The sequence below is a fragment of the Cydia splendana genome, chromosome 10 (genome assembly GCF_910591565.1).
Source record: "Cydia splendana chromosome 10, ilCydSple1.2, whole genome shotgun sequence".
Classification (NCBI taxonomy): domain Eukaryota; kingdom Metazoa; phylum Arthropoda; class Insecta; order Lepidoptera; family Tortricidae; genus Cydia; species Cydia splendana.
This window is the reverse complement of record NC_085969.1, coordinates 4071886-4645064: the sequence shown is the minus strand read 5'-3', so window position 1 is coordinate 4645064 and position 573179 is coordinate 4071886. Positions and strand designations below refer to the sequence as shown.

At 37.7% G+C, this 573179-nt stretch overlaps 9 protein-coding genes, 1 long non-coding RNA gene and 1 other non-coding gene across 14 annotated transcripts; 4 read left to right on the top strand and 7 right to left on the bottom strand.

Annotated features, from left to right (window-relative positions):
• Nucleotides 1-21776: 21776 nt before the first annotated feature.
• LOC134794125 (BTB/POZ domain-containing protein KCTD12) lies at nt 21777-23971 on the bottom strand. Its single transcript, XM_063765832.1, has one exon. The coding sequence runs from the start codon at nt 23402-23404 to the stop codon at nt 22703-22705; it is 702 nt and encodes a 233-aa protein (XP_063621902.1). The 5' UTR covers nt 23405-23971; the 3' UTR covers nt 21777-22702.
• A 217-nt stretch (nt 23972-24188) lies between these two features.
• On the bottom strand, nt 24189-33511 carry LOC134794126 (acylphosphatase-2-like). The gene is made up of 3 exons (XM_063765833.1): nt 33289-33511; nt 32368-32477; nt 24189-24307 (listed from the first exon to the last, which is right to left on the bottom strand). The coding sequence occupies exons 1-3, from the start codon at nt 33424-33426 to the stop codon at nt 24190-24192; spliced, it is 366 nt and encodes a 121-aa protein (XP_063621903.1). The 5' UTR covers nt 33427-33511; the 3' UTR covers nt 24189.
• Nucleotides 31210-31281, bottom strand: Trnat-ggu (transfer RNA threonine (anticodon GGU)). Its single transcript has one exon. It is a non-coding gene; the product is annotated as a tRNA-Thr (tRNA).
• A 5916-nt stretch (nt 33512-39427) lies between the features above and the next one.
• LOC134794197 (succinate dehydrogenase cytochrome b560 subunit, mitochondrial-like) lies at nt 39428-41260 on the top strand. Its single transcript, XM_063765940.1, has 4 exons — nt 39428-39467; nt 39545-39607; nt 39678-39910; nt 40884-41260. The coding sequence occupies exons 2-4, from the start codon at nt 39585-39587 to the stop codon at nt 41168-41170; spliced, it is 543 nt and encodes a 180-aa protein (XP_063622010.1). The 5' UTR covers nt 39428-39467; nt 39545-39584; the 3' UTR covers nt 41171-41260.
• LOC134794204 (transferrin) lies at nt 41256-98822 on the bottom strand. The gene is made up of 15 exons (XM_063765950.1): nt 98710-98822; nt 95711-95813; nt 94265-94404; nt 74635-74753; nt 71992-72151; nt 70170-70327; nt 69239-69443; nt 57343-57511; nt 54329-54455; nt 53685-53869; nt 50979-51066; nt 50795-50873; nt 50258-50353; nt 41918-42177; nt 41256-41449 (listed from the first exon to the last, which is right to left on the bottom strand). Exons 1-15 carry the CDS (start codon nt 98768-98770, stop codon nt 41357-41359), a joined length of 2043 nt encoding a protein of 680 aa, XP_063622020.1. The 5' UTR covers nt 98771-98822; the 3' UTR covers nt 41256-41356.
• Nucleotides 98823-99737: 915 nt separating this feature from the next.
• On the top strand, nt 99738-106564 carry LOC134794498 (zip homologous protein 2-like). The gene is given in 8 exon segments (XM_063766309.1): nt 99738-99927; nt 100003-100076; nt 100283-100402; nt 100852-100984; nt 103965-104068; nt 105012-105089; nt 106003-106106; nt 106429-106564. Coding segments are annotated over 8 exon segments (855 nt in total). The 5' UTR covers nt 99738-99821.
• A 2853-nt stretch (nt 106565-109417) lies between these two features.
• LOC134794181 (pupal cuticle protein 36a-like) lies at nt 109418-116895 on the bottom strand. Its single transcript, XM_063765911.1, has 4 exons — nt 115764-116895; nt 114044-114186; nt 113389-113538; nt 109418-109603 (listed from the first exon to the last, which is right to left on the bottom strand). Exons 1-4 carry the CDS (start codon nt 116548-116550, stop codon nt 109454-109456), a joined length of 1230 nt encoding a protein of 409 aa, XP_063621981.1. The 5' UTR covers nt 116551-116895; the 3' UTR covers nt 109418-109453.
• Nucleotides 116896-174655: 57760 nt separating this feature from the next.
• LOC134794174 (serine proteinase stubble-like) lies at nt 174656-394091 on the top strand. Of its 2 annotated transcripts, none has more exons than XM_063765896.1 (10): nt 174656-174830; nt 216659-216738; nt 320356-320439; nt 373852-374010; nt 375329-375739; nt 376279-376497; nt 386336-386528; nt 387100-387397; nt 388771-388920; nt 393778-394091. In XM_063765896.1, the coding sequence occupies exons 2-10, from the start codon at nt 216720-216722 to the stop codon at nt 393913-393915; spliced, it is 1671 nt and encodes a 556-aa protein (XP_063621966.1). In that variant the 5' UTR covers nt 174656-174830; nt 216659-216719; the 3' UTR covers nt 393916-394091. The 2 variants fall into 2 exon arrangements, with proteins under 2 accessions (XP_063621966.1, XP_063621965.1); XM_063765895.1 differs by having other exon boundaries at nt 320356-320454.
• A 3614-nt stretch (nt 394092-397705) lies between these two features.
• LOC134794483 (uncharacterized) lies at nt 397706-398766 on the bottom strand. The gene has a single exon (XM_063766296.1). The coding sequence runs from the start codon at nt 398764-398766 to the stop codon at nt 397813-397815; it is 954 nt and encodes a 317-aa protein (XP_063622366.1). The 3' UTR covers nt 397706-397812.
• A 2894-nt stretch (nt 398767-401660) lies between these two features.
• Nucleotides 401661-404854, bottom strand: LOC134794123 (uncharacterized). Its single transcript, XR_010144637.1, has 2 exons — nt 404524-404854; nt 401661-404401 (listed from the first exon to the last, which is right to left on the bottom strand). It is a non-coding gene; the product is annotated as an uncharacterized LOC134794123 (long non-coding RNA).
• A 73240-nt stretch (nt 404855-478094) lies between these two features.
• On the top strand, nt 478095-497345 carry LOC134794195 (general odorant-binding protein 66-like). Of its 3 annotated transcripts, none has more exons than XM_063765938.1 (7): nt 478095-478143; nt 478566-478637; nt 481169-481261; nt 482198-482314; nt 495406-495551; nt 496767-496854; nt 497214-497345. In XM_063765938.1, the coding sequence occupies exons 2-7, from the start codon at nt 478593-478595 to the stop codon at nt 497310-497312; spliced, it is 588 nt and encodes a 195-aa protein (XP_063622008.1). In that variant the 5' UTR covers nt 478095-478143; nt 478566-478592; the 3' UTR covers nt 497313-497345. The 3 variants fall into 3 exon arrangements, with proteins under 3 accessions (XP_063622008.1, XP_063622006.1, XP_063622007.1); XM_063765937.1 differs by having other exon boundaries at nt 478110-478143; nt 478553-478637; XM_063765936.1 differs by having other exon boundaries at nt 478107-478637.
• The last annotated feature ends 75834 nt before the right edge of the window (nt 497346-573179 follow it).

Genomic DNA, 573179 nt, shown 5'->3' with positions numbered 1-573179 from the left:
CATCCCTAGTGCGCAAAACGTTCAAACTGATAAACAAGACCAAGTGCGGGTAGTTCGAAAAACTCGCGCGGCTAGAAGATGTTGATGTCAACTTGAGCCAGTCTGCTCCGAGACCACGGGGACAACGCCGTCCTCGAAACGTCGGAGGTAAATCTTAAAACTTAAATACGCGATTAAGTCCCGTTGTGCAGTTTGATAATTGTCACCATTGTTTGGATATTGTACTATATTAGGTACATGCCAATTTTGCTAATTATATCCTATAATTTCAGGTCATCATGTGATTCCTATTTAGATACGGCTGTGGGATACGTAATGTACGAAGGAGATTGATTTTGTTAAGGCACTTGGGCCCTGAACAAAGTTGAGCATTTTGTATCGAAACGAACGTCATATTAATCGTCATAATACTTTACGACAGTAAATAATGCCTGGGAACAGTGTAAATAACAAACCATACACTTTTCTTCTGGTTCGTCAACAAGAAGCCATTGTCAGCTGCTCGTGCAGAACATGATGAACATACATATATGTATAGTTACTTTTTTTGGGAAACATATATACATATATTTCCTAAATTAATAAAAAAGTAGGTAAACAAAAACATGTTTTATTATTCACAACTATTAACTTAAGTCTTGTCCACCATGATATCAGCAGCTTGAACTGCAACATGTACCTGGAAATTAGAAATTATATCTTTTTAAAGCAGTTTCAGGCTGAATTTTGAGTATGACTGGGTCAAACAGATCACTGTGTTATGTCTTTCCTGTAGACATACACGAGAGTTAAGGGCTATAAAGGCTAATTTTCTTATTTAACCCTTATCCACATGAAAAGGTCCTCCTTTTATTTAGAGAACTATGATAAAATCATTGCTTACATGCCCACAAGCTGTTAACTATTGCCCACAGGAGAGAAAAATGTACTGTTCGCGATAACACACTAGTTTTCTCTCCTGTGGGCAATAGTTAACAGCTTGTGGGCATGTAAATAATGATTGTATCATAGTTCTTTAAATAAAAGGAGGACCTTTTCACGTGGATAAGGGTTAAATAAGAAAATTAGCCTTTATAGCCCTTAACTCTCGTGTATGTCTACAGGAAAGACATAACACAGTGATCTGTTTGACCCGACTATGTATTCTTGTATAGTGTTTCTTTCTAGTAGGCACCATCTCTGTTTAACGGTTTGCCTTTATATACTCTGGCTACATTACCACAGAAAACACATAGGTCCCCGCGACCCTAATACCTACAAAGTGAGCTTTTAAATAATTGTAGTAAAATAATATGTATTTTATACTTACATCGACGTGATCCTCACAGCAATACTGTGTGTAAGTAGGTAGGTATTCCAAGTTCAATTCACGGCACCATGTTTCACGTCGTAGGTCTTCGCGGATTCGAACAATTATTTTTGTGAATCCATCCCACACGTAGGAACAAGGTCTTTGATATATTAAGCAACGAAAACTACTGTTTAGGTATCAATTATAAATCAAATCATAACAAACCAGCGCAGCGGTTTAACTGAAAAATTTCATTATGACAATGATAACTTTGACAATTACGTGAGTGACGGATTGATTTACTATGGTCCGATAACTTTTATTATGCGACGACTTTACATTCAGCCAACGAGAAAGGTCAAACTAAGGTCATAAGGATATTTGTTGAAATATCTTCAATCCTCAATTATTATATCGCAGCAAATGTCGGAAACTGTTTGAAAACCTCATATCTCGAAATGGTTTTCGAAATAGAACATTTAAAAAAAAATGAACAATCCTAAAACCACGACTGCGAAAAAGCGAACTGAAAAGACAAAAATAATTTTTAGTTGTGTTAGTTACTCAACTTAATGAATGTAAAAAATTATTAGAATATGAGTGTTTAGTGAAGGTTATAAACAACAAACGCAAAAGTTTTATGCTCATTTAGGATCGTGACTGTGCCTGTGTATTTTATTTCAATTGCAGTCGGGGACCTTTTAAATGGGAAAATGTCAATACATCAAGGTCCCCGACTGCAATTGAAATAAAATACACAGGCACAGTCACGATCCTAAATGAGCATAAAACTTTTGCGTTTGTTGTTTATAACCTTCACTAAACACTCATATTCTAATAATTTTTTACATTCATTAAGTTGAGTAACTAACACAACTAAAAATTATTTTTGTCTTTTCAGTTCGCTTTTTCGCAGTCGTGGTTTTAATTTTTAATTAATTAATTTTATTTTATACTTTTTAGAATTTTTTTATTTTATACTTTTTAGATTTTTTTTATTTTATACTTTTTAGAATTTTTACATTCATTAAGTTGAGTAACTAACACAACTAAAAAATATTTTTATCTTTTCAGTTCGCTTTTTCGCAGTCGTGTTTTTTAATTTTTAATTTATTTAATTAATTTTGGGGTCAAGATTTCTTTACTAACCATTTGAAGTCACTTTATATTACTTTTGGGAGGGCGTCCTCAGTACAGAAAGGCACGCAGAGCGCCGCATATATCGGGCTACGCCCGATTCCTTTGGAACGCGTACAGTGCGTCACGAACGTCGGGCTACGCCCGACGCTTTCAGTAAGAGGGCACTGAAGGCGTCTTGGTAAGCGTACAGCGTGTCACGTACGTGGGCCTACGCCCGACACTTAGTATGAGAGAGTCGAAGGTGCCTGGCTTTGGACCGAGTGCAGCGCGCCACGTACGTCGGGCTACATCCGACTCTTTTACTATTAGGGCGCCGAAGGCGCCCGGCTTTAGAACGCGTACAACGTGCCTCGTACACGCCCGACGCTTTGAGTAAGAGGGCGCCGAAGGCGCCCGGCTTTGGTAAGTGTACACCGTGTCACGTAAGTCGGGCGAGCCCGACACTTTTAGTATGAGAATGTTGAAGGCGACTGGCTTTGGACCGCGTGCAGCGCGCCACGTACGTCGGGCTACGCCCGACGCTTTGAGTATGAGGCCGGCTTTGGTAATCATACAGCGTGTCACGCTACGCCCGATACTTTTAATATGAGAGAGTCGAAGGCGCCTGGCCTACGCCCGACACTTTTAGTATGAGAAAGTAGAAGTCGCCTGGCTTTGGACCGCGCACAGCGCGCCACGTACGTCGGGCTACGCCCGACTCTTTTAGTATGAGGGCGCCGAAGGCGCCCGGCTTTGGAACGCGTACAACGCGCCACGTACGTCGGGCTACGGTCGACGCTTTGAGTATGAAGGCACCGAAGGCAGAAGGTAAGTGGTGTCACGTACGTGTGGCTACGCCTGACCCTTTTAGTGTGGGGGCGCCTTTGGCGCCTGGCTTTGGACCAAGTGCATATACTTGGACAAGTTGCAGGAAGCGCACATCTTTCTTAAGCTCTGAGTCGTAGGCCCTACGTGGAGCTCACCCTTCGGCTTTAAAAAAATGTCATCATCATAAATGTTAAAATTAAATCAAACCTCCTTCTTTCTTTCCCCTGCCCTTATCCCACGTTATGTGGGGTCGGCACAACATGTTTTTCTCTTCCATTCTCCTCTGTCTTTCGTCTCCTCAGCACTCACTCCTTTCTTTCTCATATCCTCTTTCACACAATCCATCTATCGTTTTTTGGGTCTACCATACGCTCTCCGTCCATCAACATTCATCCCTAACATTATTTTGCCTATATGGCATTCATCCCTCCTCATTACATGCCCATACCACGCTAACCTAGTACTCCTCATTTTCTCCGTTACTGGAGCTACTTTCAAACTTCCTCTTATATAGGTACTTATGAAATTTTGAAATTGAACAACATTTGAAAATTAAACCAAACCATACGGTTATAATGATACTTTCACGATTTGTTCTGCCAAAGTCGGTGCAGAGTTAGCTTAGACGGACTCTGCATCGTATCGATTAATAAATAGAAGTTATATTTTAAACTTTTCGATTCCATAAGCGCAATTACGAACATGTTTTAAAAACTGTGAGTAGTATGTACCTAATATACATAATATAATTATATTTTTTTATGATCAGCGGTCAAACCCTTTCCTTTTATTTTAATAAGTACCTATCCCATTCAATAATAATATTTGGTTTTATGAGATTAGCTTCTCTTAACATATTTTGTCAATTCTTACCTTCTCAAAATGAAACTTAAACCCACATGTTGCATATATATTATCAATCGGCTTTCAAAGCCCTTCATTTTGATACCCTACTCGATAGGTTTGGACGATATTTTTTTCTAAAGGTTGCGTAATATGACGTATTAAGTCCGCCATTTTGTTTTTATAATGACGTCACATAGCCTATGTTACCCGGGATGACGTAAGGATTCTAATGATGTATCATACGTCTAAATCGGTTAAGGCATTCAGAAGTTAAGGTGGAATAAAGAAACTCACATACATACAAACATGAACGCTGAAAACAATACACTCTTTTTGTTTGGGCAGCCGCTCCACAATCGTGCGGAAATCGCGGCTTCGTGTGGAGGAGTGTGGAGCGGGCTTTAGAGTGTTTATAGACCCAATGACAACACTAACAGGCAATATGTATTCTTATTTGCCACTATCGCAGTAAAAAAACCTTAACCTATTAATTACTCTCTCCAGTCTCTCCGCAAAAACTACTTAAAGAGCAAAGTACGCTGATTCTTTTAAATTTCACTTATCGTTTAATGAAATTGTCCCCAGATTTTTTCCTGGGGGAAAATATTGGAATCAAAAAGCATCTCCTTTTACAACAAAGGAAATAAATAATGGTTGCAGCGCGGGTGAAGACGCTCTTTTACTCTATTATCCTTTGTGGGGAAAGTTAGCGTGATTTCATGTTGTGTTAGATGATGTCAAAGACAAAGATGATGACAAAGGAACGGACAAATAAACTTCCAAAAAAGAACAGATTAAATATAAAATTAGACATTAACAATAGTGTAACAGATGACCCAAGGGTCGTAGCTGATTACTTTAACAACTTCTTCTTGTCGGTGGGAGCAGGAGATGATGGACCTGGCGTGCTCAAGGCAGCCGGACGCCCTGTGCTCAACCCCACTCCCAATTCATTCTACCTACAACCAGTCACTGAAATAGAAATTCATAGTATTATACGAAACTTGAAAAATAAGAGTAGCTTTGGACATGATGAACTCCCACCCGTCCTTATCAAAAAGTGTGCAGACGAACTGTCCGAACCCTTAGCCTTTCTGATAAATCAATCCTTTTCCGAAGGCATAGTCCCAGATTCACTCAAATTATCAATCATCAAACCCATTCACAAAAAAGGTAAACACACTGACTGTAATAACTATCGTCCCATAGCTCTTTTGCCAACCTTTTCCAAAATAATAGAAACCGCTATGTCAAAAAGACTCTACACTTTTTGTGAAAAATACTCCATATTCAACGAAAATCAAAACGGATTTAGAAAAAAACATTCCATGACATTGGCAGTATATAATTATATAGATCAAATATTAAACATAATAAATAACAAACAATATGCAGTAGGACTATTATTGGACATGAGCAAGGCCTACGATAGGGTATCATATGAAGTGCTATTAAAGAAATTGAACGGTATTGGGGTAAGAGGAACTGTACATAAATGGTTTGTCTCTTACCTCAAAAATCGAGAGCAATACGTAGAAATAGAGCATTATAACAACCACACAGGATTGATTTCGCGCATACACTCAAATACAGTAGATGTTACTCAGTCTATTCCCCAAGGTAGTGTGCTAGGTTGCTTACTGTTCCTTATATACATTAATGATTTACCCTACTCTATTAATACACGTAGTATCTTATTTGCAGATGACATTTCAGTAGTATTTCCGTGCATAGATAACAATAATCTGAAATCTAGCCTTACCCATACCCTGACTGAACTAGATTCCTGGCTAACCGATCATAACTTAAAATTGAATTTTACCAAAACAAAACTGATGCAGTTCAGACCATACCAAAAACAACCGTTATGTATAGATTTCTCTTACAACAATATCAAATTGGACCAAACAGATACATTTCCCTTGTTAGGATTAACAATTGATACAAACGTTCATTGGAAAGACCACATTCAGAAAGTTTGCAATAAACTATCCAGATTTTCATATGCCTTATTTGAATTAAAAAAAACAACCGATTTAAAAACTGCCATTTCCGCCTATTATGCTTACGCCCACTCTATACTCCGCTATGGTATACTCCTTTGGGGTAATAGCACAAATGCCAATGACCTATTTATTTTACAAAAAAAGTGCATCCGAACTTTAGTTAACATAAAGCAATGGGAAAGTTGTCGACCACATTTTAAAGACCTAAGAATATTAACACTTACCTCCTTATACATTTTAGAAGTTTGCACTTTCGTCAAACTACACAGCTCTTTTTTTCTACAAGCAAAAGACCGCCACACAAAATCATTAAATCTTCGCCACAATAACTACCTTTCCTTGCCTACTTCTAGCTTAAAAATATTTCATTCCGGACCACACATGATGTGTATAAAAATCTTTAATAAAATACCCCAATCAATAAAACAAATCGAAAACCCAAATCTATTCAAAAGATCGCTTAATAAATACCTAACAGAGAAATCGTTTTACACGCTGCAGGAATTTTTTGATGAGGTATCATATTATTATTAGAAATAAGTATAGCTATCTGCACTTAAACCATTTTGTTTCATTTTATATTAAATAAATGATATTAATATTGGTTAACGTAAGCAAATTAGCTCTTACGAGTACGATACACTAATGTGATCTCATATATATAATGTTATGTAATTCAGATGAAACTATTGTAGTACTTATTTTGTTATTTATTTATAAGATTGCTGCGCCCTTGCAGGGTCCATATTATGTATAGGTACCTACCTACCTAATATAATGTAATATGTGTGCAATAAATACTTTTGATTTTGATTTTGTCCGTATTATCTTTTTGATTTTAGTCGGCACGTGCATCTTATGGCTCCTACAGTCCTACACGATGGCCCTGCGCTGGGCCAGCGAGATGGCCATGCGATGGTTATGGATCCTCGCTACACGATGACTCAGCGCTGGACCAGCGAGATGGCCATGCGATGGTTGAGAGCACGTACTATGGAACAGGCCACGTGTAGATTCGTACGCACCATCGCTGACCCACTACCTTTGATGTGCGGATGAAAAACCCGCCTATTCCACCTATCCCTACCGCGATATCCCCCCCAGTGGGGATATGTGGAATATTTTTCCATCTATTTCTACTAGTAGGGATACTTTTCCATCTATCCCTACTAATTGATGCCAAATGGATTTTTTTCCGCATATCCCTACCATTTTCCCCCTGGTAGGGATAAATGGATTTTTATCCTCCCGTCCCTACTGTTTCCCCCCCTGGGGGGGACAGGTGGAATTATTTCTATGTATACCCATTGGTTTCCCCCCCGGTGGGGATAGGTGGATTTTTTTTCACTTATCCCTACAACCTCGCTATTTGGTAGGGATACATGGAAACTTTTCCAATCATCTTAACCTGATTGTATTTTGGTTGAAATACATGGAAACTTTTCCAATCATCTTAACCTGATTGTATTTTGGTTGAAATACATGGAAACTTTTCCAATCATCTTAACCTGATTGTATTTTGGTTGAAATACATGGAAACTTTTCCAATCATCTTTACCTGATTGTATTTTGATAGGGATACATGGAAGTTTTCTCCAATCATCTTTACCTAATTACATTGGAAAGACTGGCCAAAAAAAATGTGACGAGGCTATCTGAACATATATATGAAAAGGTGCAGGGGCGTGTGGAATAAGTCCATATTATATATCTACTAAACGCCTGTGCAAACCGGCGGAGCGCAGCGCAGATCACTTTAAATTTATCAATGTGTATTCTTCCCTATTTCAATTTCATTCAGGTATAAATTTGAATGCTCTGAGACATGGAGCATCTCGGAGCATCACGGAGGATTGTTACTCCGAGGCATCGAGGAGCACGTTAATCCTCCTGGGTGATCTGCGCTGCGGTCCGCCGGTTTGCGCAGGCCTTAAACAGCTAGGTAGCAGGGCGAGTGGATGAAATTCCATATATATCCCTACTAGGTAGCAGGGACGGGATGACTGGAAGAATTTCCATATATCCCTACTAAACAGCAAGGTAGCAGGGACGAATGGAAGAAATTCCATATAGCCCTACCAAACAGCAAGGTAGCAGGGACGAGTGGAAGAAATTCCATATATCCCTACCAAACAGCAAGGTGGCAGGGACGAGTGGAAAAAATTCCATATATCCCTACCAAACAGCAAGGTAGCAGGGACGAGTGGAAGAGATTCCATATATCCCTACCAAACAAAAAGGCAGTAGGGATAGGTAACATAAAATCCACCTGTCCCCACCTGGGGAGGAAAAAAGAGGTTAAAGTGGAAAAAAAGTTACTTATCCCCACCAGGGGGGAAATCAACAGGTACACGTGGAAAAAAATCCACCTATTTCTACCAGGGGGGAAAGTAGTTGGGAAAAGCGTAATAAATTCCATCTGGCCCTACCATTCAAAAATAGGGGGGATGGACGACTTGATTCCATGTATCACTACCAGTAGAAATAGATGGAAAAATATTCCACATATCCCCACTGGGGGGGATATCGCGGTAGGGATAGGTGGAATAGGCGGAAAAACCGACACCGTGGCCATCCCATTCCCATCGCCATCCCGCCGCGCCATAAGCCATCCGACAACACTACCCTCTCTACACGCTGGCCCATCTTAGCGGGCCAATATGATGGCCCATCGTATAGAGGAGCCATTACTTAGTAATGGTCTACTTAATGGCTAACTCAATGAGCACTTTTAAGTGAGACTTGAACCGCGACTCTGGATTTACCAGCATCACTGCGCTGAACTCGCACTCGGGGACATCAGCCGGCCGCTCTGAGCTACAAATACTTATCGAGCTAGAATTATAGCTACCCGATCACGGAGAGGTAGGTATCCAATATATCATTCTTGGGCGTTAATAAGAATTTAACCATCGATTAGCAGTAATAGTATTGCTGTGAGTACAGGCGCCATCAGATATATCTTAGCGGCTAAGGTACCTACTCACAACTGAACACGTAAGCATCTATTGTCAAGGCGTTAGAGTGTTCAGATATTTTTCAACACCTTGGCCGCTCCGATATATCTGATGGCGACTATGCACGGTGTAATACATTAAATGGTTGATAAATGTTCCGCGGGCTTGGCGTCATTAGGAAATAACGACCAGTAAACATAAACCTACGCAGTTAGCGCCCCGCTTGTCTATCGAGGCCTATTATTGTGTTAGTAACAGAGAGTACTAAATTAATAAAGAGTATTAACCTGCCACAGACATAACGGTGCGTCCACACCGCAGTTAACTTTTGTGCAGCAACATTGTGCAACACGGTAACATTAGGTAACACTAACAACATACCTAGTTAAGTACTTAGTTACTGACTGCGCAGTGTTGCTCCACAAAAGATAATGCGGTGTGATTGCACCTTTAAGCTAAGCAAGCTTAAAGGCATACCTCAGTCAGCAGCAGAAGTTGCTAAGCGGGCGAGGTGTTCAATATTACCTTGACGCGCTCTTATTTTCTTAACAATAAAGTCGCGTCAAGATCATTTTGAACACCTCGCCCGCTTAGCAACTATGGCTGCTGACTTTACCTATTATGCGAGGGTTTCAAGGCAGGAGAGATGAACAAACTTAATGCTACTGAGTGAAATATAGCTAGATTTAGGTGCATATCTGACATATCTCTGATATTAGGTATTTTTACGAGGACTGCTATGTTTGATGTCGGACGAATGTCAATAGTTGTTTAGGCCTGAGTTTGATTGGCAAAGTAAACGAAATGTTATAGGTAGAGTTGATATTGATAGGTACTACCTATTTGTTGTTGTAGCGGCAACAGAAATATATCATCTGTGAATATTTCAACTGTCTATTAGCTATCATGGTTCATGAGATACAGCCTGGTGACAGACAGACGGACAGTGGAGTCTTAGTAATAGGGTCCCGTTTTACCCTTTGGGTACGGAACCTTAAAAATATTAAGGTATGTTCACTTAACCTCCATCCTGTCCTTTCAACTAATCTATATTTAAGAGGTCCCCAACGATCAAAGGAATAAGTATAGAAAATCAATGAGCGTTTCTTGGTCAGTGAATTTCACTCCGAGCTATTCGAGGCTTAGATTTAAATCTGTGCGAAGTAGGGATGGATCAATCTGTCGCTCTAACCATTCAACCGTTGATAGATGGGTCGTTTACACGCCGTAATGTAAATGTGTAAGTGACTTTTACGAGGGTAGTGTAACGCGTAATACGTTACGCGTTACACTAACCTACTTAATACGATAAAAGTTAACAATAAACAAACTTTGAACGGGTTCCAGCAGGCGTTAACATGACATTAAAGCTCTCCAAAGGGCCTCTACGTGTTGGATCTATATCCCCACGCAAGCCTATCAAAAGCCCGCGATTTATAGGCCCGTGAAATCCAAAATAGAGGTACAAACAAACTTTTAAACCGTGCATTTTTTTACAAGGTTTCGTACTAAAATTACAGGACGATTGGGCAGTTTGGGCAATTGAGCTGGCATTTTGGGCATTTTAAATATAACAAGTTATGTTTTATTGCTGACTCAGCTGGCTGTACTTCTTCTCCTTTGCACATCTTTTGTATGAAGTGGCATACCTATAAAGTATAAACGGACGGGCACGACGAAACTATAATGGTTCCGTTTTTCCCACTTGGCTACGGAACACGGAACCATACCTACTTACGGACGGTAGCTAAATAAAAGTGTATAAAATTTACATAGGTATACCTAGATTAAATTGGTAGAGGTAGTTCCTTACGCCTTTATACACCTTAATTACTAATAGTCCCATTTTGCTGAATATAAGTAGAGATATCTATGCCTCCACGTTTTTGTGCCTACTTATAGGGACTGTCGGTGAAGAATGACCCAGTTTCACTATTGTCAGATATCTCACAATGGCCCTTAGAATACGACTGGATGAATGGGTGCAATATGCCATTGAAAAAGCCATCTAATTTTTAAGGTACGAACATTTTGTAGATGTAGAGTCAGACCTAGACATGTCTGCAACGATTTTGATAGCACACTGTAATACTATTTTATAAACTAAGGTTTACTGGAGGAGTCAAAACAAACAACCCGATAGTGGACAAGAACAATTTAATTGTCGGGCAGTGCAAGTGTTATTTTAAACGTCAAACTTCTATAATACTTCTTATGACGTATTAAGTATTAACATATGCACTGCGTGCTATCAAAATCGATGCAGACTTGTCTTGGTCTGAATCTATGCAGTGTACGATATTCTACAATTTGTTGTCAAATCATTCAATACTTAACCAGGCGTTTACCGATATATTTGTAATAAGTACCTACCTATAACATAGAAAAGTATAAAACACTCACAGATCAACTTGTTTAAATATTAGAGTTCAAAATCTTGTAAAAAGTACCTAATAATAAATACTCTGTTAAAATAAAGTTTCGATATAATACGGTATTCCAAGAAGTCGGGTATATAGGTATGTGGAAGCCTTAATATCTCTACATTAAACTCATTAAAGCAAAGCTGAACGTTGTTTATGTACACTTCACCTTGAAGCTCATAGTACCTTCCTTCAAGAATATATCAGCCATCACGGATATCATTTTATACGATGCCAATAATCATAACCGATTTATTTATCTTATGCCGATATCGATATTATACAAACGTAAACCAAAGAACGTCGGTGCCGTGTTTACAGAGAAGGGCTGATGGATAAAATGGTAGGTAGGTACCTACTCGATATAAAAATTGTCGAATACAAAATTGGCTGAATATGAGATTTAATCATAACCTCCTAAGTTCAAAGTAATTTGTGCAGTTATGCCTATGTAAAAGTAAGCAATAAAGATATTGATATATTTTTAATTTGAAACCAAGTTCCAAACCAGAATTTGATTCGAATTTGCCTTTTAAAAGAACATCGGTACCTACTTAGAAGGACGGGATAAAAAACGAGGGAAGAAGCGAGATGGCGCCTTACAAATTTCTAAAAAGTTTTTGACACGTTTCTCAAATACGACGCACGTATGATAAGAAAAAACTGTTCTTAGGAGGAGGATAAAAATATTAAAGAGCCCTCATGTAATAAAAAATACTTATTAGTATTTTTTTAGATAAACTAATCTAATGGATCTATCTAAATGATGTCGGTTTGTGTTAAGATGAGATGGACAGAGTCAAAAGTAGGAACATTTTCAAATTTAACCATTCACTACGCTTGCAGTTTAATTCACTTTCGATTAACATTTTTAGACAATGAGCATATTAAATATTTATTTTAACGCCCCCAGGCACGGCACTAGACCGAAAGATTTCATACATAAGGATCACACACATTTTATAGCACACTCGTTCGCGTCTTTCCTGTAGACATCGCAATTTTAAGGGAATCTAAAGCTAACTTTTATGCGGCACCTTTACGGGCAAGATACATTTTTTCAGTACTCGAGACTCAAATAAGAAAAACTGGATATTTATGTACCAGAGTCCTTAACTTTTATTGTATTGTCCACAGAAGTGACCCTTTTCTAAAATGTGTAATTTCACCCACAAAGTAGGTATATGCAGTACCGATGGCGGGTGGACCTCAGCGAATTTGAACGAAATATTTTTAAACATATTGTACCTTCGGTGTACTTTAGTGTACCTTTAATAGAATCCAGTGTACTTCTCCCGGAACGAGACATTTAACAAAAAAAACCGGGCAAGTGCGAGTCGGACTCGCGCACGAAGGGTTCCGTACCATAATGCAAAAAAAAAAACGAAAAAAAAGCAAAAAAAAAACGGTCACCCATCCAAGTACTGACCACTCCCGACGTTGCTTAACTTTGGTCAAAAATCACGTTTGTTGTATGGGAGCCCCATTTAAATCTTTATTTTATTCTGTTTTTAGTATTTGTTGTTATAGCGGCAACAGAAATACATCATCTGTGAAAATTTCAACTGTCTAGCTATCACGGTTCGTGAGATACAGCCTGGTGACAGACGGACGGACGGACGGACGGACGGACGGACGGACGGACGGACGGGCGGACAGCGAAGTCTTAGTAATAGGGTCCCGTTTTACCCTTTGGGTACGGAACCCTAAAAAAGGTCCACCCGCCATTCTGACGCTCACTGGTTAATAATGTTACACTAATTGCCGAAACGAATGTGTTAAAACCTTAAAACAAACACAAATAATGCATTCGAAATAGAAGCTTTATAAATTCCCCACCACAATGTTTGGTAATTGTAAACAAACGAACATCAAATGTTGCTGTGTTCATTTAGATTACAGAAGCAAACATTGGCTATTCGGTTCCGTTATTTGCATTTGCGCTGGGATGTTGAGGATTAAAGATTCATTTCCGTTCTAGTTGTTTTGTAGTAGCGATGTGCCGTTCTCGAAATTTTCCCGAGAACAGAGATATCTATCGGAAATGTTCTCTGACAGTTTTACCCTTTCGTCGCAAAGGCGATGAATTCTTTTGTTTAATCGCTTAGTGTAATGGCTCCTCTACACGATGGGCCAACGCCGGCCACTCCAAGGGACGCATTTATGCGTTAGAGGGAGCAAGTGATATTGCTATCTCATTCTACCGCATTGCTGCGTCCCTTGGAGTGGCCGGCGTTGGCCCATCGTGTAGAGGAGCCATAAGAGATAAGACAAATACCGTGGAAGCTTAAAAGCAAATATTTGGCACCATTCATAGCAATATAAAAAATAATACTAATTGATAAAAAAAACCAGGAGTAAAATACACAAAATTGCCCAAACAAGTTATTTGAGGCAAAAGGTATAAACTTAACAAAAGTAAATAATTATGTATGTCATTCGATTAAAAAAATTAAGATTGTTCATAACATATTTATGCTAATAAGAGAACATTCTCGAGAAAATTGGAAATTTTTCGGAAATTTCTTCAGAAGGGATTCTCAGAAACGAGAACGTTCTCATCGGCACATCACTATTTTGTAGTCACGATCTAACTAGTAACTACATTACTATTAGATACATTAACTTGTTCGGACCATGAAGTTCGCCTAACCTTTCTTTTGCCTTCCACTTTTCCGACCACTTTTAATTTTAACACACAGCAACCGTACGGCTACCACCAGTTTTGACATTGACATAACGCTCACGTTTACGTAACTTACTTTCTATGCATCTCGCTCGTACTCGCATATGCGAGCAATAGTGCAAGCGAGATGTACAGAAAGTAAATTACGTAGACGTGAGCGTTATGTCAATGTTAAAACTGATGGTAGAGGCTCTATTGTCGTCCAACATTTACCTACGTTCGTTGGCTCAACAGGTGCTTGAGTTGAGCATCATTGACTTGATTGTAGCTGATATCCGACAGTGTTCCGGGCTTTAATAACGTCAGTTTTTCTTTTTTTTTATACCAGGGTCTTCCGCAAAAAACGTAAATCGAAATTTCGTTATCTGCCTCTTTCTCGTTCTTGCATGTTCGAGCGATAGAGAAGCAGGTAAAGAAATTTCGATTTTCGTTCTTACGTCTACGTCTACGCAAAATACCTAAAAATAAATCAAAAGCATAACCCGTCCTTCTGACTTTATCGCAGTCAGGCAAAAACGGCATATTTCCCAAGATTTTCTTGTCAAGATGCGGCCTTTATGTTGAATATTTACGTGGTCAAAACACAAAATATACAGTCGGAATGTTATTTCAGTCCAGCAATAATCCGACTACAGCGAAACCCGGCTTATAGGGGACTTGCTAGAGGTATAAACTACTTATCGCCGTGTAATATCCAAGGCACGTATCTTCTAGAAAAAATAGCATACCTACTCGTATTGTATTATCTTCTAAGTCGGTCCCTCACTGCTGAGGATCGTGACTCCGCTCCGCAAATTTTTCCTATAGCAGCTCTCCACTTCTCCCTGTCGGTTGCTGTGTGGAAAACGTTGCTTAGTGTGATGTCCATCTGGGCGGATATTTGGTCACACCATCTCGCTGGAATCTCGTCCTCTATGTAAGTATCTCAGTACTCGTTGAAGACAGATGGTATTAATAGTAATACCATTGACCTATTTTATTAAGCAGTGGAGTATTCTAAGCGTGTTCGAAGTTTCATAGTAGCCGAAGGCTTTTAAACACTCACCTGCTTCAAAAACTTCCCTTCTCGGTTAAAATCTCGCCTGGGGGGTAGCAAGTGTAGCAACCAGCAACATCAAAATTTGGAAATGATCTATGTATATGGGTATGGAAGGTAAAGGCACTATACTCCATGTATATGGGCCTGTCATTTGAATACGGTAATAGAGATGGACAAGACTTTTTTCCTTCGGTTTTAACGATAGCTTTCCTGAATATTTTGCGGTAAGATCGGATACCTACTACGGCGAGGAATTTGATCTGTTTATAAAGTTCACTGGGTTAAGAAAACATAGTTTATTTTTCCTTTCTCTTGAGAAACAATGTGAGGATCCCCTACAAGTGTTTCCCTTGCCCCGGTGCCGGCGGTGCCGATGTAAAGAGTTTCTGCCCAAGAATCGTTTTTCAATAAAAATATAATAAGACATAATTTTTCGTACGTAGAATTCTCGGCGCGTCCTAGCCCAGCATCTTTATAGTTTCAATGTAGTCAAAGTACCTATTAAACTCACCTAAGACGCAACTAGAGTTTCTCACCAAGAACTCGCTCGATTGCGCACGATCGGATATTACATCCTCAAATCGGAGGCTTATCTATAGTAATTTGTGTAGATTGCTGGCGATAAGCCGGAGCGATTCCTCTTTACTACTAGATATCAAATAGTAAGACCGATTCCTCTTTACTGCACAGTAGATATCAAATAGTAAAATAAGCTATCAAATAGATGTGCTCTAACATACATTAAAACTGAAGATTTTTATAATCTCACGAAAAGGTTTCTACAATGTGACAATTGTTTAATTGTTTACTCCTTACTAAGTTTAAAAATATGGTTAAGCGGCAGAAAGCGGGATGAACTTGGCACGCAGCATGCACAAAGCTGTTATGCAAAAAAGTGGACACAACTCTAAGAACCCAGTTTCTACTATATTTCTAATTTATTCAGCATTCAACCTATCAGTTTACGTCACGCTCCAGAATTGCAGCAAGTTTCAAGAATAAATTACGACTACCTGTACGGTTACCATCAGTTTGTCACTGACATAAACGCCGTCGAGAACGTAATTTACTTTCTATACATCCCGTTTGCACTAATATGCGAGTGCGAGCGAGATGTATAGAAAGTAAATTACGTTCTCGACGGCGTTTATGTCAGTGACAAACTGATGGTAACCGTACAGATCTAAAACTTAAAATGAAACTCGGTAACTTTAACAAACTAGAGCGCGGTAAAATTGCTCGTGAATTTCGATAATGGAGTTTTACCAAGAAAATTACTTGTCTAAAAATTCAGAGATAAATTTATTATTTCTCGGTTTTTATCGGAGCGGTCATAATTGAATTCCACAAATAAGTTCATATTTTTTCTAACTTTCTTAATATAAAGTCTTATCCCTATTAAAGAATCTTCGACTTGTCAAGATTTCAGTTGAAATATCGACGTGGTGAATAACATTTTTCGCTCTCTCTATACCATTAGTTACCAAACTAAGCAATGGTAAAAGGTACTAAAAATGTTCATAAAATGTTTTGGCCTTATAACGCCTATACTGCCTCGTACCGCCCTTCAACCGTTAAACGCACGCGATTATAACATGAAAGTCTTAAATAGTGATTTACTGTAAGATCCCCCGCAGAAACTACAGTCTCGTTAGACTTGGGGCCTTGAACGATAATTAAGGCCCCAGTGCTTATTCCAACCGCTTACTGCATTTACCAAAAACAAGCGAGCTCTGAGAGGAAAAACTAGTGAAAATGTGACCTATTCGTTGTAGAATAAAAGTGTAACAAGTAGATGAAGATTTACGGCGCCAGGTCTTATATAATTTCTGCAACAAGCTTCAAAACTTCTACTAAACTAATCTCCATGCCCCCCTGCACCAGCCAAGCCTGGCCCAAAAGGTTTCATGCTGACGTTCCCACGCTGAATGGCGATATGGAAACTGTTTGACCAGCCAAGACCCAGAGCGTGGATCATTACCTACCCTTCTCACGTAAACGCCTACCTAACTCCCCAAAAAGCTTCAAGTCCAGCGGTCTCCACAGCGACCGGTACAAACAGCAATACTCCTAACTGTACAGGTAGGTAAGTAGGTCCACCGATGTACAGTTAACAGTATCGGCGAGGGTACGAAATCGTACGTTATAGTAAAAGAGCCTATAAGGTCACCCCACACAACCGTCTTTTGAGCGTCGGCGTCTAGTCAGCGCTATGAAAAATGGCGTCGCTGCGCAGTTGCGCCAACGTTGCGTCGAGCAGCAGTCATAGAGTTGAGTAGAGCTAGACGCTGACGCTCGGGAGACGCTAGGGTGGGGTGGCTCTTAGAGATCACCTTACATTGGTTTTCCTCGCTCAGTAGCTATTCCAGCAATGTGAAACCTTGGTTGCGTTACGGCAGCGGTTGCCAGTAATTGCATCTGAGCTTTAAAAGGTTTAACATGACTAACGAGATACTTCCTGTTCGTTTGAGAAACTTTCAATTAAAAGGCATGCGAGGCAGGTATATTCATTTTGTTATAATGACTCAGCATTAAAATTTTAGAGAGACTAAAATGCCAAAACATTTTTGATAAATGAATAATTATTAGTCTATTCCACTTCCACCCAATACTCACGAGAAAATACGATAAGTCAAATGCGAAAATCTCTTGAAATGCAAATCGTGCCAAGAATTGATATATGTAACACCAGTAACACGACAAGCGTTATCCTCCTTTTGACTCAAAAGGAGGATATTTTGTAGGCATGGTGAATTTTAAGATTTATTATTCTTCTCAAAATACTTGTTTCTATGTATATAAAAAAATCATCGAAGGTCAGGTTCGATCAATTGAAACACAGTGTAGTTTTTGTAACTAAATTTATTCTCAAAACTATACTTTTAGAAACTCTACAGTTGTATTTTCAGTTCCAACACTGTGTTTTCATTAGATATTTAACTACAATAAAACATCACAAATTATTCGATAATGACGTTTTGATGTCTAGGCAGAAGAGTATAGTATTTAGAATATTTTAGAAAAAAATTCCATAATGTTCTGTGCCTCCACAAAAACCCAGGTATATAATTATTAGTTACATAATTACATACCTACCTATATAATTCAGAGAAGCTATACTATATAGGGCTCAACTCCGAGTAAAACACCAGCTCGTAAAGGCTCTCATTATTCTTCAAAAACTGATGAGAAAGTTGCATTTTATCTACAAGAGATGCAAAGTTGATATTTATTAAAAATATTCGGAACCACCCTGTATACTTTTTCATAAAAAAAGTGTCGTCACTAAATTGTTATTATAATTTATTTTAGTCTCTCAAGATTACATATTACTCGTAAACTACTGCATCAGCTATCCTATTTTTCTAGTACCCACAGCGGTAATTTATGTAAATGCGGACTCACTTTGCATTTTTCGTAAAAGTATTACGGTTGCACTACAAAACAGCGAAGTGCAGACAATTTCATAAGTTACATCAGTTGAAATTGAAATTTCTAGTCACAATATTCTGGCTTATACACGAAATAAGGCGAAATGTATGTGGGAAAAATAAAGCTTTAACAAAACACTTCTACAGGCAGTTAAAATGTGGAAGCATATTTTTAGGGTTCTGTATTTAGAATGGTGCTACTATTTTCCGAAAATGGTTTTTTGGAAATAAGTAATCGCCACTCTCCTTTTTTATAGCTATTAAATGAATATAAAACATCAACTCCATTTATGAAGTCCGAAACAGAGCTTATTTTAGGACATCTATAACTTTAGGTAATTAATAAGTCACAAGAAAGCTACCGTGTTTTAATATTGATTTTATTTAATTGCCTAGATTGATAGACATCGCGGCCAAAATAGGAAATTCAGTGAATGTTTGAATTGATTATCAATCTACAGGTAAAATTATTTCCATTTAATATTATTCTTATGTACGTTTCTTGGGAGTTTCGTGATAAATACGCATATATCATAAAGAGATCATTACACCCTATAAAACAAAGCCCCCGCCGCGTGTCTGTTTGTGTGTTTGTATGTTCGCGATAAACTCAAAAACTACTGAACGGATTATCATGCAGTTTTCACGTATCAATAGAGTGATTCTTGATGAAGGTTTTTGTGTACAATTTGTTAACCCATGCGAAACCGGGGCCGGTTGCTAGTCTACTTTAAAAGTAATTTAGACAAAGACTAAATCATTTTCATATAAATAAGTAAAGTATACGTTTGGACTTTTAAAGTTCAAAGGAAGTGCTCAATTGGAAGTTTAAAAAGTTTATAGAAGATATCATTGTACCCAGGTTAGATAAAATTATCATTGTATCAGCCAAAAAACAAAACACTATTGTTGCGCTTAACTAAATCGGTTCCGAAACCCAAGTGCTAGTTTAGATTCAATTTGCTTAGAACTCAATTTAGGAGCTGTTCTTGCGCAATAAACATCTTTCGCAGGTGAAATAAATAGTAGGCGTAGACATTATTTCACTCGCCTTTATCAATCTCCCAACCCAACTGGGATCAGTGATGTGCCGATGAGAACGTTCTCGTTTCTGAGAATTCCTTTCCGAAATTTCCGGAAACCTTCCAACTTTCTCGAGAACGTTCTCTTATTAGCATAAATACCTAAGCTCTAAGATATCAACAATTTTAATTTTTTTTAATGGAATGACATAATTACTTTTGTTAAGTTTATACCTTTTGCCTCAAATAACTTGTTTGGGCAATTTTGTGTTGTTTTACTCCTGGTTTTTTATTAATTAGTATTATTAGTGTTCCGCGGGAGCGCGGGACCACTTCGGTCTTGTTTTTATATTCCAAGTATTTGATTTTAAGCTTCCATGGTATTTGTCTTATCTCCTACACTAAGCGATTAAACAAAAGAATTCATCGCTTTTGCGACGAAAGGAACTCCCTGAGAAATTTCCGAGAACGTTGCCGATAGATTTCTCTGTTCTCGGGAAAATTTCGAGAACGGCACATCGCTAACTGGGACTAATTGAACGTTTTTTCACACGAAGCCAACAAGCTGTTCGAACTCGTAGGGCGTGCTAAATAAGTACAATGTCTACATATTTAGTACGCTCTACTTGTCATCAGATATATCGGAGCGGTCATGGTGCTCAAAAATAACTGAACATACATTTTAGTCTTGATAATAGAGGCTTTGTTGAGATATTTGAGACCACGGTCAACTCCAAAAGCCAAAATTCTTCGCTAGTCGAATGACATTGCCAGTACAAATTCAAATTTGACTAAAGTCTGTAAGGTACAATTTACAGTTTTGAATTCTATTCAAAAACTTTTATTAACCCGTTTCAAACTTTACATCTCGCTCGTAGCAAGCAATTTTCGACAAAAACGTGATGAAAAGGTACATTTCGGCATTAATTTAGATGGAAAGTTAGCCAGGCGTGGGCGTCATTCAGCTGCGAAATGGAATTAGTTTTAGCTTTGGGACGGAGAAGAGTTAAAGAAACGAGAGCTAATAACGAGATATGCTGAGAAAAGTCACGTTATTCTCAGCAAAGATTCGTTTCTAGTTCATTCTATTTGACTTTGCTGGTATATGATAGTTCATATTTAGTAAATCCCGCTTTTTGTCTAGTAATTCAGAAGTGAGTGGCGGTATTAAAATGCCATTTAATAACATAGTGACTGTCGATAATAAAATTAAAAATATAAAACCAAAAAGACTTTTACATCCAAAATCAATGTTGTAAGTCAGCTTACGATGCCATAATCTTTTGTAATGATGGGAAAATCCACTGTTTCGAGCAAGACACACATCTCACACAAAATAGTTATTTTCGATTTTTCCCGTTTTCAATTTTTAGGGTTCCGTACCTCAAAAGGAAAAAACGGAACCCTTATAGGATCACTCGTGCGTCTGTCTGTCTGTCCGACCATTCCCCCCCCCCCCCCCCCTTTTTCTCTGAAACTACTGGGCCTAACATTTTGAAAAAAAATACACAAAATAGTACTTTACCTATATATGACAGGAAAACCTATTAGAAATGTGCAGTCAAGCGTGAGTTGGACTTATGTACGGAACCCTTGGAACGCGAGTCTGACTCGCACTTGACCGGTATTTTGTTCAATTTCATTTCAATTAAACCGTTTTGAAACATTGGCAACGTTTAGTTCAGATGATCATTTAGCATCTAGAAACGTATAATTATATCTGCTTTGGCGTGATGAACAAATAACTACTTAGGTATTGATTAGTGCAGATATTGTTAAATCAGTTCTATCGTAAAATCGTCCAGAAGGGTTTACCCCACCCACCAAATATCTATCAAGAGCAAAACTGTTTAAATACCTAGTTATAAATTGAAAGTCAACTGTAATGTGCAAAATTTTACTCATAACAGATATTTGTAAGTGGGTTAACCCGAAGTTTCCGACCAGAGCAAAAATAGTCAATTTTACCTAAGTGGTAAAATTAAAGAGACTGCAGAATTTCATAGTATTATCGGGGTATTTGTTGACTACGATATTTCCGCGAAGTCAACTTCTCGCCATTATAAACTTCGGCACCAACTCTTTTGTTTTTAGTTTTCACTGATCCGCCGAGAATAAAACAAGCACAAAATGAACACTATCATCTACTGCCTATTGTTTATTATACATTTATTTTATTAGGTACAGTTTATACGCGCTTCGCCATAAAATAATCAATAGAACTTTTAAATAATCTTTTAATCTTAAAATACTTGTATAATATAACTACATTACGTAGGTTCCTATTCAAAGGACTAGTACAATAAAATGTATGGATCACAACACATCACTGCAGGCAATGTAGAGTCAAGTTCACCTAGTAAAAAAGGTATCATATACTTATACAATCAATTACAAATATTTGTTAATAAGAAATTGAAACTAAAGCCAGCATCTGACTTGGTATAATATAATTTGGCATATTTTATATCAAAAAAGATGGCCCACGTTTTTTTGTTCTCAAAATACATAATTGTTCAAAAGTAGTTCAAAAATAATTTGAAAATTCGTTAATGTAAGTAAGTATTTCATAGTACACGAGAAAGTCCTAAAAGGAGATAACGTTTAGTATTACTACTCTAATTTATATCTTACAATATTCATAATCTCTATTTATTACATACATGATTATATTTAGGGTTTTATTTTGTTTATCTACATAAGCAAACATTAATTTGCCGGAATTACGAAGAGCAAAGTAACGTTTCAATTATATTGTAGAATCTTTGCTCTCTGTAGATGATATTTCAAGCTTCAATCACAATTTAGTTCGCAAATATTGCGAATTCAAATGATACGTACAGTCGCATCTAAAATAACAGACGCACTTTAACAGTCGAGATGGAATCAACCAACACTTCACATGACCGGTACATGAGCCAATATTAAAACTAACCTAAATTCAATTCCATAATACGGGGCTCAGATGTTCACGTAAACACGCGCGTTTCATCTGGAATTGAATTTAGTAATATCAGCGTGTTTAAAGCTGTCGTGGAACCGTTCAAGCTTGGCTTACTCACGTACGAATACGAATTCGTTGTAGTGGTTCCAGCGGTTCTCTTCAGAATCAACTCCCGGCTTGAGTTCTGCAGCACCGCCGGCGGTGCCGCTGCCGCAGCTGGCCGTCAGCTTGAACCCGTTCTCCTGCAGGTTATCGAAAGCTTGCTCGATGAAGGAATGCTTCAGGAAGAACCGGGACGTGTACCGGTCCGCTAACCCATGGTCTGGGTCGCGGGACTCGTTTAGCGTTTCTCCAAAGACATCGCGGCACAGCGTCACCTTTCCGCAGACGAGGATACGAGATAACTTGCGGAATTTCACATCAGCCAGGCCGTCACGGCCAAAAGCGAAGCTTCCTCTGTAGCCTACCGTGATGCATCCTTTTTCACGGTTAGGAGGACGAGGATCAGCTTCCCGGACAGCGTTTTCTAAGCCTGGGAGCTTGTAGTGTTTCGCTTCCCGCGCTAGACGTTTGTGCTCGCGGAAGCACTCCGGCAACACGAGGCCGCCGTCACGGAGGTAATCCAAAACATAGCGGAAGAGAACTCCGTCGCGGTCGAAGAAAATACGACCGCGAGCGTCGCGGGGATGCTCCGGGTCGGCGAGCGCGGTGGCCGGGAGTGAGTCGGGTTCGCGGAGTATAGTCTCGCGCGTGGTGGCGTAGTGCACGCCGCCCACGTTGAGCTCGAGCACGTCGGGCGGAGCGTCCGCCATGGTCGGGGGTCGAGGGCGCAGTGGCGCGGCGGCTGCGCGCCCCTCGCTCCCTCCCTGACCCACTTACCGCGCGTCTCGCGAGCCCATCAATAACGCACGCCCGGGTTACTGACTCGAACGTAATTATTTCCCACCCTTTCGAAGGAAAACTTCTCCGTAAAAGCCTTCAAGGTCGTCGTCTATTGTTAGCTAACAGATGGTTTATTATTGCCGATATTCAGACGAGTGCCTATTGCGCCGCGCCGGGTTGGTTCCATGTACTCTCTCGCGGCGTACAACTTGTGCGTATGTTGATGAAACTTTTAAATTACGCTGACGTTATCCGGCCACGTGAGATAATTGTTTAGGTACTATTCGCTGCGTAATGGGATTCTGCGTGAGCTAAAATTTTTACTCATTACAGGAGTTTTTATGGCCGCCGTGGGAAATACGTTTCGGGTACAGTGCACCTTTATGAACGAGATGAAGGTTAACGGAGGGCGAGCGTAATTAAACTTTAATAGAGGCTCGTAAAAAGTAATGGTAATGAATTAAAAAGAAGTTTGCTAGAAGGCGTTTATTAACAGGAAAATAAATAGAAACGATGTTTTCAAGAAACAGGTACTTACCCGTTTGCCCATGTCTTTGGTAATCGTTGATAAGATAAAATGGTACCTGTTGCTTGATAACGATACAAATACTGAGCATACAATTTAGTACTTTAATAAATACACTAGGGATAACACGAGATTACATCGTTTTCCAGCGATGAGACTCTAAATTTGTTTGTCTAATAAAATACCTTTTCAGTCCTTTCTGATGGTGAAGTTGTCAAACGTGTATTGGTCTATGTCCTGTGGGTTTCTGAACTCCGCCTTGTCTATTTGGCTGCTCGGGCTCCCGACGGTTTTCAGCCAGTGCATCCTGTGAAAGAAGTGGACGTTAGAAAGGTTTTACGGCTTTGTACAGTCAACTTTTTAGACTGACGCTTTTTGCGTCTCTGGCGTTACCAAAAATGTATCTGGAGTTACCAAAATGACGTTTCCAATTTAATATTGGTCAAAATTTTAGGTCTATCAGAGAGACAAACGAAAGGGTTCTAGAAATTGCAAAGCTGCCTAGCTTACAGCGTTTCTCAAGCAGAGACGTTTGCGTTGGCTAGGGCATGTGCACAGGATGGAACCCTCTCGTGTTCTTCTTAGTGTGGTTGCGAATGCAAAACGTAACGTTGGGAGGCCATTGCTTCGCTTTAAAGATTGCGCAAAGAGGGACATGATTGCCTTCCATATCGACCACCGAGACTGGGAGAGGCTCGCAGAGCAGCGGACGGAATGGCGCAAACGTGTTGTGGAGGGTCGCAAGTTTTGTGATGAGACCTGGTTCGCCACACTCGCTGATAAGAGGCAAAGACGACGACAAGGTGTCTCAGTACCGGTTTCCGCAAACTTCTCTTATCAGACCTGTGGTAGACCATGTCGGTCTCGCATCGGTCTATTCAGCCACCAAAAACGGTGTTTCTCCGGTGTTACACCATAAATCGTCTGCTATAGACGAAAAGGCCTATGATGATCAGAGAGTAAATTGCTTGTTTAAAGCAGGTATAACATAAAATAATACAAAAGTAATAATACTAATAATAAACAATATTTTCGATTGAAATTTAAATGTCGTGGGCAGAATAATGTCGGTCTGTAAGTTGATTAGGCCTAATATCGAATTCTAGACTATCTAGAGCAACGAAGCTCAGAAAAATAATAGACGCTTTTATAGCGCTAAAAATAATAGTGTGTCATTCATGTTCGTGCCCTTCGTTACAGTAAACAGAGAATACGGCGAGTTTTATTTCCAATAGTTTTTATGGGAGTTCTCTTGACTAAAGTTTATTCAGGGAGACTTCACATTCGGCGAAGTTTGGTGCAACCTGTTTTCATTTGGCTTGCAGTCAACTGTGAACTGTCAGCCGTAGCCGTACCAAACAACCACCCAACTATAGTCTGATACTACAACTATATAATATGGTCTGCAAGTTCAATACGTAACTATAGTATGTATCTTTAGGTATTTAAATAACAGTAAACAAACAATTTGTACATTTTCGGGTAGTTATAACATTTATTGGTTAACCAGCCAAATACAAAACCGCCTGGAATTGACACTGAACGACCTGACTTTAACCTACATAATTTGATCGTGTAATGTTTTCAATTACCCTCAACTGGCTTAAGGAGCGATTTGAGGGTAGATTTTGATTACTTTTATTTAAATACCTAAAGATACAGAGTATAGATATGAACAGCATCTTTCTTATTCCTTTTTTCTAGGGTTGATAAAAATACAGGGTGTTTGGTCCATCGTTTGCCAAATTAAAATGGCGGATAAGTGGGGTAGTTTTCTATATTTTCACGTCCTTTAAAAAAATTTTGGGCCCACGAGTATTTTTTTTTTTGCTTTTTTTGTGTTTTTGAAAAATCTTCTGGGCCGACTCGTTTAAACTTAAATTAAAAAAAAAGCAAGTGGTAGAGAGATGCAACGTTTATTGCGTCGTGATGTCTAACGTTAAACGGTTTTATCAATGTCAAAATTACTGACATTTAACCTCTAGTTTTTTGTATTAACCCTCAAATATTTTACAACATGTAAAAATTTACACCAAGGTCAATTTTGATTTTCAATTAAAAAAAAAAACAAAAAGAGACCACGTTCTTGAAATTACTTTACAAAATTCTGTGTTCTGTCCTCTTTCTAATGATGTACTAATAATCCCAAAAAACCTTTCATGAACTTCATTTTTTCCCGATATTTTGTAACGGACGCAACAGGCAAAAATTATCGATGCCTAGAAACATTGACGCTGTAATCTCCTTTGAAATCCCGTTTGCCTATCTACACGCGGGTTTTTTTTCAGCTATGAGGTTTGCTGGTTGTGAAGGTTTAAAACTTATCTTTCGTAAACTTAGTTGAAGGTGCTATCTCCCTCTTACATAGCACAAAAGCTGTTAGGTTCCGACGTCGCATCGCGTCCATAGTTAATTTGTGTTTGGTTTTGTCTATCAAATTGGAATTAAATGTGAACGCACCTTATTCGTGGAAGACCGTTTTAAAAAAAAACTTAGGCGCGAAACGCGGGAAATGTGACCGATGTCAGAACTTAAAAAGCCATAAAAAAACAGAAGGCAGAAAACTGAATTGTCTTTTGTTAGTGCTTTTATTAATCTCTGTTTTGTTGAGTTTTCATCATTTGAAAATTGCTACTTTTTCGAATGAAGAATACACGGACATGTTAATGGCGTACCTACGGTAAAGCCGATGGTGTTGCACGAGCAGCGCAAAGAATCTACCATCACACGTATCAAAACACTTGCCGCCGCTTACGGAAAAGTTAAGTAAAAACAATTTCGAGAGGGAGGCCAAGAGGAGGATCCAGCTGGCCTGTGCAGCGTTTGGGAAACTACGCCGAGTCTTCTCGTCATCCATACCGCAATGCTTGAAAACAAAAGTTTTCAATCAGTGCGTCCTACCTGTCATGACCTACGGAGCCGAGACATGGACACTCACGGTAGGGTTGGTTGTACTGAAATGTAGTGAAATCCGTGTCTGTTGTTTTGGCGAAGAACTTTCCACACCTTCCAGATAGAAACTTCGAGTAACGCAGCTACATCTCTGATGCTTCTAGTCGGCTCTTCCTCGAACAGTGCCAAAATCCGGTTATCAACTTCAACATTGTGCGCACCACAATCCCTCTTGGTTAAGTGTTTTGATACGTGTGGCGGATTGGTAAGCGTCTATTAGGGAATCGTTCCTGGTAGATTCTTTGCGCTGCTCGTGCAACATCATTCAAAAAGTAGCCATTTTCAAATGATCAAAACCAGAGATGTGAAAAATACTTTATAAAAAGTATTTAAATACAAAATATAAATACTTCCTTAAAATACTATTTCACATGCAAAATACAAAATAGTTTTTGAATTTGTATTTAAAATACAAATTACGAAATAGGTATTTTCAAAATACTTTTTAAAAATACAAATACTTTGCGATAAAAGGTAAGGTAGAGAGTAGGTGGTGAATATTGAATACCTAGTCTGAATTGAAAAGTATAACTCAGAATTTCCGAGTTGAAAAGACTCTCTTTATTCTTTGAAAACAGTGTGTCAATCAGTCCTCTATCTAAAGTGCAAATTTCTAGTTTATTGCTCATATTAACCGGCCAATTTTTAAAGCATTAATTTAGATTTGTGTTTTAAAGCTAGTATAATGCCTCTCGTTGGTGTGATGAAAACTTCTCGTTTGTGTTTCACCGGGGCAGAAAAGTTTGTTCACCTCTCGTGCCTCGCTACGCTTGTGGTCGTGTGCTACGTTACTAAACAGATTCAACAGTTCCATGTTAAAAGAATGAGAGAGAGAGTGGGTTGCCAGGATTGTAACTCCTACCTACATTACCTACTATAAATTATTTTGTATTTTGAAAATAGAAAATAGGCCCCAAAAACTATTTCAAATAAAATACAAAATAGTTTTCTTCAAGAGGTATTTAAATACAAAATAGGTATTTTGTATTTGCATTTTAAATACAAGTATTTCAAATAAGTCACATCTCTGATCAAAACTCAACAAAACAGCGATGAATAAAAGCACTAACAAAAGACAATTCAGTTTTCTGCCATCTGTTTTTTTATGGATTTTTAAGTTCCGACCACCGACAAGAGCATAGCTCTTAAATCTGATGATGATGAAAAAAAAACTAGTGGTTAAATGTCAGTAATTTTGACTTTAATAAAACCGTTTAACGTTAGACATCACGACGCAATAAACGTTGCATCTCTCTACCACTTACTTTTTTTTTAATTTAAGTTTAAACGAGTCGGCCCTGATGATTTTTCAAAAACAACAAAATGGCAAAAAAAAATACTCGTGGGCCCAAAAATTTTTTAAAGGGCGTGATAAGATAGAAAACTACCCCACTTATCCGCCATTTTAATTTGGCAAACGATGGACCAAACACCCTGTATTTAGCCTCAAAACTACACTATTCACATACACCTAAAAGATGTGCGACTTGTGCGAGTCAGTTGTAGACCATTGTTGGGAGATATTGGATTATTCTATTAATAATAATAGTTACAAAGCTACTATATTTTAGTTCGCCCTAACAAAAAAATCCACAACAAAATAAAATCGCTCCATATAACGGCTTCAATTTAAGAATGTCGGCGCGATTCGGGAAATGAATTAGAGATTCACTAGATATGAAATAGTAAAGATATGTGACGTTCCACGGCAAAAGGTACCATTATTCATTTCCCGAATCGCGCCGTGTGGCTAAACCCAACGTCCGGAATTGACATTCTATTCTATCCCAGTGGCATACAATCTCGCGATACATCACGTGTTTCGTTCGAGAATGTTGCAGGTAGCAAGCAAATAGTGTTTGCTTTTCCTTCAGTGAAGCGAGGAATAGTGTTGGTAGAAACTCGAGCCTTTATGAGTTTAAATTTGAAGAATTTCACTGTTGTTACGAGAGTCTGCGGTAAAAAAACTTCCGAGTCTTTTAAGTCCCGAGTCGAGTCTTTTATGGTATTTTTTAAGCGCAACTCAAAAGGACTCGAGCCTCCGAATAACTTACTAATGTACTTACTTATGTTACTGTGCATTCCGTAAGTTTGTCTATCTAATTTGAACTCTCCCCTCATCTACTCGAAGGTTATCTGGAAGAGATCCCTTACAGGGATAAGTTCGCCTTTGTACCTTTATTTCTGTAAATATTATGTAAACCTGTGTTGTGTACAATAAAGTGATTACTACTACTACTACTACTTAATACTCCGTCAACTAATTTGTAGGTTTTATTAACTACTAATGGTACTTTAAGTTTAGTTTCCATGCCTTACAATAAGTTTGTATTTTTTTTCTCTTACTTAGCATTTCATTTTAAATTTGATATTTGTGACTTTATTGTGTAACTAGTTCAATAATTTTAACCGTAACTGGTTACCCGTGATACATGCGTAGGTGCGTATTAGCCTAGTGCGAGACCCCTGACATAAAATGTATTCTTATTCTTATAGTAGGAAATAAAATAAGCGTTATTGAATGGTGTTTCCTAACCCATGAATTGAAGGCAATGAATTTTGATTAAAAAAAAAAACTATTTCTCTGAAAAGGACTCACACGTCACTACAAAAGACTCGGTTCTCTAACAAGTTGAAAATAACTCAAGCTTCGACTTAATTATAAGAGTCTGAAAAAGACATTCAAGCCTTAACGTAGACGATTTAAAAGTCTTAATGTAACACCTATGTACTGTGTCTTATGAAAATATATAAATATAATTAACGTAACCAACACTAGCGAGGAGCGGGAAATTTCAACCACCGGCGATATAATCTTGAATATAATACCTACTTAATCGTTTTGTTTCCCGCTTCGCATCTCGTCAGTAACTAGTTTTCAAGTTGTTATTTTTCGGAAAGTTTTGCTTTTAAAAGTGTAAACATGACTTAAATATCAACAGGTTGAACAGCTATTTGGTTTTGATACTTATTATTTATTGCATAGAGAAAAAATAGAAAGAAGTTTGATGACTACCTTGTAACTGTACCTACATCAAATTGTGTTAAAAAAACATAATGTCAACTAGGACGGCGCTTAAGGGAGAGATGACCTCCACCTCATTCCGGGTCATTCCTTATGCAGAGGCTGTCTATCGCGATTCAACGTATTAAGCGAGCGTAATGGGCACTTTTATTTCTAATTAAAATGTCAATATCCAGCGAGAAAAATGGGGACCGCGCACACTGGAACCCGCCCATACGTTTGCATTATATACGTGGATTAAAACCATAAAATTAGTTTAAATTTCAAAAAGTTGAAACTTTAACGCAATCCAGTTTTAATATAGGCTTGAACGGAAAAATGTAAATTTATTCCGGCCGTAATTCCCACTACGGGCAATTTGCATATCTCTGTTGGGTCCCGTAGGCGTGCCTGTTTCGGGTTTTCAATATCAACACCATGCAGTGAGTAGACTAAAGGACAGGGGCCCGTTTCTCAAAAGCTTGTAACTTGTAATACAAGCTATTGGTGACAGAAAGACAGACAGACGGACAGCGGAGTCTTAGTAATAGGATCCCGTATTTACCCTTTGGGTACGGGACCAGACCAGGTAGACCAATATAATATATAAAACTTTCGCGTTTAGAACACATAATATCTGGGAAAACATATAATAGCTCAAAAATGCGCGTTTTTCCAGAGATAAGACCTAGCTAGATCGATTTATCGCCCCCGAAAACTCCCAAATAGCAAATTTTATCGAAATCGTTAGAGTCGTTTCCGAGATCCCCGAAATATATATATAAATAAATAAACAAGAATTGCTCGTTTAAAGGTATTAGATAGATAGTAGATAGATTAACTCACATTTATAGACGAGTCTATCGCGTATTTATTTTATTACCTTTATTTACCAACGTTCCGACGCACACACCAACCAAACCAAACAACAGACTAACGATACGTAGACCAAAAAGAAATGAAATTACCCCTTTACAAGGTTTTTTTTACAATAACTACGACGGAACGACGGAACCCTTCAAAAATGCAATGCATTTGCAAAACCAATTTTATGAAATTCAACGTATGAAGTAAACCACAAGCCGCCATACGGATCGCGGCAAACTACACTCACAAATTTTACGTCCACATTTTTATAAGCATTTAAATTCAACTTCATAACTATATTTTTATTGAATACTGCCAAATATAACTTTGTAATGAACCCATAGTTTTTCTCTAAGTATAAATAAAGGAAAAGTGGGAAAACTCACTGTCTCGGGCGAGACTCGAACTCGCGACTGCGCGATACCAGCCCGCTACTTTACCAACTGAGCTACCGAGACTTACCCCAATATTTCCTGTGGTATCGTTTGCAGACTTTTCCGCTTTATATAAAATTAATTTTATTAGTTTAATAGTATTATATCGCGATTTTGCTGAAGTACCCTCATATTTCAGTACACTACAAATAATTTATTAAATTTAAACTATGAGCTATAGATCTAGATCACCCTCAGAGCCAGAACACTGTATTTTTGCTACGAGTATTACGTCCCATTTTGAACGCTAAACGAGTTAAAGTTAGTTAATGGCTTATAGGTTAAAAACAACAAAGTAACGATGGATGCCATGGTGAAACAGGTTAATATGATGTTCCCGAATGAAATGAAAGATCGTGTAAAAGCTGCTATAGAAAATTGCAAAGGACTAGGTAAGTTATATCAAAACCCGCCGCCCTTAAAAGCCCTAATGAAAAGTCGTGAAATAAATATTAGGGCATTTTCACTTAAAAGTGTACCATTTACTTTTTTTCGACAATCAGCTGACGCCATTTCGAAAAGTTTCCAATAACTGAATCAACAAAAATTTCCATAATTTAATTATTGACCAACTTACAAATATTCACGTGAATCTGTTAAGAAATGCGACCTGTAGAGTAGAACAGCTGACGGTGGAAAACATTTTCGCCCCAAGCATATGGTGTTCGCTTTGACTCTGCGCACACCTTATGGCTCCTCTACACGATGGGCCAACGCCGGCCACTCCACGGGACGCATTTATACGTTAGAGGGAGCAAGTGATATTGCTATCTCATTCTACCGCATGGCTGCGTCCCTTGGAGTGGGCGGCGTTGGCCCATCGTGTAGAGGAGCCATTATAAATGCCGTGAACGGAACTACTTTTACAGGTAAAAAAACCGATGCAATGCTTGTTCATTTTTATCAAATTTCTATGAATATTTTAAAGCCTAGAAAAAAGGTGAACACTGAACATCATCGGAAATAATGAGAACATGGTCTTTGAAACTGACTACCAGTCTTATGTTACATGATTAAATGAAAGAGCCTATAAAAATTAAGTGCAGCCACAAAGATGACAAAGTTATTACATATTAACAGTTACAGTGATTTTTGTAATAATAAACTCACATAGATTCAACTTTATCCGGAGGTCCCTGCATGTGTCCGAGCACCGTTCCTTGGGAAGTATTCTTGCACCAACCTCGGAGCCCCAGTTTGTCCGCTTGATCCTTTGTGTACTGATGAAACAAACCATAGTTACAGAAGTCATGTCGTATTTCTCAGTGCTGAGGGTCATGGAACTATTTTGTGGACTAACTCCTTCCACTTGTTGCGATCTTCAGCAGTGTGCAGTGCATCATGGATTTTAGATTTAGTGCCTTCGCGGAATCCTTACTTAAAGCCAGCAAAAAAATAGAAAATCAAATAATTTTCCCATAATTTTGAATGTATAAACTCTTTATTGTACAAAACACAAATTTATGGTACAGGATATGGAGGAATTGTAACTCAGGTATACAATTATCATTAAAAAATTATACATTATTAAGTATACATATTAAAGATATTTTGCATATCAATCAAGAAATTTTTGTTTAAGTACTTCAAAATGTACTTAATTTATATAGTAAGGGTTGGGGTCAGACAATTTTTTTTGCCAGATTCTGAAATTGTTAATCATGTCATTTTAAAATTTGGTCGTCTTTATATATTATAAATAAAATGTTCAGTGTTTAAAATCCACTGTAAGAGGGAAATTTATTAAAAACTCCCTATGAGTAAATAAATAAAGACTAGACATAAACGTTTTATTGTGTGCCAATGCAGAATTGTAACTAGAAACTGAATACGAGTTTCATTAAGTAGGTAATTTGGCTATGAAAAGACTGAAGGCAGGTCTAAATCTAGCTCATTTTGAACTAGTTCAATTAAAGGAAGTTCCAATAAAAATCCTAGATCCGTTCACACTGGACTAAAAATAGTACTTTTTTACTTAAATTTCATAATAAAAATATATTCAGTAGATATAATAAGTAAATATTTTCTTACCTTTCGGAAAAAAACACCTTGAACACGGCCAAAAACTTCGAAATCCGACGCTTTGAGGGCCATGGTCGCAGCTACAGTTGTGCTATGTGATCTCAAAAGGCTCACAGCACTCGTTAAAAGCAACACACGAAGATACATTAAATAGCCAGAATCGGTGGCTTTCAGTATTATTTTAGAGCGCGATTGGGATAAAATAAAAAGCCGCAAGCCAGCAAAACGAAAGCTTTTACTGTCACTGTCAGTGTCATATACAAATGTCAAAAGTTCAAAAGCTCGGAGTTAGGTACGTTCGGAAAGCATCATAGAAGGTAGCATCCTATAGAAGTGGTATACGCGTCATAGGCGTACCACGTAGTGATTTAATTCTCTTTGGGCGTACCCACAGTGGGGCAAGGTGGGGCAGTTGCCCCACCCAGGTCTCTGGCCATAAGCTAAGAATTTCTGTTTCAACCGTACCCTGTTACAACGTACCCAGCCTCCCCTACTTCTGCCCCACCCCTTAAAAAATGCTACGTACGTCCATGTGCCTATACACGTGCCTCCGTGAGGACCGTGGGGGACAACACATATGCAATGCGACAATAATATATTAAAAACACGTTTTATACCTGACAATATACCAAAAACAATCTACGTAATTCGGTCGGGTTATTAAATTTGTTGCCCACCATAACCCATACTAAAAACAAAAAGTGAGACTGTGACAAGGACAAGCAATAGTACCGCTTTCTCTGCTACTCCTACTGAAAGTTCTATAAGTGTATCTCGTTCGGTCATTTGGCCCCTCCCCCGTTTCATCTTTATATTATTGTACCTCTATGGAAAGCATCCATGTTTTGGTAAATAATTTCACAGATAATAAAAAAATTACAATAGAGTTAGACCAAGAAAAGTCTGCAGCGATTTTGATCGCACGCAGTGCAAGTATTATTTTTCAAGTGTCATAATTTCATAGAAGTTTGACGTTTGAAATAACACTTGCACTGCGTGGGCTATCAAAATCTCTGCAGACTTTTCTTGGTCTAACTCTAATCACCATAACCATATAAAGGCCCTTGTACACAATGGGCCATCGCCGGTCACTCCAAAGGACGCAGCCATGCGGTAAAATGAGATAGCAATATCACTTGCTCCCTCTAACGTATAAATGCGTCCCTTGGAGTGGCCGGCGATGGCCCATTGTGTACTGGGGCCTTAAAATTATTAATTATAATATAAGTCCTTCAACAATGAGTACAGTGAGTTTCAGAACGTAAGAGATTTAAAAATTAATCATTAAAGTAAAACCTTTTGCAATAGAAATAAAAAGAAAAAAAGTTTTGACAGATTTTGCAAATCAGTCAGATAGATATTGTGTTGTCATTTGTTTGTAATATAATCTCTTTATTATTTAATATTCGTTTCATAGCTTCTCCGAAATGATTTGTAAACCTATGAACTTCATAAAAATTGAAAGTTTAATCCGTACTGCTTTGAGACAAAGGTATTTGTATATTTAGCATAGCTAGAATGTAAATATAATATTAGACATGTAGATTTAACCTTTTGAACGCCGCGAACCCTTTAAGGCACCTTGAGTTATCGTGCTTTCGATTTATTAGCGGCAAGCCGGCAACTCGTTTTTGTCGTTCTAACTAATATTATTGTACTTCCAGCACATTCTGTTGCGTTGTTTTGATTGGTTTTGATAAACCGGAACGTCTGTAGAACCTAAATGATGTTGGCATGTGCGTGCATGTTTTATTGTTTATCGTTTAACCTTTTAACCACCAGCAATTTTTAATCGAGCGTGCTCGTGTCGCCACCGACAGTAATTGTACCACGCAGAGTAAGATTGGCATAGTTACGGGAGTTATAAATGTGCTGTAAAAACCAAATCAGATCTTTGTCTTATTTATCAGACTGTGGCGAAATGAGCTGGATATGTAATGTCTTATATATCAGACTCTGGCGGTTAAAGGGTTAATAACACACAAAAAATACTTTGATTCGTTTCTTTGTTTTTTATATGTTCCTTAAGACTTAATGAAATATTTTTCAGCATTTCCCACCATTACGAACCTATCTGCTGTACGAAAGCGCCTTTCATACTACTGAAAGCAATACACACAAGCCAAGTGGGCTGCCGAGATTACGTGTACAAGCCTTACCAGGCGCCGTGTTTCGAAGACCACGACCACAAGAATATGCGGCTCAACAGGCCCATGTCACCACATTTGACCATTTATGCACCGACCTTGCCTGCTATGACTTCAATAGCGCAACGCGCAACTGGTAGTAGAGCTTATTTAACTTTGCTTAACACGTTCACAGTCCCCATACAAAATGTTTCGATTTCCCCGTACGTCCATGCAAATTACTTCCATCACACGTCCATGCTATAGTAACCCATAAGTGGAGCACGGACGTGTGGAGATCCATATAAGGGGCAGTGGACTGTGAACGTGTTAAAATATGTATAAAGATGATTGGTCTCATTATTTTAATTGACCTACTTAGTCATTGACTTTCTCATCTTTTGTCCAGCATCTTGAGGTTCAAGAACCAGTTATTCTCACCTGGTTTAATTCAGGCACCTCAGGCTTCTCCGCTGTTTCTGGCTTAGATAATAGAATCTTGTAGAGTAGAATCTAAGCGAAAAGACGGCCTACCGCGAACACCGAAGTTCGCAAATTGCGGGCATCTTTCTCTGTAACCGTAATTACGCCTTCTGCCTACGCCTACGCGATCTGGCATGGCAAAAAATGCTATGGCGAAACTCGACAAGATCTAGAGCAGCGGTCGGCAACCTTTTTTTGCGTAGTTTTAGTAGCGTAGTTAACGATGAGTAGGTTGACGCGGGCCGCACTTTGTTAATATTTATGGCTTTATCAGACATTGTCGTTTCTCAATATTACATAGCCAGAGAGGCTCGCAGGCCGCAAGTGACAGTTTCACGAGCCGCATGCGGCCCGCGGGCCGCAGGTTGCCGACCGCCGATCTAGAGGAACAGAAGCATTCGTCGTTCAACCAAGGTGCGTTTGACCCGATCTCTGGTATTCTCGATCTTCGTATACGGTGTCGAGACATGGAGCTTGAAAAGCTTGAAATGTGGTGTTGGCGAAGACTCCTACGCATACTCTTGGACGCCTATGAGAACCAATAAGTCCCATCCTAGAGGAGCTGAAAATCACCACACGGCTCTCTACAATATGTCAAGAACGCGCACTCAGCTTTTTTGGTCATATCATGCGGTCTTGCTTTTTGCATGACCTAGAAAGACAGATTATCTTGGGTCAAAATAGAGGGCAAGCGTGCGCGAGTAAAAGCACCCACGAGATGGTCTGATATTGTGAAGAGGGTGGTTGGCGGCAACATGCAGTGCGTGCCCCATATGGCTAATGATCGCACACTGTGGAGACGGAGCATACATGGTGGCGCTCTTCAGCAATGAGGGACCGAGGAAGAAGAATTACGCCTTAATTAGAGTAAAAGAGAAAGATGCCAGCAATTTCCGAACTTCGGTGTTCGCGGTAGGCTCCCTGATCTCCTTGCACTAAGACCAAACGTAGCTGTATACGCTTAGCTTTGGCTTAGCTTAGGTTTTGGTTTGATTTCAGGTTCAATCTTAGCGTTTTACGCCATAGTACTGTCTGGTGGTGCACTGTTCCTGTCCAATGGCATCGACAGCATCGTATCAATGATACAAAGCCTGAACTTAAACAGCTTTTCCATAATGATTCTTAAGATTATTTTAGGTCTCCCGTTTGGTTACCATTATTTCTGTGGCATTCGTTTTTGTTTGTTTAACCTAGGCAAGATTATGGATAAAGCATCGTTGTACAAGACTGGTTATCAGGCCATTGTAGCTGGAGGCGTATTGGCGGTGTTGTTTGCTTTGCGCTAACTTGTGACTGCATCAATTGATGTCGCAAATGTCAAACATCCGGAAAGCAACATCGAGTTTGACATTTGCGCCAGCAATGTAGTCGGCACCGGCAGTAATGTCCCGCCGCATTACTGCAGCAGTAATGCTGGTGCATTTAGACATGTTAACTTACAAAACGTCTTATCGTTGAGTCTACAGGATGCAACTATGCATTGCACCTACCGCGTAAAAAGAAAATCGAAATTTCGGTACTGGGGGCCTACCGCAAAAACCGAAATTCGCAAATTGCGGGGATCTTTCTCTTTTACTCCAATGAAGGCGTAATTAGAGTGACAGAGAAAGATGCCCGCAATTTGCGAATTTCGATTCTCGCGGTTACAGCCCTGGCTCGCGAATATGGAAGAGAAGACGGATGCTCTGGATCGTCATCGAAATAACGGTGCTACTTGGCTTTCTCTAACGCATAACTGCATCCCGTAAACTTTGACTCAACATTAGAGGGTCTACCAGGAAAATCGCGAAATAATGATTTTAAATTTTTCGATGTTGGCGGTAGGCCCTCTGCCCGCATTTAACACGTTCTCTGTCGATACCCACTGAATTTCGGAGTCCGTAGTCCATTTATCCAAAGGATACCTACATTTATACGGCATTTAAACTCTGACACCTATGTGGCACAGGCATTTTGTTGTCAGTAGAAAAAGCAGGCAAATTTCGAAAAAGTAGGCGCGAAGGGTTGATTTCCATAGAAAATTTATATTTCGCGCCTTTTCTACTGAAGTTGGGTTTGTTGTGTGTTTTAGTGTAAATAAATGTTAGAGTGGACATGAGGAGTAAAGTTTGCACTTTTGCACAGGAAACGTGTTAAAATATTATTCACTAAAATACATTGTTTTATTATGTTGTCAAGATAGTGTTAGTAAAGAAACGTAAAAAAGAAATATGTTTTGTTTTATTTCAGCAGCTCTATACTATTTTCATGATTAGATTTCATTGCCAATAGTGCGAAAACCCACTCTCACTAGAGTCAGTCCATGAAAAGTCTGCAGCGGATTTGATAGCCCACGCAGTGCACGTGTTATTTTAAACGTCAAACTTCTATGAAATTATGACGTATAAATGACACTTGCACTGCGTGGGCTATCAAATCCGTTGCAGACTTTTCTTGGTCCGACTCTATTACTAGATCACGATCAGCCATAAACAAGCAATATTTGTATTTGAGTAGATATAAATTTATTTTTTCAATTAAACGAAACTCGATCTCGTACCTATAGTTGCTTAAACCAATTTGTCAGTCAGTAAGAACCAGGAAAACTATACTCATCCTTTTGTTTTGAGTGCTGCTATCTAGTACCTACTAGTGTAAGACAAAGATAGTGTGATTCTTTCTGTCTATGATTGAAATGAGACAGTCCTTTGACAAACTATATGTTTACTTTTATATAAAAGTTTGTTTAAAGTTCTGCTTTTTCAAGTTAAAAATCGTTTGCCTCAATACTCAATAATGTAGAAAAGTTGAAAAGGGGTCATCCATTAATGACGTCACACGAATTTCTAGGTTTTTTTTACCCCTCCCCCCCTCTTTGTCACACTTGGTCACATTTGGCAAACCCCTCCCCCCTGGTGTGACGTCACATTTCTTCAACGAAATCGGCAAATATTTATTTAATATTTTATCAAAATATTTTTGACAGAAGAAATATTAGTAATTTTATAACCCAAAACTGATCAAGAAATAAAATTAAACGAATAAAAACGATTATCGTTTCAAAACCTTATTATTTAAATGATAATTAGCGTATAAAATAATTTAAATACATTTTCGGTTACTGATGAAGTTAAAGTGACGTCACAATGTTTATGACTCCCCCCTCCCCTTGTCACAACATGTCACATTTTTTTGACCCCCTCCCACCCCCTAAACGTGTGATGTAATTAATGGATGACCCCAAAGCCATTGTTGTTATAAAATATTCATCTTGATATTAATCAATATACTCTGGCAAACCCACGTTGTCTGTAGAAAGAAAAAGGCGCGAAATTCAAATTTTGCATGGAAGGCCAACCCTTTCGCGCACACATTTTTCAAATTAGCCGCCCTTTTCTACTGACGGAAATGGCTTACCAAACTATAGTTTAACACATGGTACCTATTGATTTTGACTGTTAATATTAAAAGTAAGTACATATGAATCAAAAGAATGAATATTAATCGTTATTTTTTTAACTAAACGGAAAGCGCCACGTAGAACGGAACGTTTTATTTTTGACACTGACACTTGACAGTGCCAGTTCGTCAGACTCAGTGGTGAGTGCAAAATATTGTTTGTGTGAAATAAAAATTGCAATATCTCCATTATTCCTAACTGGTGGTGTATATTACAGAAGGCTACGACGACTTGCAGTGTCTCAAACACAATTAACAATGGCTTTCTATTGTTGCGGCAGGTCAGTAGAAATTAATTATTATGTAATAGGGTTAGGTTTTGTGATTGCTAAAATTGTGATTTGTTTACAGATTGGGTGGTAGGTCTGTGCTTGGCAACGTCAGCAGGTTGCCTAATTTGCTGGGTACCGCTCAGTACGCTCAGGCGGCGGGGGTGCCTAAGATAACTTTTAAAAAGTTTGAGCCAGAGAAGATTGAACACCATGATATTAGGAATGAGCGTCTGCACCGCCCAATGTCGCCGCATCTCACGATATATGCTCCTCAACTGACCAGCATGTTGTCTATTACCCATAGAATTGCAGGTGAGTTGTTTTTAATTTGTAATTACTTATTTGCTTAGCGATTATTTCGATTGATCTTTCGAAAGTCACATGATTTTCTGTTTTGGATTGAAAAGGGATAACAAACAATGTAATTATTTCATTTGCATCTTATAGATGCTCAACAGAGTTACCAAAAGGTACATTGACTAATAAAATCCATGTTTTGTGATAATTGAATGTGGAAAATATGGATGGAAGTTTCCAATTATATTTATCTTTATATATAGGTACATTTTAGTAACATTACTAATTAGCAAATAAGAAATGATTGAATTGTGCAATATATTAATTCACTGGTTATTTTCTTAATCTAATCAAATCTAATGTAATGTAAAACTTCTTTGTTAAGCTTCATGTAAAACTGATTAATAAGGTTGGAGAGCAGAGGAAATCATATAGACATAAATGTGAATTTTTGATTACTCAGTTGTCACATTTATTATTGCAATCCAAACGCAATTGAGTTGTATATAAACCTTGTATGTGGATCCACATTCCGGCATACAAGTGCTTAATAACCCAGTTCAACATATACATTTTTGGGATCTGTCCTTAAATTCTGCAATTTTATTTTATTAACTTGAAAGTTTTAAATTTATGATTCAAGAATATCTATAAAGCTGGCAGGATTCAAATTGACTATTAATACCATAAACAGCTCTGCAGAGTTTAAGGTTTAAAGGAAAATTTACATATCAAATACCATACTAATAGTCCTTTTTATACTATGTCGGTGGCAAAGAAGCATACGGCCCGCCTGATGGTAAGCATTAGCCTATGGATGCCTGCAACTTCAGAGGTGTTACATGCGCATTGCCAACCTTAACACTCCACACCCTCATTGAGCTCTGGCAACTTTACTCACTGGCAGGAATACAACACTAAACATTGCATTTATCTAAAATTTAAAGGCCTTAATGGGCAAAGCATTGAACAAAATATTATCTTTTAGGTATGATGCTGTCTGGCTACGCTACAGTATTAGGTGTAGGAGCATTAGCCCTGCCTCACGATGTTTCCCACTATGTTACCATGATCGAAGGCCTCAACCTGTCACCGGCAACTATCTTCCTAGCAAAATTCATCATTGCTGCACCTTTCGGATACCACTTTGCCAATGGACTGAGGCATCTGTACTGGGACACTGCAAAGGGCTTGACTATTAAGGAAGTCTACACAACCGGCTACGCTATGTTGGCTACGGCAACGGCTATCACTGTTCTCTTAGCTTGTCTATAAATATATAGTCTCATTAGAGTAAAACATCATTACATTTTGGTATTCTATTTATTTTCCATGTAAAAATGCAATAAATTTATTGAAATCAGACTTTTTGTTTAATTTCTATGATTATTACTTAAATGTTAGTCAGGTTAGGTCACACTATTAAATAAGAATTAGTAAATCAATAAATCTACATGGCACTTAAGCGATTCCACAATTTGACATGACATCATGGATTGCTTTGAACTTTTCAAAATCGAGTTTTTCTGTGGTCGCAAGTCCAGTTGCAGCATTCTGAAAAAAAAGAGTTACTTTAGTATCTTCATCTCACTCTTGCCAGGATTTTATTACTTAGAAACAGTGAAAAAGTTTATTTTTGAAGTTATTCAAAAATAAATGGCGATGGCATTATTCATAAAAGTTTGTCAAATCATAACAAGTTGTTGAGAATCGTTTGTCCCTGCCCGTCATTTAACATTTGTGTTTGTTAGAAAGAGACACAATTTAACAGAGGTGTGTAAGATGTTGCTATTAAGTTTTATGAAAGGGGGAAAATCACTACCTTTGTACGCTAACAAGTTTTTTTTGCAACAGAGGAAGCTTGGGAGTTTTTTTATTAAACTATCCAATGCTCGATGACAGTATTGCCATGGGATTGTAAAAGGAAGTCTTCTTAGAAAATTTTGCTCACAGAAGACTGCCTTTTAAAATCCGACGCCAGAGTACCTAATGTCTTTGTGGAAAATTCTTTAGTGTACTTACATTAAAAATGACGTTATTATTCTTCAAATACTCTCCATAGATGTTGAACAGGTCCGTCCTTTTATCCAACAACTCAGCCAAACTAAGCGGTGTATGAGCAATGGACACATCAGACAAAAAGTCCTTGGCTGACACCCAGGTGCGTGACGGCATCATAGCGACGTTGCAGGTCGCGTAGTTGGTGAGGGAATCGCGTCCGCTGTCCCGGTTTAGGCAGAGAAGCTCGTATTGGGAGGCGTCGTAGTTGCTTAAGTCGGTGCCTGGTGGGAAATAATTTAGTTGTCATGCTGTTTCTGAGAGAAAATGTACAAGAGCTAGCACAGGCAAGCCGCACGAAGGGTTCCGTACCATTATGCAAAAAAAAAACGATGAAAAAGCAAAAAAAAACGGTCACCCATCCAAGTACTGACCACTCCCGACGTTGCTTAACTTTGGTCAAAAATCACGTTTGTTGTATGGGAGCCCCATTTAAATCTTTATTTTATTCTGTTTTTAGTATTTGTTGTTATAGCGGCAACAGAAATACATCATCTGTGAAAATTTCAACTGTCTAGCTATCACGGTTCGTGAGATACAGCCTGGTGACAGACGGACGGACGGACGGACGGACGGACGGACGGACGGACGGACGGACGGACGGACAGCGAAGTCTTAGTAATAGGGTCCCGTTTTACCCTTTGGGTACGGAACCCTAAAAAGTGCCCTTTGAACGCCACGCCTATTCGTGTGTGGCGCTTGTGAACCTTGGGGTTCATCCACATATTACGTCACAGCACCAAATGGTCAGGGGGAGTATCTCTTTCCTATGAAAAAGTGACAGTGACAAGGGGGAGGGGGGTCTAAAAAATAAAAATTATTGGACTGTAGCCGCGGGCGTCAGTTGACGTTTTTGTGCGGTTAAAGGATTAAAGGTGTTTAGTTTAATTATCTTCCTGGTGAGAGAGAAAACAAGGTTTTACTATGAAATCATCGATACTTACTCCAGTAAAGATACGGTTACGTTAAACATTAATTAGTAATAGGCAATTTTTTTTTTATTCCTGTTCTTTAGATAATTTTAAGATACTTTATTTTCGAATCCAACAAACTTTCTGTCCGGAAGTAGGTAAAAAAAAATAGTTAAAAAAAAGAGCCGTTCTTGTTTGTTAAAAATAGTAATAGTATTTTTAGTTCGTAAACGTGACGAAAATAATATTTATAATGAGTCGACAATGGAATCAGTCAAGATATTAACACGGAAAATAACTAATTCAATAAATGGCGGGGCCTCACGGATATACGTCGTAACTTGATATAAAAAAAAAGTAATAATTAGGTCTTTGATTGAATTACCATAAAACTACCTCATTAAGCTATTTATCCGAGAATCCGACATCAATATTATTTGTATCACTTGTATATATATTTACGCCTTAAACATGCTAGAAAAAATGGTTATAGATATAATTTCTTGCAGACTTTGTTCTGATAACGTTCAAAGTGATATTCAATACATAATCACACAAAAATATGGTCAATGTAATAAATATGTGCATTTTAACAAATTCGCTAAATGAAACTACCAAATTTGAACTCTTTGCGCTAATGCTAAGGATTACATTTCCTTGCGGCGCGCGGGGACAGTTTCAATGCGGGGCGGTGGCGGGAGTTCGTGCCAAGGACGCGTGGATAGTATGTAGGTAAGTATGTACTTACCTACAAGTTGCTAAAAGTGACAGGCCAATTCGAACGTGCGCGGGCGTCTCGCTCGCACCAAATATTTGTGCGGCCAAGTCTGAGCAAAATGAACGCGCGCGTGAATGATAGCTGATTAAAAATAACTGATATCATTTCCAATATTATTGGTTGATGTTCAAATTATATTCGTAATTATATACGTCAATTATGACCCACTACACAAATAAAAATTGCGCATGACTATCTATCGTTCTTATTTAATTTCAGAATGGCATAGTGTGGAGTGGCATTATAAAAGGAATACTTATTATCGTAGTCATTTGACAGTTTTGGTGACACTTTCACATTCTGTCACAGCGAAGTGTGTAGGCCCACTCTTTAATTTGATATTAACGTCTATCCAACAACTTTGTCAGTAGAAAAAGGCGCGAAATTCAAATTTTCTATGAGACAATAACCCTTCGCGCCTAAGTGTCTGTAGACTTTTTTTTTTCAACAAACGTATTATATTGACTATTTCGTGCTCTTTCAATTCATAGTTTACGTTCCATAATAAGTATAACATACTAAGTTCCATAATAAGTATAACATAGTATAATAAGAGTCGACGTGAAATATATGTTTACACTTTTGCACCTTACTCCTTTGCAATAAGGCGAAAAGTACGGCTTTAAAATGACAGCGTTTTACACAAAAATAAAACGCTAATTAAATAACTTACCATATTCGGAACGTAAGAATAAATAATATTGAGAGTGGCAATACTGTCGTAGGGGGCTATTCATAAATTTAAGTCATTTCAAATTTGGGGAGGGGGGGTCTGGACATCGGATGATGGTAGCATGACGCAGGAGGAAACGGTGTCATTCGAAGCATGATTTTTTGATAATTTTAGGGGGGGGGACAAAAATCGTCAAAAATAGATGACGTCATGTATGGACAGCCCCTAGGTCGTATTGTCTTTTTCTAGCATATACCTCCCTCTCTCCCTCACACTCCTACCACACAGGCAGGTTGCTTTGTCAGTTATACAAGACAAATTTTCAAGTCATTGTCTCAAAATTATACATATTTGCACCATGCAGGATTAAAACATTAGGTTCCGAATAGAGATGCACCGGATATTCGGTTACTATCCGGTATCCTATCTCGCCCTTATTTTAATATCCGGACGGATACCGGATACTAAAATAAGGGTACTAAATAACTATGCTTGATATCGGAATATAATCGTACTCGATTATTATTTTAAAACAATTTAAACGTTCCATTCACTAGCTCGTGCACTAATTTCGTACCTAGTGATAGACCTATATACCGCGCGAAAGTTCATTACGAAACAGGCCAAAACTTCCACAATGCGCACCTGAAAAACCTGAATATTTCCGCCGGCCGAATATTCGGCGGCTGAATACCGAATATTCGGCCTATGGTCAGGCCGTACATCCGGTATCCTGTATGCGGCCAAACAACTATCCGTTGCATCTGTAGTTCCGAATATGATAAGTTATTTAATTAGCGTTTTATTTTTGTGTAAATGCTGTCATTAAACAGCTGTACCGATATTCGGAACCTAAGAATAATATTGAAACATGTTTGTTATCGCCTGGCCCCTGTTTCACCAACGTGACAGGTGCGACGAATTGTAAAATCACTGTTGCTGACGTCACAGGCATCCATGGGCTACGGTTACCGCTTACCATCGGGCGGGCCGTATTCCTGTTTGCCACCATCATTGTATTATTAAAAAAAACTTTATTATATCGGATAAAAACAGATATTTCTCCTGCGAGGTTTCTGACAATTGTCACAAGAAACACTACAATTGTCACGAAATTCCGACATATAACTCATTACCTGTCAAGAATTACCTACAATTCTTCTAAATCTTTGACAATTGTCAGAAACCTCGCAAGAGAAATATCTGTTTTTATCCGATATAATAAAGTTTTTTTAAATAATACAATGATGGTGGCCAACAGGAGTACAGCCCGCCCGATGGTAAGTGGTAATCGTAGCCCATGGATGCCTGTGACGTCAGCAACAGTGATTTTACAATTCGTCGCACCTGTCACCGATGTGAAATTGGGGCCTGGTGGTAGGAATACGCCAAACCAATGTGATTATACATATCCTATGATATACTTATTATGTGTATGTAATATAATTATATTATGAGTGTTTAATTAATTATGTAGTACGTACACCCTTTATTGTAACACCTGTGAGGAGAGAGATATTTAGTAAAGTATACAATTTGATAGGTACATTTTGTAAAATTAACATTTATTGTATTTATTTATTTATTTCAAATAACAAATTGCACCTGTAAGGTGCAATGCCAAAGCGGCACAATTTGGAACACATTAACAACATAAAGCATTTTTAACATTATTTATAACAATACAATATACAGCTAAGACACATGTATTCATTATGGTATGCTACTCTTAGGCATCTCTCTTTCTAATATCCTCTTGCACTTTCACATCACTATTCCGGATCGTTTTTATTTGCTAAATAATTAAACGGACAACTGTAGTACATTGTAGGAGAGGACGGAAAACCGCTAAAAGATGGACGAGTGAGTTTGAGGGCCGACACGTTGGTGGAGGCCCTCGAATAATACGACTCCATCTTTAGCGTTTCCGGCCGAGGCATTACATAGTGCTTTTCACGACTACTGCGAGGAAATAAGGAAACATTTGCATAACTATAAGTACTAGCACGCGATTTCTCTGGTAGCAAATTACTAGCCACTGCCTGTGCTGTCTCTTGAATTTCGGTAGGCGTCAGCGTAAGAATATCATTTTCTTCACTAGAAGAACTCATTTTTATAGCGAGCGTAGATACGTGTTTCTTATATTTTATAGTACTATCCAATTCAGTGAGAATTTTTCGATCCCGCCTTTTTTCTTTTTTATCACATTTAAGAGGCGTTTTTATGTTGTTTGCTTCAAACCGACTCTAAACTTAGAAGCGTTTTTGCTAAAAAACCACAAACAGCTACAAAAGTAAAAAACGCCTTAAGCGTGAATCGAATGAACTGACTGAATGAATGAATAGTTTGACATTTCGTTTTTTTTTAAAACAAGAAATTGGTCCTATAAATAACCTAAATTTATTTTTGAAGGAAAAAGTTGCGCCAAAAAAGACCTTTTATTGATTTTTATGTTTTAAATTATACTCATTGCTGTAGCGAACTGTCACCAATGACAGATGATGATAATAATGAAACATTGTAGTAGTGGTGGTTCAGGTGCTACAGCTATTGCCTACTTTCCAGCTTGGTTTTAGACCATCTATTGCCACATTTCCGAACAGTGGCGTGAAAAATTTAATTATTTATTTCGCACCAGCTCGGAAAGGCTTACTTTGCACTTCAAAAACTGAGAGCAAAGTTTCATTTTATTCACAAGTGAGGCAAAGGAAACAAATGCAAATTTTGAGTTGTTTTCTTATGTTTGCTGGTATAATTGACTTTTAAATCATAAATATTTAATAAAATTCATTTGTGTTTGATTTTGTATGCTATTTTTACATTTAAAATTTGCTTTGGGTTGGTGTGGTGAAACATTTTGTGTTTCACTTGGGGCAAATTTTGTTTAACCCTCGTGCTTTGAAACCCTCGCAACGCTCAAGATTCCATGTTTCGAATGTTTTACTTGCTCAAGTATCAATATTAGCACGAGCGGTTAAACAACAACTTTGCCCCCTTGTAAAATAAATAACTATTTCAATATAGTCAGCTAAACTGAGGTACAAATTCAAAAACTCACCAGCAGTTTAGCTTCACGACCTTCCAGATGGAAAAACAGCAAGCCAATGACTTGAAAATTTGCCTTGTATAACTGACAAAGCAACCTGCCTGTGTGGTGGGAGTGTAGGAGCGAGGGACGTATTTGCTAGAAAAGGGCAATACGACCTACGACAGTGTTGCCACTCTCAATTAGAAATGCAATGGATAGTTGTTTGGTCGGATACCGGATATTCGGCCTGACCGTCGGCCAAATATTCGGTATCCGACCACCGAATCTTCGGCCGGCGGAACAATAAAAAAAAATCATTTATTTCAGACCTAAGTTCATACACTTACACCAAAAAACTAATTAACTACAAACTAAATTTAACAATACCTACATTTCGGTTTTTAGGTGCGCATTGTGCAGGTTTTAACCTGTTTCGTGGTGAACGTTGGCGCGGACTCATTTCTATGTTCGAAATGAGTAGGTACCTACGCGTGCAAGTGAGTGGATGTTTAAATTGTTTTGAAATAATAAACGAGTAATGTACAATATGACCGTGACTGTTTCTTAAATCCAATTTGTTTACTCTGAAATCAAGCAAAGTTACTATCTGGTATCCGGCCGGGTATATTATTCTGAGGTTCCAAATATCGGTACAGTTGTTTAATTTGGAGATTGACCCCAATTTCATTTCTGATCAAATCGGTCGATTTGATCATCCCGTCTGGACTTCACTTAACAGCCGTAACACATTACCGCGCCGTTCAGGGTCACGGTGCGCCAAACCATAGCCTGATGTCATGTAGGTATGTATAATGTACTTAGTCCAAAATTATGTTATTTACTAATTATGTTATTTATATGCATTAAACGTTAAATCTGAACCAACTCGATTACTATTCTATAGTGAAACACATTCAGCTTGACTAGAGACCTGACTTTTATCTCGATATCGTAATTTTCTAGCGACAAATCCATTATCTATACAAAACTGTCGCAAAAATGTTATCGCTTGTATATCGTGGTACAGGATAGGATGGAGCCATATACTTTACTACTTGCTTGCAAGTATCGTAATTAAACAGTGCTAAGTAGTTAAATACGCGCAATGTATTTTTATGTCATAAATAATGTATTTATTTAATGTTAATTTAGTATTAATTATAGTATGTATATTGTTTTATCCACAAATATGAATAATTGTAGTTAATTTACCAATAAAACATAATTTATACGGCCACAAATAAAATATTAAATGCTTCTAAAGTCTGTTTGGTTATTTCTACATGGAAACGAAGTCATTTCAAATTATAAAAACATTCACTGAACACCTTATTGCCGCCTGCAGTCACCGCTCGCCGCTCAGCTATCCGCTGTCGTTAATACCACGGCCTTACGTTTTATGACACTGAGTCGCGTCAGGGGAGCGACACGGTTCGGTGCGCTTGCGTTCAGTCGAGCTTTGGAATATTACTGCAAATTTTTGTTGTTTGTTAATTTGTTGGTTATTGTTGTTTGTTAATTTGTTGGTTATGGTGTCGACTTTTATTGCCCTAGTCGCCAAATGATGTTACTAGTGAAATTTTAACCGACACCACACGGTAAAAATAAGTTTAACAATAATTACTTAATTAAAAATCGAATAAAAACGGTATTTCTATTACATACATAACTTATATTTTTTGCTATTCAATTAAAGAGTACTAACAAAATCCTAACTCAATTAATTAGTGCAAATATTTTAAGGTTTGCGATTCCTGCTCGGCCTTGCGTCGCAAGGTGCCCGGTACCACTGTATTGCAGCAATAATTAGAAATGCTTACTTTGGGGAACATTAGCAACTGTCGTTTTTGATAATTACATTTTAGTGGTGAGGGGTGGTACTTAAATGACCGCTATCGAAACCTTAAATGGTTTAAACTTATAGGCGCGAAGATTTGATTTCCCTAAGAAAATTTTAATTTCGCGTCTTTTTCTGCTATCAAATTGGGTGTGTGTCAGTATAATAGCCCTATATAATTGGCCTATTATTGTATTAAATTTAACGAGCACGCAAAGACGGAAAGCCTGCAATTACGTAAAATTTACTTTCTTATTTACAGCACTCTTGCCCAGATTAAAGCTGATAATTAGTTCGAATCTAGTCTCCCATATTTTTTACGTTCACTGGTACATATGTTTTGACCGAGTAAATAGTAAATATACTAAATACTTTTTTAAATATTCGCGCTCGGGGCGATGGAAGTTTCATCGTTCCGTCGCCCCGCTCCATGCAACGACCAATCGCGTTAGCTCGCTGGCTCGTGCGCGGCAACTTTAAAGCAACGATAACGTTTTTGATGGTTTTTTGTGTTACGAATCATATTTCAAGCCGATTTTTACAGTATTCGACGAAAGAGAACTCATCATGAAAATCCCATATGATATTGATCTATTACCATTTTTAACCAGGCAATTAATGCATAACCCCATAAAACCTACCATACGGTATTATTTACTGTACGATTAAATTGCAACGCTTGTACTTATTGTAATTTGGAAATAATGAGAGAAAAAATAGCCTATTACCATTTTTGAGGACGGAAATATACTGAATTTAATAATAACCGTAGGTTACTTACTTTAAATGTAGGATACAGAATTATTTTTTGTGTGATTCATGCTTAATGTCATACAGCAAATATTTCTCTATGAGTATAAATTAAAAAAAAAATATTAATATTTTTTACAAACTTTCTGTGATTTTTTATATTTTTTCATTTTTTTTTAAATACCTAAATGTAATATATTTATTTGGATTATGTGTCGACGTAATCACTAGATTTATTATCTGTCCCATACACCGAAAATTTCAGCTATTACTAATTATTTCCATTCCGCCATACTAGCCGAGCGTACCTTTCTTGGCCTAACTTACTTGATACAAAGGCAACGTCCCCGTGATCGTCTTTAAGACAAGTAAGAGGACTTTTATCAGCTGGACATTGCTTTTTCAGAAGCGTTACGTCATCGCCTGAAACAAAAGGTATCTACTATGAAAAGTACAGTCAATCTCAGTTTTAACTTTCAGCGATCCTTTCTCTAAGTGATACCATACCACTGAATCATTTAACAGTATTAACATAAGTTAGTAGTTGTTTAAAAAATATCTGTTTATTTATTGGCTACTTTTAAAGCAAATGATGATTTATTAGTTCAGTTACGGCCAAACATATTTTTCAACTAGTACTCATACTTACTCAAAACGTTGTCAATTAGTTACCCTATCTGTCCCCAGTTACCCCATTGACCAATATTGGTAGGTATCCCCGAAGCGTAATCTTCCTCGCGTTATCCCGGCATTTTGCCACGGCTCATGGGAGCCTGGGGTCCGCTTGACAACTAATATAATTTGCAAATTACTAGTGATGTAGAAACAGTTAGAAATATGAGAGATAAATAATATAATTGGAACCTTTCGGGTTGTTCTCGACTTTGTCGACGCCTGGCAAGCACGATCCTCCAGAGAAGAAGTTACCGACTTTCTTCACACACTGCGGAAGAAAATTTACTGAGTATTCTATTCATATAACCTGTACTTTGACGTTAAGGAACTTTAACGTATATTCCTTTAACTTAAGGTTTAATGTTGTACTTACGTCGTCAGGTGTGATAAGCCCTTTGTTGATGAGGTAGTATAGCGGCGCGTCAAGGCCGCTGAAGCTTCCGTAAGGATCGTGGCATGACCTGAAAGTGGATTTAGTTAGTACTTGCTATAGAGAAAGCTAAGTAGGTACATAAAGGCACGTAAAGTAGCTTCAATGTATATGTATGCAGCTAACTTTTGTAGAATAAAACCGGGCAAGTGCGAGTCGGACTCGCGCACGAAGGGTTCCGTACCATAATGCAAAAAAAAAACTAAAAAAAAGCAAAAAAAAACGGTCACCCATCCAAGTACTGACCACTCCCGACGTTGCTTAACTTTGGTCAAAAATCACGTTTGTTGTATGGGAGCCCCATTTAAATCTTTATTTTATTCTGTTTTTAGTATTTGTTGTTATAGCGAAAACAGAAATACATCATCTGTGAAAATTTCAACTGTCTAGCTATCACGGTTCGTGAGATACAGCCTGGTGACAGACGGACGGACGGACGGACGGACGGACAGCGAAGTCTTAGTAATAGGGTCCCGTTTTACCCTTTGGGTACGGAACCCTAAAAATTGACAAACGTAGCGCGAAGTACTTAGTACTGACCACTCCCGACGTTGCTTAACTTTGGTCAAAAATCACGTTTGTTGTATGGGAGCCCCATTTAAATCTTTATTTTATTCTGTTTTTAGTATTTGTTGTTATAGCGAAAACAGAAATACATCATCTGTGAAAATTTCAACTGTCTAGCTATCACGGTTCGTGAGATACAGCCTGGTGACAGACGGACGGACGGACGGACGGACGGACAGCGAAGTCTTAGTAATAGGGTCCCGTTTTACCCTTTGGGTACGGAACCCTAAAAATTGACAAACGTAGCGCGAAGTACTTAGTTAGGGGTCCATTAATTTTACATCACACGAATTTCTAGGTTTTTGACCCCTCCCCCCTCCTTGTCACACTTGGGGGCTATTCATAAATTACGTCATTTCAAATTAGGGGGGGGGGGGGGGTCTGGACATCGGATGACGGTAGCATGAAGTAGGAGGAAATGGGGTCATTAGATGCATGATTTTTGGATGATTATAGGGGGGGGGGGGGGTCCAAAATCGTCAAAAATCGATGACGTAATTTATGGACAGCCCCTTGGTCACGTTTGGCAGACCCCTCCCCCCTGGTGTGACGTCACATTTTTTCAACGAAATCGACAAATATATATTTAATAATTCATCAAAATATTTTTCACAGCAGAAATATTAGTAATTTTATAACCCAAAACTGATTGGGATAGAAAATTAAACGAATAAAAACGATTATCGTTCCAAAAACTTGTTTTTAACCGCACAGCGAATAAAATAATTTAAATAATTATTTTTTTGTTACTGATGAAGTTAAAGTGACGTCACAAAGTATGTGACTCTTCCTCCCCCTTGTCACAACATTTTCTTGACCCCTCCCCCCCCTAAACGTGTGATGTAATTATTGGATGACCCCTTATCGGATAATGCAAGGGGCTGTACCGCTGTACCTAGAAGGCTGCTTCAGCTGTCAAATTTCCGTTCCTTAGTAGACGCACCAAGCTAACTCTGCACAATACTTTGCAATGACAAAGTGTGGAACTGTCAGCATAAACGTCAAATTTCAATGAAAATCACGCAAGTTAGCCCGGTTCTTAAGTTTACCTACTTTCAAAATGTCATAGTTTTATAACTGAATGGGTTTAAATTTTGGTTCCATGTTCGTTAGTACCATAGACCAAACTGCAATGTTATATTAAAAATGAGTATAATATATTTAAATTATTCTCATTTTTAATATAACATTAATTAATAACGATGGGCCTTTAATTAATAAAGTAAAGTTTTAGCTTTTAGCAGTCCACTAATTAAAGCGTCCAACACTAAGTGTTTACTTAATTACTCTCGAATTAATGCTTCCAATCGGGCGTGTTTGTAATGACTAATGAACGTTGCGTCAATATCGAAATGTTAAAATTGCATCTGAATTTGTGTAGGTATTAATCTTGTCATGTTTAAATGAAACCTGTATTGGTTTGGCGTCCTTTAATTATGAATGTTGATGGGTTTATTTTATTCAAGTCAAGGCAAAGGGGATTGTCAATATGTCATGCTGCCCTCTTGACTCAATTGGAAATTTACATTAGTACCTATGTTCAACCCATGGATGTAAGTATTATATCATATTAAGTATCTCATCGACTAATCTACTACCAGGCGTGGCTCACTCCGCGATTTCGTCGCTTTGCTACAGGTAAGTAGCTAAAAGTACATCCGGTCCGCCCCAATTTTGGGGAAAGCCATAAGCCGCGCGTGGCGCTGTCGCCACCTAGCGGCCATATCTGTGCTGATCGTAACAGACGCGTTTTGTTAGAGAGTGAGTCTTCTGTACCCAGTACTATTATTTATTCTGTGGTTCAAGTTACCCCACCTGAACTTAAGGCCCCGTAGGTTCAGAGAGCAGAGTTTTTGAAAAATCGTACCGGCATTTTTAGCAACAGCCATACGGCCTATTTTAGTTTTTCTAAAGTGTATTTATTACCTATTAAAGGTAAAGCTTAAATACATCTTTGTAGCATTGGTGTGCGTATACACATCGCAATTTCCTCACTATCTCTGTTTTATTCCCTACTTTACCTATTGCTGCTTCTCCTATGAACCTATTACCCCAATTGTTGTCAGATTTTGTTAAACTTACCTCTTTCCCCTCAAATCCTCCATCTTCTGGAACGAAGAACTCTTCTTCACAACAGCCACAGCATACTTCGGTTTCTTGTCCTCCCCATACACCTCATGGAAGACTGGGTGAAGGTTGTATTTCTTCGCAGCATGTGCCACCTTCATGTCGTCGACTGCGGCGAGCTCGGAGCCGTTTTCTTGGACCTGTGTAATTGAATTTTATCTATGGGTCTTCTTCTTCTATCTAGCGTTATCCCGGTCTTTGCCAGGGACCGCTTTCCTACTTGCTTTCCTCCACTTTGCGCGATCCTGGGCGTCGTCTCGTGTGAGCCCGTTCACGCCATCGAGCCATCGCTTTTTTGGTCTGCCTTGGGGTCGGGTATATGGGTATGCTCTCAAAAATACAAAGTAGAGTTAGACCAAGATAAGTTTGCTAGCACAGACCGTGCAAGTGTTATTTAAAAGTCATCATTTCATAGAAGATTGACGTTTAAAATAACACTTGCAGAGTCTGGGCTATCAAAATCGCTGCCTCAATAATTTTTAAATTCTTTTCATGCAAAATTTTCCCCGGTTGCACCGAACAGATGGTCACCGTTTTTTAACTTTTGTTGTATGTGAAGTTTCATAGCTAGGCAAATTTTGCTATGTGTGTTTACATACGCTTTTAAGGCAGTCCGCTTCAGAGGCCTCTTGAGTACAATCGAGCCTGGGACGGATGTCGCGGCTGAATGCAAACGTCGACATGGTTCGACATTTGGCGAGCGCCACGTTCGATGTCACACACAGTCTGAAACAAAGATTAAAGATTAACCTTTCGTAAGGTAAGGTTTATTTAGGTACACTCGCCATCATATATATCGGAATCAAGGCGCTCACAAATATCTGAACACACCTCTATTGTTAAGGCGTTAGAGTGCGTGTTCAGATATTGTGGACACCTTGGCCGCTGCGATATATCTGATGGCGATTGTTCAATTCAAAGTTCAGTCGAACGACGTATGCATGAATGTGTGAGTCAAATGTTTGTGGGTGACGGGAAATTAGTGTTTTTGCTTATCAAAATAAAAGTTCGTACAATATTCGCATCGAAACTACCGAAATAATGCAAGTGACCCCTACAAAACCTGGCTTTCTTCATGCCACTTTTCCCCTATAGGATTTTGATTTAAACAAGCTGAAGAAGAAAGTTTAAAGGATGAACTTCTCAAAGAAGGACTGCGACTCGTAACTTAACTGTTCCGTGTGAACTGCAACTCCTATATCTTCGAACTGTTTTCCAAACTAGTCTGAAAAGTTACAAACTGTCACGTAGACTACGTGCACAATGAAATTGAGTCTTTTTTTAACAATTCCCGTATTAAGAAACAATTCTGATTTTTCATTATAAATAGTGGAGTGTAACATAATATGGCCCACTAGCCGGCTTAGCACAGGAGCACCGCCTGCGACAGTATCTTTACCTATGTTTTTTTTCTCACTGTATTAATTTTATTAGAGACCAATCAGTTTTTGTAATTGGAAGTTTACGTTGTAATAGTCACTAAGTCCTGTTTTTAAACAGCTTGCCAGTTTACAATTCTAAAATTCTAAACGGTGAAACAAATACCGAAAAAAATGGCTATCTACTTTAGATTCTCTAGCGTAGCATTTATCTACCTCACTTTGTATAGTTATTTATAGCGTTCGCACACCCATTTACTGTCTCAAAACTGTCAATAAATATTGCAGCAATTTGTTCCGACATTGAAAAGGGGTGATAAAAACATCTTTTCAGCCGATCCGCCCGTTCACGATACGCATACGGAATACGCTCCGACTCTGTAAAAGCCTCAGGCAATTTGAACGTTATGTGTATGTTATTAGATTTCAAATTGGATTTGAGGAAATACCTCGAGTATGTCAATAGGGCGAAAGGTTAAAAGGTTAATGTGAAGCTTTAGATCTTCAAGTTTGCGTTGGACAAGCTAGGGGCGCTTGTGAAACTTCAAGTTATGAACGAGTTTGAAGTTGTTTGAGACTTTGGGCAAGTACTGTGTTAGTGAAGTACGTTTCCGTTTAAAATGTGATGGAAATTATTAGTTACCGCATTTAGAACTTTATATGTTTTAGAGAGGAGTTAATTTGAAAAATCTTACGACGTTGTGCCCGAAGGGCCCACACACACATTATCATAACACACACTTAGCTGCGTGTTGTTAACTATTTTACTTAAGTACTTAAGTTTATTTCCAAGTTGTACCAATATAGTGCTTATTAGGATAGGACTAGTTGAAAAAGCTCTGTCAGTTAATTTGCCCACCTACGTGTATCTGGAGAATTAAGTACTTACACTATTCATCTGAGTCTGCAAGCAGTGCTATGACGCCTATATGACACAATCAAGAGGTCCGTTAAATGTTCTATGGGGCTATTCATAAATTACGTCATTTCAAATTAGGGGGGGGGGGGTCTGGACATCGGATGATGGTAGCATGACGTAGGAGGAAACGGGGTCATTAGAAGCATGATTTATGGATGATTTTAGGGTGGGGGGGGGTCAAAAATCGATGACGTAATTTATGGACAGCCCCTATGTGGTCGTGTAGAGTCAGTCCATGAAAAGTCTGCAGCGGATTTGATAACCCACGCAGTGCACGTGTTATGTTAAACGTCAAACTTCTATGAAATTATGACGTATAAATGACACTTGCACTGCGTGGGCTATCAAATCTGCTGCAGACTTTTCTTGGTTCGACTCTATCAAAGAACCGAACAATTTCATAAGAGAGAGAGAGAGAGAGAGAAAAGAGAAAAAAATAGAGAGATGGGCAACGACTAGGAAGAACAAATATATAGGTAAGTAGGTACCTTGACTACTGGCTCCGGTGCGCCATATGTCCTCTCACGATGACTTCGGTGTAGTTAGCTTTCTTCAAGTACGTTGCGGGCGCGATGGGAATGTTGTCAGTTACATGATGTATCGTCTCTGATAAGCCTAGCACGAATACTAGCATCAACTCTTAAACATAGATGAACCTTATACCTTTGCAATAAGCCTGAAGAATAGTTTCATGATGGTACCTGACTATTGGCTCCGGCGGGCCGTGTCCCCTTTCAATGACTTCGGTGTAGTTGGCTTTCTTCAAGTACGTTGCGGGCGCGATGGGAATGTTGTCAGCTACATGATGTATCGTCTCTGGTAAGCCTAGCACGAATACTAGCATCAACTCTTAAACATAGATGAACCTTATACCTTTGCAATAAGCCTGAAGAATAGTTTCATGATGGTACCTGACTATTGGCTCCGGCGGGCCGTGTCCCCTTTCAATGACTTCGGTGTAGTTGGCTTTCTTCAAGTACGTTGCCGGCGCGATGGGAATGCCAGCTAAATGGTGTATCGTCTTATAAGCCTAGCACGTATACTAGCATCAGCTCTTAAACATAGAGGAACCTATATCTTTGCAATAAGCCTGAAGAATGACTTCATGATGGTACCTGACTATTGGCTCCGGCGGGCCGTGTCCCCTTTCAATGACTTCGGTGTAGTTGGCTTTCTTCAAGTACGTCGCGGGCGCGATGGGAATGTTGCCAACTACATGATGTAACGTCTCTGATAAGCCTAGCACGTATACTAGCATCAGCTCTTAAACATAGATGAACCTTATATAGAAGAATAGTCAGTTTCATGATGGTACCTGACTATTGGCTCCGGCGGGCCGTGTCCCCTTTCAATGACTTCGGTGTAGTTGGCTTTCTTCAAGTACGTTGCCGGCGCGATGGGAATGTTGTCAGCTACATGATGTATCTTCTCTGATAGGCCGAGCACGTTGGCGAACCAGTCTGGCAGAGGCTTACTGGCGGCTCCTGGCGAAAAACGGGATTTGTATAAAGTGTTTTAGAGTCCGTCCACGCTGTCGCACGCCAAGTTTTACGTGAAGTACCGATCCATCCTTTGTTTGGATTAGATAGATAGATATATAGATAGAATAGATAGAATACCTACTCTTTATTGGCACACCTCAGTAAAAAGATACAAAAGAAAAGAACAATTGATTAAATGTAGAGGCAGACAACAGGCGGTCTTATCGCTAAAGAGCGATCTCTTCCAGACAACCTTTGGGTAGCGGAAACAGAGAAATAATCGAAAAAGTAGGTGTAGGTGGGATTAGGTATGTTTATTTTAATGTAAATATCTGGGAGACCGAGCTTTGCTCGGAAAACATAAAAACTCAAAAATGCGCGTTTTCCCAGAGATAAGACCTAGCTAGATCGATTTTTCGCGATATCCCCGAAATATATAAATAAATATACAAGAATTGCTAGTTTAAAGGTATTAGATTTACATATTAATATGTATGAGAGGATATCAATTGTGTTATCAACTTATGGTAGAATTAATGCTTACCCTATAATTAGATTCAACGCTGTCTAGTTGAATATTAATCCGTAGACTTAAGGCCAAAAGCAGTTGGTACCGAATTTGGCCTTAAGTCTTCCGAATAAAATTCAAAATCGTATGTACATTTTTATAAGTACCTTGTACGAATATTCCAGTGGACAGAGCACCAATATCAATACTTGGACATCTGCAAACCAGACGACCTTGCATGCAGGATGCAGGTTTCACTTTTAGTCGAGTCAATAGAGATAATTAAATAATGATTCACTTTCGTCATGTTAAAATCACTTAAAAAAACCGGCTAAGTGCGAGTCGGACTTGCGCAAGAAGGGTTCCGTATTCCGTACCATTACGCAAAAAACGGCAAAAAAATCAAGCTTGTTGTATGGGAGCCCCACTTAAATATTTATTTTATTCGGTTTTTATTATTTGTTGTTATAGCGGCAACAGAAATACATCATCTGTGAAAATACGTTTGTACTTATGTCACCGTGGTGACAGACAGACGGACAGACAATCGGACAGACGGACAGTGTAGTGATGGAGTCTTAGTAATCCCGTTTTTACCCTTTGGGTACGGAACCCTAAAAAGGAAAATAAAACGACAAAAGTGACGAACAAGCGACATTTAAATATACCTACAGTTGCCATCAGATATATCGAGGCAGCCAAGGTGTTCACAAATATCTGAACAAAACCTTTATCAAGACGTTAAAGTGCATGTTCAGATATTTTTGAGCACCTTGGCCGTTCTGATATGATGGCGACTCTACGATTCACACTGAAAACGCATCTTGTATTTTTCCCGCGTAAAACCGGTTTTTAAGAAAATTACTACTGTCCGACCGAAGGTTCGGTTTCGGTTTCGGCCAGTTTCGGCCAAAAAATCATGTTTCGGCTGTAGTTTCGGTTTCGGCCAAAAAACGGCCGAACCTTTCAGCCGGGCCGAAACTTACGAAATGGTACTTCGGACAAACACCAAAAGTTGGGGAATAAGTAGGACAACAATATTAATACATACCTACATATACTGATTCATGTATAGGTACAGAAATTAATAGTCCGGTGGCCGGCTGCATGAAACAAACCTCATCAAAAAATAGAATATACCTACCCTGTAGAGGTACCTGACATTTAGTAGCTTCCAACGCACTTGGTCGGCCTAGGCTTAACCTGGCAGATTTTGTACAAATGGCAAAAACGTTGGACAAAAATTCATCAAAAAAAACCTCATCGAAAAATAGAATGAAACTTGTATGGTAGTATACCTGACCTTGAGGACAGTAAAAAAAAAGTGGTCGGCCTCACCTTAGCCTGGCAGTTTTTGCAGTCCGACCAGATTTATTGGGTCACGTGAGAGCTACAATTTACCTCATCGAAAAATAGAATGAAACAAACTGATTATAATAGCTAAAATAAGCCTGTTGACGTATGTCTTGGTCGGCCTCACCTTAACCTGGCAGTTTTTGCAGTCCGACCAAATTTATAAAAAAAATCATCAGAATTTTTTTATCGAAAAATCGTATGAAACTGGTATGGTACGATGGCTGCCTTTGAGGACAGTAAAAAAAAAGTGGTCGGCCAAATCCTGTGTTGGCAGGTTCCTGTGTCCGACCAATTTTGTGGTACCACGTGAGAGCTACAATTTTACCTCATCGAAAAATAGAATGAAACAAACGGATTATAATAGCTAAAATAAGCCTGTTGACGTATGTCTTGGTCGGCCTCACCTTAACCTGGCAGTTTTTGCAGTCCGACCAAATTTATAAAAAAAATATCAAAATATTTTTATCGAAAAATCGTATGAAACGTGTATGGTACGATAGCTGCCTTTGAGGACAGTAAAAAAAAAGTGGTTGGCCAAATCCTGTGTTGGCAGGTTTCTGTGTCCGACCAATTTTGTGGTACCACGTGAGAGCTACAATTTACCTCATCGAAAAATAGAATGAAACAAACGGATTATAATAGCTAAAATAAGCCTGTTGACGTATGTCTTGGTCGGCCTCACCTTAACCTGGCAGTTTTTGCAGTCCGACCAAATTTATACAAAAATCATCAAAAATTTTTTATCGCAAAATCGTATGAAACTTGTATGGTACAATAGCTGCCTTTGAGGACAGTAAAAAAAAAGTGGTCGGCCAAATCCTGTGTTGGGAGGTTCCTGTGTCCGACCAATTTTGTGGTACCACGTGAGAGCTACAATTTACCTCATCGAAAAATAGAATGAAACAAACGGATTATAATAGCTAAAATAAGCCTGTTGACGTATGTCTTGGTCGGCCTCACCTTAGCCAGGCAGTTTTTGCAGTCCGACCACATGTGTAAAGAATAATAATTTCTATATTGAAAATATGGTTTCTTCGCAGCTTGAACTTAACTTAATAATGCTAACTGAAAAAAGTCATAAGTAAATGAGTCCATGGAGGTCTTAGAGGGCTTTAAAAAAAAAAAAAAAACATTCAGTTCAAATTTTATTCATAAATCTATCTAATATCTAAATAACATTTTCTAACTACTGACGTGGTTTCAGAGTAACACTTACGTTGAGATGATGTCTCACAGATGTCAAAAATAAAAAGGTTTTCAATGTTTTCATCGATTTTTGACAAGTTTTGAATCGTATATCCTACTTTTCCACTACAGATAGAATGAGGAGGCATAACTGACATTTTATCACGCCAGGTGGCGCCTCCATAGTGGAGATGCTGTCACTGTCAAATCACATACATTGTTTCCAATAAATTGTAAACATTCTCCTTTTTTAACCGACTTCCAAATCCCAAAGGAGGAGGTTATCAATTCGGTTGTATGTTTTTTTTTCTCCACAATACTGCAATAGTGTGCGACAAATTGTGGAAATATACCTATAGGATCTCCCTTTTTTCCCAAGGACCCGATATGCATAAATCGGTGAGAAAAAGCTTTGAGTACCAAAAACTAAGGCAAATGACAAAGACCGTTTGTGTAGGCTGCATTTTAAGGAAGATAAATATTTTGGAAAGAGTAAATACACAGGTAAGCTAAGTTTTAACGAAGTAGTACATAATTTAGGGCATAATGGCTTGGCCACACGTGCTGTATTCCATACGCATCATGACTTTGTGTACCTATCTGATGGGCGGGCGTATATGAAACGCCTTCTTGTACATGCAGGTGATCCCGGTATACACCAAAGCTTAGTTTTCCATCGAACACTTGTAATATAAGAGGAAAAACTGCACGTGAGCCTTCCAAAATTTTAATAAACGGTAAAATACACAAGATAACCTCACATATATTAAGTAATTTGCATCAAATCAGCCTTTTTTCCATCAACTGTAGCATTTCTCCTTCGAAGCTCGGTTTGTAGAAAAGAAATTCCCACCTTTTACCAGTGGTAACTACTGGGAATAAAAATACCCAGTAGGTACCACCAAACCGAGTTGGTGGTAACTACTAGGAATTTATTTTTTCCCAGTAGTTCCCAGTGGTAAAAGGTGGGAAAATAATTCCCAGTAGTTACCACTGATAAGAACTTGGTGGTAACTAGTGGGAATAACCCTTTTATTGTTAATAATTACTGTTAATCATAATCATCTTCGGAGTCGAAGTCTGACGAACTTTCCCCAGACTCCGACTTATCTATTGTTATCGCAAAGGCGTTATGTGTCCTTCAAACCATTTGATCTTATACATTTCATCTCTTAATGTCCAGCCACAATGTGTTGTATCAAATTTGATGCAAGTGGATTCTGCCGCACACTGCCACATTGAATTTATGAAAGCCGTCCGTAACAAGCCATACGTCAACAGGTTTATTTTAGCTATTATAATCCGTTTTTTTTTCATCCTATTTTCGATGAGGTAAATTGTAGCTGTCACGTGGTACCACAAATTTGGTCGGACTGCAAAAACTGCCAGGCTACGGTGAGGCCGACCAAGCCATACGTCAACAGGTTTATTTTAGGTATTATAATCCGTTTGTTACATTCTATTTTTCGATGAGGTAAATTGTAGCTCTCACGTGGTACCACAAAATTGGTCGGACACAGGAACCTGCCAACACAGGATTTGGCCGACCACTTTTTTTTTACTGTCCTCAAAGGTAGCTATTGTACCATACAAGTTTCATACGATTTTGCGATAAAAAAAATTTGATAATTTTTGTATAAATTTGGTCGGACTGCAAAAACTGCCAGGTTAAGGTGAGGCCGACCAAGACATACGTCAACAGGCTTATTTTAGCTATTATAATCCGTTTGTTTCATTCTATTTTTCGATGAGGTAAATTGTAGCTCTCACGTGGTACCACAAAATTGGTCGGACACAGGAACCTGCCAACACAGGATTTGGCCGACCACTTTTTTTTTACTGTCTTCAAAGGCAGCCATCGTACCATACCAGTTTCATACGATTTTTCGATAAAAAAATTCTGATGATTTTTTTATAAATTTGGTCGGACTGCAAAAACTGCCAGGTTAAGGTGAGGCCGACCAAGACATACGTCAACAGGCTTATTTTAGCTATTATAATCCGTTTGTTTCATTCTATTATTCGATGAGGTAAATTGTAGCTCTCACGTGACCCAATAAATCTGGTCGGACTGCAAAAACTGCCAGGCTAAGGTGAGGCCGACCACTTTTTTTTTACTGTCCTCAAGGTCAGGTATACTCAGGGTTGGGCAAAATACTGGCTTCCACGTATTTCAAATACAAATTAAAAAATACATTTTTAAAAGTATTTGAAATACCAAATACAAATTACTTTGGTGACGGGTATTTGAAATACAAAATACAAATTACAGTGTTTAAAATAATGTATTTCAAATACAAAATACAAAATACCTTTCAATTTTTTTGTTTAATCATTTAGTTTTTTTAACGAATATCCTTTCCTAAAAACTTATAGGGTCATTGCGCTAGTTTTCGTCCACTTGACGAGATTTGAATATAAACCTACATTGCTGCACAAATTTGGACTGATTTCAATCCTTAATGTCGAAACAATATCTGTCTACATATCAAAATTATGGACCAGACCAGGACTGGTCCATAAATTCAAAGTCGCTCAGCGAGCTACGGAAAGGGCTATGCTCGGAGTCTCTCTGAGGGATCGTATTCGAAATGAAGTTATCCGTCAGAGAACTAAAGTCGTCGACATAACCCACCGGATTAGCAAGCTGAAGTGGCAGTGGGCCGGTCATATTAGCCGTAGAACCGATAACCGTTGGGGTAGACGAGTTCTCGAGTGGAGACCGCGCATCGGCAAACGTAGCGTAGGACGCCCTCAGACTAGATGGAGCGATGACCTTCGCAAGGCGGCTGGCAAGAGCTGGTTCAGAGTTGCCGCAAATCGTGCTCAATGGCGTGCAATAGGAGAGGCCTATGTCCAGCAGTGGACGAGAGTAGGCTGATGATGATGATATCAAAATTATATTTCGCAAATAGTAAATTAAAAATGAAATATATTATTTGCTAATCCGTCAAGTAGTCTAAAACTAGAGCATGGACGGAAACTACTGCAATGACCCTATACCCTGGCTGTTGAAGAAAAGTTCCGCGCAGAATAGCTCGCGCATTGTATTTGCCCTCGTACAAGTCGTACATTATATTTAAATAAACGTTCCATTTTAGGATTATAGAATTTAATAAAATGTATTTTGTAGAAATGTATTTTGATGCTTGAAGTATTTGAAATACAAAATACAAAATACATGTGAGTGCAGTATTTGAAATACCAAATACAAAATACTTTTCCAGGTAGTATTTGAAATACAAATACAAAATACAAAAATGTATTTCAAATACGTATTTCAAATACATGTAATTGAAATACTGCCCAACCCTGGGTATACTACCATACAAGTTTCATTCTATTTTTCGATGAGGTTTTTTTTGATGAATTTTTGTCCAACGTTTTTGCCATTTGTACAAAATCTGCCAGGTTAAGCCTAGGCCGACCAAGTGCGTTGGAAGCTACTAAATGTCAGGTACCTCTACAGGGTAGGTATATTCTATTTTTTGATGAGGTTTGTTTCATGCAGCCGGCCACCGGACTATAATTGGTTTATTATAAAACACAATTCCACTAATGAGAGCGCCACTGGACGGTCGACGCAGTCTTAAGAGGCTGTCAATACCTATAACGCGCACACTGTCTAATTGTATCGGAGTGAATGAGATAGCACTGTCGCACGTAGCCGTTGGCCGAGTATCAGCTCGGCACGAGTCGAACGATGTCTTTTTCGCTCTTATTCACTCATTTTTCTATCTACCTCTAATGGCAAATTTAGCGAGGCTAAAGGCTACGCTCAACTAGTGCCGCAAAGTTGATTTTCTCAATAGTTAATATTTTGCGAAGCTGAACAGCTGACTATTGATTAGAACGAAGAAAAAACCCTTAAAAGTGTCTCCAGTACAGTTTTTCATACGAATGCTCGACCTTAGCCTCACTTTTTACCTCAATTTACCATTGGTCTGTGTTCCACATGTCCTCTACTTAGCTTAGCCTTTGGTCTCGCTGCGCCATGCTCGGCCTGCGGTCTCGCTTTTTAATACAATGGACATTGGTTGGAGTCTGTGCTTAACTACTTATCCTGAAGCCTGAAGCACGGCTTTGACTTCGCATGAAAGTTCGCCTCATCAGTTCGTATCACGGGGGCACTTCGGACTTTTAGGCCCAGGGCTATAACCGCGAAAATCGAAGTTCGCAAATTGCGGGCATTTTTCTCTGTCACTCTAATTACGCCTTCATTGGAGTAAAAGAGAAAGATCCCCGCAATTTGAGAATTTCGGTTTTCGCGGTAGCCCCTCAGGTGAAGATCGGTACCCGGCCTTGCGATATTGTTAACAAAAAATTTCGCGCTCGCTGCGCTCGCGTTTTTGGTTGGTTTTTTGGTTGACCCTGTATCTACATATTAGCTTGACTGGTGAATGAATAGAGTTAGACCAAGAAAATTCTGCAATGATTTTGATAGCATACGCAGTGCTACTAGTGCAAATGTTATTTATACGTCATAATTTCATGGAAGTTTTGACGTTTAAAGTAACACTTGCACTGCATGTGTTATCAAAATCGTTGCAGAATTATCTTGGTCTAACTCTAGTAATTTTCTTAAAAAACTGCTTAAGTAACATCAATTTCAAGGACATTGGGTGTTGTCAGCCCCATAATATGTGTGTAAAAGCGGTTTTATGACATTTTTTAACGATTTTAACAAGTCTACAAAAGTTTCGGTTTCGGTTTCGGCCGAAACTAGAGCCAAAGCCGAACATTCGGTTTCGGTTTCGGTTTCGGCAAAAAAACATGTTTCGGTCGGACACTAAAAATTACGTACAGCGTACAGTACAGAGGTTTTATTAGGTAAAACGCATCTTACCGACCTTTCTGAGCCCAAATGGCAGCCGCTACATGGTAGCTCGCTCCGGTCGGTGTAAATCGTACGTGAAGGATGACTCACGTTAAACCGGCACGTGTCCGGCCCGGAGCTTCTGGCGCTTACTTTTCTATAGGGCTTGCAATCCGGATATCCGGATATCCCTTTTATCCGGATATCCGTACAATTTAGTATCCGGATTTAGATTAAGTTGATATCCGGATAAAATGGATAATTCGAATAACACAATTTTTAAGAAAACTATTTTAAAAACGTTGAGAGTTATAATGTAAACCACGTTGTCGGTTGATTTTATTTATTTGGATACATTTTTACGTTATTAAACTGTTTATTCATTACTCCTTGATTACCGTCTACTCCCTTATTTCCACAATCGTATGCAGATCGACCTAGCTCCGTAAAAGTAACTTTGAGTGTACGAGTACCGTGTTCCTGTCAAACATTACGTGACGTGATGCACTGTCATTATTGTTAGCGTCCGAATACATTATTAACAAAGTGCGAACAGAACTAAAATGAGTCCAACGGAGGAAGACTTCGGTTGATATTAAACTGCCGATCAAATGCAGTACGGTTTAGCAGAATGATGAAGAAGGTTTTAGCATTTTGTATTTGAATAAATATAGAAGAGGAAAAATGATCGGCCACGTGCTACGACACGACCACTTCATCAGAAACATCATAGAAGGCAAAATAAATGGAAGGAGGGGGAGGGGAAGACCAAGAAAGAGTTATATGAGCCAAGTAAAGGAGCATGAGGGGCCGTGTCGTACCAGGACATTAAGGGGCTGGCTTCGGATCGACCAAGGTGGAGAAAACTTCATCACGCTGCACCGACAAGAGCCCAGCTCTTAAATTGAATGATGATGATTTGAATAAATCTGTAATGGAAACCTTGATTGACTTTAAATGCAATGTAAAATCTCAACAATAAGAGACTGTTCTAACAGTTAGAAAATGTTCGATTCTCTTATAGATTCTAGAATATTATCAAAAACTCTACCAAGAAATGAATTTCGCAGCGCAGACTGCCAATATTAAATGGAGGGTTGAAGTATCGCCATAACATAGTAAATTATTGCAAATATAGTTTGTGTCACCCGTTCGACCATATCTAATCAAGCAATCAAAGCTTGTGTAAGAAATCTTTGCCGAAAATTATTTTAGTTCTTGGTGAGTATAATTTTTTGCCTAATGGCATTTTGCCATTATCACGTCACGTGGCAACTCAACACAATAACTCGTACCAACTTAACTAACCTAACCTAACCTCACGGTTACATCAGCTGTATGTTTGCACTTGCACATCAACTTAAAAGCATCGGCGAAAAGGTAGAACGCCAAAAATAGCTTAAATACTTGCTGTTACATAGCCTTGTAAACGTATAAAATTGTATTATATTACACTTTTTATTGAGTTCATGAGAGATTTCTTAAATAAAAAGTAAGTATTCGAATTATCCGTTTTATCCGGATATCCGGATAGTAAAATAATTAATATCCGAAATATCCGCATCCGAAAACTGGGCGGATATTGCAAACCCTACTTTTCTATGACATGACAGGCGATCATGTGATGCTTTCCATAGAAAACGATGCGCCGGAAGCTCCGGCCCGGTCTAACGTGATTTAATTACGTGAGTTATTCTAATTCTTGTATACCTACCTAATTACATAAACTACTACGACATATTTGCTGTCACAGGTGGAACGAAAATCTGGCCCGGTCTAACGTGATTTAATTACGTGAGTTATTCTAATTCTTGTATACCTACCTAAATACATAAACTACAACATATTTGCTGTCACAGGTGGAACGAAAATCTACCACGGTTTGCATGTCTATATCGAATTAAATGTTTTGTTTGAAATGACTACAGAAAATCGTCCGAGCCGAATGGAGTATTGCGGCACCAGACAAATAAATTAAACCTAGACATCCACAGGTAGATGAACCTATTTACTTGGTTTATTTCGTCATGCAGCGTAGACGAATATTTTTATTTTGTCTCTTGATTGTAAAATATGCTACTGAAGTGCTGAGGTTTGTGTTAGTTATTTTTTAATCCGTCGCGAAGTAAATATAAATGTGTTTGGGTATTTATTGTAAGTGAAACCGTTTTTAAACTTGAATAAAAGGGTACCTTTATAATTGCAGCAAAGCGAATGGTCTCGCACCCTTGATAACAAAATACCTCAACAAAATTAGAAATAATTCTAATCTAAATCCAAATATGACTACACAGTTGGATAATGATCCTAATAAAACCTCTGTAATGTACCTAATTTTCTTGTTGAAACCTTTGTAGGTATGTGCTGACCTTCTACTTATTTCTTCAAATTATACTACATATATCCAGGGTTGGGCAGTATTTCAATTACATGTATTTGAAATACATTTTTGTATTTTGTATTTGTATTTCAAATACTACCTGGAAAAGTATTTTGTACTTATTTGGTATTTCAAATACTGCACTCACATGTATTTTGTATTTTGTATTTCAAATACTTCAAGCATCAAAATACATTTCTACAAAATACATTTTATTAAATTCTATAATCCTAAAATGGAACGTTTATTTAAATATAATGTACGACTTGTACGAGGGCAAATACAATGCGCGAGCTATTCTGCGCGGAACTTTTCTTCAACAGCCAGGGTATAGGGTCATTGCAGTAGTTTCCGTCCATGCTCTAGTTTTAGACTACTTGACGGATTAGCAAATAATATATTTCATTTTTAATTTACTATTTGCAAAATATAATTTTGATATCATCATCATCAGCCTACTCTCGTCCACTGCTGGACATAGGCCTCTCCTATTGCACGCCATTGAGCACGATTTGCGGCAACTCTGAACCAGCTCTTGCCAGCCGCCTTGCGAAGGTCATCGCTCCATCTAGTCTGAGGGCGTCCTACGCTACGTTTGCCGATGCGCGGTCTCCACTCGAGAACTCGTCTACCCCAACGGTTATCGGTTCTACGGCTAATATGACCGGCCCACTGCCACTTCAGCTTGCTAATCCGGTGGGTTATGTCGACGACTTTAGTTCTCTGACGGATAACTTCATTTCGAATACGATCCCTCAGAGAGACTCCGAGCATAGCCCTTTCCGTAGCTCGCTGAGCGACTTTGAATTTATGGACCAGTCCTGGTCTGGTCCATAATTTTGATATGTAGACAGATATTGTTTCGACATTAAGGATTGAAATCAGTCCAAATTTGTGCAGCAATGTAGGTTTATATTCAAATTTCGTCAAGTGGACGAAAACTAGCGCAATGACCCTATAAGTTTTTAGGAAAGGATATTCGTTAAAAAAACTAAATGATTAAACAAAAAAATTGAAAGGTATTTTGTATTTTGTATTTGAAATACATTATTTTAAACACTGTAATTTGTATTTTGTATTTCAAATACCCGTCACCAAAGTAATTTGTATTTGGTATTTCAAATACTTTTAAAAATGTATTTTTTAATTTGTATTTGAAATACGTGGAAGCCAGTATTTTGCCCAACCCTGCATATATCCCGGTTGTCGTATGTATTTCAGCCCTCTGCGTCACATGCAAGCACCAGGCATCCAGGCAAAGCAATTTACCTTCAACCATTTTCCGTTAATGCAGCTTTCAAGAATTTTAATCCCATTTTAAACTGTTTTGTGATTTTTTTAATGATTCTTCATCAGATATATCGGAGCGGCTAAGGCGCTCACAAATATCGTCTAAACTGAGCCTCTATTGTCAGGGCGTTAGAGTGCGTGTTCAGATATTGTGAACACCTTGGCCGCTCCGATATATCTGATGGCGATACATACCAGCAGCAGCGAGTTGCTTTATCTTCTCCCTCAGCGGCGTCAGACTGGCGGTCACGTCGTTATGCCCCAGCAGGCCTTGCCAAGGCCGCGCCGCCCATGAGCAGGCCTTCTCCCGGATCGGAACCTTGGACCCGTCCGCACAGAGGTACGCGAACTCGTCGGGGTTCTCGGAGGACTGGCTGGCTGGAATGGTTCCTACGGGTAGCTGAGGACAAAACGGTGGGGTTTATGGAAGTAGTTGAGTTTATGTACAAACAGCAACACTCTTAACTGTCCATCGGTGGACCTATGTCTTTTGTATTAAGGATGGTAGAAGCGATTATATAAGTACAGCCTGTGGCCTGTAATACGAGCAAAAAATTAAACTGTAGGCTGTACTCCTCATACTGACCAACATTTGTTCAGCAACTTTTAAAAATAACTTGTGGTTTGATTTTTAATACACTTTAAATTTTATTCTAAGACGCAATGTATTGCGAATTTTGTTATGTTTAAGGCGTGACAAGCAACGTCAATCACAATGATATGGCGTGGCGATGGTGTCCATTGAAGATAATATTTATTTTGTATGAAAAATAGGGACTCTAAATACTTCATAATTTTTAAAAGTTGTAGAACTAAAGTGTCACCGTTTGGGGAGTACAATCTATGTTTTAATTATTTGCTCGTGTTACAGGCCACAGCCGGTATATTTCTTTAACAACTACGACGGTGACGACTGATCAAATAATCCGGTTGATATATTTTCAAGGAACCGACGAACTGGTCTGTGAGGAGATTAGGGGATGCAAAGGATGTCTTTAGTTTCATGAAGGTTATATAATGATCTTAGTCCATTCCATGGTATTATATTCTCTGATTCCATGCCTGTAGGGTACTCATGTTAGACAAGGCTAGGTAGGTAAGTATAGTACCTAATTTGTTCACTTACCCCGAAGAATTTGCGCACGTATATGACCTTGGTAAAAGCCACCTGTCCACCATTGTGTGCCAAGCACCGTAAAGCCCCCTCATATCCACTGAAGTTGTCAGGATAGTCGCAGATTTCTGGGTGTTCGCATAACGCACATAGCTGGCTGTATTGGGCCTCTGTAACAAGGATACTTATAGCAAAGTGTACGTCGGAGCTTTCGCTTTTGAAAAAGGATTTTTCTTATAGATTATAATATCAGTTAGGAGTTGTGGTGGCGTTGGTTGATTGTGAGCCACAGAATTATCACTGACTTTCAGAAATATATTGAGTTCAGTTTATTTTTTCGACACTGACTCTTATTTTCATGGGCTTGGAGTTGTCATGGCAGCAGTCATGGACTCATGGTTTGTCAAGTAGGTATATTTCCCATTTCACATAAAAGGTGCGTTTCAACCCTTAGCCATATGTAGTTCTCGAGAAACATACTCGTATTATTGACCAAATTTTATAATCAGAACTTCCCGAAACATAAGACCAAGATCAAATCAAATCAACTCAAAATATTAAAACAACAGAATGAGCAAGTTGCGGAAAATTTCCTCAAAGTTTTTAGTGATTTCTTATTGGAAACGGAAAGTTTCTATCTCCAGACAAGATTCCGAAACTTTCCCTTGTATAAATTTCGCAATTTTGGTAATTTTCCAGCCGCACATCAGGAAGTATGACAAACAATTGTTGATGGTCTTTCAAGTGACATCGTTCAATATGAGTCCTACCTACATTATCATCTCGCTAAAGGTTGAAAAACATCCTGTATTAAAGGTTAATTCAGTTTAATATGTGCCTAGCGAGATCACACCGTAACGAGGCTACGCAGAATCATGCCCCAGACACCCATAAAGTTTACTCCGGGAATTCCGGGATATACGACCGGAACTAAGAATTACCTGCCGCTATTTTTAGACAGGCTTAAGTTACGTACAAGGCTGTGGTTATTGCTGTACTAAAAAGCTGATTATCCGCCTGGGGCCTATAAATCGTCAGTGATTAGGTACCTCTTTTTATTTCTGTGTGGGGCTTGCAAAGTGACTTGCGCTCATTAAGCTTATTATCCAGTAGGTACCTATACTTACGAGTTTTGGCACCCATTTACTTAACATGCTTTCGGCATTGAGAAATAAACTTTCTATCAATGCTACTACGAAACTTGATACTTGATACAAAATTTGGTGAAGAAGCTGGGGAAGGCGCGAAGCTCATTCTTCCACTTTTGGAGTGTAGGTACGATACTTTGGCTGGCACTGACATGAACATGTGACATTGGACACTACTTACTAAAAGCAGAGTTGGTCTTTTGATCCGGTGACCACTTCCCGACGATGCAGGACTTGGTGAAGAAGTTGGAGAAGGCGCGAAGCTCATTCTCTTTAGGGGAGAAATTCACGTCGTTCGATACGTTGGCTGGCTCTGACTTGAGCATGTGACATTGGACACTACTTACTCCAAGCAGAGTTGGTCTTCTGATCCGGTGATCATTTCCCGACGATAAAGATATTGGCAAAGAAGCTGGAAAAGGCGCGAAGCTCCTTCTCTTTAGGGGAGAAGTTCACGTCGTGAGATACGTTAGCTGGCTCTGACTTGAGCATGTGACATTGGATACTATACTGTCTATACTTACTCCAAGCAGAGTTGGTCTTCTGATCCGGTGACCATCGACGATACAGGACTTCGTGAAGAAGCTGGAGAAGGCGCGAAGCTCATTCTCTTTAGGGGAGTAATTCACGTCGTTCGATGCGTTCGCTGGCACTGACTTGAGCATGTGACATTGGACACTACTTACTCCAAGCAGAGTTGGTCTTCTGATCCGGTGACCACTTCCCGACGATACAGGACTTGGTGAAGAAGCTAGAGAAGGCGCGAAGCTCATTCTCTTTAGGGGAGAAGTTCACGTCGTTCATCTTGGGGAAGATGCTGCGCTTCATCAGCATGGTTAGTGGAATCTGTGGAAGGATGTCTACGTTATACTATTCTGTATTAGACCTGTGGTCTCCTTTAATTATTTTTTCTTTTTAGGTATGACAAAAGTAAACATTTTATTTATATACGAATAAGACAATAATAAGACAAATAAATAACTCCTTTAATTGCCTGGCAAGTTAAGGAATGTCAGCATGTGATTTTTGCCCCAACAAAAAGCAACGAGGACAATCTTGCTTTTGAACGAGCTTATAGTATAGATTTGAATGTACGAGTACAGTGGCGTTAAAAAGTGCATGGATAGATGTGGACCGTAATGCCTTAATATTACGGTTGAAACACGTACTATTGAGTCCAACATAACATAAGATACTGTACCTACCGTGTCAAGTAGGTACCTTAATGTTTAATGAAAAGGCGTCTCATTTTCATGACATACCATTTTTTTAGCATCATCAGACTTTACGGTTTCAGATGCCCGGTAAAGCCTAACCTAATGTTCGTTAACTATGCTCAGCCTTTGACAACCAAGTATTTGCCCAACATTCATACAGAAAATTTTTCATATTTGCCTTGTTGTAGGGGTAGGCCTACGAAACAATCCATAAAATCCGATCGAATGACGAAGCAAACATTTTTAATTCCATGTATTCCTTCTGTTACAAAAGAGTCGATTATATCACCCAGTCAGCACATTTGCAATTAACCGAATGACGAATGGTTTTCGAACTCCGACAAAGCGTTCTATACCGTTAATACGACTTGTCTCGGCTGTCGTGTCGGTGCCGATCTGCCGATGCCGTTCGGTCGTTGATTGAATTACAATCAGCGAGGATGAAACATTTTTCTTCGTGAAACGAAACACTTTATTGCTTTTCGTGCTGTATTTATGAAGCTTTGAGGAATTGATGCCTATTGTAGAAATGTAATGTTGGTACTCGTTTGAATACTTGTTGACGTTGACATACCTTTGCATTTACAATTCTAAAACGGAACCTTAAAAGGTTTCTACAATAAATGGTAACGAGTGACAATACACGTACCTATATTTCGACAATCTCAAGGAATCAAAACGAATAGCGTACTTCCCGTTGACCTAGAATTATGAAATTTGGCAAGTAATATCGTCATATACAAGTACAGGGAAAAATCTCAAAACTCAAATTTCTAAAAACAAAAAAAAGTTAAATTTGTACGGAATCCTCGGTGGGCGAATCCGATTCGCACTTGTCTGGTTTTTTCCTAAAAGACTAAGTAGATCCGTAATCTTTTTAGAGCTACTAATCCCTAGCAGATGGACAACATTAACAGGGGGCCTACCGCGAACCACGTTTGACGTGTTGCCTTTCTGTCGCACTTGTAAATTCGTACGTATGTGTGACAGGGAGGCAACACGTCGAACGTGGTTCGCGGTAGGCCCTCAGGAATAGTAGATTGTTAACCAAGGGTTGAAAGGCACCCATTTCTGTCGAGGTAGTTTGGCGCTCGAACGCAGTGAGAGCGCCAATAGTCCGAGACGGAAATGGTGCCTTTCACCCGAGTTAAACACTCTACTTTTCATATCGAATGCGAGGAAACCAAACAAGACAAGGCAATTTCGGAAAATCAGCAATTGAAGTACCTAATAGACCTACGGCCATGATTTTTTTCATTAGGACTTACTTGCAATCGGAGACTTTACAAGTGTAAAGATTAATAACCCCTTGCGAAAATCATTTAGATTGCAATATTTACGAAAATACACATTTTTTAACAAACTGCAGTAATTTTAAAATGGTTTGTACATTATAGTATGAAAATCAGCGGGATTGCCTCTTACTTTTTAATTTTATACTTTTTCGTTCTAAAAGCCGCAACAGGCTACCGGACCGCACCGCGACCTTGGTGCACCGCACCACGTAATAACATAATAAAAGTATTTTAAATATTAAATAACTATTTCATTAATAATATAACAAAATTTTTATCTTGTATTTTATTTTATTTTCATGAATATAGTGCTAAATAACTTTAAAAACCAATTTAATATCGTACAAAGGTTTAACTGTGGCTGTATAAGATTTTGCCTTTGCTAATTTACGCAAGTGTAAGGTTTAAAAAAATATTTTTGGTGTATTCCTGTTGGTTCCCGCCTTACGAAATCGAGTAAATAGAATTCAACGAAAGAAACAAGAAAAAATTGTTTTTAACAATTTACTTACATCATTTTTTATAAAAAAAGGATCAACGTGGGATTAGTAAAATTAAACAGTTACCAATTGTTCCAAGCGAGGAAATAAAGACACTATTTTTATTCTTTATTTATTTATTTTTAAACTTTATTGCACATACAAAAAGTACAACAGGCATTTTTCCATTTTATTTCCACCCAGTTGTTCGTGGGACGGGGACGCAGAGGAGTACACTACTTTTCTGCGCTAGAGCATAAACGTATCACTTTCTGCGCACCTTTTAGAACAACAACGACCCACTTTCAGAGCATGAGATATGAAAAAGTATATCTTACCTTATAGCCGACGTTCCTATTGACCCCCGTATGGCAAGATTTCAGCCCCTTCAGCTGGTCTAGGTTGTTGATCGGCAAGTCTTTGTGGACAACGATGACGGCTTGGTAACGGAACTCCGCTGCAAAAATAAGCAATCGTTAATAAAGACTTCCCCTTCTTCCTCGCGTTATCCCGGCATTTTGCCACGGCTCATGATACCCTGGGGTCCGCTTGACAACTAATCCCAAGAATTGACGTAGGCACTAGTTTTTACGAAAGCGACTGCCATCTGACCTTCCAACCCAGAGGGGAAACTAGGCCTTATTGGGATTATTCTGGTTTCCTCACGATGTTTTCCTTCACCGAAAAGCAACTGGTAAATATCAAATAATATTTCGTACATAAGTTCCGAAAAACTCATTGGTACGAGCCGGGGTTTGAACCCGCGACCTCCGGATTGAAAGTCGCACGCACGCTGACACGCTATTACCGCTAGGCCACCAGCGCTTCTTAATTAAGAGTATTAAGACTAATAAAGACTATTTAGATACTAATTAGTTAACGCCCGACGCAAAAATAGGGGTGTTATAAGTTTGAGGATATTATTAAGGAGGCCTACATCTCAAGGATTGAAAAGGGCTAAAGAAAATAAGTTTGACGCCAATGTCTGCTGTCTGTCTGTGTCTGGCATCGTGGGTCTGAATGGTCGGATGGACCGATTTAGATGCGTTACTCGTACATACATAACTTAGGAATAATCTGCGATGAACTGATTGAACACACAAATACTCGTAAATGTCCTTACCAAGATTTGAATCCGGGACCTCCTGCATCGCAGGCAAGGGTCACTATGTCACTAGGTACCGACTAAAGCCTAATAGATGGCCGTTGTATCTTACGGCTCGGCCACGACATTGCGTAACTTGCGACGGCGGCAGCGGCAACCATAGGTTGGAGCGAGACACCGCGATCGGACCTTTCGTTCCCACCTATGATTGCCGCCGCCGCCGACGCCTTTCGCGCAATATCGTGGCTGAGCCGTTATACCAATGGGATGCGATATACGATGCGAGTGATATCATGAAATAAAATTGATATCGATAAGTCCAAATCGAGCTCAGGTATGATTTACCAAGCTTATGGTAATATTACCGTATCAGCTCGTACCATACGTTCCGGACCGCAATAGAACATTCATAAATGAAAATTTGGCCCGACGTGAATTAAGTAGGTTTAGACTGCAACGTTCATCAGTTTATCTTGCTGAGTGATTTACTACTTTAAATCGTGGTAATAAAGTCGAAGTTTCAAAATGGCAATTTCAGACCATTACAATGAACAAACGGAGTGAAAGATATGCAGAGCTGTGATTCCAATTGCTTACGGGGCTCGGGTGCTTCAAAAGTTTAGGAGTACCAGTAGGTACACAGCTGTGTTAGTGGGGGGACACTCGTCCTTTCGGGCTATCTCGGCTCCGTTCGGCTCGGCATTGCTCCGAGCAATTATTAGGGTTGACACAACTTTACGTCCCTTTGCGTGCACGACCACAGAAAATACTTGAATTTTGACAACCCTAAATAGCCGAGAGGGATAGTGAATCGCTGTCAAACTTCGGTTTTGTATTAAGAAGTGTCCTTTCTGTACGGTAGTACTATTATTTATTCTGTGGCTGTGTGCAATATGTCCAGCACAGCTATGCCCCTATTACGTTTGACATTTTTCGAATTTTTAATAATTATAAGAGTTAGGAGCATTCAAAAAATTGTATGAAATCTATTTTCCCTCCTAATTTTACAATAATCAAAAAATCTGAAAAAGTCAAATAAAAAGACATGGTCATCTTAAATTTTATGACATAGCTACAGGTACATGAATCTGACCGAACGAGATAGTCTTATGTATCTTTCAGTAGAAGTCGCAGAGAAAGCGCTACTATTGTTTGTCCTTGTCTCACATTTTTTTTATTTCCCGTAAATTTTGTATGGTTTATGGTGGGCAACAAATAACCTCGACCAATCATAGTGTCGCATTGCCTATGTTTTGTCCCTCACCACAGAAAACGGCACAGGGACGACCATCCTACCATCTATGATGACATCTTAGAGCCGCCATACACGGACTGCTCGAGCAGTAACCCAGTGATCAACATACACGGACTGCTTTTGCAGCTTGACCGCATGATGAAATTTCACCGCGCAGCCTACCGCCCGAAGCATTTGCAACTGCTTGAGCGGTTCGTGTATTGCGAATGACGATTTTGTATTGAAACTGCAGATCACCCAACGGCGACCGCTTGAAGCTGTTGGCACTGACTGCTCAAAGCAGTCCGTGTATGGCGGCCCTTAGGGCGTCATCTGGCGTCATTAAAATGAAAGTCGGCCAATAAATGTCACCGCCTAAAAAAACGGCCATATTTAATTAAGCCAGAAAGCATTTTAATGTCGTTAAAAATAGATTAACAAAATCTCATCTCTTCTCCTTCGGGGGTAGAACCTTCGGCACAATTTATATTAATAATCAGATCTTTTAATGTATAACATTGAGATCCGCGGACATTCTAACGAGGCCCTCATTTTCTTAATGAAACTCCTTAAATATCCGACCAATAAGAAGAGTCTCGGTAAAATTTCCACTAAGCTTGCTTTGCTGTTTTGTTTACGCGACTAGTGATGTGCCATAGCCGTTTTAATATTAGCACCGGATAGTACTTATTCTCAAATAAGTTTTCAAGAAAAGATTACCACCGGCGGATTAGCATCGGCGTACCTATGTGTATAGCAACATTTTTTAACGTTAATTGCATGAAATTATTAGGGTTCCGTACCCAAAGGGTAAAACGGGACCCTATTACTAAGACTCCGCTGTCCGTCCGTCCGTCCGTCCGTCCGTCCGTCTGTCTGTCACCAGGCTGTATCTCACGAACCGTGATAGCTAGACAGTTGAAATTTTCACAGATGATGTATTTCTGTTGCCGCTATAACAACAAATACTAAAAACAGAATAAAATAAAGATTTAAATGGGGCTCCCATACAACAAACGTGATTTTTGACCAAAGTTAAGCAACGTCGGGCGTGGTCAGTACTTGGATGGGTGACCGTTTTTTTTTTGCTTTTTTCCGTTTTTTTTTTTAATTATGGTACGGAACCCTTCGTGCGCGAGTCCGACTCGCACTTGCCCGGTTTTTATATTATAAGTCGCATCGAGACGATATCACGGTGGATCCGTGGTGACTTTTCGTGAAAACCATTGAGGTGGGTAGGTATATGGTAAGGTAGGTGTTGCATGCAAAAAACTAGATACTCACATTTGCTTATCTAGATAGACCAGCGGTCACGTGACAGACAACAATAATAAGCAGACCACGTTATCAGTGGTGAAATTTTATTGAAACGCAAGGGTTGGCACTCACTCCTCCACCGTGCGGGTAAAATTCCGCAAGCTATTGGGTAAAAGTACGCACGTGGGGTAATTGTTCGCATCAAGAAAATTTCAATGGAATTGTCAATAAAATAAAGTTTAACGAATATTTATGAAATTGTCTGATCAATATTTTAGAACCACGTGACCTGCGGACGCAAAGCGAAAGCAGTTCGACACACGTCGCATTATTGATGTAAAATTATGACCTCTATAGTTTATTTAAGTCAAGTTATGAAGCAATAATCAAGCACTATACAATATCTTAAGTAAAGTATTAATAGTTATTAATATTGTTAAATTAGTACGACTAGTACGTGGATATTGATCAGACAATTTCATAAATATTCGTTAAACTTTATTTTATTGACAATTCCATTGAAATTTTCTTGATGCATACAATTACCCCACATGCGTATTTTTACCCAATAGCTTGCGGAATTTTACCCGCACGGTGGAGGAGGAGTGCCAACCCTTTGCATTTCAATAAAATTTCACCACTGATAATGGGGTCTGATAATAAATATGTTGATAAAAATTAAATCTAGTTGATCAAGTAGAGGTATTAGTAGTAGTAGTGGTAGTAGAGGATAACACTCTTCGATTGAAAAATGCCTTTTATAGATTTATAGGGGAGAGGGGGGTAGCCTGGTACACTTTTTACATTAATTGTCATAGTTCCAAATATTACCTATTGATACCAGTTTTAAGCCTTTACACAACAACTTACGTTATTAACCTATGTAATTACTGCATTTGCACATATATAAAGCTAAAGATAAAAGTACAAATTAGATTTTTGCAACTCAAGGAATAATGTTCGATACTGCCCCAAGAGTGGGTAGCTTTGAACTTACATGGGGCAGATTTGAAAAATGGGCTGTAACGGCAATAATATCGAGATATACGCGTTTTTTTTATCTGTACTTGGTACAATTTGTCACTAGAAATAATCGTGTTAACAGTTTACTCGTACAATTTGCAGTTACAACAAAGATGGGGTAGTTTTGTACACATATGTTTTTTGGAGTGTTCAAAAGTGCCTCAGTGGGGGTACCTATGAAAAGTATTGAAATCTTACTAAAGCTGCCCCCTTGAGGCAGTTTTGCACACCATTTTTCAAAACTACCCCAATAATGTTTTAACAGCGGATTGTATGAGTATTTATTATATTTTGATTTTCTTTATTTTTATAGTTCCTTACCATTTTTACCTGTTAACAAATAAATCAATAAACTGCAATGTTTTAATTATTTATAGAATACTAATTTAATATTTTGTAATATTCTACCTAAATACAAAATTCTAATAAATATTATATTAAACATGACTAAACGTAATAAGTACCGAACCACTTAGTTCATGGAATTTAGGTAAATGTATTATTAGCATTTACTAAAATAACTAAAATATTATTACGGTTTTAATTTACATACCTAAATGCCAGTCAATATCGGGGCAGATATGAACATTTCTTATGGCTGGGGTAATTTTGAACAAACTGCTATTCAAAACTGCCTCCTATTTATTTTTCATAACTACCCCAACACCTACTTAAAAAAATAAACTTCGTTATTTTATAGAAACATTGAAAATTTTGATTATTCATCCTTCTTCACTAAACATAATAGATTGTTCTATCTGATAAATTAACTTTCACTGACCAGTTCCTTCAAATACAGCCTGAGAAACCTTACAAATCTGCACAAATACCGCTAACGGGTAGCATCGAAAACAAACTAAGCTACTGATTCGTTCATGTTCTGTCAAACTTCAAATATGTCAGGTGACAGTTGTGTGGGTCGATGTTGCAAGCCCAAAATATGGATTTGGATCATTATTGCATCAAAAATACATTTTAAACGCATTTGTTCTAAGCTGCCTCCAGTGATAGCTACCCCCCTCTCCCCTACGGTTTACCCTTGAATTGCTGACAGACATTTCATCGAATGTTATTTCGAAGACAACGTTTCAAGTATTTTCATTTCATCGACAAGTTATTGCGTCGAAGAATCGATACTAGTAAATTTAAAACGGGGACTTTTAATTGGTACTTGAGTTATTTTGTATATAGTTTATATCGTGGTATTTCTTTACGGGTTTTCTTATTTAATTTTGGATTGTATTTAATAAAATTTATTACGCGTAAAATTATTTCAATTTGTAATATTTCGTTATCGAAACTAAACGCAATCACGTCAGTCGGCTCACTCTGCACGATTATAGCTATGTGCTCTAATTTTGAAGATATAATTTTACAAGGCTGCCATTTTAATTTTAGGCAAATTACAAATAGGTTGGTAACAATAATTTTACTTACTAAGCCGTTCATTCCCTAGTAGCATTTTCGTTGGGGCCCACGGTGCCAACGGTAGGGAAAACGTTGGGATGAGGTTCGTTCCGTAGCCAACATTAATTTTGTATTGGCCCACCATCGCATTTACCAACATTCGCTGTGGCACAGATGCCCAACAATGGGCCTTTGTGTATTTTGGTACCGTTGGCTAAACAACGATAATATTCGTTGGCCCAATGATGACATATATCGCATTTACCAACATTGGCAGTGGCAGTGATGCCCAACAATGGGCCTTTGTGTATTTTGCTACCGTTCGCTAAACAACGATAACATTCGTTGGCCCAATGGTGACGAATACCGCATTTACCAACATTGGCTGTGGCACGGATGCCCAACAATGGGCCTTTGTGTATTTTGGTAACGTTGGCTAGTCAAGGATATCATCCGATGGCCCAATGATGACAAATATCGCATTTACCAACATTGGCTGTGGCACTGATACCCAACAATGGGCCTTTGTTTATTTTGGTAACGTTGGCTAATCGACGATATCATCCGATGGCCCAATGACGCCAAATATCGCATTTACCAACATTGGCTGTAGCATTGATGCCCAACAATGGGCCTTTGTGTATTTTGGTAACGTTGGCTAATCAACGATATCATCCGATGGCCCAATGATGACAAAAATCGCATTTACCAACATTGGCTGTGGCACTGATGCCCAACAATGGGCCTTTGTTTAGTTTGGTAACGTTGGCTAATCAACGATATCATCCGATGGCCCAATGACGACAAATATCACATTTACCAACATTGGCTGTAGCATTGATGCCCAACAACGGGCCTTTGTTTATTTTGGTAACGTTGGCTAATCAACGATATCATCCGATGGCCCAATGACGACAAATATCGCATTTACCAACATTGACTGTAGCATTGATGCCCAACAGTGGGCCTTTGTGTATTTTGGTAACGTTGGCTAATCAACGATATCATCCGATGGCCCAATGATGACATATATCGCATTTACCAACATTGACTGTGGCACTGATGCCCAACAATGTGCCTTTGTTTATTTTGGTAACGTTGGCTAAACAACGATAACATTCGTTGGCCCAATGGTGACGAATACCGCATTTACCAACATTGGCTGTGGCACGGATGCCCAACAATGGGCCTTTTGTATTTTGGTAACGTTGGCTAGTCAAGGATATCATCCGATGGCCCAATGATGACAAATATCGCATTTACCAACATTGGCTGTGGCACTGATACCCAACAATGGGCCTTTGTTGATTTGGTAACGTTGGCTAATCGACGATATCATCCGATGGCCCAATGACGACAAATATCGCATTTACCAACATTGGCAGTAGCATTGATGCCCAACAATGGGCCTTTGTGTATTTTGGTAACGTTGGCTAATCAACGATAACATTCGTTGGCCCAATGGTGACGAATACCGCATTTACCAACATTGGCTGTGGCACGGATGCCCAACAATGGGCCTTTGTGTATTTTGGTAACGTTGGCTAGTCAAAGATATCATCCGATGGCCCAATGATGACAAATATCGTATTTACCAACATTGGCTGTGGCACTGACGCCTAACAATGGGCCTTTGTGTATTTTGGTACCGGTGGCTAAACAACGATAACATTCGTTGGCCCAGTGAGCACAAATATCGCATTTACCAACATTGGCTGTGGTACTGATGCCCAACAATACCAGTTGAGTTTGCTTGTGGCGTCACTAGATGGCGTTACTGTCTCCAAACATCGAAGTTATAGTTATTTTCTCGATTATTCCGGATATAATCATAATATTTTTAAAAGTAACTTATAAATCTAATAGCTATAACTATAAAATTTATACATAAATTTAAAAAATTGTATTTTACCAACATTTTCTCAATTTAAATCTCAAAAAACATAAATCTCGCTTACGAAGTTTCGAAGTGCGGTTAGTATATATACAAATTAGAGTGTATAGTAAGTGTACTTGCTTCGGCAGTACATATACTAAAATTGGAACGATACAGAGAAGATTAACAACAACTGCTGCCTAGCCTTAGGGCCTTCATGTGGATACAACCAATGCCTACCGTAGTGTAATTGTAATATTTATCAGCAAAGGCCCAACGTCGTATTACACAACCACTTACTTAACGTAGGGTAACTGTAGGACTCGTAAACAAAAGCCCATTACATAATTAGACTGTAGGCACACTATAAATTACACAACTATTTACCTACGGTAGTATTGTAAGAATCCTACACAAGGCCCAACGTTAAAGTTACAATCTTGGCCCTTTGTGGGACAAGCTGTGTTGGGCCTTCAACCTGGTGCACGACTACCTACCGACCTACCTGACTTGCCGTTGGGTAATTGTTGAATTTGCAAACAGAAGCACAACGAAAAAATTGCCCTTTTTTATTTTTTTGCAGTTGGCCATACAGCAAGCCATACGGCCAAATGTAACAATTAACCAACCATCAAACAAATGTGTATAGGCCCAACCACGGCCCAACCAAAACCACCACCGTTAAATAATTGTATGATTTATTTAAATAGGCCCAACGAAAAAATTACTCTAATGGCCCTCTGTTGGGAATCTTCGGGAGGGCCTTTGTCGAGGGCCCTCCAGCAAATCGTACGGCCAAATGTAACAATTAACCAACCATCAAACAAATGTGTATAGGCCCAACCACGGCCCAACCAAAACCACCACCGTTGAATAATTGTATGATTTATTTAAATAGGCACAACGAAAAAATTACTCTTATGGCCCTCTGTTGGGAATCTTCGGGAAGGCCTTTGTCGAGGGCCCTCCAGCAAATCGTACGGCCAAATATAACGGTTGCCCAACTAATACGTAAACAAAGGCCCAACAAAATCCCTACAAGAAAATGCTATTAGGGTTTCTATGTAGGGTCGCAGTTCTAACCTAACCTAAACCTACTTTGAAAGCCGTTCGTTTCTGTGTGGGATCGCAGTTCTAACCTAACCTAAACCTACTTTCATAGCCGTTCGTTTCTGTGTGGGATCGCAGTTCTAACCTAACCTAAACCTACTTTGAAAGCCGTTTGTTTCTGTGTGGGGTCGCAGTTCTAACCTAACCTAAACCTACTTTGAAAGCCGTTCGTTTCTGTGTGGGGTCGCAATTCTAACCTAACCTAAACCTACTTTAAAAGCCGTTCGTTTCTGTGTGGGGTCGCAGTTCTAACCTAACCTAAACCTACTTTGAAAGCCGTTCGTTTCTGTGTGGGGTCGCAGTTCTAACCTAACCTAAACCGACTTTGATAGCCGTTCGTTTCTGTGTGGGGTCGCAGTTCTAATCTTACCTAAACCGACTTTGATAGCGTTCGTTTCTGTGTGGGGTCGCAGTTCTAACCTAACCTAAATCTAAAATTCTTACAACAGAAAAATGTATAAATGTGTAGTACGACACATAAAAATTTATTAAAGTAATACGTCGAACAAATGAATTGCAATGTTTAGTAGTTGCACCAATTAAAATAATTTGAAACGAATTAGCGATCAAGTAATATTCGTTGAATAGTATTTCTACGCAGTAAGAAAAATTGAAATAAATAGTATATGGAACAAAATAACGCCAAACAATATTACTAGTACTAATGTTTCGATGAATCGTTGTCGATGAAATAATATTCGATGAAAAGTTTGTCGGCAAAACAAGGGTACACCATGTAGAATATATGGGTATATAATTAGGGCTTTGCCATCCAGCGCGGTAATGCCGCTAGTATCTTTGGCACTTTTGGGCTGGGTGGGGGTCGGGATGGGGCTGATAGTGTAAGTAATAGAATGGTATACTAGTGGCTCTGTGAGCTGTAGACCTCGCGAGCAGAGCTTTAAATAACATGGTGCTAAGAGCTTTAAATATAGTAAATTAAAAAAAAAACAATACGAAATTTATGTGTAAAAAAATACAAAAAGTTATAATATCACAGCATATAATTACCGGGGATCGAACCCAGACCCTCTGTGCAAACAGAAAAAGCGCACGTTTACAAACTGAGCCAAATAGTTCTTAGATGGGTTGACGAAATTTAGCTACTCCTTCTGAAATTAAAATTAGTTAAAATTAAATATCTCAATACCTCCGAAACCAGCGAAATAAATGTTCTGAATTTTTGGCCATTAAATCTACAAACATATCTCAAAAAGAAAACACTCGTATGGTACCGATACCACTATTTGTTTAGGCGCGAGCTATCGCGACTCCGCCATTTTTAAAAATTTCCAAAAACCGGATTGACAAAAAAATTTTATTTAGTCATAGAATCTGGTCACAAAATTTCATGAGAATCGGTTAAGAATTGCGACCTGTAGAGGAGAACATCCGGACATACGAAAGCAAAATGCCCGAGTCAAAACGTAGACCTTCGCTTCGCTTCGGTCAATTAGTAATGTGTTTAGATTTTAAGTTAGGACATTTATTTTAGGATATATGTAGATTGGTAAGTAGATTTTAAGATTGACTTGGAATTTACCTACCAATAATGTTTGACATGTAAATGAAATGAGATGTTCAGAGGTATATTACTAATTAAACTTATGGTGATGTTAATAAAAAGACACGTCGAGGTTAGGGCTAATGTAACTTGGGTTTACTTTGAGACTGTGACAAAGTTATTGGCAGTATTTCCAGCAACGGAACGTTACCTTAGCGCTCATTACGCGAATGATTAAGGCTCTCTCATTACGAAGACAATCTCTAAAAAGCCTTTGTCCATTGTGTGGACGCGTCAAGCCAAATGAGCAGTGACAACGATTAATATCTGTACAAATTCAAACCTTATTCCGAAGACATATGGTGCATTGTAAATGATCGTTGCACTTTACTGGATCACGTAATCTTTTACGAGTTTTCATTGTGTGTTTGCATGGTATTGGGTGCTTTCGAGCCATTTCAAAATTGGTTTCTTGCTTCTGAAGCTAGATTGGATTCGCCTGGCGTGGCTCGGTGCAATGAAAGTTAAACGATTTTAAACATTAGGAATGGTTGTAGAATGTGGGGTGGGATGAGGTTGGCCGGTCGAAGTATTTTACTCCTTCGAATAGAGTCAATTTATTTTTTATTTTTTTGATAGAATCTGATTGAATAAAACTAAAGACAGGTAAAACCTATGCCGTTACCGTATATGATAATCTTTGTCAGTTGCCTCCGCTTTATGAAGTGCCTACGAATACCTGACATTAATTTTGTAGAGCACCTATGATGATGTATGATGTATATACATGCCACTGGTACGAGTGTACGTGGTACGAGATAAATAATTGTATAGAGTCGGACCATGAAAAGTCTGCAGCGGATTTGATAGCCCACGCAGTGCAAGTGTCATTTAAACGTCATAATTTCATAGAAGTTTGACGTTTAAAATAACACGTGCACTGCGTGGGCTATCAAATCCGTTGCAGACTTTTCATGGACTGATTCTAGGCGTGCATCACATTCTTTACTTTAGTATATAGGATAGCATAGCTAAGTGCCAACAAATATGCAGAAAAAATGTATAGGTATATTAAAGTTTCAGTTGCCTACTTTGATTTAGGATTAATCCGGCCCTGCAGCTACTCACTGATAGAGTCTTTTAAAAAGTACGCATATATTGACGCATAATACAAATGTTTAAAAATTGCTCCAAAGAGGCAAAGCTGTCAAAGATACGAACAGATGGCATCTGTGCCTGTTTATTGCAATCGTTACCGCCAAGTTTAATGTTTATTGTTCATGTTTATTAGGTGCCATAACTATAAGCTGTGGTTTTGTGTTGTGATCAAAAATATACGACTCAAATAAAATAAAGTTAGGTATCTTATCAACGTGTGACGTATTCTGCTGTTCTACTATTGTAAAGAGGTTTATTTAGGTTTTATATTTGAATATTATTTATTTTCTTTTAGAACCTTGTCACTGTAAATTATTGAATACGTTGCCATAACAGTCTGAAAAACATCCTCATCATACCAAGACCTATTATTGTAAATGTTGTCTGTAAATATATATAGTGCTTCGTATAACAATCGTTTCTGTGATTAGCGTGACATACGTGATCATATCTGGCGACAGTGACAGGACGTACATCATACAACGCATGCTTAGAGTTAGACCAAGAAAAGTCTGCTACGATTCCAATAGCAAACGCAGTGCAAGTGTTATTTTACGTCATAATTTCATATGCGTGTGCTATCAAAATCGTTGCAGACTTATCTTGGTCTAACTCTAAGTACCTATAGATCTTGTAATAAAGTGGCACAAGTTCTTAACAGTTTGCTTATGTGTCAAATACCAGGTCAATCGGTCAGTCAGAATATTAATTTAGATTTTTTACCATTTCTATTCAACTCCATTTTACTAGTTTAGCACTTTTTATTGGATATCCAGGCCGACTTTTATTTATCTGTCGATTTATTCCCAGCATCCGTTTTGTCAACGTTGAATGCAATACGCTGAGGGCCTACCGCGAACTACGTTCGACGTGTTGCCTCCCTGTCACACTTTCGTACGAATTTACAAGTGCGATAGTGAGGCAACACGTCGAACGTAGTTCGCGGTAGGCCCGCTGTTAGCGGCGGAACGAGTTTCATCCATAACGAATGCCAACGGTGTACGACACCTGCATTCTGTGGACGTTTTCTTTTATTGCTATTGGTTTTTCGATCGCTATGGTTATTGCTTTGTTGTAGATAGAAATGGTTGGCCAATACAATTCTAAACTCCAGTGGGGTCCCCATATTGCTACTCTTTCGAATAGACTGAGCTCTGCAGCTTTTGCAGTGAGCAAAATCCGTCAGTTAACTGACGTGAAAACAGCTCGATTAGTATATTTTAGTTACTTCCATAGCATTATGGCATATGGTATTTTACTGTGGGGCGGTGCTTCAGAGATAAATACCATTTTTGTTCTGCAGAAGAGGGCTATTCGAGCAATATACAAAATGAACCATAGAGACTCACTTAGAGATAAATTTAAGGAAATTGACATAATGACAGTGCACTGTCAATACATTTATGAGAATATTCTGTATGTACATAAAAATATTGTAAATTTTAGGAAAAATTGTGAAATTCATAATATTAATACTAGAAATAAACATAAGCTCGCAGTGCCCTTCACTCGGCTCCATAAAATTAAAAAATCATTCATGGATAATTGTGTAAGATTTTATAATAAACTTCCAAACCATATTACTGAATTATCTATTAATAAATTTAAGAATTATGTAAAGCGTAAACTTATTTCTAAAGCTTATTATACCACACAAGACTACATGAATGATATTACAACGTGGGATTAATTGTTATTCGAAATGATTATTTATTTATTAGGTACATTTGATTATTGATGAGGAAATGGATATTCCGATGTAATACTATCTACTTCTTTTGTTACTTATGCTTTTTTTTTGACATTTAGATTTTATTCTAGAAATTCTAGACTAGTATTTTTTTATACAATCTTTTTAATGTTTGACGATCCTTTTGTGAAATTCTTAGTGTTAAATTTGATATGTATAATAATCCAATTTTATTATGGAATAATATTAACATCAATAAATTGCTCTGATAATTAGATTAAGATTAATTACGATTCATAAGAGCTTGTTGCTAGGCCTACATGAATAAAGTATATTTTTGATTTTGATTTTTGATTTTGAATGATGGGTTGGAGTAAAATATCTATACGTTGGTCAAGCAGATCTTGCCAGTAGAAAAAGGCGGCAAATTTGAAAAATGTAGGCGTCTCATAGAAAATTTGAATTTCGCGCCTTTTTCTACTGACAAGATTTGCTTGACCGTCTTATAAATAGTTATTTGTTTTAAAAGGGGGCAAAGTTGTTGTTTAACCTCTCGTGCTAATATTGATAACCGAGCAAGCGAAATATTCCAAAATTGAACCATTAGTGTATGTAGCCAGTAGTTCGAAAAACGGAATCTTGAGCGTTGCGAGGGTTTCAAGGCACGAGGGTTAAACAAAATTTGCCACCGAGTGAAACAAAATTTTTCACCACACCAACACGAGGAAAATACTAACTGTAAAACATCAAACAAAATCAAAGCAAATCGATTCAAAATTAATGTTATTAAATATTTATCATTCAAAATCATTTAAAAGTCAATTCTACCAGCAAACATAAGAAAACAACTCAAAATCTGCATTTGATTACTTTGCCTCACGTGTGAATAAAATGCAACTTTCTTATTATCAGATTTTGAACAAACAAGAGAGCCTTTACCAGCTGGTGTGATCAAAAATATCGAAAACTATAGCATTTACACTATTGCATCCAAAATAAAATAATGTTCATATGTTTTTCGAATCATTGGCGTTCTTCACATCACATGCGAGTGAGTGAGACAGCGCTATTCGCGTAGAGAAGTATCCTACTCGCACACCAGAGCGGTGTGAGAGCCGCATCCAACATGAAGACAGTCTAAGTTTACAGCATTCTCGTACTAATAAAATAGCAATGAACTGGCACCACACAAACGTACCTAATAGGCGAATTCGAGTTTTATTTATTCGATCTGTTTCCGATATGATAATGATCTGTCATCGTCAAAAGTGACGTATTTGGTTGAAGAAATTTTACTTTTCATACTGACAGAACAGATCAGTATCATAATCGGAAACAGATCGAATAACTAAAACTCGAATTGTCCTGGGAGTTGGATTTTAGGTGGGTGGATATGGATATATGAATGAACACAGACATTTGAATGGAGAAAGTTACACAATGCACCGGAAATTATTCAGATCGACTATCATCTGCGATCATATATAACCATGGATACCGCCTTTAGGAACATTACCGTTCAAATTCTCGGGCCAAATTAGCACACATACACAATTACGCCTACATTCAAATAAGACGACGCGTTTACAGAGCCTGTAATCAAAGCTGGTAAACAAAATAAGAGTCATCTTTATTACACTAATGGTACATAGCTAAGTGTAGATGAAATGCATATAATGTCAATAACTACCAATCAGCGACATTAATCCGCTAATAACCTCTTCTTGCTGTACGTACTGGCCGCTGAGAATTCGCGGTTTATATTTGATTAGAATATGACTTGGACAGGGATAGGTTTATGCCATACTGTGAAGAACCAGTCAAATAATTCACGTATAATAATTTAATGCAGATTAAAAGATAACTAGTTAAAATGTTGTTATGAGATGACAGACTAACTCAACATAAGTAAATATATCATTGTTGTATAAATGTATTCCGCTATAATAAGTATTTTGTATATTTTATTATCAATCTGCATGGCAGTGCGAAGTCACGTTCAGGTATAGTCTGTCCGTTTTTCTAAGATCAAGTACGCCATAGTAAATGTATGGCGAACTTGATCTTAGAAATCGGACTGGCTATACAGTCTGCAAAATTTACATGGGTACACGAATCGGGTCAAAAATATTTGAACAGGCGGAGTCACAATAAATCCCCACTTTCAGTTCAGAATATTTTATATGTATATAGCCGGTCAAGCAAGTTTGTCAGTAGAAAAAGGTGCAAAATTAAAATTTTGTATAGGACCACAGCCGTTCGCGCGCTTACATTTTCTAAATTTGCCGCTCTTATAATATTTTAAACTTTCGCGTTTTGAACACATATTAACTCACATTATACGAAACTACGTCGGTAAATCAAGGTAATTGAATATAATTCTCGTTAGACCCGTCTATAATGTGAGTTAATATGTTTGCCGCTCTTTTCTACTGACGGAAATGGCTTGAGAGAGAACCTACATATATGTGACAGTAGAGGGTGGATTCAAATGATCAACATTTTCAGATAATGTGTGTATTTGTTAAATTAATTCAGTGAAAGTATGATAGGAAAAATGTATCTACATATAGGAGACCGGGTATGATTATCTCATGAATAGAACATATTCTAGATATCTTGCCAGGCATCCACTCAATTTCATGTCTCTCTAATTGGACAGCTTTTTTCCATAGTTCTCTGCGAATAGCATCTTGTGGGAATCTGAATGGAAAGTAATTTAAAATGACAATACCAAATTTGATTATTAATTTGAAATAACTAGGTAGTTTTTTTATAGCTCCATCTCATGAAATAAAAAAGGAAAATACAAATCTGTAAGAAGGAATTTATTACTACATTTATAAATACATATATAGAAAATACCTAAACCAAACACAAGTTAATAAAATAGTCTACTTCATTTAGCATAACACCATCCCTATTATCCTCGCAATTTAAAAAGTCGTATGTTGTTATGAAAGTCGTATGCAGTTGTTACGTTTTAGCTTAGCACGGTAGTATTGAAAACAAATCGTCATGTTTTTTCCAAATTCTACTGAAGTTATCTGTTTACTACAAGTGAAAAGTGATTCCACTGTCCTTGGTATGAACTAAAATAACTTCTGCACCACTTCACGACACATGAATATATGTTTAATTACAAAAAAAACGTTGTTTTTATAAATCAATTTAGCCATTTGTCACCGACTGTCATCTCGGTGGTACTGAGATTGCCAATCGAGCAGTTTGTAAGTACCGCCTATCGCGGGGTAGTTTGCGTTGGGTCATAATTGAGCGGACAGAATACTTCCATGTATAGCATTTCGCTGACTATCATATATTACATGTACAGTGGCGTTCTAAAGTGCATGGATAGATGTCGACCGTAATGCCTTAATATTACGGTTGAAACATCTCCATGAACTTTTGAACGCCACAGTGTACCTATATAGCTTGCTGGTTGTAAACAATCTTATTATGCGAGTATTTTTATGTTGCGTTGGTTGGAATGAATTGTATCAGTCAAGATATGCCCCGATTCGAACTTTGAGATACGTCAAAAATTACGTCTAGAGTTAGACCAAGAAAAGTTTGCAGCGATTTTGATAGCCCACGCAGTGCAAGTGTTATTTTGTAACGTCAATTGTCTATGAAATTATGACGTATAATAACACTTGCCAGTGCAAGTCGTGGGCTATCATAATCGCTGCGGTCTAACTTTAGATACAATATGGATTAGATATGTCAGTGTCAAAAGTGACGTCTTCAAACAAAAATATCGTATCTAGGCGTAATCTTTGACGTATCTTAAAGTTCAAATCGGGCCGATTGCCAAAGAGTAACGTGAGTTTGAACAAAACATAGGTACCATTTAATGTATTTTTTTGGTTAATAAAAACCACAACAACTGGCATGACGAGCGAGAATGGCTGTAACACGAGGCCCATTGAAAATTTAATGACAATAGACCGAAACCATTGTAAAATTTAAAATGCGAACAGACAGTGCGGCGTAAGAGTACAGTAGGTACAGGCGCCATCAGATATATCGGAGCGGCCAAGGTGCTTACAAATATCTGCACACGCTTCTGTTGTCAAGGCGTTAGAGTGCGTGTTCAGATATTCTTGAGCACCTCGGCTGCTTCGATATGTCTGATGGCGACTGTACCGACTTCAAGATTTGACGGTTGTAGCTACAGGTACTTTTATCGTTTCATGACAGGTGTACGTCACTCTCCTACTTACTTTGGTACAAACGGTTCCGGCGAAATGGATAAAACGCCGACCGTCTAAATCCTCCTAAAAATAAAACTTAGGTACCTAGTACCTACCTTTGAGTATTTAGTAACTGGAGACGCCATGGCTGTCATTTTCTGTACAAAACAGTCTGCCGATTTTTGCGGGGGAGGGGCACGTCAAATGTAGGCTATTTGTACATGATTGGTACGTAACGTACAAATACCCATGTCAGATAAACGTCAGTCCATACAAAAGTTTGTACAGTTGTGCAAGGTTTTCGGCAGAGGGGTAAGCTCTTAACTCTTAAATGCGACTCCGGTTATTAAATGCTCTAAGCTACCTACAGCTGAAATGTTACTGTGGTGTTGACATCCTATATTAAGACGAAAGTGGATGACCGCCCCGAAAACTCCTTTCCAAATAAACGTTGTCCCCATTTTCCTCTATGAATATTAATAAGTGTAAGCAAAGAGAATAGATAGTATAGAGGGGTCCTGTTATAGTAAATTTTGTAGTCACAGTAAATTTACTGCCATCTATCGACACACGATTAAAACTCAAAATGAAAATGTAAGTATACAACTATCAAAAAAAAAATATTTATATCATTTTGACCCATGTTCTTTCACTGATACCTATGTGTTAAAATTGTTAAATATGAAACGGACACCGTTTAGCCGAGCATAGGCCAAAGGTGTGTGTGGGAATGACTTTTTCTTGATTTCCGAGGCACGTTTTTTCCTTAGACTTTATTCATCTTATACGGAGTTACATATGTCTTTGGTGTAAGTGTAAATAAATGTATTTATCTTAACTAAAAGCAGTTCTACTGTACTAACTTCACGTAAAAGCAAATTTGAATCGTCCGACGAAATCAACTTATTGTTTACAAACTTCAAGCATAGTGCAGTCACAGCTTTATATAATTAAAGTATGCAAAGTTAAAAGTTAAAGTAAAGTAACGAAGTATTGACTTAACATTGTTTAAACGTTTTCCAATAAGCCGAGGTTGAACGCCTTAACAAAATTTTGAAAGGAGTTTCGTGTTAATAATGTTAAACGCAACGTTCAATATTTATATTCAACGATGTTAGCTGGAATATTATGAATTAAGCGTTTTGAATAGAGTTAGCTCGGCGAGGTGGAATTTGCTGAAACTGTAAGTCAATTGACAAATCCCATTTTTACAAAGGTTAAAATTAGGTTAGGCCATTCATTAGGAAAACTTCTATAGGATTTTGCATCTTTCGTTCGTTTTACGCAGGAATTAGAACATTTCAAAGATATGGGTATTACGTAATTTGTCTATCGCATCTCTGCATCTTATGAAAGCTTAAACTTATACAGTCAAGTGTAAAAATATGGGTGTAGCCAACTTATTCAAAAGTATGTCCCATAGTTCTTAATTCGCGGACATAAGAGCTATACCGGGTGTGGCCTGTAACACGAGCATATAATAAAATTAAAACATGGATTGTACTCCTCAAAAGGTGACACTTTTGTTCAACAACTTTTAAAAATTATGAAGGATTTAGACTTCCTATTTTTCATCTTCTTCTCTTCTTTATATTTAAGAGCTGTGCTCTTGTCGGTGGAGCAATCTCCAACTCGTCCGGTCCTCTGCCAACTCCTTAACCTTCTGGTATGACACGACCTGAACCTTTTCTTTTATTTGGTTGAAATAATTTATTCTCGGTCTTCCTCTTCCTCTCTTTCCCTCTATTTTTCCTTCTATGATGTTCTTTAGGAGCATGTCGTGTCGTAGCAGATGTCCAATTAGTACTCCTCTTCTATTTTCTATTGTCGCTATTATATTTCTTTTCTCGTTAATCCTATCTAGAACCCTATCATTTGATATTTTTTCCGTCCAACTAATCCCTTCCATTCTCCATTCATTCATTTTTCATACAAAATAAATATTATTTTCAATGGACGCCATCGCCATGCCATATCATTTGTGGTTGACGTTGCTTGTCATGCCTTAAACATAACAAAATTCGCAATACATTGCGTCTTAGAATAAACTTTAAAGTGTATTGAAAATCAAACCACAAGTTATTTTTAAAAGCTGCTAAACAAATGTTGGTCAGTATGAGGAGTACAGCTTACAGTTAAATTTTTTGCTCGTATTACAGGCCACACCCGGTATATGGGACATGTTTTTGAGATGATTTGTGCACCTATATGTTTACAGTTGACTGTATATACATAACCTATAAGACTGATTCGGTCTGAACTTTATGAGTCATGAAGTTCCGGAAAACTTGATAGCGCCATCTAAAATTCAGGTAGTGCCATCTATCGGGGAGCGCGGTAACCATCACGAGTGTATCAAACAGTAGTAGCGCCATCTATTACAATAGTAAAACAGGTAGGTAACTTACCATCAGGCTCATCATCAGTCCTGTACTCCTGGAACAGCACGAAGTCCTGGTTGGGTATGTTGGTGGCCACGTACATGTCCTCGGGATCCACGGGCACGAAGTCCGCTTGCCGCTGCTGCACTTGGTAAAGGCATTCTACCCTAGAGACAAAGATAAAATAATAGAAGCTAACTCGACTTCGCTGGCTCGGCCATGTGGAGAAGATGGGAGAGGATCGTGCGGCCAAGAGAACTTATCTGGGGCGACCAACTGGGAACGTCCGGTCGGAAGGCCTAGGTACCGATGGATCGATGAGGTCCTGAAAGACCTGTGTGACATCCAAGTGGTTGAATGGCGTCAGATCGCATAGGACAGGAACGAATGGCGAAAGCTAGTGTCGGAGGCCAAGATCCACTTCGAGTCGCTGAGCCAGCGAAGTAAGTAAGTAACGTGGAGGCTCCAGTGCCCGACACAGCTCTAATAATCGACATTTTCAATCATAATGTCAGCTATAAAGTTGACAGCAAGTCGAATATTGGGTCTAAACATGTTGATTCTTGGGGTGTTTACGCTAAGTGAAATAAAAACATTCGTCTCGTCTAATTTTCGTGAAACCCTAGCTTTTTACCTAGACCACTAGACTAGACAGTAGAAATATATTTGATTTTTCTGCAGACAGCCGAACTTCGCTTTAGAAAATTTATGGTACAGCGTGCGCTGTAGGCGATTTTACTTCCCCCATAAAAACCTTAAACAAGTCAACAGGTGTTTACATTTGTTTCACAGATGTTGTGCATAATTATTTTCCATCGTATTTTCACGGAAACGTACGAACGTGTCTTGCTATTTCAGTCAGTCTCGGTACAAAAGGCACTGACGTTGACTGAAGTAGCATGGCAAATACGAACGTTTCCGAGAAAATACGATGGAAAATAATTATTTATGCACTACGTCGGTATTACCTATATTTTGGAAGCTGGTTTTGCATCATGACTAAGTAGTCTATTAAATCGTTACTTGTTACCGATATTGTTTCTCTTTGCTTTAGTTTATGCGTTAGGACGTAGGATACAATGTAAGTAGCAAAGAAACAAGTGACTAAGAGGCTACGGATATTAACTATTACAACAATTGAATAGGTAATTGAGTCCACTGACATTACTCCCAAGAAACATCACGTAAATACACTTTAGACATCATGTTTATTGATAAACCGACTTCAAGTCTAGGCACGTACCCGGCCCAGAAGGAATATTAAAAAGGCATTTGTGTTCGCGATTTTGTAAGCTTTTTTCCGAGTTCCGAGAAAAAATAGGTAAGATAAAATTAAACACAAAGTTATAATAAGGTTATAATCAAACTTAGTCAATATTTGACGATGTTGTGGAATAACTTTGTCTATTGACAATGCAGCAATGTCTCGCTCGATGTCTGTTTATAGTGTCGACTTATGTATTATTAATTTACCTGTCTCTGGCCGCCACACACTCCAAGGTCGCTTTGCTCTTAGTCGGGACTTCCAGCATGTCCTGGCAAGCCTTGAGGTGCTGCACGGGACCGCATATTTTATCTGCGGACGAATAAAAAACAAATATAAAAAATACAATTAAACATGGCAGCTACAACAAAACAAGTCTACTTATGTCCATTCCTATGTTCAATGTTGGCGGTAGGCCTCCGTTTAACATGCGTTTTTTTTGAAGTGAAAACTTCTTTAGTGGCGCTGTGCACTTTTTGTGATGGGGAAAAAATGTTAAACTCGCAACAGGTGTCACGTGACCGTAAGATTCGTAAGACGTAAGACGGACACGTGACCTGATCGAAAAACTGTTACAATGTCATCGAGTTTTTCTTTATTGATTTAAATGCCATCTAGTGAGTTTCCCTCTAGGCTCTAACTGGTACTAATATAACTCGAGTACTAACAGTGATATGCTTAGGGGTTTCAAGTAATGCGACGAAATAACGCTGGATGGCGTTAACATCAATTATACATAGGGCTGCAGACATTTTGCACTAGATGGCGCGGTTATTAATGTTTTGACGTAAGACGTAAGACGGACACGTGACCTGATCGAAAAACTGTTACAATGTCATTGAGTTTTCACTTCTGCCGGCACTTCCGGAGTGCAACACGTTGTTTTTTTTTTTAATTTTGATACTTAGTAGCAAAGGTCATTTGATCAACTACCTACCTATTTATTGGCACAGCCACTTTGTCAGTATCTCCCATAGAAAACTTTGTAATTAGCGCCTTTTTCTACTGCCCAGTTGGATTGGATATAATTATGCTTTAATGCAAGTGGAAAAACTGTGGAAGAGAGTTTAAATAAATTCCAACCATAGTTCCTATTGATCAGCCACGATTCCCCCGCGGGACACATCCGTCAGTTGCAACATTTTATAAGTTCAGGGGGACTACCGCGAAAACCGAAATTCGCAAATTGCGGGGATCTTTCTCTGTTACTCCAACGAAGGCTTAATTAGAGTGACAGAGAAAGATACACGCAATTTGCGAACTTCGATTTTCGCGGTTATAGCCCTGTTCGGAACGGGCTCGCGTCCACCGGGACGTAATTCCGGACACTACCGGGAGTTCCGGACATTCGGCCGCACCCCGGAGATCGCTCTGTCATCGGCCCCGGAAAAGTTCGGAGCCCCGGTTAGTGACAGTCGAGGAAATAGTATCCGAATGTATCCGGGAGCGAGGCAGGATGGAGGCAAGTAGAAAGCAGGTGTCAAAAAAGGGTGTACCCTTATTTTACCGCCAAATTTGTGCAGAATTTTGTTATACAGAAAATTATTCATAGAATAATCGAATAGCACATTTTTGTTACAATTAATTCTGTTTCTTCGATTATTCATTCCAAAGAAACATATTTTGTAACTTAATTAAAATTCAGAATATTTATTCAAAGATTTTTAAATAAAATAACTACTGACTGTAGAATTATTATTCATTGAATATTATTTGTGCGACACTATAGTTCACAGAATATTAATTTCAACAATTATTATTTTACTAAATTACCTTTCACATACTCGTAGTATTCATTGAAATTGCTAAAAAAGGAGTTTAGGTTACTGCAACCCCTAAGAAAACGGACCGTTGCTGGAAAAGTGGGTTAGGTTAGGTTAGAACTGCGACCCTCAAGAAAAGGAACTAAAGGAAAAGGTAAACCGTCAAAAAAGACAGCCTTTTAAAATTAGCCGACTTACAAGAAATTTTGATGTTTACGGTCAATCATTTATGGTAAAACTTTATTAATGAGTATAAAAATGAGGAAAACTAAGCTCAGAAGGTATTGCAAGCTAATTTGCTTATTTTTATCAATGTTGCAAATTTGCGTCATGTTTTGTGACTTTTTCTAAAAAAAAAATTTATATCAAAGAGAATATAACCACTACGATCAATTCATCAAAGATTCAGACTTTTTCGGTTTTTCAGATGTTAATACCATTATAAATAAGTACCATAATAAATACGAGGGTGTTTAAACTATCTATGTACATAGGAACCGATTTCCTAAAATTCTTATAGTAAACCTAACGTAAATTTACATCATAATAAAAAACGTGTTGAATTTATAATTAAAAGTAGTACAGTTAGACTAAGATAAGTCTGCAACGATTTTGATAGCGCACGCAGTGCAAGTGTTATTTTAAACGTCAAACTTCTATGAAACTATGACGTATTCAATAACACTTGCACTGCGAATGGTATCAAAATCGTTGCAGATCTTTCTTGGTCTACCTTCCCACCAATTAGTAAATAAAAAAAAAACATTCCTATCGTTAATTCATTAGACGGGGGTCAATGTTTATCTATTTAGTATAACGAAATTAAAAAGTTAACGAACTGAAATCGGTACTCAATTTCGGTGTTTTATTTTCATAATAAAAGAGTGCGATAGGCAACATGGCAACAAGTTGTTTGTAAACATTGATAACAGCAATCGGAGCTGCCCATTTTTACCTTGTGCTTTGACCCAAAAGCATATATGTATAATAACAAATACCACTTTAATAACAAACAAAATTAATAAAGTTATAATTAAAATTAAATATAAATTATATTTTTAGATAATTGGAGTCTAAATCACACTAATGACAAAAAAAAAACTACCATCTAAACTAGGTACTCCTATTTTGGCACAATGAACATAGGTACTAAGAACCTCTTTGTAATGCATTATCTGTATTAAAAAGTATTAACAAAATAAAACCAATAAAAAAAGTTTTATTGAATCTCAACCTTCCTATGGTTCGCTTGGTTTAATTAGATAAAAAAAAACTTTTTTTTAATCTTATTTATTTTATAAGCCAAAAGAAAAAAACCCTAACTTCTATGTAGGTAGGAAGAGGTAGGTACCTCTTCTTTTTAAATAGTGAAAAACTTAATGTAATCGGAAACTGGGTTAAACTGTACAAATAAATAAAAACATGCAAAAATAAAACAAACGTACATGCTGTTTTGCAGTGGACGCCGGTCAGGGCCAACAGAACTACTAGATATTTCAATGTCATGGTCAATCCAGCCGATCGACCCGGCCGCGAGAACACACTACCGACTACAAGACTGATATTTTCTTTTATATTCAGCCAGATGTGTGGCTGTATTCCATTTGTGACACAGTGTTGGATCCACGATGATACTTGTATGATGCTTGTATGCTAATGGTAGTTTAAGACAAGTTTTGAAGACACAGTGCGCGCGTGTGTCGTTTTAAGAACTAGATATTGAGAGATTGAGAGTTTTAAAATATATATTTATTCCAGTTGTACTTACTTACCACCTATTTTTTTAATGTAGGGATTCTCTAACACTTTAAAAGGTTTTCTTGTTACTTATGAGAAAGAAAAATCGAATTTAAAAGCAGAGATTTTGCATGTAATTTATTCCTCTTATGTCAGACAAATCTCATTATTATTCATCCCATGCCCAAATTACAAGAGGATTGAGTATCGCTGCACGTTTACTGTGATAGAACGTAGGTATTTATTTACATACCTGTTTTAATTAACTTTTATGGGCGTGAGAAAAAAGTATTTGTTTAAAAAAATACAACCAATTCACTTCAAAACTTTATAATAAATATTTAACTAGCTTAATTAACAAACTAACCCTGTTTTACCAATCATATAAAACTCATTATAATAATTTAACGACTTTTATCACTACTTGGCTGTATATCAAGTAGAAATTGAATGCCGTTGTCGCGCGTATTTCAATGTCATTAAAAAGTCGCTTAAGTATTTTATCAGGTAGTCATCTGTGGAAGCAGTAATAATAAAACTCTAAATAAAACGATTTCATAAGAGGTCAAATTTAGTTTATAGGACTGCTTTATTGATATTCAATCCCGTGTTATGTTCGATATCGCTCAGTTTTTTTGCAACATATTTTCAACAACTTGCTATTGAGTTACTTACTCGTAGTTTTGTTAATAAAAGCTGCATTATAAACGACCTAAAAAATGGCGCGTTGGCGCGGTAGACAAGATGACAGCAGTTTTCAAAAGTTTCACGTATCAAGTTTTTAATTATTTTTAATCAAAATAAATATTTACAGATCAAAATGGATTGGATTCACTGCAATAAATGTTTCTCTCAATTAGAACCGGGAATATCGTTACATTTAACATCATGTGGTCATATGTTTTGCAATAAGTGCTTGGACAATGGTTTGTTAAATATTTTTCTTTGAAATGTTTTATTTTTAGTTCAGTGTTTAATATACCTAAACATTTTTTCTTCAGTAACAAAAGGAAAAGAGAATGCGACATGTTTAGTATGCCGCTTGCCATGTTCTATTATGAAATTAGTACCGGACGTAAGTACCTATAAAATACAGTACCTATCTATTCTCTTGTATAAATTTATTTCTTCGTGTTGAACAATGTTGTGAGTTGTGATATTTAATAAGAATGTTTCCTGCGTCACAATTAGATATCGCTATTCATCAAAACTCTTAATTGTAATTAGTTTTCTTTCTGGTTTTGAACTTCATTGTTTAGTCTTTACATAATATATTTTCAGATGAAACCCGAAGTCCAAGATTATTTCACAGAGCCTGAAGAGTTTATAAAGAAATGCAGTGAAGTCTTACAGTTCCAGAGACAGCATAGAAGACGTCTCTTGTCTTATCTTTTACAGTCCGTAAGTTTTTAGTTTTTAAGTTTCTTTTTCATTTTAAGTACCATAATGTTGTTAGTTTTAAATATTGTATGAGATGCGTCTTATTACATGTACATAAAGATGATATCACTACACCTTCTAAAACAAAGTCCCCCGCCGCTTCTGTCTGTTTGTGTGTTTGTATGTTTGTTCGCGATAAACTCAAAAACTACTGAACGGATTTTCATGCGGTTTTCACCTATCAATAGAGAGTTTCTTGAGAAGGTTTAGATGTATAATTTGTTAACCCGTGCGAAGCCGGGGCGGGTTGCTAGTAGATAATATATGTACCTAAGTAATTAATTAAGTACCTATATATAGTCTATTTTCAGTGAAGTTTTAGATGTAGTGGAACAGTATACATTATTTTCACTTTCTTTCATTTAATATTAATATTTTTCACGCTCAAAATAATACGTTATTGTCAACAGACCAAAAAGTTCTACTTGGCCCGCACAGAGCTAAAGCGCATGACTGAAATATGCCAAAAGCAGCACAAACAATTGAAAGAGTGCCAGAAAACTATCAAGAACTTGGAGACACAGCTCGCCAGCGCTAACAAGAGTAAGTGAATTCACCCGTAAAATGTTAAACTCAGTCAGAAAGCTTACCGAGCATCCGCCTCACTAAGGTAGTGGGCCACCTCGCACCAGCGTCTTCCGAGCGTCAGCGTCTCTCGATGGCTGCTGCTCGACGTAACATTGGCGCAACTGCGCAGCGACGCCATTTTCCAAAGCGCTGACTAAACGCCGACGCTCAAAAGACGCTAGTATGAGGTGGCTTTTATTCTTATTTGGTAGGTACGCGGGCACGGACAAGGAGCGCTAGTGTGGCGTGACCTCAAGATCCGTAAATAAATAGTATAAATAATGTATTCTATCTATTTATTTAAACTTTATTGCATTGTAAAAATATACAATTACAAAAGATGGACTTAATGCCACATGCTGAACATTAAATTCCTCAACTCATGAACAGTTCCGTGATTCCGTGCTCATCATAATTGAGTCGCTTAACTTCAATCTCGGGTAAATCCATCTGTCAGATTATGCGATTTTGGTATTAAGAAAACGTAATAGGGTAGATATTTGCTGAGAGGGTCGAATGGATTAACCCGAGTTAAGCGACACAATTTCCCTTGATACTTTTGAACACTGTGCGAGCGGGACAACACAATAATTATACGTGTGCAATGGAGATAGGAAATGGTGGGTAAATGTACGAAATTATTCGTGCTTATACCGTCCTTAATTTACTAAGGCGAACCCGAGAGCAGGCCGCGTAGCCAACATGCAAATCGCTAACGCTTCGTAGCGATCGAAACGCAACTGTCACTGTCGCACTAATATGGAGGAGTGATAGAGAGACAAAGCGTTTCGTTGTCGAAGCGATAGCGATTGTAACCTTGGCTAGGCCGGCTGACTGATTCGCTGCCGGCCTAGTGACAATCGCTATCGCTACGACAACGCAACGCTCTGTGTCTCTCTATCACTCTTCAATATGGAAGAGTGATAGAGAGAGATAACTACGGTACGCTACGAAGCGTGAACGATTGGCATCTTGTCTACGCACCCAGATTCGTTTGATCTATTAACATCGGTATGACAGGTTGCTAGCATGAGTTGCGTTCTCGCGCGCGACTCCATACATCTAGCGCGACTTCAATTATGAACATGAACTCGCGCGTGAGAACGCAACTTATGCTAGACCGCCAGATGTTCGATAATTCGATTTGCCAACACGAATCATTTTATTACAAAGGACATGATTTGAGGCGATTGCTTGGTCAATCCAACTAGGTGTCTCACACAAGCCTTAAAATATCTTACACCATGAGGTCGGCAAGCGTTATGAACCACAATGCTGTAATTTAACAATGTAGTGACAATTTGGCAAACGGGTACAACTTGGCAAGGTGAGGACACTTACTATAATCTGTAGAAAGTTTTATTGAAACTGAAACATGTAGTAGCAAAATAATTTACACCTCAGCAGCTCAAACATATATGCATTTTTCTTAATGCGAGAAGTTTTTTTTATACTTACGTACGTGACTAATTTGTAAATGGAAAGATGATTTATTGTTGTTATATTTTTTACCTAATAACTCTCTAATTAAGATACTACAGAACATATTTGATTTTCACACTTTTGAGTCTTGCTATGCGTAAAAATATATAAATCAGGCGGCCTGGCCAAGGTGACAATCGCTTGCGCTTCGCCATCGAATCGCTTTATGTCTCTCTATCGCTCTTCCATATTAGTGTGACAGTGACAGTTGCGTTTCTTTCGCTACGGAGCGATAGCGATTGGCATGTTATCTACGGGGCCAGCTTCGCTTACCATTCTACTTATTAACCCTTTATAAGGCAGAGACGATTTGGAAACCACTTAGTTAATAAACATTTACGGAGAAGAACATCCTCTTTATTATTTAACTATAATGGTATTATATAGCGAATATATCAGGCTTTCTTTCCTCGTTCATACTTTTTCGGTCAGTATTTAATTTTTGTGTAATTAATTAATCTATAGTATGTGGTCAATTTATGCACTATGCCTGTCAAGGGAAGCAAGCTATCGTCATTGTTTCCATTATACTATTAAAAATATACACGTCGCTGTATCTAATAATTTGAATTATAGCTCTTGCAATTCACGATAGCGAGTGGCGAGACTCTTATTGGTATGATGACAAGGTCTAATTTTGATAAATCCACTCTCCATCGTGAATTGCAAGAGCTTATAATTTTTTCAGTGATATTCGTATATTAATCCTACCCACTACAAGATACACAATAATGTTCGATTTACCGTATGTAGTCAATTAAACGCCAGTCTGTACAGAGCACCTTATGTTTGTTATGTCAATGTCAATGAATAGGGGTATTGGAAACAGATCATCTGAAAACTCAAGTGCACTAACAGGCTGAGTGCATATATTGACCACATGTTTTTCTTAATGATTTCGTTTTTTTTTTGGCGTAGATGTGTTCCCCAGTGCATTAGAAACATGGTAGTGTATTTAACTTTCACGTAGCATATCTGTATAAATGGGGCCTTATAAAGGGTTAAGTACCTAAGTATATTAGCCCGTTAGCCCTAAGTATATTCACATGCAAAAGTGCATGGACAGTAGTGTGTTTTGCAGCTCGCTATACGTCCGAGTGTTCGTCACTGTCCCAGTATTTATCTACATCACATCTTTTAACTTACATCATTAAGAACAGACGTGACAGCCGAGTGTCAACTAATGGGCATTGGCATGTCTAGCATTGGGACGTTTAGCATAGACGAATCATATTATTATCAGTTAATAGCAACAGTTTTTAGTACTTAAAGGCCAGGCCACACCGGCTATGTGTGCTAGACGTGCAGGCTAAAATGTTGGAGCCGCGCACACGTCACGCAAGCGGTGCGTCGTCTCTCATAGGGAACTGTATATTACAACGCGCGTCTACGCACACGCTCCCGGTGTGTACAGGCCTTCCAGTGACCCCCGTAAGACACACGCGGTCAACGGCCTGACGTTGTAATATTTCAGAGCAATCTCCATTCAGCATCCCGATCTCCCCGGGCTCTAATCTGTCCCCGGCGTTCATACAGGCCCCGGCTTGCAAGCGCCCTGCCAAGAGCACACCGTATTCTGTGAGTACTTATATGTGACGTTTTCGATTAAAAGGGACCTTATTCTGGATGGCGCTTACGCCATTATTAACGATGCTCCGATATAAATACAATGCTGCGCACCGCTGTGCGGAGTAAGCGCCATCGACAATAAGGTCCCTTTTCATAGATAATGCCCCTTATGACTTTTATTTATTATGTTTTCAGGTTGCTCTTATGATTAGTATGAGGGTTTAATTTTATGTCGTTTTGAAGGTTATACTTTTGATTAATTTATCTTTTTTTCCAATACAAAAACTGTTAAGCATTTTATAACCTAAAGCCTTGTTATTTTATACAATCGATAAATAACTGATAGTATTGTTTAAAGGTCACTTTGGTGTTAATAATATAATGAAATAATTAGCAGCTAATTTAATTTAGACCAGTCCAAGTCTTATGTGACTTTATCTCATTTAATTTGAACCAGTCCAAGTCTATTGTGACTTTGAATTTTGAATTTTGCTGTGATTAATTCCGAAAATGAGTTTCAAACCCTACTACCAAATATAAAGAAAATCACCAAAATGATGAATTTACGTAGGTATTAGCCAGCTATTTTTGAGGCTAACAGTATTTACCATCAGACACCAAGAATTTACTATGTTACTTAGGTATATTTTTATTTTGAACTAAGTATATATGTCTCTTAGTCTTAATGAATACCTATCTAATAATGTCTAATGAACATCCATTTTTTCCTCAATTACAATTATTTTACAATCTAATATTTTTCTCATCAATTTTCCTCCAAGATATCGGGTCCTCCTGTTATCGCCACAAACACCTTAGTTCCTAAGGGCATATATAAAAGGTCTAATATTGCTTGATTTCCACGAATTATTACTTAGTTGTTGTTGTCTAGTCTTATCAGATTGGTATGAAATAATAGTAAACATGTAAGATAGGTATATTATGTTTGCAGGCGTATTGTCAGTCTAACCTGGTGACCCCATCCCGGATAAGTAAGCAGCGGCCAGCTTGCTACAGCGCTACGAGTCAGGTGAATTACCTATTATTATGTATTATGATTTTTATTTTGTTACTACATAATTTGAAATATGGTACATTATATTTTTTGTCGTTAATACTACTAGATAAGAGCTGGACCAAGAAAAGACTGCAGCGATTTTCATAGCTCACGCAGTGCAAGCGTTAGCTTAAACGTCAAACTTCTATGAAATTATGACGTATAAATAACACTTTCAATGCGTGGGCTATCAAAATCGCTGCAGACTTTTCTTGGTCTAACTCTACTACTATTTAACTCAATAATTAAATAACCGCGAAGTAATTATGTGTTTACATACTTGTAACTATAGTCGTACACTTACATCAGTCCCAAATTAATATAGAAATCTATTAATACTGTCGACTCGATATTGGAATAACTACAAGGTACAGCTATAGGTATCTTTCAAAGAAACTTAATTAATTGTATACTTAAATACGACGGATTAGCACTTCAGTCTCATTAAATGACGGCACTTAGCTTATCCCTAGTATTCCTAACTACTTCAAACTTTGTAGTCATTATACAAGGTACCTTGATTTGTACTGATTGAATTTTAATTAAGACAAGAGAATGATGAAGTTTACTCGTATTTAATTTGGAATTTTCTTTGACGAATTTCTGAACTAATTTATTGAACAATTTTCTAGAGTTTAGAATTAATGTTAGAACTAAACATCAATTCTTTGTAAGCCCGACGAAATAAGACCCATATTCGTCTACCATAGTCTAGTCTAATCAAAAATACTAATGACAGGTTACATCAACAAGATATTTGATATAAGTGATCATTAAAGGCAGGAGATAAATTAAAAATCATGTAGAAATACCAACGTTCATCGTTTTAGTATTTTATGATATTATACAACATTTACCTATATCATATTGTTTTTTTAATTTTCAGAGGTCAAACACGTCGAACAAGATAACTTCAACGGTGTACACCCCGCCCACCCCCGAGTCGGCCGGGTACAGCGAATTTTTAAAGAATCTCTAATAACGGTATCTGTGAACGCATCTTCAAGAAAGTTTGCGGTGCCTTTACAAGTTCTATTTGAAAAACAAAAACAATTTTAATCGCCGCTTTCTAAGTTCAGTTAAATCGTTCGTAACAAATGCTAATCGTGTTCCAAACTGGAGGGAGCAATTTAAAAATAATTAGGCATTTTTTTCTGAGTTTTAACAGACATTGAGAATCTTTCTTCTAACTTTATCAGATTATTTTTTAATCAGTCTTAAAACTCGTTTAACCAAGACATAAAAATAACACAGACCTATAAAGTTTACTCACTTAATTTTGATGTTTCGACTTAAAATGATACATTTCTAGGGTATTAAATTACTTAAGTCCGGAGTCTGGCTATTCGACGAATTCTCCATTCGAGTTGTCACCGGGCGCCCTCTACTGCAGCGGAGCAGGAAAAAACTGTTCATTCAAAAATGGAATGAAGATTATGAAATATTAGATAATTAAATATTATTTAGCTACGTATTGCATGTTATTTCTTCTACAGTCAGTGATGACAGATAAACAGAAATATGAGATATAAAAGCGCTTAAGACATTCGGTGACTTACTGAAACCGATTTAGCAGGCATTTATTTCATACATTAATTTGATCGAATTTGAGTCATTCACCGGTCGGTGTAAATATGTGCGTGTCGCACGTAAATACGTGAAAATCGGTGTGTTAAATCATTGTTTTGTGTATGCGACCTCTACCAGTCTTTCAACTCTAGTGGTTGCAATACAGATTATAGTCTGGTCAGCCAGCCCTAGCCAATTTATAAATTAACAATCTTTCATACTATCTGTATCTTACAAACTACAATAACAATATTGGGAATATTTTCAGCTGTTTTCCGTTGCTGGGTGGTCAAATTATAGTATGATTGCAACATCTAGGCTTATATTTCTAACGATCTCATTGTATTGCGTAGCTGCTATTATTCTAGGCTATTATAGATGTAAGTGTGTTTCTCAATTGTTCAGTGTGATTCAGTCGTTGTTTTCTAAATAATTTGCATGAATTGCATGTTACTCATTAAAATATATTTGAATAAAACCGTTTTTCAATTTATATTTTATTCTGCAAATCCTGAACGCTGGGTTATCCTCCTTGAATTCGGGATTAGTATGAATAATGTATTTCTGTTGAGACAAAGCAAAATGTTTTTAAGTAAAATTAGCTTCAAATTCTGTTTTATTACGGAGGCTAGGCTCTCGTAAGACTCAATCGTGATAAATATTTAAATCAGGCAATGATTGCGATAATATTCGACAATAAATTGTACAATACAATAGATTTCCCTGAGGTCGTAGCCTAACAGGCATTATAGATATTATTATTTATCTACCTGATAAATAACGCGAGTAATCTTGTAAATATTTAAATAAGTATGGTGGCTTTTTAAAAAAATTCAAAGGGTTCTCCATATTTCCCAACAAGGGAGCTATTCTGGGCCTAAGATTTAAGGAACTGAAAAATTGCATGTTGATAGAGGTTTGCTGATGCTATAATATAAAAGCTTGAGGAAAGTTTTGATACTTACCGTTCTTAATAGGTATTCGGTAATTTTATATAATGACTTAAGAAGCTTAACTGAGACTAATCGACAAACAAAATAGGATATTTTCCTCGGCTCCGCACAGTTTAAGCTGACTTTGATGTTGCTAATATATTTTAGTAGGAGTTGGTAGTAGTAACTAAAACCAAACCAGTAAAATGACAACTGAGTTCCTACACTTTTTTATTAACTTTACAAGCATCATTTTAGTTAAATCTGCATACTTTTCGTCCAAATTAATACAAACAATTAATAGCTAATTGAGGCTTTGTAGCGCGCTAATGAATAACGCCAGATAACGCCATACATCTTTGTTGCTATAAGGTTGACGAATTGTCAGATAACACCTATACTATACATACTATAAAGATACCTAGCTTGATTAAAGGGGTGTTCGTCTAACGAATACAGGCGGGACATGTCCAGAGCCGTCGCAATCAGGACGACACTGTCCTCGGGGGAAATGGGAAGTGATTCGAGGTTATCACGAAACAACTAGTTACAATGATGTGAATGGACAGCTGAAATACTTGGCCTGTGGGCCAAGATAGGCCCACAACCTGACAAGGATACCTAGTACTTGTCAGGTTGTGGGCCTATCTTGCGGAAATAAAAAATAGTCACAAGGTGGATCTTTGAAACAGGATTTACGCCAAATGGCTTAAGCAGGAAGATTTTCTTTTAAAACCTTTAACAGGTATGACTTTAAATGCTGTTGATTGCCGGGACAAGACCCGCCTCGTACTGAACTTGTAAGAGGTGAGTGCTAGATTTAAGAATACATCCCTCGCGATTTCATAGGTACCTACTCTCTAGGAAAGTGTTTTGTTCCTCGATAATAGATTAGGTACATCAAGGAACAAAAGAAAGCACCCTAAAGAGCCGTTTCTTTAGTCTTGTTTTTCGATCATCGACGTTTGATGCGAACTCCATGTCTGATAACCACCCATAGAATACATCCTGCTTTCAAATAAACACAAATTTTCACTTCATTTAAGAGCTGCCTTTTAAATTAGTGAAGTACGGTGCCACACACAGTCATACGCTCACAGCGGTTCTATACCTCTTCGCGTCGGGGGTTAAAATCTTAGAGCATTTAGTAACTGAAGACGTCATGGCTGTCATTTTCTGTACGAAACAGTCTGCCGATTTTTGCGGGGGAGGGGACGTTAAATGTACCTATTGCTATATTTCTACATGATTTGTACGTAACGTACGAAAAGCCATGTCAGTCCATACAAAAGTTTGCACAATTGTGCAAGTTTTTCGGCGGAGGGGTAAGCTCTTAAAGGCGACTCCAGTTATGCTCTAAGGTTAAAAAGCATGCTAGCAGCTACCTACGCATATGGCTCGGAGATCCGACTGGCGAACTGCGGTCAACACTGGTCTCAACGACTTCGAAAGTGCACGCCTCGAAGATCTTGACGCTAAACGCCAGCTTCGAAAATCTCGGCCCAAGCCCTCCTACACATACACTTACGACTCAAATGGCGAGCTTTACTGCATGTCTTGCGGCCGGAAGTTTAAAACAAAACTCGGTTTCGCAAGTCACGTTCGAGCCCATGCACGTCAAGCTTTACTAAATACTGAATACCTGATACTGATTTGTCCGGATGTCGCCGTCGACGGATACGTCTGGGAGGACATCATCATCATCATATGGCATGTAAGTATGGCTAAGCTCAGTTATTATTATGATCATGATCACTCAGTTTTCTCTTCCAATACAAAGGAAAATAAAAATGCTCAGAACAACATTCAAACAGGTCGTATATTGGTCGGTACGTTCTAACGGTGTATGGGCAGGATGCTGCCTCCCTTGCTCTGCTGGAACCCGCCGCTGGCCTCCTGGTGCCCGTGTATGGAGTGCGCGCCGAGGTTGTTGAATTTCTCCAGCTGTTCTGCTTCGCCCTTGTAGCCCTTCTGCAGGAATTCGCCCTGGGGAACAATGTATCAAGTGTAATGATTAATAAGGAAATTCCTGTATTAAATAAGTATGCTATAAGATTTAATTAAAAGGAATTGACCGTATATTTTTGAAACAATTTACCTAGTAGCTTATGAATTCGTACATGACTTAAGTAACTTTGGCACGTGTACCTGCGTCGTGAAAAATGGCGTGTCAAAAGTTTTTCCGGTCTATCATGAATAAAGGTGGACATCGGTCAAAGTATACCTACAGTGTTAGGTACAATAGTTGTGGACCACACAGTCACGATCCTACGAAGTTGGCATTTTTAGAGAGCTTGCAATTACTTAGATATATAATAGATTTGAGTAAAACACCACCGCTATTAGTTTTAGTGCTATTAGGTAAGGTTAAAAGAGCATTAATATTGGACGTAACGTATGTGTATAGGTGATAGGTTATTTATTTATTGTCAAGATAGCATTTCGTAGACAATACGATACATTACGAGAACACATTAGGACAAATAATGGGAGCCCGAAAATCTGTGGTAAAGAACATTGGGCGGATGCCAAGTGAATAGTGGTTATAATGTGTTTATTTCCTCCGCAGGCAACGGAAGTTTGCAATGTTTGAGAGAAATTATAGAGCTTTCTTCGTTTGCCAAAATGTGGGAAATTATATTCAAATGATATTTTATCGTAGTAGTTTGAGCTTCTGAAGTAAGTTGTGATTTTTAATGAAACTATATCCAAACTTGTGACTGAAAATGCTGTTGAAAGTCCAGTTATACGAAGGCAAATAAATTGAATTTGTAAGTGCAATATATCCACTAAAATGTCGAAACTGTTATACAAACGCTAGTAATAACCAATTAACCACTAGGTATTCGTTTGCACAATTAACAAATTTTATTGTGTTTAACGGAAAAACTGCCTTTGTGGTGGTAAAAAGGTTATAAAATTGGTTAGGTACCTAATGTTTTACTATAAGCAATGGCTTCTTGCTGAATTGTTGCTGCTTTACTAATAAAATGATATACACGGTGTAACATGAGTAAACCGAATAATTTTAACAGCGTATTCCTGATCATATTTAGAGACAAAAATGTCCTATAAACTTTTTTTTAAAAACGCCTAGTTTCAGAGATAATATTAATTCAAGTTTTTGTTGTTACATAATGTAAAAGGCTTTTTTGATGGCAATGTTGCTGCTATGGGACGTAGTCTAAATATCCTTATTGATAGATGTCAAAAAGTGACAAGTACCACTTTGCAAAAAGAAGGTATTGCGAAAAAAAATGTAAAAATCAATTTTAAGTAACAAGTTCACCAATAACATTTATTTTTTATGTTAAAATACATTCAAAAAATTGAAAAAAAACAAAACAAAAAAAATTTTTTTTTGGCGAAATTGACCTAAACTCATATTAAATTTTTTCCTTCTTTTGACCTCAGAAATGCGTGGTTAAAATTATTCGGTTTCCTCATGTTACACCGTGTACATAAACCCACTATATTTTTAAAGAGTTGCAAGTGCTCCTTCCATCATCATCCTGGCGTCAATCCCGGCTGTGCCCCCGCGCGGGGCGCGAGGACCCGGGGTCCGCCTTCCGACTCCTTCGTGACCACTTTGCCCGATCTTCGGCATCCCTGGTAGTGAGTCCGTTGCAAGTGCTCCTTCATCGTGTGCAATTTGTATCATCAGAAAATAATTTTCCAAAAGTAAATTCTATTCTTTAACGTCAGGTCGTAATCTAATATCGTGCGGCATATTGAAGTAATAAATAACACACTGGGCGTAGCGGCCGACATTTCCAAACTAAAAGGTAAAGTAATACCCGTATTATCATAATCTGGGTTAACCCATGCTAATTTTGTGGGCAAACTGAGAGGACTCGACATTTAAGCCCATAGTGCTTATTTAAATATTAATTAAAGTACGCTTTTGCCGAAAAATGTTGTATAAAACGTCTGTGTTATTCCTGAAATGTGCTGTAATGTAGAGCGAAAAAGTTGTAAAAAAGTTTCAAGTCAAAATTTGGGTTTACGGTGTGGCAAGTCTAAATGTTGGCTTTTAAAGTTTGTTGGAATTTTAAATGAAGTGAAATGATAGGTTTTTGAGGTAAGTAAGGCCGTCAAGCGACGCATAAAAAAAAAATTCAAAGTCAATGTCAATGTCGAAAAAAGTGCTCTTCTAAATATAACATTAAATAAGTATTGTTCGGTAATAAAATAAACATAGTTAAATATGAAAAACCACGTAATAACAAATAAAACTATGCGATCTCCATGGTGTGTGGTTGTGGTCAATTTCATCGTGATTTCATCTACAGCCCGACCGTCAAAGAAGTTTTCAGATGGTAAGTAAGTCCACTTCCCAAAAATGATCAAACAAATAATCAAATATATTTGTTCAAAGATACCAGATAAGTACCACAATTTTCCAAGTTGGAAAGTGTTCTACAGCTACCTAAGTACAATTCTTACCACAGACTTTCACAAGCCTCTAAGTTTTAATGGAAGCCGTTGTTTTAACTAGTCTAGTTATTTCTTTGAGCGTGCCCACTCCTCTGCCTTTTCAGTGCTTTGATTGTCCTTTGAGACTCGCGAGCTTAATTAAATACACTTTATTAATGCATAGAGCGCCTCCATTCTACTTTACTTTGCCTCAAAGAGCTCCTTTCCTGCAATTACCATAATAATACACGACACAAAGTAAAGTGGGTATTTTCTAGAGAGATTATTTTAACACCTCTGTCAAAGACGTTTCTGTAACTTTGTGGATTACATTTACACTTTTATTATAACATCAGAACTCTCGGTTTATTTTTTGAGAACATAAGAGTCCTTTCATGTTATTATTTAACACATTCACTGCCAAGAACACGCTGTGTGTGTTCATTTTGTATTGGAAATGGGGCGCTTGGCACTAGAGCTCCTGCTAGCCTAGTGGGACGCGCCCCCCCTGAGAAGGAATCGAGTGGAAAGCTGAAAAGTGTAATCAGGTTGTCTCTGTCATGTGATAACGACAGGATAAACATCTGTATCTCACTATTGACAGGAATCGTATCGGCTAATTCCTGCTTTATCTTGTAAGTACAGCCGAGCGATCACGATGACCATTCTAGGCCTGACGTATTTATTTAAATAATTTTATTGGAAAATGCTATATGCCATATTGTATCAGTTCTGACTTCCTATGGGTTATTGTTTGCCTGCCTTTGCCTTTAAGGGTTCGGTGTGTTTGTTGTTCTAAACTCCAAATGAAGTTGAATGGAAACTTCATAAAAGCTCGGTATTTACCGGTCCTAGCTGTTTTTAGAAGCAATATTTAGGGTGGATTTAACTTATGAATTTGGGAAAATTGTTATGCCGGCGTTTAATTATGTCTATTAGCAAGTCTTTTATGGATAAACACAGCTTTACGGTGTTTAATATAGACTATGGTTATAAGTAATTTACCCTTTCGTTTTGAAAATTTGGAAAGACAATAGCGTACCTACTTGTTCCTGTACACCCTGTACAAGCAATAGCATTATAATATAACCGACAGATGGCCCAATAGTGTGTCAAAATTCCAAAAAAGTGTCGAATATGTGACGATATTTTTTTATACTTCTGATAAAGCTAAGAAGCCAATATTTGGCCGGATAACCTTTGATAAGTTAGCTTTAAATTTAATGGTAAGTTATTTCTGCAGGTTATTATGGTAGCTGACCTAAATACGCGTGACGTCTCCGACAAAGTAGACCTTTTTGAGGAATGTCTCCGAGGCTGGTGCCATTGCCCCACAGGATGAAATTGGATCTTACCTTGTTACCCTTTGAGTCGTCGATCTTCTGCTCGGAGATGTGATGGCCCTCCTTGCCTGCCGCGTTGGCGTCCAAGACCTTCTCCTCGTGAGCTCCCTTGAAGCCTTGTTGGGACTGTTCGCCGAATGAACCGGCGTTTTGGCCAGCAATCTACAAAAAAGTTTTTTTTTATAACACATACTTATAATTAGTTTGACCCAGGAACACGAGTTATGTAATTTCTTCATTAATTCAACTACCATCTTGCAAATCTTAACTGGAAAGTTAATATCAATACTCTATGCAACAAGCAGGCTTGTACAAATCACAATCAGAGTTCACTAGCCTAAGATATGAGTCTACTGCTGGCCACAAAACTTCTCACACAAAAGAATTCGAGCTACTGTTCTCACGCTATCAAAAAGTGGATTTAGAAGCTACCTTTGAATTTCTTGGCAGAGGTATACAGTTTTCCTCACGATGTCATCAACAGAAAGCATCAAATATAAGTAAGATCCGAGAAAGTAATTTGGTACCTGAGGACCGAAATACGTTTGGAAGCAACTTACATGCCTTACCGTTTGACTACCAGAAGACAGCGTAGTGTTAGGTACAATTTTTTGTTGAATGCATATTATTATTTTTTAAATATTATTATAATATAAAGAAAATATACCTTATGGTCGGCTTCATCATGGGCCTCATCGTAGAAGCTCTCAGTCTTTTCCTCTTCGTTCTTGCTACTGGAGGTCTTGAAGCCCTTGCTCACGTGACCCTTTTTATGGCTTTTTGCTTTCTTTAGCTGCTCCTCGTTAGCACCTGAATGTACAAGTCGGTTAATTAAAGAGGTTAATAAGGTCAGGTGGGAAAAGAGAGATACCGGCGCAAGTGAAACTGTTGTAGGTAATCCTCAGAGCCAAACCGCAACAATTTTCCATGCTAAGTAATGCGTCAAGTATGGAGCTTATATGGTTATGTATGCTTAATTAATGCCAAGTTTGTGCAAAGTAAGAGTAGTAAGAGTCTACTGTTTCTCTTGCCCCGAGTAAAATAAACTGTTTCTCTAACCCCATCTGACCTTAATGAAAGGCGCGAATGTAAATTCAAATACAGTCAAACCTGTATAAGCAAGAGCTCAAGGGGCCAGAATATTTTTCTCGCTCATAGAGGTTTTCTCTAATCCGAGTTTCTCACTCTTAGAGGTAAGGGATCGGAGATTTCTCGCTTACGCAGGTTTGAAAAATAAGTCGAAGTGATATGTTCTAATTACTAAAATTACTTATTTAATACAGCTAAGCATAGGTTATATTTATATTTATGGAAACCAAATTTACTGTGCATTTTTCGTGATTTCCCGTTCTCAAAAGAGATTGCAACTTTCATCGTTTACACTTATTTTTCATTAAGACATTCCTAGAATGTGTTAACCATTCTACTTACACAATCAATACGTAGGCACTGAGCAATTTTGATCGAAAATAACGGTTCACGACGCATATTTGTTTTTCTCAAAAGGATAAAAAACAATGACCTGAATGTTTTTTACAAACAATTAAAAAAAAGGTCAGATGCATCACGTGCGCGTTAGTTCCACGAAAATTAGAAAGTATCAAAAATAACGGATAATAATTACTCTCAGGATTCTCCCTTATAGAGGCAAATGGGAGAGACACTCTCTGATACAGAGGTTCGAACGGGACAAACGACTCTCTCTTAAAGAGGTTTGTATCTTTCGCTAATAGAGGTAATCTAGGACAAAAATTACGGGACCTTATAGTTACCTACTCTCGCTAATAGAGGTTTCTCGTTTACCCAGTTCTACCATATCCAAGTTTGACTGTATGTTACGCTTTTTGTTTAAAGTTATTAAAGCTGTCTGGCACCTACTGTTTTTCCATTGCTACATTGTAGTTTTTAATATTTTAATTTAAAATGAGATATAAAGTGCGAAATAATCTGAAATTAATCGATAAAGAAGTAAAATGTAATAACATTAAGCCTTTATAATGATAGGTATTGTGAAAATACCGATTTAATTAAAAGTAGTAGTAGTAGTAGTAGTAGTAAAATACTTTATTGTACAAAAAGAAACATAAAACATGAAAGAACACACATCATAGTTCAAAGTTTGAGAGATAATTGGCAGATAACGTTTAATTCAAGGCTAATTACTCATTTATTATTAACTGCAGCCACTGATCAGAATAAGTATGTGGAAAACAGCAGTAGGTAACTTATAATTATGTGCCTCGGTAATCTTTATAACTTCAGGTTACATATAGTCGCGTGTTATGCATATTAGATTAGGTATGTGTTATGCAAGATAAGTTACCAATAATAATGATGCACTGAACTAAATGATAGGTGCTGTGTTTATGTGATTATTATCTGCTTACCATGCTTGTCAACTTTTTGACCACCCTCGTAGAATTTCTCATCTCCAGCGGCCTTTTTCTTAGCCTCTTCGTCTTTGTAAAAGCTGGATTCTCCCTTTGCCGCATTTGCAGCCGCAGTACCATGCTGGTATCCTTCCTGACCATGTTTCACTTCCTCTCCAGCTTTCTTCTCTAATTTCTCCACATTCTCACCCGCACCTTTCTTCTGAGCGGCATCATAAGCGTTCTTATCAACGTATCCTCCACCCACTTGCTGTTGTTGTATCAAAGGGTGATGATAAAGGAGACCTCCGCCAAGACCAAGTCCGCCTACCCCAATACCAATTCCAGGATTAACCAAGCCTTGGCCAACTAATCCATTAGCGCCAATGCCTCCAACACCGACACCCCCATATCCGATGCCCCCAACATTTCCAACACCAACGCCGCCCAAGCTTCCGAGTCCTCCAACCCCTATTCCTAAGCCTTGTCCGAGTCCGACGCCTCCCAACTGTCCAATCCCGCCGTACCCCAAACCTTGTCCTAATCCGATCCCACCAACACCAACGCCGCCGACACCTCCAACCGTGTTATAAACGGTAGACGCGGCGCCTTCAAGATGATCAGGGTAATCCGCACTTTCTTCCACTTCGTAAGAGTTAGATAACGGTAACCCTGACTTCGCGTCAGTCGCGATAGAGTCCAAGCGTTCCTTCACATAATCGTACGGTGTCTTCTCATCGGCGAGTTCAACTTTGTGGAAATGCGCCGTAGCCGACGCGAGGGTAAGGATAAACACTGTCAACATGTTGATTGCGCTGACCGACTGATGCCATTTCGCTATTGCAAGGTTTATTTATAGTAAGGTTGAATTTGGTGGAACGAAATGGTTTTTCAGTTTAAGGTGTGATAGTTTGGAAGGCTGGGCCCGCGTCCGGTCGTTTCCTTCCTGCGGTATTGTTTTAACTGGAGTTAATGAGAACGATACAGTACTTAACAATAAGGTGGCGGAGACCTTGCGTTCCAGTCCATTGAGCCAGTGACTCGTTTACGCAAACGCCGCTATGGGTGACACGTTTTCTCGATAATTTCTAAGCCGATAAGTAGATGACTAATCATACTTATTCATAATATCTATTTCTTCTTTCTAGAGATTTATCTTGGATATTCTAATAAGTAATAAAGTATACTAAGCGACACAATATCCAATTCCAAACAAATCTAAGTGCATGACCATGTCCAATATTCGTTTATAATTCCATCATTACAAAAAGAACCTGAAATTTTTAAATATTATCTGTCAATTCAAATATTTCTTAAAAGCAATTAGCATTTGAGTCATATTTGATCCTAGCGTAAATATCTGGTTGCTCTAAGAGTCAATAAGATATTTAATTGTTACCTAATAATGAATCCGCAATGAGCCAATGAAAATCGTATCTGCATATTACGAGGTCAAGATTATTTTATTAAATACACATACTGTATGTCAAATATCAAATATCAACATTTATTCAGCAAATAGGCCACAAGGCCACTTTTACACGTCAACATTGAATTTACATACAAGCAAAAATAATAACAAGACATTAACAATTTTATAAAATACAACTAACAATTCAAACTAACCTATTACAATTACTTAGAGATGTATATGGTCTCTTATATGTGACGCTAGTGCTTCTATCATACATACGCATATAGTGCTTGGCTTTTAACTCAATTCTCGCTCAAGTATCAGAACAGCTGATTATTTACAACTATTCATGTATTATAAATACCTACAATTGTATCGTTTAACGGTTATCAAGACATAAAAGAATCACCAGTGTCACTTACTATGAGACCTCCTTAAAAGGTATAAGCGACATCATAAATATCCTTTATAACTCACGTGTTATCTAATGTAAAATCGATCCATCACAGTGCCACCGAGCCATGGTGCCAGTCATCCCACACCTCGATGTGGGTTAATGGAACCCTCGTAAATCTATTTAGGGGTATTGGTACTTATATCAATTATCGGCTGCCAGTGTACTATAGTAGCTATAAATTCGTTATATGCTGCTATTATTTCTTATTACTTCTTATTATGTTTTAAATACCAAAGTATGGAGACCACAGATCACCTCAGCTACTTGCATATAGGTAAGACAATCGAGGTCACCTCACATAAGCGCTCCTATACAAATTTAATATGGGAGCTTATTGGGAGCGCGTGACCGCTTATTTCAGTTGCGCCCAACATTATGACTAGTACTCGAGTAAATTAACAATATTTATGCTATAAAATTTGTGTTTGTTAAATTTTATTTATGTTGTTTTGCACTAACACTAAATTTAAGTAGTATAAACTTGTTACTAACATAATATGGGACTAGTCCTGAAATAAATATTATTCATTCATTCATTCATTCATAAAATGCTGCTGGCTGGGCTATTATGCTATAAAATGGTATGGAATATAACTCATTTGTGTTGCTCGAATCATAGTATTTTACATGTAAAATTGCACCTATCTATGCGTGGTGACCTCTGGCTCTTTGTAAACGCTTCATAATGCGGTGTCTGTGTAGTTTGTGATAGAGACATTTTGAAAGTCTGCCTTGTTTAAATATGTACAATTTTTATCTGTGGCTACGCTATTCCACTTAACCAGTGCCATTGACCCTTACTTTGTTCTAGACTAGTGTAAGTTTGTGTTATTAAGGGTTTCAAATCAAATTATTAGAGTCACTATTAGGTCAGGTGTCATTTCATTCCTATTCCATTTAAAAAGAGGTCTGTACACAAAGGCTTCCTTTTAAATGGAATAGGAATAAAGTAGAATACGTTTTTGAGTGTTAAAAACTTAGTTTTATTTTTGCCCGTGTCTTATATTTATCCCATCTGCCGGCCTAGCCAAGGTTACAATCGCTATCGCTTCGACAACGAAAATCTTTATGTCTCTCTATCACTCTTCCATATTAGTGCGAAAGTGACAGTTGCGTTTCGATCGCTACGGAGCGTAAGCGATTGGCATCTTGGCTACGCGGCCTGACCCTATTTACATCAATTCAAGTATGGAGATTCTAGGGATATATTTATATGCATCTTACTGCCAAGTTTGTGCAAAGTTAGCGTGGTCATAGTCTAGTACCAATCAAAGTATCCATCTCAGTTGTTTGTTCACTGAAGGTATTTGCTTATGTAAATCTGGCATCGTGTCTTCGTCATTCGAGTTGATTTAGGCATCCCTTTTTGCTGTTTCTAATGGTAGACGAAATTGGCGGTGCATAATGGAAGCCGACACTTTACGGTCCGCGTTCAAGAATATGCATTTACCGTTTTGTTTCCATGTTATTTAACTCGTTCGATTTGGTATAAGCTGACCCATGTCATTGAGTACTTTTTACCTATTTTTGATGGCCTGTATTTAATTTGTAAATACTCGAATTCCTGATCGGATCAATTTTAGAAATTTTTCGACTTTCATCTGAGACAACTTTTTATTCGACAACTTTTTGCTGGATTTGATTAGATCACCTTTTAGACCCTTTTGATAAAACGACACAATAATTCTGTTAGGTAACCTTTTAACCCTTTTCGTTGCCCGACTTGCCCGTGATATCGGTAGGTACTTTTTAGGGTTCCGTACCCAAAGGGTAAAACGGGACCCTATTACTAAGACTTCGCTGTCCGTCCGTCCGTCCGTCTGTCACCAGGCTGTATCTCACGAACCGTGATAGCTAGACAGTTGAAATTTTCACAGATGATGTATTTCTGTTGCCGCTATAACAACAAATACTAAAAACAGAATAAAATAAAGATTTAAATGGGGCTCCCATACAACAAACGTGATTTTTGACCAAAGTTAAGCAACGTCGGGAGTGGTCAGTACTTGGATGGGTGACCGTTTTTTTTTTTGCTTTTTTTTCGTTTTTTTTTTTTGCATTATGGTACGGAACCCTTCGTGCGCGAGTCCGACTCGCACTTGCCCGGTTTTTTTGGTCCCAGAGGTGATCTACCCATATAAACCTCGATATCGTAAGTGGATATTTAATAGGTACATTCGAAGGCATAATACTTGCCTACAATTACAGTCTTTCAATTATGTTATTCCCTGGCAAATGGTGACAGCGATGGGTGCTAATGGTGCTATCTAGGTACTTTATATTACCTACCCACTTGACTGTATCGGTACAAGCGTGTACAGTGTACACACCTTACTTAAAATATGTCCCATAACTCATATGTCGGTGAATTAAAAACTATGGGACATATTTTTGAGTGCAGTTTTGTATGCACCCATATTTTTACATTTGATTGTAAGTACTAAATACATCTACACACACACATATCGTGACTACTTTGAGAAAAAACTCGTATCTTGTTCTATCAATCAAAATATAAATGTGGTAACTATGTAGGTATAGGATGCATATCATGCATAGTTATACAGAGTTATTTACTGCGTTTTAACTTTGAGTAGCAGTGCGAGATACGAGATTTTTTCAAAGTAGTGACGATATCTGCTAATCTGACAAAGACAAAATGCACTGTCTAACTTTGTCTGTTACTATAATTCCAATCCATTTATGAGTCCACATCACACAACTAACTAGACAATTTTATCAAATTGTGCGGAAAATTGTGTCGTTGCTAGTTTTCTATTAGCATTATTTCTTGAAAGAATCTTTATTTTCCTAGGTTTTTTTTAGCTCACTACGGATTCAGGGGAATTAGATGCCGTACGTTAAGCCCGAGAAGTCTCCAGCTAAGCCTTAGGGACGCCTGTGGCTAGATTAATGGTCTTTCTACCAGGAATAACGAGGGAATAGGAGATTTATAAACTAGAGTACCTAACTTGTTATCTTAGTGTTGTTGGTGTTCTAATCTAACTTGAGAGGGTAAAACACAAGTTATTGCAAGTGTGTGAATTAGGACAAGTATACTTTTAGTAAGTCATGACATCATTGAAGACAACAGCGGTACAGTCGCCATCAGATATATCGGAGCGGCCAAGGTGTTCACAATATCTGAACACGCACTCTAGCGCCCTCACAATAGAGGCGTGTTAAGATATTTGTGAGCGCCTGGACCGCTCTGATATATCTGATGGCGACTGTACAAATGTGAACCGCTGATTACATGATGTGTAATGTTGCTGAAAGTTGGAAAAGTTCTCGTACATTTCAGGAACTTATTACATAGGTTCTCGTTTAAAAATTCGTTCTCCACGCAAAAATGTGTGAACAGAAGTTTCCGAATTCAAATTCTGAACATATGATCATGTCAAGAGGGCGCTGTTATTCTCATGTAAAGGGTAACAGTTCAGTGTAGTATGAAAAAAATAGTTCCAGTGAAATTCTGCAACATGCGCGCATATTCCGGTCAGGCTTTAGATATCGAGTTATAAGTTGTTTTTCGTTGAAGAAAAACATCTTGGAAAAACCGGCAAAAGTCTGCGAAGAAACCCAAAAGTGCGTGTGAAGTGGATAGTAAATTAATCGGCATTGGGCTACGATAACAATGTATATGAGAAGAAGCATATGATGATAAACTACATAAACATAAATGTAAAAGAAAAGTGTTTGTTCTATCATAGCGCCTATATTATATAAGTGAGAATAGAATGTCGGTGTTATTCTAAAAGCCCTGAACTTAACCCTCAAGAATGATGAAGTTACACTACAAGCATTTTAGGCATTCTAGCATGTCGATTGCAACAAACCGTAACTCTTAACACCAGAGCATAACTTTTAATTTACGCACAGTCTTTTTCTTAACGAGCCAAGCCGAAATTTCTGGCAGATTTCGCAACGTGAATAAACAATTAATTTCCTCCGCATTATTAGAGATATAGCCTTGGTTCAGATACTGATTTCACGTTATTGTTTTGTGTAAATGTGTCGAGGGCTGATCAAAGGTCGCGTTATGTGAGACAAGTCACCTACTTACATTTAAGTGCCGGGTTTGCGAACTCGTGGTGTGGTTACCTGGGACTATATGGACCGTGCGCGTTGGAGGGTCCGCCATCTTGTGGCCTGAATCGGAAACATATGTGCACATGCACCTTGCCAAAGCAAGTGCTACCATCTACCGTTCTCGTCGGTACGTTTCCTTGTGCATAGTAGGTTCTGTCATCTTGTGGGCTACATCGGAAGCATAAACGAAACGACACATTTACGCCTTGCGCCAAAAATCTGACGGCACGGTTCCTATGTTGCCCCCTAAAGTTCATGCACGGGGGGCCTGTTGAACAACAGGGAGTAATATTGCAATGCTCTGCCGCCAGAGGCAGCACTAGCACAAACCGTAAACCATAGAGTAGGTAACTTATTTATATGTACTTGTATTTATTTATATGTATTTCATCTATTTTTTTTACAGTTCATGTATATTAAAATGTGCTTATCTAAACGATCCTTCTAGTACCTAAGCGGCGGTCTATACCTTGTTCTCAGGCTCATTTGTAACTTTCTACAATATGGAGCACTAAAGAACTATAATTAATCTATGTCAGAATGACAAACAGAATAATGAAACAAAGTAAGTAATTTGAGTAATTTATTTTTGCTAGAGGTCACTTCGTCGAGTGCTTCGTAGGTATATTATAGGGCCGTACGCTTAACTTAAAGGAGAAGGTACCTATTAGCTGTGCCTGCGACTTCGCGTGCCTTATTGTTTTCAGTAATACCTATAAGGTATTAGGTATTTTAGTTGTTCACTTAGCAACTAAGGAAGAGCGGTGCCTCTTAATACAAGTATCTGTTTACTTAAAAAGAGGTACCAACCCTGTACAATGTAACCTAACACTTATAATGAATAAACAATTTTATTTTATTTATTTATTTTATTTATAGTTGCTCTCCCTTGCCGAGCGTATTAAAAAATATTTTGTGTTGTACATCCCTGGGCAATTTAATTATGATAGTCTCGGCCAGTAGTCGTGTAAAGGTAACAGACAAGAAAAAAGTTAATCTCGATTAATTTGATTATGAGTGTACCCTATAATGGACGTGGAACCGGTAATGGGACAAAAAACCACAAATCCTCTAAAATAAGTATCTAAAAGTAGTTTATAAACACTGGCTGTATATTATCACAAATAAGAGTCCTAGAGCTGTTTCAGTTTGAATTTTTATTAAATTTGGTTGTTTTTTAAGAAATTGGCGTCAACCCAAAAGTTTTCGTGTCACTGAAAGAAAATACCACTACGAATTCTTAACAACTTCGCTAAAAGAGGTGAGTTAATTTATTAAATTTTAATTAATTAATACGTGATGAAAACTAAAATGTGTTTTGTTAATTGCATTTACCATGAGATAAGGTTATATAACACACTATGTTATGACTCCACAGATGTAAAAAAATAGTGGTATTTGGCCAAAAATAGTGGTATTGGGAGCTGTAAAACTGCATACCTCCTATGATGGGACAATTTACATAATGATGCTTGCCATGCCATAATTTCATGTTTAAACAATACAGAAGTAAAATGTAGTTACGAAATATGTCAACCAGGAGGTATGCTCGGACTTCGGATAAATTAATATCGTTATTCCAAACTTTCATTTAACTTGCCCTGTTAGTTAGTGTGGGTCAAATCTTGGTAGCTGAATTTGAGCCACTTTCCGATTTCCGATTGAGTTGAAATTTTGTATTCGTAATTAAGTATGCAAATCGGATGATAATGCAATATTATGATAACATGGACCTGATCTGATGACCTATTTAAATTTATTATACTGATAGAGCAATGTCCATTATAGGGGGGCCCATTACTGGAGCTTTGGTGTCCATGACTGGAGAAAAAAAGCATAGTTTTAATTTGTTAAGTATGTGGAAACTCATTGCAGTATCTTTGATACAACACGCCTAAAACATGAAAGACGGATAGGACATTCATCTTTTAACACGCTAAGCGATACTTAGACCATTTACATTTATTAGGGAAATATCACAAATACTCCAAATTTCCTCTTAAATGTCCCATGACTGGTGCTGTTACATTACTTGCATTCTAAATTATGCAGGATTTTAAATCTCTAATGAAGGGACCGAGAAAAATAATATACAAGTATAGTTAATCGTATTATCTATGAAATCTTGTAAAAGATTTGTAAATTTAAAATTTAGGGAGAGATTATAGGTTAGGTAACCTACTCCTAGTCCTACTCGCTTACATAAGAGATTCCTACATAATTATATATTACCTATATAATTAATGTAGGTACGTTACCTATAATATAATTTCGATAAACGACTTTTAACCACAAAGCCCATCAATTACGTACAGAAATAGCACCTAAACTAAGTTATCCAAAGTAATAGCACACGCGAAAGAAGTATCATTTCACGTCAGCAACTCTGCACGAAAGGCCTTCAATTTGGCCTAATGGCCTAGCCTTTGTTACCTAAATGAAATACTCAGCGTAAGCTAAGTACTTACGTATAAATGGCGACTCATTATAATGAACAAATTCTGAGGTTATAAAACCGACAATAATAACCAACACTTTCCGTGGAAGCGTTTCTTGGAGGAGTTGGAGGTCATACTTAACAGCGCCTGATGAAAATTAATTGCAAACATTTTCCTTGTGCAGGAGCTAAGAGGGATTTTGCAGGCGTTATGGCGTTTATGCATTAAGCAAGTTTGCTAATTTCACCATGTGGGCTTTAAATAATTACTTTTGGAGACGTTGCTGTTGTCATGTTTTTATTTGACTAGGAAGAACTGAGGGTAAATATTTTAGAGTGTATGTATATTTAGTACGCTATATCAAATTAATTCCGAGAATTCTCGGAATACCCCACTGGCGTGAAGTGGCGCACAATAGGGCAGAGTGGCGCTCTCTTGTGTCAGAGGCCAAGATCCTCTTTGGGTCACTGAGCCAGTGATGTATGTATGTACCTATATCAAATTAATGCTTGATGATTTCGAGAAAATGCAGTAGTGTCATTGTGTCGTTGTAGTTGTTACTAGTCCGTATAATTATCACGGTGTCATTTTACCATAAGGTCCCGTACACTTATTTGCCACCATTATCGTACAAAATAAAAGTAAAAAGTTGTCTGCTTCCGGTCTCACACATTTGAAAGCTTTGGTTGTGAACATAAATATTATTTTTTATTAAAACATGAATAGAAATCAATATTCAAAACTTCATCACCTGTCACGTTCGATCATACGATCAATGATATGATTCGTTAATCGTTCACAATGGGTCTCAAGTGACTACACGATTCTAATCAACACATTTAGGCAAATGTAAACTGTATGTAATCGATATAAAGATAATTTTAGCGCAACACCCGCTACGGCTTTCTACGGATTCACAATTACTTAATAATTAATCTATGCGAATCTGCACTTTACTGTAACGAATTAAGAATGAGAATGGGCGGTTTAATAAGCTATCTAAAATTCACCATAACGCTAATCGTCAATCACTCGGTGCACTTTCTATCGATGCAATGTTACCGAAAAATAACATAATCGATGACTTTCTCTCGGCAAGCGACAAACGAATGTTGTTCAAATCGATTGTCGAGCAATCGCTTCAGGCGATTCGGTATCAAAGTGTGAAATGTGTGATCTCTGAAGCATAATTGAATGAGGTGAGGCTGCCAATTAGTAACGATTATAGAAACTTTTTTTGGTAGGTACTTTTTTTTAATGTGATAGCAAACGAGCAGACGAGCCGCCTGATGGGAAGCGGTTGGGATGGGTGGGACGGGATAATAATTTTATTCAGGTATGAAAAAAATAAGTGTAAACAGTTCGTTAATCCATATTTAGTTCGTGATCAGCAACGCAGACTTCATCAAGTGGACGGACACAAAAACAAATCGGCCAGGCTTCGTCACCCCCTTTAAGGGGCCCACTGATTAACAGTCCGCCGGACGGTAACGCCCTGTCAGTTAGAACAAAATTTTGACAGTTCCGAACAACTGACAGGTCGATACCGTCCGGCGGACTGTTAATCAGTGGGCCCCTTAACTAATGAAGTAATTCCGCAACAGGCTTTGTCAATCTTATTAACCACTAAATTAAACTAGCCTAAGGTGCGTCCCGGGACCGACCGTAGCCAGCCCAAACGTCTCCATGCAGCCGCGTTGTCCCGTATAATTGCCATGGAGATATGTGGAACCAGGCCGCGTAGCCAACATGCCAATCGCAGGGGCCCACTGATTAACAGTCCGCCGTACGGTAACGGCCTGTCAGTTAGAACAAAATTTTGACAGTCCGAACAACTGACAGGCCGATACTGTCCGGCGGACTGTTAATCAGTGGGCCCCTTTACGCACCGAAGCGATCGAAACGCAACTGTCACTGTCGCACTAATATGGAAGAGTGATAGAGAGACACAAAGCGTTTCGTTGTCATAGGGATAGCGATTGCCACCTTGGCTAGGCCGGCAAGGCTACAACCGCGAAAATCGAAGTTCGTAAATTGCGGGCATCTTTCTTTGTAGTAATCTTCATTGGAGTAAAAGAGAAAGATCCCCGCAATTAGCGAATTAGCGTACCAGAACCCCTATTTAAATTGCATTTGCAACTTCGGGTGTTACCGTACCAATCGATCGACGTCGACATGGAACAGTAGAAGTCGGTCGATAGTTTCTACCTAGGCAAATCGATCGATCGATTGGTGTGGTAGTACCCTTACATCTAAATACCATAAAATTAGGATGACGAGATAATTTTTAGGGTTCTGTACCCAAAGGGTAAAAACGGGACACTATTACTAAGACTCCATTGTCCGTCTGTCCGTATGTCTGTCTGTCTGTCACCAGTTGTAATTTTCACAGATAATGTATTTCTGTTGCCGCTATAACAACAAATAATAAAAAGTACGGAACCCTCGGCGGGCGAGTCCGACTCGCACTTGTCCGGTTTTTTATTATACTGGCTCTCAGCGAATCTCGCCTAGCGATAGAAATAACAACTTCAGACAAAGACAGAAGAAATGCAATTAGACACCCAATTAGACGGTAATTAAAGATTTTTGTCGACCGTTTTCACGCTTTTAATTTCCGTTTTGCGATAATGGCACCCGTAAATTTGTGGTTGCCTAACTTAAATCTGGTTATTTGTAAATGTTTTATCTTTATCTCTTTATTAACCTTTTCGACGCCGTGTCAAACACAAAAGCTGTCATATAACACTTTCAACTCTCGCGTTTTGTACGCATATTTAATTACACAAACGGGTCTACCGCGATATAATTTCATTGTTTTTACCTTAATTTCCGACGTTTCAGATGTGGTCACGGAAGACCATAGCTGGTGCAACTCAGCTGAAATGTCGGAAACGTCAGACGACACGTGACCGAAGTGTCAAAACTGAAATTGGACTTTTATGCATATGCACGTAGGTAGGGTTGCAAATAGAAAAAAAACCAAATGTTTTTTTTCGAATTTATGAAATAAAAACCTGGCACCATGGTTTTTTTCTAAATTAGGTTTTTTTTCAGATGAACAAAAATATGCCACAATAACGGTTTTTCGTGATTTATTTATATAAGTAACTTAAAACCAACTTAAAACTAAGTAATTTTTGGGGAATCCCTGAATTCCCCGATGCGGCGACGAGAGGCGTTGGTGTTGCCAACAGTAAATTGCGATAACTACCACTACAGATTTCATTTATGTTGTTATTAATCAAAGTTGTTAAATTAAATTGGTTTAATGGTTAACATAAAGTCTAAAACAAGTAAAACAACCGTATAAAAGTAATAACTGCCTTGTAAATTTTGAGTTTTCATACTTTTGAAAAAAAAACGTACTCCAGAAAAAAACGGTTTTTTTCACGGTTTTTTTTCATGTTTTTTTTCAAGTCAGAAAAAAAACCGTTTTTTACAGTTACTGGCGTATTACCCTATTACCTATTTAAAAACACGTCTCATTTTTGTTCTCTCGCTTAAATTTATGAAGTGGGAAAAATGTCGTTTAGGTAGAGATAATATCATACATAATTCATAATTTAGGAGGAACGCAACTTTGTATATGTTTGGTAATAAATGATTCTCTGATAGAAACTACCCGAAAAGGTACCTCGTCCTTGCTTCCTATAATTACAATCACTCCCCGCTCTGTCATCTTTGACTGGTTCCCCTTTTTTTCTTACCTTAATAATTAACACTAATTAGTAATTAATGTTACCTTTTAATTCAAAACGTGACCAAAAGCAAAATTCCGTGGCATAAGGATTAGATACATACTTAAACAATAAATTTTTCATCCAATGGTCAACATAGACAAAGGGGTAACTAATTACTATAATATTAATTGTTTACTAACAATAGGGAATATTAGGCAAAGCTCTGCGTAGGTGGCACCTTTGTGGCACATAGCAGTAAACAAACCACATTGACACATCACACGTCACGTCAATCACATGGCCTACCGCGAAACAATAAAATCGAAATTTCGTTATCTAATCTCTCTATCACTCTTGCATATTCGAGCGATAAAGAGGCAGAATAACTAATTTTCGCGTTTACCGGTAGGCCCTTGTTAACAAACCGCCTTGATGCATCCTGGATGCCAGCTCTTTAAGCCTAATCTCATAGAAAAAAGGGCAAGCTATGATGGCGCCATCTATGCAAACTTTTGACAGTTGCCAACCCGAAAGCGAAACAAATCATGTCAACACTTAATTTAATTAGAAGTAATGAACGACGTCCACGTTCCGAATTAATGGCCACGATTCTTTCCCAAGGGAAGGTTCCGAATTGATGTGTCCGCGTCAAGGCAAAAATAGGGGATATTACTTTCTGCAATGTTCTGCCACCAGAGTGCAGCTACCGACTCAGTAAATTCATAGACTAACTTGTATAAGTATGTATATGTCGCAGTCAAAAGTGTGAACTGGTCAAAAGAACATTTAACCGACAAAAACAGGCAAAACTGCTTTTGACTGAGCATGTTGGTCAAAAGTAGTTTTACCTGAAAATCATTGGTTAATATTAATTGTGACTGTTACTATCAGTCAAAAGTACTCCCAGAAATAGGTAGGTTAGGGTTATTTTTGCCACATCCAATATTATATTCATGAGTTCGTCGGTGAGGAATTGAAACAATTACACTTTGAAATTATTCAGTTAAATATTGTTTCGAAGATAGTATTAGGTGCCTACTATTTAAATGGCTACAATGGAATTGAAGTTAATATCTGCGTCAGGGCTATAACCGCGAAAATCGAAGTTCGCAAATTGCGGGCATTTTTCTCTGTCACTCTAATTACGCCTTCATTGGAGTAAAAGAGAAAATTTCGGTTTTCGCGGTAGCCCCTCTGATGCGGGATGGTTTTCCATTTTCTAAATACTAGTAATAATGTTGACTAAAATAGAAATTATATGAGTTGCAAACATATGCCGACATTTATTTGGACTTTTCATTGTAGCTTTTAACCTGCTATGCTTCCATTTTTAAAATCATAATTATGTAATTATTAAACGTAACATGCAATCATTCTGAATTAGTTTACCGACTCTGTAATTTTGGTATATTTTTTAATTATGTGTTTACATTCCCGTAAGTATTAACATTTTATGAATTTTCTTATTATTATTATAAAGTGCGGACTTTTGTCAAATTTTAGTACCTAAATAATAACAAGACATACACACTTCTAAAGAAACTGGGAGCGATCAGTGGCGGTTTCACGGTCGCATTTTTATCACTTGTCATGCCATGCGTCACTTTCGTACTTACATATTTGTTAGAACGTGACAGGCATGGTAACAAATGATAAAGAACATCGATAATTATATCGAGTTTATCGATTTATGAACTCCTTACCTGTCATTTCATTTCGCCTCCAAAAATCCAATGTCTATAATGAGGCTTCACTTTTGCTTTCACTAACGCTAATAATACTGCAAGAATACAGTCAGCAGCAGAAGTTGCTAAGCGGGCGAGGTGTTCAAAATAGGGAATATTAGGCAAAGCTCTGCGTAGGTGCCACCTTTGTGGCACATACAGTAAACAAACCACATTGACACATCACACCTCACGTCAATCACATGGCCTACCGCGAAACAAGAAAATCGAAATTTCGTTATCTAATCTCTCTATCACTCTTGCATATTCGAGCGATAACTAAATTTCGATTTTCGCGTTTACCGGTAGGCCCTTTTTAACAAACCGCCTTGATGCATCAATGTCATATTTTATTGTCTGTGAAAACTTATCAAAAAGCAGTTTAAGGCACAGTATGTATAAGATAGTCTATGAATTTACTGAGTCGGTAGTGCTGCACTCTGGCGGCAGAACATTGCAGTAATATCCCCTATTACCCCTAAATGGCAGTAGCCCCTAAATGGCCAACAAAATCTCTATTTGCTAAAAGACAATTTAATGCAATATCATCACAGATGTATAATAAAATTAACAAAGCTCTCAACATCTATCCAATGCAACGGATAAATTGTAAAAGAAAAATCACAGAATGGTTACTGACACTTACCTATGATGAGACTGAATCGCTTCTTAAGGCTTAATGCCTTAAATGATAAACATAAATGCACACACAAAACACACACACACACACACACACACACACACACACACACACACACACACACACACACACACCGAGAGAGACACACACACAAACTTACACCCTATTTAAGACTAGAGTTAGTAAAATAGTATAAGAATAAAGTATACCTACGAATTAATTCTTGATTGTAATTATAAATTAAAAATTTAAATTATGAATTTGTAATTGTAATTATAACAAACTAACTTGAACAATATTTTTCCCTGTATGTATAATTTATTATAAATCTCTGAATATTGAATTGTAAAAATATAATAAAAAAATAAAATAAAATACTTATATGAATTAGCTATAGGTCTAGTTATAGTTATTGTAAAAATAACAACTATGTACCAATTATAATATGTATCTGGTATTAAACCTGAATCACTCCGTTTGGAAGGAGCGGTACCTCCTAACACAAGTATTGCTATACTTAACAGGAGGTATCCACCACAAATTATTGTATAAATCCACCTAGATACCAAATAAATAATTTTGAATTTTTTGAATTTGAATTTTTTGAATTACCTTGACGCGCTCTTATTTTCTTAACAATAAAGTCAAGATCATTTTTGACAACTTTTGCTGCTGACTGTACCTATATTAACACGTGACATTTCAAAGGCACAAATTACAAAAGCCGCAGCCAATAACAATAAAACTGTCATTAATCATGGTAAATTGCTCAAAACTTCCCCCGGCTGTTTGAAAACAATATATTTTGGTAATTGTCAATTATTAAGCGTATGCTTGTTCAAGTGTCTAGAAGCCATAAAAGTCACTGACTGACTTTTAGCGTCTTCTAAGGCCCACTTGCACCATTCCACTAACCCGGAGTTAAGCAGTTAAACCGTTAACCAAGTGTCAAATTGTACTGGTAACCATGGAAACTCCAGATTTTACCGGTTAACCGCGGGGTTAGTGAATGGTTCAAGTGGACCTAATTGTATTAACTAGCATACTAAACCTGCTATGGTTCAAATTATACGAATATACATTATATCCTTGATACCGACTGTACCATTAACTGTACGTTTGAAGCGCTGTTTTTAGGGTTCCGTACCCAAAGGGTAAAACGGGACCCTATTACTAAGACTTCGCTGTCCGTCCGTCCGTCCGTCTGTCACCAGGCTGTATCTCACGAACCGTGATAGCTAGACAGTTGAAATTTTCACAGATGATGTATTTCTGTTGCCGCTATAACAACAAATACTAAAAACAGAATAAAATAAAGATTTAAGCAACGTCGGGCGGGGTCAGTACTTGGATGGGTGACCGGTTTTTTTTTGCCATTTTTTGCATTATGGTACGGAACCCTTCGTGCGCGAGTCCGACTCGCACTTGCACGGTTTTATTGAATATCGTACTACACTAAATGCTATCCCCATTCTCCTACATTTCCACACCAATTATTTGCAGCTTTCTCACACTAATCGCATAGACAAAGCGGTAAGCCACTTAACTGAGCACATTGAACATTTACAACATGTTCAACATTCGCGCCTTTGACAAGCTGATTACCGTTCTACGTAGACCATCCATCAACGCTTACATTATGTTGTTAGTTAAAAGTCCTTACTATGAGACCGCGTGTTTGTTCGGGAGATGGCGCTGTAATGTGTGGGATAATACCTACATCGCGCAAGCGTTTGGTCTACGTAGTGGGTAAGTAATATATTATTATAAGCTTTTTCAATTATTTTTTTGTTAATTTTTTATGGAGTGGTTTTTGCAACGACAAGTTGATTTTCTACGTAGACCATCAATCAAGGCTTACATTATGTTGTTAGTGTTAACAAGTCCTTACTATGAGACCGCGTGAGGGAATAGTTTACTCAATTGTCCGGAAGATGGCGCTGTCATGTGTGGCATAATTCCTACATCGCGCAAGCATTTGGTCTACGTAGTGAGTATAAGCTTTTTTGATATTTTTTTGGAGTGGTTTTTTCAACGACAAGTTGATTACCGTTCTACGTAGACCATCAATCAACGCTTATATTATGTTGTTAGTGTTATTACATTACATAATATAGGCCTTACTATAAGCAGGCGTGTCTCACTCCGCGATTTCGTCGCTTTGCTACAGGTAGCTAAAAGTACATCCGTTCGGCCCCAATTTTGGGGAAAGCCATAAGCCGCGCGTGGCGCTGTCGTCACCTAGCGGCCATAACTGTCCAGTAACAGACGCGTTTTGTTAGAGAGTGAGTCTTCTGTACCTAGTACTATTATTTATTCTGTGCTATAAGACTGCGTGAAGGAATAGTTTACTCAGTTGTCCGGCAGATGGCGTTGTTGTGTGGCATGATTCATACATCGCGCAAGCGTTTGGTCGACGTAGTGAGTATTTGTATGTAAACATAAGCTTTCTGAATTTTTGTAGTGTAGATCTCTGTCAAGACCATCCCGATTACATTATGTTAGTGTTTATACTACATATAGTCCTTACTATAAAACCGTGTAAGGGAATAGTTTACTCAATCGTCCGGGAGATGGCGCTGTTTCGTGCGTAGAGAATTCTACAACGTGGAAGCGTTTGTTTTACGTAGCAAGCATTTTCTTATATTTTTTCTAAGTTTGTAGTGGCTTCCTTGACAAGCTTTGTCGCTGATTGGCAGATTACGTGTAGATTATTGTTTTGGAGCGTCCCGACTGTTTATGTTAAAGTTTGGAACCCTCTTTTAATTAGGAATAAAAAAAATGGGTTAGGTCTAGTAGGGACGAACGATAAGTTTAGTTAAACGGAAATAAATAAAAATATATATATTCCAAAACATCACTAAGTTAGCTAAAATTCTGTTCCATGTCGCAAACACTCTCGCTGTAATCCCCCAAATTTTCACCCCCACACGTGTAATTATGCCCCAAATCCTAGGTAAATTGTGTGTTCGTGCCCCACGAGCACAAACGCCTAGATTAACCTAAAAGTTCCCTCGCTCCGTGATACTGACGGCCATAACTCTCTCATAATGGTTCACTACATCAGAATCAACAAGATTATGGGATCAAGACTAATCTAAACTAATTTTGTGAATAATATACGGTAAAACCACCCAGCTATAGTCTAGTGCTACTACTAAGGTTCACAAATTTATTCCGTAATTAATTGTGAATCAATCTTATTTTTGATGTTGTCTGAGTTTTTTTTTCTACTTTTAAAAATATTTTGCCTTAGAACTGCGACATTAAAATAATAGTCACACCACAACGAAGGTAATATGGTTTAAAAATGAAGAGTATAGGTTTTTAAAAGGTCAGAGACGCGCATTGATACCCTGAGTTGCAAGTGTCTATTTGATTCGGGCAGTAAGTATTAGCCAGTAGGCCTAGCACAAGATTGGCGCGACAGTATTTTGCCCGGGTAGGTTGAGGAGAATCAAACAGCTAACAAACGTAGAGACGGCCAGGCTGGTATACTTTAGTTACTTCCATAGTGTTATGTCTTATGGAATTCTGTTGTGGGGAAAAGCGGCAGATATTCAGACAATATTTGTGCTGCAAAAACGAGCTGTACGTTCCATCTATGGACTGGGCGCTCGAGTATCCCTAAGAGAGAAATTCAAAGAAGTTAACATTCGTACCGTTGCATCTCAATACATACTAGAGAATATTATGTATGTTCGGAAAAACATCCACGAATTCAAGGTTAACAGTGATATCCATAACTATAACACTAGAAACAAACATAAACTTGCTGTGCCCGCCCACCGCCTCCGTAAGGTTAGTACGTCTTTCGTCGGGAACTGTACACGTTTTTATAACAAAGTCCCCACTGATGTAGTGAATTTACCACTTCACAAATTTAAGTCGCACATTAAGCGCTCCTTGTTAAGTAAGGCGTACTACACTGTAAATGATTTTATAAACGATAGAGATGCCTTTAAGCAGGTAGCTTGATTTCATTAGTATAATAAGAGCTAAATAAATATTGTTTTTTTTTTTACATTGTGAATTAAATATGCTAGTGTCCAGTAGAATTGACACATGAGACAATGATGTTCTCGCTTGATTAAATTGTTTAATTTAATTTTAGTTTTGGACACTTGGAGACCTTATACATCTCTAAGTATATATTTATATATTTTATTCTTATTTTTGATTGTAAGTACATACCTATATTTTTAATGTTTCTGACACTTAGAGACCTTTACATCTCTAAGTCAACTTAGGCTAGTAATTATGTGAAGCTATACTGTCTTTTTATGTAACATACGAGCACAAAATGCCGTGTCTTACAGCTACATGTTATTACTATTTTAATATTATTATAGGCCGGTAGCTTGAACATGTCATGCTCGCTTAAAAGTCTTTGCTTACGGTGGCGTCGTTGATCGGGTCGCCACTTTCCCGAATGAAGGTTGAGGGAGGCGATGGCTGAGATACGCGTCATACTCGTGAACGGGTGCTGTTTGTGGAGACTGGTCTGTTTAAGCTAACACAAGCTATTATACTTAGTAACTTTATTTTTATTAATTAATTACAGTGAGACGCCTCATTCTGCTCTCGTATGTTTCTTTTCTCTTAATGAATGTATTAATTATACAGGATATTGACTCTTGGAGACCCTATACATCTCTAAGGATAACTTGATAAACTATATAATCTTATAGTTCTGACACCTAGAGACATTTACACCTCTAAATATTATAGATTTTTTTTTTGTGTTTTGTATCTGTATTTTTTATGTAATTCGACATTAAGAGACCATATACATCTCTCAGTAATTGTAATACGTTAGATTGAATTGTTAGTTTTATTTTATAAAATTGTTGATGTTATTATTTTTGCTTGTATGTAAATTCAATGATGACGTGTAAAAGTGCCCTTGTGGCCTATTTGCTGAATAAATGTTGATGTTGATGTTGGTAGACTATCTCGCGCCACTCCTGTGCTAGGCCTACAGCAAAGAACGCCCAAATAAATACAAAGCTGGCAACGGCGTGACATGATTGTCCTAGTCGAAAATTTTATATGAATTTTGATGTGCTTTAGACAAGAATCTGTTTTTTGGACCTAATAATATACTATTATTGCATAGTCTCCTTTATTATTCTCGACGAAAAACTGTATTTTAGGCCATATTGAGTGAATATTCTTTAGTAAGTAAGTATAAATAGTACCTAATAGCATGAGAACCCGTAGTAGGGGTCAATCGATACTTGGTAATGAAGTGTCAAACATCGAATTTCTCTCGCAAACATGCGAAAACGCCGATCGACTCGATTTGTTTGCCCTCCCATACATTTATATTTTATACACGTTATATGTTGGGATAAAATACAGCATCTGAGCAAACTTTCCTTTAGGTAGACAGGTGAAATAAGGTAGTGTCCTAATGAGTCAATCTACTCTTTAAAGGCCAGCGCAAACCGGCGGAGCGCAGCGCAGATCACCGAGGAGGATTTACGCCGCGCAGCGCACACCGGCGAGGTAAAATCCCGCGCGGTACCGCGAGCGCCCGCCAGCCCGAGCGCTGGCGGCCGGCGCATTAGGGAGGACTTCGGCGCAGGCCGGGGGATGCCGCGCCATGCCGCCGCGTGTACTCTATCACAAGGGATTAGTGACTAGTGTGGACGAGTTCTCCTCCGTCGTCCCGGCGCTACTCTGGCGCACTCGGGAGGCCCCGGCGCATGCCGGGGGATGCCGCGGCGTGCCGGCGCCTATCGCCGCGGTATCCTCTAGCGTGCTCCTCGATGCCGCGCGGAGTAACAATCCTCCGTGATGCTCCGAGGTCGGTCTCAAAGCATTTAAATTTATACCTGAAGGTAATTGAAATAGGGAAGAAAATACATTGATAACTTTAAAGTGATCTGCGCTGCGCTCCGCCGGTTTGCGCAGGCCTTAAGTCACTTATATACAGTCCAGTACGGATATGATGATCGTTCTTGTCTACGTGACAGCGTGATAAAACGGTATCCGTCACTTTCAATCGCGCTCTCTTAAAAAGTGACGAATATTTTGTCACGTGGTTAAAGCCATCCATAATAGGTCTGCAGCTAAGCTAACTATGCACTAAACGGGTCAAACAGACCACTGTGTTATGTCTTTCCTGTAGACATACACGAGAGTTAAGGGCTATAAAGGCTAATTTTCTTATTTAACCCTTATCCACGTGAAAAGGTCCTCCTTTTATTTAAAGAACTATGATAAAATCATTACTTACATGCCCACAAGCTGTTAACTATTGCCCACAGGAGAGAAAACTAGCGTGTTATCGCGAACAGTACATTTTTCTCTCCTGTGGGCAATAGTTAACAGCTTGTGGGCATGTAAGCAATGATTTTATCATAGTTCTCTAAATAAAACGAGGACCTTTTCATGTCGATAAGGGTTAAATAAGAAAATTAGCCTTTATAGCCTTTAACTCTCGTGTATGTCTACAGGAAAGACATAACACAGTGATCTGTTTGACCCAAACAGAACAAAGTGGAGAATTTTCATTATCAACGTCATATTTTCAATGAAAATGAAAAAAAATTCATACAATTTTGACCTAAATGATGATCACATTTTTCACACGCAGTCATTGATCCGACTCTAAGTGGTTTAATAAGCTTTTGCTAATTACAGAAATAAGTTTGACTTTTTACCCTGAATTTTCGGAGTTCGCGTAATGGTAACCCTGAAATAATTATTTATAGCCACATATTTCTGGCTTTCCATAGAAAAGGTTCCTTATGCTTCATGTGCTAGGAACTTTTTATTAGAATTTCTGTTGGAATTTCAAATGGAAAGTACCTTACTGCACGTGAAGCATAAGGCCCCTTCTGGGTTGGAAAGCTACATTTATTTAAGTAATAAGCTGACGAACTCCCTAACAAAGCAAAAAAGGTTGAAAGTTAACGAATTCGGCAATCGAACGAATTATGATTTTACTATTCCAATTATACTTTATGAAACGGTCAAAAGTTTTCACTAAAACAATTGCCTTTTAAATCCAGATAATTGAACTGGAATATTTTCAGGCAACGTCAACTTTATTTCGATATAAACTGAACAAATGGTCAGTAAAACGCAGACGGTACCACTTCTAGTGTTCGCCAAGGTTGGTTATTGGTGCCTTTATTTTACATCTTTGCAATTGTTATGAGATGCATCATGCACTATGATCGTAAATAATTTTAATGGCATTCCAAACTGTTCTGGTGATGAGGTTTTTTGTATTAAAGATTATTGGTATTTTTTTGTGTAAGTATTTATATTGCGTGATTAGGAAAAGTTACTGAAGCAATTTACAAAATGTACTTTAAAGAGACCATCAAAATTCCTTATCCTGTTGCAGTTTTTCTCAATATTTTTTTTTTCATAGACAACAGAATTTCATGCCAAACGATTCCCGATAGAGCTAAATTGAAATTGTTTGAACCGCGTAGCGACGAAACAATTCAGTTTTAGCGAAAAAGGTAAAAATGTCACAAAGCGCCGCCACGCGTGCAGATTACGGCTGAAATAAAATCAATGTTGTCGAGTTTTAGGACTATATTCAGAATACAATAATTCAATACGAAATAAATAATATCTATTGGTTTAGGTGGAGGTGATAGGACTTGGATCTATCTTTGTTTCTACAAAACTTCCGTGAGACACTGACACATTAAATATATTAAACTGGGTCACTCACGTATATTACGTCGATGAGTGCCATTGACATGTTTCATTCGAACGAGCAGCATCTTCAACGACAGCACGCGTTGGTGGTCAGACGCAGACTGCAGCGATTACTCGGCGCGGGCGACGGCGGCGGCTTAGGGGGTGGGAGGGCAAGAAACTACCCTCGTTTTTGGTATTATTGTCAAATGATAGGAACACTCACTACGTCATTCAGTTTTCCACCTAGGCGGCACTGACCAACCACAATCACGTTTAAAATTCGGTTGACGAATAATTTCAATAGCCGCCCGTATTTTCCGCTGCATCACGATTTTTTCTTTCGTCTTCTATAATTCCATAGAAAAAGTGAAACAAAACTAGTACTTCTGGGCCTTAGGAGACCTAGATTAGCGAACGCCCACAAAAGTTCATTTACGACATTAGTTCGACGTTTCAAAATGGCAGAAGAATGGAGCACCAGTTTGAGTAAAAATATTTTTTGTATATCGCGAATCTGCATGTCATGAATGTCGTTATGTGAAAAAGCTTTTTCCCTATGACCGGCGGATTATGAAACATTCACACACATTTGTTCTGTGTGTGTGTGTACTTAAATATTTAGATACAATGACATAAAATGTGCAAGAAAATTGTACCATCGCTAACACTGTTAACTATCCGTCGGTGGACCTTATCTTTTGTAATAACGTCCACCGATGGACAGTTAGGAATGTTGTTGTTTGTACACTTAGGTACCTACTTACATATACTTTTGAGACATTACTACTATTATGTTTGTAGTAGGTAGTTTTTTTGTGTCTAAAAGTATAAAGGGGCCCTCTGATTAACAGTCCGCCGGACGATATCGGCCTGTCAGTTGTTCGAAACTGTCAAAATTTTGTTCTAACTGACAGGCCGATACCGTCCGGCGGACTGTTAATCAGTGGGCCCCTTAAGGCTTGGTACGGAGATTTGCGAGTGAATTTGGTTTAAATAATGTATTTCAACTTTTCAAGACGCAATGTTTTTCTTCTTTTTCCTTAAATCTTGTTTTGTATACGCATAAATTGATATCCCATATAGGTATGATCTGTAAAATGTCATTAATGTCATTATATCGTTCAAAGCATATTTTATATGAAATATTATTTAAAAAAAATTTTTAACAGAACGGTACAGTCAGCGTCAAATAGAAAATGACGGCCAAAGTGGCCAAATATATCGAAACACATCCCTATTTCTAGTATTTCTATGGTGTCAACGATGTGTTACGATATATTTGGTCACTTTTACCGTCACTATCTATTTGATACTGACTGTACAGTCGCCATCAGACGTATCGGAGCGGTCAAGGCGCTCACAAAATATCTGAACACGCCTCTATTGTCAGGGCGTTAGAGTGCGTGTTCAGATATTCTGAACACCTTGGCCGCCCCGATATATCTGATGGCGACTGTACTAAGACGAAAGCAGCTCCAATTTTATTAGGCACGAGTCAAGATTTCTTCGCTCCGAGCCATAAGGACATAAAATTAGCTACAGCAGTTTTATGACAAAACAGGAAATGACAGATTTCTAGGGAACAATGTGATTGGCTGTTGAAAGTTGATTTGGAAGATAAAAGTATCATGCGATTCTTTTGCGAATTGGTGGTACCTATCTAGTTTGTCAAGTAGAGTCTGTCTACTGAAATATTACACAAATGTGTGGCGGGAAATTCAAAAAATCTTGGGCTAGTCACCCTTTGTGTAGTAGGAATTATAGTTTTGATACTAGATAATATTTTTGATTTTCTGTGCACACGTAAGGTACCTAAGGATATAAGTTAAATATACGTTGACGTGCACTCAAAGTCAGCTACATAATTTCTACCACTATGTAAAGTACAGTCAACGATAACATATATGTTAACACTCTCTCCATATACCATTGTAAAAAGGCGAAAAATGAAATGTAGTGTAAATAAGACCTAGCTCGATAATACCGTAATATTAATCCATCACCAAAAAAAAAACTTAAGTACTATGCCAAATATGCTAAATGCTAAGTATCAAAATATTTATAGAGCACCAACCTCTCTGCTTATGTTCTCACTGCTTAGGGTGAAAATGTTTGTGTACTACACGAGATCAAAGTTATTTACATCTCGTGCGCTTTTGAATCCCTTACTACGCTCAAGATTCTAAATTAGATTCACTCGCTACGCTCGTGAATCTATTATAGAATCTTTCGCTTGCACGGGACTCAAAATAAGCACTCGAAGAAATATCAAACTTTGATCTTTATCATTCATATCCGCCTTAGGGGCCCCCCTTAGCGACAGCTTAGCGACATCAACCGTATGATTTAACGTAAGTATATGAAGAAAGTGACGGATTATGGTGGAAATATTCGCAGTTAACGGGTAAGTCTCGGTAGCTCAGTTGGTAGAGCGGCGGACTTGTATCCAGGGGTCACAACACAAGTTCAAGTCTCGCCCAACACAGTGACATTTTCTACTAATAAAACAAATTTTATGTATAAATAATTAATTTTATTTCATATTATGCTTGACTGTTGCGAGTGATCGTCTCTTTGCCGCATTATTGAGCTTACTGTGGGTCTGTGTTGATAAGGAAGATTTCCCATTGTCCAATAACATTTATTTTTTTATTACTCTCCGTATAAATGAAGATCTACCGATAACGGGCCTGTTACTTAGTATCATTATCACCAGAAACTCGAAAGTACTAATAACAGCAACATATTTAATTTATTAGTGAACCTTAACTCGTTGCAATAAGGTTTACGTATGATCAGTTAACTGTGTCCACGCTGGTGTGGCATAACCTTAACCAAAACAATATTCAACATATTTGATTACATCCTTTTACCCTTTGACCGCTAAAGAAGTCAACTGATGCGCGTGGCTACAGCCCAATATCGACCTTCGTGCATTCTGATAAGGTTCAATATGACGCGCCCGATAGGCCAATTCAAAGGGTTTGAAGAAAGCATGTAACTATTCTAACTATCATTAAGTTAGCGCTACATGATCGTCCATAAACGCTAATGAAACGCGGATTCCCAAGTCCATTTACATATTGGCTATAATAACTATATTAAATTATACACGGAAAAGTGAAACGTTTGTTGTTTTAATGAGTATTATAAATATTATAATAAACTCTGATACGAACGCATTAAATTGGCGAATATCGTACTTTTTAATCGTAACTGCAACAGACTCAACAAGTGTTTAATAGCTCTAGTTAAACTGATAGTATAAACCATTTATCATCAACTATTTTTGTTTAGAACGTATTTGCAACTAGTTTTTTTGTAATTTGTAATTTATATGTTAAATGGTACGGTTGAGTTTGCATCGACAGAGAAGGAAAAGATGAGAGGATGGTAAAGTTGTAAGTATTTGCCGTGTATTCGTATAGCGTGCTTAGCCCTAGCGAGTTGAACGATCAGATGAACCAGATTACGAGAATACCTAATTAGTTCGAATGTAGATATTGTAGGCAAAAGAGGTGCATTGGGATATTTTGAAAGCGGGGTATTGTGTAAAGTGCACATATCCACAAAACTAATACTTAGAAGTACTTTCTATAGGTACTGTAGCAACTGTAAACAAGATTCTTTAGATTAGATGAGGAAAGTGAGCACATGGTGTAATAGTGTAATACAGTCGCCATCAGATATATCGGAGCAGCCAAGGTGCTCAAAAATATCTGAACACGCACTCTAACGCTCTGACAATAGAGGCGTGTTCAGATATTTGTGAGCTGGCGATGGCGGCTGTACCAACCCCAACCCGAAGGACAACAAATAATATGAAAGGCCTTTCCAGACGACCGTATAGAATTCTTACGGTCAAATAAAACCGATGTTTGACAACGGAAGATTACGAATCGCGTTGTCTCTCTCGCTCATTACACTGTGCTTTTAAGAGGAAAGGGGATGGCAGAGAGAAAAATGAGGACTACGTTTGTATGAAAAGGCGATTTCGCGCGGGTCCTCCACTTTCGTCTTAATGACTGCTCGGAACAGTCATGAGCCCATTATGTCCAAAGAATTAAGTAAAGTACGCCTGAGCATTCGACTCGATCGCATTCAATAGGTACAAACAGAGCACTGTATGAACGATAGGATCGGTTGCGAGGGGAGACGCAATCGCTGAAAAGAGAAATATTCCTCGGTCGCTATCACAGGCGCTAGTAATGCTAGGTCTACACCAGCGTTTGTAACAACCAGCTTTAATTAATAATAAAAAGTATTAAATGGATATATTTTTTATTGATTGGAACTGGAAACGATGTGTAAAAGTTTATTAATAAACTATAATAGTAAGACATGAATTGCTTTATATTTATACACGTCGCAAGTCCACCCCACGTGGAATGCTAACTGCCAACTTGTCATCTATGGCTGAGCCTCCAGATACCAGCCAGGGTCGGCTCAACAGCAAGTTGTGAGAATCGTTGATAATCCTAAATTTACAAGCAATGAAGAAATATTGACATAATGCCAACGGCCGCTTTCTACAACCTAACCGCTCGTATGTCATCATCAATAGGGAGTATTACTGTAATGTTCTGCCGCCAGAGTGCAGCACTAGTTCACATACTAAACCATAGAGTAACCTTATACATACTAGGCCTTAAACAGTTTTTTGACAAGTTTTTACTATGACATTGATGCATCAAGGCGGTTTGTTTACAGGTGGCCTACCGCGAAATGCGAAAATCGAAATTTCGTTATCATCTCTATCGATCGAATAGGCAAGAGTGGTAGAGATGCAGAAACCGAACTTTCGAATGTCGTGTTTCACGGTCAGCCATGTGATTGGGCTAGTGACGCCATCTACGCAGAGTTTTGCGTAATATTCCCTATTCATCAATTTGTAATTCTGTGGCCCTAGTGAAAAAGGGTACAAGTCACGCGCAGCTTATTAGGTGTAAAAGGGCAGGGTGTTACGTGGAACTTAGGCCCTTTTACAACTGCGTTTTTGAGACTTGTACCCTTGTTCACTAGGGCCACAGAATTATGGTAGTAGTATAGTGGTACAGGTCACGCAAGTGTGGACAAAGCATAAGCCGTTCGTAAATTTAAGAAAACACTTTCTCCAACAAGCAGAAAGCGTGAGCCTGAATTAACAATCTGAGACGCGATACTGGCAACATTATTAGTTTTGCGAGATAATTTCGCTAATTAAAACCTTGTTAATTTTGACTACGGTACTTAGTTTGTTTTACTTGTAAATGGTTGGTTAAGTTCGGTTGTTAAAAGTTTTTTTTTAATATTGCCACGGTACTTAAGCTAGTTAATATTTAGCTATTAAATACCGAGTCTTTCCATGTAATATTATCTATAAGTCGATAAGATAAATGAATAGATAAAAAATTAATAAAAAATTCGCTACATTTTTATAGTTCGTTTTTTTAGCATTAGAAAAAAGGTAAACAATCTTGATGTGTATTTTAATTGAAAAACACGTTTTAAAAATAAGTCACGGCAAATATGTAACAATTATGAATCTAATATGATCATTTATATTCTTCTGCTTTCATAAGTAATAGTTACTGATTTTTAAAAAGCGTTTTTCAATTAAAAGACATGTCAAGATCGCTTACCTTCTTTCTAATGCTAAAAAAAAACGAATTATAAGTAAGTACCTATCCTCTTCTTTCGGGGCAGAGGAAGACCCAAACGGAGATAGTGTTTAGTTGATAAAATGCACCTATATGTTAGTATGTAAGGTAATTGTAATATGGGCCTTGTTGCCTGATTTAAAATATTAAATAAATAAAAAAAACGTTATGTACCGTTAACAGTCGGAGACAGAAGAAAAATAGCAGCTCTAGTTTATTATTCTTTAAAGTCTTACAACTCTAGAAAACCTTACATATCTAATTATCTATAACATACAGGTAGCTGAGATATATATATATTCGCATAACATATGACTATGATTCAGAAACTATTAAGCTGGATTTTCCACCAGCATTCCCTCTAAGTTTCGCGGCGGTACTACTGTTATGTTATTAAATAAATCTCTACCGTATCTCGCCCAACACTAACAAGCGGTGAAAGAATCTAGATAGTGTTCTCGATTAGTGGCAATTAAAGCTTGGATGGTGAGCCTTCGGCGGGCTTACTGCCCGATTCGAACTTTAAGATACGTCAATTAATAGATGTAGAAACGATATAGATTAGATGTGTCAGTGTCAAAAATAACACTTTTGTTTGAAGAAACGTCACATTTGACACTGACATATCTAATCCATATCGTTTCTAGATCTATTAACTGACGTATCTTAAAGTTCGAATCGGGCCGCTACTCGTAGCGCGTGACGCGCTCGAAAACGCACATAGATAACGCCCCTACCACGAGTCGTAGTGCGTAGTGCGTGGCAATGTCAATATTATTACAACGTTTACACTTACGGTTTAGTCATGAAGTTGCCGGCATGGTGTCGGAAATATTGCTGCAAAATATACTACTGATACTAATCTGCCAGGGTCAAACAAAACTGACATTTCTCCAACCAAAACCGTCACTTTTGAGGCTGACAGATCAGTATTTTATCGAAATCAGATCGCATGACTAACTGCCCGATTCGATCTTTAAGATAAGTCAATTAGTAGATCTAGAAACGATATGGATTAGATGTGTCAGTGTCTAAAGTGACGTTTTGGTTTGAAGAAACGTCACATCTGACTCTGACATATATAATCTATAATATCGTTTCTAGATCTATTAACTGACGTATCTTAAAGTTCGAATCGGGCCGTAAAACTCGAATTGGCCCGATAATCCGAGCACATAAACTCGGTCGATTGCTGCTCGAAAATCCTTTGACGGCAATCTGGAAATCGGCAATATCGTACAATAAATAATCAGAAACATTGAGAGTTGTTGGAAACTGAAATGCAAAACTGCTTACCTACTGTGTTTTGTCGTACATAGTTTAATTGTACCTGTATTCGATACTTTCTTGGTGTTCAGAACGCATCTTAAGTGACGTCATGGACGGCCGATTGCGTCCGAAATTCGAAGATCGGCAACGATCGGATGCGTATATAACGTCCGCCGACAGCAGCCAACAGCAATCTTCCAAAATACGTTGAACGGCAAACTCTTACTTGTATTAATTTAATTTAATTTTACAAATATATCTTGTACACAAGTTAAAATAATAAGTCTTCATTTAAGATCCACTTAGGCATCCCTGCACCACTAGAAAGGAGCCTAGGCCTCAACACTTGGCTAATACCGGTTTTTAAGGCTGAGTAATTGAAATATGCACTTGTTATCTCACCTTAGTATTTCTCACTAAAAACTCACTTTTATCTAAAACCGAGTCACTAGTAGGGCCCGCGATTGTATCGGCGAGACAGATTGCGCGTACGGACTCGTTAGCTAGATAAGACGATTAATGTTCTGCCCTTATTACGCTAAAAGGGCGTAAATGACATATTACACCATTATAAACACGTCGTTTTGTTTCAGAAAGCTGTTGTTTCTATGCGTCTAGGGCTAGCGTAGAATACTAACACTGTTATGCAGATTTGCTTCACTCATTATTAGGGTTCTGTGCTTGAAAACTATATGTAGAAATAACAAATGAAATGAGATGGGCCCACATCACTTAACAAATAAATAAATAATAAATATTTTCTCCAAATTGGTCCCATGGTTTTACCATACCTCATGTTCGATATACTACTCAATCAAGCTCTTGTGGTGAATAATGAAGAAACTCCAGGATGGTACTATCTTCTTTTTATTAACTTAATAACTAGATACAAGTAACGCTTAGGTTTTTTGGGAATCTATACAAAATATGTGTAGCCACTTCGGCTGTATGGTGCAGTCTAATGTAGGTACGCGGAACGGGGAGCCGTGACGTATGTGTGTGACGTCATGTGTCGTCTACCTGTCTTCGAAGGAGTACTTATGTTGCGACAACACCTCAGAATATATCAAAATAAATAAAGCAAAAAAGCACATAACTCCATTCTCTTTCAGTTCATTGTTAACTTGTAATAAATGCCACAGGCTTCATTTGCCGAAAACCTTTAATAACCCCATTTTAGGGCTTCTGTAATAAACACTCGCCGATGAAATGAAATTCTATACCTTAAGAAAGACATCAAAATATTTGCCTTCTATTGAGAGCGTTTTAGCGCCCTTCCGTAGAAGCTTTTATAGGGTTAAAGGCATTCGTAAAAAAATACTGGTTAGTACCTAGAGGGTTAGGTTCGGAAAGGTGCGCGAAATAAAAAGAAAAATGAGTTTATTTATCATAAAATGGCAGCCGAACAAAGGTATTTATTTTGATCCGAAAACGGACTTTAAAAAGGATATAATGAAATATGATTCGTTTTACTATCCCTTTGAAGTCAGCGCCAAGCTAAATCTGAGTTAATAATTAGTTTAGTAAGTTATATAGGTACATAGGTACCTACCCACATAACTTCACATAAACACTTAGGTACTTATAATATAACTCACTAAGACCTTATTAACCGACTTAGTCTTTTTGTACTTAGTTGGATCAGTCATTTAATAAAAATTCTTAGTTTTAATTTTAATGTAGTACGAGTAGCTTTAATAATAATTTGTATTTCGCTTAGATCCCCACGTCACAAGCTAAGCCTAGTGTGGGGATTACTATACTGCCCCTCTGTAATATCAAGTTATGAAATAAATATATTTTGAATTATTATTTTTTAATATCTTTATTATAAGTTCTTCATTATTTTTTGTCATGATACGTTTTGCAATAAAGTTTTTATCTATCTATTTATCTTTTGTCTATCTCTATTTGTTTTGATAATTCTAAAAAGCGGCTTATTTTGATCGACCACTTAATAGCTTGGTTGTCATTCTCCTAACGAGTGTAAACTTAATTAACTGCGACTTGTCAGCCTTTCATCTTGATAAAGGCAATTTAATTATATTACTTGTTAAATATCAACGGAAATATTAATTTCTCCTGGACGTTTCAATCGGTGTTATATTATAGATCTTATTAGTATGAAGTTAAGAGTTCAAAATTGCGTGACGGTGTAATTTCCTTAGAAGGGAATCAAGGGAGGAACAATATGCCTAGTATGAAATTCATTAACATTTTCGTGTAAATGAATACGATTTACAATTTAATGTCTGTTTTTAAGGGTTTAATTAAAATTTACAATTACGGATTTGCCCAAGGAGGCCTAGTTTTCCCTCTGCGTTGGAAGGTCAGATAGCAGCCGCTTTCGCAAAAACTATGGTTTTTTAGGGTTCCGTACCCAAAGGGTAAAAACGGGACCCTATTACTAAGAATACTAAGACACCACTGTCCGTCTGTCCGTCTATCTGTCACCGGGCTGTATCTCATGAACCGTGATAGCAAGATTAGCTAGACACAACAAACACTAAAATGTACGGAACTCTCGGTGGGCGAGTCCGACTCGCACTTGTCCGGTTTGTTTAAAGTACCTATACTTACGCTAATTATTGGGATTGCGAAGGCGACCCCGTGAGCCATGTCAAAAACACGCAAAAAAAAACGCAAGGAAGATGATGACTGTTGACTGGCTTTTACCTATCTAAATGTCCTATTTAATGGATAAAACAATTCCATACCTTCAAGCCTTCTTGAGCTTACTGGGGGACTTGGTCAATCTGTGTAAGAATGTCTTATAATATTTATTAAAAAAAAAAAGAAAAAAGTCGTTCAAAAGACTAACATAAACTGGTTTTCTTTGCTCTGCAAGTGGTTCCCCTTTTCCACAACAACATTAGATGCAAATTTTATACGATTTCCATTCCAAGTCGCACATATGATTCTGAAACTCTTACGATTGCGAACAATTCGAACAAGAAACATAACAATAGTTGGACGATATTTTCTTATCAGTTGACTTGAGAATCGTTTTAAATACAATGTGTGTTTACTTTCTTTTGAGCTGGTAACCTATCTCATAAATGGTGATGTAGGTTAAGATGTTACTATGGAACTTTGCTCTTGCTAGAAAATTTAGCTTCTAAAACCAACTTATTTTTATATGAGAAATTGGTTTAAGGCGCGGTGTGTAGTAAAATGCACTTTTTTGACACCATATTTACAGCCTTTTACAAGGATATCATGCATTATTTTCTAGTATGTATAACTTCAGTCCTTGAACTACGTTATTGCTTGTCAGAAACACGACGGCTCATTATTTTCTCGATAGAATCTTAAGTTGAAAACATGCCTAACACTGTCTTTATTTTCTTATGTTAGAAGTACTAGGACGAAAATGTATATGAAACTTACTTCAGTCGATAGCTTTTAAGTAAATCTTCATTATTGCTTGTCCTTTTATCGATACGTTAATTTTTTCATTCATCATTTGATGAATTCAACATTTTGCCTACTAAATTACACCCTACGCGGCAATATCTTGCGCCTATTCCTCACGCCAGTACGCCCGTGACCACTGTCAGCGTCGGACCTGTGCTAGTTTAGCGGACGTTTCATAAAATGGGTAATCACAGTATAAATATGCAAATATGTTATACACACAATGTTTTTCAACATACTTACGAAGAAAAGCAAAATAATTCTTAAATACGGTGACATTTCAGACATTCGTCCGTCATATTGTCATTTTATAACAAGTTGGGCAGCAAAGGCACACACCCATCTTAGTGTAGTAAATGAAGCAAGTTCTTGTATGGAGACACATGCATTAATTTCTCAGTCGATGAAATTTAGCTTGGTTATTTGTATATTATGAGCCGAGACTAACATTATAAATATCAAAAAAAAAAAAACTCCTAAGTTAGGTAAAAACACAAATCTGATTATATATTGAACCGAGTAATTCCTCAGTCCAAAATTATTTTACAAAATAAGTTATTTGTATCAGTATGTGATACTAGAAAAAAATCTAAAAGTTTTGTCAAACATGAGAATATTTTTTTATGATACTTCCTTTTTTTGACGCTCATTTTCATCGGAAAATTGCTGTCATTATTTTCTTCTTATATGATCTTAGAATATAATTTGGCGCAGTGGGTAAAAAAATCCAAAAAAAATGCGTATCGAAATGTATGTATTATAGAACTATTAAAAACTGAGTGGAAAATTTTTAGATTTTCATTTTGTAGGTATAAAACGGCAATAAAATGGCATTCCAGTGAAAAAATTAGACTGAGCAATTTTCCGGTCCAAGACACGCCAAAAAAAAAAATTTTATTAATACTGGTATTTCTGCTGGGATATTTTTTTGATATTTCATATATTGTTGCAATACGTTACATCCGTAAAAAGATATTAACGATTTAAGACTTTAGGTATTTACTTTAATTCTATTATTATTATTCTTTGGAAATTTATACAATACTTTTTATTTATTGATACTTTATCATACTGTAAAGTTTTTTCTGGCTGAGGAATTACTGCTACCTTTATTTACTACACTATCTAACCAATCCTGAATTCAGTCACGATTGATAAATTGTGTAAACATATTTTAAAAGGCTATAAAATTAATCAAATTGAATAATTTAGACTGGTCACATTTTTGTAAAAATCGATTTCTACTGGCAAAACATATTACTTTTTTGCAACCGGGTTTTTTAACCTAATTAGACCCCGCTGAATCCGAATTTGCCGGTTGCTTGATCGAATTCTTGACTGGAAGTGAGATATTTGATATTTAAGGTCCCTTTTTTTAGTTTTTCGTAAATAACTCGTAAACGGTGGCCAATATAAAAAAAATGTTGTAAGCATTAATAATCTACACAAAATTTTCAATAAAAAAGATTGAGTACATTTTTAGCAGGGATCAATATTTAAAAAGATAATAAAGAGGGAAAGTTAATTATAATAAATTCTAAGGTTCCTTGTTTTTATTTTTTCGTTAATAATTTGAAAAGTATGACTCATAGCAAAAACAAATTTTACACATAAATAATAAACATAAAATTTCCTACAAGAAACATGTAGAACACTTTTCGCTAGGATCAATATTTAAAAAGACAAAGCAGCCGGTAAGTTAATTACAATCAATTTTAAAGTCTCTTTTTAGTTTTTTGTAAATAACTCGTAAACGGTGTCCCATAGCAAAATAGGTTTTTATGAATAAATAATCTACATAAAATTTCCTGCAAAAAACATCTGAACACTTTTCTCTAGGATCAATATTTAAAACGATATTAAAGGAAGAAAGTTCATTACAATTAGAGATGGGTCGCGGGTATTTACCCAATTTACCCACCCAGGTAAATACCCGGTAAATACCCATCTACCCGGTATTTACCCGTATCTACCCAAATGGACGGGTAGATTCATTTCTTGTTGCACATGTCGATTTGTGTTAAAGTGGAGATATAAACCGAGTTAATGGTTGTAATTATTGTGTGTTATTTAAAATGAAATGGTTTAGTGAAACTTGCAGTTGTAACTAAGGAATTTTTAGTACAATTTTGATAAATATTAAAAAAAGGCCGTCATAAGAGTATTTTTTTAGATTCGAGTAAATTATCGTACTTATACGTTGATAATACACATTCCAACTGCGGTCGGCGGGGGGTGTGGTTGGGGGGAGGGGGGGTAGAAGTGAACTTTTTCATATTTCTTGGAATCTGTCATTAATATCGAAAAGTGTTGTATGTACAAACTAAAGTAGACATAATTTTCTACAAAAAAGGTTATATACATTTTTGTCCTAAAACTAACTGTATTTGACTTATGAGCTTCCCAAGTTGTGATACGGCACAATTTTTTTTTATTATCATTTATAAGTAGTCTTTATTTTCATCTTTTTAATGTATATTAAAAGCGTTTTAAAACATTTCCGGAAGCCAGGGAATGATTTTACACGATTTTCATAATTGTACTGATATGTTAAAATCGAACTTCATCTCATAGCAACCTTTTCATACTTAGTTTGAACATACATTTTATGTAACATTATAAAAAAGTACTTAAATCAATCTTATTTATACTCACATACCATTTAACAATTCAAATTTAGAAGAAAAACGAAAATACCCGCGTATTTACCCGCGGGTAGGTAAATATCGGGTATTTACCGGGTAAATACCCGCTCTCGGGTATTTACCCGGGTAGTTACCCATCTCTAATTACAATCAATTCACATGTCACTTTTTTTAGTTTTTAGGGTCCCGTACCTCAAAAGGAAAAAACGGAACCCTTATAGGATCACTCGTGCGACTGTCTGTCTGTCTGTCCGTCTGTCACAGCCCATTTTCTTCAAAAGTATTGGACCAATTAAGTTGAAATTTGGTACATACATGTAAATTCGTGACCCAAAGACGGACATCTTACGTAAACAAATGAATTTTAAACATGGAGGCCACTTTTTAGCCAAGGGGGGTTAATTAACATTAAGAACCTATTTTGCTATGGGCCACCGTTTACGAGTCATTTACGAAAAACTTAAAATAGGGACCTGGAAATTGATTATAATTAACTTACCCCCTTTAATACCTCATTAAATATTGATCGCAGCGAAAAAGTGTACAAAACCTTTTTTGTGGACAATTTTATGCTCAATATTTATGTATAATATTTTTTTGCAACGGGGGCACCGTTTACGAGTTATTTACGAAAAAAAAGCGACCTGTGAACTGATTGTGATTAACTTTCTTCCTTTAATATCGTTTTAAATATTGATCCTAGAGAAAAGTGTTCAGATGTTTTTTGCAGAAAATTTTATGGAGATTATTTATTCATAAAAACCTATTTTGCTATGGGACACCGTTTACGAGTTATTTACAAAAAACTAAAAAGGGACTTTAAAATTGATTATAATTGACTTACCGGATGCTTTGTCTTTTTAAATATTGATCCTAGCGAAAAGTGTTCTACATGTTTCTTGTAGGAAATGTTATGTTTATTATTTGTGTAAAATTTGTTTTTGCTATGAGTCATACTTTTCAAATTATTAACGAAAAAATAAAACAAGGAACCTTAGAATGTATTATAATTAACTTTCCCTCTTTATTATCTTTTTAAATATTGATCCCTGCTAAAAATGTACTTACTAAATCTTTTTTTATTAAAAATGTTGTGTCGATTATTAACGTTTAACAATTTTTTTTTTATATTGGCCACCGTTTACGAGTTATTTACGAGAAACTAAAAAAAGAGACCTTCAAAAAGTGATTATAATTAACTTTCCCGCCTTAATATCTCTTTGAATATTGATCCTAGCGAAAAATTGTGCGAAATCTTTCTTGTAGGCAATTTTATGCAGATTACTTATGTTTAAGAAAATTTTTTGCTATGCACCACCGTTTAAGAGTTATTTACGAAAAACTAAAAAAAGGGACCTTTAATATCAACTATCTCACTTCCAGTCAAGAATTCGATCAAGCAACCGGCAATTTCGGATTCAGCGGGGTCTAATTAGGTTAAAAAACCCGGTTCCAGAAAAAATAATATGTTTTGCCAGTCGAAATCGATTTTTACAAAAACATGATCGGTCAAGTATACACTCATATTGTATATAATTAATAATTATTTAGGTACACTCACCGTCTTACCTACCATTTTTAGGGTTCCCCACCCAAAGGGTAAAACGGAACCCTATTAGTAAGACTCCGCTGTCCGTCCGTTCGTCCGTCCGTCTGTCACCAGGCTGTATCTCACGAACCGTGATACAGCCTAGACAGTTGAAATTTTCACAGATGATGTATTTCTGTTGCCGCTATAACAACAAATACTAAAAAGTACGGAACCCTTGGTGGGCTCGGTGGGCGAGTCCGACTCGCACTTGTCCGGTTTTTAATTTCATTAAGTACTCATCATAATTCAAATTTACTAATAAATCTTATTCAATATTAATTGCCGAACTAAAAATCCCGGAACTGACAATTCAGAATACCGATGTCGTCAGAATAAGGACGTAGACGTGCTGCGCGGGAATGGTGCGGTGCGCCGCGCGGGGCGCCCGCCTGCCCGTTCTACCACGCGTCTGCTTCACCCCCTTGAAAACGTAAAACTCGAGTATAAGAGCGCCTTAAGAAGCTAAATTTTCTGTCTATAAGAAACAGTGTCAATCTGTGAATGGCCTAAGGCCTAAGAGACAAACGGATTGCGGGGGTCGAAGACATAAATCATCATTCCCTTGCCCTTTTCCCATCACTTGGGGGTCGGAGCCAGATGTCTTTTTCCTCCATACGAGTACCTCTCTGCCGTTCGTCATCTCATCATGCTTCCTTTTCATGTAATCTCTCACACAGTCCATCCACCTTTACCTTGAGTTTACTTTCCTCTTACATCTCTTCACATTGATTTCTAATACCATATACCTATTTTAATAACAAAACTTCCGTGAGACACCCGAATACGTGAATACGTGAGTGACCCGTTCTTAATATATTTAATATACCCTAGGGGTATATTAAATATATTAAATATACATAGACATAAATATCGTATAGAATTTTGAAATGAACCAAATTGAGAGAGCTGCATAGTGCATACATCCGCATACATACCTACCTATTATTATGACGCAGGGCGCATGTAAAGTTTGAGGTATTCATGGAACATCACAATCAATTGTTTAATATTAAACCCAGATTAAAGTTGCACAAAACTTATTGCTCAAATTGCAAAAGTCATAGTACGCAATCGAACATAGAACTTCTTTTAGTTTCAGTTTAAATGGCAAAGTATAATTCCAGCATTAAAAGTGAATTAGGTAACTAAAGGGCCTTGTGCCACAGAATAAAATAATAGTACTACCGTACAGAAAGGAAACTTCCTACAAAACCGAAGTTTTACAGCGGTTCAGGGTCGAATCATGCTGTTCCTTTCTAATATATGGCACTATCCCTTTCGACTATTTAGGGTTGTCAAAATTCAAGCCATTATCTTATCTGTGGTCGTACACGCAAAGGGACGTCAAGTTGTGTCAACCCTAATAATTGCTCGGAGCAATGCTGAGCCGAGCGGAGCCGAGTTTGGGCGAAGTCAGGCGTTTCGCACCCCTGCTTGTGCCCAGAATTATATGAACAAGCTACTTATCCCTATTGCCTAGGTATAATTGGCGCACATACATACATACATACATACATACATACATACATACATACATATATAACGTGCGACAGGAACTAGGGCACTCACTGCGACCTCATTATCGTTAATTAACGCACCGCAAACCGCGAGAGGCATTCGGACATGCAAAATTTAATCTTGATTTGATATTTATTCGACTTTACGCGCAGTAACATTTCCATCTTTACCACTTAGCGCCACTTGCACCAAATTACTAACCTGGGGCTAACCGTAATATTATCTTCGGTTACCGCGATAGTTACTCATGAAATAAAACGATTGAAACGGATTATATCGCGTATATTGAATATCGCGTATTTTGACGTACTACATCCCGACGTTTCGAACCCTTTACAGCGTTCGTGGTCAACGGGTGACTGAGGAAAAACTGTACTGTGCAAAAACTACCCACTTACAAAATAACACACATACACACACACCCATACACACACACACACGAGTTGATGGGGTGGTGCAAGTGGCCCTTAGACGGTTGGCAGTCCTCAGTTGTACGTTTCTTCAGAAACTTCCTGCCTCGCACACTTAAACTATGGAATGAACTGTCGCTCGCGGTATTTCCGGACCGGACCTTCAAGCCTTCAAGAAAAGCGTACTCTCATCTTAAAGGCCGGCAACGCACTTGTAACCCCTCGGGTATTGCAGGTACCTACTACCTAGCTACCTACCTAGGCGACGATAATTGTTTACGTTTGTTTGCCACCGGTCTATGTCATAAAAAAGTGTACTTAACTCGCACCAATATTTCAATGATGTGTGATGCTTGAGGAAATCGGAGTAAAGCCAGTTAGACCTAGTCTCCAGTAGGGATTGGAAGGTCAGATGGTCGTCGCTTTTGTGAAGACTAGGGCCAATTATTGGGATTATGTTGCTGAGCGTCTCCCTAAAGAGAGGTGGCAATGTGCCGTGAAACAAGATGATGAATGTTTCTCGCAATGTATTAATTACACTCACTAGGTATAAGATTCACTCAGAGAAATATAATATCAAGATTAGTTATTTATAGTCGGAATACCACTCAGCGGCGGGCGCCGTTGGTAACTTACACCTATAGTTACTTTGTAACTTGGGAGGCTATATTGTCTTATAATGTTAATCCAGGCCTTGGTGATTTTTAATGCTACATGTGACATTTGCATCTGGACATTTCGAGTACCTAATAACCTATCCCATAGTTAATAAAAACATGTCATCTAACCTAATTGTTGACCAATTAGAGTTTGTTCTACATCGGATATTCCGAGCAGCGTAGTAAGTAGCGTAGTATTACGTCATAATTTTATCGATATCGATTTATACATATATAGTACGTTTCACTTGTCCTCGCACTTTTTAAACGTCAAACTAAATTGCATCTGTCAAATTGGAGTATTGGACGCCCCAGGTATCGCTGGTGCAACGTGGTGGAGGCGGATCTGCGCGAACTTCACGTCAACAATTGGCGTTCGCACAGGACCGAGAAAAGTGGCGCTGTGTTGTGTCGGAGGCCAAGTCTCATTTTGGGTAGCCGAGCCAACGGAGTTAGTAAATAAGTAAACTGGAGTATATACATTTGGTACTACATAGCATAATTACTATCGTGTATATGCAGGTTATCATCTTGTTTAGGCAGAATGCTCGACAGCAGTCATTAAATTCTGCTAAGCCCTGTTTGAGATGCAGACGGCGCGCGCGGCGGGAACTGGCTTACACGACACCTACGAGTTGCTACAGCGGGTTTAAGAAGTTTAGATAGGTTGACGTTAAAGTAACATAATTCGTGTTAGAGAAATCGGTAAAGGGATATAAACTAATTACATTTTTTTTTATAATAAACTACGACCTACGACAATGATAATGCTCATATGGTCATATGGTCGACCAGTCTGGCCGAGTGGGTAGTGACCCTGCCTGTGAAGCCGATGGTCCTGGGTTCGAATCCCGGTAAGGGCGTTTATTTGTGTGATGACACAGATATTTGTTCCTGAGTCATGGTTGTTTTCTATGTATTTAAGTATTTATATATTATATATATCGTTGTCTGAGTACCCACAACACAGGCCTTCTTGAGCTTACTGTGGGACTTAGTCAATCTGTGTAGGAATGTCCTATAATATTTATTTTATTTTATTATTTATTATTTATCATAAATTTGATGGAAGCCATTTTTTTATGCCTCAACGAACACTACTACAGTGTAAATCTAAAACTTAACGTCACTTAAAGCTACCTACTTTTGTTTACGTAGCTCCCTGCCTTCTCAATCAAATTTTTAACACAATTGATAAGCTTGAATCATTTTTTTAAACTACTTTCTTAAGTATGGTGATACCAGTGTAAAGGGGCCCACTGATTAACAGTCCGCCGGACGGTATCGGCCTGTCAGTTGTTCGGAACTGTACATTTTTTGTTCTAACTGACAGGCCGATACCGTCCGGCAGACTGTTAATCAGTGGGCCCCTTAAGACTTGGTTATTAAATAAACGCACACCGTTTATTCTTATATTCAGTGTTTGTGCACGTTTTTCTGTTACTGAATACTCACACTACTACAAGTAGATCCATCCTTGCAAACTGGCAGAGATCCAAAAGTGTGTCAAGTAGCCTAAGTGAGGAGTAACCTAGGATGGAACAAAAAGTTTTCTCCGCTCCGTATACCAAGTTTGCTGCTTTAGTTTACTTTACAACAGGCTACTTGCCTTTAGATAAAATTAATTGTTCTTTGGTTACTTTTATTCTCTGCAAATGCTATTTTGATTCACGAGGAAAAAGATTTAATAAACCGGACAAGTGCGAGTCGGACTCGCCCACCGAGGGTTCCGTACTTTTTAGTATTTGTTGTTATAGCGGCAACAGAAATACATCATCTGTGAAAATTTCAGCTGTCTAGCTATCACAGATCACGAGATACAGCCTGGTGACAGACGGACGGACGGACGGACAGCGGAGTCTTACCCAAGTAACACAAAAGTAGCTGAATATTGTTTGAATAATAGAGCATTCCGTACTGTATGCTGAATAAGGTAGCTGTATAACGTCTGTATAAGCGCTTATACAGACGTTATACAGAAGGTTTGGGCGTAAAGTGGGCTAGCCCACGCCGCTTATTACTGAATAACAGTAATGTAATAGCTGTATAAGTGTGTGCCCACACATTGAATCGCTGAATAACACTTGTATAGAGGCTGTCAAAAGCTTCTATACGGCTTTTAAACCAAAGTTATTGCTTTGTATAGAATGACTCAGTTAGTCACACGTTATGCAGCTTTTGGTTCAAAAGTGCATTGTTACAGAAAATATATTCAGCTATTTGTGTATGATTTGTCTTCCATTTTAATTTGTGAACTCGTGTCAAAGTGTAGTGTCTGAAGTGAATACAAAATAAGGAGGACATTACCCATATATTGATTTGATGTTTACATAACATCAATTTCATTGCGCATGCGGCTTTACTGTTAATATATATATACATTTTATTTAAAATTTTAAGGCGCCGCGTAAATAATGCACTGTTTAGAAAGTAAATATAGAAAATGTAGTACTCCACTTTTAAATTTGTATTTTTTTTGCGGTGTTTAGATGTTTTAGTGATAGAAAATGTACTTTAACAAGTTATGCTACGATAAAACTAGTTTTATAAATGAATATAAATGGGTTTTTCAGTTCATTTTAAATTCCTATTTAATTTTAGAGGTTAGAATATGAGCAACCGTAATGGCGTCCGACTGTGCTGAATATAAGCTGCTGCCACAGCTATTATGTGCTAAATTTCTGAATAGGCATTCACATTATTCGCGTTACTAAGCTACATGTTAGATAATAATGGTTTTAGAACAACAAGTTTTGAATAACATCAGTATAATAGTAATTGTTTTCGCAATCTTAAAGCATATTAGGGTTCTATACACAAATGGTAAAAACCACATAGATCCTCACTAGTTTGATGAGAAACATTATAGGTATGTAACACGGGCAATATTCAATCCTACTTCCTACTAATATTATAAACGCGATATAATATTTAAGTTATATGATAAATCTGGGGGCACGGCAGACTACACAGTTATTTTTTCCGTTATCAGTTCCGACAAATATGTAGTAGGTAAAGGTATACGCAAAGATGTACGAAGTGAGTACGAAGATGTGTATAGTATGAGTATGGTGTGGTTACGAGTATGGTATGAATATGAATATGGTATAGGTGCGAAGGTGCGGGTATATTAGTAGCGGGTATCACGGGTATGAGTATAAGTATAGTTTGGTATGGGCAGTATTGTTTAGGTATGAGTACCAGTATAGTGTGGGATGGGTATGAGTAGACCCACTTGAAACCTAAAAACAGTCCGTTCAAAATCGACAGGAGAACCGATTTCGCTATATTTTAATGGGGGCGATTATTTTATTTTTCACATACCCAGTCCAGTCTACAAGTTTTTAATGCAACAATATCAATAACTAGCATTTGCCACCTTGCTTGCAAACTAGCAACAACCTTAAATGGCCATTGGTAAACTTTATCTCGTTGCAGTAAGGTATGCAAATGGTCAGTTAACAGTGTTTACGATGGTAGCTAGCAATTGTTTTACGTCATTAAAACGACAATGCATCTTGTGTAAAATAACCAATCGAAGAGAATTGTTAAGAAAACTAAACCTCGATTTTTAAATAATGGTTGGATTAAAGAATAAATACGCAAGATGCGTTCAAAATAAATTAAAAACACGCTCAAGCTCAAAGCAAACAGGCTCAAGTAGCACTGTTGACCGTGTATAAACTTATAAAGCTACGGAACCCTCTCCACCGCGCATTTGTTGATACTAAGCAGTAGTTTGAATAGCGCTGCTCATTGTGTTCATTTTGCAGCTTTTAGCAAGAAAAGATAGTATATGTGTACTAAAATCGCTATAACTTAAGTATAAGTGTTGTTTTAGTATTTATTATTCAGACGTTATGTCTATAAAAGCCATAACTAACCCATATATGTAGCTACTTAATAACAAATAATATGTGGATTTCATTACAGCTTCCAGTAATAGCGTCCACCTTTATTCAAAAACTAGCATTAAAACAGAAACTGCAACCGCTTTTATACAGTTGAAAGTCTTCACCGACGCTTCTTTTCAGCATTTAGTAGCCACTATCACATTTTTCTTAATATTGTCTGCTTAATATCTCACGACACAAAATATATACAGCTAATTGCTGCTAATGCTGCTATTATGCAGCTTTTAGTAACCACAAATGCTTTAAGCTAAATAATGCAAAATTTATTCAGCATTTAGGCCCCACTAGGCCCACATATTTTCTTATTCCGAATTTAGTAATTTCCACCGCTTATACACAAAATTTATGCAATCTTAATTTGAATAAGATGATAATTTTACTCTATTATCCTGCTTGTGTGTTACTTGGGTAGTAATAGGGTCCCGTTTTACCCTTTGGGTACGGAACCCTAAAAACAGTGGAGTTGGGGCCTCCTGGTAGGTAGCCACAGGTATGAAAATCTCTAATGAACAATTCGAAAACTGGCGAAACATGGTGCGATTAGAGAGATGCGGGATTCACTTAATAAATAATGTTATTTTACGCGACAATTCTAGTACGGTATTAGTATCATTTACCTATGTACTTAGAAACGCTACTCTTTGGAGCATTCCAAAAAAGTTTCAGGTAGGTACGTGACGCTATTTTTTTGACACTTCTGGTAAAGTTAAGAAATTAGCTCCAAATTCAATGGTAGCCGCCTCGTCTCGTCCCCGACGAAGTAGACTGTTTTGTGGAATGCCCCTTAAAATACCTAGTGTCTAAAAAACAATTCGAGACAGTAGGTAGACGTGACAACAGGTCACTATTGACCTGATTCTCTAGTCGTTAAGTAGACAAGTCAAGTGCTGGCGCGAGCACTAAACATCTGTTAGTGCCGCCATACTGGGCAGGTAATGATCCCCTGATAAAGTCGATTTACGACAATTATAGGAACTGACCAATTACGCGTCTATTAAGGTGTAAAAAATGCGGGTGCGTAGGATGCTGGCTAACCGGGCGCGAAATTTGCTAGAATCATTAAAACGCATTTACCTCTATAATGGGTCACTCACGCAACTTGCGTTTCTGTGGGCGGTGCTCCTGTACCAAAACATTTATTTTTTTACGTAAGACAACTGTTTTTTCGGATGGAAACCGAAATAGTCACGAACTCAGAGGAACAATACTATAGAGGTGACAACGGGGAGGGGTGAGATGACCAAACGAAATGGTTTTATGGAACTTTGGTTTCTCGAAAATGTCGTTGGCAGCATGTTAACAGGCGCGCTATTAAGCTGTCTGCCTAAGATCTAAAATATCTAAATCGTTCAGATGAAAACATGCCATACACTCTTAATTATTTTTGACCACTACAATTTTTAGGGTTCCGTACCCATAGGGTGAAAACTGGACCCTGTCTGTCTGTCTGTCTGTCTGTCTGTCTGTCTGTCTGTCTGTCTGTCTGTCTGTCTGTCTGTCTGTCTGTCTGTCTGTCTGTCTGTCTGTCTGTCTGTCTGTCTGTCTGTCTGTCTGTCTGTCTGTCTGTCTGTCTGTCTGTCTGTCTGTCTGTCTGTCTGTCTGTCTGTCTGTCTGTCTGTCTGTCTGTCTGTCTGTCTGTCTGTCTGTCTGTCTGTCTGTCTGTCTGTCTGTCTGTCTGTCTGTCTGTCTGTCTGTCTGTCTGTCTGTCTGTCTGTCTGTCTGTCTGTCTGTCTGTCTGTCTGTCTGTCTGTCTGTCTGTCTGTCTGTCTGTCTGTCTGTCTGTCTGTCTGTCTGTCTGTCTGTCTGTCTGTCTGTCTGTCTGTCTGTCTGTCTGTCTGTCTGTCTGTCTGTCTGTCTGTCTGTCTGTCTGTCTGTCTGTCTGTCTGTCTGTCTGTCTGTCTGTCTGTCTGTCTGTCTGTCTGTCTGTCTGTCTGTCTGTCTGTCTGTCTGTCTGTCTGTCTGTCTGTCTGTCTGTCTGTCTGTCTGTCTGTCTGTCTGTCTGTCTGTCTGTCTGTCTGTCTGTCTGTCTGTCTGTCTGTCTGTCTGTATGTCTGTCTGTCTGTCTGTCTGTCTGTCTGTCTGTCTGTCTGTCTGTCTGTCTGTCTGTCTGTCTGTCTGTCTGTCTGTCTGTCTGTCTGTCTGTCTGTCTGTCTGTCTGTCTGTCTGTCTGTCTGTCTGTCTGTCTGTCTGTCTGTCTGTCTGTCTGTCTGTCTGTCTGTCTGTCTGTCTGTCTGTCTGTCTGTCTGTCTGTCTGTCTGTCTGTCTGTCTGTCTGTCTGTCTGTCTGTCTGTCTGTCTGTCTGTCTGTCTGTCTGTCTGTCTGTCTGTCTGTCTGTCTGTCTGTCTGTCTGTCTGTCTGTCTGTCTGTCTGTCTGTCTGTCTGTCTGTCTGTCTGTCTGTCTGTCTGTCTGTCTGTCTGTCTGTCTGTCTGTCTGTCTGTCTGTCTGTCTGTCTGTCTGTCTGTCTGTCTGTCTGTCTGTCTGTCTGTCTGTCTGTCTGTCTGTCTGTCTGTCTGTCTGTCTGTCTGTCTGTCTGTCTGTCTGTCTGTCTGTCTGTCTGTCTGTCTGTCTGTCTGTCTGTCTGTCTGTCTGTCTGTCTGTCTGTCTGTCTGTCTGTCTGTCTGTCTGTCTGTCTGTCTGTCTGTCTGTCTGTCTGTCTGTCTGTCTGTCTGTCTGTCTGTCTGTCTGTCTGTCTGTCTGTCTGTCTGTCTGTCTGTCTGTCTGTCTGTCTGTCTGTCTGCCGGTCTGGCCTAGTGGGTAGTGACCCTGCCTGTGAAGCCGATAGTCCTGGGTTCGAATCCCAGTAAGGGCATTTATTTGTGTGATGACACAGATATTTGTTCCTGAGTCATGGTTGTTTTCTATGTATTTAAGTATTTATAAATATATACATATATCGTTGTCTGAGTACCCTCAACACAAGCCTTCTTGAGCTTACTGGGGGAATTGGTCAATCTGTGTAAGAATGTCCTATAATATTTATTTATATAATAAAAGCTTTGTTTCTTAGCTCATTGTACACGCAGGTGCAAAAGTGGGTATGCACTTATGCAGATCGCTATACAAAAGGTTTCGGGCTATACCTAGGGTCCACGATAGCTCAATGCAGATTAGGGACTTCACACATACCTTTGAATTTCTTCGCAGATGTATCGAGATTTCCTACTCTTCCTTTACCGAAAAATATCTGTTACCTAAATAAAATATTAACTAAAATTGAAGTTCGTAAAAACGTAACCTCATATTAAAATTGTTCATTTAAGCAAACGCAAATCAAATCAAATAAAGTTCAAAATTAAAATACTAGCGCATAATATTAAATAAAATTCATAATCGCAAATAAATTTTATTATGCCCATAAACTTCACCAGAGGTAAATTAATATAATAAATAAACACAGGTTAATTTTGGCGTCCGGTCTTTCCGAATATTAAAAACCATAATTGAATGTGCAAATTTTGTGTCAGATAATTTAATAAAAATTCACAACCTTGATTAATAAAATTTATAACAAGATAAATTTCCGCAAGATAAAAACTAACCTACCGCATATTAATAAAAACGCAAAGTGTGTCATGTTAAAGCATAAAATATTATTTTTCTGACAACATGTAATTATCACTTTAAAACTTTAAAATGAAGACTTTACTTTAAAAGTAAAGTTTCATGTTAATTGCGCCTTTCATAAAGTCGACATTTTCGTATGATTTATGGTTTTAATGTACAATATCCGTTAAACACGACGGACATGAATTTAAAATAATAAATTTAGCGAATCGTTTTTTTATCGGGTGTGGATTTTTGACGCCATGATAGGACATAACTCATAGATTCTATAATTCGAGAAACGGTAGTTTCATTAAGCGTTTAGGTATGTTTACTGGTTTTTCTGTTAGGGACCTGCTACTTTAAGATTGGGTGTTTGAAATCCGTTCGTTTGACTATGTCTGATAAAGTTTGTCAGACCGCAGTCTACGCAATATTGAGACTACGAAATATCACTATTAAATTATAATCTTGAAATATTTACAAACATTTTGTCTCACTCGTTTTAACCAAAAAAATCTAGCATGACGTAACGCACAAAGTATTAAAACAAAGACCTTCTGTTTTAATTCCAACCTCTTAACATACCTTTTCAACTTTCTTAATGAACCCATTATATGAGTTGAATGAAGGAACCCTGATGATTTCGCAAACAACGGAACGTTCACTAGATAAAAAAAAACACATAACCAAACATCTTAATCATCGATGACTAATTACGTGTCGGTATCTATTTCCTCCCAATACAACATTTAAAACATACACGTTAACTACATACAAAAATAGCCTTTATCGCGTTGATATTAGGTCTTCACTAACATTTAATGTGATGTGATGAGTCCAGTCTGCTAAATCGGTAGGAAATTTTAATAATCGGCTGATTAAGATTGCGTTTGATTAATTCACACGCTTTCAGGTAACAGCTTAATGTAATGTACAGCCCAATCACAGAAGTCAACGGCCTCTTTTCATATGTCGCTTAACTTCAAACTCGGGTAAATCCATCTGTCGGTATCGTCTTGGGTCGTTCCATTCGTTTTTCGTCAAGTTCTTAAATTAGTCCTTGTCTTAAACAATCGTCGGTGGCTTTCAATGTAGAATGAGTGACGAAAGCAGAATAGGACTAATTTAAGAACTTGACGAAAAACGAATGGGACGACCCAAGACGATACCCATCTGTCATTGTTGACATCATTTTCTATGATTTGTACTTTGTAGTACTGAAACTGATTTAATTTTTCTATTGACATTGTTTTATTTTGATTTTTTTTACTATTATGACATTTTGACGTTTTTATATTTATTTCTATTTGCGTTGTTTTGATTTGTTATGTACTAATTTTATGAGATAAATAAACTAAAAAAACTAACTAACTAAACTATGCGATTTTGGTATTAACAAAAGGTAATATGGTAGATATTTGCTGTGAGGGTTCGAATGGATTTACCCGAGTTTGAAGTTAAGCGACACATACGTCAATCGGTAGGTACGAGGCATTTTTTGCGCGTTTAGTTTCGATGTGTGCTAGGAATGTTAATGATTCCTCACTTATTTTTTTATTTTCTCACGAGAACCTTGGCCGTCAGGGAAGTAAGAGCACCCTTCCGGATGCCTGAGAAAAACCTACAACTCTCTTTTGCGTTGTTTTAAAATTGTACAATAACTTTATGATGTGAAATTGTGACGGCCTTCCGTTTCTTGCCTGTTTAATTTTCTTTTTAATTACTACTTTTCCTTATAGCTACTGTGTTATTACTTAGAATTCACTTTCGACGGATGAGTATGATTGTGGCAGTCAAGGCAGCCAGATCTTTCACGATTTTTTTATTAACTATACCGTAAACACAAGTACTTACATACCAATAGTCCTATAATACGACTATGTTGTGGACTACAGTTACCTGAGTTTACGGTATCTCTCCTTAAAAAAACATAAAATAATGTTCTTTGTTTTCTAATAGTATTAAATTAATGTTGGTTGTGTTTTGAGCCACCCTGTACTGTGTATTATATACTGATTTATGGCAAATCACGATTAAGCACCATGAGCGCACGCACGATGTCATTAGCACGTAATGATCCATCGATCACTGCACTTAATTGATCTAGTAGGTACTTCAAATATATACGACGATGATGTTTAGAAGTTAGGAATAACAATTAGGGCGGTGAACTGATAATTCGTAAACGTTTTTGCAAATGCCTAATTTCCATCGATGTAGTTTATAGAGTTGCTATTAATGCTAGCGAAAAAGACGCCATTTAGACATCAAAATATACGGTGTTCGAATCCGTGACGCAGTTACTCTCAAAGTATATTGGCGTACCTACCGTAATTAGAATAAAATTAGTGTCTAACATTAAGAATCTGAAAACGCCTCCTCACGACCAATTCAAACTTACTTTTGACATCAAAATTATATCTATATCTAAATGTAATTTTGTTCTCATTTGCCCGTGCGTCCCGCTCATACATACAACGGGCCAATCCGAGCGAAATGAAAGCGCGAATGATAGCTAAAAGATGCCATTTAGATATCAAAATGTAGGTACACTGGCGTTCAAAAGTGCATGGAGAATGGAGATGTTTCAACCGTAATATACTGTGAGTAGGCACATGGCGTGGTGAGTATTAGGGTCAACACGTCATGTGACATTTAAGGTGACATTTAAGAAATAGAAAATATATTTAATAAAAATGAACAATAATTCTAATTATATTTATGAAAAGGTCACCTAAATGCTACTGCTGCCACGTAGGCCACTAGTATATAAGCCCGATTTTACTTAATAAAGAGGTTCAGTATTCAGCAGACTTTCTAGTATTAATAGCAGGAGATCTAAGGTCCCGTTTTCTAAGGGGACCTTGCATTTTGGAGACAAAGCAAACCGCTTGGAACAGGTGTTCCTGGGGGTGACCTGAGCTGATTAAGCCCGGTTGCCAGGAGGTTCCCCCCAGTAGGTGGGCAGGGGAGGGGGGAGAAAAGTGCCTCCGGCGCGCCTCACTCTAAGCTTTATATCTGCATACATATCGCAACTATATCAAGTTTGGTGTCATTTTCGTATAAATCGAGGATGAAGAATTCATTTCTGTGACTAAATTTTCACTCACCCATACAAAAAAATCGAAAAATTCAAAATTCAAAAAAAATCTTTAGATTTTTATTTTTGAAAATCCTCTACAAAATTTATACTATGAGGATTTTCTCTAGAAAAAAAATACCTGTGAATAGCCCAGTTATCCTACTATACAGAATAGTAAACTTGTCAAACATTTTTTTTCATAACTCTGTTAAAAAAATGTTTTGTGTCGCGCGGCGTACCTGCATTGTAAGAGCGTTATGCAACGTTTAGGATTTTTAAGTATGTTTAGATGATTTCTGATAAGTTGTTATTCTTCTGGTGGTAGATTACATTAATTAATTACTTCTGGACGTGATATACACCGTGTTTTTTTTTATTTCCGTTAATTTCAAGGGTGCATACTTGAGCTTAAATCAAGTAACTTTCCCAAAGACGCCGATATTCTAATTAACTCCATTTCGAAGATAATCAATATTTTATTTTTTTCCTATAAGGCCTCTACAAGCTTGTACACTTGCCTTAAGGCCGGTTTACATATTGATTAGTGTTTAGAATGAGTTCATACATTTGCTACTAAACTTAAGTAAAATCTCGGTCGATCGATGTTCGAATTGACATTGATATGTCACAGATTTCAATTGTTTGGTTTAGTTAAATGTAATGCCCGTGTTACAACAACGCTATATGCTACATTTAATTACTTTTTAATATAAAATTTTCTGAAAAAAAAAAGCAAACAAATATTTTTTTTTTCAAAATTAACTATGCCATTTAGTTTTCTTAAACGTACTTAACCATACCCCGAAGTTAACGGAATTCAATAACAACACGGTGTATATACAAATATAAATTAAATCATAAATCATAAATCATAAATCATTTATTTTTCGTGATAAACTTAGTGTACATACAAAAGTAAAATTAAATGCTTAATACAAACATAATTACAAATTGTTTACCACGAAATGGGCTCGCCTCAGCATAATGCTGACCCGAGAGTCGGCGCTGGTCTTCCGGCGAGTCCATTTTGGTGGGCCACGAACGCAGCTGTACGGCACGGCCTCGTAGAACTGAACGCAACCACTTGCGGCTGCCAGCGCCATCTGGCCTACGGGTGTGACAAATGACAGATAACCTAAAAGGCAATGCCGTACAGACAGGGTGCTAACAATAACAATTGAGAATACTAGAACATTTCAAGCATAAAACACATGGAATAACTGTGAAAACATTAAAAATATTAAGATACAAACAAACAACATAAATAAATAAGACTACATACGTGATTAACGTTTAAAAAGTTACCAAACACACTGTTTATTCTGTTTACTTTACCAAAGTGAGAAGTGAAGGAGTGATCAAAAAATATCTTACCTTACATAAAAGATAGATAAAACACACGCGCAATTGTGTTAACATACAGCGAAAAAGAAAGGATATGACAGCAAAACTATACATACAGACGCATTGGGTTACTTACAGTGAGGAAAGGACATAAAAACAGGTATTTACTTTTATACAATTGCTTGCTATTTAGAACATACATATTACAATTTAATCTAAAAATATTCTATTTATAATTATAATTACCTTAATATAATTAAATATATAAATTATATATATAAAATATATAATTAAATATATAAATAAAGATATTGGGAAAACTTTCGCTAATAGAGTTAAGTATTATAAATGTGATAAAATTAACATAGGAGATGTTTGACAAAAATGCGGGTTAAAATAAGATATATATTGTTCGTAATTGCCATTACATGCCCATGGGACTGTGCATTTTAGGTTTTTTTTAACGCAGTTGCACCTCCCTGCGCATTTTGTTTTGCAGCGGCAACGAATTAGCTCTAAACAAGCAGCAGCCGCCGCAGGTAGGCTTGTCCATATGGGCTCCCAATAACCATATTGTTTGGACCAGCCCCAGTCAGCAGGGCATGGTGGCTGTTGCTGAGGGGCTATAATCTGTCCCCAAACATAGACCAAATCCTACACCGGAACATGCGACACAACTGAAAACCGCCGTGTCACCGAAATAATTTTCAACCAGGTTGACAAGGTGCAGAAAACCCTACAGGAAAAGCAAACCGCTCTATGTGCGTTCCTTGATGTTGAAGGTGCTTTCGACAATACGCCCACAGAGACCATACTCAATGGTATGAAATCAAAGGGAGTAGACGAAACCACCAGATGGGTACATAGCATGCTCTCGAACAGAGTAGCCACTCTGACCATCAATACTATATAGAGCATGAATTTTATACCACTAAAGGGTGCCTACAAGGAGGCGTTTTATCCCCACTATTATGGACCCTAGCAGTGGACCAACTTCTTGCAATCATGTCAGGTCAAGACTTTGATACACAAGGATATGCCGACGACCTTGTAGTCATCGTCAAAGGCCCTTGCCTCAACACAATATCCAACCTAATGCAAGGAGCTCTAAACACAATATTCAAATGGTGTAGAGAAAATGACTTGTCTATTAATCTGAGCAAGACTGTAATATCAACATCAACATCAACATTTATTCAGCAGGCCACAAGGGCACTTTTACACGTCATCATAATAGCCATTTAACCATTCACAAGGAAACGGAAGCTCGATAAACTCTCAAAACCAAGGCATAATGGACAAATAATACCGTTCTCGGCAGAGGTCAAGTTATCAAGTATCTAGGGGTCACATTCGACCAAAAGTTAACATGAAACCCTCACCTGAGAAACATTATACAAAAAGCGAAAATGGCCATGTGGTCATGCTGTCGAATGGCAGGAGCAAGATGGGGCTTAAGACCCAAATTGCTGTGGTTATACACAGCGGTAGTAAGGCCAATTGTCACCTACGCCTCCGCAGTCTGGTGTAACAAAACCAGCCAAAAGACAGCAATAGACACTCTAAACAGCCTGCAACGCACGGCTTGTTTAACAGTAACAGGCGCCTACTGCTCGACACCGGAAGCGGCATCTAGGCACTGCTGGACATCATACCACTCCACTTGCAGGTGCAAAAGGAGGCCAAGCAGTGCGTCTACAGAATATGCACGCTAAATAGGCCAAAATGGCGCTCTCAGGCATTAACCAATCTAAAGGCCTGGGTTTTTGCGAATTTCAACCCTTAGCATGCCCACTGATGACACGCATACCGAATGTCATCTCACCAAACTGTACACAGTAGAAATACCTCCTAGAGACAAATGGATCAACAACCAAATGTACGTCGAAGAGGGAAGCCACATCTGGTATACAGATGGTTCCAAGAAAGGCAATGATGTAGGATGTGGGATCTATGGTAAGAGATCTGAGCTCAGAGCTAGCGTCAGCATGGGCACACTGGCCTCAATCTTCCAGGCAGAAGTATTCGCCATCAACAAATGTGCGGAGATCAACCTGGATAGAAACCTAAGACACCAGCATATCTACATCAACTCAGACAGCCAGGCTGCTCCGCTGGCACTAGAATCCCTTGAGTCAAACTCAAAACTAGTCAAGAACTGTAAAACAAACCTAAATGCACTGGCTTACTCCAACAAAGTTACACTTAGATGGGTACCAGGGCACTCCGACATTAACGGAAACGACCCAACTAGCAAATCTATGTGCTATAAAAGTTGAGAGCACGTTTTTATTTTCGCTTTTTGGTGCTATAAACGGTGTAAAAACAGTCGAATAAAAGTGCTGTAAGCGTTTACTCAACGCGAAAAAGGCGCACTTATACAGACTAAAAGTGTTATAAAAATCGAGTAAGCGCTGTATAAGAAGCAAATCGATGCTGTAAGAGTTGAGTAAAAGTGGATAAAAGTGATTCTAGTGTTTTAATAGCAACGATAGTACTTTTATTCGACTATTCGTTCTATAAACATTAGCAATTTACTATTACTCAGTGAAAGTGTTCTATAAAAGCAACCGCACTGCTTTTTCTCAGCAAAAATGTTTCGTAAAAGTAGCCGAATTGCTTTTACTCGGCATTTTGAATGTGTAAGAGTGCAGTAAATGCTTTTATTCAACTAATATGTGCTAAAAACGATCTCAGGTAGGCGATTATATTTCAATTATTTGATTAAGTTTGAGGCCTAATCGTCTTCACGTATCTAATAAAACAAAAAGGTACTTAAGTATTTTTTTACTGCTGTCATCCATGACATTTATTTTTACCGTGATTGTGTACATAAGTTTTTACTGTCTGTAAGTACACGTAATACAGTAAAACCCAGCGCAAAAAATACTTTATTGATAAAACCAAAGGCACTGGTTCATATATATTCATGGGCCGCCTATTTTCTTAAATTTCAATAAAAAAATATTAATTAAAATAAGTAAAAATTTGCTTACACGATCTAGTTTCTGTTATATCTCATTAATTCGACTATAAGTCGAGTAACTGCGTCTACTGCTACACTTATAGCACATGATGTCGCCATGTTTATGGATTTATAGTCCGGTGGCCGACAGCATGAAACCCTACCTGATAAAAAAATAGAATAATCCTACTCTGTGGAGGTAGCTGACTTTTAGCAGCTTCAACTGCTCTTGGTCGGCCGTGGCTTAACTTGGCAAATTTTGCGCAAATGGCAAAAAAGTGGTACAAATATTCATCAAAAAAACAAAATTGGTCAGCTACATCCTGTGTTGGCAGGTTCCTGTGTCCGACCGAATTTGTGGTACCACGTGAGCTACAATTTACCTCATCGAAAAATAGAATGTCACTTGTATGGTAGGATTGCTGCCATTGACATTTTTTTTAATGCGGGCGGACTGCAAAAGCTATCAGGCTAAGGTGAAAACGACCAATATATACGTCAACAAATTTAATGTAGGTATTACAATCAGCTTTTTCATTCTATTTTTCGATGAGGTAAATTGTAGCTGTCACGTGGTACCACAAATTCGGTCGAACACAGGAACCTGCCAACACAGGATGTAGCTGACCACTTTTGTTTTGCTGTCTTCAAAGGCAGCTATCCTACCATGCAAGTTTCATTCTATTATACGATGGGGTTTTTTTTTTGATGAATTTTTGTGCCACTATTTTGCCGTTTACGCAAAATTTGCCAAATTAAGCCGCGGCCGACCAAGAGCAGTTGATGCTACTAAAAGTCAGCTACCCCTACAGAGTAGGATTTTCTATTTTTTTATCAGGTAGGGTTTCATGCAGTTGGCCACCGGACTATATTGAAACGACAACATGGCTGACTTGTGCTGTTAATGTAGTTCAAAACTCTTTAAAGGTACTCTAAGCTGAATACATTTTGAATAAAACCTGTAAATACACTTCAGCTCCTATAACAGCGGTTTGAGCCCCATTACCCGAATTATGATATAAGCGCGCTGTTACAGCAGCATTGTTGCCAAATGGTTATTGGATTGCTTTTAATAGGCTTTTATAACAACAGAGAAGAGAGTTGAGTAACGGTTGTATTAAAGCGCCTTATTCAGACAATTAGCTATTCTATAGCTGTTATATGATTTTAATAGAACAATTATGCTGAATAAAAGTGATTTAGTAGCGCTAACTCAGCATTTATTAAAAGGTGGAATAAAAGTGCTAAAAGATAGTGCTATAAACGTTTATACGACATGATTATAGCACTAATTAGCGAAAATTGCTAAATAGTCGAGTTAACCGCTATTATACGATATATTGGTGTTTCAACAACCGTAATTCGGCTGTTATACGATTGCAGGCTGAGTAAATCAATTCTTATACGACTATTTTGCTAGTTGGGGAAGAAGCGGACGAACTTGCTAAAAAAAGGGCGCAGACACACCCCTGGTCGGTCCAGAACCCTTCTGTGGAAGCACAAAACGAGATACATATTCTCTGCTCAGCAACTTAGAAAAAACGAGAGCAATCGATTGGTGGAAGTTCGTTAAAGGACAAGAACACTCGAAAGCTCTGATCAAAGGGTTCAACAGCAAAACTGCTAAGGAGCTTTTAAGACTCAAAAGGCACAAAACCTGCGCGGTGACCAGAATACTGACTGGACACTGCAAGTTGAACAAACATATGTTTCGAATTGGCAAGAAACAAGATGCGACATGCAGGTTCTGTCAGGAGTCAGAGGAGACTGCAATGCACATTCTCTGTTCTTGTGGACTACTAATGTCAAAAAGAAGTACCTACCTAGGGCGACACGTAGTGCAACCCTATGAGGTACAAAACATTACGGCCCAAAGAATCTGGAACTTTCTGGATGCAACGGGCATTAGTAATGAACTTAAAGGGCCGTCACAATAGACCAATGCTGGTCAATGCGACACTCCACCGACAGGCCCACAACACCACATTAATAATAATAATGTCCCGCGGGGGCAGCTTGTGGCGAGCTGACGGTGAGTGGCGACACCGCGGACCCCTATTCCAGAGGGCCCTGTCATCTGGCCCTCGCCTCTGTGCTTGCCTTGATTGGCTCTGTTGTCGCACTGTGCGTGCGGCCATTGCGGGGCCCACTCAATGAGTTGGCGAGTCACCACCTGTCATTTACAATTTTGACACTGATTGTCACGGCAGGTGTCCGCTAGTCTCTCCCATAGCCCATTATCCAGTCCATCCAACTTTCAAATCTATAGCCCATGACCTTAGTTCCCATCGCAGCACAAAAGTGTTGCACTGCAATAGTCTTTGCACCTGGAGGGGACCATCTCCGGATGTATCACACTGTGCGTTCGGGGATAGTATCCACCACATGTATCCCTTGCTTTTAGATTAAAGTACCTTAAAGGGCCTCTGCGCTGTTGGCTTCGGCCCCACGTACGCCTCCCAAAGGTCCGGGACCCCATGGTCCCGAGATATGGAAAATACATACAAATAATAATGTTAATTTTATCACATTTATAATACTTAACTCTGTTGGCGAAAGTTTTCTCAACATATTTATTTATATATTTGTATATATATCACTTCCAGAAGTAATTTATTAATGTAATCTACAACCAGAAGAATAACAACTTATCAGAAATCATCTAAACATACTTAAAAATCCTAAACGCTGCATACCGCTCTTACAGTGCAGGTACGCCGCGCGACACAAAACATTTTTTTTAACAGAGTTATGAAAAAAAGTGTTTGACATGTTTACTATTCTGTATAGTACGATAATTGGGCTATTCACAGGTATTTTTTTTCTATAGCAAATCCTCATAGTTTAAATTTTATAGAGGATTTACGAAAAAAAAATTAAAAGATTTTTTTTGAATTTTGAATTTCTCGAATTTTTTGTATGGGTGAGTGAAAATTTAGTCACAGAAATGAATTCTTCATCCTCGAGTTACACGAAAAAGACACCAAACTTGATATAGTTGCGAGATGTATGCAGATATTAAGCTTAGAGTGAGGCGCGCCGGAGGCACTTTTTCCCCCCCTCCCCTGCCCACCTGCTGGGGGGAACCTCTTGGCAACCGGGCTTAATCAGCTCAGATCACCCCCAGGAATACCTGTTCCAAGCGGTTTGCTTTGTCTCCAAAATGCAAGGTGGTGGACCTTAGATCTCCTGCTATAATTACTACCCGAACGCCCCACATTTCATGGCGATCCTGCCAGGATTACACACACCAGGATTACAGGTAATTAAGGCATTACGGTCGACACCTATCCATGCACTTTTGAACACCACTGTACGTTCGAATTGGCATTGGTGCACGAGGTACCTACTGTAATTGGAATCAATTACTGTCTAATATTAAGAATCCGAATACGCCTCTTAGTAAACGCTTGGCAAAATTGGATTGCTTTTAGCAAGGCGTCGCCTCATAAAACTGCATGCTGCGTAGTCGCAGGAACGGTAAATCCTCCGTAAATTCAGCGTTAAACCGTCGTTTTATAGTGTTTACGATTCCACTAGTTTATGGCGTAGGTACTGGAGTATTGGACCACTAACCTTTGTTCATGTTATAAAAGTCTGTATCTTTAGGTATTCAAATAAAAGTAAACAAAATCTACCCTCAAATGGCTCCTTAAGCCAGTTGAGGGTAGATAAACACATTACATGATCAAATAATGTACGTTAAAGTCAGGTCGTTCAGTGACTGATCCAGGCGGTTTTGTATTTGGTTGGTTAGCCAATAAATGTTATAACTACCCGAACATATACAAATTGTTTGTTTACTTTTATTTAAATGCCTAAAGATACAGAGTATAGTCGTTAAGACGTTTGTTGATGCTATACTTCGTTTTTTTAGCATTAGAAAGAACTCAACAGAAGTAAGCGTGCAGTTTTTACCACACAACAGACAACACACTTGAACTACAACTAATTTACGAAGTACAGCTGATACGACGCACGTAACGTATATCTCTGACGCCGATACCGACTAAATCACTGTTTATTTAAGGCAAATACGGCGTTATCGGTAAAAAGCGTCCTCCTACCTTCAATTTGTATGTGTTCTTTCACTTCTTTCTAATTAATATTTTAAAATTCCTTGTAAGTGTGTTGGCGTACCTAAGCTGTAAACTGAAGTAAGCAACTTGTAAAACAAACAATCAACAATTCAAATTATTGCCGCGTGATTAGAACTCCTTTAGTAAACTTGTCTCATAAAACTACAAGGTGCGTTCATTTCACCATTTCCGACGCCGACACCGATTAAAATCACTGTTATATTTAAGCACATAAGGTATTATCGTTAAAAAGCGTAATTGAAGAAATCAATGACCCTACAATTCAAATGATTCATGCATGTTTCTTATTTCATCTTCTTCTTACTTAATTCAAAATCCTAAATGGCTTAGTCACTAGGTGTAACCGCGTTTAGCAGGTAAGTATCCAAAAAACCGGACAAGTGCGAGTCGGACTCGCCCACCGAGGGTTCCGTACTTTTTAGTATTTGTTGTTATAGCGGCAACAGAAATACATCATCTGTGAAAATTTCAACTGTCTAGCTATCACGATTCGTGAGATATAGCCTGGTGACAGACGGACGGACGGACGGACAGCGGAGTCTTAGTAATAGGGTCCCGTTTTACCCTTTGGGTACGGAACCCTAAAAAGTAGCTTAATAAGAGACTGCACTAACTGGAAATAATTTTAGGATGATATTTATCCTAGTTAGCATGCTACTATCACGATTGAATTAAGTAAGGTGTATCAAGCGCTTTAGTAAACTCGTCTCATAAAACTGCAAGGTGCGTTCATTTCACCGGCGCGTGCGCCGCCAGTCTCGCTGCAGCCGTCCTCGTTCGCGCACGCGTACTCCCGATCAGTGGCCTGTGACAGTGACATGGTTTTGTGCTTTGAACGGATTCAGTTACGTTGTTTTTGTTAGCACGTAAGTTTTTTTATTATATTTTGAGTATGTAGTAAATTAAGAGTTGTGAATATTGTTTTTTAAAAGATTTAAAAAAATACTTTTTTTAAATCTATGTTAGGGGTTTCGTATCTTACGTTAGAAGATCTTAAGTAAGATTCTGTATACCGTATCGTGCGCGCATTTAAATTATTTAGAAATCCAAGTCGTCACTTGCAAAAAAATGCACGAAATCGGCGGAGCGGCGCGCCGGCAGATGCGCGCCGACTGGAAGAGGCTGAGAAAGTGTGAAAACGCACTTACCCGGTTTTGCCATTTGGCGTATGAGCGTTACGGTATTATGAGAATCAAATTTATGAGGATTTAATGTACCCACTAACTGCATCCGACGATGTAACTTCAAATGTAATGTAAATTGGGAAATGTCGGTTTGAGATGGAAATAATTGGGTTAATGTTAAATCTTAATGCAAATAAAATAGTGCGTAAAGTTTAAGTGATGTTTGTAGGTATGCCTTTAGTTATCAGGAAACTATCATATATTTACATATACATAGGTGTAAAGAAATAAAATTAAAATACTTAGAACGCCAACGGCTTTTAAAATTTATTCCCTATTTACAAAACGAACATAAATGTGTTCTATTTGTTTTTGAGATGGCCAACAAGGTGGCTGATAGTAGTTGTTAATCATTAAATTTTATAATTGATCAAATGGTACAGCTACTTATCTAAAAACATATATATTTTGCAAATATTTTTCATAATGTATGTTATTTTCCAACAAAACGAAATATAAACAAAACGTTGATTTCAGTATTTTTCATAAAAATATTAACTAAAATAATATTTCACGTTCAATATTAAGTAGGTAGGTACACATATTATTTATTATGTCAGAAAGTGTATCAAATATTTTACGAAATAAATTTTAATAATGGAAGGAATTATGATCAATTATAATCAAAAACTAACGTAACTAGTAATTAATTAATTTTAATATGTAACCATCCGTAATGTTTTGTGAGTTGTGACATTTTTGCTTATTTCTGTCATGACTTGTTGTATAAAAGGTACATTATGCAAGACTTTTGACAATTTAGTTATTTCGTTAAAAATCTTGGTCTTCGTGTTAAGCAAATAATTAATCATACAAACAAATCTTATTTTTTAAGAGTTACGAGTTCATTGCAATTTTTATTTTTACATAGTAGTCGGTTGTTTGTCTTAGACTTGTTTTTGATTTCATTAATGCACTTCCGCATCTTTGTGATTCTGGCGGTAGTAAAAAAAAACATTGTTAGTTATTATTTATGTAAATAAAACTGAATGTCAAATCTAGTACAGGATAGCCCAAACATACGCTGTCAAAAATTTCAGAGGAATAATTTTCTTACAACAACTTCAATAATTTATCTGACACAAAACATAATTATCTTCAAAATATTCTTCTTTGGCTTTGATACAAAAACGCACATATAATTTGTGAAAATTATAAACAAATTGCAGCTGTAAAAATCTTTGTCTATTATTAAATCATATTATTCCAAATTCCAATTTGTCATTTGGCAGCTCGTATCTCACAAAATTAGGTGTATTAACACTATAAGGTTGTATAATAATAATAAATCTAAGTATAGTTGGTCAAGCAGATCTTGTCGGTAGAAAAAGGCGGCAAATTTGAAAAATGTAGGCGCGAAGGGATATAGTCTCATAGAAAATTTGAATTTCGCGCCTTTTCCTACTGACAAGATTTGCTTGATCATCTATAGTTTTACGTGATATTTGGCATATTTATCTCTCCCCTGCGTGCGCGCAGCCGCATCCAGCGGTGATAGATCCGTCCGCGTCGAGTATATGTTAGTAGCGCGAGTGAGAGTTAGAATGTGTATCGACTGGCCATTAATACGTATTATTAACGGCTTAACTTGGTACGTAAATACTTAATACAAAAGAAGGGAAATAAATTGTAAATAAAGGTAATTTTAAATAGATCGACATAGGCCAACGGAAAAAAGCATGTACTTATCTGCAATAGGAAAGCAATTTTTGAGCTCATCACACAAACAGCATTGGGGTTTCTAACTCGGGACCATCACGTTCATAGGTTGACACAAAAATAAATTTTCGTGTCCACAAAAATAAATTTTCGTGTCCACAAAAATACGTTTTCGAGTCGTCAAAAATAAATTTTCGTGTCCACAAATATCCGACAATGTTTAATTAAAACATGCACAAAAATTTTGATTAAAACTTTAAAAACTTACTTAATATATTACTGATTTGATTAGGTACCTATTTTTGATATGTTAAAATTATTTCATGGCAGATATTTGTGCTCAAAAAAGTTAATGGGGTAAAAGTTAATAGCTATAATTACGAGTATCAACTAAATAAATGTAATTTTAAATAATATTGACAATACATATTACTTGCTCAAAGAATGAAAATAAAACTTCATCACTGGTTTATATCCAAATCAGACTTTTATATTTTGGGTTATAATTTGTTATAATAAGGTAATAATTATCGGGTGTAGTTTTTGAACAACATCTTTTATGGAACTTATGAAATTAGGGTATTTTTCATTTCCCGTTTTCTGTATGTTGATTGTTGTCTAACGCCAGTATTCGGCTTCTGTTCTCAAATTAAGTCTTCCACATAAAATAGCAAAGTGCATCGCTAATTCCATTAAATAGGTATTTTCTATCCTCAACATTTCTTAACTTATCCTAGTCTTAACAGACAGTTACCCAATTACCTACTTTATAAAAGCCCTGAGTCACTTTGGGTCACTACCGTACCGACAACGCCTTTGATTTGATATATTATAATTAATGGGCAACTGACGGATGCAAATGGCGTTATAATAATGACAAACTTTGACATTATTGTAACTAAATTTGCACCCGTCAGCCGACCGTTAACATTGTTACGATAGCCTAGTGAGGCCCCATGTCATGGTACATAACTTAATATTAATTAGGTATACTTACGCAGAGTTTGGACATGCACATATAAAGTGTGAAAAAACGGCCCTAAGATGTTATAAGTTTCGAATATCTGTTTTACTGTCGTTATGTTAATAGTTATTTAATAGCAAAACATATTTATTAATTCGTTTTGAAATAAGTATAGTGTCCAAGTATCCAACTTCGAAATGTATATACCATTTTTTTAAAGAAGTACGTATCTGCTTGTTGCACGGATTGCGTAGGTTGCGGGTTCAAGTCCTGCCGGAAGCGTAACTTATTCCATTTTTTTCCTTTTATTCGTAATAAAATTCGTAATGTATTCTTGGGAGATGTCAGTTGTAATAATTACAATTATTGTAGCCTTAACTATATTAAGAAAACCTTTTTTCTGCAGAGCTCTTAAATGAATACCGCTTCTTACTTGAGAATGTATTATGCTGTAATAAGAAGCTTACTTGATACATATTAGTCTTTTTGTATTTCTATTGACATGTGCAAGTAGAATTACAAACATTTTAATTAAAACAATTAATTACCCAAATGGCTGGCGAAAAGCGATTAGGAGAGCCGACCCCAATTGAACATGGGATAAGGCCGGAGAAAGAAGAATTAATTACCCCTTTGACGTTGGTCCTTAGAGCCGGATCCTTAGCACATTTCTAAAATGTTTCTCTAATAAAGATACTGGTATGAACCTTAATGAGAATGCTTAGACATTACTACCGTTTAGTTACTAACAGGCCAATTCGAACGTACACTGATATCAGAATGATATCTAACTGATGTCATTCAGTTGTCGTTAATTTTGCTCGTACTTTTCCGTACATGTGTTGGCGCGGGCGATACGTTCGGTAACTAAATAAAATGATTCAAATATCATCCTGATGTCAGTGTACGTTCGAATTGTCCTGTTAGTAACTAAACGGTAGTAATGTCTAATATACGCCAAATATTCTACCTTCATGCAAAATATTAAGTTTCTAGGTCATCTAGAAGTGGGTTAGGTTTTGGTCTTTAAGTCTTAATTTATCTAATAATTATCAATATATGATTTTTTCCATCGAATTATCACTAATTTTCAGTTTTCAGATTTTTCCGTCTATACATGTACACCTAATAGTCTACCTTGTTGCCAAATTTCAAGTTTCTAGGTCATCTGGAAGTTGGTTAGGTTTTTGAGCTATAGGTCAGTCAGTCACAAAAATGCCGGTTTTTAAACGTTAATTTATCAATAATTGTTTGAGCTACCGCTAGGTATCAGAATGATATCTAACTGATGTCATTCAGCTATCGTTAATTTCGCTTGTACCTTTCCATATATGTGTTGACACGAGCGCTACGTTCGGTAACTAAATAAAATTAATCAAATATCACTCTGATGTCAGTGTACGTTCGAATTGTCCTGTTAGTTAGTTGTACTGCGGAAGATGCGTTCGGAGTTCAACTCGCGCCAACAATGTTAAATGTCATTATATTAAATGTATTAAAATGTTTCCTTAATTATTATAATGTCTTGCAATTTGAATAAACTCTTAGATATTTTAATTGGTTACTTACCGTATGACAATTATAATAAGCGACATTTACGTGATATTAATACTTTGTAACAAGGAAAATCTTTTGTTATTTTAATAACATTTGTTTAAATAATAATATCTAGTTCCTAAACCGATGATAAACAATTTATCAGCAATTAATTGTCATAAAAAATGTGTTAATATATGGGTGGATCAACTTTTTTTTGTTGTCATTCTGTCCCATCAGCCAGGCGACAATAGTTACAGTAACATTTTGTTAGAATAAATATTAATAATATTATAGTACGTATAATATTACTTACGTTACGTTCTGCTAATATGTTTAGAAGATGAACCATTATGGATAGGGCTTATAACTGCTGTATAAATGTATGTTTGGTTATTTTAAATACCTACCATAAAACCAAACAATGTAACAGTGACCCAGGCGCCCGTAATCATGCCAACGAGTGACAAAAAAAATCTATTCACCTGTATACAACTTACGCCAATTGATAATGACTCATAAGGCTTTTACCTTAAAGCGTAGATCAGATTGTCACCATTACGCGTAATCGTACACTTCTCTTAACAAATAAACAAATGACAGCTCGACTTCTCAACGTCTCTCGCTATCTTTTTAATGCAGCCAATGATTCCACTCTAACATGGTACAATCACCATGAGAGGTGTTAGAGTGTGCTAGGGATCTATTTGACTTGTCTCAATACTAGCTGTGACGTGTTATGGATCATATAAGAAAACTAGTAAAATGTTATGCGTGTCATGATGTGTCGCTCTGACGAGTTGAGGAGTATATCAAAGATGATTAGTGGTAGGTATGTTAAATTTGTTTGTTAATGTTGTTTCTGTTATAACTAGTGTTTTTAATTAATTTTATTATGCAAATAATGTTTAGGGAATTTCTAATTGAATAAAGTGTAGGTAATCAGCAATAAAATGTCATTAAAGCTCTACAAGGGGCCTCTACGTGTTGGATCTATATCCCCACGCAAGCCTATCAAAAGACCGGGATTTATAGGCCCGTGAATTTCAGAATAACCAGGTGTGGGTAGATTGACATTTTTACTAGTTTTGGAGATGTTGACTGAGGGCCTATCGTGAATTACTCTACTTTGTTTATTTATTTACCTACTTCTCGTAGGCCCTCTGCGCATTAACTCTGTCAAGCTATTTCCGTCAGAAGAAAAAAAGCGGCAAATTTAAAAACTGTAGGCGCGAAGTGTTATATCTCATAGAAAATTTGAATTTCGCGCCTTTTCTATTGACAAAGGTGATTGACCAGCTTTATAGCTGGTTATGTTATGTTATGTATAGGTAAACGCAAAATAACATGAATTGAGCACTTTTAAAACTAAACCAGGTGGCTTTTATTACGCAATATTCATAAAAGGAAGTTACATACCTACCTCTCTTTTCTCTTTAAAAAATACCGCATTTTCAATTTAACGAAGTCGAGCAAGTGCGCACAATGCACATATTTTTCACATTTTAGCACCCGCATTTATAAATTAGTACATATTTAGTGCTCGACAGTACCTACACAAATAGTTTACTCTGCATGTTTACTGCATAGATTATCGATCGCAAATCAATGTGGGATGGCGATAAAGGAAAAAGGAGAAAAAAGGGAAAAAAAATGAAAAACGCGAGCGGAAGGGCCGGTTTTGCGGCCGCGGGCATTAGTTATCCTTAATAAGGGTGAGGAAGAGCTTCGTAGGCTCCTAGATAACTTCTAGGTTATTTTAGGATACAAACCTGTACTAAACATGATAGGATGTAGGTTGACATATTTGTTTTCAATCCAAGCGTGTCTGTGGGCATAGCCAATATGACCATTGATAGAAAATGCCAATCGAAACTTAATTAATGTATGGAGTCACGTGACTCTTCGTAGCATCTGTCATCCCGACATTTTTTCATTTCGTTTGACATTTGTCGTACGATTGTCATTACGGGGCCCCTAGGTAACATATTATGGGGCATTTTCTAAGGGACCTTATTGTCGATGGCGCTTACGCCGCGTAGCGTAGCGTAGCGTCGCGCGGCATTGTATTTATAACGGAGCATCTTTAATAATGGCGTAAGCGCCATCGATAATAAGGTCCCTTTTCATAGATAACGTCACATATGTCGTTACGCTTGTCAATTCTGGTATGACCTGTCAAATTTGAGAAAAAAACTTATGTAAAGCTTATAAGGTATCATTTCCGGTTTCAAAAATAGAACTCATTTTCATTCACACCTGCCTATAGTTTAGTTTAGCGCAACATTCTTCAATAAAAAAAAACAACATGTGTCAAAGACATGCTATGTCAAACAAAGCTTAAAACACTGTCCACTTATGCATGCATCCTTTGTTAAAAAGAAAGTAGGTACTTATCCGACACAAAATCAAAGCTCAATTTTCGAGAAGCCGAAAATAAATACCCTAACCGCTCCCTAAAAAAACACTTTCCAACTCCTTTATTGACATAAGAAAGATCAAATTACTCTTAATATTTGTCCGATAAAAACAGATCCCGCTTTTAAAAATTTTAATGTAAAAAGGTTCGAGTAATTTACCAAGATCATGGCCACTTTCCTTTTTAATGTGAGGCCATTTGACAGTTACGTAATGACTTAATGAGAAGATAGTGAGGGTTTAAGAGGAAAACGACAAGGGAGGCGTTGACAAATTGTGCATTAGATTATCAGTTCCTCTTGGTGCAGTGATGCACTAAGGTGTTACTTGCGCAGAAATGCGCTTAAAATCGTAGAATATAGTCGTTTTGCAATAGCTTAAGTTAAGGGGCCCACTGATTACCAGTCCGCCGGACGATATCGGCTTGTCAGTTGTTCGGAGCTGTCAAATTTTGCGTTTAACTGACAGGCCGATATCGTCCGGCGAACTGGTAATCAGTGGGCCCCGTTAGGTGGATGTACAAGGCCGCTCAAAAAATCCATTTGATTAATTTTTGTATGCGGCATTAATTTTGATAATTTAACGAAAATATTATGTTAATGTTTTTTTGAACCATCCTGTACACATAGAAACTGATCAGCAGCCAGCCCTAAATTCTGAATTCTACACTGTAACAACTTATACATTAAAAAAACTGTTCACCTCGTCACTTCTTAATGAATCTTTTAACAGCAAGTCGCAAAATTGTAACTGTTACACGCGAGGTCCACTGACCGACCTTATCTATTTGTTCTTTTGTTTAAAAAACGGCGATCCAACTAAATGTGTGAACTTTTTTATGTTTATCCAACAAGTTTGCTAACGATTACAAGTTTCTTGGACACCTTAAAAATGTACTTCGCGCAAACTGATTAGATTATCTCTAATGAACAGTTGGCAAAAAAGTGTTGATTTCTTGAGAGTAAAGAAAAAAAAACAGCAGAACTTATTAAACCTATTTTAGACAGTAAGTACCTATAGATTTCATTAACTTTGTACTGTACCTATGATTACCGGAAATAAGTTTTTTGCAAAAAAATAATTTTTGGTACAAGCTTTTATCGCTGACTGTACTTTTCCTACGACAGACAACTAATACTCATCGAGACAATTCTAAAAACCCCTAACACAATTAGGTTGCGTTGTTTCATCACCGAGTTCCTATGGCCACCTCCTGTCTCCATCATCAGATCAGTTCGACAGTACCATATTATTGTATTGCCATCAGAACTACATACAGCTGCCAATTTTCATGACGTTACGATCCTTGGAAGATGGTTAAATTAGTTACCTTAGATTCCATTACATAGTTACATACAGGTCGAGAGTTCCTATGGCCACCTCCTGTCTCCATCATCAGATCAATTCGATAGTACCATATTATTGTATTGTCATCAGAACTACATACAGCTGCCAATTTTCATGACGTACCTACCTTAAATTCCATTACATAGTTAGTTACATACAGGTCGACCTAATAAAAGCTTGTTAAAAATAAGTTTTTGGCAAAAATTTCATTTTTGGTACAAGCTTTTATCGCCGACTGTACTTTTCTTTCCACAGGCAACTAATACTCATCGAGACAATTCTAAAAAACCCAAACACAATTAGGTTTCGTTGTTTTATCACAGAGTTCCTATGGCCACCTCCGGTCTCCATCATCAGATCAGCTCGATGACACCATAATATTGCATTGTCACCCGACTTACGTATGTATACAAAATTTCAGCTCAATCGGAAACCGGGAACTGGATCAAATTTAACTTGCAAGATTTGATTACACACAGACAACGGTCAGGTGAAACTAAATAAAAGCTTGTAAAAAAGGTGTGACACAGGGTTTAAAGGTACAGGTGTAGTAATATCTAGTAATAGCGAAATGCACGACATTGGAATGATATCAGTAAAGGGACCCCCCGATTACCAGTTCGCCGGACGATATCAGCCTGTCAGTTGTGTTGTGCGGAGCTGTCAAATTTTGCGTTTAACTGACAGGCTGATATCGTCCGCCGGCGAACTGGTAATCGGCCCACTGATTACCAGTTCGCCGGACGATGTTAGATGTGAGTCTTCTGAAATATCAGTATACGTTCGAATAGGCCTGATCGTGGGTGCGGCACTTGGTTGTATATTAGTAAATAATCATTTAAAACCTAATAGGAAGTGATATCCAATTATTAATTCTATTAAGCGAATTTACCATTGCGACTTTATGCTCGTAGTTAAAGTGGAAAGCTAATGAAAGAATCCCTTTCATCCAACCGCTAAGATACGGTGAACAGCAATTACATGGTGTTTAATTAACCCTTTACCAGGCTAAGGGATATATATTTCCCACATACGGCACTTCAAACATGTGTTCTATTTTCGATAAGTAAGACTGACATTCGATTGTTATTTTTGAAAAGTCAGCCTGGTAAAGGTACGTAGGTAAGGTAGGTTAAAAACAGTAGGTACTTATCATTACCGCTACAGGGTGAAATATTTTTTTTGTAAGTAGGCCAATTGCGTATATCTGCAACTCATTAGTCACACTGCCCGATTCGAACTTTAAGATACGTCAATTAATAGATCTAGAAACGATATGGATTAGATGGGTCAGTGTCAAAAGTGGCGTTTTTGTTTGAAGAAACGTGACATTTGACAGTGACATATCTAATCCATACCGTTTCTAGATTTATTAATTGACGTATCTTAAAGTTAGAATCGGGCTGACAATCCTAGCCGCCGCCATACAATTTAAGGCGTGTCTCACTCCGCGATTTCGTCGCTTTGCTACAGGTAGCTAAAAGTGCATCCGTTCGGCCCCAATTTTGGGGTTTGCCATAAGCCGCGCGTGGCGCTGTCGCCACCTAGCGGCCATATCTCTGCTGATCGTAACAGACGCGTTTTGTTAGAGAGTGAGTCTTCTGTACTTAGTACTATTATTTATTTTGTGGTTACACAAACATTCTAAAAAGACGTGGTGGAATAACATGAATATCTAAGTAACATTTATCCATGCCCGGTACCAGTTTTCGTTGACAGTCTGACGTCATATCCACTCAGCCACCACCGCTTTCCATAGGACTTTAAAAAAAGCCAAGTGCGAGTCGGACTCGCGCATGAAGGGTTCCGTACCATTACGCAAAAAACGACGAAAAAATCACGTTTGTTGTATGGGTACCCCACTTAAATATTTATTTTATTTTGTTTTTAGGGTTCCGTACCCAAAGGGTAAAACGGGACCCTATTACCACAGTACACTAAGAACAGTAGTGAATCTAAGGCCGCTCGGCAAGTTATTTGCCTACTCTTGCGTTGGCGCTTAGGGTTGTCACTTTTATTTTTAGTTAAATATATTTGCGTATTATGAGTAGCACTACGTTTCTATTTATTATAATATAATGAAATGTTCTATCAATTCATAAATGAAGTATAAATAAAACGCTTTTTATATATTAACATTAGGAAATGGCAGTTATTAAAAAAATTATAAATTCGATACAGAAAAATAACCCTCCGGTTTCTGCATGTTCGGAACGCTTTATTGTTAGCGGTTAAAGTAAATTCTCATCCTTACGTATAACTTTAATAGTAAAAAGGTTTTAGGGAAGCATGGGCAAGTAGGTATTATGAAGAATGACAAGTCCGGGTTTGAGGAGTCGTTATTGAGACACTATATTTTTTTTCTACTGTACGACTGTAATTTTTGAATTAAGATTTCTTATACCAAACTGCAAATGGGTATTTTTAATGTACGGGCTCCCAACTCAACTATAATATTCATTTCGATACAGTTTAGTCAACTATAATGAAAATGACCAATCACAGCTCGCCGCGGTGAAGAGGACGAAACAAAACCATAGCTCAAATTAATTATTTATTTTAGGTTGTATAGTAGAAACAATTGGTTCATAAATCAGAAACGCGCATGTGATACCCTTAATATAGCAACATCCATAGACTACGAAAACCACTTAGTGTTGCTTGTTAGTCTCCATAGGCTACGGTGGCCAAAATCGAGAAAACAACTGTCTAAAAATTGAATTTAGCGCGGAGCAAGTACCAGGGCCTCATGAGTTACGAGAAGGTGTCGTTGACCAGCCCGGCCGCGGCGGCCGGGGCGCGTACCAGTATTATGGAGGTATCGCGGCTGCTCCCGTATCTTAGCTGTATACTTTTGGTTTGGTTTGTTTGTATGATTCTACTAGTTTAAAGTATTATTTTTGTTGATTCGTAGAAAAAGTATTGTATACAATAGTGATATAATCAAGCTTTTCAATCTAGTACCTTACTTATACTATTGCCTCTGTTCATAGTCATGATCAAAAAAATTAAGGCGTACCGTCAGAGCAGACAAATGCGAGCGGGCGGGTAGCGTACTCGAATGCGCGCGATCACAGTCGCGGTACGGCCCACACTGCCGCCACCGTATTCCCCCGTATATTATGCTAATGTGTGCGTGGCAGCGCGTGCGTACACGGCGCCCGGCGCGCACGCACACATTCAAGCCGGCAGCGGCACATTTCTATGAAGATTCACTACTGTTCTTATACTGTGCTATTACTAAGGCTCCGCTGTCCGTCAGCCGTCTGTCACCAGGCTGTATCTCAGGAACCGTGATAGCTAGACAGTTGAAATTTTCACAGATGATGTATTTCTGTTGCCGCTATAACAACAAATACTAAATACCCATACAACAAACGTGATTTTTGACCGAAGTTAAGCAACGTCGGGCCGGGTCAGTACTTGGATGTGTGACCGTTTTTTTTTTGCCATTTTTTGCATTATGGTACGGAACCCTTCGTGCGCGAGTCCGACTCGCACTTGCCCGGTTTTTAGTATTTGTAATATAGTATAGCGGCAACAGAAATACATCATCTGATCATAAGATAAAGCTTGGTGACAGACAGACGGACGGACAGCGGAGTGAGTAATAGGGTCCCATTTTTACCCTTTGGATACAGAACTCTAAAAATCCCATATTACTTTAAATGTAAAAACTGATATTTTAAATGCTAAAATAAAAAGGCTTGAGCCGCACAAGTTAAAAATACCACTCAATATAAAGCGGCATAACATTACACGGCCAAATTAAAAATCAATTACCGCATAAAAAGTCGACCAGCTGACTCGTTTTTGCGCACCGTACATGAGGTCATCTTGCGAAAGCCGCGGGAGCAGACTTTAATTGTGGCTTAATTAGTGGGGTCACTGACCCCTGACCCCGAGGTCAGATTACGAGACTTTTTGCATCTCATTAGTCAAATGAGAGTAATTTACTTTTCGGTTAGGTGTATTACGCTTAGTTTTAAGGTAAATTGGATTTGAATGTTAATTTGTGCAAATGTGTCATTAAACTCTTTTAAGTAATAAATAGGTACCTTACTGTACGAAACAAGGATAGAGGTAACAGCAGATATACAATACTTTAGAAAATACAAAGGCGAAGTTGTTTTTAATTTCTTATGTTTAATGGTTTTAGAGTCCTAGTGAATTGAAAGTCATTTAGTGCCTAGAAATAGTCTAATAGGTAAAATAATTTGGCATCGCAATGTACCATCACGCTCCGCGATTGTTGCGCCATTTAGGGTCCTAGCTAAATTGGTTGTTCAATACTTACGCTATAGAATTTCCAATTTAGCAAGAACCCTAAATGGCATAACAATCTCGTGTGGTGACTATATCGTATAGTACTACTTAACCTAAATGCTTTAGGTATACCTTAATGAAGACTTATTATAATTGATTATACAAACTGCCTTTATTGTGTTGAACTTAGTTACAACATGTTAAGAACTTAAAGGCCGGCAATGCATTTGTAACCCCTCGGGTCTTGCAGGTATCCATGTGCGACTGTGATTGCTTATCATCAGGCGACTCGTCAGCTCGTTTGCATCCTATATCATAAAAAAAATCTACCATCTGAGTCCTAGGTTCAAATACTGAAGGCTTTTACAGTGTTAACCCTTTAGGGCCACTTGCACCATTCCACTAACCTGGGGTTAAGCGGTTAAACCGTTAACTCAGTGTCAAATTGTACTGTTAACCATGACTAATAGGTTTAACCGGTTAACCCCGGGTTAGAGGAATGGTGCAAGTGGCGCTTATTAGCGATCTAGATTAAAAATTACATGCCTCTTCGCGTTTTTAACACCTAAAAAATCTACATAAGAAAAAATACAAAAGGATAACTGTGGATGTATTACTCGTAGAGTGGTCACTTTTCCCGTAAAATATCCACCTTACAAACAAACAAAACAAAGACAAACCATAAAACAACAAAACCAAACAACAACACGACAAAGACAAAGAGACAAAAGGGTTTAGCCGTTGTGAGTTGTGACTATGTATCATTTTAACATCTTGTTTGATACGATAAAATTTTTAAATTCTTATTCCTAAGTGTGCCCTATAAAGGGGCCTATAGATTACCAGCTCGCCGGACGATATGAGCCTGTCAGTTGTTCGGAGCTGTCAAATTTTGCGTTTAACTGACAGGCTGATATCGTCTGGCGAACTGGTAATCAGTGGGCCCCTTAAAGAGTTAGAAGCTCGCTCATTTGTTCTTATATCATCTAATTTATTTAATTTAATTTAATTTATTATATTTATTAATTTATCAGTCATATAATTTAGCCTAACGAATACTAACTAAATGTCAAATAAATTTAATAGCGGTTATTATCTGTGAGGTTCAACAATTTCACTTTTTATTGGACAACTCGCTTAACCTGTTTGATTCGTGTGCTTCCCAATAGTCGGCTTTTGTTCTATGTTGAATTATATTGCTTACTAGCTGTGCCCGCGGCTCCGCCCGCGTGGAATTCGGTCTGTGTCAGTAAGCGGCTAATTACTAATCCTAATTTCTCTCCCTCTCCCCTGGAGGCGAAACTTGAAGTAAAGTTGACAGATGGATATGCTAGAGTACTGCAGTCCAGATAAAATATTTTAGAATTAGGTACCACTAAATAAAACTACACTCCAATCAATAGTTGTTTTCGCCCTTATTCAAATTTTACACGTGATTTAATTAAATTTTAGATGTATATCGGACGATACAGTAAGGTATACGCGCGCGAGCGAAAGCGGAGCGGCCTGCCTAGTTAGAGCGCCACTCACTGTGGTCTTCTTCAGACTTCTGAGGAAGACCACGTGCCCCTTGTAACCTCAATGCGTTGCGAGATTTTTTTCTGGAAGGCATGGTAATGCGTATTAAATGCGAGTCCCAAATCGTTTGACTCCGCAAACGACCAGTGCCGTTTTGATGCCCTAAGCATTTCTAGACCATGGTGCCCCCTCTCCCTAGGGTCATCGAGATTACATTGAATTTTTTAGGTTAGTTGAGTGACGTTCATTGCCACATTACAGCTGAGAATGGAAATTAGTCACATCATTTTATCACGAAAATTGACAGTGCTGCAGCAGTAACGTTGCAACAGAGTAATGCTGCTGCAGTCGCCATACCTTAGAAAGTAATTGAAAACGCGAGCGAAGCGAGCGCGAAAATTTTTCGATATAAAAACGCAATTTGATAGACAGTTGTACATTTTTACTTTTAGTATGGAAATCAGTCACATCATTTTATCACAAAAATTGATAAAGCTGCAGCAGTAACGTTGCAACAGAGTAATGCTGCTACAGTAGCCATACATTAGAAAGTAATTGAAAACGCGAGCGAAGCGAGCGCGAAAATTTTTCGATATAAAAACGCAATTTGATAGACAGTTGTACATTTTTACTTTTAGTATGGAAATCAGTCACATCATTTTATCACGAAAATTGAGAGTGCTTCAGCAGTAACGTTGCAACAGAGTAATGCTGCTACAGTAGCCATACATTAGAAAGTAATTGAAAACGCGAGCAAAGCGAGCGCGAAAATTTTTCAATATAAAAACGCAATTTGATAGACAGTTGTACATTTTTACTTTTAGTATGGAAATCAGTCACATCATTTTATCACGAAAATTGAGAGTGCTTCAGCAGTAACGTTGCAACAGAGTAATGCTGCTACAGTAGCCATACATTAGAAAGTAATTGAAAACGCGAGCGAAGCGAGCGCGAAAATTTTTCGATATAAAAACGCAATTTGATAGACAGTTGTACATTTCTACTTTTAGTATGGAAATCAGTCACATCATTTTATCACGAAAATTGACAGTACTGCAGCAGTAACGTTGCAACAGAGTAATGCTGCTGCAGTCGCCATATCTTAGAAGGTTATTGAAAAAGCGAGTGAAGCGAGCGCGAAAATTTTTCGATATAAAAACGCAATTTGATAGACAGTTGTACATTTTTACTTTTAGTATGGAAATCAGTCACATCATTTTATCACGAAAATTGACAGTGCTGCAGTAGTAACGTTGCAACAGAGTAATGCTGCTACAGTAGCCATACATTAGAAAGTAATTGAAAACGCGAGCGAAGCGAGCGCGAAAATTTTTCGATATAAAAACGCAATTTGATAGACAGTTGTACATTTTTACTTTTAGTATGGAAATCAGTCACATCATTTTATCACAAAAATAGAGAGTGCTTCAGCAGTAACGTTGCAACAGAGTAATGCTGCTACAGTAGCCATACATTAGAAAGTTATTGAAAACGCGAGCGAAGCGAGCGCGAAAATTTTTCGATATTATAACGCAATTTGATAGACTGTTGTACATTTTTACTTTTAGTCCCAACCAGGCGCGAATCCAGGATTCCATACAGAGAAGGGATGGGACGTTATTAGATGGGTACTTGTACACGTATAAAAGTTTCATGTAGGTACCTACTCCACAACGACTGCAATGCTGATGCAGCCTGCGCCTTTTTTATGCCTACGGTTTTGGTGCCCCCTAGACGTGGTGCCCTGAGCAAGTGCTTATTTTGCCTAAAAGGGTTAATCCGGCACTGCAAATGACAGAGGTCAATGTTTTTTTTTTCAAAGTACCCACCTTGTATGAATATGGATTTGATATGGATGCGATATAGTTACATTAATTACGATTAGGTATAATTCAGAAAATTAATAATTTTAAATAATTATGCAATTATACGCGTGTTGATAATTATGTGTGTTTATTTTACCACTATGTAACTATGTAAACTCATTTTTAGTTTTCTTTATTAATTAAAGTTTACTCAGTTCCCCAAAAGACTGTGCAATGAGGGGCAATTAATTTACTGTCGTTTAATTTTGTTGTATTATTAATTTATTAAATCAACATAATTATTCAATTATTTTTGTTGATAGCCGTACCCCCTGTTCTAAACTTAGAGTTAATTTGGCAAAATCTTTTCTCGGTGGCTTATTCATGTCACTACGTATTAAATTCAGCGTCATCTGTTAGTTTACCAGGGTACTCAATAGTGGTAGCACATCTTTGAAAAAAGTTTGCCCCTCCTTCCTAAGTAGCGCCATAAGATTCAGGGGCAAACTTAAGTCAATCGAGCGTTGTGGCAACCCCCCCTTTTAGGGGTTGAATTTTTATAGCCTATAACCTGGCCGGGGATTTTCTCGACAGATTAGTAAAGTTTTTATCAAAATCCGTTCAGCCGTTTTCACGTGATGCGCGTTCAAATAAACAGACAAACACACAAAAATTGTAAAAACTTTTGGAACGTGTTCTGTTATCGATTCTAAGTATCCCTAGCCAACTTTTTTTCAAATATCTTCCATGTACAGACTTTCGACCGTCTTCAGCTTTATTATATGTATAGATAGATTTGAAGTGTCCCATGGAAGTTAAGTTAGTAATAAGTTTTGTAAGTAATATATGTATATTTGCTTATCCGTTCAAAGTCTCGTCAAAGTTAGATTAGAGTTAAAGAGGATTTAAGTTTATGGGAACGGCTTTGTGTATCCGATCATGTTTGTATTCGCGAATGTTATTGTAGCCCAATGCTACATTAAAACTCCTACTAATATTTGAAATGCGTTAAGGGGCCCACGATTACCAGTTCGCCGGACGATACCAGCCTCTCAGTTAATGGCGAAAAGTGACAGTTCCGAACAACTGACAGGCTAATATTCTCCGGCGAACTGATAATCAGTGGGCCCCTTTATAGTAACTGTCTGTCTCATCATCAGCCCGTTTCAGTCCACTGCTGGACATAAGCCTCTTCCAAGGTACTCCACAGAGCTGTCTGTCTGATGCCTTTTAACGCTAAAGCTTCTGAACCGATGTAAGTAGATGATGAAATTCGGTATAGAGATAGTTTGAATCCTGGGAAAGGATATAGGATAGTTTTTAGTCAAGAAATTATAATTTAAGGGGGTGAAAGGGGGGGAGGAGACTCTTACTTATGGAAGTGGGATATGGGCAGACAAATAAACTATCCAGCGGCTTATCCATATGGAATTCGGATTGTTTTATTTACCTTCCTTCCACTTAGTAATATCCAAAAGTAAAGTAAAGTAGCCATCCCCAGTGCTTAAGTTTTATGTAGGTTATTTATGCCGAAAATCACCAAAATCGGTTTAGTAACTAAGCATGAACAGCAAAACAAAATGTTTTTTTTTTTAAATCATATTTTAGTATGGATGGGTTATGTAACTCTATTTTTTAATCTTTATGACATATACGCAAGTGATGACTAGGTCCATTTTATGAACAAGGGCAATCCAAGAAACGAATAATACTGCTATTGACTAAAGTATTACAGAAAACTGAAACAACTATTAGCAACTATGTGTTATTATTATCAATAACAATATTAACAATTCACATTTCCTACTTGAACTCTTGATGTAACAGTCATAATCTTCTTGAAATACTACACAAACCTACTCACATTTGTCATCACCATGCTCCATCTGTTAAATTACACACATTCCCTTATGCACAAACGAGCAAAACGTACGAAACAATAGATCATATGGTTGCGTGATCGTGTGGCCAAGTGTACCGTTGCACTATCAGTCTGACTATTCGCAAAATGTTCTATAATCATCTGCGATCTGCTGTCTAGTGTAACCTAAACTCTGGGCTCTTTACAACTACATACTTTAAAAATAGGATATATACTGGTCTTCTTGTAGTATACTGGTTAGTGAAGCTTTATGAGTGGCTAGTACGTGACGTGCGCAACCATTAGTGCTCCCGCGCAACGGACGCTATTCGGAATACTGTTGTACGTAGTCTAATACAAGTTAGGCGAATTTGGACCTTATTCTAGTGGTGTAAGTTGCATATTGAGTTTTTGTTGATAGATGCCAATTAATAGAGTGTTTGACCATAGACAAGAATTTTAACTGTGATGAAAATACGCGGTATCTTATGAGCAAACGATTTAGTTTGGTAAATGGACATAGGATTTAGGTAACGACAACAAAAAAAACTATTAAATAGAGAAGTTGCATTAAGGCCGCTAATTTACCTAGTTATCAAAATTAAGACGAAAGGGGACAACCGTTTCTTCAAATAAACATAGGCACCATTTTCCTCTCCTTTCTGTTGTCTTCAAATTTAACATTCAACATTAACACACAACATTTAAAATGCAAAGCGGAGGGGGTGGAGCCCCCTCCGCTTTGCTATGCGATAAATGCCTTATTAAATGAAATTTTACTGTTTTCAAATGTCTGAACAAATAGATTAAAGTTTATGTGGTAAAATTTCAATTCGAAGTATCAGGACAATAAAAATAAACTAACTTATCTATAAAATAAAACTAAAAACGAATATTAAAATATATCTAAGAAATTGGGCCCCTTTGGCATGGTGCCGAGGACGCTGGCAGCATTTGCGATGTGAAACGTTGTGCGAAAGAGCTGCCAGCTCTTCGGTCAGTAGTGAAGTCGATCAGTCTTTTTGATAGCTCTTTAAAAAGTTGTAATTGTTGTAAAGCATTAGGACCCCACGGGGCAAGGGTCTCAACCCCGGATAAAACGACAAATATATAACTTTAAGTCCGGTTTCATTAAAACTAACCCTTATAATCCGTTTGCGTGTGATAATTGCCTTACTACCCGATTCGAACTTTAAGATACGTCAATTAATAGATCTAGAAACGATATGGATGAGATGTGTCAGTGTCAAAAGTGACGTTTTTGTTTGAAGAAACGTCACATTTGACACTGACATATCTAATCCATATAATGGGTCCATATTATGGATCTAATCCATATCGTTTCTAGATCTATCACTAATAACTATAACTTTAAGATACGTCAATTAATAGATCTAGAAATGTCTAGATCTATTAATTGACGTATCTTAAAGTTCAAATCGGGCCGTTATTGGCTGAACTACTGAACCAATTATAAGAGTAATTAGAATGGCCATTAAAAGCAAGAGGTTCCCCGATTACATCTCATAATTTGTAGTGCTCCTAACCGACCAGGCACGCGAGGGCGGTTATTAAAACCCCATGGGTTCAGCACGGATATGATGGTCGTTTTTGTCTACGTGACAGCGTGATAAAACGGTGTCCGTCACTTTCTATCCCGTGGAGTTAAAAAGTGACAGTTGTTTTATCGCGTGGATAACGCGATCCATAATACTCCTGCAGGTTCTTCTCTCATTCTCACTGAGCGCAAGCGTGTGCGAAATGGCTGCGCGTACCCGGGACGGATACGCGCAGCCCAGAGCCCCTTACGCCTAGGGTTGCCAACCGTACTATATTATATAGTATTGTACTATATTTTGGCTCTCTGTACTATATACTTTTGGAAAAATATATAGTACGCTAAAATACTATATTTCCGATTAAACGTATATTACACTCATGTTTAGTATTTTATCTGAAAGTACTATATTTTTTTGGAATGTACTATATTTTTATTCCTTATTCTGGAAAATACTATATTCCACCAAAAAAAAGTTGGCAACCCTACTTACGCCCCACGCCAATGACCTTCGATCTCTATCCCTTAGTTTTCTAATGTTTTTTGTAGCTTATCATATTAACAGCAACGGCTTTAAGCAATATAGTATCTCATATTTACTTCAAAGTTCATTGTCTTCGAGATATTTGGCATCAAAGTTGAACAGTTTTAGGCTAAAAAACTGGTTTTCTGACCATAACTTTTGTGTTAATTAATTAGTTTTAAATTAAAACCTTAGATACTTTTTTCGAGACGTAAAGGACGAACCCAAATAAGAAGATTTAGTAGAAAAAATAAGTATTCATTTCTTTCAAAATCCGGTAGACAAAAACGGAGATAAAAAATTGAAGAACCTATAACCGTTTGTCTTATAATTCTATCTGTAGTGCAAGGAGATACGATTCAAAACTTGTCAAAAATCGATGAAAACCTCGGGTAGCCCCTTAAGTTTTTAAATTGTTATTTTTAGTAAGCTTTAACAAAAAAGTAATCGATGAGTTTAATCATGATCATAAATACAATTTCGCGTTCTTTTTCGAAGTTAAGTGGTTATGAACGATCAAACATTTTTACACGTTGTTATATTTACGAACTACCAGTTAAGATACGAACATAAGCAGTTAAGCAAAAACATCTGAACACCATTACACTATGCTCGTGTGTTGCCGATGACGCCCACAACCGACTGCTCATCACGACTGCTCAATCAATATTGATTCTGAGAACATTTACCACATCGTGCTGAACTTAAATTTAGAGCAGTTGATGGAATTCTTATTGCTAACCTGGTAAGAGGCAAACACTTAAGCGCCACTTGCACCAACCCACTAACCCGGGGTTAACCGGTTTAACCGGTTAAATTAAACCGTTAACCCAGCGTCAAATTCAACTGGTAACCATAGTAACTCCATGTTTAACCGGTTAACCCCGGGGTAGTGAATGGCCCTAAGGCTGCCTTTGCACTGAGGCGAAGTTAAGAGCAGCAACAGCAGCATCAACCAATAGTCTTAGTTCTCTTCTCTGGTCCGATTACAAAAAAAACTATTGGTTGATGCCCGCAACTCTCATATCCGCTTATAAATATTATATTATAGGACCTTTTTTACGCAAATTGACTAAGCCCACGGTACGCTCAAGAAAGCTCGTGTTGTGGGTACTCAGACAGCGATATATATAATACATAAATACGACACAGATAATTTCATAATAATTTAGATTTCCAAATTTGGTTACGATTGGTTAAGTTTTGGAGGAGGAAACAGAGGAGTACGAAACCTCGATTTTTGAGATTTTTACGCAGGATTTTTCGCCTTGTCCTTATCGCACTACTTTTAGGTGCCGCTTCCGTTAGCGAGACGGGTATATTTACCTAAAATATTTAAAACTCAGCTCCTGTTTCGTCTTAACTCGAAATACACTAATAAGAGCAGTAAATGTTACTTTGTATAAAATTTACATATAAAGTGGTTTGTTTTTATTGTTACACTTAAAGTGGAAGTAGGTAAAAAGGAGGTTCGAAAGAAGGTAAAATTGTGCTTAGATAATTCGGTTCAGGCGGAGTATGTCACTTTCTTAGGACGTCACATTCTGAGGACGTCACATTCTGAGTTCGTCACTTTCTGAGTACGTCACTTTATGAGAACGCCACTTTCTGAGGACGTCACATTCTGAGGACGTCACATTCTGAGTTCGTCACTTTCTGAGTACGTCACTTTATGAGAACGCCACTCTCTGAGGACGTCACTTTCTGAGTTCGTCACTTTCTGAGTACGTCACTTTCTGAGAACGCCACTTTCTGAGTACGTCACTTTCTGAGGACGTCACTTTCTGAGAACGCCACTTTCTGAGGACGTCACTTTCTGAGTACGTCACGTTTTTAGCATAGGTACGATTTAACAGTATAATATACCTGCACGAAAAATGTATACTGCCAGCAACCAGATTAGCTGTTCGACATACGGTCGCTTTTATATCCTACATACCAATACCAATCTCTGTTTGCCTTACGCCTGACTGGTAGAGAATTCCATTTGGCAAAACGTCCTATGTTACGTGCAATAAAGTGAAAATAGACAAATAAGTAAATAATAAAAAAACAATCTAATTATGTTTAAATCAGATTATTTAATTCAGAATACTTAGAAACTACAAGCACCAAACCATTTAGCCACAGATTGGAGTTAGGCCGGTAACAGCTTCGATTAAATACACATAAATGTTTCGCACAGTAGGAACCATGATTTTATCATTCGCCCCTATGATTAGCTGGTGAAGATATCACGGCAAGCTCGCTGACACCAGTAGAAGGTCATTCCCACATATTTACATTTAAACGGACTGCCGCTCCTTTCGTGACAACATATTCTTCAGCATACCGCGTCTTCTGTCATGTTTCCATAAACTCACGTGTTTTTTGCTGATGATAGTGTAAATTTTGGATATCTGCGTATAAAAATCAGCTCTTGCAGTTTTGTTTTAGACAAGTTTTGTTTCTTCTCGTGTCACCTGTGGAGAATAGGCGTCTAAGGATTTTTTCTTCATATCGTTGCCGAATTTCAGAATATATGTTCAGCCATCAATCACTTCTGCGTATGGAGTGATCCATACTCTCATAGTTCTCATGTTCTGCATATATTTAATGTAATTTATTTGTTTGTTTTCTTCCTATATAGGTTACACGATGAATTTTTAAATTAATATTTCATTGTACTTTTAGCCTGACAATAAAAATCTATCATGTCGCGGATTTGACATCGCTGATTTTTTTTCTATTTAAAATCCGAAACTACAAAAAGGTTATATAGTTTGTCAAAGGACTGTCTCATTTCAAACATAGACAGAGATAAACATACTATCTTTGTCTTACACTAGTACTAGCACCCAAAAGAAAAGGACGAGTGTAGTTTTTATTGTTCTTATTTAATGACAAATTTGATTGACCACTTACAGTCCGTTAACTCTCAGAATGAACTTCGTTTTTCGGGTAAAATCGGACGTATTCGCGTAATAGAAAATGACAGCATCGTACTGATTTAGTTGCAAGTGTTGCAACTTGCAATCCAACACTCAAACTATACAGGGTGGTATATACCACGACGTCCAAAATTTTTTATTGATTCCTCAATTCAATTATAGAATATGTATGTATTATATATTATATTATATATTATATTATTTTTCGTAGTTTTCGAGTTATGAATTTTTGAACTTTTAACTTTTGTTAAGAAATTCCGGGGTGAACCAATTAATTTATTTAAAAAAACTATTGATCATTTTGAATGTTTCTTTTTGTAAATAATCCTTTACAAACGACGCAGTTGCTAAAAAAAATCAGCATCCTCACTTGGCTGCGAGTTGGAAAAAAAAGACAAAAGTCAAAGTTTTACGTTCAAGCAGGTCAAGTTTAGATTTTACCTAATAAAAAAAAACAAGCGAGTTCAACGACTTTTGGTTATTTTAGAAACTGCTAGTCCCAAAGTTTTTTTTAAAGGTAAAAAAAAGTGACAATAGTCATAATTTGACAGAGTCACCGGTCAAAGGAATCGAGGTGGAAAGTTCCCAAATTAGTAATCTGATAGCCCACGTAGTGAAGAATCTAAAAAAAAACAACGGATTGCACTCCGGGAGTGCCGGCAGAAGTGAAAACTCAATGACATTGTAACAGTTTTTCGGTCAGGTCACGTGTCCGTCTTACGTCTTACGAATCTTACGGTCACGTGACCTGTCGCGAGTTTAACATATTTTCCCCATCACAAAAAGTGCACAGCGCCGCTAAAGAAGTTTTCACTTCAAAATTTTGGACATCAGGTTTGTACCATCCTGTATAGAGTAGTTAATACCACCATAACTAGTAGGTAAATATTTAAATTCATATTAAAATATGTGACTTTTAAGTACTGTATAATTATTTACAAATTTTTGTTTCAATTTATTTTTTTTATATTAAAGTAAATTTTAATTAAAACTAGAGATAAAATAAAAAAACACAAACTATAAAAAATATACTTACCTACAAAAAAATATGTGACTGTTATTATTACCACGCTGTATAATTTCAGCCAGAAGTAGTAAATGACGGTGTGACGTTCTGCTTTCAAATTCTGATTCTATTTTATTTAGATTATGACAAAAAGTCAAATCGCAATATAGTCATCAACCAAATATTAAGCATAACGTCATTAAATTAGGGCTTGTTTTACATTGAGACAATAGGTATCCCTAACTTTTTGCGAGTGAGTAAGAAAGCAGAACAGCTGTATCACCTTCGCGTGTTACCGCCGATACCCGATGTAAGTATCTTTCTAAAATCCGAAGGTCATTCTGAGAGTTAACGGACTGTAGATGATATGTTGCGCTAGCTTCGACCCGCGACTTCATCTGCTTGGAAATATGATGATGATGATGATATCGTACCTATGCTAAAAAACGTGACGTACTCAGAAAGTGACGTCCTCAGAAAGTGGCGTTCTCAGAAAGTGACGTCCTCAGAAAGTGACGTACTCAGAAAGTGGCGTTCTCAGAAAGTGACGTACTCAGAAAGTGACGAACTCAGAAAGTGACGTCCTCAGAAAGTGGCGTTCTCATAAAGTGACGTACTCAGAAAGTGACGAACTCAGAATGCGACGTCCTCAGAATGTGACATCCTAAGAAAGTGACATACTCCGCCTGAACCGATAATTCAATGTCAAAATGAGATTTCTTTTTTTATGAAGATAATATGTTTTTGTGACGATCCTACGCGAGTCGCGTAGAGATTAGAAAATATCCATTCCCATAAAAAATATGAAAAGTTTTCCAAAAAAAATTCCATGTGGAAATTTCGAAATAGGGAATTAATTTACAAAAGAGGCGGCAGATCGATCAGACCAATTCATTCGTTGATATTCCTAGCTTCATACCGGGCGCATCGTGAAATACTTAATTGCATTTTTTGCCACTAGTGGCGCTGCATTCTATGTGGCGTTTTAAGCAGCATGCGTAGGTCGATACTTCTACCTACGCATGCTGCTATCAAAATATTTTTATTTTAGTAAAAATCGTACGCTGCCCAAAACGTACTATAAGTACCTACCATAACTACTAATACGTAGTCTGTCAAGCCATTTCAATGGTTTTCATTTGCTAAGATTTAGGACACTTATTCGATATGCCTAAATTTAATGTTGAGGTTTGCACGATGTGGCTGCTGGTCGCTAGGCAAATCATGAAATGCCGGCGTTTCATGATCTGCCTAGGAAAATCACCCCTTGAGGTTTGCACGATATGGCTGGTGTTCGCTAGACAGATCATGAAATGCCGGCGTTTCATGATCTGCCTAGGAATATCTCCCCTTGCGGTTTGCACGATATGGCTGGTGTTCGCTAGGCAGATCGTGAAATGCCGGCGTTTCATGATATGCCTAGGAATATCACCCCTAGAGGTTTGCACGATATGCCTGGTGTTCGCTAGGCAGATCATGAAATGCCGGCGTTTCATGATATGCCTAGGAATATCACACCCAACTTATTTGATATGCCTAAATATCGCCAGGCAAATCGTCAAACGTTGAGGTTTGAACGATATGGCTGGTAGTCGTTAGTCAGATCATGAAATGGCGGCGTTTCATGATATGCCTAGGAATATCTCGATATGCCCGATTTTACGATCTGCCGCCGTCATCATAGGCCTTTCAGTCTATTGCAGACTATACAAACAGTGTCAGGCAGGGCGACAACGTTTTTCATGGCTGTATAAGCCAATACGGGAGCGGCAACCACGACCGCAAAACAGGCAGGTGTAGTGTGCCCGTGGCGAACAGATGTCGGGCTGATGACGCTTGGCTCGCTTACTTGCGAGTGTCTTAAACCAAGCGTCATCGTGGATTTTGCGACCATCGAACACCAGTTTGCGCCACTTATCTCTGTCCTCGGCAAGCTCCTCCCATTTATGAACCGGGATGTTGAAGGAGTGCATGTCTCGCTTTGCGCAGTCCTTATGCCGTAGCATCGGCCGACCGATACTTCTTTTGGCGTCAGCTATGGCGCCAAGCAAAACACGCCGCAGCAAACGAGAAGGTTGCATTCGATGCACATGCCCCAGCCAGCGTAAGCGTCTCTGCTTTAGCAGCGCAAAGAGGCTGGACAGCTGAGCAATCTCAAGGACCCTCTCGTTTGTGACCCTGTCCTTCCAAGATATGCCCAATATGTTCCGGATGCAGCGCATGTGGAAAGCGTTGAGACGACGTTCATGCTTGGCGTACGATGTCCAGGTCTCAGCCCCGTACAAGATTATGCTCAGGATGCACGTTTGATAGACAGCCATCTTGGTTTTCCTGGTTAGATGTTTATTTTGCCATACTCTTGCACTCAACTTCCCAAACATCGTTGCGGCTTTTCCGATTCGAACGTCGATTTCTGCATCCGGTGAGAGATTGCTAGTCACAGTCGACCCGAGGTAACAAAACTTGTCGACTGACTTCAGTGGGGCGCCATCCAACAGGATTGTCGGTATTTCCGCACACCTTTGAGCCAGCACTACAGTTTTCCGGGGATTGATGGTCATAGAGAAGAGAGCACAGGCACGAGAAAACTTGTCCATAATTGTTTGAAGCTCAAACTGCGATGTGGCGATGAAGGCTGCGTCATCAGCAAAGAGCAAGCTATCAACGAATAAGTCCTCTCGTTTTCGCTTAGATTTGAGAAGGGAAACGTTGTAAAGTTTTCCATCAGTCCTCGTATGCAGATGGATACCCTGTTGGTCGTCACCGAAAGCAGTTTTCAGCAGTAACGAAAAGAATATACCAAACAGGGTAGGCGCCAGTACGCAGCCTTGCCGAACACCTCTACGCATAAAGAACGGGTCAGACACGGTACCGTCAAACACTACAGCTCCTTGCATACCCTCATGAAAGGACTTCACAAGACTCAAGAGTTTTGGTGGGCATCCTATATGTTCCAGTACGGAATAAAGCCCTTCTCGGCTAACTGTGTCGAAGGCCTTATTCAGGTCAACGAATGCGACCACCAGAGGTGTTTTCACCGCCGACATCTACACGAATCCCAGCAGCTATTCGTACTGAGATCGTTCTTGAGTTGGTTGAAGAGCCCAGTTGTTCGTAATCTGAGATCGTTCAAGAAGAGTTGGTTGGTTGGTTGGTTGAAAATAGCGTTTGAGTTGCATTGGTGATTTGAACCCTAGGGGAGAAAATTGCAAGTTGTGACCGCGAGAGCTTCTGACCAATTGACCGGGTCGACTATTATTCTCACGTATTGATTGTAAGAACAGCCAACATTTTTTTTGATGGTATAGGAGGCTAACGAGAGGATGTATTGCCTGATAGTAAGTAATTATAGCCGCCCATGGACATATGCAACACCAGAGGGGTTATGAGCAGTGATCGTTAATTTTCCAGCAACTTTGGTGCAGCATTGTTGGTTAAAAGCATCTGTATGCCCTACTCTAGGTGGAATAGATAATTAAGGTTAATAACAGTAATGTTAACCTTAACCAATCCGCTCCCTAGAAAAAAAAATTAAGAAAATCCTTTATTTTTACTATGCTGCACCAAAATTGCTGGAAAATTAACGATCACTGGTTATGAGGCGATGACGGCCTAAAGGCCGCTTAAAGGATGACTCACTCTAGACCAGGCCGAGCCCGGACCGAGGCGTCTGACATGTCATTTTCCTTGTTCCATATTATTATTATTATTATTTATTTATTCATATAACAATACAAGATTGTGATCGAATATAACACGAAGAAAACGAAGAACATACATAGAACGAACATAGAAAACGAAGCGCCGGAAGCTCCGGCCCGGCCCGGCCCGGTCTAGCGTGAGTCGTCCTTAAATCTTAAAAGATGGGAGTACGCTCTTTTCTTGAAGGTTTAAAGGTATCTTGACTTTGTTTCGTGACCTAAATTTGTAATTTATCGAATGACTTCGCACTATATGGCGCATTATATTATATATATATATATGTATATTATGGTGCTTTGGTGCAGATTCTAACCTAAAATTGGCAATGGTTTGTCTAACTTAAGTTTGAACATATTTTCATTTACCTACAGTTAGTATTGCGTTCCTTGGGATTATAAAATACACTTCAAAAATTAAAATTGTAACACAGAACACAAACATCAATACCATAAAAGAATTCTACTAGTGTTTAAGCAAAGAACATGCATACAAAATTATTCTAGACGTCGAAAAGCTAATTTACAAAACTTCCTTCACTATGCTTTAAACTAGCTCATGTATGAAAATATTCATAAACGTCTAATTGCTTTGCACTTCACGTGAGAGGTTCAGACATACACGATCTCATAAGCGTCAAAGCAAACAGCATTTACGTTGACAATGTTTAATGTTTGCTGTCCGCGCGAAACGACTTTCCATACAAACTTAGTCCTAATTTTCCTCTCTGGATATTAATATTAACTTTGCAGGAAATATATTTACACAATTTGATGTATATCAACTACAAGCGTGCCCCTTTGATTGTTTTTTTTCGATTTTTTAAATTATTATCAGACTTAGCATTTAAACACTCATGGACAAATTTAGAGGAACGCATTACATAGTTACTAATGTTGAAATTACTTTAGGTGCTGTAATCCAGTAACTAACCCTTTTTTTGTATTCCTCTTAATTTGTTCATGAGTACAGATAAATTTATATGGAATTTGTTTTCCACTCCTAACTTTTATACCTAATATACAAAAAATTTAAAAGATTCAAACGTAGGGGTAGCTTTGGTTACATCAAAGCGTGTAAAATTATACCAAAATGTCAATATCCAGAGAGGAAAATGGCGTCTACGTTTGTATTGGGAAGCGGTCACCACTATCCTTTTAACCAACATTGTATCGACCTACCATATTCTTGGAAATAAAGTATTGAATGTTTGCCGTCCGTGCGGACCGTGAGTCGCTCGAGAAAACTAGCATAATTCGCACCGCGGCTCGCGCTATTATTCCAAAGTGCCTACGTATTGTCTCGAAGAGCGTGATTATTTTCTTTCCTTTCCATCCATTTGGCCAGAACGGCTTCCACGAAGCATTTCTTACGGACTAATGAAATTTTACTCTCTCTTTGTGAATTTCTTGCATGAATTGAACTTTTTGCGGCGCTAAGTGGATTTTCATCTTTTGATTTGATGTAAATTGGTTTTGGCGTTGTTCTGCACGTTTAATCTATTTGGTTTATTTTAAAGATTTCCTCGACTTTCTCTCGGATCATTGGTTGGAGGTTTGCGATCGGAGTCGACAATGGCCCGAAATCGCTTATAATACCGTATTTACAAAACATATCGGCAAAAAACTAGCAGAGCACATCGTACAAACTACTGGCAGACGCCATGACGTGTGCTCAGGGCTGTCAACTACATTTCATGTAAAAATATCCGATGCTGTAAATAAGCCGATCCTGTAAAATCGACTTAACCAAAATTTGGCACATATTACACCGGGCGTGTTCGACGCGTGTAATACGAGTCTTGTTGGTTATGTGCGCAACGTTTGTGCTGTTGTGGGAAACTAAAGGGAGGATGGCGCTTAGTGGCAATGAATAAGTATCGTCATTCAGCGAGGAATAACTTCCAGCCTTCTGGGCCTTAGTTGACGGCGATATGGGCCAAATTTTTTACCTTTACGTTTTTGTACTTAACACGTTCGCGGACGCTCAGTCACACCAGTTGGACACCTAAATTATGTATGGTAATATTGGGACTGTTATAGCATTCCTGTCACTACAAATATATCGTTTAGGTTTGTATATGACGCGTAATGCTATGCAAGGCGAATGCTATGCAATGCAATCCGTGTCAATATGAAGTATATTTTTTATACGCTATGTGACAACAAATGCTCTACAATTCGGATGCATAAGCATATATGCATATATGTATGTTTATCCTATAAATTTTGTATGTATTTATATCCTTTATCTTTCTGGTACCTTGTTGTACATTTTGCTGCATTTGTCACCCTCTTTTCACTTTCTCCTCTCATCTACTCAAAGGTTAACTGGAAGAGATCCCTCAAAGGGGTAAGTTCGCCTTTGTACTTCTTACTAATTGTATGTTATTTTTGATATGTCTTTTTGTACAATAAAGAGTTTACTACTACTACTACTACTATAAGCATGTCTGTCCCATGACGTAGTCAAGATGGGATCTTATATGACATCGCATGTTATAGCATTCATACATCGTGCTCGATGGACTTGATGGCTGAGACTTCTGACTTCCTAAAGGCGCGATTTTTGCTCTAAAGACTCATTTGCTGACCTCTTCAAACATTTTTTTACTTCTGTTTTGTTCTCTCTTTGCTTATCATTGTAATATTGAGTCCACCCCATACATGCCCCATCCCAAGCACGTTCGCTATTCATTCGACCTAAAATTATGTGATACTACCTACACATTATGCGTTGGAGACCGGCTCTAATCTAAAGGCCCAGTCATGGGTCTCATAGCATGTTGCAGAGAGCCGAGTGGCAATGTTGAGCTCTCTTAAAATGAGAGGTTTGTTCTTTTAGCTGTCCAAGGTATACGCAGCATTTTACGCCAACACCATTCTCAAAAGTGTCAATATGTACCGCATTACACTTTTTGAGTTCCCTGTAACGCACCGCCGCGTTAAGTTCTGGACGTAAAGGGTCCACCACTTTTCCTGCCAAGCGATGATTCACCCCACTTTATATTCTTTTTCGGATGCATCTGCACCAAAGACAAGGCGTAAAATATACACAGAATGATACCACAAAAGCGTATCATAAGGTACTTACCTTGTGAGAGGTGATCATCGAGCGCCAACATGCTATAATTCACAATTATATGACCAAAACTATGACTAGTAACGTAATTATTTGAATAATAGGTATACACATTCATGCCTCACTTTTTCACATTAACCGTTATCTAAATTTGACTGTAGTGTAATTAATAGCAAGTAAATACGTTTGTTTATTAAAACACAATGAAAAACTTAAAGAAATTGGAATAAAAACATTAATTACGTTTTTATAAAAATGCGTCAAAATCGCTATCGCGCACGAATTTCACCCAAATTACATGTGTCCACTCTCAGATGCACCTGCCGGGCTACTAAGGGAGCTGCCATACAAAGACGAATGCTATAGCATCTCCGTCACAGAAAGGGGGGGCAAGTTGGAGACGTCACAGGATAATTTTTAATTTCGATAAAACTATGTAATATGACAGTACGCATTATTTGACTCTGGTGACTGGTAGAGGAAAAGTTGGTGAATAATATTATACTGTGGTTAAGCGGATTGATAAGCATTTCAACGAATAGATTTAAAACGAATAACGGATGCAATAGCAGGCGCGTCACCAGGAGGAGTGCAAAAACGGATGCTAATATGCAATCCGCGTCCGCGAACGTGTTAACTTAGTAAGTTTTATTATGTTTGTTTATTCTTACGTTGTGGTAAAAATGTGGATGTGTGTGTGTAATTAGGGATTAAGTAATTCAATAATATTAATTGTCAAATAAGTAATATGTACTATTGCCTCGAAGTGGGTGTTTATGCCCATATATTTTGCTGAGTACCTAAACGGCGCGTTCAATGCATCAGCATAAAATATTTATAAAATATTGAAATAAAATGATCTATAATATTTATTATACTTAATTATTTAGTCCTAACAAAATTTGCTGTCTATTATGTTACTCACGGTGCGATGAGATAGTTAATTTAATAGCAAAAACCCCGCAAAAAACACATGCATTCTGAAATTTAGAATACCTACGTACATAAAAACATATGAATAAATAAGTAATTTATCAAGAAATACTAAAGCTGTTACTGTTTCGCTGTGACAACCCTACATTTTCGTTTAAAAGGTGTCCCGTATAGCCGTCTAGCCTCTTTTTGCAGTACAATGTATTTGAAGCGTTACAGTAAGACGAGTGCTATACGTGCACAGTTAAGGTCAAAAATATATATTTGAAGAGGGACAAAAACGTGAACGATTTTATTTTTATTTTCAAGGTCAGAAGATTGCTCAGGTATTTTTTTTTGTAACTTGATCGTACATAATGTATTACGTGTGGTACCTACACTACAGTCGCTATCAGATATATCGATGCGGTCAAGGTGTTCACAAATATCTGAACAAAGCCTCTATTATTAAGACGTTACAGTGCAGGTTTAGATATTTTTGAGCAGCTTCGCCGTTCCGATATATCGGATGGCGATTGTACAACAAAACCGGACAAGTGCGAGTCGGACTCGCCCACCGAGGGTTCCGTACTTTTTAGTATTTGTTGTTATAGCGGCAACAGAAATACATCATCTGTGAAAATTTCAACTGTCTATCACGGTTCATGAGATACAGCCTGGTGACAGACGGACAGACAGACGGACGGACAGTGGAGTCTTAGTAATAGGATCCCGTTTTTACCCTTTGGGTACGGAACCCTAAAAATGGGCTCTGTGAATGTAGAGCATTCTTAATAAACTGTATCCTTAATTAATCATTAGGACTATCTCGGCGACCCTGCCTACGAAGCCTGAGGTCAAATCTTACACAAATCAACCTACCCTCAAACTACAATATAGTATACTTATATACCTAGATAATTTCATGCTTAGATACATAGAAAACATCCATACATCACGAACAAAATATATTCTTGATAAATTTACACACAAATAAATGGCCTTTCCGGGCTTTGAATCCGGTACCTACCTTCATAAGCAGGGTCACTACCGTCTAGGCCAGACAGGTCCTCAAAAATTTGGCACAAGATTATTTTTTCATAAGATATAGTTGTGTGGCAACCCTACCAGCGCTCGTATTAATGAGTGTCACGTACAGTTATCTAAGCGCGCGCTCGCACTCTGTACCGGAATAATTGAAATCGCCTGGATTGTGGGCCGCAATCATAGATGGTTATCGCGCGCTAATTATGTGGTGTATCGCTGGCTTTGTGATATCTGTGTGTTACGGCAGACGTAACATTGTATGGTCAGCAGCAGAAGTTGCTAAGCGGGCCAGGTGTTCAAAATGATCTTGACGCGACTTTATTGTTAAGAGAATAAGAGTGTGTCAAGGTAATTTTGGTGTGTCGAGGGCTATGCTCGGAGTTTCTCTGCGTGATCGAATCAGAAATGAGGAGATCCGTAGACGAACTAAAGTCACCGACATAGCCCACCGGATTAGCAAGCTAAAGTGGCAATGGGCGGGCCACATTGCACGCAGAGAAGATGGCCGATGGGGTCGAAAAGTGCTCGAGTGGAGACCACGGACTAGCAAGCGCAGCGTAGGACGTCCACCCGCAAGATGGACAGACGACCTTGTTAAGGTCGCCGGAGGACGCTGGATGCGGGTCGCTTCCCACCGGTACGAATGGAGGTCCAAGGGGGAGGCCTATGTTCAGCAGTGGACGTCTTATGGCTGAGATGATGATGAAGGTAATTTTGAACATCTCGCCCGCTTAGCAACTTATGCTGCTTCTGTACGGTCAAGGTTTAATTTCTGTACCATTTAGTATCTTGTCACAGTGTCAATAGTATGAGATCTCCAGCGTCACTGTGTGTATGTTTGTCAATGTGACAAATGTGTACACACATAAGCTGTAGGTATTCGGGAAATTCCGAAATGTATAGTTAATGTAAAAGTCGGGAAATTGCAAAAGATCAAAAATGGATTCTAAAATGATGGAATTATGAAGATTTTCGGAACTAGCGTGGCAATAGTCAGAAATACCCATACATTGTATGTGCCTACATTATATGTAAGTCAAATTTCTTGACTTAGCGTCCCAAGTAACATTTTAGTCCTATAATTTTAGTTTTTATCGCTAAAAGCTTGTATAGACGTCGTATTAAGGTTTCAGAGATGACCACCTGTCGTATAAAAGCGCTTGGCAACACCTTTTTGCTCTATAGGCTTATACAGCTAATATATTCTATAAGCAATTGATGTAAAGGTTTACATCATCATTTTATAGAGCCGTTACAGGCGTGTACTATAACAGGTTCAAATATAATCACTATAGAGCAATATTACTGTATAATAGTATTTGGAATCACTTTTATGCAACTAATTTGCGCTATTAAGGTTCCCTGCCAAGCCGCTATAGTTTTGTGTTTTAATAGTGACAAAAACCCAACTACACAACGATTTTAGGATATAGTGGCTTTAGAGATGACTGCTATAGTACATAATACTTTAGTAGTTTGCGCTATTAAGGTTCCCTGCAAGCCGCTATAGTTTTGTGTTTTAACAGTGAGAAAAACCCAACTATACAACGATTTTAGGATATAGTGGCTTTAGAGATCACTGCTATAGTACATAATACTTTAGTAGTTTGCGCTATTAAGGTTCCCTGCAAGCCGCTATAGTTTTGTGTTTAAACAGTGACAAAAACCCAACTATACAACGATTATAGGATATAGTGGCTTTAGAGATCACTGCTATAGTACATAATACTTTAGTAGTCATATGAACACTATTATAGAACTGTTTTGCTCTATAGTAGCGTTTTTGGGACATATTTATAGCGTTAAAAAGCGCTTTAGTAGTTTTTAAATCCCTATTATATCTCATCGCTGTAAACGTCACAATGACTCTTTTATATCACAAAACTGTTGTATAGTGGTTTTGTTTTTTCTTTTAAAAGACAACAGCGTTATAGCTGAGTTTTTATGTCTTTTATAAACCGAGTTAGATACATAAAGGTAGAAAACGACTACTTGTAAATGATCAATTTGATCTGTAATGGCTACTTATATCTTGCTTATATAAGTTCAGGCCTAAGCCACATAGTGTGGTTCCGTACAAAATATTTTTATATTTTAATGAATTGATAAAAAAGACCCCAGTGATATTAGTGATTGTAGGTGAGATTTATCATCAATGATTTAATACAAGCATAAAATCGTGACGGTTTAGATATTTATCGACATCCATTATTAGCACATTTTTTTACCAATCTCATTGAAAAAGGAAACAACAGTAATGACTACATCTAAATTAAAAAAAAATCCTATATCTTTCTAAAGAGTTTGTAGGTGCAACTGGGTCACAGCAAAATTCTTTTGGAACCCTAATTTTAATCATGATGGCGGTGAATATTTCGTCCTAAGTTCTATAGTTAGCCTATAAAAGCGTCGGATTTACTTCTTGGCTGTATAGTAGTAACTATGGTGAATATCATAATATTTTATTAAATTATTTTATTAAAAACATAAATAAATCGAGGGGGCATTTAAAATTCCTCATTAACCTAATACTATTCTAACGGTAAAACTTCCGTCCCATATACTTTTTGCACTAAAGACCGAATTATTCGACATCTAAATGGCGCATATTAATATAACGTCTTTATTTATCACCATTTTACTTAGTACCGTTTTTGTGAAGTAAACACACAACAAGTAGTAAAGGAACTATGAATTCTACAATAGTATAAAAAAGCACTATAATAGAATTTCAAATACTACTATAGTATAAAACAAGCACTATAATGGAATCTCAAATGCTACTATAGTATAAATTAACACTATAATGGCGTTTCTGACAACAAATTAGCACAAGAGTCATGCATTACATCACTTTTATAGACCTAAAACGTCACGGCTGACACTGCTACAGGTCTACTATATCACTGAATGGCACTAAAGATGCGCCATTTCGGCTTTATACAACCTTCTTAGGTCTTTTATAGGACCTTAGGTGGTATTTAGGAAACGTTCTATTGACCACTATAGTACCACAAATTGTTACTTGGGGTGGAACTAGCCGACATTTTGAAATAGTCAGAAATACCCGAATACATTGTATGCCTACATTCAATGTAAGTCATTAACTCATTACATGTAAGTAAAAGTATGTAAGTCAAATTTCTTGGCTTAACTTATTGGTTAACTTTTAAACGGTGAGGTGGGCTTAAAATTCGCCTACACATACATATACTGTAACTATGTTGTCGACGTCTTTCAAATTCATAGCGCCTTTTAGTTTTAGGAAAGCGCAATTTCCGCAAGGACTCTAATTCCCCGGTCTCTTAATTTAACTTCATAAATCCCCTCTTCATTTTCTGAGAAAATGACAATTTTTTCTTGATTATACATTTCGTTTTTTTGTAACCTGAACATTCACAGCTACAATGACAGAAACAAGATTTGCTCAACTTTAAAATTACTACTAAGAAATACAATTAAATCATTCAAAAATGAACCTTAAGTCGACGAGTTAAAGGCAAACCGTAAGCATTATATTTTTGGTATACACATTGTAACAATATGTATATCCAACTTTATAATACATAGGTGCTCGCGCAGTTGTTCTATCACCGAAAAGGAAAAACTTGTTAGCCGAGTATCGGGTCAGAACTAGTCAGAAGGGTCGTACAAATTCACTTTTTGTCTTGATTGTGTAAGGGATTGCTATCGCAAACTCTATGATTTTGATAACAATTAGGTACACATAAGTTGTGGAAAATTTCCAAAAATTTCAGGAAAATTCTAGGTATAGGAAATAAAGGCTTCTTTCAATCTTGGAAATGGAGAATTTCGATCCCCAAACAAAAATGTATACCTACATTTCTCGAAAAATTTCGCAGATTTGGAAACTTCCGAACCGAACCGAAACCGAAGACACATAATAACAATATAACGGAGTATTAGATTTTTACATTTATATACTTTATATGAATATGTGTATGCCTAGCAACAATCACATTTATCAGGAAACGATAGTTTTATTATAAAAGTAGAAATGTGTTTATGCATATGCAGACATGTCGTGCGCAGATATACGAGTATGTATAGGTACCATACCATCACCATTTAGGGTCCTAGCTAAATTGGTTGTTCAACACTTACGCTATAGAGTTTCCAATTTAGCGAGAACACTAAATGGCATAACAATCCCGTGTGGTGACTGTACTCAAACATTTCCGTACTGGCGTGACCGTCGTGTGAAAATGCATGCTCCTTACTCAACAAGAGATATGAAGTCCATAGCGATAGCAATATAAACACCATAATAAGGCAATTGCAGGGTGTCTCGAAACTACTAACTCAATCAGTCCCGGCGAAGTGGAAATCACCCAAATTGGGAATGTGTCGCTAATATGTTTGACTTCTATGGCTTCGAAGTTCTGTGTTACGTACCGTCTCAATATGGCGGGAAACTAAATAAAATGTACTAACCAAATTGGGGTGGGCAACTGTCAAAGGTTTTTTATAGATAGCGCCAGAATGATCACGTGGCAACTTAATATAATAATTTGTATGATTTCCCGTATACTAACGGTCAACTGCATGTTTTGCCAATAATTTAAAAAATAAGATAAATGTGGCTAATTCCGTCATAGGGACTATTCCGTCCACGAGCGTATATTTCTTTGATTTTCTATCTTAGAAAAAAAAACCATTTGCTTTATTGCTGAAACTAAAAGCAAGTGGACGGAATAGCTCTATGACGGAATTAGCCACATTGATTGATCTTAAACTTTCTAAACGCTACGTTTTATAGATAGCAGAAGGACTTCGTATGTCTAATACAAAACATAATAAAAAGTTTATTCTTGTAAGTTAACATCGTACGAGGACAAAAGTCGATTCAATTTTCATTCCTTCAACGCTTTACTAGAAGAAGTGGACCTTACATCGTAAACCTAATTTGGTTCATACGCTTCACTGGGTTCGTAATTTCTGAATCATATGAATGTTCTGTATCAAAATGTTCAAATATATCAAGCATACACTACTTGAACAAGTAGCCCTTATATTGTAAGCCTATAATTTGGTTCATACGCCCCTGTGATTCGAGGATTCATCATAAGGGCAGGGTGACATAACCCACAGAGTTATGAGGGCCCGTCTGACTTTGAACGACCTTCGTACATTATTAGAATAGTCTCGGTCGTTATACTCGTGTAGAATTTTTTCTCTTCAATTGGCATGAGGCAGGGATTGGATTGGTGAAGGAAAACATCGTGAGAAAACCGGACTAATCCCAATAAGGCCTAGTTTACCCTCTGGGTTGTAAGGTCAGATGGCAGTCGCTTTTGTAAAAACTAGTGCCTACGCCAAATCTGGGATTAGTTGCCAAGCGGACCCCCGGCTCCCATGAGCCGTGGCAAAATGCCGGGACAATACGAGGAAAATGATGAACTGGCATGCGGCTAAATTATAAAATAAATAAATTAAATGACTTAAATTAAAAAGTGTAGCAAGTAGAGTCGGTCTAAGCTAACTCTGCATTAAATTTGCAATGACAGTGTGGAAATATCATCGTTGATGTCAAATATCTATGAAAATATGACGCTTATAAAGACACTTTACATCACAGTACCTTAGCTCGGTCTCTAAGCAGTTTCAAACGGGTAACCACACCTATACTGTAACAAATAATGCGCAAAATACAAATACTTAAAAAGTAAATGTAATAATCGGGCAAAAGAATATTGACAAGGATCTGTCATCACCTCATCACTTGAGTTCTCGAACACCTAAATGTAGCTGATTCAGGTTTTTTTTATTGATGCATTGTGGGTTCGCGACAAACAAACACACGTACGAAATCCATTAACGATTTTCATGTTGTTTACGCGCTTCTTAGCCATCATCATTACACTAATAAAACATTTTTGACAGTGACTGTACCCGGCCTAGGTCAATAAATGTGACGTTATCTATGAAAAGGGACCTTATTGTCGATGGCGCTTACGCCATTATTAACGATGCTCCGATATAAATACAATAACGCGCGACGCTGTGCGGCGTAAGCGCCATCGACAATAAGGTCCCTTTTCATAGATAATGCCCCAAATGGCTTTTAAAGCAGCCGTTGACCCCTTTGTACTTTCTGCGTAGCACAGTCGCGCTAAAAAGTGCAATTTAGTACTTTGCGGCTTTAAGGCGGAGTGGTTCGGTTTAGTTTCGATGTAAAAAGAAAGGTTGGTTAAGTGCCGTTTAGAGTTTATTTTAGACGTTATTACAAATATTACATACGTAATTTAAAACTCATTATTTAAAAAATGATTTGACACTTAATATGATACAACCACTTCATTAAAACTATCCTGGAGGGGCGGATAGGACGCAAGCGGGGTAGAGAAAAACCCAGACGCAGCTTTTTACAGCAAGTGAAAGAAAAAGTAGGGGTCGTGTCGTATCAAAAGGTCAAACACATGGCGCAATATAGGGAAAGCTGGAAGATACTCTACCGACGAGTAAACAACTCTAAGTTTATGATGATGATGATTTAGAAAATGTAAGGTACATTCAAATCAAACGTCGCGTTCGTTGGAACAGATGCTGTGAGTTCGAGTCCTACGTTGACAACGGTCGTTTACAATTATTTATTATTATACCGGGTGTGGCCTGTAACACGAGCAAAGAATTAAAACATAGATTGTACTCCTCAAACGGTGACACTTTTATTCAACAACTTTTAAAAATTATGACTTATTTAGACTCCCTAGTTTTCATACAAAATAAATATTATCTTCAATGGACGCCATCGCCACGCCATATCATTGTGATTGACGTTGCTTGTCACGCCTTAAACATAACAAAATTCGCAATACATTGCGTCTTAGAATAAACTTTAAAGTGTATTAAAAATCAAACCACAAGTTATTTTTAAAAGTCGCTGAACAAATGTTGGTCAGTATGAGGAGTACAGCCTACAGTTTAATTTTTTGCTCATGTTACAGGCCACACCCGGTAGAATTTGGAACTAGCTATTATTCAATAATATTTCAATATAAATATTTTTTAATACCTATGTGTGATTTGAAAAAAAAAAGCAAACCAAGTTGATTTATGTAGCGTCTTTATAATGCAGGAAGCTTGTCGGCAAGAACATGCATTTGCATAAATAAAAAGGTCATTAAAACCACACTGGAGGCATCTATTGATACGAATGATACAAGCAGATAGGCTTAATAGGCGTGTTATTATAAGTTATAAATCAGATGTAAATGATAAATGCATGTAATATACCTATAAGTAGTACAAATTAAATGTATGTCGAGTGCCATTATGAACTAAATATCTTAAATTGTATACCAATTTACATACAAACGTAATAATGTTATTTATTTTATAATCATGGATTAAGCCCTTGTCCTAATTCTACTGTTGTTGTTAATTTTATAATTAGCTATCGCGTATTTTGTTTTTATTAAATCATCCATTAAGTATTGGCCACTGTATTGTACGATTTCCACCGACCGGCTTGAGTCGCGCCGCGCCGGAGCGCATTTTCAATGTGTGACAGAAGTGATGGAGTCCGACCGGAGCCGTCCGCGTCCGCGAGGAGCCGATCGGCTTGCGGCCGTACAAACTGTGAAATGCGCGCCGACTAGGCCCGTTCGGTGGGAATCATACTATGGTGAAATTTGTATAGACAGTAGTTATAAGAAACATGTAAGGTAAACGTACTAGTGCTCGACATGCTAATGCCCAATAGATGACACCTTGCTGTCACCTCTATTGACCACGACTTAAGTTTCAAGATGACATGTACTGGGACCGCGTCGAGCACCAGTAGGTACGTTTACCTTACCTACCGTGTTTGCCCAAATTCACATAAAAACATGACCTTATTACTATTGAATACGGTGCAATGATCTAAGCACATTTAAAGGCGATAACATGCTAATATATCTTCCTTGTTAACTGGACTGTTAAAGGATGAATGACTTTTTTGCGTCTATTCATTGAAAAGTATTGAATCACGTTTTTATAAAAGGTAACGTTATATGATAGTAATTGACGTTAACTGTCGAAGAGTGAGTATTAAAATGGCCTAGAATTAATGATGTGGTTATACATGAAAGGTTGCAATATGATTAATGGTGTTTATCAGAACCGTTGTAGGTTTTTTTGCTAAATAACGTTATTCACTTTTTAACTTTGTTAACCGTCTGAGACCCAGAAGCAATTGTTTTGTTTTTGAAATTAGTTACACAATAAAAGGTCAAAATAGATTATGGAATATGTACAAAAAATTGTACGCAGGGACATAGGAGGATAAAATACCGTAATTGTAATTATAGTCCAAAAGCTCATGTGGTAAAAATAACTCCTATTTCTTCGTTCGGGTGTGACAATTATTTAAAAGTCGAAGTTCTAAGGCAAAATATTTTCAAGTGGAAGAAATATGACTCAGACAAAATTAAAAACAAGATTGGTAATATAACACTTTAAACTCTCGCGTTTTGTACACATATTTAATTACACAAACGGGTCTACCGCGATATAATTTCATTGTTTTTACCTTTAATTCCGTCTGACTGACGTCAGTCTTTCCGTGACCACAGCTGGTGCAACTCAGCTGAAACGTCGGAATTAAAGGTAAAAACAATGAAATTATATCGCGGTAGACCCGTTTGTGTAATTAAATAAGATTGGTAATAATACTTAATTATGGATTGAATTTGTAGTACTGGACTATACAATACAATACTCTTTATTGCACACCTCACATAGTACTACACTAGTGCTATACTACTACTATGGACATGGACTATAGTTGGACGATTTACGGTACCTTTACAAAGTTTAGTATTCTAATGAACCGAGTCAGGAAACTTCAGGTGTTCAAACTTTTATATGAATACCTAGGGGAACTTCTTTGGCGTCCCTACATATTAAAGTTATTAAATTTCTAGTTGTTAGGGTTCCGTACCCAAAGAGTAAAACTATTACTAAGACTCCGCTGTCCCTCCGTCCGTCCGTCCGTCCGTCCGTCCGTCCGTCCGTCCGTCCGTCCGTCCGTCCGTTCGTCTGTCACCAGGCTGTATCTCACGAACCGTGGTAGCTAGACAGTTGAAATTTTCACAGATGATGTATTTCTGTTGCCGCTATAACAACAAATACTAAAAACAGAATAAAATAAAGATTTAAGGGGGCTCCCATACAACAAACGTGATTTTTGACCGAAGTTAAGCAACGTCGGGCGGGGTCAGTAGGTACTTGGATGGGTGACCGTTTTTTTTGCCGTTTTTTGCTTTATGGTACGGAACCCTTCGTGCGCGAGTCCGACTCGCACTTGCCCGGTTTTTTGTTATGTTTTCTTACCTTATATTATTTTATTTATATGATTTTCTTTGTTGTTGCAGGGTGCGTGTGTAGCAGGCGCGCCGCGTGCGGTGATGCGCCGCGAGCGCCCGGGACCGACACATGAATGCCCGCGCACCAGGTTTGTACACCAAGTGATCTCAATTAATTTCCTTTAAAAAAACAGTACCGGAACCAGGTAATCTCGATTAACACATTACAAATACAATACATACAATTCTTCATTGCTCACCAATATCATAAGAAACATGACATACAAATTAAAATAGGGAGCTAGAGGAGCTGGTTGCGATGCCTAATATAATTGGCGAGATCAAAGCCACACGACTCCGCTGGCTTGGTCACCTGGAGAGGATGGGGAAGGATCGTGCTGTGAGAAGAGCGTATGTGAGGCACCCGGGCGGAAAATATCCGTCTGAACGTCCCAGCTGATACCGCTGGACTGACGAAGCCCAAAAAGACCTGTCCACCCTCGGAATACCCAACTGGCGTGAAGTGGCGCAGAACGGGGCAGAGGGGCGCTCTCTTGTGTCAGATTAAAATTGACTATAAACTTTATACTTTTTCAGTTCCTTAATACATACCAATAAAGAAAAGCACTTATTTACTTTGTAATTACAAAATAAATGGACTATCATCACGCGCACTTAAAAATAAAATGATAACCCCTTTTACGACATAGAGTACCATCCATAGACTCCGTTTCATATAGAATTCTCACAAAGACAGGACGTAGGTCCTTGTTTACTACATTCAAATTTCAATTCGCTGTGTATCAATGCTAAAAGAGAACAATTTGAAGATGGTGAAGATGATACGTTACGTTTTGTTTTAGAAAAATGATAGTGAGTATATAATAACACGTAATAATAAATTTGTAAAAGACGTATGAGTAAGAAGAATATTCTTTAAAAAATGTTGTTAATGTATTTTTGGGCTACCTTGGTATACCAGTGGTCCGCGGACTACTTGTTAACAACAACGAGGGGTCAAGTAACAATTGTATATATAAAATGCCAATCGAAACTTCAATATGTAGAAATCATGATCAAGATACTTTTCGTTCTCATTCTCATATCATACTTTGTTACTTTTCGATGGCTTGGCGTTTATCGATAGTGAATTGTCGTCCTGGCACCTATTTCACCAACTTGACAATTGACACCAGAAATTGACAATTTTCTATACATTTCTAGGTACCCAGTAACGACGGTAAATAGCGTGAATGTTTGCTGGACCCGCAAAGTACGGTGAATTGTCAATGACAGGCGCCAATTGTCAGCGTAGCGAAACAGGGGCCTACCTGATCTACTGGGCAAGTGGTCTGTGTTTTACAGCAATTTAAAATTCATGCAGCATCCACAGCAAGTTAATTAGCACTTGTGGACAAACTCATTACTCACTCCCGAGCGGTGGGTAACGCGTAATTAAATGCGGGTTGGTAACCGGGGCAGTCGGTCATCGCGAATATTTGCATTTTTCGCGCGTACATTATTCATGTAGTGAAAGTGATTTGTTTTATATGATGAAAGTTTATTGGCTTTATAATTAAGTCTAATTCTAGTCCTGGATTTGAAGAGTTTGATACCTCAAGTATGAAAGGTCGTATGTAAAGCTCCCACGCATCAATTTCGGTGCGGTTACAACTAAGAGCGGCTTCACATTATCGTTTTTAGGGTTCCGTACCGTAAGGGTAAAAACGGGACCCTATTACTAAGACTCCATTGTCCGTCTGTCCGTCCGTTCATCTGTCTGTCACCAGGCTGTATCACATTGAACTGTGATAGATAGATAGAACTAGACAGTTGAAATTTTCACACATGATGTATTTCTGTAGCCGCTATAACAAGAAATACGAGAATATTACCGGTCTGGCCTAGTGGGTAGTGACCCTGCCTATGACGCCGATGGTCCCGGGTTCGAATCCTGGTAAGGGCATTTATTTGTATGAAAATACAGATATTTATTCCTGAGTCATGGTTGTTTTCTATGTATTTAAGTATTTATATATTATATATATCGTTGTCTGAGTACCCACAACACAAGCTTTCTTGAGCTTACCGTGGGGCTTAGTCAATTTGTGTAAAAAATGTCCTTAATATTTATTTATTTATTTTATTTATTCACACTTACCTGGGTCATTCTCCAGATTTGTGCCTGAGTCTAAACTCCGTCTAACCATACTAAATATATGACAAGTTTGACGGCGTTGAGTCTGACCGCAGTCCTATAATTTTGAGAACGACCCACCTATCTGCATTTTAATTTATTTGCTCACTGAAGCCCATACGCTTCGCCAGTGTGTTCCCAAAAATCAAAGGGACCGTTACCGAATTATTGCTGCCCTAATAACCGTAACACGTTTTCGGTAACTCGATATACTTTGTAGTTGTCACCGGTTACCGGTAAGCACCGGTAAACATGCTTTAAAAATACTCTTCGTGCTCGAATAGTTCGTCTTTATTTAAAAATAGGCTGGAAAAATCAGTTTTATGATAAAGTGCATACCATACAAGTGCATACAAGTACCAACATTTTATTTTTAACATCTATTAGCAGGTGCTATAGGTACATTTATAAATGATTTTATACTAAATCTAATACATTTGGAAGAGCAATTCTTGTTTATTTATATATTTCGGGGATCTCGAAAACAGCTCTAACGATTTCGATGAAATTTGCTATATGGGGGTTTCCTGAGGGCGATTAATCGAACTAGCTAATAGGTCTTATCTCTGGGAAAACGTGCATTTTATGTTTTCCGAGCAAAGCTCGGTCCCCCTGATATTATAATAATAAATGTCAACCGAAAATAACTAATGTATAGGCACCTCAGTTATGCACATACAATACAATAACTTTGGTAAATTAACATACTTACATTTTTTTGATGCACAAAAGTTAGGATCTAGTTGTGCATTTCAAGTACATTTTAGTAGAATTCTGTCCGTCGAGGGAAGAGAAATATGACGGGATATTTTACTCCCAGCTTTACATTTATAACGAGTTTCAACCGCATTTGCTTCTGACATGTTGGAAAGGGCTAAAATATCACAGTTTTTACGAATGTTTTGCAAAAATGTTTAAAACTGTAACATGCGTCTGCATGAATCGTGTTTTGTGTTTTATATAAATAATATCGAGATGACAAAACAAATTGTAATCAAAATCTTTATATGTATATGCTTATTTTATTGAACATAATATTGATTTCACCCCTTTAGTAGGTACAGCCAGGGTTCAGCATCAGCTCTATCTTGGGTACTGCGTTCCCAAGTGCTCATCAAGATGTAACGGATGACCAAAATAGCGTGGGCCTATGTTGCACCAAACCTGAGTTCCACTAGGTATAGCCAGGGTTTCTTATATACATGAATATAAAGTTAAATTTCTGACAAGAAACTTAAATACTGTAAGGGCGTAACTTAATCAAATCATTTTATGATGATGAATAATACAAAGTAAAAATCTTCATGGTAACATAATTATCAAAAATGTAGGGTCATGACTCTATTCTACGCTAAGGGTGCGTCCAGACCTAGAAAATACGCCGCGAGCGCGCACACAATAATAAGTAAAACATATTATGTTTACTGTCATTCCGCGACTTTACTTATTAGCGCTATGAAAAATAGAGTGTATGGAAAATTTGCTACGCGGAATTAACGATTTTGGGGAAAAAATCTATACACTCGAAAAATATTTCTGGGGACAATCTCAGTCAGACTAATTTAAGCTTGTAGGTACTATGGATACTAGGTAACTATTTAAACATACATAATTCTTTAGATAAATACCTACATACTTAAGTACTTAGGTCAGTGGTGGGCAAAGTACGGCCCGCTGGCCAGGTCCGGCCCGCGAAAGATTTTATATGGCCCGCCGCCGGTCAATTAAAAAAAATGTATAATATGGCCAGCAATATAATAAAAATGCATTTTTGCTGTAAATCTGGCCCTCCTCTGAAATTCCTTCAAGTTTTGGCCCCTCGTGAAGAAAGTTTGCCCACCACTGACTTAGGTACTTACATACATTGATAACAATGATAACATCTATAACTCAGGTACAACTATTCGAGATAAACACACAAATAAATGCCCTTACCGGGATTCAAACCCGCCCCGTGCTTCGTAGGCAGGGTCACTACCTACTAGGCTTAAAGGCCGTCAATATCTGCAAGGCTCTCATAAGAAGCGCAATCTAAAACAAACTTGCCGCTCATTCGCCGTCTGGACGCACCTAAGGTTACAGAGAAAAAACTGCCGCGTATACGCTGTCTAGACGCACCATAAGGTTACAGAGAAAGTGTGTTTAAGGGCAAATTCGTCCATCACAATACTTTCCGTTCCGGTGGCCTGTCAACGCCGGAACGTGTGTTACACGACTATTGTAACAGACATAATAATGGCTGATAGCGGCTCCGGACCAGCCCTAATAAAAAGTGAAAACACACGGACAATATAATAGTAAGTAGGTTGTAAGGCTTGGCGCATATGGGCAACGACGACAGGTTTCTGAGAGTGATTTTTAGGTTTTTTTAGTATAATAAAATTAAGAGTGACTAGTTTTGTGTATATTTAAGTCTTATTTTTAACCAACTTCATAAAAAGAAGAAGGTTATCAATTCGATCGTATTTATTATTATTTTTTGTATCTTACCTCAGAACTCCGTCATATGTGTGAACTGATTAGGATAAGTATTTTTTGTTCAAAAGTATATAGGTACATATAAGTTGGTCCCATTTTTGTTCAATTCAGTCCTGCTGATGGGACCTATAAGGAATTAAGGGAATATATATTATTATGCTTTTACTTATATTGCTTACCAATTTGATATCAAGTGAAGTTATAACTACCTTTGTGATTGTCTATATTGACGATTCTTTTACATAGGTGATAGTTTTCTATAGTTATTTCTTTTTATTAATGATTATTGTTATTAATTTCATGCTCGATATTGATTTAAGACATGTTTTTACTTCGTTACCAAATTGGAGACTTTAGCCATTAGTTGGGGACAAAATTACTATAGATTCAATTTAAGCGCGCACTAAACTTCATCATTACATTCATTACTGTGTATTGGCCATCATATACTAATGGATACTAATAACAGACGTTTGCTGTCCACTCCAACCGTGAAATGCAGGTGTGGTTCAGGTATTTCAAAATGGTGGGATTTGGAATCAGGGCTTGTATCACGAAGTTTTATGGAACTAATATGTACCGAATTATTGCTTAACCTTTCATATGCCTTGTCCCGTATCCGTACTACACAAATTGGACTGTAATTCATAATTTCAAGGTTATTAATAAAATTCAGTAGCTAATTTTTGACAAAAGCAAACGAAGGGTAATATTGACCTTAACTTAGCATTTAAGAAAAACATAACGATGGTCTACGGCCGGAGTCCCCAAACGTTTTGACCCGAATGCCACGGCTATGTCTCCGCTTTTTTTGCGACTTTTTTGTGGGTCGCAATTTTGTGACTTCTGGGGCTACGGTAACCGAATCATACACTAGACTCCATTAGAATGTTACCAGAAAAACGGCTACTACAGTGACTCCAAACTCCAAAAAATGTTCCTGGAAAAAACATAAAGTTGAGAAAGGAGACTAATAAACAATGATCCTCATTTTCCAACATTTTTGGTGCAGCAGAGTGGTGTTAACGGAATTGGTATAGATAATTTCAACTGAAATGGTAAATTAAGGTTAATATTAACGCAATTAACGCTAATTAATCATTAGGATTGAAATTGCTTATACCAATTCCGTTAACACCACTGCGCTGCACCAAAAATGCTGGAAAATGTACGATCACTGCTAATAAAACTTTATCATTGCAGTTAGTTTTCCATCATACTGCAATGAGCGCTAATAACAGCGGTGGCAATCTATCTTGAAATATCTAGTATTGATATATTATGTTATATTAGTATGCAGCGCATGTCACTCGCGCCAATTTACAAGTGAGATGCACAGGCGAGTGGTGTCAAAATAAGCTCAATTTGGCGTCAGTTCTGAAGTTCAAATCGGCCTCAAGAAGTTTAACATCCGCTTTTATTCCATTGAAGCATTAATGAAAGTTTTTTGAAAGCTTTTCACTATCATTAATTGGCAAAATTTATATCTCGGACACGGTTATTAGAGTGTTATAAAATTTATTGTACTATGTTAATGCGATTGAAGTGAAGTATAATCGAAAATGACATGCTTAGCTAGAAAGACAGGAAAGTTTTATTATTCAGTTAATTGAACTCTAACTATGTATTTGCAAATGTTTAGCTGATAATAATGAATAAGAATGACATATTATTGTCACATGTAATGCAAATTACTGTTAAGTTTTAAAGGTAGTACTTGTTTACAAGCGGGTGATAATATCAAAATTACCTTACTTCTGAAAATGTGTGGATACAGAAACCGACCGCCATCGCCACCCCCATTAATTATTAAAACAAAAAAAAAATGGACTTCCGCCTTTTTGGAAATGGTTAAAACACAATTTTACGCAATACGAAACCAGATGTTTGAAATTTTGAATAGCACATCAGTCCCGCCGTCTGCGCCAGGCCTTAATTGCGGCCCTGCCAATTAAACTAAAACTAGTGAAAGTGAAAAGATGCTGGCTCTATTCGGTAGTTTCCAACGCAATAGCTGTCAGCGTTACGTTTGCTTTCGGAATCGCAATCAGCCGATTAATTAGGTGTTGACGTGACTTTACTGGCAATATTGTGAACGCATAATGACCGTAGAAGACTAGCTGCCTTCAATCCAACCTAAGAAATGCGATTTAATTCATTTATTTAGGCTAATGAATTTTTAATTTTATTCATTACCCTCAAATGTCTAAAGAATCCGTCTCGTTCTAGGTTCTTTTCTAAGGCCAGGTAATAGCAAACATCAAAAAATAAATTACTATTTATTAATCAATTCATCTCGATATATTTCATATATTCGTAATAGTAATAACAAGTAGTAGCAACAGCACGATTATAGCTTAAGTAAATAATATTATTACGTAGTAAAACTTCTGTAAGTTCTGTCACATCTCTCTGGTCGGTCCCTCATTACTGAGGATCATGGTCACTGGAACCCCTCAAATAAACAATCTGTCTCCATCGGTTGCGGTCCAAAGTAGCCCTCACTGTAACTAGACGCACTAGCTGATCTAGTTAACATAAATAATGATTGACACAGCTGATCAATCGATAATATTTTCATAAACTTTAAAACCTCAATTATTATGTACAAATGTTAATTAAAATAAATACATGTAAGTAACTATAATGTATGCATTTAGTAAATTAATTTTAAATAAAAACAAAACATTCTCACGAGAAATCCGAAACAACAAACAAAAAACTTAACAGAGTCAAGTTTCGTAGTGGGCCATTAATCAGAAAAAGTGATTCGCTGAAACCAAAGAGAATGGAATGTGTATAGAGAATTACTGTCGGTGAATTTTGTAGTCGCGAAGGTTATGCTGCCATCTGTTGACGCAGTATTGAAACTAAAGATGAAAATGTATAAAAATATCCATAAAACTTATATATTTACATATAGACATAAATGATTTTTATTAATTTTGGATCGTCATGTGCTTTGATCCGTGTTTTTTTACATTGATGTGAGTTAGAATTGTTTAATATCAAGGGAGTGGCGCCATCTGTTAGAGAGTAACTTTGTCTTGGTTTCCGGGGCACGGGGTTTCTTTTGACTTTGCTTGTCTTATGGAAATCACATCTCTTTGCTAAAACTACTCAAGATTGGTACTCGAGTTTAAAGGAAATAAATAACAAAGATCTTATATTGAAGTGCGCCTAACGCGTCAAATGCGTCAAACGCGTTTCGTTAATGTCTTTTATGGTTATAAATACCCCCACGCCAAGCTGGGAACTGGTTATTCTATTTTTGTCCGTCGGATTGTCACGATCTCTGGCTCGCCCGTAGACGTTAAAACAAAGGTGTTATTTTGACGATTGGATGTTTGACTTTACGTATATTACTTTACGTAATTGTTAGTTCAGTGTAAATACTTACGTGTGTTTTGGTGTTTTTTGTGTTTTAGAGCCAGATTAGTGTCTGATTGCACGGTCAATCAACCGGAAACGCCTAACCTAGCGGTGATAAACAGGCTTTTCCGGGAATCCAGTAGAGTGTTAGGTCCAGGTCGCGAGAGGGGCCTGGCGTCAACCTTTTTACCTACACAGGTGACGATTATACCTCTTACGTTCTCTTCAAGGTCTGACAGAGGGATGTGAGGATCTCACGTGTGGATCATTAGGAGTAATCTTTACTCACTGAAATCTGTTGGTAATTGAAGAAGCGTGGTCTTGTTATATATATTTATATATTCACATTTTATATTTGGAATAGGGCGCCTTATTCGTCAGTACCCTTGGCTACGGCCTACACTGCGGAGGGAGGCAATCACACAGACACTAGGGTTTGCAATACCTCGGTTTTGTCGGCCGAACGTTTACAGCTTAAATTAGGGTCCCTCACACACACACTCCTCCCTGTAAAGATAGAGGTTCGCCTCTAGATTTACACATTAGAATAGGGACATTGGGGTAGAGTTAGGGTAGAGTCATTATTTGGGAGTTAGGGTTATTTATCATTTCTTTCTTTATTATTATTTATTCTCTCACATATATTTTGGTTACACAAAGTGTTAAAATCATTAGAGTGTTAACTGTTTTAAAATACAGAATAAAATTAAAGTCTAATTTCAGTAGCATATGGATGGGTTACTGAGGCTCGTACATTAGATATGATTTAAAGGTAATACATTATTATATTGGATGAGATAGGGGAACAAAGTTATTTGAGGACATACTAAATAATTTTGTTATAGGGAGCTAGTGACAGGCGAAGCAGTTCACTAGTGACAATTTGAGCTTTTCTATATCGGGGTAACTAAGGGTATTCAATCATGTTTAATAGACGATTGCTTCAGTATTCCATACATTTATAGTAAGAATATTCAGATGAGTTTCTTGGCGTTTCTTCTTGTCTGAAAATAGGTTCCGAAACGCAGATAAAAGTAAATATTACATAGTGCTTAGAAATACCTATTAAAAACAAAACAAAATAAAATAGGTATTATGTAGTTTAGAGACCCGACTTCATCCGAGGCGTGACAGTAGATAAAGTATGTTTGTACGTATTAATATTTGCATCATTTACATATAAATATTTTCCTTTAGCTAGCTAGGTTAGCAAATGGATATAAAAGGAAAATATAATTACAAACAACAAGGGCTTATACTACTGTTCATGGTAACTGGTCACGGTAGGGCTCGGTAGGAGATAAAATCTAAAAAATATAATTTATTATTTATTCTTCATATGATTTTGTTTTTCATACGATAGTGTTATAATTTATAAATTACAGTAGCAATATTTACAATTACATAGGGTATTTTAGGGGTAATATTTTGAATCCAAATCTAATCAGTCTGCACATAAAAGACGATGGGTACTAAGGTTCACAATGTATTAATTTCACTAGACGATCACATGGCCAAATTAATCTATTTTTCTTAATTTATAATCAATTCTGGTAGAGTTCTATTAAAGTAGATTAGTTAGTAGAGGGTTAAGGTACATCACTACTCTGTCACATCAAGTTAAATTAATTGACTTGATTATTCTTGCCTTGCCCAATAAAATACCATTTTTTTAAATACCTAAAAATACACTAAGTATAGTTGTTACGAATCTCAAAGTCAACTTACACTGGTTTAGCCGAGGCGATGCTTACCGAATCGCAGGGCAAGTTTTCACAAGTGACACGCCGACGAATTCACAATTACGAGTTAAACTCCACTTAATGGGACATAATTGAATTGTTTTACACCTTAAATTAAACGGGCTTGGCTATTATATTACCTTTTTTTACGAGGACGTGCCGAAATTTCACATTTTTTCCTTGCGTTAAATTTTAAATTGTGCTGACAATTTAGTGTACGGAATTCGTGTCAAGTGGGTTTATGGCGCTTTAAAGCTTCTTTATTACGTCGTTTTTTTCGAGAAAATACGCGTGGTCTTGATAATACAAGTATCAACAATTTCAATTGCTTTACATTGTATTTGGTTTGTATAAGTAAGGGTGCAAACTCAGCTTATAATTTATTATTTAGTATTATGACCCTTTGGAGACTAAGATGCCGACCAAAAGCATAACCTTAGTTATTATAATAGTCTTAATATTTTAGTAAAATAGGCCGAATTGAATAATAAAAATAGGTTCAAAACCCACGCAGCCTGCATACGCTTATTAATGAATAGTTCAGTCTGAGAAACTTTATATACCTTCAAAGTGTCGCGTTTGAGCAAATTATTTCAATGCAAAATCAACCTTTTATACTACTGAGTATTGTTTAGTTTTTACCAAAACTAAAAGGGAGGGAGGAGGTTAATTTCTTCAGTTAAAATTATCCATCAATTTAAATCCCAGGTGCTTAATTAATGAAGTAACAAGGTCGTATCTCAGTAAGTTTCTAGGACTGAGATAAATCTTTGTTCGAAAACACGAAAAGCGTAAGAAGGGGCAGTACTCGTAGCTATTTATCAGCTGAGACAGAAAGCCTTGCTCTGGTTTAATTAGATGGAACAAAGAAATAATTTATCGTTAACAAACAAAGGGCGTCAGAGACGTTAAAAAGGCGGACCTTTTTTTAAAAAAAGTTTAGCTCGTTTAAAGGAAAGGTACACATTTTTTACCGTCTTAAGTTTTTAACACCTACTTAATGTCTTTGTTACAAACGATAGGGTTGAGTGGAGGAAAGGAGGGGAAGCCTTCGCCCAGCAGTGGGACCAGGCTAAAAAAAAAAAAGAAAACTTAATGTCTTTGTAACAAAATTAATTGGCATTACAGTTATATCCAGAATCGGGAAGATACTGACAGCAGTTTGAGAAAATATTTTTTCATTAGTTTAACCGAATTGAAAGACCGAAGTGATTTCTTAAGTAATCCTTTAATGAAATTTTGTACGGAACACTAATGTTATATAAAAAACTTAAAACTAATATAAAATTAAATAAAAACGAATCTTTCAATTAATAAATTAATATAAGCTCCCTACACGGCGTGGTACAGAAGAACCTGGCAGGGTTTTCCTGCTGTCTAAGCTATCCGTTGAGAGAGGAAGCCGTCAGTAAAGTTGTACAGTTGCCTGTGACGTCTGCTATTCTTTTTGCATCACATTTATTCAGTTTTAGCGGCGATAATAGCAGAAAAAATAAATTAGTTGTTCATACTTACTTACTTACTCCTCTCGCGCAGCGACCCAAAGTGTCTTGGGGCCTGATTCGGATTTTCAAATAGACATCTATTAGATATATTTTAGACATCACCAAGATACGATAACGATATGTTTAAGATCTGACCTGTCAATTAAAAAATTTGACATTTGCGTGATTCTGGAGATACTCTTGAACGATTTCCACAGGATATGACTTAGAGATCCAATTCACATCTAATAGAGATATCTTACTCTATCTAACGTAAATGTGACATTGGTTGCCCGAATTGCGCTGCAAAAGAGAACTAGTTGATATCTAAACTATAACGTATCTAGAATGGATCTAGTACGTGCCGTCTCTTGTGAATATCTTGAAGTTCGAATACGGCAGTTGGCCTCCAACACGACTGCTCGCCACTGATCCCGGTCCTGTGCCGTTTCCAAATAAATTAATCCAAGATATTAGTTGTTAATATTCCATAAAATGTAAAGGCTCGAAGAAATATCTCTTCTTAGAAGGCTTACGACGGAGCCCCAAGTATTTAACCAACCGAGGCTTAACTCTGTAACTCGTTACTACGATTCAAATGCCATTAGCACCATTAACGCCCGGATCGATTAAATCATTCCGGCCATCGGCTCGGACCGGCTCGGACCGGACGGTGACGTTTTGTTGCATAAAAAAGTGTGAACAAGTGCAATTTACATGCTATTACGGTTTTTGTATATGATCTCTTTATTTTAATAAGCACTAATTATAACGGATTAACAGCTTATTGATAAATAAACTGTTGGGATTTGGTGTCCGAATTATATTTTCAGTGCAATGGTGTTGCACGTGTATTCTAGAATTAGACTAAATGTAGCCAATAACTACAGACAATGTACATTTATATAGATATGCAGGTCTTTAAATGTCTCAAATTATTTAGTTAATAAATTAAAATGTATTCAGTAGCTTGGGATATTAGAGGAAATCAACAATATGTAGGTACCTAAGTATGACATAAAATGTTTTTGACTACCTACCTACTTTCCAAAAACATTTTATATGATATTTTTTATCTAAACTGTCATTCTATGGAACTTGCTAACTATGTAAACAAAAGTCACTAGTAAATTCATCATTCAGAGACAATTTCAATATGGCCGTTTGTTTACATAGTTAGCAAGTTCATAGATTGACTTTACCTACGCTATGATGTACTTACATAGTTGTACATATCTATAAATGTAAAACTTGGTTTTGGTTGCTATGTATTACCCTAACCATATTCTGTAATTTTAGAACATGCCTACTTTAGCCTTATATACATAATATAAATAACTTTAATGTTACTCCGCAAAATTTATTTCCCATTGTATATGAAAAACAACTACCATTTTAAAACTAAATGACCCATTATATTAAAAAAATATGACTTTTACTTACTTCGGTACTAAATACGCAAATTAAAAAAAAGAAATAAACTCATACATTGAACTACTAGTAGTGCAATGCTTTAGAGAAGGCGGGGGCGAGATAAACTATAAACTGACACGAACATATCGATAAATCACTTCCGAAACAACGTATCTTACTCTTTCATTCCATTGAAATATAAACTTTATACTCATTACATAAGATTATATTTTAAATAACGCAACAAAAAAAGATGAGACACCGCAATCGTAAGTAGGCTACATCTAATACTTACATTATCAAGCTCATATTTAACATCAACTGGATTTCCGAATGTGATTCTTATACCGTATTCATCAGGGTCGGTTTTATTTTGACGTAAACAATCAGATAAGAGTATTTTAAAGTGATATGTTGATATTGTATTTACCCACCTTATATTTCAGAGCATCTTGGACCCGTAATTAAGTAGGTACTAACTGCAAAGTAATAAATCGCTTTGAATTGTTATCTGGTCAGGCCTCGGTTAACATATAGGTTTTATAGTAACAACCTTTCAGCTCTAGCTGCTTCTTAAATGTGGAGTTTAAGTTGAGATAAAGAGAACAATTAACAACTTATGTGGATAAGTTCGTTTTTAGGGTTCCGTATACAAAGGGTAAAAACGGCACCCTATTATATACTAAGACTCCGCTGTCCGTCCGTCCGTCCGTCTGTCACCAGGCTGTATCTCACGAACCGTGATAGCTAGACAGTTGAAATTTTCACAGATGATGTATTTCTGTTGCCGATATAACAACAAATACTAAAAACAGAATAAAATAAAGATTTAAGTGGGGCTCCCATACAACAAACGTGATTTTTGACCGAAGTTAAGCAACGTCGGGCGGGGTCAGTACTTGGATGGGTGGCCGTTTTTTTTTGCCGTTTTTTGCGTTATGGTACGGAACCCTTCGTGCGCGAGTCCGACTCGCACTTGCCCGGTTTTTTTTGTAAAATATATTTGTGTGCTATATAGTTAGTAACATAAGGTCAAAATACGGGTTAGTGTGGCATACGGATAAGTGTGGCTGGCCTTCACATTGGGCCTGTTTGTTTACACATTGATTAGTGAGTATTGCGAGTTCATATACATATTTGCCACTAAACGCAAGTAGCCATAGTACACTTTCTTATTTATTATGAACTCTCTTAATAATTTAATAAGCTAATAATTTAATTGTTTAAAGATATATTTGTATTCCTAAGTATAGTTCCTTTTAGCATTAGAAATAAGGTAATCTTGATGTGTCTTTTAATTGAAAAACACATTTTAAAAATGAGTTACGGCAAATATGTAACAATTATGAATCTAATACGATCATTTATATTCTTCTGCTTTCATAAGTAATAATTACTGATTTTTAAAAAGCGTATTTCAATTAAAAGACAGTCATGTCAAGATCGCTTACCTTCTTTCAAGTTCTTTCTAATGCTAAAAAAACGAACTATATAAACGGTTTACGGTTTTGCTCCATACCTGATCCAAAACAGTATATATTATATATATAGTAAAGATAATATCTTTACTTTAAGTTATTAACTTTACTATTTCATATCTAGTGAATCTCTAATTAATTTCCCGAATCGCGGCGCCATCGCCAGCCGCCATAAGGTACCTTTTGCCGTGGAACGTCACATATCTTTACTATTTTATATCTAGTGAATCTCTAATTCATTTCCCGAATCGAGCCGTGTCTCTTAACTTTTTAACTTAACTGACTTTGTCACTTAACAACGAAAGCATATTTAAACAGAATTCTCGGCCGAAAGGACAGACACACGTCAAAAATAAACGAATTAAAGAATTTAAAAATAGCAATCGTTAGTACATAATTCCTTATGACTAATATAACTATCCCTTAACCCTTTGAACGGAATGTCTATTATATACAATGCACCATTGTAAACTTGATCGTAATGCACTAAGGTTGACATTACACTGTATCCGAGCCCGTTAGTTGACGTTTTAGCGGTCAAAGGGTTGAAAATAAGAGTGTCAAAGAGACCACTACAGTCACCGTAAACGCAAGCTCCTGATGACACTCCTCGCTACGGAGTGAAACATGTCGAGCGTTTTTCGACTTAAAATACGCGAGTGACCCGTTTTTAGTATATTTAGTATGTCTGTGTCTCACGGAAGTTTTGTTATTAAAAAATGTCAAAGAGCACCGGGCCTTCACGCAAAGCCGCTTCAGAGGCACGCCCTCAGGTTATCTCTTTACCATTCCTGCTAGCTAATCTAAACGATGATGAGAGTTTTAGTTTAGATGGAAGGTAAACCTTTAAAGGTTAAGGGTTGGAGTAAAAATACATTCGTGTTTGACTTTTTATGTTCATAATATGCATCGTATATGTAATCTTGACAAACGACCCGAATCGAACTTTAAAATACGTTTTCGTTTGAAGAAACGTCACTTTTATCACTGACATATCTAGTCCATATCGAGTAGACGTAATATTTAACGTAAGTGTCCTAAGTTCGAATCGGGCAGATTATTTAAATTATGCGATACTTCGATTATTTGTTTCTGTGTGTTTATTTAGTTAAAAGAGATGCCGCCATATTTATAATATATTATAATAGTTCTTACGAATAATGTGTGGGTGTGTGGAGTGCATGGCTAAATGGATTTCTACTTTACTTTAATCTGGAAAATGGCATAGGCTACTTTTTGTCCCCGAATTTATACCCGAAAGTGGTGCAGTGGGGATTGCAATTTAGAACGGGAACACTAAATTGGAGGGGGTGGGGTGAATTATATGACGCGGATGAAGTCACAGAGAAAGGCTTGTTACATAGTATAATAATTATAGCCTGTCAAACAACTTTGTCAGTAGGAAAAGGCGCGAAATTCAAATTTTCTATGGGACGAATACCCTTCCCGCCTACATTTTTTGAGATTAACGCTTTTTTCTACTGACGGAAATAGCTTGACAGACTTTAATTATGTTACAAATCTCGCACGAGGCTTTACCCGTTTCCCACACTATCAGTAGTTTTTATATCGCCGCTTATCGATCCGTGCGCCTGCGTGATACTTTCCGATTGAAATACGAGCTTGGCGAGTGGTCTTTATTCTAACTCTGCATTCCTATTGGCTGCGCGTGCGAGGCGAGTCTAGCTATAAGGATCGGGCGCGTTGGAGGATCTGCCATCTTGTAGCCTCTAAATCGGAAACTTAAACTTGACATTGACACTTTAAAGCAGGTGCTGCCCCCTACAGTTTACGCATGCGTTGTAGGTTCTGCCATCTAGTGGCGTAAATTAGAAACTTAAGCTTGACATTTCAATTTCGCGCTAATAAACTGGTGGCTCTTTTGCTGCCCCCACACTGAGAAAAAAAACTAACAAAAACACACTTAGAATTACAAAAATAAAACTTAATCCGGGGACAAGGAGAGTCAACTAATAGGAACAAATTGACTTTTGCAATTTCCATTTAGTAGGAAATACAACTTCTGTATTTGTAATTTGAAGTATGCTAGAGGAAAAAATCATTTATTTACATACAATATATATACAGTGGTACTACTAAACGAAATTAATAACTAGCTTAAATCTAAAATAGGCCCTTGAGGCATTGTACCAAGGATGCTGGCGGCATTTCCTCGCTGTATCGCAATGCTGATACGTTGTGCGAGGTAGCCGCCAGCTCTTCGGTCACCAGTTACGTCAACCAGACGCTTCGCGATTTCTGCGAACAACTTATGCGCGCTGGGACCCCATGGACCTAGAGTTTCAACACCAAATGGTACAAAATGGTACTCTCTACCGAGGCTCTTATATTTGTTGTTTTAGAATTTCGGCGCTTTCCGCCGCTCCGCCCGCTTTTACAGTAGTCCGTTGGAGGTGGGACGGTGCCAGTGTGTCTACGCAGGTAGCATCCCACACCAACATCCGTCCCAAGCTCCAAGGAACTAAGGACACTCCATCGGGCCTCTTGCCATCATCTCTGATAATGCCAGTCGGCTCAAGAAGAGCAGGCACATTGATGGTGGCAAGAGACCGACGGACTATGTCATTAAGCGACGCATGTCTCGAAAAACGGCCTGCACTTTTTTGACAAGATAATCCGTGGTGTCCCAGTCGGTCCACGTCCGTGCCACAAGAGCATATGTGTGGCGTACACACCGAAACCCCGAGTCGCAAACCAGTCGCCAGTCTAAGGGAGGCCGGATCCAAGAAAGTACCAGTATTGGGCGAAGGATGGGCATGTAGCCAGTAACCGGCTTCCCGGGCTCCGACCGCCAAAAGCCTCGCGCGGTCTGGACCTGTACAGTTGTTTAGGAGAGTATTGTAAGTTAAATCACAGTAAACATTATCCCAACTCCTTTGTGAATTTGGGTTGTCTGGAAATTGTTTGCCTGGGCAAGCAATTTTAAAAGCATTTTTGGCGTCCTCAAAGCCCGCGATCTCACAGTTTGTGGGCAAAGCCCTTAAGATATTTCCTATGAGACCAGACGTGCTATGAGTGGACGCTAAAAAGGCTGGGGAAGCCACACTGGAAATTTTGCGAATTCCTAAACCTCCAAACCGAATGGGGAGGGACGCTTGAGACCAGGAAGGCTCACTTAGCTGAATGTTTAGAATCGTCTCTAAACTAATTTTGATCAAATCATCTATGGGCGACAATAAATTTTGATGTTTCCAGAAAGGACAACAGCGGAGCACATACGTAAATTTAGGGACAAAAAGGCAGAATTTAAGAATCACAAGAGCATAATGAGGGCTAATTTCGAGTAAGCGATCCGTGTGACTTTTGAATTTAGTTATGGAGTTAGAAATATAATCGGGAAAAGATTCTTCGAATATAGGAGAACCCAGGAGGCAAAGAGAATACTTGTCTACTGATTTGATATTGGGAGTCAGATCGTCAAATTTGGGTTGTAAGTTGGTCAAAGTACAAGAAGATTTTTGAATAAAGAGTTCGCATTTACTGAAATTCAGTTCTAAACCAATATTTTCGAAACTACTCTTAATAAAAGACAAATCAGAGAGTACAGTATTCACGTCACCTCCTAGGGTTCCGTCATCTAAGTACCACACATTGAATTTTGATTTTAAATTTTTGATAATTGGATTTATAGCCAAACTAAAAATTGCTGGCCCGAGAGGGTCACCCTGCTGACAGCCAACCTCGGAAGATAATTCATGTGACTTGTACATTAATTTAGATGAGTCTGAATAGCAAAAGAAAAGGTAATTGTATAGTTCCGGAATTTTGTCCTTAACTTCTGTCAGCAAGGTGTCTCTACTAACCGAATTAAAAGCATTTTTAACGTCAATTTTGACAACAATTTCGCAATCATCGAGTGAAAGGTAGGTCCTTAGGGCATGGACGGCTGCCTCGCACCCACCTTTCGTGCCGAAACCTAGCTGTATTGGTTCAAAAAGGGATTGTAACTTTGATCTAATGTGTCTAACCGCAATTTTTGAAGCCAGACGTCGTAAAGTGGACCCCACCGCAATGGGTCTCACCCCTCCGTCCTTTTTGGTTAGGGCGATCAGGTTTGCCCCGTATAGAATCGGGACGATATCAGTGTTAATTTTGCCTGAAAACATAAAATTTATTAATTTAGTAAGGGAACAGACAAGCTGCTCCCCTGCGTCGCCCACGGAATGAGAAATAAGATCTTTCAAATGTTGGGGCGAGATCCCATCCAGGCCGGCCGCCGAACCGGTTTTGAAAGAAAATATGGCGTCAATAACGTCTTTGCCTTCGATTTGGAGGCAGGCCTGGTCAGCTGTAGGTGGGGCAAACGAGTGTGGTACTGAAGGAGCCGGGGGATGTTTAGATCGTAAGGCCGAGAGGGTATCGGGAGTATCTGGCGATAGCACGTCGTTTGTGAAAAGGAAACGAGCGGCACCTTTAAGATCGCCGTCGCTAATTTTGCTTTCAATTAATTTAGTTCTATTGAAAGTGGATGAGCTACATCCAGAAGGTCGAGAAATGTGTGGAGTTGTATTCGAAACGCAATTGTTTTTGATTTTTTGTGTTAAAGAAATTGTCTTATCCTTCTTGGCATGAAGGGTTTTGAATGAGAAAAGGAAAAGATTATGCCAATCATCAATTTGATTATTTTCCACACATTTTGTAAGTAGGCCTGAAAGGTGTTTAGCGACTGTGATCCTGGCGCCGCGCGGAACTCTTTTAATAACGGGCACATTATTTTTAAGTTCGCTAGAGTAATTTCAGAAATTTGGTTTTGTTATTTCGAGAGGTGCTTTAGCAATATCGGAGGTGATGACGTCATGGGTGAAAACTAACCGTTTTGTAATTCTAAGCGTGCTTTAGCAATATCGGAGACGATGACGTCATAGGTTTTACTAAACTGTACTGCGATTCCAAGCTAGCTGTTGTTATTCTAGAGATAATGACGTCACAGGCAAAAACTAAACTGTTTGCAATTCCTCCGCCCCTAGCAAACGGGCGCCGCGAGAGCATGTCGCGCGCGTGGTAGCTACCCGTCTCTATTTCTGTCTGTATGAATAAAAAAGCGTTTGGTAGTATATCTCTGTACTAAAGAGGCACTATAAAAGCCTGTCGAGATATTCTATCAGAGTTCATGCACGCTCTCTTTTAGGCGTTACTGTATTGTAAATGCATGATGCGTTAATTGTTGCCATAAATGTCAAAAATCCGGGCGTCAACATTGATTTTGACATCTGCGGCAGCAATTTATATTTTTTGTCTTTCATCTTCTTGTCCTGTCAGTTGTGTATGTGTGTGTACTTTATGGAAATAATGACTTTTCTTTCTTTCTTTCTTTTCAATGCAGTCGGCAGTAATCTCGCGCAGCAATACTACAGCATTATCTGACGCTGGTGAAGTCTGAATCCGAATGGTAGCTTTAATTAAATCTACTGGCCCCAGATTTGTGTCTCTCTATCACACTAATATGGTAGAGTGATAGAGAGACACAAAGCGATTCGATAGCGAAGCGCAAGCGATTGTTGGCTAGGCAGCCAGGTTCGGCTCAGCATTTGCCTCTCGTGGTCGGGGAATAGCGCCACAGATCTCTATTTACATTTTTATTGATCGTTTGAAAGGATATAGTCTAAGTAATAAAAAGAAACACACCTCAATTTTATTTTAAAGTGAATGTGGATATTTCAAGATAGTGTTTTAGTTTATTTTTATGGTACATGCTTTGTTAAGTAAGCGTTCAAACTTATGCTATTAAGCGCCACTTGCACCATCCCACTAACCCCGGGTTAACCGGTTAAACCGTTAACCTTTAATAACTTTTAATTACTCCTTAGGTACCTATAGATTAACTGGATGAGATCCCTCTTAGGGATAAGTTCGCCCTTGTACTATATTTATGTTCTATCTGATGTACCTGTATTCCTCTCTTCCGTACAATAAAGTGTTACTTAAATACTTACCCAGTGTCACAATGTCCTTGTTACTCAAGGTTTAACCGGTTAACCCCGGGTTAGTGGGATGGTGCAAGTGTTGCTAAAGTTTGAGGTGCTTCCGGTTTTTTAAGATATTTGCTGCTTTCTAAGTTACCCCAATGTCCCTTAATATAGGAACTTTGACGATAATATCTCCCAATAATGATATTCATTAATCAGAAGCCCTTTAATTACCATTATCACTCGAACGTGAAGACAAGTGTTACGACACCGAATATCCCAAGATACGGTATCATACAACCGATATATCAACGTACGTGCTTAGGACTTACGTGTACGTTACGCGTACGTACGATAAATATACGAACGCTGTAACTAGTGATGTGGCGATAACATTTCAATTAATACTGTAACATGACAAACACTTTTTAGTTTAGTTGGTAGCTATGTAATACCTATCTGTGTCAATCAATTATTTTTTTTTGTGTTTTTTTTTACAAGCTTTTATTTAAGTTGCAATGTTATTTGTTTGTAACATGTTTGTTCGAGTGAAAACTTGCAAGCTAAAGTAGACCCACTTCTCATTAATCCATTGAAAAAACAACAGGTAAGTACATACAGCCGTATTCGAACTTCAAGATATTCACAAGAGATGACACGTACTAGATCCATTCTAGATACGTTATAGTTTAGATATCAACTAGTTCTCTTTTGCAGCGCAATTCGGGCACCCAATGTCACTTTTACGTTAGATAGAGTAAGATATATATTAGATGTGAATTGGATCTCTAAGTCATATCCTGTGGAAATCGTTCAACAGTATCTCCAGAATCGCGCAAATGTCAAATTTGACAGGTTAGATCTTAAACATATCGTTATCGTATCTTGGTGATGTCTAAAAGATGTCTAATAGATGTCTATTTCAAAATCCGAATCGGGCCCCTAATGTAAGTTGGGTGACAATGCCATATTATGGTACCATTGAGCTGATCTAATGATGAACGCAGGAGGTGGCCATATAAAGGGTAAGGTGGCCACAAACGTTACACCATTAGTATTAGGCTACTGAACCGTATCATAGACAGAGGTTAAGGAGTAGAACTACTTCTTCTTCTTATTCTTCTTCAACCTAGCGTTTTCCCAGCCTAGCGTCAGGGTCCGCTTTCCTGCTCAATCTGCTCCACTTTGCCCGGTCTTAGGCATTCTCAGGTGTGAGATTGTTCTCTTCCATGTCCGCTGTCACGACGTCCAGCCAGTGCTTCTGAGGCCTACCGCGGCCGCGTGATCTAGCAGCTTGAGGCATCTATTTCGGAGTAGAACTACTATTGCAATAAAATACAATATTGCCAACCTGGCAATATTAGAAGAAATAGTACACCATTAATCCTATCAGCCTACCCAACCGTACCACAGACAAGGGTTAATTTAGTTTGTAGTTGAACTAATATCGCGGTATATATGAGCCTTTATTGAGTTGGTCTAATTTATGAAGGGTTCGCTGAATATTAAAGGGTGTGAATTAGGTTATTGTATTTGGAAAAGGGTTTTCATGAGGGCAACTTGAATTACGAAAGTTTTTCTGAGAGCGAGCGTGATGATTCGACAAAATGTGATAAGAAACCAATTGGAACGTACGTTTTACATCAAAATGATACCTAAGTACATCGAAAATACATTACGCGAGAATGATAACTAAATTATATCTATAGTTATTAATACTCATACTCATATATTTTATGCGTTTGTTATTATTATTCTCGCGTGCGTTTCGCACGTACTTGAGGCCAATTCAAAAATAGTACAATCTGTTGAAAATAGTTTTAGCTAATATTTCGACTTACATCCGATTTTTGCTGGGACGATCCTTCGATCGATTTGACGATCCTTATGACACAATTAATTTTATTGTTTTAAATTTATAATGTAATGTTTGACGATCATGATGAGAAGATTAACATAATTTTGACGAATGTAGCAATACAATACTTTTTATTGCACACCTATATAGCAAATGTATAGTGTAATTTTCATCTTGAAATAAAGAAATCTACACCTAAATCATCACAGTCACTAAAAAACTTTTGTGTTTCTGTCTGTGTATTCTTTCATTAATATAATTTTGTTTTCTTTTCAGGTAAGTTCAGCCCTGCCCGCACTAATGGCCTGCGAGACCAAAATATGCCAAGTAAAAATTATGCACGTGGTCATAAAAATATGGTAATTTTCGGGTAAAATCGTATTTTTTATGTCTGTAACACACTGACGGTTCACCATAAACGCGTTAAACATAAGTTACAAAATCATAAAAAAAGCTCCGTCAAATTGGAAGGATGGTCCTTTGTAACACATTTCCCTACATACCTAATCTACATATTGCTCTAACGAGCATTTTACGAGATATTACGAGATTTTGACGCGTGTTTCGGCGGCATATTGGTACCCTTTTGCAAGGTTTAGTTATTCTAGTTGAGTATTGAATAAATTCTCTGTTTTAGAAACTTTTATTGTAGATGCTTTTGTAGGTATTTATGTATGGGCCATTAGTTGTCTGAAATAAAGATTTTCATTTCATTTCATTTAATTTTGGCAAATTTTATTTATAACTTGGTATTTTAAAATTTTAAAGTTAATTAAAGATGTCATTAAAGCAAATAACACACTATTCCGCAGCTCGTAACATATTAAGCCTTGCTATAATAAGCTTTAAAGCACTAAGTCCTCCGTTTGTACTTATAATATTATGTGCAATAAACTTTACATAAATAAATAAATAATAACCGACATAACCGTTGTATGAAAATCTTAGCAGTAGGTTAAAGCACAGAATAAATAATAGTACTAGGTACAGAAGACTCACTCTCTAACAAAACGCGTCTGTTACGATCAGCACAGATATGACCGCTAGGTGGCGACAGCGCCACGCGCGGCTTATGGCAAACCCCAAAATTGGGGCCGAACGGATGTACTTTTAGCTACCTGTAGCAAAGCGACGAAATCGCGGAGTGAGCCACGCCTGGTTAAAGTACTATTTTATAGTATAAATAACTAATTTTGTCCATCATCGACATTAATCATCATTTTACGATGAAACATACGAGTATAATATAATTGTCGTAAATCTACGACCCTCAAACTTTCTTTTCGAGGTTAGTTATTTTCATTTGATAGGTACTAACTTCATTTTGGTACCTAGTCAAAAACTTAAATATCAAAAGCATGTATAAATATTAACAAAATTCACGAATACTGTGAAGAATAAAAAACTATGAGACGTAATATTCATACCAAAAATAACCGTATATAATCAACACATAGAACTGTTACAATTCGACAAAACGGTCCATTATAACCCAATTTCTATCTCTATAATAGAAATTACTAAACAAAATAGAACAAAAAAGCGTGGAAATTACAAAAGAAAAGGTAAACGGTACAGAAAAAGCGGTACTTTCTATGCGTCCGTCTTTTTGCCGGCAGCCGCCAGTGTTTGTTTTTGTCAACCGTACCTGACAGCTTGTTTGTATAACTGTTATCTTCTTATCTCATTTATATCCTTTATTTCAAAAACAACCTTAGTAACAAAGCGTTAAAGATGACTTTTGAATGTAGTCTTCGGTGGAAATAAGAGGGTGCGTAAGTAAATTATTGATACAAGTTTTAAGGCCGTTTTCACTTTCGTGCGCAAATGTACAGTCGATGGAGGCTTTTGTCTTTTGTTTTAACATCTTCCGATTCTTTTGACAGGTGATTATTTCGAACGAAAGGGATTGGTTTTCGAAGTGGCTCAGTAAAATAAAATATTGTGTGCAAAATAAAGTCTTATGATGAGACAGTTTATGACCCAGTCACACCAAGCCGATTGACAATATTGACAATGTAGTTCGTTAAAATAACTTGTATGAAAAATTTTACAGTTCTCCTATGGGGCCGCCACATTTAACGTTGTTTATTTCGTTGATTTTGCGTGGCAAGCCAACAGGCTACGGAACCCTAAAAAAAATCTCCTACCGATAAAATCACCATAAATCATCATCATAATCAGCCTTTTATCACCCACTGCAGGATGAGGCTTTTATTCGAATACGCCACTTGCCGGGACAAGTGCCGAACTAAACTCATCCAGAAGAGACCTGCACTCTTCCGAATACCGTCCATAAAATAAAATCAAAACATGAAATAAAAATCGAAAACTGCACCTAAACTTAAATTTCGAAACATGTTGTATCCAACTTTGAACATTGTGCATATCCAACATAACCTAATGTGACTTAGGATTTGTGCCGTGCAAATTTCCAGAGGCGTGCGGTTTGGATGCAGCTTTGTTGGTAAAAGGAATAGGAAATGCAGTGTCAGCTACTGTGTAAAGCAATTGCGTAGCCACATTGCATATTATATAACATATTGTTTGTTTCATACCTACTGTTCTTCCTCGCGTTATCCCGGCATTTTGCCACGGCTCATGGGAGCCTGGGGTCCGCTTGACAACTAAGTAATCCCAAAAATTGACGTAGTCACTAGTTTTTACGGAAGCGACTGCCAACTGACCTTCCAACCCAGAGGGGAAACCAGGCCTTATTGGGATTTACCCGGTTTCCTCACGATGTTTTCCTTCACCGAAAAGCGACTGGTAAATATCAACTGATATTTCATACATAGGTTCCGAAAAACTCATTGGTACGAGCCGGGCGGGTTTGTTTCCTATATGAAATCCTTCTTGATATTAGGCGAATATTGACGAAAAGTTTATACCGCTCCAATTTCAGCCAAAATGGTTTGACAGGCTGTTACGAACTTGCCTATAACCAAAGTTTCGCGTACATCCATGTCATGTAAACTAATTACCATAGGAAGTAAGGGAAATTTAGTACGAGAAAAAAGCTTATGACTGATGAATAAAAAAAAAATTAAGTATAGCGTGAGCAAAAACAACGTACCTAGTAGACAAAAAATATTAGTAATAATTTTCTTACACAACTTTACAACAACCATTAAAAATTTAAACTACATACAATCATTTAACTGAAACTAAATGAAAGTATTATTTACTTATCTCTTTAAAATATTCTCCTCTGGCGTATATATGCAAACACAGACCTTTGTCCAATTATCAACAATATGCATTTTAAATGCATTTACTAAATAAATACATTACAATAAAAAAGAAATGGCAAACGGGCTCATTCTTTAGTTACAGTAATTTGGGCACGATGACAGCTGTCTTCTTAATACAGTTTTGCGTTTTATGGTTATTAATTGTACTGAAATTACAGCCGTGAAAAGTTTTATAGCATAAAGTAGGTACAGATTACCCATTCGTTAAAATCAGTGGACCGTTAAACGAATCATACCGTCGCCTCACTAAACACATCTATGTTTAATACAGTCTGATGTCTAATAATAGTAACAGTAACGTAACAGTGACACACATAAGGTGAGAAAAACTTCCAACATTGTCATACATAGCTACTTGGAAATAAGATTTAATTAATACTTTACGCTTACGACCGTGACGCCGGTTCTGATAATTTACTTACTTACTCCGTTGGCTCAGCGACTCAAAATGAGACTTGACCTCCGACCTCCGACACAATACAGTGGCGCTGTCTTGTGTCGGTTCTTATAACTTAATACTTCTTATACTTACGACCGTGACGCCGGTTCTGATAAAAAAACAACGGGTTGCACTCCGGGAGTGCTGACAGAAGTGAAAACTCAATGACTAGTCCAAAATGTCTGCAGCACTATATGTATAATTGACCCATCCTCCTTTCTATTGAAAAACTTTAGTTTCGAAATTGCTGGTCAGTGAGCTTGTTTAAAATTCGAAATTCATATTTGTAGCGTTAGTTGTTTAAAATTCGAATAGAAATTGTAAAGTTACCTTGCAGACCTCGCACCTAAATATATTTGGTCATGTTATTTTGAGTTTTATTCATCAGTACTAGAGTTCACTTTTATTAGCGATTTCATCAAGATGTAGCTTTATTGAATTATATTTGAGTGCTATAAAGTTAGAATGTAACTATGAGATCCTCGTATTTCAGCCCGTACAAGATTAGAACATTGCGCTTTATTGCTTAATATAAAAGTCCAGTTTTAAATAATTGACCTGATTATGATACGTTATGACTAAAGTTCTTTGGTGAATAAAAACGAAACAGCAGGCTCCGGCATACATTTTTGCCGCGCGGTAGAAAGAGAGGGTTACGCGTTACGCGTTACGCTGTCTCGAGTTTATCATTTTTTCCCCACCTCAAAAAGTGCTCAGCGCCGCTAAAGTATTTTTCACAAAAAAAAAATGTTATTGATATCTAATTATCGACGGGTACCGAATATTTACGAACACACCCTACAGATGCCGCCGGTGACGGGCCCCTGCCCGCCACGGGCGGCGGGTGAGAATAACCAAGACCTATAATCGGTGTATGTTGAGAAGTAAATTTTGATAGTTATGAAATTGACCCTTATATTTACCAAGCTAAGACCTATCGTTTAACTGATAGCCTTAGTGTGATTTTATAGTATAAAGAATTTATTGATTATAAAGAATAGTTTAATATCGAATTGATGTAAATAATAGATGTAAGATGTGTATTTCTACACACTACAGTTTGATAATTGTGACCTGAAATACCTTATTACCAATAAACGATGTCTATGTCTATAAGGATCAATTCATAACATAACTGTCTAAATGTACTTCTTACCTGACTCCGACTATACCTAATGCCACTCGCACACCAATCAGCGCGAGCTATCAGAGTCGTGTCATACGCATTTCACTTGCAATAGGCTAGATGACAAATTTTCATTTATGGTATCAATCAATCAGGTTTGTTTTTAGGATCAAATGTCTATATTGGACCCAATGCATTAAAGCAATACAAAAGTCAGAAATGATAGTCAAAGTCCGACAGTCGTACTTCACTCGCGAAACGCCCCTAACAAAACGATATGTGACCGTGACGTCAAGGTCACTGAGAGTCCATCTTGAAGTATGAATACTATGAACAAAACAAGAAAATTGCGTTTTTGTCGGTGAAATATTGCGTTTATGTATATAGTTGCTGTACAATTTTTTTTTGGATAAAATGTGAGGAATCGAATGGTATCCTTACTTATTTCGTTATTGGAAGCTAAAAAAAAACTTAAATTTTGAAACTTTCAGGTGCTGTATGCTTGTATTACCTATTTCCATATATTTTTTTAATATCCGCAATATGTGATAAATTGCTCATTTGCTATCTATTTTACTAGATTTTGTTATAAAATTCAACATGTGTCATCATCCCTAATAGGGGATATTATTGCGCGTGAGATGCTAAATAAAATAAAATTATTGCAAACAACATTGATGACAAAACTCGGTCGTATCAAAACAGGATGAAAACCTTAACGAATTGTTTAATCAAAATCAGCTTCCAAGTCTGTCCGTGGGAAAACGCTTCACAACTAGATTAACCCATTGACGATTCCCAACAAACCGTCGATTCTGGTTACAATAGAATGGTATCGTATCTATCGCATCGATTCGCGGTAGCGGCATCTATTGTTCATATCGGAATTGTTGTCGGCGCTAGCAGAGCATTCGCTTCGGGGAATATGCCTAGCGATATGCGTCTATCACAATTGAGTTATTGATCGATTTTGTGCTCGAAACGACTCTTATGGACGATCGTCTGCAGTTTACATCGTTTTTTAGGGTTCCGTAGTCAACCGGGTACCCTTATAGTTTCGCCATGTCTGTCTGTCTGACCGTCCGCAGTATGGCATATACTTACATATATATATGAATAAATCATAGCGACAAAGTGGTAAAATAAAACAAAAAAAAAATTTTTTTAGGGCAGCTTCTACGTACCTAAGTGAGGTCTGGATGCCATTTTGTTTTCGCTGCTTCAACCCTATGGTATCGGGTGTCGCTGGAAAAGGCTTTTAGAATGAAAAAATGGTACCTAATAACCTTTATTGACAAATTTTCGGAAATAAACGCTCCGAAAGAAAAAGAATACGTCCCCCGTCCTTCTAACTTTTGATCCATGAGTCCATAGGAGACATAGGTACGTCTGTTCTCCTTTTCATTGAATTACATATGTATGTTGATTCCTGCAGAGCTCATTATTATTATAAATCATTTATTTAATAAAATATAGTGGTATTCTTAAATTTTGTCATAGGACCGCAAAACGAAACAATGAGTTGGACTGTGGAGTGTGGGGTTATCAGTGTCTAGTTATATAACCCACGAACTGTTCAATCACAAGTATACTGGTTAAAAGATAAAAGCTAGTGAAGCTACAGTAATAGTAATATCAACTGTGTAACCAACACAAGATCTTGAGATGATATTCAGTTTAAAACAAGTAACTCTATTATAAAGTCTGTTAGTGCTTCTTAACTTTGGAGTGGTAAGTACCTAACTTGTATGTTTTTAAACAATATATTTTTTTATTACAATCGTTAACATTTCTTTACATAGTTTATATGATTTTGACGTGGTACGAATTTTGTTCGGTTCTTTTTAGTATCAAACTGATGTCTTATGTCAAATTAAATGAAAAATGTGCATTATTAATAACCACAATAACATGTTAAGAATGTCATATATGATTGTATATAATAATATATCCATATCTACGCATAAAATGAATGCCCTAAATTTCCTAAAATGATACAACAGAAATCTACACGTTGCTTTTTACATAACGTAATACGTAAGTATGTACGTGCTGTGTGTTATTGATTTGTAAATTATTAATTCTTAAGTAGGTAATGTTTCCTCTCACTTATTTGTATGCAGTTTACCTACACACTAACACGCACTACTAATAACTCTTTCCAAAAAAAGTACCGGCTTCACTGTGTAGTTTAAAAAGGTTTGGTTCAGTTAAATTTTATTGTCTTCATCAGCAGAATATTTCTATGTACTTAGAAAAAGATTCTTTTGAGAGCAAACGCACGCAGAAAATGAATGAATGAATGATTGTTTATTTGCGGAATATGGGTTACAATAAGTTGTTACAATATTAGTTATATAGTCCATCATACTCTACTTAATTAAGCATGCAAATATAAAATCTAGATTTCGTGGCTGGAAGTCACACAAAATAAAGATGCCTTATTACTAAAATAAATGTAAATGCTTACATTAAACTACAACTAGCTCCTATTACTAAACTTAGCATTTAAAAACTCGCTTATAGAGTAAATACATAATTCACATAGCCACATATGCAATTTTTTCTTGAATTGCGTTAAAGGAAGATTTTTGACATCGCTAGGAATTTTATTAAATATTTTAACACACATAAAATAAGGCGTGCGAGTTGTTTGTTTCAGGCGTGCTTTAGGTACATTCAATAGGTTTTTTTGCCTTGACATCCGATTGTTGTATGTTATAACATCAACATTTTCATTAAAGTATTGCTTGTTTGTATGGACAAATACGGCAATCTCATAAATATATAGAGAGGGTAGAGACAAAAGCTTGTAGCGCTTAAAGACCGGTTTACACGAGTCAAGAGGCTTTAGTGAAAATATTGCTCTTACACATTTCTTCTGTTTGACAAATGCTTTTGTCATATCAGTGGAGTTTCCCCATATGATCAAACCATAACGAAGAATAGACATGATGTACCCATGGTATGCTACAAGTGCCGCCTCTCGCGATACAGTTTCACGTAGTCTTCGTAGTGGGAAAATGAATTTATTTAATTTCTTACAAACCTGTTCCACATGAGTTTTAAAATCGCCTAATTCATCTAAATGGATTCCCAAGAATTTGACACTTTTTTCTTGATCAACAGGGTCCCCCTTAAAATTAATGTCTAGTATTTTAGCCTTCCCTCTACGAGAAAGAAATTGTATGTGTTTAGTTTTAGTTATATTTATTGATAAGTTATTACTTTCTAACCACTGTATCGTCATATGTAATGTTTGATTAATTTCTTGCTCGTAGTTATTTTCATCTGTGCATGGTATGACAATAGACGTATCGTCTGCAAATAATACAGCCGGATGAGACGTTACTTTAGGGAGATCATTAATATAAAAACAGAACAATAACGGAGAGAGAACCCCCCCCTGCGGGACGCCAAAATTATTACATATATAGCTAGACTTATAGTTAACTAAGGTGTTCCCTTCCTGTTTCACAATTTCAGTACATTGCGTTCTGTGATTCAGATATGATTCCAGCCAGTGATTTACATTACCTCTCACACCGTAAAGATTCAATTTATCTAAGAGCTTTTTGTGTGATACTAGATCGAAGGCCCTGGACATATCCAGGAATAGAACGCTTACAGGTTGCCCTCTATCCACACTATCGAAAACATTTTTTATCAGTGAAAATGCAGCTGTCGACGTTGACTTGTTCTTTCTAAAACCATGTTGGTTTTGATGTAAGAGAGAGTGTTTATTCGCGAAATCGGTAAGTCTCTCCGCCATCACCTTTTCAAAAATTTTAGAAAGAACAGGAACCAGTGCGATTGGCCTGTAGTTGGCAACATCACTTTTCTTACCTTTTTTGTATAAAGGTTTGATGGTTGATTTTTGAGACTATTTGGGAAAATACCTTCTTCTATCGAAAGGTTTACAATATACGCCAGAGGTTCAGATATTGAATGCGAGCAAAGCTTCAGAATTTTAGAATTTATTTCATCATAGCCTGATGAGTTCGTATTTTTGAGCTTCATTATTATTTTATATATTTCTAATGGGGTCGTGGGATAACAAAACATCGAGGCCGGATAGCGATTTAATTCCCCCATTGATGCTTTATAGTTTGTATGAAAATTATTTGATACCTGTATATAATATTCGTTGAATATATTCGCAATATCATTTGGATTAGATATAACCTTTCCGTTGTTTAAAATATGTTTAATATGGTTAGATTGTTTAATGTTCCCAACCTTTTTATTTATTAAATTCCATGTAGCTCGACAGGTATTTTTCGCTTTGTATATGTAATTATGGTTGCTCGCTTTCTGCGCTGATTTAACGCATCTGCGCAATGTTTTAGTATACGATCTATAGGCTAGCTTATTTTCGTCACTCGGATTCATACGGGATCTGAGATATAGCAAGCGCTTCCGTTTGGAGCATGTTTTAAGGCTTTTTGTAATCCATTTTGCCTGCATAGGTTTAGTAGTTACTACTGCTTTAACAACAGGAAAGCATATTGAGTGAAACAAAATCAAAAGACTATGAAATTCATCAAACGCACTGTTTGTGTCTGGCCTATTATAAACATCTTCGTAACATACATTTTCCATACAATGGACAAATTTAGATAAGTTTTCTTCGCTATAGTCTCTTTTAAATATATGTAATTTCCTATGTTTACATATTTTCTTAACAGTTATATGTATAGTCTGGGCATTATGGTCTGACAATCCTAGCTCGAATGTCTGTATTTTAACTCGCGATAAATTTGATAATATGTGATCTATACAAGTTTGCGAAGTACTGGTTAAGCGAGTGGGTGTTTTTACGTGATTTACTAGATTATAATTTGTTAAAAGCTGGCTGTAATCTTTCGATGTTGTTGTATGATTTAGGGTATTTATATTTAGGTCCCCACATAATATAATTTTTTTATTTTTATGTATACTCAAGATAGAGTCTAGAAAATTGTCTAGTAAGCCCAGAAAGTTTCTGTCGTCGGACTGTGGAACTCTATATAGACATATAATGATACTGTTTATTGAAGCGATTTCAATTCCACAGCATTCAAAATCGTTTTCGAAAGCGTTTTTGCTAAGATCTAGCTCTTTATAATCAATCCAGGGGCGAACCAAAATACAAACGCCACCCCTCCTTTTGTTAACACGTGAGAAATGACCGGCGAGTTTAAAGTTTGGTATTTGTAGATTGGTTTCAAGGCCCTTGGGAATGAATGTTTCTGATAGACACAATATATCGATATTTACATATTTATCTTTTAGATTAGAGAGCGCTAATTCTAAGATATCCGTTTTGTTTAAGGCTCCTGCTATGTTTTGGTGCAGGATTCCGAACGTGTTAGAAAAAACTCTTCGGTTTCTCGTTCTGTTTCACGTTCAGTTCCGCCCTCAGTGTCACGTTCCGTTTCCGGCTCTGTTTCATAGTCAGTTTCACGCTCCGTTTCGCATTCTTTGTCACTTTCCGATTCGGAACCAGTTTCACGCTCAGTTTCACTTTCAATTTCACACTCGGTTTCAAGTTCACATTCTGGTTCACTTTCAAATTCAGGTTCAGTTTCCTGTTGCGTTTCGTAGTAATTTTCACACACATTTTCACGCTCCGTTTCACGTTCAGTTTCCTGTTTCATTTGGTAGTCAGTTTCGCACACCTTTTCACGCTCCGTTTCACGTTCAGTTTCACATTGAGTTTCAAAATCGTTGATCGACGTGAGGAGTTTCATCAGGTCATGAAATATCGTAACATATCCCTGCCTTTTTACATTTCCATGATGAGAAAACATGTCATAGTCATAAGACAGGTTTAGATTTGAATCCAAAAGGTAGCAGTATTCCTGTTTCAAGTTATCAATATATAGCATATTGTTAAATGTTGTTATACGATTATTAAATAAACACGAGAAATAATCAATCCTAAACGTTGGCGAACATATTATTATGTTTGTATGCTGTAGGTAGCTTAGTTGTTCTCGAATGTAATTTACTAAGTCATAATAATTTATGGTCTTTTTGAAGTCATTACTGCCAATGTATATGATACAAAAATCATTTAAAGTGAAACCTATGAGCTTCTCACGGAGCCCACAAAATAGTTCTCTTGTGTCTGCTCCAGGTTTAAGATAGAGACATGTATTTCCTTTTGGGAATGCTTGTTTTACTAGCTGCATCAGATGATTCGTGTAGTTACTAATAAGACACACTTTCGATTGAAGTAGTGATGGCTCTATTTCCCTTGTTTTTGTGAGAGTCGAGGTGTGCTGTGTTTCCCTAGGAACTGTTGTCGTACGGCTTTTATTGGATTCTGGTAGAGAATGTAAAGATGGTGTCATACTAGTATTCGAAATGTGAAGTTTGTCTGACAGAGTATCTATTTTTTTTGTGAGGCCTGAAATTTCCTTTTCGACATTCTTAACTAGTTTTTCCAATTCTATAATTTTTAATTGGATATTGAAGAGAATTTTGTTCGTAAGGGATTCTTTATCTGTATAGACAGCACTTGGCGGAAACGGTGTTGATATTTTTGGTGACGATGGTGCTAAGGAGAGTCTGAGTTTCTTCCTTGCACTGCCACTGTTTTTAGAGTCTAGAGGTGGTAAATGACACAGTGACTGGAGTACCTCCGCTTCCATAGCTAGTTTGTTGTTTTTCTTTTGGAGCTCAATATTTTCAATTATTTAATTTTTTAGCTCATTTTGAGCACTAACTAATGTCAGCTCTAGTCCGGATATTTTTTCATGAAGTTCATTTAATGGCAAGTGTGTGTTGGTCCCAAGTGGCAGGCCATCCATGCTTCTCGATAATAATTTGCCCGACGGCGATGTAGAGTCCTGTGACAAGTCCTTTTCATCAGGTATACTCGGGTAAGAGTCCAAAATTTGAGAATAGGCCTGATGACAAATTTTGAAAACCCTTTTAATATCGTCGGTACACTTGTATTAGTTCCGAAAAACACTATATTTCAGTTATACTCATAAGATTTAACATAGATAATTGCATTTTATTATAGCTAGTTTAAACTTCGCGCGAAAACGCCTCGCATGCCATTTGTGACGTCATCATTTAGTTGGTGGTAGGGTGGTAGATATTGTTTACATACTTACAGTTACGAATTTCCCTTGAATCCGAATGATATTGTTAATTCAGCACCATATATTACGATTAGGGATGATAAATACATTACAAAAATTTATCACAATAACTCATTTTACACAAAAACTCTCACACGGTTGCAGTTTAAGATGAATTATTTCGATCCGTGTAAATTTTGAGTGGAAATCACCGAACGCCGGTTTTACTTTTTAATTTTTCATTTTTTCTAGTTACGACAGCCAACATGGCAATGATAGTTCCATTCAGCCAAATAATTAAAAAAGTTTGTTGTTGAAATATCGTATTATTTAGCATTTTATTTAAATAATAACAAATAGATATCTACTTTATATCGTGTAATAATATTTTTTGGACGTAATAAATGTTTAGTGGCGAAATAACATTTTTTTTGCACCTTTCGAACTCTTTGGTGCCCACGTATAGATTTCGGTCAATGAGGTTGTCTATGTTGCTCTAAGAAATATGTTATGGATTGATGACGTCACTGTTTGGAACGTTTCTGATTGGTGTTTCAGTAAAAATGGCCGATTGGAGAATTTTGCACTTTTATTTTATTGAATATATTAATAATCCTTCAGTTTATACTGAGATTGGGCCATTTTTTAGAATCATATTAACATATATGTTTCGTTGAAATCATTATTTCCATGATTCTTTGTTACTTGCAACAGGCCTATTGAGGGATGTATTAGGCAGTGAGTCCTGTATTAGCTCTTCATTGTTAGGTATTTCTTCTTCGTTAATACTTTTTTCTAATGGCAATGGCGGTGACAAGGCGGAATTTTCTTTTATGAAGGTGTTTGGTGGCTGGTTTTGGTCCAACTGCGAATGGTTAATGGGTGAAATTAGTAGTGAGGACGATGAAAACATGCAAGCATCCGCTTTAGCTACGGCGTCTTTCAGGGACATATTTGCGTCTGATGACGATGGAGCTTCATCTACGGTATGTTTAAGGGGCAGTTTAACTTCTGGCGATGAGGACGCTTCAGTTGCGGCATTATTCTTGGGCATTTTTGCGTCTGGCGACGATGCGGCTTCATCTACGGCACGTTTTAGGGTCAGTTTAGCTTCTGTCGATGATGGGGCTTCAGTTACGGCCTCTCTCAGGGGCATTTTTGAATCTGGCGATGATGAGGCTACAGCTACGGAATGTTTCAGGGGCAGTTTAGCTTCTGGCGATGATGAGGCTTCGGTTACGGTATCAATCGGGGGCAATTTTGCATCTGACGACGAAAGGTTGGCTGTAGAATTTGGCAGTGATGATGGGATTTTTGGTGAGGCATTTTTCTTAACGATTATTTTATTTGTTTTTCTATTTGTTAAGTTTGGTGGACCACTTCGGATCTTGTCATCTTTTTTTGGTAGACAAGACTTGCATTTCCATTGCTTTTTTGATTCCTCACTCGATATGTTATATAATTTTTCAGAGTATCCGGCACAGTCAAATTCGTATCTGTTTTTACATTTGGAGCACTGCAGTGTACTTTTTACATCAACATAGGATCTGCATTTGTTGCAGGATACCAACGGTGCCGTCTTACGGCCACTTCCTGTACCTCTTTGGTTGATTTTGTGAGACATGATTTCCTTTTCTCCTAGCTTCAGCTTAGTATAAGGTCCCAATATATTTAAGTAAGTACTAGTGTTATAAAACGTCCGTAACGTACGTGAATAATCAAGGTAAACCCCTTCAGCAATAAAAATAAAACAAAAATAGAAAAAATAAAAACACAAAAAGTCAAGTGTCTCTGCGCGGGATTTGAACTCCCACCCTTGTAGCGCACATGAGTATAGTCGCTATCTATCACGCAGCGCCAGCCAAGCGTGTGACGTAGTAGGCGAATTTGGCATAGTACTATTACAAATGACACTGGGCGTGGTTTCACCAGAGAATAAGGCGCTGATTGGTGATTACACTTTGCACACAATACGCGATGTTTATCTGTGTTCGTGAAATTTGAATATCATAACACCGTTAGTCATATTATTTTCACTGTTTTTCGCCACTTTACGCACATTTAGGAATGGTTTTTGCACAGAATATAGTTCACAATGTTTACTTCACTGGAATTCGTAATCGTCTTGGTATTTTATACACTTTAAACACGCTTTTTTATTTTTTTCCCACGGAACAAACGACAACACGACTGCTCAAAGGTAGTGCTCTCCCCACTCCCCCAAAATGCTGTACATAGATAAATTTAAAGCGTGCCCTTCATCTCTCTAGGATCCCATCACCGGATCCTGACTGGATGATAATGGTACCCAATAAAAAGTATAACCTATAAAACAATATCGGTCTAAAAAGGTTCCGACGAATTAGGAACCTTCTCCTTTTTGTCGTCGGTTAAAAAACATTAACTAAAAAAAAGATAGGTAGGTACCCATTGAAAAAAAAAAGCTAGCGTTTTCTTATCACAATTCATTAGAATCTGCGACAAAATACCGAAACGTTCCCCTAATTTACCTACGTAGCGGCACTCAAGATTTACGCACCTAACTTTTTTCTCTAATCTAAATGGACCCACCCACGTAGCAAAGCGATTTCGCGAATAATTTAGAGGTGCGAGGAAAGTCGTAAAGCGGCGGTATAATTATTGTTCTGGTCGGGTATTCTGATAGCTTTGCCAGCGTAGGAGAGTCGAACGATTAGACGGGCCAGTGTCCAACCGTTTGAAGGAAAACTTTGATTTAGAGGATCCGTTTTATATATCTCATTGAAACTGGGTAAGTTGGCCGTAGTCTTTATTGTAACCACTGTTGGACAAATGCTTCTTTTCTGCCAAGTTTAAATTATAGAAAAAGTGTAATTTATTATAAGGTCTGTCTAGTTTCGTATTTATTTTAGCAGATTTAAGAATTAATCCGAATCTTTAAACAGAAGTTTTTATTTGACGGATGTGTCTAACATTTTTTTCTTAACAATTATGCGTAATCGGAAAGCTCGTTTACACATTGATTCGTGTTTAGTCCGAATTCATATTATATATTTGCTACTAAATACAAGTATTAAAATGTATAACTCATGTGTAAATAGGCCTGTAGTCAGTTGCGGCGGCGAGAAAACGAGTAGCGATAAACGGTTTTTATCGTTACTCGCATTTCGGTAATTGCTACCAGTCGAGCTATAACTGATTTACCTACTGTAAAACCTCCCTACTATGGTTAAAAATTAGCTGTAGTATTGGAATATATTCGAGTGGTTTGACGGTCTTCTTCTTCAGGTTCCTCTCAAACTACATAGTGAAGGTTAGCAGTCAGCTCCGCATATTTTTATTTGTCCTTGGCGAGGCGAAATAGTTAAGCCACCTGAATCCCGGTCCATTCTCGATTTCCTTCGACCGCCAATTTTCTTTGTTCCGTGACCTTTTTGTGAGGTTTTATGGTACCTACTAAAAGTTCGACTCGAGTATATACACTAGATACACTTAGAATATACGCCCGCAATCGGTTAGTTTCGCCCATTTCACGGACTATACGAATTTTATTGTCGTTAGGGAATCGGATCGGAATCGGACGCTCTTCGGTTTGTTTGTGATGTAACCGCCATGGAATAGTGTTGCGGTAAAAGTACGGCTATGTATGTTTGAAGGATTCTTGGAATAGTATTAGCTTTTTGAAAGTAGTTACTATACCTAGTAATAGGTAAAATTTTCTTAAGATTTGGCCAATCGTCAGGTTCTTCATGTTACTTTTAAGTATACAAAAACCCGGACACCGAGGGTTCCGTAATTTTTAGTATTTGTTGTTATAGCGGCAACAGAAATACCTACGTCATCTGTGAAAATTTCAACTGTCGAGCTATCACGGTTCATGAGATACAGCCTGGTGACAAACAGACGGACAGATGGATAGACGGACAGATGAACAGACGGATAGACGGACAGACGGACAGACGGACAGAAGGACAGACAGACAGACGGACAGATGTACCTACAGTGGAGTCTTAGCAATGGCGTCCCGTTTATACCCTTTGGGTACGGAATCCTAAAAACACATATTAAAGGTGTTATTTTTAGATGATCATTGCCACAACCAATTATCAGTTAATTTTAATAAATAAAGACCTCATCTTTAGATACAGTCTTTTTTTTTGTTTTTGGCCCACCCCACACTAGCGTCTTTTGAGCATCGGCGTTTAGTCAGCCCTATGTAAAATGAAATGGCGTCGCTGTGCAGTTGCGCCAACGTTGCGTCGAGCAGCAGCCATAGAGTGACTATAGACCGACCGCTTAAATGAGTCCTCGCCTGCGCGGTACGGGGGCGACGGGGTAGGACGACTAAGGGTGGCGGGGACGGTGCGGGCGGCAGGCGTACGGCGCAGGCGAGGACTCATTTAAGCGGTCGGTCTATAGCCGCCGACGCTCAGGAGACGCTAGCGTGGGATGGCCCTTTAACTTATACGTCTCATATGTAGTATTGTTTGACATCTTTTATAAACCCCCAATCCCACTATCGAGTTCAAAATAAAACAGGAGAAACTCAGCAATAATACAAGAATATGGGGCATTATCTATGAAAAGGGACCTTATTGTCGATGGCGCTTACGCCGCACAGCGTCGCGCGTTATTGTATTTATATCGGAGCATCGTTAATAATGGCGTAAGCGCCATCGACAATAAGGTCCCTTTTCATAGATAACGTCACATATACGCAACAGTGACCACAGCCACCAATGCCGGAGGTCTAGAGCAGTGGTGGGCAAACTTTCTTTATGGGGGCCCAGAAAGTTTAGGAAATTTAAGTGGAGGGCCAGAATTGTAGCCAAAATTTATTTTGATTTGTGATAATCGTGGGCCAATGCCATATACTAATTATATCATAGGACCGGCGGCGGGCCGGATAAAATCCATTCGCGGGCCGGAGATGGCCCGCGGGCCGTACTTTGCCCACCACTGGTCTAGAGCATGCTTTCCGTACTGATTTATTCATATAAATTATTATGAAAAAACCAAGAATTGTCCTGTTCCGACCATACAAAATTTGAACCGGCGTCTTTAGCCAGTATTAGCGACTAATAAATTATGATTTGTATCATTCTTGTAATTTCTCTGAACTTTCGCAAATGTAATCCAATCATAAAACAGTCCCCGACTTTATCTCCGATTATAGTTACTAGCCTGTAACCCCATGTCCCCAATCTTCATATTACATCTAATGGGTCTATTCTTCTCAGATTTGGGGCATAGGGTCACGCGAGAGACATTTTTCCTGTGAAACTACCCGTACTAACCCAAACACAAAAAGGTAGTTAGTCATTGTTAGTTTAGTGTAGTTAGGCCCTTTTGGAGTTAGTTTGGTAGTACGGCCAATTAAGTAGAGCCAGCATTAGTGGAATAGTTGGACTAGAATCTCATCTAGTTAAGGATTTGTTTGTCCTGCTTTTGTGTTAAGCTTAGAGATAAATTTAGCATGAAGGTCTAGAATTCCTTATCGTTGAAGTATAAAAATTTAAATCGACGCTGGAAAGGAGAAATTGGATAAGCGACACGCAGCTAACTTTACGGGGGAGCCAAAAAACTGCAACCCTTCCTAAAAAAAAATCATTAAAATTCATTATGTTGACGAATTTCTTAAATGAGAAACTTTATATGGTTAAAGTGATGTATTCTACATTATCCTATTATTATTTTACCTTCAAATGAGTTATTTTAGAATTTAGTGTCGCTTAAGCAAAATGATCGTATAAATAAATTTTGGTAAAATTATCTTACCAACATGTTTCACAAGAAATTAGTCAGGTAAAAAAGTCCAAGCTTAATTTGTCGTCAGAATTGATCGAGTAAAAACTATCTTATTGCAAAATATGCTTACTTTATAGTCAAGCAAAAAAGTATATACGTAAAATTAGACATGAAACAAATCAAGATAAATTATCTAATCACTTTTTAAGGAGCAATTTCAAACTCGATAAGTTGCTTATGCGACACATTCAACCTATGATACATCTAGATTCTACGAGTTTTATAGTTATCGACCACAAGGAAAGGGTTGTCATACCTACGCATAATAAAAAATACCCTTTAAGGAATTTGTATATATAGCTTTATTTCAAATAAGAAGTTTTGTAACGAGTCTTAAGATAACAAGTGCCAACTTAATTACAAGGTACCAGTAAGAATGGGAACTTTGTATTTGAAACCAAAATAGGAAAAAATATTATCTCGTGTATAGCTTAGATTAAAATATGTAATGTTATTTTGTCTATTTATTTCGATAGTATGAAAGATAATAACAAAAATAAAGTAAGTTAAAAATTTACTACGTAATTTCCAACAAAATTTAGGTAAAATGGAATAAACGACAAAAGCTTTATATCTGAAATTAAGTAAATGATCATAAACGCCAATAGTTCACATTTGACAGTTTAGTAAATTTATCTATATGACATTAAAACCTATTATTCGGCCAAGTAAAAATAGTTAACCGACAGTGAAAGGTTAGTTGTCATAAGGCAAAATTATCCAAGTTAAGGTTAAGCTGAACTGGCAAATAAGTAAAAAACTCTAAGGTTCATTACATTGAATAACTTTTCATCTAATCTCCACTTTTCAAAAATTTGTTGAAAACAAAGTCGTTTAGTAACTTAAATGTACCAGTGATTCTCGAAATCACCGACGGGATAAGCGACACTAAAGTCGTCAGATGTGTACGAAACCTAGTCCATTCGATGCAGAAAAATCTGGCGATTCCAACGATGTATATAACTCAATATCTCTGAAAATGTCGCTTATCCAATTTCTCCTTTCCAGCGTCGAAATCAACATATTTGAGTCTCAAATGAGCAAAAACCGTTAACAAAGTAAAGTTTAAAGTTTCTGGCTTTTAAATTAAACCACACATTTTGTTCAACCGATCTTGTATTTCGTAATTGTACACTTTTAAAAGTTTTTTTTTCTTTCAGTAGGAGTAGCAGCGAAAGAGCTATTCTATTTTTATTCATTGTTACACAACACCAAACTTACAATAAAAAGTAATCTAAAATTAAAACTACCTACAAAACTAAAACTAAACCTATAAAAAAAACAACCTACAAAATCTATATCTAAAGAGGGCCCCTGGGGCATAGTGCCAAGGATGCTGGCTAGCGATTGCAAATCCGTGAACATTTTTCAAATCCGGATTTTCGGATTTTGGTTTGACCGAAATAAAAAACAGAATGCGTACACTGCTACGCCAATAACAAAATCTTTAAAAAACAATAAAAACAAAATACATACGTACACTCCCAAGTAACAAAAGGTTCTATAACTAAGGCATTTTATCACCAAACAGTGATATAGTAGGCCTATAATGGTAACCATTGTGACTGCTTGTACTATAAAGGTTTTTAACAAAGCGTTTTGTTTCTATAAGATTAAAGACCTTTTAAGTACTATAATTTAGCTCTTATTAGAACGCTTATAGAATCATACAAAGAATCTTTAAAGTGCTGCACTGTAATAGATATGCAAAAAGCGATTATGGTACTATTTAATACTATAGACGACTTTACTGATGCTTTTATGAACCTATTTTGCACTAATAATGCGTCAAAGTAACTTTTATAAAACTAGTATTGTAGCAGTATCGTAAACACTATTAGAGGATCAATCTGCACTATAAAAGGACTTTGCACGACCATTACGTAACGTTTTAGCTTTTTAAAAGCTCTCTTAACATCGCTATAAGGCTAGAAGAGTTCTCTAAAAGTCATGAAAGTTTTTCTATAGTGCTATATAGTACCATAAAAGTTACCTGGTACGTTGCTAAATAACTTAAATCGTAACTTAAAAAATGGCTGCTGTTTTCTGCCATAATAGCATAAGAAACAATGGCGAATGAACTTATTTAATATTTTAGGCACCCACGACGCAAGTATGATAAAAAAGATCACTGGAATCGTTTACGGTGCAAAATAGCACTATAAACATGTTTCATTGGTTACTTTTATAATTCCAAATTGCGACATAAACGTTGCAGACAGCACTATTTTAGTACTAAAGAGCGTTTCTCGTCACTTTTACATTTGAACCATAGAGCTGATTTATCACCGTGAGAGCCTTTATGTAATGTTTATATAATAAATCAGTGATAAAACTAGGGCCTATCTGGGGCTTTGTAAACGTTTACAACACCATTATAGTGCTAATCATGAACACTAATTAGCACGCTCCAAAACGTTCTCAGGACTTTTATAGTACCAAATTTTGTTACTTGGGCTGCTACGCCAATAAAAAAGCGGACGCGGGGCAAGCATACAGGTGCGAACGAGTGCGCGACGCGCAATGCCCGGCTGGCAATAGCTCTCCCGCGTTACCGCTTCATGTGCACCGCTTTTTATTTCGCATTAGCATTAATTTTGAGCAAATTAGTACTGGTGGGAAAAAATCCGAAAAACCGGTTTTTTCTTTTCAAAATCCGAATTTTAAAACGGATTTTCAAACGCTCCGAAATCCGGATTTTTGAACTTCGAATAATCCGGATTGCAATCACTAATGCTGGCAGCATTTCCTCGCTGAATCGCAATGCTTATTCGTTGAGCGAGGAAGCTGCCAGCTCTTTTGTCCCCAGTCACCTCAACCAGCCGTTTGGACAAATCTATGAACAGACTCTGAGCTCCTGGGCCCCACGGACCGAGGGTCTCGACACCGAAAGGAGCAAATTTAATTTTTAAAAGTTATATAATTATGTTATTTTTTTGTTAAATATGTACCACCTTAACCAAACCTGCATTTTAAAAGGATTTATGGACTATCTTTATCTTACCGCTTTTATGGCATCAGTTTAAAATTAATGTACGAAGCCTTTTTTAACTAATTAAGGACAAAGCAATTAAAATTCGACCCAAATCAACAAGCTCTTTAAAAACATGCGATTCTGCACGATAAAGTTAAAAAGTCCATGAATTCATAAATATATCATAGTTTAATCCAACTATTTACATAATTATCACAAATTAACACAAATTGATTCCAAAATGCGACTAGATTAATCAAAGATTGAAAGAATTGTATTTTCAATAAATCACGTTTTTTATAGCCATTGTTTTAAAATCTAAGTTTTCGGGTCATCGTGATGAATTTCACTTTTGAATGATTAAAAATAAAACGTTTCTTTTCATTATCATTTTGGGTCGCAGTCATCAATAAAATTCATCGTGATTCTTTCGTGTGAAAACGGTTATTTCCATGAAATTAAATAGAAGGTTTCGTTTCTGTTCCCAAGTATATTGTTAACAATCAGTGGCGTCTTTTTTGTCCGGGGTTTGCCGCTTGGGGCGGCCGCAAATTCGTCGCCTTCTGTTAGTCAAGCTAAAAAAAAAAAATTGCTGCTCCAATGCTCCCTTTTATGTGTCACCCGAGGTGCCCCTGGCTCAATCTATGTTAACAATACATATTGACGTTTCTATAGGCGTTAGGTCTGCTATTTGTACTCGTTTTTGTTAATTTGTGCAATAAAGCTTAAATAAATAAATATGGCAGTTTCCGTCAGTTGGAAGGACATTCATAAAATCAACGGTTATTGCAGTCCGAAATACCTACAACTGATAGAAAAATTGCTATTTTATCAATGGGACATTTGGACATTGCGACCTTGACAACCTTTGCAAAACTCGAAGATGTCAGCAGTGTCACAGCAAATCATGAATGGTTCCTTTTGCCTGCTGAACCCTAAATTAATAAACAATGAAAAGACAAAGAATCGGAGATATTTCACCGTGACACACAAAAAACCGAAGTCACGGATACGGAGACAAGTTCTATTCGGCACACTGCGGTTTGTGGTGATGTTATCCTCGTATGCGTCAGTTAGTCGGCACTCGGCACCCAACTAAAAAAGCATTCTATGACATAACAAATATGCGTGGATTGCGAAAGATCTTTGTGTGCACATGTGCTACTAGTGCATTGACATAATTGGTTAAACAGTTAACATTCGAAAGATTGGATTTTAGAACAGTGGCTAATGCCCTAAACAAGGCCAATCCTGTTAATGCATTATAAATGAAAATCTCTATTTCAGGCAACTAATGACCCATACATAAATAGAGTCTGTGCGGAAAGAGAAGAGTCGTGAAATGTATGGAGCCCAATACATTCCACGACTCATCTCTTTCCGAACAGACTCTACCTTAAAACTAGCATACATATTTTATAAAAATATATTTACACATATACACATTGTCAAATACATAATTGACAGCCATTTAAAATGAACCTTTTAATAGGTTCATAATAGGTTGGAAGGCACTCGATAAATAAGAAGTAAATTAATCATATATACTTATTCTGTTATTTTGTATTTAAGTGAATTTTGTCCCCACATTTACTCGTAGATATTTTACTGAATACCTCACTCATATTAAATCGTGTTTACGTAAATTATGTCTGTCAAAAATTATTATATTTCCATTACGGACTGAGAACTGAGAGTGCGCTGGAAGTTACGAGTTATGTTTTTAAATGTCTTTTTAGGGTTCCGTACCTCAAAAGGAAAAAACGGAACCCTTATAGGATCACTTTGTTGTCCGTCCGTCCGTCTGTCTGTCTTTTTCCTGGGAACGCGTGGAGGTTTTGAATTGAAATTAAAACCATATACTTAGGTCTTAGTGCTCGAGTGGAGACCACGGACTAGCAAGCGCAGCGTAGGACGTCAACCCACAAGATGGACAGACGGCCTTGTTAAGGTCGCCGGAAGACGCTGGATGCGGGTCGCTTCCAACCGGCACGTATGGAGGTCCAAGGGGGAGGCCTATGTTCAGCAGTGGACGTCTTATGGCTGAGATGATGATGATGATGATGATGATGATAGGTCTATGGTCTTTTGAAGCTCTGAAAAAATCAAACTTCTAAGTTAACGTGAAATAAAGATACGGCCGTTTATGCCGCAAAACACGTATATTTCGGCAATTTCAAGGGAATCAAAATGTATAGGGTACTTCCCGTTGACCTAGAACTATGAAATTTGGCAAGTTATATCGGCTTACACTGCAAGTACAGGAAAAAATCTGAAAATTATAAAATTGTAAAAATAAAATAAAACCTACGTTAAATTTGTACGGAACCTTCGGTGGGCGAGTCCGACTCGCACTTGTCCGTTCGGTTTATACCGAAATTATCGCTTTCATTGCCGAGAGTAATCCTTAAAAATTCAACTACGTATCAACTACGTTTACGTACTGAAATACACTTATTGTTACATATTTGGACTATTTGGAGAATCATAATTGCTATACTTTGTCTATTACTTAGATACAATTTAGCGAACTAGGGCATGCAGTACCGGTTCCGGTACCAAGAATTTCATTTCCCGGTTCTGGGCATGGCCGGAACCGGGATTCCCGGTTCTTCCCGGTTCTCAAGGCATCTTTTGAATACTTTTAAGAAATTGTTTGTGTTAGCGTACAATCTTTATGAATGACTTATTTTGATATAAATAATTGCATAAGAATTAATAAATGACTTAATTTATTAAAATAATACTTAATTGGCGTTCCAACCTATTTTACGAAATTAACCGGCACACTTTGCATCCGCCTAGGCCGAGCCACACGGCCGTAGCGTAGTCGATGCAACTCAGCACTATGACGGCACGGCCTGCCTGCACAAATGCCTACTTTACTAGGTTAGTTTGTTGGATTATTTGGTTCCCCCGTTTCATACCACCATTATTAAATGTTATTTAATGTCCCGAGCTAAAGTACTAAAACATTACTACTAATGAATTGGGAATAAATAGTCATATGATGAGAACCGGGAAGTACCGGTACCGGGTCTTCAGTACCGGTTCTTTTGACACTATAAAATTCCCGGGAATTTGAGAACCGGGAATTCCCGGGAGCATGCCCTAAGCGAACCTCGTAATACAATTTGGTAACGTAAGATTAATGATATTAGTATTACCTTTAGCGGACTCTTTATCCTCTGTCATCCCTTTTCCTTGTAATATACGTACCGGAGCTCACAGAATTTATCGTCGGTTCCTGTCTTCCTTAACGTGATCTATGGTGGTAATGGACCAGCTGTTACTTTACTAACCTGAGCTTACTAAAGACATGCGTATGTCACTCCGTTTTTAGGATTCCGTTCCCAAAGGGTCAAAATGGGACCCTATTACTAAGACTCCGTGTCCGTCCGTCTGTCTGTCTGTCTGTCTGTCCGTCTGTGCATCTGTCCGTCTGTCACAGTTGAACTTTTCACAGGTGATGTTTTTCTGTTGCCGCTATAACAACAAATACTAAAAACAGAATATAATCAATTTTTAAGTGGGGCTTCCATGTACAGCAAACGTGATTTTTTTGGCGTTTTTTGCGTAATGATACGGAAGCCTACGTTTGCGAGTCCGACTCGCACTTGGCCCGTTTTTTAAAATATTTTCAGGAGTTTTTCTTCCTTTTTTGAAAGTATTTTGTCTCAGAATTACTTCATTTTAAAAAATAATCACGTTTTTATCAAGATATTCTAGTTAGCTTAGGAGCATCAAACTTTCAACCACGTTTAGTTAAACGTGAAAAGTTAGTAGTTATATAGGTATAGGTATAGGCAGTATATAGGTAGTTACCTATACTAACTTTTCACCATCAGAGTTAAACAGTAGACCTATGTTAAACATGGGAATTACTAACCCCCTTATCCATAAAACTTTACGGGCCTGATTTAGTTAAATAATGTTTTATCCCTTTCTTATAAATACATAAGTCAAAATGACAGATAAAGACAACCGATTATTAGCTAATTGAAGTTTGTAGCGCGTTTATGAATAAAGGGGCCCACAGATTACCAGTTCGCCGGACGATATCAGCCTGTCATTTGTTCTGAGCTGTCAAATTTTGCTTTTAACTGACAGGCTGATATCGTCCGGCGAACTGGCAATCAGTGGGCTCCTTAAGAGGGTAAAACTTTATGTTCTACGTAAGTATTAAGTCCGATAATCCTCAGTAAACACGAGTTTCCACTTTCGCGACTGATTTATGGGATCTTCTTACCGTTTGATTGATCATCGCATATCGTGCAGGCTGTTGGGTCTGAGCATAGTAGCTCTATCCCCTCTGCCACAAATACGGTAGTTTTACTCCATTTTCGAGTCGAAAGTGTCTTTGTGTGACGTCCGTGTCTTTGAACGGACCAATCACGGCACGGGACCTCGCTCACCTCGTCCCCCCCACCCCCGTATTTTTAGCAGCATTGGTTTTAATGAAATAATTGCTCTAAACTCCGTCTACAGGATTCCTAGTCTATGGGCTGGGGCGATAAACGAGATTATCATACGTCTATCTCGTGATTACTTTACTTTCTCTGACAGGATAGGGCATCAGAGATATAATGTGCTCTTGTTCATCAGCCGTAGTGCATGGCGAATTTATCAATGAATTCAAGCATAATTTCTCCTTGCAATTTTGCAGCTCCGCAAGTTTTTACCCTTTGGGCACGGAACCCTAAAAAAAACATTTTTTTTTATTTCTTTTTTTTTATAAGGACATTCTTACACATATTGACTAAGTTCCACGGTACGCTCAAGAAGGCTCGTGTTGTGGGTACTCAGACAATGATAAATATAATAAACAAATACTTAAATACATAGAAAACATCCATGACTCAGGAACAAATATCTGTGCTCATCACACAAATAAATGCCCTTACCGGGATTTGAACCCGGGACCGTCGGCTTCACAGGCAGGGTCACTAGTGTCACTACCCAGTAGGCCAGACCGGTCGTCAAATTAGGTATTGATACTAAATTAGATATTGTACTTGTAGAGATGTGGACCATTGTAGTATTTATAGTTGGGTGCTATTACGGTCTAGTCTGCAGTCTATAAGGATGTGAAATGTTCTAGTGAATTTCTGAATTATAAAATCTGTAATGCAAATGTATCGTAATTGCGCTCGGACGAGCTCTCACTCTTGTTTTAATCGGACCAGTCCGCCTTGTTTAGCTATCGCCATAAACTAATCCAAGCCATTGGGTTGCCTAACCCTTAGATGCTGGGTAGGGTAGATAGGTAACAGCAAATGCAATGAAGCGTAGGAAACTAATGATAATTCTATTTCATTACGTTGATAACATACGCGGATAGGTATAGTTCTCGCAACTATTCCAATTCGAGCCAATTCGAGCACACCTGAGGGGCTACCGCGACAACCAAAATTCGCAAATTGCGGGCATCTTTTTCTTTTACTCCAATGATGGCGTAATTAGAGTGACAGATAAAGATGCCCGCAATTTGCGAATATCGATTTTCGCGGTTATAGCCCTGATATCAAACTGATATGTATTTGAATCATATTACTCGTAGTTAGCTCTCATACGCGCGGGACCGCGGGTGTCTAAATCCGAGCTAAATGAACGCGCTAATGACAGCATATATGATTCCAATATTATTCAAACATCGTTTTGATCTTAAGTGCACTTTCGAATTAGCCTTTAAAGTAAGTAGAGAAAAGTTTTACTAAAATAAAAGAACATCTTGTAATAATATTGTTGCAATATACGATTATGATTATGAGATCACACACACATAGTCGACGCGACTTGTATTAAAATAAATACAATTTGTTCGAAAGTACCTGTTCAATTTTGGACTTAGTGTACTTTCCGTAGTTATTTAATGTGTGTCAGTTCGCGTTTATTTATGTATTCAGATTTTAATATTGAAATCAGAAAATATAGATTTCGATTCTCTATATCAAGACTTCTCTATATTTTTTGTTAAAACTACGAGCGTACTCGTAATATAATAATCAAATCAGCCCTTTCCACGTTTCGAAAAAGTTCCGTATCTGCGCGTTTTTAGTTCTAGGCTAACCTCATTTGAAAACCTAAGTTTAATTATTGGAAAGCGGATTGATATCTGCGACCGTCCCGAAGTAAATAATTTACCACCCAGCTTGCTTATCTACAGCAAATTAGAGCGTACATACATTCTGATTAGAGTTAAATTATTTACTAAGAAATGGCAATTAAAACAAGGATGGTATGGAGTAATGGCGCTTACAATGTACAGAATAGGGAACTTTACTTTATGTATCCACCAAATTTTATCGCACTCCGACGATAAGAAATCACAACAAAAAACAAGCCAATAAACATACAATACATTAGATTAGATTCTTTCCTGGTCTTTATCACGAATGATCGAATTTGTATGTCGTTTCCAAAGCTCATTTTCCCCGAACTCAACACATTTATCGTCACAACATTCCCTTTACATCCTATAATCCTATTTACCACAGCTAAAGAGATAAAAAATTCAACTCGAACCAGTAAATACTGTTCGTTTCGACGCAATACCATGTTTTCATGTCAGTCGATTAACTCGACACATATTGCGATATCGGGTACTTCGACAAACGAGATCCGAAATCGTATCTGCCCCTGAGGACACGTGCTGGGTAGATTCTCAATGCTTAACGACCATGAAAGTATTCAAAACCAGTTAGAGTCTCATCATCATCAATATTTAAGAGCTATGCTCTTGTCGGTGGAGTAATCGCCACTCTTCTATTTCCTGGGCCAGCCTTTTAACTTCCCTCGTACTACACGACAGAAACTATATCTTTTATTTGGCTGAGATATGTGAGCTTGGGCCTTCCTCTGCGTCTTTTCCCCTCTATCTTGCCCTCCAGGATGTTTAAAAAGAATCTGTCGTGCCGTGTCAGGTGGCCAACCATCTTGCCCCTTCTGTTAGCTAGAGTCTAATGTTACCAAAAACTGATTCCAGAAGTGCCCCGCGATCTTCCGAACGTCGTCCACCTAACAGACGCCATGCAGTCTTTCATCCGAAAGCGGCCACCAATCCGTTAACATTTCGGTCCACCTGCCACCACTCTCGACCCGCCCATGACAAACTTAACGAAGTCATTACAAGCTTAAACAGTGGGCGGGATAAGTTGCCAGTCTTATCTTAACTTTTTTGTTAAGATTTTGAAAGTTTGGAAATCCTCAACCTTAGGCGTTGAGTTAACTTTATCATTACGTCAACTTGAATACACAACTTCAAAGTGACTTTACAACCCTTTTGCTGGCCTGCCACTCGGAGCTCCACTGATGAACAGCTGCCATTATTATTAAGAATGCCTGGTTGTTCTATAAATTGTAAACGCTTATTCATTCCGTCTATACTGGTTCTTCGTAGTTACAAGTACTCGAGTATGGAACGGGAATAACACCCTTGGAAGGAAAGCTTCGAATACTCTAGATTCCGAAATCCGATAAAACGTAACTGCACAAGGATGCTTACGCAAATTTGAGCTATAAGCGTCTAGTAATTAGCAATATAATCGGTCGCTGTAACACATCTGTGATGTCATAGCAATAGGCATTAAGTGCTATAAGAGTTTTTGGCAAATACGTCATTATTTCATTGAGGGTGTAAAATTTTGGTTAGTTACTTTCTGGCGTTGACGTCCAGTCCTGAGGGAACGTGATATCAGATCGTATTGGCTCAGATTCTTTACGGTTTCGTTTCGGAACGAAAAGCAAGAAGAGATAAATGCAAGCGATATTTTAAACTTTTTAAAGCGTAATATAAACCGAATACCAACTTTTGAGGCATTCAAGTGTTAAGAAGTACATTCTGCCAATAACATCGAATAATAATTCAGTTATTTTCATCGTAAAAGCGATTAGGTATTATATTAAAAATAAATACATATCAGTATACAATCTTATGGAACTGAACCGTGGCCGCTTACTGTGTGCCTCATAAGAAGGCTCAAAGTCACCCAAAGGGCAATGGAGAGGGCTATGCTTGGAGTCTCTCTGCGTGATCGCATCAGAAATGAGGCCATCCGCAGCAGAACCAAAGTAACCGATATAGCCCTCCGAATCGCTAAACTTAAGTGGCAGTGGGCGGGGCACATTGCCCGTAGAACCGATGGCCGTTGGGGCGAAAAGGTTCTCGAGTGGCGACCACGTACCGGAAGGCGCAACGCGCAAGGCACAAGGTGGACTGACGACCTGGTAAAGGTCGCGGGAGTCCGCTGGATGCGGGTGGCGCAAGACCGGTCATTGTGGCACTCTTTGGGGGAGGCCTATGTCCAGCAGTGGACGTCCTCTGGCTGATATGATGATGATGATGATACAATCTTAGGTCCTAATTTTATAGATAGACCAATGTTCTTTTTTTTCCAGCTGGAAATCATTTTAATACCTTCTTTTGTAATTAGAGTTTGCGCCTTAAGGAGATAAATTTAAAACAATTTTATATTTGTATTAAAACAATTTCCAGCTTACTGCATAAACGAAAAGGCCTATGATCACTTGTCCTCGCCATTTTTAAACGTCAAGTAAAATTGCACCCGTGAAACCCGTACGGATATGATGGTCGTTCTTGTCTACATGACAGCGTGATAAAACGGTATCCGTCACTTTCATTCGCGCTCTGACGAAAGTGACGGATATTTTGTCACGTGGATAAAGCCTCCCATAGGCCTGCAGGGTACGATTATAAGACAACTACTTAAGTACATTACTGCTTTTCAGAAGGTTGACTGTAAATAGAAGGATTAGTACGTATACAGCTTTAACAAAATGCAGTATCCATTAAACCCGCGCGTGCGCCGTCAGCGGCTATCGGTGACAACCCTGTGAGTAGGCGACAAGGTAAGTAAGCAAATGTGCCGGACCGGCTTGCAGTGAGACACTGCCCCAACGTTTGAGAACATTTGATACAAGCCTGTCTTTACGCCTTGTTCATATTTTCAGATGATTTTAGCAGCATCTGTGATCAAGTGACACGCTCGTGGCTATACCGGGTGTGGCCTGTAACATGAGCAAAAAATTAAACTGTAGGCTGTACTGTACTCCTCATACTGACCAACATTTGTTCAGCGACTTTTAAAAATAACTTGTGGTTTGATTTTTATTACACTTTAATGTTTATTCTAAGACGCAATGTATTGCGAATTTTGTTATGTTTAAGGCGTGACAAGCAACGTCAATCACACTAATATGGCGTGGCGATGGCGTCCATTGCAGATAATATTTATTTTGTATGAAAAATAGGGAGTCTAAATATACTTCATAATTTTTAAAAGTTGTTGAACAAAAGTGTCACCGTTTGAGGAGTACAATCTATGTTTTAATTCTTTGCTCGTGTTACAGGCCACACCGTGTATAATCCAATTCATGAACGGCATAATGGTCCACACTTTTGACAAGTAAAATGAGCACCAAGTAATTTGTTGCACCAAGGCGACCCTCGTAATACATGCCAGATTTCGGGCAGTCTTGAAACCAGGACCTGTCATGGGGTTCGCGACCTTTCAAAAGGCTTTTTCCACTTAATGCAGTTTGTTACTAGGTCATACCATGAGGTGCAGTTGATATTACATGCAACCCACGTTGCGAGTGCTGAACCGCTTACGGCTAGACACCACATTATAGCTTAGCTAACAGGTAACCAGGTCCGATTCGAGGTTCCCTATTCTTGTGGGCAAGGATGTCCACCATCCTATTAGCCCGTGTGTAGATCTTGACAGCTCTCGCCTTGCCAGCTTACTGTTCTTACGTACCTACCGATTAGTGCTTGACTTGACAGTGTATTCACAGTCCTTGTAGCCCGTGTGTGACATCATCAGACGATCTCGATAGCTATGCAAGCTTACTGTTCTTAGGTACTGTATATACGTACTTAGCAGCCGATTAGTATCACCGACACTTCCAACTGTGAATTATGCCTTTAGCGTACAAAGACGTGTTTATTCCTTCTGTTTAAATCATTTGAATGCCTAAATCTTACTATTACTTTAACTAAATTTTAAATAGGTATGGAAGGAAATGTATTTTCATCTTGCTGAACGTATGGAATTGTTTTTACTATTACTTGGTGTAATTTTATTATTAGTACAGTCACCAGCAGATAAATCAGAAAGGCCAAGGTGTTCACAAATATCTAAACTAAGCCACTGTTCTAAAGACGTTAAAGTACATGTTCAGATACTTTTGGCCGTTTAGATATATCTGATGGTGACTGTACCGACTGTACCTACTGATTATTTTAGGATACTCAGATGTCTTAAAGACTGCAGGATTCAAATTGGAATTAAAGGATATTCAGATGTCTTAAATAAGACTGCTGGATTCAAATTGGATTTAATTAGCTTTTTTAGTAGCAATGTGGATGATGATGAGTGCTTGCTAAATTAGTCCGTTCTTCGGCTCCACTGATATCGAAAGTACACTATATCATGTGAGCTTTTGTGAACTGCTTTGATGAGAGTACTACAACACTTATCAACTGTACAAAAGATATCAAGAATTTTAGCAGCAGTATTTGCTTTGACTCAATGTCAAAATTAAGTAGGTTGTCGGAGAGAAATCCATGTCCAAAATTTATGGTAAAGTAATAAGAGGAATTCTTAAATATTAAGAAAAACAAATATTAAAATTAACAGGAAATATCCTTTCAGAGGAGAACAGATTTCAATTTAACCCCAAAAGCCAAAGCTATCTCAATATTCGCATATCCCAGAGAGGATAGTCCAAGTGGAATATTGATTAGGTGTCAGTCGGCTTGCTGGCGATGACATACGTTATTAATGTCGGAGATGTGATGCCTGTGATCCGTGTTTAGTTTGCATGTATTATCTATGATGGTGCCTTGATTTGCGCTCAGAAATTTGGTTCCAATGAGGTTCAATGAATGTGAATCGTTGACAATCATTTTCTGGTACTCTAATTTATAAACTACAGTTTTTTCGGAACTTATCTATTTACCTACGATATAGTATATAATTTGATATTTACAATTCGGATTTCGGTGGAGGAAAACATGGTGAAATAAGCGGTCTTATCTCAATAAGGCTTAGTTTCCCCTTTGGATTGGGAGGTCAAATGGCATACGCTTGCATAAAAACTAGAGCTTACGCTAATTCTTGAAATTAGTTGATATGCTGGCGACATTATTAATGTCAGAGATGTTGAGGCCTGTGTTGATCTTGCAAGTATAATGCCGGATTATATGTTGTGGTCTTGCAAAGAGAATGGTTGTTAGGAGACTTAATGAGAGATTCAAGCTGAGCTTGTATGTATTATGGCAGTAATACATACAAGCATTTTTAATCATAATATTTTATTATGTAATTAGTTTTAAATGTTTTAATCACATATGGATTCACATTCTGGAATAAATTAATTTCATTCATTCATTCATTCATTCATTTGCATAGATGCATAGTTTAAACTGTAGAGCTTTGTTAATAAGGAATAGTTGCCAATTATTTAGTTTTCTGGTTCTTCAAAAATGTTACCGAGTCTAAAGCAAGTATAATTTCTCATACTTACTCGTAGAATTCTAATTACATCTATGTATAGACTCACATATTGGAGAGGATTGGACAGTGGAATATTGATTAGGTGTCAGTCGGCTCTGCGGCTAGCGATAACATAAGTACGTTATTAATGTCAGAGCTGCGGTCCATGATGAGCTTGCCTGTATTATAGCGCTTTGGTTTCATTAAACCTAAATATCAAAATGTTATTGTGACCTTCATTACAACTTAATTCCTAATTTTGTTCTTTTTAATTGCAAAAATATCGCTCAAAAAAAATAAGATAATATAATCCCTTTTCCATGTTACTGTTGTAAGTATAGCCGTCCTTTGCTTTTTATCCTTAATTTTAAATAGCGGCTTATGTTAATACAACAGGAAATTTCAATTAACAATGTTTTTGAGTAAGCCTCATGTAATTTTTAGTCTTGTCCGGATATTACTAGCCAATAAAAAACGTATTATGTCTCCGTAATTGTCATACGCAGTTATGTTACTTTGAACAAAAACACTTAGGATGGGTGTGTGGAAAAACGCTACGTGCGTTAGCGACCCTTGTCAAACTGCCTTCAGCTCAAAATATGACATAATTATGTCAGTGTTTTGTTTTGAATGTTTTGATACCCATTAAACAGTATCCTGAAAAGATCCTTATGTGGTTGGTGATAGCGACTATTATTGATTGATACGAACTTTAGTTACATTGGATGACGACGGCGTACAAACAGTAACACTCTGAACTGTCCATCGGTGGACTTTATGCCTTATGTAATAAGCTTTACGAACTGTCCGTTAACAGTGTGGGCGCTGGTACCTACGTGTTTTTGCAAAAGTGTATGTTTCATTAGGGTACTCGTTCATTGTTTTGAAAACGTTCAGTTTTTACAGAAGGTACTTGTACTTGACAGTTTATCACACAATTATGTATGTTTAAAAATTCATACAGAAACTTGATATTTGCAAGGTCAGACTCTTCCAAAAGTTTATTGTCTGGCTGTATGGAGATATATCACGAAATCATCTAATTTTCATTTATTTTCAATTAGAAGTATATGGTTTAGGTATAGCCAGCAGCAATATTTGCGGGCGAGGTGTTCAAAATGATCTTGACGCAACTTTATTGTTAAGAGAATAAGAGCGCTTAAAGGTAATTTTGAACACCTCACTCGCTTAGCAACTTCAGCTTCTGAGTGTACTATGTATACGATAGTGGTGTAATTTTAGTACCTATAAATTAGCTAGCGATATACCGGAAATACCTTCCTTCTCCATACCAAGTAAATTTAAATGTATGTTTTGAAAGGGTTGAGTGAGCTTATGTCTGCAAAGTGCATGTAAGAAGGGCTCCGATTTTACATCTAATATACAAATTTATCGATCAAGCATTCCCATTTATCTAATATTTGCATCCGTGCGTATTCCTTTTATAATTGACATAATTTATTTATTAATTTATTTATTTATTATTATAATTGAGCACTTTACCATTCAGTTAAAATATCATAACCTCTTAGAAAAGCAGACTCACCGTATTGGTGCTTAAGTCGCTTCTTAATTTACTTCTATACTAATTTTATGTCAATACGGACCAATAGGACTTAAGCGCCAGTCTTGTTAGTCAACAACTGGCGTATGTAAATGTTAATAATTAACATTGAGGTGAAAAAAGGTTTTAACACAAAGAAGTGCCTATTTAAAGCCAGGATATCAGGCAATATACGCAAAAGGCTCATAAATGTGTACCTACATCTGGAGCATAGCACTGTACTTACGGAACAATGAAGACAATGAGGCAACGTGATAGGAAAGAGGCTGGAAGCTTTCGAGATGTGGTGCTGGCGTCAAATGGCAAAGATCAGTTGGACTGAAAAGAAAACCAACGAAGAGGTTTTACGCATAGAGGAGGAGTTTGTTAAGAACTATAGATAATAAAAGAGGAAAGATGCTTGGGCACCTGATACGACACGACGAATTTATCAAAAACATCATAGAAGCGAAAGTTGAAGCAAAGAGGAAGAAGGGAAGACCAAGGGGAGCGTACATGAATCAAATAAAGGAAAAGATCAACGTCGTGTCGTATCAGGCTGTCAAAGAGAAGGCAGAGGACCACCAAACATGGAAATTGCTCCACCGACAAGAGTCATAAATGTATGATGATGATGTATTTTATTTAAATAGATATTTATAACCAGATCACATGCGAAAGTGAATTCAGAGTTGTTTGAATTTCCTATAATCCGCATTGGGCTTATAGCCCTTTATAATATGCTGCGATATGCTGTTTGGACTTTTGGCGTGTGTCGTGTCATGCGACTATTATAATTATGTTAATCTTACACTTAAATGCTTGTTAGGAATAACGGTCACTATGACAGATGAGAATAGTGTGACTATATAGGGCCCTCTGGAGTGGGACTTATTTTAATAATATTAGAATATACACATGCACTGTTAGTGCTTGAAAATGGGGAACTAGGCTCTCCGAAACATATAACATTGAAAACTTTCGCGTTTTGAACACATATCGCATTCACAATTGGGTCTATCGCAAATTTATTTTGTTACCTTTATCTACCGACGTTTTGACACAGGTTTCACTGGTCTTGGTCGCGGCTAACTGATGTCCCAACAAAATGTTAAAATAGAGATTTGTGTAAATACCCGACGAAAAGTGTGAAAAACATGTCCAATCTCCGAAACATGTCGCGCGAGTGACTAAAATCAGGTACGTGAGTTAAACCGTTTTATTTGGCTTAAATATAGAATACCGCATGGTATAATAATATACACCGCCTGGTACTCCATTCCCGTCTTTTCTAGGTCACCTAACTGACACAAGCCTACGTCATCATGCGACAGCGCTATATGATAATATGCGATAGCGCTATATATAGCGGCCATGTTATTGTGACGTAGGCCTGTGTCACTATGGGAATAGAAGACCATGTTTTATTAGACTATGGAATACCGTGTAAATAGGTAATCACGTAAGTTGTATATAGCGTTTACATAAAAAGTAATCCTTAGTTCGTCTTTCAATCTGTTCTAGTTTATCTGCAGTGAATGCATTTAAAATAAAAATATCACTTTGTTCTGTGACAACATCAATGCAATCATAACAAAAGAAATGTAGTTCTAAACCCGAAAATCGGATTCCCGACATCTGTCAGATTAAACAAAGATAATGAGAGCTTTCTCGCCAAAATCATGTTTTACTGATTCGCGGGAGAAAGCTGACGGATGTCACGACGTCGGTTATCGAGAATTGGGAGATATTGCCAAATATTCGGTTTCCTTGGACAGTCGACGTCAAATATATGTTTACATTTTTCGCCTTATTACAAGGGAGTAAGGTGCAAAAGTGTAAACATATCTTTGACGTCGACTGGACAATGGGCAGATGGCCTTTCGTGAGGTGAAATGGAATAAATACCTTACCGTCGTGGTGAGATAAGATCGTGGGGCGAGTGATGAGCGAATGGCGGGGCGATGAGCGGTTTTAATTTTTACGTTTCTTTTTTATAGATTTACTTTCCCTTTTTAAAGGTATTTTTGTGTTGAGCTTAGCAGGTAAGTAAATAGTTTAGCTAACTCGATGTCCACCCACAGCCTTAGCCTTACCCATTATTTTGTGTAACACTTTCGCTGACACTATTCGGCGATTCGTCTACTCGTTTGCCTCCTACCTATGACATAAAATCAAATCAAATCGAGTAGAATGCGTTCAAGTCATCCCGCCATCTGCTTTTTGGTCTGCCTCTTTTACTCGCTTAGTAGTTAAATTAAAAAATTATCTTAGTGGAACACTATAATACTTTCTACAGTTTCTACATATAAAGGAAGGCCTTGAAGCACACCCTAAACCGTTGAAGTTAGGGACCTTCAACGATTTAGAGTGTGCTTTGTCAATTCGTTTCTCAGAACTGTAAATAGTTTATAAGTCCAAATGAATTAAGATGGACATAGGATACGAAAGATTAGAGCACATTTTAGTCTCTGGCTATTAAACGGCAATTCCGCTTTCGCTTATATCTTATACTATTCGGTTATACTACTGATATTCGGAGAATTTCACTCGATTTCAATAAATTCCGACCTAATTCGCCGCATTGTTGCGACTATTCTAAAAACAATTGGAACGGATAAAATCGCTAGTAACCGCATTAAAATCGTCGCCAAAACGCGACTAGTATACTATGTAGTTAATTAATGCTCAACGTACATTCAGCTGCAGAGAAAAGGACCCCGGCCCTGTATAGAAGTTTTGCATACAGCATAGGTGCTAAGCGAATAGTGCCAACTGCTACCTAATGTTGAATGGACATGGATATTTTTAATAAATAGTTTGGCCAACAAAACTTCCGTGAGACACAGACATATTAATATACTTAAAATACGTGAGTGACCCGTTTTTAATATATTTAATAGTTGGGTTATTTTATTAAAATTTCTACATGCTATTTCTACGTAGCTTTCTACGAGCTATTTTGACCCTAAAAGGAGAAAAAAGTGTGCCAAGATTTTTATTTCCATCCCGTTACCATTATTCATAGATTTTGTATGGATAAATAAACGAAATATGTATGAATGATAGAGATCAATGATTCTGAATAGATATTACTTAGGTACATAAAAATTCCCAAAACTTATAAAAGTGTAGTGTACCTCAAGTCCCAACTTTAAATTACACGTATGGACTTTAAATTACATTTTACGAATTCCGAATAGCGTTTGAATATTATACCTCCATAACAAAAGTGACAAGCATAATGTACCTAGTTGGTTACTAAGTTCCGTTACCAGAGTTTTCACGGAATAAAAGGAAATAGGTAGCGATTTTTAATTATTCGTGTATACAATTGTAAAGCTTATTTATTAATGATAAGCTTACAATACAACCTAATAAACATAGTTGTTCTGGTTTTGCAGAATTCCTTATAGAACTCGGAAAAATGGCGTAAAATAACCGTCAAAAGTACGCTCCCTGTTCGTGTCGTTTTTACATGCTATTTATTTCTAGTCATATTAAGAATGTATCAGCTTTGCACAATTCGATAGCTTGATTATTCATCTTTAATTTAACATATAGTTTACGTGGGTTTCTTTGATTAAACACATAGTCTACAGAGTTTTCCAAGCCTGCCTCCTGCACGATTGTCTAAATCTATACGTTTTCGTGCGAAACTGAAAAATATACAATGTTTGGAGGGGAATATCTTGGGGTATAAACTAGTAAAAAAATAAATGGTCATCACAAAATTTACGGTAACTTAGAGGTCTCATTAAAATAAGCAATTGAATCTTCTGGCAAAGTTGCAACATTGTATTAGACACACTTCTGTAAAGTATAATTTTCATAAATTGACCGCGTGTTTACGCCTTCACGTAATCTGGAGCTTTCCAAGGATTCCCATGAATTCTCCAACTGAATTTTATATTATTATATCATGTTTTGATCGTTACAAAATAAGCTATCAAACTGTGCCATTTTTTTTTTATTTTAAGCTTTATTTTATATTTAATGAGTTGGAAACCTTGTAACAGAACTTAGTAACCGACTAGGTATTGCTACGGCTACATTACATAATACTCTTTAAAAAAATAATCAGAATAAGGCGCCGTGTATCTCGGGTTTCTCGTTACCCACTGTCCATTGTTGAGCGAAAACGCAAATTATTACCCTATGGTTTCATTACCCTGGAATATTACGAGTATTCCCATATACTTACCGAGCGGAGGCGAGACGAAGGAGTTTACCAGAATGCACACTACTATTATAATACACCGTGGGCTCGAGTAACCCGACAGATTTTAACCACGCTTGAGGTCATGAGGAGCAAAAAACTTTTGGTCCATAACAGCAAAAAACTTATTTTTTTGTGTGGTGTGTGTTTTCTGCACACGACTAGTTATATCTTTTCACATCTTGACGAAAAAAAACATTAAAACAAAAAACAAATAGTTTTTTTTATTTACAGATAAATTTTGCGAGTTTCAATTAAACTTTATATGTCTGCCAATAGGTAGGTATGTCTTAATCAAATCACATAGTGGCAGCGACGTAGCCAAAAAGGCATCTTTACTCAGTTATTATTGAAACAATTTTTCACAAGAATTGTCATTATCCCTAAAACAAGACCGAATTCAGAAAACTTTGTATGACATTTTAGTCTCTAACTGCGGTCAAGAATACACCTTTAAAATCTTTCGGGTTATTAGATACCACGGTGTATATAAATTATAATCTGGATCTGTTGGTGCTCAGAGGCTAGAGAGTTTTTTAAGGAGGTTGGGAACCGTTTGCGAGATAGAGGCCTGGATCCCCGCTCCGGGTCATTCCTGGTGCAGAGGTTGTCCATCGCGATTCAGCGCGGTAATGCGGCGAGCGTTTTGGGCACCTTTGCGCCGGGGATGACGCGGGGTGGGATATTTGACTGACTCAGTAGTCAGTCAGTCAGTACTGCTTTGTTTTTGACTTGTGTTTCTTTTTGGTGTTATGTAACTTGTGTAAATGTAATGTAATTATGTGATGTATTTTATAATTAATGTAATATTAGTGTAATGTTTTAATTTGTAATACAATAAAATTATAATATCTGGAATAGATATATTTAAGTAAGTACATTAGTTTTTAGTAGTATTAATTTTTAGTATGTATTTCTAGTCTCTAATAAAACGCGTTTATTACGACAGATACGACCGCTAGGTGGCGCAAGCGCGAGCAGGCGTCCGTTCCGTAGCGGTGCGCGGCAACTACTACTTATAGCTAGACACCAAAATTGGTGTGGGCCGCATGTACTTGTAGCGACGCTAGGAAATCGCGGAGTGAGCCACGCCTGGCAGTGCTTAGTAGTTTTTATGGTATGCAATGGGAATATACCTACAGGGTGAATGAATGAACCTTTTTTATTAAAATGAATCGGGGATAATATTGGAAGGTAAATAGTTTTGTGTGAATGCGAGAATTTTTCGTTTCTAAATTCTTTTGTCTCTGAAATTGGTTAATTTAGCACGCGTATTCTTTTATATTATTTTCACGACTTGTCCTTTTAACCGATTTAACCTCGTCTAAATGGAGTGAAAGCTTAGTAACCAATTATTTGTATCTGCGTAGGTGGCTAGACATATCGATAACAATTTTCAAATCCATACTAATATTATAAATGCGAAAGTGTGTCTGTCTGTCTGTGTCTGCCTGTCTGTCTGTTACCTCTTCACGCTTAAGCCGCTGAACCGATTTAGTTGAACTTTTGGTATAGAGATAGTTTGAGTCCCGGGAAAGGACATAGGCTAGTTTTCATGTTGGAAATCATCCCTAAAGAACTCTCTTTACTGCACTCGCAAAGGGGGGTGGAATTGAAAGAGTTAATGAATTGCCTAATAATTGAAGTTTCAAGCAGTGCGCGAATTGAATGATTGCGATTAGCATTATCCAGGCGCTATACCTACTTTAGCTGTTGTCAGTCACTAATTCCACCAGACGAAGTCGCGGGCAAAAGCTAGTTATAAATAATGGAGTCTGGCCTAGTTTGGTGACATCTGTGATATATTTTGGCTATCATTTTTATTGTTGTCGTAGTACATACGAGATGTTAGATTGTCATTGTATGGAAAGGTTAGGTGAATGTCAGACAACTGTAAAGTTAGATTACACATCAAAGTCCTTTTAATGTTCTTGTTCTTTGACATACTATATAATTTGCTTTGATTTATGATTTGTATAAATGAAATAATATGAACAGTTCTTATTAAGCTGTGAAACAAATATTCATAAGATTTTAATATAAAACAGTCAAGAGAGTTTGTGTTTATTTAGGAACTTTTTTAGTGTTAGCTTAATCGCTTTCTTACTTGTTGGCACTTAATAATATTGTGATTCTGAAAATTTACTTGTGTATGTTAAAAATTATAAAAACCGTGGGCACGGGTATTTTTGAAAATTTAGTAACCTCTGTGCTTAAACGTAAGCAAAAAATAGTAAAAATATCTCCTTGCTCTCGAAAATGTATAGGTATGCCTGTAGGCCTATAAATTTTATGATCTGAAGGTGTATGGTACTTGTTTCATTGTCAGCCTTAGAGCATTTAGTAACTGGAGACGTCATGGCTGTGATTTTCAGTACGAAACAGTCTGCCGATTTTTGCTGGGGAGGGGGGACGTCAAATGTATTGCTATTTCTAAAAGACGACTCCAGTTATTAAATGCTCTAAGTTATAAGCCGACCACCATAATTATTATTCTTACATCTAGACGTAACACTTTTTAGGTTGATAGAAAAGTTTCCATTAAAACAACCGTTTCCAGCATTCTCAGAAACATTGAGAGTAGCGTATGCGAAACTGATTATAAATAGCACCACATTGGCTCTCGTTTGAGCCGACATCAATAAGACATTTGCACTTACATCGATATTTCCCGTAACTTATAAACATAACATTTAACGACGGAAAGTCGCCATTTCGCGAATTTCGGAGAAACATTCTCGAGCTGCCGATCGCGGTTCTCACAACCGAAGCGAATCGTAAAAATTCGAGTTGGACTATAAAGAGAATAAGGACGTTAAATATTTAGGCCACCGATTTGCTGCAGGCAGAGGAAGGGTTAACGTCTTACCCCGTTATTCATAAAACTTTACGGGTTTGATTTAGTTAAATTATGTTTTATCCCTTTCTTACAAATACATAAATCAAAATAACAGATAAAGACAAACGATTTATAGCTAATTCAGGCCAGTAACGCGTTTATGAATAAAGCGATTATTAAAATATTTGTTTTCATGCTTGAATGAATTCCATTAATAATGATTTTGCACCGCCTACAACTTATCTGCTTTGCCCAAAGATTGACTGCTATCAGTCAACTAACAGTTAATTCTCTTTTGTGCCAGAAATTAATAAAATGAATTAAAAATGTTGTATTACTTTGAAAATAAATTCCCGAAAAGTGTAATTTGCGATATATCGATCCGTAAATTATAATCAACGTTTTATCATTTAAATAAACTGAGTTTATATTTTAGATATTAGTCGACGAAATTCCATTGCTTATTTGCGTTCTTAAAATAACGGCATTAAACAAAACACTGATCAATTATAATTTAGATGGTTCTCGCAAAAAAACGCTGGCGGCGGGAAATGTCAATTAAAAAGCATTCGCGTTTTTCCCCACTTTTTTATTTCCCTATGCAGTTGTGTCACTATTAGGCTACTTTCTCGGACGCATGAATTTCTATACGTTTTTGTTGCTACGCTTATTTTATTCCATGCATTTTGTCTCCTAGTCCGTATTATCTCCATACCTATCATGTACCTGTAGAACCAAATCTCACTATAATTTGTGACGTTCCACGGGAAAAGGTACCTTATGAGGGTTTCTAGTTTCGGAGATATGAAATGTTTTGTAAAGAGGTGAAAAAATGCTCAATTTTTTTTTATTGTGTGATCTGAAACCTTAATGCGTAACCTTTGTTTACCTGTTTTTATTTTTGTTATAAGTTAGTTATAAGCCTAGTAATGTCGTCTCAGAGTTTAGTAGAAAAGGTACCTTATGGAAAAAAGATTGAAAATTCCCAAAAAAACTAGTCAATACGGGAAAAGAAGTTTGGTAGAGAACTGTATTAGCATTCTGCAAAACTAATTTGATAATTTCAGTTCTGGTTGGGGGGCCTCGCAAATATTATAACCGTACATCGACCGACATCACAAATCCAAGTAGCCTGCTATTATACCAAAGTTACTCTCGTCAAGTCTTTCTTAACTAGAATAATCTTCATTTGGTTTGGTCGCATGCAGTAAATCAGCCATTGGTTTGCTGAAAAATGCCAATACCCGACGCATTACCTTATGGAATATCTGAGGTCATTGAACCTCAATGCCGCTTATCTTCAATAGCAACCGAAATATATTATTGATAAGAAATAGACGATTTATACCAGGTTAACCCCAAAATATTATTAGTTTATCCTAACTGTTCCATCATCATCATCATGCCTCATCATGTAACTTAATCACAAGGTACCTTTTCATTACATACAAATTATTGGTCTTTTTTAAGATTATTATGACGAAGAACTAATTAAATTTGGGGCAGTTTAATGTAAATTAATATTTTCTATTCATAAAAGATAAACTGTAATATGATTGATATTTTGTAGTGATGTATTATTAGATTTATTTCCATAAGGTACCTTTTCGTAAATGTATGGAGCAAATACTGTTATTGTTATGTAAGTTTAAAGTGGCATAAGGGGTTAAATATAGTATTTAGTTGGGGTTTTAGGATTTATTTCATTTGAATGACAGAATTTCTTTCATATGTGCTCAGAAAAATTGATTGTGTGTCACATTAAAAGTAAAAATATTCAATTTTGTGATTTTATATGAAAAAGTCAGAAAATACATTTTCACCTCTAAATCGGTATTGTTTTTTGCTTAAACTGTCTGTCAGTGTCGTTTTCTAATAGATAAAATTTAAATCTTGAGAGCTCATTGCAATCAATCGTGAAAATGAAATAAAACTTTATTTTCAAGAGATTGGTTACTATACACATAAATCAGTCGATATCAAAAGTTTCTATTTGCATTACAGAACAAGTCGCAATATTTTTTAAATCTCAGATATATAAGGTATTATTATTTGTAGTCAACTATGTAACTTACTTCAGGAACATAGTTTTTTAGGCGGCTAAACTTAAAACTTCTCTATCGTAAAGTTGCTCATTTCACAACATTATTTTCAAAAAATCATATCTCTGTAACTACGCAACCTAGAAGGTTGATCTTTTGTGTTATCGATAGCTTATCTATTGTAGATTACTGGGGTATGCATAACTCCATACCCGCCATAAGGTACCTTTGACCGTGGGACGTCACATTTTATCATATACTGTTATTCTGTCACACCAAATGACTGAAAGTGAAATGGCGTATGAACCAAAAACTTAATGTCAAAAAATTACCAATTCATAGTATCAGCACAGAATAAATAATAGTACTAAGTACAGAAGACTCACTCTCTAACAAAACGCGTCTGTTACGATCAGCACAGATATGGCCGCTAGGTGGCGACAGCGCCACGCGCGGCTTATGGCAAACCCCAAAATTGGGGCCGAACGGATGTACTTTTAGCTACCTGTAGCAAAGCGACGAAATCGCGGAGTGAAACACGCCTGGTTATACATACAACCTCACATACAGTCAGCATCATAATATATTCGATAACAATCCAAGTGGCCAACATCCTTAACTACCGTCATACAACTAAAAACAAAGATCTGTTCCGATATATTTAGCTACTTTGGTTGCCACTAATTCTTTGACGCTGACTGTACTTCCTACCTAGGTACCTGAAGAGTGAAGACCTATGTAAGTGCATAACTGATACCAGGCGTGTCTCACTCCGCGATTTCGTCGCTTTGCTACAGGTAGCTAAAAGTACATCCGGTCGGCCCCAATTTTGGGGTTTGCCATAAGCCGCGCGTGGCGCTGTCGCCACCTAGCGGCCATATCTGTGCTGATAGTAACAGACGCGTTTTGTTAGAGAGTGAGTCTTCTGTACTTAGTACTATTATTTATTCTGTGCTGATACTATGAATTGGTAATTTTTTGACATTAAGTTTTTGGTTCATACGCCATTTCACTTTCAGTCATTTGGTGTGACAGAATAACAGTATATGATAAAATTATAGTGAGATTTGGTTCTACAGGTACATGATAGGTATGGAGATAATACGGACTAGGAGACAAAATGCATGGAATAAAATAAGCGTAGCAACAAAAACGTATAGAAATTCATGCGTCCGAGAAAGTAGCCTAATAGTGACACAACTGCATAGGGAAATAAAAAAGTGGGGAAAAACGCGAATGGAACAAAAAATAATGGGGAACAAAAATTTTGGGTAGCTATACTATACACTCACTGCCTGAAATAAAAGCTTTTTTTTTTTTTTATTATTATGGTTTAGGTACGTCAGATAATTGTATGGATTAGATAGTTCATTTTAGCTGACGAACTATATATCTATTAAAATTCACTCACAGGCGATTAAGCATTGAACGTTATATTTAGTTTGTCTCATGGTTGCCATGGTAATATTTTTCAAGTCACATAATACCAAAAAAATACGTACTATTTTAACACTGCTATTGTCAAGACAGATTGCTAAGCAATTGAAAACCTCTTCAAATCGCAAACTTATTCCGCATTGCGATTGGATTCCGAAAATATTCTCAAGCTATTTAAATAGCACTCTAAATGCAAATTAGATAATAATAAACTTCCTGAATGGACGATAAGAGGATGAAGTGGACGATGTGGGTTTATGGATTCTGAGAGCAATGACGCAGCGGAAGGGTTAACTGATGGACCTATTTCAGAAATTTTACAATTGTCACTTGACAATACTTGACTTATCGGTCTGGCCTAGTGGGTGGGTAGTGACCCTGCCTGTGAAGCCGATAGTCCTGGGTTCGAATCGCGGTAAGGGCATTTATTTGTGTGATAACCTATTTGTTCCGGAGTCATGGGTGTTTTCTATGTATTTAAGTATACATTTCTATATTATATATATCTTTGTCCAGGTACCCATAATGCAAGCCTCCTTGGGCTTACCGTGGGACTAAGTCAATCTGTGTAAGAATGTCCTATAATATTTATTTTTATTTTTTATTTTTAATAACATGTTACACTGGAAAAAACAACAGCCGAACTCATTGAGTACCTAATAAAAAAAATAACTGACTTAAGTATTAAAGAAATAGATTTTATAAGCAGATTCTCAGATTCAGATACGAAAAAAAATTTTAGGTATCTACGTCAAACGGTCTCTGAGAAAAACGTATTTAAGTAATTTACAAGACCCAAGTGATCTCATAAGTGTTCTGTGAACAAAGTTTTTTACGGAACACTAATAAAAATCAGTAATTAGGTTAAAGTTTTCATTTGTAAACAAATTACTCTAAAAAATAGACCTAGAAACTTAACCCGTTTTTCTCTGCGGCCTATTTTCCTTGCAGTTGCATTTTGCACTTCGTTACGCGACCATCCATTTAAATGTAGATCACTCGTATCCAGGCTGTCAGGCTAAAAGCCTAACTGAAGTAATTTTTCAACGGACCCGCGAGGCTCAGGCGCTGTGTATTTCATACAACGTGTTATTCTGACGGACAGAATTCCAAGGGTTTACTCCGGCAAAAAACGTTAACATAAAAACAGGACATACATTTTTGAATAAAATTTATGCATTTTTAAATGCCAATAACGGCAGAATAATTATAAGCAAGCTTGAGAACTTGAAGCTTGCGCTCGAATAGTTTAGATAAAATCTGATCAATGAATTATTCATTTGCATACTATTCGTTTGATTTCCAATTCATTATTTTGGAGCATCTTTATCAAAAATTAAATCTAGTTTGAAAAAGAATTAATTTCAAGTCTCTACTTTTGGAATCTCAACTTTAATACGAGGGAACTAAGCTTAAAATATAATAGTTCATAAGTGAACTATTTGACATAAATGGCGAACCATAAAGTTTATAAGCGGGGTGTTCTGAATATATATTAAGTGTTAATATCCTAATATACATAATCGGTATATAACAAGACATGCGTGAAGCGGTTATCTTCAAATTAACCTAAAAAGCTTAATTAAAGTGGGTTTGAAGGAATCTCAATGAATTATTTTACTATGTGACAATTTATATTAAATGTTTGGTGACATTCATTTAATTTTAATAATTTAATGGTGGAATTATTAACTGAGGTGATCAAGTATTTTAAATATTTACTTATTTAACCAGAAAGTGGGGTGGGTTACATGTACGTAATTGTTGTTTGCAATAAATTTAATTACGTATTTTAAAGACTGAAGTGCTAATCCGTCTAAGCTAGGTAGGCACCTAATTTTGCACTGATTTGGATAGAACAACAGTGAGGGAGTGTCATTATTAAAGGTATATTATTCATACAAATTTGAACTTAATGATTAGATTGTCACACTTTGACATTTGCAACGACAAAGTGACTTTGTCGTTGCAAATGTCATGTAGAGTTGTCTTGACCCGAGCCTATAACTATACACGGTCGTGAGAACTATTACAAATATAATCTGTGACACGGTACACTTTTTCTATTTGTTAGTAAATTATTAGTAAAGTACGAAAGTAAGTCCAATTAAATTATGATTTGAGTACCATCAGTAATATTTTTATAGTAATATTTTAAAATTGCCTAATCATTGTTATTATTTTTAATAAATATCTCGCTTGCCCCATCATTCTTATTGGAAAGATCAGATTTACGAGGATCGTTCAAATGATATAATTTCCCTTTATGAATATTTAGCTTCTCCTAGCCAAGCTGTTAACGAGAGCTATTGCCGTGATGTATAGTGGTCAATGCCGGACCCTACAAGGGAGTCTGTCACACCGTAGCGGAGAATTAGGACTTAATAAAGAATACGAGGGTTGTCCCAGAAGTGACCGACCTGACACACTTAAAGAGGTTTTTATTTTGAGTAAATACTTTTTTAAAACAAAATACCTCTTTATAAAGTTTAAATTTGAAATTCGAACACATAGCGTCGTTTGTCTTTTGTTTAGTAGCCATCAATAGTGAACGCTGTGAACAAATTTTCCGACATGGAGAAAATTGGCCATCGTTATGTGATACAATACTTTCATTTGAAAGGTTTTAGTCCAACTAGTATTAAAACGGAGCTAGATTCTACTTTGGGGGAGTCTGCTCCATCGTTTACAACAGTAAAATATTGGGTGGCAGAGTTTAAACGAGGTCGCTCTAGTTGTGAAGATGAACATCGATGTGGTCGACCAAATGAAGTGACTACGCCAGAAACTGTAAAAAAAAATCCAGAAAATGGTATTAGATGACCGTCGATTGAAAGTACGCGAGCTAGCAGACATGGCAGGTATTTCAAAAAGTGCTGTACATCGCATATTAACTGAAAATTTGGATATGAAAAAGATGTGCGCAAGGTGGGTGCCGCGATTGCTCACAGACGAACAAAAAATACATCGCGAAGATATTTCGACCGAGTGTTTGGCAAAATTTCACAACAATAAAGCGGAGTTTTTGCGGCGTTATATTACTATGGATGAAACGTGGGTGCATTATTTCACACCAGAGACGAAAGAACAGTCGAAGCAATGGACTCGAAGAGGAGAACCGGCCCCAAAGAAGGCTAAAACAGTTCCATCAGCAGGAAAGGTCATGGCCTCCGTTTTTTGGGATTGCCGTGGGATAATCTTCATAGATTATCTTCAGAAAGGAAAGACTATCAATGGCGAGTATTATGCCAACCTTTTGCATCAATTGAGTGAAAAAATCTGTCAAAAACGACCACATCTGGCGAAAAAAAAAAATTTTGTTTCACCAAGACAATGCACCAGTACACACGTGTGCCAAGGCCATGACCAAAATCCGCGAGTTAAAGTTCGAATTACTTCCTCATGCACCCTATTCGCCTGATTTGGCCCCTTCCGATTATTTTTTGTTTCCTAATTTAAAAAAATGGCTTGGTGGTAAAAGATTTGCCAGCAATGATGAAGTGGAGGCTGCGGTTGATGGGTAATCTCACTACAAACAAGGTGTTGAAGCTCTCGAACATCGCTGGGCTAAGTGCATGGAACTAAAAGGAGATTATGTAGAAAAATAATAAAAAAAAGTTTAGATTTTCTTTTGTTTTCTTTGTCAGGTCGGTCACTTCTGGGACTACCCTCGTAACAACGGCTGCCGGCTGCCGCACTAAGCATAAGAACAGTAACTCATTAACATCTTCTTCGATTTTAGAACATATAGTACAAGTACAAGGCATACAATTGAATGACATTTCAAAATGATTTTATGCTTAGTGCGGCAAACGTAATATAAAGAACTTGGCAGTTGGTAAGACGTTACCAAGTTAGGTCAATTGTGGCGATGTCTTGTATATTATATGCAAGTTCTTTGTAACTTATTTTTATATGTTTAATTAAGGTGTACTTCAATTAATTATATTATTATTAACAATTGTTTTCTTTTACAGGTAAGCATCTGCACGTGTGATCATTGAGAAACAAAAGTACATACATACAGCTAGTAAGTGACTGAGTTTTAGAATAGTGTTATTTTATTCTAAGTCAGACAAAATCTGTGTACCATCGTCTGAAAATTAAAAAAAGATAATTGCATTGACACCTAAAAACATATCAGTAGCAGCTTTTCATATAGCTCTACAGTTTACATCATAAATATACGTATTGCATCGCATTGTAGACTGGTCACATCGTAGACAGTAACATTTCGTGTTTATCACAAACGTATAAGGTTCATTTTAAAATTACATAATTCTTGAACATGTAATCACTTACGTGTATGATTCCATTTATTAATAATTTATCAGTTATTCCATTTGGTAGCTCTAAAGCTGGTCACTGACGAGCCTTCCAAATGGATGCCGTTACAACGCATTCATCCAAATGGACAGCATCCTAATATTAAACATTGTACGTTTTTGACATTCACGGACCGATTTTGGATTGCAGTCACACTATTTGGACTGTTGGAAGGCTCGTCAGTGACCACCTTTACGATCTCGAACTGCCATTCCGGTGTGACAGGCGTCCTAACCCGTCCCGCACCGAGCCCTATAAACATGCTCCTGGTAGTATTTTAATGACGTTTTAATTAATTTGTTGGGGACTTTCTACTATTTCGCCTTAAGTAATCGATAGCACTTTGTTTAGTTAATAAACGTAGAGAATGTTGACTTCGGTCTTGAGATTAGTTTAACTGGGGATAATTAATGAACTAACTTTATATGATAGTTATTTTATGAACTAACTTATGATGTGATATATTAGCTTAATTGCAAAGGGTTATTCTAGGCATTCATTCTAGTTACTGGATTATGCTGGCTGGTTTAAGTGTACGGTTAAAGTCAAATATATTATGTGTGTTTATTTGAACTTTCTCCCTTTGCAGAACCAACTGAAAAAGTATTTTTTTCATATTGAACCAGGAATCCGCAGTTAGTTTACTTTGTTTGGAACCAGTAAAAATTAAAAAAAATCTAAAAAAATTATTCTGTTGGCTCAGTCGGTTAAACGTAAAAAATTGCAAAATCTCTGAAGTGATGGTTGTTTGGAAATGAGCAGTTTATCGAGATTCATGCATTGAACTAGTGAACTAGTACCTAAGTACCCACTTGAAATTGGCGCCATCTATAGAAACTTTTGACATTTGCATTCACCATAGTCGGCGATGTCCGCTTACCGTCAGGCGAAATTTACGCCCGTTTGCCCCGTTTCTAAGTTTATATTCAGTTTTATTTGTTAGACCGCCGTACATCGGTCGGGCGTGGTCTTACTTAGCCGTGTTCAAAACAGGTTACAACGCAACTAGTATTAGAGGATGATTTATAGACTATTTTGCGTGTCCCCATAGGCTTTATGAATTGTATATCTGTTTGAACACTATCATTTATGAATCTGCCGTGTATCTTTGAACTCGGGTTGCGTTAAACGGCCCGATTCGGACTTTAAGATACGATAAATATTACGTCTATATACGATATGGATTAAATATGTCAGTGTCAAAAGTGACGTTTTCGTTTGAAAAAACGTAACCTTTTGTATTGTTCTTGTTTTGTATCGAGCTCCCGATATTTCACAAATATTAAAAATAAAATAAATTAATATTAATATTTTAAAGGTAATCACGGTTCATAACCCGGTCGATATACGAGTAACTCTAGTGAAACTAACCGTACATCATTTAAAACTGTTAAAGAATATCATATCTAACATTCAGATATTTTCAGTGTATTGGATGGAAATTATCATTTCTATCGCCTTCTATAGCGCCGCGGATGTTTTTGCTTATTTAATGGATTATTCATTTTGAGTCGCAAGAGAGATGCCAGCCTGCTGCGCCTGCGTTGTCATTGCACTAGCGATGTCACAAGAAATGGAAGTGACATAATTATTAAGCATTTAATTTTGTAAAGTACAAATTTTACGCCAAGTATCGGGTGACGACAAAAATCTTTTCTTTTGGGAGTTTGGGGCGTTACTTGGACTAAAGGGGCCCACTGATTAACAGTCCGCCGGATGGTATCTGCCTGTCAGTTGTTCGGAACTGTCAACTTTTTGTTTTAACCGACAGGCCGATTCCGTCCGGCGGACTGTTAATCACTGGGCCCGTTTAAAAAAATCGAATAAAGAATGATTCACACTAGTACGGTCTGGGTTCGAGGCGTCCGACACTTCGTTCTATGATAGGTGATCGGTGATCACGTGATGCTTTCAATTGAAAACGAAGTATTGGAAGCTTCGGCCCGGCTCATTCTTCAAATTAAATAAACCATGATTTTGACATTAATTTATAGCTCTATAGAATTTCACGATTTTCTACAATATGTATAATAAAAGGTCATACCATACCTACCTATAAGCTGAATATATTATTTTTGTCTTTCTCCGGCGTCTCTGAACCTATTCTGATTGACAAGACGTATTCAAATCTAATTCATAACCAGTTATTACAATCACAATATTCTTCCGAGACGGGCGTAAAGTAGTATAAACACAAAAGTTTCAAGAACCAAAATAACACAATTCTAAAATAAAAAAAAATCTTTCCACACAGAAATAACATAACAGTTTTCTTTTTCTGTACCCAAAGGGTAAAAACGGGACCCTATTACTAAGACTACGCTGTCCGTCTATCCGTCTGTCTGTCTGTCTGTCCGTCCGTCTGTCTGTCTGTCACCAGGCTGTATCTCATGAACCGTGATAGCTAGGCAGTTGAAATTTTCACAGATGATGTATTTCTGTTGCCGCTATAACAACAAATAAGTACTAAAACAGAATATAATTACAACAGGTTTTTATGCCGTTTTTTGCGTAATGGTACGGAACCCTTCGTGCGCGAGGCAACTCGCACTTGGCTAGTTTTTATTGAGTATATACTTAAACCTTAACTCTTCTAATTAATAGTTTCACAACGCCAGTTAACATACTAACACTACTCGTATGGCAGTAAATATGCCGCCAATACGTTACACTTAATCGTATTTAACCCTATACGACGCAAGCCGCGATTCTTTGAAAACTCTTTCTACTTCGCTAATTCCTCGTCCGATTTCCAGGACTGCGATTCCTATCGCATATTGAAAGTATCGCCTGAGGAACATTTATACGTAATTCAAAAACTTTGTGGCGGAGATAACGTTGTTAAAATTAGGTAGGAATCGGGTCTGGTTAATGTTATAAAAATTATAAAGTTTCAACGGTATGTTTTGATGTTAGTTCTTTTTCATAATAAAACATGTTAAATATATTTTCATCATACTCGCTCAGTAAATGTGGAATTCCACGCAGGTTTAGCGGGAGTTATAGAAAAAGCGTTCTCCCTAGGGAGTGATGAAGTTTCTAGTGCCATAATTAACAGTTCTTTGTCTTTATACTTAATTTTTGTATCGCAAGTGTGATGAAAAACATTGTGTGTAACTCGGGGCGTAATAATATTGCAAACTCGAGTCTATAAATCGCTCCGGCAAGCCGTCGCGATATAACTTACTCTCGTTTGCAATATTCAACTTACGCCCCATGTTGCACAATGTACTATTGTAGGTAGCTGCTCAAAATCGTATACGCCTTGACGTGCCTCATGCGAAACTACGATGCGTCAGCGTATTTTGAGCACTGAGCCAACCGTTGACGCTCCGTAGCGTATCGTAGTCATCTCTATCTATCACTCGTCCCCACTAGTGCGACAGTGACAGTAAAGTTGCATTTTGTTCGCTAAGGAGCGTTAATAAATTACACGTTGGCTACGCACCCTGGTGTGGAGGGCATGCAATAAAATCGTGACGCTTACGGCACGGCACTGCGATTCCGTACCGTCACAGTATTTTGAGCAGCGGTGTGGCCGATCCTTAATATGATAAAGGATATTGGCGCAACGTATAACACATCGCATAAGTGAGCCTTGGCTTTTAATTATTTGGTCATATGTTGTCGATACTAAGATCAACAAGTACTGGTTCCAGTATACGTCGCAAGTCAATGGAAACAACAGTCGAGATCGCATGTCGTTTCACTTATACGGCAACTGGTAATGCACACGTCGCTATTAGGGTGAGAGCTTATCGGGCGTAGGTCTAGTGACCCATATGCTGGGCGATAGTGGTGGAAAAATATTGTCGATACGATTGTTGGGCGTAAAGGCTCGTTTTATGACCGCTTATTATTGTGAAAATTTAAGACTTGCTTGCTTGAAATAAGCGAATTCATTGAATGATGTCGGAAAATTAGGGGGTCAAAATGGACAGGTCAATTCAATGAATATTGGGAGTTATTTATAACTCCCAAGAAAATGTTTGCAAGTAATTGCACTGGGTTACCTAATACACTTAAGTATTATTTTTGCGTTGGCTATGGACTAGTGTTGATTAATTTTAACTAGTTAAATGAACTTTTAGAGCATCTAACGAACAAGGCAATCAAAACGGTCCAGACAAAACGCTTGACTTTGGGGTCATCGTCTATTGCTGGGGTCGGCAAACTGCGGCTCGTGACCCGCATGCGGCTCTTTGGGGGTAGGATTGCGGCTCTTCAAGAGACCAAAAACATCACATTTAGAGTTCTTAGACCACTGAAAACAACATTTACGGCTCTTTGAGATTCCTAAAACTGATGATTTCTACTGTGGTTGGCTCTTTTTCTCAAAAGTTTGCCGAGCCCTGGTCTATTTGCTTTAAATGAAGCTTCTCACCAGAAACTGTCCGTCTAGATTTTCTACTTAACTGGACTATTCCCCAGGCAAGCTCAGGGTTGTAACCGCGAAAATAGAAGTTCGCAAATTGCGGGCATTTTTCTCTGTCACTCTTATTACGCCTTCATTGGAGTAAAAGAGAAAGATCCCCGTAATTTGCTAATTTCGGTTTTCGCGGTAGCCCCTCAGTCTTCTTAACTTTATATCGATAGAAGTTGTTTACGACCTTGACTACCTTTAAACACGTCGTAAATTCTCACCCGTCAAACTTTTTACGTAACAAATTAATGCTAAAGGCCCTTCATGTGTTAACAAGCGAGTGAAAGTGACGTGCTAACATACAAGTACATCATCTATGCAGTTGTGTGTTCACGTTGTATACCAAGCGCATTCGAGACGAACATTCGGGTCAACCAACTTTGCGTATTCCATTTCTGTCAGTCCAGTGAAGATATAAATGATCTTCTGAGTTTAATGCATCCCCGGTAGCCCTCCAGAAGAAATAATGTCCTTGAGATCCGTACCAACTCTAGCCTAACTGCTAGGTACCTAGATAGAAAAGTATCCGGTGCTTATAGATGACCAGATCAAATACTACTACTACTACTTAGGTAGTAGAAAGTTTGAATTGATTGCTTACAAATTGGAACGAATATCAATCGAAATTACACAATTAAGGGAAACTAACAAATATATGAATTGACAACCATTGACAGGCATCATCTTCGAGCAACACGGAAGGGAGGCGGCATTCGCACTATTTCCCCTCTGCCGAGGTACAAGATTAGCGCGTCAATCTAATCTAGCGCGGGTAATAAAACTAGTTGCACTTGGATTTTTCACTAGACCGAGTCCAGACGCGCGCGTGAACACTGCTGCACAAAAATGCCTGTTTGCTCGGTTTTTTGTTATAAAAAGAGGTCGGGGACATCAAATTTACAAAAAGAAAGTGTTACATTTCACATGTAATATTTTTTTTTACATATCATACGTTTAATTACATTCAAACACAATTATTATATTTTAGTCTCATGTAATTGTTGGATTTATCGATTTTGCTCGCTCAGTACAAATTGCGGATCGGTCGAGCGACAAATCCGACTTCTCATCTCTCAGAATACAATAACATACTTCAACGAAAATGTGTTAGTGTGCGTGTTGTGACACTTGTCACTCGTCCGTACACAAAAAGAGATCGAGGTTTGCAAGATTTGTCTTTGACGTGTGTCATTTTCTATGTATTTGTGTCGTCATTACAGATTGGATTTTGTATGTAAGTGTGTGAGAAGTGCGACTGTGTGCACCTTTCCCCCCGCGAAAAATGGCAGAGAGATTTGTACGGTGAGATATCGCTTGGTTGCTCGAAGGGCATCATAACATCTCATATAATCTGGAGTCCTTTTAAGTGACTTCATGCGCAGAACGCAAGTTATGCTAGACCGCCAGATCATATTTATGATAAGAGTTCTGATTTTTGCCACGTCAAGTGCAAACGGCTTTAATTAACCCCAACAAGCGCACTTCACACGTACCGAATTCGAATTCGCCTTCGCATTCGTCTCTTGCACAAGTGTTAGGAACAACACTGATGCGACTGTCAATCAGCTGAGACGAGAAAGCGCGGTCTTGCAAATTTACTTGTCAAAACACATGACAAATTCGAAGAAAGCGAAGCATTGTGTGGCGGCTGTATAAAGGTCGCGCATTCAATGTGTTAAGTCGTTGCTTTTGTTGTTGGCGATCGTTTGGATCCGATGAAATACCTATTTAAGTCGTATAGTTAATTTTATGAGTGAGAGTTGTAATTGTTTTATGAAAGTTTCAGTTTATTGGATATGAATTTCTATGAGTTAAGGATGACTACGCTAGATCGGGCCGTGCCCGGGCCGAGGCGTCTGACATGTCATTTTCTATGACGGCTGATCGGTGATCAGCACGTGGTACTTTCCATAGATAACGAAGCGGCCCGGCCCCGGCCCGGTCTCGCGTGAGTTATCCGTTATGAGATTGAAGCTTGTTGTGTCTAACTTTTACGCTGGCCATAAAATCAAAAAAATATATTGTTTGTCAAATTCACGAAACCGTTTAAAAGTTTTCCATTATTTTACAATTAACGCGTTATGTTATGAATTTCCCGTACATGGTGTTCCAGAAATTTGGGGGGCGTAATGCGTTGTATATTATTATGAACTAATTTCTTCCCGCGATTTCACCTGCGAAGAATGATGACGATTGATAAAAACTACCTTGTCCTTACCCGGGCCTCAAACTATCTTCATACCAAATTCCATCTAAATCGGTACGGACAGACCGAAAACAGACAAAGTTACATTAGCATTTATAATAGTAGGGATTTGTAGGAATTGACTGTCTAAGTAACTAGGTAACAAGAATAATTTGCCGTTTCTTCCATAAATTCGCATTTGCAATTCTAAAACTAAATATTATACAAACTTAAATCATATCAGATATAGACGAGGTTGGCGATTTAAAATATGAACAATTCGCGTGTTTGGCCGTAATAAAGTTTGCAGTATATTTGGTATGCAGGCTTTGTACACAAACGGGGTGCTTACAACTAGGCACTGAACAAGAGTAACTTATCGTAGTTAGAATATTTATCTAATTTGCTTAACTGTTCTTAACTAGGGATTGAAAGAAATAACATTTTGACCAAGCCTGCTGTGGATATTATCTTTGAATGCACATAGCAGATATGACAAAGTCTGCGTTGTGGCTGTGAATTTTATTTTTACGGTGGAATAAATAAAAGTATTTAATAAATGAATGAGAACGCTTTTAAGTAGGTAACTTTTGAGTGCCTACTTATTATCTTGTTCTATTCTTGTCTTCCCCATTAGAACCCAGTATTTTTCCTACATTCTATCCCTGTATTCTATTTCTAACAACATCCCATAGTTGCTAAATAAATTGCTTTACATACTGTACCACTTTTATTATAAGCAGAAATCGCGTGTTGTAGATAATGTAGATAGACAAATTGAGTAAAGACACTGCATATTCATGTAGATGTGATAGCATATCGTTAGAAAAGTTAGCGATAACATTTTATTCATACAGACTTAATTAAGACAACACAGACAGCAGGCGTAAGATACAGTTATTGACATGATAATTGATAACGACATGAATTGATAGACTGAACGTCACTTTTTGAGCCGCGTGATAAAAAAATATGACCTTGTAAGATCCAGGCCAATTTTGGCGCTTTGAATTTGGAACTTTCTTGTAAATATATAAGAGTTTAAAACTCGAATTTTAGTACGCCGAGACTTACGAGGGATTTTGCTTGTTTACGAATACGATATTTGAAATTCTCCTCAAAAATATACTTAAGTGAGTATCTACACGTTTAATAACATTTTTACACCGAGAACATGTAAAATAGACAGCCTGTAGACAGGCAAAGAGGGAATTTAACGTATTATGTCTAGTCTATTTATGTATGTATTCAACGCACCAATACCCCATCATTTCTAGTCTTAGCTGCTAATGTCCGACCATTAGTCCGCTGCTAAATTACTCGTTTAAACTTACTTTCATTACATCGCATTATTAATTTAAACACTAGTAACTATAAAAGCGGAACACCTGTATGCACAATGACTCCAAATGACAGTGGATGGCTAATTTCCCCGGTAATGTCGGGTTTGGTAGCATTTCCCTTCGATCATGCAAGCGGCTCGACTTTCGGACTCCTCCAAACATCCTAATAGTTTGCACCCTAAGTTTTCTAGTAAGTGGGTACCTATAATGGTATACCTATCACTTATTTCTTCAGTATTTGACACTCGTGGCAGGCAGTTAACAGTTCCGAGCGCTAACTACCTACTACTTTCGGGTGCGGTGTATTGAGTTCTCTAACTGGGTAACAAATTAAATACCTACTTATTACGCACAAACTTGGCAACTGTTAGGAGCCAAAAAAATAAGTATACTTCGTGACATTCACTTGTAATACACTTTTTTATACAGGTTAGCATGCTACTTTAGTTGGGGCACTTACTGTACACCCAGCTGTAAAAGTGTATGGTCACTTTTATGAATGCTATAGGGCGATGCTGTTGAAGCGGACTTGCGTGATCTCCAAGCCGATAACTGGCTGGCGGTAGATTGCGCAGGATCGAGACAACTAGCGTGTAGTCGTGTCGGAGATTAATTTTGGGTCGCTGTGCCATTAAGTATGTATACTTACTGTTCATGGATCTATTCAAGGAAAAAGTCATGTCGTACCGGGCTGTCAAGGAAAAGGCGGATGCCAGACATACATGGAAATTCCTCCGACAGCTCTTAAGTATATGATGATGACGATGACGTTACTGCAGTAATCTGTGATGTGGGCGCCATTCGAAATCCTTGAGATGTTCCAGTTGGTATAGAATGAAAGTATATTTTCACTTGTGCAGTTGGTGGGTAATTATGTTGGGAGATGCTAGCAACGCACGCAATGCGTCCGAGACTATAAATAACGAGACTTTCCGATGGACGAGCACGGGATTTCTCTCGTTTTAAAATTTTGCTAAATATGTGGAAGTTGTGGAACGGTTGAGATTGCGCAAAAATGTCATTCATTACCCAAATAGCTTGATGTTTTTGGAGTGCATGCATTGTATGTTTATGTGACTCTTGCTCAGATACGATGTAGATGCACTGGCAACACTTGTCAGCTGTCATAGCGCTGGTCGGTTTTGTAAGTGCTCCTGTGTGGTGCAATACCTGACGAAAATTGTTTTGATCATAATTATACAAAGAGTTGTTAGATTGATGAATGAAAATGTATCACACACACCTCAAACGGATTGTGAATTTTAACGTGACAGTTATGACCTTTATGAGCTATGGTGATACCTACTTTTATTTGTGTCCATGTTATGAAACGTAGATTTTTGGAATATTGGCATGGTACACGTTTACTATAACATTACGTCCTATTACTTACAGGCTAATCTATAATTTGCTAAATTTTCCATCATTATCATCATCATTTTATCCTCCTGACGCCCAATGCTGAGCATAGGCCTCTCTTTGTGTATGCCACTTATCCCGGTCCAGAAGTGCCCGGCAATCTTTCGAATGTCGTCCACCCAAATCACCCAATGGGATAACAGACGCCAGGCACTTATTTTATCCGAAAGTGGCAAGTGGCAAGTGGAATCTGGCAATAATTTATGTTCCGCCTAAATCCATTAAGCTTGCTAAATATTTAATTGTATGAAAGCGATTTAAATTCGACACTTTCAATAATAGACTATTAATTATGTTTACAAAACTCGAGAGTTTAAAGTGTTATACTTTCAATAATAAGCAATTGACTCCTTATAACCTCGAAAAAAAACTTACGTATATAAAACTTTATAAACTAAAATTTACTTATTGCTCCTGAGATAAGACAGCCTTTGTCTATACCTACTTAATTCCCGTGGGCAGTTTTTGTAGACTTAATAATCATAAACCTGATAAGTGAAAGATATTTTCTGTAAGTCGTAAATATCGGGCGGCTCCTAAAATACAAAGTTAGTCTGAAGTTAAGATGTAACTTATAATAAAACATTAAGTGCCTTGAGGCGAACAACTTCATTGGGTTTTACTGTAAATCTAATAGCTTTCATCATCATAATGCTACTTATGATTACTTTTGCATCGTTTGCTAGTTTCTTATTTGTTTCAATTTTTCACATAATAATCAATACCTACGACAAATCTTGGTATAAAACGCCAATCGGAATTTAAATATGTATTATGGAAATATTCACGTGACTTCGTAGCATCTGTCATACGGCGAACCATAATTATATACTCCAAATCTTGAATTTTAAATGTTAACTGTTTCCCGAATTTGAAGTAGGTACTTCAATAAGCTGAAAACACAAACACATCGATTTAGGGCTCATTAGAAAGGTCTCGAGAAATACTGATAGATACTTATATGCAAATGAAAAGAAGTACCCTCAGCAATAAAAATGTGTGTCACAAAAACACAACAACTTTTCAAGTATACAACTCACAAACATCATTTTTCATTTTCTAAAATCGCATCACATTTTGTAATAACTTCCAGCATCGCAAAATGTCAGATCATAAAGCAAAACTATTACCATCTGAGCTCATTGCTGCATTGCAAGCTTTCATTAATTTCCTCTTTCCTTCAAGATTTTCTTCGTCTACATCAGATTTCAAATTCATTTTCTACGTTTAGTTCAAAAAGAGTAAAGTCACAAATCTTTTCTCTTTTGAATGGCATATAACGTTTTACCACTAGGATCTCGGAATTTTGCTAAAAGTTTCTCAGAAATGAGTTGTAACTTCTGAACTTTGTTATTATTAAAGCCATGTTTTAGTAATAACTTTAAATGTAGATTGATAAAGTTGACTTAAGTAATTAGTTGGCCGTGTGAAAGATGCTGTATTGTATCAGTATAAAGCAAGTTTAATGAAATGAAAAAAATCGGATGACATTATGGCTTAGGTACCTACATGATTTTTGTTTAAATCCAACTATCTGCTTAAAGTTAATGAACATCTTAAAAACCTAATTCTAGTCAAGCGAATATCACGCTTTCTTAACGAAACTGGAGTTAATGTTAAATAAAAAAAAATTAACCAAATGATTATTTTAATTGTAGTTAGTTTTAGTTTTATATTCATGTTATTTAAATACCCAAGTTATTCAATTGCACGTATTTTATTGGTTAATAAGACATTTAAAAACCCATATGAGATCAAATGTTGTGAAGACAGTCTATAAGGGGAAACCGTCTAGCTAGCTCTTTCGTTGCTTTTAATTCTTGATTTCACATACAGAAGGTCGGTAGAGCAGAAAGAGTGAAGCTCTTCCTTTCTGACTTTGTCTGAGCGATGTACGAATACTAATACGAGAGTTCTTGCTCTATAACTGTCTTCCCTGCAATGATTTGTATATAGCAGTCTTACCCACATTAGCTTTGTACATATTTGTAAATATTTGAGAGTATAATCTGTAACTATAAGATCCCCTATCATTGGCCTCCGTTTGATCCAGTTTGAAGCGACACCCTGTATTAAATTAGGTCCATAAGGACATCATTTTCACGCTATAAGTACATGTTGAAAGAACTTCCAAAGCCTTCGGGTTCAAAAGTTCAAGGTTGCTTTGATAAGAATCTCTTCCCTTTGAGTGTTGTGAAGTGCGTATGAAATGAAAGAATTTGTTGCCGTGTGACAAAACATAAGATATAGACAAATAATAAGAAATCATTCGTACCCAAGAATATTTCTTAGGTTATGAATTAGAAACGTCAAATAACTTTACTGGATCCATCAACACTCTGTTACTGCCTTCTATAAATACCGATGGATCCCGCTATATCCTTTACCTCTTTTATATCTATACTTTTATGTTAACAAGTTATTTTATCCCTTGCTTGAGCAAAGTATAAGTGCAGCCCATACATCTTCTTTTACCATAAAAGCTCTCAGTTACATTGTTGCTAAACATGTCGATAAGAATCTGTACTTATCAGAATATTCAATGAACAGACAGTATTCCCAGGGGATGCAAAGTAAAACAATCCAGCGAACCAGCTAGCCGTGACCTGTGTACTATCTACTATTAAGTTTCCAGTGACCACACTCGCTAGGGGGCATTTTCATTTTTACTTTTACTTTAAAGCGTAACTTTAGTTGTGTTTAAGTTGCGTCTAACTAGGGTTTCTGGTTTCTCGACCTTTTTAATTTCTCGAGGCACGGGAATTCTCGACCAGGATTTCTCGAGTTTCTCGAGTATCTCGAGAAATTTTGAAAGTTGAAAAAAACACCATGTTATTTTAATTTTTTTGCTTTATTACAAATAAGACTCACGCGAATCGTAGGAGAGATCAATAATCAAACGTATGGTAATTTTTTAGTCACCATAAATTGCTCTCTTCAATAATCACAAATTAAACAACAAACAAAAAAAACTATAGGTGCAGGCGTGCGCAACGGCGATGTGATATGCTATAGTGTATAATTATCTTTAGGTACATATTTAACAAAATGCAAACAAATCACAATATGTGGTACCTATTTCATTAGGCAAGAATATTCAAGTCAATTAATTTAACTTGATGTGACAAACTTACAGAAGATTTACTACGTAAGGTATATATTACTACGTAATATATACCTACTTACTGAACGTAACAATGAAGCTGCTAAAATTGTGATATTTTGCTAATAGGAATATATCGAAATGATTTAATTTATCAATAGTAATTTAGTTTTGAGGTTTTTGTTAATACATCCTAGGTCCTATAGGTAATTCCCTTTTGCATTAGAAAGAAGATACGTGATCTTGACGTGCTAATAAAAGTTATTGAAAAACACTTTTGAAAAATACATTACGGCCAATATGTAACAATTAACAAATCATATATGATATTTTATATTATTTTGCTTTCATAAGTAATAGTAAAAAAAAATTAATAGCGTTTTTCAGTAAAAACACACGTCATTCACGATAGTTCAAAACTTTCAAAACATGAAAATCGGTTGAAGCCAGAACGCTAGGGGACGGATCAAGGCAGTTTTTTATTTGGTTGGTAAACTACCTAATAAATGGTTTAAGTACCGGAAAATGTAAAAAAAAACATTGTTTACATTAATTTAAATACCTAAAGAAATACACTATAGACACACCACGTGTTATACGCGTGTTTTCTATTTACTTATCATAAGAGATTTATTTCTCGAGTTCTCGAGGCATAGAGTTTTTTTTTCCCGTCTCGACTTGGGACAAATTTCTCGAGATTTCCCGCCTCGAGAATTCTCGAGCAGAAACCCTACGTCTAACCGTCACTTTCTTGACAAAATGTACGGGGTTTAACATCGACCGTGAGTTTTGTGATGACTGCCAACCGGCTGTTTATGGCACATTAACACAGTTAAGCATAAAGCTTTGGATTTCGTGCTACCTAGTTCATAATATATAATATACCTGCGGATGTAATATATAATATTGGACGATGTCTGTTTAGTGTAACCTAATTAATTACAATGCAAAAACGCATATAACCGATTTCCAAAACCGAAGTGATCCCATAAGTGCTTCGTGAACAAAGTTTTGTACAAAGCACTAATAACACTATTTGAAGCTCGTTTATTCGCTATGAAATTGTACTTAGTAACGTAGAGTTTTCGATAGCAACACTTTTAAAAATACTGAAGATCTGTACTTCTGTAGGTAACAAAACGTAATTGAAGAGTGCAGATAACCGAACTATAATATCGCCTGAGCATTTATCCGCGCCCAGTAGCCTATTGGAATAACACAGGGCTCAACTTAATTGGGACTCCAAGGGCTATTAAAAATCTGCCGGGCTAATTGGCTGGACGTGGGTTCGGTTCTCGGCCTTTGAATAGGTAATTCGGGCTTGGACCACAAGGGCCTGAGTGGTTATTTGTTATTGGAAATTGGGTCCGTGATCCTTGCAATCAATTTGAACGGAACGGTTATCGAGGCATTAACAAAATCAACATTTGTAATAAGTTTAATTTTAGAATTCATAATTGAAGCAATTATTGATTTTGTATGTCTTTCAATCGTTTAATACACATGACTTATTCTTGTATCTGCTAAAACCTTAGTTATAATGATAAAATGTTTTTCCACAGTTGGTAGTTATTCGTTAACAGGTATTTATGAATATATAAAATAATAAGTAGAAGTATACACATTTTCATTGTCAACAGCTAGAGTCAGTAATGATTCTAGGCATACAGATGACAGAATAGTTCTCATAAAAAGTTCTGAAATGTACATGAATCTCGGTATACATTTGTTAGAAAAAGATGGCCATGACGACAGACAATAAAAGCGAAACCATCATAAACCAGCAACGATAAGTAACTTCACACAGAAATTACGTTAAATGACAGTCCTATTTCCAAATCGGGCCTAAATTTACTACACCCATTTGATAAAAAGTTCAACGCCCACACCTACATTACCCGTGGCGTTGAAATTCATTATTAACAAAGATTACACCTTGTTAAGCAACACGCACTTTTACTCAAACTCCGTAATAAAAAGACAGCGGGCGTTTTATCTTTCAATTTAAATACCGAGCCACTTTCACTCTCGTTATTTTCTCTTATAAAATAATCAATAAAGCCGTGTGTTTGTCAATCTCGCTGGATCTTATTACAAAAGGGCTTCTAATAAAATTCTCGGAATGTGGTATTAAACCGGGGATATTTATTTGTTGGTTCCCGAAAGGGCTCGCTTCAATAAAACTGCTGTCGTTATGAGCTTGTGTTGCGAGGCTAGGAAACTCGCGTGTGGTCCGAGTATATTGCAAAATAAGGATTAAATACCTACGATCGACTCATAATAACAATAGGCATTATTCGCTAAATTGATACCGTTGGGTAGAACAGTTTTAAATTGGATATAATGTACCGGAAAACAAGTAGCTTTGAAGTAGACAAGTTATCATAAAGTTTATGGTAGGTATCTCTAGGCTCTAGAAGTATGCAGCTCACAGGATATCATCATCATGAGCAATTAGACACATTTAATCTCAAAATTCGACTCAAAAGAGTCGAGTCCAGATAATAATTAAATTTCCACCAGTTCTTGTTTGCATCTTTCGTAGTTTATATATTGTGCAATAAGTATTTAAATAGATAAAAAGCGACTGCACCGATAGCAAAATTTGGCCTATCGATAGGAATTTGCTTTGTAATAATGAACTTCAAATACGGCTATAAATTTAAGATCACATGCAAATTGGAACCGTGGAATTAGACTATATTTCTTGACTTGGGGTCTATATTAAACATTCGCTCCTACATGTCGAGTGCCGTACATTAAAGCCCTTCTAAGACCTAATTAGAACTTGCTCGAAGTATTCCATTGTGTAGGGATTTCGACAGCAGAGTCGTAGATTAGATGCTGTGACGCTTTGCTGGAAGATTAAGTTGATATATAAGACGCTTGTTGTGTTTTGGAGGATTATGGCTCGTTGTAACGAGTACTCAACAATAACGAGTTAGGTATAACGTGAACGAGAATCCTAAGCCATGGAACTGTAAGACAGTGGATAAAAACCATCGCCAGCTTGCGAGTCGTGCGTACCTACCTAATCTAAATAACAACCGAATGCAAACATTTTGAATACGCTCAAGTTTATGAAGTTGATCCTTTGTAACATCAAGATAAGAAACGTCAGTATAGTCTAAAATGGGGAGGGAAGTTTGGGCAGGCGTAATTTTGGTCGGAATAGGTAGGAAATTCAAATTTAACTGAGATACCTCACTGCTGCAAACATCCACCTGCTGACTTGACCAACTTGAGGTGTCCAAGATAAAGTCCTAACCATGAGAATCTTTATTGTTGACTTGCTGTAAGTCATCATCATCATCATCATAACTTAAGAGCTTTGCTCTTGTCGGTGGAGTAATCGCCAATAATGTTTTTCTTGTGCCAGTCTTTTAATTTCCTCATACGACGCATTATTTTTTATTTGGCTGAGATAAGTAATTCTAGGTCTCCCTTCTTCTCTTGCTGTAAGTAGGGGATCAGATTTCTAACAAATTAAATACGCTTTAAGTATACAAATACAAATAACTTTATTTTGCATGAAATATGGTACAGAAGATGGTCAGACAATATTAAGCAGAGATAACTCTTTCACTTAACCCTTTAGTGGGTAAAGGCAAGATATTTGCCGTCATACCACTCAGATATTTTTTTTTCTCAATGAACGTGTTGTTAGTTAATATACATTTTGGTTCGCATAAGAGAATATACTCGTACCAATCTACGAAAAAAGGAGAGCTGATAAACGTTATTCCATCCCTTGTTAAATGACGATTCTTAGGCCTGAACATAGATTTTTAACTATTGCCTACATTTGAACAAAAATGTTTGTGAATAAAATTTTCTTTGCTGGATTTATCCGATAGTCACAATTCTCTACTTTCAGAAACAAGTTTGGCGATATAAAGTTTAAAGAAAAATAATTTGTTATTTGATTATTTAAAAAAATGAAGACGGCAATATGTTTGCCACTATCAGCCAAGGGCAGTAAGTGATATGATTTCTCTTTCTCAAAAATCATAAAAAAAATAATTCATGCTGTGCGTATCGTTAAAGTTCTCGATTCAATGCTATAAAAAAATAATGGTCAAAGGGTTACGATAACTCGTTCACTACACATTAGCACTCCCTATTATATGGCGTGAGTAAATCGAATATATCGGTTAACACTTTAATCAAAATCACTTTATTACTCTCTGGCTTCGAGGCCACAAAATTCATCATTAATCTCCAATCAAATCTCGCAAGCATCCCCTGAGATGTCTTCAATACTGCCGACGTCAGAACAGCATTACCCATGAAGTCATATAACTGCTTTCCTTGTATTATAGCCCGTTCGGGGTGACTTAATATAAGCCATTAGGTATATGGCCCGCCATATTGGTTGAATGTGTTTATCTAATCTAATACCTTTAAACGAGCAATTCTTGTATATTTATATATATATATATTTCGGGGATCCCGGAAACGGCTCTAACGATTTCGATGAAATTTGCTATATAGGAATATTCGGGGGCGAATAATCGATCTAGCTAGGTCTTATTTCTCGGTCTCCCAGATATTTAGCTTATAATAATTATGATTTAGAGTTATCATAAGGCACGTGCAAATGTTTATTGATTCTTAAGTCGAAATTGTGTATTTTATACCTGTCGCATCATTAAAGTGATTAAGAGCGTGTGTGCATAATTTTGAATACGCTTCTGACTGTACTATGGTTCTCAGTCTTAAGATCAAATGTGTTAACTCCAAGTCTTTATTTTAAGTATCCATGAATCTTGTTACGTAACCAGGAACTTAAAATGAGTCGTAAACGTTGTAGTATGGGCGTGTGTGACTTTCACCTTGTAAATGAAGTAAATATACCTACTCACGTGTCCTTGGTGACTTGTAAAAGTTGATTATCTTTAACAGTTTTGATTTATATCGACCGGGATATGAACCGTGATTACCTTTTGTATTGTTTTCGAGCTCCCGATACTTCGACGCAGTTACATGCATCTTATCTATCAATGTCATGTTGTATTTGTTTATGTTGATTATCTTTATTTTGAAATCGCATACTTACAGTGCGAAAAAATAGTGGAAGCATGAATACACCTTCTTGTTTGTTCTAATAACTGTCTCCATCCTACTTAATATTATTAATGCGATGAACCGTCGAACGAAAACCATCTGTCTCTCTGTCTGTTACCTCTTCACGCTTAAACCGCTGAACCTATTGAAATGAAATTTGCTATTGAGATAATTTAAGGCCCGACGAAGGATAGATAGGATAGTTTTTATCAATCATCATTATTATTGGCGGACGAAGTCGCGGGCAGAATCTAGCCCTAAATAACTCTTAGTATTCCTAATATTTAGCCCCACGCGTTTAGCAAAGTGAAGTAGATTCAATGCACATTTCTAACGCAAGGTCCGTTTGACCCACTGTCCACGGTTTCTCGTCTACAATTTTAATATTTGATAATCTAAACCTGGAAGATTGGATCACGTAGAAACGTGTTGGCGTAAAATATCGACCACCTCTCGTAGACTTCGCATTATAAAGCATTTTGTGAATACTCGGTATCACTGCCCACTGCTCGCTCGCACAGTGGCATTGACTGGCCGGCGTCATCGTCGTCGGCAGGACAGCTATAACATTATGCGCGTGTGATAGAAATAGAAAACATTAGGGTCAATATACAAAATTTTTCGTGCATATCATTCTTACTTTACTCATTAGAATTATTTTATATTTTTAAAGTACTAAGCTGCATCACTTTTTCAAGTGTTTCATTCTGCCCTCTTGAAGATGAGATTCTAACGTTGTAAACATGCTCCAGTATTTTTTGTATTTTTTCGTAAAATTTACATAATTAAATGTAACGTGGAAAAGTGTTTGGGATTGCATAGTTTTGAGTGGGCCAAAACCAAAAAGCTGGCTTCTTGTGACAAATTTTAAAGACAATTGCATAACAAATGTGTTATATGTACCTACGTAGAAGAGAATATGAAAAATATATATAAAAATACAGACAATAAAAAAAATCAAATCATAAAAATGCTAAACTTTGACATCTTATTGCCAGGAGGCTCTATAAGTACCTACTGCTATATTTTTTGTGCGAGCACAGGGCACAAGGTACAAACGTATAAATAACTGAAATTTACATATTCCCGCTACCACGCTAAATTAGCTAATACGTTGTGGTCTATAATACTCTATCTAGCGGGTAAGTGATTTGTGGTGTAAAATTATTGTAATAAGCGGTGCATTCCAAACAAAATGGCTGGTTATTGAATGTGAAAGACATGAAACTGGCCATCTTAACCTTGCTCATTATGTCGTATCGTTAACTTTCGTTTTTAACCGACGAAAAAAACGGAGGAGGTTCTCAAGTCGACGCGTATATATTTTTTTTTATGTATGATTTAAGATAATAACGATATGTTTGAATTCAATGAACGAATATAGTGTGTTCAATATATATAGTAGCTAATACCTGTGGGTTTTTCTCAATATTTAAGATATGTAATTATCGTAATAATATAGATAGTGGTTGCTGTACCCGTGAATGGATTCCAGCAGGCGTACTACATGACATTAAACTTGTCTTAAAGGGCCTCTGCGTTGTTGGTTTCGGCCCCACGACGCACGCCTCCCAAAGGTCCCGAGATATGGTAACATAGTGGCTAAAACAGCGTCAGATAGTTGTTAAACGCCTACAGAAGTTTTTTCGCTCTCTCTTTATAAAATATTTAAATTCTAATATAGTCTGACAAACCAATTTTGTTCATAATAATAAGGGTCGTGAATTTAAAAAATGTAACGAACGGTCAAACACCTATAGTTTGACAGACTATACAATATATCTATTGTGAAAGTTCTACCGGTACCTCAATACAAATGTAATCAACGTCTAAAATACTGAGAATGATAGTAAACAAGATAATACCCATTCTAACGTACACTCATTAGAAGACAATTGTCAAAGCCTCCTAAGCTCGACAAATTAACATAACCCACTTAAAGGGTTCTTACTGTGTCAAGGGCTGCTATTTACAACGTTGTCCGAGCGTTCTCTTCGGACGAACCAATTTAAGTTTCCATTTCTATTTTATATAGTTGCTTCAAAGAAGCTGATCATATTTTCACTGATTTTATTGGGAACAAATATTTAATTTTGTGATAAACACACAAATTATTGCCTTTACCAGGATTAGAATTCGGGACATCCAGTTTCATAGGCAGACGGCCCGATTCGAACTTTAAGCGTCAGTTAATAGATCTAGAAACGGTATGTATTAGATATGTCAGTGTCAAATGTGACGCTTCTTCAAACAAAAACGTAATTTTTGACACTGACACATCTAATCCATATCGTTTCTAGCCCTATTATTTGTCGTATCTTAAAGTTCGTATCGGGCAGATAGTCTAATACTTAGGTATTATTTGAGCTATCGCTCCCGCTTGCTAAGCGATAGGAATGACATTCAAGGTCAGCCCTTCGAGATAACGTTTATCATGACTCTGGCTTAATTACGGCTTCAAATTCTTGGCTTGGCTTGGCTGATGGGTTTTTGATAGGCTTTTTAAACCGGGTTGTGACCTTTGGGCTTCATGATAAAATTTAATGCTCTCGCGATGACAGAGTTTTTATGTGACTTTACATTGTGACTAAAATAAGCGTGTTTTAAAATTGATTGTTGTGATTGTTGCTACTGCAATCATACGTCAAACAGGTACTTTACTTTTAAGGTACCTATATTGTGGCATAGTGTTTTAAAAGTAAAAGAGTGCTTATGTCTAAATCTAAAGAGATCGTGAATGCGGTATCTGAAAGAGGTAATCCAAGTAATATCTTTGTAGGTTTTGTATACCTATTAAGATAAATAAAAAATATATATATCGAAACACGACAGTGAAATTTTTATATTTATAAGTTAACTAAACTGTCAAAAATACGAATAATAAGTTGATATTCTCACTTAATTTTGTAAATAAAGTAAATCAATGTCGCATAACTCAAAACTTTAGATCAAGACTGACCAATGCTCGCATTTACGCAAATTTAAGGCATATGCCTTAAACATTTAGTACCTACCATAATCGTCTGTAAAATAAAATTTACTTCAGTCACTATTGGGTAGCCTGGGCAGGCGTGGCTCACTCCGCGATTTCGTCGCTTTGCAACAGGTACATCCATGGTATAATAATATACTCCGCCTGGTACTCCATTCCCGTCTTTTCTAGGTCACCTAACTGACACGGGCTTACGTCATCATGCGACAGCGCTATATGATAATATGCGATAGCGCTATATATAGCGGCCATGTTGTTGTGACGTAGCCCCGTGTCACTCTGGGAATGGAAGACCATGTTTTATTAGACTATGGGTACATCCGTCTCACACCAAGGCTAGCCATAAGCCGCGCGTGGCGCTGTCGCCACCTAGCGGTCATATTTGTCCTAATCGTAACATACGCGTTTTGTTAGAGAGTGAATCTTCTGTACCTAGTACTATTATTTATTCTATGCCTCAGTCACTCTGGGTAGCCTGGGTCCAACAGTTAACAATGTAGGTCAGTTTTGAAACTACCGTCATCCCAGTACCTACGTGTCGATTATCAGTATTTTATTAATTCCCCGTTTTGCATCGTAAATACCGGTTAAGTGGTCGGACGTTATCGTATTGCCTCAATAGCCTCACGACCGTACAGTCGGCTACAATAAGTAGATTTTTAGTTTTTAGCTTTTCAACTCGACTTACTTATATAAATATTTTTTTTTTGAAAATTTTAATAAAAAAATAAACAGCTTGGGTACGGTGACAGCTCATCTCAATAAATATTTTTCGTTTTTAAGGTTATAAATTGTATGGAAATGACAGCTGTCACCGTACCCAAAATATTTGAAAAATACCGTAATCATTTGCTCATGAATCAATATTTAGTGTTTATATTTTTAATTACTAAACAGCAGTAAACATCTACAATCCATACAAGCAATTTTTTTATATAAAATAAAGGTTCTCGAGTTTTTACGTTTAAAACTTAATATGCACTTTAGCATATTTTTAATTTAGTAAGTACGTACAATACCTAGCGTAGCTTCGGTGCTAAACTATTATTTAAATAAAGTACAGAATACAATTACTTACATAAAGCCTTAAAATAAAATAATCATATTTTTCCCGCCGACTGTACTCCTCGAAACAGGGCCAGCAAAATTTTCATGAGAATAAATCCCGCTTAACGCCTTTTGCGGCCGTTACGATTTACAATTTAACAGTTGAACATCGGGTGACGTTAACGTGACTGTCGTAAATAGCTATTAGGGTTCATGTATGTGTTTAATTAGTCTCTACGTTTAGGTTACTATTTTTACTTTTGTATATCATGTTTTACTTTGTGCTCGTATATTATGTCAAATGAATTGCGTGGAATGTTTTATATCTAGTTATAAGTCTAGGATTCATGCTCCTTTCATACGTGCTTAATATTGTACCTATTTATAAGTCTAGGATTCATGCTCCTTTCATACGTGCTTATAATTAACGAGATTGGCAAAAATATACATTACTAACTCTGCATGATACACCCACTAGTTGAAGAAGGTACCAAACGGCCTTGTGTTTTACTATATAAGGCAGAGCCGTTTCGTGGCTTATTCAGAGATATCAGAGACATCAAGAGAGCTTCACTCATACCAGCCTGAACACTCTCCAAGTGAATAAATCAAATATATGTGTTTTCATTTCACACAACACATATACCGGTAAATGGAGGTATAGCGGACTTCGAGACAGCACAGCGGCCAGCGCGTTCCAGCGGCGGATTTCTACGCTTCTCCCAACGAACCCCCACATCACGAAAAGCTACAGTCTACACTCCACAGTTTGGTCCTTTTGAAGCCGGATGAAGATAGAAAAACGTACGCGCTGAGTTTCAAGCGACATTGCTTAACTCAGACAGCAAGAAAGAAACAAGTACGCGCTGAGTTTTAAGCGAACGTTGCTTGACTCAGACGGCAAGAAAGAATAAAGGACGCGCTGAGCCTAGAAGTTCGCTTCGGTTTAGACCCAAACCCTATACCTTTTCCGTAACCCATTTACCGGCTTGCCGGACGGACCGTGCAGCGTCGTAGGACCACCTCCGCTCACGTGTCCTGGCAACTTTCGTTGCATGTGTCACATGGTTGATGCCCACACACTGCTTTCGAACGTTCTAGGCATAGCACTTTGCCATTGCGGGAGATTCAGTGCCACGAGGGATCCACGCTTAGGGCACTGACGTTGCGCACGGCAACGGTCAGTCATAGGCATAGGCAGGTCAAGTTAGGGACCCCCCGCGTGTGTTAAGTGAAGTGGTTCCAGCCAGAAAGATGTCCGAAAAGGAAGAAAGGAGCCTACGATCACGCACCAAGGGCCCACCTGCGCCCGCACCGAACATGGATACCCCTACCCCCTCGTCTGGTAAGACTACGTCCAACGAGACTAATACGAGGAGCAAGGGCACCAGTGGCAACCCGAATGCTACCGGTGGAACCGAGTCGGTACACTCGGAGACGTTAGATGCCACCGTAGTAGTTCGTAGTAGGTCGAATACGCTAGTGAATAAAGACACCGATGCGCCGCCGCCGCCGTCGCGGGCGCCGTCTAATCGCGAATTAAAGAATCGCAAATCGGTTAGGGAACGCGACAATAAATTGTCCGTGCTAATGGCCGAGCTCGAGGTTCATAAAGCCCGTCTAGTCGTTGCTAAGACCGAGTCCGACACTGCCAATTTACGGCTGCAGATTGCGCAATTGAAGGCGCAGTCTCGCGGCGGCAGTGACGCGACCGTCGAAGCTTCTAAGACAGGGTCCGTCACTGCAAATTTGCGGCCGCAGGTTGCGCCACTGAAGGCGCAGTCTGTCGGCAGCAGTGACGCGACCGTCGAAGAACGTACTAGAAGTTGGGTAGAACGACAAGCTAGGTTACAGCACGAGGTCGCGAAAGAAAACGTTAAATTCCCGTCGCCGAAAAAGACCGCGCAGCCGCCGCCGCGTGCAGCCGCCGACCGGGCTAGCAGACCGCCCCCGCGCGTTTTAGAGGTACCGCACGGTACCTACGCGCCAATGTACCATAAACCGCCGGAATTACCTGCATTCGGCGGAGATATCACCGAGTGGATATCATTTAGGGCAGAGTTCGAAGATACGTCGCCCATGTTTAGTGCCGTCAATAACGTCAGTCGGATTAGGCGCGCACTTAAGGGCGAAGCTCGGACGGCCGTAAAATCAATAATGTACACGGTTCAGGATCCGTACGAGATAATGGAAGCGCTGGAACGGCAGTTCGGCGACCCTGAGGAGATTGTTCTTACGGAAATTCATAATATTAAACGCATGCCGCGTTTATCCGAAGACAATTCGAATATAGCCTCATTCGCCGCGCATGTAGCGAATGCCGTCGCCACCATTAGATCCTTGCGTCAAGAGAAATACTTGCACGCGCCTGAGCTCGTGAATAAAATCGTGGATAAATTGAATCTGATAGTGCGCTATGACTGGGCCAAATACAGGCAGTCTAACGTAGAAACACCCGGGTTAGTAGCAATTTCCGAGTTTCTTAACGAAATTAGTACTGCGGCCAAGCGCATAAACCGATATAAGCCGTCTAACCGATCACGGAATGCAGTGAATGCGGTTTCCTTTGTGCACGAACCGAGAAGATCGAGCCAAGCTCTCTCTGGGTCTCGTCCCCCCGCGTTCTACCGTGATACGTCTAATAGATCGCGAAACGCGGTAAACGCTGTGCGCGAACCCAGTCGATCGAGCAACGCTCTCGCTGGGTCCGGCGCCCCCGCGTACTCTCGCGACGTTAGTTCGGATTCGGAGTCAGATTACCACGAAACGTACACGCGTGATACGTCTAATAGATCGCGAAACGCGGTAAACGCTGTGCGCGAACCCAGTCGGTTGAGCAACGCTCTCGCTGGGTCCGGCGCCCCCGCGTACTCTCGCGACGTTAGTTCTGATTCGGAGGCAGATTGCCACGAAACGTACACGCGTGATACGTCTAACGGGTCACGGAATGCAGTGAGCGCGGTTTCCTCTGCGCGCGAACCCAGAAGATCGAGCCAAGCTCTCTCTAGGTCTCGCGACCCCGCGTTCTACCGTGATACGTATGATAGATCGCGAAATGAACGAAACGCGGTTTCCTCTGTGCGCGAGCCCAGTCGATCGAGCCACGCTCTCGCTAGGTCCCGCGCCCCCGCGTCCCTTCGCGACTATAGTTCGGACTCGGAGTCAGATTCCCGCGAGTCATACACACGTGATACGGGAAATAGATCGCGTACTAGTAAATCAACTATAGCTCAAGTAAAGCGCCGCGATGGTAATTTAAAAAGGCCAGCGTCAACCGGAGCTAAGCCCCAGCGGGAGATATCGTCTGTCTCTGTCTCGCGCGATGCGTGCGCCATATGTAGGAACGGCAAAGAACACAAAGTTAGCGAGTGTTCGAAATTTCTAGCCGCGACTATATCTGAGCGATGGGACTTAGTGAAGGGTACTAGATTGTGCTATAGATGTTTAGGCGCGAGTCACCGTGCGCGTTTTAAATGTAAATATGTCGCGTGTGGCATGAGTCAGTGCGAAGCCGGACATAATAAACTATTACACGGATTAAGCGCGGCCGCATCCGCGAACGGTAATAGTGTCCCGGCGGCACCTGCAGTACTCAATGTTAGGCTGCCGCAGACGTGTCTCAAAGTCATTCCTGAAGAGGTGTCGGAACCGTTAGGTACCGTCCAAACCCTCGCGCTATTTGACGAAGGCGCGGCAATGGCTTTGACGATACACGAAACTGCGGACAGCATCGCACCTGCGGTACAATTTGTTGGGCACGCAAAGCCTAATACCGCGGAAGACGAGGCCTTACAACTTGCGAAACGACATTCTGAGACAGACTCATTAGGCGTTTCGCAGAAGGTACCTCGGGCCGACCCCGGCCAACGTGCGCTAGATTTGTTAGAAGCCACCTGCGAGAAGATACCGGGGGAGCAAAGGTATCGCTCGGGCTTACTTTGGCGGACAGATGACGAGAAACTCCCCGATAACCGAGCGCAAGCATTGAAACGGCTGTACAGTCTAGGACGAAAGCTAGACCGCGATGCGAAACTTAAAGCCGAATATGCAAAGCATATGAACAACTTGCTCAACAAAGGTTACGCGGAGAAAATGGACTCGCCGCCGCCCCCCGAGGCACCCCGGACGTGGCCTCTGGCGCACTTCCCAACTTTTCAGCCGCAAAGCGGGAAAACGCGATTAGTTTGGGACACGGCAGCCACAGCTTACAGACGTTCGTTTAACAGCGCGCTGTTGGCTGGCCCCGACCTGTTAGAGTCTTTACAGATCGAAATAATTGAGCAAGATCGCGATACGTTACGTTTCGTTTGGTGGACAGGGATCGATTGGGACTCGCCTATACCCGTCTCACTCGCACCCGCGTGGCGATCGTTCATTATTAATAACGTACGATTAGTTCGCGCCACCGCTAGTATTCTGGTTGCCGCCGAGGTTTTCAAAGCCGCATTGTTCGCTAAGAAAACAGACATAGAGATAAATAAGGGGCATTTAGATTTAGCAGAGATATTACTAATCCGACGGAGTCAACATGCTGCATTTCCGGAGGAAATCAAGCTTCTGGAAACTGGGCGGCCACTCCTGAAGAAATCTCCGCTATACAAAATCGCTGTACAACTTGACAAAAACGGAATCATCGTTCTAAATGCTAGAATCGATAAAAACACGCACATGCCTGTTTTACATGCAAAAGAGGATTTCGTCAAGTTATTAGTACAGCATTTTCATGCACTCTACAGTCACGGCAACCACGCGATCGTCATCAACGAGTTGAAAGAAAGAGCACCCCACGAAGAAGTTCTACATACTTTACTGCTAGAATCAGAGCACATAGTCAATTCCAGACCGTTGACACCAGTGAATCCAGATTTAGACATCGAAGCCCTGACGCCGAATCACTTTCTTATCGGTCGATCAAGTGCCATGTCGCCACTGGGTGTCTTCACAGACGCAATTATGTCGCTCTCTTCGTGGAAAACAGCGCAAACGCTAGCCGACCAATTTTGGAGGCGCTGGCAGCGGGAATACCGACCCAGCCTCCTCCCCAGGCCCGGTGCTCACCAAAACGTGAGAAAACTGCATGAAGGTGACGTAGTCATCATTGCGGATAGCTCCATGCCACGAGGAACGTGGCCCAGAGGCGTAATCGCCCAGCTATTTCCTGGCCCAGATGGTCATGTGAGAGTGGCCATTGTTCGCACACGCGCAGGTGACGTCCGCCGCCCAGTTTCTAGACTTATCCCCATTTACTCCGCGCATGAAGACGGTGTTGACACACGTGGGGGAGACTGTCGTAAATAGCTATTAGGGTTCATGTATGTGTTTAATTAGTCTCTACGTTTAGGTTACTATTTTTACTTTTGTATATCATGTTTTACTTTGTGCTCGTATATTATGTCAAATGAATTGCGTGGAATGTTTTATATCTAGTTATAAGTCTAGGATTCATGCTCCTTTCATACGTGCTTAATATTGTACCTATTTATAAGTCTAGGATTCATGCTCCTTTCATACGTGCTTATAATTAACGAGATTGGCAAAAATATACATTACTAACTCTGCATGATACACCCACTAGTTGAAGAAGGTACCAAACGGCCTTGTGTTTTACTATATAAGGCAGAGCCGTTTCGTGGCTTATTCAGAGATATCAGAGACATCAAGAGAGCTTCACTCATACCAGCCTGAACACTCTCCAAGTGAATAAATCAAATATATGTGTTTTCATTTCACACAACACATATACCGGTAAATGGAGGTATAGCGGACTTCGAGACAGCACAGCGGCCAGCGCGTTCCAGCGGCGGATTTCTACGCTTCTCCCAACGAACCCCCACATCACGAAAAGCTACAGTCTACACTCCACAGTGACGTTTGTTAGCACAGCCTCGAGCGTAGGGGAGACCGGGGACGAGAGTAACGGCCGGTCGAATGTAACAAATTGTCTATAGGGCTGAACAATACGCACTGCAACTTCTGCTAGCCCAAAAACCAAAACGTACTTAAACAAATATAATTTTGATTTGTCTGAAAAATACAAAAACTTTTTTAGAACATAGAAGGATTGAGGATATTTTTGAACCGTTTATAGTCCTTTAAAGTACCTAGGGAATAAGATAATCGTGGCAGTAGTCGCTAGTAATAACTAAAATCTAACAAACCGTTGATAATCGTTTGTCCCTATCTGTCATTTTGACATTTCCGTTAGTTAGAAAGAGACAAAATTTAACCGAAGTTTGTAAGAGGTTGCCTAGTTTTATGAATAACGGGGTTAGTAACGAAGAAAGATTAATGCAGACAAAATTTACAAAGATCACACTGCAAGTCATTTGAAATCCGAAGTAATTCTACGCAATATACGTACCTACATACTTATTTAGCTGAAGGTTTTCTCTTACTACCGTACCATCGGACGGCTATAAATCGAACCCCTGTACTCGACACCTGTCCAAATGGAACAAAATGTCTTTAAAAGCACGATCTGACTGACAACGTGTAATCGTGTACCCCCATAAACACGTATAACGTTTACGATGCCATATTTTATCGGGGATCGTAAAAAAACTTGACGAAAACTGGTAAAATATGGGTTTAATCTGGTCTTTTACGCGTTGAGAGACGTTAGAGTTCATTTACGTATAATTTACGATGGTGTGCGTGTTTTTCATTTGTCACTTGAAAAATATGAAAAATATTAGAAAATGTAAGAAAGTTTTTTTTACAATAGGTTCAAATAGCCGACGCCATATGCCAGATGACTTGTGGGCTAAAACAACAACCAATTGGGTCCCACATCAAACCCGGGGTCGCGGCAAACCTCGACGGCGTTGGTGAGATGACCTCGACGCCTTTGATAGGAACTGGTGGGAGACGGGTCAAAACCGGGATACGTGGAAAGGGAGGAGGGAGGCCTTTGCCCAACAGTGGGACGCTCTAGGCTCATATAAATATAAAAAAAATAAAAGGTTTAAGAAACGAACTACTTCTTTATAAAGTCAGATGGACTAAGAATAGGTACCCGCGGCAAGTAAGATGATGAATATTGAAATTGAAGAGATGATTTCACACAAAGTGTTCTTTTTGCCCAGTATTCCTCTTGCTCTAAGTACGGTCACAGACTTTAATTTTGTTGATCCATCTAAGGTTCAAGCTAATTTGGTTGTCAATACTAACGATATGAAATGTCCAATGTAAAGTGAACCCTAAATGGCTCAACAATTAAAGTCCGTGATTGTACCTGGGAATATGGTGAATAGCAATTTTTTCATATATTTTATCTTGTATGTTCAATTACTTACTTTAAAGCGACGATGGTAAGTTTTTACTGATACTTACTTACCTAACTACCAGTTTTTAACACTGATAAAAAGCATCGAAAAACATTTTGTTAGTTTTGCCCCATGTACCGTCACGCTCCGCAATTGATGCGTCATTTAGGGTCCTAGTTAAATTGGTTGTTCAATACTTACGCCATAGAATTTCCAATTTAGCAAGAGCCCAAAATGATATAACAATACCGCGTGGTGACTGTACATTCATTATGTTGTAATGCCTAAATCCTAGACCCATAATCATAAATTAAATCGCCTAGGACCCCTTTCAATGCCTTTATCTAAGTCGTGTCCTTTGTGTTCAATGTGAAGCTTTTAGGTACCCATTTTCTTATTATCTAAGCTTTTCGGTTGTAATAGAATATATTATATTGTTATTTCGTTACATACAATATATTTACTTACAACGTGTTTAATTTGTAATATCCCTAGTGTAAATTTCATTCGATAGTGTGACGTTAAGTGTCATTTTTTATGGGATTTTGATTTTCCAAAACGTCGCGCTTAGCGCGCTGTTCAGAATCCCATACAAAAATCGACATAACGCAAACGCGAACGCTTGTCACGTTATCGAATGAAACTAACTAACTAACTAGGTATAACTAGAGGTTAACAGAAAAAAAAATTGTAAAGGTGACGTTCGGATGTCAACTGCAGGCTGTATTACTGTTGCGGTCGTTGTTGCCGCCGCTGATTCTGTCAATTCCCTTGATAAAATGAGTAACGCCGTGAACGTTATATTTGCGGCAATGACGCGGCGTTGTTATCAAAGAAAATCACGTCACCTTTAAGTATACTTTCGGATCACGACGGCAGCAACGTTACAGATGTAATGCATAAAGAATAATAAAAAAAAACTGGGCAAGTGCGAGTCGGACTCGCGCACGAAGGGTTCCGTACCATAATGAAAAAAAAAACGGAAAATAAATGCAAAAAAAAAAACGGTCACCCATCCAAGTACTGACCACGCCCGACGTTGCTTAACTTTGGTCAAAAATCACGTTTGTTGTATGGGAGCCCCATTTAAATCTTTATTTTATTCTGTTTTTAGTATTTGTTGTTATAGCGGCAACAGAAATACATCATCTGTGAAAATTTCAACTGTCTAGCTATCACGGTTCGTGAGATACAGTCTGGTGACAGACAGACGGACGGACGGACGGACAGCGAAGTCTTAGTAATAGGGTCCCGTTTTACCTTTTGGGTACGGAACCCTAAACATTACGTGTCTTGCTATTTCAGTTAGTCTCGGTACAAAAAGTACTGAGGTTGACTGAAGTAGCATGACAAATACGAACGTTTCAAAGAAAATACGATGGAAAACAATTATGCACTACACTACATCTGTACTATTGCAACGCGGGCGTTGTCACTGTCAATTTCCGTGATAAATTTCATTGCTATCACGCTGTCGCGACTACAATGTTCAATACACCCATGTTTTACCAAAGAGAGTGACAGGGATATCACCCTCTTCAACGCCAGTCAGTCGTCATCCGAATGATACCTTAATTCCAATAATTAGAACTGTCATTATAATTTCTGTTGTTATGAATTTGATTGAGTAGACAAATAACTTAGCCAGTTTTAACAATGGTAACAAGTAAATAAAGGCTCCTTACAAATTCTCTAAAGACTTATTCAAATTTGTGAAATTTTCAGAAGTTTCAAATTTTCAAAAGTTCTCTAATACATTTAACTGTCCGACAGAAAAGTAAAAAGTCTTGAGGCTAAAGTATTATTATTCAACAATTCAACAAAGTAGAACATTTTCTTTGTCAGAATGTACGATATGACGTCAATCCAACAAAAGATTATTCAACACAAAGAAAAAGTCTTCAAAAAAGCTTTTATTCCGATGAGCTAATTTCAACCCTAAGATTACTCATACTTTTAATAAATAGAACCCTGTAATATTGAGGCAGCGATATGTGTATTATGATGTGTAATATGTACTAAGAAAAAAGTTCCAACACAATTACACGGTTTGACAACAAAACCTGTAGCTGTGTGCTCTAAATCAGCATGCTTCGTCCAACGTCCATCGCGAATCTAAAAATGGCGGCGCCAAGCCGTCTGCCCCCCGACGTCCGTTCATCGCTCAAATCTGGGACAACTTGCTGTGTTGCTTTATTCGTGTGAAAGTGCTTTATGGCTGGCATCTAGTTTGTGTCACGTGATGTCTCACACGTTTTAATATGAGAACGATATTTTATAAAACATGCAGTATTCTTAGTTTTGAAATTACTTTATTGAGCGTGATCTATTAATTATGTCATATCGTCCTTTCGTCAACCCCTTTGTCAGGCTGTAGTAGCCCTGTTTGCATATGGGATTTGTCAATTTAATAAAATGTGTAAATTATAAATTTCGTCCTATAGATGACCTCTTTTTTTAAGTGGTTGATAACTAACTAACCCCTGAAGAATATTTTACGCTTCTAAGCAAGCCTCTGTATTTTTTTCTCAGGCTGATATCTGTCAGTTAATTTTGGCAAGCGCAACATTAAAAAAACTAAGCAAACAAAATTGCTCTTTCAACTGTAACACATTTAACATAATATCTATTTCCCTAGGAATAATTGAAATCATATCAGCTTCAAAACAGCGTTTCCACAATATCGTAACTAAATCATTACCGAGTCAGAAAGGCTGCGCATGCCCATAACGCGGACAGCTGATAGCCGCGGAGATTTAGTGCTCCCGCGCAAGCTGAACTGGGCCGGTGGTCCTCACTTATCTGACTGGACTACAATACGGTTATTCATAGTACTGTTAGTCATTTACAAATAAAATGTTGCGGCGGATAAGACGTACGTGTTTTTTTTCTATTTAAGGATGATTTTTTACTTTTACAAGTTTTTAGTTGGACAGATCGATTGTCTGCCTGACTATGTGCAGATCTATCTGACTGGACTACAATCCGGTTATTTACAGTACTGTTAGAAATTTACGAATAAAATATTGCCGCAGAAAGAGTTCGCAAAAAAACGTTTTTCTATAGAAGGATTTTCTTTTACTTTTACAATTTGACCTGGCTATATAGTGACTATGTCCGAGCCCAACCCTCACTTATCTGACTGGACTATAATACGGTTATTTACAGTATTTTTTAAAGTTTTTAGTTGGATTCATTTAGTTTTCCCGCGCAGACTGAGTTCAGATGATGATCCTACTTATCTGATTGGATTATAAATATTATAATACGGTTATTCACAGTAACTTGTAGTATATTTTCATAAAAAGTGTATTCGCCTCTATCAAAACTCTTTGACCTTATGGTACTGTATCTTAATATACATTCATGAGATAAATACATATTAGAAATACACCGTTATGTTTATGAGGAACCTTGATATTTTACTACTAATATTAGTAGTGTAATATGTAGATTTCTGACATTAGGAACATTTTACATGTCCAAATTGAATTGTATTATGAACCATACAGAATAAACATCTCTCTTATAATGTAGGTAGGTAGTAGTTTTTTAGTGTTCCGTACAAACTTTGTTCACGGAACACTTTTGGGATCACTTCAGTCTTGCAAATCAGTTAAATGCGTTTTTTTAAAGATTACTGTTGTATTTATAAAAGTTGCGATATATTTTTCATGTCACTAAGTATTTCATGTCACAATCGTAAAGCCCTTGAGACCTATTTGCAGAATAGATCAGACCTAATCTTTTCAGTCCGGTCACCCCTATGACTAACTAGGGAACCTGATTTTACCCCTCCTCCCAATGGTAATAAAAAATAAAACGTGTACGTTTGTTGTATTGTTATATTAGGTCAGTTTATTACCCCCTTAAAATACCAATTATACCCTCACGGGGGTAATTACCCCCAGGTTAGGAACCACTGGAATAGATTACCGTAAAATGGGGTGAGTAGGGTCAAAACTGAAATTAAAACCTCGATAACATTTTATTTTTACATATGAAAACTGAATGGTGTATATAATAAGTGTTCCGGACGTTTGTATTTTAGTTTTTATTTTATTTTGGGTAGTTCCATTTCATAACTTTGACGATAAGAGGAAAACTCACCTCACCCCGTAGTGCCTCGTATTTGGGGTGAGAGGGGTTTTCATACAAAGATGATTTTGGAAGATTGTTGGATCGATTTTTTTTTATTAAGCGTATTACTATAGCTCGATTTTAAATTGGAATACATTATTTTTGTAGCAGTAGCCTTAAAATCCCTTCTCACCCCCCTCTCAAACCTTCTCTCCCCATTCATAACCCACCTCTCCCCGCGTAACCCACTCACCCCGTTTTACGGTATATTATTTATTTTATTGATTTAAATGTACTGTTTGTTGGTTGCAGGTGTGCTTGTGATGACATGGTGGTGGGCGCTCGCGCTGCTGGCGCTGGCGCCGCCCGCCCGCCCCGCGCCCCGGGCGGGCAACGGTGAGCAATTTTACAGTAAGCATCTTGGGCACTGCCTGCTGACCATTGCTAGCACTAACGGGTTGAGCACTATACAGAGGGGTTGGGCACTATTAGTAATACTTAAGTATACGCATAATTCGGCGCGATTCGGGAAATGAATTAGAGATTAACTAGATACGATATAGTAAAGATATGTGACGTCCCACGGGTAAAGGTACCTTATGGCGGTTGGCGCTTACGCTATTATTAACGCCGCTCCAATATTATTGCGGCGCTATGCGACGTAAACGCCGGCCGCCATAAGGTACCTTTTTCCGTGAAATGTCACATATCTTTACTGTTTCATATCTAGTGAGTCATTAATTCATTTCCCGAATCGAGCCGATCGTGTATTGAACACGGAGGCATGAAAAGACAAGTCTCTTCTCAATAAATTAGGCTACATTTTACACTGTGTAGTTTGATACATGATAATAACAATGACGATTGACAATTCACTTTGATTTGAAGATCGCATTAGGTGTATTTACTCTCTCAAATTTATGCCGAAACTAAAGAATCGCGCTATTGGTGCCGCTTGTCCGCCTCGCGCCCCGGGCGGGCAACGGTGAGCACTCTTGCAGGAAGCACGTTGGGCATTGCCTGCTGAGCATGCTAGCACTACGGGATACTAGCTGGATTGAGCATTGTACTCTTTTGTGCATCAAATGCGAGTGCTAAGGATATTGTGGCTCAGAAATTTAGTTTACAGCTGATCTGATCCAAAGTGAAGCCAAAAAACAATTATCTTTATATCTCATTCATTATTACGAGGGAAATGTAAGGATGCTATATATATGTCTGCATACTGTATCAGAATAACATACTTGATACGGCTTCACTAGTTCTTTATTTGTTTAGTCCACTTGACGACATTTATTTTACTGCTTGCATTCAAACACACGTGCACGCAAATATTGTCCTACTTACTAAATAGAGTAACCTACTTTATGACTACAGTTTTATTTAAAACGAGGTGTTTCCAATAAGATTTTAGCTATAATGAAAATATACTTCATATCGCGCCAAAAATTGTGCAAGTGTCTCGGTTTGTATTTTATTTTCATTTTGCTTGCAAAAATACAGTCGTTTATTTAATCATGGAATGTTCTGTGAAGTGTGGCATGAGTAATATCACTATCTTATTCAAATTTAAGCATCAAATGGGACATCTAGTGGGTACGCTAAGCACGCTTTGCCTACGAATCTTTCCAAGCGTGATGCTCAACGTTACAGATAAAAATAAAAATCTAGAAAAACTTGTTACCTAATAATATTTAAAAAATGTACAAATGGAACATTGCAATGCTAGTAAACAACGCGTTATAAACACCGTATTAAAGAATGTGGAATATCCCGCAGCTATCTTTAACATACACAAACTATTTATGCCTAAGAAACATGCCTAAGACAACCTCTCTTTGGCAAAATTTTAGTGTGCATATTTTGCCCAAAAGGAGACTTATTTTCGAATATGACATATGGATGAAATTGAAAGTGTATTTGATATTGCGAGGACCCAAAATATCGTCGCGACTGTCAACCGAATGTCTTGCAGAGCCCTTGAGTACAAGGTCTCGGTCATATTGCAAGGAAAGACGGTGGCAAACTCGAAAAGCTCATTGTGACCGGCAAAGTAGATGGGGAAAGGCCTGGACGTGGACCGTCCACGGTGGACGCATTCCAATACGTTGGTCCGACTCCGACCAGATCTGCACCTTTCTTAACTCCACAGTTCACATGGCTCTCCACACCGCCAGAGACAGAAACAGATGGAGAAAGTGATACAAAAGAGAGGTCACGGACCTTAATATTGAGGAATACGACGCAAGGAGAGGAGGAGGATTTGACATTGCGTATTGTATCTGACAGAAAATTTATATTCCCGTTGAACTGGTATTACATTGGTCTTCAATTTTTGTTTCAGAATATGCTTTAAGGACTCTTACATGTTAAAATAGGTTACGTAGTATGTGCCAACGCGTGGTCCATATTTGGGAAGAATTTATATAAGGGCAGAGGAACAGGGCTCAAAGTTATGAGGGTGTGGGTTCGAAGTACAAAGGTGCCGAAGTGAAATAAAATCATTTGTGCGTATTCCATGAGCTTTAGCTCTTGATGGATCGTGTTAAATATTTATTGCGATATTTTGAGTGCGTTGGAAGGGAAGGTGTTTCGTATTTTTTTACCGATGATTTTCATACGTTGGCAGGTTCGCGAAATTTTTGTGCATCAACATTTATCTTTTAATCTTTTATGGCAGAATTAATGCTAAGAGTTATTGATGTCTAGTGAAAATAAATAAATGCACGTTAAATAGTTATATTTTCTACCCTTCCAAATCTTTATGACAAAAATTTTAGGAATTACTTAATGAAAATCTATATTATTAAAGAAACAATAAATGAGGTGAGGTTCCTCAAATTGTTTAAAATCGACTTAAATTTATATTAAATTTACGTAATAAAGTGCATACCACAAAATTGTTTTGTTAATATAATATATGTTTCTATTAAAAGTAAACATACTGCGGTGACCTTAACTAAAATAATAGAATAACCTACAGTTTTAAATTTGGTGAATTAATTATAATATAATTTTCAAAAACCCACTAGTAAAATACTACCTTTTTATTCGACTGGCCTAATTCTATGTTGTTTTAGGAGAGAGTGCCCAACGATAGTGAAACCATCACCACCTGTGCACACGGCCCTAAAGGTTTCGAGGCCGACGCCCTCACTTTTGTTACTATTACTTATGAATTATTAAATACGCTAATTTACATGTTAAGGCTACGTTCGTCAAAAACTTATCTTTGTTTAAATTATTATTGCATAAGACGTAATTATATTTTATGCCACGTATGCTGCAAACTAGTATACCTACGGCCCGCATAGCCTTTATCTCAATTGTTCTTTTCCTTTTTTGTTTACTAACTCCATGATCTGAGTATACTATTTACTCGTATTTCTTTGTACAAGCCTAAAGTTTTCCACTGCTATTTAAAAGCCTCGTTCTAACAAATTACAAATTTTTGACTTATCTCCCAACAATAGGTAATTGTGAATAGTGTTGTACAATGCACTACAATTTGGTGAATCATTAAAAATACCTCTGTCTTCTTTCTTTTGTTCGCTTTTACTAAGTATTAAGTAACCTGTAATTAAAATAGCTTTTTCAATCTCGTACCTCACTTAGGCAACTCAGCAAGCTTCGTTCCCTAAACACGGTACTTACTCGACTGAAAAGCTCTCTATTATATCACGATTGTATAAAATACTAATAAGAACTAGTAAATATTATATTTCATTCATCATCATCATCATCATCATTATCATTATATTCAATAACTGGGGCCCTAGAAAAGATGGCAATCGTACATCGACAAACGCCAAACGAAAAGGAAACAAGTATCGTGATGGCTGATTCTACTAAAAGTCACGTGAGTATTCTATTGTCTATACATTATTTAAGTTTCGATTGACGTTTTGTATCAACGATAGTCATCATGGCTTGGCTGAGCGGCCAAAAATATGCATCGTTTGTAGATAGGTCACTCTGAGTACCTCCAGATTGTCTTTTTGTGGAAGAACCTGGCCTTAAACGTAGTTTTCTCACGGCAGGATGGAAGTAATGTTTCATGGGTGAGGGTAATTTGTAATGGTTTCTTTAGAAAACTCGCCGCGACTGGAGTGGCCTCGGATCTTATTTCCTGATAAATTATGATTCTAACACCGGCTTTATTTATATGTGACAGATTTTAGCATCACAATGTTGTATAATATAAAGGAGCAATTACACTGGGGTCGCCTTTGCGCCAGGCAAAATACATAATTTGATGCGGCGAACGATTTAGAATTGGCACCGTGTAACTTGAACAATCACCTGCAATAATATGTTACTCTCCGAAGGCCGCAAAAATATGTGACACGCTTTTATTGCCCTAAGTACTTACAAATACAATCGTGTCAGATATTTTTGCGGACTTCGTTGTGTAACATATTGGTGTTTCTTCGTACCCTGTCAAAGGGATCTTTCTTACATGGTTAATTTTTAACCAGGTTTGCAAGTTGCCAATGACATTAGTATACCTAATGTATGACAAGATTATGACAAATTAAGGTCACAAGGTTCGTTAGGCCTCTAAAGTACCCAAATACATACGCTAATCTTACCAGCATGTCAAAATTAATGTTATTACTGTCGTAGTCAGATCGTATAATCCGCCGTATTACATTACGGCTAGCCGTTTTCAAAAACAGGGGCGTTTTGAAATGCGGCGGCTCGACGATTAGCCGGATTGTCACTGCGATACGTTCTTCAATAAGGCGGCCTACGTTTAGCCGCATCGTACTACTATTTTAGATTGTAGAGTGACCATTGCTTTCGGTCGCCTACGTAACCGGAGTTTGACAATGTTTGCAATTTAATTTATTTTTACCATGGTCCCACCGCACAACATGTGTTTCTTTTCCAAAACAGTTCCTTCACAACTTAAATAGACGGAGCCCCGCAACCGGGGCTCCTATTTCTGGGCGGTTTGCCCTTCGGGCATCTGAAGCTACCTAACGAACCTAACCTACTTACCTACCTACGCTTTTTTCCCCAAAGTGTCTTTCACGGACGTCTCACTAATCAATAGGTAGGTAGGTTAGGTTCGTTAGGTAGCTTCAGATGCCCGAAGGGCAAACCGCTCAGAAATAGGAGCCCCGCGAAGCGGGGCTCCGTCTAGTTAAGTTGCGATGGAAATGTTTTTTGAAAAGAAACAGTCCGACGAACTCCAGATTTGATGGACACCCCAGCGTTTGTCAGGCAGCGCCACGGGTGTTAAAAATGGGAACTATAAACTGTCAAAGCGGCGGCTAATGACTCGCTGTATTACATTACGGCTAGCCGTGTTGAAGAACGTATGGCGCCGAATACATTCCGGCGGATTCTCATTCAGCCGCATTCAATCCGGCTAATCGTTAAACCGCCGCATTTCAAAACGCCCCTGTTTTTGAAAACGGCTAGCCGTAATGTAATACGGCGGATTATACGATCCGACTGCGACATTACTAAAACAATTGACACATATTTCGCCTGACGTACCGGAAAGCAAATGATTTGGCGTTGCGCATTAAATAGAGAGCTCGGCAAAATGACTGCCTGTCTTAATCTAAACGCCATCTAAATGGTCAAGCGTTACAGATGTACCTAGTGCATAATTATTTTCCATCGTATTTTCTCGGAAACGTTCGTATTTGTCATGCTACTTCAGTCAACCTCAGTACTTTTTGTACCGAGACTGACTGAAAACATATTAAGCTTTGCGACCACCAATAAAAACAATTTAAGCCAGCATGTACCTAAACCATGATCTTGGAAATTTATTTTGAAGAACCTAATTAAATTTCCCTCTCACGGATACATTATTTCATTAATCACGGCCTAATGTCCGTCGCATAAACGTTAATTATCGCTAATGCCCTTTTAGGGCATTCGTCACTTTCTGATCCGGCGATAAAGCTGTAGGCGGCATTAGATCCGACTGTTTGAGCAACTGTGCCGTGATTTAAACCTCTGTGACAAGGGCATGTCGTAGATTGCCTCCGACTAGATCGCGTATAAGAAGTCCTATGTAGCATTAACAGTGCTTATTACCTACTTAACATGTATACGAGACATGTTAAGTAATAACCACTTGTGAATTGCGTGTTTCGGTAAACAAAAAGTTGAAGAATACTTGCCGTGTTAGAAAATAAAAACACTTTCATGGGCTAGTTTTTTTAGGTTACGTATTTTAAGTCACTCACGCGACAAGTTTCCGAGAGCCTAGGTTTCCATTTTCAAGTACTAAAATATGTACATGAGCAGCCACTACAGTAACTAAATTTTAATTACTAATTAATAACTAATTTAAATTCACTTTCATGGGACCAAATTTTCACACTGCTTGACGCTCGTCAATTGTCAAATAAGTAATGTGATTCACCACAAAAACAACTTAGACGAGACTCCATCGTCATAACTCTCTGCATGAATCCAATCTTAACTGACATAATATGATCTACGGCCTAAATAGCTTTCGTAGAGTAACAAGGACTCATACAGCTTCATCGTCGTTATTGTATGCGCCTATTTCACCTAATTGACGATGATTTTTCCTGTATATTTCTGAATCAGTAAGTAATTACCCGGCATCAATTTTCCGTTGTTGACGAATTGTAGGGAGAAATAGGTTAACACTGATAGGTGACAATTTTATTGTCAGCGTAGTGAAGCGAAATAGAAACCAGAGCGTAAGTGATATGATCTTTATCAAGACATTATTATGTCGTGCGCGTTTTGCATGCTCCATCTACAGTGGCACCGATAGCATCTTGAACTGCGGAACCCTAAAAAGTGGAAGTTCAAGCATCGCGCCGATCTTCCGATAGCCCTTTGCGTCCGAGATTTCTCCCGCAATCCAGTCCGAGAATCTTTATGTACATTCATGTACATAGATCGAAAGGGCTCGAGTAATATACTACTTTTCACTGACCTTTGGTAGACTTTATGGCGTTGTAATAAGGTTGACTATTCGTATAAGTCGACTGTGATATATCTAATAGGACATATAGCCTTCTTTGTACGGTACGAGAAAGTAAAAGTTTATGGTTTTCTTGTCTTCAGTACCCCTAGTGTAAATTTCATTCGATAGCGTGAGGTGACGTATGCGTTTGAATTAAGTGCCATTTTGAGTTTCCAAAACGTCCCGCTTGGTGTGCTGTTCAAAATCCCATATACAAAAATAGACATCACGCGCGAACAGCCTTCACGCCTTCGAATGAAAACACTAGGGGTTCTGGGGTCTGCTTCTGTCTATGGGAGTGACGTTGAGCAATTTTAAGCGAGATTTATAGAAAGTAAGTTACGTAGACGATCAGATGTCAGTTGGACACTGCTAAGGCATTCGTGGTAACGCTACTTGTATGTGGGGTAGATGAAGTGTATGGTCAATTATACTATAAACGTACGAATTAGGTGCCTTACATGTTATGTTTTAGAGGAAAACTCGATGTGACCAATGACTTCTGACCCTGATTCAACAAACATAATGCCACTTTAATGGTCATAGTCGGTACATTAGTGTTACTCCGTGAGCAAACATTTTCACTTCAAGGAAAGTTGAGGAAAATACAAATGTTTGAGTGCTTCTTTGCTTATGCAAAAGTTAAGGGAATACATTTGTTCTGTGTTGTTGACACAAATGAATCATATGATTATCCAAAGAAGTTTAAGAAGTGTAGGTATACAGGGTGGCTAAAAAATAACTGCATTCCTGTTGCCAAAACCTCCCTGGCAACGGGAATGCAGTTATTTTTTAGCCACCGTGTATAAAGAGATTAAATAGTTTTAAGCTAGGTAAGGCACGAGGGTCAGGGTAAGTCAGTCATCTTGGGTGAAAGATTTTCATTGATCCTGAAAATGCCTTGCGCGTTGATTTAGTGGAAATATATAATTATGTAGTGCTCCCGGTGCTAATATTAAAATTTTGTTTACTTAACAAAAACCGGAATTACTTAATGGTTCTTGTATGGTTTTGTTTATAAAACCGGTATCAAGAGCACACTCTAGTTAAATCGAAATATTCGAAGAAAAAATATATCAACCGCAGTTGATCAAAGTGGATATCACGCTATTCTGTCACAAGTTGTCATAGTCAAGTTTATCGCAAAATGAAAAGATAAAGTTTTGACATCCATTGACACCACTAGTTAATTAAAAGTACTTATTAATGATTAAGTACGTAATTATGTATGATTGGTGCCGTTATATAGCTAGAAATATTTCCCTGTTCATCAGCTGTGATCAAAATCGTAAGAAGTGTTTGTTCCTATTTCGTTTTATAAAGCAGTTAACTCTTCTTCCTCGCGTTATCCCGGCATTTTTGTCACGGCTCATGGGAGCCATTTTTATTTCTTTTTTTTTACGAAAGCGATTTCCATCTGACCTTCTAACCCAGAGGGTAAACTAGGTCTTATCGGGATTAGTCCGATTTCCTCACGATGTATTCCTTCACCGAAAAGCGCCTGGTAAATATCAAATGATATTTCGTACATATAAGTTCCGAAAAACTCGTTGGTACGAGCCGGGGTTTGAACCCGCGACCTTCGGATTGAAAGTCGCACGCTCTTACCGCTAGGCCACCAGCGCTTTTTATAAAGCTGTTAACAAGCAAGTAAAATGGCCACTTACCCAAAAATGTGAACGGTTTCTTCATAATTAGATATGTGGTACTTATTGGTGCAGAACGCTAGGCTATTAGACCATTTCATTTTCTAAATGTAATTGGACCATTTTACTTTTCAGTGCAAAATGCACTTGTTTCTTTGCACTCAAGTAGAACGTACTTATAAATTTAGAGTGTTAATAAACAAGGGAGGAAATTCGTTATTTTTTATTATTTAGCATTTACCCTTCTTTTAACTTTATAACCCTTTTGGTTGAAGGTAATTTCTGATCAGGGGTTCAAAAAAGAGTCCAACAGACGTATTATGGATGGCTTTATCCACGTTTATCCACGTGATAAAATAACTGTCACTTTTTAACACCGGATACCGTTTTATTACGCTTCGGCTGTCACGTAGACAAAAACGACCATCATATCCGTGCAGGTTGTCCCGCCATTTTCTGTTAAGTCGCCCACTCCGGCGTTGCTGTTGTGGCGTCCATTACGTAGCTACATATTTATGATGTACAGATATGGAAGTAGCGGAAATTTCAAAAAAGTTGGAAACGTTCTCAAAAAATTCAGGACAGTTTCATAGGAAATTAAGGAAACTTTCATTCACTCTAAACGAAAAAATGAGAAGTATCCGAAATTTTTAAATGTGGAAATTCCGCAATTTTTGATACTTTCCGACGGCACAACAATATAGGTATTTATTTATATTATGTATTTATAAGAGAACATTATAATCTGTTTATTTAGAAAACGAATAGGTATTAATCCTGTTTGTTGATTAGTGATTACACTATTTTACATTACCTTATGACCAATTGTATATAATAAAAAATATCCGAACATAAATTTAAAAAAGGATTTAAATAAATCTGAACACTAAAGCCAAAGCAGGGCAACCTGAATTATAGTCACAATAAATTTGGGTTGCTCCGGACCACCGGCCACCTCGTTTAAAAAGCTATGCATTTCGTGAGATAACTTCACTGTTATTCATGCGCGATCTGCATAAAAATGCATTTCTTTATGAAAAATAAATTTTGCATGTGGCATTTATTACGAGAGGAACTCAATTTTTAAACGAGGAATTGGTGCAGTTTGTTTTCGGAGGAGGGTTATAGTTTCCCGATATTAAGAAAAGTTGCGATTGGTCAATAAAAGTTTCTATAAACTAAATTAAATTTATATATGTCAATTCTTGTCATTACAATAAGTGACGTTGTAAAACTGCGCATTGTACCTACAGTTAAGTCGCCCGCGGTACAAATCCCGTGGGGTCATTTTTGAAATCTAGTCAGACTTCTATAGTAGGTAAAGTTATTCTAGTTCGTCGACTGTTTTTTTTTATGAAAGGCAATGTTTGGCATTGTTAAGTATTTACTTCCCAAGAGTATTCTGTTTATGTATAGGTATTGTATTTATTATAAGTTAGTATTACTTCAAGCAACAATGTATTATGCAAACTCCGACAAAGCGTCGGAAAAGCGTGTCAAATGTCACTTTCGTTGACCGACGGTAATGTATGCACGTAATATACGCCGCGCCGCGCTTCGCACGTGCGGCGTGTGAATAGGCCCACGGATCGCTTAAATAAATAAAATGCTTGCGTATTTATGATTTTACTTACAGATATGTTATTTTTTTATTTAAAAATTTCACAAAACAAAAACGGAATGCACAACAGGAAAACTTAATGTTATGGGGCATTCTCTACCAGTCAACCTTAAGGCGAAGCAAAAAAACATATTCATAGCTAAAGAAAATTATTAATAAGAAGTAGGTATACGATGTCATACCTATCTTAAAATTTTATCACAGATATATTAGCTCACTCGTACAAATCTCGATATGTTTCTTACAATAACTATTCTTCCTTAAGAATAAATTTTCAGTGGGTTATTTTATTTCACAAAGAATTAATATAAAATTTAAACATCAAAGTTTGCTGATGATTCCTGATTGCACTCGATTTGAATTCTGGAGTCCGTAAAGGTGTAACATACACAAACAATTATTTTCCTAAATGCTTTTTCCTTTTTTTTAACAGATGTATAGATTTCTGCATGTTTAAATTTTCATGAAACAAATTTTAGCACTAAATGCTACAAAATATAAATTAATAGAAATCCAATGTGCAGGAGAAATTCTCAACATTAACCCCATAATGCAATTAAGTGAATAAATAACAGCTTATGAAGTGTTAAATTTTATCATGAAAATGCGTTAATTTTATAGGTAGCTCAAGAGAAATCGGAGAAACGGAAAACATTCGTTCCGGAGATTATTATTTACATGCAATCATTATTAATTATTAACTTATATTGTAAATTGAAAGGCACTCGAGAATATAATATTTATATAAAAAATAATCGTCTCAGCTAACAGACTTCTACATTAGATGGCGCGGCCAGTCCAAAGTCTATAATCTGAGCTCTTTTGGATGTAAGGATCGGCAACAAGTGTATGGTCCCCATGAAAGACCAACTTTGCACTCGTTTGTAACCATCCTGGTATATATATGACTATAAAAAATATGTTTTTGCTTCAAGCATGACGCATATTATGCCGACTGTTTTTTCAAATAAAAAGTACTTATGATACTATAACACTTTAAACTCTCGCGTTTTGTACACATATGAATTACCCTTGTACACATGTGAATTTGGAATTAAAGGTAAAAACAATGAAATTATATCGCGGTAGACCCGTTTGTGTAATTAAATATGTGTACTTATGATACTATTATGTAGAATGGGGGTGAGATCGCTTTGATATTTTCTGGAAAATAACGCCTTGCCTTGTATGACGTTTTTTGCTTTTGTAATTACCGCTTAACTTCAAACTCTGGTAAATCCATTTGACCCTCTCAGCAAATATCTTCCCTATTACTGTTTTATAATACCAAAATCACACGATCTGACAGATGGATTTACCCGAGTTTGAAGTTAAGCGACTCATATTTAGTAGTACTTACACTGGCACCACCACAAAATTGTAACAATTTCGCCTAACACAATTCCTCTTGAGGATTGTACCACTATTTATACAGACAATACTCTCCCAGGTGGTACAGGTGTACAGTCAGATCAAGATGGCGGTGGTACATAAACATAACGGTCGAGAGCCGAGTTTATCTAATCTCATTTGGCGAAATGGCGTGATTTCAATTGTGCGTCTTTTAGTAGTGGGACACAGTGATTTAGCGCTTGGTGAGCATTTAAGATGTATGGATGGATGGATGGATGTATGGATGGATGGATGGAAGACTGGAGCATTCTATGAAATTGTCTAGGTACCGTTTGTCCCGTACAAACGCGAATTTTCTGAAGATTTGCAGGTATAAGAGTTTCCTTTTCTATGTCAAATGGTAAAAAATATGCATAGAAAAATAATCGCCTGTAGGTATAATAGCAGAGGCTTTACAGTAAGCACCGGAAGACATAAGGCATTAATTTCGGAACATGCGTTGCGGTTGAATTGAATCAGCGCGAACACAGCGAAGGTCGACATTTAGAAAATGTGATTATCAGAAAATAAAATCATTGTTTGTATTTTTTTTTCATAAAGATAACTAATTTTGGTTTATACTTACTTAGGGCATACTTAGAAAAAATAAGTCGTCTCATCAGAATCCAGAAACTTTCAGTAGGTATGGCCACACGAATAAGTTTTTTTATCGAATTTTGAAATTGGAAATCGACCGCTGGTAACCGTGTACTCCGTACAGTAAGTGTCCAACAACAAACGCAGCCGGAACGGTCATTTTCTCCTTTCCACCGCTAAATGAAACAATTGCGCGCGCGCCACGATTGGATCTCCTTATTAACGCTTATTAGCTAGATAGGCATTAAATCGAATATTATCATGGTTTACACTACGGTCTGTGCAGGCTGACCGCTTTTCACGGTGCGATAGTTATGGGCACGCACTGTAAAGTTAAGTGATTTATTGACTATGGAAGCACTGTTTTATATGTCAGAGAAATGTAATAATTAAGTTTAAACTAAAGTAAAATAGTAGTTTAAATAATAAGGGCATAAATTAACACATTTTATCCGAGGCAATAATATGGGTCGAAGCAATATGTTGTGGCATCACCGAATGGGCCCTATAGAAGAGAAGACCTGGGGGCCGATTTTTGAATTTCGACCGGTCGATTTCGTTCAATAATATCTCCACTACTAGGCATTCAAATTCTACGAATAGAATTGAAAACGAGTGGTCAATCTTAATACCTACCACTCGATTCCTAATTTCTATAGCTCGTATTTCAAAAATTAGCATTTCGCCGTTTTCCACCGATTTTCGAGTGACGAAATCGAAGTCATTAATCGCCCCCCTGCGCTGGTTTCATAGCTAGCATTATTCCGTGATGCACACCTATCATAACTTTGTGACCTAAAATGTTTTCCCAAAATTGTCGTAATACCTAAATAATGTCCGTGTGTCCCGGTCAACTATAATATGATAATGTATCTCAGATTCAATTAACCACTTGGGCCGGTCCGGGCCGGCCCGTTCATCAATCCACTTAATAAAATAATTTATTATGTACATATCGGCCGGCTGTCACTGGCGATAGGCAAAATGTGCCTATTGTGAGACCCGTCCTGTATGTCAAGGGTTTGAGTGGTTTTGAGTTAAATAAGTTCCTTACTTGTCGATATTGCGAGGAATTTGAAATTATTTAGTATGTACCTAAACATAAAAAATCTCTTGACTTACAATTATGTTAGAAAAGTAGACATTATAGAAAAAGTAAATTGCTAGTTTTTGTGAAATATAAATGACAATGTCTAAGGGGTCTTACAGTCTACTTGTCTCATTATAGGATAATCTACCTATTGTAATGGTGAAAGGAATGACTGACTGCACTTAATATACCTATTTAATTTATGTTAATATTTGTGGGTATATATTTATGTTAATATTTGTGGGTATATATTTATGTTAATATTTGTGGGAGCACTACGCTAAGTACCTATGTATCACAGACGCCATCTTCAATGCAAGAAAGAGTCGCCACAGATAACACAATATAGGTTACAACTAGTTATGTTATTATCAAGTTACCAACCTAACACTACCCTCGCCGTAATACTTACTATAGACCGACCGCTTAAATGAGTCCTCGCCTGCGCGGTGCGGGGGCGACGGAGTAGGACGACTAAGGGTGGCGGGGACGGTGCGGGCGCCGTACGCCTGCCGCCCGCACCTTCCCCGCCAACCCTTAATCGTCCTTCCCCGTCGCCCCCGTACCGCGCAGGCGAGGACTCATTTAAGCGGTCGGTCTATATGTCGTAGGCCGATCGTAAGATCAGGCAGATCGTAATGTTCCTGTGTAATGTTTTGACGATAGTCACATTAAACCAATACATAGGTAGGATAGGTTCGTTAGGTTGCTTCAGATACCCGAAGGGCAAACTGCCCAGAAATAGGAGCCCCGCGTAGCGGGGCTCCGTCGACTCAGGGAACGAGTCAAAGATTTTCACGTTTCACGATATGCTTAGGAATTTCACATGCCTGATCTTACGATCGGCCGCCGACATATAGATGCGGTACGCACTACTTTCTATGGATTCGTCTTTATTACCTAAGTATGTGAAAACTTGACGTGTTGCGATCTCTCGCTATCATCGTATTTTACTATTTTATGAGTGTACGAAGATTGATAGGTGTAATTACGAACTAGTGAAGCAATTATCGGCAAGTTATGATAGAAATCCATATTGATGCAATAAAATATTTGACATGAATAACCATGATTATGAATAACCGAGCGAAAGACAAGGTCGCTGATTCAGCTCAGACAAAAATTATTTCGTATATCCGGATGTTCTCTACATGTCGCATTTCTCAACAGATTCTCGTGTAATTTGGTAAGCAGGGTCGATAATATGTGACGTTCTATGGAAAAAGGTACCTTATGGCGTCTGGCGCTTCCGTCACATAGCGCCGCAATAATATTGGAGCGGCGTTAATAATAGCGTAAGCGCCAACCGCCATAAGGTACCTTTACCCGTGGGACGTCACATATATGTATGATAGGTATATATTTTTGTCGATTCAATTTTTGGATTTGGATCATTCATTCCTCCATTCGTGAGGTCTATAGCAAGCTCACACGGCCACTATTTTTTTATGACAGACAATCAGCAGTGAACTACGAGAATTCCCATACAATAAAACTTAACGGACACTTTACAAGTGACAAACCTCTGGTCTGTAAACATCAACTCATGTACGAGCTTTGAAAAGTTAATTACGGGCCGTGAATCAGTCATAGATTAATTCAAGAAAAACTGGTCCCAGCTTGATATGTTAATGCCTAAAGACGACTATATCGATCAACGGTAATCGATGGGACGTCCGAATTCACTTAGTTACGATTCTATTGTATAGAGGGCGTTGCGTAACGTTAAAATAATGATGTATTGTTTTTGTTTACCGATTAATTATAAAAAGAACTAGGTATAGTTACTTATATGTAATATTATTAGGTATAAATAACTATGTTTAACGAAAGCGGAAAATTCAGTAAGTATAGTTGTGAGAAAATTATTTGAAATGATGTGACAGAGATAACTTTAGCCTTAAGGTGGCCACTGACGAGCCTTCCAATAGTCCAAATAGCGTAGCTGCAATCCAAAATCGGTCCGTGAATATCAAAAACGTACAATGTTTAATATTAGGATGCCGTCCATTTGGATGAATCCATTGTAACGGCATCCAGTTGGAAGACTCGTCAGTGACCTGCTTAAAAGCTATGACGCTAGGATGTAAACAACTTTGCCCAATTTTTTACTAGTGGGGTTCAAGTAAGTATAAAATTTTATTTTTTATCGTTTAATGTATTATGAGTATGTACGAGGAAGCCTGGGCGTGCGCGACATTACCGATAAAATGCAGGAGAGCAGGCTGCGATGGTATGGTCACGTAAAAAGAAGGCCTTCTGACTACGTAGGAAATTTGGCGCTATAACTTTCCATCCCAGGTCGAAGATCTAGGGGCAGACCCAGAACAAGATGGAACGATGTAGTGCTAAAGGATATGAGTGAGTGCAAGTTATCCGAGGACGATGTCGTGGACAGGGCGAAGTGGAGAAGGTTAAGCAGGAAAGCTGACCCCGCCACCATGTGGGATGGATAGCTGGGAAGAGAGAGAGATCGTTTAATGTATTGAACTAAAGTAAAAGTAAAACCAGAGGTTACGTAACCTTATGCTGAATAAGCAAAAGGTAGAACTGTACAAGCATATAAACAATTTCTACAAACATTATAATATTACCAAGTATGACGATGTGTGTATGAGTACTAATTGACTACAAATAAATAAACATAATTACTTATCTCAACACAGAATACTCGTAGAAAACTATAAAATAAATACGCAAATACGCACGTTTTCAAAAAACTAACGGTTTTCTAAACTCGCCTCTAATTTGCACATAATACCCGCCTAGGCATAAAGAAAGCTTGCTAATTTGGCCGGGCAATTGTACAAAATTGCAAAAGAATGCGACTATGTACAATCACATGTGTCATACCACTATGACGGGCGATGACGCCCGGAAGTCTTGAGAAGCTAGGGCTGCGTGACGAGAGGGAGCGGAGCGATATACTTACATATTTAAATATTGTTAATAATTAAATATATAAGTATCATCTCTAACAAAGGTAACCTTCAAGAATACAAAAAAAACTAGGTACATTAACAATATCCACATATTTTATGATCCAGTCCTTATTGGTACTAAATAAGTTGATTAATAGGTAATACCGATCGGTATTATTCTATCCATATTTGTATTATAGCTGCGATGTTAGAAATTCTTAATATTTCCAGAAAAGTTAAAAAATTTTTCAATTGAAGCACTTAATCACAGTTGAAGCGTTTATACCCTCTGCGTCGAATGGTCGTCCCTATGGCAGTTTATTTTTATATGGAGTACCTATTCATCATCATCATCACAGGCCTTTACGTCTATTGCAGACGATTTATGCATTGCTGTTTAGACAACGGGTTTGGTGACTGTGGAGGCCGATGCGTGAGCGGCATGCACGACCTCCCACATGGAGTATTTGCTGTCACGTAAAACAATTTAGACGTTTTTTGTAATTTTATTTTTATTTAAATAATAAGACATAGGGTAAACACATATTTCTTAAATCATTATTTTTTAAGACCTACCAAAATGGGACTTGATGGAAATGTCATAGAGACCGTCATTCGAAGCCACGCGAGAGTTATAACGGTATTTTCACTTACGAAACGAAACAATCACAACTCAAATCAAAATCAATATTTTCAATGACAACTGTGTATGTTCAAGCAAAATAAATAAATTGAATTGAATTGAATTGAACTGTGTACCATTAACGGCCGGTTAGCAATCGTCACAAAACTGACGGTCAATTTCAAACCCCATACTATCAGGAATGTGACGCTTAGACGTTACTCGAACACGAATTAAGTCGCGCTTTAAAGTACAAGTTAAAATGAAAATGCCCATAAACGCTTCCGCTTTCCGCTAATCCTATCACCCACCAACACCCTAGCATCCAGCAATTGACACGCGATGTCTAGCCGTTTCTACAACTCGGATTCTCACGGCGGAACCAGTTTCGCTCGTTTTTTAGAGCACCTTGTCCGTTTGTGAAAACCCTTTTCGAGTTGGAAGCATGGATCACGTGTGCAGTAGATGGAGCATGTAAGGAAACCCACGCCTTTTGTGTATTCGTAATAAAGTGTAATAAAAGTGTATTCCCATTTATCGTCGCCAGGCACAGATAGGAATAGGCGCTTCATATAAATCGTTCCCATTTGGCAGCGGTCATGTGGGGCGGGGACAAATGGGAAAATTGCGGAATAAAAGTCGTTCTTTTCAGTTTCGGCAATCGCGAGTTACTCATGTAATAAATTATTAAAGATATCAACAAAAATAGAACTCCAGGAACTCTATTTCTATAACTGCTCCTATGGGCTTTTGCTTTCACAACCCAAACCACCAAAACTCGTTTATCTACAATAAGTTTCTAACAAATTCTTTAAATTTTAGATTCGGCACATACTTACGGAGCGTAGAAGCTTCCGACTAGATGGAAAACTCAATTGAAGGAGTCTATAATGTTCTGAGTAAGAGATGCGGTGCAGCCTTTGACTACGGAGGAAAATCAATCACTCCAGGATATACCAGGACTATCCAGCGATGATCACTACTAAAGTGTCATTATATAGAACTTGCTAACTATGTAAACAAACCGCCATATTGAAACTGTCACTGAATGATGATTTCAGTATGGCGGTCTGTTTACATAGTTAGCAAGTTCCATAGAATGACGCTTTACGTACTACTAGAGACAGAGCTAGAATATGAAATTGTATGAGATGATGTAACTGATTAGTATATATTATAAGGACAGAGCCCCTTTTGTACGATCATCGTACAAAAGACCCCCCGAGTCTTCCTATAAATGCAGCGTCTATAGTGTGTAGTCTACGACGGGAAGTCACGGGGCGGGGCGATTGAACTAATTTCTGTTTTGCTTGTTGAAAAAAACCGCTGAATAGGATGTGTGAGAAATGTGCACTTCGTGTTAGGTCGGCGTTAACCTTTACGGCAAATGGCTTCCAAGGGTTGTTCGTGTTTTTGCTAGAATTTCTTTGCAAATATTTTATGTTACATTTTAGCGCTTTAAAAAAAATCTATTGTGTTTTTTAAGAGTTACTTGCTTTGTGTTTTGTATTACTAAATGTTAGTAGTGTATTAAATTACAAAATAAGGTTTGCCATCTAATTGTCATCATCTTTCCTAATAAAAATGATCGATTGATATTGACACTTAAAACTTCTCTGAAAAATAAAAGAAATTTGATTTGACCTATCCGCTATCAGTCGAGATGACGTTTTATTGAGTGTGTTATCAAAGGCCTTACAGGCGGTCGTAACATGCGGTTTCTGAACATATCATAGAGAGCTTATAAAATGTGTGGATAAAGCAGTGTATATGTAAACGAAACATAGTCAGGCATTAAAACACTAGTGTGATGTTTTTATGATACTCGCTTTCAGCTCGTTTTATAAACCCACACTCGTATTTTAATGCCTTTCATTATGTAACAGTCACATAAACTACTAAATAACCACAAAAATATCTAGTGATCTGCAATGGTATCGCCAGTAGGTTAAAAAGTAATATGCTCATTAAAACACTCGTGTGATGTTTTTATGAAACTCGCTTTCAACTCGTTTTATAAACCCACACTCGTATTTTAATGCATTTCATTATGTAACAGTCACATAATAGCACTACTTAACAACAAAATTATCTAGTGATCTGCAATGGTATCGCCAGTAGGTTAAAAAATAATATGCTCCCCATTTCTCCACACGCACTGCGAGTGCGGAATTGCATTATCTGCGTTTCATCTGCATCAGCTTTCTCGTCTGTCACGGCATGCCGCGGCGTCGGTTAATAAACAAAAATATGATTCTACAATTGGCTACTTTCCTACTAGTCAAATCAGTTTCTTTTTTAGAACTGTCAAAACGATTTGCTAATATGGAATTTATATAAAAACGTGTGTAGTGACGTCAACTCACCTACTTTTTATACTTCCATCCGATTTATTAAATAGAAATTGTGTTTAAAAATAAGTGCTATCTATGTTTTTCTAATAATGATCTGGTGCTTTATTTCGTGCACGGTGTGAAATAATTTATTTTAAGTAGAGGAAAGTACCCAATTGTTCGGACGTAATTTAGGGAAAAGAATCTAAGGGTGGTATTCCGCCTGTCCAATGTCAGTGCGTCTCACTCTCTCATTAAAGCAAAATGTGAGACGCAATACACATTGGACAAGGAAATTGGATAGGTGGAATACCACCCTAAGCCACTACAATCTGTTAATAAAATTTGAACTTTGAATCAATCTTCACTATTGAAAAGCGAAAACATCGGAACATCGGGATATACACAAACACACACACACACCCACATTTAGACTTTTAAACTTAGGCCCTTTTTATAAAATTTTATTACATGAACGACATTATAATTCCGAATGAAGGATTGAATGTGTAAACGTTAATCGGCCCCGTGCATGAACTATGGGTGCAGCATAGGAGCCGTCAGATTTTTGGCGCGAGGCGTAAATTTGTCGTTTATGCTTCCGATGTAGCCCACAAGATAGCAGAACCTACTATGCACAAGGAAACGTACCGACGAGAACGATAGATGGTAGCACTTGCTTTGGCAATGTACATGTGCACATATTATATGTTTCCGATTCAGACCACAAGATGGTAGACCCTCCAACTCGCACGGTCCCTATTGATAAAAATGGTGTTCGCGTGAAAATATTACAGTAAAAAAACTTGGATGAACAATACAGTGACATTATTTCTCATTATAGTCTTTTAATACCCCATTACGATTGCGCAGTCGGAATCTCGGTTATAAAGATTATTTATGAACCCATTATTTAAAACGATAATTTCACGTCATGTTTGATAAAAGTTTATGTTAAGCTTTATGGGAATGCTGGTCGACAAATTGTTAAAAATTCTCGTAAAAATCCGTTTTATGGTTAATAAATAATGTAAAAAGTCAGCATTATTACTGGTCTTTCGCAACGAAGTTTGTATAAGTAACAAAATTTCGTGGCGTCTGATGCTTTTGGAAATAAACAGAATTACATTAGATTCAAGATTCATGCATTTATATATCACGGATTAAACAACTTCATAAACCGTTTTGTCCGTATTTTATATGTGATTAATTCAACGAATATTGCATCTACTAAATAATATATGCACTTCAGAGTTTCATCATAATTTTATAATGGGTACATAGATTACATTTGTTTCCCATTTTCAATTTGAACAAGACATAAGCATGCAAAGTTTTGGTTTTGAGGGGAGGGGTCAAAACCTAGAAATTCGTGTGATGTAATTAATGGATGACCCCTTATTTAAGATTCGATCGGAGTTTTCTATCAACGAATGACAACTTAGCTAAGCCCCCTGATGCTGATGATGTGACACAACTTAAGCTCCTAAATAATCCCGTTTCTTCATACCATTCAAATCAATCAATTTTTCACCTAAACTTCTTAATACTGGATTAGGGTCGTCTCACGCTGAGCTAAGCCAAACCATTTTTCGATTTATATCTTCCTACTTAGCATAAAATAAATCTTCTTAAATCTGATTGCAGGGCGATTCATTTATTCCTTTCGTGGAAAGCTCTTGTAAACTTTCGTCCCGTCTCTTCTATCATATTTACTCACAAGGGAAAAAGAGATGAAGAATTGAGATTTAGATTTTATGTCGTTACTCGAGTAATTTAGATTATTCCATTTTATCAGTCTTAAAGAGCCATTAAGATAATGCTTTATGAATGTTTAAAGTCTATAAAGATTTTATCATACGCCCACGGTCTTCTTAAGACATATAGGTACATGTATGGATTGTATGGTCCTCAAGTTTAATACGTATCTATGAATACTGAATACCAATCTTCTCTTTTTTAGTTTTTTCTTTCAGATAGGACTATAGTTCTTTGGGTAATTTACGGTACATAATTTTCATAGTTTTTGGGGATTGATGAAGAACATCACCAAAATATTAATGTGCAAAATAATAAATTCCCTGTGCAAATGGCCGGCAAAACACTGAAAGCTTTAAAACAACAGCATCTCTGCAAACGTTTTAGAAATGGCCAACAAAGGTTTTATCTTTGCTAATGGTGCCTTGTCAGGTAAAGGGATGGCGGTCATATCCATGTTTTATTTAGTCCTTGGCTTTTTAGAATGCCCGTTTTGTATGAGTGGAAATATAAAACGGTTGTAGCTGTGTGGTTCGAGCGTGCAATTTCGGAGCACATTTTAAATACCGACTCCTATTAACAATTCATATAATTTATATAAGATAATGTTATATTATATTCCTACTAAGGAAGACCAAATGATGTATTCGGTGTAGTATCAAAAATATAGTCAGGTTGCCTTAAGGTAGTGGCATAGAGGCGTATTCTAATTTTAATAACAGGTTATGAATTAGATCAGGCTTTGTTATATTGGATCTGATCTAATTCATAACCTGTAATTAAAATCCAATTACGCCTGTTAGCAGCCTCTTGTCTGTGTAAGATACTAAGGATTCGGACCGAATTTTTAGTCATCTTTTTGAAATTTTTTATTTGTGCTCTATACAGCACATGCGAGGTTTGTTCCACGAGTTTAAATCACCATACACATATAAAGGGTTAAATAAAGGGTCAACTTTAATAGTGCTTAGACCGGCTTAATTTTCCTTAAGTAATTGAAAAGGTCACCAAATCTTAGGATTAAGTAAACGCAACAGAAAACTGCTAAGATGAAACGAAATCAGAAAATAAGTAAGTAAACAAGTAAATATTCTTTATTGCACCATAAAGTTAAAAAAATACAAAAAGTGAAATACAAGCTTTAAGACTAGGTAACAATAACAACAACACACAACAACACTAGGTAAGAAGGTAGGTAGGTAGACAAGATATTTAGGAAAAGAAATATCAGGATTCAGGATAGAAATCTCAGTATCTCATAAATCTCATAATCAAAATCCCAATATTAGTTTTTTTGACACCAATGAAATCACGAATCTATTGACAATGTAAATAACTACTTTGTTTACTTGTCGTATTTTCATTTAAAAAAGAACAGAGAAGAAAACAATCACTTTTACCATATTTCACGCCTGAAACACTGGGAATCCTAGTTCAGGCACATGTAAACTATCATTATTTTTAAGTCTTTGTTTTATATGAATGTAACCATGAAATACGTGGTTTTTGGATAAATTATGATTAAATGTTTATGTTTAAATTTAAAATAAGAATCCACATTCAGCAAAACCGCGTCTAATTGAAATCCGTTAATTAAAACACAATGCTCATTTAGTTTCACTCTTCCCCGGATTAAAGTGTCAATGCCACTACTACAGGTTCCAGCGTGGGAAAGAGTAAGAAATAAATCACAGAAGCGACACCCGATAGGTTACTAGGTTGACAAATCGCCGGGTCAAAGACACTTTTTATGACAGCTCGAAGATATGGCCGCTATATCGTTTGCCGTGAAACCGCTGTAGATTGGCTGCTGGAAATTATTAGGTACTTATAATGTGGCTAATTCAATCTTGCGTTTGACATCAAAATTATAATAATATCTAAATGATGTACCTAAGTTTGGTCTCGCTTGCGCTAATATGTACCTACATATATACGATAAGTCCGAGCGAAATGAACACGCGAATGATGCTTAATTAAATTACATCATTTAGATATCGTTGTGATTTTATGTGTACATTTGAATTGGTCTCACATTGCGTCAGTTTTAAGTGTACATTTGAATTGGTCTCACATTGCGTCAGTTTTAAGTGTACATTTGAATTGGTCTCACATTGCGTCAGTTTTAAGTGTACATTTGAATTGGTCTCACATTGCGTCAATTTTAAGTGTAAGTACATTTGAATTGGTCTCACATAGCGTCAGTTTTAAGTGTAGGTAGGTACATTTGAATTGGTCTCACATTGCGTCAGTTTTCTAATCAAAGGGCCAAAAGTGATCTACCGAAATCAAATGGCACAATCTTAAAGTTTAGTGCAATTTCGGGGTTCATTTTTTTACTTCATCTCCGTGTACATCCTTTTGACTAAAATATTTTATTTTTATCACGTAGATACAGTCGACGTTAAAGATATGTTTACACTTTTGAACCTTAAGTACTGCCTTGGAATAAGGCGAAAAATGTAAACATATATTTGACGTCGGCTGTACCCATCGTCTCAGTCAGATCAAGCAAGTCTAGTCTACCATTACTTATGAAAAGGTAAGCTACTTTTATGACTTGCTGGATACCCCACTAGAGTAGAGCTAGAAGCCACTAACCCTGACAAAATAAGTTTGACGTTAATAACTGCAGGCATAAATCTTTATTATAAGCTCGCGCGCCGCCTCTGCGCGCATGCTCTTGCGCAGCTAACTGTACAACGAAAGTGAAATCGATCGTTTGCTTACTCCACTTGGCCGCCGTCTGCGCCGTGTCCATTGTTGCGTCAGTTACGTCAGCCTTTGTGAGTTTACATGTTTAGTGAAACTGTTTTAGAGATGAGTTGTTTTGACTGAATGACGTGCAATTATTGACTGACGACCGGTCTGGCCTAGTGGGTACCCTGCCTGCGAAGTCAATGGTCCTGGGTTCGAATCCCGGTAAGGGTATTTATTTGTGCGATATTTGTTCCTGAGTCATGGCTGTTTTCTATGTATTATAAGTATGTATTTATCAATATAAGTATGTTTATATCGTCGCCTAGTAGCCTAGTACCCATAGTACAAGCTATGCTTAGTTTGGGGCTAGGTCGATCTGTGGAAGATGTCCCCAATATTTATTTATTTAGGTACTTATTTATTTTATTGTCATAAGGATGTGTATTTTGTTGTTTTAACTGAAGTCAATTTTGAATAATTAGTGAATACTAGTTTTGACCGAGGCACTTTGCGAAAACTAGTTTGTTAACTTAGGAACAAATATCTGTGAATAAAACGCACCAATAAATATTACCCTTGCCCGAATTTTAACCCGGGACCTCCTGCTTCGTAGGCAGGGTCAATACCGACTTGTCTAGTAGGCCGTTAAAATACGGTGATGACAATGTTGCTGCATAATAGGTACAGTCGCCTTCAGATATATCGGAGCGGCCAAGGTGTTCACAATATCTGAACACGTACTCTAACGCCTTGACTTATATAGATGCTTGTTCAGATATTTGTGAGCGCCTTCACCGCTCCGATATATCTGACGGCGACTGTACAAATAATTATTAACATATTTATAATGTAATCGTCTAGCAGACCGAGAAGGAGATGGCGGCACGATCTTGACGTCTTTCGGAAAGATTGGCCTAATATTGTCATAGAACGAGACGCGTGGAAGAGAGGGAGGCCGTTGCCCAGCAGTGGGACAGACACAACAGGTTAACAAATAATAAATAATAATCGTCTAGCAACGGGAACGCGTAACCTCTAATCTGCTAATAGCGTGAAATTAAACTGAGCAATTGAGGAGATTTCCTCAAAATAGGCCTGTCAAATTAAGATCGTGCCGGATTAGCCACCTGCCCTCCCATCCTTCCAGTTATTAAGGCTCATATCCTTTATGAACTATTAACATCTCGTGATTATATTACTTAGATTAATAGCTTGTATTACTACGCTAAGATGCCTCGAATAGGTAATAGAACTAGCGTACAGACACATACAGATTCCACCAGTGTGCGGCGCTGTGCGTGTGCGGCACAAGCATTTTTGTACTGAATATGCTTGTGCTGCACAGTGCCGCACACTGGTGGAATCCCGCCTTAACAAGAGCCAAGTTTAAGAGGGTACTAAAGCAAAATTGTAGTTTTTATACTTAATTTATTTTTGTTTTAATCAAGCATATAAGTATGCCATGAAAAATTCACACGGAAACGAGACTTTATTTACAAGGGTTCTAACAAAAAATTTAAAAGGTTGAAGTTTAATTAATTAAGGGTATAAGGTATTAATTTAACTCTTGAAAGTATCATTTACCAGTTGATGTCTTACATAGACCTACGCTCCTTTCCTGTCGTACGTAACCAGGAAAACTCTTAAGGGGCCCACTGATTAACAGTCCGCCGGACGGTATCGGCCTGTCAGTTGTTCGGAACTGTCAAAAGTTTGTTCTAACTGACAGGCCGACTGTTAATCAGTGGGCCCCTTAATATCCTTATTTTAGAGTTTTCCTATTCCAGTAGTCGTGCCACTAGTTTACGTTAGCGACTGCGTAAATTCGATCGCAGTCCATCTCGCTCGCACTGATGATGTAATGGTGCGATACAAAGAAAATGCGATGGAGTTCACGCAGTCGCTAACGTACCTAAATGTCAAATGCCAACTCATGTTAGCCGTGATGGTTACGTATGAAAGAATTAATAACTAACTCTCTTATTCATAAACGTTTATTAAAGTTGACAAGCCGATAATAACCGTTTGTCCCTTTCCATCATACCAATACGTCGGAAAGGGACGATTATTATCGGCTTATCAACTTTAGTAAACGTATAAGAAAAAGGGGGTAAGTCCTTACTTGTTAATAAAAGTGGAGATTATTTTTTAACAAAATAATCCCTTTTCAACTTCATTACGCAAAGGTACATGAGGTTGAACTCACGCGTAATGGAATGTTTCATTTTGGTCTGTATCATTCCGACCTTCCGCCTTTCTCAATAAAGGATAATCCCAAACGTAATAAGAATAAAACATAATACGCGGTGGTCGCATCACTGGGTATGTTATTTCCAATCAGGCTTGGGGTCAGAGGAGGCCTAAGGAGTAATTGTACTGCCTCATCATTTTTGGTGAATTGCCAAATTCAAATTGACATGGTATTAAATTACTTATGTTCGAACATCTTTTTTTGTTCATACTTGATTTTTAGCAAAAAAAAACAGAAAAAGATTTTTTTTCAACGCATATGCCTTCCTGTGGGTCTTAGAGTTGGACAATTGTGCAATAACAACATGTAGCAATATCAACATTAATGTCATGAAAATATGACGTTTATAATGACACCTCCACACTTTGTTCCGTTCTGATTTTTTTTATGCCTCAATACGCCCCTAAAGGCCCCTAAAGACTTGATCAAGATCGGTCCAATTCGCACAAATAGGATTTTATTGCTTGGCAACTGTGTGATTTCGCAACTTTGTTTGCGCGCGAACAATGTGCTAAAACGGCTAGAAAAGTCGCTCGTAACATTCTTCTCGCTTTTATATGACCTATAAAATGTGGTGAAAAAATGGGTTAAATTGCTGTTACAATTTAACACCTTCGCTGAGGCAGGGGTGCGAAACTCCTCCCTTGGGGCAAACTTGGCTCCGTTCGGCTCAGCATTGCTCCGAGCAATTATTGGGGTTGGCACAACTTGATGTTCCTTTGCGTGCACGACCACAGATAAGATAATGGCTTGAATTTTGACAACCCTAAATAGCCGAAAGTGATAGTGCCATATATTGGAAAGGGACAGCAATTCGACCCTGAACCGCTGTCAAACGTCGGTTTGGAAGGAAGTTTCCTTTCTGTACGGTAGTACTATTATTTATTCTGTGGCTGTGGCAATTATTTAGTGTAGTGTAACTCGTAATTAAGTATACCTACTTTGCATGGGGTCTTTCGACCCCTTACGGCGAACGTTGTGAAAAATTGGATTAAATAGTTGGGTTCAATAATAATATGATATAATCTTATTTTAAATATGCAGACGAGTCTAATAAAATATTAAAGGGCATTGGGTAACTTCCAGGTACTTTTAAAAATAACAAATATACCTATACTAAACTAGAAGCATTTTCTGCTATATCAACAGTTACCTTATAACATATAGGAAACTTATAATAAAAACCAAAATACCAAAATATATAGGTACCTGTTATAAAAATAATCATCTAGCCTCTAGACTACCTATTTAATTACGTTACCGCAAAAATTACGCCATGACGCACACTCAATTCTCTAAAATGACATAATAACTTTTTTTCTTGTATGACACAGTGTCAACCACCTAACCATAGAGTAACGGTCTCGTCTAGTTACTCTTCGTTACCGCAATGACGACCATAGACTAAAGCTGTGTCTACATGTGCGATAGAATCCGCTCTAAATTTGTACCTACGTGTAATATACCACTGCATACGTTATCTCTGGAACTAAACTAAAATCAAGTTGGCGCAAACTTAAAACGTGGTCGCAGTGTAAATTAATAATACTTAAATAATTTATTTTCAATTTTGACGTGTAATATGTAATTAAAGTATAAATAAATGAGTATGAGTAAATGTCAAGATGTTTGTACCTACTTCTAAGAATTTACAAATTACATGAAATAAATTTTTGTATCCTTATAACATAAACAATTAAAAATACACATTTGTGAACATGAAATCAGACAACAGAGTCTAAAGCTGACTGAAATGAAAAATACTACAGCGACACTGGTTATTAATAATTATAAAAATAACATTTTGAAAAGAAACTACAAGTCCGATCCCCTAATTAACAAAGCACTTTTGAAAGTGAGTGGGTAGTGAATAACATCAAAAAGGGTTGTTACGAAACTGATTAAAATTTGTCGCTTTTAAACTTTTGCATGCAAGTTGGCTTCGCCTGTCGCGAGTTTCTCAATTAAAAGTTATTTCATTTGACTATTTCTGTGATTTATGATTAAAAAATACAAATTCGTTTGCCAGATTTCCGTAAGGAATAATAACACCCAGTACACTTTTCGTTGAAGTGAAAACATCTTTAGCGGCGCTGTGCACTTTTTCGATGGGGAAAAAAATGTTAAACTCGCGACAGGTCACGTGACCTACAGATTCGACAGATGGAAAATTCGTAAGACGGACACGTGACCTGATCGAAAAACTGTTACAATGACATTGAGTTTTCACTTCTGCCGGCACTCTCGGAGTGCAACCCGTTGTTTTTTTTATGGGGAAAAACTTTAATCCCATATTTAATCTGTAAAAAATATTATATATCGTATATCTAAACGACTTTGTTCCCGTCGCTATAGAAACTGCGGGGCCTTGGTGTGCGGAGACCAAAAAACTTCTTAGAACTTTGGGGCGGTGTTTGAGGGATAGGGGCAGCGTCCGTTCCGACTCTTTCCTGAGGGCCTACCGTTAACCACGTTCGACGTTTTGTCTCTCTGTCGCACTTGTAATTAGTACGTAAGTGTGACAGGGAGGTGAGGGAGGTAACATGTCGAACGTGGTTTGCGGTAGGCCCTCAGGTCCAGCAAATATCGCTGGCTGTGCAACGCGGCAATGCCATTTTTGGCACATTTGGATCAGGTAACAGTCGAAACGGGACATAGGTTATTTGATATACAGTTAGTTTGTTACGATTCATTTAATTTTTAGGTTTAATTCAAGTTTTAATTTTATAATATGGGTTATGAAGTTTTTAATATCCAAACGCATTATAACGTTATTAAAATTAAGTATAAACTAAATAAATTAAAACTAATAAAATAAATAAATAGCTAAAACTTATCCACCTATCTTATTAGGTCCCCCAGATCTGTCCCCTGCGGAAGGGTGCCCATAAAGCTGGCTACATTCCCACGCTGAATTCCCACATTCTTTGGCCTAGGAACGTTTAATATGGCACAATTTCTAATAAAAAAAATAAGTCACTACACGCGCTAGTGTAGACACAGATTAACGAAAAAAAAAACACAGTCGACTCACACTGATTTTCTGTTTTTCCGCAGCGTTCGCAAGTCATCAGAATTAATTCACGTCAAAACAAATTTGTTTTTGTCTTCGGATAAAAATAATTGCAATTTTATTACCAAATTCGTATAGGTCATTTTGCAGCTGAATTTAGTTTACGAATGTCTTATGGCTCCTCTTCACGTTGGGCCAACGCCAACGCCAACGAGGGACGCAGCCATGCGGTAGAATGAGATAGCAATATCACTTACTCCCTCTAACGCATAAATGCGTCCCTCGTTGGCGTTGGCGTTGGCCCAACGTGAAGAGGAGCCATTAAACTCGTTTATATTAGGTACAACAGTTTTCTTTAGAGTTGAATTAATGCGATATTGATTTTATGCATTTTTAATACAGTTAATTTATAAAAGCGGCTAGGATGACTCACGTTAGACCGGGCCGTGTCCGGGCCGGAGCTTCCGGCACATCGTGTTCTATGGAAAGCATCACGTGATCGCCTGTCATGTCTTAGAAAAGTAAACTCCGGAAGCTCCGGCCCGGACACGGCCCGGTCTAACGTGAGTCATCATTGTTCAGAAATTAAAATTACTAATTTATTATACCTATATGAAGATTAACACGTTAACTGTCCCAGTATCTAGAGGCTTGGCGTGACCCTTGATAGGTCCGTTGACTCACGGAACGAGAGTCGAGGCGAGGCGATGATTTTCACGTTTCACGTTATGCCTAGGAATTTCATGATCTTACGGATATTACGATCGTGCCGACATACATATACAATCCTATAATTCAAATGTTAGTAGCGCATTAAACGAATCTCCGATCAACAGGCCTATTCGGATTTCGAGATAATCACAAGATCTTGAGACGATTAGAGATCAACTAGATCTACATTAGATATCGACTAGATGTGACTTGGATATCTAAGTCATAACTTGTCGAAATCGTTCAAGAGGACCTCCAGAATCGCGGAAACGTCAAATTTGACATATCTATCTTACAAATATTTTTAAATTATCCGTATCGTAACTTGTTGAAGTCTAGTAGAAATCTAATTCATTTTCCGAATCGAGCCGCAAGTCGTTATACGGGTTCGGTTCCGGGTAATGCAATAATGACGTCATTCCACCTTACAGGCTTTTCGATAACTCACGCTATGTTCGCTTAAGGTAATCCGTTACCAACATTCATAATAAATGCGAAAGTAATTCCGTCTGTCTGTCTGTTACTCGCTTTAGATGAAATTTGGTATGGAGATAGTTTCCATGGTCATAGGATAGTTTTTATCAATCAAGGCAAAATAATTTCGTAAACGAAATTCTCGTGGAATATCCCATGAGTAAAATGTATTCCAATTTTTTTAACATTGAGTGAAATTTGCAGTCGAAATTTGTAATGGTATATCATTAATTTCTACGTGAAGTCGCGAGCAGTTGCTAGTTTGCATGCATTCTTAAGGAGATTTAGGTTATCTGTATGAATATGAAAGGGTAAATTATGTATAATTATGGGCATTACTTTAGGTAACTCTTTGGCAAGGCAACGGTTATTATAAAAGAAAACGTTGGCGTAAACACTAACGCTGCGTCTTACGTAAGCGAACAACTCGCGAACGCGACGCGGCGCGGCGCGGCGGGCCCAAGGCGTTCGCGTTCGCAACGATATCGCCCACGTAGGACACTTCTATAGCTATCAAAGGATTGATTCACCCCGCGCCGCATCGCTTCGCGTTCGCGTGTTGTTCGCCTACGTAGTACGCTGCGTAACAAAGCTCGGGTTAGCGCCTCATGTCTTTAAAAAAAAATAAAAATAAAAAAAAAACTATTGAAACGGATTATATAACGGAAACAAAATAGTTTTTACTTCCACACTTACGAATAAATGAAATAACACTCAGCTTCTAAAACGGTATTCCAGACGGATATAAATTACATTTATTAATATTAACAGCATCCACGTTCCATGTAATACAGAAGCTACACTACCGGCATTTATTTTAATTTGCAAGAATGATGGCGTACAGTTATTTAGTTACATTGTCTCTTCAAAATTTGCATTTAACTTTAGACTTTACGAGTACAGTTATAAAGTCTAACTTGACTTGACTGTAACTTGACTTAATTGTAATAGTTGGCTTTAGTTTGAGATCATCCTTCAATGTACAATACTTGGATTTAATTGAAACTGCTGTCTCAGTTTTTTTGCGATTATGCTACATCACTTTTTAGGGTTCCGTATTTTAATAGATATATGTGTTTGTTGTAAACCTTATTCAATATCATATATCTACATGTACAATCGCCTGCGCTCGAGTTGTTCCACCCTTAGGGCGATACTCGTTTGAACGCCTTGCAAGTTTTTCTTTCTGGCAAATTTTTCTTAACTGGTACACCGCGAGCGCAGGCGATTGTACGTACAGAAGGCGGTCTTATATATTTAAATATAAAGTATTCTGTAACAGTTAACAAAGGGGTCAAACGGAATACCTAACAAGCTCGCAATTCTCCATTTTATGAAATAATAAGCTTATACACAATTTGAATTGCATTAATGTGGTACCGCGTTACTGGGCTTTGAAGAGGCCTTGGTCTTCATAGGTGGAGAGTCGTGGTCTGTAATTTAAAGATCTTGTAGGAAAAATCTAGAATGTATTGATTAAACCACGAAACGTACATTAGGAAAGAATTTGATGAAGTGCCGCTATGGTAACGGATAACAATATTTTTTTTAGATTTTAAATATTGAACAAAGATAGAACCCTTAGTTCATCCTTCAATGTTGCCAACAGGCGTCGCAAAAGCCAGTGGCTTAAAGCCATACTGAACAATTATGTTTCGATAAAGATATGGGTAACACCATAGATAAAGTGGTAAGCAAGCAATTTAATTAAAATTTCTTAAGTTTTGATATTTCATACAAAATGTTGATACTTAAACACTAAAACTAAATTATTATTTAAAATTTTAATTAAAAACCTAATGTTAGGTACATATTGATACGTCAAGATTTTTACATCTAGGTATCCTATCAAACTACAGGCTCACACTTAACCTTTAACGTCAAAATTAATTGATGCTCAAACAAAATGGAACAACTTATGCCGTTACCCATTATTTCGTTCGATATTGGCATTACTCCTTTTGATATTTATTTTTCTTGTCTGCTGTCAGTTACTTCCATTGTGCAAAGTTGAATTAAATCAGAATTGGCGCTGATTGGCTGACAATGTCTTTATTTTTAACCGATTGACGAAGAATTGAGTGCTAGAAATTGTAGCGCTGAACTCTTCAAGACATACAGCTAACACCAGTTGACTTGTCGCGACGATAACATTTAAGTATGGAAGAGTTTTTTGAACATGATTTTTAATTTAAAATATTTCTGTGTTAAATGACTTATTTTTTCATAGAAAAGAAATAATAATCAACAAAATTAATAAACCCAATCGTAGTTAGGCTCAGAAGGTAAAGGCCTGCGCATACCGGCGGAGCGCAGCGCAGATCACTTTAAAATGATCATGTATTTTCTTCCCTATTTCAATTACCTTCAGGTATAAATTTAAATGCTTTGAAACCGACCTCGGAGCATCACGGAGGATTGTTACTCCGCGGCATCGAGAAGCACGTTAGAGGATACCGCGGCGGTATAGGCGCCGGCATGCCGCGGCATCCCCCTGCATGCGCCGAGGCCTCCCGAGTGCGCCGGAGTAGCGCCGGGACGACGGGGGAGAACTCGTGCACACTAGTCACTAATCCTTTGTGATAGAGTACACGCGGCGGCATGCCGCGGCATCGCGCGGCCTGCGCCGAAGTGCCCCCTGGTGCGCCGGCCGCCAGCGCTCGGGCTGGCGGGCGCTGGCGGGCGCTGGCGGACGCTGGCGGACGCTCGCGGTATCGCGGGGGATTTTACTTCGCCGGTGTGCGCTGCGCGGGGTAAATCCTCCTCGGTGATCTGCGCTGCGCTCCGCCGGTTTGCGCTGGCCTACTATTAACGTGTTTTAAATGCCAGGCTTAGACACTCATATTATAACACCAATGAATAGTTATATGATATTTGGACGTATTTTTGCAAACGGGAACCAACCCACAAACAAATATTTTGAAAATCGAACCAACGGTTTGCAAAAATACGTCCATTTATACTACTAATAGATGTCCTTTAACGACCACAAACAATCCAAGCATTCCTAAAGTACACGGAAACGCTATAAAGATTTTAATAAACTAGTGAGTGAATCTAAATCTAAGCGGGAGCCGCTATAGCCTTTGCATCAAACCAGTACCCATTAGGTCACCTTTTACCGTTGGATTCCAAGGACGAGGCATGCTTTTGAAAAATAACTGGCATAGAGATGACCAGCTGTACTAATTTGCACATTACTGTATTTAACCGAACCCCTATTCTTTGTATCTTTAGGTACTTACTTAAATAAAAGTAAACAAATAATTTATACATTTTCGGGTAGTTACTTATAACATTTATCGATAAACCAACTAAATACAAAACCACCTGGATCTGTCACTGAACGAACTGACTTTAACCTATAGTATTTGATCATGTAATGTTTTCATCTACCCTCGAATGGCCTAAGAAGCCATTTGACGGTTGATTTTGTTTACTATTTTTTAAATACCTAAAGATACAAACTATATAGTTGGGTACTTTAGGCAGTGATATGAAATTTATATCAAAACTCAAATGTACAACCTGAATTATTCAATACAAGAGCAATATGAGAATACACATAATTGCAATGAAAAGCAACATACATATATAAGTATATCATGAATAAAATACCAAAATGTTCAATATTTAATAATAATTATAAATCCTGGCTCGTACCAATAAGATCTCCGTAAATTGTGTAAGTTATTTTCAAATAATTGCAAAATAAGCAAATAGGGAAACTATAAACTCATAAATCACTCCGGTATTCCTTTTCTATGACAGCGGTAAAGTAAGGGCAAAATGTAGGTTTATGCAAATTCCCTGGGGCGTAACACTAGATCAATCTCACTTTTACAGTCATAAATTAGTTTAACAGGCGATAATTTATACCATAGTCCAGAGTTTAACATTGTAAGTTAAGGCAAGGGATACACTGCAGCGGGCCAGCGGCTACTACACTCTGACGCGTCTTCCCCGTCGCGTCGTGCAATCGCGCGTCTAGATAGGCCGCGAACGAAACTTGATAACGCTTGATATTTGATCAAATGAAATGCCATTTTAATCTTTTCCTGAAACTATAAAGTAGGTATAGAATAACCCCCTCACCGAAACTAACTCTCCCCAAGACCCAATTTCGAATAGCATTCTCAAATCTTGACCTCAAATAATACAAAGCAAAACCAATACTTAGGTACTTACTTACTTACTTACTTGGTTGGCGCGATGACCCAAAATGAGTCCTGGGGCCCATTTCTCAAACGATATTAGTCTAATATTATTAGTGTGTGTATTTGACAGTTCGTGAACTAATAAAATTAGTCTAATATCGTTTGAGAAATGGGCCCCTGGCCTCCAACACTGTTGGTCATCCTAAAAAAACAATTACTAAGAAAAAAAGTGTTATTGTCATTATGCAGTTATTTGTTTCTATCTTCGAGCAACACGGAAGGGAGGCGGCATTCGCACTATTTCCCCTCTGCCGAGGTACAAGATTAGCGCGTCAATCTAATCTAGCGCGGGTAATAAAACTAGTTGCACTTGGAGTTTTCACTAGACCGAGTCCAGACGCGCGCGTGAACACTGCTGCACAAAAATGCCTGTTTGCCCGGTTGTTTGTTATAAAAAGAGGTCGGGGACATCAAATTTACAAAAAGAAAGTGTTACATTTCACATGTAATATTTTTTTTTACATATCATACGTTTAATTACATTCAAACACAATTATTAGATTTTAGCCTCATGTAATTGTTGGATTTATCGATTTTGCTCGCTCAGTACAAATTGCGGATCGGTCGAGCGACAAATCCGACTTCTCATCTCTCAGAATACAATAACATACTTCAACGAAAATGTGTTAGTGTGCGTGACACTTGTCACTCGTCCGTACACAAAAAGAGATCGAGGTTTGCAAGATTTGTCTTTGACGTGTGTCATTTTCTATGTATTTGTGTCGTCATTACAGATTGGATTTTGTATGTAAGTGTGTGAGAAGTGCGACTGTGTGCACCTTTCGCCCCGCGAAAAATGGCAGAAAGATTTGTACGGTGAGATATCGCTTGGGCCCCTCCCTTCCGATGTGTCGGAAGCCGGTGTTGCTCGAAGGTTTCTATCCATAATGAATCCAAGGCTCAGGTTTCGATATAATGCAGCTTACACCTTCATGGTGGCCGCACACTGAATGTTATATGCATATTGTATAACGCTATAAAATATCGTGTGACAGGGACAGCATGATTGTGTTGAACTGTTGATAATGTTTTATTATTTATTATGCTGCTTCTGACAGACCAGTGTGAGACCAACATCACCCAAAAGTCCGACCACGCATCACGATTCGCAGTTCCCGTTCCCACCAGCTTGTGTGTCCTACTCCTAACATCAAAAAACTATTGTTGAGTGTTACTTGTGATCAATCTCACGCGAGTAATGTGATCAAACGAACAAACCGATATAATTAATACACGAGTGAATCCGTTACGCAAATTGAGGTAAACATAGGCGTAATGACACAAACACGGGGCAATCAGTTCTGTCTGGCGTTTCTGAATGAGTGAGCAAATGCGATGACATATACCGGGTGGGCCCTGTAACACGAGCAAATAATTAAAAAATATATTGTACTCCTCAAATGATAAAACTTTTTTTGTATGTAATTATTATCATATGATAATATTTACCACTAGTTTTTCGGCGAAGGAAAACATCGTGAGGAAACCTGCATACATCAGCGAAGAAATTCAAAGGTGTATCTGAAGTCCCCAACCCGCATTGGGCCAGCGTGGGGACTATAGCCTAAACCCTCTCGTGCTTGAGAGGAGGCCTGTGCCCAGCAGTGGGATATATGCTATAGGTATATAGGCTAAATTTTTATTTTTATTTTTTATTATGTAGGTAATTGACGTTGCTTGTCACGCTTTAAACATGATCTTTACCTACTCTATTAATCAAAGCACTTAATTTTCAGGTAATTGGGTAAATCACTTCTAGTTCCATTACGTTAGGGTCCATTTTCGCAATCTCATTAAAATTTAAAATATAAATCAAAAAGCTTGCGTGAATTTCCGATGGCTTTGAAAAAAATTTTGCGATGGTGAAGTATGTGCTCGTGATTTAACGAGGCGGTCAAGTGTTTTCCAATAAAATAAAAAGAGATAGAAGCTGAACAATATTATCAGTTAGTCTTTGGAGGTTCTTCACTACGTAGGTATGCTTTAACAAAATATATTCTATTTATCGAAGCTAAATAGTTAGGGGCTAACGCAAAATTGTAGTCTTTATATTTTATTGTTGGCTCTATAGAAAAAAAAATCACGAATACATATCCAATTTTCAATCATTTTCAATTGTATCATTAACCTGCATACCATAGCAGTATCATTTCAGTATAAAATAGCTAGTGGAAATATCTGACAGTGACAATCAAAATTTTAAACAGAAGTAGGTACTTATATATTTATCAGAGTAATTGAAATAAAAGTCAAAACCCGCGTGGTGGCCATATCTTGCGCGGCGTTTTTTAATTATTAAAGGCTTAGTAGGAAATAACTTCCTTTCCTATAAAAAAATCTCCTAAATTCACGTAAGATATTCTATCTATAAATATACTGTTATTTCAACTGAGAATACTTACCGGATGCGGAAGGAAGGCCTAAAAAAAGCTATTGCTGTCCGGATTTTTGATATTAAAAGGCAATAATTTCTCGCTGCAATACTGCAGCAGTAATGCAGTCTGAATGCGAACGTCACCTTTATTGCAGCTGAGAATACTTATCGGTTGCGGTAAAAAGAAGTTCTAAAGAAAGCTGAACCGACAATATGTTTTAGATTTAGATTAAAGACTCTCCTTTAGATCATAACAAGGCAGTGTCGGTACCCAGCAACGCCCATAACCAGCTACCGGGAAATGCGCTTGTAAACCATTAACATATAAACTGCATAAATCCTGCATAACACAGCTAATCACAAAACTACTACCCGTCACTACCTCGTTAAAGACAACCCAGACCCCTACCTTCCCAACAACTATACATTAATAAAGGCCAATATTACACTGGACTATGTTTATGAAGCATTACTAGCCTAGAGAATGATTCTATTTGGTACAATTAAGTCATATTTATACCGCTCCGTAAATATGGTCTTTTGCATTGACATGTAACCTAGAAAGGTTTAAATTACAGGAAAATAATAACTTGCAGAGCTTTAATGTTTAATGGGTAATAACCTAATAAACTGCCTTATGATTGAGAGTTAACAGTTATTAAACTTGCAATAGATGATTACTGTCACGTAGTATTAAAGGCTTTTCACGCGATGATTGCAGTTGAAACTGGAGTATAAGATCCTTTAGTCTAAATGACCATCCTTAGTTAGTCGGGGCCAGGGGTTTTATTTGACTTGTAATCTATTATTAATAGAGATAAATTCGATAATCCGATGGACGACGTTTTAATACATGGTTATATCCGTTTTTTGCGGTAAACCTTACAATTGCTTTGTATTCCTAAGTACGATGGATGAACCAAAAATACAAGATAAATGTTACACTAATTACATTCATCAGCTAAAAAACGTTTTTTCTAATGGACAAAGGATACCCTCAGAGTCATTATAGCTTACTACCGGTTTTGCAGTATCATCGGTACGGTACTTTGTGACTGATCGTCTGTTACCTTGTTAGGGGCGTTCCCATGCTGAGTCATCCGATATGTAATGGCCACTCTAGAGGTTTTCGGTTTTGAATCAGTATTACTATCTGGTTTTCGGTAGTTAGATAGGCTTTGTCGGAAGTGGACTGTCAACGAAAAATTGCGATTCATAACGAGATTTGCGAATACACGAACTTCAAACTTCAAAACTGCAAACATCTTACTGTACACAAAATCAGGCGATTCATCTGCTCTTTTCCTCCTATAGGTACCATAAAAAACTAGGTTTTCTAATCTCTGTCAAATAAGTGTTGAAATAAAATAGAAGGAACAATTGGATGCACACATACCGAAGGTAACCACGTAACCTTGACGTCACATAAACGTAACATCGTTATCAAATGTGTAACACGAAGATCGACATTTCACAACGCTTTGTCCCGCGTTTTCAGTCCGGAAAGTATTTAACCACCTCCGTTTGTTTTTGCGGACCCTTTTCTTTGTTCACGTGATGAAATACCTTTTTTGTTCTTGTGTCGTTAAAGGCTTTTTATTTCGTACACGCATTGTGGTGTGCCTTAATTACGTGTTATTTTGAGACAAAGGCATTTGGAAATGAGTTTGCTGACAGTTTATTGTATTGTACAGTATTTTTATTTAAATATCAATACTGTTTATTAATTCATTTCAAGCTTCAACCAAATTAGGAGTTAACTATAGTTTGTTTTTTTAGCATTAGAAAAAAGGTAAACAATCTTGACGTGTATTTTTATTGAAAAACACTTTTGAAAAATAAGTCACGGCAATTATGTAACAATGAATCATATCAATTAAACAAATATGAATTATATAGGTACGATTATTTACATTCTTTTGCTTTCATAAGTAATAGTTACTGATTTTTAAAAAGCGTTTTACAATTAAAAGACACATTAAGATCGCGTAGTCTTTTTCTAATGCTAAAAAAAACGAACTATACCTAATGATAATGAAGATACCATGTCAAAACTCCTATAAAATATTATTTTATTTTAATAGTGATTAATTGTCAAATGAACTGTTGTTCCAAGGGCTGAGGTTAAAGGCTAAAAGATCATGGTAATAAATTTCACAAGTACACGCTAACTTTTAATGGGTGTCAAAGGAATAAAATACAGTTAGCAGCTTTATTTAGAAATACGAATATTATACAAACCTAGAAAGTTCCAAGAAACCTTGTGCTCATTACACCAACTATTCAAATAAAACTTTAACAAATTAGGCATCCTTTCATTCAAACTTTCAAAGGCATGAATATTCCAAAAAGTAACCTTAAAAGAAATATTGAATTATGCACTATTGCATAACGCCTTATACATTGCTGGTAATAACACTCACGAATGTTCAACTCCCTTAGAAACAAAGCGATGGTAAACGTTTAATCGAACGGTGTATTCTCGTCACGTTGGCTTGGTATAAGTGGCTTGAAAGCGAAAGTGTTCGGTCCACTGGGAGACGCGGCGATTCCTGTTACAATTCATTCATAAAACAGCGGTGATTTTAGGGTTCTGTACCTAAACGTTTACGGGACCATTTTAAGCATTAAAGGCGGGATTCCACCAGTGTGTAGCACTATGCGGCACAAGCATTTTTGTACTGGATATGTTTGTGCCGCACAGTGCCGCACACTGGAATCCTGCCTTTAGAGTTACAAATCTGTACGACGACAATCTGTAGTAGGTACGACATTTACAAATCTGTATAAAAAATTGATAATGATACCAAATAAAAGGTGGTTTAAATGTTGACATAAGAGGTAGATATGCGACGATATGGCCGGTTTTACTTACCTACGGTACTTGGTATAAAAATAATAAGAGGGGTTCCCTAATCGGTGGTGGTAATGGTGTGTCGTTCGCAACTTGAAAACAATCATTCATTTATTTCAGGTCAAAATAGGCCCATATAGTTTGTTAGTGCACAATGTCGGTAATCTCATTGCATCATAACGTTATTTATTGTTTTTATTTTAACAATTTGACTTTACATAATTTTATAATTTATTGTGTAATAAATCATAAAAAGTAGTTGATAAAGCGAGTAGGAATCAAGAAGAAATCAAAGTATATCAACAAATTGTGTGATATTAGGTACTAGCGACCCGCCCCTGCTTCGCACGGGTTAACAAATTAATTGTACACCTAAACTTTCCTCAAGAATCACTCTATTGATGGGTGAAAACCGCAAGAAAATCCGTTCAGTAGTTTTTGAGTTTATCGCGAACAAACATACAAAAACACACAGACAGACAAAGTGCAGTGATAGTGATACAGACATTACAGAACCCCCATCGCGTGCTTTCAACTCTAACTTCACCCGTTTTTACTCACTGTACGCTGCGGGCTGTCGATGGTGAATGAAAATGCGAAAAACTTATGCTGTACAGTATATAATACAATAATTACACAATCGCACGGGAAAATACAAATAATATATACAAATTTACACATAAAATTACAACAGATGTGAAAATATAAACATTTGTGGCTCATTGACAGAGAAAAACTATCATACAAAAACAAAAGACGCGCGCTGGCCGCGGCATTCTTACCGGCCAGGCTGCCAGCACGCGCCCAGCAAAAAGGTTTGTACGTTCCGTCGCCTACATTCCCCACCCTAGTGCTGGTACAGCACTCAAAACCAAAGAGATATTACGGCAAACGGTGTGCGTTACAAATTCGCATTCTTTTCACTGGGTTAATCCTCGACATACCACCGTATGCGTCGCCGAGTACCAGAAGTCACAAGAGAGCCTTTATCACAAGGTGGTCTGTCGGGTGGAACCCGCTTCTTCTGTGGACAGTATTCAAGTGCGTCAAACTCAAGTAGTGTCGAGTACGACATGGTTAGGTCCTCTTGGCCATGCGAAGCGGTTATCACGCTGTGCATACACCGGTCCTGAAGTGTATGAGTAGCCGAATGTTCACAGGATGTAGCCAAACGTCCTCCTGAATGCACTGACGAATCACATTTGTGTGGGAGTTGTCCGACAGGAGTGTTTTCGTCACAATTTACAACAAGTACATTTGGCACTAGCAAATTCAGTTCGCTGGCACTACATGACTTATTATCTACACTTGAAGTTTCATTACATACACTTAACATAATATTTACATTAGTCACTGTAGTGTCGCACATGTGTTGGCTAGTACTACGGGTGTCTCGAACCTGCACGCTGTCCGCGTGACTACACAGCTCGGCGTGGTCGGCGAGCTCGCGGTTCACGAGTGATACCTCGGACACAGATTCATCGTCAATATGAAGTGTAGCAGGCATAGCAGCCGGCGATTGGTAGAGTTTGGCCGTATAATGACACACGTGACCAAACTGTTCCTCGTTGCAGTTCGTAGAGTCGGCACCCGGCGCCCTGAACGTGTTTAAGCGCGACCCATCACCGCCGGCGGGCGAGTCGGTGGTAGTCGGCCAGTATTCCATCTTGGCCGAATTAATGCAGTCGCGGCCAGAGTGGTTGTCGTTGGTCTGTGTAGAGGCGGTGGCTAATATGTTACACGCGTTCAATAACGACACATCAGTGCCAGCGGCGGGAGTGACGGCGGCAGCCGCCGATTGGCGCAGCCCGACTGTTTTGTTACCAGTATCGTGGTCTGACTGCACCTCCATTTGTTCCCGCTGCGGCTGGTCGAGCGATCCTTGGCTAGTAGAGCGCGCGCGTGACTTGTGTGGACTGTATTTCGCATTTAGTTCAGCTAAATACACCTCTAGCTGTTTGTCAATAAGGGCTATTTGTATTCTTGCCTTTTCCTTAGCTGCCTCCAATTGCAGCCGTCTTCGTCTGGCTAGTACAGATGATGATTTAGAGTTACTCGAACAGTGTGGTGGTAACGGCGGCGGAGTAACGTCGCTCGCACGATGAGACGACGGCAGTCGTTCCGCCCGACCGCTAATTATAACTTCTAAAGTCATTATCTTAGATCTGTACCTGAGACTGCAGTGTAGACGTTGATGTGCTATATACTGCACTTTATTCATTTCTTACGCGTAGCACATTGCGTATTCACCATAGCAGCATGCGTGGTTCCAACCCGGTTCGAAGTGACCAAATGTACGCTGCGGGCTGTCGATGGTGAATGAAAATGCGAAAAACTTATGCTGTACAGTATATAATACAATAATTACACAATCGCACGGGAAAATACAAATAATATATACAAATTTACACATAAAATTACAACAGATGTGAAAATATAAACATTTGTGGCTCATTGACAGAGAAAAACTATCATACAAAAACAAAAGACGCGCGCTGGCCGCGGCATTCTTACCGGCCAGGCTGCCAGCACGCGCCCAGCAAAAAGGTTTGTACGTTCCGTCGCCTACACTCACGTTGGCAACCTCTGACACGTATAACAAAATAAACATTATAGCGTTATACTTGGTTTTCTTACCTTTTTGATTTCTTTCAAGAGTTTTTGTCGGAATGCCGTTCTTTTTTACAAGGTGTTTTACCTTACAAATGTTACAATAAACTGAATGTGTGAGCCGTTATGATGTTTTTATTTTATGAGAGTTAATAATATAAAGGTTTTGTGGCTTCTCTTTGTTAGCTTTATTCGGGTTTTGTCGCGTTCTGTGTGTCGCGGGATTTTTATTTAAAAAATGCCTAACATGTATAGTGCAGAAGACTTACAATACAATACAATACAAATATTCTTTATTGCTCACCAATATGAAAAAGTACATGACATACAAATTAAGCACATAACTTAAACTACCAAGACAACAGGCGGTCTTATCGCTAAAGAGAGATCCGTCATCCCGGTACATTTTTTTTGGTTTGGCGTTTGTCATAGACATAGACATAGAAAAATTTGTCGATGTGCGGCTGTTATTTTGGTTATGATGTTTGCTTAGAATCTAATCCGCTAGGCCCGGGCCTACTTAGGCTCAGGGTAAATCCACCACTGTCTAATGTAACTAACACTTTAAGCGGTTGTCATACTGATGCGGCTCCCGGACGCTTTAGCTGTGATGATAGCCGCCTAAAACACCGTTATAATTAATTCAGGTTACAGATCAGAGAGTCAAAGAGCAATTCTATGCTTTCATCCCTTGCCATGCCATAATCGCCTTTACTTTTAGTAATTTAGAACTTATGGTACCGTGACCGAAACAATGCAAAATAGTAAACATGTAAACACTTCCCTATAGCTATTGTCGGCAGGAAAATGACCATTCTATTGTTCAACGATAAGGCCTATTTGTTATATAATCGGATATGAGAGTTGCACACAGCAGAGTTAGCTAGAATGCTTTGTTTACTGGACTAACAAATAAGGGAGGTTACCTATTTAGTCTACCATTTAACGGAGGTAGTTGGTATGAAATTATTATCAGCTCCGAACTGTGGAGTGATGTGTGTATGGCTACATCAAGCTAATAGCTGATTTGTATAACGTTTGCAAAATAAATACGATAATGCCCAAATGACTAAATGTCTGTTCTGTCCCCAGAATAGTGTAAAGTTCATGAAGTTTATATGTAAGTAGGTATGCAAGTCTGTAAGGTGATTTAAGCCTTGTTATGATATATATTTCGATATAGTTATTTAACATTTTCCTTTGAGGAAAAGTCGATGGTACAAGGCGCAATAGGTCGCCAATGCGTTGGTCAGACCTAGTCTAAAATGCACTCAATGGACCAATGCACTGAATGGATGAATGTACAGTACGGGAGGAATGGCGACGGATTGTGAAGCTTGCCATAACGACCACGACCACTCTGATAAGAGTGTGACGACAAAGAAGAAGATTTGATATTTTATTAATTGTGGAACCAAAAAGGCTCACGAGGTCTACAGCACACATAAACTCTAGTTTATTTAATTTATTTTCTGCCTGCTTTTGTGCCTATATCACGAGTATAATTGTCCCAGCATATCTGAAAGGAAGCAGGACGAAGCTCATTTAGGCCGGAGATTGTGAACACGTTGCTCGGATGTCCTCTTTTCATTGCAAATGTATGCATTTATGAAACGGTGTTAAATGTTCATAATATGGACTTTCATATTTCATTTTATATACTTATTATGGAAAATTTATCTTGTAATAAAGTTTTAAAATTATAAAGAATGGTTTTTACAAGCTTTTGTTTAACTTGCAATGTTTGTTTGTAATATGTTTGACCCACTTCCCATTAATCGATTGAAACTTCACATACGCGTCGAGGCCTACGAAGGCCGAAGGCCGAGCTCCGCGTAGGGCCGAAAGCCCGAAGCGTCACACGAGAGGGGGAAGTTGGAGCTTAAACACGACCCAATAGTAAAAGTGTCTTGACCAGCTCACGTCGGGCCTACGGCCTATATATAGATAAGTTGAGTGGCGATGCAATATTATGGTACCATCAAGCTGATCTGATGATGGAGACTAGAGGTGGCCATAAGAACTCTGGTGATAAAACAACGCAAACTAGTTGTACTTTGTTTTGTTAGAACTGTCTCGATGAGTATTAGTTGCCTGTTGAAAAAAAAGTACAGTCACCGATAAGAGCTTGTACCTATTTATCAAAAACTTATTTACAAATTAGAGTGCTAAGGTTTTCTGACATTTACACAGTTTGGTAACAGTACGAGCGTATAAGAAAGCATTGGCATTAAATTATTATTACTGACAATCATAATTTTCGTATTTCAAAGAGAAATAAGAATTCTGAATGAAAACACGCAATAGGTACTAAATAGTTAGGTATACTTTTTACGACTGTCATTAATATTGATTGAGTGTTAATATCATTACAACATTTAGTATACACTGCGTGATAAATTACTTCGTTTTGCTTATTTTTTTGTCATTCTTTACTAAGTAATATGTACTTATTGAAGTACATATTTACTGTCATTGTTGCATGTTGGAATTCAATTGCTACAAACAATTAAATAAAGGAAATAATGTAATAATATATGTCATTTCAATTTAAAGAAATGACTATCGGAATAGTCTTCACTGTCTTATACACGACTGTCTTCCGTCAGCTTCGCAGTCCCTTGTCCAACCATATGATAATAAGTCGGAACAGGATAAGGAAGTATCTACTAAGTAGGTATACAATGTTTTATTAAGTCGCACATCCCTCCCTACTACATAAGATACAGTTACATAAAGTGTCATTCTACGGAACTTGCTAACTATGTAAACAGTGTAAACAAGTCACTAGTAAATTCATCATTCAGAGACAATTTCAATATGGCGGTTTGTTTACATAGTTAGCAAGTTCCATAGAATGACACTTTATTTTCAATATTGACAGCGACGTTCACCAAAAGGGATTACACTTCCGCACTCTGTGACATGATAATGGTTGCTATAAAATATAAAAACAAATGTTTCGTTTTTCGATATCACCTGATTCCCAATTGGGTTTGCTACAAATAATTGTCCAATCAAAGTGAGAAACGATATGCTGAAGCTGGAATAACTGTCCTATTACGCAAATAAAGCTATTTGGAATACGAATGCAAACGATACGTGATTGTTCTGGACATGAGGGACCGCAATCAATTAGTTACGTCACATGTGGAACAAAAACAAAATAAAAACGACGAGTTATACATTTCTTTATCAATATCATTGGCTGGAAAAAATAAATAAAATCATCTGCATGGCAGTGTGAGCCCAGTATAAATATAAACATCTGTAATTATAATAAAATATAGGATATTACTTCAGAAATTGACTAAGTCCCACAGTAAGCTCATTAAGACTTTTGTTGTGGGTACTTAAACAAAGGTATACTCAAATACGCAGAAAACGCCCATAATTATACTTACTTACATAAATATTATTCAAAAACATTACATTTTGTCATAAGCCGTATTAAATGTACAAAGATGCCTATAAATCATGATCAAAACCCGAATTAATGTTTATGTTTTCATTGTAAATACAAAATAAATGAACATTTATTTTGTATTTTGGTTCAACTGTTTATATTAGCCTTTATTTTCCTTTTGTTGTAGCCCTATTTTTGCTTTTTTGTCAGATAATTGAAATGTTTGTGTTTAATTACACATGAAAATATGCTTCGCGATACTCAAAAAAAAACTTTTGATAAATATGATAACATATTCAATTACACCTTCTTAAATGCAGTTTTTCGGTTGTTAAAATTAACAGTTGAGACGCAGTATTAGAAGGTACCTACCACTTTCCAACAAGGTACAACCAGCACGTTCCTAGGAATGACTGTAGGGCAGCTCACGACCTTTTTGCATAAATCCTTTTACATATCATACCTACGTTGGGATATTTACTCACCAACTATCTACTAGTCTTATACTCTATCATCATTTTAGCTAGATTTTTATACCCTTTGCTGAGCATTAGCCTCCCTTCGAATTCGCCACTGGTCCCGGTCTTTCATCTGAATTCTTTCGATATTTTGGTCCAACACCAACAGCAACCTTGGGCCAACAGCCTCACCTTGGCAACATGTTCACATGTTCTGCCTAACTCTATTTTCGTTTGGTAGGTAATGTCCCACTGACAGAAGTTGATCTGCTGAAGCCCACTGACAGATGTTGAGCTGATGCGTTTGATTGTCCAAATAGGGAATATTACGCGAAACTCTGCGTAGGAGGTGCCAACCACAATCCATCACAATCTGGGGGTCTACCGCGAAACAAGAAAATCGTAATTTCGTTATCTAACCTCTCTATCACTCTTGCATATTCGAGCAGATAACTAAATTTCGACTTTCGCGTTTCCCGGTAGGCCCTTGACAAACCGCCTTGATGCATCAATGTCATATTTTGTTGTCTGTGAAAACTTGTCAAAAACAGTTTAATGCACAGTATTTACCTATAAGTTACTCTATGGTTTACTATAGGCGCTAGTGCTGCACTCTGGCGACAGAACATTGCATTGTAGTAAAACTCCCTAGTACCTCAGCTCTTAACATTAGAATAAAAAGATACGGCGACAGAGTGTTAAAGAAAATCTATTTCCTAGCAATGCCCACAAGGTTCAGTGATGGGATGATGTTGGAGGAATGCCCATCAGAACAAGCTAGACCGACTATTCTCATAAACGACACGCAGCAATGCTTAATATTTTACTAAACAGTTAGTGCAGATGATCGCGGGCACACTTTCCCCGTCGCGTGCGCACCGCTGATCGCATCGACGCAGCCGCAGGCGCAAGCCACAGGCTGAGGGCTAATTGGAAATTTCTAACTAATTTGGCTGGTCACAATTAGCCTATTGTACTAGTTGGAGCACGCAAAGTAAAATGTGACGTCGGAAACCAGTTGGATTTTGTTATAAGTACTTATTGGAACAAAGGGGGTATGTTGCTTGAAACATGTATTAGGGTGCCTAATTTTAGTCGTATTACTTTGATCAAAAAATTCAATTAACAACTGGAGATTGACATCATCATCATTATCATATAGGAAATTTTAAGAGTAAGGCAGTGGAGCGATTTCCATGTATGTCTGTCCTCTGCCTTCTCCTTCGAGCTCCTGGTACGACATGACGTTGAGTTTTTCCTTTACTTGATCCATGTACGCTCTCCTTAGTCATTACCCTAGGCCTAAAAATAGATGATATCCATAAAATAATTTATAAACATGAGACACAATTTCCATAGTGATTTAGATTCTCGCCAAGACCTCAATGTTGGCGATACCCCAAAAAGGTCCGACTATATTTCACATTTCTTAGTTTATTGTTATTTTATGACTATTTTCATGAATTACGCCAGGGCCTTTTAAACCGGTAGCCGGGCCCGCTCACAATATATTCCGAACAATTTATCGCTATTGGAAATAATTTCTCGATGAAAATCCAACAGAACAAAATACGACGTCCGTGCATCTCACCATTGAAAATGAGATTGTAAAACAGACTGTGCGATATCGCTGGTATTTATTGTTATAGTATTTGATAGCGCGAATCAGTAGCAAATCAGATTGCGTTGCTGTGGATAACTAAGATATTTATTATGGTGCTTGGATTTTATTTACCATGACGCTGGTCGTAAAGACGATGGATCGATATGGACCGCTACTTTGTGTATTTATCTACTCGAATCTTCTATACTTACTGTATAGGGATGTGACGAATGTCAGTTTTTAAATAGCCAAAACGAGTGCGTAAAATGTAGTTTTTTTTTAATTGACGTTATTAACATCGCTAGCCTCGTCCTCCCCATTATCCAATAACACTATTATATGTGGTTCCTTGTTAAAGAATTCCGAACATGTCTATAATTGATATAGAGAAAATATGTCTATAATTGAAAACATCGGGAAGAATCCTAAAATCCCTTAATAATACATTGGCAGGATGAGACTAGGACAAAAAAGCAGGAGAAATATACGTAATTGTAATATTAATACCTACTAATCAATAATCACATACATATGATATTGTTTGTGTTAAACGTATAAACTGCATTGTAGTTAGCTAAATCAATTTCAAAATCAATGACTCCGTATTACTACCATAGGTTAGACGAAATAAACAATAAATTACAGCAAAACGTATATGGTTTAAATTAAAACTACCCCTGTATTTTACAGCCAATTGGTTTCACTTCCCTAATCTGTGAGCGAATCATAAAATATTCCAAGCCGCAAACGTTGTGGAACGCTCCAAAAGTTTCCAGTCCTAAGTAAACGGTGGGTTTGCACTGGTCCGACTTCTGTGGGCTTACTGCTATCAAGATGGCGGGTATTTTTGTATCTTCTTAATTTGCTGATAGCGGTTTAGTCCCTCTTCAATTTCAGAAAGGCTGAACTTATCGCTTGATTCGGCCTTGGAATATAAGGGGACGAAATATTTTAAGGTAGAAGATACTAAATTATCTACGTTTTAAATTTCTTAGTCCAATGGCCTGTAAAGTGATTTACATAATGGCTGTCATCAAGCACACCCTTTGCCTAGTACTTACTTGCAAAAAATATATTATAATTAACCTCTTAAGACCCAGACCGGTTTTTGCGCTTTTGAATTAGGGATTTTCGTATAAGAGTTAAAAACTCGAAATTAATTCGTACTTGTACTCCGGGACTTACGAGGATAAACAAAGTGTGTATTAAATTAACACATATCTATTGAGGAGCAAATAATACATCTGAATCTGAAACAACAATTGCATCATAATCCTATGCCAATTCTAGTCCACTGGTTGACAGAGATCTCTACCGTACGCCATTGAGCACGATTTGCGACTCTCATATGTTCTTACTCGCCCTCATGTGTTGACCGCCACTCCACTAAATATTTGTAAATCTGAGGTCGTTCTTCGGTTTACCTATAGGTACCTAATGGGTCATTTCATACTTAATTTTCATGTAAACTAACACGATTTTCACTCATAATTACAAAATTTATTTTGGCCTGACGTTTTGAGCGTGACGTTACGTTCGTGGTCAGAGGCAGACTAGGTAGGTCTCGTTTCAGTTTTAACATTTCATACTTTCTTCCTTCCTTAAAAAGAAAATAAATCATTATTACCATTATACGTATATTATACCGAATGCCTCTAATTGGACATACATTATTATGCCTTTGTATTCCCAAAGAGATTTTATGTCAGTACACATGAGAAACGAGTCAGGTTCTGCTCACATAAATCTCTAAGGGAACATAAAATTCCGCATTGTCTGATAACACGTCGTTCGCACCCAATATATCTCCTTTATGCGTCATCTATTGTTGCCAGATAGTACCTTTTAGTACGATTTTACGTACTTTTTGAACATCATGCTCACTAAAAACGTACCTTTTTGGCCAAACTGAACGTTTTAGTACGATTTTACGTACTTTTTGTCAAAAATATGCTAAAATGGCGTAGAAATAATGGTAACTGACGAAAAAAGTACCTACAATTTTATTGATGACTTTTTCGTTTTATATTTTTGTATCTTACAATGTTGAGTTTTAATTTAGTTTTAGTGGATTATCAGTGAAAATAAAATCATCCGTTTCTTTTATATTTTTTTGGAACAAAAAATTTAATGTAATTTTTTTGGTAAAATCGTACCTTTTTTAGATACGAGTCGTATTTTTACCTTTCAGTGCTCTGGCATCACTATCCACATCATTTATTTGGAACATTGCATTGCGGGATTACTTTTGGCATACGTACGCGAAATTATGGGTGGCATAAAATTACCGTTAGTCACCTGATACCTCTATAGATACATTTTAAATGGTAGCCGAGGGAAACGGAAATTTCAACCATGTTTGTAAATATGAATCTGTGCGAATTTCAACGAACACCTTACACATAATTTAACATTAACTGAAGGTTATAAAAGCCTCTGCAGTTTGCTCTAAATGGGTTTTACAATATTTAATTTTATGTTATTCTGATTCAGTTTATACAGGATCTTGCGAACTATTACGCAGTTATATTATTCGTCGTCTTATTATGAAACCTTTTAACGATATTAAGTGAGTAATAAACCTTTAAATCCTTATGTTCTAACACCTAATTGTGGCCTATAATCCTCTCAAATTGGAAATCAATGTTAGGTACCGAAGCCAGTGTCTCTTTTAGCACAAATGAAAAGATAATTAAATTTTAATCAGTGTTATTCTACACGGCTATGATAATCGTTGCTTATTACCTATTAATCGCACATTAATCGCATAAAGTAGGCCGTGTCGAGTAGGTATTAAACGACTGTGTTAAATATATTTTTATTAGCACTAGTTGCAACTTAACTTTGATTGTTGGTTCAATTCTCCCATTTGATAGAATATCTATTGTACGTACTAAAAAAAAAAACAACCAAACTTAGCAATAATAATGCAACCATAACATGAACTGTTTTTGTGCTAAGTCTAGTTCATTCAACTTTATTCTAAACACAATCCATTTCAATATCACAATTCTCACGTGTCGGCAACGTTTATCAAACTCACGTACACGGCAGTTATTCTACAGCCTCAATCAGAATCTCCTTTTTAGCGCTGCTTTACGGTACCTAGACTACCTAGATGCATCAGCTAGCCCCAGGCGTACAGACCACCACTTGAAATTTATTGGGCCTACCCTCTCCTTTTATTCCAGTGATTTATACTTAACAATAGGTGGAAACGTGCTTGTGACTTGTAGATTAGATTGTTTGCAATATTTTACTCGGGAATATAATCCTTCAATGTTATTGGTCTATTATGGAGCCAGGCTCCTTCAAAAAATTTAACTACCTCACTCTTTTTAGTAGCGAGTGGGTACTTACTGCTACTTTTGACAAAGAAAACTGTCGCCATGTTTTTTTCAGTTTTTAACTTTTAATCATTTCTCGATTCACAGGTAAAAAGAAGTTGGTGTAGGTCAATGGTGTAGGTACATGTTTCTATTGCCTCCAGCTTTTCTTTCCGGAGGTAAATTGAAAAAAAGCTCATATAAAATTAAGTTCAAAATTGTAAAATCTTTTTTGTTAGGATCAGGGATGTAACGGATGTGGTTTTATCGGAACCGAAAACGGAAACAGATGTTTTCAATTTAGTTTAACGGAACCGCAAACGGAAACGGAACCGAAAACGGAAACGGAAACGGAACCGAAAACGGAACCGGAACCAGAATCGGAGCCTGACTTTTTAACGATGTAGTCGTTTTCCCCTTTCTAGAATAAACCTTCAGACAAAGTTTACACTTAGCCGTGTCCCCACTAACTTCATCAAAATAGTTCCAAATCGAACTTGATTTCGGCTTCATTGTGCGTTTTTTTACACACTAACATTCACCACACACACTACACACAAGTCAGTAGTCAGTGCACAACAGAACACATACGATTTTAATTTTAATAACACGAATAAAACAAAGTATACAAACAAACAACAAATTAGCGTAGCACGTGGCAAGCGGGGCGATGAGCGAATGACTGGTATGATGCTTGTATTTGATGTACGCCGCCGCCGCGCGAAGCATTGACATCCGTTATAACTTCCGTTTCAAACATAACGGAACCGGAACAGAAACGGATGTGTAATACCAAACGGAAGTTCCGCCTTAACGGAAACGGAACCGGAGCTCCGTAACATCCCTGGTTAGGATCTTCACTGTCATCAAGTAAAACATAGTTATATTTCATTTAAAAAAAGTTAGGTAGGTACTCTTTTTTGCGTTTTAGTGAGCACATCCTCACATTTTATGTTTTGCAACAGACGATTTCTTACCGCTGTGAAATGAATGGGGTGGGTATTTTTGCGTATCTAATATATCTCTCGGTTCATTTGTTAGAAAAATAGCTGTCGCACGTTGTCGAAGGCCGTTAGGCGCGCCATCTGTCTTCGTCATTTTTATGAGTCGCGGAATGAGCGTGTTTGTGCTGGCTCATTTGGTTCAACTTCGCAATTGGGTTAGTTTTGTTTTATATAAGTTGGATTTTATATAATGTCCGTGAATTGAATGATTGTGATTATTTTACATGTGTACGTATGGTTTCCGATTGAAGTTCCACACGCAATAAGAATATGTTTCCTATGTAGGTAGCTAATTTATTATGTAGGTGAATATTTGTTATAGAAACACACGCAATCAATATGTTACGTATACGTAATACGTTAAGTTCTTTAATTTTAGTAAGTATATTAGTATTATTAGTGTAGTCTATCAAATTGTACTTATCATTAGTTTTAAATTTATGTTTTTTCGCTCTTCATCTTCAACCTAGCGTTATATAACCAAAACAAAAATCTTAAGTCAAGTCTGTGGGATATTAAGAAATAGGTACATTATTACGATGAAAATTGCTTGAGCGCCAAAGAAATTCAACCAGTATCTAACTCTCATCGATACTAGTCGGACGACATTGCGTATTGGATCCATACCTTACCTTGTATTTATTGATAAACACCGCCATGGCCCGGGGATATTAGTGCAAACACTTAGCCTAATAGCCCAGAACTGATATAATCTAGGATATCCTGTGCCGGTGGTTGTTATAGCCTATTAGCCTGGTTCCTGATTCACTTGTTAATTTCATTACGGAAACTTGATTGAGATATTGACGTTCATTTGGAAAATTATATGTTTTCTTCGATTAATTGTGATTGATTCTTTCACTACCAGTTTCTTGATAGCTTTCGGTAGTCTTTAATCAAGAATCGTGAATGAGTAAAGTACTAGTTTATGCGAAAGCGTATAAAGCAAGCGACTGATTTTATATTACTTTATACTTCCTACGTTAAACACCTAGCTGACCTAGCACAGGTATTTATTAGCTAAGTACCTATGTACAGTCACGCTCCGTGATTGTTATGCCATTTAGGGTTCTAGGTAAATTGGACATTCAATAGCGCAAGTATTGAACAACTAGTTTATGTAGGACCCTAAATGGATCAACAATCGGGGAGCGTGATGGTACTTCTCTATTTTGTAAAGATTATGGATAATAGAAACGTATTTGTAATGCATGCAACAATTTTTCTTCTCTCTAATTTTCAATTTTCTACCATTCTGGTTTGTTTCACTGGATTCCTGTGCAAAAAATGATGGATTCATTGTTAAGAGGCCTACAGATTACCGGTTCGCCGGACGATATCAGCTTGTCAGTTAATCGAAAAAGGTGACAGTTCCAAACAACTGACAGGCTGATATCGTCCGGCGAACTGGTAATCTGTGGGCCCCTTTACTGGTCTGTCCCAGCTCCCATTGCTCATGAAACTTACATTTTCCATTACAAGTCAAAAAATTTCCAAACCTTCGTGAAATGAGTCACTGGAGAGCAATTTCCCAGAAATTTCTTCCATCTTTCCCAACTTATTGATAAGTTTCCGCAACTTTTCCGCACCTTGCACACATCTGTAGTTCAAATGTTGTCACTTGGCTAGGCCTGGTTTTCTCAAAAATCTTAAGCACGTTAGATGAATGGACAATGCATGAACAATAACTGAAATGAGTCTTTGGAGACTTGGAGAGACATTTTGCAAAAAAATATCGAGAGCTTAACCAACTCTGTCGATAATTTTCTCAACTAGTGCTAGTATTTGACTTATAAAATTCGAACGCAGGTTTTTGTCAAAATCTTAACAATTCACAAGCCGCCATCTTGTCCTCAGGTTACCAAATGTCGCGCAAGGTGTGCACAGCGGGCGGGGCGCGCGGAGCGTGCATGTGGGTGCAGGAGTGCAACAGAGCGGGCGGCACGCACGCGGGGGTGTGTGTCGACGGCTTTATGTTCGGGAGCTGCTGTAGGCTGCCGGACCGGCCTGTTATCGGTGAGTCTACACCTACCTTTATAATATAAGTTGTACCAGAGCGGCCGGCTCGCACGCGGGGTAGTGTGTCGACGGGGTTATATTCGGGAGCTGCTGTAGGCTGCCAGACCGGCCTGTTGTCGGTGAGTCTACACCTACCTTAAAAATACAAGTTGTACCAGAGCGAGTGGCACGCACGCGGGGGTGTATGTCGATGGGTTTATGTTCGGGTGCTGCTGTAGGCTGCCGTGCCGGCCTGTTGTCGGTGAGTCTACATATATCTACCTTAATAATACAAGTTGTACCAGTGCGGGCGGCACGCACGCGGGGATGTATGTCGATGGGTTTATGTTCGGGTGCTGCTGTAGGCTGCCGTGCCGGCTTGTTGTCGGTAAGTGTACACCTTCCTTAAGTCACCGTGAACCAAGAACCTCTTTTATGACCCTGAACAGCACATCGCATGTCGTCGATGACCGTACGCCGAACTTTTGACTACTCCTAATAGGTGCCCATACCCACGGTATTTCTTCGGACAATTTATCCTGATCTGTGCTTTGATTGATTGATATCTTCCGTACTTAAGTAGGTACTTACATAAATTAAGATAATTATAAATAATTAAGATATTATAAAGGCGAAAGTGTGTCTGTCTGTCTGTCTGCCTGTTACCTCTTCACGCTTAAGCCGCTGAACCGATTTAGTTGAAATTAGGTATAGAGAGTTTGAGTCCCAGTGAAGGACAGGATAGTTTTTTATGTCGGAAATCGTCCCTGAAGAGAGTGCAAAGGGGGGTGGAATTGAAAGACTTAATGCATTGCCTAATAATTGAAGTAAGCAATGCGCGAATTGAATAATTGCTATTAGCATTATCCAGGCGCTATACCTACTTTAGCTGCTGTCACTAATTCCACGCAGACGAAGTCGCAGGCAAAAGCTAGTAATAACTAAGACCACGGTTATTGTCAAACCACCTTTGTTAGTACTTATTGGTAGTATTGCTGCTTAAAAACCTAATTTTAAATTAGGTTAGTGTTTAGTGTTGGTTAAAAAAAATAATGCACTTTATTTCAATGCTTTCTTACTTACTGTCCGACTAAGACACGATTAAAACACAATTTGTACTTACTTCAAATTATTCCTATTGTATTACCTAAATAAAAAAGTAAACGGAAAATATAACCCCAATCATGACGGGATCGAACCCAATAAATGACCCGAGTCACGCTTGTTTTGTCTATTAAACACCCAAAAAGCAAATTGAAGCCTAGTGACCTCTAAATTTCAAGGCACGTACTAGCCAAATAGACCGGCGAAATAATAAAACAACTTGCATTTTCAGATACACAGAGCCCAGTTACGGTCACGGAGAAACCGTATTCAACGCCATCTAGCGGCCGAAGCACGACCACGCTTCCCCCCGAGACGACGCACACGATAGCTCGGCCTAACTGGCAGACCCAGCGCCCGTCGTTCATGACAAAACCGATAGATGGCGCGCCAACCTCCTACAGCTACCGGCCGCCAGAAATCCACCCTTCATTAGGAAATTTAGATTCAAGTAGCGAACAAAATAGTGATATAGTTAATAAAATAAATTATAACAGTGTAAATAAGTACCAAAATGTAAATAGGCCGAGCGAAGTGGAAACTAGTCCCCACAACAAGATTTCGTCTAGTCTTAGTAATATACTGAGTGGCGCGCGCCCTATGGCCGTGTCCGACCAACACAATGAGAACAGCATCTCTGCAGGTGAGTGTCACTTGTTAGTTTTATGTTTCGTTTGTAGATGGCGTTGTAATTAAACTATTTAGAACGAGAAGTCAATGAGCTGTCTTAATTCCTGAAAGTAGAAAATAGGTGAAGAAAATGCTCATAAGCTTAGAATAAATTTACGTCTTGGGTGAGACTTGAACTCGCGGCCTCCAGATCGATACTCCAGCGCTCTGCCATCTGAGCCACCAAGACCTAACTTAATAGCATCGTTCGCAGACGGTTCTGCTTGTTAAAAATTAAAATGCTCATAATTTTGGTATCCAATATCATATAATATAAATCGCTACAAGAGATAAGGCTCCAATTTTTTCTAACATACATAAACAGAAAGAGGCAACTTTTATTTTTCTTAGGGCCACTTGCACCATTCATTAACCCGGGGTTAACCGGTTAAACCTGGAGTTACCATGGTTACCAGTACAATTTGACACTGGGTTAACCCCGGGTTAGTGGTATGGTGCAAGTGGATCTGTAAGTATGTACGTCAATATTTAAAAGTTTTCCCAATTTTCCAGCCCAATTCATGTCGCGCCCAAGCAACGCGAACACCGTCCACTGGCAGGCGACAACGCAACCCTCCTTCGTGACGAAGCCGCGGCCATCTTGGGAGAAGCCGGCCAAGCCGAAACCGACCAAGAAGTTCACGACCACAGCCAAACCGCATAAGAAGAAGGATCAGAATAAACCGGAGACCACGCAGGCGCCGTCGACGACGGCTGCCACTAACAGTGTTGGTAAGTGAGATAATACAGAATTCTCCAGCACTCATTGGTTAGGTTAGGATACTCGTAGTACCTATTCCATCTGTCCAATATCTTGGTCCAATGTCATTGCGTCACTCTCTCATTAAGCAAAATGTGAGACAAAATACACATTGGACAAAGAAATTGGACAGGACGTGGAATACCATCCTTACCACTGAGAGCCGCTTGAGCTTCTAACATGATGGCCGCGGTCCCGCACATCCATCTACTCGTTCACGCTTACGCTCAGTGAGAGTGAGAGAACACGAACCTCCCGTAGGTCCCTCCCTTACGGGGTCTTAGCTTCCTTTGGAAACCTACAAAATCGATGTTTAACAGTGGAAGGAAACGAATCATATATTATGCCTTCCCTAATAATGCTATGACACGTTATTTCTCGCTGGCAATTATTTAAAATTCCTAATAATGGGTGAAAGGCTATCATTAAAGTATTAATTACAACAGCTGTCCGGACTTACAAGGGTCCATAGTTAGAGATGGGTAGGGGTGAGTAAATACTGAGTATTTACTCAAAGTACCCGATAAATACCCGTATTTACTCATTTAGGTGGGTAAAAACGATTGCTTAAAAAATATTCAAAAAGAGAGATTTAAGAACAAAATTGTCTTTTATTCAAGAGTGCTAACGTGTATTAACAATATCTATAAAATAAAAAGCATAGAGGACGCTTAATTTTGGAAAAAAATGTAATTATCAGTGAGAGGCAAATTGTGATAATGCATAGTTAACAATTTTGTTTTAAATAAGAAGGTATTTACTTAAAAAATATGGTACTTAAATTCTATCGATGTTATAGATGACTGCATGTCGCGCAAAAGTGCGTATTTACGCGGCACTTACGACCTTTTATTAAGGGTTTTTTAAAGATAACTCAAAAATGGCTCAACCGATGATGTTCCAAATATTGTTTTTTGTACTCTATTATACGGCTAATCTCTCCATATGTTTTCATAATTTTTCTGAACTTTGGTTCTAAAGTTATAGAGAGATAAACATTATTTTGGCCTTTCGAAACGGTTTTTTCCCAAAAATATTTAATTTATCCAAAAATGTTCTTAGAAACGTTCCAGTTATTTTTAAAGACCCATTTAATGATGTGCAACACGTTGGTGGTTTCTGAAATTTTATTTTGTGACTATTAGTTACATGTATGGAGTGCCCCTTTTAAAAATACATTTCTTACAATTTTGAGTACTTAATCCAGTAGCGGCTTACAAAATACACCTATATTTCAAATTTGTATGCCCCTTTCAGCACTCTAAATAGTTTATACCCACCAATTTGGGTATAAACGAGTAAATACGGGTAAATTGAGTAAATACTGAGTATTTACTCGGTATTTACCCGTGAGTATTTACTCACTACCCATCTCTATCCATAGTCTATATAATGAAATGGAATCCACTTATCATGAGCCCCGTTAAATGCTTGTTTGTCACCCAGATAGACTGTTCAGTGTGCCTAAGATTTTAATTGTAATAACCTGCAATACCTAAAATATCTCGCGCCAAACTTTGACTTTAGTAAAGTTAGATCGTCAATTTATATTCGCGCGAAATGCGCAGTTCTTCTGTGAACAATCAACAACTTGAACACTACGTTCTAACAACACTATTTTAACGAAACAGCAATACAGACCCCTCGAACTTTGAGCAAGCCAGTGCTGATTGCGATGCGGGGTTCCGTAGTGCCCTAACACGCATAACAGCGGTATGTTAGTTTGGAAAACTCCAAGCGATTGTGTAGGGTAGATAGTTGTTTGCTTGTTGTTTCATACGGTGGTACAGTTGAATCGACGCGTGAAAGTTACTTAATAAGTCCCAAAAGTGTAAAAAATATAATCGTAAGTTCTCAGAAAGCATAAGGGATCCGGATACCGCACACTAGCATCTCCCGAGCGTCGGCGGCTAGTCAACTCGCTGGCTGCTGCTCGACGCAGCGTTGGCGCAACTGCGTAGTGACGCCATTTTACCTTAAGAGCCAACAGGAGTGGTCATTCCTCCATACAAACGTAGTCCTCGTTTTCCTCCGTGGTTTTTGAAGCTAGAGCAATGATTTTTTCAACACAGATTAATATTGTCAATATCTGTGTCGGACCGTTTTGCTTTTTTTGATATTTTTGTTTTTTAAGGCGCTAGAGCCCTTCAAAAACGGCCAAAATGGCCTAATAGACTATGCCGCAATGAGAGGCGTGGTATTCAAAACTGATATCAATTAGCCAAAAAAGCAAAACGGTCCGACACAGATAATTTCATAATCATTTAGATTTCCAAATTTGGTTACGATTGGTTAAGTTTTGGGGGAGGAAAAAGAGGACTACGAAACCTCGATTTTTGTCATTTTTACGCAGGATTTTTCGCCTCAGCTGCAGTTGTCCCTATCGCACTAATTTTAGGGGCGGAGTCAAGTTTCTAAATACGTACACAGCCAGAAAAGTGATGGGCAATAGTCGACATTTAATGTCGATAATCTAGTGATGTAAGAAGTTATCGATAAACCGTCTTGTGTGAAAATATCTAGATCCTAAGATACAAGGGGTTTTGGGTTGAGAGTAGGGAACACATTTTTGTAGTTATGATATACAATCTATTATGAACTTTTTGATTCTAATATTTCAAATTAGAAATCAAAATCAAAAATATTTTATTGCATGGTTAAAATGGGTTAACAAAATTTTTAGGTACCTACAGGCACGCTTCGTAATTGTCGAGCAATTTAGGGTCCTAGCTGAATTGGTTGTTCCATACTTACTCGTGCTCTATGGAATGTCCAATTTAGCTAGAACCCTAAATGGCTCAACAATCACGGAGCGTGACAGTACTAATGATTCATGTTCTGTATATCCTGCCCTACAATGGCGTTAATATTTGGTTGTCATGTCTATACTTCGTTTTTAAGCATTATTGAAAAAAAAAATAGTAAATACTAATATTAACCACTAGGTACATAACTATTACAAAAAAAGCTAAATAATTATACGATTGCATGCTTAAAAAAGACACGTCACCTTCACTCTAATGCTAAACAAACGAAGAATAAGAACTAACAGCGATAAGACCGCCTGTTGCTACCTTTATCTACATTGTAAATCGGTTTTAGGGTTCCGTACCCAAAGGGTAAAACACGGGACCCTTTACTAAGATTCCGCTGTCCGTCCGTCCGTCTGTCACCAGGCTGTATCTCACGAACCGTGATAGCTAGACAGTTGAAATTTTCACAGATGATTTATTTCTGTTGCCGCTATAACAACAAATACTAAAAACAGGATAAAATAAAAATTTTAGTGGGGCCTCCCATACAACAAACGTGATTTTTGACCGAAGTTAAGCAACGTCGGGCGGGGTCAGTACTTGGATGGGTGACCGTTTTTATAAATAATGGTACGGAACTTGCACTTGCACTTCGCCGGTTTTTTTTAAATTTGTTTTTACGTTTGTGGTGTAATAAAGAATATTTTAGAGTCAGACCAAGAAAAGTCTACAGCAATTTTGATAGCACACGCAGTGCAAGTGTTATTTATATGTCATAATTTCATAGAAGCGACGTTTGAAATAATACTTGCACTGCGTGTTCTATCAAAATCGCTATAGATTTTTCTTGGCCTAACTCTACTTTAAATTACATAGTAAGGCCTAAATTATAAAATAAGGCCCATCAATGTTTTTTTTTTGTGTTTATTAAACTTGATATTTTGTCTATAGTATTAGCGGACATGGCCTCAAAATTTAAACCCGCTTAAGAATCGGGCCTTATTTCGTGCATTATATACAATACTACCCATTTTTGTGTAGTCATTATTTATACTATAGAAGCATTGTTTGAGAACCCAATTATTTAAACAGTATTTTTTTAAAGGGCAACGGTGGCAATATTTTAAGGTCTGGATAATAAGATACAGATCTTTATAAGGATATCAATGTAAGTGAATGTTACCATGACTACCAAACAAACAAATGTGATAGAATTTGCCAGCTGGCATTGTAACATTCAGACAGTTACCTATGTACCTAATCTGAAATATGAATAAATTAGTAATATTTTAAACAGGAAAGTAAACCGAATTTTGGCCTTTTGCTGGACACAATCACAATAGTAATTTGTTTTACAAGAGGGCAAAGTTTATCGCCACCGGTTGATGCATTTGCAGCACCAATGGTAGAAAATGCAAGCTCATCATCAACTGCATAATCGACGTTTGATATGACTATTGAATCCGAGCTTTTTGATCATGAATCATGATAAAACAAAATTTTAGAAGGTCGCAGAATAGTGGATTTAAAATATTTATTTTCTGTGATCTCAAATATCAGGCACGATCATACAAATTGTACATTTGCTGATCTTGCCTTTGTCATTGAAAGACGTAAGGGTTTACACAGAGAATATATATTTAAGTGTAATATGTGCAAAAAAAAGGAAACGATACACTCTGAAGACCCAAAAAGAAAATGTTAGTAAATACTGCTCCTCCCCATGGTTACTTGGTTCCTTATTCAACCTACCTGAAATTAAACGAGTAGGTTAGTAAATTATATCATTTTACATTATAAAGTTAAATGTTTAGGTATCTCAATCACTTACTCACTGGTGGACATGGACGCAAAATTTTTGCCCATCTACTTATACTATCTTATAAAAAATGAAATTTTGAAAGTTAGCACGCTTAAAGTTCGTTTTTTTTGCATTTAGGTAACAGATTTTGACATGTCTTATTAAAAATTACCATTGAAAAATAAGTCATAGCAAATATGTTAGAATTATAAATCATATTAATCATATTAATGAGCAAGAGCACCCTAAACCGGCGAGCGTGTATGAGGAATGTTATGAATGTGAAGGAAGCGAAAGTGGTATGTCAGGATCGTAGCAAGTGGAAATCCGTGGTCTCTGCCTACCCCTCCGGGAAATAGGCGTGATTGTATGTATGTATGTATGTATGTATTAATCATATACTTTTTTATATTCTTTTGCTTTCATAAGTAATATAAACTAATTTTTGAAAGCGTTTTTCAATAATTATTAATAAAAAGACACGTCATGATTGTTTACCTTCTTTCTAATGCTAAAAAATAACGAACTATAATAACCAGGCCTTATTTGGTACAGAACCTTGATTTGATAGGTACATCGGATATTCTGGGCCCTGAGTTTGTTACGTAAAGGACAAAATGGTGACATGTGGTTAGAGCTGATACTGTTAAACTAGTGGTTCTGTGCGCTAAGTATAAAAAATAAGCTTCAGCGAACTCATTAAGCCTAGAAAAAACCCTACACCCTACTGCCACTTAAGTCAGTCTTGAGTCTTTGAATCAATTTCCGTAGTAGTACTACTACTACTTAGGTACTAGGAGGTAATAAGGCCTATAGTAGGTATAATAAGGCCTACCTGAAAAATAATGTTCTTACAACAGTGTAACCGTGTTAGTTATTTGAGTAACATATATGTAAAGTGATACAATTAAAAGCTAACAGCAAACCAGTACATAAATTATATCTTATGTACTTCTTATGAATTACACTCTTATAAAGGTTTCGGCTAATTACGCTTAATTACTTGAATAAAGGTAGATGAATTGCGTGCGGTCCAATAGGTAACCACAACTCACGGAGTCCAAAACAATAAGCTGATCAGCAAAGTCAAGTAAACAAAGCCAAGTCACAGTAGTAGAAAGATTATCGAGTTCCGTAAACGTAAGCCGGGTCAAAAAATTCAATCGCAACACAGTAAGTAATAAGTGAACGCCTCGTGGCAGTAACGCACGAAAAATAACATTGCAAATTGTCGGCAATGAGGCGCGCGCGGGTGCAAGCGTACGCATCTGTGTGCGTGCATTACACACACAAATACAGTCTCTCACGCCCCGTCAGAGCGACGGGTATATTCAGCTTGAAATCTCAAAATTGACTTTTAGCTCAGCTCCCGTTTCGTCTTAATGCTGACTAGACACCGACGCTCAAAAGATGCTAGCGTGAGGGATCTCTTTGGGGGATTTTTAATCAATCGGGAATGTGCATTGAGACAACATTTGGTAAACACGTGGGTAGTCCACTATCTGCTTTGGACTATAACACAAAGACTATAAATTAAGGAATAAATAAATAAAAATAAACAAAATAAAAATAATAAAAAAGCCTATAGGTAGTGAGAGTTGGCTTATAATAGCTTACAGGCTATAGCTAATAAATCATGACTCCCATGCTACAGTAACGCTGTTGCAGTCCGGATTGCGACTGCAACTGCGTTAATACTGCAGTGATGTTGTTGCAACGCTGCAGCAGCGGGAAAATTGTGATATCAATTTTCCTTACCAAAGTCTAAGTCAAATTCCATAAGTCAACATTCAATGTCATTCTGTCATCGTTCAAGGTCGTAGAAGCGATTATCGAGTACAGATGAGAAGATTTGACACTTTTCCCGAATCTAAAAAACTAGTTTCTTCAATAGAAATAATATAGCAATATAGACGCGTATGGTTTCTGGCAAGGAACCCCAAAAAGTATACAAATTTAAGTAGCCGCTTTGCCAAAAAGCTTGCATTTGTTTTCGATTGCACCGCTCCCGGTGATGGCACTATCGCACTGTAAGAGCTGTTCCCAACTTAGCTCAAATTGCTCAAATGCTCACACACTCATTTAACCCAAATAGACTTTATACTGAAGGAATAAGAACCATTTTAGAACGAAAGTTAAGCAATTTGGGGAGCAAACGTGTAGTCACTTGTTTTTGAGCAGATTGTTTCAATGTTTGAGGATTTCGTGTAGGTATCTAGTAAGGTATTTGAACTCTGTGTATTCAAGTAATTATGGATAAAACGTTCTGTTTGCTTTTCTTTTGTACTTTTGAATATTGGAATTGTACGATTTGAGACAGCGGTTTCTGACATAAGTCATGGTTGTTTTCTGTCGGAATTAAGCTTGTGGCCATTTTGAAAAGTGTTGTTCGGTTAGGTTGGTACGTACTTATTATTTAAGTTACAATAATGTTGAAAGTACCCAATGTCATACTAGTCTCGAATATGTAAAACATGAGCAAGTATTTCACAAAGATATGAGAAAACAAACAAATGTGAAAGCAATAGGTAGGTAATTAAAATAAAAGAATGGACTTAATGGTGTTTAACCGAATTTAACGTCTACCACAGTCTTAAGCATTTTTGATGGTAATTTTCTAAGCATATTCTAAGGTTGGAGGCCTTAGGCAGCTATACCTATCAATGTACAATACACATTCAATTTCCGGACATAAGTATCCACTTTTCTATAGAATGTCGAAGTAAGGTACTTAATTTGTAGTACTTATAATATATGCGTTGTACATTTCTTAGGTTCTTTGTCATTAAAAACAAACTTCCAATTAGTTAACCCACCAATAATAAATTACTATTTAACACTGCAGTTTCCAGGCTACCTCGCTCATTATTAATTTACTTACCAGAAATAATATTATGTCATCAATCCGTTGATGGCGTCATTCCATTTTGGAATGAAAACTCAAATCCCGAAGGAACCCAATGCTCGTTAATATTTGGCAAGCTCATTAGTGGAATGCTCATGCAACAGGAAATATAACACAGAAGTACTGTCACTGCCAATTGGAAATTAAATTAAATAGGTACCTACTTATGAGAAGAGGTTTTTGTTTCTTTGACATGCTATTTTTGGTAAATGAAGCATACAATCTGTCTCATGGTAAGTGGTTAAGAGGGAAGAATGGCTTTGCGATCCTAGGTATTTTTTTGATGAAATTTCCATTTCGGGAGAAAACGGTTTCAACTAACTAAATCATAACCAATCACTTTGATTTTGATGTCGATCGCTTCAGTAATTATATTCTACGTTTATAGGTTTCGCTTTAAAATGGAAATTTTTATTATTGCAAATTTAAGAAAAAAAAGAACCTATACTACTAAAAAATCATGGAGAATTGAAAATATTGAGAAGTGGAAAAACATTCTCTCTTTTTCTATGTACGAGTATTCCCCCCTTTTAAATCACACAGGTTTCTCAAGTACAACTGTTCTCTACTGACGATGCATGACGTCTACGCTCGGATTTAGAGACCTAGGGCCCCTAGGTCCTTAGTATGGGCTCTTGGAATTTAGAGGAGCCCCCTTCTCCATCTAAAACCATTGCCACCTTGGTGCCTCTGCCTAGCCAACGTGCCAATCGTTTGCACTTTGTTGCGTAATCATCTCTCTCTAACAGTCCTATACTTAGGGCATACTGAAAATTCCTGGACTGGCCACTTACAAAAAATAAGTCGTCATATATCAGAATCCAGAAACTTTCAGTATGGCCCACGTATTAATGCGACAGTGACAGTTGCGTTTCGTTTGCTACGGTCCTGCTATTGTTAGTGGCAAATTTTATCTAGATACGCAAAATTTGCTATAAGGTTTATTTATAAGTTTTAGGAGCAACTCTCTCTAGGTTTTATAGGCTTTATTTTAGGGAATAGTTCCAGCTATTTCAGCGTTGATGCCTCCTAATAGTCCTATTGGTGTAAGTACAAAATTTGCAGGCAAACGGAATGAGTTTGAGATGTAATCTCTGTATTGCATGCTCGGCGGAAATAGGAATTGCCTGAACCCTATTACATGAACGAGTACGTTTTGTACTATGTGGGCTAGAAATTTGATGCTGGCTAAAACTATTTTGGAAAAAAGGCTTTTAAAGTAGGTATTAGTAATATGAAAAAAATAATAAATATAGGAACGTTTACCATGTTGTTTAAATAGGTATTCATTTTTATGATTTTCCCCAATCCAACGTGCAGTCCCTATATTCTACAAAAGTGTTTTTATAAAAAAGTTAGGGACGCAATTTTTAGTCTGATAATGGCTCAAGGTATAAAAAAAATTCGCTATAGAAAATCTGGTAGAATGAACAAAGTTACCTTATGATAAAGCCGCCCGATTCGAACTTTAAGATACGTCAAATATTACGTCCAGAGGGCCTACCGCGAAGCACGTTCGACGTAGGCAACACGTCGAACGTGGTTCGCGGTAGGCCCTCAGATACGATATGGATTAGATATGTCAGTGTCAAAAGTGACGTTTCTTCAAACAAAAACGTCACTTTTGACACTGACATGTCTAATCCATATCGTATCTGGACGTAATATTTGACGTAAATATCTTAAAGTTCGAATCGGGCCGATAATACTTAAAAGAAACTTTATTAATGTGATTAGGATTTGCCTACACTGTTGTTATTTATGATGTTATGATACAGCTTCTGGCTTCATGGCATAAGTTAAGACAGATTGTAGTATTAACATCATTAGTAACATGCAACATTGTTCTGAAGTGAGATTATGAGCTGGTATTAAGTATTATCAAGTCTTGTTGATACCTACATACTTGAAGCTAATTTGCAAGGATAGAATTTCTATTTAGCGGATAAATAGTGTAGTCTGTTTGGAAAGAGAAGAGTCGTGGAATATATTGGGCCCCACCATACATTCCACGACTCTTCACTTTCCGCAGAGACTCTAGTAGATGGTAGGCAGTAACTTAGCTTGAGACTAAGAATAATTAAAGTACCTACCTTTCTTTTTTACTTACTAGTTAAGCATTACATAATCCTCTCTCTCTTCCTAGCTATCTATCCCACATGGTGGTGGGGTCAGCTTTCCTGCTCAACCTTCTCCACTCCGCCCTGTCCACGACGTCGTCCTCGGATAACTTGCACTCACTCATGTCCTTTAGCACTACAGTGATCCTCCCATCTTGTTCTGGGTCTGCCCCTCTGTCTAAGCATAACATTCTGCATAAATGTATATCGACATTGTCTTGGTGTTTCCAGAATGCGGGGTCACAGCAATGTGGCCGCGCCCAGAGATGAGGATAATGGGCGGCAAGGACTCCAGCTTCGGGCGGTGGCCGTGGCAGGTCTCAGTCAGGAGGACGTCTTTCTTCAGCTTCTCTTCGACGCACAGATGTGGTGGGGCCATCATCAATGAGGGCTGGATTGCTACCGCTGGCCATTGTGTTGATGAGTAAGTATTTTATTATCTGTTGAAACATTTAAAAGGTATGAGGTCGTAATTAGGTACCTTAAAAGATGATTCACGCTAGAACGATCCGGGTCCGGGCCAAGACATATTTATACCACTTCGTTTTCTATGAAAGGTGATAGGTGATCATGTATTGCTTCCAAAACGAAGTGTCAGGTGCCTCGGCCCGAACTATGACCGTTTTTAAGGCGCTTTAATGTCGTGCTTTCCATTCGTGTAAGCGTTTTGGTGAAATACTGTCAGCTTATATGTGGGAAATAAATGAAATGAAAATTCCACACTGGCTTATTTACTGCCTTCTTAATGAAGCCTTGGAATTTGACGATTATTTTGTATCAGTTTGGACTTTGGACGATGGCAATTGAACAACTTAGGTTAAATAAGGTGATTCTGATCAAAATCACAGTTTCTACATATTAACATAATGACAAAAATCGGATACAAGTCCAAAAATATAACCTCAAATTATAACCTTTGTCTAAATGTATAAAATTTTGTGACCTTTAACAATTTTATACGACCCTGCAAAAGTTTACTTTTTAATTTTCCACAGCCTTCTAACCTCACAAATCCGAATACGAGTCGGCGAATACGACTTCTCCTCAGTATCCGAGCAATACCCCTTCGTGGAGCAAGGAGTGGCCCGGAAAGCCGTCCACCCGAAATACAACTTCTTCACCTACGAATATGACCTGGCTCTGGTCAAACTGGAGTCGACGTTGGTGTTCGCGCCGCATATCTCTCCGATTTGTTTGCCGGCGACGGATGATTTGCTGGTGGGGGAGAATGCGACGGTGACGGGGTGGGGAAGATTATCGGAGGGTGGTGTGCTGCCGTCTATTTTGCAAGAGGTAAGCTGACTTTTTTCATAAGCTGTTTTTTTTTATCTTTCTAACTCGTCGTCTGAGAGTCGTGGTCTTCACCGGATGATCAACATACAACTTCTGTTCATCTACTGACCGGTAGTGTACTTACTGACATCCAACATAACAGGGTCCTTACCATGATGTCCTTATTGCGATTCTGTTTAGGACTTAAACTGAATTGCTAAAGGACGGAGCTATATAAGTCACACAACTCCGTCCCTTAGCAATTCAGTTTAGGTCCTAAACAGAATTGCAATAAGGACATCATGGTAAGACCCCAATACTCTTTAATTCGTTTAATTACATAATTACCTAGGTACTGCAATATTTAAAAAAAAAACTGTATCAATCACAAATCTATTAATTTCATCACGACAGACGTGCGTTTTCTTATTATTATAGGCACTTGCGTTACCTTCCGAACGGAGATGATCCAATAATAAGTAGGTGTTTCATGGGTATATCCGATAAAAGCTTCCCTTGATTTATAAATATCCTCCTTTGACCCTTTCCGCCCACCCCTAGTTAGAAAACTTTTTCAGTAACAAGACTTATATCGTTATATTTTTGTATCAGACAAATGTGTCGGTTATATTTAGGTTTAAGTTTGCTTGAGAAAAAATACTTTGTAGTAGGGATGTACCGACTAGTCGCCGACTAGTCGGGAAAGCCGACTATCCGGCCGCATTTGTAGTCGGCGATTAGTCGGCAAAAATGGCCGATTAGTAGTAGTAGAGTAGTATAAGTGACAGAAAAACAGGGCAAAAATAAATAAACAGCAAATATTTACCATAAGCTTTTCACATATTTTACCCAAATTCCTATTTAGGGTGCGTACGAAAACTTTAATCGAATTATTGACGGTGTGATCGCTTTCTTGTCTGATTTGTGGTATAAAATATAGCCTTAGGATTATTATCGATATTAAACTTTCGTGAGACATATTTTAAATAGGATTATTCTATTTTTCAGCGTTACTTTTATACGTAATTATGATGAATAGCGCGACGAAAGGGGTAAAACGATTGTTTTTTAAGTGCATCCGAACTTATACGTAATTAATGATCTGGCCGACTAGCCGACTAGTCGGCCGACTAATCGGCCATCCGAGAGCCGATTAGTCGACTAGTCGGCCAAATTAATAGTCGGTACATCACTACTTTGTACTTAGTACTTTAGAGAAAAAAAAAACACAATGAAACCTGAATACTTGAGATGTCCTCAATCTGCTATCTCGGTTAGGTTATCTTGGGGACTAAAGTTCAAACCCTCTCGTAAGAGGAGGCCTTGGCTCAGCTATAGCACGTAAATAGACTGGTAATGATGACTTTATTCATATTACCCCTCAATAATTTCAGGTCCAAGTTCCAATAGTGTCGAATGACCGCTGCAAGTCCATGTTCCTGCGAGCTGGCAGACACGAGTTCATTCCCGACATCTTCCTCTGCGCCGGCCACGAGCGCGGGGGACACGACTCCTGCCAGGGGGATTCAGGGGGACCACTACAGGTTACCATATCTCTTTAAACATACCAGACCGTGCGCGAGAACGCAATCCATGCTAGCAGGTCAGGTCATTTCTAAACATGTTCATCTGCGCCGGCGAAGAGCTCAGGAAACACAATTTCTGTCAGGAGGATTCAGGAAGACCTCTACATGTTACCAACTTTCTTAGATACTAGTTAATTGCTGACATCTTCCTCTGCGCAGTGGACACGACTCCTGCCAGGGGGATTCAGGGAGCCTACTACAGGTGACATTCTTCCTATAATATTATTCATACCTGCTATAATACAAGTTGTATGTGTTAGATGACGTCGAGGGGATTCTCAAACCTCTCCAGGCGGTCTAGCCAAGGTAACGATCGCCTGCACTTCTCCAAAGTGATTCACTTTGTGTCTCTCTATCTCTCTTCCATATTAGTGTGACAACTACGTAGCGTTAGCGATTGGCATGTTGTATACGGCTTGCAAAAGTAGCGCTCACATAAGGCAACGGGACGGTCTGTCCAACCACCTAATAGTGTCTCTCATCACATCATAAAGTGTCTGCAATAGATGCAAGAGCCAAAACAGCCGCTTTGGCTAAGGACCGACAATTAACTAGTAGAATTTGTATGCAAATTGATTGCCTTGCAAATTGCCTCTTGGAAGGAAGGCCTAAGACAGCTTACAGCGACGAAGCTTAATTTTCGTCCTCACACGCAGAACTGAATGAAATCGTAATAGCAACGGGGACTGAGAAATTAAATCACAAATTTCTGAAAGGTTTTGTTTTAGTTTCTAAAATTGTGTAGGCTAGTTGGTAATTATATTTTATAATTGTTGATGTATTATTATTATTTTTGCTTCTATGTAAATTCAATGTTGATGTGTAAAAGTGCCCTTGTGCTGAATAAGTGTTGAAGTTTGAAGCTATTCTCAAAAAAATTCACAGATTTCGTGCCTCACACGACTGTCGAGCACATTGGAAATGAATCTACGGAATTCGAAAAAATATTGTCGCTGAGCGACGAGAAAGTCTGGATAAGGAAAAAGTTACAAAATAAAACTACAACGTTGAATGATAATTACTTTATTCTTAGACTAACACAAGTATCCTGTACGGCTACCACCAGTTTTGACATTGACAGATTAGGTCGCGTCTACGTAAATTACTTTCTATACATCTCGCTTGCACTAATATGCGAGTACGAGCGAGATGCATAGAAAGTAAGTTACTTAAACGTGAGTGAATATGTCAATGTTAAAACTGGTGGTAACGCATGTGAACAAACAAATTGCACTTTCCCTCTCCCTCTCCCTCTCCCTCTCCCTCTCCCTCTCCCTCTCCCTCTCCCTCTCCCTCTCCCTCTCCCTCTCCCTCTCCCTCTCCCTCTCCCTCTCCCTCTCCCTCTCCCTCTCCCTCTCCCTCTCCCTCTCCCTCTCCCTCTCCCTCTCCCTCTCCCTCTCCCTCTCCCTCTCCCTCTCCCTCTCCCTCTCCCTCTCCCTCTCCCTCTCCCTCTCCCTCTCCCTCTCCCTCTCCCTCTCCCTCTCCCTCTCCCTCTCCCTCTCCCTCTCCCTCTCCCTCTCCCTCTCCCTCTCCCTCTCCCTCTCCCTCTCCCTCTCCCTCTCCCTCTCCCTCTCCCTCTCCCTCTCCCTCTCCCTCTCCCTCTCCCTCTCCCTCTCCCTCTCCCTCTCCCTCTCCCTCTCCCTCTCCCTCTCCCTCTCCCTCTCCCTCTCCCTCTCCCTCTCCCTCTCCCTCTCCCTCTCCCTCTCCCTCTCCCTCTCCCTCTCCCTCTCCCTCTCCCTCTCCCTCTCCCTCTCCCTCTCCCTCTCCCTCTCCCTCTCCCTCTCCCTCTCCCTCTCCCTCTCCCTCTCCCTCTCCCTCTCCCTCTCCCTCTCCCTCTCCCTCTCCCTCTCCCTCTCCCTCTCCCTCTCCCTCTCCCTCTCCCTCTCCCTCTCCCTCTCCCTCTCCCTCTCCCTCTCCCTCTCCCTCTCCCTCTCCCTCTCCCTCTCCCTCTCCCTCTCCCTCTCCCTCTCCCTCTCCCTCTCCCTCTCCCTCTCCCTCTCCCTCTCCCTCTCCCTCTCCCTCTCCCTCTCCCTCTCCCTCTCCCTCTCCCTCTCCCTCTCCCTCTCCCTCTCCCTCTCCCTCTCCCTCTCCCTCTCCCTCTCCCTCTCCCTCTCCCTCTCCCTCTCCCTCTCCCTCTCCCTCTCCCTCTCCCTCTCCCTCTCCCTCTCCCTCTCCCTCTCCCTCGCCCACGCAGTGCAAGTGTTATTCTGCCGTCATAATCCCGATAATTCACAACAAACACCGATAACGAACTCTGCGAAACATGAAGTCATAAATGTCCTGTGAAAAATGTCGTTCTGACTTTTTGACTATTTTAAGGTTAGGCTACAGGGCAAACCCTTAACCCGATCGTCTTTGTTTTAGGCTCAAATTGTAGCTGACTAAATTGTCCAGAGCCGTTTTTTCAAATTTTTGATATCATTCTTCGTTTCCAAATTATCGAGCACCAAAATCAAGAATTCGGAAAAAATTGAATTTTATTTTCACTATTTCGACCATTACTTTTTTGTTTTTGACTTTCTCGAATAATTATTTTTGCACCTTACAGCTCTCGTGATTATGCGTCTTTTGAGCCTATTTTTTAATATCATATCTTCACAACTTTCCGAGATATAAGGGGATCGCACTTTTTCGTGAAATCGGACCGTATACTGGAGCGAACGAAAAGACATTTCCAATGTCAAAATTTGAATTATTTGTTTAACCCGACAATATTATACTTTCATTATACATAACTTTTCATATAACTCTTATGAGTCGACCATCAGCAGCGAATTTTCAAGTGGAAAATAAAACACGTGAAATGTTTTTGGCAAGCGAATCGAAAAAGTCATCAAAAACGCACTGAATGCTCCGAACATGTAGACATGATGGATGCGCGAATGAATGTGCGAACGCTGGGCTGGGCATTAACAATCGTTTGCAAAAATATCGGTGCACTCAACCATTTCAGAAATATGGTGTAAACGAGGGCATTTTTGGTAAATTCCTAGAGGGTTTTCATATTTCACAAGCTTACATATATTATCAAAGAGAGAAGACTTGTGTACAGCAGTTTATATGTCTAACAACTTTTTAGGGTTCCGTACCCAAAGGGTAAGAACGGGACCCTATTACTAAGACTCCGCTGTCCGTCCGTCCGTCCGTCCGTCTGTCAGTAGGCTGTATCTCATGAACCGTGATAGCTAGGCAGTTGAAATTTTCACAGATGATGTATTTCTGTTGCCGCTATAACAACAAATACTAAAAAGTACGGAACCCTCAGTGGGCGAGTCCGACTCGCACTTGTCCGGTTTTTTTTTAATCTAAGCTCGATTGCGTTTTTGCTTACATGGATTTTCCTTGTGCGCCCTTCGGAAAAAATACTACGGGACGTTCAATACTGTTTGTAATGCCTTTATGATGACAATATATGAAATATATTAAATAATACATCCATTTTGTCATAGCAACTGTCGCGACTTAGGAATAAAAATCCTTAATTAGGGTGACTGCTACAGTTATTGGCCCCTCCACAGTAATTGGCCACTCCACAAATCAGAAAGAAACAAGGCAATAGAAGTCTCATTTGTTAAGAGTGGCTAATAACAGTCACCCTAATACAGAAACAATTTGCCTTACTTGGATTTGAAAGCAATTAATACCTCCAAATTCTTAGGATTATTCAGTCACTACCGACTAGGTTAGGAAGTTTAGACAAAAATTACGAATATTAAATGTAACATCCTTTAAAATTCATAAAAGCCTCTCATTACACATGTAAATTGTAAATGCGGTACGAATAGGTACGCTATCAATAATACCGTAATTCTATTCTAACACCTCTGCCATACATACAGCTCTGACACTAATTAGTCACACATGCGACATGTTGCCGGGTCCTTCATTTGACTAGATTGCATGCTCCTGTCTTGTATGCAAGCCTTTAATGTTCAATCTTGTTGCACATGCATAAAGGGTACAAAGACGTTCTGTGTACTCCGTATGATATAGGCTTATCGTGGGACGTATGAATTGTATCAATATTTCTTTTATGTGGTTTCAAATGGGGTTGGCCGGTGGAAGTTTTTAGCAGATGGCGCCATCATAGCTTGCCCCGTCAATCTCTAGAATTGTGTCAAATTATTGTTTTTTTAATACCCTGGATGCCAGCTCTTTAAGCCAAATCTCATAGAAAAAGGGGCAAGCTATGATGGCGCCATCTAGGCAAACCTTTGACAGTTGCCAACCCCATTGTAGGGAATTTATTTTACATGTTTAGTCCCAAAATATCTTTTTACTGATACCTGTCAGTATTGTTCTATTGCAAGTATAACAATAGAACGGTGTATAGGGTAATTCGCCAGTAACTGGTCACCTGTTAGTAACTGGCCACCCTAAACTAGAAATGAATTCTATTCACCTATAAACAGAATTAATTTTAGTATAAGGTGGCTAAATAGATATTGAAGGCTGGCCAGTTATTGAAACACTAAAATTTATTCTGTTTAGGTGAATAGAATTCATTTTTAGTTTAGGGTGGCCAGTTATTGGCCGGTGGCCAGTTACTGGCGAATTACCCTATTTTTCCAATACCCTATTTACCCTACCATATTTTACCCTATTTTTGGCGTATGACGGACAAGTATCACGTAAATATATTTTTATCTTTCTATCAAGCGAAATTTAAAAAAAACTGTCATTTTTTTATTGTCCAATATTCGCGACCGTCATAGGCACATTAGATATGATTGTCAAAAAAATCACATGTGTAAAATTATGATTTTATAATGGCATTTTATAATGGCAAGTTGAATTTAACACTCCTTTTTCCAGGTGAAAGGCAAGGATCAGCGTTACTTCCTAGCCGGCATAATAAGTTGGGGCATCGGGTGCGGCGAGGCGAACCTCCCCGGGGTCTGCACCAGGATCTCCAAGTTCGTGCCCTGGATCCTTCAGACCGTGAACTCTTAGGCCCGTGTGCGAACGGGACGCCGCTATACACGTGCTGTCCCTCTCACAAGGTATCGGTGTGATAAGCGCGTTAGTTTGAAAACCAATTAAAACTTCGCCAGATGCGGTGTTTGAGCGAAGCGGACTTTTAAAAAGAGTTTACCTAATGATAGGTATTGGAATAAAATTGTTGAAATTTTTAACCTTACGTATGCTGTTTGGACTTTAATTTGAAAATTCAGTCACTGATTAAATAGCAAATTATTACAGCGGCATACTAAAGGTTGAGTTTGTTTCTATATCCCAGGTGCCTTGTGTTGCCTGATGTTTTTGTATTTCTTAAACAATATTTAATATTGTATTTCTTAAATATAAATACCTAGTATGTCGTGTTTTCAAATTCAGCTGGCCTTATCTCGGATATAGAAACAGATGTAAATAATATATTTTTGAAGATAAATGAAACAGGGTAGAAAGAAGTGAGTTAATACACTTTAGAAGAGATTTTGTTGTTATTTGACGATACTTTGAAAGAAATTTTCAAAATAAGAAAACTGTATTCATTGTAAATTTAGACAAAAATAACACGCCTACAATTCATGTTTAACAGGTGTTTTAGGAAATACAACATGGAAGAAATACAACTTATTCAAAATGACGATGGAACTGAAAGCGTTATCATAAAACGCAAAAATACAAAAGGAATTGACGAAACGAAAAGCGAATGTGCAGTGCTAAGTTACCTTCAAAAATGTTGATTTGATTCAACGTTTTCTGAGGCGTTTTATAGTCTTCTTTGTATCGATCTCGACTTTTGAAGATGCACAAGATATAGATATTTAATAAAAGGATCTTCTGTATTTTCGAAGCTTGAGATGGAAAGAGCTGACGGTCATCGTTTAGTGCGATACTGTTTGAGACTGCTTGCCTTAAGTCCAGTAATTAAGTCTATAAAATATATACAAGCAAATTTGAGAAGAGTCTTTTCAAAAGGAATAAGCCCTTTTGAAAAGACACTCCTCACTTATTATTCTTATTTACCCTTGAATGAATGTTAGTCAAGTTCAAACTGAAGAACTTTCGTATTTTAGGTACCAAAATTATTTCGTCCTAGAATGGGCATTAATTTATGTTTATTTAAGTAAACTTACTTTCAATATTAGTTCGTTATTGTTTTGATTTAGTGTCGTGTGTATTATCAAAGTAAACAATTTCGATCAGCAATAAATTTATTTCGTCGATGAATATTGCGAAATTATCTAGGTTCGTTAATTGTAATAAAAATAGACGATATTTATCTAAGGACTTAAGACGAGCATCGTCTATAGCTCTTAAGAGTAAAATAATAAGCTTTGGACTATAATTAACGCCCTTATTACTGCTTGTTTTCGAGGCTTTAGTACTTATTCCTGGCCTTCATTAGGAAGATTAATTCAATTGTTTTAGAAAATCAGCTTACTACTTATAAAAAAATATACTGTTCTTGATTTATAACTGATTTCAGCCAAAGTATTAATTTTCCTAAAGTGGACCACGCGCGGTTTTGTTAAGTTTTGTGTAAATATGTTTATTATTTTATTTATAAGCTGAATAAATTCTAACAAAAGAAGCATTTATTTTATCCCAATGTAAATACGTAAAATAAGATATTGTACTCTTGCCCTCGTTCGCATTAAGTTTTGTTTTTAACGCAGTATTATTTTATACGTTGTTTTTACTTTTTGTAAATATGACTCAAAAATGGAACACAAACTTTTGTACGATTTACTTTTATACTTGGCATGTAATATAAGTGTGCTTATTATTGTATAGTTAGTTTTACGCAATTTAGTTACTTATGTTGTTGAATATGAGTGAATCGACTTTTTGTTGTTACTTGTTTAATTTTACTTACTTGCTGGATTGTCTTATGCCAGAGACAGCAAAAAGTTGATTGTCTTTCTTATGTGTAAACTTAGGTTAAGTGGGGTAAACAGACATTTGGTTTTTCACAGATAAAAGACAATAAGTATATGCTTGTTTACCTCTCTTGATCTAAAATGTGAAAATAGTTAACCAAAACACAATTTTACGCTACGCTTGAGGAGTAGGTTACGAATGCTTAAGACGTGATGTCCTTTTAAGATTCTATATTAATTTTGTTTAAATAGTTTATGATGTTGTTGACTTCATATTGTTCATTTGCACAGTAAATTTGTTAATGATTAAATATTGAAATAATACATGTTGCTATTTTATTTCTCCATCGATTTTAAGCCCGAAAACCAAACATTTTATACAGTACCTAGATTTTGCATATAAAAAAAAATTGTAGATCAATCTTCAGAGCATAAACTTTTACACGGCTTATAAAAGAAAGACATAACTATGCAGTGAACGGCTTTTCACATTTTATGGATAGTGAACAAAATTAGCCCTACGAAATTGTATGAAAGTTTAATATTGTAATATTGTACAAATTGATCAGATTAATCTCAAGCGACGCGCTTTATGCACATAATTATAACAATTTAGGTGTCTAGCTCGTGTTAATATAGTTTGAATTGCTTGGTCAATGAATTAGGTGTGGATGTAGAGTTGAACACAAAGCCCACAAATTCCGGCAGACCATTAGGGACCTTAATTTAGTCGAGCTGCACAGCTTAGGTCAGCTGAGTTGACTTTGAACGATACTCTTTCCACACTCAATCGATTTATGTACAGTCGAGTTCAACTTTTATTACTAGCCAACGTTCGAAAAATATACACACGCCTCTACTCACAAGAGAATATAAGGCGGTGTAAATATATTTTTGAAACGTTGCTTTTTAAAAATATTTTTGAGGCTCGACCGTATAATATTAATAATATTATACAATCACTTCAGGTTGGTCTCTAACACCCCTCTGAGGGTCTACCGCCAATATCGAAAAATCGAAAAACCTTATCTACTTCTCTGTTGCTCGAATATGAGGCTGATAACGATTTTAAATTGTTTAATGTTGGCGTTTGGTCCTCTGTTCCCTTCTGTTCTTGCGAAGTGCGTAAGTGACATAACCTATCGCATTTGAAGTGCACATACCTACGGGTAGTTTCAGTAAGTGTGTTAACCAGGATTATATCGCCTGAATGACAGAATTTCTCTTATAGACTGTAACAGGAAATACTTAGCACTGTTCTGTGAACACTTACAATGTATGCAGACTTCCTATATTGACAACATTGGTCACGGCAAGCACTAACACTCTATACTCAACTATATTCAAGTGCATATACCCACTTGTAGTAACTAGGTTGCGCGTAGGAATTGTGCATAGATCTAATTGCTACATAGGTACTTAACTAATTTCCTACAATTACAATTACATTGAAAAACACGGGAAAACGGACTTAAAACGGAATAGCAATTACTAGAAAAAGTAAACTCGCTGGAATTTTCTATTCATAGCAGTAACAGAGTGTGGAGGGAAATTACACTGGCATTAAGAGAGATTGAAAAATTCTATTTGACCGTCTGCCATTTCCCTCGTACCTCGTACAGCAAATAACATTTATAATATCTAACGTATTAACTTTCATTTTGTAAAAACATGAAAGGTAATTGGAAATACCAAACCTCATTTAAATTATTGTGACTTGTTTTTCTATGCGACATAAAAGAGTAGAAATAAAATAAAATGGAAGTAAACATTTTCCATACAAAATGGTTGCCATATTTAAGCATTTTACATCACTAATGTGACAGTTACGAAGAAGGTGGCGCCCTCATTTAATTTCTACTATGTTATGTCTCACTGTACGCAGATGGTCAATAAAAATATTAATAAAGAAATTAAAATGCACACATTTATATTTAATTCAAGCAATCATTCATTTAGTTCATTATAATAAAATGTATGTACAATAATAATTCCTTACCTAATTAAAACATGCTTCATGCTAAGGCCAGCACATGCCGAGTGCTTGCATCGGCACTATCAACCAATTCTGGAAGTTTATCACAGAATCATCATTCGTAAGATGAATATAACCTCTATACCACACAGACACAATACAGTCATAATAAAACAGAAATATTTTCCTAAACTCTTCACTACAACTTTCAAATAAAGGATGAACAGCGCCTGGAGTATTTTTACAATGAATATTATTAAACTGCACATCATACACCGCTAAAGGTCTGGAGATAGGAGTCCTTGGTACGCCAAACTCGAGGTCCAAAATCCAGGCCGAATGCTTATCTATATCTTTAATTTTGCACAGTTCATCAATTATCGGATTCGGATCTAAAGTGAGCATTTTCGCTCTTGGGAATAAATCTTTCGGCAATGTTAGATAGTATTCTAAAGATTCTATAGCGTCGTGCTCATCTACCGTTTCATTATCTTCATCTGTTGATGTTACCGGTGTTAACGCCGCAAAACTCGAGATTGGTTCGTAAATATGATCCAAAGCCGTACAAATGTTATCAGCTACGTATGGCACGACCGTTGAGTACGTAGGTGTGTATAGCACATCTGTGTACGGCAGAACAGGGGTAGGTATTATGGGTAATGGAGGTGATATCAAGGCGAGCGGTACCGTCGGTACAGGAACTGTATACAGCTGATTAATCTGAGGCGTAATCACATCCCATTGATATGTGTAAGGGAGACTGTAGTTTGGTATAACACAGTTAGGACCGTAGTAGCTCCCCATTTCGGGTTTCTTCAATATTATATTGTTATTAATCTCTGGGTAAAAGTCAAGTTCATAAAATTGTTGGGACCAACTTTTTCTCTTCCGCAATTTGGATTTCCTTTTTTCCGCCGTGTTGTCTTGCTGTGATAAATCCTGGCTATCATACTTTTTTATTTGGTTCTTTGTTCTGTTTTGCGGGAGTTTTAGGGCCATTGTAAAACATAATATATCTGTAATTTAAAGGTTTGTATTTTAACATTCCATTTCTAATATCAACACACCTAATCCAAGTCAAACAAAAGTGTAAATCTTTATGTGAACTTACTTTCTACTGCTACGTTTAAAATCTAAAATTACATAATTCACACATACACACACTGATTCGTGATTGATTTAAATTTTGAATCGAGCAACTTAACGCTTTCGTCATGACATTTAAAACGACACCAATACCAAATAAAACACATCAAAAAATAGAGGGTAGATTGACAACGTCAAAATACGTTCCATTTCACTAATATGAATTAATTAATCACTTTTAATTTTAATAACATTGATTAAATTTACAAGACAATCTACGAGTCTTATTAAACAATATGAAAATATTTTTTTTCACATAATGTATACAATTATTACATACCTACTTAGTACTTACCTATAGGTACATCCACAGAATTGTCGTGCAATTTTTTCTATGCAACCTATAAGTCACCTGCACAAAATATATTATGAGACCGCAATTTCTAAAACACAAGGTCCATTTTGGTATAAACTCATACGGAGGAGTTACGAGGGTTTCGAATTTAGCCGAATTGTTTATGATTTCCAGACTGTTTCTGTTGAACCTATACCATAGAAAAAATATTTTTTTCTATGCCTATACCAAAGATTAATAAAATTGATTATATTTGAGGTGCTTCTATTCATGTTCCGAATTTGACATCTAATATAGATAGATGGCACTGTACGGGTTCATACATATTGGTAATTCTGTTATACCTTTGCAGTACGGCGTCATCTTCTTCAGCAGTCAAATTCCGTAGCCAAATGGCTGAGACATTGACAAATATTGCGTGTTTGGAATGCAGGATGTACAGAATAGATCTTTTTAACTGTTTGAGCGCTCAACAAACTGTAAAGTACCAAACAGAGCCATTTAGCCTGCGAAGTACAAGACACGAGAAATAAAATGTCTTAAATTATTGTCACAACATTCCACATAACATATGACTGTCAACATATTTTGCCTTCAAGCTTTTGTATTTTACAAAGATGACTTACCCCAGTAGACGGAGCATAATATTATTATATGATATTACTAGCTTCTGCCCGCGACTTCGTATGCGCGGAATGATGATGATTGATAATGGGTGGGCGATGGGTGACGTCACGGACGGTAACACACACTGTCACACTCGCGGTACTTTATTTGATTAAAATAGTAATAGTGATATTTACTTGCATCCGCAGCCACCGGTGTGTTAATCTGTGTTGTCCTTAGCTATGTGAGTGTGCGCGATCCGCGCGCGCTTGTGATAGTGCGATAAAATAGATAGCGACTGTTTACTGTGTAACAATAAGTGACTTTTTGCGTGTGGTGGGTAGGTACTGATTAGGAAAATACAACAGTAATTAACTTTGAAACTTTATCTCTTTTTTTTCTTTAATAAATACAATTTGGTACTACGACGGCATACACTTAGAAACTTTTAATAACACCACCGCAATCCAAACATTACATTTTATATAAATTATATAAACACTGCGTTAAGCGCCATCTAGTGGCTCCCGTAGGAACTTCTCAGTTCTAATCCATAGCGAGCAAAATGGTTGTCTGCGCTGCGGCTTGTGGTAAACCCCTTGGTGCGACAGGTGTCGCTAAGTGCGGCTGCGGCCAATCTTACCATAAAGCTTGTGTAGGCATGGGACAAAATGCGCGTGTCGCGAGTACATGGGCGTGCCCGGCGTGCAAAGCCACGACCCCTCGGCGTGACAACTCCGACAATACGCCGGTGAAGCCGAGTGGGGCCGGCGAGGAGGATGCGTCGTTGGATCAGCAGCCCGACGTCGCTGAGCAGCTGCGCTTGCTTCGTGCGGACTTCGGCTCTGTGCGCGACGAAGTTGCGGGCCTGCGCCAAGAGGTGGCGCGCTTTAATGATCTCCTTGGTGGTCTCACTGGCCGTCTGGATGTCCTGGAGGAGAAGGTTAGGCGCCTGGAGGAGCGGCCCGTGGAGCCCGTCGACGGTGAGCCAGAAGACAGATCGCCGTCAGGAGCAACGGTGGAGCTGCAGCAGACAGTGGCGCGCCTTCAGCTGGAGCTGAATGACCGCGACCAGGACGCGTTGCTCTCGGACCTCGACATTGGCCACGTTCCGGAGACGAAGGGCGAGAACGTTGTCCACACGATCACCGTCCTCGCGGCCAAGTTAGGTGTCCCCTTGGAGCAGCGTGACATCGTGTTCGCCGAGCGAGTCGGTGCGGTGGACCGGGGCGGGGAAGGGGCCGACAGTGAGGCCGGCGGCCGGCCGCGTCGCGTCGTCGTTAGGCTGGCGCGGCGACAGTTGCGGGACGAACTGCTGCAGGCCGCCCGGGTACGGCGAAACTTCACCTTTTCAGTTGACAACCTGCCGGGCCCCCCGCGTCGGGTCTTTGTCAACGAGCGACTCACACGCACGAACCGCCTGTTGTTTCACAAACTTCGTGAGTTGTGTAGGCAACACCAGTGGAGGTTCTCGTGGACAAGGCGAGGAAGAATCTATGCCCGAGAAGGAGAAGGAAAGTCGGCTTTTCCTATTCGCTCAGAAGCTGACTTAGCGCGTGTTTTTGGAGCCAGCTCCGTTTGAGGTCCGGGCGGCCGTGTGTAGTTTAGCTTTTATTAGTTTAATGTTTTCTTGTTTCGTATCTCCACTGTGGCACACCAATGCATGTTTAATCATCTCAGATAATTATTGTTGGTATATGAATATGATACATAAGTCGTTTATAATTTGCAGCATATGTTATCGATGTCAGTCTGGTACTGTTATTATTAGGTCTGTCAGCGTGGTGTCAACTGTCGGGTGGTCTGGTACATACATCTGTTGTTATAGTAAATAAAACACTTAGAATTGGTTTGTACAATGCGGGTTCTCTTGGCACAAATCATGACAATTTCATAGCGGCTGCTACTCGACAAGATGTTGATGTGCTGGCGATTAACGAATCATGGTTAAGGGCGGGCGAAGAAGGGCGGGCACCGACACTTCCTGGATACAGCTTCCGGCATATTCCTAGGCCGCAGGGCGACCGGTCCCGTGGTGGGGGCGTAGGATTTTATATTAAGCGTCATCTCAGGGCTCGGACCTGGCCTCATCCAGTTGACCCGCTGCATAAGCTGGTGGAGCAGATGTGGATCACTTTTGCTCTCAACGGAAGGAAGCTAGCAATTGGTACGGCATACCGTCCACCTTGGATGGATCTCCAACTGTTTTTAGATGCTGTAAGTGATTCAATTAGTTCAATGCGTAGCTACGACAACTTAGTTTTACTAGGTGATTTTAATATAAATTTATTGAATGGCACCGACACAAAAACTACTCAATTTAATAATTTTATAACTTGCTTTGGTTTAACACAATTAGTGTCGCAGCCAACACATTTCACTGACACCAGCCAGACGCTGATCGATGTTGTCTGTACGGACATGCAGGCCAATACTACAGCAATTGATCATGTGGGCTCCCTGTATGGTCATTGCCTTGTTGTCTGTAATTTCAATGTTAAGCGTGAGAAACACAAGCCTTACCGCGTTACCTATAGGCCTCTTAAAAACATCTGCGAAAAAGATCTAGATGTGGACTTGCAGAGCGTGAGGTGGGACTTGATAACAAACCTTGGAAATGTCAATGACATGGTAACAGCCTTTAATCAACAAGTTCTTAATCTATTTGATTTGCATGCTCCTCTTAAGACATCCTTGATTAAAGCTCAATCATACCCCTGGATTACGGACACCGTCAAATTGATGATGAGGTTGCGTGACAGTGCTGCGGCAGATTTTCACAAAAGCCAGAGCGAAGTCAAAAAGATATACTACAAAGACCTTAAGTCTATTGTAAATAAAGCTCTGTATTTTGAAAAGGTAGCATATTTCAAACATAGTATTAATAATAAAATTAATGAGCCCAAAACTTTATGGAAAAATTTAAAAAATACAGTGTTGCCTAAAAAGAATAATGAATTACCTAATATATTTAATAATCCTGATACCTTGAACAAACACTTCCTAGATCTACCTGGAACTTCAAGTGTCACTATATCACAGCTGACCTATTTTGAATTTCATAAGTTCAATGACTCTGTTTTCCATTTAGATACTGTTAGTTCTTATCAAATAATTAAAGTAATTAAATGTTTAAAATCGAATGCTGAGGGTATTGACGGGATAAATCTAAACATGCTTACTATGACTTTTCCACACACAATTGATTTCATTACGAGCCTAATAAATACCTCCATTCTTACATCCACCTTTCCAGATATCTGGAAGTTAGCAGTCGTGACTCCCTTGCCTAAAGTATCGAACCCATCTGTGCTTTCAGACCTTAGGCCTATAAGTATACTACCTTGTCTGTCCAAAATAATGGAAAAAGTAGTATGCTTACAGCTAACCGCCTACTTAGAAAACAATAATATCCTACCAGATGTCCAATCAGGTTTTCGGAAGGGACGTAGCACTGTGACCGCATTACTCGATGTCTCTGATAACATTTTGGATGCTCAAGACAAAGGAATGTGTACTATTTTAGTCCTCCTCGATTTCTCAAGAGCATTTGATTGTCTGAATATAAATCTGCTTCTTTCCAAATTGAGTTTTTACGGATTTGATCACAAAACTGTAAAGTGGTTTGAAAGCTATTTACATAATCGATCACAAATTGTGAAAGTATGTTGCAGTGACGGATCTTCATTTTTATCCGAAAAAGCTGATATAACAAGAGGAGTTCCACAGGGATCGGTGATCGGCCCACTCCTGTTCATATTATACTCCGCAGATATAGGGTCCCACATCACGCATTGCAAATACCATATATATGCAGACGACATACAAGTGTATATATCATGTAAGCCAGCTGACATTGACAGTGCTATAGAAAAATTAAACCAAGATCTCACCTCAATAGCATCATGGGCCACAGAAAACTGCCTGTTGCTTAATCCAAATAAAACTAAATACCTAGTATTTGGCAGCAGGCAACAACTGGCTGGTGTCAGTATATCAACGGATGTTACGCTAATGAATACACCGGTTGAGAGGGTGTATGAAGCGCGTAATTTAGGTCTCATAATGGATTGTGGACTACGTTATGAGAAGCATGTCTCCGAGGCCATTAGGAGTTGTTTTTACAAGCTTAAAGTTTTATATAAAATTCGGCCATATTTAAGCGAAAACCTCCGCTGTCAACTAGTTGAATCACTTGTCCTATCAAAATTAAACTATGTGGATGTAGTGTTTGGGCCTAGACTTCTTGCAAAGACAAAGAGACTCATTCAACGTGTTCAAAATGCCTGTGCTCGCTTCTGTTTCAATATTCCGTTGAGAGCTCACGTGACACCATTTCTGAACAGCCATAAGATCCTCAAGATGCAACACCGTCGTAAACTTCATTTGGCTTGTCTGCTCTTTGGTGTGCTTAAATATGGTACTCCGCCTTATCTCTTCAATAAGCTTTCTTGTATTAAGCTCCGCGAACGCCGTAACTGTGGAATTCAATTGTTAATGCCACGCCATGCCACAGCAGCGTTTCGGGGAAGTTTTCGCTATGCCGCGTCGAAAGTCTGGAACAATATACCTCCGCCTTTGAGAAACCTGCAAAGTATTCATAGCTTTAAGTCAAAGATTAAACTGTATTTACTTAATCACCAACGTAGCCAAGAAGCCTACAGACTTGATACCAGCTGCCTGTAGTTTGTAATTTTACTTATGCTTACCTCAAGTGTTTTGTTCCTTTGGCCTGACAAGGGTTCATCATTCCTTTACGCCATACTTAGTAGAGTGCTGTTATGTTAGTATTTCGTACATTTTCGTAAATTCGTCATCCTACAATGCTGTTTTGCTAATAAGCTAATCTTACAAGATTTTTTAACGTAGATTTCATGAACGCTCGATATTGGTTTGGTCTGACATTGCTTTTTAGTTAGTGTAGCCACCGCTGGCGCTAGTAGTATATACAGCTGTAATGCTCAGCCAAGATATGGTCGGACCGGATTGATACAGCGATTTAGAGCACGATGCTTGTTTTTGTATTAATTAATCTTAATTGTAAATAGTCGTTATGTTGTATCTTCTTGCTGTGTAACTTTTTTCTTATTTAACTAACTGTTTACTGTATGTTATTTCTGTCTTTTTTCTTCTTGTCTGTTACCTTCCGTGATTCTTCTCACTTGATGGTCTCATCGGAAGATCAGCGCTGGAAGCCACCAGCAACATGCTGAGATGGGGCCATTTCGTGGCACTTTAATCTTATTTTGTGTTTTCTTTTATACTATGTACTGTTCCGATTGTTTGTGCTTACGAATAAATCTATTCTATTCTATTCTATTCTATTCTATAAAAACTACCCTTTGTCCTTTCCCGGGCCTCAAACTATCTCCATACCAAATTCATCTAAATCGGTTTAGCGGTTTAAGCAAGGGGGGTAACAAACAGACAGAGTTTCTTTGGCATTTATAATACCTATAGTATTAGTAGGAGGTGGGGGGGGGGGGGGGGGGGTGAGCCATTCCACTAGAATGCCGCTTACTAAATGCCATTCTTCAAAATACTTCTGAAAATGACGATAAAGCGATATTTGATGCTGAAAGCCATGAAATGATTGAGGTAATTTTAATACAAGGCAAAAACATTTTATGAGCGTGATTCTTATAGATTTGTGACATTTGCAGCAGTTATGTCGCTCTACAATACTGCAGCAGTAATGCTGGTGATGCAATCTGAACCCAAACGATACCTTAAAGGATGACTCACGTTAGACCGGGCCGCGTCCGGGCCGGAGCTTCCGGCGCTTACTTTTCTATGACATGGCAGGCGATCACGTGATGCTTTCCATAAAAAATGATGCGCCGGAAGCTCCGACCCGAATACGGCCCGGTCTAAAGTGAGTCATCCTTAACGCGCTTGGCACCCCGTTTCATGGCTGTAATTGTCCGACTTGCTTTATAATGCTAAGTCTATGGGAGGTTCTCTGTAATACTGTAACTTAGAAATTCTTTTAGAGCAGTCTCACAAATTGCAGCCGTTCTCGACTCTAACGACCTCCATTGTTGGTGCATCCTGCACGCATTTTTGTATCGGAATTCCACGTATTTCTCACTAACGGTGAGACTACAGCCAAGAAAATACGACAAAGAAAATGTACAGAGCGGTATTATTATAGGAATTTCCGCTTTATGTTTGGTTGTTAGATAGATTTATTGAATAGTTCTAACTGCCACGTGAATTCTAAGCTTGAAGATTCTTCTTCTTGCTCGGTCCCTCATTGCTGAGGATCGTTACCATGTATGCTCCGTCTCCATAGTGTACGATCATAAGCCACATGGGTCACGCACTGCATGTTGCCGCCAACCACCCTCTTCACAACATCAGACCATCTCATGGGTTCTTTGCCTCGCGCACGCTTGCCATCCATTCGACCCAAGATAATCTGCCTTTCTAGGTCATGCTTTTTGACCGCATCATATGACCAAAAAAGCTTGAAGATACCTAACAAGAAATATGGTTGAGAATGACAAACACAAAAAGACACTTAAAGGATGACTCACGCGAACGGTCCGGTAAGCCTAGTGTAAATTTAAGTCTCATTTTATATGGGACTTTTAGGTTAAAAAACGTTCAGCTTGGCGCGCTGTTCAAAATCGCATACAATATGAGACTTAACGCAAACGCCTACGTCATATCACGCCATAGAAAGAAATTTATACTAGGGGTTCTGGGGATCTACCGCGAACCACGTTCGACGTGTTGCCTCCCTGTCACACTTACGTGCGAATTTATAAATGCGATAGAGAGGCAGCACGTCGAACGTAGTTCGCGGTAGGCCCTCTGATGCTTTGTATAGAAATTAAAGTATCGGACTCGGACGCCTCGCATCGGACCCGGACCGTTCTAGAGAGAGTCGCCCTTTCCGCTTTGTAAACATTACCAACCTATTTACTTAAGAAGATGTTTCGAAGGCACCCGCATAACTCTAATATGTTATGCCAACGATTAAATAAATAAACCTAGCTATTCATCGTAAAGTACTCGCTTTTAGTAGATATTTTGTACCGTTTTGCTTATCATTTAAGCATTCACGTCCCATTCCAAACAATGGCGTCAGATAATACCCGAATCATCCCGTAAACCAACGTTACTGTGGCATAAATTGAATGTTGAAACAATAATGCAGGCATAAGAGCGAACGACCCAAAAAACCTTGCCGAGTAAAAAGCGGGCGAATGAAAATTTTCCACAATTTTCAACAATAAACCTGTGACCTGCACAGATCACACCTACAAGATAGCACTATACAAGATAGAGACTTCAGGGTGTCGTGTTTCGGAGGTTCTGGAGCTAACTGCTAACTCGACTAAGAACAGATGATAAAATAATGTATGTTAGTCTTTAAGATAATTGTAGTAAGTATCGACCGTATTGCTTAAATCAAATTTTAAATAAAACAAATTATTCATGACTGATACACGATTACAGACATAGTGGCAATATCGCAATCAAAAAGGCATTCAGCACTGGCTATGGGACTTTTCGGGCTCTTTAGTTATAATTAGAAAGACTGTGGAAATCCTTCAGGTTCCTCGTAGGCATGTTGAAAACAAGTGTTTGTCAGCAGACATATCGCTCCCATAATAATTTAGAGCGTGACGGGTCATTTCAGTTGTATATATCTACATTTAGGATAGGTACTTACATCAGAAACTTAAATCATAAACAAGAGCTGTTATAATAGTCTAGCAACCGTGAAAGGGAACGTGAAATGTAGACTTATATCGACCGGGATATGAACCGTGATTACCCTTTTTTACTGTTTTCGAGCTCCCGATATTCCCCTCTTATCTCTATTTATTTAGTTAACTTTATTTGGGTCGATAGAAGTCTAGTGAAACTAACCGTGATCATTCAAAACTGTTAACGTGAAATGTGTTAGGGAGAGACAACATGATACTTACGTGACCGTCCGCTGTCAAACATTGGTTTCGTCAGGCAGTGGTAATTTTGTACATTACATAACAATACTCTTTACTACACACCTCAATAGAAGAAAATGTATGCACCAACTCAAGTAGAGAAAACAGGCGGTCTTAGAGTTAAAAAACCTTATCTACTAGAACATTTAGGTAGCGGAAATTCATTACCTGCCGAACCCTACGCCGAGTCAGACGACGTAACGGAGCCACGCTGTTACGTCATCGCCCAAATCAAATGTTTAGTTAATTTCATTTTTACATGTATGGTTTTTCTTTGTCTTTTCTTTTATTTTGTAGTTTCACAGTGCCTTGGTTTTATACTGTAATGCTGTGTTACTTATTTGATCAATAAATAAATAAATAATTACTTTTCTGTGGTAAAAGCTTCAAAACGTAGTCTAGAAGTGGTAATCTGTGGATCTACCGTCAGCTCGTTTCCTTTAATGACACCCGGCGTACCTATTCCAAGTTTTTTTATGGAACAGGTATTTTAAATGGAAGGTCAGCAACAAAAGACGATTATCACTTTTGATCTCTAAGGACAGCAAATTGTATACGTTCAGTAAATCGTGAGGAATTTTGCAAGAACACGAAGGTGTAGTCCCTTCGTTTTTCGACACCTTTTTTAGGGTTCCGTACCCAAAGGGTAAAACGGGACCCTATTACTAAGACTTCGCTGTCCGTCCGTCCGTCCGTCTGTCACCAGGCTGTATCTCACGAACCGTGATAGCTAGACAGTTGAAATTTTCACAGATGATGTATTTCTGTTGCCGCTATAACAACAAATACTAAAAACAGAATAAAATAAAGATTTAAATGGGGCTCCCATACAACAAACGTGATTTTTGACCAAAGTTAAGCAACGTCGGGAGTGGTCAGTACTTGGATGGGTGACCGTTTTTTTTTTTGCTTTTTTTTCGTTTTTTTTTTTTGCATTATGGTACGGAACCCTTCGTGCGCGAGTCCGACTCGCACTTGCCCGGTTTTTCTATTACTTACTTTTTTTTTCATCATTTAGAAAGAATCGCAGGGAGCAGGAAATGTCAATTTCATGCTGTAAGTATGTAGATAAAAATGGAAAGAAATTGATGTTTTAAATAGAAAAAATAATGTCACTATTAACATTCTTCCATGATATCATTTAGGGCAACAACTGTTGATGATACCTACAAATAGCAACAGAAGTAGCTATACCTGCTCATATTCAAAATTAGGAACAATTACCTGTACCCTCCTCTATCCCTCTTATAGGTCCTAATGTCAGGATTTTTCATTACAGCGACAGGCATCAATATGCTTCTCACAGGTCTTTAAAAAGCGGCGCAATCCGACTCAAGACGGCATTGTCTTTGAGTCTGGGTGATGAGGAATGCCGCGATGCGGACAAAGGACTAGAGCAATTGCGGGCGAATGGCACACTGCAGGAACTGATAGATGGATTGAAAGAAAGAAGGATTAGTAAGGTATGTTGGGGTAATATCGGATGCGGGGGAAGAACGTAGGAAATTCATTTCCGCCAAAATAGGCTTTATTTCTTAATTTTGACAACAATGTGCAAGACGCTATTTCATTGCGCTTCGGACACCAGTGTCCCTCCGCCGCGCCGCTCAGTGATATCGGATGTGTTCTACGCGCCTTTAAAGGGAGCAAGGTAATTTTGGTCATTTTTCTGGCCATCCGATCTTCGCCCTGTAATTTATGTCGAGTATTGTGATAAAACTGTGGTTGTTTTTGTGATTCAGTTGATGTCAAATTTCGTTTTGAAGGTTTATCTTTAAATTAATCCAATCAAAACAGACCTAGGACTGCTGTAGACCGATTTCCGATCTTTACCCTTGCAGGTAAAGATCGGATAGCAACAATCCGACCTTTACCCATTTAAAATTCAGCAGTGATTGTCAAACTTTGTTTTTTTATGACTGCAATAACTCTGTTTTTATCGTAATTATTTCGTTCCTTTATTTTTATTCGAGGACGGTAATTCAAAAGGAAGATATATTAGCAGTGTACGTTGCTATATATGTATGAATGTATTACTTAGGAAATTGTTTCTATTGACATATCACACATTGAGAGCCACAGATTTACCAAATTTTCGTATATGGGTCAAGATCGGATGCAAAAATGCAAAGTTTTAAACATTTGAGGAGAACTTTTAAGTTTCCAGCTATTCGTGGCTGAAATTCATATACGTTGGAGTGGAGGAGGTTAAACATCGGATATACTCTTTTAGATACCTTATTATCTGAGCATTAGAACCGGTTTTTTTTCGCCATCCGATGTTCCCCCGGGATGACAAATTCATCGTTACCCTCGAATAAAAATATGTCTCATCTTTACACTCGTATAAAACTGAAACCGTTGAACATTGAAGGTTGCCAATATTCAGGCTTAAAGTTCGGTTATTATTTAACGATTTGCACCATATTTCTAGAAGCTGACACGTACTGAGCTCGAGAAAAAAAAATATTTCGCGAGGTCTCCCAATTAGTCCCAAATCCGTCCGGTATTACCCCAACATACCTTACTTTACGATACACGTGCGAAAAGTAGGAAATTCGCAACGAGTGGCAATAAATTAAAACACGACCGAAGGGAGCGTTTTAAATCGACACGAGTTGCGAATTAGGTACCTTTTCACACGTGTATTGTACAACGTTTTACTCCTTTAAATTTTCGACATACGCAAGTACCTATAGTGCTAGTTACGGCACGAGGGTGGTAAATTAGCACCATATGTACTGTAAAATAGCATACAACAACAGCATGTTGCTGTTCGAAGCAAGGATGGAGGACTGTGTATCGGGTGTGTAATGTTTAATATAATTATAAAAAAACTATCATACATTTGTTATAACGCCATTTGATATATTATTGTATGTTATAATGTAATTTTTATTATACGTTTCCTTTATTATATAGTGATTTCATCTAAACTGTCATTGGTATAATGCATAATGTAATATAATTTTCAAATAGTATATAGACATGTTTTATAATGACATTTGTTATATTATATTTTTGTATAACGTAATACTTCATACAATTTTATCAAGTATAAATACATTTATCGTATAATATTTTTTGTCATATTTCATTTACTGATAACGTAAAGTTTAACATACTTTTTATAACTAGTACGCAGGCCTACTGCTTTTGCTAGCTATTTTATTCTAGGGAGGTCGCAGTTCTAACCTAACCTAACCTATTTTTTCACGGTTTTCGTGCTGCGGGGGCCGCAGTTCAAACCTAACCTAAACCACTTTTTTGATAGAATATTTTATTCTACGGAGGGTCAAAGTTCTAACCTAATCTAAACCTCCTTTTGTTAGGTAGTTATTCGTTTGTGCGGAGTCGCAGTTCCAACCTAACCTAACCCATTTATGTCATGCAACTATTATGCTACATAAATAATTATGTGATGTAACTTGTTATAACAAATAATATGCTTTAGAGTATGTAATAATTATGGCAATGTATATTAGATGAAGTGTAAATACACCTTATGACCATTATACCAATAATAACATTATGTATACAGTTAATTAGGTATTACGGTAGTATGCCATTTATTACGTTATACAAAATAACGATATATCAAACTATAATATATGAAAAGTAATTATAACAAATGTAATGCACCCCTGTGTATCCATCTCCATCTTGAACTGACTTGGTTGAATCTTACGTGTTTTGTAAATATTGAGTCTGGATAACTGAAAGCCTACCGCAAAAATTAGAAATCGAAATTTTTTGCGGTAAGCTGTTAAACTCTGACCAGTAATATATATATATGATCATTGTCAAGAGGGTGCTGTTATTCTCATGTATAAAACAGCAGCAGTAGTGACAGCAGTATAAGTAGTATGAAAAATATAGTTCCAGTGAAATTCCGCAACATGGCGCGTGATCATATATTCCTGGTCCGACTTTACATGTAGTTCAGTGTAGTAAAAGAAAAACGTTCTTAACAGGCAGTTTCAATTGTGATCCAAGACGATGTGATGCGACAAAGGACCAGAACAATTGCGGGTGAATGGCACAAAGTAAAGACGGATGGATTCAAAGAAAGAAAACAATACACAACATTATATAACTGAAAAGGGACAAATATGAAGAGATAAAATTGTTACAGATGTGGTGCATTAATTGTTTTCCATCGTACTTTTTCGGAAACGTTCGTATTTGTCATGCTAGTTCAGTCATTGTCAGTACCTACATTTTGTACCGATACTGACTGAAATAGCAAGCCACGTTTGTAAGTTTCCGTGAAAATACGATGGAAAATAATTAGGCACTACATCTGGAGTGTCTCAGCATAATGCTGGCTGGTGCAAGGATGGTAGATTCCATCTCCACACCTCTAGCCTAGCCTACTAAGGCCTTTTTTTTTTTTTTTTTTTTTTTTTTACGTTGGGGAAATGCGTTTACGTATGCCACCTGGTCAGGGGGAACCAGGGGGGATGACGGACTAACCAGTGGAGGACTACCGTCTAAAACCACCAACGAGTGCCAACTCCGCTTTAGATGGGGTGCCGCAGGGTCGCTATCAGCATTCGACCACGTGCGCCCCAGCGGGCGGCCTGTAGGCCGTGGGAATTTTGGGTGCCAATTGGTCAGCACCCCAGTCCTGTGAGCTTTTAACCGCAGGGACTCCCCCGGGGCCCTGCGCAGCCCACTACGGCGGAGGTAGCAGGCGCGCATAGCGCCTGGCTCTGCCCCCAGCCCGTCGTCGGCGGAGTGGATGCGCGTCAGGATCGTCCTCGCGCGCACGCTCCGCTGCCGCTTCCGCAGAAGGATTCTGCGACATAATTTCGTCACTGAAGGAGGCCATCGCCTTCCATGCCTCTTCGCTGTCGAGCATGGCATTAACAATGCTCGCCAACGAAAGGTCTGCACCTAGTGTTGCTTGAAGGGTGGCCCGCTGGGGCCCCCATGCAGGGCACTCCTCGAGAGTATGACGCGCTGTGTCTACAGGTGCGCCACACTCATGGCACATGGGGGATTCCTCCCTCTCTATGCGGTGCAGGTACTTACCAAAGCATCCATGGTCAGTAAGTATCTGCACCATGTGGAAAGTTAGCGTTCCTTGCCTCCTTTCCACCCAACGTTCTAGATGCGGCAGTACTGCATCTACCGTCATCAGTCCATATTTTGCATCGTCGAGCTCTGCCCTCCATCGGCGAAGTGTTTCCACTTGTGCAGATGCCCGGATATTTCGGACTTCTTCTCCATCTGGGAACTCTGCCGCCGCTCTTCTCCCAGCTCTGTAGCGGTGAACCTCCGCAAGAATGTGAGCCTGAAGGTCCCAGGGAGGGTCTGCAGCCAGGATCGTTGCCGCTGTAAACGATACCGTACGATACCCACGTACAGCTCTCAAAGATATTGCCCTCTGTGGTCTGCGGAGCAGAGCCCTATTGTCGGCAGAAAGGGCATCAACCCATATGGGAGCGCCATATAGGGCCATACTCCGCAGGACACGAGAGTAAAGGAGTCTACATATTGAATTTGGCTCACCCACGTTAGGAAGCAGCCGGCCGAGGGCTGCAGCTGTGGACATCAGTCTAGGGGCAAGACTGTCGAAGTGCGCCTTAAATTGCCAGCGGCCATCTAAAAGGAGGCCAAGGTATTTCATTTGGGCCTTAACTGCCACTACCTCCCCATTCACTCTAATGTTGGCATTACGAGGGGGTCCTCTCCTCGGACCATGGAAGAGCAGAACTTCCGTCTTTGGAAGGGATACCTCGAGGCCCAGCTGGTGGATTCGTTCAACCACAAGTGAGGTTCCAATGGTTACCCTCCTCGCTGCATCTTCATATGAGAAACCCCGGCACGTAATAAGAGTGTCATCTGCATAGGCCAACACATTCATTCCTGGCAGGACTGGACCCCGTAATAGCCAGTCGAACCCTACATTCCATAACGTGGGCCCCAGGACAGAACCCTGAGGGACACCCAATTCAACCGGTCGCCGAAGAAGCTCACCATTTCCGTCTTCCCACGCTACGTAACGATCTTCCAGATAGTTGTTCAGCAGCCGCTGCATATAGGTAGGTACTCTAAAGAAACGAAGTGCCTCCTTAAGCGTTTCGAATGGGAGACTGTTAAAAGCGTTCTTGACATCCAAGGAGACTGCCAGCATTACATTTCCGCCATCTGTAGCCTCTCTTGAGAGCGCTTTCAGGTGGTCTATTGCGTCGACTGTCGATCGGCCCGCACGAAAGCCGAATTGCTTGTCAGAGAGGTTTGGGCCCAGTTCTTCCAGGTGTCGGACGAGGCGGTCAGCTAGGATTTTCTCAAGCAGTTTACCCACCTCGTCCAGCAGCACTATGGGTCTGTATCCAGACGGTTGACCACTCGGGCGACCCTGCTTGGGGATCAAGCAGACCCTGCCTGTCTTCCATCGCTTCGGGAATTGTCCAGTACGAAGACACTTGTTGAAAAAATCCTGGATCCAGTCCACCCATGACTCTGCGGCAATAAACAGTAGTCGTCCGGGCACCCCATCTGGTCCTGGCGCTGTGCGTCTCTTACGAAGCCGATATAAAGCTTTCGTCATTTCTTCGTCTCTTATTGGCGGAACATCTGTCTCGTCATATGTCGTTTCGAGGGAGGGGGGCGCCATTATAGGAGGATCATGTCCCAGCGAGACCGGGAATAGAGCTTCCATGATCCTTTCTACAGCCTCCCGTGATAGAGTCTCGGTCGCAGGGGCACCTTGTGCTATAAGCTTCTTGCGTGCAGTTTTATAGGGGCGTCCCCAGGGGTCTCGACTTAGGCTGGCCAAAATTTCCTCTCTCGCCCTAGCTTTCGACTGACTGATTGCCTTCTGCAGTTCTTTCCGTTTTTCCCTGTAGACACTTCGCAGGTGTTCTTCCATTACAGGGTCTAAACCATAGCGTCTCCGATAACGCACGTATGCTCTTCGAGCAATATTGCACACCGTTCGTAAATTTTCGATGTCTGGTGACCACCAATAGACGTGTTGCCTGGGTGGTTGCCGCCGAATCCGAGGCATGGCGGCATCACATACCTTAACCAGAGAGTCGCATAAGTGATCGGCCAATTCATCTACCGAGGACCGCTCTACCATTGCATTAGAGGTCGCCCAGCGCTGCACAAGTGCTGCTTCCCGCGCAAATTCCCGATCCATTTTCGTGCATGCCCAACGTACAAATCGGCTGTGCCCTCTGTTCGGTGTCGTCGTTACGGAAGAAGGAGAGACAGCGAATCGAATATAAAGATGGTCCGATAGGGTCTCCACTTCTTCTTCCACTTTCCATCCCTGTACTCTTCGCGCTACGGCAGGTGTAGCAAATGAGACGTCTACCACAGATCCTCCCTGATACCGTACGCAGGTCCGAGAGGTTCCTTGATTTAACAAGGCCATATTTGAGTGAAGAGCCCAAGTTTCAAGGGCCCTACCGCGTGGGTTCGTGACGGTATCACCCCACACCCGGGATCTCGCATTGAAATCGCCAAGAACTAACATAGGCTTCGAAGACCATCTGCCGACCACCGTCCTGATAGAGTCCAGGAAAAGCTCAAATTCTATCAAAGAGCGATTGGGAGAGAAGTAAATTCCCAGAACAACATACTCCCTCCAGCTTGCTGCAACAAATCCTGTGCCTCTCTCAAGAAGTGTTAGCGGATACTGCCCGCCCGGACGCACAGTCACCGCCACCAGACCATCCAAATCGCCAATCCAATGTGGTTGAGACGGAATAAAATATGGCTCACAAGCCACTCCTATATCGACCTGCCACTGCATCATAGACTGTAGGAAAAGGTCCTGGGCTGCGATGCAGTGGTTAAGGTTAGTCTGAAGGAATTCAGTACGCGAGCCTTGATCCATTACTCTTGCATATTGTTAATCTCGGCATTCTCTCGTTCCTTAGGGGGGCCAGCACTGGAGGCAGTCCCGGTCCGTGAGGCCAGCTTTCCCGTTACAGGTGTAGGTTTACATCGTGGGCTACCCATCACATGAGCGTGGGGCCTATTTGTCTCTGCGCACACAACACACTTAGGCACCCGTACTGAGCAAGCTGCTGCTCGGTGCCCTTCTTCACCACACCGGTAACAGAGATGCTCCCTACTCACCTCAGACGGACACAATGGCTTCGTATGTCCGACACCCATACAGCGATAACATCTCATTGGGAGCTGCTCCAATGCGACTACGCGCGCAGAACTCCAGCCCACTAGAACGCGTCCTTTTTCTACCAATATTTTAGCCGCAGCTACGGGACATCTTACCACTATGGCACCCATTCCCCGAGGACCGCGTTGGACCCCACCCGCCTTAACTAGATTGACAGCGCAGCCCCCAATCCTGGCTACAGCCGCTATTACACTTTCGGTTGTAGCAGAATCGTCCAGATCCATTATACGCACAGTGGCGCACTTGGTGGGCCGAGTGACAGCTGCAACCCCCTCTAGCACTGGACGCAGCTTTTCCGCTAATTCGTCGGCCTTGGCGGCTTCAAGCTCCTTTGGAAGTTCAACCATCCTCGCTCCTGAGGCAGTTTGTCGGAACTTAAGGGAAGGAATGCCCATGTCCCCGAGGTTAACTCCTGCCACGGCCTTACTCATTACATCAAAGTAACTCACCCCTCTTTCAGCCGCTTCCGGTTGTAATGAAATGACAACTGCCGAAGTTGTAGGGGCCTTCAGCTTGGGTTTGGGCTTGGCCTTGTTTTTATCGGCCGTTTTCCTCGTCTCTGGCACCACACTAGCTGCAGGTGTCTTTTTTGGCTTCTTTTTCTTTTTATTGCGGACTGGAATAAACCCGTCTTTATCTGCCGGGCCTTTTTGGTTGCTCTGCGCTTGGTGACGACTAGTTTCACTCGTCCCTGCGGTTAGTGAACTAGCAGTAGCAGTCGGTTGCCACCGAGTAGGCGCTTCAGTTCTACTCACCACTGAACTGGCAGTGGTATTAGAGTTCGTCTTTAGGCTCTGAGTTTGTAAACTTAGTTTCTTGTCTGCAGCCAACGGGGGCCGGCATGGCTTAGGTGGAAGAAGACGGTCCTCAATTCCTGCAAACCGCGCGTTTATTATATTTCCTACGGAGGATATAATCGACTTCCTGAATTCCTCTATTCCATCGCTGTCTATTAAGAGGGCTTTACTTTGAGAATTAGTCTTCGTGTCCGCCGAGAGAGAAGCTCTCATTTCTGCATAGTCACGCCGGTAGGCCTTCATCTCGGTCTTCATATTTTCAACTTCCCGCCGCAGTCGGTTGTTATCCGCTCTTAGGCGGCGCATTTCTTCCGCCTCCGACCGGGAGGCAAGGACATTTACAATATTGTTTAAAGCAGTAATTTCTTCTTTCAGGTCCTTACTGTTTTTTCCCCTCATATTTTTAGTCATTTCTGTTACCGTCGTCATTTTGGCTTTCAGATCATTGACAGATATGTCATCGTCTGAGTCAGCGATGTGAGCCAAATCTGCCCCTGAGTTGGCCAGTTCTGATGGAACCGTCTCTTGGAGGCGTTTTTGCCATTCTCTGTTAGCGGCTTCTTCACGCGCCTCCTCCTCCGCGGCACGAAGTTCCGCCCTGGCCCGACTTAACTCTGACACCCGGCCGGCACTAGCTTTACCACCTCTGTGGCTAGTTGACATTTTAGCCGCCGCTGGTTGCACTTCATCAAGTACGTCTTCAGATTCAAGATCTATTATTTTGTTTGCTGACCTTTTGCGTAAAGCGTGTCCACCTATCAAAGGCGACTCGTCAGTAGCAGAACCTGATAAAATCTCCTCTCCACCTAAAATAACCGGTTCCGTTTCCGTGGTTAGGTGACCAGTCCCGCTTCCGTCCATAGATCCACTATCACTGCATACAATATCCATCTCCACACTCTCTCCATCCACATCATCGTTTTTATTATTATTGTTTTTAAGTTTTGTTGCCATTTGGTTCCCACGAGTAGGGGACGATTAGAACTACACCTCAGGTGACGCCCATTCCAAGGTGTGGCTATATACTGTAGAGGTCGCCCGGTATCTACAGGTTTTAACGACTTCGCTGTCGGGTTTTATAGGGTTTTCCTTCCCGCGGGCCGGCCAATAAAGGCAAGCCCTCCGGTTCGCAATACCTCCCGTACCCCATAGCGCCTATGATGGGGGTCTCTGGGAAAATATTGTGATCTCCGGGATTCAAGGTGAGCTGACGTAGGCTCCCCTATTGGTAGTTACATGGTAACTACCCTTCTCCTAATTCGTCATACCTTGGTGTGCATCTAGTCTAAGGCATCCTCTGATAAGAGGAAGATCCATACTAAATCCTTTCGAGCTACACCCACACAGCCCACAGCGGCCAAAGGCCACCTCAACCCTACGGTCCATACTGACCCCACCCCCGTCGCCTCTGGGGAGTCCTCTGCCTAAATCAGAGGACTTCCTGAGCGAAACCCCCCTCCCCCCCTGTCAGGACAATTGGTAGCGCCAGTAAGCGAACCCCTATTAGAGGATCACTTACTGTTGCTTCCGGGGCGCACCGGCCAAGACCCTTTCCTTTCCTGCGGATCCACGAGGATTCAGAGGAATTGAAAGACCCCGGGCACTCTTGGAGGTTTCCTAACGTGGCTCCCCAGCCTACTAAGGCCTAGGCATACAAAGGAAAAATGCAAAATTAGCCACAGAAATTTGAACCTACAGTGTAGGAAATAGAGTTGATTTTGCGTTGTTCAAACACTGAACGAAACAAAGCTTAAGCAACTCTGTTCCAATCAAATATGATTAAAATGTCATTGAACTGAATAAGTACTAAAGGACCTTGGGCCTTAGGAGGCTAGGGCCATCACTGAATCCATTGCTTTTGTTTGATGTTGTTTGAATGCGTTGTTTTATCACAGAGTTCCTTTGACCACTTCCTTTGTCATGGTGTCATACTATTGTTGGGTGATCCCAACATACATATGTATGTGAAGGATCAGCTCAGTCGGATAAAGAGAAGTGGGTCTAATTTAGCTTACAAGATTTGACCCGAACATATACATACCTACAAACTGTAGTGGGGCTACACAGCTGATCTGTATTAGGCCACACAGTTGATCACAGCTGATCAGCTGTTACCCATATAATAGACATTTAATTTATAATAATCATTTGCCGCATTCCTTTGATGCATTCACGCTCCAATGAACAATAACAATGTAACTCGATACATTACGAGAATAAAATAGATAAATCTTTTACCAATTATTACGCATCAGTGATTCAGAACATAGACGCAACATATGATACACTAGTATATAAGCCAAGCATTTTAATTAATAAAGAGAGTATTCAACCGAATACCAAGTTGTTATTATACCGCTCAACGCCGCACACTTCAATTGCAAGTAAATAAAAGCTTAGTGATCATTTTGCAAAAGTTTAGTAAAATAAAACGCTTCTGTCTTTGGCTTCCACATACAGCACCGTACGTGCAGGGCGGTCAAAGGAGACGCTAACGTGCCAGCTATTTTCCAGGAACCACGGATTATTTCAACGTGCACTTTTCTCTTTTGTTGGATGTGCTTTTGGACCTTATCGATGTGATAAGGTGAAAAGTTTTTATATATTAGACGGCAGAACTTGCAAAGAGATTAGTATAATAGGTCGAAGAGATATGATTATAAAGTCGCTGTAGTTGCATGCGATTATCAATCAATGGTACCTATACTCGCGGTATCTGTATTAAAATAAAAGTAAACAAACAATTTGTAAATTTTCGGGTAGTTCTAACATTTATTGGTTAACAAACCAAATACAAAATCATCCTGGATCAGTCACTGAACGACCTGACATTAACCTACATTATTTGATCATGTAATGTTTTCACCTACCGTCAACTGACTTAAGGAACCATTTGAGGGTAGATTTTGTTTACTTTTATTAAAATACCTAAAGATACAGACTAATATTCGCATGGTATAATAATATACTCCGCCTGGTACTCCATTCCCGTCTTTTCTAGGTCACCTAACTGACACGGGCTTACGTCATCATGCGACAGCGCTATATGATAATATGCGATAGCGCTATATATAGCGGCCATGTTGTTGTGACGTAGCCCCGTGTCACTCTGGGAATGGAAGACCATGTTTTATTAGACTATGAATATTCGAACATGGTAGGCATTAGAATTGGTTTCTAGGAATTGGTGTAACAACCTGCGTGTGGAAAAGGCAGAATCATTTTAGATTTGAAGCAGCCGGAAAGTGTAGGCCCATACGTATAGCAAGTGGGAGTTATTGAACTCATTTGCAGAGTAGAGGATGACTCACGCTAGACCGGGCCGGGGCCGGGCCGGCGCTTCCGGCGCTTCGTTTTCTATGGAAAGCACCACGTAATCACCGGTCAGCCGTCATAGAAAATGACATGTCGGATGCCTCGGCCCGGGCACGGCCCGGTCTAGCGTTAGTCATCCTTAAATGTACGTAAAGCACTCTCATGTTTGGGTTATTTTGATTACTGCTACTATGATCAGTGTGATTTTAGATTTATACGATTCAGTGAACCACAGACGTTCTTGAGACAGCTCGATCATTGGCCTGAGACTGAAGTTTAACAGACATTGATATTATTGGTTGTAAAAATATACGTTGCAGTATTTTCTTAATACATATGTCAATGTTATAAGATATCAGATGAGGGTGGGGCAGCAGGTGGAGCTTAGAAACTCATGATCATCTATAGAAATAGCAAATGTTTATTTTGCGTAAAACATTAGGTACACATAAAAAACAAAATAGTTATTAATACACCAAATAGGATACCTACCATAGGCACAGTCTACACGAGGGCCAAAAAATAAGTGCATTACCGTTGCCAGGGAGGTTTTGGGATTATACTGAGCAACTTTTACTATGGGACCAACCCAGAAATCGCGAAAAATATTACCCTCCCATAGAAAATGGACCAGGCAAAATGTATGAAACCGTCAATTTTTTTTTCGCGATTTCGGGGTTGGTCCCATAGTATAGTTCGTTTTTTTTAGCATTAGAAAGAACTTGAGAGAAGGTAAGCGATCTTGACATGTCTTATAATTGAAAAAAGGTTTTTAAAAATAATTAACTATTACTTATGAAAGCAGAAGTATATAAATGATCGTATTAGATTCATAATTGTTACATATTTGCCGTAACTTATTTTTAAAATGTGTTTTTCAATTAAAAGACACATCAAGATTGTTTTCCTTATTTCTAATGCTAAAAAAAAACAAACTATAAAAGTTGGTCAGTATAATCCCAAAATTTCCCTGGCAAAGGGAATGCATTTATTTTTTGGCCAACCTGTATACAGTCTTTCGACGAGGGGTCGAGGGGGGGTTCGCGCGCACCCGAGCTGCATACATCGCTGTCATCGCATTGTTAGTAGCTCTGTACACGTCATAGGCCGTCGGACCACTGTTACTTTTTACACTGTGCCATATGTATGTGTCACTACGCTGTACGTGGAACTAATAGGACTCATAAGTAGTGAATTTCGATCATCAGTACGGATATGGTGGTCGTTCTTGTCTACGTGGCAGGGTGATAAAACGGTAACGGTAAGTAATCTCTTGATTTTCAAGTAATTCCTTACCGGTGCTGCCAATGTCCTGTCGTGGGGGGGTTGAGGGGGTTCCGCACAGGGTGTCCTCTCAATGAGGGAGAGTTCACCCGAGTGTGTGCTGGAGGGGGGCCTTCGGGCCGGGCGGCTGCGGTCGCGGATGGGGCCTTCGGGCCGGGCGCGTGAGGGCACAGGAATGCCGCTGACCTGTATAAAACTGCGGTCCCCTTAACTGTCTAGGCAGAGGGCCTATGATGACGGCCGGGGGGGTTGCCACTGCTGGCCGGCGCCGGCGTGGTGGCCACGAGGATGACCACCTCTATAAAAAATCGCTAAGACAACCTGAGGGGGTGGAACCCGGGGTTTTCCATCTCCTCACGGCGTGGAGGTTGTCATGAGGGATCAGTGTGTGGTGTCGCCCTGCATACTACCTTCGAGAGGGGGAGCTTCGGCTTCAGGGCCTTCGGGTCCAAGGAGGGGACAGCCTCGGCTGTCGGCAGCAGGCGGTGTTCGCGGTAGAATGCTCTGCGATCCCGTGTTCACCGTCACCATTGCTGCGAGACGGGCATACCGTGGAGGGTTTAGTCGGTATTTGGCCCCTTGGCCACGAGTCCGACATATCCGTCCTAGTTCCCCGGCTAGGCGGAATGCCTAAATGCATTACTCCACGTAAAAAAAAAAAAAAGGGTGATAAAACGGTATCCGTCACTTTCAATCGCGCTCTGTTTAAAAGAGACGGATATTTTGTCACGTGGATAAAGCCATCCATAATAAGCCTGCTGCAGGTGTTAAATAAAATGACAAAAGTTAGAAAAACATCAAATAGTTGTTAATATTGCTATCTTTTTTATATAAAAATGCAAATAGTCATTAAAATTTCTCGTTTTCTTAACATGAACAAAACGTATAATAAAGTTACAATAATTACCCAAGTAACATTTTAGTCCTATAATTTTAGTTTTTATCGCTAAAAGCTTGTATAGACGTCGTATTAAGGTTTCAGAGGTGACCACCTGTCGTATAAAAGCGCTTGGCAACACCTTTTTGCTCTATAGGCTTATACAGCTAATATATTCTATAAGCAATTGATGTAAAGGTTTATTTCATCATTTTATAAAGCCGTTATAGGCGTGTTCTATAACAGGTTCAAATATAACCACTATAGAGCAATATTACTGTATAATAGTATTTGGAATCACTTTTATGCAACTAATTTGCGCTATTAAGGTTCCCTGCCAAGCCGCTATAGTTTTGTGTTTTAACAGTGACAAAAACCCAACTATACAACGATTTTAGGATATAGTGGCTTTAGAGATCACTGCTATAGTACATAATACTTTAGTAGTTTGCGCTATTAAGGTTCCCTGCAAGCCGCTATAGTTTTGTGTTCTAACAGTGACAAAAACCCAGCTATACAACGATTTCAGGATAAAGTGGCTTTAGAGATCACTGCTATAGTACATAATACTTTAGTAGTCATATGAACACTATTATAGAACTGTTTTGCTCTATAGTAGCGTTTTTGGGACATATTTATAGCGTTAAAAAGCGCTTTAGTAGTTTTTAAATCCCTATTATATCTCATCACTGTAAACGTCACAATGACTCTTTTATATCACAAAACTGTTGTATAGTGGTTTTGTTTTTTCTTTTAAAAGACAACAGCGTTATAGTTGAGTTTTTATGTCTTTTATAAACCTAGTTAGATACATAAAGGTAGAAAACGACTACTTGTAAATGATAAATTTGATCTGTAATGGCTACTTATATCTTGCTTATATAAGTTCAGGCCTAAGCCACATAATGTGGTTCCGTACAAAATATTTTTATATTTTAATGAATTGATAAAAAAGACCCCAGTGATATTAGTGACTGTAGGTGAGATTTATCATCAATGATTTAATACAAGCATAAAATCGTGACGGTTTAGATATTTATCGACATCCATTATTAGCACATTTTTTTTACCAATCACACTGAAAAAGGAAACAACAGTAATGACTACATCCAAATTAAAAAAAAATCCTATATCTTTCTAAAGAGTTTGTAGGTGTAACTGGGTCACAGCAAAATTCTTTTGGAACCCTAATTTTAATCATGATGGCGGTGAATATTTCGTCGTAAGTTCTATAGTTAGCCTATAAAAGCGTCGGATTTACTTCTTGGCTGTATAGTAGTAACTATGGTGAATATCATAATATTTTATTAAATTATTTTATTAAAAACATAAATAAATCGAGGGGGCATTTAAAATTCCTCATTAAACTAATACTATTCTAACGGTAAAACTTCCGTCCCATATACTTTTTGCACTAAGGACCGAATTATTCGACATCTAAATGGCGCCTATTAATATTGTTGAGGCCAGGCTTTCATTAATTAAACTATGAGAATTCTTTTAATACGCTTTTTATTTAATTTCCATTCTCAGTTACAACATTGCGATATGAAACGCATTGACAGAGGCGCCACTTGGCGGAACCTTGTTAGAACTAAAAGAAACGTTTACAGAGACAGACATTACCTTTTTAATTTATACTCCAATACTCCCACTTAAATTAATAAGGCTAACTTCTGCCATAACCACTACCAATACATAAAGCATACTAAAACAAAACAAATCAGAACTTAAAATAAAATCTGATCTCGAATGCAATTAAATTTGCCAACTGGCAGGGCTTTGGTAAGGAAATCTGCCAGTTGAGATGAACTTTCCACATACTTAATGTTAATAATTTTTCCTTCTGCTTTCTCTCTAATAAAATTGTATCTCACATCTATATGTTTGCTTCGCTTATGGAAGACTGGATTGTTAATCAATTTAATTGCACTCTGGTTATCTATGTTAAGTGTTACAGATTCTTGTGGTTCATTTATGTCAAATAAAAACTGTCTTAACCACAAAATTTCCTTAGCTGCATCACTGGCAGCCATAAATTCTGACTCAGTTGTTGACATAGCCACGGTGTTTTGTTTCCTGCTCCATGTAACAGGACCACCATTCATTAAAAATAAATAACCAGTATTTGATCTCCTCGTATCTATATCACCAGCAAAGTCAGAGTCCGAATACCCGACCAGTTCACTGTTATTGTGATAGCGAATTGACATTTCTTTGGTGCTTTTCAAATACCGAATAATTCGCTTCAAAGCATTCACATGTATAGTACCAGGATTGCTGACATACCTACTTACAAGATTAACTGCATAGGAAATGTCAGGTCTCGCCACAGATGACAAAAACAATAATGCTCCCACTGCTTCTCTGTATGGAAATTCACTGCATATTTCATCATTCATGTCTCTTGATAACTGTACGTTTACATCTGCAGGAGTATTACAGCTTTTAGCATCTGTCATATTAAATTTATTTATTAAGTTCTCTATATACCGTTTTTGACATATAGACACACATCCTTTCTGTTTATTTATCTCCATGCCAACAAAACAATTACAATCTACTATTCTGATTTCAAAATTACCTTTTAAATCATCCAAAATCATGGATATAACATCCTTACTTTTTGACAATAAAAGCCCATCGTCAACATAGATAATTAACAGTACCCTGATATTATTAAAATATCCCACAAATACACAACTATCTGACTGGCATGGTTTAAATCCATATGTAGTTAAAAACGAACAAAACTTTTTATTCCAACATCTAGAACTCTGCTTAAGGCCAAACAAAGATTTGTTTAACTTACATACTTTGGACGACTCAACTTCAATGCCCTCTGGTATCTCCATATAGATTTCTTCTGATAGCTCACCGTACAAGAAAGCAGTCTTCACGTCAAACTGCTGTAACTCTAGGTCTTCTTTGGCTGCCACACTCAATAGCAACCTAATGGAGTCATACCGGGTTGTAGGCGAGAAAGTTTCCTTATAATCCAGATCTTTTACTTGTGTAAATCCTCGGGCACAAAGTCTAGCCTTAAATCTTTCTATTTCTCCTTCCTTATTTCGCTTTACACAAAATACCCATTTACTTGTAATAGGTTTCTTGTCAGTCCTGTCAGTTATAGTCCATGTATTGTTATGTTCATGAGACTGAAGCTCTTCTCTAATAGCTTTCTTCCATTCAAGACTATTTACATCACTGATTGCCTCTTGATATGTGTTTGGTATCTCAACTTCAGTAAAATTTACTTCTAAATTATTCTCATTTCTTTTATGAGACCGAAGTGTTATATTGCTTCGTTCCTCTTCATTGATGATGACTCGCTTAGGAGGCTGATATGATTCGTCAGAGTCAGTGTTTGAGCTCTGCACGCTATCATAAGAAGACAACTCGTCTTGACTTTCTCTTCGTGGTGGAGATGAAACACCTTGTTCTTGATCATTCTCTGCCTCTTCTCTCTCATCTATCGTTATCTCATCACCACTTAATTTTATCTGTGCAAAGTGTTGTCTTTTTTCAGGAACACCTCCTTCGTCAAATTTGACATCTCTAGATACTGTAATCTTTCTTGTATTTTGATCATACATCCTGTAGTTCTCTTGCTCATATCCAACCAACAACATCTTCTCAGACTTCTTGTCTAGTTTCTTCCTTTTCTCTTTTGGTATATGTACATATCCCACGGAGCCAAATACTCTGATGTGTTTCAGACTTGGCTTATCTCCAAACCAGAGCTCATAGGGAGAGATGTTAGGTGTCTGGCTGGATGAAGTCCTATTCAAGATATATACTGCACAATGTACAGCTTCTGCCCATAGGTTCATAGGTATGTCTTTAGCATAAAGCATAGATCTAGCAGACTCCATGATCGTCCTTAATTCTCTCTCAGCCCGACCATTCTGCTGAGCCGTGTAGGGTGCTGTACACTCATGGCTGATACCTTTGTCTTCTAAAAACTTCTTAAATTCTTGGTTCACAAACTCACCTCCATTATCGCTGTGTAAAGTGCGCACATCATGTAGAAACCTGTTCTTCACAATAGCATTGTATTTAATAAAACAGTCCAGCACTTCATTTTTGTGTTTCAAGAAGTAAATATGACGATAGCTTGTTGCTCCATCCTTGAACAAAACAAAATATCTCTTTCCTGATACAGATAGTTCCTCTATAGGGCCACAGACGTCACTGTAAGCAATATCTCCAGGTTGTGTTGGGCCTCTATGAGATTTATTGAATGACAGCCTGGATTGCTTGCCATATTGACATGCTTCACACATAAAAGTATCACTGCCAGTCAATACCACAGGAATAGCACCATTTTTGCTCATATTTTGTATCTCTTTAGTATTAACATGTCCGAGCCTCTCATGCCAAACTTTAATGTCAGTTACCACGTTACATGTTTCCTGTATAACAGTTTTAATGTTCAACTGATACAGATTATTATCTTTTAACTCAGCACACATCACTACAACATTATCTTTAATTAGGAGCGCTCTTTTATTATCCTTAGTGATTACATAACCTTTTCTAGTTACTGCACCCTCTGAGAACAAATTTCTTCGCAACTCAGGCACAAATAGTACATCGTTTAATATACTTTGCTCCCATTGACCATTAACTAATCTATCTATTAGTATGGAACCTTTTCCACGGACTTCTACGGTTTGTTTGTTTCCCAATTTGACATTAATGGTCCTATCATCTCCACTCTTATATTCCTCAAAATCACAGAAGTATTCTCTTCTGAAAGTCATGTGCTTGCTCGCTCCTGAGTCCAAGAACCATACATTATCACCATATGTATACAGGGAGCTATTTTCAGCGCTAAATGCCAACATGTCTGTTTGCTCTTTATTCTTGCGAGCCGATTTTCTTGGCGCTCGACAATCCCTCGCAAAATGACCCCTCTTATTGCAATTGTAGCAAACAAACCTATGTGTATGGCTGGAGGTACTCGCTTTAGTATTACTATTGTTATTTTGTTTCTTTGACACTATTAATGCGGATTCACTTTCTCCTTCTGTAGTCAAAGTTGCTTCTTCGTCTAACAATCTTGAAGTCAAATTGTGCAGTGTTTGCTTAGACGATTCCAAAGATAACCAAGCTTGCCGAAGAGAACGGTAACTTGATGGCAGGGTCGACAGAATTTTAGTCATTATAGCCATGTCACTTATAGTTTCTCCGCTTTCTTTTAACTGCTTTGCCAAATTTTCGACTTTCGAAATATGTTGAGCTATGCTGTCGGTCGATGACATTTTATATTGATAGAACTTTTCATGTACCATCATTTTGTTATACTCCGACTTTTGTTCATAAATCGACTCCAATTTATCCATAATCTCCTTAGCAGTTCCACAATTTTCAATCAGCGAGATTTGGTTCAAATCCATTGACGAGGTTATAATAAACATAGCCATGCCATCTTCCTTTAACCATTGTGCGGATTTCGCCGCCGTCGCAGTCACTTCTTCAGGTTTTACTTTCGAAATATCCAAACCCTTAGCTTTCAAGGCACAACTTATTTGAAATTTCCACTGTCGGAAATTTCTGCCATCAAATTTCTCTACTCTCATTGCATTAGTGACCTCCATCTTGAGAGTAGATATTTTACGCAAATCGGACAATCGCAAACTTATTTCTGCTCTTCACAGTTTATTTCTACGCGCACTAGCGTGCCTGGGCCTCATAACCTGTTGAGGCCAGGCTTTCATTAATTAAACTATGAGAATTCTTTTAATACGCTTTTTATTTAATTTCCATTCTCAGTTACAACATTGCGATATGAAACGCATTGACAGAGGCGCCACTTGGCGGAACCTTGTTAGAACTAAAAGAAACGTTTACAGAGACAGACATTACCTTTTTAATTTATACTCCAATAAATATAAAGTCTTTACTTATCACCATTTTACTTAGTACCGTTTTTGTGAAGTAAACACAACAAAACCACTCACAACAGTTGATGGAAACTTGATAGCAAATTTCGTAGTAAAAGAACTATGAATTCTACAATAGTATAAAAAAGCACTATAATACAATTTCAAATACTACTATAGTATAAAACAAGCACTATAATGGAATCTCAAATGCCACTATAGTATAAATTAACACTATAATGGCATTACTGACAACAAATTAGCACAAAAGTGATCATCACATCACTTTTATAGACCTAAAACGTCACGACTGACACTGCTACAGGTCTACTATATCACTGAATGGCACATAAGATGCGCCATTTCGGCTTTATACAATCTTCTTTGGTCTTTTATAGGACCTTAGGTGGTATTTGGGAAACGTTCTATCGACTACTATAGAACCACAAATTGTTACTTGGGTATGAATTCAACTGAAAATTATAACAAAAACGTTAAACATGGGTAACATTTATCCACGCACGAAAGCAAATAAAACGTGACGACATATGACGTCCTACATTATTACTTTCGGCCCGGGCCGTAAAATAATACATTTATTTATTCACCCGTGAAATTACTCATTAAAAATATACTTGGGTTTAAACGCACACTCGACACCATTACGGTACCTAATTAAGGAGTTTGGGACTTCTGGGAGGTGCCTTAGAATGTTTTACAGCGATAAAGTTAGGCTATATTAGATCAACTATAGTAATTTCTAACATGGATAAAATAAAAATGTTGGAGCCCTTGAGGCTCACTGATAGATGAGTTATTAAATTTTGAATTGTGTCTCCGGGAAATTCCCACTATTTAACGACAAACTAAAATTGCCCCGTAAGTTCACAACACACTAAACTTAAACTCTGTATACAAACTATACAAAGCGAACTTGATAACAAAACCAGACTTCACATATCTAAATTAGTCTCAAACAACATTACTTGCTACAAATAAATGTGTCCAAATGTACGCGGCTTAAAAGGATTAATCACCGCACTAGGTGCAGAAAATTACTTTTCCACGACACCCGAGTACTCTTGATGTAAATTCAATTTCATTATGCAGATGGGATGCTTAACATACGGAACCGCAGTCAACGCTACACGGAGGCCGATTATGATTTGGGTGAATCAACTTTTAAGATACTTACTCCAAATTTTTTCAATATGTTCCAATAAATAACAAATGTATATGCTTAAGTTGACAAAAATATATTTTTAATCGTAATTTATGTGACTGCTACATAATGAAATACTCGTGTGATGTTATTATAAAACTAGCGTTCGCTCGTCTCATAAACCCACACTCGTGTCATCAGTCATCTCACGCTCACCAATTAGTGCGAGCGAGATGCCTTATGAGACGACTCCTGATTGCATTTCGTGAGGACAAATCAGCGTTAGAGACTCACGCTGATTGGCAGCGGCGCGTATCAAAATGAGACAAAACCATATCAATTTTTTATAACAGAATCGGTAGCACAGGTACTTACTTATACCGCTACTGTCTTCTGTGCCCTAGAGGCGAAAGTGACTTAGCACCTTAATGGGAAGCAGATAAAAGCGAATGGGGATTTTTAGTCTACGTACTATTGGCTTTTTGAACCGTCAGATGATTTATAAATATTTAATCCCTACTAAGATTATAAATGCGAAAGTATATGTCCGTCTGTCTGTTACCTCTTAATGCTTAAACCGCTGAACCGATATGAAATTTGGATGGCAACTGTAACCGCAATACTGAGTTGTAGGTCCTAGCTACATACAACTTAGTAGTAACAATCCTAAGGCCGACAATTAAAATTAAACCAAGACCTTGCCTATAAAGATATGGCTAAAATGAAAGAATCCCCCCCCCCCCCCCCCCAGTATCAGGGTTGGCGGCGAATGGCACCGCGCCAAAGAATGTCTTTATTGCGAGCTAGAATCGTACGGAGGAATCCAATAAGGCGCCCGATCGAGTTAAAATATAAAAGGGCTCAGTATTTCCCCGTTACATAAACATATTATAGTTATTTAGCTACATTGATTCTGAAGACGACAATAAGAATGTTTAATGGAAAATTGTTACATTTGTAAACTTAATGTCCCTTTACTCGATATTGTTTCGTTAGTAGTAACTACACCCACCTGTATTTGTACCGACTACTGTGCTTTAGAGTCTATATATTTATTTATGTATTATGTAAGTATTCATTCATAAACATGTCTCAGTTTTCTTATATTGTAAATAAATTACCGTGTCAACCGCACATTCTGTTGTATTCTGCTTCGGTTTTGTTTTTATGTTCTGTGTTGTTTTGTGTTTGTTTTACGTGTCAATGGGTACACTGAAAATCAGCGTCGTAACACTACTCATGTGCTGCGGCACATGCTGAGTGTTATCCTTTTTGGAACCTCTCGCAACACTGTAACTTCAAATTTACCTAGATTTAAGGCTATTTAATTAATGTTGTTGTGTATGTGTGTTTCCAATAAAAGCATCATTCATTCAGTTATCCTTTGCCTTTGCGGCAATAAATGCTGTGTAAAGCGAGGTGTCGTCAACTTTAGGGCTAATTTATAACTGTAGTTTTTATATTGTATTTTTATTGCAATGTAAAATCACATGGAATACAATGTATTTGCAAGGGCAGTGTCTATTTGCCAAAACAAAACCTTTAAAGATCAAAGTTGTCTCGATAGAAATATCACGGAAACTATGTCTAACTTTGTTTATTTACCATTATCTTCTGATATAGCCGAGGAATCTGACGATGACATTTTAAATAAAAGTGTATGTTCAGAGTAAGTGTGACAGAAGGTGAAAACCGGCTGCATAGGTTTTGTTTCAAATACAAACAAATACAAACCATTTATTGTTAGATAGTTTAGCTGTTTATTCTTCTAATTTCCTCTCTAGACGCCTCTTCTTATATCTCTTACTGCATTCACCACTATATTACTAGTAGACGTAACTTTATCATTCAATCTTCGTAACCTTAAAGCATTTGATAACTGGAGTCGCCTTTAAGAGCCCTCTGCCAAAAAACTTGCATGATTGTGCAAACTTTAGTATGGACTGACATGACTATTTGTACGTTACGTACAAATCATGTAGAAATAGCAATACATTTGACGTCCCCTCCCCCGCAAAAATCGGCAGACTGTTTCGTAAAGAAAATTACAGCGATGACATCTCCAGTTACTAAATGCTCTAAGTTCGTAACTAAATCGAACGACAATTAAGGTGACTTGCCATGAATAACCCTGGAAGTCAGTAAGAGAGACAGCTATTTTGCATCCTGATGCATGACCAATGAGCTAGATTTGCATACATTTTGTTCCGATCCAGTTGAATCCTCGACTACACGACTATTGCGTCTAACGTGGTTAGTAATTCAATAACGGCTGAGCGGGTCACAGAGGATGTGTGCTAGAAAAATAAACCTTGTTTTGTAAATAACACAGCTCAGTTTTAAATGTGTTTTGATAGAATAAAATGTATAACATGTTTTGCAATTAGGTACCGTCATTCGTATGCCCGATTCCATCAATGAGATGAGATTATGAAAAACGACGAAATTTAAAAGAAAACATAATAATATGATGCTATGACATGTTTGTGTAATCCAAATAATGTTTTTGTTTTATACAAAAACTATTAAGGTAAGGTGGGTTACGAAAAACATAGTTTATTTTGCTCGGGGCAAGACAAACAGTATGAGGATTCCATACAAGTGATAGACTTACCTCGATGATAGTCTTACCCCACCTTACCTTACTGTCATAGTATATTATTATTATGCCTTGTTTTCCGGTGAAAAACAACATCTTTGTGATACATAATCCTGCGTTGCAGCTGCTGTCACCTTAGCCAATCTATGATGTGAGAAATATTATAGGAGGTAGGTATCCTATAATATTTTTCACAGGTATTTTTTAAAAGGTATTTTTACCATCGAAAATCTCCATGGCAAAGCAGGTTTTTTTGTGGTAGGTATGTGTAGGTATACCTACCACACCATAGGTGATTGTGTGAGCCTAAATGGGGCTGTGTGTACAAGTAAAATAAATAATTCACCATATTAAAATGGCAATAAAATACTTCACTGCTCATTAAAAACCAAATAAAATGAACCGTTTACACGCATACGCGCGTTTAGGGAGACGTTAGTTACCTACCCATTATTCACATTGCTTAGCAAACATGAGTAAAGGGAATCAGTGTAAGTGTGACCTGTACGGATATGATGGTCGTTCTTCTCTACGTGACAGCGTGATAAAACGGTGACCGTCACTTTCTATCCCGCTGTGTTAAAAAGTGACAGTTATTTTATCACGTGGATAAAATCATCCATAATAAGCTGGCTGGTCTGTAACACTCAAATAATATATGCGTGATCAAGGATCACAAGCCTATACAACCTCTCAGAAAAAATGATTTGCGAATTTCGCAACGAGTGGCGAATCTTAAAACACGACCGTAGGGGGTGTTTTAAATCGACGCGACTTGCGAATTACCTATTCGCACGTGTATCGTACAGTCAACGTCAAAAACATGTTTACACTTTTGCACCTTGATCCTTTGTAAGGCGAAAAAAGTAAACATATCTTTGACGTTGACTGTACAACGTTTCACAGTACATCATTATGACCCTTTAAATTTTCGACGTAGTCACGTAATGTGCTTATTATAGCACAGGGTGTCGTAATGGAGCAGTAGGAACAGTGTAAAAATTGTAAAAGGTACGCTCAGTGAACCGTCCGCACCCAAAATGCCACACTGTGCTTGCGTATTGCTGACGGAGCTAAAAATAAAAACGCCAGGCTCAAATGAAACTAAGATGCAGATAGGAGGGTTAGTGTTAGTACGGCCAAGTGGATGCCAATAGAAGGCATGGAAGTTTTGAGTAACCTATGTAATAATGTACGGATGCGAGACTTGGACACTAACACATAAAAAATGAAACAAGGTCCTGGTAGCAAAAAGGAGAGTCCTGAGAAAGTTCCTGGGCCCTGTGAGAAGAGGAGACGGCAGTTTTAGACTCCGCAAAAACGTTGAGATTGAAAATCTTGTGACTGCACCCAATATTATAGGCGAGACATAGGCTCACCGTCTTCGTTGGCTCGCCCACGTTTTGAGAATGGATGAGGGTCGCGTCGCTAAAAGGGCATACCTGGGACGGTCGGTAGGACGGAGGCCGATCGGACGTCCCAGGTGCTGGGGCGATTCGGTTGAAGCGGACTTGCGCGATCTCCATGCCGATAACTGGCGGGAGATGGCACAGGATCGAGACAGCTGGCGTGTACTCGTATCGGAGGCCAAGACTCATTTTGGGTCGCTGCGCCATTAAGTAGTAGTAGCACCTAGTATGTAATAGGTCATGTTACATTAGTTTGTTAGCAAATCGCGAACTCGACTAGCTCGCCAAGTGATTTCAATCATTATACGGTCAGAGCCTCTACCATCAGTTTTAACATTGACATAACGCTCACGTCTACGTAATTTACTTTCTGTACATCTCGCTTCCACTATTGCTCGCATATGCGAGTACGAGCGAGATGCATAGAAAGTAAGTTACGTAAACGTGAGTGAATATGTCAATGTTAAAACTGGTGGTAGTGCTTCAGAGCGGTTGGTAACGTGACGTGATTTGTGAGGCGAGCCGAGCGGAGTATTTATCGAGCACAGCCGCACAGTACGGTTACCATTAGTTTCTCACTGACATAAACGCCGCCGAGAACGTAATCTACTTTCTATACATCCCGTTTGCACTAATATGCGAGTGCGAGCGAGATGTATATAAAGTAAATTACGTTCTCGACGGCGTTTATGTCAGTGACAAACTGATGGTAACCGTACAGGTGACTAGTGAACACGCTAGTAGGGGATATTTACCTAATATTAAATGACCCTAATCATTATACCTTTTTAGAAGACGGCTATCATCGAAAAGTGAAAAGGAGTCGGGATGACATCTGTATGAACGAAATATGACCGTTACCATAATGCAATGAGACAATCTTACACAAATCGCTTAAGACCTACAGTTTTTTATTGGTTTTGTTTTATTTACAGTCTATTTTTATTGACAGTACATGAATACTTGCCTAGGTCATCCTCACTCTAGGTTTTCGTCATTCATTTTCATTCGTTCGTTTTGGCCTTAATTTTAATAATTTTTAGTAATCTCAATTACGGCTCGGCCACGATATTGCGCGACTGGCGACGGCGGCGGCGGCAACCATAGCATAGGTGACAAAATTACGTACCTATAATGTATTTTAAAAACAAAACATTAAATGTAATTGAAATCCTTACTAAGTATCTGAAGTCCATTAGAAACTCCTTAACTCAGAACGATCTCAATAATTTATTCTCATGGCCCTAAGTTCTGCACCCAATAAATAGTCCGATGTCAAATAAAGCTTGTTCAATTTAGATTTATTAAGCTGTTATACGACCATCAAGGGATTACATTCGTTTGAAATAATCATTGATGCTATTATAGCTCTAGAAGCTTTATATTAGATTTATTAAAAGGTTTTATTATAGCTTTAATGTTTCACTGGTATGACATGACTGATAGAAAATTATAATTTAGCTATATACCTAACTAAAATACAGCAATCAATAATATAATAACTTTCAAATATCCCCTTATTGTTTATAGAAGTACAAATATGTATAATTACAAAGAAACGTTACAGTTAGTAGTAATGACGCCTCGATTTATTTAATAGCAACAGTTATGAATGAATAACGAATTAATTGCTTTACGCTTTATGTAGGCGCTCAGATACAACAAGGTTGTGAGTTAGGACTTCGTAATGCCGAGTATAAGGCTGCGTTTCCAACAAAGCTGAGTAAGGTAGATGAGCGTGCGAGGATGGGTAGCGAGGTTGTGTAAAGATGTGAATGTTTTCACCAGAGATGTGCGAGGTAGCTGAGCGATGCGAGGATGTGTAGCGGGCTCTTTTCAAATACGCGAGCGGGGTGCGGTGAGGCGAGAGCGGGGCTTTTTATTGTTTTCGCTCGCGTCCGAACTAACAGCACACATCTAACTATACATTGGTGGACCTTATTACAAAAGGCATAAGGCATTCGCTACACATTTCTCGCAACACATTTCTCGTACTTAACACATTCCTCGCTCACATCCTTCACTTGTTTTGTATGTACAAAAACCTCGATAGGTAAATGAAGTGTTTCTATTGGTCCATGACAAACACATCCCTCGCTACGCATCCTCACATAACTTTGGTGGAAACGCAGCCTAACAGGCTTTATTCTGTAGTAAATAAATAAATAAATAAATATTATAGGACATTTCTTACACAAATTGACTAAGCCCCACGGTAAGCTCAAGAAGGCTTGTGTTGTGGGTACTCAGACAACGATATATATAATATATAAATACTTAAATACATAGAAAACAACCATGACTCAGGAACAAATATCTGTATCATCATACAAATAAATGCCCTTACCAGGATTCGAACCCGGGACCATCGGCTTCATAGGCAGGGTCACTACCCACTGGGCCAGACCGGTCGTCAAATGTAGTACCTAATATGAAGAGTAACTTAGCCTTGAAGCCTTGATCCTCTAATGCTTGGCTGACCCCAATAAGTCACTTCACTACGAAGTAACCTTGTAAACTTATAAAATATCCAAGGAGACAAAATTATTAAAAAATGTAGCGTGACAAAGCAAGTTAAAGTTCAGCGAGAATTGCGTTTTATGACTGGCTGGCTGGCAATAAGGCCAAGAAATGAAATGACAATTTAAGGACGTTAATCTGACCTTTTTCTGCGCAATTTACTTGTTACATTATGATTCAGAAATAAAAAAGTTTGTAATAAGTTTGATTTTGGAATTGTACCTACGTCGAAAAAGTTCTATCGGTATTCATTACCCATTACGCTGGATAATGAGCGCACGGCTCACTTGTTACTGACATTGTTTATAATTATAAGTAATGGGATTTCAAAGGATTTTAAACATCAAGCAAGCAATAAGACTCTTATCCCGAAAACAGAAACAAAACGTATTAAGTATGTGCAAAATTTTCTCCTTTAGCTTTGATACACAAACGCAAACATTTGTTAAAATAAAAAAAAATCTTTGCGATAATATTTTTTGCTATTTTCCCCAGCACGCACTTCGGAAATAGCCAATAGGCATTTGTTACTCTTGGAGTGTCACATGTCACACTCCTTTGTTGAAGAACTTAAGAACAGTTAGTTACTGTATTCCGTTGGGATAACCCCCCAGACTGTGCGGACTGTGGGCATTCTATTTCATTATTTTGAAATTGCACGAGTTTATAGTTCGTTTTTTAGCATTAGAAAATATGTAAACAATCTTGACGTGTCTTTTTATTGAAAACACTTTTGAAAAATAAGTCACGGCAAATATCAATTATGAATCACATACGATTTTTACATTATTTTGCTTTCATAAGTAATAGTTACTGATTTTTAAAAAGCGTTTTTCATTTAAAATACACTACAAGATCGCGTAGTCTTTTTCTAATGCTAAATAAACGAACTATAGACGCATTGCTTATGATTATGAATAATATAACTATATGAATCACACATCGCGATGTTGATTGAAATTAATGTCAGTACCGGTCATGCCAACGACTAATTTCGTCATCTTTCATCCTTTTATTGATGTAAATGTTTTATTTTACAGTCAAGCATGTGTAAAAATATGGGTGTAGACAACTTACTCGAAAATATGTCCCATAGTTCTTAATTCGCTGACATAAGAGCGGGACATATTTTTGAGTATGATTTGTACCGTATTCTTGCCTGTAAAATAAGTTAGTTCCACTAAAAATCCGCAACATGGCGAAGACCAAATTAAATCTCCTGAGGCATACTTAGCTCACATACGAGTACCATTATTATAACCAGCATAAAACATAAACATAACATAAACATAATTTATGTAAAAAGACGCATTTCATGGTTACATGCAAAACAAAGACTTATAAATAGTGATGGTTTACATGTGCCTGAACTAGGATTCCCTGTATGGCGTGTGTTTCAGCGTCTTGTTTTAAACTCAAAACGTGCCAGATGTTCTATTGCCTATACCCAAACAAGCCCAAGACTAAGGGCGAAATGTGTGCAAACGCCTAATAGGAAAAGTTACAAATTGCTAAAGTTTAATGGGATCTTTAGGTATTGTGACAGTTTACAAGCAGCGAACTTGTTAAAGCGCTTTCATTGCAATCACCGAGTTATCTATTCATCGAGGATTAATGTTTACAGTCTTTGTTAAGTGACGATCAATGGTTTGGCGTAAAACTATGTGGCAACTTTAACAGAAAATACAGCATTTTGTGCCTCGTTTATGTATAATAAGTGCTTGATCAAGTAGCGGTAAAGTGGCGCAACATTTCTGGCACGTTGTGTTTTAAACATCTAGCTCATTGCCCTAAATACAGTAGCTACTAGCTACCTATGTCATTTTATTTGTACAAAGTAGCTAGCATTAAGGCGAGGTAAGCTCTTAGAAACGTAATTTTTAGTGCCATTTTATTAAGAAACGGCAAAAATTGAACACGTGAAAAAAATATATGTTGCTTTTGAGACCTTTATGTAAGTACGTCGGGTACTCGTTACATAATTGGACAAACTAAGCTCGATAGAAAAAAAATCCAAATTTACCCTTATTTTCTACCTTAAAACTCATTTCATTTCAATATTATACTACTTGATGTATTGAAAATCACATCAAAATAAACGTCTGTAATGATGTAATGTCCGTCGGGTTTAATATTGTTAATTTCGTAACACATATAACTTTAAACTCAAAATTTACGAATTCACGGCACCATTTACTCGCGCCCCCGCTGCCAGCCCGCCGCTCAGTCCCGAGCGGGACGCGTTGGAGGTCGGACGCTTGCCAATTTTTGAAGCGCTCCATATTACGATTGGTTGATAGTACCTACAGTTTTTCATGGTATAACTCTAGATTCTAAACTCCAGTGGGGCCCCCATATTTCTGCTCTTTCGAATAGACTGAGTTCTGCAGCTTTTGCAGTGAGCAAAACTCGTTAGCTAACCGATGTGAAAACAACTCAATCAGTATATTTTCATAACTGCCATAGCATTATGTCATAACATAAGACAGAAGGAGCAACCGTTCAGATACTATTGTAACATTGATACGACCGAATAGTTACTAGAGTTAAACTAAGAAAAGTCTGCAGCGATTTTGATAGCCCACGCAGTGTAAGTGTTATTTATACGTCATAATTTCATAGAAGTTTGACGTTTAAAATATCACTTGCACTGCGTGGGCTATCAAACCCGCTACAGACTTTTCTTTGTCTAACTCTAAATACCATTTTACCATTTTTGTTCTGCAGAAGAGGGCTATTCGAACAATATATAAAATGAACCATAGAAACTCACTTAGAGATAAATTTAATTAAATTACACCTTAGCTCAGGGACCGTAAATGACCAGTTATAAATTACATGTTCAAAGATGTTATCGTAAAGGTTACCGCTAAATATAAATATTGTTGTAAATGACTCACATGTCTTTTGTCGTCCTTTAAGCCCTTCATTTGTCTTGATGATTTTTCATATCGTATGGTCAAGATAAAGGACATATTTTAGTAGTAATTCGGAACTAACAAACCAGAATACGGATGGCGACAGAATAAGGAAGTAGACGTGTTGCGCGGGAATCGTGCGGCGGGGCGCGCGGGGTGCCCCTCTGCCTATTCTATCGCTGCGTCTGCTTCACCCCCTTGAAAACGTAAAACTCGAGTATAAGAGCGCCTTAACCTAGTAATATTTATCACGTGAGAACTACAAGTATGTCCTTAATATATTAAATTAACACATCCATAAATGAACGATCTATTGTTGCAATTATATCGAAGTTATCATTATATCGGAGACGATGAATGGATACAGTCTTTTAATTAATGAAAATTAAAATAGTAGAAATTACTGGTTCAAAAAAAATTCCATACTAAATTGTTGCCAATTTAAGCATTATACGTCAAAAATGTGACAGTCACGTAGAAAGTGGCACCCTCAATAATTTTCTACATTTTCTTGTCGGACAGTCTTAACTAAAAATACAGCATTGATCGTTTATGAAGTGTGGCAAGTGCTAGGTTGAGTAGTGGCGCAGTTAAAGGTACAGTGCTGAAAGTAATATGTTTTTTGGCGCGACTTTAGTAACTTGTGACAGGTCGCTCGTGATTTTTATTTCTACACAATATAAAACCCATTATTGACAACGTATTATTATCGTGCGAGACATTTATTATTATTATTATAGCCTTTATTATTCCTTAAAAAGATTCACATTTAGTTACACGTATATACATAATTTTTTACAGCTTAGACATTTGGGTCATATGGGTCCTAAAATATCAGTCATTTCCAATGCTTGTTCGTAGCAATTTCGGAGTTATTCATCGCCTCCGATGATTTTCGAAGCTTGGCCATCAATGTCAATTTGGTTTTAAAGTATGTGGCATCCTTAACAGATACTACTAAAATTTATGGTTTGTTTACGTGTGTCAAGTGCTAAGTCGAGCAGTGCATAGCTTATAGAGGATGTAAATGAGATCAGATAAGTAAACGTAGTTTAGCGTAACGTATGCAAGACCAAGGGATGAGTTTCGCTTAAACTACTTAGCATCCTGAACAGTATCGTTATCGATGCCTCGTTTACATGTGCAGAGTATTTGAGAGACTTTGGCATTATATTACACACATACTCGTATGTGAACTCCGAGTTGGCTGATACTTACTGATAGTATTTTTTTCAATTTATAACTTTTAATAACTGCAGTGTCTTGTCGAGCAGCGTTAAGAATATTCGAGAATGAAAGAAATTGATGACTCTTTTGTTGATGACGGCCTCCTTTTGACATATGATACTTTTTATACTTTTTCTATTTTACATGTCACAATTTTTCCTCTGTGTGTCACTTAAAATGTCAATTAAATAAAATTACACCAATTCTAGTTTATTTAGCGAATCAGCTCACGACGTCTTCATTGTTAGCCGTTCGTATAAGTTGCTAAGCGGGCCAGGTGTTTAAATGATCTTGACATGACTTTGTTGTTAAGAGAATAAGAGCGTGTCAAGGTGATTTTGAACATATTTTTAACCGACTTCAATTTCATAGAAGGAGGAGGTTCTGTATTCGGTTGTGGCTATTTTTTTTTTTTTTTTTTTTCTATGTACGTTCACCGATTACTCCGACATCCGTAGTCCGATTTGAGTAATTCTTTTTTGTTTGAAAGGAGCTACCTCCGAGTTGGTCCCATTTTAATTTGGTTCTGTTCTGATGATGGGATCCATGAGGAATTGAGGGAACTCCTCAATTTTTAAAGGCACATGCATGGTGTTTTGGGCGTTTTCTTAAGCAACTCAAGCATTTTCTCCCGAAAACCACCAATTTGATGAAGTAGACCTGATGATGATGATTATTTTGATGATAATGATGATGATTTCTTTAAATGTAAGTATGTTCAGCGATTACTCCGGCACCTGTGATCCGATTTGAGTAATTCCTTTTTTGTTTGGAAGAAATACCTCCAAGGTGTTTCCGTATTATTTTTGGTTCTGGTCTGATGATGGAATCCATGAGGAATTGAGGGAACTCCTCAATTTTTAAAGGCACGTGTTAAGTGATTTCGGGGTTTTCTAAAGTAACTCGAGCATTTGCTTCCGAAAACCACCAATTTGATGTACTGCAACTGTAGCCTTACCACGAGTTTGACATTGACACATTCGCTAACGTCTTATGCATCTAAATGTAACTTTTTATGCATCTCGCTCACACTAAGGTTAGTACGAGCGAGATGCATAGGAAGTAAGTTACAAACATGCTAGCGAATATATCAATGTCAAACTCGTGGTAAGCTGGTAAGGCTACTGATCGGGGATTAGGGTTAGGAGTTAAGGGGTCAGGGATTAAGGGGTCGGGGAATGGCGGTTGAAGGGTTGCTGGTTCAGGATCGAGGGGTTCCTGGATCAGGGGTTGATGTGCTGTGAGGTTGAGTGATCGGGGGGCTGAGGGATTGGGTCAGTGGCGGGGCGGGCGGATGGATTTAGTTGACAGGAATTATAATTTCCTAGACGGACTCGAGAACATTTCTGGTTCAGGGTCGAGGGGTTCCTGGATCAGGGGTTGATGCGCTGTGAGGTTGAGTGATCGGGGCGTTGACGGATTGGGTCAGTGGCGGGGCGGAGGATGGATTTAGTGTAGTAGTGACAGGAATTATAATTTCCCAGACGGACTCGAGAAAATTCCTGATTACATATTTATTAAAGAAATAGGTACACGAATTTAGTGTTAAACATGATCTTGTTTTTCATTCATGCATCGCGCTCTTAACAATGCGTTAAAACTAAAAATGGAAAAATAAAAACTTTTTACAAAAAAAAAAAGCAAACCGACTTCCAAAAGGATGAAATAAAATATTATCCTTTTTGAAGTCTATGCGTTACCAACTGATATGTTTGAAGTCGGCGCCAAGCCAAGTAGTAACAATACCAGTCAAAAATAATCAGATTTATGGCTATAAATCCCATTAGAACTGTACTAATAACTATTACAAATGTGTAAGTAATCGTGTCTGCTTCTTTGTCGCCTTTTCATGGCTAAACAACTGAACCGCTTTAGGTGAAATTTGGCAAGAAGGTAAATTTCTTGAATGGTTTTATATTTTGAAATGTAGTCCTCTGGATAAGAAACGGGAAATTACTCAGTCCCAATCTCACACTTGCGTGCTATAGACTGTTCGAGCATTAGTAAGAAATGCTCTTTAAAAAATACGACGAAAAAAAAATGCATTGGATTTCCACTAATGTGCCGACAAACATGGTACAGACTGCGCCAAGAAGGTTTGATCGTGTGTTCTTAGATACAATCGACGTCAAAGATATGTTCACACTTTTGCACCTTACTCCTTTGTAATAAGGCGAAAAGTGTAAACATATTTTTAACGTCGACTGTACCTACAGAAAGTACGTTCATTGTCGTCGTGTAAGGCAATCCAACGTAGGTACATCCTTATCGAATCGCACCAAAATCATGGTATGCTTCAAAATTTGGCACCGACTTCAAACATATCAGTTGGTAACGCATAGACTTAAAAAAGGATAATATTTTATTAACCGACTTCAATTTCATAGAAGGAGGAGGTTCTGCATTCGGGTGTGGCTATTTTTTTTTTTTTTTTTTTTTTCTATGTACGTTCACCGATTACTCCAACATCCGTAGTCCGATTTGAGTAATTCTTTTTTTGTTTGAAAGGAGCTACCTCCGAGTTGGTCCCATTTTAATTTGGTTCTGTTCTGATGATGGGATCCATGAGGAATCGAGGGAACTCCTCAATTTTTAAAGGCACATGCATGGTGTTTTGGGCGTTTTCTTAAGCAATTCGAGCATTTTCTCCCGAAAACCACCAATTTGATGAAGTAGACTTGATGATGATGATTATTTTGATGATAATGATGATGATTTCTTTAAATGTAAGTATGTTCAGCGATTACTCCGGCACCTGTGATCCGATTTGAGTAATTCTTTTTTTGTTTGGAAGAAGTTACCTCCAAGGTGTTTCCGTATTATTTTTGGTTCTGGTCTGATGATGGAATCCATGAGGAATTGAAGGAACTCCTCAATTTTTAAAGGCACGTGTTAAGTGATTTCGGGGTTTTCTAAAGTAACTCGAGCATTTGCTTCCGAAAACCACCAATTTGATGTACTGCAACTGTAGCCTTACCACGAGTTTGACATTGACACATTCGCTAACGTCTTATGCATCTAAATGTAACTTTTAAACACCTTAGTGTGAGCGAGATGCATAGGAAGTAAGTTACAAACATGCTAGCGAATATATCAATGTCAAACTCGTGGTAAGCTGGTAAGGCTACTGATCGGGGATTAGGGTTAGGAGTTAAGGGGTCAGGGATTAAGGGGTCGGGGAATGGCGGTTGAAGGGTTGCTGGTTCAGGATCGAGGGGTTCCTGGATCAGGGGTTGATGTGCTGTGAGGTTGAGTGATCGGGGGGCTGAGGGATTGGGTCAGTGGCGGGGCGGGCGGATGGATTTAGTTGACAGGAATTATAATTTCCTAGACGGACTCGAGAAAATTTCTGGTTCAGGGTCGAGGGGTTCCTGGATCAGGGGTTGATGCGCTGTGAGGTTGAGTGATCGGGGCGTTGAGGGATTGGGTCAGTGGCGGGGCGGAGGATGGATTTAGTGTAGTAGTGACAGGAATTATAATTTCCCAGACGGACTCGAGAAAATTCCTGATTACATATTTATTAAAGAAATAGGTACACGAATTTAGTGTTAAACATGATCTTGTTTTTCATTCATGCGTCGCGCTCTTAACAATGCGTTAAAACTAAAAATGGAAAAATAAAAACTTTTTACAAAAAAAAGCAAACCGACTTCAAAAAGGATGAAATAAAATATTATCCTTTTTGAAGTCTATGCGTTACCAACTGATATGTTTGAAGTCGGTGCCAAGCCAAGTAGTAACAATACCAGTCAAAAATAATCAGATTTATGGCTATAAATCCCATTAGAACTGTACTAATAACTATTACAAATGTGTAAGTAATTCTGTCTGCCTCTTTGTCGCCTTTTCATGGCTAAACAACTGAACCGCTTTAGGTGAAATTTGGCAAGATGGTAAATTTCTTGAATTGTTTTATATTTTGAAATGTAGTCCTCTGGATAAGGAACGGGAAATTACTCAGTCCCAATCTCACACTTGCGTGCTATAGACTGTTCGAGCATTAGTAAGAAATGCTCTTTAAAAAATACGACGGAAAAAAAATGCATTGGATTTCCACTAATGTGCCGACAAACATAGTACAGACTGCGCCAAGAAGGTTTGATCGTGTGTTCTTAGATACAATCGACGTCAAAGATATGTTTACACTTTTGCACCTTACTCCTTTGTAATAAGGCGAAAAGTGTAAACATATTTTTAACATCGACTGTACCTACAGAATGTACGTTCATTGTCGTCGTGTAAGGCAATCCAACGTAGGTACATCCTTATCGAATCGCACCAAAATCATGGTATGCTTCAAAATTTGGCACCGACTTCAAACATATCAGTTGGTAACGCATAGACTTCAAAAAGGATAATATTTTATTTCATCCTTTTTGAAGTCGGTTTGCTTTTTTTTGTAAAAAGTTTTTATGTTCTGGTGTATTCTAAATTCAAACGGTACCTTATTGCAATAGTACCTAATGCTGTAGTCGTCATATTTTTACATAATAGAGGCAAAGTTTTACGCCAATGCCTAATTCCACAGTTTACCTTACACTAATGTATACAATTTTGTTGTTTTTTTTTGTAACAAAACACTAATTCTGACGTAAATCTAGACTGGAGCTACCTTTTTCCCGTAAATCAGAGTATCAGACAGACGGTCCTTTATTTTATACTCTTTCATAATCCACTCGTAAACTGGCATCTAAATCCTCCTCAAGGTACTACCGACCACTAAAAACCAGGATACGTTTCAACCTCAATTATACCTAGTTTGTACAGAAAGACAATTCAAGTTATACCAGTTATGAGCCTACAATGGACACAATGTTTTGTGAACAGAAGCATAAGCCTGTTTTGTGTCCACATTACCTAACGTAGGCGAAATAAGCTTATCTTGGAAATGTTTTACTGGAGACATTCGTTTTGGAACATCAGCCGCTTTAAGAAAAGTATTTTTCTGGATGTCTGGAAAAATAATTTAGTTGTTAGGTTCTGTTCCTCTCTATTCGTTTCAGGTTGTGACTTGAAAAAATTAGTAAATAAGAATAGTGAGACTACTTCTGCCTTGCAATGATCCGACTTTTTTTACCACGGCTCATGCCTGCCAAGGGTCTGCTTGGCAAATAATCCCAAGAATTGGGCTGCCGTCCTTCATTAATTAGTGATGTGATACTAACCAAGTTACCTAGACGATCTAGGTTTCTACGGCATGTCGCATGCATGTGGTTGCGGTCAGCATGTATAACTATAGCTATTGTTATATTACCTAAATCCGTGCTTCATATATTGTGATGTGGAAAGGACATTGTTCACGATGCGACTACTGAGATACTGAGAGACAAGGCACTGACTGTGCCCAAACCAATGAAGGTAGGACTATAGCACATTGTAGGAGAGGACGGAAAACCGCTAAAAGATGGAAGAGTCGTTTGAGGGCCGACACGTTATTGGAGGCCCTCTAATAATACGAGTCCATCTTTAGCGTTTCCGGCCGAGGCATTACATAGTGCTTTTCACGACTACTGCGAGGAAATAAGAAAACATTTGCATAACTATAAGTACTATCCCACGATTTCTCTGGTAGCAAATTACTAGCCACTGCCTGTGCTGTCTCTTGAATTTCGGTAGGCGTCAGCGTAAGAATATAATTTTCTTCACTAACTCATTTTTATAGCGAGCGTTGATACGTGTTTCTTGTATTTTTTAATCAAACACAATTTACACTATCCAATTCAGTAAGTATTTTCAGATCCCACCTTTTTTACTTTTTTTATCACTTTTAAGAGGCGTTTTTCTGTTATTTGCTTCAAACCGACTCTAAAATTAGAAGCGTTTTTGTTAAAAAAAAACCACAAACAGCTTCAAAAGTAAAAAACGCCTTAAGCGTGAACTGAATGGATAATTGTTAAAAAAAATTAAATGAATGGTTTTGACATTTCTTTTTTTTTTAACAAGAAATTGGTCCTATAAATAACCTAATTTTATTTTTGAAGGAAAAAGTTGCACCAAAAAAGACCTTTTATTGATTTTTATGTTTTAAATGTTACTCATTGCTGTAGCGAACCGTCATCAATGACAGATGATGATTACAATGAAACATTGTAGTAGTAGTGGTTCAGGTGCTACAGCTATTGCCTACTTTCCAGCTTGGTTTTAGACCATCTATTGCCACATTTCCGAACAGTGGCGTGAAAAATAGATAAGTGTAGGGGCTTGCTAATGAAACAATGATATAATATATACTTAATTATAAATTATCCCATTCAAATATTTCAAGAGTTTCCTTCATTAGAGATTTAGGAGTTACATTAGACTCGCAATTAAATTTTAATACCCACATAGATAACATTTGTAAGCGGGCATATAAAAATTTGGGCATGTTGCTTCGGGTAGGGCAGCCTTTTAAGCGACCTAGAACTTATAAGTTATTGTTTTTCTGTTTTGTCCGTAGCGTCCTCGAGTTCGGTAGTGTTATATGGTCACCGCAGTATCAGGTACATATTGATCGACTGGAGCGGATTCAAAACATTTTTATAAAATCTCTTAGTTATAGGACAGGTTTTCACTTCAATGACACCTCGACGGCTGCGAAGTACTTCAATATCCCTTCCCTCAGTAATCGTAGGATGTATTTGGATGTTATGTTTTTCTACAAAATTTGTAAAAATGCAATCCAATGCCCTAATCTTTTGCAAAAAGTGCTTTTTAGTGTTCCGCACCGCCCCTTACGTTCTAGGCCCCTTTTTCACGTTACTTTTGCTCGCAAGAAATATGCGCAGCCATAGAGTTATATATTTGACAGAGGGAATGTCACTTAAGACAAATTGTGACACTGCAATGGCGGACGGTTTGAAAGTGTGCATGTAGACGAGTGATACCATGTAACACAAATTGTCCCCTAATGGTGAAACAATTATTTTCAATATCGTCCTTGTTTTCAAATATGAAAGTAGGACAGTTTTACGTTAGACAATAAAAAAGTGTGTAGCTAACTGATTTTATAGGTCTTGAAAATGCGCATTACTTTCAAATTACATGCAAATTACTTTGTGCAAAAATTATTTGCAATACCTAATGATATTTAACTTGTAACACATCTGATTTTATACAAAAAATAAATATAAGGTAAATGTACTAGTGCTCGACATGTTAATGTCCAATAGATGACACCTTGCTGTCACCTCTATTGACAATGGTTTAAGTTTCAAGATGACATGTACTGGACTGGGACCGCGTCGAGCACCATGAGTATGTTTACCTTACATACGTTAACTATCAAACATTATTCATGTAAACGTCTTTAATTTCCTTTAGTTTAAAAATGCAAAATCAATAATTTAGCTATTTACCTAAATATCCTAAATTATCTCTTATATACATAATGATATAATAAGAAGGGCATCAATTACCCTACTTTCGGGAAATTACCCTATTCAACTTACTGGTCACATTCCTGTTTCGCATTTATAAACAATGAAATATGGAGATTTTATGTACTATACCGTGATAATTGATAAAATTAGCTATGAAAGTTATTCCGTCACTTTTTTTCTTTCGATCGGTACAATTCTTGCAGGATTTAACTACGCATGCCGGCATATTTTACATTTTTCGTGGACAAATTTACTTCACTGACGTTTCGATCCGTCTGACGGCAAATTGGTGGATGAGGGCATTGAGATAACTGTCAATGTGTGTGTGTCACGCGTAAATACAAGGAAATTGGTGGATGATGGAATCACAGTTTTTGTCTTAGCAAAACTACGTCCGTAGTATTCTAGGTCCATGTGCGCAGCATACGTTTTTCAGACGAGTGCCCAACTATTGTAATAGACATCTAGGCAGGATTGATCCCTTTCACAAATCACTTACTACACTTAAAATCATGTTAAAGGAAAAAATATTATTGCTGTAACTACCTACTCTCTGAGATTTTATTTTGATAGTTGTTCCTTGATTTTTATCTATTTTTCTGTACTACGCTTCCTATTTTCAGAATTCTATATTTCTTTTCTTGACCCTCGCTGTAATTATTATTATTATTCCGACTTTTTGCTGTAAGTATTAATGAGTTATTCTTGCTTCTTGTTGTATGTATCCTACCTTGGGCTTATGCTTGTACCTATTGTATACCAATTTTCAGTTACATGTATATTTTATGAACCTCCAGGGGCCTATTTCTCGAACGGTATTAGTCTAATAATATTAGTATGTTGCCATGGCAACCCATACGGTTTGACAGTTCGTAGACTAATAATATTAGTCTAATACCGTTCGAGAAATGGGGCCCAGGTCTTTTTAGTAGTAAGATTTATGTGCGTATTACGCACCTCTAACATATGTATCTTATATGACTGTATGTGTTCTGAATAAATAAAAATAAATAATAAATAAAAATAATATTGGAAGTGTTCTTTATTGGTATAGCGCTATCTCTTTCTTACCTACGTGTGTTTATACATATGTCTATCCTTATTTCTCTAGTGTTGTTATTACCTATCCTATCGAATGAGAGTATTATGGTTCGACCTAAACATCGACTTTGCCCTTACATAAGTAGGGTTTTTGGAATGTTTACTACTAGATATCAGTATATACTTGTAAATGAGCAATACGAGTAAGATAAACTTATTGATACCAGTGTCCAGACTATCTAGCCCAAACGCTCAAAATATATCTCGGGGCTCAAACTTGCTCCGGTCCGTTTGAGAGTGAATTATCCAAGGCGCTTAGCAGCCGGGGGCATCCGCGCGCGAGTTTGTCAAATACCTTAGCTATTCTCTTAGTTATAACTTCTTGTCATAGAGCAACATTTCTGCTTTATCGTAGACACACCGTTATTAACTAATACCTACTTAGAGCTGGAGACACCCACGTCTGCAATTCTGCAGAAAATTTCTAACAAGTTCTTTGAAGGTATCTCCATCAAGTAGCTATTGGGCGACCTTTTAGTTGAAAGGTTTTGGACACAACGGGAACTTTGTCGAAATTATAAAGGTTTTTTACTGGGAGATCATTTTTCGGATCAATGCAAACCGGCTTTGTGGTCTTTCTGGAAATATTTCTACCTTATGAACTGGTTTCTTACTTATGTCTAATATCCTGAGAATTTAATTTCGTTGATTAATTATCTTCAATGTAAATTATATCTGACTGAGTATATTAGTCTCAAAAGTCAGAATAATTCTAATGTGTCTTGTTCAAAAATTGTACGAAATTCGTGCCCAGCGCCACATAAAATCAGACCTGACAACCCTGTTATAACGCTTTAAAGGGCCTGTCACCTCTGTACGCTTCACTCGCCGTCCGCTGCAGATGTTTACAGAACTCCTGCACTTCGGGATGAATAATTCCAGCAAAATGCCAGATTATGTTAATGCCGAGAATCACTGCGAACTCGCTCGGCAACTTGCGTATTTACAATACAAAATACATTATACGGCAGCGCAGCTTGGTTCGGGAAAGTTTTTGTATCGCAGTGGTAAATAACGGAGTTTTGTTGTTGTTCGTATGTTTGTGTGTGATGAATTCGGGAATGGATGAGTTGGTAATCTGTGTTGACTTCCTTCAACTTGCATTTCATAGTTTGCTTTTGGAGGAACATGGATTTAAGCGGGTTGAGATTCATCGTTCTTTGAAGACATTATCAGAGCATTTCAAATATATTTTGTTAAGTTGTGCAGAATTTATTTCTTTTTGTTAAAAACTAAATTTTTGGAACAATGTTACTTTTCTGAAACATATTTTCAATACCAATTTCAAAAACCATCTTGGTGATATTTGTTTCGTGTTCTTTATTAATATTTGTATTGTTTCACTCGAAATACATCGTTTCTATTTCATTACCAATGATTTCATGTTCTTAACTATCCGGTATCACCCCCTCTTTTACTAATTAGCATGTTTTTGAAGAAACCATCGTCATTGTCATAAAATACGTTCGATTGTAACAATAATTGGAGAGATGCCATCAAAAGGCAATCCAAAAAATTGGAAAATCATGCAATATTTACGTACAGTCGACCAATCCCGGAACTTTATCATTTTTGTTCATTAACCGTTTCATTTTAATTTTCGAACGATACATTCTGGAACTTAAATTAAATCGTTCGCTACGAGCACATCTTCATTTATGCCGTTTACATTTTCTACTTCGTATGATGAACTCGCATGTTGATATTTAATTTATGCTTTATGTTGATGACGGTAAGGTTGATTATGAAAATTTATGATACCTACAGGCTTCAGGGCAACATCGTCTACACTATCAGCTGAGTATTCGTAAACTTTATTGCAAAGAGTTAAGGTCTATAAATGGTTAGTCAAGTGTTGTTGTTAGTGTTGGTCTGTGTTGTTAGTATACAGATTTGCTTTATTCTACCGTGTTTAATTGCCGATTGATGAAATAATTGGTTTCGAGAATGTTCCGATCGATTAAAAGGCCGTTTTAATTTGCGGTCCGATATTTGTACGGGCTTTGTGAAAATAATCTTGTTTTGTTGCGCCATTATTACATTATTCTTTAGCACGGAAAAATCTCATGTTGCGCCATCAAAATTGATTGCAATTATCTGCTTGTGTGTCGAGTTTTGTATTTTTTATTTTATTACATAGGTTATTTTCATTCGCTTCAATTTATATCTTTGTTATTTCGTAAATCTTGGCTCTACGTTGTTGTTTGTTACCTATACATAAAGCAGCCGGCGTATTATGGATGGCTTTATCCATCTTTATCCACGTGATAAAATAACTGTCACTTTTTAACACCGTGGGATAGAAAGTGACGGACACCGTTTTATCACGCTGTCACGTAGACAAGAACGACCATCATATCCGCACAGAAGAGTCCTGACAAGTTGATAAAACAAAAAATGTGTCAGAAGAAAATGCTTTTAGCGTTTTGTAGACACAATAAAGTATACTTACAGTACAAAGTACATTTGCATACTGCCTATTAATAGAAAAAATGGAACTAGATATATTATTTATTTATAAATTTATTAGTAGACCAAACATCCAATATTCATCGAAGGCACTTATTTCGAGACAGTTCTAAAATGAATTCAAAATAACTTTGCAAACTAATTCCAAATAACATTTTATAGTGGAACTTTCTTATTTATCCTATTGAAATAGTGTCTTATTTCGAACGAGTGCGATCATTGAATTTTAAATTTTAAAATTTACACTGAGATTCAATCTGCAACCCATTTTGCCAGGTCTCGAGGTCCGATTCAGAAACAAAACTTCTTTACCATTATAAAACCAATCAAATATTTATGAAGATTTCTCCATATAATCAACCACATTCTGCACTTGACGATTTTTGGCATTACCTTTTGTAAACTAGTACCTACTTATTTTGGAAGATCATACTGCCGTCTACTAAGAATCAAAGGTTTATTAAAGACGTCGAAATCCTGACCTGCACGGCGGCTACAGATTTTGTTAGCCAATAAATAGCGTATGACCCCCATATCATTGAGGTACGTAAAATAAATATTTGAGAATGGAGCCCCAGTTCAAAGTTGCCTGGATGAATACATTACCATTTTTATGCATATCGCGTAAAAGGAATAATAAATTAGTTGTTTTGTCAAATTAATGAGATGTAGGTACTCGGTGTCGTATAATAAGCGCATGAGTTGTATGCTGATTTCATTATTTTAGCTAGTTTTTCCGGGCAAGCGCTTTCTTCATTAGCTTTAATCATAAAAACAGCCTTTCTGACAGTATTTTAAAATGTTATTTTAGAAGTTTTGGTCTAGTTTACGATGCCAACATGTTAAATGTTCTGTATAATTATTACTTATTTCATTTCATTTATTTAACATTAAAAGTCATGTGCATTACATTAGGTACATACGACACTACATCATAATGTTGTTACCTACATTTATTATTTAAAACAGACATGTTAGTTTATCCAGTTACACTAAATAGTGTTAAAATTTGTAGGTAAGTATAGAATGAATAAAATATCTTTTTCTAATTCTCACATTATACTACTAGTTACACAAATCATACACCTCATTAAACCTCAATTTTTGTGTTCAAAATCTCAAGATCGTTTAATTGACACAGTCAGTCTTGCTGCAAAAACAGTATCTATGACCAGTATTTACAACGCCAATAAAAATATATCCCTTAGCAACAAAACTTTAAGTAACTGTTTTATAAAGTTGCATTTATAAACACACTGTGGAAAATATCGGTATGAAACGAGTAACTTTCTTATGCAAGTCAAACAAAAACAAAAAGCTATCGATATGCTGGCTGAGGTCCACCGAGAATGCTCGAGGCTAGAATTTATCTCCATAAAAATCTGGCTGCTACGGGCGGCGATCTTCGAAACTCGAGATAAATGTTGAATAACATTTCTGCGCTTGCAAATTTTGCTGCTTGATTATTTTACTAGCTTTTATTTGTTTATATCCGGGGTTTTTGCTTGTTAGGTCAATGTGGGGGAGACTGGCATATAAAATTATATAGGTCATAGGGCAAAAATTGTCGTATTTGTATATAGGTATGTCGCTCAGACACAATCAGAAAGGAAGAAATTCGCTCCTTCTCCTCTACTGACCTACTGTATACACATATGTGTAATGTGAGTGGGGTGTGTGTGTTAGAAGGGACGAAAGATAATGTAGAAGTTAAATCTCACCTCCTTTCTGATTGACTTTCTTAAGTAACTTTGAAGCAAAGCAATGTAATACAAGTAGTAGGAACTATAAACTGGTCTGATGATGGAGACACAAGGTGCTCATAGGAACTCTGCAATGAACGAGTACAATAATGTAATTTTTTTATGGCTTACAAATTTAAAAAAATTGTCTAGGACAACACCTCACTATACAATAAATTTTACATAAAATCCGTTAAAAATTAACACACAATAATATAAGCATGTGCATTTTCGAAATTTTTAATATTGGTACGATTTAATAAGTCTGGCTGAAAAATTTAATGTGTTTTCAAAGAGAATCAACACAAAAACAGCTCCATTAAAATTATTATATCTCTTTGAGCAATAAGGTTCAATAAAAGCATCAGAAAATTTACAATTTATTACTCTTCTGACAACAGAAAAACGGCAAAAGATTTATTAACAAACGTGATATGATTTTCTAACGTAAAACGTAGATATAATGGGACCATTAAAATGGCAAGTTACTGAGATCCAATTTAAATAGGAGCGTGAGCTTGTTATTTGCTTTCATCTTCTTAAGAAGTCGGGATTTGAATAATAATGCCTGATTTTCTTCATTTTAAAAACATGCTAACACCTCGCACGAGATTCATTAACATAGCTTGTTTCAAGTGTCAAAGTGAAAACTTTATATTAAATTTTATGTTATGAGTTTACTGTCTTTGAAATATGTATCACTCATGATTTTGATTTATACTTTCAAGATTTTTAATCATTATTAGTCCGACAAACTCGCGCGCCTTAAGATGTTGATGTCAACTTTAGCCAGTCTTCTCCGAGACCACGGGACACCGTCGTCCTCGAAACGACGGAGGTAAATTTTAAAGTTAATTTTTTATTATTTATAAAATATGAAAAATAATCTATATATTGTTTATAATCCGCATCGCAGACTTCATCAAGTGGAAATAAGTACAAGTACAGATCAGCCACAGGATTGGTCACAAAACATACATAATCCTTATACTTTTATTTTAACAGCTGAAAATTTCAATATCGAATTACGTCATCGTCCCTTTATACCGAAAAAACAACAAACATTTTTCCAACTAAGTTTCCAACTTCCCCGAAAATAGGTTTATAATATCCATGCCAAAAGTAAATTGCGAACTTAAGATTAAATTGAATCCGTAGGCTTATTCCTTCTTTCTTTTTACCAATGAATAAATTAGCATTTTATCTAAATGGTGGATCTCTTTAAAAAGTGCTTTCCTGACATAAAGGAAATTGTGTCTGAGACGATGCCTTTCAATTTGAACCCGAAGGATATTTTGGGTAATAAATCAAAATTGCCTTTTTGTTTAAATGTGTCAACTCGTAAAACAGGTTGAGGTCCTTTTTAATAATTTAGTTTTTTCTAATTTTTAATGTGCTGCCAATTTTGTGCTTTATATATTTTTATGTAGGGTATAAGTAATTCGTTTTCTGGTACATCGCACAGTCTGAATACTCTGAATGTTCAAATCATCGTGAAGTGTTGTTAGATTTTTGTCAGTTAGAGCGGTTACAAAATAACTACGCGATTTTAGTTTAAACATAATATTATTTGATTATTTTTATTTGTACTAGTTACTATTAACAAATTGCGCATAATTATTATACAAGGTGACATTCTGACTTCTCTGATAGCCATGAGATAAAATAATAATTTGATATAATATATTGTACTTATAGTGATTTAATCAATTTATTAAGTATCTCAGCATAACAAAAAGCTTTTGGTGTACTTACATAATTAAATGGGGACTCTCTGTCTAGCTTCAAGACAGTGTAACGCAGCTTAACATACTGACGTCATTGGGAAGCGGCTCAAATTACTCTTCAATAAAATTAAAATAGACTGGCAGACTCAGATCCGTTTGGTGTAAATAACAAGAGACAGCGATCCGGAGATACCTTTGATATTTTATGATACTGCGGGTAAAATATACGATACAACAAATATTACTTGCACTGAAACAACCAAAAGTCAGACAATATGGTACAACATTGTACATAAGTGGAAGTTTAGACAGTTTTTTATGATATAGGAGGGGTTTTAAGTGTGTTGCCGGCCTGTAAGATGGGAGTAAGCTCCTTTATTGAAGGTTTTCTTTTCGTGTAGCCTACCTTATCCCTAAAGATCATTAAGTAATTATACCCGATGGTTGGCGCACCCGTTGGAAGGAAAAGTAGAATAAGAAGGAAGTACGAAGTATACTCGTAACTTTGTAACGAGCTATTGGAAAAATATTGCCAAGAGAATGTTTCTAAAGTTTGTTAATTTCATTGTTCATATTATGTGTTTATACTTACACACTAAAAAAATATGAATCCCACCTTTCCAATTACGACCACAACATATAAAGAAAATCAGGATGTTCAAAATACTCTTCGTAAGCTTGCTCTTGAACCGGCAAGATTATTATTTCAACTTTATTTTTTGACATTGACATCTCCGCCGGTCTTTCATAAAATCTTTAAGGCAGACTGTGATTTTTGTTTATCATAATTTTCCAGTAGGTAGCTCTGGATATACGATACCATTTAGTCCTTCTATTTTCAGACATGTGAAAGATTTCGGAGAAAGAAAAAGGAAATTGTGCCACACTAGACGCCACACTAGACATTAATAATTATTTGGCCGTAACAGACATTACAAAACGGGTTTGAATGTCGGATACCCACATATAATACGGTATTGAATGCGATTTCCAATGGCTGTTAAATGCCTGGTGGCAGATTTAACTCCCTCGTTCTTCTGTTCCTGACAATGTTATGTGTATTCCAGACAAAAGCGTTAAATCTGCAAATGTGCTGACAGACATTTTCGGAAGCCGAGAAAAATATAAATTTCCATAATGTGGATATTAAAAATTAAAATACCCGCTATTTCTTTTTCTAGATACCTCAATGCCTGAGTTCCCATCTCGATTCCAATCTGCGAACGATTTACGACACGTTAAGACTCGCGACGTATTCGAAAGGGGCGTCACCTAAACGCCGTCTCGAATCATCGTCCTTTAAGAGATCCCGCACCAGCAGATTGCGGCTTCCACGACACCTAATGTGAGAGGCTCTTGTGGGTTGTACATACGGGTTTAATGTGTAGGTAGTGTCTATGAAATAAGTGAATCGGGTACTTTTGTACTCTACCAAGAAGTCTTTAAACTCCGTTCACGTTCTTTATATGTTTTCTATCCATATTTGTATGCAGGATTGTGAAAACATAATTTTTTTCAACTGAACTGTCCATTTGAGGGGATACTGCGAACAACAAAAATCAAAAGGTCGCTGTATGACTCAAATGTGCAAGAGTGATAGATATATTATCCTGTCTATTAATGCATTTCCTTATCAGAGTGTCCAGGCCCCTGTTTCACCACGGTGACAATTGTCACCTCACAGAGACAATTCGCCGTAAATTGCTGGGTCAACAATTAAAATATTGATGCTTAGGTACCTACCGTCGTTATTTATCGACCCAGAAATGGACAGGAAATTGTCAGTGTTAGCTGTCAATTGTCAGCGTGTTGAAACAGGTTCCTGGTCATTCTGCAATCTCCGTCTTGGTCTTCCTCTGCTCTGATATCTCTAAGAGATACTTGTCTTTGGATACCTTTGAGCTAGTGATATTTTTTATCATTATTTGAGTAATAATCCAAGGACAAGAATATCTTTACATCTGTGACAGCTTTAAAGGCGTCTTATCATGTTTTATAAATAAGAACAGCAATATGATTTCAGATAAGATATTATTTAAGTAATGCTTTTAATCTTAACAAGGTGCGAATATTATTTGTCAAATAATCTTATAAAGCGTTGCTGAAATTTTATATCTGGATTAAAGATATTTCACTTACATTTCGAGCTGCCTAGTTGTTAAATTTAAGGTTACATTCGAATTATGGGAGCAGCAGTAATGCTGCTTCGTTGCTGTGCATCATTTCAACCGACTGCATTGTTAAAGGAAATGTCAACCATTCAGAAATTGACACTGATTTGACATTTTCTACAGCAATACAGTTGGCAGTAATGCTGAAGCAATACTACAGAAGTCCAACTATCAAGAAATTAGTATTGAATTTGACGTTTCCTGCATTAATGCAGTCAGCATTCGGTATTGCTGTGCAGCATTATCACTGACGGCATTGCTGTAGCAAATGTTAAAATCACTGTCGATTTCTGAATGATTGACATTTCCTGCAGTAATGCAGTCGGCAGCAATTATAGCAACGCTGCATCAGTAACACTGGTGCGGTCTGAATCCGAAGATTACCTTTATTCGACACAGACGAAATGCCATTAGCGGGTCTGAGGATGCTTAATGCGATTATTACTTGAAATGTTGGAATATCAAAATAATGCTGTTGTAGTAGGCTACATAATGTCAGGACATTATTTAACAAGGCTTGCTTAACTAAGCTAATGTCAGTAGATATAATTCAATTAAGTTTACGTGGCTATCACATTATTTCAATATTATGTACTAAGATTAGTAATCTTCTTGCTTCATCTTCTCGTAATCCGTTTACTTAGCTTAATTATAGATTATTATTTATTATAATTATGACAAATTATAATATAGGATGAAAGAAGTGCTCGCGTCCGTTGGCTCTTTGGGTGGATGACGTTCGAAAAATCGCGGGGCACTTTTGGATGAGACGTATGCTCAGCAGTGGGCGACTGAAGGTTAAAATGATGATGATGAATGATGATTGCTGATGACAAATTAAAAATTCAGTTATATTTAACAAAGCTTTGTCACTGTCGTTAGGTTGTCAACAAGTTTCAAATTGAACAATAACACAATGTGCATGTCTCAAAGTGGTTCATACAACTTTTCCCAACGTTACTTAAGCACCTGCCGAACTACGGGTATCACTGCCCTACAGTGAAAACCAAACCCTCCAGCTTTCTCAAGAGCTTGACCGTGCAATAAAAAAGTAACTCCAACTCCAATAAAAATAGACAAAGAAACCTTTTTCACCCAAAACGCAGAAGCCTAAAACCATTTCCAGGCTCGTCATTCGCACGGGCCATGTCGCACCGCACTTACGTAAATATTTGAATGCTTCGAAAGAGGTTGTCGCGAGAAATTTCACCGCGAGGGCGAATTTTTGAACGGAAATTCTAAATCAGAATGCCTCGTGTAATGTTGCGTTGCGTACCCCGCATGCGGAACTTATATTGGATTCCAAATGGGTTCCTTTCTGCATGTTTTGCAATTTTGAATCTAACGTGAATTCCTGTGGGTCTCGGGCTGTTGTATAAAAACTAAGTTAAGGATGTTGAATGTAAATAAGGCGTTTTTGAGCTAGTTGGGAACATTATAGGTTTGGTTTGTGTCGTTATTTACGATATTGTCTATTTTAGCTTCATTATGTAATCTTTCTTTTAATTTGTTGGTATCGTTTGTAATATAAGTAATATATTGATGTCCATCTTTCTGACAGCCTGGTTTCCTACACGTAGTACATAAGCCCCAATCAAGTTTTGAATTTTTGTCAACTTGACAAAGTTAAATGTAGAAAGTGGTTAGGAGGCTATACTAAATCTTTGTTATAAATCTGTAGTGTTCGAATTAAGTAAATATTCTTTAAAGTTTATCATTCGAGTCAATTAGATTTCGACGAAGCTCGAGGGAAATCTGATACCTTTATTGAGTTTATACCTATATTTTATCATTAGTACCTAGACAAAATTCTGAGAAACTATATTTAGGGAAATGAACATTAATCAGACTAACCTATGATTTTAATGTTTAGCCAACCATAATCGTTTGTATCTGTTAAAATGTTATTTAAAGGACTCTAGCGTCTGGTACTTACTACTCAAGCATTAGTTTACAGAGGACACATTTACACTTAACATCAAAACTAAAAACACTCGTCATCATCAACATATCAGCTTTTTATCGCCCACTGCTGAGTATAGGCCTCTCTTCGAGAACGCCACTTGTCTTATCATGGTCCCGAGCCAATCTCATCCAGAAGTAACCCGCAATCTTTCGAATGTCTTCCACCCAACGAGCCAACGGATGCCAGGCACTCCTTTCGTCTGTAAGCGGCCACCATTCCGTTAACATTTTGGCCCATCTGCCATCACTCTGCCTGGCAACATAAAAACACTGTCACATAATTATAAAGATGAATTAAATAAGTTTAAGTATCGTACGGAAACCCTAAACAGACTATAGAACATCCAATATAACTGCACACAAAGAAGTCTGAATCCAAATGGAACTGCATCCATCTGATGGAGCTAATGGTTTCGGGCAATTTACTTAACGACTGCCGCTTCACCGCGAAGCCTTTTGTTCCTGTTGTTACGTCTATATATTATGTTTGCTGGATTGCTTATTCTTGGTAGCAGGATTATTATGTAATTGTTGTTATTTATTTTAGAAGTTCGCGGCCTCTCGATCTAATAACGGTCATTCCACGGAAAAGTAACGCAAGCAATCATTTTATTGCGTGCTCCTTGTTTATTCGTTTTTATTTAATTAATTAATATTATAGTTAACTTTAATGTATTTTGTATAATTTAGTAGTAATTTGTAACATAAAAATTAAAAAAAATATGTTAATTGTATAACAAAATTATTTGATTATAAACCACAACAATTTTATTCTATTTTAAAATACCTCACACTAAAGTAACTTTTTCTCAATAACAAAATAAAGTCACATGAGTGTATAAGAGTGAATTTATGAGCACAATTAACAATTTTTGCCTTACAACGAAATGCAAATTAAATAGCTTGCTCGATTCCAGTTAGGTGCCCATTTAATTACATACATTGTTATCAAAGTTAATTTAATTTCAAGTTCCAACGATATTGCGTCCAAATTCATTTCATAAGTAATTTATAAACATTGTAGTAACATTTTATTCTACGTACCAAATCTTTTAAAATTTTCATTCAAATAGCTTTTGGCCCGCATCAAAACCAATGTAGTAACAATGGCTTATCAGAGTAAGATCGAAGTGTGTATTTTGTAGAAATATCGCGGTTGGAGGAACTGGCAGACAGCTGAAATTGCTGAATAGTTTGTAGGACTACCTCACTGTGTTAAGTCATAAGAGGATTTACTCTTGTTCCTAGCTATATATGTTTAATAATAAATAATTTATACAGTGGAACCTCGTTAGCATGAATCTCATGGAAAACGCTAGAAACTTCATGTTAACGAGGTTTAGTCTTATAGAGGGCATCAACTTAGGGAGGTTCTTGTAGGTTTCTGTTCGTTGAAAAGAGGTTTCGAGTTACAGAGGTAAAACGCATAAAAAATTCTTGTTAGAGAGGTAGTTACCTATAGAAACGCAGAAGTACACTCTTATTCCTTGTCCAAGTATAGTTCCTTGTTCCAAGGATCAGAACCCGTATACTTATTAAACTAATCGTCATCTATTATTATTATATAGCCCAATGAAGCGTTTAATCAAAAAGTGCGAATAGTTTCTTTGAATTAAAATGATTAGTCCTTTGCAGAAGTCAATATTTGCAATTAGTAGGTATAAGTTGGGGTCCTTTTTCGTAAAAGTCGTGGAAGTAGTTAATTTCGACGTTTTCAGAAGCATTGGTATCAAACGTGACGTTTGTAATGAATTCTAAAATGGTGGCCATTTACTTTTTTGTGAAGGTCGACACTGTCGTTTATTTTATCTAGATTAGAACAGGACATGTCATTTTTGTTACCACAGATAAGCTCCGAGCATTTCCCTTTTTATTGCGATCTAAGGCTTTCTTTTATTTGATTACAGGCATAAAACGTTAAGATTAAGCCTTAAAAACTTTTGCTCGTCTGCCAATGCCCGCGGCCATAATGTCATATGTCATATCCCCTATTTACGTGAAGATAAATAATGGTGCACCTATATATGGTGGTCCCACACTGGCTGTTATATAATGTTATATAACCATAACCGTGACAGAAGAGACGGTTTGATGCAAGACACTTTGGTGCAAGTCAGTTGTTCGGAGCTGTCAAATTTTGCTTTTAACTGAAAGGCCGATATCGTCCGGTGGACTGGTATTCAGTGGGCCCCTTTACATATGTATTAGTGCGTGCGAGATGTATAGAAAGTAAGTTAGGCAGACGTTAGCGAATATGTCAGTTTAACAATACTAAGGCAGTCGTGAAGGACTGGACTAAAGAAAAGCATTTCAAGGCAAAACATTTTACATGTATAAAGTTTTAAAGTTGAACCGCTCCAGCCTTTGCCCCCTGCAACATGCCCGCGGCCATATTCCCGGCGCATCCAGTTGATGTATTGCGGCAATACAGTGAGAGCTGTAAACCACTTTGCCGGCGTAGTCCAGTTACATGGTTCTATGGAACTTTATTTAATATGCTTATATCCAAATTAAACAATTATTACAACACTATTTTATTATATTTCAGCAACACATTTTGCTGATGTTTACAGGAAGTACAGTCGACGTCAAAGATATGTTTACACTTTTCGCCTTATTACGAAGGAGTAAGGTGAAGAGTGTAAACATATCTTTGACGTCGACTGTACCACCCGGAAAATTTTGATGGTCTGGCAAATAGTAGGTATATTATGACCAACGACCTGAAAAAAAGTCTAATATGGTGTCACTACTTCACAATCGCCAAAAAAATATTGAATTTTTTTATATTATCTTAATATTTTTTTTATTATGACAACCAGTATTGTTCTTTTTTGTGGTGACGCCAATCATCATAAAGAACATTATTTCAAAACTTGGAACCAATCGCGTGAATAAAAACCGAAAAAAAATAGATTATAAAAACTTAAATAATTCATAAGTCAAAAACTGTCACAATTAGGATGTTGATACTCAGCATAAATATTCTTCAATAGAAAAAGTAGCCATAAAAAACAGCCCGCTTAACGCAAGGGCCGATTTGCTATGGAAAGCCGACTATGGCCTTTATAAAATTACCCTGTTTACTTTTTCTGCAGCAATGCAGTCGGCTGCATAACTGCTGCAGTATCGCAGCACAACATAGGTACTGCCTGCTGCAAATGTGAAACTCGATGTTGCTGCCCGGATTTCTCACATTTGCGGCGCCAATGCAGTTGGCAGTAATGTCGCGCTGCAACATTGCAGCAGTAATTACTGATGAAGCCTTCATACTTTTACCGTCCTGATCCGATCTTACCATAACCGAAAAAAAACGGTCTAAATGACTGGGCTATTCAACCATAATGACACAATTTTCATCCTAATGTTACATCTATTAAGGGCGACAATGCCGCTTTATCAACATAATAACTTTGCGTTTTTATTTCCTCTTCAGTTGTTGGAAGTATTTCGTTTTATAAAGGGTTTTGTTTAGTTTTATTTTACGATCGGTTTCGGGTTGTTGAAACTAGATAACTTGTTATTTTGTTTGTTTTGTTCTTATATGTATATATATATGTACGTCGGTATCGTTATATTGCTAATGATTATCTACTTATATAGATTAGTTTGGATCGCCGGTAATCTAAACATTGTGTGTTTATTTAATAACTTTATAATTTTGTACATTATCTAATGTAGTTCTATAATAAATTGGGTTGAATTTCTTTTGTTTGACAGATAAGCGAAACAAATTCAATGCTACTTTTGATGAATAGTTTAAATTCCATACAAAAGGGTGTACATCATAATATTCATAATATGCAAGAAGCTCATAAGAATAAAGTTAAAAAAAATCCTGTAGCCTTACCGCGACTGCCTTAGCAGTGTCAAACTGACATTCGCTAACGCCTGCGTAACTTTCTTTCTATACACTAAGTATTGTGCGAGTACGAGCGAGATGCATAGAAAGTTACGCTAACGAATGTGTCATTTTCATTTCATTAAAAGCTTCCCAATTTGTCGACCATTTTATCTCAACATGCCTAACCATAACCACTAACCAGCCGCTTTGGCCAAAACTGATCTTTGAAGGCGCCCATAGATTACCAGTTCATCGGACGATATCAGCCTGTCAGTTGTTCGGAACTGTCACCTTTTGCGTTTAACTCACAGGCCAATAACGTCCGGCGAACTGGTAATCTGTGGGCCCCTTTAGCCATGACACTATTACCTTTTTTTAACGTACGGTAAATAACAACTATGTTGCAGCTTAACAATGAAGCTAGGCCGTAAATAATAGTACACTTTAGAAGTTCTTACAGACTTATTGTTGCCATGGAAATGTATTCTAAGTGCTAGCTAATGACGCGTACTGCGCCATATTGCTTTGCTTCGCCATATTCGCTTCTTAAAGAACTATTGAAGAAGCTTTGATGCTTACAAGAGTTTTCATCTGGAGAAGTTAGATCAAAGAATAGTAACTATGAAGCATCGCTGTAGCGTAAGTAGTTTTCAGAAGGAAAGTCTGTACTTAGGCAGTAATTGGACCTAGTAAGCGCCACTTGCACCATCCCACTAACCCGGGGTTAACCGGTAAAATCGTTAACTCAGTCTCAAATTGTACTGGTAACCATGGTAACTCCAGGTTTAACCCGTTAACCCTGGGTTGGTGAATGGTGCAAGTGGCCCTAAGAGTGTTAAAAATAACTTTCAATGAGGTAGGTACACTTTTTTTTATTTTTTCAGGTAAGATAAACTAAACAAATTAATCACTTGAAGTATGATTTGACTTCCCTGGTGGTGTTTCGGATATTTGGGGTGTATAATTGAAAGCTAAGAAATTTTGTTAATGTAGTTATTTATTTAATTTAGAATCTAAACCAAGGCCCTTATTGACATATACCTTAAATATACATATACACAATTGATAAACAATAGCACCAGTGAATAGGTGCATCGTATGCACCAGTGAAGGATTATTGTCATTACCCTAGGTTCCATTAGGTAAAGTCCTGTATTCAAAGTCTGTCTTTCCGTCTAACCACCTTCATATCACTCTTCTAACATAACAACAGACAGAGACAGTGAACGATGAAATTTGAAAAAAAAAAAAAGCGAAGAACCCTTGGTCTTAAGACTCATAAATATATGTTTTCATATCGTCAAATATTCCACAGTTCATAAAACAAAAATAATTCATTTCATCTGGGAAACCCAAAAAGTTGGCAGTGGCACTTATTAGATTCTAGAGACGTAAACAGTGTGACAAAATGTGACAAAAAAGTGACAAATCGTCGCTCTGTTCAGCTCGCCATTGTTTCTTGTGACATTTATTATTTGCTGTCTCTGTGACATACTTCATAACCGGATATTAACGGTTGTTACACTCGGGCGTTTGGGGAAGTGAACATTGTAAATAAGTACCTACCAGATAAACGTAATGTGATAAACGTAATATTGTGATGTGATTGTAATATACAGACATCGGATTTTTTCGGGAAATTTTTAATGACAAATAGGGAGTTTTGAATTAAAATGATTGTATTTTATAATAGTCATTGAAAAGTCCCATAACCTTAACTTATATACGAATAAGTTTTTGACCCTAATATACTGGGTGGCATTTCGTAGATGATACAAAATACATGTAGGTACGAGATTGTACTCATTTTTATGATTAACTTTTAGTACTTATAGCCCTTATACGTAGCAGAAACTTTGAATAAAAAATCCTGGTTTCCATACATTATAGCGTTTCGAGTCGAATCAAACTTTTGCGATTTCAGGGTGGCTTTCATAACAAAAGTTGCTCGGGTCTCTATTGTCTCCCATAAAGTTTTAAGTCATAATGTATTGTTTGTCCGAATGTCCGCATTTTCGTTATTCATAATTTGGTTTTTCTCAGAAACGCATAACTTTTCAGGATTGCCATAATCTCTGCAACTTCCACATACCTTCGACGAAATAAGGACCACCCTAATTATAGAATAGAATAGAATAGTTTTTTATTCGTAAACACACAGACAACAGACATACATAGAAAAAACATAGTGAAAAATAAAGTGTCACGAAATGGTCCCATCTCAGCATGTTGCTGGCGACTTCCAGCGCTGATCTTCCGATTATAATTGATTAATTATACATCTTGTATCACGTAAAAATGACTCTCCGTATAAATGAAGTGTTCCGCCCCCCACCGCGTTGTGTCTCGTGCTAACTATGTTTGCTCTTCCTTCATTGTGTCTAGTAAACAGAACACGGGCGATTGCTGCTACATGCAGCTAACTTCGTAATAAACGACAAGAATGGAGCCGCCTCTTCGTATTTATATAGCCGATTTTAGGGTTCCGTAGCCAAAGGGTACCAACTGTTACCCGGCTGTGACTCATGAACCGTGATAGCTGGACAGTTGAAATTTTCACAGATGATATATTTCTGTTGCCGCTATAACAACAAATACTAAAAACAAAATAAAATAAATATTTAAACCCATAAAACAAACGTGATTTTTTTGCCGAGTCCGACTCGCACTTGTCCGGTTTTTTCAATTGCATTATAAGGGAGTGAGGATGCTGCGTAGCTTTTCCTTTTCCTGTTTACTCACAAGGTCAACTACTTTTCCTGCATATAATTTTACATGGTGCTATATTAGGGTTTCGTTTTTAAACTTCTTACGTTATGTTTTTCCATAATAACATGTACTTGGCAATATTGGTATGAACATTAAAGTAACACATAATATATCTATGTCTAACAAGATATATTATTTTATTCAATAAAATAACTTTTAAGAAATACATTGTCTAGCATTAGTTTAGAATAGAGCGTGTAGAAATTTTCTGCCTCTATTTTATTACAATTTATAGCAACGAAAACACAGATATATATTATGTATGTTATATGAATGTCCATGCCAATAAGTTTCATGTCATTTTAGCAGCAGCAGATCCGTCTGCTAACTGTTTTGATATTTTAATATCCTCGACAAACTGCACGTGGGTATGAAATTCAATATTTTCAAAGCAGTAGGTATACAATATTGAGATAGTAAATATAAATTTAATTTCAAAGTAAATTTTTCTTACCTATAAACTGAAATAAATGTCATATACTAAGAAAAAGTGACCAAGGCCTCCAGTGCCCCAGGCTGGAATCGAACCAGCGCCTTCTGCAATCGGCGGCGGTATAGCAGTGTTTCTACTTGAAAAAAAAAAACTGAAAATAATTTGATTTGTTCTAATACTTCTAATAGTAAATTTTTCTTTAACTATAAGTACCTAGAATTAACTCAGTACTTGAATGAAGTCTGATTTAGAGTGAATGATACGTCTTTGTAAAAGTTAAATTAAAAGCTCCGTAACTTTTATGACTGGGAGGGAGTAAAACAAGCTCAAGAGCCAACGGGAGTGGTCATTCCTCCGTACAAACGTACTCCTCATTTTCCTCCGTGGTTTTTGAAGCTAGAGCAATGATTTTTTCAACACAGATTAATATTGTCAATATCTGTGTCGGACAGTTTTGCTTTTTTTGATATTTTTGTTTTTTAAGGCGCTAGAGCCCTTCAAAAATGGCCAAAATGGCCTAATTGACTATGCCGCAATGAGAGGCGTGGCATTCAAAACTGATATCAATTAGCCGAAAAAGCAAAACGGTCCGACACAGATAATTTCATAATCATTTAGATTTCCAAATTTGGTTACGATTGGTTAAGTTTTGGAGGAGGAAACAGAGGAGTACGAAACCTCGATTTTTGAGATTTTTACGCAGGATTTTTCGCCTTGTCCTTATGGCACTACTTTTAGGTGCCGCTTCCGTTAGCGAGACGGGTATATTTACCTAAAATATTTAAAACTCAGCTCCTGTTTCGTCTTATGACTACAGCTTAACGCTGAATCCAATGTAAATGTACAGATTTAGTGCATAATTGTTTTCCATCGTATTTTCTCGGAAACGTTCGTATTGTCCGTGCTAGTTCAGTCAACCTCAGCACTTTTTGTACCGAGACTGACTGAAATGGCAAGATACGTTCGTAAGTTACCGTGAAAATACGTGGCAGATATTATACCGGCATAGGTACCTCTATATTACTAATTATAAAAATAAAAGTATTCTTATTTTTACAAGCTTCCGAATTCTCTAAAGGTGCTGCGTTAAGGTGACAGTCCATTTCCAACGACAGCAGCTCTACGGATAACATTCCATTTCTGACTGCAGCTGCACTACTAGTACAAACGCGTCGGTGTTATTGTCAATTTCCATAGTAAAATGAATGGTAATCCTGCTGTCGTTGGAAATGGACTGTCACCTTAACGCAGCATACGTCTGCAAGCGATACTACAGTATAAAAAAAATAACAATATGTTTTCCCTTTAACGTAAAATATTGTTCCTGTATTTACTACAATATGTAATTAAGATCTACCACATATCAAAAACAAACCGGTCCATATTTAACGAAGTAAAATTCCCGTTTAGTTGATGACCGCCCTAAGCGTTCGGCCAAAACATGGAAGTGGCTTGTAATCTATCAAATCTTCTAATGAAGGTTAAAAAGACATTAATCTTTGTGTCCGGTCCTTACACGGAAGTACCGGAACAAATGTAGACAGCTGGAAAGAAGAATGTTCACTTGCAAAATAAAACACATTCGGCGCGATTCGGGAAATGAATTAGAGATTAACCCTTAACTACCTACGTCCTATTTTTATCACACAACTACCTACCCACGGTCTCAGAGACCACTACATGTTATGGGACCTGAAATATTTATTTTGACGTAATTAAAAGGTATTTTAAAATAATAAGTACCTTGTATACAGTTTGAGGGATATAATAGCGAATAATAATACAAAAATGTTCAACAGTATAATTTTTAAACTTAAGATATTAAGAAACTTCTAATAATTTAAAGTAAAAAATGAGATATCATTTAGGTTAGGACATTGAGATCTCATCATTTCTAGAGATGTTATATAAAGCTTTTCATTCAAAAATATTAAAATTGACTAATCAACACCAGCTATCACACTATCTTTTTTGTATAGAAATGTGTTATTATTATAAAATTGCAGGCCTTCAATATAACCATTTTTCTCAATACAATAACCATACATTGCAGAGCAAGGTCTGAATCTAGGTCGCTGCGCTCATCATTTAACTGATATTTTTTATCAGACGACATTTTTTCTAACCATGTTACAATTGTTTACTGAAATTTGGCAACATTATTTACTAAAAAAAACAAGAAACATGTCAAACTAATAAGGACTATATGACATTAAAAATAACACAACCACCTACCTGCGGTCTCTGAGACCATTGAAGAATATGCTGTAACCACCTATGCGCGGTCTCACAGACCTCTGACGACCATTTTTTAGTTACAAAATCCAAATGAACACATATCTGAACACGACGATGGCATGGTCTGCACTGAGGGGGTCCCGGGGAAAGGTACAAGGTCACAGAAGCTTGTGCTAAGTACTCGCATTGAGTTATTACAAATTTTATAAAGTCAATGGTCTGAGAGACCGCACGTAGGTGGTTAAGGGTTAACTAGATACGATATAGTAAAGATATGTGACGTTCCAAAAGGTATCTAATGGCAGTTGGCGCTTACGCTATTATTAACGCCGCTTCAATATTATTGCGGTGCTATTCGACGTAAGCGCCAGCCGCCATATGGTACCTTTTGCCGTGGAACGTCACATATCTTTACTATTTCATATCTAGTGAATCTCTAATTCATTTCCCGAATCGCGGCGCCAGCCGCCATAAGGTACCTTTTGCTGTGGAACGTCACCTATCTTTACTATTTCATATCTAGTGAATCTCTAATTCATTTCCCGAATCGAGCCGAGTTTTCTTGTTATTCATGTTTCATGAGTTCTAAACTTTATGGGCAACCCCACACTATACTCTGTATCTTTAGGTATTTTAATAAAAGTAAATAAAATCTACCCTCAAATGGCTCCTTAAGCCAGTTGAGGGTAGATGAAAACATTACATGATCAAATAATGTAGGTCAAAGTCAGGTCGTTCAGTGACGGATCCAGGCGATTTGTATTTGGTCGGTTACCTAATAAATGTTATAACTACCCGGAAATATACAAATGATTTGTTTACTTTTATTTAAATACCTAACGATACTGAGGGCGTCATTTGAGCATCGGCGTCCTGTCAGCGCTATGGAAAATGGCGTCTCTGTGGAGTTGCGCCAACGTTGCGTCGAGTAGCAGCCATAGAGTTGTCACTAGCGAGACGCTAGTCCGAGTGGCGCTATGAGTTATGCATTTATAGATTTCACAAAGTTTTAAAAATTCAGCACACGCGAATGCTTGACTAAATAAGTTTTTGGCAAAAATTTCATTTTTGGTACAAGCTTTTATCGCCGACTGTACTTTTTTTCCACAGGCAACTAATACTCATCGAGACTATTCTAAAAACCCCAAACACAATTAGGTTTCGTTGTTTTATCACAGAGTTCCTATGGCCACCTCCGGTCTCCATCATCAGATCAGCTCGATTACACAATAATATTGCATTGTCACCCGACTTACGTATGTATGCAAAATTTCAGCTCAATCAGAAATCGGGAAGTGGATCAATTTTAACTTGCAAGATTTGATTACACACAGACAGACAGACAGACAGACAACGGTCAGGTGAAACTAAATAAAAAGCTTGTAATAAATAAAGGGACTTAAGCAGGCTTAGAATTGGGAGTTCATAGAATATAACAATAGCCGTGAACAAGCAAAAATTTTAAGGATGACTCACGCTAGACCGGGCCAGGGCCGGGCCGGAGCTTCCCGCGCTTCGTTTTCCTTCCAAGCTTCCAAACGGGAAAAAATATCCCGCGTTGTAACTGGTTACAAAATAGGACTTCAAAAACAGATTTTTGATAAAATGTACAGTCAGCGAGAAATTATCATTAAAACTTAAAATAAACGTATGCAATGACAATAAGTCTGAAGTGCTTTCGTATGTACAACGTTCTAGCCTCGATTTGGTAGAATAAACTCCGATCAGTAACTCTGGCCCAATTACGTAACCGGCTACAAACAGGTAATTTTAGATTCCCATTTTGTAGCCGGTTACAACATTTAGTTACCAAACGATACCATGCAAGCCCAATTCGTAACTGGCTACATACAGGGAATTTTAGATTCTCATTTTGTAGCCAGTTACCAAATATAGTTACCAAACGGTAACACGCTGGCCCAATACCTAACCGGCTACAAACTGGGAACCTTTACTCCCATTCTGTAGCTGGTTACGAAATTTTGGTTACCAAACGGTACTAAAGGTGGTGTCGTTGGAAATGGGCTGTCACCTTTAGTCTCATAGTAATTTTTTTCTCGTTATTCGTTTAGTAGGTAAAATAATATTAATAATATTACCTTTCTCTGGTCTTGCTGTTTAACATGCACTATGCTCCTGTTCTTTATTACAAAGCAGATACTAACAGCAACCAAATTTTATCATACTATTGTGGACCTTATATAGTTGAAATAAGGTAGGTATATAAATTGTCAGTTACCGGATATTTATTTGGCTATCCAAAGGGATCACTTTCGGATGCTAAAGTCCCTTCGTCCTACTTAGTAAACATAGTTTGGGCCCGGTGTGGTCCTATAATAGCCTGGTATTACGACGATATGTATGCGAATATTAAAACCTTTGTTTAAGAGTTTACGTTCGGCTTTGAATGTTTCAAATTAAAGTTAAGTACATAGTTACAATGAATCGGGTAGGTATTTATTTGTTTATTTAAATATAAATAACAGTTCCGCTATGTACTGACAGAAAACGCGTATTCTCAAGCGCAGAAGATGGAATATTGGATTTTAAAATATATTATACTCGTATTTTTCAAATGTTATAGAACTAACCAAGGATTTTTGTAAATTCAACCCCAAGGGCGTACCATTAACTTCGCAATTGAAAAAAATATCATGATTTGTCACATCTATTTTTAAATTACCCGCATGCCTATATCCTATCTTTCTGTCGCACGAAATTTTGTTTTAAAATAGATCTGTCTTACAACCAAACATCTCTATCTCTGTTCCACACCAAAATTACGTATATCAACTAAATTTACTTATAATTAATTAAACAAACACGTAAGCTTATAGGCTGTATGTAGATCAACGCCAAAGTTTCCGATACCGGGACAAATATAGGGGACAAATATTTGTCCCTTAGCACAATGGCTCTGTTCTCATGTGTATATATTTAGTACATTGAGCCGATTCTGTTTGTACAATTTGAAATACAAAACATTACAAATACAAATAATCTTCATTGCACACCTCAATACAGAAAACAATACAATTAAAACAGCAAATCAAGTAGAAGTAAACATCAAACGGTCTTATCGCTAAAAAGCGATCTCTTGAGAAAACCTTTAAGTAGCGGAAATTAATAAAATGTCATGTCAGTAGGTGTTCCAGATGCAAAAAAAGAAATCTAGCATAGAATATTAAACAATACATATAATATCATAATTTTAAACGAGTTATTTTTGTATTTATATATTTTGGGGTACTCGGAAACGGCTGGATTTCGATGAAATTTGCTATGAGACGAAAAATCGATCTCTAGGTCTTATCTCTAGGAAAACGCACATTCTTTAGTTGTTAAATATATTTTCCGAGAAAAGCTCGGTCTCCCAGATATTAAAAATAAATTTATTTATTTATCGTACGGCATATGTACATGTCACTGGATTACAATAAATAAAATAAAATAAATACGATTCTTTCAAGTAAAGTGAAAATAAACTTATCGATAAAAACCATATCAAGAGTTTAAAAACAGAATCGGTCTACATTTCAGAACAATGTGTATTTACGATATTGTTCCCTAGGCGGTTTCGAAGCTAGCCTGAATAATCTCTTAGCAATAAACTATTACTTAAGTAATTGCCTGTTCCTAGTAACTGCCTCTATGTTTCTCCATTGAGTAGAATCAATATTTTTTCTAACATAAAAATGTATCTATGATATTTTTGTACTATTTCGAACTTCGTAGTATTACTATCGCTCATCTCAAGCTTACGATTCGGCGTATAGAATTATAGAAAATGAATTCACATTTACGAAAATCTTCTCAGAAATATTATGGTATTCATGATTCTATGAAGTCATTATGTGTGAGCTTCCACATTATATTTAGTTATAAAACTAATAATAACAATAGCCGTACCAGCTTGGGCCCTGCCCCGCTACCGGCGGCACCCTAGGTTAGGTTTTTTTATAATGTGTTTATATGTATTTTTTCTTGTTTTGTAAGTGTTTTTATATTTTACTTTTATATTCATATTATAAAAATACCTAACTTAAGACGAAAAATAAATAAAGAGAACAATAGCCGTACTAGCTTTTGTTGACTGAAACATTACCTGAGGTACCAAAAGTACAAAGGACAAAAAGTACCTTAGTCCTCCCCACTTTAGCACTACTTTTCGGTTGCATGCTAAAATAGCCCCGCAGGCCCGCTAAAGCAATTTAATCCCAAGAACTATTTAAGGAACTAGTAGGAACATGCAAATAACGGATTACAAAAATATATTTTGTAGGTATTTCTTCTTCTTCTCTCTCGTATCGCTCTTGACAGAGCGGCCCTGTACGGTTACCATCAGTTTGTCAGTGACATAAACGCCGTCGAGAACGTAATTTACTTTCTATACATCTCGCTCGCACTCGCATATTAGTGCAAACGGGACGTATAGAATAGTAAATTACGTTCTCGACGGCGTTTATGTCACTGACAAACTGATGGTAACCGTACTGGTTACGTTGAGGCGTCCGCATCGGTAGTAGAGGCGGACACAGCGCTTCGCACGATCTCCCGCCCTCTCTCCCTGTTGGCAGACTGTCTGGCACAGTCAAATACGCGATTTCCCAGTGCGGATTGGGTCAGTCCAGCGCATAGGTGATTTGGTAGTATTTAAGTTCAAAGAAATTCATTGGTAGGTCCCGAGTATTGAAACCGCTGCCGTAGGATTCAAAGTCGCACAGTTAACGGTCATCACAGTCAACTGCGTAATATATATAATGTTAATATGTACTCAACACACAACACACAAGTCTTATTTTTTTTAAGTTTTTTTTAATACCACGTCGGGCCGTATGCTTGTGGCCTAGCATACGGCCCGCCTGATGGTAAGCGGTTACCAGCGGTTACCGAAACCTATGGAATCTAGCAACTCTAGGGGTGTTACATACGTATTGATTGCCGACCCTTATAGACCTGTACTTACACTCCTTTTTGTAGAACCCTATACTAAAGTCTCTCGAGAAAATCTATGCCGTTTTTGATTGATGTCATAAATCAGCAATTTATGAAAGTAGTGTTCAAAAATATCACAGCAATTTTTTAAAAGACGTAGGTTGTGGGACAAACAGCAGATGACTCGGAAATTTGATCACAACTCACATTACACGAGCGACTGGGAATCAGAAAAATAATAATATTACCAAACGATTTATTTATTTATTGTTTATTAAGAATACTATTTGAATTTCCAGAATTTTGGAATAACCCCACTCACTTTCTTGTGCAAACGTAACTTATTGGCACGAACGATAGTATCATTACGATACTGATTTCACAGATTTTATTTATTACTCTCTGCCTTAACAAAAAGGATCCTTAATTATTTGACATTCAGCGTTGTTCAGAAATCATGATCCAAAATAAGTAACTTTACTTACACTGTTGCCAGCAGGTAAATTGAGTTACCTACTTACGTGATAGTATTTACTAACAAAACTCTGATTCACTTTAGTTTAGTATTTCCCAAAAATAAAATATTTTATTGTTAAAAATCATACGAACCCGCTGCCAAAAAACCGCTCTCATACAATCGAAGTTACACTCTCATTATAAAATGACACGCTTAAATTACACGAAACTTGGCACGAATATACGTAACGTATCTCTACGAAAATATATTATAACACACAACACATTTTCTATATAGAAAGTACATAACTGTCACTTGATGGTCTCATCGGAAGATCAGCGCTGGAAGTCACCAGCCACATGCTGAGATGAGGCCATTTCGTGACACTTTATTCTGAATATCTGGGAGACCGAGCTTTGCTCGGAAACCATATAAAAACTCAAAAATGCGATTCGCCCCCTTATACCTCCATATACCAAATTTCATCGAAATCGTTAGAGCCGTTTCCGAGATCCCCGAAATATATAACTAAATAAAATATACAAGAATTGCTCGTTTAAAGGCACTTTAAAAGTATTCTACTATGTTCTTTTTGTGTACGAATAAAAAGTAAAAACATTCTATTCTATTCAACAGAATTGATCATCTAACTCGCTACGAGAATTTGTCCAATCCCGATGCGATAATTCACAATGCCTTTCGATTTTAGTGCTTTATACTCTAATCTAATGCGCGGGTTTCAACCCACGCACATTTGAGGCCAAATATGCTAACGATTTTTCACAAAGTCAACATTTGTACAAGAGCTTTCCACTCCGCATAATATCACAAAATCGTACCAAAACTAAACATCCAATCTAAGTCTTATCATCTTTCGCATGGAATAGAATTCATTTTCGAACTGCTTGGTTGGATAAGGTAAGAGGTTGTGAAGTTTAGAGTGGTACGTGTGTCGCGTGATGATGGCCCGACCGTAACGTGATGGATGTTGGGGCACCATATTTCCTGTTGTGACAGGGTCGCTGACTAGCGGTGAATTGTTATCTAAATTGGATTGTGATATCTTTTACTATAATATCGTGCTTATTTGTTACTCTCACACTCAGTGCCATACCAGCACGTGCTACAAGCTAGGTACGGGTACATGGGAAAGCGACGGGTCGCTGGCAGTGAATGCGTTAACCCTTGGTATGCTGTAGCATTCTGATCGGTGCATCTCTATACATATTCAAAACGACCAAAGTTTGTCAAAAGCATACGGCATACCTATACAGGCGCTCAGGCTATTAACTGATGTGGGGCTCTGGAGCACCAGAGCCTCTGGTGCTCTGCGTGACGAAAGTGGACGAATAGGATCAACAAAATCTACCTTCCCCTTTTAAAAAGGTTAGCCCTATTGAACATTAACGTTTTAGATCCAACCCTTCGTTTGTTATCGAGCTCACTAATTATAGGGAATCACTATCGGGTCCCATTTGACCTGATTAGTTTTTAATCCCGGCTCTAAGTGTGGTTTAACTTAAAAGCAGGAGCGATAATATTTATTTTTAAGTGTGTTTTGGGTGTGGTTGTCACACCGGTCGCTGCGCTACGCTAAAGGTGACGTTTGTCGCATCACTGCTGCGGTGTTGATGCCAGCATTGTTACTGTAAGGTAAGGTGGGGTAAGACTATCATCGGGGCAAGACAAACACTTGTATTTGAGTCCTCATACCTTTGTCTTGCCCCGAGCAAAATAAACTGTGTTCGTCTTACCCCAACTTACCTTATGACTTTATGACAATCATTAAAAAAGTTTCAGCCGATTTTTCTTAAATAAGAGACTAAGGTCTATCTTTACGTAAATTTTGGAATTCAAGTAGTTAGTAAAGTTCAGTTACTCTAAGAGACAGAAAAAAACAAAATGCATAAATTGTCTCTTCCATTTATATCCAAAAGTTAAGGATAGTGAAACCTAAATCCTGATTGTGACTTAGGTGTATCGTCCAAAAATAGGTATCTTCTTAGTTTACTGATACAGAAAACTGCGGACTATTCTATCATCAATCTTCTAAACTGACAACCCTAAATCTGTAATAATTATGATCCAAAAGTAATTTTTGACCTAAATCCAAACTTGTTATTTTTAGTACATACTTGAGAGACATTCATATTTGAAAAACTTCTCAATCTATTATTATCTACAATCTTCTACCTAGCGTTATCCCCAAACTACTCAATCTATTATTACCTACCATATTGATAATTAATCCTCTTCAAGGGCCACAAACTTACTTAATGCAAAGCTTACACGTGTCACGGTTGTTTAAGCTTCTTTTGGAGGTAGTAATATAAACTTGTCCCGTGATTTCGTCTGTGTAGCTTTGACGGTTATATTTCTTCTTTCATGTCGAGGCTCCCTTCAGTACTTCTAACCCTGACCGTTGCGTGTCTCAGGTCAGATTCCTCGCAGTATTAAGTGCATGCTAATCGGTGCACCATGATTAGCGGTGCCGTGTCGCAAGAACAGTAGGTAGAGTGGTGTGCTGACGTGCCCAAAATGCGCTCGAGTATTTAGCAAGAAGATAGGGTACGTGAGCCATCTAAGGGCGCACTAGAGAGTGGATCAGCTACACTCTAATAACATGAGTTAAAAATTGCCTACTCCAGAGCACACAGTCGCTGTGGCCGAAATCGGTCAGGAGAGCATCATCATCAGGTAGAGTGATTACTAAGCAGTCCCCATCCGACCATGGTTTATTTGCAATGCCCAGCCTGAGACCTGAACCTATACAGAGCATTCCAGACGGGCCTGACGGTGGTGAACTTCGTTACAAATACGAATATTCTTTATTGCTCACCAATATTAAAAGGAACATGATATATATACAAATTAAGCATATACCTAGTTTAACCTACGGTATGGCATTATGCTATGGTATTGTAAGTAAATTTTGATTTAAATAGCTCGAAATTTGATCATTGAATTAATTGGTTAATCGTAAATCCTTTACCGAAAATAGAAACCATATATCATAGTCGATTTGATCTGAGTCATGAATTACGAACGAACAAATAGCGCCTCACCATTATTACATACTCTCCTAAGGCCCAAGGTCCTACCTATACTACCTACTTATTCAGTTCAATTAAATTTAAATCATATTCGATTGGAACAGAGTTGCTTTTGCTTTGTTTCGTTCAGTTTTTGAACAACGCAAAATCAACTCTATTTCCTACACTAAAGGTTCAAATTTCTGTGGCAAATATTGCATTTTTTATTTGTATGGCTGGGCCTTAGGAGGGTATATTTACGTTCCGTTGGGAGTAAAAATAAACTCGTAAATAAGTACTTGAGCAGCTGTAAACGGGCGATGTAAATCTTCATGATAAACATACATCGAATTTCTGAGGACAAACTTTAATGACAGGTAGGGAGTTCCTATAAGCTCAAATATCCAAACTTTTCCCGTATACCCATGATACTAGTTTTGTTTCTGAAAAACTAAACGACAGAAAAAAATCTTGTTAACTACTGAACCTGTTCACAAAATTGCACAAGAATCGGTTACCTACGAAATGTGACCTGCAGAGGAGAACATCCGGGCATACGAAAGTATTTTTGCCCATGCTGAAACGGACACCTTCACTAACGCTCGGCCAAATATCAGGCGGCCTAGCCAAGGTGACGATCGCTGGCGCTTTGCCATCAAATCGCTTTCTGTCTCTCTATCACTCACCAATGCGTTGGACAGACCTAATAGTCAAAAGTGCATTCAATGAACCACTCCATGAGTACAAGAAGGGCTACAGTACGGGAGGAATAGCGACGGATTGTGCAGCTTGCCACCGGCCCTGATATGACGACCACGACCACTCTGGCAAGAGTGTGACGACAAAGAAGAAGAAGATCACTCTTCCATATTAGTGTGACAGTGACAGTTGCGGTTAGTTCGCTACGGAGCTTTAGCGATTGTCATGTTGTCTACGAGACCAGATCATTACTAATTTCAGTATATTGCTAGTAAGTTATTTATAATCCAATCAAAACGCTGCCATCTCCAATAGGTTGCCCGTATAGAATCAATTATCCGTTAAGGCTCATATAATGGAATAGCCGGCTTAGACAAAAACAATACTTTGGGATTAATTGGAAACTAAGCTGAAATGGATAGATTTTATTAGGTACTAGAGTGTCTAGAATATTCTATTGTAACTATGCCAGCTTTGTGGGATAACATTGTAAGCAGATAATTTGACTCGTTTTGGGATACTTATCTATCTAATACCTTTAAACGAGCAATTCTTGTTTACGGTTTAGACTCACTTGTTTTAAGTCACTCGCGCGACATGTTAGTGCTTGAGAAAGGAGACTTAGGCTCTCCGAAACATGTCGTGCGAGTGACTTAAACAAGTGAGTTTAAACCGTTAAATGATTCAATGTTAGTATGTCTCATAACAGTTTAAATTCGAATTCTTGTTTATATGGAAGGAAGAAACTTAGGTTCCTTCCATCCGGCCTTTCCGGACTCTTTAGAAGGATAGGAGCACCCAGCAAGGCAATGCTTATAATAATATTATTTAAGATATATATATACATAAGATCCTAGTAGTTTAGCGCTTCCTTGTTTCCTATACAATATGTTAAGGTGACACTTTAAATTACTACTTACACAAACATTTCTCGAGTCAAAATATTCTTACCTCAACATATTTTCATAAACTATAGTTTTATAGCTTCTTTTCGTTAAAATGATACCTCTAGTCTAAGTAACTCTTTCTAAGAACCTTTAGTGTCATCTACAAATATAAATCAAGAACAAACTCCACTCTTTTAAAAATACGAGTGCATCCATGAGTGTTAGGTACATACATTATGATTGCAACTTCTGCAGCGTTACTGGCTACTTTTTTATTGCCTAATATAAAATTGTGTATATCGAAACTCTTGCTCAACATTGCAATATTTGACGTTGCCAATAAGCACGGTATACAGTAATGGCGCTCATGCCACAATTTCCGTGAGGATTTTTTGAGCTCTAGTTATTCCAGTCTACTTCTATATATAGTTATTTCAGTTCGCAGTATACAGTTTTGCTCCAGTTTCAATCAAAATTAAAGTTTGCTAGTATAAAAATTGTGTAGAACGCACGCCGATTCGGTTGTGGAGAATCCCCCTTAAATTCAAAATAATGCGAATGGTTTATAATGACTTCGTTCATCGTTCTGCACTATATTCTTATTTTAGTCATTGAGCCCCTTATTCATGAACGCGCTACAAACCTCAATTAGCTAATAATCGTTTGTCTTTATCTGTTATATTGACGTATGTATTTGTAAGAAAGGGATGAAACATAATTTAACTAAATCAGTCCCGTAAAGTTTTATGAATAAGGGGTAAAACTATAGTAACCAATACTATTTAATTAGTGTTCATTGTTAGTTAAATAAACATAAACTTTAATTAACAATGGAAAGTACAATGCAATTAATATTTTTAGTAGTGTTATTAAAAGTAAGTATTGTTTAAATTAATACATATATTATATTTATAGTATATTTTAAAACATTTATTTACATACAATATATATACAGTGGTACTACTAAACGAAATTAATAACTAGCTTAAATCTAAAATAGGCCCTTGAGGCATTGTACCAAGGATGCTGGCGGCATTTCCTCGCTGTATCGCAATGCTGATACGTTGTGCGTTAGTATTTATAGTATATAAAAAGGACTTGTTTTGTTGACTCACAGGGCCCGATTCGGATTTTGAAATAGACATCTATTAGACATCTTTTAGACATCACCAAGATACGATAACGATATGTTTAAGATCTAACCTGTCAAATTTGACATTTGCGCGATTCTGAAGATACTGTTGAACGATTTCCACAGGATATGACTAAGAGATCCAATTCACATCTAATAGATATCTTACTCTATGTAACGTAAAGTTACATTGGTTGCCCGAATTGCACTGCAAAAGAGAACTAGTTGATATCTAAACTATAACGTATCTAGAATGGATCTAGTACGTGTCGTCTCTTGTGAATATCTTTAAGTTCGAATACGGCAGACAATTCAATTTTTACTAATTAAAGTAGGGACAAAGCACCAATAATTTCGTATATTGACCCGACATTTCCTATCTCTATCGCACGTGCATAGACATAGATTTCCTATCTCTATAACACGACCGCCGGACGATTTGACGACCGGGCTAGCCTAGGTGGGTAGTGACCCCGCCTGTGAAGCCAATGGTCCTGGGTTCGAATTCGAATCCCGGTAAGGGCATTTATTTGTGTGACGAGCACAGATATTTGTTCCTGAGCCATGGATGTTTTCTATGCAAGTATTTGTATATTATATTTATTGTTGTTTGAGTACCCACAACAAGCTTTCTTGAGCTTACTGGGGGACTTAGTCAATTTGTGTAAGAATGTCCTTATAATATTTATTTATTATATTATAACACAGTCTCGCCCATAACAGGCGTGGCTCACTCCGCGATTTCGTCGCTTTGGTACAGGTAGCTAAAAGTACATCCGTTCGGCCCCAATTTTGGGGTTTGCCATAAGCCGCGCGCGTCGCCACCTAGCGGCCATATCTGTGCTGATCGTAACAGACGCGTTTTGTTAGAGAGTGAGTCTTCTGTACCTACTATATAGTACTATTATATATTCTGTGCCCAAAATGCCGGCAGTCAATGCCACATTGCTATCGGGGTAGCAATATCATAATGCACGCAGGATAGATATATAGCCTCCTAAGGCCCAGCCATAAACATGAAAAATGCAAAATTTGCCACAGAAATTTGAACCTTTAATGTAAGAAATAGAGTTGATTTTGCGTTGTTTAAAAACAGAATGAAACAAAGCAAAAGCAACTCTGTTCCAATCGAATATGATTTAAATTTCATTGAACTGAATAAGTACTTAGTATAGGTAGGACCTTGGGCCTTAGGAGGATAGGACATGGTAGGTCAATGTACGAAATACCTTGTGCTTAGCGTTCTTACTTTAATATCTTGATTTATTTCTATTAAGCTTCCGTAAGAGATAATAGTAATACATTGTGCAACATGGGGCGTAAGTTAAATATTGCAGACTCGAGTTTGCAATATTATTACGCCCCGAGTTACACACAATGTTTTTCATCACACTTGCGATACAAAAATGAAGTAAGTATAAAGACAAAAAACTGTTAATTATGGCACTAGAAACTTCATAACTCCCTAGGGAAAACGCTTTTTTTATAACTCCCGCTAAGCCTGCGTGCAATTCCACATTTACTGAGCGAGTGTGATGAATTAGTTATTTACGATACAAGTGCGAAATTCGGAACGAGAGGCGAATTTTAAAACACGACCAAACGGAGTGTTTTAAATCGACACTAGTTGCGAATTACCTATTCGCACGTGTATCGTGCAACGTTTTACAATACATAATTATGGCCCTTCAAAATTATTCGACGAAGTCACGTAATGTGCTTCTAATAGCACAGGGCGTCATAATGGGGCATTAGATGTACTGTAAAAATATATTTTGATCTAATGTTTAGTGCACTCTAAAAAAAATTTGGTTGGCCCTATCAATATTTTGATAGTCGTAATCAAGCATCTTAATTCCATACGAGCCTAACAAGGACTTCGACATTTCAAATAAGGTAATTCTGATTGATCTTACTATTGCTATGTAACTGAGCCAACTAAGATCTTGTTCAATATATACATGAAAAAGAATTATGCTAACTAATTGACCCTAGTAAGATCAACTAAGCTTGATATTTATTGAATCAACCTACGTTACATAATTATGTCAACAAGTTAATAATAGATGCAAGCTATACAATTGTTAGGATTAAACAATACCTACTTTATTAGTTCAATCACAGATACACTTATTGTTTTAAGTAATCAGCTTTCATTGATTTATATAAGATCGTAATTGTTGTAATTAACTTAACGTCAACTAAGAAGAAACTGCTCTTAGTTGGTCTTCATTTTTTAGAGTGTGCATAATTTTCCGTTTTACACTATTTCAGGTCATTTCTGCTCAAATTAATGAACAAGAAATAGCAGGACTATGGGCCTCTATACCAAAATTGTCAACGCCACAATGCCAACAAATACCAACGGTAAGATATACCTCAGAGATTCAGTAGTAATTAAAGTGTCATTCTATGGAACTTGCTAACTAATGCCAACAAATACCAACGGTAAGATATACCTCAGAGATTCAGTAGTAATTAAAGTGTCATTCTATGGAACTTGCTAACTAATGCCAACAAATACCAACGGTAAGATATACCTCAGAGATTCAGTAGTAATTAAAGTGTCATTCTATGGAACTTGCTAACTATGTAAACAAAAGTCACTAGCAAATTCGTAATTCTTTGACAATTTCAATATGGCGGTTTGTTTACATAGTTAGCAAGTTCCACAGAATGACACTTTACCTAAGTAGCCTTTTCAAAATGCCTTGAAGACACTCACGGTCTGATTCGAATTTTAAGATAATGTCAAAAATTTGCTTAAGACACTACATGGATCGGATATGTCGGTGTCGAAAGTGACGTTTCTTCAAACAAAAACGTCACATTTCACACGAATCTTTAGCAAATTTTTGACGTGTCTTAAAGTTTGAATCAGGGCGTCAGATCGCACATACAAATACAAATACCCCACACATACTACACACCAATAAAACCACCACACACCTCAATAAAAGAAAACAATACAAAAGAAAACAGAAATACAAGCATATTTATTTAACCTTTATTGCACAATACAAGAAAGTACAAATAGCGGACTTAATGCCATAAGCCCCATAAGGCATCATCATCATCCTCCTCCTAGCATTTGTCCCGTACTGTGACGGGGTCCGCTTTCCTACTTTTCTCCTTCCACTTCGCTCTATCCTGGACATCGGTGTCCACTTACCCACGCGTTTAAATCTTTGGCGATGACGTTACGCCACCATAAGGCATAATAATAGCATAATTCTATTTCTATTTTCTATTCTACGTATTACGTATTTTATTTTTATTGTACCGATTGTACGTTATTTTCAGGACGCGCCCTCTCAATGCTGCATAATTCCAGACCTTTTCGATAAGAAAACCAATGCAGGATGCATAAGGCCAGATGATAAACCAGCGCAAGAGCCCGCCGTTCGTGGATCACCTGAGGTTTATATATTCATATACAATATTAACAATGATAGATAAGATCTAATAAGATTATTTAGGGAGAAGTAGAAGTGGAAGTTGGGGGACATGTTGAAGAAAGGCCAGGTCAAGAGCACCCTAAACCGGCGAGCGTGTATGAGGACTGTGATGAAAGTGAAGTGAAGGGAAGTCAGGATCGTAGCAAGTGGAAATCCGTGGTCTCTGCCTGCTCCCTCCGGGATATAGGCGTGATTATATGTAAACTAGCTGTTGCCCGCGAGTTCGTCGCGTGGATTTATATGTTGGTGGTTATATTATTCTACATGAGCATAGAACATTATGCAGCAAAATATAGCCGTAGGGACGGTTAATCATTTGTTAATAATTATACAAAGCATTAGATTTGTCTATCACAAACTAAAAAGTTTCAAGCCCCTAACTGAAAAAAAATGTTCTCGATTTACAAAAATAAAATGTTCGCACTCGATGCAAACTTTGAACCCTTTTTCAGCAACAGGAATACATTTCTAATGGAATAAATGCTGAAATCACTTTTCTTTGTTTTCTATTATTGTGTCTTTTTACAACATTTCAAATTCACTAAATTGTTACAAAAAATTTCGTTCCCGATGAAGGCTTTCAACGCTTTTTCACCAACTTAGGGAATTAATTTTCAAAAATGGTGAAATCAGTTCTCGTCTATCTTAATAAAGTGCCCTTTTACCAAGTTTCAAGTTCCTAGCTTAAAAGAAAACTTGTACCACATAGAAACTTACATACCTTACGTTTTTAGTTTTACCCCCTTAGTGGTTGAATTTTCCAGAACGTTGAAATAACTTTTATTTTTGTAATCTTATATTATGCCTTTCTAAGAAGTTTCAAAGCATTGTAGTATGTGTCGCAGGAATTTGTTTATGAACACCTGCAGACGATTGGTGACATATTTTCTCACAAGCCATATCTCGCAACCGTACAGCAGGACCGACTTGACTTTGGAGTTGAACATCCTGATTTTCGTACGTCGAGTTATCACAGTAGACGATACAGGCTTCAGCTGCGCATATGCTGCTCGCGCCTTGTTGATGTGCGATTCGACATCGCTGTCCACATTAAACAGACGACATCCATATCTCAGGAATACCTATAATGTATTTTTCATCATCATCAGTCGTTCCCTCAGAGGATCGTGACATCATGTCCTAATGTTGCTGACCAGTCTCTTCCATAGGCTTTTGTCACCCGCCATATGCACGGCTTCCTGCAGGACGGCTATGATGGTTTTGTCACCATATCATTAATCATTTAATGCATGATATGACGACTATCTGATAAATGATATAATTCGGTAAAAAGTCGCGAGGATAACGTATAAGTGACTAATGATAGCGTGATATGTTTTGAGGTTATTAAAAATCAATTTTAAACTCGATGACTTAAGGTGTATATTAAAGAAAAGATGGTTAAATCACATTCTACCACTTATCCACATATGTCATTGAGAGTTAAAACTTATCCATGATTTGAGCTTTTGAAAAATCAATTCTAAACAAGTTTACTTAAAGCGTATTTTAATTAATAGTTCGCGAGGATAACGTATATGTGACTAATGATAGCGTGACATGTTTTGAGGTTTTGAAAAATCATATTTATACTCGATGACTTAAGGTGTATTTTAAAGAAAAGATGGATAAACCACATTCTACCACTTACAGATATGTCATTGACAGTTAAATTTATCCATAGTTAGCTTTTGAAAAATCAATTCTAAACAAGTTTACTTAAAGCGTATTTTAATGAATAGTTGGCTAAATGACATGCTATCACCACTTATGCACATGTGGCATTGATAGTTAAAAGTTATCCATGGTTTAAGATTTTGAAATATAGATTCTAATTGAGTTTAAATAAGGTTTTTTTTAAAGTGAATCTTTTATTCCACCGCCTCAAATTTAACCGTCTTTATCATGTCGCAAAATCTACTTTATTTCTAGTACTTAGAATTCATAGTCTTTGAAATAAGTTACATTATCGGACTAAAGTAGACTCGGCTAAAATACTTAATTCACGATTGCTGATATGCTTGTAATGTCTTGTAATGTCATACAAAATTTTAAGGACAGTAGTCGACATTATTAACCTAAAATACGGTGATCTGTCAAAATCAAATAAATAATTTTGCCGTGCTTATTAAGAGCAGTAACTCATTTTGAAATCTCTTTCAATTGAATGACACTTCAAAATGAGTTAGAGTCGGACCAAGAAAAGTCTGCAGCGGATTTGATAGCCCACGCAGTGCAAGTGTTATTTATACGTCATAATTTCATAGAAGTTTGACGTTTAAAATAACACTTGCACTGCGTGGGCTATCAAATCCGCTGCAGACTTTTCTTGGTCTGACTCTACTGCTCTTATTAAGGCCAAGCCACACCGGATGCGTGTGCGTAGACGTGCACGTGCACGTACGCGTCCCGATGCGTTGTATAATACGAAAACTCATACGAGAGGACACACCGCTTGCGTGACGTGTGCGTGACGTGCGCGTACGCGTGACTTGCATGCAACGCAGCTCCGACGAGACAAACCGGCTGCGTGCTGCGTGCACGCGTCCACGCAGCGGAGCGGCAACGTCGCTTCGTTGCGTGCAGTGATGACGTTGTGTTTAACTGCGTTCCCTATGAGAGGGCGAACCGAGCAGGTTCGGACACGCACAGCTCGGTGCTGCATAGGTGCTGTGCGTGTACACGCGCAGCTCGCTTGTATTTATTTACAACTCGGCCGGTGCGCGTGCTGGTTTTTAATATGGATTCAGTGATAAAAGAAAAACTAATTAAAATCGTTCGTCAATACGAATGTATATTTACAACATAGCACAAATATTACAAAAAATACGTCTTATAAAAATTTAATTTGGCCTGTGGGAACAAACGATGTTAGGTATTAACGATACTATTGGAAAACAAGGTTGTTGTATTGTGAACTATTGTGCGTTGGTGAATAATATTATGTACTCTCAATTATCTCGATTCAAATATGAGACATTTTTTTCCTCTAATTGCAATGGCGGCATTAGTTGAGCTGCTTCCATTTGCAACGGGAGTTATAATAACATGATGTAGGTACTGTCGCAGGCGTATTTTATTTTACTGCACGCATGACTGAGCTGCAGCGTGCGCCTGCGTGGCGTGTGCAGCACACTGCGTGGCGTGCGTTGCGTGACGGGCGCGTCACCCGGTGTGACAGGGGTGCTGCGCACGTCACGCAACGCACGCCACGCAGCGTGCTGCACACGCAGCCGGTGTGGCTCGGCCTTTATAAGCACGGCAGAATTGTACAATCACCCACACTGTTAACTGCACATCGGTGGACTTTATGCCTTTTGAAATAAGGTCCACCGATGTACAGTCACCTGCAATAATATGTTACTTTTCGAAGGCCGCAAAAATATGTGACACGCTCTTATGGCTCGACAAATAAGATCGTGTCAGATATTTTTGCGGCCTTCGTTGTGTAACATATTATTGCAGGTGACTGTACCTACAGTTAGGAATGTTGCAGTTTAGAAAATGAAATCGTTTATTTGAAAATAAAACATAACCTATTCGGTGGGCACAGAATAATTAATAGTACTACCGTACAGAAAGGAAACTTCCTACAAAAACGAAGTTTGACAGCGGTTCAGGGTCGAATCATGCTGTCCCTTTCTAATATATGGCACTATCCCTTTCGGCTATTTAGGGTTGTCAAAAATCAAGTGATTATCTTATCTGTGGTCGTGCACGCAAAAGGAAGTCAAGTGGTGCCAACCCTAATAATTGCTCGGAGCAACGCTGAGCCGAGCGGAGCCGAGTTTGACCGAAGTCAGGAGTTTCGCACCCCTGCGGTGGGTGTGATATGACAGCAGACTTTGAAATGTCAAATGGCTGGCTGTCATTACGAAGAGAACAAATAATTTCAATGAAATATTGTAATTTACATATATTCTATTCGAACATGTAAATCTTCATTTCCCCTCTAAAATGGCACAAATGGCACAATCAATAAATTTCAGGTAGTACTACACAGACGGACTTTCTCATGGCTGACTTTACGAGAAGTAAAGAAATAAAAATCGAAAAATGCATTTCATATGGGTAAGGAGACCGAGCTATGCTCGAAAAACATATAAAAACCTAGCTAGATCAATTTTTCGCCCCCGAAAACCCCTCATATAGCAAATTTCATCCAAATCGTTAGAGCCGTTTTCGAGATCCCCGAAATATATATACATATAAATAAATAAATATCCAAGAATTGCTCGTTTAAAGGTATTAGATATGACTGTAGTGTCGTTAATAATGCAGACTTTTCGTGTTTTTCCAAAAGGATAATAATAAGTTTTGGCTTAACATGTGCAAGATGTACCTAAAAGAAATCAAATGTGAAGATCATAAGAGCCACGCCATTGAAGCTCGTGTACCTAATTCGTCAAAATTCAGTGACAAACATCCTTGAATGTAAGCTGTTTTTTTCTGTTTTTGCAATCTTTGACGTAGTACATACATAATATTATGATCCCTTAATGTAATAATGTAATAGAAAGTAAAGAAATAATTTATTTTTACAGATTGATTCTAGTCGTTATGTTACGAGTGGAAAATCTGATTGTGTGTACGTTAGGAGTAAACATATCGCGGCTCTGATATACACTACATCAACTACTAAGAAAACTTCCCAAAAACCAGCGAAGAGCAGCAATTGGGCAGACCTAGTGCCAGACAGTTCGCCAAAGAAAATAACTCAAAAGGGAAATACCTACTTTGAAGAAATGTATGCACCTGCAAAGAAAATTAGGTGTAATCCTTTGCCGTTACATGTTGGAATTGAAGGGAGAGTCAGCATTAAAGTTAATAATGGAAGCTGGTGCTTTATTTATTATTATTACTTTAAATGCACGGATACGTAGTGTGAGGTGGGACGTAAAGACAAACACTATCTCAGGAGTATAGGTTTATTCTGATATATGATACTTATGCTAGGGTATATATAGGGTACATGTGAGAGAGTGTGCGTGTCATATATGGTGCACACTACACCTCCCTTCCAAAAGAAATAAAAAATATTATAAGTTTACAAAATAATATTTTTTTTATATATCTAGTAAGAGTATAGTTAGTAAGAGTATAATATCTAGAAGAGTAAATAGTTACACAGTTTTAGTTAGTAGTTACACAGTACAATTTTTGACAAAAAAATAAGCAAAAATAATAAGATATAAAATCTAAGAAATATCAATACCTTTTTACGTTTAAGTTTTTCTAGATTGGTTGTACTTACAATTTTTTTTTTTAGCAATAAACAAAACCTAAGTCGTAAAACAAAGCAGAATACTTAATAACATAATTATAAAATAATTGACAAATGAATAATCAAAGTTAATAAACACAATTGTAGCACGCTTTGATGATGAAACGAAATTACAAAGTAAATTTATACATTACGCAGTTATAAGAAAAATTAAAAATACAAAGATTTATTATAAAAAACACATTATTAATAAAACACATTATTCAAACATTATCACTATTGTAAAAAAAATCTTGTCTATTTAAGACACACGTGTATAATTATAATTAAGTCAATCCTAGGTACCTAGTTATGTATTACATTCCGTATTTATCTCAAATCCATAGTTATTCTTACATACTTGCAAGTAGTTTCTTAATTATTCAGTTTTTAAGACGTCATTATTGTTAAATTTCAGTTTATTTATTATATTATTTTAACTCAAAGTGTGCATCCTGTGTGCATCACTTTCGGCAAGGGTACACAACGCATTTACTTTTTTGGTCGGCCGACCTTAATACACATTTATTTATTTATTTGCTCAGGATACAAGGAAATTTTATTATTATTACGCGCGCACACATACTATTTATTTATATACTCATTCAGGCAGTTCTTTTAACACTTTCATACACAATATCATTCCGTGTGTCCAAGGAGTCTCCACGATTGATACTCGACCGAATCATGGTCAGACGCCAAGGATTCCGTGCCTGCCTTGTATCCTGGCGTACCCTTGCTATACCGTATCGCTCAAGGCCGCCTCTCGGGCCACCGAAGATGCGATAGGCATGTTCAATTTATATCTATTTTGCTTCATATTTCCCTCTCATACACAAAACATCCAAAATCCAACCATATAACGCAACCCCATGAAAGCTTCAACATGTAAGAATTTCAACAACTCTTAGTTGATCAGGCTAATTGTTCTTTGAAAAACTTATATATATCAGCCTTCCCAAGCACTGCTTAAATAAAACACGATCCATTTATGCAACCAATTCCATCTACACATATCAAACTATACCTCTCACAACTATTCCATTATAATTCTTTACATTTTACAATCCCTACACTTTTTAAAACCAACAGCCATAAAATCCAACTTTAAAACAATCCTGAGCATACCTCTACCAACTAATAAAACTTTTCATAAACGATCACAATCCTGTTTTTTTTTATATACATATATTATTTTTACCTTCTTTTTATCCTCATTTATCAATATTGTCATCATTTAATTTCACTTTGATACTAAATCCGTCAAGTCCATATTATATGTCAACTCCAATACACATTAAATTACATAAAAAAAATTGTCTTAAAATCAAAATAATCCTAATTAAAAACATCACTAATCTGACTCCGCATTTCTATAACTTACACAACAATAGACACACCGTTACAAATATTTTTACGAACCTTAAAATTCAACCCTTAAAATCCAACATTAAATCTTTACCTAAACGTACTAAATTCCAACTAACTCAATACAATTTCGTTGCTTGCAGTACATACCATTTTAAATTTTAAAAAGTCATAGCCATAATTATATTTACCTATATAGTCATATCTCATTTGTTTAATATGTCAGATCCGTGTTTATAAAATTGTCAAGTCCGGTACATAATAAAGAGCTTAATCAAATAAAAATAAAAACATCTTAAATACTAACTAAAAGTCTTTAATTACCTATACCTAAGTCATAAAATCTAGTATAGTATATGGTTAAAAGTGGGATATGTAGTTTTAATTATCATGGACTATTGTTCTACTTACAATTTAAATGATCTTATTAAGTGCACAGTGATAGAAATGTTTATGTGTCGTGTAATCAATCGTGGTGGCATCGTGACTAATGTGCTTTACTTGCAAGTTATGATGAATTTACCTCTAAGTGACTTGTGCAATTTATTCGTGATATATTTAATACAAAACCTTACGTAACACTGAAATACAATTGGATTGATTTGAAATAATTAAAAAATACAGCGGTCCACGCAATATGAAAAATATTTTAATGATATGATATTTTTATGATAAATTTATGATAAAAAAAGAATTACATTGAGAAATAAAATAATTAATGAGCTAATTATGTACTTACCAACCTTTTAACCATATTAGTTTCATCATCAAGCGACATAGTCCTACTTACTTACCTCTTTTATCCAATTATTATAATAATTATAAGAGCTAACATACTGCTCTACTAGTTTTAAGTTTAGTGCTCTACTAGTTTAAAGTCCAAGGGAAAAGGTAATATCCTTTTAATGAAATAAATTATTTAAGACCGAACTAGCTAACAGAAAAAACAGAAGAAGAAAAAAAACTATAAGTAGCTACTTAAAATGTCCTTTTTGCACAATCACTATCTTGTTTCCCTACACGGCGGCACAATCTACGTCATTCCTAATTGTCCCTGGGCCTCCAGACGCCGTCCTCGACCAAGGACACCAACAACTCCCTGCTGCAAGCCCTGTTACGTATACCACTTTTAAAAACTGGTTTCAAATGAGTCTATTTTAATTTTTTTCTGCACTTTCGATATTTCCACCAATGCTTTCAGTCAATATATTTCACAAGTTTTGTTTTTTGTAGTAATGATTAATTATTTTTAGATTAAATTTCTTATTATGTAGGTATAATGAGTCCGTCACCCGTGAATCTCTAATTTTTTGTATCACTACACAAAACCATCACTATGAGTGTTCAAATAGTCACTTTCGCACAAATGTCTTTTTAATTAACTATAATTTATTATCACGAATTTTCTTCTTGACTTTCACTGGCTGGCGCGACGCGCCGCCAGTGCAGCACAAGGCCGCACTGGCAGGATCGCCATGTGAGGTGGGACGTAAAGACAAACACTATCTCAGGAGTATAGGTTTATTCTGATATATGATACTTATGCTAGGGTATATATAGGGTACATGTGAGAGAGTGTGCGTGTCATATATGGTGCACACTACAGTAGGTAAACCTCGCTAGTAAAAAGTGACAGTTGGTCTGCCGAAAGTTTTTTTTTGGGCCACGGTGCGCGTTGTGATCGATTCGTGGTTCTCCGACCCAGCGAATAATATGTACATCTTCTAGTAATAAGTAAAACTTAATGACTTAGGCCCACTTGCGCCTTTGTACTAACCCGGGGTTAACCGGTTAAACCTGGAGTTACCATGGTTACCAGTACAATTTGACATTAGGTTAACGGTTTAACCGCTGAACCCCGGGTTAGTGGGTTGGAGTGCAAGTGGGCCTTAACAAATACAATATTACCCCCCACTCTGATTATACCCCGGACGTAATGTGCCAAAAATACTGGCGGTATTACCTCGCTAAATTGCCAGTGATATTTGTTGGACAAGGAAAGAACCAGAGCGAAGAGTCACAGCCCCTTTCCCGTAAGCGTCGCCTTATACTAGCCCTATATGTTGCGGCAGGAGCAAATATCGTCAGTCATCGCCTCCCGCTTAATACTTTGTCTGAGATGATAGTTTCTTAGATGCTATGGTGAATTAAAAAATTGTCAGCCGGTTGTATCGCTGTGGAAAGACCGTCAGTTGATCACATGAACATGTAAAAAAAAATTTTTTTTCAATCATCGCCTCCTGATACTTTGCCAGATGATAGTTTAGATGCTATTATAAATATGCTATTATAAATAAAAAAAACCGTCAGCCGGTTGTATAGCGGTGGAAATACCGCCAGTTACTTGCATAAACATGTAAAAAATACGGGCCTACCATTCCATGCCTTAAAGGGGTGGAATTTTGTATGGGGACTTAACAACAACTGCACAACAAACATTGTCAATAGGAACTGTCCCGCCCACTCGGTGTAGGACCGGCGCTGGTGCAGAATTTAGTCGAAATTTGGTATGGAGATAGTTTGAGTCCCGGGGAAGGACAAAGGGTAGTTTTCATTCAAGAAATCGCCCTTAAGGGGATGAGAAGGGGAGTTGAAGTTTGTATGGGGAATCAACAAAACGCAGATTGAATAAAATGATAGCTACGTACCTAAATTAATAATTCCACGCTGACGAAGTCGCGGGCAAAAGCTAGTATTATAAAGGCGAAAGTGTGTGTGTCTGTCTGTCTGTCTGTCTGTTACCTCTTCAAGTTAAGCCGCTGAATCGATTTAGTTGAAATTTGGTATAGAGATAGTTTGAGTCCCGGGGAAGGACATATATAGGATAGTTTTTATGTCGGAAATCATCAAAGGAAGGAAGGAAGGAAACAATCAAAGGGGGGTGGAATTGAAAGAGTTAATGAATTACCTAGTAATTGAAGTAAGCAATGCGCGAATTGAATACTTGCTATTAGCATTATCCAGGCGCTATACCTACTTTAGCTGCTGTCACTAATTCCACGTAGACGAAGTCGCGGGCAAAAGCTAGTATTATAAATGCGAAAGTGTGTCTGTCTGTCTGTCTGTCTGTTACCTCTTCACGCTTAAACCGCTGAACCGATTTAAGTAGTTGAAATTTGGTATAGGGGTAGTTTGACTCCCGGGGAAGGATATAGGATACTTTTTATCTCAGAATTCACCCCTTAAGGGGGCGAAAAGGGGGTGGAAATTTGTATGGGCAATCAATAACCGCTGAACCGATTTAAATGAAATTTGGTATGGTGATAGTTTGAGTTGTGGGGAAGGATATAGAATAGTTTTTATCCCCGAAATCATCCCTTAAGGGTGTAAACAAGGGGTGGAAATTTGTCTTTCAATAATTTTTTGAAATGGGACTTGCCTTTTATCATTTAATAATTTTATTAGCCATACCTACCTTTAAGGGTGAAAAAGAGATGACATGGGGTTGGAAGTTTGTATGGAGATAAAATAAAATGCAACTTTTAACTTCTCCAACTTCTTTATCTTCCTAACCTTCTTCAACTTCTCCAACATCTTCATCTTGTTGAACTTCAACTTCTTCAACTTAAACTTCTCCAACTTATTTAACTTCTTCAACTTCAAATTCTCCAACTTTTTCAAGTTTTTCAACTTCGACTTCTCCAACTTCTTCAAGTTCAACTTCTCTAACTTCTTCAACTTCAACTATTCCTACTTCTTCTCTATGGTCTTGTCCAGTTCCTCTTTGGTAACTACCGTCAGCCAGTAGATGCAGTGATGTTAGAACCTAAAACAAAGAGTTGTAAGTTGGTATGTCGTTATTAAATAAGGTGACAAGAATGATTTGAGGAATAGTGCAACATAATACGAGTATCTTTAAAATGTGCCGGCAATCCATCGCCATGTTGAGGCTTGAGGTCAGCGTCGAGTTTGGCACACAAATAGAGTGCCAATTCTTTGCGCACTCTATATATGTGCTGAAACTCCTCGCTGGGCATATCAAATGGGTTGCATGTATGCCCTTAATGGCCCGTCGTTGGAGTTATCTATGCTATTTTTCTTCGATAGCAGCAGCTGCCAAGAAGAAATGATATTATTATCTTGCCATCCCTACAAATAATGTTCGTATTGATAATGTTATATGTAAATTCAAATTTAATTCAAAGTTCAAATTGTATATATTATATTTAAGAAAAAAAAACAGATACTTACCTACTGATATTTTAACTTCAAGAAATTGCATTTTTCACCACTTACATACCACAAGAGCACTTATGACTTATGAGTGAATTGCAAAAAAATTGTACATAGTTAAGCACCTGTAATTAGTCCAAAGTTAATTGATTCCATTGTGTTACCACAGTTAAGCCATTTCTATTTAAGTTAGATGCATGAAAGTGTGTTAGCGAATGCTATAGACTTATATGTGTACGATTTAAGTACAATAAATACAATTTACATAGTTAATTTTTGTAACACAATTGAATCAATTAAGTTAAGACTAATCACAGCTTCTTAACTGAGCTTATCGTGACCCAGTGAGCACTACGATAAATTAATCAAAGGCTAGCCGTCAAAAATCGACTATATGTCTACTTATCCAACAATTGTAGCCACTTACCGTGTATTGTTGTCTAAGTGGACAAAACGGTATGAATGTTATAAAACTGTATAAATCTAGACAAGTGACAGTTATATCATTTAACTTAACACTAAGTTTAAGTTGGATATGTAGACAAATGACATATTATCCAACGACCATGTTATGCAGTTAATCGTTTAACGACTATCGCTGTCAAAAGTGGAAAAGACGACAAATCAATAAAAACTGGATAAAATGTCCGTTTTATCATCATTTATCCAGCCATATCATTTATACAGTCGACCATCATAGCCTTGCAGATGTAGATGCAACGGTGTAGTACACCGAAAAAAATAATTTTCTACAATACTACCAGAACGTATAGTAATTAAAAATATAGTTATACCTACTAAAATCCGGTAGTAATAACAAAAAATGTTGTATCGTGTAAAACTTGTTTTTTAAACATCACTGTTTAATTCTAGTTAAATGCAATTAAGTACTGCTTACAATTTCGTTGTATATGTAAAGATGCAAGTGTTGTAAATATTAAACGTTTGTCTCGTTTAATATATGCATCGTAACACTAACTATTGATATGTAAAAATAAAGATACGAGTGTACACGTTACAAGTTATTATGTTGTGGTTACTATAATGCATTGTAGTCTGAACGAATCAAACAGTTGTGCCAACACCACGGTGTATGCGCGGGTGGCGGGGGGCGGAGAAAGGAATTGCGCAAGTCACAGAACAGCAGCCATTACGCCAGCGTCTTACGTTGCGGCCGGTCGATGTTTTATTTACGTAGATCCTGTCCATAATTTTATTGTAAACTAGTACAAGTGTATAGTATAAGTGCGTGTTGTTTGCGTGTTGCTGACGCAGTGAAATGTGCGGGCTCCGATTAAGGAAAAGTCCTCCCGCACCGATGTGGAGGATTCACACTGGTGGAAATTAAGGAAACGCAAGGCGCGCAGGGCGCCTCGTAAAACTCTGTGTGGCACTGCGGAGCCGGTTAATTCTGGCCTACGAGTTGCGACACCGAGTAAGGCGCTCTACGTGTCTCGCCTGCATTACTCCGCCGGGGCCGACGAGGTGGTGGAGTACGTCCGCCGGAAGACTGGCTACACGCTGAGGGTGCACCAGCTACAGTCGCGTCACTATGTCCACTTCAGTTCATTTGTAGTGCGCGTGCCGCGGCCTCTGCAGGACACCATCGCAAGCGCGGACTTCTGGCCGAAGGGTGTGGTGTTTCGGCGGTTCCGGCGCAACCTGCCGAATCCTACGCCGAGTCAGACGACGCTACGGAGCCACGCTGTTACGTCGTCGCCCAAATCCAATGTTTAATTTGTATGTCATTTTTGTGTCTATTGTTTTCTTTGTGGAGACAAAATGTTTTTTTCTTTTGTAGTGTCACAGTGCCTTGGTTTTACTGTAATGCTGTGTTACTTATTTGATCAATAAAAAAAAAAAAAAATAAGTGTGCTTAAAAACTTGTCTGTATTTACTAGAAGAGCAGTGTACTGGTTATATATTGTTCACGTAACCAGAACCCACTGTGCTGAAGGGACTTCTAAACGGGCCATATGTTCACTGCAATATGTGGCCGGCAACTATTAGTGTCCCTCTCTAACATGTGAGTAAGAGGACACCAATAGTTGCCGGCCACATATTGCAGTGAACATATGGCTCGTTTAGAAGCCCCATTAGCACAGTGCGTTCTGCCTGACAGTTATTCCGACACAGCATCTCTATACCTTCATAGAATGGAACACTACCTATCGACCAGGCTAGGAAAAATGGTTTTCCCTTTTAGTTTCTTCCTTATTGCTAAGCCTAATCTCAGTTTTATTCCACAGTGTGCAGAAAAAAACTGCATACTCCGGAACAACGATTTGCTCCTCGACAACGATGAGATTGACAAGGATTCCTTCAAGCAGCACCTGAACGAGTGGGTGGCGAAGAGAAAGGAGTTTATGCCTGCAGTTAATGCTGCTAAAGATGTGTGGGTGATGGCTTACTTTAATTTTATTACAATGTGATTTCAGAGCGAATTTTACTTTTCTTACATATACATGAGAACTAGTCCATACATGGACTCAAAGTAATTAAAAGTTAATCGAGGAAGGAGTTTCAATTAGCCTTTACACTGAATAGTTAGAAGGTGTAGCACCTACTAGACGAGAATTATAATAATGATCTTAAAACAAATAGTTTTCGCCTAGACTTTTCACATTTTAATAAGACATAACAGAAAATGGTAATAGTTACCTGTAGGTATGCACCTTGCATTGAACTAACTTCGAAAGCAGGGTTTATTTTGAAAATAAAAATAATATCTACTATCTACTAGTCAACTACCTACTACTACTACTAAGATACGGGCCACCCCACACGGGGTGATTTTTACTGTAGCAACAGTAGGTAAGCATGATCAACGCATAAGAGTTGCCATAGCGCAGGTAAGTACTATTGCTAAAGTATGAAGAACTTCTAATTTCTCTTATATATAACTTTACTGTGTAGTGTGTTTCAAAACGAATGCGATATGAACCCCGTACCTATATGTAAATCTATCTATCTCTATCTCTATTTCATTAGAACTTGCTAACTGTGTAAACAAACCGCCATATTGAAATTGTCTCTTTATGATGAATTTACTAGTGATGGCCAAGACTCCTACTTACTACTTTACTAATGTCAAACCATATCGAATAATAAAATACCAAAAGTAAAAAACAAGTAGTTACTTATTTTTAATTTGTTTAATCACGATCAGAAGACAAATTAGTACCTAAGAATGATGTATTGATGTATTTTATAACCGTGGCGGTAGGTACAGAGCGTGGGTTGGGTAGTGTGTAGCGGGTTTATATCACAAACTTTAGTCACAACACTACCCATCATAGACAATTGTAGAATTTAAAAGAAACAAAACCGTCATTCCAACAGGTCCTAATAACCTAACTTATGAACCAATTTTAAACTTTTAATTAAATATCCAAGATACTGTTATATGTTTGTGTATTTTACGGAACGGACCGTTTCTATAGTGTATATGTGTATGGTTTCAATGGTATTTGATGAGGTGGTGTGAAAATTCAAAGAGAAACAGTGATAAAACAAAGTTAAGTTGTTTGTTTACATAGTTAGCAAGTTCTATTGAAATAGACTTTACGTTCTTTATGATAATGAATTACCTCCTTTTCTAATTTTGCAGCTGTCTTGGTAACAAGCCTTTGTTTGGACCCAACGAGATGTGTGACGCGGACAGACTACTTTGGTGCATCACTTCTAATTTATATAACGTAAGATTGGTTGTCTCTTGCTTTTAATAATTCATAAGTTTCATAACATTTTCAGACAACACTAGATAATTAGACTGCACTGATAGAAGTTAGCATTCTTTGTAAACTATTATAGGCCAAATTACGGTTCATTTCTTTAGGAAATGGCGACATCAATTTTATTTCTACATTCTCGCATTGCTTTTGCGATGGGTATGTTGAAATTTATCACTTAATTAAGAACATTAACAAAAATTATGGAATGTTCGTTTTGAGGGCCTAATGGACAAACAAATAAAATCGATGTTTTTCATTAATCTACCGTCAAAATGCAAATTAGGCTATCATTGACTAAAATAAAACAATTATTTAATTTTCAGAAATGTCCGTACTGGCTGGACACCGACAGCTGCGCTACAACGCGAGCTTTTATGGAAAACTGCCTGCCTTATTATTTCGATAAAGACATACCTAAGTAACTGACTGTATGAAATATATGTATACAACAAGAATGTTGTACTCAAAGCGCTTTAAAAACTCATACCATTACTATCACTAAACCTTATAAAACAAAGTCCCCCGCCGCGTCTGTCTGTTTTTGTGTATGAGTCGCAGGCAAATTGTAAGAATCCGCCGTTTACAAACGGCGTCGTCAATTTACAAACGGCTCCACGTTTGTAAATTGACGAAGGCAAATTGTTAATGGGCTCAATAGTGTCAACGTGAACGTGATGGTTGTTTGAGGGTGACCATGGTTTGCTATTTTATAAATTTATAACACTTTAAACTCTCGCGTTTTGTACACATATTTAATTACACAATTTAATTATATCGCGGTAGACCCGTTTGTGTAATTATAAATTTATACTAATTTTTATACCACACCACCATCCTCACGCGCGTTATAACCGTGATCCCACTGCTTTGAACCACAGTGGGTCTACAGGTAATTTATTTTTACCAGTTAGGTTCCACCGCACTAAGTGTTTCTTTTCTAAAAACATTTCCTTCTAACAGGTTAGGTTCGTTAGGTAGCTTCAGATGCCCGAAGGGCAAACCGCCCAGAAATAGGAGCCCCGCCAAGCGGGGCTCAACCTAGTTAAGTTGTGAAAGAAATGTTTTTTGAAAAGAAACAGTGCGGTGGGACCATCCAAGAACTCCAGATTTGATGTGTCCATCAAAACTCCAGATTTGATGGACACCCCAGCGTTTTTCATAGTTTTGATGTGCAGCGCCACGCGTGGTAAATTAAAGAACTAATTCGACCAAAATGCCACGGCAAATTACAAACGTACATGTACCTTAGCTATTATGGTTGCCACGAGCACATGACAATTAATGTCTGAAAATATCAGTTGGTTCTAAAGTGCCTTGTCAATATCTCACTCGTTGCTCAAACAAGAATTTAAATTTAATTTCCAATCTTTTTTCAACACTAAAAATTCCATCCGCTGCGCCCTCTAGGTTACTTTACTGCAACATTATGAATCTACTGACATTTGACACTGACTTTAAGTACCTACGTAAGTGTGCGTGAATGCAAGATATCGCAATATTTTGCAGTTTTTACACATTTTTGATTAAATGTTGGGTGTAAATATATTTCGATTAAGACGTCATATTTTTTGTTGTGTGCGGTAAATATCAACACGTCTTAAAAAATGTTTGAATTTTGGAAGCGATGGTAATAATTCGCAAATTGTGCACCATCTTTCGGTGGTTAGTCGGCAGGACAGCTCTAGACATCCACCTTAACCTAAGAGCAAGGAATTAGTAGGTAAACATGTTTACCCGCAAATACTCGCTAGTAAATACGAGTAGAACACCTAAAAATAACCATAAAATTTTGCTTCTCATGGCTAAGCTTGGATTGGAACCTTAATATTTTCACAAATTTTCAAATAATTTGAGCGGGACATAAAATAAAAATAAGGCGCTCGTTGTAAAAGTTTGATGTTTGCTTAGGTTATAGGTTGAAAATAAATTAAATAGGTATATTATATTTGAGTACATTGAAGTAGAATAAACATTATAATAATAACATAGTGTACCTAACATGTAGGTGGATAACTGTGTGTACTTACAACCATTTTCCTATTTATGCCATAAAATATAAATGATTTATATTTTAATAAAATATTTAAAGTGACAATATTACGTAATCAACGTACGTACTTAGAGTCTGTTCGGAAAGAGAAGAGTCGTGGAATGTATTGGGCCCCATACATTCCACGACTCTTCTCTTTCCGCATAGACTCTACTTAGTTAAGTAATGCAAGCAACATGCAAGATTTTACACTAACTGCCAAAAAATATTTTCAAATACCTCTTTTCATGCTTGTGTTTATTTACAAAACAGCGTACAATTTTTAAGCCACTCCCTTTCACATTCTTTTGTCACATTCAGCGTTTTCGCCGGTTATTTCTTTTACAAAAAACTTGGTTTCATTATCCTCGAAAATCTAAGCAGATCTCATTTGCGCCGAGCACTCTGGATCATTTGCTATATAAACCTCGTATCTTTAACAGCCGCTCCTTTTGAATTTGAACTTTATTTCAACATGAATACGGTGGTTATTTCTAGAACGTGTGTGAGTGAGATATGGTGGTGTGGAATTTAGGTCAGTATTCACAGCAGGCGCTTTCGAGGGCTATTTGTTCCATTATGAAAACGCGTACCAATTTTAAGTAATGTGGTGATTATGACCTTTTCGGGCGCTGAGCTGCAAGTTTTGCAAAATGAACCGAATATTTTACTGTTCATCAGGGTTTTTGATGTGAAACATTCTGTTTAACGTGGCTGTCAAGTGTTTGTTATTTATGATACATAAATAGGTAAGTACCGTAAAACCTCCCAACCATAGGTAGTCCCTTAGTCCACAAGTTTAATACGTAATTGGGAGCTTGTAAACTGCAGATGTAGTGCATAATTATTTTCCTTCGTATTTTCACGGAAACTTACGAACGTGTCTTGCTATTTCAGTCAGTCTCGGTACAAAAAGTACTGAGGTTGATTGAAGTAGCATGACAAATACGAACGTTTCCGTGAAACATTTACGAAGGAAACCAATGAAGGAAAACAATTATGCACTACATCTGTATAAATAGTTGGGTGGTTTTACGTATGTTGGTATTCACGATATAATTAGGTATACATATTTATGCTAAGTTACAGATGGTAAGTGACAAATCTATGCGTACGTAGCGTTTTAGAAAGAAGATCCGTCGTAAAAAATATATTTTTTTAAACTGTAAATCCATTTTAACTTCTGTGTAATAACTCCTCCATTTAACTCGGTTCTTATGACAAAACCTCCGGAAGTGACAACCCTAAACCGGAAGTTAAGAAAATTTATATAAATGCCATAACTTCTGAATAGCACTGAATCCGGTTGCGGAAACAGTACTTATATTTATAGCTCAAGGACTTGGGCTATGTATATTTGTATAATTAACGTGTTTATAGACAAAACTTAGCCATGTCACATGTTGAAATCTTTATTATTCGAAGTATTACATTTAACAAAGAATTTGTTTGCTTAGAATACAGTTATTGACCGGAGCGTAGCGAAGGTCTACGTTTCGACTGGAGCATTTTGCTTTCGTATGTCCGGATGTTCTCCTCTACAGGTCGTAATTCTTAACCGAATCTCGTGAAATTTTGTGACTGGATTCTATGTCTAAATAAATTTTTTTTGTCCGTCCGGTTTTTTGATTTTTTTTTAAATGGCGGAGTGATAGCTCGCGCCTAAACAAATAGTGGTATCGGTACCATACGAGTGTTTTCTTTTTGAGATATGTTTATAGATTAAATGGCCAAAAATTCAGAAAATTTATTTCGCTGGTTTCGAAGGTATGGAGATATTTAATTTTAACTAATTTTAATTTGAGAAGGAGTAGCTAAATTTCGTCAACCCATCTAAGAACTATTTGGCTCAGTTTGTAAACGTTCGCTTTTTCTGTTTGCACAGAGGGTCTGGGTTCGATCCTCAGTAATTGTATGCTGGGATATTATTATAACTTTTTGTATTTTTTTACACATACATTTCGTATTGTTTTTTTTTTTAATTTACTATATTTAAAGCTCTTATAGTACCATGTTATTTAAAGCTCTGCTCGCGAGGTCTACAGCTCACAGAGCCACTAGTATAAAGATGTTCCTATATAAGAGAAACGAAATCCTTACATTCAATTACATTCATCCTTACAGTCTACATGCGTGAAATATTTTATCTGTAGGAATTGTCTAGATGGAGAGGCTCGGACCGTTCTGTCGACTCGAATCGTCTGAAACAAATGAAATGTACCTACCTAAGTATACTCTGTATCTTTAGGTATTTCAATAAAAGTAAACAAACAATTTGTACATTTTCGGGTAGTTGTAACATTTATTGGTTAACCAACCAAATACAAAACCGCCTGGATCAGTGACTGAACGACCTGACTTTAACCTACATTATTTGATCATGTAATGTTTTCATCTACCGTCAACTGGTTTTGTTTACTTTTATTTAAATACCTAAAGATACAGACTATAGAACTTCCAGGTTTTTATGTTGGCGGTGCAAATTCAGCCTTTGTCACTTTTAATATTCTGCGAGTTGAGATTATTTCCCCAAAGCAGACAATGTCCGTTTATTATTTCTATTCAGCTTTGTTGGTTGCCAGTTTACTTTGTAGGGTTTTCGCGGTTTTCGCACATTTATTTTCACTAAATGAGTAGGAACATTAAAATGCGTACAGTTTTTAAAGTGTTCCATGGAGTTTCACAATTAATACGTTCTATCTTTTTGAGACCTTTTTAACAAAATAAATAGTCTATTATTTTAAAAAATGGACTAAGCCCTTAAACGTTTAGCACTTTGGAATGACGAAAATTATGATTTTTCATATATTGTGTACATACTTATTAGACTCTGCTTGCAAGTACATTCGCGCAAAAGTCGCTAAAATGTGCTCTCCCACAGTACTTACGTGGATATGGGTGGTAAAGTTCAACCCACGATAGATTTGTTTCTGTAATAACTACCGCGATATAATTACAAGTTTATTTATTATAAACTCTTGAATTGAAGGTTCTATTAAATTAATTACTTCACAAACTGCCAACCCTCTTGAAACTGAATTCATTAAGTATTTTGTGAAGTTTTAATTTAGAAGTTATTTTTAATGCTATTGAAATACGAGTAGGTACGTTCCACTAGTGGGCATAAATAGGTTTTATCACAAGATTATTAATAGGTTGTTTTTCTATTGGTTTCTTTAGCTATTTCTTGGAGACGTCATCGCTGTCATTGTCTTTACGAAGCAGTCTGCCGATTTTTGCGGGGGAGGGGACGTCAAATGTATTGCTATTTCTACATGATTTGTACGTAACGTACAAATAGCCATGTCAGGCCATGCAAAAGATTGCACAATTGTGCAAGTTTTTCGGCAGAGGGGAAGCTCTTAAAGGCGACTCCAGATATTAAATGCTCTAAAGCTATTTACATTCCAATCTGTCAATCACTATAGGAAATGTACACGTAGGTACTATAAATGACCGCACGAACAATTCCGGGAACACATTCAATCAAATATGTAAATGTGACTAACATGGCAACTGTTGACTGAGTGCGACAAGGACAAACAATAGCCACTATGTTACACTGATATCTAGTAGTAGGCCTGGAAATCAATTGTAATAGGGAGTATTACTGCAATGTTCTGCCGCCAGAGTGCAGTACTATGTTGTTTAGTAAACCGTAGAGTAACTTATACATACTAGGCCTTAGACGACTTTGGAATAATGCTGGTTTGTGTGAATTGTATTACCTATTTATTTATTTTGTTCGCGTAAAAATAAATCAGCCGTTTAAGTTAATATCCTTAGTAAAACCAAACATAACTACACGATTCTGAAGTTTATACAATAGCTACGATGGTCGAAAACGGCGTGGCGAGATAATCCACCGTTAGTACTAATTAACTGGGCACTAAATAAAATAGACAATGGAGATAGCTTGAATTTATTGTACCATATTGTACGCGGGCTTAAAATGCTTTAAGTTTAGTCCATGTGTTCACGAAATATGAGCGTCACATTATTTTGTTGGGCTTAATTAACCTCTAGCCGCCCAGAGACCTATAAAAAGGTCTTCTGTTCCATTTTAATTTGAACTTTGTGTTGACAAAATAAAATTTCATTTTGCTTGGCAAGGTTTGACGTATGGGCGGCTAGAGGTTAGAGCTGGTTTAAAGAGCTAGCAAAGATTTTTTTAAATGTTGTGTATAAAGTCATTGCAGTGCGTGTATATTTGTGTTAGTGCTAAGGTTTTCTGTTAGTGATTAATATTTGTGCCCACCAGGGGCCCGTTTCTCAATTAAAGCTTGTAACTTGTAATACAAGCGGATGTCACTTCTTGACAGCTTTTCTTAGAAAGGGACTTCCACTTGTATTACAAGTTATTGAGAAACTGGCCCCAGCAGAATATTATTAGCGCGTAACGATAACTAGACATACTTTAGCGCACGTGCTGATCCAGTTAAGATTATTTCTGCATTGCCGTACTTATATTAAGAATATCCCATCACCCACACTGTTAAGTGTACATCGGTGGACTTTGTGCCTTTTGTAATAAGGTCCAGCGATGTACAGTTAGGAGTGTTGCTGTATATACTATGCTGTACAGTACTGCGTTTATGCTCTAGTTACGTAATAAATTAGTCTAAGTTTACAATCCAATATAAACTTCAGTTCCCTGCCGCTGCCCCCTAAAATGTTATTTATTCAAGTGTGATATGAGTAGAAAAACTTATTATTTTCTACTTTTTAAAACACGTCCTGTATCTAACACGATCTTAATCCTATTCAAAGTGTCTGTAAAAAAAGTATTACATTTATGGTGCAGTCAAAGAATTGAATTTCTGACCTATTTCGTACCTTTGTCACAGTGACAATCAATATGAAAGTAGCTAGAGACCTCATACTATTGTGTCTGTGACAGAGTACAAAATGGGTAGGAACCCATGACTTTACAAGTTGCATCGGCAGGTCAAAAAAAAGCTAAAACATCATTTTCAAAAAAATGGTAAGTCTTTTAACAAACGGGACCTTAAGAATTACTTTTTCAGCTTTAGACAATCATTAAGACTACTTAGTAACTAAGATAATGTTATTAAGACCAAGCTTACAAGCATTTACAACACATGCAGTCTCGTCAAAGTTGTGTATAAATTTGAATAAAACCTGCGTTACCAACGTAAGATTCGAAGTTTGGAAGATAATTGTGTTTTAACGAACAAAGTTATACAAGTTTAAGTTAAGTAAATTTCTAGATACAATCTTAATTAAATTGCGATCAATTAGCTGAGAGTTTAAAATTTGAAGTGCACAAGTTGCTACATTTGGTGCTTTAAACTACTTTACTTACTTTACTTTTATACTTACTATTACAAGCTTTAACGACATTAATAATAAAATTCAGACACAATTTTGAAGAGATTAATTAACGGAGTTCTTAGTTCTTAAGTATTATTAATGATTGTGTTTGCAAATAAAGATTTATTTACATTTGTACTAAAATAAAAAAAAATAAAAAAAGGTTACGGAGTTAAGCACTTATGACATCTATTCGGTCGCTGAGCACTTTTTGTAGGGAAGATTGGCCTTTCTACAAAATATATCCGGCGACCGTGTAGACGTCATAAGCGCTGTAAGCGGTAAGTAATTAGAGGACTAGTATAAGTAGGATTTTTCTCTCTTGTAGAAGTATTAAAGATTACAGTAAAAGTCGATGCGAATCGGTTAAATAGCGACTTCCATATCTTTTTGTTGAATAATTATTAAGTTTAATTTTAATGAAAACCACAAAATGAAGAACGCCTCTCTACTTTACCTATTACATTAACATAAAGGAAATAGGTGAAATTAAACTCCAGCTTACCATAAAAAACTCATCAAATCTTAAAATAAACAAATTATCTGAAAAAATCAACTATTTGGTCTGTTACTCAAGGTAACCTTCATTTCCCACAGTCAATCCAAGCAAATTCAATTTTAAATCCAACGAGTCTTGAAAGCAACCAGCGAGAGGAAGTTTGAAAAATGTCTCCGAGTAATTACAGATAGATCTTCGATATAGAATTAATGGAGGTTCCCGATCTTCGGATAAAGTTAACGAACTTGAGAATTGATTTGAAATGTTATTGGGAAGTTTAAATAGATGTTTCTTAAACGACTTCAATGGGCGGAAGAATTTATAATCACGTGCCGGGGAAGGGATAACTCTGATTGATGGGGGAAACGAATACCTATCTAGATTATTATCTATTAGCTGGTTTGTTAGTGCACGACACCTTGCATTTTGAGACTATGCGCTGAAACTTGGCACAGTTGATTCTTAGCTGGTCTTGAGCTGATACAGACCGGGAGCCGTCGAGAGCCACCTCTCATTTAGTGGGGGGGGGGGGGAAGTTCGACGCTGCCGCGCTTCACTTGGAGCAACATTTTTCTGAAACTATACCTATTAGGGCATGTGATATATCATTTTACGATAAATTAAGGATGAGGAATCTGTTTTTAGAACAAAAACAATGCACTTTCTAACAAAAAAAAAGAATAAAGTAGAAAAGACTAAAAAACGTATGTTACATTTTTTTATTATTACCAATTTTTTTTTAAAGTGTTACAGGAATCGGAAAACAAAAAAATATAGTCGTAAAGCTACACTTATTATGTTTAAAAAAATATATAGTTTATTATAAAAAACTATTGATAAATGGGAGATAAAAAATAATATTAAGCGTGGGTCAGAGTGATCTCATATGAAGGTGGGAAGGTTACTTATAATTTGTTCTACAATCGTTTATTTTTTTAGTTTTTCGTAAATAACTCGTAAACGGTAGCCCATAGCAAAAAAATATCTTTACGTAAATAATCTATTTCAGATTTGTCATAAAATAAGTGCTACTTTTTTTCGCTAGGATCAATATTAAAAAAAAAGATATTAAAGGGAGAAAATAAATACTAAGGCCCCCTTTTTTAGTCATTCGTAAATAACTCGTAAAGGATGGCCAATAGCAAAAAATATTTTTATACATGAATAATTAGCATAAAATTTCCTACAAAAAAGGTTATTCAAACTTTTTCGCTTGGATCAATATTTAAAAAGGGGACCTTAAAATTTATTTTCTCTCTTTAATATCGTATCGTTGGCCCACTAGGCCAGACCGGTTGTCAAAAGTCAACATATATTCCTTATAATTACTTTTAATTCGACAAAACATTTAACTTAACTGCTAAAGTGCTGAATGAAGTTTTATAAATATTTATTCATTATATTTTAAATGCAGTTAACACTTATTATAACATAACTGGGCTATAATGGTTTGTACAAAATAAAACGAAAGAACATGTACATTAAATTACAATGTAACAACACAATAAATTGAATAACCAATCCAGTACTTACGGTGCACGGAAATATCTCAACGCTACGACGACACATATTTCGTCGGCTAGAAGACTGGCGTCAACTAACAAACAAGTTGTTGTGTTGCTGTTTGCGTGCGACAAAATTCGAATATTAGCGAGAACTTTTAAATTTTAGCAGCGTTTTAAGCTGTTATTTTATATTTTAGCGCTTTGATTCACTTTACCGGATCCGAGACCGGATCCGGTGAATTTTGCCGGATCCGGTATCGTGAAAAATGTGCCAGATCCGGCCGGATACCGGATCCGCCGGACCGGATTGCAATCCCTAGCACCAATGCATCAGTGCGAGCGAGATGGGCTGCGATCCAGTTCACATAATCGCTAGCGTAAACCTCAAGTGTCAACTCATAGTAGCCGTACAGTGTTAATTATACATGTAAGTAGATTTGAAGGTTCTATTTAGAAAAAAACCACAGGGTTGCACTCCGGGAGTGCCGGCAGAAGTGAAAACTCAGTTTTCACTTCATAAATATTAATAACAGCGCCATCTAGTGCAAAATGTCTGCAGCACTATGTATAATTGAGGTTAACGCCATCTAGCGTTATTTCGTCACATTACTTGAAACCCCTAAGCACATCACTGTTAGTACTCGAGTTATTGACCGGAGCGTAGCGAAGGTCTACGTTTCGACTGGAGCATTTTGCTTTTGTATGTCCGGATGTTCTCCTCTACAGGTCGCAATTCTTAACCGAATCTCGTGAAATTTTGTGACTGGATTCTATGTCTAAATAAAAATTTTTTGTCCGTCCGGTTTTTTGAATTTTTTTTAAATGGCGGAGTCGTGATAGCTCGCGCCTAAACAAATAGTGGTATCGGTACCATAGGAGTGTTTTCTTTTTGAGATATGTTTATAGATTTAATGGCCAAAAATTCAGAAAATTTATTTCGCTGGTTTCGGAGGTATTGAGATATTTAATTTTCACTAATTTTAATTTGAGAAGGAGTAGCTAAATTTCGTCAACCCATCTAAGAACTATTTGGCTCAGTTTGTAAACGTTCGCTTTTTCTGTTTGCACAGAGGGTCTGGGTTCGATCCCCAGTAATTGTATATTTATAACTTTTTGTATTTTTTTACACATAAATTTCGTATTGTTTTTTTTTAATTTACTATATTTAAAGCACCATGTTATTTAAAGCTCTGCTCGCGAGGTCTACAGCTCACAGAGCCACTAGTATTAGTACCAGTTAGAGAGAAACTCACTAGATGGCATTTACATCAATAAAGAAAAACTCAATGACACTGTAACAGTTTTTCGATCAGGTCACGTGTCCGTCTTACGTCTTACGAATCTTAACATTTTTTCCCCATCACAAAAAGTGCACAGCGCCGCTAAAGAAGTTTTCACTTCAAAAATCCGTGGGGTTGTTCCTGTTTGCAGAGGGCTTTTCGCGAACACCGTCTTCTACGTCCAGTTATTTATTATGAAACGTAACGTTCTACTTAAGTATAAAACTGGCCACTGCAATTTGCGACAAGCCAAAAATACACAGGAAGTTAAAATAAAAAAAATATGTTGCACGTTACCGATGTTTACTGACTCGCTGATCCGTACCATCGGCATTTCCGTATAAAACAATTATGACTGTTGCGTATTCATTGGGGTAAAAAGGAAGAACATTAAATTTCCAATTTCCTGATGCAGTTTATTGCCGAATTAATGAGGACGCGCTCGGACTGAAAGATCTTTATTAACGCTACAAATTAAACATCAGTATGAAGCTTCGAGCAACACCGGAAAGGGAGTCCGCGTCCCAACCAAAATTACCTACAAACAAACATGGCAAGTTAAATAATAGTTATTTACGATACAAGTGCGAAAAGTAGGCGATAAAAATTTGACAGCTCCGAACAACTGACAGGCCGACATCGTCCGGCGAACTGGTCATCTGTGGGCCCCTACAGTTCCGAACAACTGACAGGCTGATATCGTCCGGCGAACTGGTAATCTGTGGGCCCTTTAAGACAAATGCGATTTTGATTTGTTAAAATTATAATTCACAATCGAATAGAATGGCAGACCTTTTTATAGGTCTCTGGGTGGACACGAGTTGCGAATTACCTTTTTGCACGTGTATTGTACAACGTTTTATAGTACATAATATATGGCCCTTTAAATTTTTGACATAGGCACGTATTGTCCTTAATCCCGCCCTAGGGCGATAAAATAGCACCACATGTATTGTAAAGTATATAATGGCCCTTTAAATTTTCGACGTAGTTACGTAATGAGCTTATTATAGCACAGAGTGTCGTAATGGAGCACCAGATGTACTGTAAAATCTTCTTAAAACTACATTTCGAAAAGCCAACTCACGCCGCAATCAAATACACATCAACTCGAACCAGCAATTCCTAGCAATGCAAAATTCAAGTCAGGGAGTCCAATTTCTTTGAGTAATTCCTAGCCAATGCAGGAAGCCCACGGGGCTTCGATGGCCCGAGTTAATTGCTCTGTGGGTTGGGGGTTATCGTGTTGATCCCGGCTTTAATAACAGCGCTCGTGATGCGAATAGATGACGTGGCAATTAGGGAATTAATGAAAAATATCACTTAAGGGGCTTCTGTTGGGGCCAGGGGATGACGATGACTCGATGACAGCTAAGAGAATTGGAAATAGTGCATGGCGGCTTGTCAAAGTAAATTATGTAGCCACAGTAAATTTACAACCATCTTTCCACAGAAGATTAAAACTGCTAGAACGCCATTTGACTTTGATTCTTATTCTTTCACTGATAGGTGTTAACTTGTTAAATACCGTAAAACGGGGTGAAAAGACACGATTTTCAACTTCAAGGACGATTTTCGCCAATAATCCAAATGATAAAAGTAAAAATTTTGACATCATTTTATGAGTCTTGGTTAGTTCTTCAATTTTGCATTTGTGAAATCAATTTTGACCCACCCAATTCAGAGAAAATTAAAGAAAACTACCTGTTTTCTTCATATCCTCAAAACGGGGTCGATAGACACACGAAAAGGGTGAATAGAAATAAGAAGTTTTAGTTGTCATAGGCATCGAATTTGGTCATTATTATGTTGATACTCTATTGGCAAATAGTATATAATATATATCTGTTAAACAGTTATTTGATACAAAAAAATTGTTTCGTATCTTTTAACCCCCAAGGCGTGTCTTTTCACCCCTTTGTGGTATCTAAACTGTCCACTGACCCCCTTTTCACGTAAAATTGCTTGTTGATAGTTTTTTGCAAAAAAAAATGCTTCAATATAGCGAAAATTGGTGATATTATTTATTATTTAGGTACTACAGATACTATATTACCAGGTTAGCTCACTTTAACTACGTTAATGTCACTACATTTACCGCTAGAACAAAGTTCAGACAGGCTTCATTTCTTACCTCGGTCAGGGCCTTACTTTAGAGTCAAAAAAATCTAACTTTTAGGCAGCTTGATTAACTTCTTTTGGTATCAATGTAGAGAATAAATAGTCAACAAATAAATGTTACAAAAAATCTAATTTTTAAGATTATTTTAATATACTGAGGTTGACTGAAGTAGCATGACAAATACGAACGTTTCCGAGAAAATACGATGGAAAACAATTATGCACCACATCTGTAAACCCATTTCAAATATAATCCACGTAAAAGTATTCACGTACCTCTACTTATTACTTATTACTCGAGTCGTACTTGTCAGCGTAATAATAATAAATGATTGGATGTAAATTACATACGTGTTTCGATTCATAACTCGAGACGCGGCGGTCCCCCGAGTTCTGGTCCAATATGGAATGTAGAGGAATAAAGCATTTCTCAGAGACGGCTCTAGCGTTACCATTTTCAACTTAGGGGGAAAGAGTTTTCAAAAGCTCGCAGCTATTTTACAAGTCAATTGAATTTCAACTCTATTCAATGGAAATTAGACTGTTAATGAGAATCAGGAAAATATATGAGAGATTGTGAAAGTTGGGTCGTTCTACATAATTTCAATGACGAATTGAAAGTGATGTTGATATTCTATTTTATTTGGGGACTCGTCTTTATTTTGGGAACTGAGTGATGATGAAGCAAATTAATTGCGGGTGAGATAAAATTTCACTTTTTGGTCATACTTTAAATGAAACATTGGAAAAAGAGTAAAAACATAAGTACCTTCATTCCGTGAATGTGTTCACGAATGAAATGTTCACAGAGAATAGCGCCCTGAACTGTATTCATGGGTTTTGCGAATATGGTTCCCCTTTGATTTGATGTTAGTTTGGTAGGTTAAGATTTTTGTGTTCACATTAAATAAATACTTTGTTCATTTCATCAGTTTTTCCTGTAGTAGGCAATAATCATATTAATCACTATAAAATAATATAACTCTTATAAATGGGTAATGAAAACATCCTACACTATCATTAATAGGAAAAATAAATTATCACTCAAATCTTTTCTCGTGTGACTTAGACAGGAACCAACCCTAACCCTGAAATCGTAAAAAAAAATCATACAATACATAGAAAACACCCATGACTCAGGAATAAAATTAAATATCTGTGCTTATCACACAAATAAATGCCCTCACCGGAATTCCAACCCAGGACCATCGGCTTCATAGGCAGGTTCACTACCACTAGGCCAGACCGGTAGTCAAATAATATAATACTACGAAATATGAAGAGATAGATATTCCTTTCATATATAGAGCACGAGCAACGTTAAACAGCCATTTCCATTACCAACCGTTCATTTATACGGCACTTTACGTATACGATTTGACGGAAACCTCAAAGAAAACCTATCAATACGGATAGTAGGAAAACAGTAAAGAACAATAAGATTAAGAGCCTCCGCTTTCAAAGGACTAGGATCTTAGACGTGCTTCAAACCGAGATGTAAGTAATGATGAACTTTTCTTTTGTATAAAACAATGATAAGAATAGTAGGTATTTGTACTAATCGGGGATAAGGTTTCTATGGATCTCGGCGAGTAATGGATGACTCACGTTAGACTGGGCCGTGTCCGGAGCTTCCGGCGCATCGTTTTATATGGAAAGCATCACGTGATCGCCTGTCATGTCCTAGAAAAGTAAGCGCTGGAAGCTCCGGCCCGGACACGGCCCGGTCATCCTTAAGTTAGCTAAATATGATTTTAGCTTGCCAACGAGTGGACTGCCTGTTATTGGTGGACAATCAGGCTTACTTTCCGCATTTACAAATTTTTACAAAATGTTGTAGTTTATTCATTGATAGCCTATCCGTTTTAGGCTGATTTCCTCTACCTAAAACTATTATATATCTAGCCTCTACGTAAAACTATAGCCTACATTTCATTTGCATCTGCGTGATATAAACAACAATTGTTATCTATTTTATTTTAACGGCCTCCTAGCCTAGTCGGTGGTGACCCTGCCTACGAAGCAGGAGGTCCCGGGTTCGAATCCTGATAAGGGCATTTATTTGTGAGTTCAACACAAATATTTGTTCCTGAGTTATGGATGTTCTCTATGTATATAAGTATATATATATATATATATATATATATATATATATATATATATAATAATATTATATATATACAACGGTCAAATATGACAAAAAATCAGAAGGTAATTGTTAGTTTTCATATCCTTCCGTTATTCTGATTGTATTTGTTATTTAGAGAAAAATGAACCTTATCAGTAAACCTTTCAATCTGCATCATAAAATACGGCACGTTATTTTTTGTCACGTGAGTCCCGACTTAGGCAAGCGATTTTTCATAAATCCTTAAATGCAGAATTTATTGTTTTTAAAAACAAAGGACTTTCCTTTACACAAAATGTGCTATTTACAATATTTAAGGTAGTTGCCATCCATGTGGCACTCGATTTTTCCACACTGTATATAATCGTCGTCTAATACTCACAACACAAGCTTTATTGAGCTTACTGTGGGACTAGGTCGATCTGTGTAAAATTGTCCCATAATATTTTTTTATTATTATTATTATTTTATTAGGTACACTCCTAAATTAATGAATCCATTCTCGTAGTCGGTATTAAATTATTTGCTGTGAGGCAACAACGCAACGGCCCATAGATACCTTATAGACTAACATACATACAATAATTACAATCTTAAAATCTAAGAAAAATTTTGGCGAAACAAAGTTTATGACTGTGTTGCATGTTCTGGCGTGGCTTAGGATTCGGCAGATTCCCACGGAACCGCCAAAATACCACACACTTCGACCAGAAGTCCGCGCTTGCGTTACTTTTGCACCACGAACACGCTGAAGTCCTTACACCCACACTTTTGATACTACTTTTGGTAGGTACTTGACCTTTGATAGTCCAGTCTAATCACACAGTTCCCATTTACCAAGTGACTGCACCATTACACATCGGTGTAACACTCCGCCGCGATAAATGCATCGGACAAAGTTGAATCCATTTTAAAGTTAGTTCCGGCGGGGCTTTTAGCGCAATAAATGCCTTCCTTCCCCTACTTTCTTACAAGTTTCCTTTAAAACAAAAAGATTTGTACTGTATCTTACAACCATCTTTTCACTTCGCTACTGTACTTTGCGTATTTTTTATTTATTTTTGCTAGTTTCGATTGTTTCTTGTTTGAACATAATCCCACAGAACCTGGATTCCACTAAGCACTTGGCTTTTTGCAGTAAAATAAATGTCCCAGTTTCATCTAGATACCTATCTAGATAATATTTATAGCATAAGGACTTTTATTTGAGGTCTCATAATTTTTGATGCGATTCAATCAATATAACCTGTATTTATAAAAATAAAAAAAAACTAATTCAGATTTTTAATTCGAGAAGGTATTTCTACGAGAAGCAGTTAATTTGCGACAACGGGGTTAAAAATAAAACATTTTCAAAACATTAAGTAATATTTTCAGATTTTCTGGCAAATTTACTGGCTATCTTTTAATTTCGATAAAAAAATATTGCTTTTATACTTCAACAGGTCCAGTGTAATAATAAATAAATCTTTCCTTTCTTCTTCTTCCTTCCTTCTTCGTGTTAATTTACAACAATTTAAATCGTTTTTAGTACCCTTTCAGAAAATATGATTTGTGACCCACCTAGCTGGCTTCTTATGAGATTTTTCACTCAAGTTCTTTTATTCTAGGTGATAAATTTAGAATGTCACGAAACCGAGTTAGTTTTGCTAGACTTTTATCGTTGGCAGTTTTTCATAGTTTCATGCATGTCACACTTCTTAACGAGTTTTAAAAGCGATTTAAGCTTATAACCGTATTTCATGTTTAAAAAAAAACATAATTTTTATATTTGTTTTTTGAAAGTTCGATGATCAACTGAAATAGATGTCCCATAGTATAATAAAGAAAAAGTGACCAAGCCCTCTAGTGGTGCAGGCCGGATTTAAACCGGTGTCTTCAGCTTGCGCGGCTGACGATGACGCCCTCGATCTCTAGCTACCCGGCCACACAAATGAAAATACCTATTTAAGTTAGATATTACGAGTAATATGGTGTGTTGACAAGGTGAGTTACGAGTGACAAAAACATGTCAAATACAATACAATAAATAAGAACAACTAAAAATTACAGTTAATCTAAATACAAACGATTAACTAACCATACCAATACGTCGGAAAGGGACAAAGGATTATTATCGGCTTGTCAACTTTAGTAAACGTTTATGAATAAGGGGGTCAGTATTTAAGTAATAAATAAAATAATTAAATTTCTTCTGTCAATTGTTTCGATGATAGTTTTATACAAGGATACGAAAAAATTAAAAATCCGACTGATTATAAAAAATGTGCATCAACATATACGCTGAAAACCGTTGTCGTTTAGGCTGTAAAGAGTGCCAAATATTAAATTATACTAGTAGTTCGCCCCGAACTCAGAACTCGCAGTTAACCAAAAAATATTATAGAGCGATTGACTTTGTTGCACCTATCTACTTAGGTACTCGTATAGTGCAACATAAAATAGTAGATAATAAATGAGGGCACCACTTTCTACGTAACTGTCACATTTTTGACGTAAAATGCTTACACATGGCAACAATTTAGTATGGACATTTTTGAGTTCCATTTTATTTAAAATCTACTATTTTATGTCGCACTATGCCTATAGTGGTTGCAATTGCCTGGATTTATTGCAAGGTCTGTGGAGCCCTTGGCTGATAGATTTATGCAATGATTAGTATGTATAACATATAGGACAAAGAGAGCCCTCTCGTGGAACTTATTTGTATCCATTTTGAAGTGCCGTCTGTAATTCTTAACCAGAAATATCAACATCAATATCAGGGGGGGAGGGGCATAAATAGCGTCTAAGTATGTTGCGAACGTAAAAAACTTTGACTTTGAAGAAAGGCATCAGGATATTTATTAATACACGAAACAGATTAGGCACTTTTAACTTGACTGTTGATGTAAATAAATTACCTATCATACACGGCTGGAATAACACACAATTGAACACAAAACACAATTACACGCAGCAGGTTGTGAATCTACCCACCAAATATTTTTCTAAATTTTTTGGTTATAAAGTTCTCAGCAACTGTGATGGCGTATGGAAACTTTGTTTCTTTTAACATTGTAAAACTAAAAGTATTTTTATTTATCTGAATTATGTCGTAGTAAATGGGGCGTTATAATATTTTGAGTTTTATTTGACAAAGTTGTTTTTTTGTGACAATCGCCTCCATGGCAACAATGGCCATAAATAATCTTTTTGATGATGAACAGATGTTTTTTTGTTTGATCCATGCCCTGGATACACGACTTTTGAGACGTTCTGACGAAATAAAGTGAAGCCATATTAAAAAAAAAGTTTAGCGTTAAGTAATATAGATGTCGCTATTTTTTCGAATAAAGTGCTTTATATACGACTGTCCCTCCCCAGTCATCATAGAAATCATAGAGATTTAAATAAACTGTATCTGTGCTAAGCCGAAATATTTCCTGTCAAATATCAAATACCTATATTATGTTTATATTATTTTATTTATATCTTGCTAATTATTTCAAAATGGTAAATTTAAAAACGATATTATAAAAGTGCAAACCGAGCACTTTCAGTTGATACTAAATTCGACCATGTGTTTTGCAAATAAAATGACCAGAATAGCAAGACCTCTCACAAACAGCTTTTTGGCCTTCTAAGCTCTTCTACCTCAATAATCCCTTGATCGAGCCTGCTCATAATTTAATGACTAAAATATAATGCCCTCAACTACACGTTTACCCAATTTCATTTGAATTAGAACAAATTTCTTGAGTATCAAACTATCTTTTGACAGTTCAGCTTAAAAACATCGAAATGCCGGGACGTGCCGCTAGCCAGCCGCGTGATCCAAGTCGAATGTAAGAACTTCGCTTCGCTTCGCTCGCTCGTTCGATAAAACCTACCTCCTGGTAAAAAGGCGAAGCGTATATTTTCTTAAAAACCCCGGGCAAACACCAAGTGAAATGAGTTATTGTTCGTGGCAACGAACAATAACTGAAACCACTTGGATTCACCCACACGTCACGCACGGCCCATCATCGCGACACAGAAATCTATTTTTTGGCTAAAAAACAAAAGGCTCGTTGTAAAATGTGACGTTCCATGGAAAAAGGTACCTTATGGCGGCCGGCGCTTACGTCGCATGGCGCCGCAATAATATTGGAGCGGCGTTAATAATAGCGTAAGCGCCAACCCCCATAAGGTACCTTTACCCGTGGGACGTCACAAATATTCATCAGGGCGGAGTCACGTCTCGGCACTCACGGCGGCCGTTCGCTGGGCTATCGAGGGCGTGCGGCGAATGGCGATGGTGGGGCTATTCGATACTGGAGCGTATCGAGTTGGATTTCGATAATCGATTCCGGCAAGCGCAATAATAGTTTCAAAATGTCTCAATTGATTTGATATTAGTTTTATTGTTACGAGATAATACTACTATACGTGTATAGGTCCAACATATACTGAGCCTAATTAATCTAATTAATGTAAGAGCCGTGTTACGCGTGTGAATGCTTTGACGACTTAACAACCAAAGTCCAACTGTTTATACTTATTATGTTTATATTATGAAAAAAATGCTTAAGGCAAATCCTGCGTATCATTTAGAGATTTGTTCTCAAATTATATAATGACTGCGGTCATCAACTCCATCAAATTTTTCATACATTTAGTATGGTTTGACGAAGTTAAGACTCAGGCACAAATCTGGAGAATGACTCTGATCGAATTGTATCACAAGCGCTCATTTATGGAGACTAATAATAATAATATCCTCAGCAATCCTATCCAACAAGAACTTGCAAATTTAGTAAACAAAAAAGATAACAATATTCAACATTCTTAGTGAAAACAATATACTTAGTTCTTATGAAGGTAATATCCGGATGATGGTCTCAGAGTCATTACTGTTGCAACGTTACTGCTCCCACATTGTCGCGGGCGGTAACATTGTGAATCTTCTTGATAAAATGAGAGACGGATTTTGTCGCATTATTGTCGCGGTTACAATGTTCAACCGTAAATTTGATTAAATGAGTGACGGATTTACAGATGTAGTGCATAATTTTTTTCCATCGTATTTTCACGAAAACGTACGAATGTGTCTTACTATTTCAGTCAGTCTCGACTCTCGGTACATAAAGTACTGATGTTGACTGTAGTAGCATGACAAATACCAAGGTTTGTTTCCGAGAAAATACGATGGAAAACAATCAAGCACTACATCTGTAATCAAATGAGAATGAGAAAAGAATGTGACCTTAAGGGAAACATTCCATTTCTGACCGCAGCTGCACTACTAGTACGAACGCGTCGGTGTTATTGTCAATTTCCATAGTAAAATGAATGGTAGTGCTGCTGTCGTTGGAAATGTTCCGTTTCCAACGACGAATACCGTTCGGATGTCAATTACTGCAGCTGCAATTAATGCTGCGGCGTCATTGTTGCAGCCGATGTAAGTATCTGTCAAATTAGTAAAATGAGTGACGGAATGAACGTCATAATCAGTTTTTTTATCAAAGAAAATTTCGGAGAAGATCAGGAGTAGTAGTAGGCTAGCGTGGTATGGGCATGTAATGAGGAAGGATGAATGCCATATAGGAAAGAGAATGTTAGGGATGAATGTTGATAGACGGAGAGCGAATGGTAGACCCAAAAAACGATGGATGGATTGTGTGAAAGAGGATATGAGAAAGAACGGAGTGAATGTTGAGGTGACGAATATAGTGGAGAATGGAAGAAAAAAACATATTGTGCCGACCCCACATAACGTGGGATAAGGCCAGGAAGAAGAAGAATACCCAACTAGCAAAATAGTCGTATAAGAATTGATTTACTCAGCCTGTAATCGTATAACAGCCGAGTTACGGTTGTTGAAACACCAATATATCGTATAATAGCGGTTAACTCGACTATTTAGCAATTTTCGCTAATTAGTGCTATAATCATGTCGTATAAACGTTTATAGCACTATCTTTTAGCACTTTTATTCCACCTTTTAATAAATGCTGAGTTAGCGCTACTAAATCACTTTTATTCAGCATAATTGTTCTATTAAAATCATATAACAGCTATAGAATAGCTAATTGTCTGAATAAGGCGCTTTAATACAACTGTTACTCAATTCTCTTCTCTGTTGCTATAAAAGCTTATTAAAAGCAATCCAATAACCATTTGGCAACAATGCTGCTGTAACAGCGCGCTTATATCATAATTCGGGTAATGGGGTTCAAACCGCTGTTATAGGAGCTGAAGTGTATTTACAGGTTTTATTCAAAATGTATTCAGCTTAGAGTACTTTTAAAGAGTTTTGAACTACATTAACAGCACAAGTCAGCCATGTTGTCGTTTCAATATAGTCCGGTGGCCAACTGCATGAAACCCTACCTGATAAAAAAATAGAAAAGTCCTACTCTGTAGGGGTAGCTGACTTTTAGTAGCATCAACTGCTCTTGGTCGGCCGCGGCTTAATTTGGCAAATTTTGCGCAAATGGCAAAATAGTGGCACAAAAATTCATCAAAAAAAACCCCATCGTATAATACAATTGAGGACAGCAAAACAAAAGTGGTCAGCTACATCCTGTGTTGGCAGGTTCCTGTGTCCTACCGAATTTGTGGTACAACGTGACAGCTACAATTTACCTCATCGAAAAATAGACTGAAAAAAACTGATTGTAATACCTACATTAAATTTGTTGACGTATGTCTTGGTCGGTCTCACCTTAGCCTGGCAGCTTTTTCAGTCCGTCCGCATTACAAAAAATGTCAATGGCAGCTATCCTACCATACAAGTGACATTCTATTTTTCGATGAGGTAAATTGTAGCTCACTTGGTACCACAAATTCGGTCGGACACAGGAACCAGCCAACACAGGATGTAGCTGACCACTTTTGTTTTTTCATGAATATTTGTACCACTTTTTTGCCACTTGCGCAAAATTTGCCAAGTTAAGCCACGGCCGTCCAAGAGCAGTTGAAGCTGCTAAAAGTCAGCTACCCCTACAGAGTAGGATTTTTCTATTTTTTTATCAGGTAGGGTTTCATGCAGTCGGCCACCGGACTATAAATCCATAAACATGGCGACATCATGTGCTATAAGTGTAGCAGTAAACGCAGTTACTCGACTTATAGTCGAATTAATGAGATATAAGAGAAACTAGATCGTGTAAGCAAATTTTTACTTATTTTAATTAATATTTTTTTATTGAAATTTAAGAAAATAGACGGCCCATGAATATATATGAACCAGTGCCTTTGGTTTTATCAATAAAGTATTTTTCGCGCTAGGTTTTACTGTATTACGTGTACTTACAGACAGTAAAAACTTATGTACACAATCACGGTAAAAATAAATGTCATGGATGACAGCAGTAAAAAAACACTTAAGTACCTTTTTGTTTTATTAGACACGTGAAGACGATTAGGCCTCAAACATAATAAAATAATTGTAATATAATCGCTTACCTGAGATCGTTTTTAGCACATATTAGTTGAATAAAAGCATTTACTGCACTCTTACACATTTAAAATGCCGAGTAAAAGCAATTCGGCTACTTTTACGAAACATTTTTGCTGAGAAAAAGCAGTGCGGCTGCTTTTATAGAACACTTTCACTGAGTAATAGTAAATTGCTAATGTTTATAGAACAAATAGTCGAATAAAAGCACTATCGTTGCTATTAAAACACTAGAAGCGCTTTTATCCACTTTTACTCAACTCTTGCAGCATCGATTTGCTTCTTATACAGCGCTTACTCGATTTTTATAACACTTTTAGTCTGTATAAGTGCGCCTTTTCGCGTTGAGTAAACGCTTACAGGACTTTTATTCGACTGTTTTTACACCTTTTATAGCACCAAAAAGCGAAAATAAAAACGTGCTCTCAACTTTTATAGCACATAGATTTGCTAGTTGGGTATCTGTCCATTTTGTACCTATACAGATACAAGAGCAGCAACAACGATGCTGTAACAGGCAACAGAGAGCCTACCGCGAACTACGGTCGACGTGTTGCCTCCCTGTCACACTTACGTACGAATTTACAAGTGCAAGAGAGAAGCAACACGTCGTCGTACGCGGTAGGTCCTCAGTAATACTGAATTCGTTCTTAATCTGAATTTGTTCAGTCAAAAGCAGTATCACGTTTCGTATACGCAGTAACCACATCTTTAGACAACCCAAAATCGGCATGAGCTCATCAAGCTACATCTATCCCTCACCAACACAATGAATTCAGCGAGAGAGAACACCCGGGTATCGCAGGGTTGAATACCCGGTTAGATTGGCTTATCCCGCAGTTTATCCGGAACGGCTTGATGACGACCTTTGCTTTATCCCCGATTATCTCTGAGTAGAATCAGTATTGAGGTGATTTTAATCTGTGGTAGACATTTTAGGGACATTTAAAACGGGCTGAGATTGCAAATTTTGCCTTAAGCCTTTGTCTGGCTTACAATTATGGTATTAGCAATTTCAATTTTGGTTAACAATGGCGGGGTTAAGAAATTGCATACATAATCAGGCGTTTTAATCAGAATTAATTCTATATAAATTTTCCTTGTTGATCAAGTTTAGGACGTAAAACAAAAATTTCGAAATATAAAACCTAAATGGCTCGACAATCATGGAACGTGACTGCTAACGTAAGCTTTCTATGATGTGTTTTATGATAATGTATATAGAATATCGGCACAACTTTGGAAAAGAGACGTACTTAGAGTTAAACCAAGACAAGTCTGCAACGATTTTGAGCACACGCAGGGCAAGTGCTATTTATACGTCATAATTTCATAGAAGTCTTTGCAGACTTTTAGAAATACAATAGAATAGAAATACATTTATTTATGACAAACAAACACAGATGACAAAAACATGTTGACAAATATACAATGTATATATAATATACTTTTCGTGGTCTAACTCTATCTATGTAGGTATGGGATTCATACAGAGTTATTGCCTTTCAACTTTGTGTAGCAGTGTGAGATACGAGATATGTGTGTAGATAAACACAGTTAATGCATGCATGTGTGTTTAAATAAAATCAGGTAATGAATGACAAAGTTCCGAAATTACCATTAACTGATACAATAATCAAAAAAATTTAAACTCCTGTTTTGCAAGCCGATTTTGAAGTCATCTTTTATTATTATGACAAATAACTTAAGAAGTATTTTCATTTAATCCGCTTTGTTCAGAAATTAAATATCTAATTTCGCTTTCAGTCAGTTGACATTTTGAAGTGTCGATGTGTAAAAATAAAACAAATGTTACTCGGAAATTGGGAACTTTGTAATAATTTCGTATAAAATTGCAGCGATTCAACCTGTTCCCAATTTTAATTTCGATAAATACAAAAGGGAACCATGTATTATGTGTACTTAAAATGCTTCATCGTCGTGTATCTTTTATTATAGTGGGTGTTTCTTACAATAGGGCTTCAACCGTAATGTCAATTTTACTCCACAAACCCTTATTGTTTAATAATACAAAACAAATATTGACACATTTATCACACCATGATAGCTGCCCTGCCGTGCCGGTTCTGCTGAGTTATTTTTTTTAAATTAATTTAATATACCTTAAATTGACATTATTATTTAGTTTGTTTTAAGCATTCTATGCACATATAAAAAACAAAAAAATTGGTAGGATTTTGATAGTGTTTATGTAATGTTACCCCGAAATTGAGAACTTTGTAAGGTAAACGTCGACATGCTAATGCCCAATATATGACACCTTGCTGTCACCTCTATTGAAAATGACTTAAGTTTCAAGATGACATGTACTGGGACCGCGTCGAGCACCAGTACGTTTACCTTAATCATTTCATATAAAATTGCAAATACAAACGAACCGCGATTAACTCCTATGTTTAAGGAGACTGCACACAGGAGACACATCAGTTCCAGATTTAAACAGTTGCAGCCGTTTTAATTATGGTTTCTTATTATATACAATTTTTAATAAAAAAATTGTACCAAAAAACCGGCCAAGTGCGAGTCGGACTTGCACGAAGGGTTCCGTACCATTACGCAAAAAAAGGCAAATATATCATGTTTGTTGTATAGGAGCCCCGATTTTTAATATATTCTGTTTTTAGTATTTGTTGTTATAGCGGCAACAGAAATACATCATCTGTGAAAATTTCAACTGCTTAGCTATCACGGTTCAGCCTGGTGACAGACAGACGAACAGCCGAGTTTTAGTAATAGGGTCCCGTTTTTAGGGTTCCGTACCCAAAGGGTAAAACGGGACCCTATTACTAAGACTTCGCTGTCCGTCCGTCCGTCCGTCCGTCCGCCGTCCTTCCGTCCGTCCGTCCGTCCGTCCGTCCGTCTGTCTGTCACCAGGCTGTATCTCACGAACCGTGATAGCTAGACAGTTGAAATTTTCACAGATGATGTATTTCTGTTGCCGCTATAACAACAAATACTAAAAACAGAATAAAATAAAGATTTAAATGGTGCTCCCATACAACAAACGTGATTTTTGACCAAAGTTAAGCAACGTCGGGAGTGGTCAGTACTTGGATGGGTGACCGTTTTTTTTTTGCTTTTTTTTCGTTTTTTTTTTGCATTATGGTACGGAACCCTTCGTGCGCGAGTCCGACTCGCACTTGCCCGGTTTTTACTCTTTGGGTACGTAACCCTAAAAAAGCACAATAGGTAATATACTGGTACTGGTAGGTACTGTTCCATATAAATCTTCACGACTTTCTTCACGAGTTACGGGGTTACGCGGTTGGCCAGCGCTTATGAATCAAAACTGCACGCCATTTTTGTGGAGTTCCTTGGAAGAGAAGCATGAACGTTCATATTTATAGCACCTGTGTTCTTTAATAGTATATTTTGGTGCAAGTGCGCAAAGTATGTAACTTTGAATGTACGTACATATTAAATGTCAAATGGTGAAATAAAAAATATAGGTCAAGGTGAGACTAGGTCGATCTGTGTTAAATTGTCGTATAATATTTATTTATTATTTATAGGAATAAAAAAGGTCTTTGGTGTGAACGTATGGATTAAGATCAGCAGTACGCAAATGAGCGTCTCATTTATTTTTTGCCAGTTGAGAAAAATGTACAGTTCGCGCGAACACACTAGTTTTCTCTCCTGTGGGCAATAGTTAACAGCTTGTGGGCATGTAAGTAATGATTTTATCATAGTTCTGTAAATAAAAGGAGGACCTTTTCACGTGGATAAGGGTTAAATAAGAAAATTAACCTTTATAGCCCTTAACTCTTGTGTATGTCTACAGGAAAGACATAACACAGTGATCTGTTTGACCCAAAAGTGGCAAAGAAGGTCACAATATATAAAAAAGGCAAAAAATAAAAGAAACGCTCAAATAATATGTACAAGTAGGTATTTCTAAGTTCATATTTATGCTAAGGTAGAGTTTGTATAGTGAGGTCGGACAAGTCCCGATTTTCTATCCCCAGAACTTTATATCTACTTTACTTACTGTGCAATGCATGCACTTAAGTAGAAATATCAGAAAAAAGGGCAATGTATAGAAATAGGTATCACAAAAAAGTTATTCTAAGTTCGGTCATTCGTTCGTAGGAAATTGAAGACTTGTATTGGGTCAACTATTATTATTATTATTATTTATGAAAAAACTCGTCCTCCTAAAAAAACAATAACATGATACCAACGGAACCAATACACCCCAATAAAAATACTGGCGAAAGTCCATTCTGTAGGTCAGTAAAATAAATCAGAACCGTCCTTTTTGTGGCTTTTGAAAAAGGCCGAAGGGAATATGGCCGCACTCTGGCTTATTCTTGTTAAATGTAGATTGTAGATTAAGCGAGTTCTCGTGAGCCAGTGTAACGTGAGCTAGAGTTGACGAACTAGCATAAACTATAGAAGTCTGACTATACTTCGTTTTTTTAGCATTAGAAAAGGAGTAAGCGATCTTGACGTGTCTTTTTATTTAAAAACACTTACTAAACGGATTTTTAAAAGTCGTAGGGCTGTTTGTGGTCAAAACTCAGCTGCTATAAATTTAATTAGCTCGACTTTGAGTGACTGACTTTGGCTCGTCAGAAAATATCACAAACATAGGTCTAAAATGCAACATAAAAAAAATGCAGATGGGTACACACTACTAGATATAATAAAACTTAAAATATTATTAGAAAATGTTTTGACACTGGTTTGTCTAAGCCATTGACTGTGTTTTAGCGAGCGATTGAAATCACAAGAGAGCTCACTACGTATTGTGAAATTTGAATTTATTACTTTAATTCCAAATTAATGCCGGTAATTTAGAATTGAAAGGGATAATTACTTCGCCGAAAGTTAGATTACTGGAACGTTATAATGTACTTTGCGGATGTAAATGACGGGTGTTTGGGTTTCAAATTAATGTGCTTGGTGTAATTAGGTACCGAATTCGTAGGTAATTGAATAATGAATTATTTTGGTAAGGCTGTGGTAAGGAATTAGATATTGACTATTTTGTAAGTAGGTATAAAAAAATCGAATTTCTGTGTTGGGTCACTATGCCGTTAGGCCCTTAGTTTTAATGTTTGGCTTATAGTTTTATTGGCAAAGAAAATATATTTTACTTACACTTTGAATTTCTTTAAGAAGTATCAAATGATTATGCGGGTTGAAATGAAATGAAAGTTTATTCACGAGAACATATGGTACAGTAGATATTATTAAGTGTACGTATTGACCCATGATATGTTCGGCCTTATGGCATGTGAAAATTATTTGTATTGACATAATTCATGCATGTCAAAGGAAAATACGTTACAAAAATGTCGGTTCAATACTTCTATAGAAATTAAAGGCGCCAAATATTTATGCTATTGAGATATTTAGAGGTATTTTTTTCGCGTTGCAGTACTTTCTATAACAACGAAAATCAACCTAAAATATACCATATTTTTGTATTTTATAAATTTCAACGTTTCCATGCACAGTAAAAGCTTGATTAAACCCATTTCACACCAAAAATCTCTCCCCGTGTCATGTTTATGCTAATAAACTGAAGCCATACGAGGAAAAGGATCTTTTCTGTCGTAAATCTTAAATTTAACAAGGATCATAGGAAAAGAATATGTACTAACGAAGTGTGTCGCGCCAGATGGTACCTTATTTTATAAGCCCATTCCTGAGCTGTGACACAGATGAAATATTAAACAGCGCGAGCATTGTGACGGTTTGCGTCTCGTAAATAATTGGGAGAGTTAGGCTTAATTCTGCATTTATTTTGGCCGTGGCTGGGTGATGTACGGATTTAAATCTTCCCGGGAAATATGTCGTTCTTGGTATTTGTGAACAAAAAATTGTGATTTTAAATTTAGCTGAGTGTCATAAACATTGTATTTGCATGCTTTGTAAACAACGTTTAAGATCCGCTATTAGAGTTAGAACAAGACAAGTCTGCAACAGTTGCAAAAGTTGATAGCACTACGCAAGTACGCAATGCAAGTGTTATTTTAAACGTCAAATATGAAATGATGACTAGGCTAGAAAAAGAAAGTAACCATGATTATTATAATTATACTGTTGAGACCCTTGGCCCGAGGGGTCCGAACGCGTCTACGCTATTTAAGGATTTATCCAAAAGGATAGCAGACGCCACTGGTGATCGTAGAGCTGGCAGCTTCCTCGTACAAAGAATAAGTATTGCGATACAGCGAGGAAATGCTGCCAGCATCTACGGCACCATTCCGCAGGGGGATAGTTTGTAATTATTTATTTTAAGATTTAATTTTATTTATTTTTAGATTTAGTTTTAAAGTTTTGTAGGTTAGCTATTTAATTATGTTTTGTTTCTAGTATGTATATTATATTAAGTTTGTATGCACTAATAAATCATTATACTGTTTAATTTCATGGCATTATCTTTACCCGTGTATTCTGTAATTCATCCACCTACATATGAACACATGGCAGTTGTGTTTTATGTACCGAAAAGCGGCATTTCACAAAGAAATGTGTTTGGTAACAAAGAACTATTTCAATCTAATATTTCTTCGCAGCTGTGACTTTATTGGTCTGACGGGGAGTTACATAATAGTTTTCCTTTTATTAGATCAGTTTATATTACAATGCTAATTTAATGCAACTGTTTCCGGGAAAAACCTATTTTTTTCCTTAAACTGAGTATTTTGAATACCGAACTTCGAAGAATTAGAAAAAGCGTCTTATTGACAACCACCAATAAGTACCCTTTTGGTTGAAAATGGCACAAATAAATGTCAGATCCCATAATAGGGTTGTTGACACATGTTGAATTTTATAACTAAATCTAATTAAATAGATAGAAAATGAGCAATTTATTACAATAAATTGGATACTTATGGAAAAAATGGAACAAAATATATGGGAATAATAAAAAATACAAGACCACAAAGTATAAAAAAAAAAATTTCAACTTACAAATAGGAAAAAAGTAATAGTACCATTCGAAAATCCTTACATTTTATTTAAAAGAATATTGTATGCCAATAATATACATCATCATTGGCCTGTAACATCAATAAGATGATGGTTTAAACAGCGTCCATATTAAGAGTGCGGCACTTTCGCAAATGACTATTAAGTCCAATGCGAGAGCGGCAGCCGCGACCGCATAGCTGGCAGGAGAATGCCGTGCCCGGTGACGAAGGTGGGAGAGCGGCGCGCTGGGGTCAGTTCTCGCCTAGTGTGAAGAAGGCTAAACCACGCTTCATCGTGTGCAACTACCCCTTCACCCAGGGTTTTCCTTCATTGGTCGCGATCTTCGGCCTCCCTTTCCCAGTTGGTGGGAACGATCCGGAAGGACAACATGTCTCGCTTTGCGCTATCCTTAAAACGAAGCATTGGACGCCCAACCGGTCGTTTAGCGTGTGCTATTTCGCTCAGGAGAGTCTTACGTGGCAAACGAGAGGGCTCCATCCTGTGCACGTGCCCCAACCAGCGTAATCGTCTCTGTTTCAAGATTGCTGTGATACTGGGTAAACGTGCGATGCTAAGTACCTTCTCGTTTGTGACTCGATCCTTCCACGAGATGTTTAAAATGCGTCGAAGGCAGCGCATATGGAAGTTGTTCAATTTCTGTTCCTGTTTGGCATACGAAGTCCAAGTCTCAGCTCCGTACAAGAGCATGGACAAAATACATGTCTGGTAAACAATCATTTTTGTGTTTATGGTTAGATGTTTATTATCCCATACTCTTGTTCTGAGCTTCCCGAACATCGTAGATGCCTTGCCAATACGAATGTTAATCTCTGCATCCAGCGAGAGATTATTGGTCACGGTTGATCCAAGGTAACAGAAATTTCCAACAACTTCCAGAGGCAAATCATCCAACTGTATTGTTGGGTCTTGATTTGCACCTTGAGCCATTACGACTGTCTTCTTGACATTAATCGACATTGCAATGAGTTTGCAAGCCGCATTAAATTTGTCTACCATACTCTGAAGCTCCTCCGGTGACGTAGCAACGAAGGCGGCGTCGTCGGCAAATAGCAAACTGTCAACATACAAATCCTCGCGGTATTTTTTGGATTTTAATAGTGAGATGTTGAACAGTTTACCATCCGACCTGGTGTGTAGATGTATGCCTTGAGTGGTGTCCCCGAAGGCAACTTTCAGAAGTACAGAGAAGAAGATTCCAAACAATATAGGCGCCAACACGTAGCCCTGTCTTACTCCCCTACGCATTTCAAAAGGAGCCGAAGTGTTGTAGACAACAGAGCCTCTCATATCAAGGTGAAAGAGTTGAATTAGGTGTAAGAGTTTTGGAGGACAGCCAACGCTTTGTAGCACTGTGTACAATCCCTCTCTACTCACCGTATCAAAGGCCTTGTTTAAGTCGACAAATGCAGCCAGGAAGGGGGTGTTTTGCTCTCTGCATTTCTCTTGAAGCTGACGTAACGTGAAAATCATGTCAGTTGTTGAACGGTTTGCACGAAAACCACTCAGGATACACACGATTTGCCAGTTTCTGTAGCCTGGCCAAGATGATACGGCCAAGCAATTTGCCGACAATGCTCAACAGAGAGATACCGCGGTATGAGTTACAATTGCCGCGGTCACCCTTCCCTTTGTAGAGCGTGATAATGTTGGCATCGCGCATATCCTGGGGTATGTATTCCTTGTTCCAACACTTCACGAAAAAATTGAAAAGGAAAGGAGCCACACATTTCAATTTAACGATCTCGGCGAGAGTACCATCACTGCCAATAATATACATAAACCCAATATTTCACCGACATAATCGCAATTTCCTTGTTTTCCATACATTGAAACGGCTTCTAACGTTACATGGTGACGTCACGATGTATTGCCATTTTGTTAGAAGCGTTTCGTCAGTAAAGTGCGGGTGCTAGATTTTGACCATCATTTGTGACTTTTATATTGCTTTAAGACAATGAGTCCCATACAGACATTTCATCCTCAAAATAAACCTGATCGATTGATAACATTCATAAAAAAATGTCAAATACCCTATTGTTAGGTATAAAGCCCATATAGTATATACTCGCCTATTGATTTCCCACTCAATTATTAGTTATCAGCATAGGTTATCAGAACAATGAAAAGACAAATCACTTGTGTCCAAAATCCCTTTGTTCCCTATGTCCCGTCAAAAGCAGACCCTTTACGCTGCCAATACAATACTATGCATTGTCTTTTTACCAATCAAACGATCCTATAACCGTCCCCTGGGACCCATATTTTGTACCTTTCTAATTTCTAGGCTTTACCTCTCTTAATTACAAATTTTTGTTGAAGTTCAATGTACCGTAAAATGGGGTGAGTAGGGATTGCGTGGAGAGTTGGGTTATGAATGGGGAGAGAAGGGATGCCCGAGGGGTGAGATGGTTTTTAAAGGCTACTGCTACCTAAATAATGTATTCGTATTACAAATGGAGCTATAGTGATATTCATAAGAAAAAAAAATCGATTCAACAATGTTCCAAAATCACCTTTGTATGAAATCCCATCTCACCCCAACTACGAGGTACTACGGGGTGAGGAGGGATTTTTGTCTATCGGTAAAATTATGAAATGGAACTACCCAAAATCATAAAAAAACTAAAATACAAACCTCCGGAACATTTATTATATATACCATTCAGTTTACATATGTAAAAATAAAATGTTATCGAGGTTTGAATGTCAGTTTTCACCCTACTCACCCCATTTTACGGTAACCAGATGAAATTTAATGTTCAGATTGTTCCTGAAGGATTTAATATTTCATCTTCGTGCCGTATCTTGTTTCAAGCTTAGCCGGTCTCTAGAAGATAATATTATAAATATCTATTAATTTTACTTAGATATTTGACTGAAAAGCAAAAAGCTTTATGATAATATTTTCAATCCACTCATTTTTAGGGTTCCGTACCCAAAGAGTAAAAACGGGACCTTAACTAAGACTCCTTGTCTGTCTGTTTGTCACCAGGCTGTATCTCACGAACCGTGATAGCTAGACAGTTGAAATTTTCACAGATGATGTATTTCTGTTGCCGCTATAACAGCAAATACTAAAAAGTATGCAACCCTCGGTGGGCGAGCCCGACTCGCGGTTTTTTAGTATTTTTATAAACCTTTTAATTAGCTGAAACATATAATTTCTAACAAATTGGCGTCTGGAAATAATTCTGATATAGATATAAAGTTGGTTTGATCATAATAACGATATTTACTATGAAACTTGTTATGTAATATAATTTTATATTTACCAGTTGCTTTTCGGTGAACGAAAACGTCGTGAGGAAACCGGACTAATCCCAATAAGGCCTAGTTTCCCCTCTGGGTTGGAAGGTCAGATGGCAGTCGCTTCCGTAAAAACTAGTGCCCACATCATATCATGGGATTAGTTGTCAAGCGGACCCCAGGCTCCCATGAGCCGTGGAAAAATGCCGGGATAACGCGAGGAAGAAGAATAAACTTACCCGATAATCAAATTGGATATCGTGAAAGCGTAAACAGCTCATAACATTGAACCCATGTTATATGAGATCAATGAACTAAATTATTAAACGAAGTACACTAACCCGTAATAATCACACACACACACGCACCCTTATTCATTCCTTTTTTCTTTCTTTCAATTTCATAATTTCCTTAACTGTTACGTCAGTTACATCACCTATAAGATTATTTTTTTCTTAACATACAGATTGCGAATCCGGCTGCCACGTCACAGGCACAGCCTAGGCCACAGGATATTGATATTTGTTAACAAGGTTCTTTCAAATAAACATTATTCTTATTCTTATATTGGAACTTATTTAAATGTAGGCCCCCGTCTGTTCAGGTTCTCTTTCTCTCTCTCACTTAGCGTGAGCGAGGTGGCTGTGCGTACCCGGAATCACAGATATGATGCTTTTGAAATTTTTTTTTGTAAGTTTACCAAAAAAAAACAATGAGTTCGTTCAAACATAACATTGCTCATTTTTCGAAGCGATTTTCATATTTTTTAGCTTTTGTGCGTATTTCTAAAGTGCGTTTGAGACCTATGTTCGTGATTTTTTTTTATCGAACGAATGTCAAAAAATCAGCCTCGAATCGATGAAATTAGTAGAGGAAGGCCTGAAGATTGCAAATTAATTTATGGCAACCGTATTGTGAACTGAAAAAAAAAGTTATGATTTATTTATTTATTTATTCTGACCCTACGGCACCTTAACCAACACCATAGAGAACTCAAAATTGCTAATTAATGTTTGCTAACGCTACGATTTTTCTAAAACTGTTTTCTAAACCTTCGGCACCTTAACCAACACCATACAGAAGTATGTATGCTTAGGGCCACTTGCACCATTCACTAAACCCGGTTAACCGGTTACACCTAGAGTTACCATGGTTACTAGGACACTGGGTTAACGGATTAACCGGTAAACCCAGGGTTAGTAAGTATGGTGCAAGTGGGCCTTAGAGTGCTCACTCCATCAGTTTCCTTACTTAATAAAAATAGTAAAAATAAGTATGGTATACTTAACGTATTATTATAAGTTTAAATTTAAATCTTATTATCTCTTTTATCTTATGAGCTTTTATCTATGTAGAGAGCACACTTACGGCGCGATTCGAGAAATGAATTAGAGATTAACTAGATACGATACAGTAAAGATACGTGACGTCCCACGGGTAAAGGTACCTTATGGCGGTTGGAGCTTACGATATCATTAACGCCGCTCCAATATTATTGCGGCGCTATGCGACGTAAGCGCCAGCCGCCATAAGGTACCTTTTGCCGTGGAACGTCACATTATCTTTACTATTTCATATCTAGTGAATCTCTAATTCATTTCCCGAATCGAGCCATTATTTAAGTGACAACAGTAAGTACGCACGTAACCTATAATTTCGTGTAACTTTCGTACACCAGTACGTCTACCATCAGTTTTGACATTGACATATACGCTCACGTCTACGTAACTTACTTTCTTTGCATCTCGCTCGTACTCGCATATGCGAGCAATAGTGCAAGCGAGATGTACAGAAAGTAAATTACGTAGATGTGAGCGTTATGTCAATGTTAAAACTGATGGTAGAGGCTCGGAAGTACCGGAACCGAATTGAATAGCGAGTCCATTAATTAAACTAAGTTTAAGCCGAATTAGTTGCCGAAGACAAACTTAAACTAAAAGACGTCTCGACCAAAATACTTAACAAGTTACACAATTTAAAGTTAAGCAAGTATTTAGTAAATGGCGTGCTATTCGTAGGTGATAAAAGATGGAAATAGATAACTATTTATAAATAGTACAGTATGTCTAACTACAAAAAAGCCGGGCAAGTGCGAGTCGGACTCGCGCACGAAGGGTTCAGTACCATAATGCAAAAAAAACGGTCACCCATCCTAGTACTGACCCCGCCCGACGTTGCTTAACTTCGGTCAAAAATCACGTTCGTTGTATGGGAGCCTTACTTAAATCTTTATTTTATTCTGTTTTTAGTATTTGTTGCTATAGCGGCAACAGAAATACATCATTTGTGAAAATTTTCAACTGTCTAGCTATCACGGTTCGTGAGATACAGCCTGGTGACAGACGGACGGACGGACGGACGGACAGCGAAGTCTTAGTAATAGGGTCCTGTTTTACCCTTTGGGTACGGAACCCTAAAATTCATTCATTCATTCATGTATTCATTTATTCATTCGATAGCGTGACATGACGTACGCGTGTGCGTCTCATTTTGTATGGGATTTTAGTTTCCAAAACTTCCCGCTTGGCGCGCTGTTCAAAATCCCAAATAGGACTTAAGGCAAACGCGTAGGTACACTATTAGGGGTTCTGATATGCCTTGGTGATAACTAAATGACACAAAAAAAGCTTTTTTGTAAGTTAAAATTATAAAATATATAAAGTCGGTTCTTGCGCTGTTTGGTCACGGTTAACCGTCCCTTCGCTCGTCATCGTACCTATTTCTGACTCTGAAAGAATACCTTGAACATTATTAAAACTGTTATTGATTATTTAATGAAAACTGCGTCACGAAAATGATTTTTTAGTATTTACGTTTTTTATTATTGTATATACCTATATGTTATTTTGTAAGGTATGTATCTATGTGCCTTAGTAGCCTGAAAATAAATGCTTTGATTGATTGATTGATTATATAGGTACATTTAACTAGTGAAAACGTATTTTCCCGTGTCAAAACTAGTTTTAACAAACTAATTTTGTATAATGAAAACTAATTTGCGAAAACTAGTTTTAACAAGTGTAAACTCGTTTTACTAAGGCGATACGGAACACTAGTTTTAACTAGAGAAAACGCGTTTTCACTTAAAACTGGTTTTTATGGTAACATATATAATACAATAGCTCACGCTCACTGCGAATTTCGTCAAAGGTATCTCGCACAAAGTCGTATCATAACAATATCAACATTTTTACAAATTATAAAAATCTGCATACTGCTCATGGCCACGTCAGTCTCTTGTATTTCATTTCCGCCGACGGACCCACCAAACCACACAACCCCTTTGCAACGTGAAACGTTTCAGAATATTTGCAGGCCGCGTTTTTTCACAACTCACATTTCCTGTGAATATTTTATTTTCCACATACATTTATTAATAGACTTTCGCGCCGAGACTATTTCGTAGGTTTTCGTTACCCGAACTCCTGTGTGCTGGGTAGTCAAATTCTGTTTTGTAAAAAGTACCGTGAAAAGCTGATCGAAAAGTTTCTTATTTTTCCAGGTGCTAAAATGTTTAAAATATCTAAAATTAAAATTATTCCTCGTTTTTATGTACTTACTATTGAAAAGATAAGAATAATATTTCATATGTGGAAACATAAACATAAATTTGAGTTTAGACGCATACTGAAAAGTAGTTTTGATTTGCAAGATTCTCAAGAATAATAAATTATTTAGTAGGTACGAATAATTTTCGATTCAAAAAGTAATTTAAAACAAAGCATAGTCTTAAATAATTTTAAATTGCAATAAACATGAAGAAATCCACTATAGATGACAAGTATTTATTGATGATATCAATCGATCAGATGTGCTTTGAGGATGAAATGTCTAGTTATACGGAACTCATTGCATTAAAGCAATACAAAAGTCAGAAATGACAGTCAATTTTGGATAAAATTAAAGAATTATTAAAACTTTTAGGTAAGTAAGAACTTATTGCATTTTTTTAACATTTCCATATTTTTTTAGTGTGCAGGTAAGGTCATTTGTGGTAAGACAAACATAAATTATTTTGCTCGGGGCAAGACAAATAGTCTGAGGATTGTTTGTCTTGCCCCAGTGTTAATCTTCTCTACATCGATGTTAGCTTAATAATTTTGGGATTTCGATATTGTTTGTTGTGTGTTGTCACTGTTTTTAAAATCACAATCCTAAGTTGCATGAGTCAACCCATGTAGGCATTTTTATCATTCCTGACACCGCCATTAATAACCGCAGCAAACAATGGTGACACACACATTATTCATCCGCGGTGTAACGAGTTTCATCTGTTATACTTTGAAAAAAGTCGCCAATTGCCTTTATACGGTTTACACTGATGATCACCAGAATGCTCCGATGAGTGAGACGGCGTTATGCACGTATGTAACGATGTCCCGCTCGCACACAAGCGTGGCGTCTTATGTGAAGAACTGAAAACTGGTTAAGTAGCGTTGATGGTGTATGGTTGAAATATGTGCATAACTCCGCCCTCTCAGTTAGGAAGTTTTAAGATTTGTTAAAAACTTGGCTGTCAGCTTCATAAATATATATTGGAGCCAGTGTTGGCCGTAATGGTTAATTCTAATTAACAATTAATCAATTGCATTAACCATTAATTCCGCAATTAATCAATTGCATTACGCATCAATATAATTAAAATTAGTTAGAATTGAAGTTTGAGACGTTTAATTACATTGATTGTCAATCTGCATTAACGTTTAATGGAATTAAATAATTTATTTCATAAACTAATAATTAATGTTACTTTTGCTTGGAACTATTAAAATTATAAATAAAAATAACCATTAATACAAGCTTCAGTGAATTATCAGATGGTGATACATATTTTAACATGAGACTCTACACTATATGTTTCTATACACTCATTATAGGTGTATTCCTATTTGTCGCTGCCATATGTGAGTTGGAGACAAATGGGAAACGGGGACAAATGGGATTTATATGCAGAGCCTATTCCATCTGTTCCAGGTGGGAACAAATGGACATACGTCAGAAAATTATGTGTTCCCATTTGTCCCCCCCTTATTGGTGTGGAGACAAATCCTAAACGGGAACAAATGGGATTAATATGAGGCGTCTATTCCATCTGTTCTAGGTGGGAACAAATGGGAAAACATCGGAAAATGATGTGTTCCCATTTGTCTCCACACCAATAAGGTGGGGACAAATGGGAAATATTTATATGCAGTCTTTTCTTACATGTTCCCCGCGGGGACAAATGGGAATACACCCATTATTGGTTATAATGGGTGCATTATTGGTGTATTCCCACTTGTCCCCTATGCATGTGTCCTACGCCATACATGAGAAGGGACAAATGGGAATACATCATTTTCCGATGTTTTCCCATTTGTTCCCGATTCGCGTGACCTACGCCATGCATGAAGCTGGGACAAATGGGAATGTTTTATATGAATGAATATGAACGGCGGGGAAAAAAAGGGATACACCCGATATTAGTGTTCCCATTTGTCTCCGCTCCAATGAGATGGGGAAAAATGGAAATATTTATGTGCAGCTTCTTTTCCCATATGTTTCTATACACTCATTATAGGTGTATTCCTATTTGTCCCTGCCATATGTGAGTTGGAGATAAATGGGAAACGGGGACAAATGGGATTTATATGCAGAGCCTATTCCATCTGTTCCAGGTGGGAACAAATGAGAAAACATCGCAAAATGAAGTGTTCCCATTTGTCCCCACCTTATTAGTGTGGAGACAAATGGGAAACGGGGACAAATGGGATTTATATGCAGCGTCTATTCCATCTGTTCCAGGTGGGAAAAAATGGGAAAATGATGTGTTCCCATTTGTCCCTTCTCTCATGTATCGCGTAGGACACGTGGATAGGGGATAAGTGGGAATACGCCAACAATGCACCCATTATAACCAATAATGAGTGTATTCCCATTTGTCCCCTCGGGGAACATATAGGAAAAGACTGCATATAAATATTTCCCGTGTGTCCCCACCTTATTGGTGTGGAGACAAATGGGAACACATCATTTTCCGATGTTTTCCCATTTGTTCCCACCTAGAACAGATGGAATAGACGCCTCATATTAATCCCATTTGTTCCCGTTTAGGATTTGTCTCCACACCAATAAGGGGGGGACAAATGGGAACACATAATTTTCTGACGTATGTCCATTTGTTCCCACCTTATTGGTGTGGAGACAAATGTGAACACATCATTTTCCTATGTTTTCCCATTTTTTCCCACCTGGAACAGATGGAATAGACGCTGCATATAAATCCCATTTACTCCGTTTCCCATTTGTCTCCACACCAATAAGGTGGGAACAAATAGGAACACATCATTTTCTGATGTTTTCCCATTTGTTCCCACCTGGAACAGATGGAATAGGCTCTGCATATAAATCCCATTTGTCCTTGTTTCCCATTTGTCTCCACACCAATACGTTGGGGACAAATGGGAACACTTCATTTTCCGATGTTTTCTCATTTGTTCCCACCTGGAACAGATGGAATAGGCTCTGCATATAAATCCCATTTGTCCCCGTTTCCCATTTGTCTCCAACTCACATATGGCAGGGACAAATAGGAATACACCTATAATGAGTGTATAGAAACATATGGGAAAAGAAGCTGCACAGAAATATTTCCATTTTTCCCCATCTCATTGGAGCGGAGACAAATGGGAACACTAATATCGGGTGTATCCCTTTTGTTCCCCGCCGTTCATATTCATTCACATAAAACATTCCCATTTATCCCCACCTTATTGGTGTGGAGACAAATGTGAACACATCATTTTCCCATGTTTTCCCATTTGTTCCCACCTGGAACAGATGGAATAGGCTCTGCATATAAATCCCATTTGTCCTTGTTTCCCATTTGTCTCCACACCAATACGTTGGGGACAAATGGGAACACTTCATTTTCCGATGTTTTCTCATTTGTTCCCACCTGGAACAGATGGAATAGGCTCTGCATATAAATCCCATTTGTCCCCGTTTCCCATTTGTCTCCAACTCACATATGGCAGGGACAAATAGGAATACACCTATAATGAGTGTATAGAAACATATGGGAAAAGAAGCTGCACAGAAATATTTCCATTTTTCCCCATCTCATTGGAGCGGAGACAAATGGGAACACTAATATCGGGTGTATCCCTTTTGTTCCCCGCCGTTCATATTCATTCACATAAAACATTCCCATTTGTCCCAGCTTCATGCATGGCGTAGGTCACGCGAATCGGGGACAAATGGGAATACACCAATAAGCACCCATTATTACCAATAATTACCAATAATGGGTGAATTCCCATTTGTCTTCGCGGGGAACATATGGGAAAACCCTGCATAAAAATACAGAGACAAAAATTACGATGTTTATTCTTGTTAATTGTTAATTATCAATCACATTTTTAATTTTCATTCAAAATTGATTTAATTTTTAATGGTTTGTAAAGCAATAACCATTAATTCTTTTTAATTGTTAGTGGTTCGAAATAAATTAATATTAATGCAAATTGATGATCAATGCAATTGATAATTAATTTCCCTTCAATGGTTAATGGTTAATGGCAATTAACCTTTTCAATGGTCAATTGCATTAACGTTCGGCCAACACTGATTGGAGCATTCCATGAAATTTTCTTCCGTTGTCCCGTACAAACGCGAGTTTTGCGAAGATTGGAGGTATAGGAATTTCTTTTTCTATACCTCCTTCAGAAAAATAATCGTCGGCTTTAAGCGCCGAAAAAAAAATTCTAAGATACGAAATAAAATGCGTTTGTACGGGACAGCCCGTGGAATGCTCCATTATGTTTTTATTTAAAACGCATATTTACGAGCGAAAAATAAACACATGGATTAAACTTACGAAAAAGAGAAATAAATAAAGCATACTTTTATATAAATCCTCTAAGCCCAGTAAGCTCTTAAGATAATTAAGTTTTGGGATACAAACACGACAAAATAAAACAGTAAGAAATATTCACCTTGAAATCAACCATGACGGGGGAGTGAAACATAAGTATTTATTTCTATCATACAAATAAATGGCCAGTGATGTTCAAGTTCAAACCCAGGAACACAGTTTTGACTGCAGCGTCATTATCCACCGACTAGCCTAAACAAGTCGTTAAACTAACATGATTTAAGAAATTTACCTGCTTTTAATATCCTCTATTGTAAGACTATTGGCAAAATAAATAGGTTTCAGAATAATAATCGTGTTTCAAATTCAAAAATAAAGGAAACCTATGATAATTGGAGATTTCTAGCCAATAAAGTTGTGTTAGCGTAATGTTAGGACCTCTGCCACTGAATTTGTCGCTTTTTCTTTACTACCTGACATCTATTTCAGTTTATAATTAGGTATATAATAGAAGTATGACTATTGAAAAACACAAATCAATATATTTAATAAAATAATTTGATTTGTTCCTAAAGTTGAACGTATAGTCCGACAAGATATAGTAGAAAATTATTGAGGGCGCCACTTAATACGTAAATGTCACATTTTTGACATAAAATGCTTAAACATTAGGGTGGAGCGTCGTTGTGTGGAAAAAAATAAAAATTTGACTATCAATGTGGAACCGGTACCAAAAGTTGCAGTTTGTCATGTAGATTATAGTGATTATATCAAATTTCAAAATCAACACTACTTTTAGCCCTCTACTCGGCCGCTAAAGAAATTAATAAGGGTAAATTTTCATCAATTATTAAAATATACTATTTCACTAAATGTGTACATTTTATTGAAATTATATAATACTTAATAAGCGTATAATAAGTTATTACCAAAATTTTAGTGCATTTTTCAATATGTATGCAATAATATAATTTCAAAATTTCATATTAAACAGCAATTTCATGCAAAACAAGGAAAATGCTACAGTGTAAAAAAATTATATGAGTTATTTTTTTTAGACATTCTTGTGTCAAAGTAACGATGTTATTGATTACGAAAAGTATCATTTTACTGTAAAAAAAGGGTTACTTATATTTTAAATAAGCGTCAAATTTCGCCCTTCGGCGTCGCTTACGTTACGCCCTTTTTGGGTCATGTTCACACGTATGTTAGGCATATATATACTTATATTAGTATTCTTTTTATTATCTTATCATGTTCCAAATAGTTTTCACGATTCTGTTATGGGTTGTAAACTACAATTTGTGCACAATATCCGGGTTAAAGGGCATTTTCCATAAAACCCCTATTTACGTGGTTTTACCGTGTCATAAAAATATACGTTATAAACAAAAATAAGTATAGGAATCGAGTATATCTGTATGAAAATGATGTTATTTAATGAATAAAACTTGTTTTAAAAAAAATAAGCATAAATTAAATTTATTGAAAATTTACATATATTGCTATATATAATCGAAGAGTAGAGGGCTAAAAGTATATACCAATATTTTTTTAATTATTTTCCCTTAAATAATAAAAAAATAGACATCCTTTTAGAGGGGTTCCATTGCTATATTCAAGAATTTTGGATTTCGCTCCACCCTATTAAACATGGCAACAATTTAGCCCTTAATCAAATAACGGGAAATTATTTTCCACTTCATTCTAATTTACGAAATATTTTTTTATCTTTTTAATGGCAGCACTCGGAGATACCAACCATACAGATTTAAAATCTTAGTAAAATTTTGAATTTGAAAAATGGCAACACTTTTCTAATGGCCGCCATTTGTGACCATACGTCAAAGTCAATGTCAGTTGTCATGATTTTTTTTGCAATAACAACAGTTTTTTTAGTGTTTTGAGGTTAAGTGCGAAAAAAAAAACTAGTAAGTGCATCTATACAAGCTATTTGCTTCCTGTTTACTTCACAGAATATCTCCAGTCATAGACATGCACCAACCGTGTGAACAAGCCGGCTTTAGAAGAGGATTTAGCACGATTGATCACATTCAAGCGGTCGAACAAGTAATCGAAAAATATGTAGAGTATCGCAAATGTCTCTACATAGCATTTGTAGATTATAAGAAAGCGTTCGACTGCATTTCACATAACAGCATCTGGGAGGCTTTGAGAGAACAAGATATTAACAGGAAATATATCAACATTTTAAAAGACATTTACTCAAATAGCAAAAGTAGAGTCAGGTTAGAGAAAACGGGAGCCTGCATCAACATAGAACGGGGAGTACGACAGGGCGACCCAATCTCGCCAAAGCTATTTATAGCGGTCCTACAAAATATCATGAAAGACCTGCCCTGGTCCAGAAAAGGAATTTACCTAAATGGCAGATACTTAAGTAATTTAAGGTTCGCAGACGATATAGTGCTGTTTTCCGAAAACCCTACTCAACTAAATGCAATGATAAATAAACTCGAACTAACGAGCAAAAAAGCAGGCCTTGAAATGAATCTCGAGAAAACTAAAGTAATGACAAATCATAAGCCGTCAACTATTCTAGTTAATAACACACCGCTGGAATATGTTAATGATTATATCTATCTCGGAAAACTAATATCATTCAAATCTTAAAGAAACACAGAGGAAGTGAATCGTAGGATAGCTATCACATGGAAGAAGTTTTGGGCACACAAGGAAACACTGAAAGCACGAAAATTACCTACTACAACAAAAAAAGTTGTAATGGATACTTCCATCCTGCCTTGCCTGACTTATGGATGTCAAACCTGGATATTTGACCACAAAATTAAAGCACAAATCCAAATTACACAAAGAAAAATGGAAAGAAGTTGTTTAGGCATCAAGCTCAGAGATAGAATAAGAAACACCGAAATACGTAAGAAAACTAACTTCAAAGATGCTCTACATTTTTCTCAAAGCTTGAAGTGGAAATGGGCCAGCCATATTGCAAGATACAGCGATGACAGATGGACATCAACTGCAACAAAATGGGCAGGACCTCATGGCTCTAGGGGCAAAGGTCGGCCAAATAACAGGTGGCAGAATGAAATAGTCTCAATTGCGGGCCAAAATTTGATAAATGCGGCAAAAAATAGAGACAAATGGAATTCTTTGGAGGAGGCTTTTACCCGAAGGGAGTCCATATAATATATGTTACCTACCTAACTTTTGTAGTTAATATTAGTTAAGTAATTCAATTATTGTATGATAATATTATTGTTTAAATTTCACTTCCGCACGACATTCAAATGTACTAATATTTATCTTATGTTAATGATTTTTTTTAATTGTCTCAATTGTAACTTATTATTTTTATGGAATAAATAAAGCTTTTTATTATTATTCTCTTTATTTTTTTTTCGTCTTAAGTTAGGTTTGTTATAATATGAATATAAAAGTAAAATATAAAAACACTTGCAAAACAATAAAAAATACATATAAACACATTATAAAAAACCTAACCTAGGGTGCCGCCGTGGTCAGGGCCGCAGAGTGAGGAACCGACGTACTATACGCGCCGTGTCCAAAATTACCGCCTTCTGCATCTGACCCTTGATCCAACCACCCAGCGAGAGTCTCTCTAGGTGTTGGTCGAGACTCTTTGCTATGAGACCGTTCGCTGACACGACTATCGGAACAATGATCGTCGAGTCAACATCCCACATGGCGGTAATCTCATGAGCTAAGTCTAGGTACTTGCTGGACTTGTCCTTCTCGGCCTTCACGAGATTCTCATCATGGGGGATGGTGACGTCGGCGAGCTCGGCCCGGCGCTGCGATCGGTCTATCAGCACGATGTCAGGCTTATTGGCAACAATAGTCCTGTCAGTGATGATAGACCGATCCCAATAGAGCGTGGCACGACCATTTTCGAGAACTAGGGCAGGTGAGTACTTGTAGTACGGCACTTCACGGTCCACAAGGCCGTATAGAAGAGCAAGCTGCTGGTGAATAATTCTGGCTACGAGATTATGTCTGTGCAAGTACTCGCCGTTAGCAAGATGAGAACAACCGGAAATGATATGCCTGAGTGACTCTCCGGGACGGCGGCATGCCCGACAAATGTCGACCGTACCGTCCTTCAGGATATATCTCCGGTAGTTATTCGTCATGATAACTTCGTCCGCAATTGCACAGGCAAAACCCTCGGTTTCTCCGAAGAGGTCCCCGAATTGTGGCCAGTTCACCGACGCAGGTAGGTCTACATCGGGCCCCATGAGGGCCTTGTAGAACCGCCCGTGTAGCTGCTTATCCTTCCATACCGCCTTGCGGTCCTCGGTGCTTAGTACTACAGGTTTGCGCCAGTTCTCGTTCGCCAAGGAGAGCGGCGTGAGGCCCCTGTCAGCTGCCACCACATCACGATGCATCCCACACTCGTTGTTGAGGAAATAATTCCTGAGATTGTACACCTCACGGTTGTGGAGATTTTTGGCGTTTAGAAAGCCGCGACCTCCACATTTCCGTGGGATGTACAATCTCATAACAGACGAGCGTGGGTGCAGCATACGGTGTGTAGTAAGCAGCTGTCGGACCCTCCGATCCAGGGCATCCAGCTCGGTCTGAGTCCACCTTAGTATGCCAAAGGAGTATGTGAGTAGAGGCATTACCCAGGCGTTGAAGGCGCGTACTTTGTTGCCTCCTGACAAAAGACTGTTAAGTACTTTTGTGAGCCGACTGAAAAAGCGCTCCTTCACCGACCGTCTAATACCTTCTTCCTCAATACCCAACGACTGTGACATACCAAGGTATTTATAGGTTTCTGATTCAGAGATGGATCTGAGAGACATTGTCTCAGAAAGTTGTAAATTTGTTGAATTTACAATTTTCCCCCGCTGTACATGCATAACCGCACATTTATCGACACCAAACTCCATGTTGATGGCATTACTAAAGACTTCGGTGGTTTTCAGTAGCTCCAGCAAGTCTTGGCTATTTGGTGCAAATAATTTGAGGTCATCCATGTACAGAAGGTGAGAAATGACTTCACCCCCTCTCCGAAGCCGGCAACCTAGTTCTAAATCCTTCAGCAAGGTACTGAGAGGATTCAGAGCTAGGCAGAACCACAGGGGACTCAGACTATCACCCTGAAATATTCCTCGCTCAATCCTTATAAAATCCTGCGGGCCAGGGCGTTCATCCCCGCCTCCTGGTTGACGAAGGACTGTGGTCCATTGCCTCATACACGCGCTTAGAAAGGCTCTTAAAGCTGTATCAACTTTATACAGTTCTAAGACCCTCTCCAGCCATGAGTGAGGCACCGAATCATAGGCCTTCTTGTAGTCAATCAAGGCTGCTGAGAGGGCCCCCTGTTCCGCCGGATTTGTTGGCAGATGGTCATGTCTATGAGGAGGAGCTCTTTAGTACCACGGGACCCAACCCTACATCCATTTTGAGCAGAGGCCAAAATATTGTTTGCGACAATGTGCGCGTTGATTTTTGCTCTCAAAATGGATGTAAGGAGCTTGTAGAGTGTAGGCAAACGTGTGATGTGTCTGTAGTTCTTCGCTTCCGTGGTACTACCGGACTTATAGAGCAGGAAGGTGACACCAGTTGTTAAGGAAGGTGGGAGAGAACCAAGCTCGAGGGCTTGTTGAAATTGTGCTGCCAAGCAGGAGTGCGAGCATCGGAACCATTTTAGCCAGAAGTTGTGCAATCCATCCGGCCCAGGACTTTTCCAGTTCTGGGCCGTGCGGATGGCACAACTTACGTCATCAGGGCTGATGGTGACTATACTATCATAAACTAGACTTATTTTCCCTGTGTTTTGCTTGAAAAGAATTGTGATAACGATATGATTTAGCTAAGATTTTAAGGTTTTAGTGAGTGGGAAATTATTTCCCATTGTTTGTTCCTGAACTTACGATTTACAAAAAAATTGGTAGGTTTTATCAAGTGGGAAATTATTTCAAAGTATTTGTTCTCCACCTAAATTTTAATTTGTTTCCATATATAAAAATATATGCCCGTTTGTCTGTTACACAAAAAAATTGTGCGTTCTTTTTGTCTTCTTTTTTCTTTTATTTATTTCTTTGACTTTTGAAGATCACGTTAAAAAATCATACCGGGGGGGGGTTACTAACTAGTAAAAAGTTCTTAACCGTATCGGACAATGGGAAACTATTTCCCACTTCATTCAAAGTTTTGCTATTCCGTAACGGATAACGAGAAATTATTTCCCACCGCAAAACCCCCCTTTCCTCCCCACTTAATTTATTTAAATATATTTTTTCGTAATCAACGCACCCAAATTACCTAAAAACCATTCTTAGTTTTAAAAAATCTCATAAAAAGTGATCCGTTTGATTAAGGGTTAGTATGGAACTTTTTAAATTCCATTTTATTTAAATTCTACTATTTTATGTCGCACTATAATAACATATAGTTAACTCAAAGATCAGTCCATCACCAACAAAAATACATTTGAAAAGTCTTCTCTCATATCAGCGCGGACAAATCGAAATCGACTCCTGATTGCGTTTTGTCAGCATCAATCATTATCATGTCAGTTGGAATCTCGACACAGTGCGAATTTTATTTTGTGGTGAGCGTTCCAACTGACCTTCACCAAGAAGGTGTTTTGGCCGAAGAGTGTCAAGTTCCGGCGGTTCCGAGGCCGGCTCCCTGACACTGCAGGGTTGCGAACTGCGTCGCAGCCATAATTGTGTTTTTAGTTTTAAGATTATGTTAGTTTTAAGGCGCTCTTATACTCGAGTTTTACGTTTTCAAGGGGGTGAAGCAGACGCGTGGTAGAACGGGCAGGCGGGCGCCCCGCGCGGCGCACCGCACCATTCCCGCGCAGCACGTCTACGTCCTTATTCTGACGACATCGGTATTCTGAATTGTCAGTTCCGGGATTTTTTCCGGCAATTAATATTGAACAAGATTTATTAGCAAATTCGAATTTTGATGAGTACTTAATGAAATTAGTTAAAAATGGTAGGTAAGACGGTGAGTGTAAATAATTATTAATTATATACAATATGAGTGTATACCGCGACAAACTAAGAATCTAATCAAATTATACCAAATTAATATGAGACAAAAAATAGTACTTAGACATTAAAAATTTAATAGAGCTAGACCAAGAAAAGTCTGCAACGATTTTGATTGCACACGCAATGCAAGTGTTATTTTAAACGTCAAACTTCTATCAAATTATGAATAATACTTGCACTGCCTATGCTACCAAAATCGTTGCAGACTTGGTCTAACTCTAGCAGTCAATTTCGGGCAAGTAGGTAGTTAAAATAAGGAAGAATACTAGCAAAGTTAAGATAATTTGTGGGACTATTGAGTTATGCATAGCTCCAATAAGTAGATAAAATTAGCTATCTTCACAAAAAAGAATTATAACTCTAACTGATTACAGTTACTTACCTACAATTTTTCTCAATTTTGAATTGACGAGTAAAAGTCAAGCATTTAAAGATTGTAATGACAAAAAACACTTCTACTTCGACATTCGAGTTAGTTAATAGCTCAAAAAAATAAAAAAAGTCTTCGGAAAGAATTCGTATAATTTTGAAAATTGGCACAATTATACCTTGTGGTGTCCAGATAACCATGCTTAGCGGGTGTGCTGAGGGTGTAGGGGGGAGGGGGGTAAAGGTACAGAAATAATCGATCTGAAAGAAAAAAAGTGTTTTCCCCTCTAGTTCCCCTAACTTTTTAACCATATGTCCAAAAAATATGAAAAAATCGTGAAAGTGCTTAGTATACTTTCAAGGAAAAATATAGCAAACCTGAACGCTCCAGCCGTTTTTGGGTTTTGCCACAGAATAATTAATAGTGCTACCGTACAGAAAGGAAACTTCCTACAAAAACGAAGTTTGACAGCGGTTCAGGGTCGAATCATGCTGTCCCTTTGTAATATATGGCACTATCCCTTTCAGCTATTTAGGGTTGTCAAAAATCAAGTGATTATCTTATCTGTGGTCGTGCACGCAAAAGGAAGTCAAGTGGTGCCAACCCTAATAATTGCTCGGAGCAATGCTGAGCCGAGCGGAGCCGAGTTTGACCGAAGTCAGGAGTTTCGCACCCCTGGTTTTGCAATCACTCAATCAGACTATTTTGACGTACGGGTAAATGCGGAACCCATACTGATCATGGCCCGACATGCTCTTGACCGTTTTTTTTATGTTTCATGAGCAGGTCGCTAAGCTTGCTTATTCTAAACACAAAAAATGATTTATGATGAACAATTACGAAAAAACGACGTTTTCTTAATTCGTATTTTTTTGTCTCTTTGTTAACTTCAACCTGCAGCTCCTAAAGAAATAACTGCTAGATATAAAAATCACATTTTTCTTCCTGATTTCGAGGGTGTCAATAACTCAATTTCGCAAAAATTGTCACTTATGGTTTTTTTCCTCAAGGCGGCAGAATTGTACTTACACTTATTTTCCTTAGAATGTAAATACCTAATCCAATTAAACACAAAACCATTATAGCCATTTTTCGACCACTTCCACAAAAACGCATGTAGGTATCTCGGAAACTAAAAGTGTTGAAATGGTTACCACCATACACTAAACACTCCCACATATTTGAATCCTGTATATCTATGTTTAAAAATTATTCAATCTGATTAATTTTATAGCCTTTTAAAATATGTTTACACAATTTATCAATCGTGACTGAATTCCGGATTGGTTAGATGGGTGTGTGCCTTTGCTGCCCAACTTGTTATAAAATGACAATATGACGGACGAATGTCTGAAATGTCACCGTATTTAAGAATTATCTTGCTTTTCTTCGTAAGTATGTTGAAAAACATTGTGTGTAGAACATATTTGCATATTTATACTGTGATTACCCATTTATGAAACGTCCGCTAAACTAGCATAGGTCCGACGCTGACAGTGGTCACGGGCGTACTGGCGTGAGGAATGGGCGCAAGGTATTGCCGCGTAGGGTGTAATTTAGTAGGCAAAATGTTGAATTCATCAAATGATGAATGAAAAAATTAACGTATCGATAAAAGGACAAGCAATAATGAAGATTTACTTAAAAGCTATCGACTGAAGTAAGTTTCATATACATTTTCGTCGTAGTACTTCTAACATAAGGAAATAAAAACAGTGTTAGGCATGTTTTCAACTTAAGATTCTATCGAGAAAATAATGAGCCGTCGTGTTTCTGACAAGCAATAACATAGTTCAAGGACTGAAGTTATACATACTAGAAAATAATGCAAGAAATCCTTGTAAAAGTCTGTAAATATGGTGACAAAAAAGCGCTTTTTACTACACACCGCGCCTTAAGGTATTTATTTGTGGGCCCATAGTTGCCCGAAAATTTAAACTTTCATTCATTCATTACTTCATTAGTGGCGCACGCTGACTAAAGGTCATATCAAAATAAGATAAAAACCCTATCAATTTGTTACCACATAATCAGCCTTCCGCTGAAATGGGTCCATTCAGCTGTATTTTTACCCTCGTTTAAGTCTGAAGTGAATAACGGTTTAATCCCGGCTTTTGACGGCGATTTCTCGTGAATTAAGCTATTATAGTTGTAAATAAATCAGATGCGAAATTTGTGACAATAAGTGCTTGCTGCTATTTTTGAGTATTAAAAATAAAACATTTATCATTGTGAAAGTAATAGGTATTATCTTTTTTTTTCTAAACAAATAATACCTACAATCAGAATATTGTCACCAATCACACGCACAAAATCTTTTTTTCCCTTTCAATAAACGATGAAAAGCTTGATTTGGTAAATTGTTTCTTATACATGAATTTATTTAAATCACACGCCCTATTTTACAACATCTGAAGTTAACAACAAACAAAAGCCAATAACTTACCTAAACTAAATGTAACAGAGACCAAAAGTTTCAAGTAACCCAGTATAAAGTGCACTATCTACAAAGCATGCACAAATTAAAACAACTGCAGCCGTTAAAATGAAATTATCTGCAGTTTAGGTATAGTTTGCTAGCTTTAACTCTTACAGTAAGGAACATGCATGAAAATTTTTCTTATTTTTTGTTCACAAACTCATTCTGTAATAAAAAGTTAAAACTGAATTATGTTAATCACATTTTTTCTACTATTTTTGTGACAAAAGAAAATTGTGAAATTGAACCTGTATTTTTTATAGTCTAAATATATTTATAACCCACTAGATTTTTTGTCTTATTGCGAAAAAAAAGTTACGCAAACAATACTTAAGTATTGCATAATTTTCAGTGAAAAAAGGCAAATAAAGTATTACTTGATTTGTTCAATACATTTTACCGCCGCCGTGCGTTTTAATTATGAGTCTTTTTAACTCGCGGTGCATGCGCCGGATTTATTTTCTTAATATATATTGATATATTTACAAAAAAAAAAAAAAAACAACGGGTTGCACTCCGGGAGTGCCGGCAGAAGTGAAAACTCAACGACATTGTATGTAACTCAAAATATTAATAACAGGGCCATATAGTGCAAAATGTCTGCAGCACTATGTATAATTGAGGTTAACGCCATCTAGCGTTGTATCGTCGCATTACTTGAAACCCCTAAGCACATCACTGTGAGTACTACTGGTACTACCGTTATATTAATACCAGTTTGAGGGAAACTCACTAGATGGCATTTAAATCAAAAAACAATGACATTGTCCGTCACACATAACATAAGTCACTCAAGCGCCCTGCGCCGCCTACATGAAACAGCAGGCTCAGGCATACATTTTCGCCGTGCGGTAAAAAGAGAGGAGAGACGCCTTACGCTGTCTCGAGTTTATAATTTTTTCCCCATCTCAAAAAGTGCACAGCGCCGCTAAAGAAGTTTTCACTTCAAAAACTTGCATGTGCCCAATTTTAGTTGCTTCTGTTTGCACAAAGTTAGAAACAGATTGCCGTGTAGTCAGTGACTTAACTTAAAGACTCTTGGAATAAAATCCGTTTCAGAGTAAACTCTAAGTGGATGTTACTCAGAGGTGGCCAAGTAAAAGCAAATGGAGTTCTTTTAGAAATAGACATGTTTTATGCAAGTTTATGCGCCACGGAATGTAATTATGAATGTATTTAATTTGTTAGGACACAGTTATAATTAGATTTAGTTTCATTTTTATTAATTTTGTTGTAGAGTATTTTTTATGATTACGTGTTATTATAAATTAATGACATGTTTTGGAGTTGTCATTACCTTTACCTACGTAAACATAGTAACTATTATTTGTATACTTACTTTCAGTACAGCGTTGATAAAACATCTACTCATGGGTATACGATCATTCAAAAATAAACATTTAAAAGATAAGATTCATATAATTTAGAGAAAAAATCATCTTATTATTTTGCCAAACAATAATATTTTTTTACCTGTTAAGAAGATAATTTAAAATCGCAGACAGCGTAATAACAGTTTTCACAGTCCACAACTTCATCTAACAATAATAGTTCAGAGAAAATGATTTTTCAACGTCAATTACTCTAAATGAACGCCATTGTCGATCCGACTCGCAATTCTCAGAAACTTTTACAGAGTAAGGTAAATCTTCGTTTTGTTAAAGGATGTTTTTTTAACGTTTTAATCTTGGACGAGCTTAATAGTTTTGAAAAGTGTTCGTTTTTGCTGTTTATTTTCAGATTTATATCAATTGATTGAACTAAACTGACTTGAACTAAAATTATATTTGTTGTGTCTTGGTTGAACGAAAATTATATTTGAAGGTATAAAGGAGCCCACTGATTAACAGTCCGCCGGACGGTATCGGCCTGTCAGTTAGAACAAAAAGATGACAGCTCCGAACAACTGACAGGCCGATATCGTCCGGCGGACTGTTAATCAGTGGGCCCCTTAAGGCTACGCCGAGTCAGACGACGCTACGGAGCCACGCTGTTACGTCGTCACCCAAATGTAATGTTTAGTTAATTTATGTTTTATGCATATTGTTTTTTTTTGTCTTTTCTTTTATTGTAATACTGTGTTACCTACTTATTTGATCAATAAATAAATAATAAATAATTGAAACACGTTGCACCTTATTTATGAGTTAATAATTTTATTCGTTTTTGGACAACGTTAGAAAGGTGACGTCGACTTCATCTCGTATTGTTACTTCGGCCCTTGCATTTTAAGAACCCTTATTATCTGTTGCACAAAATACTATAAAGTCATATAAAACCTTAACAGAATAGAATTAGAAAACTATATGCCAGTCGTTAGAGTCAGACCGAGATAAGTCTGCAACGATTTTGATAGCACACGCAGTGCAAGTGTTATTTTAAACGTCAAACTTCTATATAAATAACACTTGCACTGCGTGTACTATCAAAATCGTTGCAGACTTACCTCGGTCTAACTCTAACTTTACATAAATATAGAATGCCATCAAAACATAACGTCTATTTTAAAATACCGAAATAAAGTTTATGCACACGCAAATTAAATGGCTGCACAATCAATAATCAAAGTTTTAAGTGCGGTCCGAAAACTAGAAAACTCGTTAATTAATGCTAACGAGTTTTTGGATCTGAATATAGCTTTAGCTTTGTAAAGGCTGTATGTAAATGTTTTAGAATCCTCGGTTGAAATGCAAATGCTTATTTAATTACACAAACGACGATATAATTTCATTTTTTCGATATAATTTTTATAAACTAATTTCGGGTAGTTTAGTGGTGTTTTATTCTTATCTCCGTTGACATTTGCTGGGACGTTAGTCTTTCCATGACAAATATGACCATAGCTGGTGCAACTCAGCTGAAACGTCACAATTTAAGGTAAAAACAATGAAAAAATAACGCGCTAGACCCGTTTGTGTAATTAAAAATGCGAGAGTTTAAAGTGTTCTAATGCATATGCTTAAATTGTTATGACTAAAACGTAATTTTGTGACGTTGAACTATAAAACGATACCACACATCTATTCTGATGTTAAAAGTTTAAAAAGCGAATGGCGAAGCGTATGGTCGAGCAATCGAATGATGGCGAAGATATTATAAGCTTATAAGAACGTTCTTTTTAGGTCACCCCCTGGGGGTGCACATCATATCAGCCAGAGGATGTCCACTGCTGGACATAGGCCTCCCCCAAAGAGTGCCACAATTACTGGTCTTGCGCCGCCCGCATCCAGCGGACTCCCGCGACCTTTACCAGGTCATTAGTCCACCTTGTGGGGGGTCAACCCACGCTGCGCCTTCCGGTACGTGGTCCGGTACTAGAGGTGTACATTAGTACAATAATACTACGGCTGATAGTACTGAGATGTTGTACAACATTATACAAATTTTATCGGAAAAATATGACCAATTTATTTTCTATATCATTGCACCGCTATAACGCAACATTTCGAAATACGTAACGGCCTTACCGAATGTAGAAATCAAATTCGTTTCAGATTTACCTCGATATGTAGATGTATTTTCCTCTTCGCTGCGCTTTATAATATTGCCGAAGCACAGTGAAAGGGAATATTTTAGTACATGTGTTGAATTACACGAAAATCTCCGTTTATTGTAAAATAGAACACCCTAAAACTGGTGGTTCTGTGAGACTGCGGTGCCCGCCATTTTGAAAAAAAAATCAATAACTTTCTCGAAGTTCCACGAGAATCTGTTAAAAAATTAGACATGTAGAGGAGAACAGCCGGCAACAACAAATGTTTATAAAGAAGACGGGCTTAATTTCATACAACGGCGCGAGATATTTTTACATTATAGTTATTTGCGTATGAAAATTGACGCCCTACTGCTATTTATTATTTCAATACCCAAAATGGACTTGAGTGACCGCAATTATTGTCATAGAAGTAGATTTCGGGTCGGTTGCACCAAACTGTTTGTCATCGTTAAAGAGTTCGCTAAATGTTATTGTATGGTTGCTTGGCCCGGCGTGCACCTGATAGCCTGGAAAAGGCTCTGCTAGTTGGGCCTGTTGAAGGCCATCGAAAACAGGGAGGGATACTCACACGCTGGTTCAACGCAATTCAAGAGGTTACAAGCGAGGGGTTCCAGGGTTCCTTAAGGAAGGCAATGAATCGGCCAGGATGGAGACCACTACAGCGCAGAGCGACTTATGGTGGTCACGACCCTCAGACATGAGGATTCGACTAGGAAGATTGTATGGAAAGTTTCATAGTAAATCGCCGCGGCGCGCCGGGTGACATTGATCAGTCTGGCACTTAATGTATAAATATATCATTTTGTGCCCAAAGAAAAGGTTATAAATCACAAAACTAGGCGGCACCATTAAAATATGAATATAGCTACTTAAAATGCTTTTATTATTCTTTAATATTGTACTTTCGTGCTTATGAAAGCGGTTAGAAAGTCAGATTTTAGATATAGAAGTCATAAACATAGCAGGTGAGTTTTATACGTAAAGCTAAAATGGAAAAATAGTAAAAACGGCACGCGAGGAAAGAAGGTGTTGTATGGAGGTTGTTCGACTTGAATATTTAGATACTAGTCTCTGACAAAACGAATAGCTTAGCTTCGCTCGGTCAAAAACAATAGGGAATATTAGGCAAAGCTCTGCACCTTTGTGGCACATACAGTAAACAAACCACATTGACACATCACACGTCACGTCAATCACATGGCCTACCGCGAAACAAGAAAATCGAAATTTCGTTATCTAATCTCTCTATCACTCTTGCATATTCGAGCGATAAAGAGGTAAGTAACTAAATTTCGATTTTCGCGTTTACCGGTAGGCCCTTGTTAACAAACCGCCTTGATACATCAATGTCATATTTTATTGTCTGTGAAAACTTGTCAAAAAACAGTTTAAGGCACAGTATGTATAAGTTAGTCTATGAATTAACTGAGTCGGTAGTGCTGCACTCTGGCGGCAGAAGATTGCAGTAATATTCCCTATTAAGGTAAATCTTGAAAATACGCTAAAATTTAAACAATATTCAAATAAAATACATTTAGGTACTTTACCTTTTTATATCACGCTTGTCTGAGCTCAAGACCGAACGTTGTATCTCTAAATTCGGAATTTCCGAGCCGAAATGTACTTATTCTTTCCTTTAGAAATAATTCTACAGCCTGTTTTCCTAATTTGACGTGCCGCGTATCCGGAATGAGCTAAATGTACGTGACTAAAGAGATTTTGTGAAACAATTAAGTTACTTACGACCCGATTCGAACAATGTTTATAATAAGTCATAGCGGTACGATACCGATGGATGTAGTGCGACACAAGAGCAGCCGATGCAACGGAGCCACGCTGTTTTGTCGACTAGTGTTTAGTTTTAAGTTTATAAAAAACACTAGATGAAAACCCGGCTTCGCTCGGGTAAAATAAATAATAGTAATAGGTAATACTCATTTTGAATTAAGTAATTATTTACTTTTAGACTTCATACCTTCATCAAGGCGGTTACAAACCTATCTCATCTCAGAAAACTTTAAATCCGTAACATACAATCATAACTCGAAAAATTTACTATTCCGATATATCTAAAAACAAATATGTAATTAAAAAAAACCTAATCCGCTTTTCTGGTAGCAGTTCGGTTCTGTAAGGGTCGCAGTTCTAACCTAACTTACTTCTGGTTGCAGTTTGGTTCTATAAGGATCACAGTTCTAACCTGACCCACTTTTCTGGTCGCAGATCGGTTCTGTGAAGGCCGCATTTATATCCTAGCCCACTTTCCAATCTCAAAAGAGGGAACCCTTTTGTACCTACCCTTCATGGCACTAAAGTGAAAGTATGGAAATTATCACTACTATTTCATTCTTTAATATTAATGGCTATCCGTTAATATTAAATTCGTTTACAAAAAAAAAACTGAATAAGTGCGAGTCGGACTCACCCATCAAGAACGGAACACTTTTTAATATTTGTTGTTATAGCGGCAACAGAAATACATCATGTGTGAAAATTTCAACTGTCTAGCTATCACGGTTCATGAGATACAGCCTGGTGACAGAGGGACAGTGGAGTAAACTGAAATAAAGGTTCCGTCACACCGGCGCGATTTCAGAGCCGGGCCTGAGCGTTTTATATGAAAAAGCGGCGCGCCCCGCTCACGCGCCGCACGCGAAACGCGCCTGTGTGACGGAGCCTGAAATGTCAAACCGGGCAAGTGCTCGCGCACGAAGGGTTCCATACTTTTTAGTATTTGTTGTTATAGCGGTAACAGAAATACATCATCTGTGAAAATTTCAACTGCCTAGGCCTATCACGGTTCATGAGATACAGCCTGGTGACAGACAGACAGACAGACGGACAATGAAGTAAAACTGAAATAAATGTCATATACCTACTAAGAAAAACCGGCCAAGTGCGAGTCGGAATCGCTAATAGGTTCCCGTTTTTTAGTTAAGTACCCTTCAGGTACGGAACCCTAGTATGAGTGTAATAGATTTGTAACCGGTCAGCAATGTGAGTCCCTTGGAGAAGCAGAGGTCTAGTCTAAACCCCCACTTACCATCGGCATTAACAGCCTTGTATTCTTGTTTGCCACCAACATGTCATATTAAAACATATTAATAAAAATTTACTCGGTCAACAATGTGAGTCCCTTGGAGAAGCAGAGGTCTAATCTAAACTCCCACTTACCATCGGCATTAACAGCCTTGTATTCTTGTTTGCCACCAACATGTCATATTAAAACATATTAATAAAAATTTACTCGGTCAACAATGTGAGTCCCTTGGAGAAGCAGAGGTCTAGTCTAAACTCCCACTTACCATCGGCATTAACAGCCTTGTATTCTTGTTTGCCACCAACATGTCATATTAAACCATATTAATAAAAATTTACTCGGTCAACAATGTGAGTCCCTTGGAGAAGCAGAGGTCTAATCTAAACTCCCACTTACCATCGGCATTAACAGCCTTGTATTCTTGTTTGCCACCAACATGTCATATTAAAACATATTAATAAAAATTTACTCGGTCAACAATGTGAGTCCCTTGGAGAATCAGAGGTCTAGTCTAAACTCCCACTTACCATCGGCATTAACAGCCTTGTATGAGTTGTATGCTTGTTTGCCACCAACATGCCATGTTAAAACATATTAATAAAAATTTACTCGGTCAGCAATGTGAGTCCCTTGGAGAAGCAGAGGTCTAGTCTAAACTCCCACTTACCATCGGCATTAACAGCCTTGTATGCTTGTTTGCCACCAACATGTCATATTAAAACATATTAATAAAAATTTTCTCGGTCAGCAATGTGAGTCCCTTGGAGAAGCAGAGGTCTAGTCTAAACTCCCACTTACCATTGGCATTAACAGCCTTGTATGCTTGTTTGCCACCAACATGTCATATTAAAACATATTAATAAAAATTTACTCAGTCAGCAATGTGAGTCCCTTGGAGAAGCAGAGGTCTAGTCTAAACTCCCACTTACCATCGGCATTAACAGCCTTGTATGCTTGTTTGCCACCAACATGTCATATTAAAACATATTAATAAAAATTTACTCATTTCATCAGTCATATCCAGCCTAGCATTGCATTGGCCCCGCTTAAATATTTCTTTAATTTGTTTTTAGTATTTGTTGTTATAGCGGCAACAGAAGTACATCATTTGTGAAAATTGAAACTGTCTAGTTAATCTAGTTATCACGGTTCATGAGATCTTGAGATACAGCCTGGTGACAGACAGACGGACAGCAGAGTCTTAATATTTAATAGGGTCCCGTTTTTACCCTATGGGTACGCAACCCTAAAAAGTGACCAAGGCCTCCAGTGCCCTAGGCTGGAATCAAAGCAGCGTCCTCTGCTATTGCAGCAGGTGCCTGTGCCATTCTGCCACCGGGCCACCCACGGCGGCATAGGTCGAATTTTTCCAAGGATACTTATGCACTACTTACTGAAGGTTTATGGAGCCTCGCCATCCCTAAGCCTAAATTAAATATTTTCTGAAAATAATTTGTTTTGATCTAATAACATATTGGAGTCCTCGTAATAGGGGTCCCGTTTTTACCCTTTGGCTACAGAACCCTAAAAATCAACCTTGTTTTGGTACTATGTACTATGCTTCACTATGACTCTGAAATTTTAGCAGGAATTAATATTTTTTTTGTTGTCACCTGTCAAATTAGAATAGAATAGAATAGAATAGCCTTTATTGACCAAAAAATTAAATTTCAGCACATATTACATTTAAATAAATTCACATTTCATTTATATCAATTAGTTTCAATATTTTTTCCTTAGTAACTTTATTAAATAATTTTTATGTCATTGCTTTTTAATAATTATTTCAGTCTGCCTTCTTGGCATAGGCCTCCCCCAGCTCTCTCCACAGCTCTCTATCCCTTGCCGTCCCTATCCAATTAGGTCCCGCATGCTTCTTTATGTCATCCGACCACCTCATTATTGGTCTCCCTTCTCTCCTTTTTCCATCTCTAGGATACCATTCCGCTTCCTCTCTATCCCACTTATCTTTACCTTCCCTTGCCATATGTCCAGCCCAACCTGTTGCAGTCAAAAGTGTGAACTGGCCAAAGAACTTTTAACCGACAAAAACAGGCAAAACTGCTTTGACTGAGCATGTTGGTCAAAAGTAGTTTTACCTGAAAATCATACCTATTTCTGGCAGCAGTTTCGTTTTTAGGGCGTAGCAAAAAAAAAATAACCCTAACCTACCTATCTCTGGGAACAGTTTAGTTTTTTGGGCGTAGCAAAAAAATAACCCTAACCTACCTATCTCTGCGAGTACTTTTGACTGATAGTAACAGTCACAACACAATTACTATTAACCAATGATTTTCAGGTATAACTACTTTTGACCAACATGCTCAGTCAAAAGCAGTTTTGCCTGTTTTTGTCGGTTAAAAGTTCTTTTGACCAGTTCACACTTTTGACTGCGACATATATACTATCTATATATCTTATTATATTTAATCTTATATTCAACTTACATTGACTCCGGAGATAACTTATTAGCTTTATGCAGTTGACTTTCCAATTCACCGATACACCTCAAATTTGATTCATAGTCTAAAGCACAGTTATTAAATATGTCCACAATACACTGTAGCTTTTTGCACTGTTTCACACTGGCAATGTACTTAATTAGAGTGTGTTACAGTCAGCTGGCACTTAACTCAAAGTTTCTTTGAACAACGTAATTTTCATCTCGCTCACTTATTAGTTTATCACAGCTGCTTCAAGGTTGCTTTCACTTGCATTTCCAGGTAGCTAGTAGTGCCTTGACATGTAAGAATATTTGGAATCATTCTGAAATATTAAAATACAACTGAGAGACCGATGTTTATACTAAACACAATACACCCATGGAACGCTTTGAAGTTCAAATCTCGTTACGTTACGATGGCGTTTGCACTTTGCACTATGTTCGGTGACTATTTTTTATTGTTAACACACACAATACACTATTTAACAGGTTTTTATCACGTCTGGAGTACCGGATAAAGTATTTTCGAATAACAGCCGTCGTTGACGTCTAGGCAGTGTTGCTATCGTCTTAAAAGCCGTAACAGACTATCGCACGTTCTGGCTTAAAAACAAATTTATGTAATAATTATACCGGTATACATATCCATATGAAACGAAACTTAATGCAAATAATAACCATTATACATACCGGAAAGTCATCAAATAAACAGTAATAACCGTCTTGCTTTTTATTAAAAAAAATACGACCAACCTAACTTGTAAGCATGTTTGCAGTTTCTAAACGCAACGCATAGCTGTCAAATGTCAACCAACAAATTGAGCCTTTAGTATTGTTTGTCGAAATTTTTTCACTTTTAAATGCAAAATACGCGACAATACGAATTTTGCGGATATATGTTGTCGATTCAAAAGTGTTATTTTTTTACGCTCTTTTGTTTGAGCATAATTTAATTTGTTTCTACCGTCAAAGCCGCTCGCGTTTATATATAAAGATATGTATGTTAGTCTGTAAGGTATTTGTAATATGGGCCTTGATGCCTGATTTAAATTTCTAAATAAATAAATAAAGGACATGAGTGAGTGCAAGTTATCCGAGGACGATGTCGTGGACAGGGCGAAGTGGAGAAGATTAAGCAAGAAAGCTGACCCCACCACCATGTGGGATAGATAGCTATAGGAAGAGACGTACGATAGGTACCGATGTCAGTGTCAAAACTGAGTGACGTTTTTTGGTTGGCGAAATGTCACTCTTGACACTGACAGATCGGTATCGTACCGCTGTGACTTCTTATAAGCAATATTCGAATCGGGCCGTTAGAGCTGTAACATCGTTAAACTTTATTTAAGGTACGGTTAATGAGCTTGAATGCTAATTTAAGAACTTTTTCACCAATAACAGTTCGATTTGATGTTTTAATTGTTACTGTTATCTGGCCTTTCGTTTTATATTTTGGCCTTAATTGGACACTGGGAATAATAGTCTGGAAATTATATTTGAATAAAAAACTCTTCTATTATGATATCGAACTCAGTCACAGATTATTGATAACGTAATTATTATTTTTAGCTACAATTTGTACAGTGCGACATAAAATAGTAGAAATAAAATAAAATGTAACTATCCATCTACCATCATCATCTAATATTCCATCGTATACCTATAATTAGAACTCACAGTACTTACCTACATACCCGTTGGTTGGTAAACAAAAGTCCATCCGTCCATACGAAGTACATAAGTCCTTTCAAACTTTGTGCCCTTACAAGTTCAATTTTATCCAAACAACATCAAGTAGGTAGCTAATTAAAACGGGTACACTACATAATTCCGAAATATTTAATGCTGAATTTTAAAATATCGAATTTTATTATTCCGATTTTTAAATGCACGACCCATCAAAATTCCGATTGTCGTAATTACCGAAGGATGAAAATCACGAAGTTTCATATTTCCGAATAGTAAAACCGACGATTTTTTAAATTCCGAACCACGCAATTCCGAATATAACAATTCCGATAGGGAGAAACACCGAATTTAACATTTACGATTTTTGATATCACGAATTCCGAATTGTCATAATTCCGAAATTTTGAATACCGATTTGACGTGATTCCTATTTTTTAAATTCCGAATAACGATATTCCGAATTTGTTGTTAATAAATAAAGGTACCTACGTTTCTACGGGGGGTAGCAGTTCTAACGTAACCTAAACCTACTTTTTTTAAAACAGTTATTTACTGTAGGGGTCGCAGTTCTAACCTAACCTATACCTACTTTTCTGTAAGCAGTAAGTTTCTAGGGGAGGGAGAGTCGCAGTTCTAACCTAACCTACACCTACTTTTCACAGCAGTTGGTTTCTGTAAAGGTCGCCGTTCTAACCTAACCTAACCCACTTTTCTAGTAGCAGTTGGTTTCTGTGAAGGTCGCAGTTCTAACCTAACCTACTTTTCTAGTAGCAGTTGGTTTCTGTGAAGGTCGCAGTTCTAACCTAACCCACTTTTCTAGTAGCAGTTGGTTTCTGTAAAGGTCGCAGTTCTCACCTAACCTAACCTACTTTTCTAGTAGCAGTTGGCTTCTGTGGAGGTCACAGTTCTAACCTAACCTAACCCACTTTTCTAGTAGCAGTTGGTTTCTGTAAAGATCGCAGTTCTAACCTAACCTAACCCACCTTTCTGGTAGCAGTTGGTCTCTGTGAAGGTCGCAGTTCTAATCTAACCTAACCCATTTTTCTAGTAGGAGTTGGTTTCTGTGAAGGTCGCAGATCTAACCTAACTTAACCCACTTTTCTAGTAGCAGTTGGTTTCCGTAAAGGTCGCAGTTCTAACTTAAGCCACTTTTCTTTAGCAGTTAGCTTCTGTGAAGGTCGCAGTTCTAACCTAACCTAACCCATTTTTCTAGTAGCAGTTGGTTTCTGTAAAGGTCGCAGTTCTAACCTAACCTAACCCACTTTTCTAGTAGCAGTTGGTTTCTATGAAGGTCGCAGTTCTAACCTCACTTTTCTAGTAGAAGTTAGTTTCTGTAAAGATCGCAGTTCTAACCTAACCCACTTTTCTAGTAGCAGTTGGTTTCTGTGAAGTTCGCAGTTCTAACCTAACCTAACCCACTTCGCTAGTAGCAGTTGGTATCTGTAAAGGTCGCAGTTCTAACCTAACCTACTTTTCTAGTAGCAGTTGGCTTCTGTGAAGGTCGCAGTTCTAACCTAACCTAACCCACTTTTCTAGTAGCAGTTGGTTTCTGTAAAGGACGCAGTTCTAACCTAACCTAACCCACTTTTCTGGTAGCAGTTGGTTTCTGTGAAGGTCGTAGTTCTAACCTAACCTAACCCATTTTTCTAGTAGGAGTTGGTTTCTGTGAAGGTCGCAGTTCTAACCTAACTTAACCGACTTTTCTAGTAGCAGTTGGTTTCCGTAAAGGTCGCAGTTCTAACCTTAGCCACTTTTCTAGTAGCAGTTGGCTTCTGTGAAGGTTGCAGTTCTATCCTAACCCACTTTTCTAGTAGCAGTTGGTTTCTGTAAAGGTAGCAGTCCTAGCATGTCCAAATGATTAAAATGCATTTTTTTTGCAGATCAATTTTAAAAACTGCTGACCTTTTAATTACTTCCCTTTTGAAAATCACGAATTTCATTATTCCGAGTTTACAAAAGATCGAATTTCTGAATTCCGAATTATTTTATTTCCGATCGGTCAATGATTTTTCGGAATAGACAAATTCGGAAAAAAAAAATCGGATTTTTAAAAAATCGGAACTTTAAGCTTTCGTTCATATGAAAATCGGATTTTAAGTATTCGGAAATAGCGCAGTCGTGATTTTCTTCTTTCGTGGTTTTCAAAGTCGTGATTTCGATATTTCGGACGTATAAAAAATCGTGATTATGAAAATCGAGGTTTTGAAAGTCGGAAAAACATATTTCGGAATATTTGGGTGTTCCCAATTAAAACATCTAACAAACTTGTGAAACATGGACATGGTACTCTCATGTAGTACAATTAAATACAGCAGGTACCCTTTACCTATGGACGAATAAGGCAAAAAGACTGACAATGTCTATATAAAATCACGTTCCTCTAAGAGCCACCTCACACTAGCGTCTCCCGAGCGTCGGCGTTTAGGCAACTGCGCAGCGACGCCATTTTCCATAGCGCCAAAGAGAATAGATAGTATAGAGGGGTCCTGTCATAGTAAATTTTGTAGTCACAGTAAATTTACTGCCATCTATCGACACACGGCTAAAACTCAAAATTAAAACGTATAAAATTATCAAAAAATTTATATATATGGCTAAATGATCTTATTATTTTTATATCATTTTGATCCATGTTCATTCACTGATATCTATGTATTAAAATTGTTAAATATGAAACGGTGTCGTCACGCCATCTAGCCGAGCATAGGCCAAAGGTGTGTGCGCCATATATCCGAGAATGACTTTTTCTTGATTTCCGAGGCACGTTTTTTCCTTAGACTTTATTCATCTTATACGAAGTTACATATGTCTTTGATAGCGCTGACTAGACGCCGACGCTCAAAAGATTTGGCACTTATATTCAGGTTATTGTCAGATGGCGTCACTAACGCCCCAGGTCTCGGTTCCATCTATTTTATTTGGCGCTTAAAGGCCACCCCACACTAGCGTTTATTGAGCGTCGGCGTCTATAGTTCGTTATTTTTTTGCATTAGAAAGAAGGTAAGCGAATTTGACATGCCTTTTAATTGGAAAACGCTTTTTAAAAATCAGTAACTATTATTTATGAAAGCAGAAGAATATAAATGACCGTTTAGATTCATAATTGTTACATATTTGCCGTGACTTATTTTTAAAACGTGTTTTTGAATAAAAAGACACATCAAGATTGTTTACCTTATTTCTAATGCTAAAAAAACGAACTATAGTCAAGACAAGACAAGACAAGACAAATTATTTATTTGTAAACATAGGTAACAGTGTTGGATAGGTACAAAAAGTATTTGAGAACGCTATGTTTCGCCGACAGGCATACAAATTAGAAATTAGGTATACACATACCAATTAAATTACATTACATTATTTTACATTACATTATTACAAGCAAATATACGCTATGTAGTCAGCGCTATGGAGAATGGCGTCGCTGCGCAGTTGCGTCAACGTTGCGTCGATCAGCAGCTATAGAGTAGACTAGACGCCGACGCTCAAAAAACGCTAGTGTGGGGTGACCTTTAGTTTTGATATCAGTTTTCGGTTCGGATTCGTGGCGCCATCTATTGAATAGAAGTAGTTATTTGAAGCTCTCATCTCCATCCATCTTGTTCGGCGATTAAGGTGCATCCAAACCGCAGTTAACATTTGTGGAGCAACTGGGGAGCAGCACTGTGCAACGGCAGTAACTGGACTAACAAGGTAAGTTACCTAATAAATAAATAAATATTATAAGACATTTTTTACACGAATTGACTAAGCCTAACGGTAAGCTCATGAAGGCTTGTTACCTAATGTTACCATATACATAGTGTTGCCCCACAAGAGTTAACTGCGGTGTGTATGCACCTTTAGTCCTCTCATGAAAATAACTCAACTTCCTCTCAATAGATGATGTGGAATATTATCCGTCTTCTTGTTTTATTACTCCATGTGTTTAACTCTACCCTACACGGGATTTAAACTTCGTACCGGTAACCGGTAAGCCGTTTCGGTTCGGGTCTTATTAAATTTGAATCCTTGAACTGTTTGAGACATGTTTCTTGTTAACAAATATGCGTTAACGCGTCTTGCTTGGAAAGTATTAATAGACTAAAGGATGACTCACGTTAGACCGGACCGTGTCCGAGCCGGAGCTTCCGGCGCTTACTTTTCTATGATATGACAGGCGATCACGTGATGCTTTCCACAGAAAACGATGCGCCGGAAGTTCCGGCTCGGACACGGCCCGGTCTAACGTGAGTCATCCTTAAGAGATGGTAAACGATCTCGTTTACCATCGGAAAATGGTCGATAATGAGCACACCTAAATTTGCTATACCTGGTCTATTCTTATTACTAGATCCAGGCGTCTGGCAGCTGTTCATCGGTGAAGGTCAAGTTTTTTTTGCGATTATTATCAGGTACCATTAAGGTGATGGTCCTAGTGCTCGACATGCTAATGCCCAATAGATGACACCCTGCTGTCACCTGTATTGACAATGACTTAAGTTTCAAGATGACATGTACTGGGACCGCGTCGAGCGCCAGTACCACCACCTTATTCGGGGATAATAGTTCTGTCTATAACTTCAGCTGTAGGTACAGAACGAACAATACACGTACCGTACGTAAGCTTTTCTGCAATGCAATGGTTTATTATACTTACTCGTTAGTTCAAACAAGCTTACGCAGTTAATGAGGTTGTGTTGTCGATATATATGGGTGTACAGGGGAATACTGGAAATCTCATGGACGGATAGAGTAACCAATGACAGCGTCTTGCAGAGAGTGCAAAAGAAAAGAGACATTTTGGATACTATAAAGATTAGGAGTACTTTGGTCATGTATTACGAAATGACAAATACCACCTCCTCCAGCTGATAATACAGGGGAAAATCCAGGGAAAACGAAAATGTGGAAGAAGACGTACTTCGTGGCTCAAAAACCTCAGGTGCTGGTTCAAGATGAGCACCAGATCGCTGTTTCGAGCTGCAGCGTCAAAAGTGAAAATAGCCCTAATGATAGCCAACCTCCGGCAGAAGACGGCACCATAAGAAGAAGAAGAAGAAGAAGAAGAAGAAGAGTTGTCCATATTACAGGTTTTCTATCTTTATCTGACCAACTCGCTAGTAATACTTACCCTTAATATGTATTACTTAATGTCTTACCTATGACCAATCTTTACTCAGCCGGACATTTGATGGTACAGTCACCATCAGATATATCAGAGCGGCCGAGGTGATCACAATATCTGAACACGCACTCTAACGACCTGGGTGATTGTACCTAATACAAAACAATTACGATTGTAATAACTGTTTGGAAATATTGAAGTAGTCAGTAAAAAAAAATTACCTAATTTTATTTATACCACGTCGGTGACAAACAAGCATATATAAGCCTGAGTAGTCACTTATGGCAAAGACATATGTAACTTCGTATAAGACGAATAAAGTCTAAGGAAAAAACGTGCCTCGGATATGAAGCAAAAGTCATTCTCGAATAGATGGCGCACACACCTTTAGCCTATCCTCGGCTAGATGGCGTGACGACACCGTTTCATATTTAACAATTTTAACACATAGATATCAGTGAATGAACATGGATCTAAATGATATAAAAATAATAAAATCATTTATCCATATATATACATGTTTTGATAACTTTATACGTTTTCATTTTGAGTTTTAGTCGTGTGTCGATAGATGGCAGTAAATTTACAGTGACTACAAAATTTACAATGACAGGACCCCTCTATACTATCTATTCTTTTTGCTTATGGTCAGTCACTCACAAGAGCCTATGGATGCTTGAAACTCCAGAGGTATTACATGAGCGTTGCCGACCCTTTAAAAACCTGAGGGCCTATCGCGAAAACCGAAATTCGCAAATTGCGAGGATCTTTCTCTGTTACTCCAATTAAGGTGTAATTAGAGAGAAAGATGCCCGCAAATTTCGAACTTCGATTATCGCGGTTATAGCCCTGTAGGTACGCTCTTTTATGTTATCAAGTGTTAAGTTTCAACAATATTTCATTTTATTTATTTACATTAAAATCAAACAGAAATACGATAACAAACATTTCATATAATTTCCTGTATTCATTTCCTCTTATATTAAAATGTTTATTGGTACCCCATCTGTTACCTGGACCGTAAAACGGAATTTATTACAGAATTCGTTGTTACTTCAGTGATAAACGGACTGCAGAACAATGGCAATTAAAATTGTTTAATAATACTTTTTTTTGGTTATTCGAGAAATTCGAGAATTCAAATAGAATCGTGATGGAAAGCTTTTCACGAGACGACCCCATGACTAACTGCCCGATTCGAACTTTAAGATACGTAAATTAATAGATTTAGAAACGATATGGATTAGATGTGTCAGTGTCAAAAGTGACGTTTTTGTTTGAAGCAGCGTCACATTTGACACTGACATATCTAATCCATATCGTTTCTAGATCTATTAACTGACGTATCTTAAAGTTCGAATCGGGCCGTAAGAGAGACCTAAATGGCATTCCCGAAAGTAGTAGGGGCAGAGGCTGCTCCCCTACGACATGGAAGAGTACAGTGTCGAAAAATTTGATGACGATAGGCGCAAGCCCTGAAATGCCATGCAGTACTGCAACCTGCCTCTGCTGCCTGGTTCAAATCTTTACTATGGATTTTAAACTACTAAGGAATTTTTGAACATTCCCAAAATAAACCGTCTCGCACGTCCCACTTGAATCACTCCACAAGTGTAGTCGGGTTGAAGTCACGTATTACGAGCGTTCTAAATTCCCGGCCTCGGCCGAAAAACGTCCCATAACCACACCGAGCCTTTGCACTTTCGACCCGACTCTTCTAAGCATACGCGAGTAGGACCTCAGGGAAAATAAAGTCATAAGCGTCTACATGGCCAATGGTGACATGAGTTGTTTTGTTAAAAGTAAATTGGGCCGCTCTGTATGACTACGAGATAAGAATTGCACTTAAGCTGACAACTGTGTAACTTGGTTAGGGATAAATGTTTTAGAGTGATATTTAGAGCCACATTTGTGTAAATGATTTATTTTATTAGAGGCATTTTCAAGGTACTGTATAGGTATTATGAAATTGCTTTATAAAAATGTGAAAATTCATGAAATTAAGCTTGTTCTCTCGTTTATCAGATGTATCGATTGGGTCTTATTATTATTAGATTTAGCTGGTTGGCTACGGCCTAACTACAAGTAATATTTCTTTCATAACTCAATATTAAAGGTTATTTCTTAAATGCACTGAGGTGAAGAACGATAGTTACGAGTATTTTAAATACTTTCTTCGCAGGAATATTGGAATTTTAAAAACTGCAAGTTATTTCTCATTTTGTTCACTTCACTTTTTTAATTGAAAATAATAATATTTTACTCTTAATTATTTTTAGGCTGGGGCAATCACGCAGCACACTGATTCCGATGGTCTGTGGGTTCATTAAGAGTCCCATGAACTCGCAGCCAAAACGCCGCTGCCATACAATTAATGTTTTCGTCTGAAGTTTTATGTTTTACGTAACAATCTATTCTACGTAGAGGTAGGTACTAGGTAGGTTAGGGATGAATGTTGATGGACGGAGAGCAGATAGACCCAAAAAACAATGGATGGATTGTGTGAAAGAGGATATGAGAAAGAAAGGAGTGAGTGCTGAGGTGACGAAAGATAGGAAAAACATGTTGTACATGAAGAAAAAGAAGACGGTAGGTAGGTAGAAAAAATGGTACTTGCTAGTTTCCGTTGCTAAATAAGTCGCTATACTACTCGTTATAGATGTAACAAACACCATTTAAATAGTTTACATCTTTATTTCCACATCAGTGGCAAACAAATGTAAAGATGAACTCATGGTAAGTGGTTACCGTACCCCATGTACCCTTGTATAGAGGTGCCAAATGCGCATCCCTTTAAGAATCTGTATTTTGCCTTTTTAAGAAATTTTGATGTCCCTCGAGCAAACCTCGGCTTCATAAGGTTAAACATATAACAAAACATTATAGTATGTAACCTAAAATAAGTAGGATGTGCTCCGAATCGAATCTCATGTATTATATTATTCACAGACAGAAAAGGAAGTTCATCGACCTCTTTTCTTGCTGAGTTTTCCGAGAAATATTCTCGTATTTCTAAATCTTGAAGGCGAATAAATTGGTGCTCTGAAACACGAAGGTATTATCTACTAAGTACTTATCTAACAAAAGTGTTTTATGAAATACATTTAGAAAGGCTGTTACGGTAAAAACGTTCTGACATATCGTGGCATGTGTAAAATCGAAAATATTATAAAGAGTTAAATGTGTAAGATCAATATGGGTAACTGGGCATTTTCACTTAAAACTGTACCATCGACTTTTTTTCTAAAATCCATCAACTTTTGGGTTATTCCTACTCAGAATTACGAGGACTATCGATTTAAAAAGAAAAAAATATGTCCAACAAAAAAAATTACAGTTTTGTAACGCATTTTCACATACATATTATATGGACTTTTACACAACTGACACCCAAAATTTGTGTGAAAACTGGGGACCCATTTTTCTTTATCTCATTCAATAGTAGGTACTCGTGATTCTGAGTCTAAATAACCCAAAAGTTGATGGTTTTTTGAAAAAAATTAAATTGTACCATTTTTTCTAAAAACACCCAAGTATTACGTTTGTTGTATGGGAGCCCCACTTTAATATTTATTTTATTTGGTTTTAGTATTTGTTGTTATAGCGGTAACAGAAATACATAATCTACATAAAATTTCAACTTTCTAGCTATCACGGTTCATGAGTTACAGCCTGGTGACAGACAGACGGACAGCGGAGTCTTAGTAATAGGGTCCCGTTTTATCCTTTGGATACGGAACCCTAAAAATAAAATACCTAAGCACTTAAAAAATATTTGCAACTAGGTCTAATCAGAGGGTACTTATAGTCCTCTAATTCCTTTAAAGTGGTTACAGAATACAGATTATTTTCAGTATAAATGGACACTAAGGGCCACTTGCACCATCCCATTAACCCGGGGTTAACCGGTTAAATCTGGAGTTACCATGGTTACCAGTACAATTTAAGACTGTTTTAACAGTACAATTGGTTACATGGTTACCAGTACAATTTGAGACGGGTTAGCGGGATGGTGCAAGTGGCGCTAAGAAAACTAAATAAAATATTTCAAACTTAAATATGTTCGTAATGCATCCTAGGTTTGCCCCTTTTACAATATTAATTGAGAGTTACTCCTTCTCTATTTGCAAACTTCTTTGATTTTATTCTTATTGCAACTGCAAATCATTGGCATCAGACATTGACTCTAGTAGCCTTAGCAGTGTCAAACTGACATAATTATTCGATAAGTAACGTCTGTAACGCACACGAAAGCGTATAATTATGTCAGTGTCAAACTGATGGAAACCGTAAGTCCTAACTTAAAAAATGAGAATGAAAAACAGGACAAGTGCGAGTCGGACTCGCCCACCGAGGGTTCCATAATTTTTAGTATGTGTTGTTATAGCGGCAACAGAAATACATCATCTGTGAAAATTTAAACTGTCTAGCTATCACGGTTCATGAGATACAGGCTGGTGACAGACAGACAGATGGACAGACGGTCAGTGGAGTCTTAGTAATAAGGTCCCATTTTTACCCTTTGGGTACGGAACCCTAAAAAGTGTAGTGTAGATACAACTTTAAATAAAATGTACCAGCTTATTCCAGCTAAGTGCTGCTATTAGTGTTACGCTAATTTAGAGGCTTAAAGACTCGAACCTTTAAGACTCTCGAGGCTTAACGCCTCAAAGGCGGCAAAGACGATTTCTTACATCCATACACGTAAAATAAATATTTATTCATATTTACAATTCTCAAATACAGTCAAGTGTTCAAGACTTACGAGTCTTGAGAGCTCGAGTCTTTAAGCCTTATTCACAAAACTGGCTGCTATATTAACTTTCATAGTTCTTTACTTTTTTATGTACTTTATTTTCTTGCGCCGCGAATAAATGTTTCTTTTACGTACGGGTATTAAATTACTGCTAAACTATGTGCGGTGTGACGCAGGCCGTTAATTCTGGCCGGGAGCGCGAGAGACAAGACAAATTACTTCATTAATGTTTTCTTCCCTCTATTTTTCGCCGACGTTTGACTTTGCTCTAAAGTGCCGTTATACAGTTTTAAAATAGCCCGCTTTCAGCGCTATTCTTGATTCGATACAACTGCTATAAAACTGCTGCTATAAAAAACTGCTAAAAATATATATATATATATATATATATATAATAAAAATATAATATAATATAAATAGTATCCTCAAACCAAACTGACGACCGGGGTCATATTACTATCTTTTTCACTCTTTCTACGACCGTGTAAGTGGGAAAGAGAAGTTTTACTACCCCGGCCGTCAGTTTGGTTTGTGGATAGTATAACTACTTGGAGCTTGGGTACAGAATAAATAATAGTACTAAGTACAGAAGATTCACTCTCTAACAAAACGCGTCTATTACGACAGATATGACCGCTAGGTGGCGCAAGAGTGAGTTAGGTACTATGTCAGATGCCATTGATTTGCAGTTGCAATAAGAATAAAATCAAAGAAGTTTGCAAATGGAGAGTAAAGAAGTAACACTCTTCCGTAGCGGTGCGCGGCAATTACTATGGCTAGACACCAACATTGGTGTGGGCCGAATTAAGGATGACTCACGTTAGACCGGGCCGTGTCCGACCCGGAGCTTCCGGCGCATCGTTTTCTATGGAAAGCATCACATGATCGCCTGGCATGTCAAAGAAAAGTAAGCGCCGGAAGCTCCGGCCCGGACACGGTCCGGTCTAACATGAGTCATCCTTTACTTGTAGTGACGCGACGTAATGAGCGGAGTGAGCCACGCCTGGCTTGGGGCAAATAAGCGCAAGATACATCTTATGCTTGTTTGTTAAATCAATTATATTACCTTATTAAGTGCTTGTTATTATTTTGGAAACACTATCTTAAATTGTAAGTTCACTTATATTATTTAAACATTCACACACAAAATGACTACGAGTCGAAAGTACCTTCAAAGTTTTAAGTATGGACTTTAGTTCGAAATAAATGATTATTGATTGATTGATTGAAACCTTCAAGAAAAGACCGTATCTTTAAGACCGGCAACTTACAACCTCTCTGGTGTTGCGGGTGTCCATGAGCGACGGTAATCGCTTACCATCAGGCGACTCATCTGCTCGTTTGGCTTCTATAACATTAAAAAGAACTTCCTTGAAAATCACTGAAACCGGGTCACATTGTAGACAAATTGCCTCTGGTCTCTGTTTGCATTACTCTTGACGGTTTAGTAACTAAACTAATGTTCATTTAGTACCCGTTAGTACCTACATTAACTCAGTATTATAAAACAAGGGACATTCTTAAATACTAACCTTTTGCCTGACTATCTCCGTTAATTTCACATAACTCCACTTAATTACCAGACAAACTAAATCATTGACCTAACTGTCTTGAAATACCCCTCCCAGCCTCCCAAAGTCCCAACTGACACAATGTTCTAACAGAATTACGACCTTGTCTCATTCAGGGCAGTAAACGACAGCCATACGTTTGCAAGGTCTTATTTATTTCACCTTGAGGACACATTAGGTATCACCCTAAGCCAGTGTGTAATTAGAGCACACGTTCCGAAAACACCGCTTCTGATATTCTGAGTTGGATTTTTATGGACCGCGAGCCCCGAACAGATTTCCATGACCAATCGCCTCCCGGGCGATAACTCGTATATTGGTTAACGGCCATGTATGATGATCCCTCATGGACGTCAGCTGGCGCTCCGTTGGTTAGTTGAGGAATGGCAGCCACCGAAACATGTAAAAAAATAAACACTTTCCACCGCGATACAACCGGCTACGGCTGACTATTTTTTTAATTCATGATAGCATCTAAACTATCATCTGACAAAATATAAAGCGCGAGGCGATGACTGACGATATTCGATCCTGGCCCGCGGTCTATTACTGGCATGATCGAGGCTCGTTTGATCACTTTTTGCGCTAGGTAAAAAGAAATTTGCAGGTTGTGAGAACTAAAAGAACGTTAGAAAAGAGAGTTTGTGGTTTCATTAACTGCGTACACAAATAAAATGGAAGCGATTGAATTGTAGGTACTTAATGTTTGAAGCCGTACTATTCGTACCTAGTCCAGCCGGCGTATTATGGATGGCTTTATCCATCTTTATCCACGTGATAAAATAACTGTCACTTTTTAACACCATGGGATAGAAAGTGATGGACACCGTTTTATCACGCTGTCACGTAGACAAGAACAACCATCATATCCGTACAGGCTGCGAAGCCAATATGCCAATCGTTAACGCTCCGTAGCGAACAAAACGCAACCACTGTCGCACTAATATGGACGAGTGATAGAGAGAAATTACTACGCTACGCCACGGAGCGTTAACGATTGGCACGTCGGCTAAGCACCCAGGAGTACCGCGTTCTGTATTTTAATATGACTATAGATTAATTTTTATGTGTATTGTTATTCTTTATCTTTTATTTTATTTTGTAGTTTCACAGTGCCTTGGTTTTATACCTACTGTAATGCTGTGTTACTTATTTGATCAATAAATAAATAAATAAATAATTTCGGTACCCATTATTTATGTACCGAGAGTAGGTAAGAATTAACACCGACAGTTAAGTAGACATGGAAAAAAGATCTATCTATAGGCTTCATATAGATAGACGAAAAAGGAAAAAAATGTGCAAACTTCTTCGTTACAGACTTATTTTCACCCTGGCCCCAGAAGGTTTAGATTTAGGTAGAGAGCAAATTTCAAGAAGCAAAAGGGTGTAATTTTAGTAAAAAAATCCCTTCATCACATTACGTAAGGAGAAACTCATTTTACCATCCGTGCAGATATCACGTATCAGAGCAGTGTCAAATTGGTACATTGTTTTCCAAATCTAGAGGAAAAACAAAAGTAACTTCCTCAAACAGATTTGTGTTTGCATTACGTTGATCCGCACGACACGAGTAAGCTTTACTACAACATCACGCCCAGAATATACATTTAAAATGAAACAAAACATAAGGAATGACTAGAGAATTGGGAAAAAAATCTCTTTGGCACAGACCTTCGAAGATTCTTCGAGAATTCGAGCCGTTGTTTCTGCGAAAATGTAATCTCTTGAATAGTAAGAAGGCGAAATGGAGGACACATTGTCGGGTAGATTAGCGAAAATAATATTTTTGTGACTTAGAAATACTAAGGAGTACCTACTCCTTCAATATTTTCGCTCAATGAATACTTAATAATTAAGCGAAAATATCGAAAAAATGCAATATTTTAACAAAAATGATCTTATCTTATCTATGAATTATCATTTTATTTATAAAACTAGGCCAAAATAATTTATTAAAAAAAATACCAAATTCTGTTTGCGCTAGTTTGAAACGCGTATCAAAATACAAACAACATTATTAAACCTTTAAAAAACTTGGCAAGAATTAAGTGGAAACCTAACGCCCGACAAAGGCATCACTTTTTTAGGGTTCCGTACCTCAAAAGGCCAAAACGGAACCCTTATAGTATCACTCGTGCGTCTGTCTGTCTGTCTGTCCGACCATTCCCCTACCCCCTTTATCTCCAAAACTACTGGGTCTAAAAGTAACAGGAAAACCTATTAGAAATGTGCAGTCAAGCGTGAGTCGGACTTAATTACTTATATAGTTTTTGATAGGGGTCGGCCCTACGGGTTTTTAATGACGTTTCATTCACGTTCCAGATAAAAATATACTTTGTTAAAAATTGGGTAATGTACGGAACCCTTGGAACCCGAGTCCGACTTGCACTTGACCGTTTTTTTAGCGAAACATGAAATTCCTTTTTAATACTTAAAGTACTTAAGCCTTTCATTACCCACTAATTTAAGTATTTCCTTTCTGCAGCGCCATTTTATAAAAGATAAAAGAGGATTTAACACTAGTTGTCAATTTCATCATGTCCAAATCCGCTACGGGAAACTGTAAATTATCACGCTAAGCTTGGGCAATAAGCCAAGGCCACTTATTCCTATTGCCTACAAAGCCATGATGAGTCAGAATGCTTAGAAAAACCAGTGAATCTGTGACTTTGAGGGACTTTTTCTTGCTGCTTCTTTCCACCGTTGCTTTACGTGGCAACATAATTTTTTTTAAATCTTTATTGCACAATACATGAAGGTACATATGGCGGACATAATACGCTAAGGCATTTTCTACCAGTCAACCAATGGGTCAAACCTGAAAGATACACATTTCCATTTCCATCTTCACCACATAAATTTCCATCTTCACCACATAAATTGGCAGTCCTCAACTGTGTATTTCTCCAGTAAATTTCTGCCTCGCACAAATAAATTGTGGATTGAATTATTAATGTATTTCTGGACCGATACGACCTTCAAACCAAGAAGAAAAGAGCGTATCTTAAAGGCCGGCAACGGACTTGCAAGTCCTCTGGTGTTGCAGATGTCCATGAACGACGGTAATTGATTACCATCAGGCCATTTCTTAGCTCGTTTGCCTCCTATAACACAAAAAATATACACGGTGGCTAAAAAAATACTGCATCTGCCAGGGAGGTTTTGGGATTATACTGAGCAACTTTTACTACGGGACCAACCCCGAAATCGCGATGAAAAAAATTACGCTCCCATAGAAAATAGACCAGCCAAAATGTATGAAACAGCCAAATTTTTTTTACGCGATTTCGGTGTTGGTCTCATAGTAAATGTTGCTTAGTATAATCTCAAAACCTCCCTGGCAACTGGAATGCAGTTATTTTTTAGCCACCGTGTAAGTTATTTATGATATCATCACTTGCGTTGCGTGACGTTACGCATTATATACAGGGTGATTCAGGAGACGTGAGCAGGACTAACACTGCGCATTTCGTAAATTATAAGCAACTGTTTCGTATCAGTATTAGTGAGGTTAACGTTAATTTTCTAGTCGTGTTGAAAAAAAAAGTTATTAATTTATTTACGACATGCGTGGTCACCCTAAAATTAGAAAGCTAAACTACCGATATTCTGTGTCAAATTGAATGTCATCACTGTCATCACGGTCTGGTTACTTTTGAAAACTCGTATCTCACTCAAGTTTGACAGTTTATTTTCTTCGTAATCAATTCCTAACCTTATAGCTGAGATCAAATACTTCACACCTAAGGTATATAAATACTAGGCACCAACGTCTTCTTAGTTTACCTAACTATCATACTAATTATGGCAGGAATTCAGTATTATATAGAATTTCAAAAACGTACAACAATCAGTTTAGCGATGTCGATCCATTTGTGCACAATAATAAAAAAAACATTAAAAAATGCGATTGCGAAAAAAATTCAT

Excerpts from the sequence above, each read along its gene's own strand:
- LOC134794126 (XM_063765833.1), bottom strand. The coding sequence starts at position 33,426 with ATGTATCTTCGTGTGTTGCTTTTAACGAGTGCTGTGAGCCTTTTGAGA. Across the intron at positions 32,478-33,288 it reads AAGGTGTTTTTTTCCGAAAG|TACACAAAGGATCAAGCGGA; the intron begins GTAAGAAAATAT and ends TTGTTTCATCAG. Across the intron at positions 24,308-32,367 it reads CCGGATAAAGTTGAATCTAT|GATGCACTGGCTGAAAACCG; the intron begins GTGAGTTTATTA and ends CTTCTTTCACAG.
- LOC134794483 (XM_063766296.1), bottom strand. The coding sequence starts at position 398,766 with ATGGCCCTAAAACTCCCGCAAAACAGAACAAAGAACCAAATAAAAAAG.
- LOC134794195 (XM_063765938.1), top strand. The coding sequence starts at position 478,593 with ATGGAAAGTACAATGCAATTAATATTTTTAGTAGTGTTATTAAAA. Across the intron at positions 495,552-496,766 it reads GTTAATGCTGCTAAAGATGT|CTGTCTTGGTAACAAGCCTT; the intron begins GTGGGTGATGGC and ends CTAATTTTGCAG. Across the intron at positions 496,855-497,213 it reads TCACTTCTAATTTATATAAC|AAATGTCCGTACTGGCTGGA; the intron begins GTAAGATTGGTT and ends TTTAATTTTCAG.
- LOC134794125 (XM_063765832.1), bottom strand. The coding sequence starts at position 23,404 with ATGGCGGACGCTCCGCCCGACGTGCTCGAGCTCAACGTGGGCGGCGTG.
- LOC134794204 (XM_063765950.1), bottom strand. The coding sequence starts at position 98,770 with ATGACATTGAAATATCTAGTAGTTCTGTTGGCCCTGACCGGCGTCCAC. Across the intron at positions 54,456-57,342 it reads CCGCCGGAGCCAATAGTCAG|ACTGTGTGTGACATCGAACG; the intron begins GTACCATCATGA and ends TCTTTGTTTCAG. Across the intron at positions 51,067-53,684 it reads GAGGATTTGAGGGGAAAGAG|GTCATGCCACGATCCTTACG; the intron begins GTAAGTTTAACA and ends ATCCACTTTCAG.
- LOC134794181 (XM_063765911.1), bottom strand. The coding sequence starts at position 116,550 with ATGTTGACAGTGTTTATCCTTACCCTCGCGTCGGCTACGGCGCATTTC. Across the intron at positions 114,187-115,763 it reads TCAAAAAGTTGACAAGCATG|GTGCTAACGAGGAGCAGCTA; the intron begins GTAAGCAGATAA and ends TTGTACATTCAG. Across the intron at positions 109,604-113,388 it reads ACGACTCAAAGGGTAACAAG|GGCGAATTCCTGCAGAAGGG; the intron begins GTAAGATCCAAT and ends ATTGTTCCCCAG.
- LOC134794174 (XM_063765895.1), top strand. Across the intron at positions 386,529-387,099 it reads GCTGGCCATTGTGTTGATGA|CCTTCTAACCTCACAAATCC; the intron begins GTAAGTATTTTA and ends AATTTTCCACAG. Across the intron at positions 388,921-393,777 it reads ATTCAGGGGGACCACTACAG|GTGAAAGGCAAGGATCAGCG; the intron begins GTTACCATATCT and ends TCCTTTTTCCAG.
- LOC134794197 (XM_063765940.1), top strand. The coding sequence starts at position 39,585 with ATGGCTTTCTATTGTTGCGGCAG. Across the intron at positions 39,608-39,677 it reads GCTTTCTATTGTTGCGGCAG|ATTGGGTGGTAGGTCTGTGC; the intron begins GTCAGTAGAAAT and ends ATTTGTTTACAG. Across the intron at positions 39,911-40,883 it reads TATTACCCATAGAATTGCAG|GTATGATGCTGTCTGGCTAC; the intron begins GTGAGTTGTTTT and ends ATTATCTTTTAG.